The sequence below is a fragment of the Phacochoerus africanus genome, chromosome 2 (genome assembly GCF_016906955.1).
Source record: "Phacochoerus africanus isolate WHEZ1 chromosome 2, ROS_Pafr_v1, whole genome shotgun sequence".
NCBI lineage: Eukaryota > Metazoa > Chordata > Mammalia > Artiodactyla > Suidae > Phacochoerus > Phacochoerus africanus.
Genome location: NC_062545.1, coordinates 217,105,305 through 217,682,020, shown reverse-complemented (window position 1 = coordinate 217,682,020; position 576,716 = coordinate 217,105,305). Strand labels below are relative to the sequence as shown.

Here is a 576,716-nt window from a genome sequence, read left to right as displayed (position 1 = left end):
TCACAAGCGACTGAATATAGTTCCCTGTGCTACACAGCAAGTGCTCACTGCTATTCAGTTATTTTTGAATACCTAGCTCTTTGGGCTGAATGTGATCAAGGACGTATTTCTTACGTTCAAAGCTACAAATCAGGAGTTCCTGTCGTGGTGCAGTGGTTAACGAATCCAACTAGGAACCATGAGGTTGCAGGTTCGGTCCCTGCCCTTGCTCAGTGGGTTAATGATCCGGCATTGCCGTGAGCTGTGGTGTAGGTTGCAGATGCGGCTCGGATCCCGCGTTGTTGTGGCTCTGGCAATTCCCTAGCCTGGGAACCTCCATATGCAGCGGGAGTGGCCCTAGAAATGGCAAAAAGACAAAAAAAAAAAAAAAATGCTACAAATCAAGCGCATAGCACAGTTAATAGCACATAGTAGGCATCCAATAAAAATAATGTATGTCCATGATTATCCATATTTGCATCTTCAGTAATATATCTATGTATGTGAACACTAAAATATATAAAAATGGAAGAAAAGAAATTTAATTGCTTTCCTGAATGCTCTTTGGAAGTTGGAAGCTATCTGTCTACCTATCTTACAGTAGGGGTACTCAAAAGCTAAGATTCTCACCAGGGTAAATTTTTTCCAAATCTGACCCTGAAGAAAGCGGTTTGTTCATACAAAAAGAGCATTTCAATTATAAAGGATAGGGATAATCAGGCTGGCTTTAGCAATCTCCATATCAAAATTTGATGCCAGAAGAAAAAGGGGCAATGGGCTACAAAGCACACAGGCAAGAAAAAAGCATGATGCATCAATGTAACATTTAGTAAGGTATCTTGAGCTATAAAAGCAAGATACTGAAGGAAATTAATGAAATCTCAAATTTCCATTTCCAGTTATGATGATTTAGATTATTCTGGCTAATATGCCCACAGATAATGACTGAAGATACTGGATAAACTATAAAAAAAATCTCCAATCACCAAACTGCTGAAATAATGTAAGGAGCTATTAGACCAAAAGCTAAGAGAAGAGGGAAACCCAAAGAAGAAAATAGAGTTCCCACTGTGGTGCAACAGGATCAGGGGCATCTTGGGAGCACAGGGACTCAGACACAGTGGGTTAAAGGATCCTGTGTTGCCCTGGCTGCAGCACAGGTCACAACTGTGGCTGGGATCTGATTCCTGGCCAGGGGTGCCACGGGAAACAAAAAACAAAGAAGCAAATGAGGTATAGGAATACAAGAGCTACTCTTCCTCTAAGGACATTTTATAGTCAGGGAATATCTAACCTGTTGTTGTTGTTGCCTCACTGGGCATGGAGTGAATAGCTAAGGTCCAGGGCTGCACAAAGAGGAAATGGTGCAGGTGATTCTCCTCATATTAAACTGTGACTCCACAGGCTACACCCTAAGGGGAAATGTGAACCAGTATCTAGACCTTTAGAAAGGTTGCTTAAACTTTATTTTTTATGGCCATGCTCATGGCCTATGGAAGTTTCCAGGCCAGGGATTGAATTTGAGCCACACACAGCTTGTGATCTAAGCTGCAGCTGTGGCAGTGCTGGATCCTTTAGGGCTGCATTCACGGCCTATAGAGTTTTAACAGCACACTGGGCCGGGGATCAAACTCATGCCTCCGACCTGACCAGAGCTGCTGCAGTCAGACTCTTAACCCACTGTGCCACAGTGGGAACTCCAGGAAAGGAGTTTTTTAAATTGACTATAAGAGAAAATGGGAGTTCCTGTCATAGCTTAGTGGAAACGAATCTGACTAGTATTCATAAGAATGCAGGTTTGATCCCTGGCCTCGCTCAGTGGGTTAAGGATCTGGCATTGCCATGAGCTGAGGTGTAGGTTGCAGACACAGCTCAGATCTGGCGTTGCTGTGGCTATGGCGTAGGCTGGCAGCTGCAGCTTTGATTTCCACCCCTAGCCTGGGAACCTCCATATGCCGTGAGTGCAGCCCTAAAAAGACCAAAAAAAAAAAAAGTTTAAAAAATAAATTAAATACATTGACTATAAGAGAAAATAAGGAAAAGAAAAAAAAATCCCATCTTTGGGTAGATTTGGCTACCAGGCAACTCTTGCTCAGATTTGTAGCCTCAGTTAGCAATGACCTAAGGAAACTCCATGCATGGAAACTCGTTGCTGAGAAGGCATCAACGCACCTAGCAGGAACAAGCAAAAATCCTATTTGGAAGAAACCACAAATACTTTTTCCTCACTGATTTTCAGGTTTAAAAAATGAAGACACAAAGAAACTAGACACCATGGACACAGACGGCAGAAACATCAGGCAGCAGAAACTTGAAAATAATTCAGACATTAGAATTATGACACTGATTACAAAACAACTATGACTACTATGTTTTAAGAAATAAAATAAGCTCCAATTAAAAGGAAACAGAGGACAGAGAAACATGCTGAAATGCTGCATGTATATGGAATCAGCAAAATCCAAGCTGGGGCAAAACACTGCCAGATCAAAGATCCCAGGTTTGTCTACAGAACATTGTAAAGAAAAAAATAGCTTTAAACGTTTCGTCATTAAGAAGGCTGTCTGGTAAACGGCTTGTTGCAGATACTCTATCAGATTAATTTCCCTTCTACCACTGGTTTCCCATAAGCATTTATCATAATTGTTTTAGTCATTTATTCTACAATTGGCAAAATAATTGATTAACGGAGAATTAATCAATTAAATTTTGGTGATGTTAAAACCACCTAATTTGCTTATAAGGTGTTATTCTATGCAACTAAATTTGGCTAATATTTTGCTTACCAGTTTTTGCACCTACATTCATGAGCAAAACTGGCATAGTATTTTCCTTCAATTTGCTGTCCTTGGGTTTTCCTATCAGGGTTATACTACGTCTCATAAAAAGTTTAAATGTTTCCTTTTTTTGCCTTCCCTTCCCCATTTTTCTATAAGTATTTGATTAATATGGGAATTATGGTTATAACAAAGTTTTGCTTACCAAAGAAAATTGGGGGAGATAAATTTGGCACTACTATATATAAAACAAACAACAAGGACCTACTGGGAACTGTATTCAATATCTTTTAATAACCTATCATAGAAAGGAATGTGAAAAACAGACATTTACATGTATAACTGAATCCTGTTGTACACTGAAACTCACACTACATTGTAAATTAACTATACTTCAATTAAAAACATTTTTAAAGAGGGAGAATGTGGAAAAAATCGGGAATTATATTTTCCTCATAACGTTTGGTTTATCTTGCCTAGGAACCCTGGGTGGCCTGGACTCTTCTCTGTGGGAAGACTGACTGAGCTACTTCTTCATTTTGTTTTTAAACAATTTTCCCTACACAAGGACAAATAGGTACCTCCCCAGGACTCTCCATGGCCGGAAGCCGACTGCAAGGGGTCTCGGCTCTCTGGAGAACCCACATTAAGATCGGGCCGGGCCGGGCCTGGAGGGGGAGCAAACCACGTGACCACACAGAGCGCCTCAGGGCCGACGCCCCCTCCTCCGGAAGCCGTGTTCTGACGTCGCCATGCGGCAACTTCCCGCAGGACCTCGACGGAGCCTATTGCATTCTGGGACACGCGTGGCTACGCTCGGATTTTAGAGCGTCGGTGTAGGGCGTGTCTCCCCGCGGTACCCTGTGTACACGTTCTCCTGCCAGCTCAAACATCTTTTCCATTTATAAAGAGGCGGGGTTCTATTTCCCGCGAGCAAGGAGTTGCCAGAGGATGGTGTCAGTTTAGGTACCGCTAAACTTAATGCAACCAGATCTGGGGCCTGAGACTAATTCGAGGCTCACAAGACGGACTAAGTGCTACTACTTACTCCCCACATCCCGGGCTTCCGAAGGATCACGTGGCCGATGGCTAGCTCAGCTGTCACGTGATGCGTCGCGTGTCGTTTTTGCGCTGGAGAGTGCTAGCTCCCGGGGGGGGGGGGGGGGGGGGGGGGGGGGTGTGTCTTTGTCTCCGCTCCCGCCCTGGTCCCGTTTTTTTGCCTCATGCACAGCACACGATTGCTTCCTGCGTTATCATCCAAACTCCACTTCCACCGTTTCTTTCTCACAGGTAGAGACGCACACCTGGCCGTCTGTCCCTCTTGGGCTCTGGAGGAGAAGGTGATGGAGAAACTGGTCGTCAGAGGAGTTAGGACAAAAGTTTTTGCCTGCGTCTGTTGAGAGTGGCGTGATCATCATACCGAGGGTGGGAGGAAGGGTGCCACAGCCCCGCGGCGCTGCTAGGGATTCGGCTTTGTGCTTTGGCGAGAGCCTGTGCTGGAGAGGGGAGCGCACGTCTTTGCGATTCATAATGGGGCCATGTCAACTTCTGTCTTCCTTGGGATGTCTTGGCTGTGTGCCCGGGTCCCAGATGCCCTGGGTGACCCAGGAAATAATTCTTCTTTTTTTTTTTTTTCTGAGCCACATCTGTGGCCTACACTGTAGCTTTCAGCAATGCCAGATCCTTAACCCACTGAGTGAGGTCAGGGATTGAACCCTCATCCTCACAGAGACAATGTCAAGTCCTTAACCTGCTGAGCCACAATGGGAACTCTGTGTAGTGGGTTTTTTGTTTTTTTGTTTTTGTTTTTGGTGTGGTTTTATAGTATACCATGATACAGGTATACTATAAATTTTTTAACCAGTCCCTATTGACTGGCATTCAGGATCTTTCCAATATTTTGCCTATTATGAACGATGCTGTAATGAAAAGTTGTTTTTGTAATTGTGCAAATTTATGATGACTTAAATTTCTAGAAGTTAGTTTATAATGATCTAAATTTCTACAAGTTAGTCTATGTAAAAAAGTATATGCATTTGATTTTTTTTTTTACACAAATAATTGCTTGGATTTTTCTTGGCATTGCATTTAATCCATAGATCAAATAGAAGAGAATTGACATTTTTATTTATTTATTTATTTACTTATTTATTTTGTCTTTTTTTGGCTTTTCTAGGGCTGCTCCTGCGGCATATGGAGGTTTCTATGCTAGGGGTCGAATCGGAGCTGTAGCCACTGGCCTACACCACAGCCACAGCAACATGGGATCCGAACCACGTCTGCAACCTACACCACAGCTCACACCAATGCCGGATCCTTAACCCACTGAGCAAGGCCAGGGGTCGAACCCACAACCTCGTGGTTTCTAGTCGGATGCGTTAACCACTGCACCACGACAGGAACTCCAAAAATTATATGCATTTGAAGTGTCAATAGACAAGTGTCAAACTGCTAACTGTAATTTAGCCTTTTTTTTTCTAGGGATGAACCCTGAAGCATATGGAAGTTCCCAGGCTAGTGGTCAAATCAGAGCTACACCTGCCAGCCTACACCACAACTGCAGCAATGCCAGATCCAAGTTTCGTCTGCAACCTATACCACAGCTCACAGCAATACTGGGTCCTTAATCCACTGAACAAGGCCAGGGATTGGACCCAGATTCTCATGGATACTAGTTGGATTCATTTCCTCTGAGCCACAATGGGAACTCCCCAGAGCTGTTTATATTTTGTTTTCTTGGAACCCATTGCAAATCCTTGCTTGTTTTTCTTTTGTTTTATTCATTGTGGGTTTTTGTTTTTATTTTTTTGCCATACTCATGGTATGCAGAAGTTCCTCAGCCAGGGATTGAACTCGCGCCACAGTTACAACTAGAGCCACAGCAGTGACAAAACCAGATCCTCAAACCCACAGAGCCAGAGGAACTCCCTCATTTGTTTTTTATGTGGTTTTTTTGTTTGTTTGTTTGTTTGTTTTGGGGGGCTGCACAGGTGGCAAATGGAAGTTCCCAGGCTAGGGGTCGAATTGGAGCTGCAGCTGCTGGCCTATGCCACAACCACAGCCATGCAGGATCTGAGCCTTGACTGTGACTTAAGCCACAGCAACGCTGGATACTTAATCCACCGAGCAAGGCCAGGACTGGAACCTGCATTCTCATGGCTACTAGTCAGGTTCATAACTGCTGAGCCACGACAGAAACTCCGTTATTTGTTTTTAATAACACATTTTGCCTCTTTCTTTTTAAAAAATTAAATTTATAAAGATATATTTAAAACAATAAAATGATAAAATTGAGTACTTTCGGAAGCCTTATTATGGAAAATCCAAAAATAGAGCTAAATTTCTTCAGCAACAAGCAAGTGTTTAATTTAACTATATAGCTTGATACTTGATCAACTGAAAAACCTTAAGAATACAACTCACGGTAAAAACAAAATCCATCATTAAGAAGGCCGTGCTTGAAAATAAATCAGGGATCTAAGAAAGTAGGCAAAAGGCAGAGGAAATTTAATTTAAAATGGACTTTGAGAAAGAAGTAATGAAGAAATCTGGAAATGTTATAAGTTTCTGAGGATAAAGATAAGAAATTAGTACAGGAGTTCCTGCTGTGGTGCAATGGGATCAGTGGCATCTGCAGGTTCAATCACCAGCTCCAGCATAGTGAGTTAAAAGATCCCGCATTGGAGTTCCAGTCGTGGCTCAGTGGTGAACGAATCCTACTAGAAACCATGAGGTTGCGGTTTCGATACCTGCCCTTTATCAGTGGGTTAACGATCCGGTGTTGCCGTGAGCTGTGGTGTAGGTTGCAGACGCAGCTCGGATCCTGTGTTGTTGTGGCTCTGGCGTAGCCTGGCAGCTACAGCACCGATTAGACCCCTAGCCTGGGAACCTCCATATGCCGAGGGAGCGGCCCAAGAAATGGAAAAAAGACAAAAAAAAAAAAAAAAATCCCGCATTGCCGCAGCTGGGGTTTGGATCGGATCCTTGACCTGGGGAACTCCATATGCCATGGGAGCCAAAAAGGAAAAAAAATCAGTACAATTTACAGAAATAAAAAGTCATTAATTGTCTTAGTCCATTTGAGCTGCCATAACAAAATGTCACAGATGACTAGCTTATAAATTATAGACCTTAATTTCTCATAGTTCTGGAGGTTGAGAAGTCCAAGGTTAAGGTGCCAGCAGGGTTGCCTGATTTGTAGCTATATGCCTTCTTTCTGTGTCCTCACATTGTTGAAGCAGCAGGCAAGCCTTCTGGGTCTCTTTTTTATAAAAGCTTTATTTTCCCACCCTCAGACTTTTGAATATGCATAAGAGATTTCCAAAAGAGAAGGACAAATCTGTTAATTACAGAGAGAATGCCATTTGATATTACTTCATTTGTGCTGTGATACCAATATGTGCCTGCTGGGAATTCTCTTGTAGTACAATAGGTTAAGGACACGGCATTGTCACTGCAGAGGCTGGGGTTAGTGCTGTGTCATGGGTTTGATCCCTGGCATAGGAGTTTCCATATGCTGTGGGTGCAGTCAGGAGAAAACAATAACAATAACAACAGAAGTGTGCTTTCCAGAAATTGTAACTTATTTATGTCGCTGTCCACTTTCCTCTATGAAACTTTTATTTATTTATTTATTTAAATTACTCAAATGAATTTATCACATCTGTAGTTGTATAATGATCATAACAACCTGATTTCACAGGATTTCCATCCCACAGTCCAAGCACATCCCCCCACCCCCCTCCTCTATGAAACTTCAATGATCTGAAAATTAGAGGGTCAAACTTACCCAAATATCTTCTAATCTCCCACTCTCAGCAACAGACTGATATAAGTATCAAGTTGTACGCTGTAAGCACATGATAAATACTTGAAGGCATGAATGAAAGAAAAATAGGCAGAGGGTAGAAAGATTTTAAAAGAACAAACAAAAACTTCATAACAACAACATAATGAGTTCTTTAGAACTGATTCAGGAAGATTGTTCTTGCTTTACCCTCTCCATCACCACAAAGATGCAATCACTTTGTGTTTATTCTTTTTTTTTTTGTGGTGGCAGGGAGCACACCTGTGGCATACGGAAGTTCCCAGGCTAGAGGTCAAGTCAGAGGTGCAGCCACTGGCCTATACCACAGCCACAGCAACTAGTGATCCCATCTGGATCTGCAACCTACACTGCAGCTTGCGGCAATACCAGATCCTTAACCCACTCAGTCAGGCCAGTGATCGAACCTGCATCCTCATAGATGCTAGTCGGGTTCTTAACCCACTGAGCCACAGAGGGAACTCCTGTGTTTATTCTCTTAAAAGGAAAGTAAAATGTGATAGAGGGAAAAGCTTGCAAGTTAGTTTGTTGTGGTTTCTCTTTTTAAAAATTTAATCTCTCTCGGGAAGCCTCTACAGATGCTTTCTTTCCTAGGTTGGTAATTGCCCTCTTGATGGAGGCAAATGGGGGGGGTGGGAGTCCCTGGGGAGGCAGGATCCTCTGGGTAAGAAAGACATTCTGAAAAGACTTGGCTTCAGTTTTGCCAGGAGTGGGGGAAAAAAGTGGGGCCATTGACTAAGTTTGTCTGAAATTTCAATCTACTGCCATCTAGTGTTCATTTCTGAGACTATATCCTGACATACCACTAATCCTGTGGCTATCTCAAGGACAATTTTTATTGATGTTTTATTATTATGCACCAGATTTTAAGACAATTTGCTTACCAAAAGAAACAAATACCAAAAGAATATTGTTTCTCATCTGTTTAATTTTTTTTAAGCTAAGCATACTTTTATTTTTTTTTATTTTTTTATTTTTTGGTTATTCTTTCTTGATTTTTTTATTACTCAATGGATTTATTACATTTATAGTTGTACAATGATCATCACAATCCAATTTTATAGGATTTCCATCCCAGCGCTTCCCCCCGCCCCCCGAACTGTCTCCTTTGGAAACCATAAGTTTTTCAAAGTCTGCAAGTCAGTATCTGTTCTGCAAAAAATTCATTCTGTCCTTTTTTCAGATTCCACATGTCAGTGAAAGCATTTGATGTTGCTGTCTCATTGTTTGACTTCACTTAGCGTGATAATTTCTAGGCCCATCCATGTTGCTAAAAACGCTGGTATTTCATTCCTTTTAATGGCTGAGTAATATTCCATTGTGTATATGTACCACCTCTTCTTGACCCACTCCTCTGTCAATGGACATTTAGGTTGTTTCCATGTCTTGGCTATTGCAAATAGTGCTGCAATGAACATCGGAGTACATGTGTCTTTGTGAGTCATGGTTTTCTCTGGATAGATGCCCAGGAGTGGGATTGCTGGATCAAATGGTAGTTCTATTTTTAGTTTTCCGAGGAATCTCCATACTGCTTTCCACAGTGGTTGCACCAATTTACAATCCCACCAACAGTGTACTAGGATTTCTTTTTCTCTACACCCTCTCCAGCACTTATTGTTTGTAGACTTTTTGGTGATGGCCATTCTGGCTGGTGCACGGTGGTACCTCATCATGGTTTTGATGTGCATTCCTCTAATAATGAGTGAGGTTGAACATCTTTTCATGTGTTTTTTGGCCATCTGTATGTCTTTGGAGAATTGTCTGTTTAGATCTTCTGCCCATTTTTGGATGGGGTTGTTTGTTTTTTTGGTATGGAGCTGCAGAAGGTGTTTATAAATTTTGGAGATGAATCCCTTGTCAGTCGATTCATTTGCAAGGATTTTCTCCCATTCTGTGGGTTGTGTTTTCATTTTGTTTAGGGTTTCCTTTGCTGTGCAGAAACTTATAAGTGTAATTCTCATCTGTTTAATTGCATACATATAGTACTGCCAGAATGAGACTTTTTTTAGGGCCATACCCATGCCATATGGAAGTTCCCAGGCTAGGGGTCTAATTGGAGCTACAGCTTCCAGCCTGCACCACAGCCACAGCAATGCAGGATACAAGCCACATCTGTGACCTACACCACAGCTCACGGCAACGCCGGATCCTTAACGCACTGAGCAAGGCCAGGGATTGAACCCGAGTCCTCATGGATCTTTGCTAGGTTTGTTAACCATTGAGCCACAACAGGAACTCCCACTAGTTGGGTTTTAAACCTGCTGAGCCACAATTGGAACTCCCAGGAATCCAAATTTTTGCATGGAATCAATCAAATAAGCTATTCCCCCAAATCCCAATCTTGTGTACAAACTGTATTCATAGGAAACACACATATAATTATTTTTTAAAAATTAAAACAAAATATTACAATTTCTCGGTTCAGGGAGTTCCTGTTGTGGTGCAGTAGAAAGGAATCTGACTAGTATCCATGAAGACTCGGATTAGATCCCTGGTCTCGTTTGGTGGATTAAGGATCTGGCATTGCCATGAGTGGTGGTGTAGGTCACAGACGTGGCTCAGATCCCGAATTTCTGTGGCTGTGGCATAGCCGGCAGCTACAGCTCCAATTCAACCCTAACCTGGGAACTTCCATAGGCTGCAAGTGTGGCCCTAAAAAGCAAAAAAAAAAAAAAAAATTCTTGGTTCAGCATATAATGTATTTAGTCACTTTTTTTCTTTGCAAAAGTTCCCAGGCCAGGGACTGAACCCGAGCCACAAGAATGATAATGCCGGATTGGTCCTTAACCACTTGGCCACCGGTAGGCTACCTGGGAACTCCTTTAAACACCTTTTGAAGTTTAACAGATATTTAACACAAAATTCCCTAGGTTGGAATAAATATTTTAGAGAACCAATATGATTCATTAATGAATCATTTATCAAAAAAAAAAAAGGAAGAAAAAAAGAGGGAGTTCCCATCGTGGCACAGCAGAAACGAATCCAACTAGGAACCATGAGGTTGCGGGTTTGACTCCTGGCCTCGCTCAGTGGGTTAATGATCCGGTGTTGCTGTGACCTGTGGTGTAGGTTGCAGACACCAGGAGCTGTAGCTCTGATTAGCCCCCTAGCCTGGGAACCTCTATATGCCACAGGGGCTTGTGCCCCTAAAAAGTAAAAAAAAAAAAAAAAAAAAGGACTCCTTGATCTGACACCTATCTTTTATAAATTTGACTTTAAAAATAATTTATTTCATGGAATTCCCCATTTATTTCATGGCACAGTGGGTTAATGATCTGGCTTGTCTCTGGGGCATTGCTGGTTTGATCCCTGGCCAGGAGCAATGGGTTAGGGATTTGGTGTTGCTGCAGCTGTTGGGTAGGTTGCAGATGTGGCTCATATTTGATCCCTGGCCTGGGAACTTCCATATGCTTCAGGTACAGCTAAAAATGGGAAAAAAATTTAATTCATAGGATATTCAGCATTAGGAGTTCCCATTGAGGCTCAGAAGAAACCAACTTTACTAGTACCCATGAGGATGTGGCTTTGATCCCTGGCCTCACTCAGTGGGTTAAGGATCCAACGTTGGTGTGAGCTTTGATATAGTTTGCAGATGTGGCTCGGATCCCGCGTTGCTGTGGCTCTGGTGTAGGCCGGTGGCTACAGATCCGATTAGACCCCTAGCCGAGGGTCTAATAACTCCATATGCCGCGGGTGCAGCCCTAGAAAAGACAAAAAAAAAAAAATTTAGTAAAACAGATAAAACAGATTAGTACCATGGCTGTAGTTTGCTGACCCCTGACTTAAGATTATCACTGCTAATGGAACCTAAGGAATATTAAAATCTTAATTATAATAATGATTAGTAATTTTGTTTAAGTAAAAAAAAGAAAAAATAAATATAATGTAATAAAAATAGCTTATGAATTATGTGTCTTAATGTTATTACTTCTCTAAACATCAGGAGTCCATCAATAAAACACCTGAACAAGTACAATATTAAACAGAATCAGCAAAAAAGGACTGTGAAGGAGCAGACAGTGAAGTAGGATAAGATCGAGAGAATGGGTGTTGGAGTTCCCATCGTGGTGCAGAGGAAACGGATCAGACTAGGAACCATGAGGCTGTGGTTTCAATCCTTGGGTTAAGGATCCAGCATTGCCATGAGCTGTGGTGTAGGTTGAAGACGCGGCTAGGATCTGGCATTGCTGTGGCTGTTGGGTAGACTGGCAGCTCTAGCTCCAATTCGACCCTTAGCCTGGGAACCTCCATAAACCTCGGGTGTAGCCTTGAAAAAAAAAGCGAAAAAGAAAGGAGAGAGAGAAAATGGGTGTCCTGGAAGTCAAGAAAGCATGTCAGGGAGAGGAAAATGATCTTATGGTTTGGTGGAGGGGAAAACCTAGTGAAATGGCTTTGTGGGAGCATGGGGATGCATCATTGAGACAGTAATTTTAGACAGTTTACCCAGACCAGCATCATTATACTTATTATCTTTATTACCTATTGGTCTTACTGTAATCACTCATGTCACTTTGCCTCCTGAGTAAGAAGCCTGATACTGTTGAATGTATTAGGAATATACCCAGGGAGTTCCCGTCATGGCTCAGTGGTTAACGAATCCAACTAGGAACCATGAGGTTGAGGGTTCGATCCCTGGCCTTGCTCAGTTGATTAAGGATCTGGCGTTGCCGTGAGCTGTGGTGTAGGTTGCAGATGCGGCTTGGATCCTGCATTGCTGTGGCTCTGGTGTAGGCCAGCGGTTACAGCTCCAATTAGGCCCCTAGCCTGGGAACCTCCATATGCTGCAGGAGCGGCCCTGGAAAAGGCAAAAAGACAAAAAAAAAAAAAAAGGAATATGCCCAATTGCCTATTAGTGTAGGCAAATTCAAAAGTTTTGTGTATAAACAATATTTTTGTTTTAGGACCACCTAATATTGGAAATTCCCATTGTGGCTCAGCAGTAATGACTAGCATCCATAAGGATTTGGATTCAATCCCTGGGCCTACTCAGTGGGTTAGGGGATTCTCCGGTGTTGCAGTGAGATGTGGCTCAGATCCCATGTTGTTGTGGCTGCCACTAGGCCAGCAGCTGTAGCTCTGATCCGACCCCTAGCTTGGGAAATTCCAGGTGTGGCAGGTGCGGTTCTAAAAAGCAAAAAAAAAAAAAAAAAAGAGAGAGAGAGAGAGAACCACCTAATATCATGTTCCTTTTATCCTCACTGTGCCCCTCAAAATGAGGAAAACATATCTGGGACTAGAGATCACAGGGGTTTTCAAATAAGCTGAAATTAGAGTTTTGTAGTATTGAAATGGAGTCTTTTCACAAATCAAAGTATAATAGAGCTTGAAATAGGAAACAGAAATTAAGACTCTGCCCAGATCCATTGATCAGCATTAAGATTGGGCTAATCTTTCTCAGTTGGGAACATTGAGAAGTCTCATTGGGTCTGGCAGTGAGATGCTTTCAGGCAGTGAAAAAAATTCATTTTACCTTTGCTGAATATTTTTACCTGTCTGGCAGCAAAGCAGACCTAAATTTGACAACTTGAAGGGTGTTTAAGTACAAAATAAGGCTGACTTTGATATAGTGAATGAACCAGGGTGCACTTCCAAATTTCTCAATTTCAGCCCAAGATGGGCTCAGTCCAACTTTGCTGTGAAAGCTGCTGTTCAGGTTTCCAGTCTGAAGGCTCACACCTGCAGGGACAGAACATACTTCCCACAGGTGCCTCAAACACACTGCAGTTGTGGTCTTTGAAGCCTACAACCCAGTTGTAGCTTAAGGAGCTCATACAAGGACATTCGAGCCCACCCAGGATTTTTCCACTTCATGGAGGCTGCAGGGCCAGGAGCATAATGGAGCCACTTTGCATAAGGCAAGCTCTAGGAGTCAGGTCAGCCCCGAGGTGGCACCTCCGACATCACTGCTGCAGACAGTTCCCTGTGCCCCCCACTTGGAAATATGGGGGCAATGACTCTTGGGGACTCTCCTTCAAGGAATCCTGCAAGTAACTGGGCATCAGTTCCTCCTTCCTGCCTAAATATCTCCCAATGTGAGGACTGAGTCAGTCTATCTCCAAAGGAGCAGGAAGCATCCAGGCTGTGAATTTAGCCTCTGTGTGCGTGGAGTGGGTGGAGAAGAACCTGGGTGGCACAGGAATCAGTTGACCCATGGAACTCGCTAGGGCCCAGTTTAATGCTGCTCACTTTCCTCAGTGGATGCGGGATCACACCAGGCCCTAAGCAGTTAGGAGCTTCTGCATCCAGTTCTTTTGGCGCGTGCACGAGTCATCTACTGCCCCCTTGGAGGAAAAATCTTTTGAATAGCACCCTGAGTACTGGGCCACTTTGTCCTGCTACCTTCCTTTCTGAGGTCAGGATATACAAGCTCAAATCTCCTTCCTTCCCAGCTCGTAGTGCAGGTGGAGGATCTGGAACCAGGCAGTCAAGAGATGCAGAGACCACCAGGAGGAGGAGGAGGAATTCTATGGCGTTTGCTTACCATGCACTATTCCTACTGTCACGTTGAGCAAGCCACGACGTTGCCAGCCTGCCTGGCCCTGCTGGCTATTTGATCCCCAAGCTCATCCCCCAAAGCCCAGCCAAGTGTTGGGGCATGCTGAGGTCACTCGTTCCAGACCTGGTCCTGTCTCTCGGCCCTTTGAGCTCTTCTTTTACTGAAACCACCATCCATAGGGAGTAACTTCTCTCAGGATATTCTCCAGACACCTGTGACCAGTATTTTCATTTTTCCCTCCTGGGGCCAATACTTTCCACAGCCAAAATATTTCACCACCAGGAAGACCTTCACCACCCACTGGTTGTGTAGGACTCTCCTCCTTCATGGAAATACTCAGGCCTTCTCCCACTTCTTTTTTCTGGTAAGCTATCTCTCAGGATTAAGGTGGTGCATGCCTCCCACCTGTAAAAAATGGGTCATCCATATGGTCCTCAACACTATATACATTAAACTGACCCCAATATCTTTTTAGATCTCTTGACCTCCAGCTTAGTTTGTCTTTTATTCATGGTAACTTGATTACCTTTACAAGCCATCTTAGGGCCTGAAGAATTCTTTCTTCAGGTTGCTTATTTATTTATTTATTTAATGGCTGCACCCATGGAATATGGAAATTCCCAGGCTGCAAGCAGAGATGCTGTAGGAGGATTCTTAACCCACTCTGCCATGGCAGGAACTCCCTCAGATTGCTTTGCCAAAACCCATGTTTAAAAATTAGGTATAAATTTTTCTCTTTGAGCTGCCCTGGCCTCATGCAAACTTCTGAAACAAACAATTCATATCTGATCCTTATAACAAAAGAATAGGTTTGGCATTGACTACAATGGATGACTACCTCAAAACCTGTCCTCTTTGAATGCTCTTTCTTCGACTTTGGCTGCTGCTGTGAGGAACCCCAAAGAAACCCATTTGGAAGAGGACTGAGGCTTCGGGTCAGCAGCCCCAGCTGAGCTTCCAGCTGGCATCTACCAATAGCTTTCAGCCTTGAGAGAGGAGGTCACTTGGTCCTTTCTTTTACACTTAAGAGAATGGAGTCACTTCTAAGATATAGAATATGAGTGAGGTTTGGGAAGTACAAATATTAGTTGGTAGATTGAAGTGGGATGAGAATGAATGACAAACAAGAGCTGGCAGAAAGGGAAAAAAGTCAATGGGATCCTCATGATGTGGGCATGCCAGACAGCAAGAGAGCTGGGTGTTGCAAGAGTGGGCAGGCTTTCAGGGAGCAGAGATCTATTATAATAAAGTGATAATGAGCACAAATATTGAGCTTGGGAATACTGGGAAGGGAGAAGGAACAGGTGACTAAGTGAAGACTAAACAGAGATGTCTCATAGCAGAAAGATGAAGACTCATCACCTGTTGTAGGTGATTGGCTTAGAAAGACTTTTACTTCATCTAGACACTTGAAGAGCCATCATACAAGAGAGTAAATAAAAGAATGATTGACAACACTATTATTAAGTTATTTAAAAGCAAAAGCTCTTTGGGGTTCCCACTGTGGTGCAATGGATGAGAAGTCCGATTGTAGCAGCTCGGGTCTCTGTGGAGGTGCGGGTTTGTAGTAGGTTAAAGGATGCAGCATTGCTGCAGGTGCTGCATAGCTTGCAACTGCAGCTCGGATTCAATCCCTGGCCTGGGGAATTTCCATATCCCATGGGTGTGGCCATAAAAACAAAAAACAAACAACCCCCCAAACCCACTAAAGATTATTTTATTATGTTAAAAAATAGACATTTCAAAAGTTTACCATTTTTTACCAGACTCATTCACTCATGGGTAATTTTTGCAGAGCTATTATAAAAAGCTCGATTAGTAATCCTACATTTCCCCAGTAAGAGTTGTTGGGTTTCTTTAAGTATACAGGTTGATAAATTATCACCCAGAAATCACAGAGAAGAACACATGGAAGTTTAAAGTCAAAGTAGTGGCAGTTTGGGGAGGATAATTTGGTTCATGCTCAAAGAGAGCTCTGCAAATTCTTCTTCTAATTTAATTTTAAAAATTATTATTATTAGGGCCACCCCTGCAGCATATGGAGTTTTCCAGGCTAGGGGTTGAATCAGAGCTGTAGCTGCTGGCCTACACCACAGCCACAGCAGCATCAGATCCAAGCCTTGTCTGCGACCAACACTACAGCTCACGGCACTGGATCCTTAACCCACTGAGTGAGGCCAGGGATTGATCTCACGTCCTCATGGATACTAGTCAGATTCATTTCTACTGAGCCACAATGGGAACACCTATGCAAATTCTTCTTCTTTTTTTATGATTATTTTTATTTTTTTCCTATTATAGATGGTTACAGTGTCTCTGCAAAATCTTTATTGGACTTTTGTTCACACATCTGAGAAAGAAACTAGTTATATGAACATGAAAAAAAAAACAGAACAAAACTTGAGCATCATGGAACTTTCATTGGCCCAAATAAATGCATTTATTTAAGATATTAATCTTAGCATGTAACCTCATTAATAAGTTTTGGTTTATAAAAAATACTCCCGTGAATGTCTATAACATAGCAGTTATTTCTGAGTATTTCCTCCTGGAAACTCAGAGATGAACAAGTATATTCTGCATGCTTTAGGATTACTGAAAACCATCTTGGCAAAAATAACATAAAAATAAGTGAGGTAATAATTTCACAATATATACATATATCAGATCATTATGTTGCACACTTTAAATGAATGCAATATTATATGTTAATTATATCTCAATAAAACGGGGGAAATTAATTAGGGCTTTGGAGTATAGTTGAAAAACACCAGGAAGATCCTGGAACTAAAAGTCAATGAATTTTCCCAGCTAGGTGTTTAGTCTGTCTTGGCATAACTACAGTGAAAATATTCTAATATTAGCCTCAATGAATCATAGTCCAAGAATATAGGAGATAATAATAAAATGAGTTGGAAGGAGTTTCCTTACAGGCAGAGATTTTTTAAATTTTTACCAAACAATTAAAGTAGGTCAAGGAATTCCCATTGTGACTCAGCGGATTAAGAACCTGACTAGTATACATGAGGATTTGAGTCTGCTCCCTGGCCTCTTTCAGTGGGTTAAGGACCTGGCTTTGCCATGAGCTGTGGTGTAGGTTGCAGACAAGGCTTGGATCTGGGTGTTTCTGTGGCTGAGGTGTAGGTCGGCTGCTGTAGCTCTGACTTGACTCCTAGCCTGGGAACTTCCATATGCCGCAGGTGCAGCCTTTAAATAAATAAATAGTAAATAAATATACAATGTCAATTCTATTTTTTCTGGAAATAATAAAGTTATCATGATGTGTTGAATTTCAACAGTGAAACTTTTTTCAACAGTGATTCTTTTTTTATTTTTCATTTTCTGCTTTTTAGGGCTGCATCCATGGCATATGGAAGTTCCCAGGCTAGGGGTAGAATCAGAGCTGCAGCTTCTGTCCAACATCACAGCCACAGCAACACAGGATCCAAGTGGCGTCTGTGACCTACACCGCAGGTCACGGCAACCCCGGACCCTTAACCCACTGAGCAAGGCCAGGGATTGAACCCACATCTTCATGGATACTAGTCGGATTCATTTCTGCTGCGCTACAACAGAAACTCCTCAACAGTGATTCTTTTTTTTTTTTTTTTTTTTTGTCTTTTTAGCTATTTCTTGGGCCGCTCCCGCGGCATATGGAGGTTCCCAGGCTAGGGGTCCAATCGGAGCTGTAGCCACTGGCCTATGCCAGAGCCACAGCAACGCGGGATCCGAGCCACGTCTGCAACCTACACCACAGCTCACGGCAACGCCGGATCATTAACCCCCTGAGCAAGGGCAGGGACCGAACCCGCAACCTATGGTTCCTAGTCGGATTCGTTAACCACTGCGCCACGACGGGAACTCCCTCAACAGTGATTCTTGAAGGCATTTAGAGGTTAAATGCACTGGTTCTTTAATGTGTGTATGATATTGTGGAGTTGATGAAGAGAATCAACTTGCATTTTCTAATCCATATTAATTCCAACATCCTAATTAAAAGCAGGGAGAAGGAGTTCCCTGGTGGTGTAGTGGTTAGGATTCAGCACTTTCACCACGATGGCCTGGTGTTCAATCTCTGCTCTAGGAACTAAGATCCCACATCAAGCTGCTGCATGCCAAGAAAAAAAAAAAAAAGGCAGGGAAAAAATCCACTCTACCCTGATCATCAAGGGAAGAATCAGTGAAAGCCAAAACCGCAAAACAAAGGAAGACAACCCTACCATTTGTTCAGGAGTAAGATGCACTTGTTATTACTATTATTATTATTATTATTATTATTATTATTATTATTATTTTGTCTTTTGGCCTTTTCTAGGGCCGCTCCTGAGCATATGGAGGTTCCCAGGCTAGGGATCGAATTATTATTATTATTTTTGCTGACAACTAAATATGAAGTATGTAGTCTCACGTGGGGACTCCACCCAAATCACTGTAACTTGTCATGGTAATACCTATTCAGAATTAATCAGGATACTACAAGAAATATAAAGCTATACACTCATAAACACAAGAGCCAGCATCTAAAAAAGAAGCAAAAGAGAAAATCTATAGGGTCATTTCTTCTCCAATCAAGAGATTGAAATATATCAACTGAAGGTGGAATATGAGAATTTGTCACTCCTCTATAAAATATACATGCTAGTATTTGCACACTAAGAAAACACCTTTCAGGGTCGGCTAACAGCTATCTTTTTTTTTTTTTTTTTTCCTCTTTTTAGAGCTGCACCTGTGGCATATGGGGGTTCCCAGGCCAGGGGTCAAATCCAGGTTGCAGCTGCCGGCCTACGCCATAGCCGCAGCAATGCCAGATCCTTAACCCACTGATTGAGGCCAGGGATCAAACCCACGTCCTCATGGATACTAGTTGGGTTCGTTATCACTGAGAAGTCCGGACAGCTATCATTTAATGAGATCTTAAGGAGTACTTTCCATGTCAGCTGGGGTTACCATTCACAAATCTAAGGTAGGGAGGAGCAGAGACTGTGGTCATAAACATAGCTGAGTATAACTGTTACAACATTTTTGGATATAAGCAATAGAAAATCCAATGCAAACTGGCTTAAGAGAAAGAATTTATTGGCCAACATAAATGCAAAAAAAAAAAAATGTTTTTTAGGCTATGCCCACAGCATGCAGAATTTTCCAGGCCGGGGATTGAGCCTGCTTCACAGCTGTAATCAGTGCTACAGAAGTGACACCAGATCCTAAATTTGCTGAGCCACAAGGGAACTCCAAGAGTAGTTTTAAAAAAATGATTATTACTGTTATTTAGTGTCTATATTTTCCAGAGTTGAATTGATTTCAAAATATCAAAATTTTCTGTAATTTGCTGTATTGTTAGTATTATGAACAACTGAGAAACTCTTTTTTTTTTTTTTTTGTCTTTTTGCCATTTCTTGGGCCACTCCCACGGCATATGGAGGTTCCCAGGCTAGGGGTCAAATCGGAGCTGTAGCCACCAGCCTACGCCAGAGCCACAGCAACGCAGGATCCGAGCCTCATCTGCAACCTACACCACAGCTCACGGCAACACTGCATCCTTAACCCACTGAGCAAGGCCAGGGATCTAACACGCAACCTCATGGTTCCTAGTTGGATTCGTTAACCACTGAGCCATGATGGAAACTCTGAGAAACTCATTTTTTATAAGTAGTTAGTGCCTCTGTGTTAATTTCAAAGGTAATTCATCTACACTATAGGTTTCAAAAGGATCACAGCTATCCTGCAAATGTACTTCATTATCAGAACTGAATGAATTATTTTGAAAATAATATTAATTTTAATTACAATTCAAATATAAAGGTCATTCTACCTCAGGGACATAATATAGTTGTCTAGGTCATAACTTAGTCCAGTTGGCCTACTTCAATAGTCAACACTAAAGAAAGGACAATATAACATCTGTTACGTTTCATGTAGAGCTTTACAGTTTCAAAAATGCTCCTATTGGAGTTCCCGTCATGGTGCAGTGGTTAACGAATCCAACTAGGAACCGTGAGGTTGTGGGTTCGTTCCCTGCCCTTGCTCAGTGGGTTAAGGATCCGGCATTGCTGTGAGCTGTGGTGTAGGTTGCAGACGTGGCTCGGATCCCGCGTTGCTGTGGCTCTGGCGTAGGCTGGTAGCTACAGCTCCAATTGGACCCCTAGCCTGGGAACCTCCATATGCTGCGGGAGCAGCCCAAGAAAATGGCAAAAAAAGACCAAAAAAACACAATGCTCCTATTTTAAAAATTTTAATTTTAATTAATTTTTTTTTGTCTTTTTAGGTCCACACCTGAGGCATACGGAAGTTACCAGGATAGGGGTCAAATCAGAGCTGTAGCTGCCAGCCTACAATGCAGATCCACAATGCAGGATCCCAGCTGTGTCTGCAACCTACACCATAGCTCACAGCAACGCTGGCTCCCTGACCTTGAGCGAGGCTAGGGATTGAACCAGCATCCTCATGGATACTAGCTGGATTCATTGCTGCTGAGCCACAAAGGGAACTCCAAAAATGCTCCTATTTAAAGAAAAATTGTATTTGATGTGAATACAAAGTCGGAGAGGTTAACAGGAGTAGCACTCTCATTTTTAGTGGTGAAGAATCTGAGATTCAGCTATACTTTGTGAAGCAATTCTAACCTATAAACATCACAAAAGTGGTAAACAATGGAGACGGGTCTGGAATATAGATCTCTAGATTTCCATTACACCAAGAGTAAAGAATACTAGGTAAGGAGTTCCCACTGTGGCACCATGGGTTAATGATCTGGCTTGTCTCTGTGGAGGCGCTGGTTTGATCCCCACCCCTGCCAGTGGGTTAAGGATCTAGCATCAGCTGTGGTGCAGGTCGCAGCTCCAAACTGGATTCAATTCCTGGCCCTGGAACTTTCATAAGCCACAGGGGTGGCCAAAAAAGAAAAAAAAAAAAAAAACTAGGTAAGAGGGCAGGCTCTAGCTCTATTTGACATTGAGCAAATTAATCTTGCCATGCCACAATTTATGTGTAAAATGGAAACAATAATAGCACATATTTCACTGGGTAATACCTCACTGACAATAAAAGGTGGTAATACCAGCAGAGGACCTAGAATACTGCTTGGCAAATAATAAGCCATGTATAAACATTAGCAATTCTACCATATCACCTTAACCCCTAATGAGATGAAATTCTCAGATTATACACCTTATTGATAATACATTTAATTAAGCACACAAATAGGGCACATCTCAGAACTTTTGTGGGTGTGGAAGAAGTTGGGAGAAAACCATATTTTTTACTCTTCATATTCTTACTATCTTTGGCTTAATTATATTCCCATAATGTCATTCTAACCAAGAAGACATGTCAAAACTATGGCATTGGAGACCATCAAGACCTACTAAAGAAGCTGAAATCAATAGTACTGAATCATTGAAAAAGGACACACCCATCAATGCATAACATAATTCTAAATAAAAAATAAACAATTTGTCTCAGCCCAAATCCACTGATTAGTACATAGAGTCGCCTAGTATACTTAGCATGAAAGATGTTTGGCCAAAGCCCCAGGGAGGAGTTCTCTGATGGCTCAGCAAGTTAAGGGTCCAGGGTTGTCATTGCTGTGACTCAGGTTGCTGCTATGGTGGGGGTTCCATCATGGCTCAGGAAGTACTGCATGCCAGCTGGGGAGGCCAAAAACAGAAACAAAGCCCCACGGAGACCCAGCTGCAACACCACAAATTGTTCAAAGAAATGTTTCAGTCCTGCTGAGGTCATCCATCTCTCTCTGTCAGCACCAAAACTCAAGGTCTGTGTGTGTGTTTTGGACAAACTGGATTTGCAGAGCTTAATGCTCAGGTACAACGGGTAACTGAAAGGTGGCTTTGGTGAACCATCTCAGACCATGAGGCACCTGCAGTTCTGGTGACGCCAAATCAGGCTAAAGTTTGTCCAGTCCTCGTGTTCCTGACAAACTTCTAGCACTGGTTTCCCACTAGGCGCTCGCCAGCTCTCCCCATCTAAAGGCCCCACCTGCGAAAGGTGGGACGCTTTCTGTGCTATCATGGTGCCACAAAGTCAGGGCAAATTCACAAACAAGTGCGGCACATGCTACATTGTCTTGGACAAAGGGTCGGCAGAACCCAGGTGTTCACACTTGGGGTAAGAGGCAAGACTCCCAGCCCAGGCTAGGGCGCCACCCCACTGCCCGCGGTACCGGACGTGACGTCGCGCCTCTGACGTCACGGCTCGGCTGGACTCCCATGAGCCCGGGTCTCCTCCTGGACGTCCGGTCCATCCCAATGGGAGGTGCGTCCCAGAGCTCCTTCCACGTGTGTTCTTCCTTTCTTACCTGGCCAGGGCTTTCCGGGTCTCAGAGGGTCGGAAATTAGGTGAAGGGGGCGCTAGTTTAGTTGAAACACAGAGGATGGAGTTGGAGGGAGAAACGTGACTGGACCCCTGTAGGCCACAGACTTTCAAGTGGCGCCAAGTGTCCAGGTAGGACGCTCACCGCAGCTGTTGGCTGTCAAGTGATTGGCTTTTAAGCCCTTTTCGTGGACCGCCAGTCACATGACGCACGAAGAATGTTGGTTCCTGAGGATTGTTTCTGTAGCTAGCAGCAGCCTGGCGGTTGACACCTTTGTTGTCTGTACAATGGCCCACTCACCGTTTTAGCTTGGGTCCTGACCTATTTGCCCAGAAGACTGCTATGAGGATGGAGGTGGGGATGGAGGCATAGGGAAGGGCGTCAGGACTGTTTCTGAACACTGCTGCTTCCATGCTGGCTTTCTGGAGGCACCAGAATCCTCACTTTTGGAGCTTGGGAAAGCAGGGGTCAGGAAGGCAGTTTCCACTAGTGTCCTCCATTCCTGTCGTAAATGTCAGCTGCCAGCTGAACTTTACAGCTCCTGCAATCTAAGAATTTTTCTGCTGTGCTTCCTGCGTATGGTCTTACCCACTACAATTATCTGGTTAGTTTGGCCCACCTCCTCAGTTAAGGCTTAAATGTCCTTTCACTTCCTTTTCTACCGGGCTCCCTTCAGTGTGATAAAAACACATAAGTCCTTTAAATCAGGTGTAGAAACTGAGTTCAAAATTGTGCTTGGAATATTTCAAGTGGATTAAAAAGTTTTTTCAGCAGGGAAATTCCCTTGTGGTGCAGCAGGTTAAGGATACAGGGTTGTCACTGCAGCAGGTCAGGTTGCTGCTGTGACACAGGTTCTGTCCCTGACCTGGGACCTTCCAAATGCCAGAGCACAGCCCCCCCCCCCCAGTCCCCCCCCCCAAACAACAATGCAGATAATTCGTGTTTTGAGTTATGGTGTTGTTAGTAAGATGTATCTTTTTTTTTTTTTTTTTGGTCTTTTTGCTTTTTCTAGGGCCGCTCCCATGGCATATGGAGGTTCCCAGGATAGGGGTCTAATAGGAGCTGTAGACGCTGGCCTATGCCACAGCCATAGCAATGCGGGATCTGAGCAGTGTCTGCAACCTGCACCACAGCTCACGGCAACGCCGGTTACCCACTGAGCAAGGCCAGGGATCGAACTTGCAACCTCATGGTTCCTAGTTGGATTCGTTAACCACTGTGCCACGACAGGAACTCCAGTAAGATATGTCTTGAAATGCTATGTAAATAAACAAATTAATGCCTGAATTTGTTTGATGGTTTCTGACAACTATGCAGCCAGTTATTGGTGAAAGCCATATATTTGCATACTTTTTGGTCCACAAGGCAAGAAAAATTTGACAGAACACCTTCTCAGCTATCCACAAACATCTATTTCTAGTCTTTTTCAATGGTCTTCTATCCTTATTTGAAAATGTGAAAGAAAAGTGGGTACCCAAGATAATTAACCATTGTTTGAAGACTCCTTGTTTGTTGGAACCAATACTGATCTCAGAAATGTGATACCCACCATTACCTAGGAACTTGCCGACAGTGAAGAAACCTCTCACAGCATGGACTGCTGAAATGGTGTTCTGTGACCTGAAGGCTGTTGAATACATGGAGTGTTTTGCATTCACAAAGAAAAACTTAAAGGATTCCTTTGACAAAGCACTATTGACTGCCTCGGAGACTCTGGAACTGAAGGGCCAGGTAAGTGCTGCTTGGAACATGCCTCCAGAGCTCTTTCTGCACCATTGGTGGTGTTATCAGACTAAAAGAAATGTTTAAATCAAATTAAAAAGAAATTAAAATCTTCTTTCCTTTTATTTATTTATTTATTTTTGCAGTTGTAAGGGACACTGCTTGGTGCCAGTTCCCTAATGACCTTGCACCTTATTTCTTTATCAGCCTTACTTGACAAATTTGGCATCCAATCCGAGGCTGGTAAGGTTAGGAAGTTTTTTTTGGAAGAGAGGCTGATGGAGTTCATGGGCTGAGTTAAGGGCTATAATAAGGCTTTCTGGAATCTGGTAGTACATGCTCTTGCCTAAGTGGTGCTCTAGATGGAGGAGTAAGTCTTCTCACAGACTGTGTGGGTTGGGTTGCATGGCCTGAGAAGACTCCTTGGGATCTGATAGTGTATGCTTTCTATTAGTGATTATTTGGAGGCTTTCAGAGGTAGGATTGAAGCCAGCATCATGAACAGTGTCTTAATTGTTAGTTTGCTTGTTGAAATTGAGCAGATAGCCACTTAGCTTTGAAAGTAAGTACAAATCTGTGCCTGCTGGCGTAGAGCTGCTCTCACCATACCATCTGATCTCTCCCTACCTCTTACCTTGATCTCTATAGCTTTAAGAAAAGAAACTTCCATCCTGCTACAGTTGACTGCTTCTGCTCTGCCCTGAACTCCCTGAAGAAAGGACATGGTCTCTAGGCAATGTTGTAATCCCTGAAGTACCTGTGTTAAGCTTGGTCTTTGTTTCTCTAAACAGTCTCTGAATTCAGCTGATAGAGTTTGGGCCAAACCAATGAGTGAAGGCTCTGAGCCAATTTAATGTACCATTGTCAAAATGTATAATTTAAATGATGTTACTTTTTTTGTACTACGAATGCTTATAAAGTGTTAGAGAAAACACCTTGATGTCCAAAGGGTTCCCTGTGTAAATAATGTCTCTCAGTTGACAAATGAAAAAATTCTTTTCTTGACGGTTTTATTGCAAAGTTAGCAGATGCTTGCGAGCAGTTGTGACTAATAAACACTGACAAAATTTAGAGCCTTCTTGCCAAAAAAAAAAAAAAAGAGAAAAGTTTGAGAACAATGAAGAGGAATTTACCACAATGAATCCCTTCGGCAGTCATAGAAAAAATGTTGCCTCTTAGCAAGTAAAGGACTATGTTTCTTATAAAGCTACTATGTCCTATAACTCTTGTCAAAAGTTGACCTGTTTATCTAAGGTAAAAAAGATCTTTATTATCCTTTATTCAGTGAATAGTTCACACACCCAAGTGGTTATACTTGATACCTCTGAATCTATTGTGGGAATAGATATGTTGCATATATGTAATACTCCTCTTGATGGTTAGGAGTGTACCCAGGGGGAAATGCCACAAGTAACAGTGCTAGTGGGGTGAGTACATGACTGGCAGCCTACCTGGGTCTTCCAGCCCAGTTATATGATGCCAGTAGAGCAGTACAGGGTGCCAGGTGAATTGAGGAGAGGCAATGAGGAGATAACTATACTAATGAAGTGGTGGTAAGGGGATACATAAGGCATCTACCTAACAGGCAATATGGACTGCCCTCCCTTTTTTTGAACTGGTTAGTTCTAATGAGCCTTTTGAGCTTCAAATGTCAGTGCTTGACAGTTATGTAGACTGCATCTATGGCACTAGGCAGGGGTGCCCTCTAGGGTTTTGGACACAGCATTTTCCTACCACCACTGCCTGGTATACTCCATTGGAGGGGCAATTATTGGCCTTTTACTGCATGCCAGTAGACAGTGAGAAGCTAACTTAGTGATAGCATTCTCTGACATGTCATTCTCTGACATGCCCATTCAGGAATGGGTTAAAAATAAAAATGCCAACGAAGTTGGTATTGCCCAGCAAGCATGTGCTATTAAGTAGAAATGATGTATCCAGGAAAGAAGTAAGACTTAGTGTATTATTTTTCTATTGCTGCTGTAACAATACAGCACAAACCTAGTGGCTTAAAACAACACAAGTTTATTGTCTTACAGTTCTGAAAGCTAGAAGTCCAAAATGGGTTTCAGTAGACTGAAATAAAGGTGTTTGCAGGGCTGCCCTCCACCTTGAGGTTCTAAGGAAAAATCAGTTTCCTTATGTTTTGAAATTTCTGGAGGGTTTCCTTCTTCCTTGGCTCATGACCCACTCCTCACATCATTCCAACCTCTGGCTTCCCATCATTACATCTCCTACTTCCTCTTCTGTAGTCAAATCTCCCTCTGGTATCTTTCTAATAAGGACACCTTTTGATTATATTTAGGGCCCAAATGGATAATCCCCATCTCAAGATTCCTTAGTCACATCTGCAAAGTTCCTTTTACCACATAAAGTAACATTCACAGGTTACAGGGATTAGGACCTGGAACACTCTGGGGTCTGTTATTCAACGTACCGCATTGGGCATTAACGTAATCTCATACTTACCTAGTCATCACCGAGAAGTGGCTAATTCAGATGCAAGATATATGCCATCACCTTAGGCTTCTTAAAGGCCTGGGTACACTAAGGTTCCTGAGGATGCCTAATCCTGTGAATATGCTAGCTAGGTTAAATGTCAGTGGGGTTGTGTAGGAGAGTTAACATAGCAGATCTGAGCCTGCTTATACTAAGGCTGGTCTTTTGCTGGAGTCTGAGATGTGATTTGGAGAGGGTTCCCACCATGCACAGATATGATAAGAGTGCTCATTGTACATAAAATGTTTATACAACTAGTGTGGACTATGCTGAATACCTACTTTCCTCCTGGGAGTCTGGAGTTTTGATATGTTAGACAGAAAGTGATTACATGACCAGATCCCCAGTAAAGCCTTGGCCACTGAGTCTCTAATGAGCTTCTCCAGCAGACAACATTTCATATGTGTTGGTATAACTTGTCCATGTATGACTGCGGGGAGAAGACTCTTGGAAACTTATGTCTCCAGGCTTTGCTACATGTTCCTTTTCTGTTTGCTGTGCTTGTTTTGTATCTTTTCACTGTAATAAATCTTAGCTGCCAGTACATTTATACGCTACATTGTCAGTCCTCCTAGTGAATTATCAAGCCTTGGGGGAGGGTGGTCTTGAGGACTGCTAACTTAGTTGGTGTCAGAAACCAGGTTTGCCAGCCTAACTTTGACTCACTGAATTATGGCAAAAGCATTGCTTGAGGATAGTAAAGATGAAGGAGTGAGGGATGACAAACCTTTAGTGCTAGGCTGGCTATTGAATCATTCATGGGATGAAACAGTATTTTTTGAGAGGTAGAAGTTGCCTGTGGAATTTGAAAATGACAGATCCAACTCCAGGAGAGCTGGTTTCCTGGATCTCCTGGCTATTTTTGGCTGTGCTAGGTTAAGTGAGGGGTGGGGTAGGGACTTGCCTCCTGGTGATGCCTTTTTGTATTTTGTTCTATCCTACATGTGGAGGAGAAAGGGTGAAAAAGAAAGGAGAAAGGTGATTTGGATGACCCCCAAATATTAAGTTTGTATTGCTCTTTTTTCCAAGTGGAAGGAAATAATGTTAGATCATTTCCTAGGGCTGGACCAAAGCAAACCAGAGAGAGAAGAGAGAAAAAAAACAACTCCAGCTATTTCTTCAGTCTAGTTACCATCACTGTTACAGTAGCCCAAGCCTCCCTCCCCCACCCCCAGCTCTAGCTGAGAGTCTTCTTTGGTAGCTCCAATGTTAATCCTGCAAATGTTGAATTTACTAGTAGAGGGTTGAGTAAATTTCCATTGAGGGGGGCATTTAAACATCATTGCATTTTGTGGCTATTGCATCCCGATGTAGGATAACAATTGATGGAAAATATATGCTTGTAATTTCATAAATGCTAGAAAGATCATCCCAGTTAGGGAAAGCTGAAAAAAAAAAATTGTTAGTGGGACACACAAATAAATAATTGCTTTTTGTCACTGGTGGATGGATTGATTTTTTTTTTTGAGTGTTAAAATAAGTCTCTGTAAGTGATGATGTTTATTATACTTTTTTGCCTATTATAACCTCTGGGGGAAAAAGGAAACAACATGAAGAGAGAGGCACTTTCCAGATATAAATACATTTTTGGAGTTTTACAAAGCAGATTTGAATTGCTCATGAGCTTTTGTAAAGTCAGATGTCTGACCCATAATGGTTGCTAATTTTTCTAGCCTGATATGCATATTTTGGAGTGGGTCTCAGAATTCCCATTATGGCTCAGTGGAAACAAATCTGACTAGTATCCATGAGGATGCTGTTTCAATTCCTGGCCTTGATCAATGGGTTAAGGATCCAGTGTTGCCATGATCTGTGGTGTAGGTCGCAGGTGCTGCTTGGATCCTGAGTTGCTGCGGCTGTGGTGTAGGCCAGCAGCTGTGGCTCCCATTTGATCCCTAGCCTGGGAATTTCCATTTGCCGAAGATGCAGCCCTAAAAAACAAACAAACAAAACAACAACAACAACAACAAAATGGAGTGGGTCTCTTTGGCTGACAAGATAAAAAGGGTGTAATAAAGCTTCACTTGTCAGTTGGAATTGGAACATGGCTGTCTGGCCTCTTAGCATCTGGGCTTTGCTGCTGCTAAAGAAAAGCTGCTTGGTTTTTTTTGGAATTCTGATGCTTAATGGCCTAGACCTGGTTTCTAAGCTGAAATCTGGTCTGGGCTATTTCAGCCTCAACACTAGATATGCCAAACTAAAAGCTGACAAAGTTCTGCTCAAAAAATAAAACTCAGATTCTGAAAGAGTTGCAGATTTAGGACACTTCTTTGTGGGCTAAATTGTGGAAACATCATAGATGCTGGCTGGACCATCTAGGTCACAAATGCCTGCAGAAAAGGGCTTATTTCTGATAGGGTCATCTGAAATTGAGCTTCTGACCAGCTTTATATTTCTGATACAGAGACTGAATGCATTCCTAACTTAAGATTCCTGCAAAAGAGCCGCAAGTTGGGGAAGGGCACATCATAGGGAGTGGGACCCCTCCACCCATTACTGATGGTCAGACTCTGGACCCAGTTTCAGGGCTATCTCACTGCTGTTGACTTGTGTTTGGCTTTCTAGATTAGTTGGTCTAATAGCCTGAGTCGGCTTCCCTCACTTTTCCCCTGGTATACACACCTTAGTCAGGCAGTTTGATTATTACATGCAGTTGTTCCCAGGAAGGGCTTGATCTTTTCTAGGCTTCTCCCTGGATACATGATCAGGATAAAAGGGATGGCAGGTTATTAAACCCATTAAATTTTTTAAATTCAAGATTTGTTTTTCTGGTTAAATTATACAAAAATATTTTTCTGTGAAAATGCCTTTATGCTTCTTGTGTACACCTCTTCCAGACAAATGGTCTGGATGAGAGTAGGTGGTAAGTGAAAAAAATGTTGTTCCCATTGCTGAATAGGACACAACTGATTTTGTAATGATGGAGGAAAAAGTAAAACCCCAGCACCTGAGGATGGGGAGGGGGAAGGGCATTAATGATCTTTGTTTTTTAGAACTGTTCCTATAAGCCTTGTCCTCTTCCCAAAGGAAAAACTGTGTGCCTTTTCAAGCTGTGAGCAGTTTGAATTAAACTGGTTGCGACCCTAGGCTCACACCTGACCAGCACTGACCATGATACGTCAGGTGGACTCCAACACCAGAATTTTCTTGCAGAATACCTATAAGATGTCCACACTTGTGAAGATGTTGAATCGATGCTATCGACAAGTAGAACTATTTGGAACTGACTACCTCAGGTAGTCCTGCTAGTCCCTCTAAAACCAAGGACTGAAATTCATAGTTTAGACTGAACTGACAACCCAGGGTGAGAGGTCTGACAGTATAAGGCCACACTGAAGGCTTTGTTGACTTCTGCTGCCTGACTAATGTATGTCCAGCTTGGCATGCCCCAACATTTGTGAACTCTTTGTTTCTACGGGTACATGTGCAATCTCTGGGCTTGTACCTATCTGTGTGCCCTATCACCACACAACCTCAGCCCTGGAAGGATTTCAGTTTCAACTTACTGGCTATACTTGAATTGATGCTTTGGGCTCGGTTTAAAAAAAAAAGGTTAATGCAGAAACATAAGGTGAAGTCATTTTGCTTTTCTGTATAGATCTGTATAGTTAATGGGATTTGTTTTAACTAAGTAAAGGACCCCTAAATGGCATAAATGAGATCTATACTGCGGGTTGTTCTCACCCTGCTGCAGGTAGTCCTACTGTTAATACTTTTGCGGTAAAGATGCCTTGGCCAAGAGCCAAGAGCCTACTAATCCTTGGAAAGTCCTGCTTACAGGGTTGGCTTGGTGTCTAGGATGTGTTTGGGGGAAGGTGCCCACCATTCACAAATCTGATAAGAGTAGCTCACTGTACCTGAATTTTTGTACCACTGGTGTGGCTTTTGTTAAATAACTGCTTTCCTCCTGAGAGTCTGGAGTTTGGGTTTGTGTTAGGTGGAAGGTGCCTACATGACTTGCTCCCAGTGAGTGTCTTGGACACTGAGTCTCTGCTGAGTTTCCCCAGTAGACAACATTCCACATGTGTTAGTACAACTTGTTGATGGGGAAATTAAGCATGTCCTCTGTGACTCTACTGGGAGAGGACTCTTGAAAGATTGTGTCTCGTTTTCTCCCGACTTTGCTCCATGTGCCTTTTCTTTTATTTTTGTTTTCATTTTTGCCTTTTTTGTGTGTTTTTAGAGCCATAACCACAGCATATGGAGGTTCCCAGGCTAGGGGTCTAATCAGAGCTGTTGCTGCCAGCCTACGCTAGAGCCACAGCAATTTGGGATCCGAACCGCATCTGCGACCTACACCACAGCTCACGGCAACGCCAGATCCTTAATCCACTGATTGAGGCCAGGGATCAAACCTTCAACCTCAAAGTTCCTAGTCAGATTCGTTTCTGCTGTGCCACGACAAGAACTCCATCCATGTGCCTTTTCTGTTTGCTGACTTTCTTTTGTATTCTTTCACTGCAATAAATCTTAGCTGTGAGCACCACTGTATGTGTACATTGTCAATCCTTCTGGTGAATTATTGAAGCTGGGGTGTGGTCTTGGGCCCCCTACACAGGAATGTACTGGAATGGTACACCTGTGAAGCTCTAAAGAAAAGTTCTAAAGTTCTCTTTGTGGCTCAGCAGTTAACGAACCTGACTAGGATCCATGAGGATGCAGGTTCAATCCCTGGCCTCACTCAGTGGGTTAAGGATGCAGTGTTGCCATGAGCTGTGGTGTAGGCCGCAGATGAGGCTTGGGTCCCGTGTTGCTGTGGCTATGTGGTGTAGGCTGGCAGCTATAGCTCCAATCCCTAGCCTGGGAACTTTCATGTGCAATGGATGTGGCCCTAAAAAGCAGAAGAAAGAAAGAAAAAGAAAGAAAGAGAGAAAAAGAAAACTGTGAAACTATGCATGGCAAAGGGAACTCTGCTCATTGAGCATAGTTGTAAGTTGTGGTGTTTGCTCTTAAAATGCCTCCCCAAATGTGCCTTGTTATATTCTCATTGCCTCATGGCATTGGGCACTGGGATAGCAGTGTAGTCTGGTACGTGGCAGCAGGAAAATTGGATGATCAAGTCTCAGACTTGCAGGGGACAAACACATGGCAGAAGATTGCACAAGACCCATGCCCTCTGTTCGAGACCCATGTGGACGCCTATGGAAATGGACTCTTGGAGGATGAACATCAATGGAAACAAGCTGATTTGACCTGAGCTTCCTGGGTAAAGACATAGGCACCTGAATGCACTATTGCACAGGGCATAGAAATCTATCTACAAGTCAGAACTGTGTCCAAAAACATACTCCAGTGATTCCAGAACCTATGACCAAGGAAGCCTGGCACACGTACCCTAACTGCTAACTATGTGGTCAAGTAGCAAAGGGAATTTGGGGACACCTAGTCTAGGGCACTGGATCTGGCTAGTTTGGCAAATGTGTCATTAACTCATTCACTCTTTTTTCCTCCCATGTCTACCCCCTGGGATACTGGAATTTGTGTGTGTCAAAGAAGAGCCAGGGAGTGGGAGGCTAACTGGATGTTCTTTTGCTGCCCAGCTAAGCTTGCTAGATTTAGGCAGTTACAGATAATGATGATAATGATCATGGATGTGAGATGACAACTCTAAAGTGCTCCTACTTTGCCCACTTATCAGAAGACTGTAGATGGTCTAGGTGGTCAAAGTTGTACAAGGAAGAAACACCTGAGCCACCTAGGAACAAGTCTGGGCATATGGTGTGAATAAGACATGAAGAGACTGCTTCAAGTGTGACGTGATTGCTGCAACGACGAATACCAAGCACTCTGTTGTGGTAGCATAGGACAACCTTAGCTGCTGGGGAGGGATGGGATTGGGGTTAATCTCTCTCAGCTTCAGTCTGCAGAGCAAGTGGCCAGTTTTTAATACAGACTGCCACCTCCAATTTGACCACTGACTGACAGGGAATCTTAATCTAAGAACTCTCAGAAACTTCCCAGCAGCTGCTGACTCCAGGAGTTAACAGCCTCTACTTCTTGAGATCAACTTTTTGTAACCTGATCTAATTTTCTTTTATCTACTCACAGTCCTATTCAGAGACTATAACAACTGCTTTAAATTTGACTGACTGTTGTATCTATGTTGCCTAGGACAAATGAAAAGGATTTGTATAATTAGGATATCTGATAGGGGTGGCCTTTGTTTCTAAAGAGTTCCTAACTGATGATGTGAATGGTTAGGGAAGTTGTAGGGAAATGCTCTGTGCAGGTCTCCTTGAAAGTATCCATATAAACCACATGGACAAGGTTTTACCTTGAGAGATCTAAGTCTTGGTAAAATGCCCCATAATCCTCTCAGAATGTGAGAGAATGGGAGGCTTGGGAGTCGCTGCTACAAGGCCATGTTTCAACCTTTTTATTTTCCCTGGAGACAGTTTTTAGACAATTTCCTTTTTTTTTTTTTTGTCTTTTGTCTCCGGTCTTTACTACTGCCGCCCCTGTACCCGCGCACCCACGGCATATGAAGTTTCCCAGGCTAGGGGTCTAATGGGAGCTGCAGTCACCGGCCTACACAACAGCTCACAACAATGCTGGATCCTTAACCCACTGAGCAAGGCCAGGGATTGAACCCGAAACCTCATGGTTCCTAAGTTGGATTTATTAACCACTGAGCCACGACAGGTACTCCTAGACAATTTCTTATTGCTTGTTTCTGGTGAGATACAAGGGCTTCTGCCTTGAAAATCCCCTCTTCCCCACACTTCAGAGTATAGCTACATGCTATAAAATTGCTCAGCATGAAATAATTCAAACTGTTCAGTATAAAACAAGTTCCTCAGAACCAGAGCTCCTTATCACCCATGTTGCATTGTTATCTGACCTCCTTTGCTTTGGTGCTGTCTGGTGGGGCTGGCACCTTTTTGGATCTTGCTATTGCTGTCTATATAAATAATAAACTGTCTGATCTAAAAAGGACTAATTGTTTCTCTACCAGCTGAATCCCTCAGCCTTGCATGACAGCAAGGACAAATGCTCTGGACAAATGCTCTATTCAAATGCTCCATGGCTCATAAGTACGGATTCCTTTCTCCTTCCAACTCAGTTTAAATACTAGTTAAATTTAAGTAACTTAAGTCAGAAAAGTGATCAGAACTAGTTTTTTGTTTGTTTGTTTCAGCCTTTTTATTAAAAAGGTCTTGTGTTTGGAAGTTTGAACTGTTGAGCCTAGAAACACAGATTCCAGTCAAGAGTAATCTGGGACATCTTAGTGGTTTTTTTTTATTTTTAATTTTTTTTTTGTCTTTTTAGGGCTGCACCCACAGCATATGGAGGTTCCCAAGTTAGAGGGTCAAATCGGAGCTGTAGCTGCTGGCCTACACCACAGCCACAGCAACGCAGGATCTGAGCCACATCTTTGACCTACACCACAGCTCACAGCAACAATGGATCCTTAACCCAGTGAGCGAGGCCAGGGATCAAACCCAAGTCCTAATGGTTTGTTAACCACCGAGCCATGGCGGGAACTCCTTAGTGTTTTATTTTTACTTTTTGGCAGTGTGTGTGTGAAGTTTTTATTGTCATTTTTAATCTTGGTTTTTAAAAAATTCATTAATAAGTTGGCAGTCTAGGAAGCGAGGAGAACAGATTGATTCCACATTCTACTTCCTAGGTCTAGTTTAGAAAACATAGTCCCGGAGTTCCCGTCGTGGCGCAGTGGTTAACGAATCCGACTAGGAACCATGAGGTTGCAGGTTCGGTCCCTGCCCTTGCTCAGTGGGTTAAGGATCCGGCGTTGCCGTGAGCTGTGGTGTAGGTCTCAGACGCGGCTCGGATCCTGCGTTGCTGTGGCTCTGGTGTAGGCCGGTGGCTACAGCTCCGATTCGACCCCTAGCCTGGGAACCTCCATATGCCGCGGGAGCGGCCCAAGAAATGGCAAAAAGACAAAAAAAAAAGGAAAAAGAAAAAGAAAAAGAAAACATAGTCCCCACCTGGTGCTCTTAGGAAGGAGTATTGCAAATGACTTGCTTAATAACATATACTTCTTTTAAAAATTTGCCTTTTCTCTACCACCCCTGAATAGGTCTGGTATTTGATGAAACTTATGAAAATGGGTAGAATGTAACTTGTCCTTCTTCCCCAGGATACAGTGAACGAATACTGTGACTGTGACTTTTCAGGCAGGTTATTTGTCATTTCCTTATTTTTTGAAGTTAATTTCTAACTTCTTTTATTGATAATGAAGAGAAATATTACACTTTTGAACTACACCAATCGAATTGAGTTCATAATTTAAAAAGTTTTTCTTGTTAACTAAGTAGATGTAGCAACTATTCTAGATTTTTCACATTTATGTATATATATGTATATATTTGTAAATTCATATATATGTATACTAATTAAACTTCTGGAAGAACACAAATAATGCTAGCAATAAAGGTAAGGGAGTTGATTGGTGAGGTTAGTAGGAATTGGGTAACGTAATAAGACGAGTTCAGAGGAAACAACCATGTATACATTGTCCGCATATATTATTATTATTATTATTTTGTCTTTTTTTTTTGCCATTTCTTGGGCTGCTGCCACGGCATATGGAGGTTCCCAGGCTAGGGGTCTGATCAGAGCTGTAGCCGCCGGCCTACGGCAGAGCCACAGCAATGCAGGATCCGAGCCGAGTCTGGGACCCACACCACAGCTCACAGCAACGCCGGATCCTTAACCTACTGAGCAAGGCCAGGGATTGAACCTGCAATCTCATGGTTCCTAGTCGGATTTGTTAACCACTGAGCCACGATGGGAACTCCCATATACATTATTTTATAGTTTCAATATTTTACCATGTGAAATTTGACATAATAATACCTGTTTAACACCAAATTTAAAAGTTGAATGGATTGGAGTTCCCACTGTGGCTCAGTGGGTTAAGAACACAACCTAGTATCCATGAAGATGCAGGTTCGATCCCTGGCCTCACTCAGTGGGTTAAGAATCTGGTGTTGTTGAGAGCTGCAGTGTAGGTTGCAGATGTGGTTCATATCCCTCATTGCTGTGGCTGTGGCATGGGTCACCAGCTATAGCTTCAACCCTACTCCTAACCAGGGAACTTCCATACGCCTCAGGTGAAGGCCTAAAACAAACAAACAAAAACAAGAGTTCCTATTGAGGCTCGGTGGTAATGAACCTGACTAGTATCCATGAGGATCCGGATTGCATCCCTGGCCCTGCTCAGTGGGTTAAGGATCTTGTGTTGCTCTGAACTATGGTGTAGGTTGCAGAAGAGGCTCAGATCTCATATTACTGTGGCTGTGATGTAGGCTGGCAGCTGTAGCTCTGATTGGACCCCTAGCCAGGGATCGAACCCGAAGCCTCATGGTTCCTAGTTGGATTCGCTTAACCACTGAGCCACGACGGGAACTCCAGAATAGATTATTTTGATGACTGAGGAAGAATGAGGGAGGGGAAAAATGGTAGATGACAAGATCATAGAAGCAATGGAGTGGCCCCATGCTTCTGGCCTGGGGCGGGGAGATGGGAATTCCTTTGAAGCACCATCTTCATCCTCAAAGTCCTCCCATCCTACACACTCTTCCCTCTGTCTAAACTCTGTGGATATTAGCCTCTCAGCCAAGAATAAGGAGCAGGAGACTGCATACTGTGTCATAATTTCTATTTGAAATTAAGATGTACAGGAGTTCCCGTTGTGGCTCAGTGGAAACGAATCTGACTAGGAACCATGAGTTTCTCTGGTCTCGCTCAGTGGGTTAAGGATCTGGCATTGCCGTGAGCTGTGGCGTAGGCCAGCAGCTGCAGCTCTGATTCGACCCCTAGCCTGGTAACCTCCATATGCTGTGGGTGAGGCCCTAAAAAGCAAATAAATAAATAAATAAATAAATAAATAGAAATTAAGATATATACTTCTGGAGTTCCTGTCGTGGCGCAGTGGTTAATGAATCTGACTAGGAACCATGAGGTTGTGGGTTCGGTCCCTGCCCTTGCTCAGTGGGTTAAGGATCCTGCATTGCCGTGAGCTGTGGTGTAGGTTGCAGATGCAGCTCAGATCCCGTGTTGCTGTGGCTCTGGCATAGGCTGGTGGCTACAGCTCCGATTCGACCCCTAGCCTGGGAACCTCCATATACCGCAGGAGCAGCCCTAGAAAAGGCAAAAAGAAAAAAAAGAAAAAAAAAAGATACATACTTCCAGGAGTTTCCATTATGGCTTATTGGTAATGAACTGGACCAGGATCTATGAGGATGTAGTTTCAGTCCCTGGCCTAGCTCAGTGGGTTAAAGATCTGGTGTTGCCATGAGCTGTAGTGTAGGTGGCAGACACGGCTCAGATCTTGCATGGCTATGGCTGTGGTGTAGGCTGGCAGCTGCAGCTCCAATTCGACCCCTGGGAACCTTCATAAGTCAAGGGTGCGGCCCTAAAAAAGCAAAAAAAAAAAAAAAAAAAAGTGTACACTTCAGTGTAGCCTGGTTTCTTTTACTCTCTGTAGAATCTACCTAATGAAACACTTTCCTCACCAATTACTTCACAACAACTTCCTCTTTCAGGACATAAGATCCTTCTTTTACCATCAGTACTCTTCTTTGTCAACCAAGTCAACCAATGCTAGATAGATATAAATATATTGATGTGCAAGATTTTTTTTATAAAAAATTCTCATTTCTTTTTATCTGAGCTTTTGAATCTTTGTTTACCTATAAGCCATGCGTTGTTATTCTATGGCTGTTTTCAAGATCCTCTTTGCCTTTAATTTTCAGCGATTTGATTGTAATGTATATTGAATCAGGTTCATTTGTGTTTTCTTATTTAGGATTTGCTGACCTTCTTGAATCTGTAGTTTTGCCAAATTTGATAAATTTTTAGCCATTGTTTTTCAAATATATATGTATATAGTAATGCACTCTTTTTCCTCTCCTTCTGAAACTCAAATGACATGCATGAATGTTTGCCCTTTCGGTATTACTCACAGATCCATGACGTTCTGTTGATTTTTGATGGGGAGGAAATCTTTTTTTTTCTTTTCTTTTTCTATTGTTCATTTTGGATAATATCTGTTGATCTATCTTCCAAGTTCATTCACTCTTTCCTCTGTTACATTCTTCTGTAGGTGTTTTTTTTTTTTTTCCTAGTTACTGTATTTTCAGTTCTAAAATTAAAAAAAAAACTTTTTTGCCTAATTTATTTTTTAAAAAGGTACTGTCTTATAGCATTTTTTAAATGTTGGTAACTGGGATTGAAATGCCAATTTCTCTTTCTCCCTAGGTTTCATGGCTATTTCCACTACCCATTTGGGCTGATGGGCAGTTGTTTGCCCAGCCATGGCCGGCTTTAGCTATAGTAGGGTATGCACATGTACTTAAGTGAAATATCAAGTCTAGTAAAGAACTGGAGTTCCCGTTGTGGCTCAGTGGGTTAAGAACCCAACTAGTATCCATGAGGATGAAGGTTCAATCCCTGACCTCCCGTAGTTAGTTATGGATCCGGCGTAACTGCAAGCTGGTTGCAGATGTGGCTCAGATCTGGTGGTGTTGTGGCTGTCAGGCCGGTAAATGCAGCTCTAATTTGACTCCTAGCCTGAGCACTTCTATATGCCGTGGATGTGGCCATTAAAGAAAAAAAAAAAAATCTACTCCAAATTTCTTTTACCTTCTTTAAATTTTTGGCTCTTCTGAGATGTTTCTTCTCAAAGCTTAAATTTGCCTTTTGAGATGTTTATGCATTTCATAAGGGCAAGTTAAACTTTGAGGGAAAATGTTGCAGTTTTATCTCAGATTTCATTATACATTCTCAGAAGCCTTAATCTTTCCCTTTTGATAAAGTTACAATTCTTTTTTGTTTGTGTTTTTGTTGTTGCTGTTGTTTATTTTTGTCTTTATTTTTCTTCAGTTTTTTTCCCCCCATCCCTTCCCCACCCTGCTCCAGTTCTTTTTATTTGAATGTTTGGGCTGTTGCTCTTTGGCAAATAACTGTTCCCCAAGAGAACCTGATAAAAAGAGCTTCTAAAAGTGTCCTCTTCACCTTTTCCTTTCCTTCTTTTTTTACCAAGATGTAATTGACATATAACATTGTGTATGTTTAAGGTGTAGATTTGATACATATTGCAATATGATTATCACTATATGCTACCTCCATTATGTCACTTAATTATTATTTCTAATCTCTTAGCAACTTTTAAGTATATAATATTGTTAACTATAATCATAATTCTGTGTATTCAATCCCCAGAATTTGTCCATCTTCTAACTGCATTCCCTTTTACCGACATTCCCCCCCGACATTCCCCCCAATTCTCTCACCTCTCCCTAAAACTTCTGTTTGGTTTCTCTTTATATCTTTTCTTTCTTTGCTAAGAGCTTCTAGCTTTCCATTTATTTCAAAAGTATTTTCCCTTGCCTATTAGAGCTTTTTAGTAATAGCTGCTTTAGATTTTTTTTTTTTTATAGGGCCTTGCCCATGGCACATGGAGGTTCCCAGGCTAGGGGTTCAATGGGAGCTGCAGCTGCCGGACTACACCATAGCTACAGCAGCTCCAGATCTGAGCTGCATCTGTGACCTACATTGCAGGTCATGACAATGTAGGATTCTTAATGCAGCAATTGAAGCCAGGGATCAAACCTGCTTTAGTTCTGTGAAGCTTTAAACTACTATACACACTCCCATATTATAGAGTATTTGGGGGAATTTAATTTTTGCCTAATTACCAAAATAACATGTGTGGAATTCCGAGATTTTGAAAAATACTGAAAAGCACAAATTTGAAACATAAATCAAATCTCTGTAATACTAATATATAAAAGAAATCATTATTAAAATTTGTATAGATGTGTATCTAAGATTTTGTTCATTGTAAATATGGACACATTTTTAAATAAAGGTAAAGGAGTTCCTGTTGTAGCTCAGCAGGTTAAGGACCTGACATTGTCTCTGTAAGAATAAAGGTTCTATCCCTGGCCTTGTTCAATGGGTTATGGATCCAGCATTGCCACAAACTACAGTGTAGGTGGCAGATGTGGCTTTAATCTGGTGTTGCTATGGTAGGAGCATAGGCTGGCAGCTGCTCTCCTATTCATTCTCTAGCTGGGAACTTCCATATGCCCCAGGTATGGTCCTAAAAATAAAATAAATAAAGGTAAAAACATTATATATATATTTTTTCATTATTCTTTTAAAAAATATATTAATGATAATATATTGGCTAGTGTTTTCTATGACAATAGACATCATACACTACAGCAAGCTTTTTTTTTTTTTCTTTTTTGACCACATCTGCATGTGGAAGTTCCTGGGCCAGAGATTGAAACCTTGCCATAACAGTGACCAAGCTGCTGCAGTGACAACCCTGGATCAGTTACACAAGGGAACTCCATACAACAAAGTTTTAAATGGCAACATTGAATCCTGTATATTATTTAGTCAGAATAACTCTATGAGGATTAAATGTTTTGAAATTTTGGCTATCAAAATAATTATAGGATAAGGTCTCATATATATAACCAACTTTCACCTCCAATTGATTCCTTGAAAAAAATACCTAAAATAGAATTGCTGGTTTAAAGATAATGCACATTTTTAAGGATTTTAATACATCTATCTAAATTGCCTTATAGAACAGATGTTTGGAATGTGAATTAATATGTATTTCTCTTCCTTCCTTCTTCCCTCCCTCCATCTTTTCTCTCCGTTCCTTTCTATTTATTTATTTATTTATTTATTTATTTATTGTTATTATTTTTTTAATAGTTATTTTCCCAATACAATTTTTTTTCTTCTGTACAGCATGGTGAGCCAGTTACACATACATGTACACATTCTATTTTTGCACATTATCATGCTCCATCATAAGTGACTAGACAGAGTTCTCAGTGCTACACAGCAGGATCTCATTGCTAATCCATTACAAAGGCAATAGTGTGTATCTATTAACCCCAAGCTCCCCAACCACCCCACTGCCTCCCCCTCTGCCTTGGCAACCACAGGTCTATTCTCCAAGTCCATGCTTTTCTTTGCTGTGGAAAAGTTCATTTGTGCCTTATATTAGATTCCAGATATAAGTGATATCATATGGTATTTTTCTTCCTCTTTCTGAATGACTTCACTCAGGATGAGAGTCTCTGGTTCCATCCAGGTTGCTGCAAATGGCATTATTTTGTTCTTTTATGGCCCAGTAGTATTCCATTGTGTATATATACCACATCTTCCTTTACTCTCTCTTTTTTATTCAATGAATTTATCACATCTGTAGTTGTATAATGATCATCACAATCCATTTTCACAGGATTTCCATCCCACAGCCCAAATACATCCCCCTACCCCTCAAACTGTCTCCTCCAGAGACCAAAAGTTTTTCAATGTCTATGAGTCAGCATCTGTTCTGTAAAGAAGTTCAGTCTGTCCTTTTTTCAGATTCCACATGTCAGTGAAAGCATTTGATGTTGCTGTCTCATTGTCTGACTGACTTCACTTAGCGTGATAATTTCTAGGTCCATCCATGTTGCTAAAAACGCTGGTATTTCATTCCTTTTAATGGCTGAGTAATATTCCATTGTGTATATGTACCACCTCTTCTTGACCCACTCCTCTGTCAATGGACATTTAGGTTGTTTCCATGTCTTGGCTATTGCAAATAGTGCTGCAATGAACATCAGAGTACATGTGTCTTTGTGAGTCATGGTTTTCTCTGGATAGATGCCCAGGAGTGGGATTGCTGGATCAAATGGTAGTTCTATTTTTAGTTTTCCGAGGAATCTCCATACTGTTTTCCACAGTGGTTGCACCAATTTACAATCCAACCAACAGTGTACTAGGATTTCTTTTTCTCTACACCCTCTCCAGCACTTATTGTTTGTAGACTTTTTGGTGATGGCCATTCTGGCTGGTGCACGGTGGTACCTCATCATGGTTTTGATGTGCATTCCTCTAATAATGAGTGAGGTTGAACATCTTTTCATGTGTTTTTTGGCCATCTGTATGTCTTTGGAGAATTGTCTGTTTAGATCTTCTGCCCATTTTTGGATGGGGTTGTTTGTTTTTTTGGTATGGAGCTGCAGAAGGTGTTTATAAATTTTGGAGATGAATCCCTTGTCAGTCGATTCATTTGCAAGGATTTTCTCCCATTCTGTGGGTTGTGTTTTCATTTTGTTTAGGGTTTCCTTTGCTGTGCAGAAACTTTTCAGTTTGGTTAGGTCCCATTTGTTTATTTTTGTTTTTACCATCATTTCTCCAAGAAGGGGATCTGGGAAGATGTTGGTGTCGTTTATGTCGGAGAGTGTTTGGCCTATGTTTTCCTCTAAGGGTTTTATAGTGTTTGGTCTTATATCTAGGTCTTTAATCCATTTTGAGTTTATTTTTGTGTATGGTGTTAGGGAGTGTTCTAATTTCATTCTTTTCCATGTGGCTGTCCAGTTTTCCCAGTACCACTTGTTGAACAGGGTGTCTTTTCTCCATTGTATATTCTTGCCTCCTTTGTCATAGATTGGTTGGCTGTAGGTACATGAGTTTAAGTCTGGACTTTCTATCCTGTTTGATTGACCTATATTTCTGTCTTTGTGCCATTACCATATGGTTTTGATGATTGCTGCTTTGTAGTATAGTCTGAAGTCTGGGAGCCTGATTCCTCCAGCTCCATTTTTCTTTTTCAGGCTATCTGGCTATTCTGGGTTTTTTGTGCTTCCAAACAAACTTTAAAATATTTTGTTAAAGTTTTCTGAAAAATGTCCTTGGTAATTTGATAGGGATTGCATTGAATCTGTAGATTGCCTTGGGTAGTATAGTCATTTTGATAATATTAACTCTTCCAATCCAAGAGCATCCATATATTTGTCTTTCCATATATTTGTGTCATCTTTGATTTCTTTCATCACTGTCTTATACTTTTCAGAGTGCAGGTCTTTTGTCTCTTTAGGTAGGTTTACTCCTAGGTATTTTATTATTTTGGATGTGATGGTAAATGGGATTGCTTCCCTAATTTCTCTTTCTGATCTTTCATTGTTGGTGTATAAAAATGCCATCAATTTCTGTGTATTAATTTTGTATCCTGCGACTTTGCCAAATTCATGGATGAGCTCTAACAGTTTTCTGGTAGAGTCTTTAGGATTCTCTAGGTATGGTATCATGTCATCTGCAAATAGTGATAGTTTTACTTCTTCCTTTCCAATTTGGATTCCTTTTATCTCTTTTAATTCTCTGATTGCCATGGCTAGGACTTCTAGAAATATGTTGAAGAGTAGTGGTGAGAGTGGACATCCTTGTCTTGTTCCTGATCTCAATGGGAATTCTTTCAGCTTTTCCATTGAGAATGATGTTAGCTGTGGGTTTGTCATATATGGCCTTTATGATGTTGAGGTAGGTTCCCTCTATGCCCACTTTCTGAAGGGTTTTTATCAGAAATGGGTGTTGGATTTTGTCAAAGGCTTTTTTTGCCTTTATTGAGAGGATCACATGGTTTTTACTCTTCAGTTTGTTAGTGTGGTGTATCACACTGATATATTTGCGGATATTGAAGAACCCTTGCATCCCTGGGATAAATCCCACTTGACCATGATGTACAATCCTTTTAATGTATTGTTGGATGTGGTTTGCTAGTATTTGGTTGATTTGCCAGTATTTTTGCATTGATGTTCATCAGTGAAATTGGCCTGTAGTTTTCTTTCTTTTGTGATATCTCTGTCTTGTTTTGGTATCAGGGTGATGGTGGCCTCATAGAATGAGTTTGGAAGTACCCCTTCCTCTGCAATTTTTCAAAATAGTTTCAGAAGGAGAGGTGTTAGCTCTTCTCTAAATGTATGATAGAATTCACCTGTGAAGCCGTCTGGTCCTGGACTTTTGTAAAATATTCTTCCTTTTAAAGTCTATTTTGTTTGATATGAGTATTGCTACTCCAGCATTCTTTTGATTCCTGTTTGCATGGAATATTTTCTTCCATTCTCTCACTTTCAATTCATATGTGTCCCTAGACTTGAAGTGGGTCTCTTGAAGACAGCATATATATGGATCTTGTTGTATCCATTCAGCCAGTCTATTTCTTTTGGCTGGGGCATTTAGTCCATTAACATTTAAGGTGATTATAGATATGTATGTTCTTATTGCCATTTTATCAGTTTCTTTGAATTTATTTTTGTTGCTCTTTTTTCTTCCCTTCTGCTCTTGTTCTCTCCTCTTCTGGTTTGATGACTATCTTTAGTGTTGTATTTGAGTTGATTTTTCTTATTTGTTTGTGTATCAATTGTATATTTTTGGTTTGCAGTTATTCTGAAGTTTTGCTATAAGTGTCTCTCTATATATGAGATTGTTTTAAGTTGTTGGTCTCTTAATTGCAAGTGCATCTCCAGCGTCCTGCATTTGTACCCTCTCTTCTCACAGTTTCTGATTTTGGTGGCATAATTGTGCATGGATGATTTCGTATCTTTACTGCATATTTGCCTTTACTGGTGAGCCTTGTCATTTGTGTTATATTTGTTTCCTGTTGCGGCCTTTTCTTTTCTGCCTAGAGAAGTTCTTTTAGTATTTTTGCAAAGCTGGTTTAATGTTGCTGAATTCTCTTAGCTTTTTCTTATCTGTGACGCTTTTGATTTCTCCTTCAAATCTGAATGAGAGCCTTTCTGGGTAAAGTAATCCTGGTTGGAGGTTTTTTCCTTTCGTCATGTTAAGTATATCATGCCACTCCCTTCTGGCCTGCAGAGTTTCTGCTGAAAAATCTGCCAATAACCTTATTATTGTTCCCTTGTATGTTATTTGTTGCTTTTCCTTAGCTGCTTTCAATATTTTCTCTTTGTCTCTAATTTTGGTCAGACTGATTAATATGTGTCTTGGGGTGTTCCTCCTTGGGTTTATTTTATATGGTACTTGTGCTTCCTGGATTTGAGTGAGTGATTCCTTTCCCATGTTAGGGAAGTTTTTGCCTATTATCTCTTGGAATATTTTTTCTGTCTCCTTCTCTCTCTCTTCTCCTTCTGGCACTCCTATAATATGGATGTTGGTGCATTTAACGTTGTCCCAGAGTTCTCTGAGACTCTCTTCATTTGTTTTCAATCTTTTTTCTCTTTTCTGTTCTGCATCCATAATTTCCACTAATCTGTCCTCCACCTCACTTATTCCTTCTTCTGCCTCTTGTATTCTGCTGTTAGCTGCTTCTAGTGAGTTTTTGTTATTTCAGTTATTGTATTTTGCATCTCTTCTTAAGTGTTATATATTGTATCTCTTTGCTCAGTGTTTCCTGTAAGTTATCCATCTTTGCTCCAGTTTATTCCCAATGTCTTGCATCATCTTCAGCATCAACGATCTAAAGTCTTTTTCCTGGAGGCTGAGAATCTCCTGATCACTTAGCTGATTTTCTGGAGTTCTTTCTTTCTCCCTCATCTGAGTTATAGTTGTCTGTCTTTTCATTTTTATAGGTTTTTGGTGTGGTGACCTTTTTATAGATAATAGAGCTGTAGCCTCTCTTATTTCTGGTGTCTGCCCCCCTTGTGACTGAAGTTGGTATGGGGGCTTGCTGTAGGCTTCCTGATGGAAGGGACTGATGCCTGCCCAGTGGCGCTGATTCCTATCCCTCTGGTGGGTGGGGCTTAGTCTCTGGATGGGATTAGAGGCAGCTGTGTGCCTGAGGGGTCTTTAGGTAGCTTGTTTACTGAGGGGCGGGGCTGATCCCACCTGGATTGTTGTTTGCTCTAGGGCTTCCCAAAATGGCCACCTCCAGAGAAAGCCATGTTGCTGAATATTCCTGAGAGCTTTACTTCCAATGTCCTTCCCCTACAACAAGCCACATTCACCCCTGTTTTCCCAGGATATCCTCCAAGAACTGCAGTCAGGTTTGACCCAGTTTCTTATGGAGACTTTGCTTTGCCCTGGGACCCAGTGCATGTGAAAATCTGTGTGCACCTTTTAAGAATAGGGTCTCCATTTCCCCCAGTCCCATGGAGCTCCTGCATACAAGCCCCACTGGCCTTCAATGCCAGATGCTCTGGAGGCTCTTTTTCCCGTGCCAGATCCCCACAGGTGGGAGTTTGATGTGGGGCTCAGAACTCTCACTCCTGTAGGTGAGTCTCTGTGAACCATTTACTTTCCAGTCTGTGGGGCTTCCCACCTGGGAGGTATGGGCTTGCTTATATTGCATAATAGCCCCTCCTACCTCTTGATGTGGCCTCCTCTTTGTCTTCTGGAGTAGGATATCTTTTTGAAGGTTTCTCGTCCATTTGGTTGAAGATTGCTCAGCATGTAATTATAAATCTTGTTGTTTTTAGGATAGAAGTTGAGCTCCAGTCCTTCTATTTTGCCATCTTAATCCCATCTCTCTAAAGTTATCCTCTTCTTGTAGATGCTTATCTGCCAAGTGTGGGATCTCTTCTGTTGTTTTTTGAATCTCTATTTTATTGATTTCCTCTTTGATCTTTATGATTTCCTTTCTTCTGCTGACTTTAGGTTTTGTTTGTTCTTTTTCTAATTCGTTTAGGTGTTAGGTTAAGTTGTCGATTTGAGATATTTTTCTTTTTTGAGGAAGGCCTGTATCGCCATGAATTTCCCTCTGAGCACTGCTTTTGCAGCATCCTGTAGATTTTAAGTGGATATATCTTCATTATCATTTGTCTTGAGCTATTTTTTAATTTCTTTCTTGACTTCCTCATTGACCCATTGGTTTTTTAGTAGCATGTTTTTTAGTCTCCATTTGGTTAGTTTTTTCTCATTTCTTTTCTTGCAGTTGATTTCTAGCTTCATGCCATTGTGGTCAGAGAAGATACTTGAAATAATTTCTATATTCTTAAATTTGTTGAGGTTATCTTTGTGCCCTAGTATGTGATTAATTCTTGAGAATGTTCCATGTGCACTTGAGAAGAATGTATATTCTGATTTTTTTGGCTGTAATGTCCTGAAAATGTCTATTAAATCTAACTTTTCTATTGTGTTCTTTAGCATCTCTGTTGCCTTATTGAATTTCTGTCTAGAGGATCTGTCCATTGATGTGAATGGGTGTTAAAGTCTCCTTCTATGATTGTATTCCCCTTGATTTCTCCTTTTATGTCTGTTAGTATTTGTTGTATGTATCTGGGTGCTCCTATATTAGGGGCATATATATTGACGATTGTAATATCCACTTCTTGAATGGATCCTTTAACCATTAAATAGTGTCCTTCTTTGTCTTTCTTTATGGCCTTCGTTTTAAAGTCTATTTTGTCTGATATGAGTATTGCAACTCCTGCTTTCCTGTCTTGTCCATTGGCATGAAATATCTTTTACCATCCCCTCACTTTCAATCTATATGTGTTCTTTGCTCTAAGGTGAGTTTTGTGTAGACAGCAGATTGAAGTATTTTGCTTTTTTTTTGGCTTTTTTTTGTCTTTTTGCCTTTTCTAGGGCCACTCCTGTAGCATATGGAGGTTCCCAGGCTAGGAGTCTAGTTGGAGTTGTAGCCACCAGCCTATGCCAGAGCCACAGCAACGCCAGATCCTTGACCCACTGAGAAAGGCCAGGGTTCGAACCTGCAACCTCATGGTTCCTAGTTGGATTTGTTAACCACTTAGCCACGATGGGAACTCCCCGAATTTTGCTTTTTTATCGAATCTGCCACTCCGTGTCTTTTGATTGGAGCATTCTATCCATGGACATTTAAGGTGATTATTGATAGATACGTATTCATTGCCATTTAAAACCTTGTTTTCCAGTTGATTCTGTGTTTCTCTTTTCTTCTTTTCTTTTTTGGGTTGGATGGTTTCCATTTATTTCAAGCTTGAGTACTTTTCTTTTCAGTTTTTGTGAATGTAATATTTGGTTTTGATTTGTGGTTGCCCTGTTTTTTAAGCACATTAAGCCCTTCCTATATCTGCTTGCTTTTGCCTGATAGTCTTATAGGCTCAGAAACATCATTAAAATTTAAAAAAGAATCTATATTGTCTTACTTTCCTTCCCCACATTATATGATTTTGATGTCTTTTTTTTTGCATCTTCATGTTTAGATCTGTATGCTGGCTTATTTAAGTGATTGCTTTCCAATTGTTGTTTCCTCCATCCTAATTCTTCTTTTTCTCTTTTTTTTTCTCTCTCTTTTTTTTAATTTAGAGAAACCCTTTCAGTATTTCCTTTAGAATGGGTTTGGTATTGCTGTACTCTTTTAGCTTTTGTTTGTTGGAGAAATTCTTTATTTCCCCTTCTAATTTAAATGATATTCTTGCTGGGTAGAGTATTCTAGGTTGCAAATTTTTTCCTTTCAGCACTTTAAATATATCTTGCCACTCCCTTCTGGCCTGTAGCGTTTCTGTTGAGAATTTAGCTGATAGCCTTATGGGGGTTCCCTTATAATTAATGCTTTGCTTTTCTCTTGCTGCCTTTAGAATCCTCTCTTTATCTTTATTTATTTATTTTTGTCTTTTCATCTTTTCTAGGGCTGTACTTGTGGCATATGGAGGTTCCCAGGGTAGGGGTCTAATCGGAGCTGTAGCCACTGGCCTATGCCAGAGCCACAGCAATGTGGGATCTGAGCTGCATTGGAGACCTACACCACAGCTCACAGCAACACCAGATCCTTAACCCACTGAGCGAGGCCAGGGATCCAACCTGCAACCTCATGGTTTCTAGTTAGATTCATTAACCACTGTGCCACAACGGGAACTCCATAGAATCCTCTTTTTATCTTTACCTTTTGCCAGTTTTATTATAATATATCTTGGTGTGGGCCTGTTTTGAGTTCAGCTTGTTTGGGGCCCTCTGTGCTTCCTTTATCCTGATGTCAGTATGCTTTATGTTTGGAAAGTTTTCAGCCATAATTTCTTCAAATATATTTTCAATCCCCTTTTCTTTTTCTTTTCTTTCTGGAATTCCTATTATGTGTAGATTGGCCTGCTTTATATTATCCCATAGGTCTCTTATATTGCTTTCATGTTTTTTCATTTGGTTTTCTGTCTGCTGTCCTGATTGGGTGATTTCCATTATTTTATCTTCCATGTTACTAATTTTTTCCTCTGAGTTATTCATTCTGCTCTTTATTGCCTTAAGCTCAGTTTGTATCTCTGCAAATGAATTTTCTAGTTTTTCTTGGCTCCTTCTTATATTTTCTAGTTCCTTTCTAAAGGAATCTGCATTACTGTTCATATCCTTTCTTAATTTCTTCAGTATTTTTGATACCTCCCTTTTAAACTCAATGTCTGTCAGACTGCAGAGGTCTGCATTATTGACTGCTTTAGGTGAATTCTCCTGTTCCTTTAACTGGGAATGGTTTCTGAGCTTCTTCATCTTGCTTATGTTTTTCTTTTTCTGTGAGTTTGGGGAAGCCAAACTGTAGTCTTGTAAGGCTACTTCTATGCTAGAATACCCCTTTGTATTTTTGGAGGTATTACTATTTATTTATTTATTTATTTATGTTTTTTTGCCATTTTCTTGGGCTGCTCCCATGGCATATGGAGGTTCCCAGGCTAGGGGTCGAATCGGAGCTGTAGCCACCAGCCTACGCCAGAGCCAAAGCAATGCAGGATCCAAACCTCATCTGCAACCTACACCACAGCTCACAGCAATGCCAGATCCTTAACCCACTGAGCAAGGCCAGGATCAAGCCCGCAACCTCATGGTTCCTAGTTGGATTCGTTAACCACTGAGCCACGATGGGAACTCTGGATTACTATTTATTTTTGGTGTGGAAGTTTGAATATTTGCTGTCTCTTTCTTTGGTGTGAGCAGGCTGTTGTTCCCAGGATGCTCAGTGTGTTTTCAGGGACAATGAGGTAGTGGGTGGGGTCAGCAGTCAGTGCCTGGTCGTTGGGGTCTCAATAGCAGTGAGGATGTGCAGGAAGGTGGCACAGGCTACTTCTAGTTGCAGGGTCCTGGTAAGTGGTAATAAGCTCTAGGCAGATCTTCAAGGTGACCAGAGCATTTGGCAGTAGCAACAGCAGGGTGTGTGAGTTCCCAGGGCAGTGAGAACAACAACAGCTTATGTTGATTGCAATGCCCTTCTTTGAGGTGATTGGAACTGCAGGTGGTGCCTGTTCAGGGACCCCATTGGGAGCAGGCCATGACCATCTCTAGAGTCAGTAATAACTGCAGTGATTTGCCCCACCACCTGTAGACCATGCATGAAGCAACCCGTCTCACTTAGCCCACATATGAGGTGTTGTAAAGGGTGCTCCTAGTTGCAGGATCCTGGGAAGTGATAGAGACCAGGCATGTGGGTACTTCCTGGAACGTTTGGCAGGGGCAGCATCATGGCAGGTGTGTTCCCTGGGGAGTGAGAGCACCAAGAGTTGGTGTTCGGTCACAGTGCCCTCCTCTGTGGTGCCCTTTAAATGAATGGGGCTGCAAGTGATTTTTGTTCAGATATCTCCAATGGCAGTGGGCCATGCCCACCTCTGGAATCGGGGATAACTGTGGTGGTTTGCCTCTGCCGCCTGCAGACCATGCAAGAAGCACCATGTCCCACTTAGCCCACACAAGAGGTGCTGCACCAGTTGCTCCTAGTTGTAGGGTCTTGGGAAGGGACAGTGACCAGGTGTCTGGGGGTCACCCAGAGCGTTTGGCAGTGGCAGCTGCAGGGTGGGTGTGTTCCCAGGGGAGTGAGAGCAACAGCGTATGGTGCTTGGTTGCAATGCCCTGGTTTTTTTTTTTTTTTGCTATTTCTTGGGCTGCTCCCACGGCATGTGGAGATTCCCAGGCTAGGGGTCCAATTGGAGCTGTAGCCACCGGCCTACACCAGAGCCACAGCAATGCGGGGTCCGAGCCGCGTCTGCAACCTACACCACAGCTCACGGCAATGCCGGATCGTTAACCCACTGAGCAAGGGCAGGGACCGAACCTGCAACCTCATGGTTCCTAGTTGGATTCGTTAACCACTGCGCCACGACGGGAACTCCGCAATGCCCTTTTTTTTTCTTTTTTGCCAACCTCTGAGGTGACTGGGGTCGCGGGTGGAGCCCATTCACAGGCCCCCAGTGGTGGCAAGCCACGCCTTCCTCTGGCCTCTGAGACAACCGAAGCAGTCTGTCCCTGACACCTGTAGATTGTGCAAGAGGCACCACGTCGCACTTACCCCCTTATGCCCTTAGCCCACACAAAAGGTGCCTGGCCACCAGTAGCCTTCAGAAGAAATGCCTAATCTCCCATAAATGGGCAAGAGGCTTCTCACCACCTGTAGTTTCTGCAGAGCTGCCCTGCCCTCTAAGCCCCAGGTCATGCTCAGCTCTGTCACAGGGAGTCTCGTATGGTGGCAAGTTCCTTGTCCTCTCCCCTCTCCAGCAATGGCACCTTGCCTCTCCTGCAGGTCCAGACCTTCTCCCAGATTCCCTCTGCCATGGTGTTCCTCTCCTTAGCCTGTGGTGCACTGCTCCTTAGCCCCTCATGCCACCTTCAGTTCTCTCTCGGGGACTGACCTCCAGAGCCTGAGTCTCAGCGCCCAGCCCCCACCTGAGCGTCTCAGGCTGTGGTGTCTGGGCCGGTGGTTCAGATGGTCTGCACAGCTCTCATTCTGCTTTGCTGTTCTCAGTACAGCTTCTGCGCTTTTCTTGGTGAGTTTGAGGTCCTGCTGACTCAGCTGATCTTTTGTCAGTTAGGTAGCTTCCCAAGAGGTGGGTTCCTTTTCTCCTTCACAGCTTCCTTTCGGGAATGCTAGTCCTGTTCTGATTTCATTTCTTTCTCTTTTTTTCTTTTGGTCTACCCAGTTATGTCAAGAGTTTCTTGCCCTTTTTGGAGGTTTAAGTTTTTCTTCCAGAATTCAGTTGATGTTCTCTGAGAGTAGTTTTACATGTAGATGTGTTTTTTTGATGTGTTTGTGGGAGAAGGTGTGCATGACCTTTTACTCCTCTGCCATCTTGCTCCGTCTTTCTTTCTTTCTTTCTTTCTTTCTTTCTTTCTTTCTTTCTTTCTTTCTTTCTTTCTTTCTTTCTTTCTTTCTTTCTTTCTTTCTTTCTTTCTTTCTCTTTCTTTCTTTCTTTCTTTTCTTTCTTTCTTCCTTCCTTCCTTCCTTCCTTTCTTCCTTTCTTTCTTTCTTTGCCTTTTATGGCCATACCCAAGGCATGTGGAAGCTCCCAGGCTAGGGGTTGAATTGGAACTGCAGCTCCTGTCCTACACCACAGCCAGAGTAACTGGCTTGCATCTGCGACCTACACCACAGCTCACGGCAATGCCAGATCCTTAACCTCTTGAACAGGGCCAGGGATTGAACCTGCATCCTCATGGATACTAGTCCAATTCACTGCTGCTGAGCCACAGTGGCAACCTCAAGTAATTTATTTTATTAAATTTATTTTTTGGCCAAAGCAAACAGCAGCTCTGTGTGGGATCTCAGTTCCCAGACTAGGGATTGAACCCATGCCTCAGCAGTGAATATGCCAAGTCCTAACCACTAGACCACCAGGGAACCCCCAACTAATTAATTAATTAATTAATTAATTAATTTACAGCTGCACCCACAGCATATGGAAGTTCCTGAGCCAGGGACTGAATCTGAATTTTAGTTTCGATCTAAGCCGCAGATACCACAGACCTGCAGGATCCTTTAGCCCCCTGCACCAGGCCAGGGATCTAACCCTTGGATTGCCTTCACAGAAACCCAGCCAGTGCAGTTGGATTCTTTTTGTTTGTTTGTTTTGTTTTTGTCTTTTGTCTTTTTAGGGCCATACACGTGGCATGTGGAGGTTCCCAGGCCAGGGGTCCAATTGTAGCTATAGCTTCTGGCCTACACCAGAGCCACAGAAACACCAGATCTGAGCCGCATCTGCAAACTACACCACAGTTCATGGCAACGCCAGATCCTTAATCCACTGATCGACGCCAGGGATTGAACCCGCAACTTCATGGTTCCTAGTCAGGTTCATTTCCACTGCACCACGATGGGAACTCCTGCAGTTGGATTCTTAACCCACTATTCCCAGTGGGAACTCCCAAATTAATTTAAAATTTACAAAAAAGTTACAACAGTAGAACAAAGAATTCCCAAAGGGAATATAGATATACTTAGATATACTATGTTTTTTCTTTTTTTCTTTTAGGCATATGGAAGTTCCCAGGCTAGAAATTGAATCAGAGCTTCAGCTGTTGGCCTAAGTCACAGCCACAGAAATGCAGGATCCAAGCCATATCTTCAACCTATGCTGCACCTTGCAGCAATGCTGGATCCTTAACCCACTGAGTGAGGCCAGGAATTGAACTTGCATCCTCATGGACACCATGTTGGGTTATTAACCCGCTGAACCACAACTCAGCTAGATATACTATTTTTGACATTTTGCCAAATTTGCCTCCTTTCTCTCTCTCCATACATACACACATGCACACACACACGTTTTTATTGTTTATAGTTTTTGAAGCATTTGAGGCTGGGTTGCATATATCATGTCTTCTTTATCCTGAAAACTTTAGTGTATATTTCCTAAGAAAAGGAATAGTTTCTTGGAGTTCCTGTCGTGGTGCAGCAGAAACGAATCTGACTAGGAACCATGAAGTTGCAGGTTCAATCCCTGGCCTTGCTTAGTGGGTTAAGGATCTGGCGTTGCTGTGGCTGTGGTGTAGGCTGGCAACTGTAGCTCCAATTGGACCCCTAGCCTGGGAACCTCCATATGCTGCAGATGTGACCTTAAAAAAAAAAAAACAAAAAACAGAATAGTTTCTTATGTAACTACAGTGCAGTTTAAGGAATTTAACATTGATATATTATTTTATAGTCCATATTCCAAATATCTATCCTGCAGTCTATATTCCAACTTCTTTAACTGTCCATTATAGTATCTATCTATCCATCCATCTATCAGTCCAGGGCCATATATTATTATGCACGATACAGCCCAGTGGTTTTATAGGATGTCCCTCAGTTTTAGTTTGTGTAATATTCTTCAATAGTTTATATAAAGTCTAGGTCTAATAAAGAAATATGAACCTGAAATAGCAACAAACATAAAAAGGCTTTCATAAAGAGAGATTCTTATGGGAAACATGGTGCTAAGAAAGGATTTCCCAATATGAAAATAACAAAGGCAACTGATAGACAATTAACCTCTTAAGTATAGTTAATGAAATTAGGTTAGCAGAAATGGTTTTTGTCAGTGGTGGAGGCTCCTGCCTTCTCAGTGGCATCATGGAGGCACTTCATGAGGCAAAGCCATATCTACCTTGTACACAACCAGCATCTCTGACAATTCAGGGCACAAGGTAGGTACTCAATAAATTTCCATATACTGCAAAAAGGATTACCTAGAGTTTTCACCTTTATTCTCAGGGTAATTTTATTTTGTTCTTTTGTTTGCTGTTGTTAAATAACAGGAAGTTAGAACAAGGGAAATTACAAAATTTTCTGCTTTCTATATGCAATCTGCAGCTAATCTTTGTTCACTTGATTTGTGGGAGTGGATCTAGCAGCTAAGAGACTCATTGACATGAAATTCTCTCCAAGTCTGACCCTGTGAAAACAGGGCTTCACCAGAAAACATTATGTCACCTGGGCGTGGGGTGGGGAGGGGAGGCAGGCCGACTTCTGCAATCTCAATAGGGCCAGCCTTTGGCAAAACTTATTTCCAAATGTAGGAGAACCCAGAATCTAGTTCACATATGACCTCCTTATCAAAGTTTAACTTTTGCCCAGCAAGAGGTGAATGGAAAATCTTTGGCAAAAGATCTTGCAAACATGAAGATGGGACAGGAAAATGGGAGTAAAATGAGGTGTTATCTCTTCTATAACTTCAGTGTTTCTTTATCAAGAATGAGTTCATAGGGAGTTCCCTGATGGCTCAGCAGATTAAGGATCTGGTATTATCACCACTGTGGATGTGGTTACTAGTGTGGTAAGGATTCGATTCTTGGCCCAGGAACTTCTGCATGCGGGGAGTGGCCAAAAAGATTCCTAAGGCCCACTTCATTCCTGCAAGTCAGAATCTTCAGAACAGGGTCAAGAAATCTTCATTTTTATTAAAAAAAAAAAAAAAAAAAAGGAGTTCCTGTGTGGCTCAGTGGTTAACGAACCTGACTAGCATCCATGAGGATGCAGATTTGCTCCCTGGCCTTGCTCAGTGGATTAAGGACCTAGTGTTGCTGTGAGCTGTGGTGTAGGTCGTAGACACGGCTCAGATCCTAGAGTTGCTGTGGCTGTGGCATAGGCTGGCACATCAGATCTGACCCCTAGCCTGGTAACCTCCATATGCTGCACATGCAGCCCTACAAAGACAAAAAAAAAAAAAAAAAAAAATGGAATACCCATTGTGGCTCAGTGGTAACGAACCTGACTAGTATCCATGAGGATACAGGTTCGATCCCTGGCCTCGCTCAGTGGGTTAAGGATCTGGTGTTGCTGAGAGCTGCAGTGTAGGTTGCAGATGCAGTTTGGATCCCTCATTGCTGTGGCTGTGCTGTAGGCTGGCAGCTGCAGCTCCAATTCAACCCCTAGCCTGGGAACTTGCATATGCTGCAGGCACAGCCCTAAAAAAGAAAAAAAAAGAATTAGTTCATAGGCCTTTGATAAGTAGGCCTATGCCAGTATAACACAAGAATATTGTAAGTTGCAGTGGAATTTTCCTCTGCACATTCATGTTTGGGAACAATTAAAGGAAAAAAAAATCTTACAATACAGGAAGACTTTAAGAAAAATATGAAAATACTGTAGAAATCCTATTTAGTTAAAAATGTAGCTAGGTTAGTGGTTGCAAAAACCTGGCTATGCTTTCCTACAATGTTATTTGAGAAGCTGTGTTTGCAGATGGAAAAGTGTAAAGATATTTCTCCAGGTATTAATAAAATTTGATGAAGAATACTATACCCCAGATAAGATTTTAATTTTTGATGAAATTAGTCTCTAAACCCCTCAGTTTCCTGTCTTGTCTAAGAAGGAAGCAGGAGTCCATAGGGTCTAATGCTGTGAGAGATACACTAAGGGGGGCAGCCTCACACTCCAGAGGAATTTTAACTGTGCTAGCAGTCAGGCTGTTAGTGCTCTGGATAGGTTGTAAATGGTCTAGCCCATTTCTACTTGACCGCAAAGTCCTCAGTTGCACGGAACTTGAGGTTTTCTAGGATTGCAACCCAACCTCCCAGGCCTATTTTACTAAAAATAAGCCCTGGCCCAAAGCTATCACTATTGCTCTGGAGGGAGGGTTGGACACATAGACCTAGAGCTGGTGAGCTGTTGGTAAGGGGTGTAGGGGGCCCAGGGTGGAGGGAAGCAGGAGAGTCCTTGGGACACTCTGGGAGGAGACTGCAGGGTGGAGGAGGTACATGGGCTCCCAGCACTCAGCCAGGCAGGTGGAACCATCACTAGCCCTGGGGCCGAGAGAGGGAAGCACAAGGCCTGCTCCTCCTACTTCGGCTCCCAGGTCTGCACCTTGCAGCTCCTTCACCTTTGACCTGGCAGATCTCCCCGACCTGGCAGCGGCACACAGCAGGGCTTCAGCTGGCAGACCATGCTGGGGATTCCAAAGAGCAGCAGTTCCGGACCCCTCTGCTAGGTCCAAATCCCCAAGGAAAAAAAGGGCACCTCAAGGAGGGGCTTGAAAAGGAGTGTCCCAAGAATTGACAGTTAAGGAAAACTTAGTCTTGAGAGTGCCCATCGTGGCTCAGTGGTTAATGAATCTGACTAGGACCCATGATGTTGCGGGTTCGATCCCTGGCCTTGCTCAGTGGGTTAAGGATCCGGCATTGCTGTGAGCTGTGGTGTGGGTAACAGACGTGGCACAGATCCAAGTTGCTGTGGCTCTGGTGTAGGCCGGCAGCTACAGCTCCAATTCGACCCCTAGTCTGAGACCCTCCATATGCCACGGGAGTGGCCCTAGAAAAGGCAAAAAGACCAAAAAAAAAAAAAAAAGGAAAACTTAGTCTTCCTGAATGATTTGTTATACTCTCATACAGTTCTCAAACTTTGTGGTCATAGGACCCCCCTTAACCCTCTTGAAAATTGTCTTTGTGGGTATATCCCTCAACATTTATTTATTTATTTATCTTTTCAGGGCCACACCTGTGGCATATGGAAGTTCCCAGCCTAGGGGGTGAATCAGAGCTGCAGCTGCTGGCCTACACAACAGCTACAGAAGCTCGGGATCTGAGCCTCATCTGTCATCTACACCACAGCTCAGTGCAATGCCAGATCCTTAACCCAATGATCAAGGTCCAGGTATCAAACCCATGTCCTCATGGATACTAGTCGGATTCTTTACTGCTGAGTCACAACAGGTACTCCCAGCAACATTTATTATGTCAGGGTTTTAAAATAAAAATTTTAAGGCATTCCCGTCATGGCTCAGTGGTTAACAAATCTGACTAGGAACCATGAGGTTGCAGGTTCGATCCCTGGCCTTGCTCAGTGGGTTAAGGATCCGGTGTTGCCATGAGCTGTGGTGTGGGTAACAGACGTGGCTCGGATCCCGTGTTGCTGTGGCTCTGGCATAGGCCGGTGGCTACAGCTCCAATTAGACCCCTAGCCTGGGAACCTCCATATGCTGTGGGAACGGCTCAAAAAAAGGCAAAAAGACCAAAAATAAATAAATAAATAAATAAAAATAAAAAAATAAAAAAATAAAAAAGTAAAAATTTTAAGCACAATAATGCAGAAGCCTTTCTTAGCCTTCAGAGCAGTGATGGAATCACTCCTAGTTGTAGCCTGGGAAACCTCTGCGGTGAATGAAAGCAGAAAAGGCAAATAAAGTCTAAGTATTACACTGAAAATCATTTTAACCTTGCCAATTCCTGGAATAAATTTTGAGAATCACTGCTCCAGAAAATCACAGCTTAGATACAGGGGCTTCATTTCTTGAAACAATTTAGACCAAGCCCTGTGGAACTCCTGTGATGTTGGAGCAAGCTACAGTGACCTGCAGAATTTACTGGGAGTACCCTGGGATGTTGTACACTTTCCAAAAAAAAAAAAAAAAAAGCAGCAGAAACCAAGTAACTAAACAGTATTCTTGCTGAGAAGGATACACTGTGCATGAAAGGGAAAAAACTAGTTCCTGAAAATGTATTGGAATATCAACAGCCTCACAAGCTAAGAACTCACTTGAAGAGAACAACCTGCAAAATAGGAATACATCTCTCTGATGAAGGAGCCAGATAAAATCAGCAAACTTTTAGAAAGTAATCTAAAGCCAGTGAAAAATATACCTTTAATGGTGTAAACTAAGAAGAAAATATAAAAAAATCCATAGGAAATTTTTAAGTACATAGAAAAATTATGAGTAAGAATTTAATATACATTTTTAGAGGAGATAAGATAGTTCTTAATGAAGCAAAATTACTTGTAGAAAAAGTTGAGTGTGCTCTGTCATGTGACAGGAAGAGGAGATTGTAATGAAAAAAACATCATGCTCAGGGAAAACTGAAAGTACATCAGAGGTCTCCAAAAGAGACGAAAGAATCTCTTGATTATAAAAGTGATGCTGATAACTTTTTTTTTTTTTTTAAAGGGCTGCACCCATGGCATATGGAGGTTCCCAGGCTAGGGGTTGAATTGGAGCTGTAGCCATGGGCCTACACCACAGCCAGCAACATGGGATACAAGCAGCATCTTTGACCTACGCCACAGCTCATGGCAATGCCGGATCCTTAACCCACTGAGTGAGGCCAGGGATCGAACCCAAAACCTCATGGTTCCTAGTTGGATTCGTTTCCACTGCCCCATGACAAGAACTCTGATAAAGTTTTGAATGATTGTCTTGTGCAGGGAAATTATGTGCAGATCTTTTCTGAAACTGAGGCAAAAAAAAAAGAGAAATTATATTTTCTGAATTAGACAATAGAGGGCCAGGGGATCAGCAGTCAAAGTGAGAAAGTAAAAGATAAAAAAGATAATTCTGTAAGCATTCAGCATAATAAACAAGGCCAAAACTGATGCTTAAAGCAGTAATGACTTATTAATTGATTCCTTGGTTTGGTTGACAGTTTATCTGCTTGTGTTACCAGGGCTCACTGGTATAGCAACATTCAGCTGGAAGAGTTGTGCTGGAAGGTCAAGGTGGCCTCTCTCTCATGTCTGACAGATGGTACAGTCCACTGAGTGCTTTTGTTCTTCCCCATGTGACCACCATTCTCCAGCAGGCTAAATTGACTTCATAGTCCAGGGCAGTATCATAAAAGGTTGAAAGCAGAAGCTGCAGTGTTTCTTAAGATCTGGCTTTAAAAGTCACATAACGGAGTTCCCGTCGTGGCGCAGTGGTTAACAAATCCAACTAGGAACCATGAGGTTGCGGGTTCGATCCCTGCCCTTGCTCAGTGGGTTAACCATCCAGCATTGCTGTGAGCTGTGGTGTAGGTTGCAGACGCGGCTTGGATCCTGCGTTGCTGTGGCTCTGGCGTAGGCTGGCAGCTACAGCTCCAATTAGACCCCTCGCCTGGGAACCACCATATGCTGTGGGAGCAGCCCAAGAAATGGAAAAAAAAAAAGTCACATAACATGTCTTCTGCTACATTCTGTTGATCAAATTAAGTCACAAATTCAGTCCAGCAACGCAGGGTCTGAGCCTTGTCTGCAAACTATGCCACAGCTCACAGCAATGCTGGATTCTTAACCCACTGATGGAGACCAGGGATCAAACCCACATCCTCATGGATACCAGTCAGTTTCATTACTGCTAAGCCATGACAGGAACTTCCCAGGGTATATTAACATTAGTTTAGGAGAGAAACCATTTACAACTTTAGCTGAGTGATAAGAAATCATGACTGGAAGAGCACTTAAGGAAGGTGGGAGAGGATACTTGTTCATTGCAGACAGTGCAAGATCCCTGAAAATATATTACAAAGCTTCAAGCTGAAAACTGAACTCATTGATCAGACAGAATATCTTACTGGAAGAATCTGAGCAGAAAATAAAGATTAGGAGCAGCCAGGTACAGAGGAAGGGAAATATTTAAGTCAGGGAGTTCAGGAAAATAGAGAGGAACTAGATAATATGAAAATATCTTATAAGGCGACAATTGGATCCTTGTTTGTGATATTGAAAGAACTACTGCTGAGAGATGAAGCAAGCCACATTTCTGAGACAGAAATTAATAGAGGTATAAGTTTTTTTTTTGTCTTTTGTTCTTTTTTAGGGCCGCACCTGGGCTGCTCTTAAAACATGTTATTTAAAAAAATGTACTTTGATGCTGTTATACATGATTTCTATTGGGTGTATACTTAGATAAAAAGAAATTGCTGGGTCATAGGGTATGCATATGTTTAACTTTAGCAGATAATGCCAGTATTCCAAAGTGATATGAGCACTTAAAAGATATAGAAATAGAAGTTTGGAGTTCCTGTTGTGGCTCAGGAGGTTAAGAACCTGACTAGTATCCGTGAGAATGAGGGTTAGATCCCTGGCCTCAGTCGATGGGTCAAAGATCCACCTGGAGGTGCCCCCAGCTTCGATGTAGGTCACAGATACTGCTTAGATCTAGCATTGCCCATGGCTGCGGTGTAGGCTGGCAGCTATGGCTCTGAATCGACTCCTAGCCTGGGAACCTCCAAATGCCATGGGCGCAGGCCTAAAAAGTTAAAAAAAAAAAAAAAAGAAGTCCTCCACTTAAAATTAACTTGCTGAAGACCCCAAAGCATTTTTTAATGGTAAATAAGTATTAACATATGATGAAATGAAACATATGTATCTAAAACACACATAAAACATATGCATATGTATGTAAAACAAACATATGTGCATATATGTATATAAGTGTGTATATAAAAAGAATTTGTTTTGATTTTTTTTCCTGCTTTTTAGGGCCACACCTGCAGCATATGGAAGTTCCCTGGCTAGGGTTGAATAGGAGCTACATCTGCCGCCCTACACCACAGCCACAGCAACGCTGGATCCGACGCTGGATCCTTAACCCACTGATGGAGGCCAGGGATCGAACCTGTAAGCTCATGGTTCCTAGTTGGATTCATTTCCATTGAGCCACAATGAGAGCTCCTAATTTGTTTTGATTTTGACAGGGACAATGATTTCTCCATCAAATAGATCATTTTCTTTCTATAATTCATACCAGAGTACTATTTCCTAATACATTGCAATAAAAGTTGAATAAGTGAATTAATTAATAGGGCTTCTCCACAGATTGGTTTAAATCCAATACATTTAAGTACCCTGGAAATTATATGGTATTTAATGGTTTGATATATGATGAGAGACTTAATACTCCTGGTAATTTTTTTTTGGGTTTACATTATAAACCAACACACCCTCTTCCAGCAAGCTTTCTGGTTTACAGACTAAAGCAGTTGGTTAATGCACACAGTGTTATCATAAGTTGTCACAAATGGACCTGTTGCTTTCCTCACTAACCTGAAGTCATTTCGGCAAAGTTTTCTTCATTCATTCATTCATTCAGTCAGTCTTTTTAGGGCTGCACCCACAGCACTTGGAGGTTCCCAGGCTACGGGTTGAATCGGATCTGTATCGGCTGGCATACACCACAGCCACAGCAACATGGGATACAAGCTGTGTCTTGCGACCTACACCACAGCTCTTGGCAACGCCAGATCCTTATGGATACCAGCTGGGCAAGCCCAAGGATTGAACCCATGTCCTCGTGGATACTAGTTGGGTTTATTTACCACTGAGCCATGATGCGAACTCCAAACTTATTTTTTTTCCCCCAGTTTTTTGTCTTTTTAGAGCAGCACATCTTCGACCTACACCACAGATCACGGCAATGTTGGATCCTTAACCACTGAACGAGGCCAGGGATCAAACCCGCATCCTCATGGGAACTATTTGGGTTCTTATTCCACTGAGCCACGATGGGAACTCCACGACTGGTGTTTTTAGGTGGACCTAAATAAATTAATTTACTATTTGGCTAAAATGTTAATTTTCATTTTAATTTGTAATATAGAGGTATTTTAGTACATTAGGGACACATTTTCTTCTGTGCCATGAATCCAGTTTATTTTCTAGAAGGCTCACTTCAAGTTGCAAAACTGTGAAGTGCTTGATTCACACGATGCTTTACTGCCTTTAAAGTGTTTTGACATTTTACATTATCTTGTTTAATATTCAACAATGCTCAAAATCAGCAAAGCTGTTATGTTACCCTCATCTTTCTTTTTTCTTCTTTTGTTGGTCACGGTATGCAGTGGCTTGATGTGATATCTCAGTTCTTAGACCAGGGATTGAACCCTAGCCACAGTAGTGAAAGTGCTAAGTCCTAACTGATAGACCACTAGGGAACACCCACCCTCATTTTTTGGGCTTAAAAAAAAAAAAAAAAGACTCAGTTCCTGCTACATGCATTTGGTTAAGGATCCAGCATTGTCTCCGAAAAGGCTCAGTCACAGCTGCAACTTTGGTTTTGATCCCTGGCCCCAGAATTTCCATATGCCAAGAGTGTGGCCACCCCCCCCAACCAACCAACCAACCAAAAAAATCAAACCCTCCCAAAGCTGAGACTTTATTTACTGTGTTTAACAAATATTATTTGTTCAATATCATGTGTCTGGAGACTATAAATGGACTGGAATTCATGTTTCTAGATTTTCAGTCTGGTGTGCTAGGTTCCTAGTCTAATACAGCATATGATTTATTAAGAACCCTGGTATTCAGTAGCTGTCTGAAATATTTCTTAATCTCCACACTTCAGTTTTCATATCCATGACAAGGAGATAATAATAAAGCCTATTCAACAAAGAATTTTAAAGATTAATCTATTAATATATATGAAGCTCTTAAAACAGCATCAATCTCACAGTAAGCCCTAAATGAATGTTGAATGTTTATTGCTTTAGCGTATTGATGGATTTGTAAGGAGAGTTGGGATCTTCGTAACATACATATTTGTAAAATTCCCAGTTGAGTGTACATGTTAGGCAAATTCAGATGTCTATGTGTGTGGGTAATGGAGCCCAAACCTTCTTTCCAATTTAATTACAGAAATGTGGCAGCCTGGAGCTTCCGTTGTGGCTCAGTGGTTTATAAACCCAACTAGTATCCATGAGGACTCGGGTTCCATCCCTGGCCTTGCTCAGTGAGTTGCGGATCAGGTGTTGCCATGAGCTGTGGTGTAGGTTGATGATGTGGCTTGGATCCCACTGAAGTGTGGTGTAGGCCGGCAGCTACAGCTCCGATTATACCCCTAGCCTGGGAACTTCGATATGCCACAGGTGCAGCCCTAAAAAAGTCAAAAAAAAAAAAAAAAAGGGACCGCCCAATAATCCCATTAGCCTTACTTAAATATATATATATATTTATAGACACATATATATTATATGTACAATAAAAAAATATATTTCCCCCAGGCTTGTGGCAGACCAAAAGTTCCTGGACTAAGGGTGCAACCGTGCAACAGTAGTGACACAAGCCACAGTAACAACACGGGATCCTTAACAGCCAGGTCACCAGGGAACTCTCTAATTAGCCATATTTCATCAGTCCTTGCAATGCTCCTACCATTGAGAAAAGACTTTGAGGGCGTGGTAAATATACCTGTTGAGATACTTAGAAAGGCGGGAATCGGTGGACTGCAATAGAAAATTCAGCACTTGAGACAGCCCAGACCTGTTCAGAAGCCTAAGGATCTGCTCTTTCTTAGCTGAGAATACGTTAGGGGAAACGCAACAAAGGACCCAGCTGGAAACTCTACAGGAAGTTAAAAAAATTGTTCAGCTTTGCAAAACACCTGGTGCTCAGCCATCTGTCTTTGGTAGCACAAAGGCTTAAGTAAGGGATGACTGTTTTTTTCTGACACTTTAGAAGGCAGATACCCCCGCAGAAATAATAAGTTGTCGCAAGCTAATTTAAGTACTTCCTGAGGAGTCCGGAGGCACCTGCACTTCATGTTAATAGCTCAGGCTATTCTGCTGACATCTCTAATTTTTGAGAAACCTCCAGACCAAAGTCCTATTAGGGACACTGCAGGTTTCCTCAGCTAAAGCGCACACCTGCGCTGGGCCGGGACATGTTCAGCGTAGGTGTCTGGAACACGGGATAGTATCGCTCCCTTTGGCTAACAACATGGCTTACTGCTTGAGAATTGCTTGCTAAAAGGTTGGCAGGTAGACACCCGTCGCCCACTCAGGATCTACCATTTCGGTCAGAAGTCTCAGAAATCCTGACCATAAGACGCTGTCATTGCTACCCAGCAGCGAACCGCGACATCCTGGCCAGTTCGGTTAGGCTGGGCATTACGATGCCCCACCCATGGCAACGCCACTCTGACGTCCGCGCGCTGGAGGCAGCCATAGGGCCGCGTAGGGCCAAGAGGACGTGTGGCGCGTGGGCTACATCAGGTCCAACCCTGAAGGAACCCAGTGGGCGCTTCTGGGCAGGGTTCTGTGCACCTGTTCCTTTTTTCCGTTGAACTGTCTTTCCCTTCTGGGAAAAAAGGGACATAACCATCTCTAGAAAACAAACAGCGCAGCTGCGAGTCTAGAATAGGAACAGCGCGGAAGATTAAGCCTAAAGCAAGAATGTGCCTGGCACCTTTAAGCTGTTTGGAAGTTCACGTGACCCGCTAAGTGCAGGCCCCAGCGGTCACGTGACGGCGCGCGCGCGCCCTCGCGCAAGGAGAGCCGGCGGGCGCTGTGCGCGCGCCTTCACCGCTGCCTCCCAGCCCCTCGACGGGAGGCTGAGGAGCGGCGGAGTGATCGGGCGACTAAGGCCGGGTGCGCGTGCGCAGCGAACAGCTGTCACCCAGTGCGGAACAAGTCTCCTAAATTTCCCAAATCTCCCTGGGTCACGGGCTACCGTTTTCCTTCTCATCTTCCTCCTCGGGGTCGTGTCCTCGCCCCAGTCCGCGCGCCAGGTAACCGCTTTTCCGGACTCCGGGGAATGGGGGCAGTGGGGGGAGGGGCCCCGGGCGGTCTTCCCGGCACTGCCCCGCTCCGCGCGGGGCAGCAGGGGGTGCCGGCGTCCAGCCGAGCGGAGACGCGGGGCCGGAGACATTCGGTCCGCGGTCGCCGCGACTGTCATGCCAGGGGGAGAGAGCGGCCCGCCGTGGTCGCAGCAGTGGGAGGCGGGAGCCAGTGACAGCCCGCTCTGGCCCTCAGGGGTTCGGTCCCCGTGCTCGCCGTTCTGCCGGGGGCCGGAGTCGGGGTCGCGCTCCTTGGAGCAGAGAAGCGCGCGGTTAGGCTAGGGATGCCGACTCCTTACCTTTCCCCTTCCAGCCGGGTCTGCGGGGACCCTGGGAAGACCAGGCCTGGTGCGCCCCTTGGGGCCGTCTCTTCCCTGGGACTATCACAACCCGCGGGGTAAAGGTGGGGGCGCCTCTCCAGACCACTCCATCGTAGGCAGTTAGCCCCTCTTCCTGGTTCGACTTTAGCCCCCGTGGCTGTCCTTTTGATTTTTCCGGCTTGGGGCCATTTTTTCCTACGGTGCCTCTGGCCACGATGCGGTGTTAGACAGTGGATGCTTAATAAATAGGAGTTGGATAGGGTCGCGTGGTAAGCCAGGCATGGGACGTGGCGGGGGGTGGGGATGTGGAGAAAGGAGCCAGGTAGGCTGGGGCAACGGGCTTGAGCTTGGGGTTTTCCTCGGTGTTCAGCCAATGAAACCAGCAGGGCTAGATTCGGATGCTTTCCGGGTGAACTCGGAGCTAGTCTCCCCCTGAGCTGCTACCATGCACGTCTGCCTGAGCCGGCTTCTGGCTTTGGTGGTGGGCGTTGCTGGAGAGGATTTTTTTGTGCGTCCTCTCCCTGGAAAAGAGAGGGCAAACTTTTAAAACCTTTAAAAATTTATTTATTTATTTATTTATTGCTCTTGGTAAGTTACCCTGCGGGGTGATTCCTCCAGCACTGCTTGGGAAGTGTAGGTTAAAAGTTGCATTCAGTCCACTCTTAGCCTTGTGAAAGTTTATTGGTAGGCTCTGTTCACCTATGTTCGGACCAAACTTTGCCCTGTTTCACCCACTTGAATTTGCAGTATTTTTTATTTTTAACCTCCGGAAACTCGGCTTCACTGTTTCTATGGCAACGGTTACTAATATTCAAATTTCGAAGTGTCGTGGTTGAAAATTAGTGGCTTTAAATTTTAAAGGTACATTTTTACTTTGTAGCACTAGGTTCTCCTTTAAGATCGTTAGTTATGACCTTTTTAGATCTTTAGAACTATTAAGGTCTCCCACCTTGCTAGTCCCCTCCCAACCCCCCCATACTTTATTTTTGGAATGTTATTACATGGTTCAGTTTTTTAAGGTCTTCTTTCTTTCAATTTAAGGTGTTATGAAAAGTTTGCACATAATCTTTAGAGCATCTCAGGAACTTGGCAATGCAATTTTTAAATTTTGCTGTTTTATTGTTATTTTTTAAATGGCTGCACCTGAGGCATATGGAAGCCCCTGGGCCAGGGACTGAATCTGAGCTGCAGCAGTGGCGTAAGCCATAGATAGCAATGGCAATGCTGGATCCTTAACCCAGTGCGGGCTGGGGATGGAACTGGGACTCAGGACCTGAGCTGGTGCAGAGACAAGGAGGGATCCTTAACGCACTGTGCCTCAGCGGGGAACTCCAATTTTAGAACTTTTTTTTTTTTTTTTTTAATTTGATGGCCGGAAAGTTCTTAGGGACAGGGATTGAATCTGGGCCACAGCTGCTGTGAGCTATGCCACAGCTGTGGCAACACCAGATCCTTTAGCCCACGGTGTGGAGCCAGGGGTTGAACCTGAGCTTCTATAGCAACAAGCACTGCAGCAGTGGGATTCCTAACCCACTGTGCCAGGGTGGTCAACTCCCAATTACAGGACATTTTTATCACCTCAAAAAGAAGTCCTTTCCCATTAGCACTTATTGTTCATTTCTCCTAAATCCCATCCCCACCCCAGCCCTAGTCAATGACTAATGTGCTTTTTGTCTCAATAGATTCGCCGGTTCTGACATTTCATATAAATGTAATCATATTTTATGTGGTCTTGTGTGACTAGATTCTTTTGTTTAGCATAATATTTTACAAATTCATCCATGTCATAGCCTGTTTCAGCACTTCATTCATTTTTATGGCTAAATTACATATCTATTCCATTGTATGGATATATCACATTTTGTCTGTTTGTTGCTTGATGGGTATTTGGGTTGTTTCTACATTTTGGCTATTACGAATAATGTTGCTATAAACTATTTTTTTGTATGGATTATTTTTATCTTTTTTTAAACTCTTGGGTATACAGCTGGTAGTGGGATTGTTGGAGTAAACATTTTCTTTTGAATAAATGAACGAGCAAACAGGGATAGTGGTATCGAGGGATACTTTCTCTCAAGGCCTTTGAGGGGCCTATTGACATTTTCCTGCTCCACTACCAAGAGTACTTCTTAGAGGCAGAATTCTTTGTAGCTTTGTCCTGAGTGTAGCACTGTCTTTCCTTGCCTGGAAAGCTCATTCCTTTGTTAGCCCAGTCTTTTTTCATACATAATAATCATAATGATTATTCTCTTGACATTGATTTGTTGTATATATATTAGAGATATGATGATAAAACAGGTACTTTCTGGAGTTCCCGTCGTGGCGCAGTGGTTAACGACTCCAACTAGGAACCATGAGGTTGCGGGTTCGATCCCTGCCCTTGCTCAGTGGGTTAACGATCCAGCGTTGCCGTGAGCTGTGGTGTGGGTTGCAGACGCGGCTCGGATCCCGTGTTGCTGTGGCTCTGGTGTAGGCTGGCGGCTACAGCTCCGATTTGACCCCTAGCCTGGGTCATTTCTCCATGACCAAGAAATGGCAAAAAGACAAAAACAGCCCTCCCCCCCAAAAAAAACAGGTACTTTCTTTCTTTCTTTTTTTTTTGGCTTTTTAGGGTCACACCCTCGACATGGAGGTTTCCAGGCTAGGGGTCGAATCGGAGCTCCAGCTGCTGACCTACACTACAGCCACAGCAATGCCAGATCCGAGCTGTGTCTGCCACCTATACCACAGGTCACGAACAATGTGAGATCCTTAACCCACTGAGTGAGGCCAGGGGTTGAACCCACAACCCCATGGTTCCTAGTTGGATTCATTTCTGCTGTGCCATGACGGGAACTCCAAACAGGTACTTTCCATGCTGTCATTAAACTCAGTGTCTAATGCAGACCTTTCACTCTTTTAATAGTTATATTTCCTTTTTTATAATGTGGATTTTTTTTTTCTTTTTATGGCCACACTTGTGCCATATGGAAGTTCCTGGGCTAGGGGTCAAATCAGAGCAGCAGCTGCAGCCTACACCACAGCTTGAAGAAATGCCGGATCCTTAACCCACTGAGTGAAGCCAGGGGGTCCAACCCCCATCTTCACAGACATTCTGTTGAATTTTTTTTTTTTTTTTTTGCTTTTTAAGGCCATACCCATGGCATATGGCGGTTCCCAGGCTAGGGGTCTAATTGGAGCTATAGCTGCTGGCCACAGCCACATCCACAGCAATGCCAGGTCTAATCTGAATCTGTGACCTACCCCACAGCTCATGGCAACGCTGGATCCTTAACCCACTGAGCGAGGCCAGGGATCAAACCTGTAACCTCATGGATGCTAGTCATATTCCTCATTCATTTCCGCTGTGCCACGACGGAAACTCCCTATGTCGTGTTCTTAACCCATTGAGTCGCAATGGGAACTCCTGTAATGTGAATATTTAAGACTCATCTCCCTACCTCCATTTCTAATATGAATTTCTTGGAAGTTGTGCCATAGTTAAAGTCATTATGTATATATGTGTGGGTGTATATCTATATATATCTATATACAGATATGTATATATATTTTATCCTTACCTATCTAGAAGGTTTTATGGAGACTAAAATATAAATTTAAAATACTGGTCTTGGAGTTCCCATCCTGGCTCAGCAGAAGTGAATCCAACTAGGAACCATGAGGTTTCGAGTTTGATCCCTGGCCTTGCTCAGTGGATTACAGATCCGGTGTTGCCGTGAGCTGTGGTATAGGTTGCAGACTTGGCTCGGATCCTGCATTGCTGTGGCTGTGGTGTACGCTAGCAGCTGTAGCTCTGATTGGACCCCTAGCCTGGGAACCTCCATATGCAGCAGGTGCAGCCCTAAAAGGTTGAAAAATAAATAAATAAAATATTGGTGTTTTTACTCCCTGCAGCGCGTCCCCCCACCACAAAGATTGCCCTGTGCCTCTACACTTTATACCTTTTGGGAGAAGATGCTGAACATCCAAGTCCACACTTTCAGGGCCTTATCCTTTCCCAGCCAAAGCACTTGGAAGAAGCCCTTTGAGAATCCTGTCCACCTAACTTCTCTTTGAATGGCCTCACATTTATTTACCTGAGGATCAAGTCCTCTCAGCTCTCTCAGCAAGGCTTAGTTCCCTGGCTGGGTGGGGCTTGACACCTGCTCACATTCTTGTTCCCTCTGCCTAGACTGCTATCCCAGGTGGTCTGAGCTTCTTTGGTCAGTTCCATCTGGTCCTTCAGAGAGCTTAGCTTCAGTTATCAATTTAAGTTAGTCTTTCCTCATGCCTATATATTTGCCCATAGCGGTGTTCTATAATCTCATTCACAAACTTAATAAACACCATTAGTTGTGTATAACTCTTTTAACCTTTTATTATTATTTTTTTCCTACTGTACAACATGGTGACCCAGTTACACATACAAGTATACATTATTTTTTCTCACATTAAATGTTCCATCATAAGTGACTAGACAGAGTTCCTAGTGCTACCCAGCAGGATCCCATTGCTAATCCATCTCGAAGGCAACATTCTGCATCTATTTACCCCAAGCTCCCAGTCAATCCTACTCCTTCCCCAAGTCCATTCTCCAAGTACATGATTTTCTTTTCTGTGGAAAGATGCCTTTGTGCCGTATGTTATATTCCAGATATAAATGATATCATATGGTATTTGTCTTTCTTTTTCTGACTTACTTCACTCAGTAGGAGAGTCTCTGGTTCCATCCAGGTTGCTGCAAATGGCATTATTTGGTTCTTTTTTATGGCCGAATAGTATTCCGTTGTGTATATATACACCACATCTTCCTAATCCAGTCATCTGTCAGTGGACATTTGGGTTGATTCCATGTCTTGGCTATTGTGAATAGTGCTGCAGTGAACATGTGGGTGCATATGTCTTTTTTTTTTTTTTTTTGTTGCTATTTCTTGGGCCGCTCCCGCGGCATATGGAAGTTCCCAGGCTAGGGGTCCAATCGGAGCTGTAGCCACCGGCCTACGCCAGAGCCACAGCAACGCGGGATCCGAGCCACGTCTGCAACCTACACCACAGCTCACGGCAACGCCGGATCGTTAACCCACTGAGCAAGGGCAGGGACCGAACCCGCAACCTCATGGTTCCTAGTCGGATTCGTTAACCACTGCGCCACAACGGGAACTCCGCATATGTCTTTTTTAAGGAAAGTTTTGTCCGGATATATGCCCAAGAGTGGGATTGCAGGGTCATACGGTAGTTCTATGTATAGTTTTCTAAGGTACCTCCATACTGTTCTCCACAGTGGTTGTACCAGCTTACATTCCCACCAACAGTGCAGAAGGGTTCCCTTTTCTCCACACCCCCTCCAGCATTTGTTAATTATGGACTTATTAATGATGGCCATTCTGACTGGTGTGAGGTGGTATCTCGTGGTAGTTTTGATTTGCATTTCTCTAATAATCAGGGATGTTGAGCATTGTTTCAAGTGCTTGTTGGCCTTCTCTTTATCTTCCTTGGAGAAATGTCTATTCATGTCTTTTGCCCATTTTTCCATTGGGTTGTTGGCTTTTTTGCTGTTGAGTTGTATAAGTTGTTTGTATATCCTAGAGATTAAGCCCTTGTCAGGTGCATTGTTTGAAACTATTTTCTCCCATTCTGAAAGTTGTCTTTTTGCTTTCTTTTTGGTTTCCTTTGCTGTGCAAAAGCTTGTCAGTTTGATTAGGCCCCATTGGTTTAGTTTTGCTTTTATTACTCTTTTATTTATTTATTTTTGTCTTTTTAGAGCCACACCCATGGCATATGGAAGTTCCCAGGCTAGGGGTCCAATTGGAGCTGTAGCCCCCAGCCTCTGCCATAGCCACAGCAGCTCAGGATTTGACCCGCATATGTGACCTACACCGAAACTCACTGCAACGCCAGATCCTTAACCCACTGAGCAATGCCAAGGATTGAACCCGAATCCTCATGGATCCTAGTTGGGTTCGTTAACCGCTGAGCCGTGATGGGAACTCGGTATCACTCTTTACTCTCCACCCCTCAGGTATGCACAGAAAAAGCTCCACATTAAATATTGAAAGTGATGAGTTACTTGTGGATGATGGGATTATGGGTAATTCATTCCTTCCTGTATGTGGAATTTTTGGATTCTTCTGTGTATCAGTGTGACCTTTGTGCATAGGAGAAAAAAACCAGTAAAAAGCCATGCTTGTTAGAAAATGTGGAAATAGAAGACTTTAGAGGAAAAATAAAAATTATCAGTAATTGCCATTTTAACCTTTTTTGTTTTAGTAACCTGGATGAGCTTTTGGTATAGCTTTTCAATGTCAAACTTTGATTACATTTTGATTGTTTCTCATATCTAGGGACTTCTAGGGATTGGTGATGACATTTACCAATGGTTGCCTAGGGGTGGAATTTCTGGTTTTGAAATTAAGCTGATTACTAGGGAATAGAATTTAGCATATTGGGATATGATAACTAAGTTTGTGCTAAATATCTCATTTCATTTTTCCTGAGAAATGTTCATATTAGTATATTTTTATGTTTCATTGTAAAGTTTTTCCCTAACAAAATAACTTGTTATTTGCACCATTGTCTTATTTTTGCTGGATGGTTTATTCTGCCCATTGTTTATTCTGCTTGGGTGGTTTGTCTTCAGTAGATAACACCTACTATGTGTCATGCACTGCATTAGATGTGGAACATGTTGTAAATATAATAAAAAATTCATGAAAGAAGATTATTTTGAGTGTGAATGTTTAGTTACATTGTTGCTATATATTTTCAGATACACAGTGACTTCAGTTGTTCAAATCAATTTTTTTTCTCAGTTTGTTACAAACCAAACAGTATTCCAAAAATGAAAACAAGGGATCAAGGCAAAGCCACAAGTATTTGTCCCTGTATGAATTAAAGAGCCTGGCTGGATATGGGTGTCATGTTCAATGCTTCACTAGAGTTGATTCCTAGAGCTCAATTTTTGACTTACCAAAACTCCCTTGAGGAAAAGTCTTGGCAATGTTTGGCTCCACCATGAAATACTGATCTCTTATCTATTTTGCTGGCTAAGCATTAAAAATAACCTTAGTGTCTAGCATAGAGGCTATTTTAACTAAACTCTATGTTGTGCGATTCCCACCTTGGAAGAATAGTTTAAAACATTAGGTAATTTCCGGAGTTCCCGTTGTGGCTCAGTGGTTAACGAATCCCACTAGGAACCATGGGGTTGTGGGTTCGATCCCTGGCCTCTCTCATTGGGTTAAGGATCCAGCGTTGCCGTGAGCTGTGGTGTAGGCTGCAGACGCAGCTCAGATCCCGCGTTGCTGTGGCTCTGGACAGCTCCGATTCGACCCCCCGCCTGGGAACCACCATATGCTGTGGGAGTGGCTCTAGAAATGGCAAAAAGACAAAAAAACAAAAAGCAAAAAACCAAAACATTAGGTAATTTCCAAACATTCTTTGTTTTATGAAAAAAGCAGTGTACAAAATTGTATACATTGTATGAGCCCATTGTGTTTAAAGGTGTTTATAAATGTAGGAGTTCCCATTGTGGCACAGCAGAAACAAATCTCTCTAGTATTCATGAGGATGCAGATTCAATCCCTGCCATCCCTCAATGGGTCGGGGATCTGGAGTTGTGGTGAGCCGTGGTGTATGTCACAGGTGCGGCTTGGATCCGGAGTTGCTATGTTTGTGGTGTAGGCCAGCAGCTGTAGCTCCAATTCGACCTGTAGCCTGGGAACCTCCATATGCTGTGGGTGCAGCCCAAAAAGCAAAAAAAAAAAAAAAAGTTGTTTCTAAATGTACATATGTTTAGGAAAAAATACACTAGAAGGTTAACTTGGTGATGGGATTACTGGTAATTTTGATTTTCCTTCATTAAAAAATTTTTAGCATTAATATTTATATAATAATATATTTATACGATATAGATTTAATATCTATATATTATTGTTTGTGCATTATATATAAATTATTAATATTTATATCTTCTATAATATTTATATTTCCTATAAAATTTTTCAAATATTTAATCTACTAAGGTTTGAGTGTTAAAGGCCTACACAATTTGGGAAGTTCCTGTGTGGCATAGGTTGAGGACCGGATGTTACCACAGCTGTGACACAGGCCACAACTGCAGCACAGGTTCGATCCCTGGCCCTTGAACTTCTGCATGCCATAGTTGCAAACCCAAAAAAAGGAGAGAGAGAGAATTAAAAAAAAATATATATATGGTATATCTATATTTGGGAAATTTTACATTGATTATGCATTTAAACTACCATTATATGTTTCCTTCAGTTTGGTTTGTATGTCCCAATATAACTAAACATTTTCCATATTTTAACAGAGAGGCATTACCTGTATGCTCTCTAATTCATCCCAAACCCTCTTCATCCTTTCAACTCATGCCAGACAGCAGGATTTAATAAGGGCTATTAAGACTTGCCAAATTATCAAGCTATAGGCAACCATAAGTGAACATTCATTATCAACATGCTTGAGCAGGACAGGGAGAGATGGAATCCTTTTTCAGGGAAAAAAAAAAAGATGAAAAACAAGGCTTGGTAAACTTTAATGACTTAAAAAAGGATATGATTCCCCCCTCCCCCATTATACTGAGATGTAATTGACATATAGCTCTGTATAACGTGTACAAAATAATGATCTGACATACACACATCATGAAATGATTATCGCAGTAGGTTTGCTGAACATCTGTCATCTGGTATAGATAAGAAATAAGAAAAGGAGTTCTTGTCTTGGCTCAGCATAATGAACCCAACTAATATCCATGAGGATGTGGGTTCGAACCCTGGCCCCACTCAGTGGGTTAAGAATCCTGTGTTGGGAGTTCCCGTTGTGGCGAAGTGGTTGACAAATCCGACTAGGAACCGTGAGGTTGAGGGTTCGATCCCTGGCCTTGCTCGGTGGGTTAAGGATCCGGCGTTGCCGTGAGCTGTGGTGTAGGTCATAGACATGGCTCAGATCCTGCATTGCTGTGGCTCTGGCGTAGGCTGGTGGCTACAACTCTGAATCGACCCCTAGTCTGGGAACTTCCATATGCTGTGAGTGTGGCCCTAAAAAAAGAAAAAATCTGAAAACAGGAAAATGCAGTGCATCCTTCTGGACTGGATAGTTTTGCTACAAAGAAGATTGCTATAAGAAATGCTGAAATAAAAAAGATCTAAAGATTAGATAGTAATGTATCAATGTTAACTTCTTGATTTTAACATATATATTGTGGTCATGCAGGAAAATATCTTTGTGGGATACACATACCAAAGTATTGAGTTATGGGGCATAAAGGCAAATTTTTCATGGAAATAAAAGTTCTTTGTTCTGTTAATGAAACTTTTTTGAAAGTTTGAGATTGCCCCAGAGTTAAAAAAAAATTATTTAAAAAATAAAATACAAAGGAATTTAAGAAATCTGCAAGATCCAGGTAAAGATGTCTTTAAAATATCTTTTATAAAGACTTAAAAAAGGTGTTCCCATTGTGGCTCCACAGAAATGAACCTGACTAGTATCCATGAGGATGCAGGTTTGATCCCTGGCTTCACTCAATGGGTTAAGTATCCAGTGTTGCCTTGAGCTGTGGTATAGTTTGCAAATGCAGGTTGTATCCTGCATTGCTGTAACATAGGCTGGCAGCTGCTATTCTGATTCAACCCCTAGCCTGGGAATTTCCATATGCCACACCTGTGGCCCTTAAAAAAAAAAAAAAAGACTTAAAAAAGTTACATGGAAAGGCATACATATTTCGGGGCAGGAAAACTCAATATCTTAAAGATAATTCCCTATTAAGTTTATTTCCAATAAAACTATACATAGGTTTTTAGAACTTGATATATTGATTCTAAAGTTGAATATGAGGAAAAATAAACAAGAATGATCTGCAGAGTTCTAAAAAATATACTGTAAAGCTACAACAAAACATTGAAGTAATGGTATAAATAGTTCACTGTATAGGAATAGAATCAACCTAAATGACTTTGAGTACTGGTAGTTAATAAATTATCATACACACACAGTATAGTACTGTGTAGTCATTTTAAAAAGTTCTCTCTATATACACATTTTAAAAATCTCATCCAAGAGGGTGGGAGAAGGAGAAATTAAATAAAGGTAGTCAAAAGGTACAAACTTCCAGTTATAAGACATGACACAGATCATTAATTGTTTTACATTAAATATGAAGGCTGATAGAAGAGTAAATCTCAAGAGTCTCATCACAAGGAAACATTTTTTTCTTTTTTCTTTACTTTTTTTTTTTTAGAATTGCACCTGTGGCATGCGGAAGTTCCCAGGCTAGGGGTCAAATCATAGCTACAGCTACCAGCCTATGCCACAGTCACAGTCCTCAGTCTTTCCTTTATTTTCATTATATTGGCACCTTTGACGATTACAAGCCAGTTATTTTATTTATTTATTTATTTGCCATTTCTTGGGTTGCTCCCGTGGCATATGGAAGTTCCCAGGCTAGGGGTGGAATTGGAACTGTAGCCACTGGCCTACGCCAGAGTCACAGCAACTCGGGGATCCGAGCAGCGTCTGCAACCTACACCACAGCTCACGGCAACGCCAGATCCTTAACCCACTGAGCAAGGCCAGGGATCGAACCTGCAACCCCATGGTTCTTAGTCGGATTCGTTAACTACTAAGCGATGACGGGAGCTCCAAGCCAGTTATTTTAGATACTCCTGTAATTTTTCTTTGTTTGTCTCTTCATGATTATATTTTTGAGGCATCTTTGGCAGGAATATCACAGAGGCGAAGCTGTATTCTTTTAATTACGTCTTATCAGGTGGCACAAAACTTCATTTTGTTCTATTACTGCTAATGTTGGCTTTGATTGCTTAAGAAGTCTTTGCTTTTCTGTTCTAAAGTTATTCTTTTTGTTTAAAAAATCTATGTAAATATCTTGTTCCTTATTAAGTTTTCAATTTCTTCATTTACTTTTATCAGTTTGCATTTACAGTTTCCTGTTTTTTTCAGTGAGTTATATAATCTGTTAGTAGTATTTGTATTGATGCTTAAACTGTCATAGGATTGGCCCATGGGAACCCTTCAAGGTGGATTCTCTGTTCTTTGAGAATGTCCTATGATTCTTTTAGCACACTCTTCCTTTCAGGCATAGCGAGAGATTCAGGCTTATCTTCAACTTTTCCTACCTCCAATATTTGGACGCCACAATCTAGGTGCTTATTGATATTGGGTTGTTGCTCCTATGCATTCTCAGTGAACAGAACTAGAGAATATGTGTATGTTTGGATATGCTTAACCATATACACACACATATACAGGGAATTAAGTAACAAGTCTACTAATAATGAACTGTTCTTGTATTCCTAGAATAACCTTTTGGTCATGGTTTATTTTTTTAATGTGCTTTTGGATTTTGCTTGCTTATTTTAAAAATAATTCTCGGAGTTCCCGTTGTGGCACAGTGGTTAACGAATCCGACTAGGAACCATGAGGTTGCGGGTTCGGTCCCTGCCCTTGCTCAGTGGGTTAACGATCCGGCGTTGCCGTGAGCTGTGGTGTAGGTTGCAGACGTGGCTCGGATCCTGCGTTGCTGTGGCTCTGGCGTAGGCTGGTGGCCACAGCTCCGATTCGACCCCTAGCCTGGGAACCTCCATATGCCGCAGGAGCGGCCCAAGAAATAGCAAAAAAGACAAAAAAAAAAATTCTCATCAATATTCTTAAATAAAATTGTTTTGCAGCTTTCTTAGGCCAATTGTCAAGTTTTGTTACCCATTTAGCCTTGCTTCTAAGAATTTTTAACTTTTTTTTTTTTTGGTGCTCAGGAATGTCTCAAATAACATTGGATTATGTTTCTTAAAAATTGAGCATAATTCTGTGAAATCATCTGTGCAGATTTATTCTTTTTTTTTTTTTCTTTTTGGGGCTACCCCTGCGGTATATGGAAGTTCCCTGGCTAGGGGTCAAATCAGAGCTACAGCTGCCCCCCTACGCCACAGCCACAGCAACACCAGGTTCAAGCTGAGTCTGTGACTGGATTCTTAACCCACTGACTGAGGCCAGGGATCAAACCCCGCCATCATGGATACTAATCTGATTTGGTATAGCCTAGCCGCAAGAGAAATTCCTGGAGATTTATTCTTAATTTAGTGGGCTCTGTGTTTTGTTTTTTGTTGTGGTTTTGGTGGTAGCAGAAGAGTAGAGTGAAGAGGTCAGTTATATTTGGGGCCTGGGTCTGAGGGACACTAAATGTGCAATCCCACTGAGCCACGATGGGAACTCTGGAAATGGATTATTTATGTAAAAAGCACAGCAAAGAATCAAACAAAGGCAAGGCTTGGCTTTTTTTTTTTAAGGTTCATTTTAATAAGATGGTGGTATTCAAAGAGCTGTAAGTGAGCCTAATTGTCGCCATCACACTGTTGAAGGAGTTTGGGCAGGTGGACTGTGCCTCCTCACAAAAGACAAGCTAATGGAGACATTTGTTTCCTATTAACAATAAAGAAAAATTATGGGAGTTCCCGTCGTGGTGCAGTGGTTAACGAATCTGACTAGGAACCATGAGGTTGCGGGTTTGGTCCCTGCCCTTGCTCAGTGGGTTAACGATCTGGCGTTGCCGTGAACTGTGGTGTAGGTTGCAGACGTGGCTTGGATCCTGCGTTGCTGTGGCTTTGGCGTAGGCCGGTGGCTACAGCTCCTATTCGACCCCTAGCCTGGGAACCTCCATATGCCGTGGGAGCGGCCCAAGAAATAGCAAAAAGACAAAAAAAAAAAAATTATGAAGAGTCCCTATTGTGGCTCAGTGGTTAACGAATCTGACTGGGAACCATGAGGTTGCAGGTTCGATCCCTGGCTTGCTCAGTGGGTTAAGGATCTGGTGTTGCTGTGTACAGTGGTATAGGTCGAAGATTCGGCTCGGATCTGGTGTTGCTGTGGCTGTGGTGTAGGCCAGCGGCTACAGCTCCATTAGATCCCTAGCCTGGGAACCTCCATATGCCGCAGGTGTGGTGCTAGAAAAGGCTCAAAGACAAACAACAACAACAAAAAAGAAAAATTATGAGTCAAAGAAACAAAATGTGGCCCAGAAAGAGTTCATTTTCATGAACATTAATGAAGGTTTGGTCTTATATTTATTAAACTATATTTTATAAACTGTAAGAAGCATTGGGTAACAGATTATGATTTTTCCTTTGTGCTTATATCATGATTATATTTTTATATGTTTATTATAATGTGGTTAAATATTTGCACTCTTGAGGAAAATTAAACTTATCTAGTAGACATTGAAAATATTTTGAGATGCATTTACATGTTAAGGAAGCCCTGTATTGGTATCAAGATTAATAGAATAAATTCTCAGCAAACACCTGGCAGGGTACTGCGCCAAGCCGTTCCTATAGGATGAAGACCTAGCAAATCCTTTTCCCTCAAGCTTGATCTTTTGTATGGATGGTTATCACAAAATGTGAAGATTGCCATGTTCTTTAAAACATTATTTCTTGCATTCATTAACAAATGAAACAAGCAAGGACCATCAGGTTATTGTGTCTTATGTTTTCCAACCCTTTTTTCCCAATATAGCTGTTACCATATATGGTTTATGTGATTGTGAATCTTTAGGAATGTAATTTCAAAGTTTGCGTATGAAATTGCACTGAAATATGTTCTCAAAATAGTTCAAAATTTGGATGTTTTAATACTTGAAACTAACAAAATAAGAGTAATTTACATGGCCTCTGGTGAGTTCTTCTCATAGGCCTAAATAGTTTATTTAGTTAATCTCAGATGTAAAAGTTACCCAGTTTTCACTGTATGGTTGACTGGTGACATGCGTTCCACCCTGGGTGAGGATCACACTCTCCACTCTTGGAACCCAGAGGTGCATGGGCGTTACAGTCCGGGAGTCCTTGAGGGGCTGGCCAGCCCGGTCTGCAGAGGATGCTGTGGCAGAGTGGTAGCCAAGAAGCCACAGCAGGTGCTATGGGTCCAGGGCATCTGGATCTGGGAGATCCAGGCAGCTTTCCCCGTGCCCTGAACTGGCTCCTCTTTCCCAAATTCTTCAAGGGTGGCAGTTTAAACCCAGCAAGTTTTTAGTCAGAGCTCAAAATCACGTGAAATACAAATTTTGGAAACTGTTGAAATCACTTTCTTTGCTGTATGTGTTGTTATTGTCCCTGCTGCACAGTAATAGGGATTTAGAAAGTACCTAGAGTTTCTAAATTCTTCTTAGTCATAGGAAAACAATCTTTTTTCTATTCAAGTGGAAATATTAGGTGGCATTGATTACATTTTTGGGGGTCTGACTGGACCCAAATTTTAGTTTTATTTTCCTAAAAATTGGAATTAACAGAGAATTAAGGTTTTCTTCTTCTTCTTCTTCTTTTTGGGTCTTTTTTTGTCTTTTTGGGGCTGCACCCATGGCATATGGAAGTTCCCAGGGTTGGGGTCGAATCAGAGCTACAGTTGCTGGCCTATGCCACAGCCACAACAACATAGGATCCAAGCTGCATCTGCGACCTACACCATAGCTCACAGCAATGCCAGATCCTTAACCCACTGAGTGAGGCCCAGGATTGAACCCACAAACTCATGGTTAATAGTCAGATTTCGTTTCCTCTGTACCACAATGGGAGCTCCAAGGTTTTCTTCTTAACTCATATTTATTGAAAATTGCTCAGAATTCCTCTTTTTAGCCCTTTTCATAAGGGTCACAAATCTCTTATAATCATTTTGGAGGTTAAGTTTACATGTTTTAAAAATGATTTTTACATTCCTGTAAGTTGGTACAGCTACTGTGGAAAATAGTATGGAGGTTCCTCACGGAACTAAGAAGAGTTACCGTATGATCCAGGAGTCCCGCTCCTGGGCATATATCTGGACAACACTATAATTCAAAATGATACATGCACCCCACTATGTTCATAGCAGCACTGTTCAGAATAGCCAAGACATGGAAGCAACCTAAATGTCCATCGACAGAGGGGTGGATAAAGAAGATGTGGTTAAAAAAAAAGAAGATGATGTTGTACACATATGTAATGGAATACTCTTCAGCCATAAAAAATGAAATAATGTACATTTGTAGCAATATGGATGGACCTAGAGATTATTATACTAAATGAATACCATTTGATAACACATATGCGGGATTTAAAATATGATACAAATGAACTTATGAAACAGAAACATGATTCATGGACATAGAGAACATACTTGTGGTTGCCAAGGGGGAGGGGTTTGGGGGAGGGATGGAGTGGGAGGTTGGGGTTAAGTAGATGTAAGCTATAATACATGGAGGGGATAATCAACAGGATCCTACTGTATAGCACAGAGAATTATATTCAGTGTCCTGTGATAAACCATAATGGAGAAGAAAATATTTTTTACAAAAGAATGTATGTATATGTATAACTGAATCACTTTGCTGTGTAGCAGAAATTAACAGAAATCTGTAAATTAAGTATATATATATATATATATTTTTTTTTTTTTGGCTGTGGCATGCAGTGGCTTGATGTGGGAATCTCAGTTCCCAGAGCAGGGATTGAACCCAAGTTGCAGTGGTGAAAGCACCAAGTCCTAACCACTAAACCACCAGGGAACTTCCCAAATCAACTGTACTTCAATTAAAAAAAATGATTTTTATTTATTTTTTATTTATTAATTTTTTTCCTTTTGTCTTTTTAGGGCCACACCTGCAGCATATGCAGGTTCCCAGGCTAGGGGTCCAATCAGAGCTGTAGCCACTGGCCTATGCCACAGTCACAACAACGCAGGATCCAAACCAACTCTGTGACCTACACCACAGCCTACGGCAACGCCAGATTCCTAACCCACTGAGCGAGGCCAGGGATCGAACCCGCAACCTTGTGGTTCCTAGTCAGATTGTTTCCACTGTGCCACGATAGGAACTCCAAAAAAATGATTTTTACATTCTTATAACTTTAAAGCATTTTTTTTCCGTGTTTATAAGTTTTATTTTATTTTACTTTTTTTTATTTGTTTTTTGCTACACCCGTGGCATATGGAAGTTCCCAGGCCTGGGATAGAACCTGTGCCACTGCAGAGACAACCCTGAATCCTTAACCTACTGCACCACAACAGAAACTCCTAGATGTTTTATTGCCATGCCTATTAGAGATTACTTTTGGCTTCAAATTAAAACTAACAGGTTTGGAAGGAGAGTCCAACAGTAAAAAAAAAAAAAAAAGTTGGTCATTTAAAATTAGTATTTTCTGGAGTTCCCATCGTGGCTCAGTGGTTAACGAATCCAACTAGGAACCATGAGGTTGCAAGTTCGATCCCTGACCTTGCTCAGTGGGTTAAGGATCCGGCATTGCTGTGAGCTGTGATGTAGGTTGCAGATGCGGTGTGGATCCTGTGTTGCTGTGGCTGTGATGTAGGCTGGCGGCTACAGCTCCAATTGGACCCCTAGCCTGGGAGCCTCCGTATGCCACGGGAGCAGCTCTAGAAAAGGCAAAAAGACCAAAAAAAAAAAAAAAATTAGTATTTTCTGAGTTCTCATTGTGGCTTGGTGGGTTATGAACACAACTAGTATCCATGAGGATGCGGGTTCAATCCCTGACCTTGCTCAGTGGGTTAAGGACTTGGCATTGCTGTGACTTGTGGTGTAGGTCACAGACTCAGTTTGGATCCCATGTGGAACTTTGTTGAACTGTGCCATAGGCTGACACTTGCACCTCCCATTTGACCTGTAGCCTGGGAACTTCCGTATGTTTTTTTATGTGGCCATAAAAAAGCAAAAATAAAAATAAAATAAAATTAGTATTTTCTGTTTTAAAAAAATAAATTTAATGCCATGGTGATGCTTTCTCTGACTTGTGATCATTGTTTATCAGGTACTTTTCTATTAAAAGTAGTATCCATGTTAATTTATAATTTAATTTCGTACTTTGTTCCAAAAGAGAATTTAGCACTACATCTGCATTTATATTTACCAATTTTTTTCTTTCTTTTCTTTGACCTGTCTTCTGTGTACATTTGATAGATGGAATTCTAAGATCTGACATGACATTTTCCTGCATTGCACTGTAAGACATTGCTTTTGTGAAACACTGTAAAGTACTTCCTAGATAAATGGATTTCCTATTTTGAATTAGTCCTTGTTAACTTTCTTTCCCCTTGCCACTAATGATACATTTATGTCAAGATTTCTTCCCAAGGTTAAAGGGTATTAGTAGGATGTGTAGTTATCATAGCTAGAAGGAGCTCATAGTTCTCATTCTAGGATGCAAATGATTTTCTACACACATTCCATTTTGATGCTAAAGTTATAATTGATGTTATAGTTGATGATTTAAGTTCTTTTACCAAAGGAGCCACACTTGATCATTCATTTAATCTGTAAATTTAATAGATATTTTTAGTTGTGCTATTGTTTGTATAACAGAGTAAGACTAAGGGAGGAGACCTAAGCAAATTGTTTCCTTTTTAAGGGCTTAAATAAAAATTTATAACTAACACCAATAGACTTTTCAATTAAAATAATGCCACAGAATTAAAAAAACTTTCCAGTATTACATTGAGATGTTCATTGGCCTTGCAGGTCTATTTTACTTTGGTACATTTAATATAAGAAATAGAGAATTGCCAAAATTAAAAACTGGGAGTGATTGTTTACTCCTTACAGGTAGACTGTTTATATTAAAGAATGGTTTCAGAATAGAAGTAAAAAAATTTTCATTTCATTTTAAGTGTGTTTAAATTTTCCAGGTATTTTCAGATTATACATCATTTGTATTGATTGTTTCGTGATTTAAAAAGGGTTTTTTTTTTGTTTTTTTCTAAGGCCGCACTTGCGGCATATGGAGGTTCCCAGGCTAAGGGTCCAATTGGAGCTGTAGCTGTGGCCTATGCCAGAGCCACAGCAGCTCGGGATCCAAGCCATGTCTGCGACCTACACCATGGCTCATGGCAACACTGATCCCCAACCCACTGGGCGAGGCCAGGGATCGAACCTGCAACCTCATGGTTCCCAGTCAGATTTGTTAACCACTGAGCCACGACGGGAACTCCTAAAAAGTGTTTTATGTAATACTTGAGGCATGCAAAAGACATTTTATACAGTACTATGAATTCACCAAGATTGAAAACTTTGATTCTTTATCTATACCAGCTATCTTCCCTTGGCAACCTTATCCTCATTTCTATGTTCAGTATCCCCCTACTTAAAGAAAATATTTATTTTGTATGCATTTATCCTTAAAAAACAGATTAAACTTTACTTTTTAGATTTGTAAAAGTGGACACATACTTTGACTAGTCCAAGACTTAACTTTCTGAAGTTTATCCATATTGTTGGGAGTAGCTTTGGTTTGTTACTTTTCACTGCTATATAATATTCCATTGGGTGAATATACTCTGATTTGTTTATTGATTCTCCTGTAGATTCATATTTGAGTTATTTTGTAAATGTCAGTAGAACAGGGTTTTTCATTCTCTGCCCTGTTGGCAGATAGGGCTGGATAGTTTTTTGTCGAGGGTGCTTTCCTTTGCATTGTAGGACTGTTAAGTAGCATCCTTGGCCTTTACTCACTAGATGCCACTAGCACTCCTCCAGTTGTGAGACACAAAAATGACTCCAGTGACTCCAGACAATGCCAGTGTTCCAACAGGACAAAAATCCCTCCCCTCATCCTCTGTTGAGAACCATTGTTGCCTTTGACACATGAACAATTTATTATTATTATTTTGCTTTTTAGGGCCACACCCAAGGCATATGGAAGTTCCCAGACTATGGGTCAAATCAGAGCTACAGCTTCCGGCCTACACTACAGCCACAGCAACACCAGATCCTTAACCCACTGAGTAAGACCAGGGATCAAAAGGCATCCTCATGGATATTAGGTTTGTTAACTGCTGAGCCACGGAGGGAACTCCTTTTTTTTGACACACCAACAATTTAAAATTATTTTAAAAGTTTCATGCATGTGGGGATTTATAATTTATCTTTTAATTTATAATTTAAAATTTCTCTGTTTTAGTAAAAATATATCACATGCATAAAAGCTCTTATTATTAGGTTCCTCAATAATTTTTAAAAGCATAGAGGAGTCCTAAGATTGAAAGTTTTGGGAACATTGCTCTGGGCTTACAATTCCCCACTTGTAGAACAGGGCTATTAATGATACTTATCTGGTAGGGTTGGGCTCTTGGGAAGATTAAATGAGTTACTTTCCCTATATTAGCACTGTTATTATGTGCTCTCTATCCACTGTAGAAAGATAGCTCACTTTTAAAAAAAAAAAAAATCCCATTTATCTAAGACCCACTTCAGACTCACCTCTTCTTTATTCCTTCCCCCCACAGTGGCCACCTGTGGTCTTGTCTTTTCCCCATGAACTCCTATAGCATTTATGTTTGTACCTTAAATTGGACTCTGAAGTACATTGTGCATATGTTTATCAACTTTGTTATGATTCCTCATTCTTCTGAATTTTTGCTTTCTGACAAAAGGGGAAGGAATTTCTGGTCAGTTGTCTTATCTCTATTACTGTTGTTGTTTTTCTTGTGATTTTAGTCAAGTTAGACAGTTATCCTGGGAGAAATTCTTTTTACTTTTGGCTTCTGCATCTAGATCCAGATGGAAGCAGATATCCAGCACCTGAGCCTCCCTTTTCACCTACTTGCCTATTTAGTTCTCCACAGCAACGTTTGAAAATATCTTTTCAAAGCTTTGTGATCTGGAGTGATCTTATTAACCTCATGATGTTATATATGTTAGCTGCCTGTGCTATTGGTGATTCAGAGTCTTCAGTTTCTGCTTGATCATTTATTTGGGGATTAATGTGAGGAGCCTTAGGATGACTTCCTGATCAGCCTCCATTAACTTTTCTGTAGTGGGTATGGCTCTTGTGTTTTGCATTTTTGAGATTGCTCTCCTATCTTTACCTAGCTAAGATAAAGTATTTTTTTCCTTCTTCCTTATTGCCTCCAGTTCCTTGAATTTAAATGATTTTGTCTGTTGCATTCTTTTTTTTTTTTTCTTTTTTTCTTTTCAGGGCTGTGTTGCAGCATATGGAAGCTTCCAGGCTAGGGATTGAATTGGAGCTGTAGCTCCCACCTTATGCCACAGCCACAGTAATGTGGGATCTGAGCTGTTTCTTATGTACACCACAGCTCATGGCAATGCTGGATCCTTAATCCGCTGATCAGAGCCAGGGATTGAGCCTGCGTCCACATGTATACTAGTTGGGTTCATTACTGCTGAGCCACTAAGGCAACTCCTCCATTTTAATCCTTTGATTAACCTTACTTAGCTATAGAAACAAGAGCTGCTATTTGAATGAATGAATGATTTAGGAGGGATAGTTAGAAAGATCTGAAAATCTGTGTGCTTTGGAAGAAAATAATGGGATTAGTTATCTTGAGTGTGAAACTAAAGAATTTGAACTTAAAAGGGTTTGCCAATTTAATTTCTAATTTCAATTGAATGGCTTCCATTTGGAAACTATTTTAACTAAGAGAATGGTTGGTTTGTTAAGATGTTATGTTTAGGGAGTTCCCATTATGGTGCAGTGAGTTGAAGACCCAGCATTGTCATTGCAGTGGCTTGGGTTGCTGCTTTGGTGCTGGTTTGATCCCTGGCCCTGGAACTTCTACATGCTGCAGACCCTTCCCCCCCCACCCCGCCCCAACAAAAAGAAAAAAGCAAAAGCAAAAAAAAAAAAAATTACCCTTGGAAGTTTCATCTGTTCAGGTGGAGGTTGGGGGTCTTGTAGAGTTAAAAACTCAGAAACCAGGAAGAGAAATGAAGACCTCAACTTGAGTAAGTTACTTGATTTTTGTTAAGGTAAATAAGCAATTCCTTCTATCTTTCCACTCTCTTCTTTTCCTTCTTTCTTGTAGAACACTGGGCTCAAGAAGGAACTTATAGATCCTTTAGTTTATTGGTTCCCAAATTTGAAAAAAATAAGTTGGACTGACATAGGCTTGTTAGCTTTTAGTTTTCTAAAATAAAATTTTCAAAGAAAACTTACTGTTCAAAGAAGCACCAACAAAGCAGAAAGTGCCTTCTCTAATAATAAAAGCTGGAACTTTATGAACTGTAATTTCTGTTTTTCAGTGAACTGATGAAACCACTGCCCAGCAGTGTTTAGGAACATCGGATTTGTTTAGTTTCTTAAGTTTAAAGGTTATTAAGACTTAACAAAGATGAAGTGCTTAGGTGAGGCCACACCTCTGGTTATTTTTTAATTTTTTATTTTTTTGTCTTTTTGCCATTTCTGGGCCGCTCCCACGGCATACAGAGGTTCCCAGGCTAGGGGTCTAATCGGAGCTGTAGCCGCCGGCCTACACCAGAGCCACAGCAACATGGGATCTGAGCCCCGTCTGCAACCTGCATTACCACAGCTCACGGCAATGCTGGATCCTTAACCCACTGAGCAAGGCCAGGGATCCAGCCCGCAACCTCATGGTTCCTAGTCGGATTCGTTAACCACGATGGGAACTCCACAGCTCTGGTTATTGATGGAGTCACAGCTCAGCCCACTTCTGTGGCCATGATCTAGTTCAGTGGTTCTTACCTTTTTTTTTGGGTCATGTGTGATGTATTTTTGAGAGTGATGGGAGTATAGAGCCTCATCTTGGAGCAAAAAATTGGATAGAAACATTAGGTCTGAAGAGAATACTGAACTACAGATGAGACTGTGAAAAACAATACTAATACATTTGAATAGGCAAGTTTTCCAGGAAAACATAAAGGCTGAAACAGATTCAAGAAGTCATAGACATATGTCATTTAAGAGAATTGATTCTGTAGTTATATATCTCACCACAAAGAAAATGTCAGGTTCATATGATTTTGTAGGCTAGTTTCACAAAGGATTCAAATAATACTTAATTTCAACGCTCACAAACCCAAAGTTTCTCTCTTTCAGGAATACTTCCCAACTCTTTTTCTCATGTTAGCAAGTCTTAATACCCACATCAGATAAGGACAATGTGAATAAGGAAAATTACTAGCCTCACTTACAAGGATAGGATATGAAGCCTTAAATGTAGTATTAACACAGATAATTCCACAGTGTGTAATTCTGACAATACATCATCATCAGATTGAGTGTAGTCCAGAAATACAGGTTGGTTCAACATTAGAATTGTATTCAATCTCAATAGTAGATAAAGGAGAAAACCAATCATAGCACATATAGAAAAAACATTTGGTAAAATTAAAAGCAAAACGAGGAGTTCCCATCGTGGCTCAGTGGTTATCAAATCTGACTAGCATCCATGAGGACACACGTTTGATCCCTGGCCTTGCTCAGTGGGTTAAGGATCTGGCATTGCCGTGAGCTGTGGTGTAGGTTAAAGATGTGGCTCGGCTCCTGTGTTGCTATGGCTGTGGCCTAGCCTGGCAGCTGCAGTTCTGATTGGACCCCTAGCCTGGGAACCTCCATATGCCACAGGTGCAGCCCTAAAAAAATAAGGTAAAACTAAGCTCCCCACCCCAGTCAAAACAAAAATCTTCCTAGGTAAAGGGATAGAGCAGAACTTTTCTAACAGGGTAAAGGACTTATACATAGTAAACATTATTCTGAAGAGTGACGGTTAGAAGTATCCTTTATACAATAAGACATGCCAGTGTTACTCCTCTTTTTAGCACTAGGTTGTCCTAGCTAGGTCAGCAAGATGAGAATAAAAAATAAAAGGAATAAGTATTGTGAAGGAAACAACAAAAGATTTACTATTCTTACATAATTTTCACATAATAGCCCAGTTAGGATCATTAAATAATCTGTAGACATATTTTTAGAAATGAGATTATTAGCAAGGTAGCTACATATGAGATCATTTAAAAGTTTATGACATTTTTATATACCAGCAATAGAAGAAAAAAAATACACTGACATGAGAAATGTTGTATTTAAAAAATTAGATGTTAAATGTTTAATATTTCAATGTTTAAATATTAGAAGAAAATGGTTGTAATCTTCAAAAATGGCAATGGGGCTGAAGACAAAGAAAGACTCCTGAAATATTCCAGTTTTAAAGATACTAGAGAGCAGTTCCCATCGTGGCTCAGTGGTTAACGAATCCAAGTAGGAACCATGAGGTTTTGGATTCGATCCCTGGCCTTGCTCAGTGGGTTAAGGATCCGGCATTGCCGTGAGCTGTGGTGTAGGTGGAAGATGCGGCTCAGATACCACATTGCTGTGGCTCTGGTGTAGGCTGGCGGCAACAGCTCTGATTAGACCCCTAGCCTGGGAACCTCCATATGCTGCGAGGGTGGCCCTAGAAAAAGACCAAATATATATATATATATACTAGAGAGAAATGACAGCTACACAAAATACCTAAGCCTGCACTGAATTCCCTACTGGAGGGAAAAAAATGCTGTAAGGTATGTTATTGGGTCCTTTAATAAAATTGGAACTCAAAAGTTAGATACAAGCATTGTAGCTATGTTAAACTTATTGGAGTTAAAAACTCTTGTCACTTTGTAAGAGAAGATCTTGAGTCTTAGGAAACACACACTAAAGTTTTTAGGGGTAACGAGCCAAAATGTATACAACTTACTCTTGAATCGTTCAGAAAAAAATGTATTTGGAAAGAAAGAGAACAGATTGACAAAGCAAATAGGGTAAAGTATTAATTTAATGAATATGGGTTAAGTGTTTGCAGGGCTGTTTTTTTTCCTATTCCTGAAATTTTTCTATAAAGTTAAAAAAATAGTATTATTAGTGTCTAAAAGTTAAAGACAGACTATTTACAATTGCAACAAGTAGAATTCCCGTTGTGGCTCAGCGGAAATGAATCTGACTAGTCTGCGTGTGGACACAGGTTAGATCCCTGGCCTTGCTCCGTGGGTTAAGGATCTGGTGTTGCCGTGAGCTGTGGTGCAGGTTGCAGACACAGCTGGGATCTGGTTTGCTGTGGCTGTGGTGTAGGCCAATGGCTAAAGCTCCAAGTCAAACCCTAGTCTGGGAACCTCCATATGCTGTGGGTGTAGCCCTAAAAAAAAAAAAAAAAAAGACAAAACAGTAGCAACAGGTACAAGAATAAATCCACAGAGCTTTTGTGTTTTTCTTTAACTCAAGTTAAGTTCCCTCATTGATTGACTTTCTCTTAAACCAGGCATGGAGGGCTTGGCACTGTGAAAGAGATAAGGGAAAATAGCCATGTTTAACCAAAAGCAAAGACTTTGATAAATTTTGACCTTGCATTATTTTTATGCCTGTATTATAAAGGCCCCAAGTGGATGTTTCCAAAAGTTAATGAGTAGTTTTGATTTTGGTTAAAGATGTAAATCACAAAGAAAGATACACTTATTATTTTGTTTCTACTTAAAACATAAGTAGAATAAAATAAAAAATTAATTTACATATCTTTTATTGTCGGGTAAAACCTTTTATTTGAGCAAAGGTTAGAGTCCTACATTTCCTCTTTTGCGTAAACAATACACTCACAATACAGTCTATACCGCTTTCAGTTTCTGTTTTTTTTTGAAGTGAGAATTGACATTTGAAGTAATTTGAGCCAGAATCTTGCATTTTACAAATATCTTTACCCCCTAATCTTTTGCTCTTGCATTTTCCATACTTCATTTGGCATCCTCCCTTTTTCTGTTTTTAAAAATTAAAAAAAATTTTTTATTGTATTTTTTTAAAGTATAGTGTATTTACAATGTTGTACCAATTTCTGCTGTACAGCAAAGTGACTTAGTCATATACATTCTTTTTAAATCATGATCTATCCCAGGAGGTTGGATATAGTTCCCTGTGCTGTGCGGCAGGACCTTGTTGTTTATCCATTGTAAATATAATAGTTTGCATCTACTAACCCCAAACTCTCAGTCCATCACACTCCCTCCCCCTCCCCCTCCCCCTTGGCAACCACAAGTCTGTTCTCTATGTCTGTGAGTCTGTTTATGTTTTGTAGATAGGTTCATTTGTGCCATATTTTAGATTCCACATGTAAGTGATAATGTGTGGTATATGTCTTTCCCTTTCTGACTTCACTTGGTTTGATACTGCACATGACATTATTATTTCATTCTTTTTTTTAAATGAATCAGCAGTATACCACATCTTCTTAATCCATTCCTCTGCCAATGGACATTTCACATTGTTTCCATGTCTTGGCTATTGTGAATAGTGCTGCTATGAACACGGAGGTGCATGTGTCTTTTTTAATTATAGTTTTGTACAGATAGATGCCCAGGACCGAGATTGCTGGATCATATGGAAGGTTTTTTTTTTTTTTTTCTTTTTAGGGCTATACCTGTGGCATATGTAAGTTTCCAGGCTAGGGATTGAAATGGAGCTGCAGCTGCAAACCTACACTACAACCACAGAAATGCGGAGTCTGAGCCACATCTGCAACCTATACCCCAGCTCTCAGCAATGCCAGATCCCTGACCCACTGAGCGAAGCCAGGGGTCAAACCTGCTTCGTCATGGATACTACTCGGATTCGTTTCCACTGTACCATGATGGGAACTCTGGAACCTCCATGCTGTTATTGATAGTGGTTGTACTTGTTTTTTTTTTTTTTTTTTTAAATCATCTCCTCTTTACTGGATCTTTCCAGAAGATTCAACTTAAATTTTGTAGAAACAATAACATTGTTGTATTCACACTTCATCTATTCATGTAATATTTAATCATATCACATAATGGCACAATTACTTAGGCATGATAGGTATAGCCTACTAGCCTCGCCTAGTTGTGGACAGCAGTGGTGTTTTTCCTAGACATTGTGTTAGTATCTGGTGAATTGGTTAAGTAAAAGGCTGTTGAGTACTTCTATTGTGGTAGGCCAGTAAGTGGATGTAGGTGGATGGCTAGTTTGTTAAATGGCTCAGTTAGTAATCGTACTCAATATGGAAAAATGAATTTTGAGTAATGTGAGTTAATTTCATTAAGCTGCATAACAAATTGATTTTTTTTTTTTTGCCTTTAGAGCTGCACCCACAGCATATGGAGTTTCCCAGGCTAGGCATCTAATTTGAGCTACAGCTGCCAGCCTATGCCACAGCCATAGCAACACCAGATCCAAGCCCTGTCCATGACCTGCACCACAGCTCACAGCAATGTCAGATCCTTAACCCACCAAGCAAGGCCAGGGATCGAACCCACAACCTCATAGTTGGATTCGTTTCCACTGCACCACGACAGGAACTCTGTTAAGGAACTGATTATTAGAAAGGATTACTGGCAGAAGGCAAATAGATATGCATAAAACCTTCATTTGCTATACACCTGATGATTGTATACCAGGTTTCTTTCCCACTCATCATTGTTAGTTTATATTTGATTATTTTATAAGTTAGATTCAATTTCAGATAATGGACACTTCCCTGGTTAACTTAAGCAGAATGAGATTTTATGTCAGAGTTGCTGAAGGTTGAAGAAAAGGTTCTTGGACCCATCTCCTGGGCTATCTCCCAGAACCCCATTGCTGGTAGGGCCATATAGGGGACTGCCATTTCTGCCGTGAATAGAAAATTGAAGAATCAGGATATGGGAGCATAGCACCTTGGCTGAGATCCGGGGAGCAGGAAGTTGCTGCTGCATTTGTTTGTTTCATGGACACCACCTTCGTTGAGATCCAGGGTTCAGGTCCTGGCCAGAACTGTTAAAGATCCAGACTACCTCTACCAAATCTCTGTTCCAGCAAGACGGATGCCTTGCAGGTTTCCACCTCTTTCCTCATTCTGCCCAGTTCCAAATTCAACTCTCTTCATATTGGAAGAATTTAAATAATATCTGGAATACCCTTTCCAGTGGAGATTTCAGGTCTCCAGACTCTGCAGTCTCTTGAAGATACAGACTCTTCAGGCATTTACCTGAGGATTTGCATTATGATGAGGCTGACTCAGGCAGGGTTTCTTTGTCTGCGACCTATACCACAGCTCACGACAACACCGGATCCTTAACCCACTGAGCAAGGACAGGGATGGAACCCAAAAACTCATGGTTCCTAGTTGGATTTGTTCCACTGTGCCACAACGGGAACTCCTTTTCCTTTTTAGTCCTCTCACATCTCTCCTCCTCTTCCCTCTCCCCACTTTCCTCCCTCCCTCTCTTCTCTCTGCCTCTCCCTCCCCATCCCTCCTTCTCTCTACTCATCTCCTTTATGTCATTCTCTGTTAATGCCAGAGGAAGACAATGGCTGTTACAGCCCCTCATGGCTTCCTCTGTTCCCCAATTCTGAGTTCCTGTAGGAGGGATGGAGCTAGCTCAGGTCAGTTGTAGTCTGTAGGATTTGCTGTTTGGCTCACTGTGTTATGTAGGAGAAATTCTTGAGGGGAAGGGAGGAGGATGGCTTCCATGGGGGTAGGGACTTTTTTGGAATGATCTAATTAAAAGGGCATAGGGACAGTCATTTCACATTATGTATGGTAGTTATGTTCTATAAAGTCACTGTGAACACTGAATTAGTGAATACTGAACCATTGCTCCTGGGGAAAATATAGGTTAGATTCCTGTGAGTCTCTGATCACAATATTTTTTCAACTGATCAATATATCACCTGTTTTATGTGTGTTTATATTTAAAGACATCTTGTATAATATATAATTGTTGATTCATTAACAGTGAGCTCATACCAACAGTAAAACTGATGCCTGGATGAAGTTTTTTTTTTTTTTTTTTTTGTCTTTTTAGGGCCAAACTCGAGGGATATGGAGGTTCCCAGGCTAACGGTCATCTCGAAGCTATACTGCTGGCCTACACCACAGCCACAATTCCAGATATGAGCCATGTCAGTGACCTACACCACAGCTCATGGCAACGCTGGATCCTTAACCCACTGAGCAAGGCCAGGGATCAAACCTGCGTCCTAATGGATGCTAGTCAGATTCATTTCTGCTGAGCCATGACGGGAACTCTCAAAGTTATGTGTTTTCATCATAAGGTGTATCATAGTTTTCTTGCAGTTAGGAACTTGTGCTTAGGGACTGTTTTAAGCAGCTAAAACCAACAAGAGGCACAAAAATGTAAATAGCACTGGCAATAAACCGACTGCAGAAAGAAAACTTGTTTCCAGTCTGAGGGCTGAAACAGGAAGGCAAAGCATTGCCCACGCATGTTGGGTGATATTTTTCCCTCTGTGCATGTCTGTGAATGTCCATACAAGTGCCTAGTCATTGATTTGGGGGTTATGACTTTTAGCAAATAAGTGAATTTGCAAATGTAGAATCCAGGCAGAATGAGGATTGACTGTGTGCTGAGGTGAGCATTAAAAAAAAACCGACATGGTTGTGAGTGTTGTCAGGAAAGGCTTCATAATGAGGTCTGAGATAAACTTTGAAAGATAGATGTTGCCATAGAGCTGACTGAGGAAAGGCCAAGGAAATAGTGTAGTAGTTATGAATATGATACTAGAATCACAGGTTCAAATATTATCCTTAGCTCTTACTAACTGTGGGACCTTGGACAGGCATTTTAATCCTCATCATTGGTGAACTAGAGATATATATGGTCCCTCTCAATGGAGTTACTTTGAGATTTAAGTAAGAGAGTGCACATTAATTCACTTTGCTGGTGTCCAGCTCATAGGAAGTTCTTGGTGATGTCATCAGGTGACACATATCTACACAGTGCAGCAAAGGAGGGAAATAGCGTGGCACCCATGAAAACTTTGGTTAGAAGGAAGTAGAGATTTCAAGTAGGCTAAAAAGGGCTCTTTGAGGCTGGAGGAAAAGGCAGGAGCTGGACCATACAGGTAGTTTTCATGTTGGACTGAACTATTAAAGGATTTAAAAGATTTAAACTGAACTATTAAAGGATTTAAAATAGGGAAGGCATGATCAATTTTGTGTTTAGAAAGTTCTTTTTTTTTTTTTTTCCCTCACTCGTGCCATGCAGAAATTCTCAGGCCAGGGATCAAACTCACACCACAGTTGACAATGCCAGAGTCTTAACTGCTAGGCCACCAGGGAGCTCTTGTACTTTTATAAATGTATAAATGTAGAGAAGAGAATTGAGGAGTAAATCAAAAGGTGGGAATAGTTTAGGAAAGAAAGGACCAAAGCTTGACTGAGGAGAGGAGCACTGGGAATGGAGATTAGAGAGTAGATCTGAAAGACTTTCATGAAGTTGTATAGACAACAGTTGGCATCCCATAGAAGTGGAGAGTGAGGGAGGTCTCAGAATGGCTCCTGGGATTCTGATGTGGTCCTTTCAGTGGAGGATAGGGCTTGTGCAGGAGATGCTCTCCCTTCTCCCTCTCTTCTCTGTTCTTTACACTGGTAAAGGTTGGATCTTGCTGTTTTTGTTCTAAAGGCTTGAGTGGTGCTCTTTGCTTCCCTTTGTTGTAGCACCTGGCTTGTGGTATTATAACCACCTGTGCATTTATTCCCTCTGCATCTGTAAGCTCTTTGAGAATTAACGTTGGTCAGTATCAGCCACAAAAGACAAGCAAGACTATGGATGGATTGAGAACTGGATTTGAAACTATAGGATAGAGAAGCATATTTTGAAAGAAAGATTCCATTTTATCCCAGTTGAGTTTCATTTATTTTTTATTGAAGTATAGTTGATTTACAATGTTGTGTTTATTTTTGCTGTATAGCAAAGTGTTTCAGTTATACATATATATATGTATATATTTATACATATATATACGTATATATATACACACGTCCTTTTTTTTTTTTTTTTAAATCTTTTTAGGGCTGCACCCGAGCCATATGGAAGCTCCCAGGCTAGGGGTAGAATCAAGAGCTGTAGCTGCCACCCTATGCCACAGCCACAGCAATGCCAGATCCAAGCCGAGTCTGCAACCCACATCGCAGCTCATGGCAACATCAGATCCTTAACCTGCTGAGCAAGGCCAGGAATCGAACCTGCATCCTTATGAGTGCTAATCAGGTTCGTTACCGTGAGCCACAACCGGAACTCTCGATATACATTCTTTTTAAAAAAGGCTCTTTTCTAAGGAGTTCCCATTGTGGCTCAGAGGGTCACGAACCCGACTAGCATCCATGAAGATGTGGGTTTGATCCCTGGCCTTGTTCAGCGGATTATGGATCCAGTGTTGCTGTGACCTGTGGTGTAGGTCACAGACGTGGCTTGAATCCCATGTTGCTGTGGCTGTGGCGTAGGGTGGCTCCTAGCCTGGGAACTTCCATATGCTGCAGGTGAGGTCCTAATAAAAAAAAAAAAAGCAAAAAACCCCTTCCTTTCTGGAGTTTCTGTTGTGGCACAGTGGGTTAAGAATCTGACTACAGTGGCTGGAGGCACAGGTTCAATCCCAGCTTGTCTCAGTGGGTTAAAGGTGTTGCCACAGCTGCAGCATAGGTTAAAGCTGCAGCTCAAATTTAGTGCCTGGCCCAGGAACTTCCACATATTGCTGATGAACCCATTTAAAAAAATTCTTTTCCGTTACTGTTTATCATAGAATATTGAATATAGTTCCATGTGATATACAGTAGGACCTTGTAGTTTATCCACTCCTTATATAATAGCTTACATCTTCTAAGCCCAACCTCCCACTCCATTCCTCCCTCAACCCCCACTCAGTTGGCAGCCATAAGTTTGTTCTCTGTGTTAATGAATATGTTTCATAGATAGGTCCGTTTGTGTCATATTTTGTTTTATTTTTTAAAAGTTTTATTGGGAGTTCCTGTAGTGGCTCAGCAGTAGGGAACCTCACTAGTATCCATGAGAACATGGGTTCCATCCCTGGCCTCGCTCAGTGGGTTAAGGATCTGGTGTTGCCATGAGCTGAGTGTAGGTCACAGATGTGGCTCAGATCCCTTGGTGATATGGCTATGGTGTAGGCTAGCACCTACAACTCCGATTTGATCCCTAGCCAGGGAACTTCCATATGCTGCTGTGTGGCCCTAAAAAGACAATTTTTTTTTTTGGTTGGGAATATAGTTGATTTGCAATGTTTTAATTTCTGCCATGCAGCAAAGTGTGATTCAGTTGTTAGACACATAGCCATTTTTTCTCAGATTCTTTTTCCATATAGGTTATCTCAGAATATTTAATACATTTCCCCATGCTATACAGTAGGTCCTTTATTTTTTAAAAGTTTTTTTGAAGTATGGTTAATTTACAAGGCTGTGGTAATTTCTGTTGTACAACAAAGTGACCCAGTCATACCTATACGCATACCCATTCTCTGATTCTGTTCCCACATAGATTATCACAGAATACTGGGTGGAGTTCTCTGTGCTACAGCAGGTCCCCTTTGGCCAGTCATTCCATGTACTTCATTGTGCACATGCCAATCCCAAACCCCCAGTATAACCCTCCTACCCACCTACCTGACCCCTTTGGTAACCATAAGTTTTTTAAAGCCTGTGAGTCTGTTTTTGTTCTACAAATAAGTTCATTTGCATCCTTTTTTTTTTAAGATTCCACATATGGGTGATATATGATGTTTGTCTTCTGCTAACTTCATTTATGATAGTTTCTGTGTCCATCCATGTTGCTGCAAATGGCATTATTTCATTCTTTTTTATGGCTGAGTAATATTCTGTTGTATATATGTACCACATCTTCTTTATCCATTTTTCTGATGATGGACATTTAGGTTGCTTCCATGTCTTGGCTTTTGTAAATAGCTCTTCAGTGAACATTGGGGTGCATGTATCTTTTTGAATTGTGGTTTTCTCTGGATAGATGCCCAGGATTGGGATTGCTGGATCAAATGCTAGTTCTGTTTTTAGTTTTTTGAGGAACCTCCATCCTTTGTGTCATATAAGGATATAAGTAATATCACTTGTTATTGTCTTTCTCTTTCTGACTTATTTCACTTAGCATGATAATCTCTAGGTCCATCCCTGTTGCTGCAAATGATATTATTTTGTTATTTTTTATGGCTGAGTGGTATTCCATTTTATATACATACTGCATCTTTTTCTTCTTTTTTTTTGAGGGCTGCACCCATGGCGTATGGACGTTCCTAGGCTAGGGGATAAGTCGGAGCTACAGCTTCTGGCCTACACCACAGCCACAGCAGTGTGGATCCAAGCCATGTCTGTGACCTACACCACAGCTCATGGCAACACCAGATACTCAACCCACTGAGTGAGTCCAGGGATCCAGCTCGAGTACTCATGGTTACTAGTTGGGTTTGTTACCACTGTGCCACAGTAGGAACTCCTGTACCACATCTTCTTTGTCCATTCCTCCATTGGGCATTTAGGTTATTTCCATGTCTTGGCTATTTTGAATAGTGCTGCTATGAACATAAGGGTGCATGTATCTTTTTGAATTACAGTTTTGTCTGGATATATGCCCAGGAGTGAGATTGCTGGATCATATGGTAATTCTATTTTTAGTTTTCTGAGGAGCCTCCATACTGTTTCTCATAGTGGCTGCATTAATTTATATTCCCACCAGCAGTCTAGGAGGGCTCCCTTTTCTCCACACCATCTCCAGCATTTCTTATTTGCAGGCTATAATGATGGCCATTCTTCTGTGATGTGGTGCCTTATTATAGTTTTGATCTGCATTTCTCTAATAACTGTGGAGATGTTGAGCATCTTTTCATGTCCCTATTGGCCATTTGTATGTCTTCTTTGGAGAAATGTCTATTTAGGTCTTCTGCCCATTTTTTGATTGGGTTTTTAAAAATTTTTGGTTGTTATATGAGCTATTTGTATATTTTGGAAATTAAGCCCTTGTCTGTCACATATTTGTTTGCAAATGTTTTTTCCCATTCTATAGGTTATCTTTTCATTTGTTTATGGTTTTCTTTGCCATAAAAATCTTGTAAGTTTGATTAGGTCCTATTTGTTTATTTTTTGCTTTTATTTCTATTGCCTTGGGAGACTGACCTAAGAAAACATCTCTTCTAGGAGGTTTATAGTGTCATGTCTTACGTTTGAGTCTTTAAGCCATTTGAGTTTATTTTTTGTGTATGGTATGAGGCTATTTTCTGACTTCATTGATTTACATGTGGCTGTCTAACTTTCCCAACACCAGCCATTTGCTGAAGACCATCTTTTTCTTTTCTTTCTTTCTTTCTTTTTTTTTTTTTTGGTCTTTTTGCCTTTTCTAGGGCTGCTCCCGCAGCATATGGAGGTTCCCAGGCTAGGGGTCTAATCGGAGCTGTAGCCGCCAGCCTTCGCCAAAGCCACAGCAACGTGGGATCCGAGCCACATCTGTGACCTACACCACAGCTCACGGCAATGTGGGGTCCTTAACCCACTGAGCAAGGGCAGGGATTGAACCCGAAACCTCATGGTTCTTAGTCGGATTTGTTAACCACTGCGCCACAATGGGAACTCCGACCGTCTTTTTCAAATTGTGTATTCTTGCTTTTTTTTTTTTTTTTTTTTTTTTGCTGCATGTGGAAGTTCCTGGCCCAGGGATCAAACCTGAGCCACAGCAGTGATCAGAGCTCTAGCAGTGACAAAGCTGGACGCTTAACCTGCTGTGTCATGAGGGGACTCCCTATTCTTGCCTCCTTTTTTTTTTTTTTTTCTTTTTCTCTTTTTAGGACCACATCCATGGCCTGTGGAAGTTCTCAGGCTGGGGGTTGAATCAGAGCTGCAGCTGCTGGCCACAGCAATGCCAGAGCCAAGCCACGTCTGTGACCTACACTGCAGGTCATGGCAATGCTGGATTCTTAATCCACTGATTGAGGCCAGGGATTGAACTGCATCCTCATGGGTACTGGTCAGGTTCATTACTGCTGAGCCACAATGTGAACTCCCTCCTTTGCTGAAGATTAATTGACCTTGGAGTGTGGGTTTATTTCTGGACTCTCTATTCTGTTCCATTGATCCATATGTCTGTTTTTGGCCAATACTATGCTGTCTTGATTACAGTAGCTTTGTAGTATTGTCTGAAATCTGGGAGGGTTATGTATCCTGCTTTGCTTTTCTTCAGGATTGCTTTGACAGTTTTGAGTCTTTTATGGTTTTATGTAAATTTTAGGATTTGTTATAGTTCTGTTTAAAATATTATGGATAATTTGATGGGATTGCATTGAATCTGTAGATAGTTTTGGGTAGTATGGGCATTTTTAAATATTAATTCTTCCAATCCAAGAGCATATGAAATTTTTACATCTCTTTGAATTATCTTCAGTTTCCTTTATTAATGTTTTGTAGTTCTCAGAGTATAGGTTTTTCACTTCCTTGGTCAAGTTTATTCCTAAGTATTTTATTTTTTGTGGTGCAATTTTAAAAATTATTGTTATTTTACATTCTCTTTCTGATATTTCATTGTTAGTGTAAAGAAATGCAACTGATTTCTGTATGTTAATCTTGTATCCTGCTACCTTGCTGAATTCATTTAATCAGTTCTAGTAGTTTTTGTGTGGCATCTTTAGGGCTTTCTATACATAGTTTCATGTTACCTGCATATAACGGCAATTTTTCTGCTTCTCTTCCAATTTGGATAACCTTTTATTTGTCTTGTCTGATTGCTGTGTCTGGGACCTCCAATACTATGTTGAATAGAAGAGGTGAGAGTGGACATCCTTCCAGTTAGTTTTAGGTTCAGTTTTGTCGCTACTGAGTTTGGGAATCATATCTAAATGTCTATGTCCAGCAGGAATTTAGATTTGCTAGATTTGGATTCAGGGGATAGAGGTTCTTGCTGTGTATTTTTGAGACATTGGTAAGGACAGTTGAGGCCATTGTGACTGAATCTCCCATAGTGTCTGTGTATGGTGGAGAGGGAATACAGCCTTTGGAAGAACCTTGAAGTATATCAATAGTGAAGGGTTTGGCTGAGGAGGAGCATGGAAAGGAATTTCAGAAAGTGGAGTGACCCTAAGAGAATGAGCAGGGGATGGTTTGTGTCCCATCATCTGTAGAAGCTGTGATAGAAGAGGACCTGTCCAATTTTAAATGTTGCAAGAGGTTGGTAAGAGGATTATAAAAAACATATTGGATATGGAAAACGGGAAATTGGAAAATCCCTGACAACTCTTTCCAGAATGATTTCAGTGCCCTGGTGGAAGGAGACATCTAATTTCAGGTAGGACTGAAGGTTGAATCGATGAAGTGGCCAAATGAGTCTAGGTTATTCTCTTTTGGGGTTTGTCTATTAGGGTTGGGGAAAGCAAGCTAAAAGGCTGTATCTGGGGTCTGTGTAGGAGGGGCCATGGTGTACAGGAAGCCTTTAAAAATTATGTAAGAGAGATTAGAGTACGTCTTTAGGTAATGAGGAAGAAAAGGGATATAATTCGAAGTTTTGTCTTATTTATTTATTTTGCTTTTTTTTTTTCAAGGGCTGTTGCAGCATATGGAGGTTCCCAGGCGTATGCCACAGCCACAGCCATAGCAGTGCCAGATCTGACCTAGCAGCTGCAGCTCCAGATCCATAGCAGTGCATCTCTACCTATACCACAGCTCATGGCAATGCTAGATCCTTAACCCACTGAGTGAGCCAGAGATCGAACCCTATCCTCATGTATCTTAGATGGGTTCATTAACAGCTGAGCCACCAAGGGAACTCCTGTTTTTTTTTTTTTTTTTTTTTAAGCCAACATCCGTGCTTACTGTGGCCTAGCAGTGTACTCAACTGATATATTTAGCAACTTATTGAATCCCCATCACAGTGCTGCAGGGGAAGTAGTGTTATCCCATTTGACGATGGGGAAACAAGCCTCATTTAAGTAATTTTCCTGATGTCCTGCAGCTGCTGAGTGGAGGCAGTGTGTGGGAGGGATTAGAACCCAGTTTGACTGTAAGTTCTTCACTCTAAGGTCTGTTCTTGTCTCTTGGTTGCCTCTTAGGTTGAAGACAGTCACAATTTGAAAGAAATATATGAAATAATTTAGTTCACCTTTCATTGTGATGGTAATCTTATAGAAGATGCCATTCTGGTTGAGATTATTGTTGTAATGTCAATTTAATTGAATTGCTAGAAAGTGGAGTAACTGTCACATGTTACAGTAACTTTTTTTTTTTTTTTTGGCTTTTTGGGCTGCACTCTCTGTATGTGGAGGTTCCTAGGCTAGGGAGTGAATTGGAGCTACAGCTGCCAGGCTACACCATAGCCACAGCAACACCAGATCCGAGCCGCATCTGCGACCTACACCACAGCTCGAGGCAACGCTGGATCCTTAACCCACTGAGTGAGGCCAGGAATGGAACCCGAAACCTCGTGGTTCCTAGATGCAATCTCATGGTTCCTAGGAGGGTTCATTTCCACCGCCACGACAGGAACTCCTGTTACAATAACCTTTTGTTGAGTGCATCCTCCTAAGGATTTAACAGTATAATTTGGAAATCATTCTAGAGTTGTACTTAGAGATTGTCCTTGTTTCTTTTGGGCTGACTAGGAAGTATTACACTGATTTATCTAAACCCTTATTGGTGGACACTTAAAGTAGTGTAAAAGATAGAGGAAGGAAAAACCAAGAATTTACATATTTAATTAAAATCTTAGTGTGTTTGAAAATTGATGCAAGGCTAGAGTAAACACATAAATTAGATGTTATGTGTACAATTTCATGCTGGATGGAAGCTGCAGGTTTGCAACTAGAACAATTACCATGTGATTATTTTGTGTAAGGAAAATTGCTTCTCCTGTCCCACTGATGTCCAGGCCTAGATAGAGTTTGACTTAGGAAAGGAGTGTCCTGCTGGGTGGAGTCAAGAGTGAATTCTTTAAGGCAGTTTGGCTGGTTTCAACACCCTCTTCTGCATACTTATCCTAAGGAGATGACAACCTGAGTACTCCAGTGTCTGTTAATTTTGCCAGATATTTGGGGAACAAGAGAAGGGAAGTTTTACTCAGTTTGCCCAGAAAGATGACTTTTATTTACCAAAGGTATAAGAGGGTGTGATCAGGATTGTGAGCTGTCTGGTATAGATTGATGGAGAGAATTTACGTATTTACTTGGATCTCTTCTTAGGAGCCCTCTCCTGGGACCCAGCCTAGAATCTGTGCAGTAAAAGAAACTTTTGCACAGATTCATTTGTTATCTTGGTTCTTCTGTCCTAGAACCATCTCCTGAGTTTACTTTTCTATTGCCAGCCCTGGTCTCTATAGGCGGAGTGTGATGAAGTGGAGATCTGAACTGAGCCAAAAGGATTTAAAAAAAGCTGCCTGCGCCTCTGGGATAGGAACGAGGCCTGGCTCAGGAGAAAAGTGATCAATAGGCTAAGGACTTTTCTTTGCTGTCTTGCTGTCTAACGTAGGGCTGCAGGGCTGTGAGGTCCTAAGATGACAGGAAAGGGCAGCCTTTAAAGCAAGATGCTCTTATTGTGATTTGGGATCTGGATGGGGATGCTAATGGCAAATGTAGAGTTTTCAAGGGGATGCCTCTTGCAACCTCCCTTTTCCATCTGAGTCTATAACCACTTGAGAAAGATGAAGGAGTCAGATGGAAGCTCTGAGATTTACTGTTGATAAGACTGGGGCTGTAGAATGTCACCCTTTCTACTTCTTTCCTTCTAGTCTGGTCCTTGATGCTGGTCTTAGACTACTAGGGCTGTTCTAACAAATTACCATAAACTTGACGGCTTAAAATGAGAGAAATTTATTCATTCACAATTCTGGAAGCTAGAGGGCCAAAATCAGGGTGTTCAAAGGGCTATGCATTCTCTCAAGGATCTGGGGAGAATCTTGTGCTTGGGGCATCCCTTGGTTTGCAGGTGCATGACTCCAGTCCGCCTTCATCTTTACAGGATATTCCTTCTTCTGCGTCTGTCTCCTCCCCTTTTATAAGGACACACCAGTCATTTTCTCCTGAGACACCACTCTAATCGAGTGTGACCTCCTCTTAACTTGATTATATCTGCAAAGACCCAGTTTCTAGATAGGGTCACACTCACAGGTATTGGGAGTTAGTTTTTGACATATTTTTAGAGGGGCGCAGTTCAACCCATAGCAATCCTGACCAAGGTTGCCTGCAAAGCATAAGCTTACTTGGCTTCCTGTGTGACCAAGCTGAGTGAGCTGCAGTGGTGGAACTGAAAGTCCAGACTTCAGGTGCCTCACAAGGGGCCTAGGTGCTGCCTGCCTGAACCTGGCTCACAGGATCTGGTGAATGGCCTGGGCTGCTCTATTTCTTTTTAAAATCTAACTATAGGAAAGGATGGCCTCCAGGGTTTGGGCAAGTCCTCATGAGGAACCAAGGCTGGGAGAGAGTCTCTTCAAACACTAGCACAGCTGGTAGTTGTCTCTTGGTTCATTTTTTTTCTAGCCAAATACATTGCTTAACTGGTGAGTGCTCTATTTCCCAGGGGGCTGTGCTTTGTAGTAGATCCAGAAGTGCTCTCTTCAGTGTAGACCAGGCCTGTGGCAGGCATTGCCTAAGAAACTAATACTCCAACTAAGACTGTTGGTTTTCATTCTTTCACAGAAATTGTGTAAACAACAGGACACAGGTCAGAAATACAGGTGTATACAAGGAAAGCAATATAGGAAGAGTACTGATTGACATTCAAAAGGAAAGCGTCAGCCTCGGTTTCTTTTTTATTACCAAATAAAGATATATTATTAAATAAAGAATAGTTGTTTTCCTTTCATGATAAGGTAAAAATTCTTGGCTAAGAAGCTTGGGCGAGTAATGTAAGCATGAATTAGTGCTGTTTTTTTTTCCTTTCACTTAATGAGGAAGATCTTTAGTTTGTGAAAAAAATTCTTAGGGTACTTATGATAAATGTGATAATTTGGTTTACGTGGTCTCAAAAACATTGAACGATAGCTCTGTAGACCCAAAATAACAAAGTTATCATCATAGACACTGTCATCACTCGCTTTGGGGACCCAGTCTCTAAAGAGATGTATCATTAAATGACTGTTGCATCACCTTCAGCAGAAAATCATAAAGACGTTTCTTGCAAAATATAACAGTCTTTCTCCGACTAGGAAACATTATTGCAAGAGCACTTTAAATCTTCTTTTCTGCTTGGCTCAGGGTAATAAAGCTAAAAGAGAAAGAAGGGTGATTGGGAATTTGATTCTACCAGCATGATTAACTTTAATAATGATAAAGGTGGGGTTACCTTGCTGTCCAGTAGAAGATTGACAGAACACTGTAAACCAGCTATAATGAAAAAAAATCATTTAAAAAAGATATAAAAAAAATGATAAAGTGGATTAGAAAAAAACTCAAGGAATAAAAAATTTGTAAACTAACTTTAAGGGTAAAGAATGTATGTAGGCAACCCCCAAATGAAATAAAAATGGCTATAAATGTCCAAAAATGATCAGTAGCACTAGTAATACTAGAAGTGAAACAGACTCTCTTGTCTGTCATGTTGGCAAAGATTTGGGTGGTGGTATTAACATTAAATTTTTAGATGCATTAATGTTTTTAATTTTACCATGATCATGTATTAACTTTACAATTTGAAAATGTCTAAGTATAAGCTAGCTAGGTCTTTAGTTATATATGCCTGATTTGGAGGTAGAATTAGTTTTGTGTAATCAAGGGAGTAGTGAAGTTAGGAAGAGGCAAAATTTACTTCACAGACCAGTTAGCAAACTAGGTAAAGGGTGAAGGTTTAATTCCAGTCTCTCTTTTTTTCAGGGCGGCACCCTCGGCATATGGATATTCCCAGGCTTAGGAGCTTAGGAGCTGTAGCTGCTGGCCTATGCCAGAGCCACAGCAATGCCAGATCCGAGCCACATCTGTGATCTACACCACAGCTCACGGCAAAGCCAGATCCTTGAGCCCCCTGAGCGAGGCCAGGGATCGAACCGACAACCTCATGGTTCCTAGTCAGAGTCAGTTCCACTGCGCCACAATGGGAGTTCCTGAAGTTTGCTTATTTGCTGCTGCACGTCTTACCAGTCTCATTGTCTCAGTTTCTTGTCAGAGCCATTGTTCTGTTTTTGAGACCAATAATCTTTCTTCTTTTTTTGGCCGGGCCTGTGGCATGTGGAAGTTCCTGGGTCAGGAATCAAACATGTGTCATAGCAGTGACAATGCTAGATCCTTAACTCTCTAGGCCACCAGGGAACTCCTAGACCAAAAATCTTAACTCCTTTTTTTTTTTTTCCCGCTTTTATCATGAAATTTTGTTCAGAATAGATCTGCAAAATGACTCCTTCTCACTGCCCACCTCTGGTCCAAGTCACCATTTTATTTTGCCTAGGTTGGTGTTAATTGCCTTCATGCTTCAAACCTTGTCCAATTTTTTTTTTTTTTTTGGTCTTTTTATGGCTGCACCCTCTGCATATGGAGATTCTCAGGCTAGGGGTCAAATTGGAGCTGTAGCTGCTGGCCTACACCACAGCCACAACAACGCCAGATCCAAGTCGCATTTGTGACTTGTACCACAGCTCACAGCAATGCTGGATCCTTAATCCATTGAGCAAGGCCAGGGATTGAGCCTTCATCTTCATGGATGCCAGTTAGATTCGTTTCCAGTGAGCCTCGACGGGAACTCCAACCTTGTCCTTTTTTGATACAATAGCCAGAATGATGAGCCAGCTCACTTCTCTCTTCAACTTCCTTTAAAAGAGTTACCTTAGAAAGCACTGTCTTCTCCTTGGTTGGAAATGCATGTTAGAGTATCCAGAATGGGATGTACAAGGAGGGGAGGAAACTCCATTACTTCTCATCTCATTCAGGGTAAACATCAAACTCCTTTTCTCCCCCATCTCCTCTCTCACCATTCTCTCCAGTCACACTTCCTTCCTATTCTTTGAAGAGCCCAAGAGGCTTCTTGCTGTTGCTTCAGCCTCAGATGCTCTTCTTCCAGGTACTGCAGTGTTTATTTCCTCCTTCAAGCCTCTGAAGCCTTCCCTTGCCCCTCTCTGTGAAGCAGCTACCCCTCCTCTTTGCACACAGTGCCCTTATCCTGGTTTACTTCTTCATAGCACTTACTTAGTAGTAATCTGTGTTCACTTCACTACTCTTAGGGTTTCTCATCATTCTTACCTGAATGCCCCTCCAGCAGTCAGGCACTCAGTAAGTAGTTGTTGAATGACTGGCTGAATCTTCAGTTTCTTAAGTGGCTTTTTAAGCCTTTTGCCTGGAGCAGTAGGCAGGCTGCCCTTTTTCTTCAGCCACGAGAAAGTAAGGCTGCCTTCCATAAACTAGATGTTGTTTCTATAGAGGTATTCTGGGGATTCCTCTCTTTTCTCACAGTTTAGACTTTTTTTTTTTTTTGGTCCCATCTTTGGCATGTGGAAGTTCCCAGGCTAGGGAACCTACACCACAGCAGTAACCCCATCCACAGCACTGACAATGCTGGATCCTTAACCTGCTTGAGCCACCAGGGAACTCCCACAGCTCAGATTTTTATATTCTATTACTCTTTACCAGTCAAAAAAATGAATGTATTTTCTAAGTAATTTTCTGTGTTTGGGGCTAGTGCTTTCCTTTTTCCTATATTTGGTATCATTTAATGTAAATACTTTAATAACATTTTGACATTCATTCACTCAGCAAATAATTGTTGCAGCAGATACTATGAGCCAGGCTGGGTTCCAGACTGGATGCCAGGGCTTAAAGCTCCATTGAGGAGTGTGTGGTTGGAGGTGCCATTGGAACAGATAGCTGCTGTAAAAGAAATGCAGAGAGGGAGGTCTAGATACCCAGGGTGGCTCACCTAGGCCTGCCCCAGAATCGCAGCAGCAGGCAAGAGTTCGCCAATTGAGGAAACAGGTAAAGGCTGCTCTAGCAGAGGGAATAAATTGGTTAGAGCTGTACTTGTTTAGGGAAGCACACAAAAATCAGTGGGTATTATTGTAGCATAAAGTTTCATGTAGGCTGTGCTGGTGGACAAAGCCGTGATAGTTATTGCAAGGGCCTGACCTGGATGCCTCTCAAGGGTCTGAGTAGAGGTGAGACTTTCATCCTGCAGCCCATGTATTTGGGCATGTGCGCTTGAAGGGAGATGAGTGGGGAGGTGGCCGGAAGGTTTTTTTCTTTTGCATGCCCTCTTCTTCAGGCAGGGAGAATAAAGAATATTTTCTACCATGTACTAATATATTTCCATTCAGATTCTTTTTTCTTTCTTTTCTTTTTGGGGCTGCACCCTAGGCGTATGGAAGTTCCCAGGCTAGGGCTCATATCAGAGCTGTAGCTGCTGGCTAATGCCACAGCCATAGCAACTCGGGATCCACGCTGAATCTGTGACCTGCACCACAGCTCACGGCAATGCCGGATCCTTAACACACTGAGCAAGGCCAGGGATAGAACCCACATCATGGATACTAATCAGGTTTGTTATCACTGAGCCACTATGGGAACTCCTAGATTATTTTCCCATTTAGATTATGAATTCCTGAAAGGTGGCAGGGTTTAATTTTGATGTGCCTGTTTTCCTCACATGTACTTTTTGAATCGATACTCTCTTGAACATTCAGTGAATGACAGTTTTATTACTGTCTGTAGTCCTGATCTGTTTTCATCTCTTGTTGTCCTTTTGCATATTTTCCCCTTTTTCTACTCTGTCCCTCACTTTCCAACTTCTCTTTTTGTCAGGAAAATTGTACTTACTGTCAAAAAATGAGAAAAGGAGGGCGTTCCTGTTGTGGCGCAGCAGAAACTAGAATCTGACTAGTATCCATGGGGATGCAGGTTCAACCCTGGCCGCCTCAGTGGGTTGGGGATCTGGCGCTGCCATGAGCTGTTGTGTAAGTGACAGATGCGGCTCGGATCCTGAGTTGCTGTGTCTGTGGTGTAGGTCAGCAGCTACAGCTCTGATTCAGCCCCTAGCCTGGGAACTTCCATATGCTGTGGGTGCGGCCCTAAAAAGAAAAAAAGAGAGAGAGAGAGAAAAGGATTGTTTGAGAGGATTGTTTGAGCTGTTGGGTGCCAGGGACTGTTACTGCAACTGAAAGTGGGCTGGGGTGGGACTCCCTCCTGAGGCTTGCTTGCCAGTGGTCCTTCTTACCTTGACATTCCCTGTACTTGGTGCACAATAGGTGTTCAGTAAATGTTTGTGGGAGGAATCATCCTGTTCATTGACAGCAGGGTTAATTTTGTGATTTTGTAGCACTTACTGCTGCCCACCTTGCTACTTTGAGTTCCTGTAATCTTTTGTTTCTAAGCTCCAGCCAAGCTAACCTCCCATCCCTGCAGTATTTCCACTGCCTGAAGCGCTCTTTCTCTCATCTGACAAACTTATGCATCCTCTCTTAGGTCTTAATTGCTCCTTTCTGGGGAAGTCATTTCTGAGTAACTCAGGTGGTCAAGTACTACTTCCAGTACAGTTTGTACTGAAGTTTGGCCTCTAGACAGTGAGCTTGGAAGACAGCTTCACCCCTTTATGTGTCTCCAGTACTGTATCCTGGTGTCTGGCAGTTTTGCTGACAGGGTGGTTTTTAAGTTATTAAAGGAAAGTGCGTCATGACGAGCGGAAGCACACCTGAGTGAGCTCTGTGCTGAGGATGAAACATTGTTTGTTCTCTGCTCAGCTTACACCAGGCCTTTATACAGGTGCATGGATGAGAGGGTCTGTTTCACAGGTGTACATAGGAACAACACCTTCTGTAAATTTGCAGAGTTACAAAATTCATTCTTTCTGGGAAGGTCTTTGGGGAGGAGAACCATATAATTAGGCCAGTGATTTAATGCCAGGAATAGGAGCTTGGGAGGAGGAATAACAGGAGGCAGTTTTTCTTCTCAGGAGTCCAGGGGGAGAGGAGGGAGTCTCCCTAGCAGGGTGGCGAGGGAATGCTAAGTAAGAGTTTTTGCTGGGGGAGCTCATCTGATGTTTGAGAGAAATGACCACTGACCTTGCAATGCAATAACTCAGTACTGATGACTGTGTCATCTTCTCCACAGAGACTGCACCAGCCATTATGGAGGTGGCCGAGGTGGAGAGTCCGCTTAACCCCAGCTGTAAGATCATGACCTTCAGACCCTCCATGGAGGAATTCCGAGAGTTCAACAAATACCTTGCATACATGGAGTCTAAAGGAGCCCATCGAGCGGGTCTTGCAAAGGTGATTCTCCTCAGGTCCTTTAAACCAGCAAATGATCACTTGGTCTTTCAATTATGCTCTTCGTCTTCTTAGTGTGGGAACTTGTCTCTTTCAGTGGAATATATTTGCAAAATCTTTTTTTTATTAAACAAAGAGCATTTGATTTCTTCAGAGAATAATTATCTTATTTTTCTTTCTTTCTTTCTTTTTTTGGTCTTTTCTAGGGCCACTCCTGCGGCATATGGAGGTTCCCAGGCTAGGGGTCTAATCGGAGCTGTAGCCTCTGGCCTATGCCAGAGCCACAGCAACGCAGGATCCTAGCCATGTCTGCGATCTGCACCATAGCTCACGTCAACGCCAGATCCTTAACCCACTGAGCAAGGCCAGGGATTGAACCCACAACCTCATGGTTACTAGTCGGATTCATTAACCACTGAGCCACGACGGGAACACCATCTAATTTTTCTTTTAAGTATTTATACTAGGTTATATTCTAGGGCTTTAAAATAAACCCAGAACAACCAAGGATGGCTCCCAGAAACCAGAGAGATCCATTTATGGGTTTCACAGGTATGAGAGTATTCACAGCTTTTAACAGTTGCTTATGGAGTTATTGACCTGAAGCCTATTACTCCCCTTCCACCACCTCTCTCTTCCTCTCTTCCTCCCTGCTTTCTTCCTTCCTCCCTTTCTTCCTTCCCTCCCTTCTTTTCTTTTTGCTTTCTCATTCTTTTAAAAAATATAAAAATTTTATTGAGACTTAATTCATATACCATGTAATTCATCCATTTAAAGTGTGCAATTCAGGAGTTCCCTAATGGCCTAGTGGTAAAGGATTTGGCATTGTCACTGCTGTGGCACAGGTTTGATTCCTGGCCCCAGAAACTTGTGCGTGCCTTGAGTGTGGCCAAAAAAGTGTTCAATTCAATGTTTTATTTTGGTATATTCACAGAATTTTGTGACCATCCCACTACCTAATTCTAGAACATTGTTCATTACCCCCAAAGTAAACTGTACCCATTAGCAGTCATTCTCTCCTTCCTGCTATCCCCCTGACTCTAGGCTACCACTAACCTGCTTATTTCTTAACAGATTCCTTTTCAGTTTTTTGTTCATCAGATGTGGACAGTGTGTACTCCATATCAGGCACTATGCCAGATGCTGGGTGTGTGTGGTGGGGAGGTGAGCAGACAGAACAATGTTCCTGCCCCCTTGAAGTTTACATTCTAGTGGTAGCATATTAGGGTTGTGAGATGAGGACATTTAAGCAGAGATACAAAGGATGTAAAGAAACAAAATTTGGGGACAGAAGGAATGGTAAGGCCAGAGTGCTGGAGGCTGACCTGAGCTTCATGTGTGGGAAGAGTACGAAGGTGGTCAGTGCATTTGAGTAGAAAGTAAGATGAGAGCCTTGGAAGGGTCCAGGTCTTACTAGGTTTGTCTGGCTATCATAATGCATTGGTTTTTTTCCCTAAGTTGCAGTGGGAAGCATTGACAGGCTTAAAGCAGAGGAGGGGAGGGCATGGTGGCTGTTGATTTATTCTTTATTTGTGTGATATTATTTTAAAAAGATCACACTTGTTTTTATATGAAGAGTGAATCTGAGGAGGAGGCAGAGCAGAAGCAGGGAGTTTTGTCATGGATAGTGTGGTGTGCTCAGGGTCAAGGGGTAGTCGTTAAGGTGCTGAGGACTGCATTGCAGGGTTGCCCTTATAGCCCCCAAGTTAAAGTTTTGAAAGAGAAATTGTCTATGTAGCTTATCCTTTGACCTCAACCTGAGATAAGTGTGCCTTTCTTTTTGTAATTTTAATTTTAGGTTTATTTACTTATTTATTTGGCCACGCCTATATCATGTGGAAGTTTCAGGACCAGGGATCAAATTCTTGCCACACCAGTGACAGCGTTGGATTCCCAACCTACTGAGACACCAGGGAACTCCTAGTGTGTCTTTCTATAATGGAAACGTATTTCTTTTTTTTTTTAACTTTTTTTTCTTGTTTTGCTTTTTAGGGCAGCAAACTGCGGCATATGGAAGTTCCCAGGCTAGGGGTCGAATCAGAGCTACAGCTGCTGGCCTATGCCCCAGCCACAGCAACGTGGGATCCAAATTGTGTCTGCCACTTACATCACAGCTCACAGCAATGCCAGAAGCCTAACCCAGTGAGTGAGGCCAGGGACTGAACCCCCATCCTCATGGATACTAGTCAGATTCGTTTCCTCTGAGCCACCATAGGAACTCCCGGAATGTATTTCAATTTAAAAAATTTCCTCGGAATAGGTTTTATTGTACTTGCTTTCTTTTATTATTGTTCTCAATGTTAAGTTCATAATCTGGGCTTCTGTAGACTTGTCAGCATCACCACATAAATTCCCAAGCACCAGCAGAATCTGCTCTACTGTGGCTCATCATGGGTTCTCATTGGACCCCCCCATCTCCATGGAAGGTGCAGCAGCACTGAGAGCAGACAGTAGCTGTGGAGGGAACGTCTGCAACTGCAGGGGTCAGTGTTCAAATCCTTCTCCTACACCTGGATGCAGCTGCTTTTGACCTTTGACTGTTCTGGCATCTGTCCTTTGAAGTCTGTTATTTTGTTATGTACAGTTGAAATCACTTTTAGAAAGGATTTTAAATTTGGGGATATTAAGTTGAGAGAAAGTTGATAATGGATGGGTGAGAGAGAGAGAAAAGGAAGATAAAGAGAAAACAGAGGAGTTCCCTTTGTGGCTCAGTGGGTTATGAACCTGACTAGTATCCATGAAGATGTGGTTTTGATCCCTGGCTTCACTCAGTAGGTTAAGGCTCTGGTGTTCCTGTTGTGTAGGTCACAGATGTGGCTCAGATCCCTCGTTGCTGTGGCTGTGATGTAGGCTGGCAGGTGTAGGTCCAATTCAATCCCTAGCCTGGGAGCTTCCATATGCTCCAGGTGCAGCCCTAAAAAACCAAATATATATATGTGTGTATAAACACACACACACACACACATACACACACATATATACATACACACTCACATATATATATATAGAGAGAGGGAGAGAGAGAGAGAAAAAGAGAAAGTAAAGGTTTATAGTGAATTTCTCATATGAGCTATCCTTAGTTTAACCGCTTCATTGGGTTAGTTGTTACTTTCACTTTTTTTTTTTTTGGTCTTTTTCAGGGCTGGACCCACAGTATGTGGAGGTTCCCAGGCTAGGGGTTGAATCAGAGCCACAGATGCTGGCCTACGCCACAGCCACAGCAACACAGAATCCAAGCGACATCTTTGACCTACACCAGAGCTCATGGCAATGCTGGATTGTTAACCCACTGAGCAAAGCCAGAGATTGAATCTGAAACCTCATAGTTCCAAGTCAGATTCATTTTCGCTGTGCCACAACAGGAATTCCACATTCACATTTTTGACACCTCAACACTTCTGGATTATCTTTGAGGAGAAAAATGTCATTCTTTAGTGAGAATGATATCATTTCAGAATCATTTGACATGCAGAATTTTGATTAGAAATTTATACTGAACCAGTTAGCTGGGCAGCAGGGAGTTGGGGTGACTATCCTCTTCTCAGTGCCCTGAATGCAGCTCTTTGTCCTGCTATTCTTCCTCTTTTGTTTCTTGAAAAGATATATCTTACCGTGTTCCACTGAGATTAGGGAATGTCCTGAGGTCAGGGGCATGTTCAGTAACCTTAGAAGAGGATGCGGCAACTCCCCTCACAAGGGAGCTGCAGGCACACAGAGGACACCTGTGCTGTGTTGGTGTTCCTGACAGAATGAAGTTAATGAAAACTGCAATTAGTGTTCTGAATGTTGAACAAGACACACCTGAGTCCAGACTTTTTTTTTTTTTTAAGTGAGTCTGACAAAGCTGGAGATTAATTCAATCTTGTAGTAATTTCCTTTTACATATTCTAGGAATACAGAGAACTGTTTCTTCTAGTCATTTTTTTTGCCATCTTTTACATCAAATCATGTGGATTCAATTTCACCCCCTTTCTTCTGGAAGTTGCAGCTAAGTTGGTGCAATAGATAAAATTGCACAAAATCAAATCAGATTGGAAAAATCAAAACTGGATTTGTGTTGCTGGTTTGCTTTGAGGGCTAGCCCTGGGTAACAGAGGCCTCTATGAAATTCTTTGTTAATATATCATTTAATGATCTTGATTTGAAATTCGAAGTCATTGATTGAGTAGTTTCAATAGTAGTGACTTTGGCCTCAGATTACAGTCTGTCTTGGTTGATAGCATTTTTTAGATTTATATTGTAGATTTAACTTTTTATTTCCAGAGTGAGAGGTTTGATGCCATCTCTATCTGCAAAGTACATGGTCAGGTTGGGAAAGTAAAAAGTGAGTGTTGTTAAGTAAAGACTTGTATTGTTTTTGTGGAGAAATGTAATGATGAAGGATTATAATAGAAATGGCAAAATTCTGCAGCCATAATCTGGATTTAGACTGACCTGGGCTGGAGGTTATGCACATTACAGAGCTTTGAGCCTAGAGAGTGGAGAGAGCTATGTCCACATGGTGAAGAAAGTGTAAGAAGCACTGCACTTGTTCCCCTGCTCCTTTCTCAGTTGGTCAATGGTAGTAAAAACAGCTTGTTTTAAGATAAATAGTACAAACACAGATTTTGATTGGAAAATTTTTACTGGGTATAGGGCCCAGCGTTGGGGAAATAGTAATATAAACTATGTATTTCTATTTTGATGTAATCAGAAAGGTAAATTTTAGGAGGAATGGATTTCCTTCCTTTAGATTCAGTCCTAAGTAAGTTGTGCTTCCATTTCCTATGTAAGAAAATCTGATGTGTTAACTTTTAAAATTGCAGTTCAAAAATAAGATTTTTATTAAGGCCTGAACTTACAGATTTTTTTTTTTCTTTTTAGGGCTGCACCTGTGGCGTATGGAAGTTTCCAGGCTAGGGGTCGAATCGGAGCTACAGCTGCTGGCCCACACCACAACCACAGCAACTTGGGATCCAAACCATGTCTGAGACCTACACCACAGCTCACAGCAATGCCTGATCCCCAAGCCACCGAGTGAAGCCAGGGATCGAACCCACATCCTCATAGATATTAGTCAGATTTGTTTCCACTGTACCACAACAGGAACTCCAGAACTTAACAGATTTTTAAAGTTCTGCCTGAGCATTTAAAAACTTTTTTATTTTACTGAAGTATATTTGATTTACAACATTGTGTTGGTTTCTGGTGTATAGCAAAGTAATTAGTTATGCATATATATAATGGTTTGTATTTGTTAATCCCATATTCCCAGTCTACCACCCTCCTCCCCCTGGGCAGCCACAAATCTGTTCTCTATGTCTGTGAATCCTTTTCTGTTTTATAGATAGGTTCATTTATGTCATATTTTAGATTCCACATATAAGTGATATCACATGGCATTTGTCTTCATCTTATTTCACTTAGTATGATAATATCTAGGTCCATCCATGTTGCTGCAAATGGCATTATTTCATTCTTTTTCATGGCTGAGTAGTATTCCATTGTATGTATGTACCACATCTTCTTTATCCATTCACCTGTTGTTGTACATTTAGGTTGTTTCCATGTCTTGGCTATTGTAAATATTGCTTCTGTGAACATAAGGGTGCATATATCTTTTTGAATTATAATTTCGAGCAGATATGTGCCTAGGAGTGGGATTGCTGGATCATCTGTCAATTCTATTTTTAGTTTTTTGAAGAACCTCCATACTGTTTTCCAGAGTGGCTACACTATTTACATTTTCACCAATAGTGTAGGTTGGTTTTCTTTTCTCCATACCTTCTCCAGCATTTTTTTTTTTTTTGCTTTTTAAGGCCGCTCCTGAGACATATGGAAGTTCCCAGGCTATGGGTAGAATTGGAGCTACAGCTGCCAGCCACAGCCACAGCAATGCAGGATCTGAGCTGCATCTGCAACCTACACCATAGCTCACAGCAACACTGGATCCTTAAACCCACTGAGCAAGACCAGGGATTGAACCCACATCCTCATGGATCCTAGTTGAGTTCGTTACTGCTGAGACATGATGGGAACTCCTCTAGCATTTCTTATTTGTGGATTTTAATGATGGCCATTCTGGAGTTCCCTTGTGGTGGGGAACTAGATGAAGGATCTAGCACCGTCACTGCAGTGGCTCAGGTTGCTGCTATGGCGTGGGTTTGATCCCTGGCTTGGGAATTTCCACATGCTGCAGATGCAGCCAAAACAAAAACAAAAACAAAAACATTTAAATAATGGCCATTCTGACTGGTGTGAGGTGGTACTTCACTGCAGTTTTGATCTCCCTTTCTCTAATAATTAGTGATGTTAATCATCTTTTCATGTGCCTTTCTGCCATTTATCTTCTTTGGAGAAATGCGTATTTAGGTCTTTTAGGTCTTCTGCCCATTTTTTCCCTTTTTTGATTTTTTCCCCCTTATTTCTCTTCTTTCTTTTTTCTTTCTTTCTTTCTTTCTTTTTTTTTCTTTTTGGCCATCCTATGGCATATGGAGTTCCCAGGCCAAGGATTAGATCTGAGACCCAATTTCAACCTACACTGCAGCTGTAGCAATGCCAGATCCTTAACCCACTGCGCTGGGCTAGGGGATTGAATTTATGTCCTGGCGCTGTGGAGGTGCCACCAATGCTGCTGTACCACAGTGGGAACTCCTTTGATTTTGTTTGTTTGTTATTGAGTTGTATGAGATGTTTGTGTATTTTGGAAATTAAGCCCTTGCCAGGTATGGCACATTGTTTACAAATGTTTTGTCCCAGTCCATAAGTTGTGTATTTTTGTTTAACGTTTCCTTTGCTGTGCAAAAGCTTATGTTTGTTTAGGTTCCATTTGTTTCTTTTTGCTTTTATTTTTGTTGTTTTGGGAGACTGACTTAAGAAAACATTGGTAAGTCAGAGAATCTTTTGCCTATGTTCTCTTCTAGGAATTTTATGGTGTCATATCTTATGTTTAAGCCTTTAAGCCATTTTGAGTTTATTTTTGTGTATGGCATGAGAATATGTTTTAACTTCACTGATTTATATGTGACTGTCCAACTTTCCCAGCACCACTTGCTGAAGAGACTATCTTTTCCCCATTGTATATTCTTGCTTCCTTTGTTGAAGATTAATTGGTCTTGTGGGTTTTTTTCTGGGTTCTCTATTCTGTTCCATTGATCCATATGTCTGTTTTTGTGCTAATACCATGCTGTTTTGATTACTGTAGCTTTTTTTCTGGTCTTTTTTTTGTTCGTTTTTGTTTAGGGCCACACCCGTGGCATATGGAGGTTCCCAGGGTAGGGGTCAAATCAGAGCTGTATCCATCAGCCTATGCTACAGCCATAGAAACACCGTATCTGAGCCATGTCAGCAACCTACACCACAGCTCATGACAATGCCAGATCCTTAACCCACTGAGCAAGGCCACAGATCAAACCTGCATCCTTATGGATGCTAGTCAGATTCATTGCTGCTGAGCCACCATGGGAACTCTTTCATGCAATTTTAAAATGATTTTTTTTTTCTTTTTTCTGTCTGCTCCTGTGGCATCTAAGTTCCCAGGCTAGAGGTTGAATTGTAGCTGCATCTGCAGGCCTATGCTTCTACAGTCTACACCAGAGCTTGTGGCAATTGCAGATCCTTAATAAACTGGGTAAGGCTAGGGGTTGAACCTGCATCCTCATGGACACTATACTGGGTTCTTCACCTGCTGAGCCACAATGGGAACTCCAGGACTTGTTTTTTTACATTCTCTTTCTGATATTTCATTGTTAGTGTAAAGAAATACAACTGATTTCTGTATGTTAATCTTGTATCCTACTTCTTTGCTGAATTTGTTTGTCAGTCCTAGAAGTTTTTGTGTGGAGTCTTTGGGGTTTTCTGTATATAGTATCATGTCATTTGCATATAATGACAATTTTTCCTCTTTTTCCAATTTGAATACCTTTTATTTCTTTTTCTTTGCTGATTGCTGTGGTGAACACTTCATTTTTAAAAATTTTTTTATTTTTGCTTTTTAGGGCTGCACCCTTGGCATATGGAGGTTCCCAGGCTAGGGGTCTAATTGGAGCTACAGCTGCTGGCCCACGTCACAGCCACAGCGGTGCCTGATCCAAGCTGCGTCTACAACCTGCATCACAGCTCATGGCATTGCTGGATCCTTAACCCACTGAACGAGGCCATGGATTGAACCTGAAACATCATGGTTCCTAATTGGATTCATTTCTGCTGAACCACGATGGTAACTCCTGTTGTAGTGAATACTTTAATCAAAGTAAATGAACACATGCACAAAATTTAAATTCACATTTTTGTAAATTTATTATACTCCCTTAACTTTAGAAAATTTACTAAAAATTTCTCTGGGGGGGCATAATAACAACTGCCTTGTTTTTCACAACACAGAAAATATTTTACTCTAAGTATGATGCTGATTTTAATTGTAGATATTCTTATTTCTTAACAGGGTCCTGAATAAATAAGTTTTTTATTTTTTTGGAATACTCACATTACTTTCTTTCAAAAATTTTAATTTTTTTTTTTTTTTTTTGCCTTTTATGGCTGCACTTGCAGCATATGGAAGTTTCCAGGCTAAGGGTTGAATTGGAGCTATAGCTGCCAGCCTACACCACAGACACAGCAGCTTGGGATTTGAGCTGTGTCTGCCACCTACATCACAGCTCACTGCAAGGCTGGATCCTTAACTCACTGAGTGAGGCCAGGGATTGAACCCATGTCCTCATTATCACTGAGCCACGATGGGAACTCTACTCACATTTATTTCTGATGAAGAAAAAGTATTTATAACACTCTTAAGTACTACCCTCTCCTCCTTTCAATATGTGATAAAGACAGTGTAGTATGTTTATCCATATCCATTTGGTATGATTGTCCACAGTCTTTTAAAGCATGAAGTATGTGTTTTTAATAGCATCTAGTATGATTGTCTCTGTTGTCCTTTTAAACTAACATACCTTAGAGAAACAAGACAGGAGTAGTTATAGGCAAAAACTGAATCAGTGGTTCCCCATCACTCCAGAAAAGTTGGTTGTTAAACATTTACTAGCATACCACACTGATTTGCCATATTGTGTGAGAGGTATTTAAAGAAACACTATTTACTAAACCAGTACTTATTTTTCCCATATTAATATAAATAGCATTTGACCTTAAGGAAGTCATTTTACTTCTAGGTGTCTCTCAATTTTACCTTTAAAATAGAGAGATTAAGAATTCCCTGGTGGCTCAGCAGGTTAAGGATCTGGCATTGCCACTACTGTGGCTTGGGTTGCTGCTGTGGTGCGGGTTCGATTTCTAGCTGGGGAACTTCCACATTGCTGTGGGTGCAGCCAAAAAGGGAAAAAAAGTAGGTTAACAGCATCAACCAGAAGCTAAATTAATGAAGGGGCAGTATTTGGTATAGTGAGTACTTAGCCAATTTTGGAGAATACAAGCATTTCCTTTATTGTGAATCTTCACAGTTCTTTTACACATTTGTCATAGAAATGCTGGGAAATTCTTCATTTGTATTCTGTTGGAATATTAAAGCTAAATAACTACCTGGGATATTTTCCAAATAATATTTTATTATTTTACTTTAGGTGATTCCTCCTAAGGAGTGGAAGCCAAGGCAGTGCTATGATGACATTGACAATTTGCTTATTCCAGCACCGATTCAGCAGATGGTCACAGGACAGTCAGGATTGTTTACTCAGTACAACATCCAGAAAAAAGCCATGACAGTGAAGGAGTTCAGGCAGCTGGCCAACAGTGGCAAGTGAGTAGATTCAGTTTGCTATTTTTACTTCTTTCAAAGGTATAGGTGAAGATGGTAAGAAATGACATAGACAGAGAAGTTTGTGGTGAAAAAACAGTAGTCTTCTGCACAATCTCTTTCAGTCCTCCTTTAATTATTTCTGTTTTCTGTTTTTCAGGTGGTTGCCTGCCTACTTACATTTAGTTTACTACTAGGGAAATTGTTTCTCATTTTATCATCTCATTCATAGTGCCTATAAATGGGTTTTCTTCTATTTTTTAGTTGCCATAAATTTTTGTTTCTGTGCATGATTCATCTTTGTTAGGCAAATTTTCTTCTGTGTGTAATAGTGTTTAAGTCTTAAATGATAAATTATATATATTAGGGAGTTCCCATTGTGGCTCAGTGGTAATGAACCTGACTAGTATCTATGAGAACTTGGGTTTGATCCCTGGCCCCACTCAGTGGGTTAAAGATCTGGTGTTGCTGAGAGCTGTGGTGTATGTTGCAGACACAGCTCAGATCTGGCATTGCCTTGGCTGTGGTGTAGGCCGACCACTACAGCTCTGACGACCCCTACCCTTGTAACTTCCATATGCCGAGGGTACGGCCCTAAAAAGACAAAAAAAAAATTGCATATATTAGAAGATGAATACTTAAATCCTCAAATGACTTGAAGGGCCACCATTGTTATATTGTACTAGTCACCTGTTGCTGTTTAACAAATCACCCCATTCCTAGTATCTTAAATCAATAAACATTTAATACCTCAGTTTCTGAATATCAGGAATCTGGGAGTGGTTAGCTGGGTGGCTGTGGCTCAGGGTCTCACATGATGTCACAGTTAAGTTGGCTGGGGCTGTTATCACCTGCAGGCTTCACTGTGACTGGGAGATTTTCTTCTGAGATTGCTCCCCTTGTGTAGCTGTTGGGTGGAGTATTGAATTCCTTGCTGCATGAGCTACTCCTCATGTTGTGGCAGCTGGCTTCTTCCACAAGTTATCCAAGAGTTACCAAGGTGGAGGCCACAGTGTCTTCATGACCTTTTTCTTAACTGTCATTTCTGGCTTATTCAATTTGTTATAAGCTAAGTGCACCTCATACTTAAGAGGAGGAGAATGAAGTTGTTCATCATGAGAGGAGGAGTATTAAAGAATTTGTGGATATATTTAGACAGAATCATAGTTATGACTATTATTGTTATCCCCTTCCCCCTTTAAAAAAATTTGTTTTGGTGGTTAAGATGTTAGATCATGATCCCTTCGTGGCTCAGTGGAAATGAATCTGAGTAGCATCCATGAGGATGCACGTTCCATCCCTAGTCTTGTTCAGTGGGTTAAGGATCCGACGTTGCCATGAGCTGCGGTGTAGGCTGCAGACACCGCTCAGATCCCATGTTGCTGTGGCTGTGGTGTAGGCCAGCAGTTATAGCTCAGATTTGACCCCTAGCCCGGGAACCTCCATATGCTACGGGTGTGGCCCTAAAAAGACAAAGAAAAAAAATGTTAGAGCAAAATATTAATCTGGGAAAAAAAATTCCCTCAAAAACCAACCAACCAATCATCCAGATGAAAAAACATCATCATCTCAATTCTCTGCATGGGTGTACATGAGATTAAGTCCTTTGGATTAATTTAGTTGATATCTTTCTTTAAAAAAATTATATTTGATGCAGACTAGTACATTTAGAATGGACATACAGTAATGTCCTGCTATATAGCACAGGGAATTATATCCAGTCTCCTGGAATAGACCAGATTGGAAAACAGTATTAGAAATATATATATATATATATATATATATATATATATATATATCTGAGTCACTCTCTAGCAAAAATTGGTACAACATGGTAAATCAACTATACTTTCATAAAAAATTATATTTGTATAGGAAGTACTTGATGGTACTTGAAGAATCTTTTTTCCTGTGATGTTCCTATTATGGAGCATTCTGGCCAATCCACAGGAATTAAATGTTTTATATTTAATTTGGGTCCCTTTTGATTTTTTTTTTGGGGGGGGGTAAGTATTAGTAAAGCCTCATTGTTTCATATCTCATTAAGTGAGAATGTGAGACTCTTCCTGAAGGGAGCCATTCAGGTGACATTGTCTGTTTTGTGTACTACCGTGGACCCAGTGCCTGGTGCAGCATCTGGGACATGGTAGGTGCTATATCAGTATCTGTTGTGTCATGAAGCTACAATATACTTGAAGTGGTAAAAATTATTAAATAGATTGTAAAGATTTACTTATTAATAGAATGTACATTTCTCAATATTCTGAAATTTAAAGATAATTTTAAAAATAGTTGACTCTTTTTTTTACTTACAAAATATAACTTCTGTGAGAAATTGTCCGGGAGTTCTTGTTGTGTGGCTCAGTGGAAATGAATCTGACTAGTATCCATGAGGATGCAGGTTCAATCCCTGGCCTTGCTCAGTGGGTTAAGGATCTGGCATTGCTGTGAGCTGTGATGTAGGTCACAGACACAGCTTGGATCTTTTGTTGCTGTGGCTGGCAGCTGCAGCTCCAATTCGACCCCTACCCCGGGAACTTTCATACGCCATGGGCATGGCCCTAAAAAGACAAAAAAAAAAAAAAAGAAATCGTCGGAAAGGTTATTTCCAGACTAAATTTTATTTCTTTCAAAGTTAATTTTGAGTTGGATTAATTTATCTTTTGCGTTGGATTAATTTCACTGTAAGTGTTGTATGTTTCCTTTGTGCCAGTTTCATATGAAAATTTATTTCAAATGCCAGTGAAATGAGTTTTTAAACCTCAAGCCAAGGCCCTACTTGTTCACTCCCAACTACACTAAGATCACGTGGTCTTCATAATGGGTATGGAATGGTCCTAAGATGGGACTAATTTACATGGGAGGTGGGAAGCATCCTTCTGGTCTTTCTGTTCATCTCTTCTTCTTTAATACATGCCCTTGCATAGGTACACAGTACATAATGTGCTTGGTATAAACAGTAAAGAGGATAACATGCTCATTTGGTTAATATCACAGCTTAGTCCAAAGAACATCTGGAGATCTCCAACATGTACCCCTATTATAAAAGTTCGTGGCAGTGAGTAACACACTGTCTTGCATCACTTACATTACTGGTCTGTAATTTGTTTTAGGCATAGAGCTAAGTGCTTTACAATTACCTGATGCAGTTCTCACGACCGCTCAGTTATTATTATCCCTATCTTACAGATGAATAGTTGAGATCCAGAGAGATTCAGTCCCCTCCCCACAGTTATGTGTGTAGCTTATAAATGACAAAGCCTGGATTGAAACCCAGGTAGTCTTATCCTGGAGTTCCATCTCTTAACAACTGTGCTATAGTAAATGAAAGGTTCTGGGTAAAAAGGCGTGGTTGCATCAGTTTTGAGCAAGCTGAAGCTGGATTTGTGAAATATTTATAATTGTTTTATAGTTCTTTAGGGATGGACTCTGTAGCCAGGTTTCATTAGAATCAGGTACCAACTGAGTGAACTGGTCACTTTCTCCAAGTTTAGTGTCAGTGTTTGTTTCAAATATTAAAAGATTTTATAATTTAACCTCAGTAGCCAAAGTGAACTATAGCTTTCTCTCCTAGAGTTATGAGTTGTTAAAAATTGACCCTGAGTGAGTATATAGTGATAGATGCTTTAGGTCTTCTCATAGTGAAAGGCAATTTAGGGCTTTAATTTCCAAAATATAAGAAGTTTTTTTAGAAGTCATAATAAGTAGCATCTTTGCTACCTTTTTTTCATCACCTGACTCTGACCTCTGGCTTGTTTAGCTTGTGCCTGGAAATTCTTATTACTACTGGAACCCTCTGATCATACTCAAGTCATGTAGTGATTCTGACAGATTCTGACATACACATTCTCTTTATTTTTGGCTGCCCTGTGAGATCCTAGTGTTTTGGTTAAATCTGAAAATTATTCTGTATTTCAGACGCAGTTGTTAAATTAAGTTGTTTGGTATTCTTCCTTACTGCTTAGATAACCAGTTTGGCATCCCCAGGTAGTAGATGTAAATATTGATTTTTCTGTAATTATTCAATCTAAAATGTCCAAGTAGGCTTTATAGGGATTGCTACTCCTGCTAACAGCTTTTTCATTATGTTTATTGCATTGTTTTCTGTTTGCTGGCTTTTTTTTCCCCTGTGGAATCATTTTTTTTTTTTTGGTGATTATAATACAGGATTATTATTTAAAATCTACATAGTACAGAAGAGTAGGTACCTTTCTATAATTCCTATGTGGGACAGAACCATTAGTATTAATAATTTGGTGTATATTTCTTTCTGGCCATTTAATATGTAGTTATAGATCTTTTTTACATATATAGGATCATAGTGTATTCACTATTCTATAATCTGCTTTATTCACTGTGGAATGATTTTAATATCAGTATATAGAAAGACCTATCTTATTTTGTGTCTTTCTTTTTTTTCTTTTTAGGGCTGCACCTTCAGTATAGAGAAGTTCCCAGGCTGGGGGGCGAATTTGAGCTACAGCTGCTGGCCTACACCACAGCCATGGTGATGTGGGATCTGAACCATGTCTGCGATCTACACCACAGCTCATGGCAACACCGGTTCCTTAACCCACTGAGCGAGGCCAGGGATCAAACCCACATCCTCATGGATACTAGTTGGGTTCTTAACCGTTGAGCTGCAATGGGAACTCCTTTTTTGTGTTCTTTTATTTAACTTAGTTCTAGTTGCTGGACATAAGCTTGAGGTTTCATTTAATGCTGCAGCAACATTTTACACTTCTTTGTTGTTGGGATGAATTTCTAGGATTAGGTTTTAGGGCCAAAGGGCCAACACCGTTTTTAAGGGTGTTGATATGTGTTGAAAAATTATACTCTGGTTATCAGTTTATGCTCCAGCTGTGTAAGAGAGGTGTTATTCTTTATTACAGGTTATATAGTAATCATTTGTCGATCTAATAACTGTACAATATCTTATTTTAGTTTTACTTTGTAGTATTTTTAGTGAGATTGTCCTTTGTCAATTTTTCTGTAGAAAATTACAAGAAATTGTAAGAAAATTACATGTGATGTATGTAATTACAGATTACGTATATTCTATGCTTTGTGTTTTATATTTGAATCTCTAAAATTTCTTGTTATAGTATAATTGGTTAAAGATTGTAGAAAATATTTCAAAAGCTAAAATAATGAATTTTAACTAAGTTTCTGCTTATTGTTGATACTTTCATGAAAATATTTTTGTTTTTAGTCAAAAAATGAGTTTTTCATACAGTTATTTAATAAAATGATAATTCATAAATACATTTGTATATTTACTTGTTAGATTTGACACCGTGAGCTGTTGCAGTATTTTCATTTTGGTAGGATTTTGTTTAGAGAGTGATTTAAATCAAATGGGGGGGAATCTTACAATTATCTTAATGGTTTGTGCTTTTTTTATCTACCTTTTCTAGATATTGTACTCCAAGATACTTGGATTATGAAGATTTGGAGCGCAAGTACTGGAAGAACTTAACCTTTGTGGCACCCATCTATGGTGCAGACATTAATGGGAGCATATACGATGAGGTATGTTTCTGTTATACTGGGTTTGTAAAACATCATTTCATGTTACTATTTTTGTTACCATTTTAGGTGCTTGAGAAGTTGTCATTTGTTGTTTTGTGTAACCTGTAATTCCTCACAGCACGGGAGGAAATACAGACATGTCAGTATGATTTCTGTTGCTATTTTCCAGATTGAAACAATTGTACACATGTCTGAGGCTGTTCAACAGTAGTATAGTTTGTGGTTATCTGGTCAATTTTAAATTACATTCAAAAATTTTAAAAGCAGGAGTTCCCATCAAGGTTCAGTGGTTAGCGAATCTGACTAGCATCTGACACAGGTTTGATCCCTGGCCTTGCTCAGTGGGTTAAGGATCTGGTGTTGCCCTGAGCTGTGGTATAGGTTGCAGACTCCGCTTGGATCTGGTGTTGCTGTGGCTGTGGTGTAGACTGGCAGCTGCAGCTCTGATTGGAGCCCTGGCCTGGGAACCTCCATATGCCAAGGGAGCAGCCCTAGAAATAGCAAAAAAAAAAAAAAAAATGTTTAAAAGCAAAGGACATTATAAAAAACTTGGAAAACAGGAAATGCTACCATCTTAAGGCAAAAGTAGTATTTTAATATGTGTTCTTCTTGTAGTTTTCCTGTAATCATTTAAACAAATTATATTAAAGGTACTTACATTCTCCCCCCCAACAAATTGTGAGAATTTTTTCTTTTTCAAACAGTGCCTATTATTATAGTTTTTCCAGTTACTTTTCATGAGAATGTAATCCAGTTGATATAATCTAATCCTTTTGCCTCCCCAATTGTAAACCTTGTTTTTAAATCTTTTCTTTTGGAAACTTTTTTGTTTTTTTAGTTAAATTTTTTTTTATGGCTATACCCTTGACATATGGAAGTTCTCAGGCCAGGGAATGAATCTGAACAATGGCTGTGACCTATGCCACAGCTGTGGTAATGCCAGATCCTTAACCCACTGTGCTGGGCCAGGGATTGAACCTGTGCCACCACAGAGACAACAGTGCATCCTAACCTGCTGCACCATAGTTGGAGCTCCTCCTTTTTTGAAACCTTTTATTCCCTTTTCCATTGTTTTATTTTGAAAAATTTCTTGCCTACCAAAAGGCTGAAGTAATGTAGTGAACACCTGGACACCTTTACATAGATTCCCCAGTTGTTAATATTTGCCATAGTTGCTTTGTGTTCTTCTATCGTCTTGTCTTTGTCTGTCTTTGTACTGTAACATTTAAAAGTAAGTTGCAAACATCATGGCAGTTCACCATTAATTATTTCAGCATGTATCTTTCAGTTATAAGGCTATTTACCATTTATGTAATATCATTTAACATATAGACCATATTCAAAGATCCCTGGTTTTCCCAATAATGTTTTTTATAAACTGCTTTTTTTTTTCCCCTATATGAAGGATCCAGCCATGAATTTCCCTTTGAAATTAATAAGTGGCCTATAGGGTGATATTTAGAGACTAGGTGATAATCCTGTTCCCCAGCAGTCTTTCACCCAGTGAATTTGCCTCCATTGATAATCCTGCCCGAGGTAATTGTTATATTATTGTTAAACCTTTTATATTTTGAAATATAAAACAAGCTGAAAAGTACATAAGGCATAAACTTAGAGCTTCATGATGAGCTATACCATCACTGACTTCAAGGAAAACCTCACCAACACTCTAGATTTCCCCCACCTGTCCCTTTTCCCTATTGTAGTCTCTGCCTTTTCCTCCAAAGGTAATCACTATTCAGACTTTATGGTAATCTCTCCTTTAAAAAAGCAGCTCATTGTATCTTATTTCTGAATTTTATAGAGCCTGAAGAATCATTCATTATATACTCTTGGATGTCTGGCTTCTCTCATACCTAATTACATTTCTAAGCTTTTCTGTATTGTGCGTGGCTGTAGTTCATTCATTTTCACTGCTGTGTAATATCCTATTGTATGAATGCACCACAGTTTATTCATTTTGTAACTAAGGATCATTTTGATTGCTTCTAGTTTTGGGTTTTATGCACAAAACTTCTGTGAATGTTCTGCACATATTTCCTAGGTTGTGGAAGCTTGCGTTTCTGTGGGGTGTATGCCTAGGAGTGGTTATAGGGTATACACATGGTTATTTTAAAAAGAAAACTGTTTTTCCAGCTTAGACATTCTATACCAACATTTGCTAGTTCCCATTGCTCCACATCCTCCTTGTCAGTTGGTATTACTGGTTTTAATTTTAGCCATTCTAAAGTGAAATGAGTCTGTGTAGTAGATTCTTGTGGTTTTAAATTACATTATGATTTTGTCTTTTATATTTATTGGTGGTTTGGATTTCCCCTTTATCAAAATGCCTATTCAAGCCTCTTGTATATTTTTCTTTGTGTCATGCTTTTCTTTTTGATTTATAGTACTTTATGCATTTCTGGTTATGCAGTAGTGGCATAGTTTCAATTTTCTATATAGATTTCAGTTATTGAACACTGTTGTTAATAGGGCCATTCTTATTTTTGAAACTAGACTGGGTATTAGATGATACTATGAAATTGCTATTATCCTGTTAAAAATAATGATGGCATGGTGACTCTGTATTTTTTCTTACCAATTGAAGATACACACTGAAAAATATGTAAATGAAATAACATGCAGTCTGAAATTTGTTTTTGAAGTATCTCAGACAATATAATTGGATATAATTGAATGAAGATTGGTAAAATATTAGTTATTGAAGCTAGATGATGAATACATGATGTTTAAAATGTGTATTTTAGAATATTAAAAATAAAAATTAAAAAAGAGAGAAAACATCCTTTCTTTTTATCCCTTTTGTATTTTCATTAATGTAAGTAATCTCCATGTTGAGAATTTGTTTATTAGTATGTACTCATGTAGAGAAATTGAAAATAGAGAAAAACATGAATAAAAATATAAATTACTCATAAGCTTACCAAACAAAAATAACCTCTTTATGATTTCCTTTTGATCTTTTATTTTATATTAGTATGTATACATGTATGTATGTTTCCCCACCTCAAAGTTTCAGATTGTACCTTGTATTAAAGCTTTACTATTTTTTTTTTTTTGTATTTCAATTCCAAGTATATTCTTACTGATTTTTCTTTAGTAGTAACAAATCTCCTTTAAGTTTAACATATGATGGTTACTTATATTTAGGAAAATGAGTGTCATTAGCAGTAAGAATTCCTTACAGAAATAGAACCTTGTCTTACTAAACTAGTTTCTTTGGGATTTCCATTGAAATGGATGGGGCCAAGCAAATGTGGTTGGTATTTTCACTTGCTGCCCAGAAAAGTTGAAGCGTTTTCCTGAAGTTATAAGGCTGGTAGAGGGACTGTCAGGTGCTCTTACTACCCACAGCAGTTTTTTTTTTTTTTTTTTGTCTTTTGTCTATTCAGGGTCACACCCATGGCATTTGGAGGTTCCAGGCTAAGGGTTGAATTGGAGCTGTAGTGCTAGCCTATGCCACAGCCACAGCAATGTGGAATCTGTGCCTTGTCTGCGACCTACACCACAGCTCATGGCAATGCTGGATCCTTACTGAGCAAGGCCAGGGATTGAACCCTCATCCTCATGGATATTAGTCAGGTTTGCTGACCACTGAGCCACAACAGGAACCGCCCCTCACACCAGTCTTAAGGAAGTAATTATGTGTAGTTAGAAGATAGCTGTGGGTATGTGTAAAATTAGGTCAGTGTCAACTACAAATCTGCCTGGACCTCATGGCTTATTTTGTGCCTCTCTATGGTTTCTTCTCTCTGGTATCCTGGTAAGTTTATAGGTTTCTGAAGGGCTGACTGAGCTGAGGAATCACTTGGGTCCTGGGCCGAGAGGTGACATATCTGAGGGCTTGAAAATAAAATAAAAATCAGTCTAAGATTATTTTCCTAACCATACTTTGGGATTATTGAGCACTTTGTTCTTTTTTTTTTTTTTTTTCCTGCAAATATGATTAAGGGGTAGAGCAACATATTTGGGATGATTTTCAAAACAGCTGACATAAAACTGCCCTAAACTAATTTTTCTCCTTCCTGTCTTCCTTTCTTTCTTTTCTTTTTCTTCCTTCCTTCTTTCCTTTCTCTCTCTCTCCCTTCTCTCCCCTTCTTTTTTCTTTCTTTCTTCTTTTCTTTCTCTTTCTTTCTTTCTCTTTCTTTCTTTCTTTCTTTCTGTCTTTTCTTCGTCTCTTTCTTTCTTCTTTCTTCTTTCTTTCTTTCTTTCTTTCCTTGCCTTCCTTCCTTCTTCCGTCCTTCCTTCCTTCCTTCCTCCTTTCCTTCTTCCTTCCTTCCTTCTTCCTTTTCCTCTTCTTCCTTCCTTTCTCTCTCTCTCTCTCTCTCTCTTTCTTTCTTGTGAGCTATCTGTGTGGTGCTCATACATATTTTGTTTATTTGCCTTTTAGGGCCACAGCCGCAGCATATGGAAGTTCCAGGGTAGGGGTCAAATTGGAGCTGCAGCTGCTGCCCATGCCACTCCACAGCCATAGCCACAGCAACACGGGATCTGAGCTGTGTCTGCAACCTAACCACAGTAATGCTGGATCCCTGACCTGCTGAGTGAGGCTAGGGATTGAACCTGTATTCTCATGGATACCAGTCAGATTTGTTTCTGCTGCGGCATGATGGAAACTCCATAAAGTTTTTTCATATTTTATAGTAAAATAACATGGTTGTTGACAGCACACATGAGGCTGATTGGCTTTGGTTTGCAGGGTTTATCAATTTACTGCTTGTGTTTGAAAACCAGTTACACATTGGAATTTCTTCAAGGGAATATTGACTTTAGACTTCATTAATGAGTAACTTTAGTTATTAAAATCCAATGAACAAAAATCCAGTGGTTGTAAACATGCAGTTTTAAAACATCGTCATCATTTACAGGTTTCGGAGCCAGGAATTTGTCACTTTGGTAGGACCTTCAAGGCATAGAATTTTGTGGAATTTCTTTAGAAGAATTTAGTAGCTCCAGGGCTGAGCTGACGTTTTCAATGCTTTCTTAGTATAAAAACAGATAGGAGAAAGATGTTGTAAACTTCTATTGGTAAACAAAGCCAATCACATTTAAGACACCTAAATTCAAACAAATGGAAAATAACTTATGTTTGCCCCCTTGAGGTAGATGGAGAGTTATAAGAGAGTGCATTAAAAAGAGTGAGGAAGAGTGAGTTTAATAATAACCTGTAGCTGTCAGGAATGTTTGAAATCATTGCAGCGAATGTGCATTGAAAAAAGCCTGTATATTGTTTTGCTCTTTACTGTTGTATCTTTGTATTGTTTAACTGATCAGCTCAATGTTTAAATTGTATTGGGGGAGTTCCTGTCATGGCTCAGTGGTTAACAAACTCAGCTGGCATCCTATGAGAACGTGGGTTCGATCCCTGGCCTTGCTCAATGGGTTAAGGATCCGGCGTTGCTGTGAACTGCAGTGTAGGTTGCAGACGTGGCTCAGATCCTGCATTGCTGTGGCTCTGGTGTAGGCCGGTGGCTACAGCTCCAATTGGACCCCTAGCCTGGGAACTGGCTATGGTTCATGGTATTATTTTGAAAGAGATTATGGTCATTAAATTGCAGTTCAGGCCCCCTCCTAATTTCTAGTTATGGCTATTTCCTTTAATGTTAAAAGAATGATTGAAAAACTGAAGCCTTGGAGTTCCCACTGTGGTACAGTGGGTTAAGAATATGACTGCAGTGGCTCGGGTTGCTGCGGAAACTCAAGTTTGATCCCTGGCCCTCTGCCCAGCACAGTGGGTTAAAAGGATCTGGCATTGCTATAGCAGCAGTGTAGATTGCAGTTGTGGCTTGGATTCATTTTGGCCCAGAAACTTCCATATGTTATTAAATAACATGATTTAAGCAAGAGACTGTTTTTTAAACCAAAATACCAAGACTGTCAAAGGCATACCATGACAAAGCCCAGCCTTTGGGTGTCTGACACAAAGCTGGGCTTGGCAGCCAGATTCTGCCTGTTGCTTGTTTTTGTAAGTAAAGTTTTATTGGGGCATAGCCTTACCTGTTTATTTATTTACTATATATGGCTTTTTTGTACTACAGTGGCAAAGTTGAGTAGTTTTAACAGAGATTGTATGGCTCACAAAAGCAAAAATATTTATTGTTTTACCCTTTGCAGAAAAAATTTTCCAACCCCTAATATAGAGACATAAATACTTGCTCTTGGGATAGGATGATCAAACCTTTTTGAGATAGATGGGACACAGATACAATTTTGAATTTTTTTTGGGAGAATGAGACTACTGACTACATTAATACCTGGAAATGAAATTGAAGTGTTTGGGGATGTCAGAAACTTTTGTGAGTAAAGAAGGTCCTGAACTTAGAAATAGAGCCACCTGTGTTCTTGGGTGACCATAGATGATTCCTTGGAAGCAGTAACAGAAGCATGAGTCTTAAGATCTGAATTTTTTTTTTTTTTTTTTGTGGCAGGGGAGGCTTATGTTTTACTAAGGTCCACTGATAAAACATTTTAATTAGCTTTTGCTAACTGTAAATTTAAAAATTAGTCCTCTGAGGGAGTTCCTCTTGTGACAAAATGGAAATGAATCTGACTAGTATCCATGAGGATGTGAGTTTGATCCCTGGCCTCGGTCAGTGGGTCAGGGATCCGGCACTGCCGTGAGCTGTGGTATAGGTCGCAGACGTGGCTCGGATCCTGTGTGGCTGTGGCTGAGGTGTAGGCTGGCAGCTGTAGCCTGGGAACTTCCCTATGCTGTGGGTGCAGCCCCAAAAAGAAAAGAAAAAAAAAAGATAAAAAATTAGTCCTCTAATAAAAGGAGTGTGGGGTTTCTTTAGGAAATAAACACATGAAAAAGATAAATAGAAAAGATGAATAGAGAGAAAAAGGTGCTGTGTGTGGGATGATTCAGCTTGCCTAATGGGCATGAAAATCAACAGGTATCTGTAGGAAAGAAGGAAAGTAGAACATTTCTGTGATGGCCAATAGCCATATTTCCACAGACCTTCGAAGACAGAGTGCGTCTCATTCTGTTTGTGAGAGCTAAGGATAGATATCAGCATTTTTTTTTTTTAACTTACACCAGTACAGAGACAGTAAATTATTCAGGCTTGTGTTCCATGTTATTTTAGGCTGCAATTCTAACAATACCTATCATAGCGTATAATGGTGATCCTCTTTATGATAATGCTTCATTAAATCAAAGTTATAATGAAGTTCCCTGTGCTTTGCTTAAAATGGCTATCTTCTTAATCAGTAATACTGAAGAATCTCTAAGAGTATTGTCTGTTTTCAAAAGCGTCTTCTTTGCAAGATTTTTCCTTTGTTGGGTGGTGACAGACACCTCCTCTCCTCAGCCTCACCTGTCTCCTCTATCATCTCAACTTTCTGATTTGACTACTTCATTCACATCCTAACAGGCAGTGTTGTCTGCAGCAGCCCCTTTCAGCTGATGTCTTCGGAGTAGTGCATCAGTAGAATTCATACTTCAAAGTAATTTAACCTTCTTTGATTGCTTTATGTCTAGGTACTTCTTTCTTCTGAATAAACCTGTGAGATGGCATTGCATGAAGGATGGATGTTTCCATTGTGTGTAACCATCTTTGATAGTTTTCAGCAGTCCTGGGGAGGAAGAAAGCACGTCTGTCTGTGGAGGAGGCTGCTTCACTCATGACCTGTGACTGTCTATCACTAGTGCCATCTGCCACTGTTCTTAAGTCTCCTAGGTTTTATTTGAAATTCAGTCCCTTCACTGAATGATGTTCGTCTCCACCTCATCTGCCTCCACGTCACTGAAGGTGTCCCCCACCCTCTCTTGTACAATCCAGTACTCAGTGGTCTCCTACACTGAGGGTGACTCACTGCACAGGGAATTTCTCTAGTTTTTCATGTATGATGTTGGCTCAAGTACTGTGGTTGGGCTTTCCAGGGGCAACACATGTTTAGTGCACAGGGACACGTCAGGATCATGCCTTATGTGCTTTCCTCCCTTGGTGCACACCTTCACTTGCAACTCTTTCTAATGTGTGGGCTTTTCTAGGCCTCTTAGGCTTACTTACTTTATTCTCAGGCTTTTCCACTTTTGCAGAAGACATTTTCACCATAATGACGGGAAGATGTGACAGTGATGCCGAGTACGTTTTATACGGGCACAAGACAATCCTTTTGGGACAACAATCGAGATAAAACTGACTTGATGTCTTAATTCTCTTACCTGGATTTTTATAGGACTGGAAAGTGCTGAGTGAAGAGGGAGAGGGAGAGGTCAGAGTGGGGTTTTCTGAACACTAGTACCCTGAGACAGTGGTTCTCAAACTTTTTGGTCTCAGGACTGCTTTATACTCTTTTTTTTTTTTTTTTGTCTTTTGTCTTTTTAGGGCCACACTTGCGGCATATGGAGGTTCCAGGTTGGAGGTGGAATTGGAGCTGTAGCCTCTGGCCTATGCCACAGCCACAGCAACACCAGATCCGAGCCGTGTCTGAGACCTACACCACAGCTCATGGCAACACCAGATCCTTGACCCGCTGAGCAAGGCCAGGGATCAAACCCACAACCTCATAGTTCCTAGTCGGATTTGTTTCTGCTGCACCACGACAGGAACTTCAGGACTGCTTTATACTTTAATAATTATGGATCTCAAGGAGCTTTTGATTGTATCTCTCCTTGTTTATTATATTAGAAATTAAAACTGAGACTGTTTTAAAATATTTAATTCATTAAAAACAATCTGTTATATAACATTCATTTTTTAATTAAAAATGGCTGTATTTTCCTAAGCAAAATATTTAGTGAGATGAGTGGCATTATTTTATATTTTTTCACATCTCTAACATCTAGCTTAATAGAAGACCTCTCTGGATTCTTATTTCTGCTTCTACATTTAATGTGTTGTAATGTCTCAGAGCCTCTGGAAAACTCCACTTTACACAAGCATGAGAATGAGAGTGAAAAAGGCAAATAAGGTGAATTCCCATTGTGTGACAGCAGAAATGATTCCGACTAGTATCCATAAGGATGTGGGTTTGATCCTTGGCCTCGATCAGTGGGTCGGGGATCCAGCGTTGCTGTGGCTGTGGTATATAGGCTGGTAGCTCTAATTTGACCCCTTAGCCCGGGAACTTCCATATGCTGCAGGTGTGGCCCTAAAAGCAAAGCAAAGCAAAAGAAAAAAAAAAAAGGCAAATAATGCCCTGGTATAATTATGAAAACAGTTTTGATGCCACAGACCCAGATGGCATCTGAGTGTCTCCTGATGATCCCCAGCCAACACTTTGAAAGCCTCTGCTTTAAGGTATTTAGCAAAAGATTCCTTCTCTGATCTCATTCTGCATAGATGATGCAGGGCTTTTGAGGCCAGGTGACAGTGTTCCATTCTTGTTTACTGAGCTTCAGGTAGCTGCGTTCTTCATAGGAACCTCAGACACCTATCACATTATGAGATGTTGGTTCTCAAACTGGAAATCATGGGAGTCTTTAGGGAGCATTATGTTGTATATTCTGACATACAACTCAGGCAAAATTTTATAAGCAGAAAATGTGCTTAGGATATGAAATCATGTTCCTGCATCTTATAAGATATATAGAATAAAGAAACTATATTTCGGTAGTTCTGGTTGTGGCTCAGCAGAAATGAATCTGACTAATAACCATGAAGATGTAAGTTCAGTCCCTGGCTTCGCTCAATGGGTTAAGGATATGGTGTTGCTGTGAGCTGCGGTTTAGGTCGCAGACAAAGCTCATATCTGGTGTTGCTGTGGTTGTGGTGGAGGCCAGCGGCTACAGCTCTTATTCTGTCCCTAGCCTGGGAACCTCCATATGCCATGAGTATGGCCTTGGGAAAAAAAAAAATGTTTCTGAGATTTTTCTTTAATATTAATTTGCAAGCCTATTGCTTTGTCATCCAGGTATTTAATAGTAGATAATCGATAGAAAATCCAAGATAGTTTGAAAAGTACTGTGACAAACCTTCAGACAAAAAAAAAATGTAATATCTTATAACTGTATATTTCTCCTAGAGAGCTGGGGAAATTTTTTTGGCTATGCTTTTCCTGGGTGAATAGGTATATTGGGGTCCTCTTTCCAATTTCCATTTTCAGTTTTCCTTACAGTCTGGTTATAAATGTGTACATTTTATACAAATTACCTTTCGTTAGTATAAATGTTAATATAAAAATGATGGAAAGTATTATATGAGAGAAAATTGAACTCACTCATGATGCTGACATTTGGAGACAAGAGATTTCAAAAAAAGTTTATTGCATTCTCTTCCAATGTTTTTTCTTTGCCTAATGCTCAGTAATTATATTTCTTATTTATTTTTATTTTTTGTCTTTTTAGGGCCTCACCCACGGCATATGGAGATTCCCAGGCTAGGGGTCGAATCAGAGCTGTAGCCACTGGCCTATGCCACAGCCACACCAGATCCGAGCCATGTTTGTGACCTATACCACAGACCACAACAATGCTGCCAGATCCCTGACCCACTGATCCAGGCCAGGGATCAAGCCTGCATTTTCATGGGTATTTGTCAGATTCATTTCCGCTGAGCCTCGACAACGACGGGAATTACCAATAGTTATATTTCTTTTAAGGGTGTGGTATCATAGTAAATAGAGTTTGGTTTTGTCTCTTCTCTCTCCCATTTTAACACATAGTGAGTGCTTTTCCATGATTATAGATGCTTCTCTCTTCAACAGGGTGATTTAACATTTGTTTTATCTCTTATTTTTTATTGATAGGATGGTTTTCTTGGGTTTTAACAGGATGATTTAACATTTGTTCTACCTCTTATTTTTTTTGGTAGCATGGCTTTCTTGGGCAGGGGAAAGCAGATAAATCCAAGAAGGAAAGGGACGCTAAAGGCTGTGGAGGCAGGGAAGGTATGATAGTCTCATAGGTGTCAATGTGGGGTTGGGCCACGGTGCACAGTGGGGTGGCCAGATCATTGCTAAACAATGAGAGTGGCACTTTGCCACACAGACACTGACTGCCTCATTTCTTGTCTTTTTTTTTTTTTTTTAACAGCCTCTTGAAATAGAAGGCTGTATTAAACCACACAGACTAGTTGACCTATTTACTTATATAAACAATATCTTTAATCCCTGCCTGCGACTTTCAGGAAAGCTGTGTCTTTGCCTTAGTGTCTATAAAGGGAAGGGATTGCATTAACAGCTCTTTGTGATTCTTCCCAGCTTAAAAACGTTTGCTCTATTGTAAGTAACATTTCTTCAGGAAGGTCAACTGAATTCTTTGATAATGAATTTTTATGAGTTCTATATTTCTTTTATATTAGAATTTTTCAGGAACCCCTTTAAGAAATCTGTTGGCTGAAGCATAGGAATCTTTTCATACCAAGATGTCTCAATGACATCTAATGTTATAGATAACATTTTTTCCTCTTCCTAGAATGGGATAGCTTAAATACCTTCATCCACAAGATGGTGCTCTTGGACAACAAATTTATCTAAGGCTGTGGTTTTCCAAATGAGGTAAAACTGAGTCATCAGGAAAGTTTCTTTCTTTTTTGTGTTTTTATCATGTCAGGATATCATTTATCCTGAAATAAATAATTTGAATAACTTTATGTGTAATTTTCACATTCAAGGTGAAATATTCTAGACAAGTTTTATTGCTAAGAGAACTATTGGCCTGGGATTGTGACTTTTAGATTTTAATTCTGTGAAATAAAATCTGAAAGTCAAAACCCATTACCTGCCAGCATTTTATGTGATCTTTAGTGAATGAAGGTTTAGGCTGTGTAATCTCAAGTCATACCATCCAGACAGGGGAGGTGCTGGTAGTTGTTAGTCACTGGTCACATTGCATCTAGAATGTTCCTTTAGTTCTGGAAGCTATGTTTCCAGAGGGGTATTGCTAGGGTATTGTTGATAGAAGAGAGTTAAGCCCAGATGCAGGCTGACCTCAGAGTACATGGCTGTTGCTCCTGAGCAGCAGTCTTGCACATGAGAGGGTAGGTGGGATCCCTGTGGGGAAAATTGCTCTTTGGAAATGCTAAATTGATAAACAAGCACATATGAGTCACATGCTGAGTCGTTTGTGATGGTATGAGAAGCATTAGGTGTTTGCCAGTGGAGGGTGGATGGGGAGTTATGAAGGTTTTCCCCAAGGAATAAATAACACATACAGACGGACTAGGAGCCCTATAGGTGGTGTGAATACTGTACCATAGGCATGGAAAGAGGTTATGTTTCTTGGGGACTGGCACAATCCCTGAGATTGTGGTGAGAATTCAAGACATCACTGGGCATCAACCATGTGAGTCATAGTGGTGAGTGAGGATGCGCAAAGTGTTCTGGATCATCCGTATTCCCAGAGGGGCATATATCCATGGGGGAACCAGAGCGGAACAGCAGTGGGAATTACTGAAGGGGAAGGAATGGAAGACTCAGAGGTGAAAAGCTTTAGTGTTGGATTTGGGTGATGATCATCAAATCATTGATGATTTCACCTAGGAAAGAGTCTTGGAGATTATGATGTAGCCAACACATTTATGAAAGAGGAGCCTGAGACCAAAATGTTAGGATTTATCTAAGATGACACCTACTTATAGCAAAGGTGGGAAATGCCTTTCTCTATTCACTTTTTTATTTATTTATTTTTAATTTTTTTGTTGTTTCCTCAATGTGATTTTTTTTTCCTGCTGTACAGCGTGGTGACCCAGTTACACATACATGTATACATTCTTTTTTCTCCCATTATCATGCTCCATCGTAAGTGACTAGACATAGTTCTCAGTGCTACACAGCAGGATCTCATTGCTAATCCATTCCAAAAGCAATAGTTTGCATCTGTTAACCCCAAGCTCCCAATCCATCTCATCACTTTCTACTATTGTAGATTGTCACCAGGAAGGGTAGTTAGAACTTTGAACTACATTGTGTGCTCTGGACTTCTTCCTCTCTTTCGGATTAGTATCTGCCAGGGTCTTCAGTGGATGCTTAGTATCTTCAGAAGCCAAATCTTCTTCTGTTCCCATTGCAGCTGACCTTGCCTGCGGTTTACAGAAGAACTTGAATAGAGCATGTGTACTTGGAGCCCTTCCTACTTTGGCCCCACTTGTCCCCCCTTTTTAAAAACAAAGATGAAGATCATTTAGATGTCGTCTTTACTATGACTTTTTAAAGGCATGGAAGCAGGTTTATTTTTAAGGAGGGAATTTATAGGTAGAGTAGAAAGATTTAAATGATTCTGTTGTCGGGAATCCTGTCATGGCTCAGCGGTTAACAAGCCCAACTAGTATCATGACGCAGGTTCAATCCCTGGCCTTGCTCAGTGGGTTAAGGATCTGGTGTTGCTGTGAGCTGTGGTATAGGTCGCAGACATGGCTGGGATCCGGCATGGCTATGGCGTAGGCCGGTGGCTCCAGATCTGATTCGACCCCTAGCCTGGGAACCTCCATATGCCACGAGTGTGGCCCTCAAAAGACCAATAGTAATAATAATAATAATAATTCTCTTGTCAAAAAGGAACTATTGATCCATACCTTCTGCTTCTAGAATCTATTTTAGAAATGATTAGAAATTATGGATCAATGTCTGTGTACCAAAATTATTTTCCAGTGTTTTTCTTTAAATATTATAGCAAAGAATATTAAACAACCTATATGTCACAAGAGAAAACAATGAAGCAAATTGTTACAGACATGAGAGTAATATGTACAATAGAGTAAATGTTAGGAAAATATTCACAATTGTATGGTAACTGAATAAATCAAGACACCTCTGTGTAGATATATCCGCATGGTCCTGAATACCCACAAAGGATTTCCGGTATTGTACGCAGTTACCCTCGTAAGTCATCCACTTGATGATGGGAAGGGAATGGCGAGTCTGGCTGGGATGGAGAGGTTGGGGAGTTGCTCCTACTCACCAGATTCCTAGCAAAAGTTCCTTGAAGTAAGTCACCACCTCTCAGTGGGATTTTGGGGTCCTGGAAGTACAGTTAGACCTGGGAATTCCAGGAGTCTAATTCTAATTATATTCTAACTAAAACATAATTTTAAAAAGAGAAACATATCACTAAAATGATAAAATGTTTTTCTCTTATTTTCAGGTTTAAACATTTGATTTTTTAAAAAAACTTATGTTCTGGAATTCCCTTGTGGTGCAGTGGATTAAGGATCTGGTGTTGTCACTGCAGCAGCCTGGGTCACTGCTGTGGTGCGAGTTCCATCTCTGGCTTGGGAACTTTCACCTGCTGCAGGCGTGGCCCCCTAAAACACCAAAAACAAGCCAAAACTCCATTTATTACACATATTCTACAATAGGAAAATATAGTTTAATGTTCAAGAAAATTGTTAGTATTTTCTTTTTCATTTTCATTGAAGGAATAATGTTCAGCCTATGTGTATGATCCAAAATTTTACACTCTGAGGAATGAAAATGAGACCACTGGAAATACCTTAAGTTGTTTTTCTTCATGAAGAATGAAAGGGAAACTCAACACTTCCACTAAGTGTTATTAGGGTGTGTTAAATCTAAAATTGTTTTGAGTGAGAAGTAGCACTGAGGGAGAAATGAAACAAAGTGGAAAAAACTAACAACTGGGAGAAAAAGGAGAAAAAGTAGATAGAGTCCTGTAGAAAAGTAGATAGAGGAACTGGGAGAAACAGTTATATTCTTTTTTTTAAATTTAAATTTTAATTTTTTTGTCTTTTGTCCTTTTAGGGCTGCACCCGTGGCATATGGAGGTTCCCAGGCTAGGGGTCAAATCTGAGCTGTAGCTGCTGGCCTACACCACAGCCCTAGAAATGTGGGATCTGAGCCATGTTTGTGACCTACACCACAGCTCACGGCAACGCCGGATCGTTAACCCACTGAATGAGGCCAGGGATCAAACCTTCGTCCTCATGAATACTAGTCGGGTTCGTTAACCACTGAGCCATGATGGGAACTCCAAAACAGATATATTCTTTATCTAAATTGGAATTTTCCTGGCATTAGTAGTTGTAAAAAGGCTCAAGCCCAGGCCATACTTTGGAACTGTTTAAAAGCTAAGTGGCTTCTACTTTTCCTTTAGTAGGGTCACTTTAGTGTCACAGACTCTGATATGTCACTTTCTTACCTAAATCCTCTAGAGAATGGGGAAGTGGGGATCTATGAGTTTGGTTATTAAGGAGGAAATGTATCTGTCAGATATTATTTTGCTGTCAGCAATAAGACTTAAAAAAATCAGTGGCTGAAACAGAGCATTCAGTTTTCATGTAAAAGTTTCAGGCAGGTAGTCTAGAGTGTGTGTTGGTTCCAAGATGTCATCATAGATCTGTACTCCTAAGCAGTTTTCTTGTGCCGTCTTCATGATGAGATCCTTACCCTCGTGCTCTTGTGACAGCTGCTAATAATGTCTGAATGTCTGGTGGAGGGAAGAGGGGAGAAGGGCAAAGGAGTTGTGCCTGCTTGAGACTGCCTCTTCAAAGCTTTCTCCTGGAAGTCCTGCCCAGTGATGACCAGTCACATTTCATTAGCCAGAACCCTACCATGAGTAGCCTTAGCTGCAAGAGCAGTTGGAAATGCAGTTTTTAATTCAGCTACATGTTCTTTCAATTAAATGGGGTTCTGTTAGTAAAGAAGGAGAAGACAGATACTAAGTACTTAGGCAATCTCTGTTTTAAAAGTTTATTAACAGCGTTTTTGTAGTGTTGTGTTATCCTGCAATATAATACGCTTTAAAGAGTTGAAAGAGAAAGGGGGCTTAATAATGTAGAAAATATGAATGCATTAGTAAAGATCACTGTGCTTTAATTTATGATATGTAAAAATAAATTATCAGGGTCTTGGTGTGAGATTTTACTATTTTATTAAGTGTTAGGATAATTGATCCTCTTTAAAAGAAAATTGGGCTTTGTATGGTCAAGATTCCTTTTAGGATTTTCTGCAAGAGCCATGTGTAGATGTGTACAATAAAGTTAACAATTTTGTTTATTTTTTTCTTTAATGTATTTTTTTTGTCTTTTGTCTTTTTTCAGGGTCACACCCACAGCATATGGAGGTTCGCAGGCTAGGGGTCTAATCAGAGCTGTTGCTGCCGGCCTAAATCAGAGCCACAGCAACACCAGATCTGAGCTGCATGTGCGACCTACACCACAGCTCACAGCAAGGCCAGATTCTTAAACCACTGACCGAGGCCAGGGACCGAACCTGCAACCTCTTGATTTCTAGTCAGATTCGTTTCTGCTGCGCCATGACGGGAACTCCTGTAACATATTTTTAAAAAATAGAATGCATGTCTGTGAGTGAATCTATCAGTCCTGTTCTTGGTCTAAGCCAGTATTTTCAAATCACCTTTTTAATAGGTAGTCCTTAAAAAAAAAAAAATAGAAAAGTGGCAAACCTAGTCACCAAATTACTGACTTTCCCTTCCAGTCATTGGGGGATAGAGGGAAGTTTTTCCTTCCTTGATTATATAGAAGCTTAGAATTGACTTTCTGGCTCATGGTTTGGCCATAAAGCTTTACACAACGGTACCAGCTTAGGTTAGAGTTTTCCATTCTTACTCTTTTTTTTCTTTTTGCCTTTTGCAGGGCTGCTCCTGCTGCAAATGGAGGTTCCCAGGCTAGGGGTCTAATCAGAGCTGTAGCCACTGGCCTACGCCAGAGCCACAGCAACTCGGGATCTGAGCCGAGTATGCAACCTACACCACAGCTCACGGCAACGCTGGATCCTTAACCCATTGAGCAAGGCCAGGGGTCAAACCCGCAACCTCATGGTTCCTAGTCGGATTCGTTAACCACTGCGCCACGACGGGAACTCCTCCATTCTTACTCTTGAATCCCGGCCCCACAGTTATGAGCTTTGATATCTTGGGTAAGTTATCTCACCTGTAAAATGGCATTGATAATAGATGATAGTTTTATTTATCTACTTCCTAGGATAAAATGAGATGAATAAATAAAATACTTATGACAAGGCCTGATCCATAGTATATACTGAATAATGTTAGCTGCTACTGGTGGCAAACACTGGTATATTAAAGCAAAATGGGACAAAAATCCTGAGGCTGTGATGTTATTCAGTAGCTGACTCCAACCAAGAGAATTCTGAAGGATTCTATTCCGTAGTAGTCATTTAGGTGTAAGTCCAACTAGCAGCCCAGCTATTTATACTTCCTACCATTTGTCAAAGCCACTTTTTTTTCTTTTTTGGTTGGCCCACGGCATATGGAAGTTCCCAGGCCAGGGATCAAATCTGGGCTGTAGTTTCGACCTATGATACAGCTGCGGTGCCAGATCCTTTAACTCACTGTCCCACCCTGGGGATTGAACCTGCATCCTAGCCCTGCAGAGACACTGCCAACACTGTTGCACCACAGCAGGAACTCCAATTCCATATTTTATGTTATATCAAACAAAAGCAATTTTAATTTTCTTGAATCCATTATCTAGAAATACTTGAAAAGGAGGACAGAGAAAAATTACTATTTTTATGCTGAACTTGATTGTGAAAATAGCTACATAAACCAAGAATATGGGAATGCCTGAGTCTGGAATGAGCCTTGGTGTTTGGCCACATAGAATATTATTGTCTTCAAGAATGATAATGTGAACAACTATATGCCAATAAATTTGACAATCTGGAAGAAATGGACAACTCTCTAGAGACTTACAGCTTGCCAAAACTGAATCAAGAAGAAATAGACCAACTGAACAGACCAATCACTAGAAGTGAAATTGAATATGTCATAAAAACACTCCCTACAAATAAAAGCCCAGGACCAGATGGCTTCACAGGTGAATTCTACCAAATATACAAAGAGGATCTGGTGCTCAGCCTCCTTAAACTTTTTCAAAAGGTTGCGGAAGAAGTAACACTCCCAAAGACATTCTATGAGGCCACCATTACCCTAATTCCAAAACCAGACAAAGATAATACCAAGAAAGAAAACTATCGGCCAATATCTTTGATGAATATAAATGTAAAAATTCTCAACAAAATATTAGCTAAACGAATCCAACAACGTATCAGAAAGATCATACACCATGACCAGGTGGGAATCATCCCAGTTTCACGAGGATGGTTCATCATACGTGAATCAATGAATGTCATACACCACATTAACAAAGGAAAAGTCAAAAACCATATGATCATCTCAATAGATGCAGAAAAAGCATTTGACAAAGTTCAACATCCATTTATAATAAAAACTCTTGCCAAAGTGGGTATAGAGGGAACATTCCTGAACATAATCAAAGCCATTTATGACAAACCCACAGCAAATATAATACTCAATGGAGAAAAACTGAAAGGCATCTCACTCAAATCTGGAACAAGACAGGGATGCCCACTCTCACCACTGCTATTCAACATAGTTTTGGAAGTCCTATCCACAGCAGTTAGACAAACAAAAGAAATAAAAGTCATCCAAATAGGAAGAGAAGAGATCAAACTGTCACTGTATGCAGACAACATGATACTGTATGTAGAAAACCCCCTGAATAGCATTGAGAACTATGTCTAGATACTCATGTTGCAACAGAAGAAAGGCTGGGGGAAAAATGTAATTGTAATGTATACATGTAAGGATAACCTGACCCCCTTGCTGTACTGTGGGAGAATAAAAAAAAAAAAAAAGAAAACCCTAAGGACTCAACCCCAAAACTACTGGAAGTGATTAATAAATTCAGCAAAGTAGCAGGATATAAGATTAACATTCAGAAATCAGTTGCTTTTCTGTATACTAACAATGAAATATTAGAAAAGGAATACAAAAATACGATACCTTTTAAAATTGCACCTCACAAAATCAAATACCTCGGAATACACCTGACCAAGGAGGTAAAGGACCTATATGCCAAGAACTATAAAACTTTAATCAAAGAAATCAAAGAAGACATAAAGAAATGGAAAGATATTCCATGTTCCTGGATTGGAAAAATCAATATTGTAAAAATGGCCATACTACCCAAAGCAATCTATAGATTCAATGCAATCCCTATCAAATTACCCATGACATTTTTCACAGAACTAGAACAAACAATCCAGAAATTTATATGGAAAAACAAAAGACCCAGAATTGCCAAAGCAATCCTGAGAAACAAAAACCAAGCAGGAGGCATATAACTCTCCCAGACTTCAAGAAATACTACAAAGCCACAGTCGTCAAAACAGTGTGGTACTGGTATCAAAACAGACAGACCGACCAATGGAACAGAATAGAGAACTCGGAAATAAACCCTGACACACCTATGGTCAATTAATCTTTGATAAGGGAGGCAAGAACTTAAAATGGGAAAAAGAAAGTCTATTCAGCAAGCATTGCTGGGAAACCTGGACCAGCCGCATGCAAAGCAATGAAACTAGAACACACCCTCACACCATGCATGAAAATAAACTCAAAATGGCTGAAAGACTTAAATATACGACAGGACACCATCAAACTCCTAGAAGAGAACATAGGCAAAACACTCTCTGACATCACCCTCATGAATATTTTCTCAGGTCAGTCTCCCAAAGCAATAGAAATAAGAGCAAAAATAAGCCAACGGGACCTAATCAAACTGACAAGCTTTTGCACAGCAAAGGAAACCAAAAAGAAAACAAAAAGACAACTTTCAGAATGGGAGAAAATAGTTTCAAACAATGCACCTGACAAGGGCTTAATCTCTAGGATATACAAGCAACTTATACAACTCAACAGCAAAAAAGCCAACCACCCAATGGAAAAATGGGCAAAAGGCCTGAATAGACATTTTCCCAAGGGAGATGTACAGATGGCCAGCAAGCACATGAAAAAAATGCTCGACATCGCTGATTATAAGAGAAATGCAAATCAAAACTATCACAAGATACCACCTCACACCAGTCAGAATGGCCATCATTAATAAGTCCATAATTAACAAGTGCTAGAGGGGTTGTGGAGAAAAGGGAACCCTCCTGCACTGCTGGTGGGAATGTCAACTGGTATAGCCACTGTGGAGAACAGTAATGGAGGCACCTTAGAAATCTATACATAGAACTTCCATATGACCCCGCAATCCCACTCTTGGGCATCTATCCGGACAAAACTCTACTTAAAAGAGACACGTGCACCTGCATGTTCACTGCAGCTCTGTTCACAATAGCCAAGAGCTGGAAACAACCCAAATGTCCATTGACAGACGATTGGATTCGGAAGATGTGGTATATATATACAATGAAGTACTACTCAGCCATAAAAAGAACAAAATAATGCCATTTGCAGCAACATGGATGGAAACAGAGACTCTCATACTGAGTGAAATGAGTCAGAAAGACAAAGACAAATACCATATGATATCACTTATAACTGGAATCTTATATCCAGCACAAATGAACATCTCCTCAGAAAAGAAAATCATGGACTTGGAGAATAGACTTGTGGCTGCCCAGGGGGAGAGGGAGGGAGTGGGAGGGATGGGGAGCTTGGGGTTATCAGATACAACTTAGAATAGATTTACAAGGAGATCCTGCTGAGTAGTATTGAGAACTATGTCTAGATACTCATATTGCAACAGAACAAAGGGTGAGGAAAAAAATGTATACATGTAAGAGTAACTTGATCCCCATGCTGTACAGAGGGGGAGGGGGGGATAGAATTAGATGGCAATGTGAAAATAAAAAAACAAAACTAAATTTTCATTACCAGAACCACTCAGGAGCTGTTTGAGGACTAGGCTTTGAACTTCAGAGAGGGAGCCAGTACCCCCCAAACTGGCATCAGGATGAATGATACATCTACAAACCTACACAGAGGAAAATGTTTGAGTTCATATCCTTGAGCTCTGGGCCTGTGTCACCAAACACAGGCCACAACCAGATCAAGGACACCCTCTTCTGAGGACCATGAGCATCTGGTATTCCCTCTATATGACCACATTCATTTTCCAGGTAATAGGAGGAGGACATGGCAGCAACTTGCCACATTAGAAACCTTACCAATAAGGAGTTCCCATCATGGCGCAGTGGTTAACAAATCCAACTAGGAACCATGAGGTTGCGGGTTCAATCTCTGCCCTTGCTCAGTGGGTTAACGATCCAGCGTTGCCGTGAGCTGTGGTGTAGGTTGCAGACGCAGCTCGGATCCCGCGTTGCTGTGGCTCTGTCGTGGGCTGGTGGCTACAGCTCCGATTCGACCCCTAGCCTGGGAACCTCCATATGCCGCGGGAGTGGCCCAAAGAAATAGCAAAAAGACCAAAAAAAAAAAAAAAAAGAAAAAAGAAACCTTACCAATATGGAGCCATTCCTACCTAATACAGGGAGATAATGCAAAAACCATAGAAGACCAATTCTTCCCAAAATGTTTCCAATGAACATTAGCTCTACAAGAACCTGTGGTCAAAAAATTCAGCCTCCTTTCCTCCTTCTCTTACAAAGTCACAGTGCCAACAGGTACTCCTAAGGTTCTGAGAGGCCATGCTATAAGGAAGCCTGTTTAGCTATGCTAAATTTCACATTTCCCAAATATTATTTGATTATGAGATTTTGTTTACATAAGACGTTATCCAACCCACAATTTCTTACCCTGCCCCCATCACTTGCCACCTCCCTCAGAACCTTCAACATTATCCCCGTGCAGTTCTCTCCAAACAATGCTTTGAGCCTCCATCTCTCTCCTGAGTTTCACTGCCACACACCCAGCTCTAAGGTGGACTCAACATAACCAGTAAAAATTTCTGAAATATATGAATGTACAGGAGAAAACATTTCATTAGAAAATCCAATTATTAAAAAAAGAAGACCATCTCTTAGATACTGTAAAACTCCCAGAAAAGACTAAAAGAAATTATCAAAGATTCTAACTAAAAATTTCAGGTACTTTTATTTAATATTTTTTAAAAGACTATGCTTGTCCTCATTTGGCTCTTACCATCCCTTTCGATGACCCTTCTTATCACAGTTCAGTCAACACCTACTTAAGTACTGTGATCCAAATGAAAGAGCATCAATCCCATCTCCACCTATTGGCTGGTAACTTAAAGCAAGGCTAATGTAAATTACTGCCACCAGGAATTCCCATCATGGCTCAGTGGGAACAAACCTAACTAGTAACCGTGAGGATGTGGGTTTGATCCCTGGCCCGCTCAGTGGGGTAAGGATCCAGCATTGCCACAAGCTGCAGTGTTGGTCTCAGACAAGGCTCAACTCTGGCTTTGCTGTGGCTGTGGCATAGGCCAGCAGCTGCAGCTCCAATTCAACTGCTAGCTTGGGAACTTCCATATGCAGCATCTGTGGCCCTTAAAAAAAAAAATTACTGCCACCAATTTATGTGGCTCTAACAAGCCCTTTCACTTTCAAAGGTAATGCACATGGAGAAAGAAAAATAAAACCTGGTTAGTTTTAAAGACTTAAAATTCAATCCATTTCACAAAGTAATGTCTGAAAATTGTACCTTTCAATAACTAAAATGAAAGCTCTGGTCACATTTTAAAATAGAGGATTTCCTTAGGATCTTTACACAATAGAAATAAAATTAGACCTGTGTGAAATTCATTTTCCTTTAAAGTTAATTACAGTATGTGACATGATAGCTCTTATTGCTTCTTCCTTTCCATGAAAATATCACACATTCTCAGTACTTTTTACTTTTAAAACACACTTCTTTTCCTTTTTGCATTTTTATAAACCAAAATACCTACAATTTTACAGCAGAGCTTTCTTTCTTAAAGTCTAGACAATAACTAATGTAGAGCAAGTTTCAAAGAAGCAACAAAATTCTGCAACAGAAATGACTATTCTATATTTAAAAAAAAAAGGTAAATATGAGTATGAAAAGAAAGAGAGCAGAAGAAAAGGGGGGAAATTCCTAGTCAAATAAAAGACTGCAGAGATCTTAGGACTCCTGCCTTTGTCTGGACCACTGAGGCTGAGAGGTTAATGGTATCCCTGGTTCCAGGCAAAAGCAACAACCCTCTTGGGAAAAAAAAAGCATTCTCCATTTAGACCTTAAATTTCCATGAATTAAGACCAAGCCAAAGCATATAACCAAAGACCACACTTACAGGGAAGCAAGCAAGGCATCACTGAAAAAGCTAGCAAAAACTACTGACACTCTCCCACCCCAAGCACTACTTAGAACTGTCAGACACTAAAGAACTGGAAATGACTAGAGAAATAAAAAACTGAATCACAAAGACAAGCAAGATAAGCTATTTGGAATAACCAATCAAGTTTAAGGGGACGGGTGGATTTCTAGAAGTGAAATGTATCATTATTAAACTAAGACCTCAGAGTTCCTACTGTAGCACAGCAGGAACAGACATAAGAATCCATGAGGTAACAAGATCGATGCCTGGCCTCACTCAGTGGGTTAAAGGATCTGGCATTAATGCAAGCTGTAGCATGGGTCACAGATGCAGCTCGGATCTGGCACTGCTGTGGCTGTGGTGTAGGCCGGTGGCCGCAGCTCCAATTCAGCCCATAGCCTGGGAATTTCCACATGTTGTAGGTGGGGCCGTAAAAAAAGAAAAGAATTTAAAGTTGAAAAAAAATAAACTGAGAACTTATTGAAAGATTTAAACAAGAGACATTAAAAAAAAAAAAAGGTGTGGGGGGGAGGAGTTCCCGTCGTGGCCCAGTGGTTAACGAATCCGACTAGGAACCATAAGGTTGCGGGTTCGGTCCCTGCCCTTGCTCAGTGGGTTAATGATCTGGCGTTGCATGAGCTGTGGTGTAGGTTGCAGACGTGGCTCGAATCCCGCGTTGCTGTGGCTCTGGCGTGGGCTGGTGGCTACAGCTCCGATTCGACCCCTAGCCTGGGAATCTCCATATGCCGCGGGAGCGGCCCAAGAAATAGCAAAAAGACAAAAAAAAAAAAAAAGACGTAGTTACTCAGAAGATAAAATTCAAGACATTAACACACAATGCAGTACTGAAGATGAGATGGAAGACCTGAAAGGTTGTTAACCAATACTTAGGACAGAATCTTTAAGGTTCATGTATTCAGGAGAGAGAAATACTCAAAACTAAATAAAATCAATAAAAGACTGATAAATAAATTGTATTAAAATTAATATCTCTGTTCATTAAAGGACACTGTAAATAGGCCCATCTCTAAAAATTCTGATGTTAACTTTAAATACACTGAATAGACGCAAAACAGACTTCTGAGACCTTTACCAATGCTATAGCGATTATTTTCCAATGGCCAAAACACGAGAATGGTTACCATATTTAGTGATTAAAAACTGCATTATCATTCTTTTTCCTTTTTTTTTTTCCCACTGTACAGCATGGGAACCAAGTTACACATACATGTATACATACTTTTTCCTCCCATTGTTGTGTTGCGATGTAAGTATCTAGACATAGTTCTCAATACTACTCAGCAGGATCTCCTTGTAAATCTATTCTAAGTTGTATCTGATAACCCCAAGCTCCCCATCCCTCCCACTCCCTCCCTCTCCCCCTGGGCAGCCACAAGTCTATTCTCCAAGTCCATGATTTTCTTTTCTGAGGAGATGTTCATTTGTGCTGGATATAAGATTCCAGTTATAAGTGATATCATATGGTATTTGTCTTTGTCTTTCTGACTCATTTCACTCAGTATGAGAGTCTCTGTTTCCATCCATGTTGCTGCAAATGGCATTATTTTGTTCTTTTTATGGCTGAGTAGTACTTCATTGTATATATATACCACATCTTCCGAATCCAATCGTCTGTCAATGGACATTTGGGTTGTTTCCAGCTCTTGGCTATTGTGAACAGAGCTGCAGTGAACATGCAGGTGCACGTGTCTCTTTTAAGTAGAGTTTTGTCCGGATAGATGCCCAAGAGTGGGATTGCGGGGTCATATGGAAGTTCTATGTATAGATTTCTAAGGTGCCTCCATACTGTTCTCCACAGTGGCTATACCAGTTGACATTCCCACCAGCAGTGCAGGAGGGTTCCCTTTTCTCCACAACCCCTCTAGCACTTGTTAATTATGGACTTATTAATGATGGCCATTCTGACTGGTGTGAGGTGGTATCTTGTGATAGTTTTGATTTGCATTTCTCTTATAATCAGCGATGTCGAGCATTTTTTCATGTGCTTGCTGGCCATCTGTACATCTCCCTTGGGAAAATGTCTATTCAGGCCTTTTGCCCATTTTTCCATTGGGTGGTTGGCTTTTTTGCTGTTGAGTTGTATAAGTTGCTTGTATATCCTAGAGATTAAGCCCTTGTCAGGTGCATTGTTTGAAACTATTTTCTCCCATTCTGAAAGTTGTCTTTTTGTTTTCTTTTTGGTTTCCTTTGCTGTGCAAAAGCTTGTCAGTTTGATTAGGTCCCGTTGGCTTATTTTTGCTCTTATTTCTATTGCTTTGGGAGACTGACCTGAGAAAATATTCATGAGGGTGATGTCAGAGAGTGTTTTGCCTATGTTCTCTTCTAGGAGTTTGATGGTGTCCTGTCGTATATTTAAGTCTTTCAGCCATTTTGAGTTTATTTTCATGCATGGTGTGAGGGTGTGTTCTAGTTTCATTGCTTTGCATGCGGCTGGTCCAGGTTTCCCAGCAATGCTTGCTGAATAGACTTTCTTTTTCCCATTTTAAGTTCTTGCCTCCCTTATTAAAGATTAATTGACCATAGGTGTGTCAGGGTTTATTTCCGAGTTCTCTATTCTGTTCCATTGGTCGGTCTGTCTGTTTTGATACCAGTACCACACTGTTTTGACAACTGTGGCTTTGTGGTTTTTCTTGAATTTACCTCCTTGGTCAGGTGTATTCCGCCATCTGATTCTTGATAGGCAGATGATACAGAGATTGAAAGGAAAGATCCTGGTTAAACTCCTTATATGTATGTATGTGCACATGCACAAATTTTGCTCAAATAGTGAATTATTTTAGAAAACCAGGCAGATACAGGGTAGATAGACATACAGAGCAGATCAGGCCTACAGGGCACTGTGTAACTGGGATGAAGGGAGGTAGGGACGGTGGAGGAAACGTCTGCCCAATGGAGGTCAGGTAAGTTATAAATATTGCTCAAGCTCCTGCTGAACATTGTGCAGAAGAGGTTTATTTGCTGGAATGAAATCTGGAAAGTGGCATCTGTCAGTAAACTTGGGCTGGTTTGCAGACTTTGTGCAGAGACTCAATGGCTTTAAGCTTTGAGTGGTTTGGAAAATTCTGACGTGTCATTGTGGAGCTTTTTTGTAGGTGAAGTCTTTTCTGGAGACACTTTTACACTAAATCATCTCTAAAGCAGCTTTTGCCAGTTGTTAGGTGGGAAGAATGTAGCAGCCTTATATGTTTGCCTGTCCTAAATTTTAGCTCCTCGGATCCTTGTTGATAATCGATGCTGAGAAGAGGATGATACATTGCATTGTAATATGATTAGGACTAGAAGCACAGAGTTTATAAGTGAAGGCCTACAAGTCTCATAGATTTAGGTTTATCTTTGCCATTCACTGCTCTGGGACTAGTTTTCCCATTTGTTCACTTTGGTATAATGTTACTTATGTTGCAAAATTGCTTTGAGTAGGTATAGTGTGAATGTATGTGTGGTATAGTGAGGTAGACTGTGGTGTCACACTCCCAAATGATGAAAGAGGAGTACTCCTTCAAGGCGCGTCTGTGACAGAGACCTGGTGCTCTTCATTGGTTGAGTAGAACATGTCCTTGGAGGCAGGTACCCTGTTCAGTCGATTGTAGAGAATGTAAATTAGAGAAGGAATTTGGAAACAGTAAGATTTATTCTAACCCTCTGCTATACTATTTATTCTTAGTATTGTGATAACCTCTTTAATTGAAATTATGGGACTTTTAATTATTTGTTTATTTATTTTTTTGTATTTTGTCTTTTTAGGGCCACATCTGAGTCATATGGAGGTTCCCAGGCCAGGGGTCAAATAGGAGTTGTAGCTGTCAGCCTATAGCACAGCTACAGCAACAGGGGATGCAAGCCTCGTCTGCGACCTACACCAAAGCCCATGGCAACACCAGATCCTTAACCCACTGAGTGAGGCCAGGGATTAAACCGGAGTCCTCTTGGATATTAGTTGGGCTTGTTAACCACTGAGCCTGGATGGGAACTCTAGGACTTTTTATTTTAGCAAAATAGATTGTTTCAGCATCATAGCAACTGTGGCCTTGCCCAGAAGAAACTGCTACAAACTTAATATTTGCCCATTAATGGAAAGAATTTCAGTAGTGAATTTCATAGGACTTTGTTATCACTTATCATTTGTTTGGCTTCTATTTTTGAGCGGGGGGAAGCTTTCCAGTAAGATTTAGCAGATAATACTGTAGGCATTTATTTTGTCAGTTCTAAGACATAGTAGGTTTTATTTTTCAGAGGTTTTATGTTCTTTAGTCTTCCCAGTACTCTGAGCAGCTCTGGGAGTGTACTGTAGCCTTCATGCCTTCACAAAGACTAGAAGCTCAGAAAATCTCAGTGCTTTTCATCCTGATGAGTGGTAGAGCTGGTGTCATAATCTTGGTCTCCTGCCATTACTCTTTCTTGTCCACTCTCATCCCTTTAGACCCACAGGTGCAGGGATGTTAAGGGATTCAGCCTAAGTTATTTCTGAAAGATAATATCAGCCAGACAAAGATAAGTCTTCTCCAACTGTAGGAATTTCAGAGGAATAGTTTGTTCCTAAATTCGCAAGCTCATTCAGTTTAAAAATGATTCCTATAATATGGTGCTCATTTATTACTTCAGATTCATTGCCTCAGTAATGACTTTTAAATAGGACTCTATTATTAGAGTGATTGGACTGAAATCTGATTCAACTAGAGTTAAGAGATTGCATCACTATAAATAGAATGAGATAAAATATTTTACATAATTTGATTGAAATTTTATGAGATGTTATAAGTTGGATCCTAGGATCTTAAAGATTTCTTACTTCGCACAATTTCCAGATAGCAAACTTCCTACTGTGGGATTTAAGTTGTAGATAGAATGGCTGACTTGGGTAATTTGGGAATTAAAATGATTTCCCCTGGCACTTTCAATTTTATTACCTGAGGCTGAGCTTCATTAACTGCCCCAGCAACAACTTCCCTGACCCAAAAGCTCAAGGAAGTAAGATCAACACACTGATTATATTATCATCTAAAGACCAGAATGAAAACAAGACAGCCATGAAAGTTTTTAGTGTATAGGGAAATATTAGACATGGTAATGTGAGGCCATTGGCATAGTTGCTCTGGAGTGCCTTTTTGGTATACCTGAATAAATTTAGTGCCCCTGTTTAATAGCACCATGAGGAGGTTGAACCAGAGTTACAGACGTTGCAGTTTCCACATGATTGCATAAGAATGGGCCTAGTATCTGAAATTTAAAATTTGATTATGAGAAATGTATATGGGAAAGATACATAGTTTGTAAATATTGTAAACAGTTGTGAATTATAGTGAACTATTGGTAAAATTGGAATCTTTTCGTGTCATTTTAACTCTCTATACCAGTGACTCAACCTTTTCTCTGTCACCAGCTGTGTTGGGTTATTGTTAGAAAACTACATTATTTCAGCAATTTTACCAAAGTTTGTATAAGTACTTTTGGCAGTTATTCTTTGTTTAAAATTCCCCATCAACATAAGAGGTTAAATATTTAGTTGAGGAAGCAGTAACAGCACAATAATCTGTGGCTTAGAATAGTGCTAAGAAGTTTTCCAATAGTTAGAGTTGAATTCTCAGGAAACGATGTTTATCACATGCCAGAATTGAAATGGATGGGAATGGGAGAGGGATGATGAGTTTTTGTTAGTGTATCTTCAGATGATGTCTCATGATTAATATGACTTCTTAATTTACAAATAAACAAGCTAAAACAACGGAAAACCCCCAAAACGAAAAGGTGCACCAAATATGAAAAGCATGCTCCAGATCATATGCTTTGACTCAATGATTTTTTTTTAGTAATGGCACATGGGGAGTGGGGCCTTAATTCTCCATCGTTTGGTATAGTTTTTTTTTTTAAGGGCCATACCTTAAGCATATGGAGGTTCCCAGGCTAGGGGTTTAATCAGAGCTACAGCTGCCAGCCTATGCCACAGCCACAGCAATTCAGGATCTGAACTGTGTCTGCTACCTACACCATAGCTCATGACAACACCAGATCCTTAACCCACTGAGTGAGGCCAGGGATTGAACCCTCATCCTCTTGGATGCTAGTCAGTTTCATTAACTGCGAACTCCTGGTATAATTTTACATTAATATTTATATAGAACCACATTATACTGGTAGTAAACTTGGATAATTAATCATGAGTCTGCATAAATGTATGTGTGTTTGTGCACGTGCCTTGAATAATTACTGCTTTATTTTTTATTTCTAAGTGAATTAAAATATACAGTAAAATATAATAATTTTGGCAGATGATGGTTTGATCAGTAAATGTTATATTTATTAGTTTTAATATTTGCTTTTTTTTCTCTCTCTCCTGGTTCTAGGGTGTGGATGAATGGAACATAGCTCGCCTAAACACGGTCTTGGATGTGGTTGAGGAAGAATGTGGTATTTCTATTGAGGGTGTAAATACCCCCTATCTCTATTTTGGCATGTGGAAAACCACATTTGCATGGCACACTGAGGATATGGACCTCTACAGCATTAATTATCTCCACTTTGGAGAGCCCAAGTCTTGGCAAGTTACATGTTTAATATTCATTTTATTTGGAGTTTTGAAATTTAGGCAACATGAACAGAATGAAATTGATTTTTTTTTCTTTATCTGGTGGATTCAGATTTAGATGAGCTGTAAGAAAGTTTTTGGCTATAATAATTATTACAGAGTCTTCAATTCTGCCCAGGATTTTGCTCAAAACATAAAGCTAGTAGTGATTTGTATATCTAAAATTGTGGGAGTTCCTGTTGTGGTTTAGCAGAAACGAATTTGACAAGTATCCGTGAGGACGCAGGTTCAATCCCTGACCTCATTCAGTGGGTTAAGGATCTGGTGTTGCTATGACCTGTGGTATAGATCACCCACGCAGCTCGGATCTGGTGTTGCTGGGGCTGTGGTGTAGGCCGGGGGCTACAGCTCCGATTTGACCCCTAGCCTGGGAACTCCATATGCTGTGGGTGTGACCCTAAAAAGACAAAAAAAAAAATTGTGTACAGATCATTTTGTGGGCCTGATGGTAGATATTTTAGTCTTGAAGAATTTGGCATCTTTGCTTCTTAGAGCATTTGTTAGAAGGTATGTAGGAGGTAGTTAGGAATGAAAATTGACTTCCTGAATGTAGAATATCAAGTAATCCTAATGATTTTCTGGTCTGGTCTCCTCTGAATAAATGCAGAGTTCCATTTCATATGTGGTGGCTAGAGGGAGAGGAAGGATGAATCAGGAGGCCTATTATTGCTCTTTGGACGATGGTCGTGAGAACAAGAATAAGTTAATGTGAATGTGTGTTCTTGTAATTTTTGTGTTTGTGAACCTCTTTCCTCATCTTTCTGAGTCATCATTTTAAGATTTATTGCTCTATAGAATACATCGCATGGTATATTCATTACACATTTGTAATTATTAGTCTTTCTATTACCCTGGAGTCCTTGTGGTAAACCAGTTTTTTGTTTGAACTTGTTTTTGTGGATTTTAGTCTTAGGAGAGTTTAAATAACAGTTCTATTGTGTATAATACATGTACATGCCAAATAATTCAGACAGAAGCATACAAAGTATCACCTTGACAAGCCCGGAAATATGATGTTTCTAATAGTTTTGAACTTGATAGAATGCTCTTTAGATGCTGTGTCAGCCAGTAGCTTTCTTGCCTCCATCTGGAAGATAATGGCCACTTTTCAAGTTCTCCTCCTGATCAGGTGTTGAGTACAATGTACAATTTCTATCCCCTTCCTTGCCATTATTTGCCCCTGAGGTTCTATCATTTGGTGAAGTGTGAAGTTGTAAGCTTTCTCCAGCAAATTCAAATATAGTAAAAGTTCATAATGATCAAAAGTGGCATTTAATCAGCAGGAAAGTTTTAGGTGGAAGGGCAAAGCTCTTAGGACATACAAGAAAAGTCCAGGCATTTCCTGGTTTGCAGTGGAGTTTTGTAATCTGAAAAAAGTGAGAAGCTGTATAACTTATTATCATATATTTTTTGGTCTTTTTAGGGCTGCACCATTGGCATATGGAAGTTCCCAGGCTAGGGTTTGAATCGGAGTTGGAGCTGTCAGCCTACCCCACAGCCACAGATCAGAGCAGTGTCTTCGATCTTCACCACAACTCATGGCAACACTGGATCACTAACCCACTGAGCAAGGCCAGGGATCGAACCCACATCCTCATGGATACTAGTTGGGTTTGTTACTGCTGAGCCACGATGGAAACTCCCTGTTTAACTTATTTTTAACTGTATTTTACTTACACGTTTTGTTTGACAAATTCTTAGCATTCTACTCTCTTAATGGAATAAATCAAATTTAAACATTTTTGATAGGTATCTAGGACCTAGGGAGGCTCTGGCGACAGAGCAAAGGGTGAAGAGAAGAGTCCTTACACAGGTGTTTGTCGAGGGCCAGTTGTGAACACACACTTTAGGCCCTGTGACTCTGTCATATTTATTCAGCACCACTATTGAAGTCTATTGAAGTGTTATCCTAGTGCTTTTGGGACTTGGCTTTGAGAGACTCAGAAAAATATTTCAACAACATGTTGGCTCCTGGGCATAGTTACCTCCATGAACTTTCTGATACTCACTTTTATTATGGATAAAACTAAGTGAAATTAGTAAATTCAAAATCTTGGTGAAAACTAGTATGTAGGCAACTATATACAATACTTTCCTTAAGAAATCTGAAAAGTTAGTAGCAAAGCTTTTCTGTAGATTTGGAGAAATTCATGACAATGCTTGGGATGTTAATTTGAGTTTTTTAGTATTGGAGGAGTTGAAATGGAATCTGTGGTTTCTTATTAAGAAAGGTGATTCTGCCTCCTAAAGATGGCTTCGGGGAGAATATTCTGGTCAGGGAAAAAGACTGATTGTAGAACCTTGTGTCTTTGAATAGAGCACCACTGTTTATGAATGAGAATAAATATGCTGAATTGTAAAGTATTTCTTTCTCTCTAGGATGTATATTTTCAATATTTAGTTACTCTATTAGTTTTTAAGCATATAGACTCCATAGACTCCATTATATGTATTAAGAGTAGATTTATAATATTACTATTATCTTTAACCTTGGCCATTATTTATAATGATAAAATAATAAAACAGCAGTGAATTATGACAGTTAATCTACATTCCATTTTCTAAGATAACTACTGTAGGAAAAGAGTGATGTAAAGGACTCTAAGGATGTTTCCCAGTAGATTTATGAACACTTATATTAGCTTAGCATAAATAACTTTGAGGTGGTAAACTTTATTATCATTAAAATTCTTTCCAGTCATCATCATAATATATTTGAAGTGAGCTTTGAAAGGTGGTAGAAGCAATTCAAATTCATGTAAATATTGGGTAGGCAGTATTGTGTGGCAGAGCTCAGACTCAAGGGAGCAGCAATCAGGGCTCTTAATCCTTACCCTGCTACTGATGTGTGTGGCTTTGGGCAAAGAATTGCACTTTCACGGACCAGTTTCCTCACCCACAAAGTGACGAGACTAATCAGGATGATCTCCAGTGCTCTAGTTCTGTAATTTGCAATCAGAACCATAGGAATATTTTAATTAATCTTTAAAATAAGAGGATGATGAGGTGACATAAGGTTCTGCATGTGGGTGGGTGCATGCCCTGGTCTCCTTTTTTCTGTCACCCACCCTTCCTTCCTTCCCTCCTTCCCTTCCTTCCTTCTTAAAGTATAGTTGATTTATAGTGTTGTGTCAGTTTCTTCTGTACAGCAAAGTGACCCAGTCATACATATACATACATTCTTTTTCTTATATTGTTTTCCATCATGTTTTATCCCAGGAGACTGGATATGGTTCCCTAATGCTGTACAGTAGGCCTGGTCTCTTTTTCTGATGTCCTCTCCTTGTTGAGTTGCCTTTACTCTTCTCCAGGGGTAGAGATTCCAGGCTCTCTTTTAGGCTTGACATCTCTGCCCCGGCGTTATGTCTTCCTCTTCTCTGGTATTATATGCTGGTGTTTGATCTTTCTCTTCTTTCAATTCTCTCCTCAGGCATCAAGTTCTGGGCATGATTCTTAGAGAGATTGTCCAAGATTCTCTCCTTATTTCCATGACCATGCTGCTTGCCTCTGCCTGTGTATTCCTTATATTTTTGCCTGCAGGCTTTCTGGACCATATGTTGCCCTACCACAGACATCTGTTTTTGCACTTTTCAAGTGGTTGTGACTATTCCTTCTCCTTTCCTGTGTCTGCTTTGAAGTCATTGTTTGCCTTTCATCAGCACTTAACACAGAGTCTGGCTATAGGATTGGTGCTTTTGTAAATAATTTTCATTTTAAATAGGGAGAGTGTTGTTTTGGATCAGTCTGTTTAAGGACAGACAGGATACTCTGTAGAATATTTTATAAAGATTCTTAACTCAAATATAACTCTTAAGAACACCAAGTTTCCAGAGACTTCTGGATAGCTGCAGATAGGCCTTGCTCCAGGTAGAAATAATGAAACATACTTTTCTGGGCACAGAGTATAGCAGGTTTGCTGAGTAAGTGTTCATGAGCACAAGTTTGTACTGAAGAGACTTTAGAGGAGCTAATGATTTATTTAAACATTTCTGGCATGAAGGCTTAAGGAAAAAAAGAATGCTTAAAGAACGAATATAGAAAACTGTTTTGGCAGTCAGTGGTAACATATTTATTTTCTTAGAATTAATATCGACTTTGGAGCCAGAAGACCTGTTTTAAAATCCCAGTCTGTCACTTACCAGCTGAATGACTTAGGGCAAATCACTGTACTCCTTTCATCATGAATTTCTTTAACTGCCAAATGGAGGCGTGATTTGTTCCCTGTCTACTTACAGGATTGCTAGGAGAATCCAGGGATATGCTGTGTGTAAAAGTGCTTTGTAAACTGTAAAGAACAACACAAATATTCATAATTCCTACTGTCTTAATAACTTTATAAAACTAAATAATTTTTTGGTCATAATAATTACTTACACCTGAACTTTGGACAACGGGTCTGCATATGAGAAAATGGGAGTTTCAAGGATAAGCAAAATATAATTTTCTTTCCCAGGCATCATGTATGATAGTGGTTTAGTGCTGGGGGATATAGAGTTTAGGTGGTGCCTTGAATTTTTCTTTCTGAGACTGTGTCCAAACACAGTGATCATGATACTTTCAGATTTACTCTGTAGAGAAAGAGAGATAAGAGGACATGTAAGCTATGAAAAGATCTAAAATTAGGAAAGAAATTTCTCCTGGATGTTTTCAGAAAAATTAACAGTGGGCTGCATCATTTTGGACTTGGCTAAATTTTATTCAATGAGCTATGTGATTTTGTTAAATATAACAATAAGGATCAGGTTATTCAGTATGGATATAAATTTAGCTGGATGCTTTTTCTTTAGATCATTTTCTTCAGTGCTGTGTAATATTTAAGAGCCCAGGTTTTTGCACCAGATTCTTGTGTTTTGAATTATGACATTGCTCTTAGAGTATGTAGCCCAGGACATTTTTTATTTATTTTATTTATTTTTTATTTTTTTATTTGGCCACCCTGTAGCATATGGAGCTTTAGGGCTAGGGATCTGAGCTGTAGCCTCAAACTAAGCAACACTGAATCCTTAACCCACTGTGCCAGGCCTGGAATCAAATCAGTGTCCCAGTGCTCCCTAGATGTAGCTGATCCTATTGCACCATAGGGGGGCTCTGCCCACGACAATTATTATACAACCCCCAAGCCTCCATTTTCTCTCCTAAAACTCTCATGCGGTTTGGTGCCCACTTTGTAAGATAGTTGTGTGGATTAAATAAAATACAAAGTGTATACCACAGTATTACATATTATAAGTGCCCCCAAAATGTTAACACTTCATACATTTACTTAGCAAATATATATTGCATGTCATATATAAGACCTTATATATCTGATATTCATAAGAATTATGTGTTCTAAATGACAGAAACCCATTTTGAGCAAAAAGTTTTTTGGCAGTGTATGTAGTTGAGATAAGCTAGAAGCAGCACTCAAGCCAGAGATCATATACTCCCATTCAGTGTCTATCTCAGACTGTCCCTTCATTTCTCCCCACCATCCCCCATTCATTCACTTTCTCCCTCTTACCCCTCCCCTTTCTTGCTCTTTTTCCTTTTCCTTTCTTCTTGGGATAGATAGAGAAGGAGTTGTTTACTTATTAATAAATATTTGATTATTGCTGAATTTTAGAATTCAAGTCTTTTTTTTTTTTTTAGGGCCACACCCGTGGTACATGGAAGTTCCCAGGCTAGGGGTCAAATTGGAGCTGTAGCTGCCAGCCTCTGCTACAGCCACAGCAGTGCCAGATCCAAGCTGCATCTGTGACATACACCATAGCTCACGGCGGTGCTGAGTCCTTAACCCACTGAGCAAGGCCAGGGACCCAAACTAGTTGGGTTTGTTACCACTGAGCCACAATAGGAACTCCAAGCCTGCCTTTTTGAAAGGACAAAAGAGTTATGTGTCATTGAATTGACCTGAGCATGTTTAATGTACATCTTCTCCATTAAAATGTGAGCTCCCAGAGAGGAGAGTCTGGTTCATTAGTAGGTCTCCAACGTCACAGTATCTGTCATGATCTTGGCACATAATGGGTACTTAATAAATCTTTGTTAAATGCACAGTCTTACTGAAGGAATTCCTTATTGAGGTTTTTTTCCTTTAAACACCTAGAGCAGAACATTGCTTTAGGGATTGGATAGCTTGATAATATTTAATGATACTTTGAATTAGCAGCATATGGTACTAATTCCTTTTTGTTGACTTATCTATTTAGTAAGTTAGACTCATTACTGTATTCTAATTGCAAATGTTAAAACTAATTGGATAATGGTAAAAGCTATATCTTTCTGACAGTTTTGTATAGAAAAAAATACTTTTGGAATTAACCATAGTTTGTTTCTTGTTTTAATTATTCTTCTGAGAGAAATTTAACCTCTCAATAAGAAAAACAGACTTTAATAGATATTTCAAAATTGAAGTATTAACAAAATTAACTGCATAACTTATTCTAGTCACTTCTAGACATATCTATGTATATATTTTTGAATAATATTATTTTAAAAGGTTTAAAAAATTGGAACTCTACTCCCAAAATATGGTATTAATTTTATACTCAGCTGCTAGCTGTATTTATGGTAAGAAGGAGAGTGCAGTGATAACAGGAAACAAACATTTTTATTGCTCAAATGGATGATATTTTAGCTAGACCTGAGCCTGACTTGGAGGTAAACACAGCCACACTGGTTACACACACGTACCTGCAGTGTAAACGGTGAGTCCTGAAGACTCCATCTCAGCACTGAGTTCTTCAAAGAAAGCCTCAGTGGGGTTTGGTGTTTGTATTTTGAAAGGAAGTCTCACTCCTTTCCCTGAAGTGGTGGGATGTAATACCTTTTCACTTACAGATTGGTAACTGTAGGTTCTCATGCAGGAACTCTCTTATCAACCTACCTTAAGTACTTTTGATACCCCTGATAAACATAGCAGGAGCTCGTAAATTCTATTAGAATGCTTATTTCCTTGTTGTTGCTCTTTCATTTAAAGCTACCACCACCAGCACATACAGGAACCACAGAAAACCCTTCCAATGAAAAGAAATCGCTGAATCGAATCCATAACTCTTAGGGAAAAATCAGAAGATTAATGCCCGATTATTTACAGTGTAGTTCATGGAAAACAGACACTAGTGTTGTTAGCCTTGCAATTACTGTGGCAGATACAGCAGTTCACAAATTATGTTGCCTAGCTTATCTTTTTCCCCCTCCATATTTCTCTTCCTCCTTTTCAGACCATTTTAAATTTTGCTGTTTAGATAGAACTTTGTAGAAAATACATATCACTTAATATTTGTTTTGTAAAAATTATTCTTTGACTTGAGCATGTAAAAAAGCAGCTTGCAGATAACTTTATAAGTGTTATTTCTATGACCCCAAATGTGTTCATTCTTTGTGAACTTTCTTTTCAAAGAGTAGGCCTTGACTAGGATGAGGAAGTACATTCTTTAACTGTGGTGTATGTGTTTTATGTGTGCTAGGAACTGTGCTAATTAAACTTACTTAAGGAAATCATTTCAGGTAATCCAGACAACACATGTTTCAGGTGGGTGGTCCCCATTTTTAAATTGAGGACCTTAAGGCTCACTTAGAGCCTTAAGTGCTTTATCTAGCGTTTAGTGAATCTTATAGCTAGGGTTTTAACTCTTGTTTGTCTGACCCTTCCTGTTGATTTAAAAAGAAAGGGGAAGAGTAAACATGAAGAAATATGCAAGAAGAAAGTATGCTCTTGTATTTTGGGACAAACTATGGCATATGAGAGGTTTTCAGAAGAATAAAATGTGGCTAGTTTCTGGAGTTCCCGTCATGGCGCAGTGGTTAATGAATCCAACTAGGAACCATGAGGTTGTGGATTCGACCCCTGGCCTTGCTCAGTGGGTTAAGGATCCGGTGTTGCTGTGAGCTGTGGTGTAGGTTGCAGACGCAGCTCGGATCCTGCGTTGCTGTGGCTGTGGCGTAGGCCGGCTGCTTCATCTCTGATTGGACCCCTAGTTTGGGAACCTCCATATGCCGTGGGAAGCAACCCTGGAAAAGGCAAAAAAAAATGTGGCTAGTTTCTATTCTTGTGAGAATTTATAGCTGTTATTTGGATGAGGTGGATGTTAAAGGTGAGAATGGGAGAAATCACTGGACAAGCTTTATCTGCTTCAGATTTGTTTGTTAGATATCCTTTAGAAATCTTCTTGAAATCAGAAGTTCCCAGTGGCTCAGTGGTTAATGAATCCAACTAGTATCCATAAGGATGCCAGTTTGGTCCCTGGCCTTGCTCAGTGGGTTAAAGATTCTGAGTTGCTGTGAGCTGTTGTGTCGCAGACATGGCTCTAATCCCCATGTTATTGCGATTGTGGCGTAGGCCAGCAGCTGCAGCTCAGATTTGACCCCTAGCCTGGGAACCTCCATATGCCACAGGTGCAGTCCTAAAATAGGCAAAACAAAACAAAACAAAAAAAGAAGCATGACTATGGGTTATAAAAAAAAAAGATTCTTAAAAAAAACAAACTTCTTGAAATCAGAAATAAACTCCCACATTTTAGAAAGAATGGGTTTTACTTTGAAGATTTTTGTCTTCCTCTATGGAATGAGTAGTGATTCTTAAATTAGACTTCTATTTGCGTTTGTTCCCCTAAAGTAAAGCTTTGGGAAAAGCTAGTCTGACCCTGTTGAGAGATAAGAGTGCTTTGTCTGTCAAACCTATCAGATGATCACTGCTAGGATTGAGAACAGAGCAGGTTCTGAAAGCTATAACAATCCTCTTTAGTCTTCCAGTATTGCAGGTCAACTAATTTTTACTTTAAAATTAATATTCATGCATTTCCTCATGTTATTTGAAATCTGTTTTAATCCATTAAAAAAGTAATATCTATGTTGGATTTCTCTGGATTGAGAATGTTCTGTTGACATTGTGTTGGGAATGTTCTGTTGAAACTCACTGTGAATCAGCTTAGCCAAAAGGAGAATTTAATTGGCTCATGTATCCATGAGCAGTCAGAAACATTTGGAACCCTTAGAAGTTGCCAGGGTGTGTTGGATCTTGGGTCCCACTTCTCTTTGTGTGTTGCCTTCATTTTTCTCTCTGGTTCATGTATTCCTCTCTGTATCACCAGAAAGGAAACTTGCTCCTGGCTTGGATTCTGTGCTAATTTCTGGCCCAAGGGTGGGAAGGCCAAGGGTGGGAAGGTATTATGATTATCCTGGCTTGGATCACTGTGGTGGTGAGATCAGAAGCATGAAGAATGGCAGCTCCATTAGAATTACGTATCTGTTTTTGGGGGAGATAGTTCTCCCTAAGGAGAGTGCTATTACCTGAATTATGCTGCACAAGGGGAGTAAAACCCAAAGGCTTCTACAAATAAAAGGCAAAGGAAAGTCCCAGATAAATGTTCAAGTATTTACTTCAGAGTCTTCAGACAGCTGATTCAGCTACCTTGAGTGGTTCTTAATTTATTTTCTGTAAGATTTGAAAAGATGTCTTGTGGGGATATTGCCTTAAGATGGGAATGAACATATATGTATTTAGGATTTTAAAATTATTAAAATGTATGTTTTTTTAACCTATTGTAAAAGCATTGCTAGCATTTGATCAGTAACTTTTTAAAATTTATCTTTATTTCTTTATATATATATTTTTTTTTCTACTGTACAACATGGTGACCCAGTTACACATACATATATACATTCTTTTTTCTTACATTATGTGTTCCATCATAATTGACTAGACAGAGTTCCCAGTGCTACACAGTGTGTTGCTTGAATTATCTTTGGGTAACTTGGTTGCTTTGTGTAAGGTGCACTTTTGAAAGCCTCTCAATTTTCAGAGATTTCCACTGGTAAGATAGCTATGTAGGTATTTTCCCTTGAAGTTTAAACTTCAGTTGCAGGAAATCTCCTTGAAAATGCTTCAATACTTTGTTGAAGTTAATTGTGGTAGAACTCTGTAAGCCAATTGTAGTGGAACACTTTAAGCTACTTTATCTTATTCATGGACTAGGTATAATTGTCCTTTGAATAAATGATCATTTGGAAAGGATACCATTCTCTGAAGAAGATTTCCATGTGAGGTAAGAATGGTTTTTATTGGAAAAACAGTGGCTTTGGAAAGTTTTTGATATGCACACATAGCTTTCTATGGGCATGTTTTTGTTTGTTACTGACTTGAGGTTACTATAGTTGTGATTCTTCTTGAAATGGCATTTTGTTTCTGTTTTATTAATGCTTCTATCCTATAAAATGTTGCATTTGTGTTTGGTGATTTTTGATTCTGTTTGTTTTTTTCCTTTTTGTTCATTAAGTATTTATTTGTCAGGTATTGTCATCTGTTAGGTATTGGGCTCAGTGCTAGTGATACTCTGGTGAACAGGATAGAATGGTCTTCATGAAGCTTGCAGTTTAGAAATACAGCTTTCAGTGCCCCCCACAGTCCCCTTTATTTTCTAGCAGAAACTTATTCTTAGCAAAATTTTATTGGAATCCAAATCCTACATGGAGCTCAAATCTTACATAGAATACTCTAACGTAAACCAGGAAAGTATTTTCTATGATGAGTCCTTACTTATCATAGAAAGTGGCAAACACTGGCCTAGCACAGAGGTTCTCAGACTTTCCATAAATGCACATTTCTTCAAAAAGTCAAATTACATAAAGTTGAAAATAAAGACAGAGCTGACCTGGCTGAAATGTGGATGGTGGGACCCTCTCCCTCCCCAACTCCTTCCCTGAGGCACCTTCAGGAAACCATAGGTCCCTGGGGTTGCCATGGAAAAGAGGAAATCAGTTATTTGAAAAGTCACTTTACTACTGAATGTGTTCTGTTGAGTATTTTGGAAAGGTCAATATTAAGAAGTAAAGATTTCTTTTATGTTGTCTCAGGCGATATCAACTAATTTATAATACCCTTTTTCTTGCTGCAGTTGCCTTATTGTTTGCAGATATAGCTGCCAGACTTATTTTTCCATCTACCTGTTTTGTCAGGAAATGGGCCACGGATAGCATAAGGAAGAGGCAAGCTCTGGCTGAATTCTTTTTCTTTTTCTTTCTTTTCTTTTTTTTTTTTTGACAATTATAAAATACTTTTAAGGGAAATTAAAGAAAGATAAGAATATGTCATTATTCATGAAATTACAGTCTCAACCTTTGAAAATGTCAATTCTTACCAAATTAATCTATAGATTCAGCACAATTATAACAAAATTTTATAGACATTTATAGTCTAATCACAAAATTTTATGGAAATGCAAATAATTTAGAAGAGCCAGTAAAATTATAGATTTTAAGACTCATTTAAAAACTGCAGTAAATTAAATAGCATGGAAATGGCATAAAGAATGTCAATCAGATTAACATGAAGAAATAAAATTAGATCCATACAACAGAATAATCAAATATAGATCCAATCATATCCTATCTTGACAAAGGTCTCAAAGAAATACCATTAAATATTTTATATAGCATAATAAAAAGAATAACTTAACTGGTAAGAATAACAAAAATAGTATATACCCTCTGAAAGTAAGTAAAATATAAAACGCATAAATTGGTTAAAAAACAGTGCCACTATATAAATATGTCCTCACAATTTGTTACATCTTATTGATTCTTCAATATAGACATTACACCATTCTAGGTGATGTGATAAACAAGACATTATAGACCTTACATTGTACCATGGAGAGAAATGGTTATTGAACTGAAATGGTTGTAGAACTGTATTATTTAATTGTACAGTTGCATTATTTAACTATAATTATCATAAATTCTTTGATGGAGAGGAAATCAGAATCAGATGTAAGAAGACTTCAGCATTCCAAGAATGATGTCAAATGACCCCCTTCATGGTGGATTTTGCACTTATTTACTATGAGATATATTTCTTCTCCATAGATTGCTTGTTTGTGTATCAATTGTAGATTTTTGGTTTGCAGTTCTTCTGAAGTTTTGATATAAGAGTCTATATGTATATGAGAGTGTTTTAAGTTGTTGTTCTCTTAATTGCAAGTTCATCTCCAGTGTCCTGCGTTTGTACCCACCTCTCCTGATTTCTGATTTTGGTGGTATAATTGTGCATGGATGATTTCATATCTTTATTGTACATATACCTGTACTGGTGAGCCTTGTCATTTGTGGAATTTTGTTTCCTGTTGCTGTGTTTTCTTTTCTGCCTAGAGAAGTTCCTTTAGTATTTGTTGTAAGGCTGGTTTAATGTTGCTGAATTCTCTCAACTTTTGCTTATCTGTGAAAGTTTTGCTTTCTCCTTCAAATCTGAATGAGAGCCTTGTTGGGTAAAGTAATCTTGGCTGGAGGTTTTTTCCTTTCGTCATGTTGAATATATCATGCCACTCCCTGGCTGAATTCTTTTTCTCATGGCTTTTTATCTGCTGTCCTTATAGGGCATCAGTTCAAACACCTTGTTCTCTGAGTCATGGTTAGATACGTCCAGCTTGTATTTTCAGTGCTGATGCCATAATGACACCTCCTTACAAACATGTTCATCGTAACTGTTTGTTCTAGCTTGTGTACTGGAGCTGTCTTGGATCAGGTTCTGGAAGCAGCAGCTCTGGGAAGGGAGGAAGGCAGGACTAGGCAGAAGGGAAAGTGCAACTGAGGTCAGCCCCGGGCAGATTCTAGAGGCAGTGGTGGATGCCTTATCGATTCTGATAGGCCTTTCAGAATTGCCCCGAATGGAGGCAAGAGGACCAGGCCTTAATACTCAGACATATGGGCCACCATCCCCTCAAGGGAGGGAAAAAGACCCTGGGTGAGCATGATGTGGGTCAAGGAGCTTTCTTTTGGTGAAGGTGTGAGGGTCTTACAGTCCTTTACAGTCAAACTCACTGTTTCCCACATTCATCTAATTTCAAGAACTGAAAATGAAGTAAGTAGTATTCTGTTTTCCACAGTTAACTAATGACTTCATAATATAAAATATTAATGCTTAAACTTTAATAAATGAACACACAGGAGTTCCTGTCGTGGCGCTGCAGAAACGAATCCGACTAGGAACCATGAGGTTGTGGGTTAGATCCCTGGCCTTGCTTAGTGGGTTAAGGATCCAGTGTTCCGTGAACTGTGTTGTAGGTTGAAGATGTGGCTCAGATCTGATATTGCTGGGACGTGGCATAGGCCAGCAGCTGTAGCTCCAATTAAACCCCTAGCCCAAGAACCTCCATATGCCATGGGTGGGGCCCTAAAAAAGACAAAAAGACAAAAAAAGTGAACACACATTAAAACTTGTTAACATCATCAGTAATGTGAAAATGTAACATGATCACACATGTAAAATCTGTAGTTGTTTAGCCTTCTTTTAGACAGTTAGGAATATGTCTTGATTAAAAAGCAATCTAAAGATTCAATGCAATCCCTATCAAATTACCCATGACATTTTTCACAGAGCTAGAACAAACAATCCAAAAAGACCCAGAATTGCCAAAGCAATTCTGAGGAACAAAAACCAAGCAGGAGGCATAACTCTCCCAGACTTCAGGCAATATTACAAAGCCACAGTCATCAAAACAGTGTGGTACTGGTATCAAAACAGACAGACTGACCAATGGAACAGAACAGAGAACTCGGAAATAAACCCTGACACACCTGTGGTCAATTAATCTTTGACAAAGGAGGCAAGAACATAGAATGGGAAAAAGACAGTCTGTTCAGCAAGCATTGCTGGGAAACCTGCACAGCTGCATGCAAAGCAATGAAACTAGAACACATCCTCACACCATGCATGAAAATAAACTCAAAATGGCTGAAAGACTTAAATATACGACAGGACACCATCAAACTCCTAGAAGAGAACATAGGCAAAACACTCTCTGACATCACCCTCATGAATATTTTCTCAGGTCAGTCTCCCAAAGCAATAGAAATAAGAGCAAAAATAAGCCAACGGGACCTAATCAAACTGACAAGCTTTTGCACAGCAAAGGAAACCAAAAAGAAAACAAAAAGACAACTTTCAGAATGGGAGAAAATAGTTTCAAACAATGCACCTGACAAGGGCTTAATCTCTAGGATATACAAGCAACTTATACAACTCAACAGCAAAAAAGCCAACCACCCAATGGAAAAATGGGCAAAAGGCCTGAATAGACATTTTCCCAAGGGAGATGTACAGATGGCCAGCAAGCACATGAAAAAATGCTCGACATCGCTGATTATAAGAGAAATGCAAATCAAAACTATCACAAGATACCACCTCACACCAGTCAGAATGGCCATCATTAATAAGTCCATAATTAACAAGTGCTAGAGGGGTTGTGGAGAAAAGGGAACCCTCCTGCACTGCTGGTGGGAATGTCAACTGGTATAGCCACTGTGGAGAACAGTATGGAGGCACCTTAGAAATCTATACATAGAACTTCCATATGACCCCGCAATCCCACTCTTGGGCATCTATCCGGACAAAACTCTACTTAAAAGAGACACGTGCACCTGCATGTTCACTGCAGCTCTGTTCACAATAGCCAAGAGCTGGAAACAACCCAAATGTCCATTGACAGACGATTGGATTCGGAAGATGTGGTATATATATACAATGAAGTACTACTCAGCCATAAAAAGAACAAAATAATGCCATTTGCAGCAACATGGATGGAAACAGAGACTCTCATACTGAGTGAAATGAGTCAGAAAGACAAAGACAAATACCATATGATATCACTTATAACTGGAATCTAATATCCAGCACAAACGAACCTTTCCACAGCAAAGAAAGTCATGGAGTTGGAGAATGGACCTGTGGTTGCCGAGAGGGAGGGGGAGGGAATGGGGTGACTGGGGAGCTTGGGGTTAATAGATACACATCATTGCCTTTGGAATGGATTTACAATGAGATCCTGCTGTGTATCACTGGGAACTCTGGTTACTTATGATGGAGCATGATAATGTGTGAAAATAGAATGTGTACATGTATGTATAACTGGGTCACCATGCTGTACAGTAAAAAAAAAATCGTATTGGGGAAGCAACTATTAAAAAATAATAGTAATAAAAAATAAAAGAAAAAAAGCTTGTTGTAAATTAACTACTTCAGAATATTGAGTTTTTAGGCACTTTTTGATTTATGTAGTTTTTTTGTAGTAAGTATCAAAGAAAATAAAATATAACTGCAATTTATTTAAAATGTCATTGTTGGAGTTCCTGTTATGGTGCAGCAGAAACGAATCTGACCAGTACCTGTGAGGATGAAGGTTTGATCCCTGGCCTGGCTCAGTGGGTTGGGGATCCATCGTTGCTGTGAGCTGTAGTGTAATCACAGATGTGGTTCAGATCCCGCATTGCTTATTGACTTTTTTTTTTTTGTCTTTTTGCCTTTTCTAGGGCCATTCCAGCCACATATGGAGGTTCCCAGGCTAGGGGTCCAGTCGGAGCTGTAGCCGCCAGCATACCCCAGAGCCATAGCAACGCAGGATCTGAGCCACGTCTTCAACCTACACCACAGCTCACGGCAACGCTGGATCCTTAACCCACTGAGCAAGGCCAGGGATCGAACCTGCAACCTCATGGTTCCTAGTCACATTCGTTAACCACTGAGCCACAATGGGAACTCCCCGCTTATTGACATTTTGAAATACCGGCTTGATATTATTCAGGTAGATTTAGTGTTTATATTACAGCCTGCAGGATGACTCATTTTAGGTCTGTTCTTTGAGTGAAATACCCAGAGATGTGCTTAGAAGAATTATTCTGTTTTCCTTGGCCTTCAGGTTAGATCTTTTTTACACCTCCCCAATTCATAAAAGATTCTGGTTTTAAATAAAACACCACCCTATGGATATCTAGTGTGTTCTTAGCTCATGAGTGAGTCATAGTTTCTTAATGTTAGCAGAACTTTTGCAGCATTCATCATATCTGAGACAAAAATATTGTTGGTAATTTTAGCAGACTAGCATGTACTTGAGGGTATACAATAGTATTCATCTCATTTGGTAGTTTTCAAAGGACACAAAATTATGAGATATATTTATATTCTCAAAAAATTAAGAATTAGCTGCATAGTAGTTCCCGTTGTGGCTCTGTGGTTTACAAGAACCCAACTAGTATCCATGAGGACAAGGCTCCATCCCCAGCCCTGCTCAGTGGGTTACGGATCCAGCGTTGCTGCAGTCTGCAGTGTAGGTCTCCGATGTGGCTTGCCGGATCCTGCTTTGCTGTGTCTGTGACATAGGCTGGTGGCTCCAGCTCCCATTCGACTCCTAGCCTGGGAACTTTCATATGCCATGGGTTCAGCCCTAAAAAGACAAAAACAAATAAATAAATAAATTTAAAAAAGAATTAGCTGCATAACTGAACAGTGGTGGCACATAGTGTTGGGTCTGAAGCAGGCACTCACTATAAAATGTAAGTGAAAAGGGTCATTGGTATGAAAATTTCTGGTTGGTGATAGGCATTCTCTCCTCACAGAATTCAGTTCCTGTCCAAAGTGACCATAAACAACAGCAGCTAGCCATGGAAAGTAGTATATGATAAATACTACACAAGAATATAACAGAAGGGATCTGGGGGGAGGAAAAGAGATAGGATTGCCAAGGTTTCCAGTGGTCAAATAAAGCCTCAAGGATGAGGTGGGATCAAGGCAGGGTGAAGGTTGGGATCTGAAGTGGAGTGGAGGGCTTGTTTGTGGAGATGAGTGAGGTCAGAGCTCCTCTGAGAGACAGAATAATTCCTAGTCCAGACTGTTGAGTGTGTTGGCTGATATTTGTGGCTGTGCCTAAATTGGAGGAAGGGGGTCTTGAAAGCCAAGCAATAAGGAATAAAGGTTTTTATGCTATGATTGTGATATGAAGTCTGTAGCTTCCCAGGGAGATAAGACAGCTCAGTTATGATAGTGGTCCTACTGGGCTGGATCAGGGTTGAAATTGAGGTGATGCTGCAGGGAGCTGAATCTGAATCAGGAGGCTGTGACTTATGGCTGGTAGTTGGGGCAGAGAGGATGAGAAATTAAAGAAGAGGTGACTTATGCTTTCTACTAAGGGAGGCTAGGGGAAAATGGAGTGCTGGATTGAATTGGGGAAGCTGGGAGAGATAAACAACTTCAAGGGGGAAATCACAAATTTGATATTATGTATGTTGTGAGTCTTTTGAAGTGATGGGATAATTTCATAGAAATGTCTAGGAGATGGTCAGAATCTGAGAATTAGGACTCCCCTGATTGAGGTCACTCATTGTCTCCAGGAACCCTGGAGTTCCTGTTGTGGCTCAGTTAAGAACACAATATAGTGTCCATGAGGGTGCAGGTTTGATCCTCAGTGGGTTCGTTCAGTGGGTTAAGGATCTAGTGTTGCCTCGAGCTGCAGCGTAGGTTGCAGATGTGGCTTGGGTCTGGAGTTGCTGTGGCTGTGGTGTAGGCTCGCAGCTGCAGCTCCAATTCAACCCCTAGCCTGGAAACTTCCATATGCTTCAGGTGTGGCTGTAAAAAGGAAAAAAAAAATATAATAAACCCCTATGCACATCAGCCCTCCAAGTTGCTTCTACTTAATCACCATTTCTTCCTTCCTTCCTTCTAAAATTACACAGGGGAAGAAAGTGACATGAACTGATTTGCTACGTGGACTGGGGGAGTGGGGGCAAGGTTGAAGATGAGGTGCAGTAGTGACGTACGTGACAGAATGGTGGCCTGGACCAAGGTAGTTGCAGTTGGGGTGGAGAAATGTATATGGGTTTGTGAGACTTCTCTTCTACAAGAGGTGGAACATATAAAACTTGAGGATTGATTATATAGGGGAATACAACTATAGATAGTGGCCGTTTTTCTGGACAGTTGACGAACTCTGTAAAAGAAGCAGGTAGGTCTGTAATGAAGATGATGGAGGATTAAGCTTGGGACAAACTGTGTTTTAGGGCTTCCAAGTGGATTTTTTCTACAGGTGGTTGGTTTTTGAAGTGCAGAGCTCGAGAGACACATACGGAATGGAGTTATGGTTTATTTTTTATTTATTTTTGTCTTTTTAATTTTTTTTAATTTTTAATTTTTTTTTTGCTTAGGGCTGTACCCACAGTGTATGGAAGTTCCCAGGCTAGGGGGTCAAATCAGAGCTATAGCTGCTGGCCTATGCCACAGCCACAGCAACTCAGGAGGGAGCTGAGCTGCATCTGTGACCTACACCACAGCTCACGGCAACACCGGATCCCTGGCCCACTGAGTGAGGCCAGGGATCAAACCCACATCCTCATGGATACTAGTCAGATTTGTTTCCACTGCACCACAGTGGGAACTCCTGGAGATATAGTTTAGCAGCATATGGATAATCTTGAAGCCTTGAGGGAAGGTGATTCCCTTAGGGGCAAATGTGGAAACTCTAAAGCATGGAGCCCTGGGGAACATCAGGCAGCCAAAAGGTTGGTTTGGCAAGAGCATAAGATAGAAAACAACTGAAAATGAGTTGGATCATGAAACTTAAGAGAAGTGAGTGTTTTAAGGAACTAGGAAAAATTCCAGAGAAGACAAGTTAAGTAAAGACTAAACAATATGGCAGCCTTTGTCCAAGTAGTCATATTGAGAGTGGTGGAAATAGGATTCAGGTTGCCCTGGATTGCAGGATGAATGGGATAAAAATATGGCAACTGGAGTTCCTGCTGTGGCACAGCGGGTTAAGAATCTGACTATAGTGGCTCCTGTTGCTGCCGAGGCACAGGGTTCGATCCCCAGCCCAGCTCAGTAGGTTAAAGGATCTGGTATTGCTACAGCTGTGGTATAGGTCTTAGCTGTGGTTCAAATTCAGTCCCTGGCCTGGGAACTCCATATGCTGTGGGTATGACCATTAAAAAAGGGGGGCAAGTACTGGAAGTAGTGTGTATAAAGGGAAGAAAAGAAAGTGGATAGGTGGCAGTGGGATGAAGGAGTCAGAAAAGGTATTTTTTAAAATTTTTTAATTTAATTTTTTTTTAAAGCTGCACCCATGGCATATGGAAGTTCCCAGGCCAGGGGTTGAATCAGAGCTGCAGCTGTTCGCCTATGCCACAGCTATGGCAATGCCGAATCCTCAACCCCTTGATTGAGGCCAGGGATTGAACCTACATTCTCAGGGAGACTGTGTTGGGTTCCTAACCCACTGAGAGACAGTAGGAACTCCAGAAAAGGTATTTTTATTTTTTTTTGAGGAAAAAGAGATAAGTATTTCTAAACACTAATGGGAAAGGGTCAGGGTCGGCAGGCAGCAGTGTTTTTATGCTATTTTTTTCCATAAAATTGCTGAGAATTGGTTAATGTTTCCATTAGGTAGTAGTATGTCAAACAGAAATTAATGAAACCTTGGATGTCATCAGAGCAGCAGAATTTCAGACTTTCTTAAGAGCATACAAGTGATTCTGTTTTTTTAAGGTCTTTTTTTCCCCAATTTTTTTTTTTCTCATTCAGGGCATTCTGTTTCAGCTTTATTCTGATAGTGGCTTATACTGATTTTTTAGATTGTTTAGATGAAAAATATTAGCATTCTTAAGTCTTATGAAGTTGGAACTTTTTCCCAGTTGACTCGTTTTTTTTTTTTTTTTTCCCTACTTTTTATAAAGAAAGTAGATGGCATTTTTCTGTGCTGGCTGTGACATTCATAGGAGCTAAGTTTTTAGGGAAGTTATGTTGGGAAATTATTTTTCCTCCATGCCATTTAAGTGGAAGTTAAGTGCCCCAGTACTGCCCATCTACCTTAAGCACAATTTGTCCTTCACAGTCCATGGAATTTCTATGCATTAGAACACAGGGTAAGATCCAGGGGGAATGTAGAGAAAGCAGAGCAAAATGGGGAGACCACACTAAAAGTATAGAGTCCTGGGAGAGAAAGATTTGATTGACTCAGATGTTTGAGCAGATTAGAGGCTGGTAGACAGATCCTGAGTATGCCAGGGTGACCTTGTGGTTAGGAAATGAGATATTGGCTTATATAATTTTTTTTTCTTCATGGGTGCTTTTGTGGGATATAGAAGCTACTGGGCTAGGGACTGAATTGGAGCTGCAGCTGTGGCCTACACCATAACCACAGCAACTCAGAATCTGAGCCGCATCTGCCACCTGTGACACAGCTGGCAGCAACTCTGGATCCTTAACCCACAGAGCAAGGCCAGGTATTGAACCTGCATTCTCACAGACACTGTGCTAGGTTCTTAACTTGCTCAGCCATAAGAGGAACTCCAGCTTATATAATTTCTATCTATCTTTCCAGTTTCCCCCTTTCATTATTTTTTCTTCATCTTCCATCCTTTTTCTCCTTCCATGTCTTCCATCCTGAAGAGTCAGGAACACAGTTCATCATTGGAGAGCCGCAAAAGTCTGCAAACATTTTCTGAGCATTTACTTTGCTATTGGTTTGTTCTAGGAAAAAGACATTGGTCCTTGCCCCTAGGGAGCTTGAGAGGAGAGGAGGGAGGCCGAAAGATTAAAAAAAAAAAAAAGTTCTGAGGAGTTCCTGTCATGGCGCAGGGGAACAAATCCCACTAGTATCCACAAGGATGCAGGTTCAATCCCTGGCCTTGCCCAGTGGGACAGGGATCCGTTGTTGCCGTGAACTGAGGTGTAGGTCACAGACGAAGCTTGGATCCCTCATCCCTGTGGCTGTGGTGTGGCTGGCAGCTGTAGCTTGGATTCAGCCCCAAGACTGGGAACTTCCATATGTTGTGAGTGCGGCCCTAAAAAGCAAAAAAAAAAAAAAAAAAAAAAAAAAATCTGAGAGCCATGGTGGAAGCCTCTCTTCTCTGTGGTTGATAAAAAGAAGAGTGGGGAGCTCTCCTTGAGTGTGACTCAAGCTGAGCTTAAAAACAAGAGTGGAGCTTTTGTTGGCTGGGTAGGGATGGAGAGGGTATATAAAGCCCAGAAATAAGGGATGGAAAGCAGTGGAGATGTGACATAACAAAGGCACTGGAAGAGACTTTAAGTAGTTTGATAAAAGCGAAGAGCAGAATTTGATTGAGACATTGATCAGTAGATGCAACTGAAGTATCGCAGCAGGTCTGTGTGCCCTGTGAAGCAGTTCAGCTTCTGTTGTTCAGGTGAGCTAGCCAGTGAAACCCCAGGACTCTATCACAATCAGATCTATAGTTTGCAGAGATGACTTTAGTACACCATGGAGGGTAGTTTGAGGGGCACTATAGAAAGTGGGGAGCCCATCTGTAATGGTCAGTTACACCTTAGTGACCTAAAGGCCGAGCTGCATTCAGGGGACACACTCAGTGCCTAGTAAGTTATGTTCCAATGGAGAGAACTTTTGTTACATGTGTAATATATGGGAAAAATCTTCTTTTTTTTTGCTATTTTAGGGCTGCACCCATGGCATATGGGTGGTCCCAGGCTAGGAGTTGAATCAGAGCTACAGCTGCAGGCTTCACCACAGCCACAGCAATGCGGGATCCGAGCCACACCACAGCTCACGGCATCGCTGGAGCCTTAACCACTGAGTGAGGCCAGGGATTGAACCCGAATTTTCATGGATCCTAGTTGGGTTCATCAACCACTGAGCCATGAAGGGAACTCCCAGAAAAATCTTTCTGATGATTAATTAGCCTCCAGAGAAATTTTACTAGAACCCTTTTAGGAGGTGTCTTTAAGAAGTGTTGACTATGTGATTTTTGTCATAGAGTTGTGACGACCAATTGAAAGACTGTGTCAAGGGTATTTTTTATCCTTATGTTTACATTTGCATTTATATTTACTTAAACTTAGGTTTTCTTTGAGCAGATGGTTTAATTTCAAATTAATTAGGTTTAACTTTGATACCATTTTTTAAGAAAGTGAAACTGGATATGTAAATAACTCTATGTCTAATCCTTTGTTGCGAGGGTATATCCATTATATGAGTACATACCTGTGTGTGTATAGATGCACATGTGTTAGCATGTATGTTATGCTTGTCTGGGGCACATGCATTTGTGTATGTGTGTGTGTTTCCTTTTTTGGGTATATTTGATAATGTAAACCAGCGATTAAAAACTGGTAACAAATCTCTGGGGGGAAAAACTGTTAAGAAGTGGCCAGTGTATAAATATATGTTGGGTGATTGTCATTTAGTTGTGCTAAAGTTTTATCTTCCCAGTTCAGTTGGAATAATTTCATTAATAGTGCCTCAAGCAACAGGATATATGGTTGAATTTTCTTTTAGAGAATTGCCTAGTTACATCGGATCCAATTAAGTTTTGCATATGTTATCGGTGGCGTTAAATCCAACCAAGTGTGGTGTTAAGTAAAATGAAAAAAGTTATTTCAGTAAAAAAGTAACTTGTACTTAATATATATTGAGCTAGTAAACAGCAAATGTAGGTCTGAAGAATAACATATTTTAATTTAAAACGTGAAATGATCATTTAACTTGAAATTATTATTTTGGAATTTGTAAGTTCACAGTAGATAAATTCAAATATTTCACTTTTGAAAATACCAGAAACTAGAAATGAGTAATACTTGAAGAAGAATTTCTGTTTCCCAAGGGTGAGAAATTTGTTTTTCTGTAGTCAGGATTTTTAAAGTCACATATTATGGCTGGTAAAATTTTATTTAAAATCTATTTGGAAAGCACAATCTTCTTAGAAAGGTATGGTGGAGATATAAATTTTGCTATGATAATTTTGCGTTCTATCCTGCTTGTCAATAAAAACATTTTAAAGGCTTTTTTTTTTTTTTTTTTTTACCCAAGTTTACTTAAAAACAAAGGCCCAACTAAGTGACCTTGAAAAAAAAACAACAAACCAAAAGTAGCCCTGGATTTATGGGGTGCTATGAGTGTTAGAAGGGAGGTTCTAATCTCTGTGCTGTGGCCAGGTGCTCCCTTGTCCAAACAGTTAGCTGGCTTTGGGCCTTTGTCTCCCAATTTGTAAAATGTGCCTGGAATGGTGAGCTAAGGCATTGGAATAGGTGATTTGAGTTTATTTTTCTTTTGTTTAGTGTCCAAGGCTCTGTGTTTGGTATTCTGATCTCTGCTTAGTTCATCTAAGTAGATTTGGGGGTTGAACTTCTTTTATATGACATTATTTAGAAGTAGATATCCTCAGGATACTAGCTGAACAATTATAAACCTAAAATTTTTATTTGTGTTTGAAATTTTAGGTATGCAATACCCCCAGAACACGGAAAACGACTGGAAAGATTAGCTCAAGGTAAACTTGTTTTCCACGTTTCTTATCTAGAAAAGTTCTTTGTTTTTGAGGTGTTTTTATAGTGTAGAATGTAACTCTGTTAACTTTATTCTTTTCAAGTTATTGGCTTTTAAGTGTTTCTCTCATTGAATAATGATATTTTTTTCACATTAATGTGTGCAATTTTTTCCTGTTGTATAATCTTTGTGATTATTTTAGTTGGCTTCTTTTTTGTCAAGTGATTGCACTAACCTATTTTGGTTATTTCCAGTGTTTTTCCTCTTTTATATAATGTGCTTAATACCACCGTGCCAATAATATTTTTCCTTCCTTTAATTGCACCCTTGAGATAAATACCAGAGAGTATTATCACTTCATCTTGGGCTGTAGGTGTTTTATGAGTACTTTTCATGTTGTAGTATCATTTCACCAAAGGGCTGTGTTAAATCTCTTCATTCTTATTTGGCCTCCCTGAACCTGAGAGTACACTTAAGGAAGTATAAAGGTGAATGTCCCCACATAACTGGATGAACATGATTAAGTATGCTTTCTTAGACTGGTAAAATTAGACATACTTTACTGGAACTTGAATTTTTACTTTCTATGGCTTTGTTCATCTTCTTTTTCTTTTCTTCTTCCAGTTATATTGAGATATAATTGACCTACACACAGCACATTATAAGTTTAAGCTGTTTAGTATAATGATTTGACTTACATGCATCTTAAAATGATTACCACAGTAAGTTTAGTGAATATCCATCATCTCATATAGATACAAAAATAAAGAAATAGAAGAAGAATTTTTCCTTGTGATGAAAATTCTTAGGATTTACTCTCTTAACAGCTTTCATATACAACATTCAGTAGTGTTAATTATATTTATCGTGTTATGTATTACGTTTTTAGTAATTATTTATCTTGGAAGTTTGTACCTTTTGACTACCTTCTTCTGATTGCACTTCCCTTGACCTTATCCATTTTTTTTTTAAGAAATAGAATTCTTATTTGTTTATTTATGGCTGCTCCCACAGATGCAGAAGTTCTGGGGCAGGGATTAAACCCATGCCACAGCAGTGACTATACCAGATCCTTAACCTGCTGAGCCACCAGGGAACTTCTTGTCTATCTTCTTAAGGGTCTGATTGAATAATTCTTCTGGGAACTCTACCACTGCTTTCACTTTGTGCCCACTTGTATCTCTAGAAAGCACTTTCTACTTTTCCTCTCTGTTTTATTAAAGATAGGTCAGGCAGCCTTGCTCTCATCTGCCACATAAAGGAGGAGAATCATAGTCTCCCTCTATCACCCTCTTCTGTTTTGCTACCTACTCTTACCAAGGATGACATAGATTGGTGGTGATTTATTTCCAGGGGAAAGTGGAGTTCCTTTGAATGGCAACTGAAGATAAACCACTCTGCCTTTATTTAGAATTGAATCCTCACACTATTTATTGCCCTTTTAGTCAGGGGTTGATCTATTTCATTGTATGTTAGATTTGTTTTCTAATAGAAGAAGAATTTTGTCCCTGCATTATGTGTACTTTCATTTAATAGTAGGATGGGAACACTGAGAAACCCCTTCTTTGACTTGACAGTTCTGAACAGAAATTGTTAATGATGTCTAAAAGTTACTTTCCTCCAAATTATGGAAGGGTATTAGAAGGAACAGTTAGAGTATCACATTTGTAAGAAGCATTATTATAATTTTGGCAGGCTAATAACTACAAAGCCTTAGTGTTTTTATAATGTAATACATTATAGTACTAATAGCAATGTAATTGTAATCTTGAACCTTGTTAGGGACTATTTTCATGAATATTAAGGTGGATGAATCCTGGTTCTGGATAATAGATAAGAGCACAGCTTAGAAAATGATCATCATAATCCTTAAATGCACAGACAGTGAACTTTGTTCTAAATCTATATGCTGAGCTATCTTCTCTGTGATAATTAATCCATCATTTCTGTCCACCTCACTGCCAGAGAACTTTTAAAATGGAGCCAATGTTAAACTTCAGGGTATGTGGTCACATGCTAAAAATTTTGATATAAATTATCTGTAAACACTTTGATGTAAACTCTCTGAAAATGATATTCCAGGAAAATGGATGCCATTTGCTTAATCAGAAAGAGATGAATAAACTTGAAGGTTGGACAAGAAATTTAAACTCAATTCATATTTATTGAAAACTTTTTGTAGCATTATCTTGAGAAATGATTCAGGGAAAAGACCCTGTAAGATGGCGGAGGGTTTCTATCTGCTGAATTAATTGAATTCTACTGAATAATTAAAATGATAAAATAATGCAGTAAATGTGATGGAGCATTATAGGATGTCTAGGTCAAGGCAGTACTTGATACATAAAATGAAAAGCAGCCTCGGATATTTTCCATTATCTTGTCTGCACATCATAATTATCACACTTGCCTTTTATGCATGAATGCTTTCATCTTTGGTTTCTATTGAAATCTTGATTGACTGTGGCACCTACAAATATTTTATCTGAAAGATGTTGGGCCTGCATCTAATAAAGCCAGGAGTTTGATTTTTGCCCTTCAGTTGCTTTCTCATTTATACAGAATTTTTTTCATATTATGTAGACATAAGTGTAATAAAAAATATCTAGTGAATTGTTGTAATTTTTATACTTGTTATGTTCTCCTATAATGCCATTGCATTCTTTCTAATTTTTAGTTTGATGCAGTTGAATAGACAGCATAAAGGAGAATAGAGATATAATGTTAAATCATGAATGACAGTTTTGAGATTTTCAGTTTTATGAATGTCTAAATCTCATCTATTTTTGAAATAAGACAATATCTTTGCTGTTCTTTTAAGTTAAGCGAAATATGGATTAAAGTAAATTGGGAGAAGCTGAATTTTTTTGTTCTGTTATTGTGAATAAAATGCTAATATTTTTCAAAAATTGAAGGTGATTTAATTTGGTTGACATTTTGGATACTAGGGAAAGAATATGTGAGTTAGGACTTTGTGCAGCAGATTTTGCAAGTATGAAAGATCAGCAGGAATTTTGTTTTAAAAGATAATATGGCAGAATGAACACACTGGTTCTTTTAAATTTTTATATTTAGTTGTGAAAAGTGTCCATTTTGACTTATTAAAAAAGTGACATTCAGTAAAAGGGAATGAGTGAATCATTATTATGAAGGATTAATTTAGTTCAAGCTTTTTAAAGCAGTTAATTTTGGTGTGTGTGTTTAAATGACTAGTCATCTTGAGGTCAAGCCTGTGGAACAGAATCTTAGCCTGATTTACAGAGATCCCTATTTTAGGGATCTACTGAGCCATAATGAGAACTCCTAGACCCCTTCTTATATCTCTGTCTTGGAATTAGGAAAATGTACTTTTATCAGCTCTCAAAATGATAAATACATTATTCCTTTAAGCATTCATCTAGATGATGGCCTGAAAATATTATATTAAAATGCATGTTTTTGAAAAGCTAATAAATAAAATACCCCAAATTATAAATAATCAATTTTAAGGGCCCCGCTATGCCATAAAAGATGAAATCCAGTGATGTATCCTCTAACTTCATGCCTCACCCATGCTTTAGGCATGGAGATCAGTGTGTGGTGGTCAGGGTATGCTTATTTTTGTCTTATTATCAATTGAGTTACATTAAGAATGGTGAGGATCGGGGAGTTCCCGTTGTGGTTCAGCAGAAATGAATCCGACTAGTATCCATGAGGATGTGGGTTTGATCCCTGGCCTTGCACAGTGGGATAAGGATCCAGCTTTGTCATGAGCTGTAGTGTAGGTTGCAGACATGGCTTGGATCCCACCTTGCTGTGGCTGTGGCTGTGGCTGGCAGCTGTAGCTCTGATTCAACCCCTAGCTTGAGAACTTCCATGTGCCATGCCACAAGTTTGGTGCTGAAAAGCAGGGAAAAAAAAAAAAAAAAAAGGAATGGTGAGGAGTTTCCATTGTGGCTCAGGAAGTTAAGATCCTGACGTAGTATCTGTGAGGATATGGGTTCCATCCCTGGCCTTGCTTGGTGGATTAAAGATCTGGCATTGCTGCAAGCTTCAGTGTAGGTCATAGATGTGGCCTAGATTTGGTATTGCTTTGGCTGTAGTATAGGCTTGCAGCTGCAGCTCTGATTCAACCCCTAGCCTGTGACCTTCCAGGCTGCAGGTGCAGCCCTGAAAAAAAAAAAGAATGGTGAAACAACGCTTGGATTTAATTTCCTCATATCACTTTCTGTATTTAAGTTTTTGAATAGTTTGTATTTAGCCGTGTTCCTGGTAGGTTTTAAACATTGGGCAATAATACATAATATGCACCAAGATAGAATAACTAGAATGTGAGGTGAAAGACAATTCTGAGAAGTGATAGGTAGGGACTGGAGAGGAGGAATTCAGGAAGGGAATGCCATCTAGCAGAGAAAAATTATTATGGAGGGAAATTAATAGTTCTTTGATACTGTGGAGTGGAAGCTGAGCCAGGAAAATTCCAGTTAACTTGATTGACCTCTTTGAGCCATAATGCTTGGCCTGGAGAGTCCTGGGTGAACTATACCTGTCTGGTCTATGAGTTGTGGCAAGGTGGGAAAAAGCTGGAGTTGAAACAAAGTGGTCTCAGGAATGCGGGAAAAAAAACACATATGTAGTGGTTTGTATACTTTTAAATTAGGTGGAAATTTTAACTCTAAGTGTTCTGTCAACCAGTTTGAAATGGAAAAAACTTTCCCGTTACTCACTGCACTCCTTTTAGGAGATAAAAATAAGGCTATTGTTTAGGAGAACCACCATCTTTCCCAATACCATGGTCAGTAGGAATTTGTCCTGGTGCTCCCTGGAGAGCTCCATGGAGCTTTACCTAGAGTAGTGATGTTGCTAGGTTATGGGACATGTAGAGCAGAGTGAAGCCTGCAGTGTGACAACTTTCTATCCAAGCATTAATTGCTCAATGAATGGTAGGAAGTACAGAGGTCAACTATAGCTTAAACCTTTGATGATGACCTTTTAGCTAGAAATGTGGGTAAAAATTACCAGGTTTCTCCCCACATAATGTAGCCCACTGACTTTTTTCCATTAATAATCATGTAAGAAATTTCATATGTGAAAGAAATATACCTAGCATTTCCTGTAGAAGCATTCCTTACATATTCTTTTCCTATGTCTTTTTTCCTTACCATTCACTTATATGGTTAGTATATTTTTAAGTCTCATATCAATCATATGAATACTGCAAAAACCCTTACAGGCCTATCTCATTTTATTGTGCTTCACTTTATTGCGAGTTGCAGATAGTCCATTTTTTTTTTTTCAGATTGTTTGTGGACACTTGCATTGAGCAAGTCTGTTGGCACCATTGTTTTTCATCAGCATTCGCTCACTTTGTGTCTCTATGTCACATTTTGGTAAATCTCACATTTCAGGGTTTTTCATTATTATTATGTTTGTTATGTGATCTGTGAGTTACAGAAAGATTATAACTCATGGAAAGGTTAGATGATGGTTAGCATTTCCAGCAATAAAGTATTTTTAAGTTAAGATATGTACTTTTTTGAGCATAATGCTGTTACATACTTAATAGACTATAGTATAGTATAAACATAATTATATGTGCACTGGGAAGCTGAAAAATTCACATGACTTGCCTTAATGTAATGTTTGCTTTATTGTGGTGCTCTGGAAGTGAATCCACAACATCTCTGAGGTATGCTTGTAAAGACTCTATCAAAGTGTACTTGGATAAATTTCCGTTATATTCAAATTAAATTGTCTTAATCAAAATCTCTTGCTAGTGTGGAATACATTCTACATGTCTGATTTTTCCATCTTTCCCCTTTCCTTCCCTGTATACTTCCTTTCTTTCCTGAGCAATTAATAATTAATGCCAACTTCTCCAAACTAGTATTTGTATACCCATAGAAAATGTTCCTAAATTTTGATTTTAAAATTTTTTTCCAAGGTTAAAACTGTTGATAATAATAGCAGCAGCATGTGTTTGTCATATGAGATTGGGATTTAGAAATAATTTCTTAGTGATAGCTTATATTAGAAAATATAAACCCAGTTGACAGTTTGTAAAACTTATTTGAAGGAAAGAACATGTTGTTTTTAGAGTACATACATTCTATTTCTAAAACAATCAAAAACATAATTTTTAAAAAAAAATTTGTTTTTGTTTTTGGCCTTTTTGCCATTTCTTGGGCCCCTCCCACGGCACATGGAGGTTCCCAGGTTAGGGGCCGAATCGGAGCTGTAGCCGCCGGCCTATGCCAGAGCCACAGCAACATGGGATCCGGGCCGCGTCTGCCACCTACACCACAGCTCACGGCAACGCCGGATCCTTAACCCACTGAGCGAGGCCAAGACCAGGGATCCAACCCGCATCCTCATGGTTCCTAGTCGGATTCGTTAACCACTGAGCCACGACGGGAACTCCAAAACATATAATTTTTATTGAGGTAAAATGCACTTACAGTAAAAGTCATCTCCTTTAAATATACAATTTAATGAATTTTGACAAATATATACAACGGTGTAAATACCACTATTATCAAGATATAGAACATTTCTAGCACCCCCAAAAAGTTCTCTTGTGCCCTTTTGTAATTAATTGTGCTCCCTAGCTGCTGGCAACCACTAATCTGATTTCTGTTGCTATAATGCCATGAAAGTGGAATTACACAATGTTTAGATTTTTGTGTCTTACTTCTTTCACTTAGAAGAGTGCTTCTTGGGAGTTACTGTAGTGGCTCATTAGTTAACAAATCTGACTAGGAACCATGAGGTTGTGGGTTCCATCCCTGGGCTCGCTCAGCAGGTTAAGGGTCCGGCATTGCCGTGAGCTATGGTGTAGGTTGCAGACACTGCTCAGATCCTGTGTTGCTGTGGCTCTGGCATAGGCCGATGGCTGCAGCTCCGATTAGACCCCTAGCCTGGGAACCTCCATGTGCTACAGGTGTGGCCCTAGAAAAGACAAAAAAAAAAAAAAAGTGCTTCTTATATCAGCTCACTTTTACACTGAATCCAGGACACCCTTGGATGTATATATGACAGGGTCCTTGAGAGGGCTTATGTGATTCTGCACTTCCCCTTGCTATAAAACTTCCAGCAGAACTTCAGCAGTCTTAACAAATGTTATTGTGGGATGTTTTTAGATTTCCAGTCAGGGCTCTTTTGGGATTGGTGGAGTACATGCTCCTTATCATGGTAGAAGCAGATTTGTTGAAATAACATTATGACTAGAATCAACATGGTGGAAATGAGTGATAGGAATAATGATAATAGCTACTATTCATTGAATGTTACTATGTGTTCGGTAGGCTAAGTTTTTTTTTGAAATTTTATTAATTATTTTTTTTTACAGAATAAAATACATACGTTTAAACACAATTACATACAAACAGACTGTTATATCATGGATCTTAAGAAAGAGATTAAGTGACCCCCTCTGGAGAAGTGGAATGGAAAATATGCTGAGACAAATAGGAAGTTTATTCTGTACTTTATCCCATTTTGTATGGCTTTCATCCTTAGTATTTAGTATTATCTATTACATTTCAATTTTTCTTTAACAATTAGCATTAAAATTGTTACATTATGCAACTAAAATTTATAAAGAAAGCCTTATATACCATTAAATATTTTATATAGCATAATAAAAAGAATAACTTAACTGGTAAGAATAACAAAAATAGTATATACCCTCTGAAAGTAAGTAAAATATAAAACGCATAAATTGGTTAAAAAACAGTGCCACTATATAAATATGTCCTCACAATTTGTTACATCTTATTGATTCTTCAATATAGGCATTACACCATTCTAGGTGATGTGATAAACAAGACATTATAGACCTTACATTGTACCATGGAGAGAAATGGTTATTGAACTGAAATGGTTGTAGAACTGTATTATTTAATTGTACAGTTGCATTATTTAACTATAATTATCATAAATTCTTTGATGGAGAGGAAATCAGAATCAGATGTAAGAAGACTTCAGCATTCCAAGAATGATGTCAAATGACCCCCTTCATGGTGGATTTTGCACTTATTTACTATGAGATATATTTCTTCTCCATAGATTGCTTGTTTGTGTATCAATTGTAGATTTTTGGTTTGCAGTTCTTCTGAAGTTTTGATATAAGAGTCTATATGTATATGAGAGTGTTTTAAGTTGTTGTTCTCTTAATTGCAAGTTCATCTCCAGTGTCCTGCGTTTGTACCCACCTCTCCTGATTTCTGATTTTGGTGGTATAATTGTGCATGGATGATTTCATATCTTTATTGTACATATACCTGTACTGGTGAGCCTTGTCATTTGTGGAATTTTGTTTCCTGTTGCTGTGTTTTCTTTTCTGCCTAGAGAAGTTCCTTTAGTATTTGTTGTAAGGCTGGTTTAATGTTGCTGAATTCTCTCAACTTTTGCTTATCTGTGAAAGTTTTGCTTTCTCCTTCAAATCTGAATGAGAGCCTTGTTGGGTAAAGTAATCTTGGCTGGAGGTTTTTTCCTTTCGTCATGTTGAATATATCATGCCACTCCCTTCTGGACTGCAGAGTTTCTGTTGAAAAATCTGCCGATAACCTTATTGGGGTTCCCTTGTATGTTACTTGTTTCTTTTCCCTAGCTGCTTTCATTATTTTCTCTTTGTCTTTAATTTTGGTTAGTTTGATTAATATGTGTCTCGGGGTATTCCTCCTTGGGTTTATTTTATGTGGTACTTGTTGTGCTTGCTGGATTTGAGTGAGTGGTTCCTTCCCCATGTGAAGGAAGTTTTCGGCTATTATCTCTTGGAATATTTTTTCTGTCTCCTTCTCTCTCTCTTCTTCTCGCACCCCTATAATATGGATGTTGGTGCATTTAACGTTGTCCCAGATTTCTCTGAGACTCTCTTTATTTGTTTTCAATCTTTTTTCTCTTTTCTGTTCTGCATCCATAATTTCCACTAATCTGTCCTCCACCTTGCTTATTTCTTCTTCTGCCTCCTGTACTCCGCTATTGGCTGCTTCTAGTGATTTTTTTTATTTCAGTTATTGTATTTTGCATCTCTTCTTGTTTAAGTTTTATATCTTGTATCTCTTTGCTCAGTATTTCCTGTAAGTTATCCATCTTTGCCTCCAGTTTATTCCCAATGTCTTGCATCATCCTCAGCATCAACAGTCTAAAGTCTTTTTCCTGGAGGCTAAGAATCTCCTCATCGCTTCACTGATTTTCTGGGGTTTTCCTTTCTCTCTCATCTGAATTATAGTTCTCTGTCTTTTCATTTTTATAGGTTTTTGGTGTGGTGACCTTTTTATAGGTAATAGAGTTGTAGCCTCTCTTACTTCTGGTGTCTGCCCCCCTTGTGGCTGAAGTCAGTATGGGGGCTTGGTGTAGGCTTCCTGATGGGAGGGGCTGATGCCTGCCCAGTGGTAGCTGATTCTAATCCCTCTGGTGGGTGGGGCTTAGTCTCTGGATGGGATTAGAGGCAGCTGTGTGCCTCAGGGGTCTTTAGGTAGCCTGTTTACTGAGGGGCGGGGCTGTGATCCCACCTGGATTGTTGTTTGCCCTGGGGCTTCTCAGCACTGACTGATGGGTGGGGCCAGATTTTCCCAAAATGGCCACCTCCAGAGAAAGGCATCTACTGAATGTTCCCCGAGAGCTTTGCCTTCAATGTCTTTCCCTCAGAAGAAGCCACATTCACTCCTGTTTTCCCAGGATGTCCTCCAAGAACTGCAGTCAGATTTGACCCAGATTCTTTTTTTTTTTTTTGTCTTTTTGCTATTTCTTGGTGTGCTCCCTCGGCATATGGAGGTTCCCAGGCTAGGGGTCCAATTTGAGCTGTAGCCACCAGCCTACGCCAGAGCCACAGCAACGCGGGATCCGAGCCGCATCTGCAACCTACACCACAGCTCATGGCAACGCCGGATCCTTAACCCACCGAGCAAGGGCAGGGACCTAACCCACAACCTCATGGTTCCTAGTCGGATTCGTTAACCGCTGCGTCACGACGGGAACTCCCTGACCCAGATTCTTATGAAGACCTCACTCTGCCCTGGGACCCAGTGCATGTGAAAGTTCATGTGCCCCTTTTAAGAATGGGGTCTCCGTTTCCCCCAGTCCTGTGGAGCTCCTGTGCACAAACCCCACTGGCCTTCAAAGCCAGATGCTCCAGGGGCTCTTTCTCCCAGTGCTAGATCCCTGCATGTGAGGGTTTGATGTGGGGCTCAGAACTCTCACTCCTGTAGGTGAGTCTGTGAACCAGTTAGTTTTCAGTCTGTGGAGCTTCCCACCTGAGAGGTATGGGGTTGTTTAGATTGTGAAATTGCCCCTCCTACCTCTTGATGTGGCCTCCTTTTTTTCTTGAGTAGGGTATCTGTTTTAAGGTTTCCAGTCCATTTGGGTGAAGAATGCTCAGTCTTTAGTTGTGAATTTTGTTGTTTTTAGGAGAGAAGTTTAGCTCCAGTCCTTCTATTCTGCCATCTTAATCCTGTCTGAGACTAAGTTTTAAGTTGAGATAAAATTCATGAAAGATAAACCATTAACCATCTTGCAGAGTACAGTGCACTGGCATTTAGTATATTCAAATTGTGTTACTATCACCTGGTCTAAGAGATTTTCATCACCCTAAAAGGAAACCCTATATTTATTAATCAGTTATGCTCTATTCCCCCCCTATTCCTCCCTAGCCTCTGGCAACTAGTAGTCTGCTTTTTGTCTAGGTATTTACATATTCTAGATATTTCATGTACATGGAATAACATAACATGTGACCTTTTGTGTCTGGCTTTTTTCACATAGCATGTTTTCTATGTTATGCTTATAGTAGTACCTCATTGTTTTTTATAGTTGAGTAATATCTCATTGTGAGGATAGACCATGTTTTGTTCCTCCATTTATCCGTTGGTGAACATTAGGTTGTTGCCAGCTTTTTTTTACAATGGCAAAGTTTTTTGTATATAATCTCCTTAGATTCCTGTGAGGATCCATTCAGTGAGGATAGGCACTGTGGAGAACAGAGTGATGGTTTTTCAAAATATTAAAAACAGAACTACTAAATGATCCAGTAATTCTACTTCTGAATATGTATTTAAGAGAAATGAACTCACTGTCTTAAAGAGATATCTGCATGCCAGTGTTCATTGCAACATTTTTTGCAGTAGCCAAGACACAGAAACAACCTAAGTGTTCATCAGCAGGTGAATGGATAAAGCAAAGTGTTATATAAGTGTATATATAATATGAATGGAATGGGATAGTAATAATGAAATATTATTCAGGCATTAAGAAAGAAGGAAATCCTGCCTTTTCTTCAACATGCGTGAATCTTTAGGCCATTATGCTAAGTTAAATAAGTCAGAAAGAGAAAGACAAATACTATATGATCTTGCTTATGTGGGGAATCTAAAAAACAAACTTACAGGTACAGAGAAAAATTTGGTGGTTTCCAGAGGCAGGAGGTGGGAGAAGTGGGTGAAGGTGATCTAAGATACAAACTTCCGGGAGTTCCCGTTGTGGCTCTGTGGAAATGAATCTGACTAGTATCCATGAGGATGCAGGCTCTATCCCCGGCCTCTCTCAGTGGGTTAAAGATCCCCTGTTGCCCTGAGCTGGGATGTAGATCGCAGATGCAGCTTGGATCTGGCATTGCTGTGGTTGTGGTATAGGCTGGCAGCTACAGCTCTGATTGGACCCCTAGCCTGAGAACTTGTATATGCCATGGGCGTGGCCCTAAAAAGACAAAAAAAAAAAGGCGAAAAAAACAAACAAAAAAACCCAACCAACTTCCACTTATAAGATGAGTTAAGTTCTGGGGATGTATCTATAGTATGGTGGCTATAGTTAACAATACAGTATTGAAAATTGCTAAGAGAGTAGATCTTAAAACTTTTCATCACACACACAATTATAACTATTTTGTGTGATGAACATGGACTAAACTTATTGTAATCATTTCACAATATATACATATATCAAATCATTACACTGTATGTCTTAAACTTATACAATGTTGTATTTCAATTATATTTTGAAAGGGGAAAAACAAACCACTGAGGAAGGTAATATTAACATCCTGATTTTATGGATAGGGAAATTGAGGAGCTGAGAGATTATGGAACTAGTCAAGGATGTGTGAGTTATTGAACTTGTGTTAGGAATGCATGTCTCTGTAGAGGTTCTTAACTATTATTCTCTTTTGTTTTGCTAGCCATGTGGGCAAGATGAGAATGACTTCAAATAATTAAAATAATTAGAGTTTTGGTCTAAAACTTAGTTCTGCTGTTTAATAGGAATTATAAGGTACATGTTTGTTGTGAGCAGTAAAGGAGAGAGGAAAGTTGGTGCTCAAGTAAGCTTTATGTTAAGTGCTTGTAAGGGAGATTGGGCAAGATTTACACAAAATCCCAAAGCACAGTTTACACCTTTCAGGAGACTGCCTCTTAAATGCTTCTTCCAAAGTATCTCTGAAAGAGAGGAGAGAGAAACATTACCTTTTGCCCCACAACACTCATGCAGATTTTGCTTTTTTTTTTTTTTTTTTTTTTTTGTCTTTTTAGGATTGTTCCCATGGCACATGGAATTTCCCAGGCTAGGGGTTGAATCAGAAGCTCTAGCCTCTGGCCTGTGCCACAGCAGCTTGATCTGAGCCTGTCTGCAACATACACCACAGTTCATGGCAGCGCCAGATCCTTAACCCACTGAGTGAGGCCAGGGATCAAACCTGCGTCCTGATGGATACTAGTTGGATTCATTTCCACTGTGCCACAATGGGAACTCCCGGATTTTGCCTTTTGTGCCCTTAGTACATTTGTTTGTATGTTAAAAGTAAACCAAGTAATTTAACATTACAAAAGTAGATATTGCAGAAAGACATGCCAGGTTTATTCTGTGTGTTCTTCTACACCTGGAGTGTTACCTAGTGGCCATGAGTATATGAGGTGTGATGTTGAGATGCTGGCTGCTGTTTCTACTACTGTATACTCGAAGGGTCGGTATGGAACTGTTTTTTTTTTTTCCCCCTTCTTTTTATAACTGCACCTGTGGCATATGAAGTTCCCAGGTCAGGGGTCGAATTCGAGCTGCAGCTGTCAACCTGTGCCACAGACACGACCACACTGGATCTGAGCCACATCTGCCTACTATAGCTTGAAGCAGTGCCAGGTCCTTAACCCACCGAGTGAGGCCGGGGGTTGAACCCATATCCTCACAGATAAAACATTGGGTCCTTAACCTCCTGAGCCATAATGGGAACTCCCAGAACTCTTTCACTATTAGAACTTCTTGGTCTTCAAGGTTGTGAGAGAGTGGACTCTTCTATTTTGTGACTGGCAAATTGGAAAGTTTTATGCATGTTTCAGTAGGAACATTAAAATATGATAACTTCTAGAGAAGACCTCTTCCAAATAAATTACTGAAAATTTAGAAAAAAAAAAGAACCTCAGAAAGTAAATATTAGAGTAGAAAAAAAAAGATTGCAAAAGGTATATTTTAAATAACTTACTTGCAAAATTTTTTTAATATATACCTTTTCTCTTTATTTGGTGACTTTCAGAAAACTTTGATAGTCTTAAGTTGAATTTTTTGTTAAATGTTGTATTTTTTACCAGTTATTTTTTTGCTATATTTTATACATGTGACTTCAGATTTGTTTTTTTCACTTATTACAAAAGCTGCAATGTTCCTGTAGCCAGAATAGTTCTAAGTTTTAAAAATTATTATCATTTTGTATCAAGTAGTATTCTGGTTATATTGGCTTGCTTATATATTGAATCAAGTCAACTATTGATTTGGAGTGAGGGTGAGTGAACTATGTACTCCTTCAGTTATTTTGAAGTAAAATTCACTTTCACACACATACTTTGTACATAATTTGTGCTGTTTATGAGGTGTTTTCCAGGGCAATGTAGAATACAGTTCTAATAGCCTGTTGAAAATATAAATTCCGAACCACTATGAAGTTCTTAATATATTGCAAATTGCCTTCCTTCAGTGGTTTTCCAATTTAAATTAACTTATGACCAGTCACCACATTGTTCAGGTCCTGATTACAAATCCATATCAAAGGAAAATTAAATAGATTCTTCTGTCTTCATTGATTTTAATTTAAAACTTAATTCATGTAGTGCTGCATAAAGTTACAGATTTGAAAAGTTTGATAGACCCATTTAAATTATACTATTAAACTTTTGAGTCTCTGTGGTATAGACTCAAGACATGTTGCTGTGTATATATTGTCATTACATTGTGTGACACTTTCTCTCCATTGACTAATGTCTGCATTCTTTCAAAAGCTATTTATTTTCTATTTATATATTACAAATATCACCCATAGAGGGCTGCATCAAATGACCACATAGGGGAAAATTATTTCTTTTTTTCCCATTGGTATTGTAGAGAATGATAATATTTCTGCTGTTTCTATTGGTATGCACTTTTTAATATTTCTATTTTTGATTTTAAAAATACAGAATGTACTGCTTTTTGCAGGTGGTTCTCTGCACCCAATGGCTCTTTTTTTCAGTATTTGATCTGTTGCCTTCTGATGATCTGTGGCCTCACATACTTCATGTGGCATCAATAAAGACGTATTTACTTTGAAATTATTCCTGTAAAACCTTGCTGATCTATGAAGTGAAAATGGTTCATGACTAGGTAGTGAGTACTGATAATTCTTTCATCAGATTGGTCATATTCTTGAGCTGTTTATTTGTAGTAAGCCACACAGATAAGTAACATTTCCAGTGGCCTTATTTTCTTCTTGGCATTGGAGGAGTTAAAACAGTATCTGTGCTTCTTCCCATTCTCCCCATGTATTGCCACACATGCTTTCCTGATGCATCTGTGTTCCTTCTGGGCCCTCTCTCTGTGATTCTCCTCTGTCTCTTCCCTGTTTCTCCTGTCTTTCTCTTGCTTTCCTGCTCTCACGTGATAGTTATTCCATCTGAGTGTGGAAACAGAAGGACAGAACATCACACACATTCGTTTTACTCTAGCTTATATAACTGAGTTAATGAGAATCTGCCTCAGACAGACCACAGGATTAAAGGCAGAGATGGAGAAAAACAACTATTTTTCAGTGTATAATATACTGTTAAATGAAAAGATTGCTGCTTGTTTAGCTTTTTCATTTAAATGCCTGCTCAAAATGCTGTGCCCACACAGGCTGATGAGACAGGTTTCTAAGCTCTTGACTGATGCTAGCTGGGAGTTAGTTCAGGAAATTAGTAGCAGTTAAACTATTTAAAATTGATCAGAAAGAAATAAAGGTGGGAAACTGCTGTGTGTCTGCTGTATGCCAGGTGTTGGGACAAATGCTTTTGGAATGATTGCTTCTAGTAATCTAAAATGAGAGATACTTCTATTAAAATGCAGATTTTTCCTCTTCTAACCTCCCTTAATATTTTCTCCATTTATCAGATAATGGATAGATTAAATTTGTTACAAATTGGAATTTATAAAGTTTAGTAATTTTATATTATGCCAACAACTCTTGGCAGGTCTTTTTGTAAAAAACGTCAACCCTTGGTGATTAAAATATGTATCCCTAAATTTTTAAGAATTCCGACTCTAGTTTTTAGTCAGAGTTTTTGATGGGAAGTTGGTTTATATTTGCATAAAGCTGTCATTCTTTAAGAATACTAGAACATGAGTTTAAAAAAAGGTTTGAAATTTTATTTTAATTACTGCTTATATTTACTGTTTCCATTTAGGTTTTTTCCCAAGCAGTTCTCAAGGGTGTGATGCATTTCTTCGCCACAAGATGACACTGATCTCTCCCTCAGTACTGAAGAAATATGGTATTCCCTTTGACAAGGTATATTAGTATTACTCTAACAAATTCATTTCATGTGGGTACTATTTTTTAAGACAAATTTAACATAAAGGAATATAACTTTAATTTCAAGTAGGATTTCTAGGATGTGGGGAGAAAAATTCAGATTCATGTTTTATTTAGGTAACAATTATTTATCTAACTACTAATTTGACATTGCTTTTATTTCAAAATATATTTACTTGAGATTTCATGCTGCTCTGGTTCTCTTATATCAATACTCAAAGTAAAATATAGCACATTTGACAGAATAAGATGTAGCACTTCTGAATTGAGGTCTTTTATATGAGCAGTATAGTTTGTGTATATGTATTTATTTTTTTAAAAAAAGAACTCAGAGCAAATTTTATTAGTAATTTGGTTGGTTAGAATCAATGATTATGGTGCCAGTAGGTTGCACCTAAACACATTTCAGACATAATACAATTTGAGATTACATTATGTATAAAATTGTCTGATGATTTAATAATCAGTTATTGCTTCTTTGGAGTATTTCTGAAGATTAAGTTCTTTAAGACTCTGTACATCCTATATTCCTCTTTCTTTGTGTCTATAGGTAGTTTTTGGGTCACAATTATTCCAGAGCATGAGCATTTTTATGTGAAGAAGCTGAAATGAAAAAAGCTTTTGACCAGATAAATAAAAGTTCTCTCTCAGCTGGAGGAGGATTAGGTCTTTAGCTACTTGCAGAAACATTAAAAAATAGCTCCGCTCTCTTTTCGTTTTTTTATTTGACCATCTTCCCATAATCCTTGCTTTTTTCTACCTTAGAAGCTTTTCACTTGTGACCAAATCATTCCCTCTTCTTATTCTCAGGCCCTTAAAGCCCTGTCTTCCACTCCCACCCTCACCAGCTCAGGCTTTGTTCAAAGTAGAATTTTTGCAAAGACCAAGAAACATTCTTCAACTTGAGGTGGTCCTGCCGACTCACACATGGTCTGTGCAGCAGACATGCATGAGGCATACTTGTCCTGTGTGATGAGGATGCTTTCTCCACTGGTTTAGTCACATACCCTTACCATGACCAAAAGTGTACCTTTGAGATTTGCACCGTGGGGAATGTCCACAGGTGTGGGTGGACTTCAGCACTGCTGCAGTAGAGCTCAGAGGCTGTGCCACCAAGGCCTTCCATCTCAGATCTGTCATCATTGCATGGTGGCTTAAGCTTGATTAAGCACTCTTATTTAAGTTGGAATACTAGAAGGCAGAGGAGAAGGAGGAGACTAGAGTCTTCCAAGACGGGAAAGCCTCCTTGGGTTTAAGGCTGGTGATAGTAATTGATCAAGGTGTTCTTTGGGAGAGGGAGTTACATAAAGGAGGACTGCAGGATTGGCTCATTTTTCCAGAATGGAGGCATTTGGAGCTTGTAGCTTCTTTCTGATCTTTGGAGAGAAGGAGGCAGGTGGCTTGTACCCCTTTCTGGTACTATTTGGTAGATTGCTAGATGCACCAGACTCTTATCTGGTCCTTTGAAGATGCGGCATTTAGTGATTTCTGTGGGAAGTGGCAGGGTGAGTGTTCATCCACAAATGGTGGACTCCAGCATTTTAGAGGGATGATTGGCATTTGCAGTTCCCCTCCCAACTTGATGAAGGGTATGTGATAACATTGCGTTCCTCAAGGAGCTGATGCTCTGATGATGATAATGCAATATGGGACAGAGTAGCTCAGACTTCTGAGTTAAACATCCCAGATTCGTTCCTGCTTCTGTCACTTGGGTAAATTACATAATTTTTTTCTGAGCTTCAGTCTCTTTGGAAAATGGGAGTAATAATAGTACCACTTAATTGGGCTATTATGAGAATGCAAAGAAATTATCTGAAGGGCTTTGCATAGCACATGTTATATAATAGCACACCCTTCCTCCTCAGTTCCACCCTCTCTCTTTAGGCAGTCATTTCACAGTTGGACTGACATTTTTCCTTCTTCTTTCAGATGTATTTTTACATATTCATACATATATATGAAAAAGTATCTTTAACAAATAGCTAATGTCTGCTTTTTTATTATGTGCACTATCCTTTCCAACATCTTTTGCCATGTGGAATTATGATGCTTAATAAAAGGTTTTTTTTTTTTCTGTCCCTGTGCTTAAAAAAAAATAAGTTAATTATATAGAGACAGCAAATTAGCCTTATGTTTTGGCTAACTGGTACTGATCTGTTTTTAGAAATTATATAGAGGCATAACATTTAGAGTCCCATTCATTGGGACCAGGTACTTTTTCAGTGGTTTTCTAGGTAGAGAAAGATCATGGGTAACATTCAATGGATCAGTGAAGCTAGTTTCCTTATCCCAGTGACAGTGGTCTTCCCCTCTTCCCCCACCTTATAGGCCTAGAAACAGTTGAACAGGGTGAGTTTTGTTTTATCACATGATAGAAGGAAGTGCCTAGTTTCCAAGCGCAGTTATAATTAATGAGATGCAATGAGACCCAAAAGGAGAGAATCAGGCTGTATTCTCACGTGCCTTGGAATGATGGAACTGGAACCATGTGGAGCACTGATAAGCCATTCTTTGCCTGCCAGGTGGCAGGTGAATTGTTGCTCATTGCAGTAGAACACCTGCTGGGATGTCATGGGGGAGAGGGTGTTGAGCTAAATTTCAGAATTGCTGGGAAAGAAAATACTTTCCCACACAACATTTTAGCATTCCTAAAATGGTAACTGAATTGCAGTGTGTGCACCTGTATTTATACATTGTGTCTTCTGTATGTTTCCACACAAGTGCATAACCACATATATTCATTTTGCAACATTTTAGGACTGAAATAAGCCAAGGTGACTGAATGAACTAGTGAGTTATAAATTTGATAGTCTACTATTGAGCAGACAAGTTAAAAAAAACTTTAAAATTTAGCTTTACTATTTTTCTATAGCTCATAGTGTATTTTGTATCTTTGGTGATTATAAAATACCCAGTTTCTTCAATTTAAAAATTAGGGATTTTTCATCTTTTCTTTTATGCTGCTGGCTAATTTAGCTAAGCTTTAAACACTATTTTTGAAAATGCACTCACACATACATACTTATATATTGCATATATATTTGAGTAATTATTTTATAGAAATTATACTATTAAGTGGAGTACATTAATTTAATGTTTTCTAAACATTACAAAAGGATAATTGGTGAATGCTATCGACTCTTCAGCAATAAGATTTCATAATAAAACCTGTTCAGCATGTGTTATCAAAGTTTTTACAGCTCTAACTTGAAAAATGTCAGTTGATATGTCCTATTATATAATCCCAATAATGTGAATTTTTAAAGTATTAAAATATGCATATTGAATGCTAATATGAAAACATGTATTTGAATAATATAAAACAAAGACATCTTCAAATAAAATACAGTTTCTTTGATTCTGGACTGAATGGTTGAAATACATTGCCAAAAATTCACACCCTGTTTAGATAAGTGTTTTGAAGTTTGCTGAAAAACTATTAAAGGATTAAGTAGAAGATCTGGGGAGTTGGCATGGGGTAGACTTCTTTATACAAGTATAGGTCTGATATCATAACATTTTTTAAAAATAGGAAACATTTTAATTGTATTTGTAATTTGGAAAATCTTAAAATTTTTATTATAGTTGATTTATAGTGTTCTGTCAATTTCTGCTGTACAGCAAAGTGACCCAGTTATACACATATATATATTCTTTTTCTTGTGTTATCTTCCATCATGTTGGAAAATCTTATAATAGGGAAATATTATATGTTTTCTACCCTGCAGATCACACAGGAAGCTGGAGAATTTATGATCACTTTCCCATATGGCTACCATGCTGGTTTTAATCATGGTTTCAACTGTGCAGAATCTACAAATTTTGCTACTGTCAGATGGATTGACTATGGAAAAGTTGCTAAATTGGTAAGTTATGCCTCAAAAATAAAGCATACATTAAATGTGTATTCTGGTTATTATAGTGGGAAAGAAAGCTAAGATCACATGCAGGATTTATTTTTTTCCTTGGTGATGCTGTGTGCCTGTCAACACAGTAATTTATTTCAGACAGATATACTTATTTTACATAGGCTGTATTACTATTTGTGGTAACATTTTCCTGTTTTGAGATTCATGTGGAGGAATTTATTTTAGATGTAATTGTATGCAAGCGATGCTTTCTTTCCGAAGGCCACCAGTTATTTTTTTGTGAGATTTTCTGGTGGTTCCTGGTGGCTCCATGTTAGGTGGCCTTTATTCTTTCCATGTTAGAGTTCAGTCTATACCTTCAAAAACAACTATTTACAGAGAAAAGTGTCTGGTAAAATAGTTCAGGAGGTTAAGGGAGGATGGTAAGAAGAAATGATTAAAACTGCCTTTAGTGCAGAAATGAATTTCTTGAAAATAATAATGTAGAACATATTTTAACAAGCAATACATCTTCATGTTAAATTTGAATGAAAATCTTCATCTCCTACTCAGTATATTTAATTTAGCTCACAAACTGTGTATTTTCACTCACAAGAAACTTCTGTTAAATTTAATTAATTGCCCCCTGTGGCATTAAGTAGAGGACATCTTCAAAGTGATGGTAGCTTCTTTTAGGTTGCTTCCTTTCCTGTGGATTTTAAGGAAGAGGTGGAGACTGGCAGAAGGCAGCTTCTTCTTTTTTTTATTTATTTATTTATTTATTTTTTTTTTATTTTCCCACTGTACAGCAAGGGGGTCAGGTTATCCTTACATGTGTACATTACAATTACATTTTTTCCCCCACCCTTTCTTCTGTTGCAACATGAGTATCTAGACAAAGTTCTTAATGCTGTTCAGCAGGATCTCCTTGTAAATCTATTCTAAATTGTGTCTGATAAGCCCAAGCTCCCGATCCCTCCAACTCCATCACCCTCCCATCAGGCAGCCACAAGTCTTTTCTCCAAGTCCATGATTTTCTTTTCTGAGGAGATGTTCATTTGTGCTGGATATTATATTCCAGTTATAAGTGATATCATACGGTATTTGTCTTTGTCTTTCTGGCTCATTTCACTCAGTATGAGATTCTCTAGTTCCATCCATGTTGCTGCAAATGGCATGATGTCATTCTTTTTTATGGCTGAGTAGTATTCCATTGTGTATATATACCACCTCTTCCGAATCCAATCCTCTGTCGATGGACATTTGGGTTGTTTCCACGTCCTGGCTATTGTGAATAGTGCTTCAATGAACATGCGGGTGCACGTGTCTCTTTTAAGTAGAGTTTTGTCCGGATAGATGCCCAAGAGTGGGATTGCGGGGTCATATGGAAGTTCTATGTATAGATTTCTAAGGTCTCTCCAAACTGTTCTCCATAGTGGCTGTACCAGTTGACATTCCCACCAACAGTGTAGGAGGGTTCCCTTTTCTCCACAGCCCCTCCAGCACTTGTTATTTGTGGACTTATTAATGATGGCCATTCTGACTGGTGTGAGGTGATATCTCATGGTAGTTTTGATTTGCATTTCTCTTATAATCAGGGATGTTGAGCATTTTTTCATGTGTTTGTTGGCCATCTGTATATCTTCTTTGGAGAACAGTCTATTCAGGTCTTTTGCCCACTTTTCCATTGATTGATTGGCTTTTTTGCTGTTGGGTTGTATAAGTTGTTTATATATTCTAGAGATTAAGCCCTTGTCGGTTGCATCATTTGAAACTATTTTCTCCCAATCTGTAAGTTGTCTTTTTGTTTTCTTTTGGGTTTCCTTTGCTGTGCAAAAGCTTGTCAGTTTGATGAGGTCCCATGGGTTTATTTTTGCTCTTATTTCTATTGCTTTGGGAGACTTACCTGCGAAAATATTCATGATGTTGATGTCAGAGAGTGTTTTGCCTATGTTTTCTTCTAGGAGTTTGATGGTGTCCTGTCATATATTTAAGTCTTTCAGCCATTTTGAGTTAGAAGGCAGCTTCTTAATGAAACTATGTGTTTTACAGAGTATGTAAAATTGACATGTATTAAGTGGAAAATGGCATGTATAGCTTCTGTGGCTTTATCTTGGCCATTGCATTTTTCAAGCAAATGTTATTCATTCTACATTGATAAAACTTGCATGTGGAACCATTGAGTGAACTATATAGAAATACATTCAGAGGGACAACTCTAGGTTTATTTTGCATGGGTATTTAGAAAGGTGCATAATATATTAAAATAAAAGTATAACCCTTTGGCAGCCCAGGAAGCGTTTGAATGAATTTGTGACACAGAAGAAAGCTCCTGCTATTAGAAGACTTTTTCTCTTCTAAGTAATTTTAATTTATGAGGTGTAATTTAGAAAGAACAGAAATGAACTATTTTCCATTACACATCTTTCATATTATAATAAAAAACCCCAGAAAGCTCAGTATGTGTACCTTGGCCAGCTATTGCAGTGCTTTGGCAGAAAAGTAATGCTGGAATCTCTACTGAAACAGTGTCATAGCCCTACGGTTATATGAAGATATGCTGTTTTATGGTTTGCATCATTAAACATTGATATAAAACAAGTCAGCTATCACAGTTGTTCAGTCACCACAAGAATTAGTTTGTGTTTGTTTGCTACAAGTTTCAGTTCTAGTTCCAGGTATTGGCTTCTCTCCAAGACTAAAATGCCTTGAGTGTGTTTCCACATTTCCGTGTGGACAGAGTGGGAACTGGAGTGTGACCAAGTAACAGGTCGAGAATGGTCCTCTCTGAAGTCTCAGCTGCTAAGCTCAGAAGTGTGAGGTTGTTAAGAATCAGAACTCAGGAGTTCCTGTCGTGGCTCAGTGGTTAGCAAATCAGATTAGGAACCATGAGGTTGCGGGTTCAATCCCTGGCCTTGCTCAGTGGGTTAAGGATCTGGCGTTGCCGTGAGCTGTGGTGTAGGTCGCAGACATGGCTCGGATCCCGTGTTGCTGTGGCTCTGGCGTAGGCCAGCAGCTGCAGCTCCAATTCGACCCCTAGCCTGGGAACCTCCATATGCTGCGGGAGTGGCCCAAGAAATGGCAAAAAGACAAAAAAAAAAAAAAAGAATCAGAGGTGGAGGGGGCGGGGCTCTGGGCCCCAGCTCTTCTTTTTTTTGTGAGCCAGAGAATATTAGCAAAGTCATTTCTTTTTCATTTTTTTTTTCTTTCTTTCTTTTTTCTTTTTTTTTTTTTGTCTTTTTGCTATTTCTTGGGCCGCTCCCGTGGCATATGGAGGTTCCCAGGCTAGGGGTCGAATCGGAGCTGTAACCACCGGCCTGCACCAGAGCCACAGCAACACGGGATCCGAGCCACGTCTGCGACCTACACCACAGCTCATGGCAACGCTGGATCGTTAACCCACTGAGCAAGGGCAGGGACCGAACCCGCAACCTCATGGTTCCTAGTCGGATTCCTTAACCACTGTGCCACGACGGGAACTCCCAAAGTCATTTCTTCTTTTTGTAAGTTAAAGACACCTCTCTACCTCATGGATGTATTGTAAGGGGAAAAAGCAAACTTAGATATGTGGATATCCATTTATGCAGTGTTGATTTATATCCTTCACTTTAGTCTAGAGATATGACTGTCTTGGTTCTGGTTATTTTTTACTAGGTACACAGTGTTCAATGGCTATAATGCAGTATTAGCCAGTTAATTTAAAATCATCACAATTATATGTGTTTGAGGTGTTTTTAGTTGTTGACTCTACTCTTTCCTTACTTTTGGTGAGATGCTGCTGCTCTGAGAATGTGTTAGTTTTCTATTGATGCTGTAGCAAATGACCGTAAAATTAGTGGTTCAAAATAATGCTCATTTACTGTTTTGTAATCTCATAGGTTAAAGGTCTGACATTGGTCTCACCAGCAAAAATCAAGGTACTTGCAGGGCTGCATTCCTTGCTGGAAACCCTGGTAAAGAATCCATTTCCTTGCTCAGTGACATTGCTGGCTGAATTCAGTTCCTTGCAGTGGTAGGACTGAGTTCCTGTTTCCTTGCTGCCTGTCAGCCAGGTCTTTGCTCCTAGAGGATTCTCTCAGGTCCCTATGGTGGTCCCCTACATTTCTGAGTAAACATTCCACAGAATCCCTATTGTCATATTAAATAACACATTCATAGACCACAGGGACTAGGATGTGGATGTCTTTGTTGTTAGGGGTGGGACTGAGGGGGCACCATGGTGTGGGGGAGCAGCATTCTTCCTATCGCAGAGTTTCAGTTAATAATTAACATGGTGATATATTAAGAATTTACTTATTCATGTAACTTAAATTATTCCACATAAAAACAGGAAACTAACCTTGGATACAATTTTGAATATTTCACTATAACAGCCTTTGGCTTTCTTATTTATTCCTCAGTATTAGTGTTTTTCTTGGCTCTTCTCAGTTAAGTTCACTTACATTATAATACGCTGTGATGGCATTTTGGGAGAAGATTTTTTATCACTTATTTGACACATATTATTATTGATTTTCAAGTCTGTTTCTTTAGGCAACCTTAAGATTTACTGTATCTTTTGTATGTGTGTGTATACCTGTGTGTACATGTGTAATTTTTAATCTTAGGAAAATTTGTGAATTGGGCAGTTAGTTTTTGTGTTTTGCTGGGGTCAAATGTAATGTAAGGTAAATTAACTATGAATTGCACTTAAGAGACTTTTAACTTTGATGATGACCAAATTTGTTAGTCTTAATTGTCTTCAATTTATTCTAAATGATAACTATTTAAAAAAACAGTTATTTTTCACAAGAGATGATGAGTTATGCATTTGGAGGGATAATTTAAGGAACAATGGCAGGGAGTTCCCTTTGTGGCTCAGTGGTTAACAAATCCAGCTAGGATCCATGAGGATGCAGGTTTGATCCCTGGCTTCGTTCAGGACCCAGTGTTGCTGTGAGTTGTGGTGTAGGCCAGTGGCTGTAACTCCAGGTCGATCCCTAGGCTGGGAACTTCCATATGCCACAGGTGCGGCCCTAAAAGGCAAAAAAAGAAAAAAAGAAACAATGGTGTATTCTTTCATCAATGAAGCATTGGGGAGTGACATCTGCTTTACCTGTCACATGTTGATTTGAGTATATAAAAGCATCTGATAGTGTCTTTGTGGTATAGTATTATTAATTGATGTGGTGCAAAGTGAGAGATCTCTACGGATATTACATATATTATAAACAAGTATTTCTAATTTCATAACTTAGAAAAGAGCTGTTATAAAAGGTTATTTTTTAATATAAAAATGATTTTGAAAAGATAACCCTAGGTTTACAGATATATTGGTGGTCTTTGTTTAGCAGCCAGCAGGCTTTGGTTAATAGAGACCTTTTAAGCCACTTAGGTTGCACAATCTAGTTGGGGACAGAGCTCTGTTTATTCAGGTAGTGCTTTTCAACTCTGTGCCTGGCACCATGTATGTTTCTGTGAATTCATCATTTGCAGGAGCCAGAAGTGAGGATAGAGGTGGCCCTGCAAAGGATTCAGAACTGCTTCCTTTGTCATTGGCTGCTTGACCTCTGGTGGCATCTCGTGCTAAGCCCAAATACTCTTCTTCCAAATTTCAGCAAATTCTTGAAGGTTTGATATTCTCAACTAAATAACAACAACAACAATAATAATAGCTAAATCTTGTTGTGTGGATATTCCATGGCCTGTAGGTATATTCCCATTTTCTAGCACTTAATCCAGATGACCCTTTATTATAGTATCTACCCAAACTACATAAGGCCTTTTTTTGGGTACATAGACGGTGGAGAAGATCTTCAGAAAACAGGCATTGGTGGAGGTGAGCCATGGCAGCAATTTGATTTGACCGTCTCTGTTTCTAAAAATTTCTAATTCCCTAGGACAGAAATGCTGTTCCTCATTTCTGTCTTTCCCTCTTTTCTCCTTAAGGAAGATCATTTTGCATTGACCTGCCAAATATGGCATAACCAAATCCTGTGTCATACTCCAAAAGAGAAGAGCTTTGCCTTCAGAGGACCCACCTACCTAAGAGAACCATTTCATTTAACAGAATTAGGGTTTTTACTGAAAAAAATTGAGAGGATTATTCATGGTAGCTATGTGCCCAAAGGACTTGTTTTCTTTGTCAGCAAGAAGTTTTCATAAAGAGCAGAAGGGCTTCTAATAAACCTCCATTTGCCAAGCTGTAGTATGAGTGGAACATATAATCCAGTTATTTATTTTAGGCATCTTTCTAGCTTTGAATATCAGAGTAATTTAGAGTGAAACACACTCTCTCTCTTTTTTTCTAGTAGAGATTTAAATATATGTAACAGATTGCATAGCAATTGGACTAAGATATTGGTCCAGAAACCGAAGACATATTTAAGTGGAATGTCTTCTGTTTCTGGAGCATTCTTTCCTTCTGTGGTGAAATGGAGTCTGTGATTACTTCTGTGCAGCAGCTATGGTGGCATTCACAGGTCTGCTTCCTGGGTAGGTTGGATCAAAGAGCTGGCCTGCAGGTTGTATTTCATTTTTCCGTTTGGTGGGATGAAGTGCAGTTGTTTTGATGTTCAGTTTGATGGATTTGTTTGCCACTGCATTCATTAGCTTCACATCAAAAAACTGACAGGCTGTTAAATGAAACTTTGGCTTAGATTTTCAGCTTGACTATTTGGAGACATTTGTGAAGATATTTTGTTTTTGTGTTGTAGCAGCCTCCAGCACTGTAATTGTCTCTAAGGGAAGAAAAGTTATTTACTGTACTGATTTTCTTGAGTAAAAAAGAATCATTGTCTGGGGGACAGTCATATCTAGGCTATGCCATCAAAAGCAGTGTATTTATGACAGTATGTGCAGCGTGAGAGACTTATCTACGGTACGATAAATAACCGTACCTTCTTGGAAGGAAAGGTAGTAGTTGGTGACTCCAAAATGATGTCTCTTGCTTTGCATTAATTTTATTTTAAGTGATAATCTATTAACATGATATGGAAGAAAGTTGAAAAATTGTACTGCAGAGCTGGGGATATTCTCTTATGAACTCCAAGAGCTTTACTTCCCTAACTTTAAAGCATTCTGACATTTGAATTCTCAAATGTTTGAACAAGTTTAAAAAGAGATGATAGAATTTTTATTTTCTTTTAAATTGGAAGGGATTTTAACTATTAAATTGTCTTGCATACAAGGACCATGATATGGGCTCATTTTATTTTATATTTTTGTCCTTCTCTAAAAATAAATTTGGTTTTTCTTAATTCATGTAGCATCTGTCCCGAAAAAAATCTTTAATCTTGGGCAGTCTTTATTAAAACAATCAGGGACCATTTTAACAGTGAGTCTCTAGGTTATATTTTAATATGCTTTAGATAACAAGTTACTAGTGTAGTGACATTTCTCTATTCTTTCTGCTTGTGAAGAAAAGAAAATGCAGACTGTGTTGCACATTTAACGGTTTTTGGCATTCCAATTTTGAGAATTTAATTTCTTTGGTATTTTAAATACGAACTTCAGGAGTTTAGTGATTTTATATTCTTCATTTTATCTTTTTACCTCTACTTTGTTTCTGTTTTCTGGATCCTGATAGTACAGTGTAGCTGTGGTGATGAGTGCCTCCGCTCTGCCTTTTTCCAGAGCTTAAAGGGAAGCAGAGAATATACATGTAGAGATAAAGAAGCATGTGAAATCACATTGTTAGGAGTTTGTATCCCAACCAGGGACTTAGTGTTTATGTATCTAGAAGAGGTATGAGGAAAGAAAAAATTCGCATTATGCCCCCATTTCATTTTGACAAAGTAATTTTGATAAAGTATTGAGTTGTGGAATTCAGAAAACCTGAGACTTCAAGTGGTGTAAATAGGAAAGCCACCTGATTAGTACATATTGTGTCTCTAGGAGAGATGTCTGGGACTTGAGTCCTCAGAGATGGGGAGCTGATTTCATTTGTCCTAATTTAAATGTGCTGGATTATGGGACATGAATGGAACTAGGTGTGTGGTTTAGGACATTGACGTTTAGTTGGCTAGTCTGAAATCAAGATAGTATCTTTTTGAGGTTTTAGTTAACATCTTACGAAGAAGTAAATTGGTAAATTGGCTTTTTTTTTTCCCCCTTTTAGGGCCACACCCATGGCATATGGAGGTTCCCAGGCTAAGGGTCCAATTGGAGCTATAGCTGCCGGCCTACGCCAGAGCCACAGCAATGCAGGATCCAAGCCGTGTCTGCGACCTACACCACAGCTCGTGGCAACACTGGATCCTTGACCCACTGAGCGAGGCCAGGGATCAAACCTGCAACCTCATGGTTCCTAGTTGGATTCATTTCCACTGCACCACAGCAGGAACTCCTAAATTGGCTTTTTTAATAACTTATACACTCTACTAAGAAGAATGAATTTATCTTGAAGCTATTCTGCTTTCATACACTTTGAGAGTAATTGGGGCCAATATTGGCTATTCACAATATATCATGCCTTGTTATTTCTTGCCATCTCTGCCAGTTCAGAGATGATCAGCTGTCTTCTATCCTCCACCAGCTCCCATTCTCAAACCAGAGGAGTTGGAATGGTGCATAAAGTGAGGATGATGAGGCTGAGATTGGGGGCAGAATGTTGGCCACCCACTGCCCTGTATCCTTCTGGGCTTATCTCCTTGGATGTGGTGACAGCCAAGTGCATGATTTGTTTGATGTAGGTGACAGCCAAGTGCATGATTTGTTGGATCACTTTCAGGATACTCAAGGATTCGGAATGATCCTGTCCCATGTAAGTCACAGTTGTAGTGGCTCCAGCTTCCACCTAGCATTTTTTAAAAAATTTAGATTCTTAAAGCTGATGGACACTTTATTTTGTACTTTTATGCTATGTTCATAAACCTACATATGAATTTAATTTCTTTGGTATATAAAATTTTTTAGCTCATAGAGCAGCTATCATTACCACTCAAGCTTTGACCATCCTGCTGTCTGATTAAGTTGGGGGGTAAAAGCAGTTCTCTACTTCCCTCCTTATTTTGAGGAGTAAGGGGAATTCTGAGCCATCAGTCTGGACAAAGAGCTGTGTGTGTAGAGAATCAGAACAAAGTTGAGAATGCTCCTACCTTGACATAAGTTTTTATGATTATCAAGGACCAAATTTTATTGCAGCACTTACTGAAATGTTGGGAATATTTTGTTTACTATTTCTTTTGCCTTTTCCATTTTTTTTCAGTGTTTACAATAGTAAACATAGTAAAAAATTTTTTAAAAGGCTCTGTCCTAGATGTGTATTTGGAGAAGAGGTAGATGTTGGGAGTCGGTATTCTGGCCAGTGGTTAACCAGAATTCTAGGATAGTAGTGGGTAGAACATCTGATGGTATTGAGGGAAGCGGGCTGGTCAGCCCCCCTCCCCCACAGGAAGAAAGGGAAAATCATTTGGGCTTTGGGCACCCCCAGAATTTATAGCAGTCAGATACCCTGGTTCCCCATAGCTTCTCATTCTTTCCCACATAGGATTTACCATGTTTTCCAGCTTATGCACCTACCACTGAGAAGACAAACAGTGGTTTATCTAGTAGGGTGTGGTTTCCTCACTTGAGGGATTCAGAGGCAAGTGGTCCTAGGGTTGGTCCATCTCAGCAGTGTCATGAGGTCCCATGCTCTTCTGCTCTTTCTGTCCCACTGTCGTACATGGGAGGGTATTTATTAACAAGCTTGCCACTGTAGTTGTGCTTACTCCTTCCACAGAGGAAGGAAGGCAAAAGTGCAAGAATGTGGGTCACCCACCTCCCTCTAACTGGGAGGAAAATCTTTCCTTGAAGCCTGCCTGAAAGACTTCCTTTTATATCCCATGGCCAACCAAGAAGGCTAGGGAAGTAAATGGCAAATCACTCTGGGAGAGCACCTGTTATCTGTTGGTCCCTGTGCTTCAGTTAAGAGTAAATATAACCTGTTTGGATGTGTGGTCTTTGCATGGTGGATCCATGCTTAGACTGAAGCAGCTGTACTGAACTCTGTAGAGCTTTAAAGGAATGGACCTCTGGCCCCACCTAGACCCATAATATAAGAATTTCTAGAGAAGAGACTCAGCATTTGCATTTAAATAACTCCCCTAGGTGAGTCTGTTGGATGCTTTGCACTGAGAACTATAGGTCTTCAGTAAATTAAATAGGACTTTGTTCTGTTTTGCTTTTTTAGTTTCAGCTTATGTTCACTGACAGCTCTGTCAAAGAGACCAAAATAATAAATGTAATTTATATATAAATATCATAATGTATACTGTTATTATACTTAATTTTCTTTTCAGATCCTAAGCTTTCCAGTCTATACATGACATCCATTTTTACAACCTAACTCATCGCATCTGTTCAGATGATGAAGGCTAAGATTTCATGGCAGGAATGGAAATGATTGATTTGAAAGGGGTTTTTTGGGCAATGTAAGAAAAAGGAAACATGGACTGTTTGAATAAAGCCAGTCTCCTCACACCAATAAACTGATTTTCTTTGGGAAGACCTTTCTGCCTTGCTAAGACTATAATGTTAAAATAGTGTTGCTCCTAACTTTATTTGAAAGCTGTGGTGAAAGTGTCCACATAATGATTAGGAGGCAACATTGTGAGGGGTAAAGAGAGCCCAGTTTGTAGCTGGTGGGGCTGTGTTTGCATATGGACATTGATGCTTGCTTTTGATTGATCTTGCTAGCAGTTTGATTCATTTGATGACTTGATGATCTGGAAGGCTTGCCAACCAAGGTCACTGTTCCCTTTCCTTCAAGGTATTTGCAGACAGAACAAAAGCAACATGTTCAGATGCCCAGTTTGAAGCTTTGATGTGGGAGTCTTGGCTCCTTGATCATTTGATATGACCTCTTGGAATCAAAAGAAAGTTTTAACGGAATTTCACTGAGGTCAGTTGCTATAATTAGACTTTAATCTGTGGATCCATAGTCTGTCCTCCTGCTCTGAGCAAGGTGTTAGAAAGTGTGAGCACACTTCTCCTTGGACCTGCTTGTGGGAACTGTAGCCTGGAAATTCCCACGGGGGCTATAACCTTGGCAGTACTCTCACACCAGGGCCCCCTCTCAGGCAGAAGGCTGCAGGTAATGAAGGTAATAGGTGAAGAGCTAATCTACATTACTGTTTTAACAGTTCTGCACCTTTGCAATTAGGAAAAGTCAGAGCGTGAGCCAGTTCAAAGAGGAAAAGCATCCCGGCTAAATAACAAGGTCTTAGTGTGCAGCACAGGGAACTATATCCAGTCTCCTGGGATAGACCATGATGGAAAAGAATAACAAAAGGAATGCATATATGTGTACAACTGAATCACCTTGCTGTACAGCAGAAATTAGCACAATTTTGTAAATCAACCATACACGAATTAAAAAAAAAAAAAAAAGGAAAGGTATCCCCACTTGGGCTGACCCTAAAAAGTCTGGTATAATGTATAAGCTCAGTGCTTGGTTTCTTCCCTCCTTCAGCTATGCTTAGTATTTTAAATTTACTATGATTTTATCCTCTACAAACTGTATTTGGTAATATTTTTCATCTCTTTCTGAAATGAGGAAGGTAAAACAAGGGCATCTTCTGGACACTCCAGATACTCTACAAGGATGATTTCCAGCACAATAGTGTGGAGCAATACTTGATTCTTTGTGTCTCTGTCTGTGAAATTTAGTGCTCACAACTAATTCTGTCCTAAGTAGTTTTTGTTTCATTTGTATTGATCAGTTCACATTTTTCCAAGTGCTGTCTTTAAGTGAGGGCAATATCAGTACTTGTGTGCCTATTGTTATAATGCTGAGTGCAGTTTGTAGTATGTTTTCCTGTGTCATTGTTTGATATTTTCATTTTTTATTGTTCTTGAGTGTGACCAATGAAAAAAAGTAAGGAAAATTTCAACTTTGAGTTATGATGTCATTAAAAATATGAAGAAATGAAATCTTAATATTGGGGAATTGTCTTTTTTGTAGTCATAAATAGTAGTATTTTGGAGGGCAGGGGATAAGGGTTATGAGTATATATCTCACCTTTATTGTTATTATTTTATAGTCTTTGAGGAAAAGGTGAGAAAAACATATTAAGGAAGAAAAATTTAGCATGCCTTATATTCCATGTGTGATATCAAGGTTAGTTTTATAAAATTAATTATATCTTGCATCTCCCTTTAAGATGCTTAATTAGAAATATAGCTCAAGTAGTGATTGAGGTTCCATGGTCTGCATAGTGTTGCCATCCGCATCACTCAAGGGACAATACAGGACAATACAGGATGGTGGAGGGGGCTGTGGCATAGGCTGGCAGCTGTAGCTCTTGACTCTCTCTCAGGCTATATGTAATTCTGCTGAGCTTCATTTTTCTCCTGTTTTAGGGGAGCATTGTTGTGCAGTGGTGAAGGCAGATGAGGTCAAGGACTGGCCAGGCTCTTATTCAAATTCTGCCTTTTCCTTTTACAACTGTGGGATTGGAGGAAGTTCTTAATCATCCTCTCTAAATATCCTTTTCCTATGTGTAAAATGTAGATGATCACTTCTTAAAAATTGTTCTTGAAAATTAAATTAAATTAAATTAAGCCTTGGGAGTTCCCATTGTCGTGCAGCAGAAACAAATCCTACTAGGAACCATGAGGTTGCAGGTTGGATCCCTGGCCTTGCTCAGTAGGTTAGGGATCTGGTGTTGCTGTGAGCCATGGTGTAGGTCACAGATGCGGCTTCGATCCTATGTTGCTGTGGCTGTGGCATAGGCTGGCAGCTGTAGCTCTGATTGGACCCCTAGCCTGGGAACCTCCATATGCCGTGGGTACAACCCTAAAAAAAAAAAAAGAAAAACAAAAAATGATGAAAGGAGCCTTGCAGAGTTGTGGTGGTGACTAGATATGTGTGTGGTGGATTAGGATTGTGTTTTCTCTGCATCTTTCTTTCATAGTTCCAGTTGGGGACTTGATCCAGGCTCAGTGGTGTACCTGGCTGGTCCAAGAGAACTCCCATTTCCTTCTCCAGCAATTATGGATCAGATCAGTGGGCCAGTTGTGGCCAAAGAGAAAGAAGAGTAGAGTTGGTGGAGATGTAGAAGAAAGTGCCAGCTTGCCCTAGGAGAGTAATGGGAGGCTGTTTTTTTAGGTGAGGGCAAGGAAGGACTGAAGTCTGCAGCCTCTGCTATGGATGTGCCCCCCCCCCCCAAAAAAAAGAAAAAAAAAAGAAATACAAGTGTTTATTGTTCCGTCTCCAGAGTACTTCTTTCTTTAATAAAGGGGCTTTTGGAGGCTAATTTTGAAGGCCAGTTTGAGTGCAATCAAACAAAAACCCAATCCAGTCACACACGCTTGTGTTAGAATTCTGGTTCTGTTTGGGGTTACTTGTGTGAGCCTCCATGAGCTGTATGTAGTTTTTCCTGCCTGTAAAGAGGGCTTTGCCTGATGCCTCCCCAGTCCATGGAAGGATGGGAGCCATAGTAGGGGTAGGCACCTTGCACCATGCCTCTCCCATCGAGTACGTTTTTAAAAAGCCATTCATCTTGGGTCATTTCTAAGTCAGGGAACTCCTTGCTACTATTTGGGGAAGACTGGTGGAGTTCAGGTCTGAGGTACTGAGAAGCAGTGGCTGTGGGCTTAGTATTTGCAGCATAAGTGCTAACAGCAGGCTAGGCAGATGGATTGCTTTATATATTTCTACTGAATTCTGAAATCCACTCACATTTACTTTCTGCCAAGAATGAGGGCAGTATGAAAAGAAGTGACATCATCTAACAGTATTTGGGGTTCTGCAAGGCCAGATTGCTGAGAGGAGGATTTTGAAGGAGCTGTTGCTTATGTGTTCAGAAACATACTGTGGCTCTTGGGCCCTTTGTTGAACTTGAAATACTGTGAGTTGTAAATCTCTGGAAAGAAAACCGTCATGAATGTTGTAGATTCCTGCTAAGTTTGACTCGACTCTACACATGGCTTTAAAATACTTCATACATACTTGAATTAAGATAAAAGTATAGGTAGTTTCCAGTAACTTTCTAAATTTTCATGGAATATATTTTTATAAGACCTCATAATAATTTTCAGTGTTTCTTATATCCCTACTTCTCAAGAATATATATTCTGTCCCTTAGGTGTTAATTTTTTTTTTTTTTAAATTGGACTGTTCTGATGATTACCAAAATAGCATGAAGACCTGTTTCTTTGCAGGTAAATAAAATTGAAAAATTTTTCAAAGTTTAGTAATATTCAAAGTAATAGTGAATGATTGCTTTTTCTTATATTAGTAAAGACAAATGGAAAATTCCCAGTGTTCATGAGAATGTGTTTGTTAGAGTAAGCACTATGCATATCTCTTGGGGGCAGTGTAATTGGTATAAGTGTCCTGAAAAGCAGGAAGGTAGTGTGTATCAATACCCCTCAACATCTCTATGCCCTTTGAGCCATTTATTACACCCTAGGAAATAATCGGAAATGCAGACAAAAGTTCACTTACAAAGATAAGTTGTAGTGCTAGTTTTATCAGAAAAAATTGAATTATAACTAACCTGTCCAGTGATACAAGAACCATTGAGTAAATTATGGCCTGCCCATGTCCTAGGATCCTTTTAATTTTACAGAATATTATCTGAAAGGAGATCACAGTGGTTCTTAATATTGTTACTCATTGTTGAAATGTGTAACGATAGAAAAATATATGCCCATGGCTAAAAAAAGAGTACAGAAAAATATTTGATGACATTCCAATTCTTTCCCTAAAGGTAAAACTGTTAGCAGTTCCTTATATCTTCCTTCAAAAATATTAAATATGGGAGTTCCCATCATGGCTTAGCGGTTAACGAATCCGACTAGGAACCACGAGGTTGCAGATTCGATCCCTGGCCTTGCTCAGTGGGTTAATGATCTGGCGTTGTGGTGAGTTGTGGTGTAGGGCACAGACGTGGCTCGGATCTGGTGTTGCTGTGGCTCTGGCATAGGCTGGAGGCTACAGCTCCGCTTCGACCCCTAGCCTGGAAACTTCCATATGCTGCAGGAGCAGCCCCAGAAAAGGCAAAAAGACAAAAAAAAAAAAATTAAATATGTTTGTCTATACCTTTAAAAAAATCCACACAAAATTAATCAATATTGTTCACATTATTTTCCAATATCTTTCCTTTTAACATCTTTCCTTTTAAATACATCTTTCATTAATGCAAGCAAAACATTTTTAGGTATAGACATTTATTAGAAAAATCTAGCTTATCCCAGTAGAGTATGACAGGTGGTTGCAGTGGTTTTTTTTTCCTGAGGGGCATCACAGAACCACAGGAGTGCAAAGAGTTCACTGCACAGATCTTGTTAACAAATCAGGACTTTGAAAATGAACACCTTAGTTCATTGCTTTGTTTCCATTCTCCCGTGCAGAGCAGATGGCGAGGTGGACCTGAGGTGCTTGTGCATTTCCAGTCCTGTCTTTGTTGACAGCCTTGCTTGCACCAGCATCTCAACTTATTCCACCACAGTTAGTATTGGAAGATGGTTGATGTCATCAAAGTTTCTGTTTTACTGAATGACAGCATTTCTTTGTCCTCATTTTTGAAGGATTGAATTGGTTAAATAAATTTTATGAAGTTCCCTTAGAGTTGTATTTCTCTGTTCTCATAAAGGATTATCCTAGTGAATTTGGGAAGCATGGAAAAAGGAACTGAATGACTTTTGTCAACAGTTCTGTGATAAAGGGAGATTGAAATAGGAATGGCACAAAGAGGGGATAAAACCCAGCCTTATTTCTAAGTATACACATAGGGAAGAAGCCTCCATAAAATAAGAAAATGCCAACTGCAATAATCATAAAGGAGACTAGATTTAAAACATGTATATGAAGTAAGACAGTCAGGAAATTATTGCCCATTGTTGCAAGAGAGCAGATGGTGCTTAATTTTATGTCATTCTTAAACTCAGACAACCAAAGAGCATATACCATTTATGTTTAAAAAGTTTAGTGCAAACTTTTCTATTTTGGGGGGATGCCAGAGTAGAACTGAAAGCTCTCTTGGCTGGGAATTGGAAGCATAGATGAGGGAAAAGATTGGTAAGAAAGCAGCCCTGCTCAGCTCCTGTTTGAACTTCTTTTCTGTTCTGCATTTTCCCCTCAGTGGCTCTGGGTGAGTACCTTGATGTTAAATGTTTAAGTTCTGAAGTGTTTAGATTATGTCTTTAAAGCCATATCCATTTAGGTACATGGTCATAGTTTTTAGAAAACGTGGTTTCATGCTCTGGTATTTCACATTTGATTAGAGAGAATGTTAGAAAGGTTTTTCAAATTTCGGTGCTATTTATACTCAGGACCTTCCAAATGAGTGCTGAATTCGATGTCCTAAAATGTTTAGTTTGAGTCAGCGTGACCAGGACCTCTTAGTAGATAAACTGCTGTTCTCAGGTTTATACGCAGGTTCACACTGTAGTGGCGTGTCTTAAAAGGCGTTTCTTTAGTGTAGGCACCTCATCATCAATTCATGGTGCTTTTTTGCCAAATTACTATACACCAATATTTGCTGGGGCTCCTGAGATGTCTGTGGCAAAGTGAGATCAGCTGTGATTACTTAGTGCTGCTGTGCTGAGCTGAACACAAATTCCTTTACAGTTCCTGTTTACCACTTTATTGTTTGTTCTCATCGGTGATCCTGTCTGTCAGAGCAGCCTATGTGAAAATGAATACAGGGAATTGGAAATCCAGATCCATATTTCTAGTAATATCCACTCTTTGAGTTGTGTGGTGAAGTCCATACTCAGCTACTGAGTAACTGACATAGCTACATACCAGAAAAGTTGGGGGTAATGCAATTCACTGTGTTTTCAAAGAAACTTTTTGAGGTTGGAAAGTTTGTAGACCTAGAACTTCAATAGGTACATGTAGAGTTTAGGGTTTTTTTTAGATTGATATAATGCGCTTTGGGTTGGTTTCATTCTAAGAGAGCCCCTTCCCCCCTGTTTATATTCGGCATTTAACTTCTGGAATCACTAGACGTGATAGCATATTGAATTAGATTTTATTTTTTTTTACTATTACTGTTTCTTTAATGATTCAGAAGATAACATCTTTGATATCTTTTTTGTTAAATTTTATTAGAACATAATTGAAATATAATGTGTTAGTTTCAGGTGTACAGCAAAGTGAATTGGTTATACACAGACACACACATATATATAATTCTTTATATAAATATATATAAATATATATTTATATAATTCTTTTAATATAAATATGTAATTATATTTATATAATTCTTTATATAAATATATATAAAATATATTTATATGTATATATTTTCTTTTTTCAGATTCTTTTCCCATGTAGGTTATTGTAGAATATTGAGTAGAGTTCCCTGTGCTATGTAATAGGTACTTGTTAGTTATCTACTTTATATATAATAGTGTGTATATGTTAATCCCAAACTCCTAATTTATCCCTTCTCCCCACGTTTCCCCTTTGGTAACCATAAGATTGATTTCAAAATCTGTGTCTGTTTCTATTTTGTAAATAAGTACATTGCATCATTTTAAAGTCATCTTCCACATATAATCAATATCATGTGATATTTGTCTTTCACTGTGTGACTAGCTTCACTTATGAGAGTTCCATGTCCATCCGTATTGCTGCAAATGGCATTATTTCATTATTTTTTATGGCTGCATAACATTCCATTGTATATACATACCACATCTTCTTTGTCCATTCCTCTCATGGTGGACATTTAGGTTGCTTCCAACCTAAATGGGGTGCATGTATCTTTTTGAATTATAGTTTTGTCTAAATATATTCCCAGGAGCAGGACTGCTGTATCATATGGTATTTCTATTTGTAGTTTTTTGAGGACTCTCCATACTGTTCTCCTTAGTGGTTATACCAGTTTACATTCCCAGCAACAGTGTAGGAGGGTTCCCTTTTCTCCACACCCTCTCCACCATTTACTGTTTGTGGTCTTTTCTTTTTTTTTTTTTTTTCCTTTCTTGGCTACCCCAAAGCATATGGAGTTCCTGGGCCAGGGATTAGATCTGAGCCACAGTTGCCACCCAAGCCACAGCTTCAGCAACACTGGATCCTCTAACCCAATGCACTGGGCCAGGCTAGGGATGGAACCTGAGTCCTGGAGCTGCAGGGATGTCATCAATCCTGTTGTGCCACAGTGGGAACACCAGTTTGCAGTTTTTTGATGATGATCATTCTGACTGGTGTAAGGTGATACCTCACTGTAGTTTTGATTTGCATTTCTCTATTAATTAGTAATGTTGAGCATCTTTTCATGTGCTTTTTGGCCATCTGTATGCTTCCTTTGAAGAAATGTCTGTTTAGATCTTCTACCCATGTTTTGATTAGGTTGTTTTTTTTTTATATAAAACTGCCTTAATTGTTTGTATATTTTGAAGATTAATCCCTTGTTGGTTGGTTGCTTTGTTTGCAAATATATTCTCCCATTCTGTGGATTGTCTTTTTGTTTATGGTTTTCTTTGCTGTGCAAAAGCTTTTAAGTTTAAAATGGTCTTATTTGTTTACTTTTGTTTTTATTTTTGTTACTCTAGGAGATAGATCAAAAAAGAAATGGTTGTGATTTAGAGAGTGTTCTGCTTATGCTTTCCTCCAAGAGTTTTATAATATTTAGCCTTGTATTTAGGTCTTTAATCCATTTTGAGTTTATTTTTGTGTATAGTGTTATGAAATGTTCTAATTTCATGCTTTTTCATGTTACAGTTTTTCTAGCACCACTTATTGTAGAGACTCTTTTCTTCCATTGTATATTCTCACCTCCTTTGTCATAGATTAGTTGACCATAGGTGCATGGGTTTATTTCTAGGCTTTCTGTGCTGTTCCATTGATCTATATTTCTGTTTTTTTGTCACTACCATACTGTTTTGATGACTGTAGCTTTGCAGTATTGTCTGAAGCCAGGGGGCCTGATTCCTCCAGTTCTGTTTTTCTTTTTCAAGATTGCTTTGGCTATTCAGGGTATTTTGTGTTTCTACAATAATTAATTTTTTTTATTCCAGTTCTGTGAAAAATGTTAGTGGTAATTTGATAGGAAGTGCATTGAATCTGTAGGTTGTCTTGGTAGTGTAGTCATTTTAACAATATTGATTCTTCTAATCCAAGAGCATGATATATCTTTCCATCTGTTTGTGTCATCTTTGATTTCTTTTATCAGCATCTGATAGTTTTCAGAGTACAGATCTTTTGCCTCCTTAGGTAGGCTTATTCCTAGGTATTTAATTCTTTTTGATGCAATGACAAATGGAGAGTCAGACTTAATGATTCTTTGGACTTACAATTATTAAGCTTTGAAGTGAAGAATGCTTCTTATTTATTCAAACTCCACAGAATAAAGCCAAACAGGTGTCTCTAGGAAAGGAATTATCTTCAGTGGACGTCATGCATCCAGCTTCCCATTCCTTGTTGTCTTGATTACTCAATAGGGTATGTGGTCAAAATAGTTCTCAGTGGGTATAACAGAGGTTCTGAGCATTTTGCTTCAGTGCATTTGTATCTAAAGCAAAAGTCTTGGAACCACTAATCATGTCCACCAAATTTCTTAAGACTGACATTGAATTTAATTCAACATCTATTAATTACCTGCTGCGTAATGACTTGCAGTGGACTTTTGGGAGGAGGCCTCTAGTCTTATAGTCTAGTTGTTCTGATACTGTGGGTGCATAGAGTCAGTTTGATGAGATCTTGAGCCCATTTCCTAGGCTAGGCTTTCTGTCATGCATATAAGCATATTTTTTTTTAAATGGAATATTATTGAATGTATAATTTTACGTTTTGCTTATATCTTTATTGTTTTTGAATATTTTCTCATGCCACTTTAGAATTTTCAAAAATACTGTTTAAAATAGCTGAGTGTTTTATCCTATGAATGTACCTTAATTTAACTGTTTGTTGTTATAGAGTTTGGTTATTCACAAATTTCAGTATTACGAGTTATACTGAAGTAAAGAATTTTATGCATAAATTGCTGTCCAACTTTCTTTTTTCTCAAGAGATAGAATTTTAGAAGGGTAATTATTAAGTCAAATAATATTTGGACACATGTTGTCAGATTGTTTCCAGAATTTGTATTCACATAGGCAACATAAAAATGACTTGCCAACACCGGGATTGTTATTAAAATAATTGTCCTCTTTTAAATAAAGTATAATCTTATTTTTTATTTTCATTTTAAAAATTACTAGGGGATTTGAATAATTTTAATTGCCTATGTTTTCTATTGATATTTTAGTATTTGAAAATATTCTCATGAGTATTATTATGAATTATGGATAAGAACCTTTGGCTTTATTTTCCACAAATATCCTCAGTTTGTTTGCTTTCTAATTGTGTCAGAGTATTTTTTATATTTTTATTTACAGGAGTCAGTGTTTGCTTATGGCCCAAGGATTGAGACTGTGTTCCTCTTTTCTTCTTAGCTGCCACTGTATAGCCACCTGCACTTCCAGTATTTTCTCCAAAAACTGGCAGTGAAACAGGCATAGACTTCATAATTCCCACTCTGTTCTTGCAGCAAATTGTTGATGTCCTTTTGGATTAAGACTCACACTGCTAGTAATTGAGGGGAAACAGTGGATTGAAAGTCACCCTTTGTGGGAACCTCAGAGGCTCTAAGTGGGATTATATCCCATCTGCCTTGTAACATCAGGGGACAAGGGTTGTCTTTCCCATGGTTCCTCTGTCCATGCAGTTGAATAAGAAGGTCTCTACTGTTTCCAGGCTCTTGACCAACATTTTCAGTTCCATTGCCCAGTTTTCACCTATGATGCTTCAGCTTGTCTTGACTACTCTCTGTTCCCTAAAAATGTTTACAGTGTTTAAGTTATTGATTATACATGGAAAGTTGTCTTGACAAAGCTTGCAGAAATTCTAGCCATTCTTGAAAGTTCAGCTTGGTATCTCTTCTCTCCCATGAAGCTTTTCTTGGGGCAGGTTTGTTCTGTTAATTGTATCCTTGCCCATCTATGTCCCCTGCCACATCAAAGAGATGCTTTTTAATGGATTCATCTTCACAGAGCAGGATTTGTCATCATGATAACCAAGAGGTCAAGAAAAAGTATTCCTCTGCCTACGATTCCCAGATGCAATGACTATAAAACCAGACCCAATCCAAACACAGTGATCTTGACTTGAGTTAAAATCTAGGAAAGCATATAGAAAGGAAACTACATTCTTGGGGAAAGAGAAATAGCACACAGAGGGAAATAAATGGGTATTCAACATAAAGTCAAGACACAACTATAGATTAAATGTTCATTCGTTCACTAAGCTATTCATTAACAGAGAATGATTAAACTCTTTGGGATTGAAAGTTTTCAAGGGGGAGAAAAACTTGCTAAAGATCAGTTCCAGTCTCTAGATCAGTGGTTTTACAGGGTATATGTGTGGAGATGTGCAGACATTAGAGTATGTGCCTCAATAAATTCAACAGGGAGGAGCCTGATGACAGCTTGGGTGTTGGTGACTGTGCTGTTTATTAATAAATCTTCAGCGTCAATTTATAGCTAAGTGAAATGAGGACGAAGCCAGCCTGTTTTATACCTTTGGTATGTTGTGGTTTAAGCTCCACAGCAGAACTAATCACTGGAGTTGTATGGGCTACCGAACAAAGACGAGGAAGCTTGAACTTCAAAGAAGTGTGCTGTTTATAGAATTACTTGGATTTTCAGTTGGAGATTTTAACTGAGGTATAAAATGAAGTCATAAAATGAGGAGAGATCATTGGGATGCTATATGGTTGTAAAAGTATGTCATTCTTAGGGTTACCTTCTCACTGTTTTTAGGAGCTTTTGATACTTCTTTACTGTAAAGGAAGTATTTTTAAATAGTCAAAAACATGGATACTCAGATAGTGTTATTCACAAATACATGATATGCATTTTTCCTCTCTATAGGCACAACTTTTGGTTTTTAAAGATTTGAACTTGAGTCACTGAAAAAGGTTGGCATTACATGTTTTTATGTATTAATTGTGTACAACAGTAGACTGAAGTGAGTTTTAAAATCAAGTTGCTTTTAAATGTTAGTTTGGCCGAAATAAAAACTGCACTGCATTTCTGCTGTGCAGCTGCTAAAAAAAAGGTGATAAATTGGTATGTACTGATATGATGAAGATCTCTAAAAATGTAATGTTAAGTAACAAGCAAAGATCTAGTTAACATTACTTTGTATAGTGTCAAACTGTATTTTTAAAAAAAATCATCTTAAAATATGTAAATGGTTAGAAAAAGAAATAAAAGGATTTGTATGGTTGACTATGGTGGCCTTTGGCCAAAGGAATGAACTTGAAGTGTGTAAATTAGGGACCCTCACATTTTATGTACTATTTTTGTTTTTTAGGTTTTTATTTTTTCTATTATAGTTGATTTACATTGTTCTGTAAATTTCTGCTATACAGCAAAGTAACCCAGTCATGTGTGTGTGTGTGTGTGTATTTATGTATATTCTTTTTCTCACATTATTCTCCATCATGTTCCATCACAAGTGACTAGATACAGTTTCCTGTGCTATACAGCAGGATCTCATTTCTTATCCACTCCAAATGCAATAGTTTGCATTTACTAACCCCAAACTCCTAGTCCATCCCACTCCCAGCCTCTCTCCCTTGGCAACCACAAGTTTGTTATCCAAGTCCATGAGTTTGTTTCTTTTCTATGGAAAGGTTAATTTGTGCCATATATTAGATTTCAGGTATAAGTGAAATCATGTGGTATATGTCTTTCTCTTTCTCACTTCCTTCACTTAGTATGAGAGTCTCTAGTTCCATCCAGGTTGCTGCGAATGGCATTATTTTGTTCTTTGTTATGGCTGAGTAGTATTCCATTGTGTATATGTACCACATCTTCTTAATCCATTCATCTGTCGATGGACATTTGGGTTGTTTCCATGTATTGGATATTTTGAATAATGCTACAGTGAACATAGGGGTGCATGTATCTTTTTGAATGAAAGGTTTGTCTGGGTATATGTCCAGGAGTAGGATTGCTGGATCATATATGGTGGTTTTATGTTTAGTTTTCTGAAGTACCTCCATACTGTTTTCCATAGTGGTCATACCAATTTACATTCCCACCAGCAGTGTAGGAGGATTCCCTTTTCTTCACTCTCTCTCCAGCATTTATTACTTGTTGACTTGTTAATGATGGCCATTCTGACTGGTGTGAGGTGGTACCTCATGGTAGTTTTGATTTGCATTTCTCTAATAATTAGTGATGTTGAGAATTTTTTAATGTGTCTGTTGGCCATCTATATGCCTTCTTTGGAGAAATGTCTATTCAGGTCTTCTGCCCATTTTTCAGTTGGATTTTTGTTTTGTTTTGTTTTGTTTTGTTTTCTTTTGCTATTGAGTTGTCTGAGTTGTGGGTATATTTTGGAGATTAAGCCCTTGTCAGTTGAATCATTTGATGATACATTCTCCCATCCTGTAGGTTGTCTTTTTTTTTATGGTTTCATTTGCTGTCCAAAAGCATGTAAGTTTGATTAGATCCCATTGGTTTGTTTTTGTTTTTATTTCTGTTGTCTTGGGAGACTAAGAAAACATTTGTTTGGTTGATGTCAGAGAAGGTTTTGCCTATGTTCTCTTCTAGAAGCTTGATGGTGTCTTGTCTTATGTTTAAGTCTTTAAGCCATTTTGAATTTATTTTTGTGCTTTGTGTGAGGATGTGTTCTAGTTTCGTTGATTTACATGCAGCTGTCCAGTTTTCCCAGAATCACTTACCAAAGAGACTGTCTTTTTCCCATTTTACATTCTTACCTCTTTTGTTGAAGATTAACTGACTGGTGTTTATTTCTGGGAGTCTGGGTTTATTTCTGGGTCCTCTGTTCGGTTCCATTGGTCTGTGTGTCTGTTTTGGTACCAGTGGCACACTGTCTTGATTACTATTGCTTTGTAATTTTGTCTGAAGCGTGGAAAGAGTTATGCCTCCTGCTTGGTTTTTATTCCTCCGGATTGCTTTGGCAATTCGGGGTCTTTTTATATGGGTCCCTGTACATTTTTGGATTGTTTGTTCTAATTCTGTGAAAAATGTCATGTGTAATTTGATAGGGATTGCATTGAATCTGTAGATTGCTTTGGGTAGTATGGCCGTTTTTGCTATATTAATTCTTCCAATCTAGGAGCATGGAATATCTTCCGTTGCTTTGAATCCTATGTAATTTCCTTGATTAATATTTTATAGTTCTTAGCATATAAGTCTTTCACCTCCTTGATCAGGTTTATTCCTAGGTATTTAATTTTTTGGGGTGTGATTTTAAAAGATATTGTATTTTTATATTCCTTTTCTAATATTTCATTGTTAGTATACAGAAATGCAGGTGACTTCTGAATGTTAATCTTGTATCCTGCTACTTTGCTGAATTCGTTGATCAGTTCCAGTAGTTTTTGTGTGGCATCCTTAGGGTTTTCTATATATAGTATCAGGTCATCTGCATGTAGTGACAATTTTACCTCTTCTCTTCCAACTTGGATACCTTTTATTTCTTTTATGTTTCTGGTTGCTGTGGCTAGGACTTCCAATACTATGTTGAATAACAGTGGTGAGAGTGGGCATCCTTGCTTGTTCCAGATTTTAGTGGGAATGCTTTCACATTTTCTCCATTGAGTGTTATATTGGCTGTGGGTTTGTCATAAATGGCTTTGATTATGTTAAGGTATGTTCCCTCTGTACCCACTTTGGTAAGAGATTTTATCATGAATGGATGTTGGACTTTGTCAAATGCTCTTTTTTCATCTATTGAGATGATCATGTGATTTTTTTACTTTTCTTTTGTTAGTGTGGTATTTGATGATTGATTTGCGTATGTTGACCCATTCTTTCAGACCTGTAATGAGTCTCACTTGGTTGTGGTGTATGATCAATATGTTGTTGGATTTGGTTGGCTTAAATTTTGTTGAGAATTTTTGTGTCTATATTCATCAACTATATTGGCCTATAATTTTTCTTTTTTGATAGTGTCTTTGTCTGTTTGGCATTAGGGTGATGGTGGCTTCATAGAATATCTTTCGGAGTGTTCCTTCTTCTTTAACCTTTGGGAAAATTTTAAGATAGATGGATTTAAGTTCTTCTTTGTATGTTTGATACAATTTGCCTGTGAAGCCATCTGGTCCTAGACTTTTGCTTTGAAGGGCGTGTTTTCATGACATTCAATTTTATTTCTAGTGATTGGTCTGTTCGGTTGATCTATTTCTTCTTAATTCAGTTTTGGTGGGCTGTCTCTAGAAATTTTTCTATTTCTTCTAGGTTGTTAAATTTATTGGCATATAATTGTTCATAGTATTCTGTTTTGTTTTTTTTTTATTTCGATGGTATTTGTTGAGATTTCTCCTTCTCTCAGACTCCCCAACAATGGTGCCTTGCTTCTATGGGCCTAGACCTCCTCCTGGGTTCCCTCAGCTGTGGCACTCCATTCCCCAGCATGTGGTTCAGCACTCCCTAGCCCCTCAGGCTGTCTTCACACAGCCAACCATAGTCCTCTCTCTGGAACTGACCTCCAGAGCCTGAGTCTCAGTGGCTAGCCCCCTTCTGAGCATCTCAGGCTGTGGTATTCTGGGGAGGTGGAACTGATGGTCTGTGTGGCTCTTTCTCTGCTTTGCCCTCTTCAGTCTGGCTCCTGCACTTTTCTCCAAGGCTTTGAGGTCCTTCCGTCTCAGCTCATCTCCCTGTCAGTTAGGTGGCTTCCCAGGGTGCGGGTTCCTTTCCTCTTCACAGCTTCCTCTTAGGAGTGCTGGTCCTATCCTAATTCCTTTTTTTCCATCTTCTCCCTCTCTATCTTTTTACTTTTGTTCTACACAGTTATGTGGAGGGTTTCTTGCCCCTTTTTAGAGGTTTAATGTCTTCTGCCAGCATTCAGTAGATGTTCTGTGTGAATTGTTCTACACGTTGAAGTTTTTTTGATGTATTTGTGGGAGAAGGTAAGCACCATATCTTACTCCTCCACCATCTTGATCTTACCTCTGAAACTCTTATTTGTAAGTCATTAATAATTACCATGGCTAAAATCACTGAATCTACTTTGTATCAGGCATAAACCTAACTTACACTAACTCATGGACATTTAACAACTATCCTATGAGACAGGCAGCGTGGGGAATATTGAAGTGCCGAAAGGCACAAATGAGGATCAGCCCAAAGGAGAGTAGAAAAATGGGTAAAAACAGGCAGTTCATCAAAGAGGTAATATAGTAAGCTAACTACAGAACTTTAGTTTAATGTCATTAGTAGCTATAGAAATGGAAAAAGGTGAGTGCTGTTTCTCATCTCTCGATTGTCAAAGAAGACAAAAGAAAACTCCCAGTATTGTTAATAGCTATGCAAATTGGTATAATTTAAAGCATGCCTAGGCCACCAGCCTTAGAAATAAGTGTGTCCCGTGACCTTGTACTCCACATGTAGTAATTTGTGGAAAAAAAGTAGTATTTTGTGAAAAAAAAGAGTTGCACCAGGATGTATTTTTATGTTTCAAACTACATTTATTATAAGTTATAGAAAGGTATGCATTAGATTTTAACATCACCATCTATGGTGAGATTTTTATATTATTATATATATAAATACCCATTTATATATAAATACATAGTTATATATTTAATTAATATTATATAATTATATAAATGATTATATTTCTGCAGTAATCAGTTATTACATGTGCAATTTTTAAAAATTAAAAATTTGTTTTTATAGTGAACTATCTCATATTGTACATGTAAAAATAGATTTTAAAGTATATTGAACTTACCTAAAAATTAAGTGTAGGTCTGCTGATGAAGTGCTTTTATTTATTTATTTCTTTTTAGGGCCACACTTGCCACACATGGAAGTTCCCAGGCTAGGGGTCGAATCAGAGCTACAGCTGCTGGCCTGTACCACAGCCACAGCAGTGCGGGATCCAAGCTGCATTTGTGACCTACACTGTAGCTTGAGGCTACACCAGATCCTTAACACACTGAATGAGGCCTGGGATGGAACCTGCATCCTCACAGACACTATGTTGGATTCTTAACACACTGAGCTACCACAGGAACTCCATAAAGTGCTTTTAATGTGGGAGTAAAAAGACAAGAGCCATAGCTTAGGAAAATACTCAAGATGAAGAATCTGATAAATCAGGGTTTACATTACTTGCTAGATTTGAGGCTTTGAGTAAGTTACTTGTTTTCAGCTTCAGACAGGATTGTGAGTATCAGTAATTCCAGAGTGCATGTAACTGTATCTAATGTTTATAGTGATGACTGTGAGCTGTTAAACTAGTTAATGATTTTGATGTATTGCATACCCTGATAAAGAAAGCAAGCAAGTACATTATAGTGGAACGCATAGTGTCAAATACTTGATATTTATCCGTACCCTTCTCACAGTGTCAAATACTTGATATTTATCCGTACCCTTCTCACAGTGTATTTCACTTTCTGCATGTGCTAGGTAAGTCAGGCCTGTGGAATAATGTTAGCAGTTTTATGCAAATGTTCGTATTTTAAGCAAATATGTGTGTGTGTGTGGGGGGGAATTTGACTAATCTCTTGGCTCTCTAAAATAATTTACTTTATCTGGAACCTTAATTACATATTTATTTCTTTTTGGTTGTGGAGCTCTTTTGGAGATATTTGAAAGGCATATTTATGAGTCTGTGATGTAGCTGGCTGTTTCTGGTCCTGTGTAGGATTGTAGGTGCTGAGGGAGAGAGGTTGCAGGGGTTGGACACTGTTCCCTTATAGAGGACATGCAGACTCTCCCCTGCTTTTGTCTGGTGCCCCCAGTCACATGCCGAGTTTAAATGTCTGTGAAAGAGTGAGGAACGTGGTCCTGGAATTCCCTGCCAGGCATTCCATCTCTCAAGATTTTTTTTCTAGGAAGGTGAGGAGATAGGTGGGGGAAGGTGACATTTGGGAATAGATTTTCTCAAGGTTCAGGTGGAACCAAGGAGGGGCCTGTGTGTTCTGTAACCTTCCAGCCCCATACCTCCTTCCACCCAACCCAACTCTTCCATCCACTTCCATCCTCCATTTTCCCTCCCTCCCTCCCTCCTTTTCTCCCTTCTGCTGCTGCTCCCATGGTGTGTGGAAGTTCCAGGGCCAGAAATCTAAGCTGAGCTGCAGTTGCAACCCACATATGTCCCAGCTGCTGGATCTGCTCGGCCAGGGAACCAACTCTTGCCTCCACAGCAACCCAAGCTGCTGCAGTCAGATTCTTAGCCTGCTGTGCACAGTGGGAACTCCCTGTCCTCTACTTCTTTACAGCTCCTTTCTGGGAATTGTGCTGTTTTCTCCCAGCCTGGGGAGTTCCATATATTGCAGATCTCAGCTTTGCTATCACTTCTTGAAGGCAGCATTCCTGACCCCAAGGCAGGTTAATAGGACTCGAATCTGTCTTCTAGGCTTATTCTGCAGGTTACATGAGAAATGTATGTGCTGGGGAGTTCCCATCATGGCTCAGTGGTAACGAACCTGACTAGTATCCCTGAGGACGTGGGTTTGATCCCTGGCCCCACTCATTGGGTTCAGGATCCGGCATTGCTGTGAGCTGTGGTGTAGGTCAAAGACTTGGCTTTCATCCTGAGTTGCTGTGGCTGTGGAGTAGGCTGGCAGCTGCAGCTCCAATTTGACCCCTAGCCTGGGAACTTCTATATGGCGTGGGTGCGGCCCTAAAAAGAAAAAAAGAAAAGAAAAAGAAATGTGCTGGATTTGCATATCTGGCAGTACTCCTGCAAGCTGCTCTTCTCTGAAGCAGAGTTACAGGACCCCACACAGTCCTGAAATTTACTGTAGAAGAAATAGATACCTCAGCCAAAAAACAGTGGATCAAAAAGCAGAAATGCATTTTAGCATGTGTAAATCGAGTAAGAAAACTCATGTACAAAATTGCTCACTTTTCTGACCTTTTCAGTGGTGTGTGGTGAGATTCACAGCTTTGTGTATTAACTAATTTTTGTTTTGCTGTGGACCAAAGACATATACATATATATATATTTTCCATTATGGGTTATTACAAGATGGTGAATACAGTTCCCTGTGCTGTTTAGTAGGTCCTTGTTCTTTTTCCATTTTATGTATGGTAGTGTCTGTCTGCTCATCCCGAACTCCTAATTTATTGCCTGGCCCCCCATCCCCTTTGGTAACCGTTAAGTTTGTTTTTAAGTCTTTCTGTTTTGTAAATGAGTTCATTTGTATCTTTTTTTTTTTTTGGATTTTTAGGGCCACACTCGTGGCATATGAAATTTCCCAGGGTAGGCATGGAATCAGAGCTGTAGATATTGGCTTACACCACAGCCACAACTCTGAATCCAAGCCACGTCTGCCACTTACACCACAGCTCAAGGCCAGATTAACCCTCATCTTCATGGATACTAGTCCATGAAGGCCAAGTAAAGGCCAAGGATTGAACCCTCATCTTCATGGATACTAGTCAGATTTCTTAAACTGCTGAACCACAATAGGAACTCCTCATTTGTGTCATTTTTAAAGTGATACTATGTAACATTTGTCTTTCTCTTACTTCCAAAGACATTTCTTTTTAGATGAGGAGGTATTTCTTTCCCAGTAACTAGGTTCTATTCAGGATAGCAGATACTACTGTCTTCTGAACCTCAAATTCCTCACAGAGATATATGTGTGTGTTCCCTGTAAGTTTGACTAGCATGTTTTCTCTTTCTTTTTGTTCTAATTTTGATATTGAAATAAGAAGGAAAGAATATATTTTCTCACCTATATTTCTACTATTGATGTTTGAAGAGCTGTGCTATTCTATTGGAGTTTTCCTCATACAATAACTTCTCCATATGGTTGCAAACAGTGGATATTTTCAGTATATTGAGAAATTTTACAAAACAAAAATGAACAGCCAACAAAATACTGGCTGTTTCCTCCCTTCCTCTGAAAAGAAATGGAACATAAAGATTGAAATGCTTGAGATACAGCCTTATTTCAGTAACTGAGAGTTTCAGTTGTATGTTTTCAAATAAATAAATAAACAAAACACCAGCACTCATACCCGGGAAAGTAAATGTTCAAATTTCTTTTTAGGTAGTGTAATTCAGTTGTATTCTTTTAAATTTAGCTGTCCTAGGATAGGAATTGAAAAAGAAAAATTCCTGCACAGAAATGTTTCCCTAGTTAAAATTTAAATATAAGAAAATTGGTTTAAAATTTAAAAAACAGGCTTAGATGTTCTTGAAGTATGTGGTGAAACAGACGCATTTGTTGTAATGTTATGCACACTTATGGAATCTAATGCAGTGTCTTAGGCTCAGGTTTGCAGACTGGATTTTTTTGAAATATATCTTTAGTCCATGCCTTTTGCCAGCTGGAGAAGAATACGTTTCACCTTCAGAGTGTGTCCGCATCAGGAGAGGGGAGAGGCTGGGAGAGGAACGTTGTTTGTCACTTCCTGGTGGAGGGGTGGGTCACTGGACTTCACCTTCCTTCATGCCCTGTAGGGGGCTTGGCAGAGGCCCCTTTTGGGCCCTGTCTCAGCTCTGCAGGATGCCCTGACAGCCTGTCCACCTCCCTTCTTTCCTTTTCTTCCTTCTCTTTCTTTAGTCTCTTTTCCTATCAGCAAAGCTAGCACTCAACAGCTTTTACTTTATTATGCTAACACATGTAAGCATAATTGAAAAATCCCAGTTGAGAGTTCATAAAGTTACTATTAGAAACAAACAGCTGTACTAGATATCTCCTGAGGCAAGCTGATGTCAGAGTTTCTGATATTGTGTGAAATTTTAATTGAAACATATTATTGTTAATGTGGAAGAAAAAATAGCATGACAGTTGTGTGCAGGTAGTAAATGAAAAATCAGGATGCTAAAAACTCTTTTAGGAGCAACCATCCTTTCTGCTTTTCCATTTGAAATTTGTTCCATTGTCCTGGTTTGCAGTTCAGAGCCCAGTTCTCATCTTTGTTTACAACATTTTTAATTTTCTCATTCAAAATAGGGTTATTATTCCCTGGCCATTTGTAATAATACCATTACGGCGTGCCACTCATTTTGGTAAAATGAGTCTTTATAATGAGGAATGCAGAGGGGTCAATTTATGTGTACTTCTTGACATTAAAAAAAAAAGCCCAGAATTAGTCACATTTCTTTTTGTGTCTTTTTGATTTTGCTAATGACTTATCTTTCTGTTTCAAGGATTGTCTTAGATAACTTATGGGATTGGGTCACAAATATACAATTCTGGAGTTGGTTTAACTTTGTTTTTGAAATTAACATTCTAAAAGCATATAGAAAGATAGAATTTTTTAAATAAGGTGTTTTTTAGCTTGGGAAAGTTTCTTCGCTGCTTCTAAGATATATCATGTTATTATTTTGCTAGAATGCATCATACTTTATTTTTTCTGATGGTAGAAATATGTAAGTAGCACATTATCTGTACCTGCTGTTTAGATTATGCAAAATGGGTGTTCTTTCATCTACCTATCAGCATTTGTTTTAGGATCTTCACGTTTCCATGATGCGGTTAGGGGGTTGCATGGTAAAAGGGATAGGCAACAAAAGAAATTGACCTTCCTCTGAACCAATCATATTCAGTGCATTCTCTGCTAACTACCACCATGATGAGAAATTCGAGATGCCTGACACTTTGAGGTTGGAGTTTAAATTCCCTTTCAATTCAAAAGAGACAGAAATGATTGTTAGAGTCCAGTCATCAAGAAGTCATTGTCCTTATTGTACTTGGCAATTTTTATGCTTATTACACTCCAAGATTTGATTGTTTTTAATCCTTCAGAAAGAGAACAATCATTTGGAGAAAAACCCATTTGTCTGTCTCAAGAATAAAGAGACTTTTGGTTTGGGTTTTCTTTCCTTGAATGGTACAGCAACTTATTTATCTTCCTTGGGCCTTACTTATTGGTGGGCATATGTTACATCCAAAGAATAGCTTTTGAAGAACAAGCAAAGGGCCAGTTAAACTCTTTCAGTTTCCATTGTAAACTGTTCCTTAATGAAGTTACTGTTATCAGCTTTTGGTAGTGGAAGGACCTGTGCCGGTGTGAGTATTTCACTATGATAGTCTTTGGGCACTTGAGCATGTTCAAGAGTCTGGGCTTTCAGTGCTGATAAATGTCGTAACAAAAGTATAAGATAATGTGGGAATACATGATGGGGAGAGTTTAATTCCAACATGGCAGGGATCTGAAACTTTTTTAAGAGAACTGATATTTGAGCAGGTAAAGATTAGATGGGGTTTTGAGATTTGGAGGTATGTTTATGAAAGAGGTAATCAGCAACTTGAATAAAGTCACAGAGGTAAGAAAAACATGGTAGGAGTTCCTTTTGTGACTCAGCAGGACACTAACATAGTGTCCCTGAGAATGTGAGTTCATTCCCTGGCCTTGCTCAGGGATTAAGGAAGCTGCAACATAGGTCATACATGTGGCTTGGATCTGTTATTTTTGTGCCTGTGGTGTAGGCCAGCAGTTGTAGCTCTGATTTGAGCCTGGGAACTTCCATATGCCACAGGTGCGACCCTAAGAAGAAAAAAAAAAAACGACAGGGTAGGTTGCTTTTGACAGTTGTCTCTGCGTGGTTTGAGATGTAACATTTAGAGTGGTGGATGGAGATAGGCTACAAAATACCTTCAATGTTGTGTAGAGGAATTTGGACCTTTTAATCCTGTGTAATGGGGTGTCAGTGAATATTTTAGAAGAGAGTTTCAATACAAACTTATGAAACACAGTGGTTAAAATATAACAATAGTTAAGTTTGCAGTTTTAATAAGAGCATTTTTCCTTTTTGGCTAGTTCTTTTTTTTTTTTTTTGGCTAGTTATTTTGACTAAATAAATTCTTTGCCATTTATTCAGCAAGTACATATTAAGTGTCAGTTACATGCAAGATCATTGATGTATGGGAATAAATATGAATAAATCACATCTAGTCTGAGAAGAGCTTTTATCAGGATGTTTCATTTTATTTCTATTTTAGGTATTGAACATTGCATACCTATTAAGAGGATTGTGTTTTCTAAAATAGCCTACACTTTTAAGAAATTTTGTTCACCCTTGAATATTCTCCCTTTTGGTCAAGTGACTTTCAGAGCAGCAGCACTGTGTTTTCCTGTGCTTGGTGGATGGCCAAATGATTGTACAATTACATTGGAAACATCCCAATTCCAGTCATTTTTCTCTCTAAATTTTGGGAAATGACATAAATGGAGGAATTCATATTCTGTCCATTAAAAGTTGTTTATGTCATCAGACTTTTTGTTTGTTTATATGCCAGAGCAAGAGGGTTGCATCATTTATACTAGCATGAATTGCTTGCTTACTTGCTTTCTCTCTCTCTTTCTTCCTTCCTTTCCTTTCCTTTCCTTTTCTTTTTCTTTCTTTCTTTCTTTTTTTTTTTTTCCCCCATTTTTGGCTGCCTGGTGGCATATGGAGTTCCCGGGCCAGGGATCTGATCTGAGCTGCAGTTGCGACTTATGCAGCAACTGTGGCAATGCTGGATCCTTTAACCCACTGTGCCAAGTCAGGGATTGAACCTGCATCTGGGTGCTAGAGAAATGCTGCCGATCACGTTGTACTACAGTGGGAACTCCTGCACTAGCATGAATTATTTTCTTTGGCAGAAGTGGCTTAGAGAATGTGGGAGGTTAGTGCTGCAATGCAGGGCTGTGGGAGAGATATTCTGAAAGGCCTGGGGAAGTCACTGATGGGGAACTCCTGCCTTGACCTCCTCTCCTGCAGTGATCTTGAACTCATCCTACCTGGTAGTGGCCTTAATACATGTACTGTTTTTACCCAAGAGGGAAATGTCGCATCCTTGGACCTACAGGAATCCTTAGGACAGGGAGAGTCCCTTGCTTTGCTCAGGAAAGAATTAAAGAGCAAGCTGCAGAAAAGTGAAAGCCAGTTTATTTAGAGAGATTCACATTCTATAGGCAGAATGCCCTCAACTCAGAAGGGGAGAGTGGCCCCAGACATGGGGTTGTAGGTTTTTATGGACTAAGTTCACACGCTAATGAGTGGGAGAAATATTCTTTCTGTTTCTGGGAAGGGTGGGGATTTTCCAAGAATTGAGCCATTGCCCACTTTTTTGGCCTTTTATGGTTCTCCTCAGACCATGGCATAAGAGGGAGTGATTTTTAGAATTAGAGTGAAGGTGTCATCAGTTAAAGGTTAATGACTGGGCTGTTCTCAAAGCCACTTGGTTTCAGCTGATTCCAGCTGATCCTTATCACATCCCAATAGCTGAATCCTTTCTTCATTATCTAGTTGGTGTCCTTCCCCTCTTCCTCCTGTCTCACTCTCTTTATATGCCCGGCTTGGGGCTTCACATCCTATCACATTAACCTCTTGCCTTTTCAGCTCAGTCTCTCACTTCCTTCTCTATCTAGTTTATGCACTGTGATGCATCATTTATACTCTCCCTGGCCTCTCTCACTGTTTTGTACTCACCTGACAGAACTCCCATCTTCTTCCATCCAGCTATCTCCCTGTTATCCATTCATGTCCCTGTGCAGCTGACTGTGGCCGGGGACAAGCACACAGCCACCCCACCTCTCAAGACCATCTCACAGTTTCCACAGGTCCAACCACATTCTCCTAGTCCCTTGCCTCTCCTCTTCTTCTCACAGTCTCCAAAAGCCCAACCACATTCTCACAGTCTCCAAAGGTCCAACCACATTCTCCTAGTCCCTTGACTCTCCTCTTCTCCTCTGTCTCCATCCTCATTCTCTGGTAATTGCCTTGCTTTTCATTTCAATGAGAAAACAGAAATTTCCATGAATTCTTAGCAGTGCATCTATTTACCAACCAGCCCCAGTGCCCATATACCTGACCTTCCATTTTGTTACCCCAGAAGAATTGTTTTTGCTTCTGAGGCCAGTTTGCACTTGACCCCAGGCCCTCTTGCACCAAATTCAAGAACATTGCTTCACCAGTTCCCTACTACTCTTTTTTGTTTGTTTGTTTGTTTGTTTTTTAGGGCCACACCTGCAGCATATGGAAGTTCCTGGGCTAGAGGTTGAATTGGAGCTGCAGCTGCCAGCCTGTGCCACAGCCATAGCAGTGTGGGATCCGAGCCTTGTCTGAGACCTACATCACAGGTCACCGCAACGCCAGGTCCCCAACCTACTGAGTGAGGCCAGGGATTGAACCCACAACCTCATGGATACTAGTTGGATTCATTTCCTCTGCACCACAACGGGGAACTCTGGCAATGTCAGATCCTTAACACACTGAGCAAGACCAGGGAATGAACTCACATCTTCACAGATACTAGTCGGGTTTGTTACCACTGAGCCACAACAGGAACTCCTCCCCATTCTTTTTTCTTCATCATCAGTTTTTCCATCTCCACTGGATCATTTCTATCATCATGTAAGCTATTCTTTCTCTCATCTGAAAAAGAATCTATTAATCCCTTTTCTCACCCTATTTATTACATGTTTGCTCTCTTAACATATTATCTATATTTGCCCTTTGAATTTCCTTTTTCCCTACATTCTCTCTTTAACTACCATACTCTTTAACCTTTTCCATGCAACTGGAACTGCTTTTGTCAAAATCATGGGTAACCTTGTGTTGCTAAGTTGTATTATTCTTCAGTTATTGTCTCATTTGATCTATTAGCAGCAGGAAACATTTTCATTCCATTCTTCTTGAAGCACTTCTTCCCTTGGTTTATCTCTAGCCTGGACCTTTTTCTTTGAACCCACAGACTCCTTCCAAGTAGTCCAGGCTGATTACTTGCCATCTCTACCTGGATATCAAATAGGTGTCATGTCCTTGCACAAGTCCAGAACCTGCTCTTACACATTCCTCCATCTTACTTAATAGTAATTCCATTCCTCCAGGTGCTTAGACAGTAAACTCTAGAGTTTTCATTTGTGTCTTTCTTTTTGATTACTCTTCCATTTTCTCCACAATTCTCCACCTTCCAAATCTACCTAGAAGTGACCATTTCTCTTACACTCACTGCTGCCACTATCTCTGGCCTGAACTATCCAGATGGTTCCCAAAATTTCCCTGATTCTTTCTATTCTTTATTTGGAGGTCATCATGATGCCTTTAAAACTTATGTTCAGATTGTACACTTTTCTGCTCAGAATCCCCCTTGTGTAGCTTCCCATCTCACTCACATTAAAATTTAAAGTTCTTGGGAGTTCACGTCATGGCGCAGTGGTTAATGAATCAGACTAGGAACCATGAAGTTGCGGATTCGACCCTGGCCTTGCTCAGTGGGTTAAGGATCTGATGTTGCTGTGACTTGCGGTGTAGGTCACAGACGTAGCTCGGATCCTGCGTTGCTGTGGCTCTGGCATAGGCTGGCAGTTACAGCTCTGATTAGACCCCTAGCCTGGGAACCTCCATATGCCGCTGGAGCAGCCCTGGAAAAGGCAAAAAAAAAAAAAAAAGTTCTTACCAGGTGTACAAATGCTACATGGTCATTTTATAGCCATCGCTCACCATCTCCAGACACAGACTCTTTACGTCCTTGACTTGTGCTGTTACTTCTCTACTCCTGGCCCCCTCAGCCCCATTGCTTGGCCTCATACTTCTGCCCCAGGGTCCCTGGATTCCATGATCCCTTTTCTACACCTTCCATCCCACCCTACATGGTTTGTTTGCTCACTTCCTTGAAATATTTGCTCATATGTCACCTTTTTACTGGGATCTTTCCTTAATTTAAATTGGAATCTAATCTCTTCCCAGTGTTAGTTTTCTCCCTAGCACTTATCATTTGACATGTCCTTTTGCTTATTTATTTATTTTTTGCCTGTTGTTGCCAACTTGCACATGAGTAAAAGTAGGAATTTTTGTTTGTCTTATTCCCACCTGTATCCCCAGTGCTTGGCACCATAAACTTGTTCATAAGGGTGCTCTTCATAAATGGTTATTGAATGAATGATTACAGTGACAAAATGGATATAAACTTTAGCCCAGTCTCAGCTGATGCTGATAAAAGTTTTTGTGAATTCCTCACTTTTTTTTTTTGGCCATGACGATGGCATGCTCAACTTCCTGGGCCAGGGATTGAACCTGTAGCATGTAGTGACCCAAACCACTGTTAATGCTGAATCCTTAGCCTGCTGAGCCATCAGGGAATTCTATTTGTGAATTTCTATCCAATCTCCACTTTTACTTTTTTTTTTCTAAGTGACCCTTAACATTTCTAATTTCTCTTGCCTTCAAAGAGTGCCCTTTGCCAATGTCCAGGTTAGTATTATCATAGGTATAATTATAAGTAAAATGACTCTTTTATACTGTTCCTTACCAGTTCCGCATTACATTTATCAAAGGACAGCTCTCAGTTTCCATGAAAAGAATTAGAATTCCTGGAAACAGTTAGCTAACATCTAAAACAAACAAGCCTCCAACATTTCCAGAAAAAGTGAAATTAAAAATATTGGTCAGATCCTTTCACTGGTAATAATCATTGACCTTCAGCCTGAAGGGATGTGTGGCTCTCCTTTCCTGATTAGAGCCACTTGAATTATACATTTGCTATAGAAATGGATGGCATATTAGATTTATTTACACAGTGATATTTCTGCATTAACCTAAAAGGCAGTTTCATACGGAGATTTCTCAATAAATCGTCTCATTTTGTGGTTTGTCACATACTGTGTATTCTCAGGTGTGAATTTTCTTCTCTCTGATTAGTCATTTTTAGGGTATTTATTTGTTAAAGATTGTGTGATTTAATGTTTGTACTCTTTATCGAGTTTGGAAAAACCCCTCTCCTTCATATGACCAAGATTATAATTACATGATAGCTCTTTTATCATCATAGAGGATTTAAATCATATAGGTTCTTAAACTCTTCAAAAAATTCTCCTTTAAAGAATGTTGCACTGATGTTGCATCCGACTCTCCTTTCTGATTAATGTGACTGAGAGTTGAGCTAGTCGTGTGGTTTATATTTGTGGTTTTTATTAAAATATTATTTATTTTGTGATGCAGAATCATTTATACTGACATTATTATTGTTGTCTTTTTAGGGCTGCATCCACAGCAAATGGAAGTTCCCAGGCTAGGAGTTGAATTGGAGCGGCAGCTCCTGGCCTATGCCACAGCCACAGCAACTCCGAATCTGAGCCATGTCTTCAGCCTATACCATAGCTTACAGAGATACTGGATCCTTAAGCCACTGAGCGAGGCTAGGGATTGAACCCTCATCTTCATGGATACTAGTTGGGTTTGTAACCTGCTGAGCCACAATGGGAACTCCATTTTTTTTTTTTTGTTATTCAAACATAGATTTATTGATATTATAGATGCACATAATCTTTGCTTACATATATATCAACACTGTAATTTTCAATAGGTGTCTAATATATATGTTTTAAATTTATGTGAGGTCAAATATATTTTTCTTTTATGATTAATTTTTATGTCATGTTTATATTTTTGCATCTATAATGTAATATGAAATTACATAATGTATTATGCCAAATATATAAATATAATCCTTATATGCTTATAGCACTTTTATAGTCTTACTTTTAAATGATTTTTATTTTTTCCATTATAGCTGGTTTACAGTGTTCTGTCAGTTTTCTACTGTACAGCAAAGTGACCCAGTCACACATACACTCACATTATCCTCCATCATGCTCCATAAGTGACTAGGTATAGTTCACAGGGCTATACAATAGGATCTCATTGCAATTTTTTTTTTTAGTGATTGCCTTATAAATGTAGCTGAAATCTTAGTCATCCATAATGATTGCAGTTTAAGTTTAGTGTGGGAGTATATTGCTCGTGAATTATATTCTTGATGCTTTATTTGGATGAGTGAATGAATGAATGAATGAATGATTACTGTTACAGAAGCAAGGATGCAAATTTTAATCTTCCACTAAAAATGTCTTTTTGAATATATGTGCTAAGGGCCACCAGGTGACAGAACATAGACTAGCCAAATGTCATAGGCAAGTTCTGAGTCTTGTGGGATTTGGTATCTGGCTTAACTAATTATAATGATCAAAGAAAAAGATGTTCATGTAACCATATCAAGAGGCTCTTATCTGAGTTCCTGCCATGGTGCAGTGCATTAAGAATCCAACTACAGTGGCTCAGGTCAATGCAGAGGTGCAAGTTTGAATCCTGGCGATGTGCAGTGGGTTAAAGGATCTGGCGTTGCTGCAGTTGCAGCATAGGTTGCAGCTGAGGCTGGGAGTCAGTCCCTGGCTCAGTAACTTCCATATGTCACAGGTGCAGTCATAAAATTTAAAAAGAAAGGAAAAAAAAAAAAAGAGAGAGACTCTGATCTTTGTTGTTTATTTCAAATGTTTTCTGTGTCAGTGACTGCAGAACCCGAAATTGTCATTGTGGGGTTAGGGAATCAGAGGGCTTCTTTATAATACTTGTCATAAAGTGTGTCTTCAAACATGTCAGTTAATCGTTTTCATCTGTAGGGAAAGGAACAGAAGTCTGAGAATGCACAGGGGCTTGTGGCAGCTTTAGCTTTGCAGGTGGGGCATGAGACTTCTGTCCTGATATTTGAAAATTTCTTGGTAATTTTGGGGAACATTTGTTAGCATGTATTTTCAGGTGCCTTAGGCAAGACAGTATTTACTTCTTAGCAACCTCTTGTATGGTAATCCAGAATCCTCTTTCACATGGCTGCTGGCTTTCTCCTTTATGGAAAGTAGAAGCTGTGGTTTTATACTTACACTCAGAATCAGAACATCTAGGAAGGAGGAGGTGGTTAATGGTTGCGTGTGAACTTTTGTTTGTTTTAACTCACCCTGTGGGCTAGTTACTCTATGGTCTAGTGTCCACTTTGTACAGGTCTCCACCCTGCTGGTCTTTGTGGACCCCAATGGACTCCCGAGCCTCTGGTTCCTGGTTGGAGGCAGGCAGTGGGAGCTGGCAGGAGATTGGATGGGGGGAGGAGAATGCAGCCCACCCTCAGGGTTGCTTCAGGGGATCTGCCAGGGACTCTCCTAGATTCTGGTAATTGCTCCCATCTCCAGGTCTTTTAGACCTGAGCTTTCTTGAATACTTGGCTGTTAGCAAGCCCAGGGTACTGCTCTCTCTCTCTCTTTTCTTTACACTCTGCCTGCACCTGTCCTGTCCCTTCATTCAAGCTATTCTGATGATTCATATTGTCTTTATTTTCTGTTGGGACCCAGACTCATATGTGTTAACCCAGGAATCTTCTGTGGGTTTTGTCTGGGGAATTTTTATTAAATTGAACATAAAGTCTGAAAATGTTTAAGGTCATTTTTCCTAGAAAGCTATTTTTTTCCTTTAGTCTCTGAATTATGCTTTGCTATTAATATGGACATAAGATAGATTGTTTATTATGTGTATTTGTTTAAAAATTGAGTGGTATCAAATGTTGTTGATCATAGTAAGGCCTTCAGCTAATACTAATGTGTTCTGTCACTGGTTCTTTCTTTCTTTCTTTCTTTTTTTTTTTTTTTTTTTTTTTGCTTTTTAGGGCCACACCTGCGGCATCTGGAGGGTCCTAGGCTAGGGGTCAAATCAGAGCCGTAGCTACTGGCCTACACCACAGCCACAGCAATACAGGATCTGAGCCCAGTCTGTGACCTACGTACGCCACAGCTCACGGCAACACCAGATCCTTAACCCACTGAGGAAGGCCAGGGATCGAACCTGCATCCTCATGGAAGCTAGTCAGATTCGTTAACCGCTGATCCACGATGGGAACTCCTGGTTCTGTCTTTTTAAGAACACATTTTGGTGCCAGAGCTAGAATGTTGATGTTTCATGTTACTGAGTCCTAGTCTTCCTGTTTCTGAGGTTCTGAAATGAACCATATATGACAGTGAACATTCAGGGAAACCTATATTCTTTTTACTATTTAATGTTCTAAACCTCTTCTCAAGGGTTCAGTATTCCATTCTGAAGTTTACAGAGTGTGGGTTCTTAATTTAAGACTGTGTATTATTTCTACTTTAGACTCTTTTATGGGTGCCCATCTTGTGCTTCTCTGAAGGGACCAAAGATTAGATCATTTGTAAACATTCTGCAGCTGTCGCTGCTGATGACACATCTCACCTGATAGCCATGCAGGAGTTTCTGATGGAATAATTATGATATGAACAGCATTGTAGGAGGTGAATTAACATAGAAAAATGTGATGTGGATCAAATAAAAGAGATACAAGCTTTAAGAAATTGGTTTGGTTGCTTTCTTTTGTCCAGAATAAGCTCAATTCCAGAACTCTCCTAGCCTTCTGTAGTGGAATGATGGTAAACCACAGCCTCCTTCACTGTTTTGGAAAAATGCAGTTATGCACAGATTTGTAAGGAAATTTTTTAAAGTAGGTCATTAGTGTGAGTTTTCTGCCCTCCCCCGCCCCCGAATAACATAAGTTACTTAAATTTTTTTTATTGAGATTCAAATTCAAATCTCCATCAAGATAGACTTTTTTTTTCTGATGAGATTCAGTTCAAAGTCGTTTTATTTTTTATTTTGATTTTTGTGGTAACTGAAGTGATGTGGCCACACCTGTTGATGTCTAAAATTATGTTTTTAAATTATATTTTATGAAAAGGCATTGCGATGTGAAAAAGTGCTGTTTTTTTTTTTTTTTGTGTGTGTGTGTGTGTGTGTGTGTGTGTGGCTTACCAATCATTAGAGTAGATCTTTGCAGTTGGATCCTTAAGAGACCCCTAATTCCCCTTCTTTGGATTACTAGGGGACAGCTTTCTGAGAACAGCCATTGTGAGGAATAATAACTTGTCAGAGACATCCTATTTGGGCATTATGCCTTCAGTTTGCTCTTACAGGTAACCTAGTGACCAGCTGGTTACAGCAAAAATATAACCCTCCCTCCCCCACTTTGAATGGTGCTTTGTTCGTGAACCAGGTTTCTGCTCTTTGTGAGCAGATTATCCAGTGTGGAGTCAAGTTGGTGGTAGGCATTGGGTCTTACAAGAGAACATTCCTGAAGCTGTAAGCTTCAGGTGGGAGAGGCGTTGGTGGTGATAGTGGGGAAATAAAACTGGCTGAGTCAGAATTGAGAGACTGGTCCACTCATGTCTTTGAGCTTCAGTTTTCTCATTGCTCATATGAGAATGTAAAATGTGTTGGTATGAGAATTAAATGAGCTAACGTAAGGGGGGTTTGTAAATGTAAACAAGTATGAGATAGTATTAGAGAAAATTCGCAAAAGAGAGATCAAAATGAGAGTGAAGGAGGGAGAAGTACTATGTGAAAGGTAGAATCTTATTCTTTGAGTTGCTTGGTTTTTTTTTTTTTTTGCTTTGATAAGATATTGTAGCTATATTTAGTTTTTTGCAAAATCAAAATTATTTCCTGTGAGTGGCAGGTATAATATAAAATTGATTGTATACTTCCCAGTGAGAAGCCACAGGATCTTTCCAGTATTAACTTCAGACCCTCATTTATATCTCATTTTAACACTCCAGGGTAAATAAGGCCTGGTGCTAAGAACACACGCTGGGAAAAACAAATCAAATGTCTCTACACACTGTTTATCACAGATCTGGACTAGGGAAATGGAAGTTCAGAATTCCAAAACGATTGGAATATTTTCAGTAGTTTATAAATTATTACAAGGTGCTCCTGATGTTTTCATTTATCTGAGAGACTTTGTTTTACTGTTTTTTTTTTTTGTGTGTTTTTGCCTTTTCTAGGGCTGCTTCTGCGGCATATGGAGGTTCCCAGGCTAGTGGTCTAATCAGAGCTGTTGCTGCCCGCCTATGCCAGAGCCACAGCAACTCTGGATCCAAGCCGAGTCTTCCACCTACACCACAGCTCACTGTAACGCCAGATCTTTAACCCACTGAGGATGGGCAGGGATTGAACCCTCAACCTCATGGTTCCTAGTCGGATTCGTTAACCACTGTGCCACGATGGGAACTCGTATTGGGGTTTAGAATAGGATCAACTGCAAATTCTATTCAGATGATCTGATCATTCTCAGTGGCATTGTTGCCTTTTAATTATTGCTGACTTTCATGTTCATAAATCACATTCAATATTATTGGTACATGCAATTAAATATATAGGTGTTCATTTTTCTTAACTGTTGTTTATGTGATTGATGGAAAATATATTGGATGACCATAGCTTTTTTGTAAAATCAGTGCCAATTTTTTACCATTATTCTAGAAGAAAAGAATTCTTCAGGCTTTATACTTGGTAATGCCCTTGATCATTTTGGCCTAGACTCTAAGGTGATGGGGATAAACAACATTAAATAGAATATGAGATGTTTCAAACTTACCTCCCAAGGCAAGAACCTTCCCTTTGAGGTGGTTATCCATCCTGTGCCTGGAGGCTCCTGGCTCTTTTCAGGCACTCTAATCATTGTTTTATCTGACTGCTCTGCTGAAACTGCTTGAACCCTTAGCCTGTACCTTACCCAAGTCTGTGGTAGCCTTTGTTCTCATCTTATTTGACCTTTTGCTCCCAGGGAGCCACTCTTCTATTCTTGAAAAGCTTTCTTCTCTTGGCTCCCAGGCCCTTACTCTCCTGGAAGAAGTTGCTCTGCTCCTGTCTCTACTTCCTTCCCTCGTTGCTTCTGTAGGACACACATATTGGGCCATTGCAACAGCTTCTGTCAAGGTCATCTCTGGGCCAAAGCCAGCAGCCAGTTCTCCATTGTTACTTAATCTCTCAGCCTCTCTATCCTCGAGGCAGGATCTTCTTTTCTCCTCATAGCACTATACTCACCTTGTTTTCCTTCAGCTTCCTGTTACCCAGTCTTCTGTTTATCAGGCCTTCATATACTAGGAGACCGCAGAGCTCTGTCCTGGGCCCTCTTCTCTGTCTTTAAGTTTTTACTAATGTGGTTTTTTGTCTTCCCCATGCTAAGATGTGAGTTCCTTGTGATCAGGCACTTTTCTCTGTCTGGTTGTGCTTGTATTTCCTGTGCAGAGAGAGAGCTGAGATAGAGCAGGACTGTCTCTGCCCTTCATCACTCCTCTCACTGCTTGATGTATGTGTCCTCTTTCCCTATCATTTCACAGAGACTGTAGGCAGTGGTTCTGTGATCATCTTGAACGTTACTTAACTGTCCTGGAATATAGTTTATACAGGTTGTTACTTTACTTGACCTGTGTCCTCTTTTTCCAGTAATAGTTCCACCTTGCCCTGCCTTTGTGGCAAGTAAAAGCTAAGGCCATTTGCTGTGTTATCAATGCCCTCCTCATTTTTGATCCTCTGTGATCAGTCACTTTGCTTACTGCATTGTTACCCACCCATTTCTTTTCAAAACTATACTTTTTAACCATCTTGGAAGTTGATGGTTAACCTTTGACTCTAGCCTCCCTCTTAACATAAGTCCAATTACCCTGAGAATGCAAAACAATAAAATTCATTTATGAAAGAAAGGATTTTGAGTAGGGAATCCCAGTTGCCAGGATTCTAAGTCTCTGCTTCCTTAGACACAAGTTCAAGTACCTCTGTAACTTATCTGTAGCCTGCTTTCCCAGTGTGTTGGCCCAGCACTGCCTAGCAAGTGCTTTAGCAAGACTGAGTTACCTTGTACCTCACACTGTGCTTCTTCATTGCTCTGCTTTGCCTGGTGCTCTTACCTGAAATATGGTCTTTATCCAAACTCCACACATACTTCAAGGCCATTTCGACTGCTTGCTCTTTTGTGAGCATCTGTCTGCTCACCCTAAGCTTGAAGTAATCTCTCTTTGCGGTGAAATCCCTAGTTATCTTTACCTTAATTATAGCACTTAGACTTTTCTTTTTTGTGTTTGCTCATGTCTAATATCTCTTGTAGGTCATTGAAGACAAATGCTTAGCTCTTGCCTTTTGTTCAATAAATATTGAAGGAATAAAAGAGACTGGAACTCACTTAAAAAAAAGAAGTGCCCTTTTACTATTTGCTTACCTATCGTGGGTGTCAGTTCTCTTTTAATTGTGTTTATTCTTCCACTTCTAAGTTATTAACAGCTAACTTTTGTGTGAAATGCTTTACTTTTCACAAAACAACATTCATTTATCCTGTTGGACTTTTTTGCCCCCAGCAATTGAGTAAGGAGACAGTACATGTAAACCATAAAATAAAGCAGAAATTGAGGTGCAAAGGCTGTTTCTCTGTTAAGGGAGACTGTGCCTCAGTCACTCTTCTCAGCAGCCTCATTTTTACTAATTATTAAAGTATAGTTGATTTACACCAACATATAAGTTTCAAGTATACAACATAGTGATTCACAATTTTTAAATGTTCACAATGTTTATAGCTATAAAATATTGGCTCTATTCCCTGTGCTGTTCAATATATCCTTATAGCTTATTTACTATATGCATAGTAGTTTGGCAGCCCTGTTTTATAGAGGAAGAACCGGAAGCCCATGAGTTTTCTGCTTGAGGTCACCTAGCTGGTACCTCAATCAGATTTCCAACTCAGGTGTATTCTCTTGGCATGTGGAAGAAGGAGGAATATTTTGTGGGTGCTAAAAGAATATTTAAGAAGTCCATATTCCCTGTTTTGAAGAAATTGTAGAGATTTTCAAGTGTTTTCTTTGGTTTTTAAGGATTAAAATAGACTTGATTTCTACAACCCTCTGCCACTTCTTTCCTTTATGGCTCCTAAGAGTCTCATTTCTGAAGTGTCATTAATTTTATTGGCCCCCGAAGGATGTTACTCACTCATGATGAGTCCTGAGGGTCTTTGGAATATCAGTCTCATTTTAACTCTTCTTGGTATAATTGGATCAGTGTGATGCTTTTGACTTAATTGGTTTCGGTTTGTCAGAGGAGAAAGACATTCTCCTTGGTGCTGTGCTAAAGTGCCTCTCCCAAGGCTCCCTGCAGAAATCACATTATTCAGAGTCAGCAGTTCTTGGAATTTCCTAGAAATCAGGTTCAACATTGTTGAGAAACAACCCCAGGGCAGACACAGGTAGGTTTTTTTTTTTTTTTTTTTTTGCGTATGTGTGTTAACTTTTCATATTTCCAAAATAACTTCTGCTGTATCATTAATATTTACAGAATTATCAGCATTAGATGCTTTTTATAAGTCAATAATCTTTTATGTATAAGTCCATTTTTTATTGAGCACATAATACAGAGAATGCATAGAAAATAAAGCAGCTATTTAATTTAGTAGCATTTAATAAAAATATTTTTCCAAAGGATCTGTGTGGCATAACTCCTTCATACCGCTTAATCAGTCAGTATTTCTCTGTAATAAAAGGATGATCTCTCCAACCTAGGAGTCATTTTTTCGCTTTAGTGTATCAGAGGACCGGGAGAACATGTAAGAAATTTCAAAGCTGGGTCCTACTCCTTAGCACCTACATTTTGCAGGAAGCACCTCAAGAGTATCCTGATGCCCGTGATCCTCTGAGTACACGTTGTACACACTGTAGAATCACCCATCTTTACTGTCTTCTTTTGCCAGAATCCTTCAGGACAACACTGACGTTTACAGAGTCACTTCATTTCTTGACTCTCGGGAGTTTGGAGTACTCTAGTACTCTCGTCTCCCACCCTGTCACACACACCTTGGGTCTTAATCCCCTGTAGTGGGTGCAGCAGGCCTTGCTGGATTTCCCATATAACTACCCCTCTACTCCCCACCCTGTGTGAAGCCACCACTTCACTTCAGTAGGTTTATAGTTGCTCAGAGGGTTATATATTGAACAAAATAATTTTGGTGGGAAGTAGATGGGTTAACAGTTATGTAGTGATATACTACAAATATCTAGAGTTGCTAGATTTAAAGTTTTAAAAAAGGTCACAGAAATTGTTTTATTAAGAAATACTCTTCATTTGGTTAATCGGACAGGGATACTTTTATGTACTCAATTGTTCTTAACTAAAATTCATACTTAATAATAATTCCCTCCATGTTCAATTGAATATTATTCTTGAATATTAGTCATGTTGAGGCTGTGGATATCAGTTAAGCATTGGTCATATCTTATTGGCAATCTTATCTGAGAAAAATGATATACTAATTATATCCATATATGTGAAAATTGAAATCCATTCTCTAAGGTAGCTGTCCAATTAAAAAGATTTAAAAGCTGTCCAGTTAAAAAGAAATCATAAGTAATAATGTGGCTAGAGTCCTGGCTGGACCCTGCAGAGTGGACAGAGGGGCATATAAATAGAAAAGGCATCTGAAATTTAGTAGAGAAATGAGTCCCAATGGGCTCGAGCCATCACTGAGTCATTTGCGTCCTGAAGATGACAATGCTATGAGAAAGATTTTGCCGAGGTGTTTGGGGACTGGATAAGAGAGAGATGCTTTGGATCCCACCAGGAAAATACTTCATGAAAGGTGCTGTGTTTTTGTTTTTTTGTTTTTGTTTTTTTTTTGTCTTTTTAGGGCCAAACCCATAGCATGTGGAGGTTCCCAGGCTAGGGGTCAAATGGGAGCTACAGCCACCGGCCTACGCCAGAGCCACAGCAGTGCCAGGTCCTAACTGCGACTGTGACCTATACCACAGCTCACTGCAATGCCAGATCCTTAGTCCACTGAACGAGGCCAGGGATCAAACCCACGTCCTCATGGATACTAGTCAGAATCCTTAACCGCTGAGCCATGAAGGGAACTCCGGTACTGTGTTCTAACAGGTGTGTAGGTACACGTGTGGTGGGATCATATTCCCCATCAGAGGAGAGTGACAGCCAGAGTATAGGGGGAAGAAAGTATATGATGTGTTCCAGTGACCAAGTAGGTCATCCTGGTTCTCCAGGCAGGTAATAGGATTTGGGGGTCATATTCTTAGGGCCTACCATAGTAAGATTTTAGGAGAGCTCTGTAAGACGCTAGCCTAGTAATGCCCCTTTCCCTACTTTCTTTCTTTCTTTCTTTCTTTATTTTTAGGGCTGCACCTGCAGCATATGGATGTTCTCAGGCTAGGGGTCCAATGGGAGCTGTAGCTGCCGCTTACACTGTAGCCACAGCTACAGCAATGCAGGATCTGAGCTGCATCTGTAACCTTCACCACAGCTGTGGCACCCACTGAGAGAGGCCAGGGATTGAACCTCATGGATTCTAGTCAGGTTCATTAACCACTGAGCCATGAAGGGAACTCCTCTTTCCCCACTTTAAAAATTCCTTAGTTTGGGGGTCCTTAAGAAAATTTTTGTTGGAAAAGTACACATTTTTGGTTTGGGGATTCAGAAGGAGAGACAGATGCTACGAAGTATACAGTCAAAACAATCCTAGCAGTAGTCAGTATTCAGTTCTTTTCTCATTCAGTCCTTGAGGTTTGAGAAACTGCAGCAGGGGGTGAAAGATATCCCCCTGGTGCACACCCAAAGGAGCAAAGCCAGACTGCACCTTGCATGTGACCATCTCCACCAGCCGAACCCTGGGATGATCTCGTCCCCAGGAGACATTTGACAGTGTCTGGGGACATTTTTGATGGTCATGACAGAGGTTAGGGCCACTTGCATCTAGTGAATAGAGGTCATGGTGTTGCTAATGCACAATGCTAAGGACAGTGCTTCACCACAAAGGGTCACTGGGCCCCAAGACGTCATCTGTGGAGGTGGTGCTAACTGTACTACCACACTTTGTAACCACCGTACATGCAGACGTCTCTTCAGTTTTCCTCCTAGCTGTAGAGCCAGTTCCTCCTAGCTGTAGAGCTAATTAAAGAAACTGAAGACGTCTCTTCAATTTTCCTCCTAGCTGTAATCTTATTCTTAGTGTTTTGATTGTAGGAGGCGTAGTACGGTGATTTAGATGTCTGTAATAGTAACATCTTAAAGTATTTTAACTCCATACGAAATATGTATCTCCTGTACTAAGCAATACTGTATTTAAATGGCATCAAATGACGATCAGTAAAATTGAATCAGCTTTTCTAAAGCATATTCTGGAATTCTCCTGTGGGAACAATATGTATTAGGATGTTAACTTTAGAATGCCTCTAGCAGATTTTGACAGGTAATTATGTCTGCAGGTTCCAAATCCCTTGGTTTCTTTAATTCTGCAGGTGGCGCCGTTTGCCTAAGGGAAAGATAAATAGCAGCATTACCTGTCTATCTGAAGCAGATCCTAGTTAGCTGCTGCATGCACTGCTGGTTGAGGGGGATAGCTACCAGTGGTTGGAATTAAGCAGACTTAGGAAAGTAATGGCTTGGACCACCTTCAGGGTAGACTTAGCTTATGGAAAAAAGTGATTTTGGTGAGCAGTATTCTTCCCCTAGGAACCTGACTCTGCAGATAACTTTTAGGGTAAAATTTTTACATGTAGTTTAAATGAGAATGCTGTGTTATTATAATGAAATTTAAAAGGGCAGATAAAAGACCTGCCCATATACTTGAACTTGATGGTTATTTGATTAATATTTACTTATATATAGATTTAATATAAATGTAAGACAACATGTGAATCTCAAAAGGATTTTAGTCAAGAACATAGAGGCTTGACAGACAAGTAAGGAATATAATGTGATGATAAAGATTTTGGCATGTTTGCTTCTGGAATAAAAGGTTCTTTGAATTATAGTTTTTCCAGATTTTTCAAGTTGTAAAACTCATTATCTAAATCAGAGTTGGATAATTTTTTTCTAAAATTAAATTTCTGTACCATCTTATATGAGCTGATCCTTTTTTAAAACTTAAAGTTTTATAACCAGGTTAAGGGTTGTTATTAATATTTAGGATTTAAAAATAGTTCTAATATTTAGTGTGCCTATATTCCTACTTTTCTAATTTCTCATCAACAGTGTTTTTTTTTATTATGAAAATAATCCAGGACTTTGTTTTTATTAGGAAGTGTGGTATAAAACAAGAGATTATAAAAGGCTGGTAAATATATTGTTTTAATATATCTCTTTGTAGTTTGTATTATTTCTGTTGTTACTGAACCATGTTAGGTTCTTGCAGAGAGTCACTTGCTGAATAGGAAAGTCCTGATTCCTGCTGAAAAAGAATGCAGATGCCAGATTCAAAGCTTGGATTTTTTTTTTTTTTTTGTCTTTTTGCCATTTCTTGGGCTGCTCCCACAGCATATGGAGGTTCTGAGGCTAGGGGTCAAATCGGAGCTGTAGCCTCCGGCCTACGCCAGAACCACAGCAATGAGGGATCCGAGCCCTGTCTGTGACCTACACCACAGCTCACGGCAACGCCGGACCCTTAACCCACTGAGCAAGGCTGGGGATTGAACCCTCAACCTCATGGTTCCTAGTCGGATTCGCTAACCACTGAGCCACTACCGGAACTCCAAAGCTTGAATTTTTTGAAGACATTATGAAAAATAGATGAATGCATAGTAAACAGTAATTTTAAAATGTTGACTTCATATTTAATAAAACCTATTGAATTATATTGGTCAACAAATATACTTATGCTTAAGATTTCACATAATTTGTTTAAATTTAAAAAAATAATTTTGTTTAATTTATTTTGGCTTTCAAGTGAAAGCAAGAATTGCTTACTTAGAACCAGAAGGTGGTTCCAACACATGGAATTTACTCAAATCCTAGAGAAAAGAGAAACAAACCTGTAAAACCAACAACATAAAAAAAGAGATACCTTGTTATTTCAAGATATCCAGATGTTCATGTGTTTTCTTTTTAAACTCCATTGCTTACTACTTTCGTGTTTTTACTTAAATTGGAAAGATTTCACCTTCCCCGCCTCCCCCAACTCCCAATTATGTAACTTTGTACTTGGGGATTTTGTGGGTTTGGTTCCAGACCACTGCAATAAAGCAAATAACACAATAAAGCAAGTCACAAAAATGTTTTGGTTTTCCAGTGCTGCATTTAAGAGGTATGCTTACACTGTATTTTAGTTTATTAAGTGTGCAATAGCATTATGTCTAAAAAACAGTGTACATTCCTAAATTAACATACTTAACTGCTAAAAAATATTAACCATCCTCTGAGCCTTCAGTTAATTGTAATCTTTCTCATAATAGTAACATGAACGATCACTGATCACAGATCACTATTACAAACATAATAATAATGACAAAATTTGAAATATTGTGAGAATTACCAAAATGTGAAACAGATGTGACGTGAGCAAATGCTATTGGAAAATGATGCCGGTAGACTTGCTGGCTGCAGGGTTGTCTTACATCTTCAATTTGTCAAAAGCACAGTATCTGTGAAGTGTGATAAAGTACAACTCAGTAAAATGAAGTCTGCTTGTACATATGTAAATAAACAGCATTACTTTACTTTGGATATTTAATATTTTCATTTTCCATTTCAAAGAGGTCATCATCTCTTTTGTTGGTCCAGTAAATTAGATAATACCGTCTTAAGATAAGGGGAAGATTTCCCCAAAGAAATCATTCAGTGCATTCACTCAAGCTTCTGGGTTGCTCCTTGTGCTGTAGTTTAGGTTGAATAGTCTAGCATTCTGATGAGTGAGAGACCCTTGCTTTGATTATTTAGAAAACTGAAGTGTTCATTCTCCAGAGCTAGTTTGTAGAAAGGCTCCATGTGGGAATAGTGTTTTGGGAGGTACTGAGTATAATGGTTACAAGCAAGGGCTTTGGAATTAACAGCCTTTAGCTCTCATTTTTGCTGCCCAATAACTATGTGCCCTTATATAAGGTGTTTATCACCTCTGTGTTTTTGTTGCCTTATCTGAGATAAGAACATGTACCTCACAAAGTTATTGTGGCTATGTGGATATCATAGTGACTTTTATCAGAGAAATAGAAAAAGGGGAATAAAAAGCCTACAATCTATTATTATAGTCAGTTGGAAAGAGAATGAAAAGTTGATAAATACTGTTTTTGTTTGTTGTGTTTCCAAGACTTAATGATCTCTTAACTATATAGCTTAAATGGTTTTAAAAAAGGAACATCATCGTCGCTATAAAAAATTATTCCTACAAAGGCTTAGCATCTTTAATTTCTTATCAAAATGCTCTTGTTAGTTCCATGGTTTGAAATATCCTTTAGGGAGATAATTTTTGTAGTTAATACTGTTAGCACACATTAAAAACTGATTTTTTTTTTCTTTTTTGGCCACCCCACGGCTTATGGCTTTACAGGGCCAGGGATCAGATGCAAGCGGTAGTTGCAGCCTATGCTACAGCTGCAGCAACGCTGGATTCTTTATCCCACTGTGCTGGGCCAGAGAGTGCGCTGCAGAGATTCCTCTGATCCCATTGTGCAACAGTGGGAACTGCTGTAAAAATAAATTTTAAGTGGAAGACTATATCCCTGATTTTGTTTTTCTAGTGTTAAAAATATATTTGACTTAGCAATTGTGTATTACTAGTTGAATATCGGGTGTGTGTGTGTATGTATGTTTTGAATCTCAACATAGGAGTTCAAATTAGACTGGTGTCATGGAGGAGGAGGAGAAAACCCTGAGATGTTCGTGGGAGGTGAGGAAACACTCCCTAAAACAGAGAAAATGCTAGAATCAGTATGCACAGTATAGTTTTCTGAAGAAGTTAGAACTGGCAGTCTATATATAGACATTCCTATTTCCTCTCATTGTTTTTCTTGTAAAATTAAGTTTCACAGTTAAAGTTTGAAACTCTGAAAACAGAAAATGCAGGTCAGATTTTAAAAATAGATGGCCATTTGCTTAGTGGTAGCATAAATAGTTCAAAGCGCATGTCCAATTCTCCTGTGGATTGTTTGTACCAGTGTACCCCTCAGGAAGTCATTTACCTTGGAGGTGATTTCCTGCAGTTAGGATTTGCTCTGGGGATAATGTCAAGAATTCAGTCTTCTTTCTTGTAACATAGTAGAGTTATTCTTGTGCCTAAAAGCAATGTTTACTATAGTACTATGTATTATTAGGTATTTTCCTCTCTTGTAGCAGACTGAGCACTTTTTAGGTGTTATGCCCAGGTAGCCCTCGCATGCTGAGAATCCATCCCACAAAGTGAACTACAGGATAGCATGTTGTCTCCTGGGTTCTGAGAATACCTTTCCTGTTCTCTGCTACCAAATAAATATTTTAAATTTATCATCTTAGTCAATTGCTTTCACTACTTTTACAGATTAATGACATGTCTCATCTAAATGGGACAGAACAGAGTAATTTAATGGTTACACACACAAGGTATTCTCTAGCTCTCCTCTGCCTCCTTCTTCCAGCCAAAGGTTTCCATGTTTGCATAAAAGATATGTATGTATATATAATGTAATATATATTGGTATATCACATATTGAATATATCAGATTTATATATTTGATATATAATATGTATCAAATAAATATATTTATTTCATATCTTCATTCCCATGACATATCACCCATTTTCAGAAAGTTGCTTGTGATCATCCATAAAATACTCCTGTTGGATAAGAAAGGTGATGGTTTTACTAAATGAGTAGACTCTGGTCTGAAACTTTTTCAGGAGGACAAAAAGAAAGAGTAAGTCTTTGGTTCTTTTCTAAAGGAAGTTAATATTTTCTTTGCTCTTCCTATGTAAAGGCTGAAAAGGTAGCTTGACAGTGTCAAAGAAAGGGAAAATTGAAACCAACCACATAGAGCTGTTTTTGGAAGATGCTTTAAATGAGAATAATCTCCCCAAACAGCTGGCTTTTTAGTTGGCTAAGCCAGCTGGTACTGTCTTCAGTCTCCCTGATGGTTATAGCTTCCCCTTGGGAAACCACAAGATTTCAAATCATCACAGCATGCAGAGCCCTTCAAAGAGCTGTGTCTAACTTGAGGTTTCTTTGTCAGTCTTCTTTTACATAATTCTGAATGGTTTTTACTTTTCCAGAACTTGAGGTAGAATAAACTTTGGCCAGAGGGAGGGTCTGAGAAAAGAAGAAAGATGTTTTTTCTTATATAAATATTTATTTTCCAGATATACCAGTAATAAAGTGGTAGTAGCTCTTTCACTGAAGTTAACTTACTCATGTTTCATATAATGGGACTGTATAAACCTGTTACTCAATAAAATTGTGTTAGATTTTTCAGTTCTACCATAAAGTTGGTTTCATTCTGATGTCAAATCCAATGTTAATTTTAGTGCAAACATTCCTTAAGTGGTGTTGATGTTACATTTATTTATTTATTTATCTCATTACATTGATGACAATTTCTTAGAACTACAGAATGGGTATTTTAAAATTGATGCATAGGTATCAATGTGTTTTTAATGAATGTTTTACAAGTTAATCATATTCATAAGATACATTTTAATATTATATGATGATCAGCAAGTGACTTTCACATCTCCTACAATATATGTATGTGTGTGTGTGTATGTATATATATGTATGTGTGTATATAAATAATATATTTTGGCAAAAGAAATAATTGACTGGTGAGACTCACACTTTATCCTGTGGGTAGAAACCACATTTCTTGTTCTTGTCACATGCGCTCAAAACCTAGAGATAATAATTCTCAACCTGAGTGTCATTTGAGCTTTAAAATGTGAACAATTACTACCCATTATTGTCATTACTCTGGAGAGCAAGATGAATACAACTTTTAAGTCTTTGTGGGAATTGTGACAATGCTCATTTCCACCCCCACAAAAATAGGACCTAACTACTAGCATTTTAATATTAATGCAAAATAAATACTTGAATTTGAGAGACTCAAAATCATCCACAGGCAGGAATAGTTTTTAAAGTCATGTTGACTCTAAAATTTCATAATTATTTTGAAGTATTGGGAAAAATCTATCCAACATTTAAATACTTAAGTTTTCATTTCCATTATGTATTTCATCAGTATCGTATTTGAACCAGATATTCATATTTTGCAGTCATAGGTATTCATACATCACTAGATGTATAATTAACCACTTTTCATCTTTATAAATTAATCAATTTACTATCATTTTAGTTTCTCTTTGGTTGTCTTTGTTGGGTGAACTTTACTTTATTCATTTACTTGATTTTCAAACCTCAAAATATCCATCCTATTATTTCCTCATGCCTGAGAGAAGAAGGTGTTGAACTGAGTCATGTGTCTTCATCATCCTTCCTCACCCAGTTTCCTTGGGTCTCAGCCTCTGGGGCTTTTTATTCTCTGTCCACTAGTACATCCTGAAGATGGTCCTCAGCTCTGGAACTGCTTCTGAACATGTTCATTAGCAGTGGGCATGCAGGTTTCACTCCTCACATGGCACTTGTTATCTCCTCACAGAAATTTGGTTGCTGCCTTGTGTGTATTTGCTGTTCAGTTCATGATGAAAAAGTGCAATCCTGTTTAAAACCTTTTTAATGTTGATTTAGCTTAATCATAAACTGTCTTTATATGGTGAGGATAAAAATGCTTTTTCATTCTTTTGGAGAACAGTACTCCGTAAGTCATAAGACTTAATAAAAAGTACTCACTTAGTGAGGATATGATTATTGATTTTACTCTTCTTTCTCTGATCAGTGATATCATAGGCAGTTAAGGAAATGCATTCCTATTTTAGATGAGACTAATGGCTGATGAAGAATGAAGTTACTGGGAGTCCCATGGTGGTGTGGTGATTAGGATTTTGGTGTTTCACTGCTGCAGCCTGGGTTCACTTGCTGGTCTGGGAACTGAGATCCCAGATCAAGCTTCTGCAAGCCATGGCCAAAATAAAAAAAAAAAAAAGAATGAGGTTACTGTATTTCTATGAATTTTATTCTAAAATATAGGTTGGATAAAATTTGCTATTTCTGTGGGAAATTGACTTTTTGAAAAGGTTGTTTTTTTAATAGAAATTAATTTTGCTTCTGCTTCTGTCTGTGAAAATGTCTTTGTGCTATCTTTTGGAATAACTTTTCTCTGCTTCCTGTGGCTTAATATCATAAAGCATTATTTTCCAAAAGCATTGTAATTTTAGAAGTGAATGTATAATAGCCCCCAAATTACATAAAACAATTTAATTATGAGGTTATTAATGGAACATATTCATGGAACAGTGGAACACAGAAACTAAAAAAACAGAAACAAAAATGAAAAACCAAACTATAGTATGTTTCATGGAACAGTAATCTAATTTTGTTTTTCCCCTGAGTGTTATCAGTGAGAACAGAGCATGTTTGTAGCCAAGAGAAGCAAGAGAGAGAAAATGGAATGACTTATTTGTTATCATGTGTGTATCATTAGTATATTCATACTTGTCCTCACATCAGCAGAGTCAGAGATGGCTGTCCACTCTGTCCATGGTCATTCTCAGCCTGAAACCACACCAGATTCACCTGGAAGTCCAGGAATCTGTACCTAGCTTTCATGAAGCTATGACCAGCCTACAAGTGTGTATATGCACAGCTCATAGTGTGTTATAAATGTTTGTATTATATTAATTGCCAATGTTTAAATATCAGGAGATTTCATACACACAACTCTGGAGTTGCGGGATCTCTTAAAAACTGGGACAATTTGAAAATACTGCCGTGATCTTTCCTCCCAGGCAGCGTTTGGCTGGAGCCTGGCAGAGGCAGGCTCCTTCAAACTGTGGTTGTCTCCATTTCCCCCTCATTCTCAGCAAGTCCTCTGCCGATCAGACACAGAAGTTCTTTGGGCACAGCTGCTACCTGTGCCTGCCCAGTTATTTTAGAGACACTGGCGCAGTCCACTCATTACTTGCTTGTTTGTGGTTTTCTGAGGAAATCCAAACTTCCACTCTATCCCTCCCTCGCCTACTTGGCAACCACAAGTTTGTTCTCTATGTCTGCGAGTCTATTTCTGTTTTGTAGATATGTTCATTTTTGTCATATTTTAGACTCCACATAAAAGTGATATCATATGGTATTTGTCCTTCTCTTTTTTTTTGTCTTTTTGCCATTTCTTGGGCTGCTCCCATGGCACATGGAGGTTCCCAGGCTAGGGGTCGAATCAGAGCTGTAGCCACCGGCCTACACCAGAGCCATAGCAATGCGGGATCCGAGCCACGTCTGCAACCTACACTACAGCTCACGGCAACGCCGGATCGTTAACCCACTGAGCAAGGGCAGGGATCGAACCCACAACGTCATGGTTCCTAGTTGGATTTGTTAACCACTGAGCCACGATGGGAACTCCCTGTCCTTCTCTTTTTTACTTACTTCGCTTAGTATGAGAATCTCTGGTTGCATCCATGTTCCTTCAAATGGCATTATTTTGTTCATTTTTATATCTGAGTTGTATTCTGTTGTATATATGTACCACATCTTCTGTATTCATTCATCTTTTGATGGACATTTAGGTTTCCATGTTTTGGATATTGTGAATAATGCTGTTCTGAACTTAGGGATGCATATATCTTTTTGAATTATAGTTTTGTCCAGAGAGATGCCCAGGAATGGGATTACTAGATCATATGGTAATTCTGTTGGTAGTTTTCTGAGGAACCTCCATCCTGTTTTACATAGTGACTGTGCCAATATACATTCCCAGCAGTATGCCACTAATACCTTTGTAATTGAGGTGGTTAGGCACTGACTCTTTTGGCTCCTGCTTTTACATTGTGTTTTGACTTCATAGCATGTCAGTATTCTTCTGGTACCAAGAAGGCAGGAGCTGAGCATAAAGTGTGCTTTATTGTGCTTTACCTCAGTTATGATACTCCTTTCTTTATGGGTTGTAAAGTAACTACTATTTCTTTGTTTTAGGCCTGAGGATCTTATTATGAATATGATTATGTACTTTTGTAAATATAGGCTACCATCTAGTGGCCATCTACTCATCTTTTGACAATTTTACCCTAATGTTTTGTATTATGAAGCAAAGCTCAAGATAGAAACATAGAAACATAGAAAAAAGAAAAAAAGAATATTCTAAAGTGCCAAGCAGTGATTATCTCTGTGATAGGATTTCAGGAAATATTTAATCTTTTGCACTTATCTCTATTATCCAAATTTGAAGCTGCTGGACGTGTTTTCTTTTAACCAGAATAAAAGCTATAGACATTTTTGGAGCAGAAATATTAAGAGAAGTAAATAAGTTTTCTTCAGAAATTTGTGAATATTTTAAAGTCATCATTATTTGAAAAAAATTACTACAAAATTTTGGGTTCTTTCTTTGACAAAGCAGAGGACACAATTAGGAAAATCACATAAGTAATTATCTGCTCTGGAAATACTTTTGTCTGCTACTAAAGGGTATTTCTGTGCAGTGTGTATAAATATAGGTGTGTATAGGTATAAGGCCAATGGCCTTCTCTGTCAGAACCAACTGAAGGGATTGTTAAAAGTGCAGATTTCTGGGCCTCATTTCAGCACTCAGTGAACAAATATCTTGAGACTACTTGAGAAAAATCTGCTTTTTATTTTACAAACTCTTCAGGTGTTTGTCATGATTGCTGGAGTTTGAGATCTGTTTCCCTTTATTTGACCACCAGCAAAGTAGTGTTAAAGTCCAAACTTGATTTTTACCTAGATCCTTTCATTCATGGCTTAAGTGAAAGTGTTATAATGTGTTCTTTCAGGTTAGCTTAAATTTATAAATCAGTTAAAACTGTAGAGTTTTAAAGTTTGATTTAGTTAGATTAAGAAATCATCTAAAATGAAATTAAATTATCTACAAGCAGAGGGTGCTGTTGAACTGACTCTATTCTGAATTTACTATTGTTGAACATCCTTATATTTGAATTTATGCTAGGCTTAGAAGGTCTAGGCGGTACGAGGAGGGTCTAGGCAGTGATAGTTAAACTTGTTAGTGTCTGGAAGCTAGGGTGTTAAGCTCCCTTCTGCAGATTGATTTTCACTCATAGGATTTCATGCATATCAATTATGGAATAGCAATGTCTTTAACTAGTTTGAAATCATGGTTCAATAGATATGCAAATCTATTTTGCAAAGTTTTGGTGATGCTGTAGAGTTTGGTTCATGTCTTTTTTGGTTTCTTCACCTAAATTAGGGTATAGTCAACTAAATGAAAGCTATCAAAGTATTTTGAAACTCATCTTGATGGTGAAAATTCTGTTTGCTTTTTCACTTATGGGTTACTTTTGGTTAAAAAATTAACTTGAATGTACTTTCTGTGGATGCCCTCTAACCAAATCATTTGTTGTAAAATAACAGAATCTTTTGCCTCATTTCAACAAAGGAAACAGCACATCATGGGGAATTATGTATCTAGGAGGTTTTAATGACTTCGGACTTCTCTAGGTGATTTTGGGGAGGGTTCAATGGAAGAGTGGTTTTGGTTTTGATTGGATGTTGGCAGAGTAGGGAAAATTGTATGAACTGATACCTTTTTTTTTTTTTTCCCTTTTCTTTTTTGGTGGCCCCATGGTATATGGAGTTCCTGGGCCAGGGATCAGATCTGAGATGCACTTGCAACCTATGCTGCAGCTGTGGCAATGTTGGGTCCTCAACTGTGCTGGGCCAGGAATTGAATCTCTGTCCCAGTGAAGCCACCATAGTGGGAACTCCTGAACTGATACCTTAATAATTTTATCTATAGGACAAGAGAAACAGCAGGCTAAAACTGTAATTGGTACAGAAGTAACAGTCATATTAGCTGGAAATGGGGATGTTAGATTATGGTAGTGATTCGTATAGTGTTTTTATGTTTATCTGTGTTTCAGCACAGTTGTGCATTGATCTTGTTTTTGTCTTGCTCCATCCTGGTCACTGAGTGGTCTTTTCTAATGTCTATCTCTCCTTCTTTTACACACACACACACACACACACACACACACACACACACACACACACACGAACACAAAGGGAAGTATTCTCTCTCTATTGTTTTATCATTTAGGTGAGTAATAGTGAATCTTTTATTAGTTAGGATACGCCCAACCTTCCTTAAAGTAATTTAAATAAGCCATTTTTACCTGACACTCTGGCTGTTAAAATTATTTTGGGTAGGATAAATTAAAATTTGTATGGAAATTATAAACCATCTAAAAGTAGCATTGATGTCTCTGTATGATATGCATTTAAGTGGTTGTTTATTGATCTCATTATTAAGGAGAAAATGGCACAAGATTAAAATAATTAATTTTGATAAAATCTTCAGCTTTTAAGTAAGACTTATTTGATAAGATTAATAATGTGCCTGTTAGACTTTAATCTGAGAATCAATCTTGTTTAATTATTTCTCAGATTAAACTTCTGATCTGAGACATAATACATATATGTTTAATTATCATTTCAGATTTTATTTTATTTTAATTTTTTTTGTCTTTTTGTCTTTTTTTCTAGGGCCACTTCCCGTGGCATAGGGAGGTTCCCAGGCTAGGGGTCGAATCGGAGCTGTAGCCGCCGGCCTACACCACAGCCACAGCAACGCGGCATCTGAGCTGCGTCTGCAACCTACACCACAGCTCACTGGCAACGACGGATCCTCAACCCACTGAGCAAGGCCAGGGATCAAAGCCACAACCTCATGATGGTTCCCAGTTGGATTCGTTAACCACTGTGCCACGACGAGAACGCCTCCGTTACAGATTTTAAATAGGGCCTAACTATTAATGCTATATTAATATGGCTTGCCTTTTTTTTTTTAGGGCTGCACCTGCAGCATATGGAGGTTTCCAGGCTATGCGTCCAGTCGGAACTATAGCTGTTGGCCTATGCCACAGGCACAGCAGCATCAGATCCAAGCCTCATCTATGACCTACACCACAGCTCACAGCAATGCCAGATCCTTAACCCATTGAATGAGGCCAGGGATCGAACCCTCAACCTCATGGTTCCTAGTCGGATTCGTTTCCACTGTGCCGTGACAGGAACTCCTCCATCTTTATAAATTGAATCCCCGTTTTTATGGTTACTTCTGAAAGGAAATAAAGTTACCTAATATTAATTGTAGTCAGTCTTTTTAATTTGTAATCCTAAGAATTACTAACTAGGAGTTCCTATTGTGGTTTAGCAGGTTACGAACCTGACTAGTATCCATGAGGATGCAGGTATGATCCCTGGCCTCACCCAGTGGGTTAAGGATCTGGCACTGCCACAAGCTGAGCCATAGGTTGCAGATGTGGAAGATGTGGCTTGGATCTGGTATTGCTGTGGCTGTGGTGCAGGCCGGCAGCTGCAGCTCTGATTCCACACTTAGCCTGGGAACTTCCATGTGCTGCAGGAGTGGCCCTAAAAAGGGGGATTTTAAAAAAAGAGTTACTAAGTAGCTGTATGAATAAAAAAAGTTTAATGTTTTGTGACATATGCAAAAATTGATTTTTTTTTGCCTAAAAGATTACTTTTTATTTTATTAATTTTTTTCTTCCAATTTTATTGAGATATAATTGACATTTTCAGCACTGTTTAAGGTCTGTAGCATAATGATTTGACCCACATACATCATGAAATGGTTACCACTGTAAATTTAGTGAACATCCATTATATCATATAGATAAAAAATTAAAGAAATAGAAAAAAATTTTTCCCCTCATGATGAGAACTCTTAGGATTTATTCTCTTAACTTTCATATGTGATATGCAGCAATGTTAACTATATTTATCATATTGTACATTATATTTGTAATACTTATTTTATAACTGGAAAGTTGTACCTTTTGACTGCATTCATCTAGTTCCCCTTTTCTCAGTCCCTGGCCACTGGTAATCACAAATCTGATCTCTTTTTTTTTATGATTTTTTTTGTTTGTTTTTGAAGTATAATTGATCTATAATACTATGTTAATTCCTGTTACATAACATAGTGGTTCAATATTTTTATACATTTCAAAATGATAACCGCAATTTGATCTATCACCATACAAAGATATTGCATAATTTGATTTCTTTTTTTTTGTCTTTTTGCCTTTTCTTGGGCCGCTCCTGCAGCATGTGGAGTTCCCAGGCTAGGGGTCTAATCGAAGCTGTAGCCACTGGCCTACTCCAGAGCCACAGCAACGTGGGATCCGAGCCGTGTCTGCAACCTACACCACAGCTCACGGCAACGTCAGATCCTCAACCCACTAACCGAGGCCAGGGATCAAACCCATAACCTCATGGTTCCTAGTCGGATTCATTAACCACTGCACCAGGATGGGAACTCTTTGATTTCTTTTTAATATGAATAACTTTGCAAAACTGCCTGAATTCTATAGCAGTTATTAGGTAGCATTCATTAGCTTCATCTAACTCCTTAACACAGATGCAGCAGTAGTGGTAATTTTTTATACTAGATATTTGATATATGTGAACAGTAGAATTATGCTCTGATACATGTTTATATATCTTATATATACATAAAATATATAAAATACAGTATCAGATACATATATATACAATTAGACTTTGTAGAAAGGCAAATGGCAATAACATAGAGATGATCCATATGACTTCCCTTTGTACTTTTTTTTTTTTAAATGAGGAAAAGGGATCAGAATGTGATAAACTGCTGTTCTTTTTGGATTTTAAGACCCTGTAGTCAGCCTCTGGATTAATAGGTAGAAGGGACAGCAAAAACTTTATATTTTTATTCTCTGATATATTATGTTTCATTTAATGTGCCATTTTCTTTTTTTTCTGCCATATTGTGACTTATTTATTTTTTTTTCTTACTCAATGAATTCATTACATTGATAGCTGTATGATGATCATCACAATCCAATTTTATAGGTTTTCCATCCCGCAACCCCAGCCCATGCCCCCACCCCCCGAACTGTCTCCTTTGGAAACCATGAGTTTTTCAAAGTCTGTGTGTGAGTCAGTATCTGTTCTGCAAAGAAGTTCATTGTGTCCTTTTTTTTCAGATTCCACCTGTCAGTGAACACATTCGATATTGGTGTCTCATTGTCTGGCTGACTTCACTTAGCATGATAATTTCTAGGTCCATCCATGTTGCTGTAAATGCTGGTGTTTCATTCCTTTTAATGGCTGAGTCATATTCCATTGTGTATATGTACCACCTCTTCTGGATCCACTCCTCTGTCAATGGACATTGAGGTTGTTTCCATGTCTTGGCTATTGCAAATAGTGCTGCAGTGAACAATGGAGTACATGTGTCTTTGCGAGTCATGGTCTTCTCTGGATAGACGCCCAGGAGTGATAGTTCTATGTTTAGTTTTCTGAAGAATCTCCATACTGTTTTCCACAGTGGTTGCACCAATTTACAATCCCATCAACAGTGTGATAGGGTTCCTTTTTCTCCACACCCTCTCCAGCACTTATTGTTTGTAGACCTTTTGATGATGGCCATTCTGGCTGGTGCAAGGTGGCACCTCATAGTGGTTTTGACGTGCATTCCTCTAATACTGAGTGATGTTGAACATCTTTTCATGTGTTTTTTGGCCATCCGAATGTCTTCTTTGGCGAACTGTCTGTTTAGATCTTCTGCCCATTTTTGGATGGGGTTGTTTGTTTTTTTGGCATGGAGTTGTAGGAGGTGTTTATAAATTTGGGAGATGAATCCCTTGTCAGTTGATTCATTTGCAAGGATTTTCTCCCATCCTGTGGGTTGTCTTTTCATTTTGTTTAGGGTTTCCTTGGATGTGCAGAAACTTTTAAGTTTGATTAGGTCCCATTTGTTTATTTTTGCTTTTACTGTCAGTACTCTAAGAGGTGGATCTGAGAAGATGTTGGTGTCGTTTAGGTCGGAGAGTCTTTGGCCTATGTTTTCCTCTAAGGGTTTTATAGTACCTGGTCTTATATCTAGGTCTTTAATCCATTTGGAGCTTATTTTTGTGTATGGTGTTAGAGAGTGTTCTCATTTCATTCTTTTCCATGCGGCTGTCCAGTTTTCCCAGCACCACTTATTGAAGGGGCTGTCCTTTCCCCATTGTATATGCTTGCCTCCTTTGTCATAGAGAGTTGGCTGTAGGTGTGTGGGTTTCATTCTGGGCTTTCTATCGTGTTCCACTGATCTATACTTCTGTCTTTGTGCCAGTACCATATGGGTTTGTTGTTGTTGTTGTTATTGTTGTTGTTGTTGTTGTTGCTATTTCTTGGGCCGCTCCCGCGGCATATGGAGGTTCCCAGGCTAGGGGTTGAATCGGAGCTGTAGCCACCGGCCTACGCCAGAGCCACAGCAACGCGGGATCTGAGCCGCGTCTGCCACCTACACCACAGCTCACGGCAATGCCGGATCGTCAATCCACTGAGCAAGGGCAGGGACCGAACCCGCAATGTCATGGTACCTAGTCGGATTCGCCAACCACTGCGCCACGACGGGAACTCCATCAGTTTAGTACTTTGTTAGTAAATGGGGAATAAAATCTTAAAAAAATTTTATTTCAGTAACTAGTAATACTATTTAAAAGATTTGTGGTAATGTGCAGTTTATGAAAATTGACATGTTCTGTCATTTTAAGTATTTTTAGATTTCTTCTCCTTTGTTTTAGTATTAAGAGTAGAGTAATATGATATTTGAAGATTGGACTTGCTATTATTTAGTCATAATTTAAGAAATAATAACTAGAGGTTATAAGAATGAACTTAAATTGGCTTAAAACACATTGCTGGTGACATCATAAACTAGTTTAATCTGTATGAAAGAAAAGTTGAGACATTGTATGAAAAACTGTTGTTATTATTATTATTATTATTGTTTTTCTTTTTAGTGCCACACCCATGGCATATGGAAGTTCTCAGTCTAGGGTTGAATCAGAGCTGTAGCCTCTGGCCTATACCACAGCCACAGCAAAGCGGGATCCTAGCTGTGCGTGCTGTACCACAGTTCACGGCATTGCCGGATCCTTAACCCACTGAGTGAGGCCAGGTATTGAACCCACATCCTCATGGATACTAGTTGGGTTCATTATCACTGAGCTCTGATGGGAACTGTTGAAAAACTTAAAAAAATATATATATCCTATGATCTGACATTTTATTTCCAAGAATTTGATCTAAGGAAATAGTTATAAAGGAATAGTTACGCATGTGATATTTTACTTGTAAAGATGTTCAACATAGCATTATTTTAAAGTAAAGCAAAACAACAACCTGACAGCACCACTGTGTTTAACAGTAGAGAATTAGTGACGTAAATCAGGGTACTGTTATGTAGGAGAACAGTTGGCCCTCCCTGTCTGTGGCTTCCACATCTATGGATTCAACTAATCACATATCAAAAATATTCAACAAAAATTTCAGAAAGTGCCAAAAAGCAAAACTTGAATTTGCTGGGGACCCAGCAACTCTTTATGTAGCATTTAAGTTGTATTAGGTATTATAACTACTCTAGAGGTAATTTAAACTATTTAGGAGGATGTGTGCATATTTTATGCAAATGTTATGTCATTTAATATAAGTGACTTGAGCTTCATTGGTTTTGGTATCTATGGTATTGATAGTGGGGCTCCTGAAACCATTGTCCCCCCACCTCTACTCCCAGGGATACTGAGATATGACTACACATGCAGCCATTTTAAAAGAATGCACCGTAGTTCCAGTGACATAAGTACACTTGGAGGGGTGAATGCAAGAAAACCACATTTAAGTGGTTATATGGTTCTCCCCAGGTGGTTATTATTTTCCTCATAGTATGCTTTATCATTTTTCAACATTAGTCTAGTGAGCATGTTTTAAATATGCATTTGGGGTGTGGGGACCCAACACATATTTTAAAAATATTTTGCTTCTTGAAATGACTAGTACTTGCATTTTTATGTGGTATCTTTTTATAAATGGTGTAAGGTGCCCAATGAATATGATAATATGTAACAAAATATAACACATTATCTGAGCCATTTTCATGATTAATTGATAGTTTTCTATTTTAGATGTTATGAAATTCCCTGCCAGCTTTTCTCTGTGAAATAGCTGGAATTGGCAATAGATCTTTTTTGTTCATTTCAGCACATTTTATGAATGGGTATTTATTATGAAAAGCATCAAGCATCTTCAGTAAGAGAAGCCAGCCAGAGTGTTCTCACTGGATTGAGCTGACGGCTTACAATAGTCTGTTTATTTAATCACTTTTGCTTACTCAGCAACTTTGATCCACAGTGCAGTAAAGGGTCTCCTGGCCTTTATCTTTAGAAGATAGAATTGAGAGATTTAAGCATGATTTATTCTGCTTTGACCTATGGTTTGAATTAACTTGACTGTTTGCATTCATTTTTAAGAGAAGCATTTAATCCTTGTGAAGCAATAATCTAATCAATCCCTTTGTTTTTCATAGTGCTCTGGAGATAGTCCTAAACTGCTTAGATTTTAAAGCTTTCTTTCATTAGAGTATGAAATACAAAATTGATTTTGATAGCTCATTTGGAAACCAGTATGTATTTAAGAGAGTAACATTTAGTTTCAAATAAGTCTAAGTGTACAATGTTATCCAAACATTTAACCAATCCATGCTGACCTTTCTCTGCTGATCTTCGGGCATGATTAAGTGAGCTTTGAGAGAACTAAGGATTTTTTTCAATTGCTTTTATGACGTTAGTTCTGGGTGATAGTAAACACACTGATTTTCCTAATATTCTACTATGTCACTTTTTTTTTTTTCTTCCTACCGAACTTCCTGAATGCCTATCACATTCTTTCAGATGTAGCTTTTGGGGCATCAGCCAGCCATATCTGAGCTCTTTTATTGCATTGCTTTCTTGAAAGCTGCATTTCATTCTATATCCACACTGAACTGACTGGGAAGTCTCCCTTCTAACTGAAATGTGTTCTCCTTACCTTTTATCTCTTCATTCTCTGTTGGTTCTGATCCTATGTGTCTTTCAATGTTTACTTCGGCTAGTGAGAGCCCTGTACCCCATGCAGTTTGACTTGCTCTGGAGACACCCTTTGAATTTCTTTTTAGTACTTGGTTGTGTAAATGCCTTATGTCATAGCCCATTTGTTGTTGTTGTTCCTAGAAGAATGGGGCTGCGCTCTTACTTATCTCTGTGCTTTCTTAGAACCCTGCAGAATTCCTGTGCATGTAGGCCCCCAGTGTTTGCTGTATTGAATAAAATTAAAGATTTTCTGTGGTAATGAACTATTCTGGTAGCCACACTTGCCAAAATGCACAGAAAAGGACTGTTGATTCTTCCTTTCAGAAGTACTTAGCTTGGGATCCAGGGAGAGGCTGTAGTGATCCTACGAGCCATGTAAAATTATACAAAAAATGGTTGTATATGTTCATATGTGTATTTTTCCAGAATTTACACTCATAGCTTTTTATCTGATTGTAAACAGCAAATCTTACCAGGTTAAGAGTGTCAACTTTAAGTGATTTAGCATTCTAAATAACTTCTTAAAATTATGAGTCCAACAAAGGGGAATCAAAGTCGGCAACTCTTCTCAGGTAGGTCATTCAAAATCTCTGGTCTAGAATACATGCACCCTCTCCCTATTTTATGGATTTCAGAACTTGGAAAACGTAGAAAACTCTTGAACAGTTCAGTTGTGGGTTAAGTTGACCAGGGACAGAATCTGTGGCAACTTGAGAATTGAAGGCTGGATTCTGGTCCTCATTACTTTGCTTCCATCTCTGGCATTTCCAGAGGCATCAGAGAATGTCTCTTGGAAAAGTGGGAACTCTTAGCTTGCTAGTGTGAGCAGCCACATACTTGTGGAGGTTCAGGGCTAGGTCCCTGGCCTCCCTTTTAGAATCAGGTCAGTGCACTGGGATTTTAAAGGGCACACTGCTGGGAGCTAGATGGTGGAAGCATTTGAACTGTTTTAGCAGAAATTCTTCTACTATGGGATGAGGGGGTGGGCACACATTTTTTTAAATTGTTTTTTTATTTTTGGGCATGCCTGAGGCACACATAAATTCCAGGGCCAGGGATTGAATCTCTGCCATAGCTGTGACAATGCTTGATCCTTAACCTGCTGAGTCACCAAGGAACTCTGGACACATCATTTTAAGAGGATAATTTTTTCAGTGTTAAAACTGTACATAATGTTGATTATAAGAGTAATCAATCAGTATTTAGGTAGGATAAAGAAAAGAAAGACTTTATGCACAGCTGTCCATATCAGTAGGGTTTTGCTTTTCATCTCTGCATGGAGATAGAGCTATTGGTCGTTTCATTCTTTGCCCTGGGGTCTCCCTTTCTCTTTCGGGGATGGCAGTGGACCATGACTTGGGCCCCACAGAGCCATGTAGACTCTTCTTCTTAAAGAACTGAGCAGGGATTCTTTAACCTGGATTCAGTTAACTATTCAGCTCTCCCTTTGTGTTGCTGGCAGATTTGCATGGAATTTTGTGCTGCAACCTTATCAAGTATGACTCCTAGAAAGGAAAGAGTGACTGGCCTCTAATTAATGGCATGATTATGATGGCTTTTAAATTTAAGTACTTGAAAAAATTTTGGCTCCTCCCTCCTTTTTTTTTTTTGATAAAATACTTATAATCTTTTGGCTTTTTTCCATGCCTGCCTTACCAGTCAGTACCAAGTCACTTAACTCAGTTGTGGGGAAAAATACTCTCTTTATATCAAAGTGTCTCATAATTTGATGTATTAACTTTAATTTGCACGGCAAGTCATTAGCCTCAGATGGAATACAACTATATTTTTGTCTAAATCAAAGTTATTCTCAATCTTTATAATGTGAATACATGAGCACATTGAGTTAAAGGAGTTGCCTTTAGCTCAGGTTGGAAAAATACCAGAGCCGCACCACCTCTGCCTGTGCCTGGTTTCCAGAGCCATCCTTGGTTCTTTGAGAAATGGCACTGTGGGTGCTGGTAACCCTGTCTTTTGATTTTGTGTTGACTACCCATTCAAAGAGTCAAAAGCTCTCCTGTTTCTCTGCAATTCCATTTTTTTTCCAAGTTAAAGGTTAGCAAGTTTTGGTTCCCTGCCTTTTTTGTGTGATAAAAGTTGTGTTGGAATACAGCCAAGCTCATTTGTTTGTGTGTTGTGTATGGCAGCTTTTGTATTACAGTGGCAGATTGGAGCATTGTGGCAAAGATCCTGTGGTCTACAACGCTTAAAATTCGTTACCACCCGGACTTCTTCAGCAAAAGATTGCTGACCCCTTCTCTGTGAGATTTGAGTGGGCTCAGATGTTGCATATTCAGATGTTGTCTCCATAGCTTAGGGAAAGGACCTGCTGGCCTGCTTTTTGCTGTTGGTAGCAGAGAAATGTCTCTTTCCTTTCCCAAAGCATGTGTAGTGTATCCTGTTCTTTGGCCTAAGAACTCATTTGGGGCTCTGTAATGCTCTGTGGCAGTGTTCCCAGTCCCGCCACGGTCTTTTCCAGCATCCTCAGGCTTGGCTGTGTTTCTGAAAAGGTGTCCTAAGAGTCAGGCTTGTTTGAGGTACAGTAAGCATTACACTCTCACCCTTGGTTAAGACAGACAAGGTACCTGCTGGCTTTGCTGACTCATTTTACAGTGAAGCTGATTAGCATGAAGCGTAACCTCTTGTTTGTGATATTTTTCAGGCTGTGGCATCTTGAGCTAGAAAATAATGACTTTGGTGTAAGTTCTTTTATTTGTAATGTCCTGCAAACAATGTGTGCAGATTCCCCCTAGCACATAGCTTCTTGGGAAGATTATGCTCTGCCTAATGCCACCTGCCATCAGTTTTGATATTTTCTTCTATCACAAATCCTTTACTGTGTCTTAATAATAAACAGTATACACTAAACCTACCATTCGTTTTCTTTACAAAATGAATAGTTGCAAGACTGAATACTGTGTCCTCCCTTTCATGGAGGTGCTTGCCATTTGCCTCTCTATTCATCACTGAAACCTTGCTTGTGGGACCTTATTCCCTCCAGGCAAAAGAGGGCTGCATTTTGGCCATTTAGAAACCATTTAGAACTTGTCAAAACCGCAATGAAATTACAGAAAACTTTCCCTTTGTGGTTACGGCAGTTATGTGGTGGTCATGTCATCAGAGTATTTGTGAATGACGATCCCACCACCATGGTAAGAGATGAAACACAGAGACTATTGATTCTGAGAAGGCTGTGCTCCCATTCTCCTGTACACAGAACCATTGTTCCTTCCCAGGAGTATGGTGTGTTGCAAATGATCCCCATTGGACATGGCCTCTATGGGCAGGTATTCCGTCTCACAAACTTGGTTCCGTGGTGTGGTGGGTATTCTTTAATAGAGACACAACTTTGTTGTCTGCAAAATGGAACCAAGAATGGCTCCATGTTACTGAGGAGTCAGGTCATGAGAGGCAGGGTAATGACAGGGTGCCCTTTGTTCAAGTTTGGATACTGAAAACTGGGCCTCCACACTGGCTCTACTCTTCATTGGCTAGACAACCTGGTTCAAACTGCCTAACTCTTCTGTCCCTCACATTCCTCTACAGTAAAATGCATATAATTAGAGTGTGTATGTTTATGGTAGCAATGATAAAAAGTATTATCATCAGAAACCTAAAGAATCCATGCTTGAGGGCCACAGGAATGTTGGGTGGTGAGGTGGTATGACCTTTAAGTATTACTCATTGAAGGGAAAGAGAACAATTGTAGACACATAAGCATTAGTGGTATTGAGCTAATCCTGATTTGCAGCCAACATTTGAGGTTTTGCTATATGGCAAAATAGCCTTTTGATTTCTGTTTTAAAAAATTTTTAATTTTTTTATGGCTGCACCCATGTCATATGGAAGTTCCCAGGCCAGAGACTGAATCCAAGCCCCAGCAGTGATTCACACTGCAGCAAAGCCAGATCCTTTAACCCACTGCACTATGGTGGGGATCAAACCCATGCCTCCTCAGCAACCTGAGCTGCCGCAGTTGAATTCTTTTTTATTTTTTTTATTTTTTTTATTTTCCCACTGTACAGCAAGGGGGTCAGGTTATCCTTACATGTATACATTACAATTACATTTTTTCCCCCACCCTTTCTTCTGTTGCAACATGAGTATCTAGACAAAGTTCTCAATGCTATTCAGCAGGATCTCCTTGTAAATCTATTCTAAATTGTGTCTGATAAGCCCAAGCTCCCGATCCCTCCCACTCCTTCCCCCTCCCATCAGGCAGCCACAAGTCTTTTCTCCAAGTCCATGATTTTCTTTTCTGAGGAGATGTTCATTTGTGCTGGATATTAGATTCCAGTTATAAGTGATATCATATGGTATTTGTCTTTGTCTTTCTGGCTCATTTCACTCAGGATGAGATGCTCTAGCTCCATCCATGTTGCTGCAAATGGCATGATGTCATTCTTTTTTATGGCTTAGTAGTATTCCATTGTGTATATATACCACCTCTTCCGAATCCAATCCTCTGTCGATGGACATTTGGGTTGTTTCCATGTCCTGGCTCTTGTGAATAGTGCTGCAATGAACATGCGGGTGCATGTGTCTCTTTTAAGTAGAGTTTTGTCTGGATAGATGCCCAAGAGTGGGATTGCGGGGTCATATGGAAGTTCTATGTATAGATTTCGAAGGTATCTCCAAACTGTTCTCCATAGTGGCTGTACCAGTTTACATTCCCACCAACAGTGCAGGAGGGTTCCCTTTTCTCCACAGCCCCTCCAGCACTTGTTATTTGTGGATTTATTAATGATGGCCATTCTGACTGGTGTGAGGTGGTATCTCGTGGTAGTTTTGATTTGCATTTCTCTTATAATCAGGGATGTTGAGCATTTTTTCATGTGTTTGTTGGCCATCTGTATATCTTCTTTGGAGAAATGTCTATTCAGGTCTTTTGCCCATTTTTCCATTGGGTGGTTGGCTTTTTTGCTGTTGGGTTGTATAAGTTGTTTCTATATTCTAGAGATTAAGCCCTTGTCGGTTGCATCATTTGAAACTATTTTCTCCCAATCTGTAAGTTGTCTTTTTGTTTTCTTTTTCAGTTGAATTCTTAACCCACTTGGCCACAGCAGGATCTCCTGGTTTCTTTTTATTTTATTTATTTATTTTTTCTTTTTATTTTAGGGCCACACCTGCGGCATATGGAGGTTCCCATGAGGGTTCTAATTGGAGCTTCAGCTGCCAGCCTATGCCACAGGTGAAGCAACACCAGATTTGAGCCATGTCTGCAACCTATACCACAGCTCATGGCAGAACCAGATCCTTAACCCACTGAGTGAGGCCAGGGATCAAACCCACAACCTCGTGGTTCTTAGTCAGATTTGTTTCTGCTGTACCACAACAGGAGTCCCAGGAACTCCTGATTTCTTTTTAATTGTTTGTGGATTTACTTTTCATTGCAGGTCAAATAGAGGTTTTATTCAGGTAGGTATTTCCAAAACTGATTTATGAAGCTGTCCTTTCTTTGTCAACTTCACGATCTTGCCAAACAATTAACAATAATAACATAATTATTAGAAAAGAACTACTAAAAGAGTGTTTTCAGTAGAAATCACTTAATTATTGTGACAGCAGCTAAGGATGAATAATAATATAGCTTAGAGTAAGAAATCATTTCTTTTCTTGATTAGTTCAGCTATAAAGTTTAAGATACATTTACCTTCTTTCTTATGTAACTTTATGATAACATTTTGATCATGGGACAGAGGAAATAATAGCATGTAGTAGAGGGTTTGTAGAGTCCTAAAGGGAAATCATAGGATCCCTCCTAATGCCTCCCTTTCAAAGCCTAGAGCCTGGAACAGAATATTTTAATCATTCCCACACCTTTTCTTCCCTTTCTGAGTTACCTAGGGACCCAAAGACCGAATGACTTAGCTTGATATAGTCTTACCCCAAAGTCGTTCTCTATGAGAAAAGAGGTGAGAAGATAAGAGCTGGAGAGCCCCAAGCTTTCTACGTGGTTTTACCATCTCTTAAAACTCCCTTCAGGCTTTATCCAATTCCCTGCATGTAGCCACAGATGGAGAGAGGATGTTGGTAGTCCATCTCTCTTTAAAATGTGGTCTCTTCATTTGTGTCATCGCCATTTTCTTTTGAATTTTAGGATCTGTCAGGAGCTCTTGAAGAATATGTCTTGTATTGTTATTTCTGAATTTTTCCTTGCCTAATAAGTGTTCAGCGTTCTGACTCTAACTTGCCTGTGGTTATCATAGCACAGTTGCTCCTGAGGTCACATCTTTACTCTGAACAGCTTGAAAAGCCATTTAGTGGATTTTTTCTTTCTTTCTTTTTTTTTTTAACCGCTGGTCAGATTTACTGAGGCATACTATCATTCTCTAAATTTGTTTCAATTTATGAGTTATTGTTATAGTTCATAAGACAACTCCAAGGACTGTAAGTGACTTGTAATTTATAGCCATGGTATGTTAATTCTGTGAAATTGTAGTCTAGTTAGGCTATATGAATTATGACTGCACTTATAAGTTGTTTATGTGAAACAACAGGATAGATATGTATGTCTTCCTTTGAATAGTAATAAAAGGAAATGCCTGTCAACTTAGTTTATCACCAGACATGTTCATATTTAAAACCCTTTATTGTGAAATAAAAACTTGACCTAAAGATTATGGTTACTGCAGACTTGACAGCAGCTGAGTGTGGTATAAAATATTGTAGGGTCTCAACTGCCATAGTAAAAGCTGGGCAGCTCATATGAAAAGCTGTTACGTGAGGTGAATGTTCTTGGATGTATAAATGGTTGAAGTAATTCTTCCAATCAGAGATTTGAGAGGTCATCTGCTTCAAGTCCCTGTGAGGTGACCATCAGGTCGTGAATTTCCCTGGGTCACATGGTCAAACTGCATCCGGGCCAGTGTCCTCTCCTATGACCCATTTCTGATAAAAACCCTTCAGAAAGTGGGCATAGAGGGAACCTATGTCAACATCATAAAGGCCATATATGACAAACCCACAGCGAACATCATTCTCAATGGAAAAGCTGAAAGAATTCCCACTGAGAACAGGAACAAGACAAGGATGTCCACTCTCACCACTACTCTTCAACATAGTTCTGGAAGTCCTAGCCATGGCAATCAGAGAATTAAAAGAGATAAAAGGAATCCAAATTGGAAAGGAAGAAGTAAAACTATCACTATTTGCAGATGACCTGATACCATACCTAGAGAATCCTAAAGACTCTACCAGAAAACTGTTAGAGCTCATCCATGAATTTGGCAAAGTCGCAGGATACAAAATTAATACACAGAAATTGATGGCATTTTTATACACCAACAATGAAAGATCAGAAAGAGAAATTAGGGAAGCAATCCCATTTACCATCACATCCAAAATAATAAAATACCTAGGAGTAAACCTACCTAAAGAGACAAAAGACCTGCACTCTGAAAAGTATAAGACAGTGATGAAAGAAATCAAAGATGACACAAATATATGAAAAGACATACCATGCTCGTGGATTGGAAGAGTCAATATTATCAAAATGACTATACTACCCAAGGCAATCTACAGATTCAATGCAATCCCTATCAAGTTACCAAGGACATTTTTCACAGAACTCGAATAAAATATTTTAGAGTTTGTTTGGAAGCACAAAAGACCCAGAATGACCAAAGATATCCTAAAAAAGAAAAATGGAGCTGGAAGAATCAGACTCCCGGATTTCAGACTATAGTACAAAGCAACAGTCATCAAACCCATATGGTACTGGCACAAAGACAGAAGTATAGATCAGTGGAACACGATAGAAAGCCCAGAATGAAACCCACACACCTACAGCCAACTCTCTATGACAAAGGAGGCAAGCATATACAATGGGGAAAGGACAGCCCCTTCAATAAGTGGTGCTGGGAAAACTGGACAGCCGCATGGAAAAGAATGAAATGAGAACACTCTCTAACACCATACACAAAAATAAGCTCCAAATGGATTAAAGACCTAGATATAAGACCAGGTACTATAAAACCCTTAGAGGAAAACATAGGCCAAAGACTCTCCGACCTAAACGACACCAACATCTTCTCAGATCCACCTCTTAGAGTACTGACAGTAAAAGCAAAAATAAACAAATGGGACCTAATTAAACTTAAAAGTTTCTGCACATCCAAGGAAACCCTAAACAAAATGAAAAGACAACCCACAGGATGGGAGAAAATCCTTGCAAATGAATCAACTGACAAGGGATTCATCTCCCAAATTTATAAACACCTCCTACAACTCCATGCCAAAAAAACAAACAACCCCATCCAAAAATGGGCAGAAGATCTAAACAGACAGTTCGCCAAAGAAGACATTCGGATGGCCAAAAAACACATGAAAAGATGTTCAACATCACTCAGTATTAGAGGAATGCACGTCAAAACCACTATGAGGTGCCACCTTGCACCAGCCAGAATGGCCATCATCAAAAGGTCTACAAACAATAAGTGCTGGAGAGGGTGTGGAGAAAAAGGAACCCTATCACACTGTTGATGGGATTGTAAATTGGTGCAACCACTGTGGAAAACAGTATGGAGATTCTTCAGAAAACTAAACATAGAACTATCACTCCTGGGCGTCTATCCAGAGAAGACCATGACTCGCAAAGACACATGTACTCCATTGTTCACTGCAGCACTATTTGCAATAGCCAAGACATGGAAACAACCTCAATGTCCATTGACAGAGGAGTGGATCCAGAAGAGGTGGTACATATACACAATGGAATATGACTCAGCCATTAAAAGGAATGAAACACCAGCATTTACAGCAACATGGATGGACCTAGAAATTATCATGCTAAGTGAAGTCAGCCAGACAATGAGACACCAATATCGAATGTGTTCACTGACAGGTGGAATCTGAAAAAAAAGGACACAATGAACTTCTTTGCAGAACAGATACTGACTCACACACAGACTTTGAAAAACTCATGGTTTCCAAAGGAGACAGTTCGGGGGGTGGGGGCATGGGCTGGGGTTGCGGGATGGAAAACCTATAAAATTGGATTGTGATGATCATCATACAGCTATAAATGTAATGAATTCATTGAGTAAGAAAAAAATAAACAACATGGAAAAGAAAAAAAAATTACACTTGTTCGAATTTTCACATACCCATGCTTTCATTTATCCCAGACTTGGGTGCTCACCTCGTGCCCAGCAGCAGGTTTGAGCTGAATGCTGCAAGCCCTGGATGGACAAGCCCTGTCCTCAAGTAGCTGACACTAGTCTAAGATTTCTTGACCCCAGCTCTGAAGTCATGCTTCACAGCATCCTCACCTCTGCACACAGATGCCAATAGCACCTCCTTTTCGTGGCAGTGAGAATGTCTCCAAGGCATTCTCAGAGATCTGTGGAGGTGGAAGATGCCGAGGCTGAGAACCCCTGGGCTTGTGGGCACTACTGGTGTGGGAGACAGGCAAGGATGCAGGAAAATATGTACTAGGTACATCTGGTAGGATGGACTAAACACGAGCCATGGAGTGCTGTAAAAGAAAGTAGGGATAGGTGGCTTCTGGAGTGCTTTGAAATTGAATGTCTTTCTCCCAGGCTGACACATAACCACTCTGCAGTACATCTTGAATAGCTAGACAAGTTTTGTAAACAGGCTCTATAATTATCTACTGGTTATTCCATAGTATAGTCCTGCCATCTTGTAGCAACATACACATGCACAGCACTGAACAGGGGCTGTTGAATGGAAATTCCTGTACAAGCCAGAGAGGTAGAGGGCGATCAGCTGGTTTGTTTACAAGTTTAGCACATGGTATTTATTATTACTGACCTAATAGTGCTAACCACTGAAAGTTATCCACCTACTTTCCATCAGAGATAGAAGTGGTTGTACAAACTTGTCAAAAAAAATGTTTATAAAGTTTGTTTTTCTGTAAAAAGTCGCATTCTAGCTATTTCTCATCAGAACGAAGATAACATTTATAGATAGCATAGTTCATTGGTAATTCATAAACTGTCTTTTCATATCTTCTTTTATGTGTATATATATGTATTTTCTTTCTTTTTAGGGCTTTACCTGTGGCATATGGAAGTTCCCAGGTTAGAGGTCAATTAGGAGCTGCAGTGGCTGACCTACACCACAGCCATAGCAACACCACATCTGAGCCACATCTGTGACTTAGATCATAGCGCATGGCAACTCTGAATCAATACCTGATTGAACCTTCATCCTCTTGGGTACTAGTCAGGTTCCTTGCCGCTGAGCCACAATGGGAACTCCCAGATCTTTTTATATCTTAAACTGTGACTCGTTAAAAATTATAGTAGTAATGTTTATTATTAGAATTTAGACTTGCAGTTGTCATGTGCAAAGTGAAGGTCTGTGCCACTCTCAAACAAAAATAAAAACTAGTAACTAGTGAAGTTCCCTTCGTGGCTCAGTGGTTAACAAACCTGACTAAGTCCAAGAGGATGAGAGTTCAATACTTGGACTCGCTTGGTGGGTTAAGGATCGGGCGTTGCCGTGAGCTGTGGCATAGGTGGGCAGCTGTAGCTCTGATTTGATCCCTAGCCTGGGAACTTCCATATGCTGCAGGTGAAGCCCTAAAAACAAAACAAACAAACAAAAAACCCAACAACCCCTCCAAAAAACTAGTAACTAGTAGTATTTACCATTGTTGTTTTTCTGTAGTCTGTTCACTGCCATAGTTATTTTTCTGTGTAATTGCTTCTCCTGCATAGAGGTTGTCATTGTTTTATGCTCTTTCCCCTACTGGCCCATGGTGTTTGAAGGATGTTATGAATGCAGTTTCCTTGCACTGCTGAGTGTACGCATTAATCAGAGACAAGGAAATGCCTGTTGTTCTCTCAGGTTCATTTTTAAACCATTATAAATCATAACCAGGCTCCTGGCTAGGTTATATTTGCTAACGTTTACTCTGTTATGCACTTGTGTCTGAGTGGTGGGGAAATGTGGAGTCACAGTGGGATACATGGCAGGCATAAGTACCTCCATGGGGCATGATTTTGAAGAAAATGAAATATTTGACTAATAAAAGCAAGAATAGGACTGACTGTGATTAAATGTCTGGTACCTAGTAAACACTGCAGCTGAACCTGCCTTAGCATTCTGAATTTAGACGTCCTTATCTCATGGCATAAGCTCCCATCCTATAACACTGTTTGTTCTAGTTAGCAGAACCTGCCAAACTTAGATCCACTCACCTGAGCACAGTAAAGCCAATCTGACCCTGGGTTGTGGTGAAGGAGAGTGTGGCATTTATTGTAGGGCACCAAGCAAAGAGCCAAGTAGCTAATGCTCAGAAGGCCTGAATTCCCTGATGGCTTTCAGGGAAAGGATTTTAAATACAGGGTGAGGGAGGTGGGTTGTGGGATGTGTGATCAGCTCTTGGACATTCTTGTGATTGGTTGATGGCTTGGGTCCTGTGCTTCTGTGGCTGTGGCTCAGGCTGTCAGCTACAGCTCTGATTCGACCCCTAGCCTGGGAACCTCCATGTGCCATGGGTGTGACCCTAAAAAGGCAACACCAACAAAAAGTTACTGATATTTTCCATAATTCGTATATATGAATTGCCAAGCTAAAATGTGAAATCCCAGACCTCTTAAATATTTTACAGGATACTTTCTTTCAGTATCCTTTAATGGATATTGTTTTCATAGAATTGTCTTAAAATTAATTAGCAAAGAATTGTAGAAACCAGGCTGCCTGGGTTTAAATTTTGGCTCCACTGAAGACCTTGGGCAAATTACTTAACCTTTCCATGTATTAGTTTTTTCATTAGTTAAATGGGCTTAATAAGTACACCAATCTCTAGCAGTTGAATTATTAAATGTAGTGTGCTTAGAATTGAGCCTGGCATTTAGCACATGCATGGTGCAGGTGACAAGCAAATAAGTAAATGTAGACAAATGCTATTTTTAGTGTTAACAGTTTATTGTTGAAAATATACCCCAGGACACATTTTTTCATTCAATTTATTAATTCATGCAAAAGTGTTTATTGACCCCTTGGTTGAAAGCTGCAGTGATGAGCATGACAGACATGACGTTTGTCCTCTCACAGGCAAGGCTTAGAGACTGACATTTATAAAATAATTACACAACTGATTAGTTATGATGTTATTTGTGTCACATATTGAGGGCATTGAATTATTTGTAGTAGGGAGAACTGGCCTAGTCTGTATGCATTTAAGGTTAAATATAAAGAATGTTAGCTAGATAAATATGCTTGGTTATAGCAAGAGGATGAGAATGTTCCCAGAAGAGGCAGCAGTACATAAGACTGGTAACAGCATAAGAACAACAGTGGAGAAAAATGATATCTGAGTTGATAGTGATGTTTCCATTGTTTTTTAATTCACAAGATGTATTCTTTCCCCTGTTACATGCCCTGTTACCTGTCATCTAGAGCACCTTCCCCTTTTCTGCCTCTCAGTCTTCCTGTTGGCTCAGGCAACCCCTATCCTTCTCCCTCCCCAATCCCAAGCTGTAGTCCATAGGTTCTTCTACTTGATGGTGTTTCCATCATCCTGCTCTTTTTTTTTTTTTTTCTTTTACGGCCACCCCTGTGGCATATGGAAGTTCCTGGGCCAGGCATTGAATCCAAGTTGGAGCTGTGACCTGTGCCACAGATTGATCCTTAACCTGGGATCCAGTTGGCACCTCCACAGAGATAAGCCTGATCTGATCATTAACCCATTGTGCCACAGTGGGAACTCTCTTACTCCTTTTTTTTTTCCCTACTTTTTACTGCTATCACTTTTTCAGCTATTCCTAAGTCAACTATTCCTTAATCCAAAGGAGTATGTAAATGCTTGAAAAATAGGTAAAAAGAAGCTTCTTTTGCAAACTGTTGAAGCTAATAATTTAGACTATTTGGACATAAGAACATAACTCATAACACTGATGGTATTTAATATATATATAAAACTGAATCACTGTGCTGTGCATCTAAAGGTAACACATTATAAATTACCTATACTTTAATTTAAAACGGTTAAATGTAATAATAAAATTAAATACCATCATACACACACACACACATAAATATAGCTAGATAGATATAGATATATAGATACAGTTTTTCAGATTCTTTTCCATTATAGGTTATTACAAGATATTGAATGTTAAGGCCTTGTTGTTTATCTGTTTTATATATAGTAGTATGTATATGTTAATCCAAAACTCCTAATTTATCCCCCCCCCCATGCACTATGTCTCTGGTAACTGCATTTGTTTTCTGTGTCTTTGAGTCTTATTTCTGTTTTTTTTTTTTTTTTTTTTTTTGTCTTTTCTATGGCCATGTTCATGGCATATGGAGGTTCCCAAGCTAGGGATCTAATAAGAGCTGTAGCCACTGGCTTATGCCAGAGCCACAGCAATGCGGGATCCGAGCCGCGTCTGCAACCTACACCACAGCTCATGGCAACACCGGATCCTTAACCCACTGAGCAAGGCCAGGGATTGAACCTGCAACCTCATGGTTCCTAGTCAGATTCATTAACCACTGCGCCACGACGGGCACTCCTATTTGTTTTTTAAATAAATTCATTTATATCATTTTTAAAGATTCCACATAAAAGTTGTATCATACGATATTTGTCTTTATCTGACTTACTTCACTTAATATGATAATCTCTAGGCCCATGTTGTTGAAAATGGCATTATTTCATTCTTTTTTATGACTGATATTTCCATATATATATAACATTATCTTTATTCATTCTTCTGTCAGTGGACATTTAAGTTGTTTTTGTAAATAGTGCTGCTGTCAACATTGGGGTACATGTATCTTTTCAAATAGAGTTTTCTCCAGTTATTTGCCCAGGAGTGGGATTGCAGGATCATTTGGTAACTCTATTTGTAGTTTTTTGGAACCCCCATACTTTTCTCCATAGTGCCTGTACTAATTTACATTCCCTCAGACAGTGTAGGAGGATTTCTTTTCCTCCATACCCTCTTGATGGTATTTTGAAGAATAAGGAAACCTTGCTTCTTTTTTGGCTTATTACCAAGAAATATTTTTAGTTCCGAATTTTTTCCTGATCATCGAAGGACTAGCTTAAGTTAATTTCTGCCTACATTTTTTTTTTGTCTTTTTTGCCATTGGAGGATGCCAGGCTAGGGGTAGAGTTGGAGCTGTAGCCGCTGGCCTACACCACAGCTCACGGCAATGCTGGATCCTTAACCCACTGAGCAAGGCCAGGGATCGAACCCGCAACCTCATGGTTCCTAGTCAGATTCATTAACCACTGAGCCACGATGGGAACTCCTACATTATTTTCCTAAGTAGTGTTTTTCTATCTTGCCACATTTTTTATCTTTTAACCTCTGTTCGAGATGCCAAATCTTAGAAAAGTGGGAAGGCTTCTTTTTATGGTTCCTGTCTTCATTACTTCATCTTGAGAGTTATATCATTTTAATGAGAGAATAATTATTAGTAGAAAATGAAAGAGAAAGGATCTGCCTGTGTAAGCATAGGAATATGGGAACTTAAGTCTGTTTGTAGGAAAATACCTAAAACCATACATCTATTTTTTGTTCTTTAATACAGATATATGCTACAGCTCAACTATGGCCAAATAAGGGTAATGGATGAGTTAAACAGCATTTATCTCCAGAACACAAGTGTATCATTCAGGTTTCTCCAGAACCAACAGGATGTATATATGTAAAGAGATTTATTATTATAAGCAATTATCTCTAATTATGGAGGCTGAGGTGTCCCAAGATCTGTAGTCAGCAAGCTGGACACCAAGGAATAGCTGATATTTTAGTTTTGGTGTAGATGAGCTCAAAACTCTTGACACAGGAGTTCCCATGTGGCTTAGCAGTAAGAAACCCAACTAGTATCTATGAGGATGCGGGTTTGATCCCTGTCCTTGCTTGGTGGGTTAAGTATCCTGCCTTGCTATGAGCTGTGGTGTAGGTTGCAGATGCAGCTCCAATTCGGCATTACTGTGGCTGGCAGCTGCAGCTCCAATTCATACCCTAGCCTGGGATCTTCCATATGCCACCCATGCAGCCCTAGAACCAAAAACCCAAACTCTTGCCTCAGCTCAATCAGTAAGGCAGGAAGAGTTCGCTCTTATTCCTGAGGTGGTTTGAATTTTTGTTCAGTCAGTTTTGGGCCTTCAACTGATTGAATGGGGCCTGCCCACATTAGGGAGATCAGTCTGCTTTATTCATTGTACTGAATCAGGTGGTTATTTCATCCAGAAACTCCTTCACTGACACACCCAAAATAATGTTTGACCAAATGTCTGGGCACCTCATAGCCAAGTCAAGTTGACATACAAAAAGTTTGGTTTAGTATTTAAAAAGAAGTTTGTTTAATCTATCACATTAACAGAATAAAAGAGAAAAACTATATGATCATTTAAATAAGTGAGGATAAAGGAACACTTATTTCAGATTAAACACTCTCAGAAGGAACTTTGTCAATAAACTAAATATAAGAACTCTACAATGGGGAGTTCCTGTCATGGCTCAGTGGTTAATGAATCCAACTAGGAACCATGAAGTTGCAGATTCGATCCCTGGCCTTGCTCAGTGGGTTAAGGATCCGGCGTTGCTGTGAGCTGTGGTGTAGGTCACAGACGTGGCTCGGATCGGGGGTTGCTGTGGCTGTGGCACAGGCCAGAGGCTACAGCTCTGATTAGACCCCTAGCCTGGGAACCTCCATATACCACGGGAGCGGCCCTAGAAAAGGCAAAAAAAAAAAAATCTACAGTGAATGTCATACTGTGTGGTGGAATATTGTACAATTCCTTCCTAAAATGTGGCATAAAGTGAAAATTATCTTTATCACCACCTCTCTTTGTTCTTTACTGAAGTTGCTGACCACTGCAGTAAGTCAAGAAAAAGAAGTAAAGGACATTAAGATAAAAAAGAAGTAAAACTGTTCCTTTTTGTAGGTAATATTTTATAAAGAATATGCATACGTGTAGATCTAGATCTTCTTCAGTGGAGGAGAAGAGAGAACCCAAAGTAGACCCACACTTACATAGCATTTAATTTTTTATATGGCACCAAGGTGATCCATTGGGGAAAAAGAGTCTTCGATATTTGTGAAAAAAATGAACCTTGAACCCCACCATGCACTACTAATAATTTAAGATGGATCCTAGACCTGAAAGAAAACTGAAATAGGAAGCTTTTAGAAGAAAACACAAGAGAATATCTTTATAATTTGGAGATAGGAAAAGGTTTCTTAAGTCAAAGAAAGCAGTAATTATAAAAGAAAAAATTGATGAGTTAGACCTCATTAAAGTTAAAAATTTTGCTCATTAAAAGACATCATTAAGATACCCAAGTTAGGAGAAAACGTTTACAAAACATACATTTGATAAATGACTCCGACAACTCAATAAAAAACAACAAAAATATTTCAATAAAAAGTGGGCCAAAAAATTTACAGACTCTTCATAAGTGAAGATATACAGAGTTAAAATGTGTTCACATAAAGACTTGCATACTAATGATAGTAGTTTCCAGTAATTTTGTTTGTTATAGGAGCTAGGCTGCAACATTGTTGGAAGGACTGGAGGAGTGTGTAGGGAAAAGTGTTACCTGAGTTCAAGAACGACAAGGAGCTTTGTTCCTCACCCTGGCCTGCTGCTCCCACTCCTCTAGCAGCCTGCAGCCTGATGAGGAAATGTCTTCTGACTTTCCTTTGCCTTCAGTCTCTGCAGGTCTGCTTAATATCAGGACTACATCAGAACCCTTTTGGCCTGGGTTAGCTCCACACAGGGAGAGGTTCAGAAGGACTGGGATAATGCTGATCACCAGCACTACATATGCCATACTGTCACTGTATTCTCCATTGTTAGGAGCACTGATATTGATGCCAAAGATACAGTCTCAAGCTGTCACTCTACCACTTACTTAATTCATGATCTTGGGCAGATTATTGACTCTCTGTGTACTACATTAGTAGTCAAAACAGGGATATTAATAGTTTCTCCTAGGAGTGAGGATTAAGTGAGATAGTACAAGGACTGATGCAGGGAGAAGATGCTTGGTACTGATCACTGTTCCTGGCATATAGTAAACACACAATTAATGAGAGATGCTTGCTCTCATAACCATTAGATTGAACTCTTTTTAAGTACAGTCAATTAAAATCTTTTTAAAAAATAAGAACCTGTATTTAAGGTAGGTCCCCTTTCTCTATCTTGTACTTGAGAATACAGGAGACTAAACATAAGTGAAAAAGTACAGCAAAAACTTGCCATTGGACACAAAGTCATGAGTGCTGTTGTTATATTTAACAGATGGCTCTTAGGGAGACAGTTCTTCGTGCTGCATCCATTGTAGGGATTTCACATGCTGCCCATCCAGGCCTTCTCAGAGGCAGAACCTTTGGTCTCTGATTGACAGTAGTCTCAGATGTTGCTGCAGCCAAGTAATAATTAAGTGAAACTATTTCATTAAAAATACAAAAGGGAAGTACTTGAATATAAAAGAAAAGGAAAAATACACATTAACTTTGAACTGCTGAAAGAAATCCAGATTAAAAGTTCTTTAAAATTTATTTCTGCCAAATAGAAAATTAATTTTATTATTTAAAGAATTTTATTGGAGTATAGTTGACTTACAATGTTGTATTAGTTTCAGATGTACAGCAAAGTGAATCAGTTATATATATACCTATATATATATATATATATATATATATATATATATACACACATATATATATGTTCTTTTTAAAATTGGGGATTCCAATAAGTTCAGTGCCCAAAACTTTAATATTAATTTCTGTTATATGTAATTCATTTTCAGTCACTTAGTAATTTTATATCTTTCTAGTTACATATTTCTGACATTTTATTATTAAAATTATTATTTAGATTTGAGTATTAAAGTGCGATGGTGTTTTAGATTAGGTTTTTAAAATAGTGCATTTTACATTGGGTTTTAAAAATGTAATGTTAGTTCTGGACATTGGAATATATAATCTCTGTTGTTTTAACAGTACTTAATTGCTATTTTGATATTTCTTTCTTGATGATATAGAGACAGAAATGAATTTATGTGTATAAACTTTTCCTATTGAAGACTCTTTTGTATGTGTGACTGGAATTTAAAATCATAACTAGTTTTTTTTTTTTGGTCTTTTTGCCATTTCTTGGGCTGCTCCCGCGGCATATGGAGGTTCCCAGGCTAGGGGTTGAACTGGAGCTGTAGCCACTGGCCTACGCCAGAGCCACAGCAACACTGGATCTGAGCTGCGTCAACACCACAGCTCATGGCAACGCCAGATCCTTAACCCACTGAGCAAGGCCAGGGATCTAACCTGCAACCTCATGGTTCCTAGTTGGATTCGTTAACCATGAGCCATGACGGGAACTCCTAAAATCATAAATAGTTTTAATAGTCATATGGAAATCAAGTCTCTAGATTAAAAAACCCAAGGCTAATTTATCTGTTTTTCTTTAGGCCTGATATTCTAACCATGCTAATTGACCTTAATTATTTCGAACACATGTAAAAGTGGAAATTTGAAATAGTCTTCTCTTGTGGCAAATTCCTGTATATAATGTTCTGTTACTGATTTTATTGTTAATTTAACTTGTATGACTTGTTCTAGGCTCACAGTATATGTCTTTCTCAGCTGATAACCCATTTCATTTCATTCTATGAAATCATTTTCCTGAAAGTCAAATGCTAATTGCTATGGTCTCATTTCAACTGTAGATACAATTCTAGTGTCAGGCTAGAGAATTAGATTGAAAAATCCTTTCTATTCTTGTAGATGATTTTAAGTTTTCTTCTGAATCTACATTCAGTTGTGTATATCCTGTCTTAAAACAGTATTTATGCGTAAACATTCCATCGGTGCAGAAAGAAAATGGACCTTCTTGATGTATCTCTTCAGTTATCTGTCTGGTCCCTCTTACCTTCCTTTTTAGGCTGTTGTTCTCCATGTTGTGGCAAAGATGACTTGGCTTTTCTAGGCTAACAGACTAAGAGCAAGTCTTGAGATTAATCCCCTTGGCTTACCTGAACCAGTCACTATTGTCATTGGGATAGAATGTTTGATTGGCTGGTCTAGCCTCGCCTAAAATACAAGTCCTACACTTGGGGGAGAATCTTTCTTAGTGCGCTTTTATGTTAGAAAACGTCCTAATGAAGAAAAGTCTTAGGAGGGAATAATGTAATAAAATGTAGTGATTGAATTCTGCTATATCAAAATTTTTTGGAACAAACTCAATAATGAATAGTAAATTACAAATAAAAACAACCCTCTTCAGTTCCATAAAACTTAACCAATGGTGAGAATTGCAAACCTTTTCCAGATTTCTGCCTTCCCTCATATAACTACTTTTTTATGAAGTTTGGTCATTGTAGTTATCTCTCTTTGCTTATATTAGGCGCTGAAATGTTTGTGAACTGAATGCTGTCATAGCTTGTTACTCTGGGTATTATTGCAGCAACACATGTAATAAATTGAATTGATGTAATTTAATATTTGATTAAAGGACTGCATCTTCTGTTAGTTTTCTTTTCTATATTCATTTCACAGAGTGGTGAGATAGGGCTAGGCTTCATGATTCTGCACTATAAAGGGAAAGCTTGCCATTTGCAGTCTTGGGTCAGAGATTATATTGATCAGGTGGTCCATTTTTGAAGCAAAATAGATTTTTCAAACACAATTAGAATAATGGGAAGCCATTTTCAACTTTTTTCTTATGTTCTTAGAAAAAGTGAAAAAGCAAAGGATGAGAAGACGTGGTATGTGATAGTTGTTTATTGCTATGAAAAGTCCTCCCTGACCCCTGCCCTGCCATTCAGAAGATCTGGGGCAACAGTTCTTGGAATGCAAAATAAACCAAAACTGAAGGAATGAACTAGTTCTCTAACCCGGTCATTCCCAGTGCTTTACCTTCCTCTCCTCTTTAGCTGGGTTTCTCCAATCCCATGAGGAAAGGTTTTTGCATTTTGATTTAATGGATTTCTGCTACAGCTTGTATTCATTTGCTAGAGAAGAAAGAACAGTCCTGGTTTTTTATTTCTTGACAGATGATGGATTGTAATAGGCAAACCACATCTGAGGAAATGAAGGAAACTGCAGCCCTGTAATAATTCCTTATTACACCTATAGATGAGCAATCTTTACTCTGATTATTGTATAAGTTGTACAAGTGGGGGGCTTTTTTTGGCATCAGAAATATGGTTGGATAGAATTGTTTTAAAGTAGTCTTTTCCACTTGGCAGAGTTTGAGGCTGATACCGGCTGTATTTATGATTACTTTCTGGATTCAGTCCAGTTTGAATTTAAAGTATTAAAAATACATGTGAATATGAGGAAATGTAGATCATTAAAATTGCATTTATTATGTAGCTTTTTAAAAAATAAAACATTTGGACTGATTAATGAGTTTCTGTAGAGTAAAAATAGAGCACAATCTAGCAAATCACTTTCTGGATTCTAGCAGTGGGCCCATTGCCCCTGGGATAGTGAAGGACTTCTCTTGTCCAGAGCTTGTTAGTGCTCATTACAACAGTGACAGTTTTACATTTTATTTGACTTAACCAAATTCTTTTTTTTTTTTTTGATTTAACCAAATCCATTCTTAAACAGTGGACATAGAGAGTTAGAAATCTGAGTTGTAGTTTATAGCTGTGTGTCATTTACAAGACAAAAAAAGTGTCCCTTAACATTTATGACATGTTTCTGTTAATTAAGGCAGAGTCCACATATTTGCTAATGAAACACTTTGAGGTCTTTTAATCAAAAGTTCTAGGTAGTGCTCAAGTAATTCAATTTTAAATTAAATTATGTAAATAGAAATGACAGAAGTTAATAATTCAGATATAGTAAGGTCAACCTTAGATTTTCATTTTCATATTTGTCTTGCTTCTTACATTACTGACAATATTCTAGTGTTTAGCAACCATTCAGCTAGTATTTATGGAGCTCATACTCTGTGTTGGTGATGGATGTACAGCTGGATGTAAAACAGATCTGAGCCCTGTCCTCACTGAATGTAGGTTCTAGGGCAGTAAATAGGCATTAACCAACTAAACATACAAATGTATGATTAAAAATTGTTCTAAGTGATCTGAAGAACAAGGTGCTATGAAATGAAACATTTTTGGTTTGGATAAATGTAGTGAAATCAAGAGTGAGAAAAACTTTGTCACTTAAAAAGGGATTTTTCCACTCCAAGTGTAGGGCTTTAGTTCAAGCAACCTCCTCATGCCACTTCCACTTCTGCTTGTACCCACCACTTCTGTCCCCAAAATCACACTTAAAGAAGTGGATCAGTCTCTCACATGTGTATGTGCATATAATAGGTAGATATATGTATATGTTTCATATATGATCATGTGTATCACCTATTTTTTTCACATACTGGTAATGGCCTTTCCATATCATTAAATGTTCCTTCATAAGTTATACCATGAGTTTTGAAAGGAGTATCCCATTTTCCTAGAAAATGTTTTTTTTTCTGTTTTGTAGTTCATTCATAAACACTGTTGAGATGAATAGTCTTAAACATAAGCTCGTACATTAAGTAATAATTATATTCTTAGGATATGTTCCCAGCTATTAAATTACTGGTCACAGATTATTCATATTTTAAAAGATTTATTGCATGTTTAAAAGTTCTGTTTTGTGTTGCTAAGTTGTTGGCATGATTTATTCTTAACATGTCACATTTTTTCTATTTTTGACTCTAAAGTCAGGCAACTAATAGCAACAGTCGTGGAAGTTAGTTCTGCATGTTGGATGCTTGTTAGCCTTAAACTTTTTAAAATACTGTTTTTCCCATCCTAATTTCTTAGAATAATAATGAATCCTCTTACAAGAAATGTTTTTCCATAGACTTCCCTATTTATGGTGATCTAAATTTGGACACAGAGAAATTGAAGAAACCCTTAAAAATATATTATGTCTTTTTCTGTCTTCTCCTTGTTTTTCTACTGGTTCATAGTGAATATATCTGCCTTTTACCCCTGCTTTAAATCATTTCACAAAATTAATAACAGATAAAATATTAGCATTGCTAGACATATTCTCACACTTGAGTGGGAATGCAGGAACTGCCAGATAAAATGAATCTGAGATGCTGAATTATTTACTTTTAGTGCTGTGTGGTTTTTTAAAGAAGTTTTGCTGAAAAAGTATCTGTTGTCTGTCAATTTAAAAAAATGTTATTTCCAACAAAATTGTTTTCTTTATATTATTTAATGTTAAATTTCTGAGCATATTGTTAACATTAGAAAGCCTGAAATAAATTATACTCCTTCCTAAAGGCATTAAATGCTTGGTCCAGTTAGCTTTCATCAGGTTGTTTCCTGTTTTAGAAATAATGCCAGAGAATTTTTAGGTGGCAATAGACGTATGCACTGGGTGTGGGATAGGGATTATGACATGATTGTTCAATAAATAAAGGCTTTATTTTTGCTTGAGAATATATTTAAAATTCAGCATGACATATAGGACATAAAAATATGATAACCTAGAAGTTATTTGAAAAATAACAAGTTATTTTTGTTTCTCCCAAGCAAGATCATCCTTAGTAGACACAGTCAGCTCTCTGAATCCTCAGGTTCTGCATCTGTGGGTTCAACCAGCCATACACTGTAAATATTAGAAAGAAATTCTAGAAAACTCCAAAAAGCAAAACTTGAATTTGCCCATCTTGGCAGCTGTTTATACAGCATTTGCATTGTATTTATAACTATTTCTATAGCATCTATTTTATATTAGATATTATAAGTAATGTACAGGTAATTTAAAGCATTTGGGGGATGTACATAGGTTATATGCAAATATTACATTTTATTTAAGGGTCTTGAGCATCTTCAGGTCTTGGTATCTGAGGGTGGTCCTGGAACCAATCCCTGACGGATACTGAAGGGCGACAGTACAATCCAGGGCTTCTGTTTTGGGGCTTGATTATGCATACATGCGGCTCTTTTATGAATTTTTTTCCTTATTTTCTCTTCTCTCCTCTCGTTAGAAAAACTATTTCTTTATCAATAACATATCCTACATTGATATTAGTGTTTGAACTGTACAAAAAGGATGGAAGAGAGTTAGAAGATGTTACCTTCATCTCTAATTCCACAGAATTGAAGAGTTGAACATCCCCAACATTAGTCGGATTTCTTTTTTTTTAGGGCCACACTTGCTGCATATGGAAATTCCTGGGCTAGGGGTTGAATCGGAGCTGCAGCTGCTGGCCTGTGCCACAGACACAACAATGTGGGATGCGAGCAGCATCTGCAACCTACACCACAGCTTATGGCAAAGCTGGATCCCTGACCCACTGAGTGAGGCCAGGCATTGAACCCACATTCTTAGGAACTCTATGTCAGATTCTTAACCTGTTGAGCCACAACAGGAACTCCAGGCAGATGTGGTTTTTTTGTTTTTGTTTTTGTTTTTTTGTTTTTTTGTTTTTTTACCATGGCCAGAATTCTATTGTAAAACCTGAGGGCTGGCTAATTCTGCATTCAGCCCTTTGAATTACTTAGCATGTTCCGGTGTGCTTAGTGGTTGTTCAGTGAATGGGAAGTTGAGCATCCCAGAGATGCTAGTAGGTAGGATTAACAAATCTTGCATCACTTGAACCTTTTTTTTCCTACTCACTATCCTTTTGATAGCCAGCAAGTAACTTAGTGTTTTTCTGCCTCAGTTTTACATTTGTAAATTATTATGATTGGAACAGATAATTTCTCCTAAGGTTAATACCAGGTGTAGGATGAACTTCTAATTGTGTCTAATTAGTCATTTAAAAATATTTGAAAGAATTGGTAACATATCTGAGGATCCTAGGAGAAGGATTATATGTTGTATATTTCTATGCCATTTCTTTTTTTTCCTTTTTTTTTCTTTTTTTTATTTTCCCACTGTACAGCAAGGGGATCAAGTTATCCTTACATGTATACGTTACAATTATATTTTTTCCCCCACCCTTTCTTCTGTTGCAACATGAGTATCTAGACAAAGTTCTCAATGCTGTTCAGCAGGATCTCCTTGTAAATCTATTCTAAACTGTGTCTGATAAGCCCAAGCTCCCGATCCCTCCCACTCCTTCCCCCTCCCATCAGGCAGCCACAAGTCTTTTCTCCAAGTCCATGATTTTCTTTTCTGAGGAGATGTTCATTTGTGCTGGATATTAGATTCCAGTTATAAGTGATATCATATGGTATTTGTCTTTGTCTTTCTGGCTCATTTCACTCAGGATGAGATGCTCTAGCTCCATCCATGTTGCTGCAAATGGCATGATGTCATTCTTTTTTATGGCTTAGTAGTATTCCATTGTGTATATATACCACCTCTTCCGAATCCAATCCTCTGTCGATGGACATTTGGGTTGTTTCCATGTCCTGGCTCTTGTGAATAGTGCTGCAATGAACATGCGGGTGCATGTGTCTCTTTTAAGTAGAGTTTTGTCTGGATAGATGCCCAAGAGTGGGATTGCGGGGTCATATGGAAGTTCTATGTATAGATTTCGAAGGTATCTCCAAACTGTTCTCCATAGTGGCTGTACCAGTTTACATTCCCACCAACAGTGCAGGAGGGTTCCCTTTTCTCCACAGCCCCTCCAGCACTTGTTATTTGTGGATTTATTAATGATGGCCATTCTGACTGGTGTGAGGTGGTATCTCGTGGTAGTTTTGATTTGCATTTCTCTTATAATCAGGGATGTTGAGCATTTTTTCATGTGTTTGTTGGCCATCTGTATATCTTCTTTGGAGAAATGTCTATTCTTTGGAGAAATGTCTATGCCATTTCTATAGGCTCTCTCATACATGATCTTACAGACTCCTAGGAGCAAGCATTTGTATTTCTAAAACGCTTAGATCCTTGAGATTCTGCAGCCCTATTTTTATCAGATTTTTCCCAAATTTATCACCCATAGAAAGTGTGACATGTAACACATGAATTCAGAACAAAATAACTTCATCTGTTCCCCATTACTAGAGTCCAATTTCATGCTTTGTTTTACATGGCACTGTGGGAGTGGATTGTTTAATATCTGTAACTCTGAACTTACATAACCTTTCTATCAGATATTCAGGTAAGTGTTGAGAAGCAGAAATTCTAAAAATAATTTCTATGTAATTTTTTAGAGATCCCTGGAGCAGCCTCTTTGAATCCATTCCCCTTCTTTTTTGCATAGTTTTTCTTTGTCTGTTTGAGCAGTGTTCCCATAGGTCAGGAAGATAGAGTTTCTAGTCCCATACCTTAAATTGCTTTGTAATTGCCTTACTTTATAAGGGAGACATATGTTGGCATGGAGAAGCCTGAAAATATTCTGAAGAAATTAAATCGAACCTATTGAAAGCAGAGGAGTGGAGGAAACATATTTTGGAAAGTCTTTAGCTAGACTGGATAAACTATCAACATGGCATGATATCATGCATAACAGGCAAAAATAATGAGACCCAGGCATTTATTCTCAAGTACAATTTCAACTTGGTTATGGGTCATGGAAAAGGAAATTTAGAATGGAAAAATATGGCTCACATTTAAATTAAAAACCATTTAAAATGTGTTAAATATGGTTTGGTTTTGGAATGTTCATAGTACAGTGGTTAAGACTATGGTAGTTATTCTAGATTTGAACTTGGTAAAGGCTGTATTACTTCTTAGCCATGTGACCTTGGGAAAATTAAATTATCCAAGTCTCTGTTTCCTAATATATTTTAAAAAGATTTTTTATTGAAAAAATGTTTTTAAGGGCCTCCAATTCTCTAAGCCACTAAGATGTACTTCTCAGTAAGACAAGCACAGTATATATTTTCATGGTTTAAAATAGAATGGAAGGGGAAGATCACATATGCCAAAAGTATGTGAAACAATTCACAATAATTTATTAAAATGAGAATAAGAAAGTTCTGGTGTCATACTTTCTTTATTAAGACTATGATTATCTTTTTGGCTTTTAGGGATCTTTTTTAAAATTTTTTCTTTTTTTCTTTTTAGGGCCATACCTGCAGGATATGGAAGTTCCCAGGCTAGGGGTCAGACTGGAGCTGTAGCTGCTGGCCTACATCCTAACCACAGCAATGCCAGATCTGAGCCTCCTCTGAGCCTACACAGCAGCTCGTGGCAACGCCAGATCCTTAACCAAATGAGTGAGGCCAGGGATCAAACACACATCCTTGGGGACTCTCTGTCGGTTGTTTTTTTGTTTTTTTTGTTTTGTTTTTTGTCCTTTTAGGGCCGCACCTGTGGCATATGGAGGTTCCCAGGCTAGGGGTCTAATCGGAGCTGTAGCCGCTGGCCTATACCAGAGCCACAGCAAAGCTGGATCCAAGCTGTGTCTGTGACCTACACCACAGCTCACAGCAGTGCCAGATCCTCAACCCACTGAGCGAGGCCAGGGATTGAACCTGCAACCTCATGGTTCCTAGTCAGATTCGTTTCTGCTGCACCATGACGAGAACTCCTATGTCGGGTTCTTAATTCTGAGCCACACCGAGAACTCCTGGCTTTTATGGATCTTTTAAAGCCGCTTTCTTCTTCATGTCTATGAGAACAAAATATTTAGAAATTTTCTTTGGGTGTGTATTCTGGGATCCCCAGAACCTTTAAATGTTTTGTGCACTTTGGCAAAATCCTGGTTATGTGAGTTCTGCAGAACAGTCTGGGGAAAAACAAAGGACGTCTAGGCCTTCTACAGAACTTGCTTCTTCATTAATGCGTATAAGGACAAAGGAAATGATCTTTGTACTCTTTATATACTGACTTTGTTGATTAATATTGATCTTGGAATTGTATTTTTTTTTCTCCCTGCTCAGTGTAAATGTAATGATATAGTTTACTTTTCATGTGATTTGGTGAAACAGCCTATTTTATTTGTCTTTGACTGTCTTTAACATTATATGAAATGTTACTCAGAAAAAAAATGCTGTTCAAATATTATTTTCACTTTAATTAGTTCCAAATTTTTAAAAACTTTGTTTCTTGTATAAAAATAATACTCAAATTGTTAAGGCAACTATAATAATTTTCTCAGAAAATTATTTGTGAAGAGGGTACATGTTTAAATGAGCAGTGATTGAATAGTACACAGGTGAAGTAAATTCGTGTTTTGATGGATATCACATGTGACCACAGGGAGAAGGCCTGTTTGGGTGCATGCTGTTGGATGCCTAACTGTGTTGCATAGGTAGGAACTGGCAGGAAGTAGGGCATTTTATGTTTTACTCTTACATTAATTTCATGCAATTTCTTTTTTAGTTTATTTGAAGATTCGCATGACTCTACCATCTTTGAAATTCAGTTCTGTAAAATATAAGTATTTGAGTCCAGATTGAAACTTTAAAACACTACATTGCTTTGCAAAAGCATGTTGAGTTTACTTCAGTTTTTTTAGTGAGTGAGAGGGTTGGAAAGATCATAGTCATAATCATGTATAAATAACTCAATTGATCAAGTATATTTACACACTTTAAAATTTTTGAATCCCTATGAGAGAGCCAGGAAAATATTTTTGCATGAGCAGGCTTCTCAGAGCTCAAGGCTTACTCACTTTTACTGAGCTCATAAGTAGAAGAGCTGTAGTCAAATGTTCAACAAATAGAACCATGTGGCTTCAGCTTATTAACCATATTAAACATAGTATTATTCATGAATCTGGTGGAACAGTTAGCAGAGTGGACTTTTAAATGCCTGGTTTCTTTGGCTCAGCATCATGGACATTAGATTCATCTACGTTCATTATACTGATTCTGAATTCCCCTTTTTCTAATAAACACTTAGCTTTGAGCCAGCTAAGAAGTACTGGCCTGTGTGGAGTACTCCAAGGAAGGTGAAATTCTGTTCAGATTGTAACTGACAATGAAAATTTTAATGTAATAGAATGAATGGACTACAGAAGTGGAATATTCTACTTAACTTTCTAGACTTTAATTGGAGTAATTGCAATATAAATAGATTCCTTTACATTTTTATAGTTAATCAGTGCATTAAATACTTTTATTCATTTCTAATTGTATGGTGAACATATAAAGAATAAAAATTCCTTCAGAAATTTTTGTCATATCTCATTAGGTTAGATACTTCTACATATAGTAGAAGTATCAATAGATATCAATAGAAGTGTCAACAGATGTTGGCATCATTAGCTGCATAATGCATCTGTTTTCTAAAATTGTTTTTATTTAATGATTCTTAGCAACCATTTAAATTAGGCTATGTTTCTGTTAAAATAATTAATTTAATTTAATTCTGTAAAAATTGAATGCCTTCTTCATTGGAACATAATGCCAGAAACTATTAATCAGAGAGAATATCTTAAAAATTTCAGTGCATATTGGAAACTGCTGTTCCCCATTCATATTTGAAATGAGAAATAATGAGGCATAAGTTTACCAGAAAAAGTCTGGTGTTCCTGGAATTTGGTAGATTTAGTAGGAGTTAACAGTGTGGCAGTTTTCCAAAGAGCTGGACCTTTCTCTCATTTGGTATGATGCAGTGGAAACCCATTTATTTATATTGATTGAGTGTATGTTTATATAGTTGTGAGACAGAGATTCATGAGTACTAGTGGATTGATAATAACATGGTCTGTTTTAATCCTAACAAATTTACCAGTGGGTTTTATTTTTGTTTTTGTTTTTGTTTATTTTTGCATGTGTAGGGAAAGAAGAGTTTTTAGGTTTGGGACATGACTAAGTTGAAAACAGATAAAAGGGTTAAAGAATAAGAAGGAATGCAAGAGAAGCAAACCTGGAAGAATAAAGAGTAAATTATAGATCAGTTAGTCAAAAAAATCTGCTTAGGAAAGACTTATTATAGCATTGTCAATTTAATACCCACATTTTGTAGTTCAAGATTTCTCTTGATGCTCTAGCTCTAGAATTGTCTGAACTTTTTTTCAGTGAGATATCTGAACTTACAGATGATAAATTATCTATGTTACTATAAAAAAGTGGCTTGATGGTTTAGAATATAATTATATTTCAGGCTTAGTTACCAATTTTGGTTCTAGTTGATCATCACATTCATGGTTAAATAAGAGGTTGCTCTGCCTAATACTTTGCATTATCTTTGTTACTGCTTAGAATAAAAAATAATGAATATTTGTATCTAATTATTTTAGCACATTCTTTTTAGTTCTTATTGTTGTAGCTAAAGAAAGCATGTTGTTAGAAAATAATGAAATGGAGAATCTTTTTCTTCCCTTTGTTCTTTATTTATGAAATGTTCTCTTTAAAAGGGCAGCTTGTAACATATGAACTTATGGACTTTCCAAGCAAATGAATGATGATTTCAATGAATGTTTAGCATTTTCCCTTTTGATACACAGTCCCATCTTTTTGTAGCTTATGGTTTTGGAGGTGTAAGACAGTTTTGCTATATATTAGATAGGAAATGGATGTTTTTTTTTACTGTATTTCTGATCTTAATGTGGTAATTTGGTTGTGCCTTGAATATAATTAATTGATAACCTTCAAAAACAATATTCCAAGGGGACTAAATTTTGATGAAAAACATAGCTTTTCCCATTACTGGTTTGCATTTCTGAAGTAAATAGGAATTAATATGCCGTTTGTATTTGTAAGATGAGTTATTTTTATTGAGTATAGTTACAATGGTTGTTATAAGATGTTGCTGTCGTTTATGTCAGAGAGTGTTCAGCCTATGTTTTCCTCTAAGAGTTTTATAATATCTAGTTTTAGTTTTTTTTTTTTTTTTTGTCTTTTAGTATTTTCTACGGCTGCGCCCACAGCACGTGAAAATTCCCAGGCTAGGTGTCTAATGGGAGCTGTAGCTGCCGGCCTTTACCAGAGCAATAGCAATGCGGGATCTGAGCCACATCTGCGACCTGTATACCACAGCTCAGAGCAACGCTAGATCCTTAACCCACTGAGCAAGGCAAGGGATTGAACCTGCAACCTCAAGGTTCCTAGTCAGATTCATTAACCACTGAGCCACGATGGGAACTCTTTTTTTTTTTTTTTTTGGTCTTTTTGGTATCTGGTCTTATATCTAGGTCTTTAATCCATTTGGAGTTTATTTTTGTGTATGGTGTTAGGAAGAGTTCTAATTTCATTCTTTTCCATGTGGCTGTCCAGTTTTCCCAGCAGCACTTATTGAAGCGGCTGTCCTTTCTCCATTATATATTCTTGCCTCCTTTGTCATACATTAGTTGACTGTGGGTGAGTGGGTTTCATTCTGGGCTTTCTATCCTGTTCCACTGATCTACCTGTCTTTGTGCCATTACCATACAGTTTTGATGACTGTAGCTATGTAGTATAGTTTGAAGTCAGGGAGCCTGATTCCTCTGGCTCCACTTTGCTTTTTCAGGATGGCTTTGGCTATTCTGGGTCTTTTGTGCTTCCAAACAAACTTTAAAATATTTTGTTTGAGTTCTGTGAAAAATGTCCTTGGTAATTTGATAGGGATTGCATTGAATCTGTAGATATAGTAAAGAAGTTACGTGAATTCAACCCATCCTCATCTTGCTCTGCTTTACAGTATCCCACCTGGCAGGATTCATTTTCGTTAAGGTATTTCCCCTCATAAATGTCTGATTTCTACTGGGCCTTCAGTTTCTGTTGTTTCTTCCAGAGGGGAAGCCAAGGAATTGAGTCTGGTAGGATCCAACCACAAGCTGAATGTGCACCATGCTGTGTCCTGTCAAATTATCTCTCAGCCCCGCTACAAGTATGTAGTTGCTCTTCATTCTTCAACACCTCTGTGTACTTCTTCACTTTTAAGATCATCTGTTATGCATAGTAACCTGATTCTTATTTCCCTAGTTGGTTCAACCTTCCCAGCACAAAATTTAATAACACTAGGAACCTCTAAATTCAGACCAATTTAAGGCAATTTGTATAAAGCTTATCATATTAAAAAATAGACAAATTTAACATTTATATCAGCCTAAGTGTTTTACGAATACAAAAAGTTTAATCCTGTATCAGCCCTGTGAGGTAGTCACCATTGTTGTGCTTAGTTTGTCAAAAGAGGAAACTAAGGCACAGAGAGGTTTAATAACTTGATCAAGGTTACACAGCTGGTTAGTGGTGAAGCTTGGTTATTTTTAGCACCACACTATGCTGCATCATTAGTCTTGTAGTTCCTTGACAAACTGGTATCATGCTTTCTTCTTTTATCTTCAAAGGCATTATAATCCAAATAGAACTTTAAAGGAATAATGTTATTTTTGCATATTATCTTTTACATCAATTAGCAAGTAATATTTGGTGCATTTATGTTTAGAAAATTTTAACACTAGCATGTTTTCTGGTTCATTGAATACCTCCATTAATATATCTTAAATAAAACAGGAATTCCTATTGTGGCTCAGTGGTAATGAACCCAGCTAGTAACTATGAGGACGAGGATTCAATCCCTGGCCTTGCTCAGTGGGATAAGGATCTGGTGTTGCTATGAGCTCTGGTATAGGTTGCAGATGTGGCTTGATCTCCATTGCTGTTGCTGTGGTATAGGCAGAAACTGCAGCTCTGATTAGATCTCTAGCCTGGAAACTTCCATATGCTGAGGGTATGGCCCTTAAAAAAAAGTATAACTTAAATAAAACATATGACAGCATCCTCTATAACCCCCGGGTGTTAGCTTATTAGGGATGCTGTACAAGGATTTTGAGGATCCTTATACAGAGGATTTTTGGCTCAGTCCTGTTCATTGTTATTCGTCCTTCCAGTCATTCTTCCTTCATTTTATCCTATTTCTGTCCTTTTCAGGCTGGTAGCATTTCTGTTGGTATAAAATCCTCAAAATCTTGTTTGGTCTTTGTGCAACTCAGAATGTCTAAACCATAAGACAGGATGGTCCTCCTCACGTCTTTTTTGGATAATCACATTTCCTTTCCTGGCTTCTGCTGAGATGGCTGATTTGATCCATGAAGCACAAGCTAATATCTTTAGCAAGTATTTGTCCGGCCAAATCATTGACCCAGTCTCCAGGCACACTATGTGGACAGGCTGAGAATTTCCCAAACTGGTTTCTTTTTGCTTAGCAGTTCCTCCCTCAGGTTCTTTATTTCTTCTCCTATCTAACAATAAGCAGGAAAGAAAAACAGGGGCTGAATCTTCCATACTTGCATTGGAAATCTCAGCTGCATATCCAAGTTTGTCACGTACAAGTTCTACCTTTCACCCAATAGAGTAACACAATTCCTCCATTTTTCATAGCAAGGATCACCTTTCCTCCACTGTTCAATACCAGGCTCTTCATTACCAGCTGGAACCTCACCAGAAGCACCTTTAATCTTCATATGTCTAGCAACATTCTGTTCTTCCTTTTATATATTTTCTATGATGACAGAAGATTTCTCTATCCCTCTCTTCTCCAAAGCCACTTCCATGATTTTAGGTGTTTGTTACAGCAGTATTGCACCGCCTAGTTTCAAAAATTTGTATACAGTTTCTAAGGCTGTATTAGTTTCCTGGGACTGTTGTAACAAACCTGCAAGCTGGGTGGCTTAAAACAAGACAAATGTATCATCTCACAGTTCTGGAGGCTAGAAGTTTAAAATCAAGGTATCTTCAGTTCTGCCCTCCCTCTGAAATCCTTCCCTGCCTCTTCCTGGTGGTGAAGTTAATCCTTGGTGGTCCTGGCTTTGTAGATTTGTTTTTCCAATCTGTGCCTCCATCTCCACATGGCCATCTCCCCTGTGTGTGTATCTCTTCTTTTCTGATAAGGGCACTAGTCTTGTTGGCTTAAGGGCCCACCCTACTCCAGTAACACCCTGCATAATTACATTTGCCATAACCCTGTTTCCAAATTATGTCCATATATACTGATATACTGGGGGCTAGTACTTCAGCATCCTTTTGGGTTTGAGGGGGAGAGACAGTTTAACACATAACAGCCCTATCAAGTGGCTCCTAGGCTTGTTACCTTATTTTAAGCTATTCTTTCCTTAATTCCTTCCTAATTATTATTTGTTGTAGACTGAAAAGCAGAATAATTTCACACATTTAACAAACCTTCGAAGTCTTCCTTATCATTCTCACATGAAAGCTTTTTTCCCTTCCATAATTAGCCATCTCGTGTATCTAAAGAAAATATATTCAAGTAATAGCACAGTTTGGCTCAGTAATAATAGAGTTTGGTTTTTTTGTTAAATATCAACTTCTTATTTTATTAATCATATATTGTGATTATCTGGAATTTCCAATTCTGCAGTTCACATGACTAGCTTTGTAATTTCTGCCTTAGGAAGTCGCTGATTTTTAGAAACACTTTCTTTCATCTTGAAATGAGATTGCCGATTTTCACTATAAATAATGGAGAGCATGAATTTGACTTCCTGGGAGAAAGGAGCAGATAATCATGATTCTGTGTAACAAGTTTTAGAGTAGTGAAACAGGGAAGAATTTAGTGCATATATACTGCTGATAGTTAACTTTATTTTTTTATTTTTTATTTTTTTGTCTTTTTAGGGCTGCATTCTCGGCTTATGGAAGTTCCCAGGCTAGGGATCAAATTGGAGCTGCAGCTGTTGGCCTATGCCACAGCAACAATAATGCAGGATATGAGCCATATCTGTGACCTATGCCACAGCTCATGGCAACACCAGATCCTTAACCCACTGAGTGAGGCCAGGGATTGAACCCATGTCCTCATGGATACTAGTTGGGTTCATTACTGCTGAGCCACAATGGGAACTCCTGATAGTTCTCTTTAAATTTGGACTTTATCTCCATTGCATGCTACATAGCTAATATATATGTTCTTAAAAGAAACAGTAAGAAAAGGCATTCTTATTAGTGTTTTGAATTCATATCCAAAATAATTGAGATGTGTTACCTATTACTGGTCATTGCTCTTTGTGCTAATGTGTAGTTTATAAATTTCTTTGTTTCTAAGTAGGACTGTTAATATCTTCCTTCTCTAGTAATAGCACATTCTGTTAAATGCTCTCATTTAATCATTAGGGGTTTAGATGAGTGTATTATTTATCAGTGCTGGTAAGAGTAGATTTTCTCTGTGCTATTGAAGTTTACTTCAACTATTTTTGATTCTGGCACTGTTCTTTAGTATTATTTTGGGCATTTTACCATTCTATTTCTAAATAATTAAAATTAAACGTATTCTTTTCTTTTTAAAAAAATTTATTGAAGGATAATTGATTTACAATCTTGTGTTAATTTGTAGTGTTCAGAGAATTGATTCAATTATAAATATATACATATCCATTCCCATATAAGTTATCATAAAATATTGAGTAGTTTTCTTGTGCTGTCCAGCAGGTCCCCATTGACCATTCATTCCATATGCAGTAGTGTGCATATGCCAATCCCAAGTTCCCAATCCATCCCTCCCCCACCTTTACCCTTTGTATCATTTTTTTCCACACATAAGTGATATATAATATTTGTCTTTCTCTGTCTGACTTATTTCACTTAATATAATAATCTCTGGGTCCATCCATGTCATTGCAAATGGAATTATTTCATTTTTTTATGGGTAATATTCCATTGTATATATGTACCACATCTTCTTTATCTATTTATCTGTCAGTGGACATTTAGGCTGTTTCCATGTCATGGCTATTGTAAATAATGCTTCTTTGAACACAGGGGTGCGTGTATCTTTTTCTTTTTTTGTCTTTTTAGGGCGGTACCCATGGCATATGGAGGTTCCCAGGCTAGGGGTTGAATTGGAGCTGCAGCTGCTGGCCTAAGCCACAGCCGCAGCAGTGCAAGATCCAAGCTGCTTCTGTGACCTACACTGTAGCTCACGGCCATGCCGGATACTTAACCCACTAAGTGAGGCCAGGGATTGAACCTGTGTCCTCATGGATACTAGTTGGTTTTGTTAACCACTGAGCCATGACAGGAACTTGGCATGTATCTTTTTGAATTATGGTTTTTCTCTGGTTATATGCCCAGGAGTGGGATTGCCGGATCATACGGTAGTTCAATATTTAGTTTTTTAAGGAATCTCTTTTTTTCCTCTATAGTGGTTGCACCAATTTACAACCACTATAGGAGGGTTCCGTTTTCTCCATATCCTCTCCAGCATGTATGGTTTGTAGAATTTTTGATGATGGCCATTCTGACTGGCGCTAGGTGATACCTCATTGTAGTTTTGATTTTCATTTCTCTAATAATTAGTGATTTTGAGTATCTTTTCATGTGTCTTTTGGCTATATGTATGTCTTCTTTAGAGAAATGTCTGTTTAGATTGTCTGCCCATTTTTTGTTGTGTCGTTTGTTTTTTTGATATTGAGCTTCATGAGTTGTTTTTGTATTTTGGAGATAAATCCCTTAAGACACATATTCTTCTTCTTTTTTTTTTTTTTTTTTGGTTGCACTCATGACATGTGAAAGTTCCTGGACCAGAAGTCAAACCCATGCCATAGAAGAGGTCTGAGCTGCTGAAGTGATACCTCCAGATCCTTAACCCACTGAGCCACATGGAAATTCCAAGACTTCTCAGGGAGAGGAATGGAAAATTAATATGATTTTAATTTTTTTCCATTATAGCTGGTTTATAGTGATCTGTCAGTTTTCTACTATACAGCATGGTGACCCAGTTACATATACATGTATACATTCTTTTTTATCACATTATCATGCTCCATCATAAGTGACTAGGCATAGTTCCCTGTGCTACACAGCAAGATCTCATTGCTAATTTTTTTTAATATAATGATTTTTATTTATTTATTTATTTTTTGGAAATTAAAATGTAAGACAAAATTCTTTCAGCCAAGGAAACTTAAAGCATCTATATTGTCCACTTATTTTTCTTCATGAAGCAAATATTAGTAACACTATATGAAAATAAAGCTCTTCTGATGATTCTAAATTTTATTTCTACTTTTAGTGAAAAGTTGCATCTTAAAATATCTTTAAATTTCTGAGGATCCTCATTTTCCATATTTCTAAGTTAAGATAATGACTTAGACCTCTCTCTTTCCAGCCATGCCTTGGAGATATTGTGAGTTCAGTTTTAGTCTCCCACAATAAAGCAAGTCACACAAATTATTTGCTTTACCAGTGTATGTAAAAGTTATGTTTACATTATACTGTAGCCTATTATATACAGTAATACGATGTCTAAAAAAACAATGTACATACTTTAATTAGAAAATATTTTATTGCTAAAAATGCTGTCATTTGAGCCTTCAGCGATTTGTAATCTTTTTACAATAGTAACATCAAAGATAACTGATCACAGATCACCATAGTAGTGAAAAAGTTCTAAATATTGTGAGAATTACCAAAATGTGGCATAGAAATCAGAAGTGAGCAAATGCTACTGGAAAAATTGATAGGTGTGCTCGATGCAAGGTTGCCACAAATTTTTATTTGTAAAAAGTGCTTTATCTGTGAAGCATGGTGAAGTGAAGTGCAGTAAAATGAAGTTTGCTTGTACTTCACTATTAATAGAAAGCAGTGGTGTGTATAAATAGTATTCCATTCAGAAGAATAATTGGTAAAATTTGCTTTTACTGTTGAGGATGATTTTCCTTGGATAGTGGAATGGTGAGCAGGAAGGCATTGTGTTAGGTGACTTCTGCCTGGGTTGAAGAAGAATATTCATGTTGACTTGCAGGGAGGGAAAGCTGGAAATGTCATTAGTGGAGTCAAAGCTTCGAGTCCTTTAGTGCCAGGCTCAGGAGTTTAGATTTTATTTTAAAGGCAAAGCAAAGCATTACACCTTATTAAACTCAGAAATGAAGGATTATGAGATATTTGCAGGAGATTGACAACTATAAAGATGAATTGGTACCAATAGAGACTGCAGACAGGGAAATTAGTTAACTTTGCTATGTTAGGTTTCAGCATCTGACAGTGAAGTAGTTGGATGGCTCCTGGTAAAAGGATTTATGCAGGTAGAGGAAGAGCTAATTGTAGATGGTGACAGACTGGATTTCTATGGGTAGAAGCGGGGGTGGATGAGGACATATGACTGTGAATATAGAAGAATAGAAGGATTGTCATATCATTGATAATAGAATTTTTGTTTGCAATTGAAGAAGTTTGCTTTGGGCATATTGACCATCAGTGGTTTCCTCAACTGTTTTGCTTTGTTTGTTTGTTTTATTTCCCTGAATTTTCAAGTCAGAATTGGAACTCTGTGGTAGAAAATTTTGGTCTGGAGATCCCTAAGAAATTTAAAATTAATTTTCATGGAGATGATAATTGTATTGCTGATATATCAAAACATTTGCTGTTTCAAGGATGTTGTTGAGTCACCAGTTTGTCTCCTAGTGTGTTAGGGATTGTTAACATGCGTTAGTCACATCTTTGTGACTACTTCTGTTTCACTATTTGAATTCTACTGTCCTGTTGCATGGAGTATTAACCCAGACACAGTTTAACCTGTGTGAGGCCGTTATAGAACACTTGCTTTATAAGATGTGACTGCTAACTATGTATTCATGAGGATTAAAGTTCTAGTGGATTCAAAATAATCTTATCTTTGAACTTCTTACTTTGACATTATTCCTTCTTCCTAGTAGAGCTGATTGTAGTGGTGATGGTGGGTGTTTGATGTGATATGATGTAGAAGAGACTGTTTGCTCCCAATTGTTAATTACTTTATGAGAGTATATTTGTTAAACACTATTAATGCGATTAAAATATATCATGGAGAAAATTTATCTCAATCTATTGGTTAAATTATGCTAACCACCCATTTATTAGCTAATTTTATTCATTGCCAACCCAGGTTTTCCTCATTGCAGACCTCTGTGTTCAGCTCACTGAAGCATCTTATGATGGGAAGGTAGTCCTTCTGTTGCAGGTGTGCTTTCCAATGTGTGTTCTTTCCTTTCAACTATTCTTGATACATGGTTCCCAAGAACTCTACAGTGCATTATAACATTTTATTCTGTCTTTTGTAGATGCAAACACACAGGTTGTCACCTCTACTCAGAGTCTATTACTTACTGAATATTAGCAAATGTAAAGCACTATCCTCAGTCATGTAGGGACTGAGTGTGTATGGTACATTCAGAGGACAACTCAGTGTGACTATAGTGAGTAAAATGTTTAAAACACTCCAACTGCATTGTGTTTCAGTGCACCTGCAGGAAAGACATGGTGAAAATTTCCATGGATATCTTTGTGAGGAAATTTCAGCCAGACAGATACCAGCTTTGGAAGCAAGGGAAGGATATATACACCATTGATCACACAAAGCCTACTCCAGAATCCACCCCAGAAGTAAAAGCATGGCTGCAAAGGAGGAGGAAAGTACGAAAAGCATCCAGGAGGTAATGATTTCATCCTTGCCCCATCCCACTTGTACTTACTCAGTTAAAGTGGGTCATTGAACATAATGTTCTCAAAGACTATTTATTTGCTTTTTTATGTTTGTTCATCCTAAGTTTACTTAATATCTTACTGAAAATTTGAGGCAAGTTATTTTTAATTCTTTGTAAGTATAATAAGTAAATAAATAGAATATAAGAAGTGTGTATTGTTTGAGAATATTCATGAAGTTGCAATGCATGGGAAGTAGAATAATTCTAGAACTTCTCAACCCCTTATACTAATGTATTTAAAGTCTTATCAGTGCTCTCTTTTCATCTCCTTATTTTTGTCAACTTCAATAACTTTATTTCCAGCTCTTTTTTTTGCTACTGATTTTGACTTTCAGTAGTTTTCTTCTTTATTTGTCAAACATCTCTGATATTACTCATCTCATTGGGATGCCTATATTTTGCTTCATTATACACACTTGGCTTTATTCTTTCACAAGATGTACATCAGAGCATGTGGTGTTTCTGTAATGTGGTTGTCCCTGTGCACTTTATTCTACATTCCATTTTTGTGGCCAGTGCCATTTCAAAAGCCTTTAGGCCTGTCATGGTCATCTTGCTGTCTTAAAACTCATTAAATAGGGTATGTGTTACATTGCTCAGGTCCTCCTCAGGCAGCTTTTTTTTAGGGTCTTTATTTTCCAGGTTTATATTACATTTTTGCTCTCCAATATTACTCATTGTTTTTCTTTCAGATTTTAAAAGTATTATTTGTGCATTGGAGAAAATTTGTAAAATAAGGAAAAGAATAATGAAGGAATCCCAAATCACCCATAACCTCACAATCCAGAGATAACCAGTGTTAACATTTTGTATATATCCTTTACATATATATTTTTAATTTATTATATAATATTATATACTTTTCCAAAATTGGGGCCATGCTCTATTAATAATTTGATGACCAGTTTGTGTTTTTTTCATGTAATTGAATGATTTGCTACAACGTAATTTTTAATGCCTGCATGTATTTAATCTGTATTTGGACCTGTAGCTTGTTTCCAGTTTTTTTTTTTTTTTTTTTGCTACTAGTCAAATAACACTGTAATTTTAAATTTTTGCCCACACTTCTGATGCTTATTTCCTGACTTTCTCTCTCTCTCTCTTTTTCCCCCTGACCATTTATTTTCTGGTATTTTAGAATGCTAGTGAGTGGAGGAACCTTAAGAACATGGAGTCAAACTTCAGCATTTATAAGAGATATACTTGAGGCACAGAATTCATTAATAGCAGAATTAAAACCCTGGTGTTCCTATTTCACCCTATAGTTTTTAGTAGCAATTTTCAGACTTTTAGTTTTCAAATCAATTTGATAGGTTAGGGACAATATTTTTAAATTATAAAGTTAAATAGATTAAAATGTAACATAGTCCTTCCTGTGAGGTAAGGATAAGTATTAATTTATGCCCTGTGAGCATGTGTGTATGTGTATACTGTGTCATCATCTGGAATACATAACTTCCTATGGGTTGCATTCAAAAAAAGTTTGGGAAACACTGATTTAGAGAGTCACTGTGTGTTCTAAATGTGTTAATCTGCATTGCTAAAAGAGTTCACTGTTGGAGGAGGCAGTAGTCAATCTTGAGTTCTTTAGGTAGTAGGACATCTTGAGACTTGTTCTTAATTGGACAGAATACACAATACTCTAATTAGGCATATGATCTAGTCTCCTAGTTACTAACCACAGTGGTCCTTTTTCATTGATATTGGACAGATTTGAAGTGCCTTTCAATAGGTTAAAGGAATCAGTGGTCTTCACTTACCCAGTTAGAAAGCCTAATGTTAAGGGGCCTGTTTATTATGTTCAGCTTTGTGCCTTGATCAATGGGTTTGCTGATCTCTCTTAAGTAATATACTCTATCTAGGGAAACCTAAGGAAGGGAATAATTCATTGGAATTCTCAAAAGATATTAGCCATCTTATTTTATGTGTACTGTGCTAGTCATAATGTAGAGATTTTCCACATGGGCCGGTGCATGGGTTCTCAATAAAAGTGATGATGACTCCCAGCAGCAGCCAAAGCTGATTTACATAGGTTGTCCCTAACTACCCTGTTTGTTTTACAGTGACTTCTTATAGAAAAACACTAATGATGTGTTTTCGTGTGGTGTGGGCTCTGAAATGCATGTTGACTGGAGTTGCAAGTCTTCTTAAATGAAAGTGTTAGAAATGTTGTGTATACAAAAGGCATCTGCAACAAAGATATCAAATACGTTAATATAAGATGTTAAATACATATAGTTAGCCTTCCTCCTCTCTTAATTTCTTTAGTTAATGATAACTTGCTATTTAATATTGATGATATTTGTGTATATTTCAGAATTATACCAAACTTAGGGAAATGTAGCTATCCGTTCACCTTGGAATATAATAATCTACTCAAATTTTAACAACAGCTTTATGGAATCTCCTTGTTTCCTTTTTCTTTCTTTGTTACCTATATAATATTTGATTTTACCCCTTCGTCATAATTTTTCACTTTATTTTTATTTTTAGCTTCTTTTAATATTGTTATAAAATTTTAATGACTTTTTTCCGATAATGTTTAATAATCAGTGCTTTAGAGTTGTTTTAATTTTAGTAAATTGTTATTAAAACTATTGTTAAGATCTCAGTTTCACATTTGATCTATTATTCAAGAAGGTTATCTTTGCATGATAATTAGAAACCTATCAGTTTTTCTTCTCTCAGTTAGTGCAAATAACAGTTGTATCTTTTTTTCTGTCCATTGCAAACATTGCATTCTGACTACAGCTTCTCTTGTTAATAGCTTCCACTGTGCTAGTTCTCACTCCAAGAAGCCTAAGAATGAGGAGGACGAGGAAGTGTCAGCTACAGTTGATGGGGCAGAGGGCCCCACTGCTGACTCAGACCCACAAGACTTCAAAGACTGTGAAAAGCCAGGAGAAGCAAAGAAAGTAGCAAACACAGAAGTACCTTCAGAAGAAGAGGCCTCTGCTAGCAGGATGCAGCTGGATCATAATTTCTCAGATGAGCTCAGACTCTCAGGTGAGAGACCAGTTGATTATGTTTCACACATCAGTAGCAGGTAGCTACTGATCTGCCTTAAATCTGTGTTTCCTAGGACAGATATCTTACTTTTCCACATAGATTAACCAGTAAGCTGTCTAAAGTTAAGGGGTAACTGAACCAGGATGCCAAGGGGATGTTATAAGCACCACTCCTACGGTAATGGAATTGGGAGAGAAACAGCCAGCAGTGACTATTTTGTTTAATAAAAAAGAAGATTGTAAAATGAAAAAAAATTTTTGGTACAACTCAACTTACAATATACAATAGATTTTTTTTTGTAAAGCTTCTCTTGAATTCATGTGGAAGAGAGAAAACCAATTATAGGTAAATCTTTGTAGATTCTTAGCTTTTGACTTAATTTTAAGAAAAAAATAAAGATTAAATTTTTACAAAAGAACAAGAAAAATCATTCTGTCCTGTGAAATAGTATATATTGTCCCCTGGCTATTTCTCTATGTGAAAACCATCATCTGTAAATCTTAACTGCTTTGTGCTCCACCTCCCCCCACCCCCATTTTATAGCATATTTCTCTGAAACTGTTTTAATGCTTTACCTCTTTAATATTGGTTGGGGACTTTGTACTTTTATTAACTGAGCTTTTTGGCAACTCCTGTCTTTCTCTCTTACCCCTCATCTGTTCTGCTCTTCAGTTGTGGGACTCCCCCGTATCTGGCCACCCCTTGCTTCCTCCTCATGTAATGCCTGATATTTCTTGTCTGGACTATTGTAAAAACTGCTTCCTTCCTGTTTTGCCAACATCTGCTGTAGTCACTCCTAGCAGTCAGCTTTCCATATGGCAGTCATAGTGATCCTTGTTTGTTTGTTTGTTTGTTTGTTTAAGCTTCTTTCAGGGCTGTATCCATGGCATATGGAAGTTCCCAAGCTAGGGGTCGAATTGAAGCTGCAGCTGCTGGCCTACACCACAGCCTTGGCAATACCTGATCTGAGCCACATCTGCAACCTAGGCCGCAGCTTGTGGCAACGCTGGATCCTTAACCCATTGAGCGAGGCCAGGGATTGAATGTGTATCCTCATGGATACTATGTTGGGTTCTTTTTTTTTTTTTTCTCTTTTTTCTTTTTAGGGCCCCACCAATGACATATGCAGGTTCCCAGGCTAGGGGTCGAATTGGAGCTACAACCTACATCAGAGCCACAACCACGCCAGATCGGAGCCATGTCTGTGACCTACACCACAGCTCACAGCAACGCCTTATCCTTAACTCACTGAGCGAGGCCAGGGATCGAACCCACAATCTCATGGTTCCTAGTCAGATTCATTACTGCTGTGCCACGACAGGAACTCCCTTTGTTGGGTTCTTAACCTACTGAGCCCCAGTAGGAATTCCTGCATATTTCTTTACAGTCCCTCAGCATGATTTTGTTATTATACTGGGTTAACTACTTTTCTAATTACTGGGTTGGTTTAGGCCAAGGGAACCCAGTTTTATTAGTTCTTTTGCCACATGGTTACTGCATTTTGACTTCTAGGTTTTGAGACCTGGCAGAGCATTTCATAAAAGACTTGGCTAGGTGCATCATCTGAGCTACCATGTGAGAGGTGAACAGATGCTTGTGTGAGTGTGTGCATGCATGTGTTTAAGGGAGGAGGAAGAATGGATTGAGATGGCTTTACAAAAGAAGTCCTTTCATATGCTGTCAATGTATATGATGCAGGATTAGAGTAGGAAATAATTTTTATTGGACATGCACAGCTTTACATGTGTTCTTGAGGTACATCCTTAGAGCTGGAAGGTTTCACCCATAACATGTATTAGAACTAAATTCTTATTTTTAGAAAGATTTCAAATTGCTACTGCTTTGGATAATTATTATTATTACCCAGGCTTTTGACATTGGTTTGCAGTGGAGCCTTTTATTCCTTTATTTTGCCAAATAAGTAAGTCTATTATTTGCCAAGTAAGTAAATAAACCTATTATTTTGCCAAACTCCAAGGTCTTACCTTAACAACTATGAAGGCTGCATGGGACTTTGGTGACCTTTCCCTCTCAGATCTCTATTGGAAACTTACAGGGGAAGTTGAAAGATAGAAATTTAGTTGAGAATAGTGTAATAGTTCTCAGCAATAACACAGCATAATATTTATTAAAAGCCTTTTGTTTTACCTCTCAGGAAACATCTGCCTAAGCACCGCTCTAGCAGAGGAAATCAAAACCGAGGCTGACCGAACCTGTGCCACAGTTCCACCTTCGAATCCCAGGGCAGCCTGCGCTTCTATGTCTAGTGGCCACGTGACGTCTGAGGAATCAGACCCACCCAAGCTTCCCTGGCCAAAATCGCCTGAGTCTTACTCCTCCGTAGCAGAGAGTACCAGTGCTTTGACAGAAGGAGAAGAGAGTGATGTGGAGAGCCGAAGGAGTGGCCTCGAACCTGGGGAAGCCTCAGCGGTCCTCAGTGGCGAGAGAAATGGCTTCAAAGTTCCCAGTGTACGTAGCAGTGTCAACTTTTACCGTATTATGTTGTCAAGGCACTCTCTGAATACAGCATGCTCCTATGTCAGAATCTTATCTTAGGAAAGAAATAACATTTCACATTTATGGTCCTTAAACACATTTGCTTCGATGATTGGGAGGTAAAACTCTGTGAGCTCTAGCTCACATGGTGATAATACAGAGAACATGGAACTTGTGGCTACATGTTGGAGCTTAATTTTCTTTCTTTTTATTTGCATTTTTCTAATATTAATTATTTTGAGATAATTACAGATTTACATGCAGTGGTAAGTAGTATAGAAAGATCTTATGTACCCAGTTTTCCCCAGTAGTATTAACTTGGAAAACTCTAATAGGATGTCACATTGATAGTGACATTGATACAGTCAAGATTCAGAATGGTTCCGTCACCTGCAGTATCAGCCAGGCTAGAAATAATTCACTTGCAGGGCTCTGACCTCTTTCTGCCAACACTTAATAACTCTGGGTCGCAGGCTTCCTAGTGCCTCTATTTTAACATTAGAGCGGTCGTGCCTTCCCCTCACTCTTTCCTCATGGATTCCAAATCCAGGACCAGGCTGACCCTCTGGTCCTGTCCACTCTGCCTAGATTCAGGCCTTTTGCCTCTAGAAAAACTCAAGATCCCTCTTGATTTCCAACCTCCCTGTTCTAACTCTTTGCATAGGGCCTCCTTGTTTCTTGTTGGTTCTGGTCTGATGTTAATATCATAGTCTTTTAGTATAAACTCTCACCGCAACCGTAAGATTGTGAGTGTATCAGCCAGGCTACAGTTGTGTGTAGTGATGATCAGAATTTGGTAATCTCTTCTGACCCATACAGCTTGATAAAGGAGTTCAAGTGGATGAGCAAGGGGATCCTCACATGTTTGAGCAGATAAATTGTGCTATCTGCTGAGGAGACCCACTTGATTGCTTCTGCTCATTTCACCTCCTCACAAGCCTTTTGTCTCTTTGAGCAGCAAAGGAGAGTAAATAAGGACATTAACGTGGAATACTGTGGGTTTTTTTTTTCTTTTTTTTAATATGGCAACACCCACAGCACATGGAAGTTCCTGGGCCAGGGATTGAATTCAAGCCTCTGCAGCAATGCCAAATCCTTTAACCCACTGCGCTGGGCCCAGGATTGAACAGTGCCTCCGTAGCAACTCAAACCACTGCAGTTGGATTCTTAACCCACTGCAGCACAGTGGGAACTTCTGGAATACTCTGTTTATAAATAGTTTTAAAATGTTCAATAAAATATAAATGATTTCCTAATTTCACCAAATAACTTTTGTCATTTCTTTGCGTGATTGTCTGTAAAATATTTCTCGGAAACATATGAGAAATAGAAAAATATGGTTTAATTTGTTTGAAAAGGTAGCTAAGAGAAATTGGAAAATAGTATTCACATTGCAGTAAACAAAATTTACAACTTAATATCACATAGGGATTAATTATAGCTGAACAGATATTAGGATTCTGGAATGGTAACTAAGTCAAACGCCTATTTATATTTGGTGAGATTCTTTAAACTAGAATGGAACTGAGAGTAACTTTTCTGTTTCCTTGCTTTTGGTGGAGGCAATGTGATTCTCAGTGCCTTTCACCTTCATCGTTATCATTTCACTAAACAAAAGACTGACCGCATAGGAAAGCAAGTGCTCTATCAAGGACTGAGTGACTTAGTATGCCCTTGTCAGGAACAGCTGTGTGGTATTTTTTTCTCACACCATGATGTCAGGCAGTCCTTCTAAGTAATACAGACCCATTATGTTTTTGTGTAGTGTGACCAGTTTTTCTTAGTATTAATTTTGATGCTATGTGTATGCTGGTGGTAGTTAGTTTTAGTCAGCCTTCTCAAGATACAGTGTTATTTTGTAAGGTGTCTGCCTATCTGTAACTGATTTCCATGCTTTTCCTGGAATAAACCAACTATGTTCACACTTTACATGCTCTTCCTGCTATCCAAAATACTCCTCCACCAGAGGACTCTAAATGTATTGCTCCCTCACTGCACTCAAGATGCCATTCAAAAGTCTTCTTTTCAGATGACCCTGAAAAAAACAAAACAAAACAAAAAACAAGCCTCCTCCCCATCTATTGCTATCCTCTGTCATGCTTTATGTATTTATTTATTTTGGTATTGCCTATTTGTTTATTTTTCCCTGATAGATATTTTCTTTTTCCTTTTTTATTGCCTTGCCCTCCCCCCTCTATAATACACTCCTTGGAAGCAGGGGCCTGGTATAATTTTTTCCTGCTGTAGCTCACTCTTAGAACAGTGTGGCATGTAGTAAGGGCCTAATAAATATAAGTATATATTTTTGTCTTGTCTTTTTAGGGCCGCACCTGTGGCATATGGAGGTTCCCAGGCTAGGGGCCAAGTAGGAGCTGCAGCTACCGGCCTACACCCCAGCCACAGCAATGCGGGATCTGAGCCATGTCCACGACCCACATCACAGCTCACGGCAATTCCGGATCCTTAACCCACTGAGCAAGGCCAGGGATTGAACCCGCAACCTCATGGTTCCTAGTCGGATTCGTTGACCACTGTGCCATGGCAGGAACTCCAAGCAATGCCATATTCTTAACCCACTGAGTAAGGCCAGGGATTGAACCCATATCTTCATGGATACTAGTTGGGTTTTTTAACTACTGAGGCCCAACTGGAACTTCCCTAATAAATATTATTGTTGTTGACTGAGTTATAACTTCCCATATTACTTTTTAGCTATTTTTAACCATAGGTAAATCTCATCTGGTATTATTGCTTTCTGATCCTAGCTTTTATTAGAGTATTCTGACATATTTTTATCATAATCGTGCTTTGGTGATAGATGTCAGCACAATTTCTCTCCTTCAGGGCTCTGCTTCTTTTGCTTACAGGGAAATTTTTGAGACTTTTTTTTTTTTTGATTGCATGTTCAAGAAAGCTGGTAAGTAGTTTCTGTCTGGAACGTGGCAGGGTGCATATAACTTTTTCCTCTATCTTTGAAAGGAAAATGTAGTCTGGGCAACTCAGGACAAAAGAGTTTACATAAAATATAAGTGATTTCAAGATGACAGGCAAGTGCCATATTAAAACAACAAGAGCAATAACTTGATTTCTCATTTGATTCTTAGAGAAGTGGCAATTCATATTTGGGAGGAAGAGAGAGCTCTCACCTTGGCAGTATTGCCAAGGTAGAAAACAAAATAACCTGCCATCTATTCACCTGGGAGCAATTACCATGGTCCTGTATTGTTAGGAATATATAATCCTAAATGTAAAGTAGTTTTAAAGAACTTTTGAAACCTTGGTAACTGCTGAGTTTAGTGTATGTTTGAAGAACATACCCTGCCCTACAGATAGTGTTTTAATAGCAAGTGGAAGAATTAGTTAACTTACTCCTCTGTTAGTAAACCTACTAATAGAATATATTCCTGTTTCTTTTGACCTGAAGATTTCAATTTCTTTAACAAAGGGCAAATTCCTCAGTAGACAAATAATTACAGGAGTTCTTCATTATTAAATTGTCATAAATCATCACAACTGTAGTTTTTTGTGTAAAACAAATCTTTAATGGTGGGTGTTTCTCCCCCATTTTTTTTTTTTCTGTAACCAGAGAATAGAGGGAGAAACCAAAACTGCTAAAAGTTGGCGCCATCCACTTAGTAAACCTCCAGCAAGATCGCCAATGACTCTGGTGAAGCAACAGGCGCCGAGTGATGAAGGTGAGCTTGGGTTGTTTTTCAGTATTTATTCTGTTTATACCATGTAGTGTTCAGTATTTATTCTGACAGTTTGTTGTAACAAACTTTTTTTTTCATTTTTTAAAGTTTTATTGAAGTAGTTGATTTATAATGTTGTAATAATTTCTGCTGTACAACAAAGTGATTCAGTTATACATGTACACAATACCCATTCTTTTTCAGATTCTTTCTCCTTGTAGATTATCACAGAATATTGTGTAGAGTTCTCTGTGCTATATACAGGAGGTCCCCACTGGCTAGTCATTCCATATATCTCTGTGTGTGCATGTGCCAATTCCAAACCCCAAGTCCATTCTTCTCCCCACCACCTGTCTCCTTTGGTAACCATAACTTTGTAACAAACTTTTCTAAAAAATTGCCTGGTAAAGAGGAAATGCAATCAGGTGGCAGATATATACCATAAGGAGGCCATAAGTAATACACAGTTTGTTTGGATTTGTATTTTAGGCATAAAGTATTGCTTCACGTAATCTAGCTGTGTTTCTAGTAAAGTCTTCCTTTTTTTTTTCCTTCCGCTTTTTAGGGCCACACCTGCGACATATGGAAGTTCCTAGGCTAGGAGCTGAATCAGAGCTGCAGGTGCTGGCCTACACCGCAGCCACAGCAATGCGGGGTTCCGAGCAGCATCTGTGACCTACACTGTAGCTCACTGCAACGCCAGATCCTTATCCTACTAAGCAAGGCCAGGGATCCAACCTGCTTCCTTATGGATGCTATTCAGATTTGTTAACCACTCAGCCACAACAGGAACTCCAGGTCTTCCTTTTTAATATGATGCGGTGAATTGGTCATTTCTGACATTTGCCTTAATATCCTCCAGAAGAAGTTGACAATCATTTCTCTAAAGGTATCAAGTCACAGAATTAATATGCTGTGTGTTTCATTACATTGTCTTTGTCTTTAACATGAATCCTGCAATTTTATTAACACCATCTGAGTAAGAAACTACATGCAGTATTTGTGTATCTTGTTATATCTGGTGTGTTGGGAAATGTCGTTGCTCATAGACTAGATTTTACTGATGTGGCTTGGTGTGAAGTAATTTATAACCGGTTACTATCTCTGGATGTAACATTTATTTTTTTGTTTTACCCCATTGCCCCTTTTACCCCTCTGTTTCCAAAAATGTATTTACGTTCCCCTCAATAAAAAAATCAGACCACTGACCAGATATTTTGTCCTTGCAAGCGATTCATAGCATTATAAGGGTTTTTTTTTTTTTAATTTCTAAAAGGATCAGTTAAAGCAGATTTTCTGTAAAGAGCCCTTCTCTTTCTCTTTTTTTGAAAATCAAATTCACTTTATATATTTTTTAATTATTCAATGAATTTTATTACATTTATAGTTGTACAATGAGCACTACAACCCAATTTTATAGCATTTCCATCCCACCCGCCCAAACTGTCTCATTTGGAAAACATAAGTTTTTCAAAGTCTGTGTGTCAGTCAGTATCTGTTCTGTAAAGAAGTTCATCGTGTCCTTTTTTTAGATTCCACATGTAAGTGATAGCATATGATGTTGGTGTCTCATTGTCTGGTGATATTTTCTAGGTCCATCCATTTGCTGCAAATGCCATTATTTCTTTCCTTTTAATGGCTGAGTAATATTCCATTGTGTATATGTACCACCTCTTCTTGATCCACTCCTCTGTCAATGGACATTGAGGTTGTTTCCATGTCTTAGCTATTGCAAATAGTGCTGCAATGAACATTGGAGTACATGTGTCTTTTTGAGTCATGGTTTTCTCTGGATAGATGCCCAGGAGTGGGATTGCTGGATCAAATGATAGTTCTGTGTTTAGTTTTCTGAAGAATCTCCATACTGTTTTCCACAGTGGCTGTACCAATTTACAATCCCACCAACAGTGTAAGAGAGTTCCTTTTTCTCCACACCCTCTCCAGCATTTATTGTTTGTAGACCTTTTGATGATGGCCATTCTGGCTGGTGCAAGTTGGCACCTCATAGTGGTTTTGACGTGCATTCCTCTAATCATGAGTGATGTTGAACATCTTTTCATGTGTTTTTTGGCCATCCGAATGTCTTCTTTGGCGAACTGTCTGTTTAGATCTTCTGCCCATTTTTGGATGGGGTTGTTTGTTTTTTTGGCATGGAGTTGTAGGAGGTGTTTATAAATTTGGGAGATGAGTCCCTTGTCAGCCAATTCATTTGCAAGGATTTTCTCCCATCCTGTGGGTTGTGTTTTCATTTTGTTTAGGGTTTCCTTGGATGTGCAGAAACTTTGAAGTTTGGTTAAGTTCCATTTGTTTTTTTGTTTGTTTTTAATTGTTATTTCCCCAATACAATTTTTTTCTACTGTACAGCATGGTGACGCAGTTACACATACATGTACACATTCTAATTTCGCACATTATCATTGATGCATCATAAGTGACTAGACATAGTTCCCAGGGCTAAACAGCAGGATCTCATTGCTAATCCATTCCATAGGCAATAGTTTGTATCTATTAATCCCAAGCCCCACAACCACCCCACTCCCTCCTCCTCCCCCTTGGCAACCACAAGTCTATTCTCCAAGTCCATGATTTTCTTTTCTGTGCCCTGCTGCTGTCACTGATAGATGTTCTGGGAAGTACCCACACACCTGATCTCTGTCACTTCTCACGATTCTGCAACTAGGAGCATCCTTTACAACACCTCATATGTGGGCCCAGTGAGATGGGTTGCTTCATGCATGGTCTACAGGTGGTGGGGGCAAACCACTGCAGGGGTCTCTGAACAGGCACCACCTGCAGTTCCAGTCACCTCAGAGGAGGGCATTGCAGTCAACACAAGTTGTTGTTGTTCTCACTCCCCTGGGAACTCACGCGCCCTGCTGTTGCTACTGCCAAATAGTCTGATCACTTTGAAGTTCCATTTGTTTATTTTTTTGTCAAAAGCTTTTTCTGCATATTTTGAAATGATCATATCTTTTTTGTTTCTCAGTTTGTTGATGTGGTGTATCACACTGATTAATTTGAGGATATTGAAAAATCTTTGCATCCCTGGAATAAATCCCACTTGATCATGGTGTACAATCCTTTTAATGTATTGCTGGATTTGGTTTGCTAATATTTTGTTGAGGATTTTTGCATCTGTGATCATCAGTGATATTGGCCTTAGTTTTCTTTTTTTTTTTGTGGTATCTTTGGCTTTGGTATTGGGCTGATGGTGGCATCATAAAATGAGTTTGGGAGTGTTCCTTCCTCTGCAATTTTTCAAAATATTTTCTGAAGGATAGGTGTTAGGTCTTTTCTAAATATTTGATAGAATTTGCCTGTGAAGCCATCCGGTCCTGGAGTTTTATTTGTTGGAAGCTTTTTAATCATAGTTTCAATTTCAGTACTTGTGATTGGTCCTTTCATCTTTTCTATTTCATCTTGGTTTAGTCTTGGAAGATTGTACTTTTCTAAGAATTTGTCCATTTCTTCTAGGTTTTCCATTTTATTGGCATAGAGTTGCATATAGTAGTCTCTTACGATCCTTTGTATTTCTGTGATGTCTGTTGTTATTTCTCCTTTTTCATTTCTAATTTTATTTATTTATTTATTTATTTATTTATTTTGTCTTTTTTTGTCTTTTTGTTGTTGTTGTTGCTATTTCTTGGGCCGCTCCCGCGGCATATGGAGGTTCCCAGGCTAGGGGTTGAATCGGAGCTGTAGCCACCGGCCTACGCCAGAGCCACAGCAAGGCGGGATCTGAGCCGCGTCTGCAACCTACACCACAGCTCACGGCAACGCCGGATCGTTAACCCACTGAGCAAGGGCAGGGACCGAACCCACAATGTCATGGTTCCTAGTCGGATTTGTTAACCACTGCGCCACGACGGGAACTCCTATTTCTAATTTTATTGATGTGAGTCCTCTCTCTTTTTTTCTTGATAAGCCTGGCTAAGGGTTTATCAATTTTGTTGATCTTTCCAAAGAACCAGCTTTTCATTTCATTGATCTTTTCTATAGTTTTCCTTGTTTCTATTTCATTGATTTCTGCTCTGATCTTTATGATTTCTTTCCTTCTACTAACTTTAGGTCTTGTCTGTTCTTCTCTCTCGAGCTGCTTTAGATGTAAAGTTAGCTTGTTTATTTGAGCTTTTTCTTGTTTCCTGAGGCGGGCTTGTATTGCTGTAAACTTTCCTCTTCGAACAGCTTTTGCTGCATCCCATAGGTTTTGGGGTGTCGTATCTTCATTGTCATTTGCTTCTAGGTATTTTTTAATTTCCTCTTTGATTTCTTCAGTGATCCATTGGTTGTTTAGTAGCATGTTGTTTAGTCTCCATGTGTTTGTGTTTTTTTTGCAGTTTTTTTCTTGTTGATTTCCAGTCATATAGTGTTATGGTCAGAAAAGATGCTCAATATGATTTCAATCTTCTTAAAATTACTGAGCCTTGATTCATGGCCCAGAATATGATCAATCATAGAGAATGTTCCATGTGCACTTGAGAAGAATGTGTATTCTGCTGCTTTTGGATGAAATGTCCTATAAATATCTATGAAGTCCATCTGGTCTAATGTTTGATTCATAGCCTATGTTTTCTTGATGATTTTCTGTCTGGATGATCTGTCCATTGCTGTAAGTGGGGTGTTAAATCCCCGCTTTATTGTGTTATTGTCGATTTCTCCTTTTAAGGTTATTAGTAGTTGCCTTATATGTTGAGGTGATCTTACGATGGGTGCATATATATTTACAATTGTTATATCTTCTTCTTTGATTGATCCTTTGATCATCATGTAATGTCCTTCTTTGCCTCTTAAAATGTTCTTCATTTTAAGGCCTATTTTGTCTGTTATGAGTATTGCTACTCCAAATTTCTTTTGATTACCGTTTGCATGGAATGTTTTCTTCCATCCTCTCACTTTCAATTTGTATGTGTCCTTAGAAGTGAAATGGGTCTCTTGAAGACAGCATATATATATATGGGTCTTGTTTTTGTATCCATTCAGCCGGTCTATGTCTTTTGGTTGGGTGTTTATTCTATTAACATTTAAGGTAATTATTGATATGTATGTTCTTACTGCCACTTTATTAACTGTTTTGGATTTGTTTTTTGTTACTCTTTTTTTCTTCCCTACTTCTCTTGTTCTCTCCTCTTCTGGTTTGATGACTGTCTTTAGTGCTGTATTTGAGTTTATTTTTCTTATTTGTTTGTATATCGATTGTAGATTTTTGTTGCAATTACCCTTAAGTTTTCATATAGAAGTCTATATATATAGGAGATTGTTTTAAGTTGTTTTTCTCTTAATTGCAAGTGCATCTCCAGTGTCCTGCATTTGTACCCTCCTCTTCTCATGATTTTTTATTTGGGTAGCATATTTGTGTGTGGATGATTTCCTATCTTTACTGTATATATGCCTTTACTGGTGAGCCTTGTCATTTGTGGTATTTTTGTTTCCTGTTGCTGTGTTTTCTCTTCTGCCTAGAGAAGTTCCTTTAGTATTTGTTGTAAAGCTGGTTTAATATTGCTGAATTCACTTAGCTTTTGCTTATCTGTAAAGCTTTTGATTTTTCCTTCACATGTGAATGAGAACTTTGCTGGGTAGAGTAATCTTGGTTGGAGGTTTTTTCCTTTCATCACGTTAAGTATATCATGCCACTCCCTTCTGGCCTGCAGAGTTTCTGCTAAAAAATCTGCCGATAACCTTATTGGAGTTCCCTTGTATGTAGTTTGTTTCTTTTCCCTAGCTGCTTTCAAGATTTTCTCTTTGTCTTTCATTTTGTTCAATTTGATTAGTATGTGTCTTGGGTGTTCCTCCTTGGGTTTATTTTATATGGTACTCATTGTGCTTCGTGGATTTGAGTGAGTGGTTCCTTTTCCATGTTAGGGAAGTTTTCAGCCATCATCCCTTCGAATAATTTTTCTGTCCCTTTCTCTCTCCTCTCCTTCTGGCACCCCTATAATACGGATGTTGGTGCATTTAAACTTGTCCCAGAGTTCTCTGAGACTCTCTTCATTTCTTTTCACCCTTTTTTCTCTTTTCTGCTCTGGATTAGTGATTTCCACTAGTCTGTCTTCTTCCTTGCTTATTCATTCTTCTGCCTCTTGTATTCTGCTGTTGGTTGCTTCTAATGAATTTTTTTATTTCAGTTGTATTTTTTATCTCTGCTTACTTAAGTTTTATATCTTGTATCTCTTTGGTCAGTGTTTCCTATAAATTATCCATCTTTGCCTTCAGTTTATTTCCCATGTCTTGCATCATCTTCAGCATCAACAGTCTAAAGTCTTTTCCCTGGAGGCTGAGAATCTCCTCATCCCTTAGCTGTTTCTGAATTTTTTTTTCTTTCTCCATTCTCTACCTTTCATTTTTATAGGTTTTTGGTGTGGTAACCTTTTTACAGATAATATAGTTGTAGCTTCTCTTACTTCTGGTATCTTCCCACCTTGTGGCTGAAGTTGGTACAGGGGCTTGCTAAAGGCTTACTGATGGGAGGGACTGGTGCCTACCCATTGGTAGGTGGAGCTGATTCTTATCCCTCTGGTAGGTGGGGCTTTGTCTCTGGGTGAAATTCAATGCAGCTGTGTGCCTGAGGGGTCTTTAGGCAGCCTCTTTACTGATGGATGGGGCTGTGATCCCACCTAAATTATCATTTGGCCTGGAGCTTCTCAGCACTGATGGGTGGGGCCAGATTTTCCCAAAATGGCCACCTTCTGAGAAACAAAGCTGATGAATATTCCTGAGAGCTTTGCCTCCAATGTCCTTAACCCACAACGAGCCACAGTCACCCCCTGTTTTCCCATGAGACCCTCCAACCCAGATTCCTCTGGAGCGTTTGCTTTGCCCTGGGACCCAGTGCACATCAAAGTCTGTGTGTACCTTTCAAGAATGGGGTTTCCATTTCCCCCAGTGCCATGGAGCTCTTGTGCACAAGCCCCACTAGCTTTCAGTGCCAGATCCTTAGGGGGCTCTTTTTCCCAATGCCAGATCCCCAGACATGGGGATTTGATGTGGGGCTCCGAATTCTCACTCCTATAGGCGAGTCTCTGTGATATAGTTACTTTCCATTCTGTGGGCTTCCCACCTGGCGGGTATGGAGTTGCTTATATTGTATAATTGCCCCTCCTACCATCTTGATTTGGCCTCTTCTTTGTCTTCTGGAGTATGATATCTTTTTGAAAATTTCCAGTCCATTTGCTTGAAAGTTGTTCAGCATTTGGTTGTAATTCTGTTTTTATGAGATATAGTATGCTCCAGTCTTTCTATTTTATCATCTTAATCCTGCCTCTAAAAAGCCCTTCTCTGAGATAGTCTCCTTTACTGGTGGACATTGGTAATTAAGGTCATGTGTCTGTGACGATGCCATCAAGGGAATAATGCGAATATTAACATAAGTTCCATTTAGTTTAAATCCAATTTACCAGTATATACATCTTTAGCAGATTTTTTTTTCCCTTTTACTCACTGTTTTCTTTTATGCCCCATGTTTAGTTGGAAAAAAAAATCATCAGTGTAGAGATCAGATATTGATGGTAGCTGGTTTTATAACACAAATTCAAGGTAGAATTCTGCCTTGAGTAATAAAATTAATGAAACATATTTGTCTTTATTTCCATATGTCATCATGTTCAGCTCTTCTTTCTGCAGCTTCATCATACCCAACACAAACCATTTTCCCTTTATTGCCAAGATAAAGGACAGGTTTTTTATGTTTTTTGTTTGTTTGTTTGTTTGCTTTTTATGACTACACATGCGGTATATGGATGTTCCCAGGCTACAGGTTGAATCGGAGATACAGCTGCCAGCCTAAGCCAGAGCCACAGAAATTCAGGCTCTGGGCCATGTCTGCAACCTACACTGCAGCTTGCAGCAACACTGGATCCTTTAACCCCCTGAGCAAGGCCAGGGATCAAACCCACATCCTCATGCATACTAGTCGGGTTTGTAACCCACTGAGTCACAATGGGAACTCCTAAAGGACAGTTTTGTGTAAAGTAATTACTACGTAATGTACATTACTTATGAATTTTCCTTGCCTTCTCCCATCATAGCCTGTAGTCAGCATAGCATCTCAGAAGGGAATGTGGATAAGGAAAACTTCCTTTTTATGTGTCTTTTTTTCCTAGGAAGTTTATTTCCATGTGAGTCATCATAAATTGGCCCAGAATTTCTCCACAGAGAACAGTTCTGATTTCGATCAGTATAGTTTGCAAAATTTCTAAATGGATTGATTTAACAAAGTCATCTCAAGGGTTTGAAGTTAAATATATTGCTGAAACATTGGTGATTATAGCTTCTGTAGCAGTCTCAATCTGTATTTTAATATGTTAAGGACTCCCAGGATCCTGTGGGGATTCTTGAAAATTGAGAAGAAAAATCTGAGAATTAAAATGATGGCTAAAGAATTTTACAAGCTTCTAAACTAAGAATGGAGAGTATCCCCTGCCCTGGAGCAAATTACTTGTATATTGGGCACTGGAATGCCATTACCTCAGCCTTCTCCCTTTATATCTTGTACAGCTGGCAGTGAGTGAACATCAACATTATTAGGAGGTGATGAAGAGTGGGATTAGTGCCCTTTGGGAGCACACAACTCCAAATCTAGCCTCTTTGGGGAGTTTCCTAGCTTAATTATAGCTTGCTCTTTGCACTCCTCATACTGAAGTAGGTGTGTATGCTAGACAGAAACATGACTAGATTGGAGCATCTGAGAGAAATTGCATCTCTAATCAGCAGTGTCCCATACTGGTGACTGAGCATTTCTCTATCAAAGCTTTTCCCTAACAGGAAAGCAGCAGAGGGGAAAGATATTGATCAAGTACCTCTGGGAGCTTACGTGCAACTGGGAGATAAGAGTCACTTCTGAGCTGCTGTTCTGAAGGGACAGTGCAGTGGCTCTTTGATCCTCAAATGGCATGAAACTGTAGAGATCATTCTAATTGGTGTCAGATCCTATAATTACAGCATCAGTAAAAATTTTCTGACCCTGAACCCATTCTTTCCTGGAAGAAGATTTTCCATACTTAGCAGAAAAACATGAGGGTCTATGGTGATGGAGAAGAGGGGGATACAAAAGAAAAGAATGGTGTTTTAGAATATAGCATTTTTATATAAAACTAGTGTCTAATTATTTTTGGGGGGTGGCAAAAAATTATCTTAAATGTATATTGCATATATGTTGTTTATAGTTTAAAAGAAATTACTAATCTTTTTTGGGCTTCTTTTAACTGAAGTGTTTTACAGTTCCCTTTTCCTTTAAGTCAAGCAGCTGCACAAGGTGATCCTGAAGCATGGATTAATATTCTGTGACTTCTCCTCTAAGTTAATTATGCAGTGTTGAATTGAAATAACCTTGAAAGAGAAGCACTTGGGTAGGCTGGTTTAGTTACATACCATTATGGGGATATGTACCCATTCTCCTCTTGTGCTATATCAATATAATGGCATGTTCCTGTTACCTGATTTCAGAGCTTTGTGGTTGAGTGACCCAGGGAAGAAGGGTGTGTGGGAAGCAGGGGTGAGCCAGCAGGCTCCGAGGACCACATGCTGGCCTGGACTCAGAAGGCACTGAGAATGAGAGGCTGGTGGTTGTTGGGACTGGGGGTGGGTGGACAACTCAGAAAAGTAATTCTTTTTCTTTGGTTGGTGAAGATGTCTGCTCAAAGACTGTCACATGTTTTCCTCAGTATTACAGCTTCAGTACAGGACTTTAACACTGTTCATGATCCAGTGCTGAGTTCTTTCTGCAGCTTCATTTCCCAACATGAATCCTCATTTCCATCCATTCGTACATTTTTTTCTCATGAGTATGTTTGCTGCTTGATGCTTCTGTACGCTTCCCTGAACTCTTTCTTTACTTGTGATTTCCTTTTCCATCTTGACCATTCTCAACTACTTCTCCCCACTTACTCCTCCTTTCTCTTACTTTTCCTCTCCGTCCTATTACATCTATACTTACTTAGCTCTAACATGTGGCCTTACATTTTGTTTCATGATTTGTCTGTGTGTCTGTCTCCTCACTCTCACTCCTTTCCTCTTGTCTCCATACTCCAAGGCCAGGTCAATCTGTGGCTTAATTCACCTGTGAATCCCAAAGCAAGAAAGCCCTGATGATTAGTGCCCTTGAAATCAGCCATTAAAAAAGATAGTCAGGAGTTCCCATTGTGGCTCAGTGTAAATGAATCTGACTAGTAACCATGAGGACACAGGTTTGATCCCTGGCCTCCCTCTGTGGGTTAAGAATCTGGTGTTGCTCTGAGCTGAGGTGTAGGTCACAGACGTGGCTGGGACCTGGCATTGCTGTGGCTGTGACCAGTGGCTACAGCTCCAATTCAACCCCTAGCCTGGGAACCTCCACATGCTGCAGGTGTGGCCCCAAAAAGACAAAAAAAAAAAGTTAGTCAAATACCTTAACATAACATATGCTGTCATGTTAAAAGGAGAACAAAATTCTTGTCCAGGAAATATTTTCTATATGTATAAGAATATAGAAGGATATATTAAAACATGCTATTTTAATTAGCTGGGGATATAATACGTCACCTGACTGAGTTTTGTATCCTGACTGTGTTGGACTTCTTTTTACTATTGTGCCAAATCTTAGAACATGAGTTAACATGAAGAAGACATGCTGCAGATGTGGCCAATGCCTTAGAGACCTGAGGGACCCCAGAGTAATGATATCCCACTGGGATAGTTGTTTAGCTTGTACCTTGGTATGTATGTATGTAGGGGTATGTGCGTGTGTGTGGTGTGTGTATTTCCTTCCCAGTTTGAAGGCATTCAGACACAGAAATTTTTAACACATGTATACTTCTTCTGACTAGACTTTTCATCGGCAGCAGTTTGTGCTGACATAAACTCGGAACTTTTCCTGAGCTGACATTAGGCTAACTAATAAACATTATACACTGACATGTGTACTCTTCTGTACATGCATTTTATCCACCCCTCTGCCTCACCCTTCATGGTTCATTTGTCCTTGAAGCATTCCTCCTACACACGTGTATGCATTTGTTTCCCTTTAAGAAGATTCTACGACATTTGTTTCCAATATGAATTTTCCAGCTTTTCTTACTATTGACTTATATTTTATTCACTGTTTTTGTAATTATTGTGCATGTAACTTCCTTAGTGAGGTGACAAGGTTAATATTTCTAAAGCAACTTTAAACCAAGGACCAGCCCTGCAAACATACAGGAGACCCCTGAGTGTGGCTGGGGCTGACAACCTGCTCAGTGATCTCCTCTTTTGTTGGTGGTGATTTGAGTTGACAGACTAATGCTGCCTGTGGAGTTTCAGTAGAGAATTGGAAAGTTAAGTTGAACATTTATAAGAAAATATATAAGAATGTTCTCAGGTGATTTTAGCTTTCTTTTGTATGCTGATAACTTTTCAAATTTTTTATAGTAAATATATTTCCTTTATATTTGGGCAAAAAATATTTTAAAGAGACAGAGAGTATCACTGTGTTGGACTGGATTGCCAGATAATCTTCCAGTTAACAAAAGAACCTGAAGTAACTGAAAAATAAAAGAGTCAACCTACATGGAGGGACAAAATTACATAAAGGTCCTATTTCTCCATGTCGACCTTTTTGGTCAGCCAGCTCCAGTGTTCCACTGGCTGTGTGACCCTCCTTGCTTTGACACTGCTGCTTACCAGGGATTTGCTACCTGGAGTTGTTTTGAGGGTTAAAAGACTGTGTAAAGCAATCAGAACAGTGTTTGGCACAGAACGAATTTTGTTGTCTTTGTTGTGATAGGATTAGGAGGAGCTAGACGAGGGTAATAGCTGAGCTCAAGAAATGAGGGAAATCTAGAGGGAATTCAGAGGGAAATACATTCAGGTGGGCAGGAAAATGCCATGGCTGTTTGGGGGAAATAGGCCAGAACTAGAGTGGAGGCTGAGAAATCAGGGCTAAGAGTTCATTGGCTCCCCAGACACATAAAGCTAGACTCTTAATTAAAAGCCTAAGCTCTTAGTTAAGAGTGTACTAGGGAAAAACTAAAAATGAAATCTGATGATAGGCCCTGGCAGAGGATAAGACGGCTTGTTGCCCGAGTCTATTGGGTGGGGAGAGGTGATAGGATAAGAAGAGAAAGTCACCCTAACAATTCTTCACCAGAGAAGTTTATGCCTCTGGCAAGTCCTCTCTCTGGTCCCAGTGTCCTCTTATATAAAATGTGAGGCTTAGCCTTGAATGATTAGGATTCATAACCTACAGGTTCATGAGCAGATTTTTGACATTTCAAATACCCTAAAATAATGCGGTGATATGTTGAGCTCATCACTCTTCAACCAAACTTTTATCTATAATTATATTGTAATTTTATACAGAAAATGGAAAGATGCAGATACCCATCTTACTGTGTTTACCCAAGTGCAGAGGTGACCCCACCTACAAGTTTGAATATTGATAAGATTCATATTAAAGCCCTGGTTATGGCTCTGATTTTCTCTAATCTGAACTGTCTGGCTAACTCTTTATAAATCATCAATTCAGCAAGGGCAGTTCTGTAATAAGCTGTTAAGCATCTCTTTCAAATTAAAGATAGCTTAGACCCTGATCCCTATCTCTGTAATGTCTGCTTGCCTTGAGGGTTAGATTAAAAGTATTTCAGGCAGTGTTACAGCAATTTATTTATTTATTTATTTTGGACAGTCTGTCTATATTAATATTATAATTCATTTAGTAATGGATTAAATATTTAAATATAGAGATGGATGAGATTAAAATTGCTGCATCAATTAGAGAGTGTTCTTGGTGTTTGACTATTATTTAACCCATTTAAACTAAATTTTCAGTTATTTTCAAGAATAAAAAGTATACATTTAAGTACATTAAAGAAAGGAAAATCCCGGAGCCTCATATCTGACAAAATCTGCTAACTTCCTCAAATAGTTTTTTGTTTCTCATGCATTTTATTAAAATGCTCATGTATATAACATAATTGAATGATAAGTGGATCCTAAACATTTTTTATCAAGACCGATTTCACTTTATGAGAGATTTTTGTTTTCTTCTGAGATTGTCTATTTTTGGGGTATTTTCTGAACTTTTTCCTGTGTCATTCAGTCATTGTTAGTCTTATTGGTGCAAAAGCTGCCTTCTGGGCACATTGAAATTATCCCCCAGATAATAGGACATTACTTAGAATTGGCTATTTCCCTTTACTTTGGGCAGATAATGTTTTGAAGGAGAATTTTGCCCTTCTGCCCCTAGAAGGCAGTAACTTCCTCTCCTTTAAGTGCATTGGTATAAGTTTACCAATCTTTGATTTTCTTTTTCTTTTTTTTTTTAATTTTAAGGATTTAAGTGGATATATTGACCAAATAGAATGTCTTTTATTGATTCAAACTTAAATATTATTTTAAGTATTAAATAAAAATTTTGTTTTAAATACCTCAAACATTTGTTTTGCCAGAGTAGTAGGCTCCTGACCATTGATCATGGACAACCTGAGACCTGCCTTCCAGTCTCTCCCTGGCTGCTAAGGACTGTATGGCCTTGGAGAACTAAGTTGTGTAACCTTCTTTGGCTTATCCTATGTTTACTCATATGTATGATGGAAAGGCTGGGTTAGTAACCCCAAAGTTTCATTCAAACTCTAAAGGTGTTCATTCTATGACAATATAATACGTGAGGATATGGTATCATCCTCTTGCTTCATGCTAGCCTTTCACCGAAAAGCAAAACAGTGAAGCATAGGAACATCCCTCACCAACAGTGTTTCCCCTCTATAAAAAGTCCTTTCCTCTGCCAGTTTTGAAAAGCAAATACTGCTTTATGATTGTTGCATGTCATGCTCCAAATATCATTAATTTTTATGTAAAAATCTCTTCTTTGTTCCACCAATTCTTATTAGCTTGAGGTAATATTATGCTTTCATAATAAGCACAGTTATATTTCTGTTTAAGCAATAAAACAGATTATTGTGTAGATTGGCTTGGACTGTTTGTTGATAGGCCATGGCCAGTTTTCCTGCATTATGTGGACATAAAACATTAGATGTTGTTGGCACTCAGATTTAATGGATATTTTATCCAGCATTCAGCTGTGTAATAATTGGGCATTCTCAGTTTAGCTTGATTTCTCTGTTAGTGAATTCCATTGGCGTCCCAATAGCATAGAGTTTTCCTGCAATATAGGGAATAAAAATAAAAAACACCTTGTCTTTATTATGGTAGTGGCTTGGTAAGGGTTTGATTGAATTAGACAAAAATGCTAAATGTTTAACTTATGTGGTTGCTTTCTGTACTTTTCACAGTCAGTCTTGAAACTTTCTAAACAATGGTTGGCATGAAATCTTATGATCAGGTGTCCGTAATGTGCTGAAAACATTGGGATTGTAAAATAATAGTCAAGACTTTGATTTATATGAATTCATGTGTGCCTTATTATTCTTAAAGTCTTATAGGAAACATCTGAGAAACAGCTTTTGATTTTATAATTGTGTGGTTCATCTCATTCTTTAGAAAAATAAATTACTATATTAGGTTGAAATACATGAAATTGCTGATATTTGATTTTCATATAACTTAATGTATTACTTTGCATTTCCTTAAATTTGTACACAACCCTCTGTCTCTGGAGACGAAGATGCCTTAACCCTATTGGCCATTGAGCTATCCTGTATTTTGTACTACATTTTCTAATTTCCACCTCTTGTTTGATTTTGAAACAGTGAATATCAAGAATAGGCAGGCAGTTTGAAAAGTTTATGTACATTTTCAATTTTAATTTTTTTCTTTTTTTTTTGTCTTTTTGTTTTTTTCTAGGGCCACACCCATGGCATATGGAGGTTCCCAGGCTAGGGTCTAATCACAGCTGTAGCTGCTGGCCTATGCCACAGCTTTGGTTTGTCTCTGTTGAAAACTTAGTCCTCGCTGGCAACGTTCTACAGAATGATATTTAGGGACCGTTGTCATAGATTTTAGGAAAGGACTTTTCACAGCTGGGAGAGGTGTTAAATAATGTGTAGGTTCTCAGTGAGTGACTAGGAAGTGCCTCACTTTATCATCATTTGAATTCTATTAGCATTGTTTCATTCTTTTCTTTTTTTCTGGTTCCCAGATTTAGGGAAATATGAGGTGACTTTTTTAAAATACATATCACATGGATCTTTAAATTCTACACTGATATTCCATTGTTTTATTGTTCATGTATGGTTTTGTTTTGTTATGGGAAACATTTTAAAAATTGAAAGGTGTAGGAATTTTTGTTGTGTTGATTAAAGAGTAGAAACCAAAGAAGAAAAGGTTCGCTATGATATTATGAACATGTTTGAATATTACTCAAATATTTCTCTAATTGTTAAGATCTCTCCTTGAGGAAACATACTTTACAAAGCCTTTTAGGGAGTTAGCCAAGGATCTGGGGTAAGAACCTTCTTGGGAGAGAAACTGAGTACAGAAGTCCCAAGGACAGCAGTTAGTGTGGCCTGTTTGACAAGCAACAAGAAGAACTGCCGATGACTTTGAATGTGGAGCAACAGAATGAACATTTGCTGCCTTGTTCTCTTCTTATTTCCATACATCTTCTCAAGTAGTCCACACCCATGTTTCTCTAGTAGTTGGCATTGTGGCTGCTCTGCATGAAGGTCTCTGTCTCCTTGGCAGCTGCTTTGTATGATCTGTCAGGTGATACCCCTGTTAGTTCTTGGGTCAAGATGTCTAAGCATCCTGTTGTCCTTTCCATAGATGACCAGAGCTGGCTTTTAGGTAGTAAGAGTTGGGCTTTTATTTTGTTTTGTTTTTTATTTGCATGTAAATTGCAATATTCTAGTTGTTATTTGCTTGGACATCTTGTTTCAGTTATTTTAAACTTTTTAATATAGATGCTGTTAATGAAATAGTTGAAGAAACTGGAAGTTTCTCCCATGGGAAGTTTTGAACTCCTTGAAGGCAAGAGAAATAAACATTTTTATGTCTTATCTCCAGCATCTGTTATGTTGCCCAATACACAATGAGTTTCATATGCTTTCACTTGTCTTTGATTTAATACTCAGAATGAATTTCTTTTGATGCCATGTTTTCAGCTAGTTTTACAAAGATATACCAGCTTTTTTTTTTCTTTTTAGTAAAGTTTCATTGATTAACAATGGTATTCCATTTTCTTCTGTACAGCAAAATGACCTAGTCATACATTCCCTTTCTGATATTATCTTCCATTGTGGTCTATCCCAAGAGATTGGATATACTTCCCTGTGCTGTACAGTAGACCTCATTGCTTATCCATTGTAAATGTATTAATTTGCATCTACAAATTCCAAATTCCCAGTCCTCACACTCCCTTCCAGTATGCCAACTTTTTCAAAAGGAGTTTTCTTTTCCCCATCCCCACTGTGGTATGATAATGGACTGTGCTGCTTTCTTCCTATTGTATACATTACTAGTAGTTGTTATTTATAATTCTTTAAGATAGATGGTGTTACTTATGAGGAAACTGAAGCTCAGAGATTCTTATTCACTTCCTAAGGTCAGGAGACTGAAAATTGTTCCATAACAGGCTTTGCTTTAAATCCTGCTTAATTCTCAAGTTTGCACTCTTTTTACATTATCACACTAGCAGTCCCCAGTAATAGCCCTAGTACTGGTAAAAGAAGCTGAAGTGAGTACATATAAATGTCTGGTAAGAACCAGCAATCTTTGTTGATTGAGTAGATCGTTCACAGTGTTCCTTGTTATCTGTGTGTATTGTAAGGAGATATGCATATGTGAAATATGAACTAATGTTCTTTATTAAATTTAAGCAACATTGGAAATGCCAAAGTTCTCCATCAAATCTACCTGCCCAGAGGTACCATAAGTATCAGGATATTTTTGTATAATAGGAATTTTGAAGGAGTGTGCTTTAGAATGTTTCAGTTGTTTAAAACACTATGTTGAATGAGTTGGAATGTATCCTTTTGAAACTTAAAAATTATTTCATTGAAGTATAGTTGATTTCCAATGTTGTGTTAATTTCTATTGTATAAAGTGCTGCAAAGTGATTCAGTGTTTAATATACATATTCTTTTTCATATTTTTTATTTATCTAGTTATTTATTTATATCATTTTTTCCAATTCTAGTACTACATAATAGACATGTAGCACTGTATATGTTTAAGGTACATAGCATTCTTTGACTTACATACATAATGAAATGATTACTATAATAAGTTTAGTGAACATCCATCATGTCTTATAAAATAAAAGAGAAGGTAAAAATATTTTTCCACTGATAAGAACTCTTAAGTTGTACTCTCCTAACAACTTTCCTGTGTAACATCAGTGGAGTTAATTATATTTGTCATATTGTACATTACATCCCTAGTACTTATTTATCTCAGAACTAAAAGTTTGTACATTATGACTACCTTTATCCCTACTTCTGGTAACCACCAATCTGATCTCTTTTTCGCTGAGTTTGAAGTATAATTGACCTACAACACTGTGTTACTCCCTGGTTTGGAACATAATGACTCAATATTTCTGTGCATGATGAAATGATCACCACATTAAATCTAGTTACTATCTGTCACAATACAAAGATATTACGTTATTATTATTGACTGTATTCCCCATGATGTACGATTTTTTTTTTTAGGGCCGCATTTGTGGCATATGGATGTTCCCAGGCTTGAGGTCAAATCAGAGCTGCAGCTCCTGGCCTACACCACAGCTCACAGAAGTGCCAGATCCTTAACCCACTGAACAGGGCCAGGGATTGAACCTTCAACCTCATGGATACTAGTCGGATTTGTTACCTCTGAGCCACCATGAGAACTCCAACTCATTTATTTTTTAACCAGAAGGTTGTACCTCTTAATCTCACGTATTTCACTAATCTCCCCACTCCTCTCCCCTCTTACAGCCACCTGTTTGTTCATTATATTTATGATTCTATGTTTTATTATGTTGTTCATTTGTTTTGTTTTTTAGATTCTACATGTAAGTGAAATCCTATGTATTTGTCTTTCTCTGTTTGACTTGTTTCACTTAGCATAATATTTTTCAGGTCCCTCCATGTTGTTACAAATGGCAAGATTTCATTCTTTTTTATGGTTGTATAATATTACATTGTATGTATGTATCATATCTTTTATGCATTCATCAATCAGTGGACACTTAGGTTGCTTCCCTATCTGAGCTATTATGAATAATTCTGCAGTGAACATAGGGGTGCATATATCATTTCTAATTAGTGTTTTTTTAAAAATAATTTTATTATAGTTGATTTATAATATTCTGTCAATTTCTTCTGTACAGCAAAGTGACCCAGTTGTATTTATGTGTATTATGTATATACTTTTCCATATCTTTTTCTATTATAATTTATTTTAGGATATTGAATATAGTTCCCTGTGCTGTACAGTAAGACCTTGTTGTTTATCCATTGTGTATGTAATAGTTTGCATCTTCTGATCTAAAACCCCCAAATCATCTCTCCTCCACTGCCCCCACTCCCCCACCAGCAACCACAAGTCTGTTCTCTTTGTCTGTGAGTCTGTTCTTGTTTCGTGGATAAGTTCATTTGTGTCCTATTTTATTTTATTATTTTTTTGGCCATACCTGCAGCATGTGGAAGTTCCCTGGCCAGGGATTGAATTTGAGCTGCAACTGTAACCAGTGCCACAGCTCTGGCAACACCAGATCCTTAACCCTCTGTGCTTGGATAGGGATCAAACCCACACCTAAGCAGTGAACCATGCCTCTGGAGAGGTAATGCCAGATCCTTAACCTTCTGTGCCACAGTAGCCACAGTAGGAATTCCTGTGTCATATTTTAGATTCCACACAAGTGATGTCATACGGTATTTGTCTTTTTCTGTTTGACTTACTTCACTTATTGTGATAATCGCTAAGTCCACCCTTGTTGCTGCAAATTGCATTTCTTCATTCTTTTTTTGTGGCTGAGTAGTAGTCCGTTGTCTATAGGTACCACATCTTCTTTATCCAAAATATATGGACTACTTCATGAACTTGTGTGTTATTCTTGTGGAGGCCATGCTCATCTTCTCTGTATCATTTCAATTTTAGTGTATGTGCTGCTGAAGCAAGCACTGAAACACTTTGACACCTCTGTTTTTGTGAGGGTTTCCATAAAGAATAAAACTATATCTTCTCATTTAATTTGTGCTTTAGACCTAAAACAGTGGAATTGTATGTTATTCGTCATTACATTAGCATTTATGGGTACTGTAATATAGAATTTAATTTTTGTTATTGTCACTATTTCCCTAAAATTATACCTAAAATATCTGTAATTTTTCCTTTTTTGTACTTTGAATACACCTTCACAAACCTTTGAAGTTTACTGGTTCACAAAATCACTGAAATATGGTTTACATGCAGATTATGCCATAGTTTGTACGGGAACAATAAAGTTCCCAGGTTTGAATTTCTTTCCTTTATTTTTGAGTAACTCATTCGTGCCATGGTTCCTCTCCTCTCATCCTTTTCCCCTGCAATTTCCCCCAGGACATTTGAAACCAAATATAATGCCTCCCAGGACTGAGATTTTGCTCAGGTACCTGAAAGATAACAGATGCTACTGTGCTCTTCATAGCAGAGAATAGTGCTATTCCAGCCGAAACACATCACTGGAACATAACCCCAGCAGCAAAACTGTTGTGCTAACTGGTAGAGGGAAACTGTACTGTAGTAGAGTCAGTGGCTTTTCCCATCTGCTGGGTTCTGTCAGCAAGTCCTGGCTGCAGCCTGTCCACAGTGGTCCAGATGTTTTTCTAGTGAGATCTCCACTTACACTTACTTAGCAAAATTTGTTCAAAAAAACTCTACTGAGGAGTGAATAAATCTGATGTATGCCTACTTTTAAACTAAAGTCCCCCCAATTCGTAGAACCTACCTAATGTTATTCTTACTGAAGAGTTTTTTAAACTTTAAAAGACTGCATATTTTTATAAATATAGAAAGTTATAAGTCCCCTTTTCTTTATTCCAGATTTTTAAATATATCTTTTATAGAACTGACATTATTCTCTACATTCAGTTTTGTGTCCTCATTTTTCATCTATTAATATAATATTCACATTTACTTAATATTATATAATGCATATATTTATATTGTATTATATACTATTAATATTATTCCAAAGCACCCTTTCAGGGTTGCCATAATATGGCCATGTCATAATTTATTTATATATTTTTAAATGGGCACTGTCTTTTGAATACTTTTGTAAAGAATAGTGATCTTTTTTATTATTATAAATATATTCAGTGATGTTTTTGACTAAATGGAAAAATAAAGGCTTTTTTTTTTTCCCTAAAGGGATAAATCTTAAAATACATTTAGGAGATCATAGGGTATCTATCTAGATTGGCTATTCCTATTCCCAGTTTGTCTTATCATGTTCAAAGTTATAATGTTTAGGGCATACACATTAAGTGATTTTGTAGATGATCTTTGCAGAGATTTTCTGGAGATTCAGAAGGCAAGGAACCTACTAAAGCCCTAAGTCTTGCTTACTGATGAGTAGCAGCTGTATGGCTGCTACCGAATATAACCTGTTGAAAAACTCTGTAATGTAGGTGATCTTATACACATTTGGCAGATGAAGAAATTTAGGTTTAGAATTATAACCAATCACTAAGAATGCATAGACTACATAAAAAATTGTTTTAATTTATTCTAATAGATTTGGATCAGAACTCTACTCCAGTAGCCATGCCTACCTCAGAAGAGTTGAATAACTGCTCTTCTAGGCCACAAAGTCAGGGCCTTTTTTACATTGCTTTCCTAATTTATTACATTGTTTAACCATATGATGTTTGTAATAGATTTAACCTTGTGATCACTTGAACTAATATTTAAAAAAATTTTTTTTTCGTTATAGTTGATTTACAATGTTACGCCAACTTCCACTCTTCAGCAAAGTGAACTAGTCATACATATGCATATATATACATACACATTCTTTTTCTCATATTATCATCCATCATGTTCTATTACAAGTGATTGGATATAGTTCCCTGTGCTGTACAGTAGGCCCTCATTTCCTATCCGTTCTAAATGTAATAGTTTGCATCTACTAACCCAAGACTCGAGGGAGTTAATTAATATTTTTAAAATATTTTTTAGTTTCACTCTTGTATAAGCTTTTTAAAAGCTTATGTATGTTTTAATATGAAAAGTAATAAAATTGCTTTAAATAGAGAGTACACAAAAATAAATACTTAATCATTAAAATTAAAAAGGTATATCTATAATAATCCCAGAGGTCACTTCTTGTGGGGTCCTTACTGCACCTTGGGAAGTTCTATTAATTTCAGGGGAAAGTTGCTCTCTAAACAATGGGGTATTATTCCCAAATTCAGGTCTGGCTGCCCACTGCTCAAAAATCAATATGAGAGGGAGGGAGGAAGGGAGAGAGAGAGAGATATGTTGGTAGAAAGTTTCTTTTAATTAGAATGCTGGCAATTTGGGGAGGTGGTGGACTTGGTTCCCCCCAAAACCCCATCTCTGAAGATTGCGCTTGGCCATGAAAGCTTTTAAAGGGAAAAAAGGAGGTAATTTCAGTTAATCATTGAGATTGGGATCAGAGTTGTCACCTAATCTCACTGTGTGCAGGCTTGTTGACTTCTTGTGCTTTTTTTTTAGATGCTGTCTTGTTTACAGAGTTTGTTCACAGATTACTGAAGGGGAAGCTAGGAAAGAGATCTGGTCATTTGTAAATTATTCTTATTTCCACTTCTTTGTGAGAGGTTTGATAGAGCTGGAAATGCTTAGAGCATAGGGTGCCTTGTTTAAGATTAGTATCAAAACAAAAGGGGCCTCCTGCAAAGAGCTCTTTCCTGCCAAAAGCTGCTTACGGTATGCCTCCAAATTAGTATATGTTTTAAGAAGATTTTCTGAACATCTTAAGATTCTCAGGTGAATTACCGAAAATCTGACTTTCTTCTCAGAACCGGGAAATTTTCTGGAGTCCCTGAGCTCCCAACTTTCTCTTCAGATACTTGGCAGAATTGAGTCTGCTACAGTACCTTTCTGATTGCTGTGGAGTCTCTGGGTCAGCATCAGTTGTGCTACTGACCTTATAGTTGTGTATGGACAAGACACATTTCAGGTTATTCCTTTGAGTCTGACTGATCCTTTGAAAAACAGAATTGTGCATTGTCTTGAAGAGAGGATGGGAACTACAAATGAGAATACTTCTGACAGCAAAGGTATGACTTATTTTTCCCAAACCGACCAATTTCCAGACACCAGTTGGGTGTCCTACAATTTATTCCTTCCTTCCTTTCCCTCCTTCCTTCCTTTCTTGCTCTTCCTTCTTTCCTTCCTTTCACTTTTAGAGCTACACCCACAGCATGTGGAAGTTCCCAGGCTAAGGGTCGAATTGGAGCTACAGCTACCAGCCTACACGACAACCATAGCAATGTGGGATCCGGGGCATCTCTATGACTTACACCACAGCTCACAGCAACACTGGATCCTTAACCCGCTGAGTGAGGCCAGGGATTGACCCTGCATCCTCACAGATACTTCCTCGCTTCCACTGCGCCACAACAAAAATTCCAATTTATTCATTTCTGACATTCAGAGTTAATGCAGCCCTCACAGGTTAAAGACACAGTCCAGTCTCACAAGCTGTCCTGACTTCAAATGCCAATTGTAAGTCCTTATATTTGACCAATGGACTATAAGTCTGGGGGGATCCTCACAATTCTCTCCTCAGGTTTAATAATTTATATGAATTGCTCACAGAAGTTAGGAAAACATGTTATCTATATTTACTGGTTTTATAACTCAGGAACATCCCCCCAAAAAGCGATGCTTGGGGTGAGGTATGGGGTGGGGTGGGGGTAGGCATTTGCAGAGCTTGCATGCCTTCTTTAGGTCTATTACCCTCTTGATTCCAGAAGCTCTCTGAACCCTATCCTTTAGGGTTTTTATGGAAGCCCCATTATGCCCACATAATTGATTAAATCACTGTCTGTTAGCAATTAACTCAGTCTCTAACCCTTCTCCCCTCTGCTGAGCTGGGACTGAAGTGTGGCCATGCCTTGGTCTTTCTGTTGACCAGCCCCAATCCTGAAGGGCCCGCAGCCACCACTTATCTCATTAGCAGACAAAAGACACTTTGAGTCTGAGATACCAAGGGTCCTAGAAGCTCTTGTGTCAGGAACTAGGGCCTAAGACCAAATATTTTCACCAGTGATATTTATCTCACCCCTAACATTCAGGAAATTGCAAGTTTTGGAAGCTCTGTGCCAGAAACAAGGACAATGACCACATATATGTTTCTTTTTATATCACAGTATCACAGCGAGTATAATGTGAATAGGAAGCAGGGAGGATCATTTTGGAGCATTATTTAAAACACATTTGGAAGGGTGAAGGGAAGTTACAAGCAGGCTGCCTGTGAGGGGCTTCTTACTGTGTATTTATCTGAAAGTAATTGTAGAGGCAGAAGTTGTGGCAGACCACTTAGTACCCAGCCATCGCATATAGAAATCTAATATTGTAGTTTAACTCTTAATTCTTCTTAAACACTCTCATTGGCTTCTGTGTGCATATCTGTTTCCACTACTTTTCTCCAAGAGCTTTCATTTCTGCCGGAAACATTTAGAGTCAGAGGCAAAGCTTAGTTTCCTAGGTATCAGTCAGAAAGAATATTTTTAATACTTCTAAAAACCAACTGGTTTAGGATATTGTGTGGATGATTTAAGAACTTGGTGCTTGGTCTCTAGGCTGACATGTTCTTTTATAAAATAAAACAACTGACAGTTTTTTAGTGATATGATGATTGCACACCTTCAGAGATGCTATTGAAGGTGCTTCTGGCATAACAGCAGTGTTTTTAGTGGATTACTAGTATATTTATCCAAAGAAGTATCTGCTATCCCCACTCTCACAGTAGTGCTTATTTCCTTATTCAAGACAAAGTTCTTGATAGCATGGTGTCAGGAGCTGTTGTGGTAATTTGCTTCTGTGAATTTAGAAGAGCTCTTGTAGATATAAAAAACTGCTCTGTAATTAGGTCCATGCTTATTTTGACTGTACTGTACTTGCTATAGACTAATGGGCATGTTTTTGTAAATATAACAGTCTAGAAGTCTAGATTTCTGCCATGAGCTTAGAGGGTCACCAAGATAAACGAGAATTAAATGCCATTGGCGGGGATTTTTTTTTTTCCTGCTATAGCCGGCAAAGCTTGCAGACCTTAATGAAAGAACTGAGAGAAAAGGAGGCCTTCCTGTGATGTTCCTTCTTGTTTTCTTTTTTGCTCAAGCCTTGCATGCTGATTGAACAAAGCAGTTTATGAAGTTCTTACTTGGCTATGAGAACAGAGTCTACACCACTTTTATTGGGGCTGTGTTGTTTAGCAGTGACTCTGTGATACTAATGCTTTTGGGTGAAAATGCAAATATATGTCAGTGACTTAAGTGTTTTCCTCAGAACTCCTTATGCTCATAAACATTTTGAGGACCCCGAAAAGGTTTTATTTCATCTCATTTCCTTTCTTTAACTTTCCCCCCTCCACCCCTCCCTCCCCTTCCCCTCTCCTACCATTTCCCTCTCCCACTTTCCTCACTTCCTCCCTCCTCTCCTCCCCCCCCCGCCCCCCCCTCCCCGGGCCCCTTTCCTCCTTTTCTCTTCTCATGGATTTACCTTAATGATACTTATTTGGTGAAAGTTAAAACAGGGGAAAATTTAAATGTATTTCTTCATTTAAAAGTAGCAATAATAAATGCATAAACAATTTCATTTATTCTCATAGAAAGTAACAATTTTTCCAAACCATAAAAATAAAGAGAATAGTATTGTTTTACATTTTTTGCCAAGGTCTTTATGATTGGGTTTAATAAAAATTGGATTCTCATGTCTGCTTCTGCATTCAATCTGTTGGACCATGTTGTTCTGGTTCAAGTATATTGAAGAAAAAGTCCAGCTTCCCAGAGATATGTGGTTGGAAGGGGTGCACTATTTTAATAGCCTTTTTGGATAGTTATGGATATATTTCTTTGCACTACAGCACAACTTGAGAAACAGTAAATTTAAAGATTAGTTGCAACATGGAATCTGAAATCCCATCAGTGAACCTTTTGTTTTCTAGTAAGTTAAAAATCGATTGGTCTTATTCTTTGAGTGGCTCTTTTCATATGTGTGGTCATGCATTGGTAAACAGAGATCTGAGTCATACATTCTTTTTATATAAAATACAAACTTACATTTTTTATTATCACCATAAATCCCATCAGAAATAGCTTTAAGTATTGGGAAGAAGTTGGGGTCACAGGAGTGGATACAAGTTTTCCGAAGTTCTAATTTTGACTCAGAATTATCATTGTCAACAAATACTGTCAATATTTTATTAAAATGACAGCTTTCTTTGTTTGCTTTCATGAAAATTCCTGCCAGGCACTCAAGTCTGAATAATCATGGTTTGTCTGTTAATCATTGTTTTAAGTAAAAAATGGTGTTCCGTGAAAAAGGCAGCTCATTCATCATGCAGTTCAATGAGTCACACACGTGCTTTTCCCAAGAGGACTGTTGTACTTCAGTGTGCAGCAGAAGTGCTTTATGCATACATCCCATTTTATCACAAACTTAATAAAATAATAAAATTGGTACTTTATTTTGCTTCATCAAGACCTTATGAAGACTTCCTCTTCTCCCCTAGCCCTGACACACACACACACACACACACACACACACACACACACACTACAAATTTGAGATGGTTAAGAATATAATGACATGTTGGTGGCACTTGATTCAAGCTAAGACATCAGGAATGTTACCCTTCATTGCTTTTGTAATACCATTACAAATGTCAGCAGGATGACAGGAAGATAGCATCTTCATGCTGTTATGAAAGTATTTTTGGCCATATAGACCCCATGAATTTGTGTTGTATGTCTCCTGGAGTACACAGACCTTACTTTATGAACTGCTGTTGCACTTTGAGCCCTTCTTTTGTTCTTGTTGAGAATTCATTTGGGAAAGAAGGGTATTCTATGTTGGTAACGTTTTCACAGATTTCCCAAACTGATGCGTTTATACCAAGGATTCTTTACATCACTCTCTCTCTCTCTCTTTTTTTTTTTTTTCAAGGGCCACACCTGAGGCATCTGGAGGTTCCCAGGCTAGGGGCTGGACTAGAGCTACAGCTGCTGGCCTATGCCACAGCCACAGAAACACCAGATCTGAGCTGCATCTGTGACCTACACCACACTCAACGGCAATGTTGGATCCTTAACCACTGAGCGAGGCCAGGGATGGAACCTGCAACCTCATGGTTCCTAGTCGGATTCATTTCCACTGTGCCACGATGGGAACTCCCCACTCTCTTGATTCTAAAGCAGACTGTGACATTCAGGATGAGACTCATAGCTTCTGATTATTGCTATGCTGGCATAGAAGAGAGATATAATTATAGTAAAAAAATTGACATTCATTAAGTGCTTAAAGTGTCCATGTCCTTGTTGTTTAATATCTGCCCAGGCCCTCTTCTTTTATGAATGTGTTGTGAGGACCAATTTGATATTTTAAAATTCTAAAAATCTGTAAAACATTGTGGTCTATTTTCATTGCTTGACATGCTACAAAATGTATTATGTTGTGAGATTTATGTACCAGTGAAATCGCAGTGAAACTTTAGAGGTTCATTAGTCAGTTGCAGTTGAAAAGGAAGAAAGAAAATTCCTAGGCATGGGGATGCTAAATGATCAAAACATTTAAAAGCTGCAATGGAATAAAATATGTTGCTTCTTCTGTATATTGGAAGATAGTATTTTTGGCTGCACCCATGGCATGTAGAAGTTCCTGGGCCAGGGATCAAACCTATCTAACAGCATGAACCTGAGCCACTGCAGTGCCACTACCTGATTCTTAACCTGCTGTGCCACAAGAGAACTCTAGAAAGTTTTTTTTTTTAATATAATTGGATGAAAGTACACTGAAAAGAGACCAGGAACAGGTGAGGGGACTGGAGGCTGAAAGGGAGGATTTTCATTTGAAATTATGTGATGATGAGAGTATTTTGATAGCCTCAAAGTACTTTTACCACCAGAAAATTTAAGACTTGTAGTTACATGAATATCATGAAGCTTAAGTGGAAATAATTAACATTTATTATAGATTATTTCAAATGTAGGCAAAAGTTCTTACTTTTGTTTTGTATGCTTTCACACACTGCCTCTGACTGAATGCTTAGCATTTTCCATTGTTAATAATAATAATAATAATAATAACAATAACACTACCACCACCATAATACCATCATCACTACCAACATCAGAATAGGAAAGTTCCTTTTTGCTTCAGTTGGCATTTGATGTCTTTTATTTTTAGCATCATTTAGCCCTTACTATTGTTCCACTTGAGCAAATCCACTTTGATTTTTTCTAAAACAGTTAATCCAACAAAGCAAGGGCTGGAGCACATTAGTTCACAGGAAACCCCTTCTGGGACTTAGGGACATTGTTCTACAGTACTTGCTTGTAGCACTGAAACAGCTACTGGTAAGGAAGTGTAGAGTGTATCACATCTGTGGATGTTAAGTACTTGTAACTGTGGTTGCTGCCACTGCTTTGATATACTGTCCTCAGCTGTAGGCATGAGGAAGCTTTTCTCTTAACCTGTGTTGTATCTTTCTGGCCTTATACAAAATTTTATAATGGAATATTTTTGTGAAGTAGATCTGTGCCCCTTTTTAGCAGTTATAATGCTTAACGACAGTCTTGACTTTATGGGAGAGTCATATTGAACAAATGAGATTTGATGCAGGGATAGTCTTTTATATCCATTTAATGACAGTGTATCACTTGGTACATGATAGGTGCTCTGTATTGTTATTTGTCATGAATTTTGAACCCAAAACTTAATTAAATGAAATCCAATTAACCCACTTTTTTTTTTTTTTTTATTAAATTGTGTACCATGTTAGATGAGGAGACTAAAAATACTGGTAAGGCAGATTGTGGCTGAAGAATTCCTCTACTAGCTGATAATCTCACTCATGTAGTGAGATGAGTTTTACCCCGGGAGATGTTGTGGCAGCACAAGAGACACAGAAATAGTGGGCTTGAAAGGAGGGAATGGTTTAGTTATCCCTGGAAAAGATGGGGAAGATGTCAAAAGGTGGGTGCTTTGTCTGGCTATCAGGTCTAGGTCGTGCTTGAAAATGATGAGGAAGAAGACTTTGTTTCACCTCTCTCAGTATGTATTCGAAAGATCGATACCATAAGTTTCCTGTCTGACATTAATATCACAGACACTTTGGAATGTATGCCTCTTCTATAAAGTAACAGGGTTATTATTTTTCCCTGAGTCCCCTGTTCACTGACTTTTCACACCTTTTCTCTTAAGAGTTGCCTGAAGTTTCATCGATTGAGGAGGAAGTGGAAGAAACCGAGTCTTGGGCGAAACCTCTGGTCCACCTTTGGCAGACAAAGCCCCCAAACTTTGCTGCTGAGCAAGGGTATAATGCAGCCCTGGGCAGAATGGAGCCACACTGTGCCATCTGTGCGCTGCTCATGCCCTACTACAAGGTAGGAGGGGCAGGGGCCTGACTCTAGAAACACAGGTGCATCATTGTTGGGTTAATATGCACATGAAGAGGAGGACATGAATACTTCTGTAGCTAATGGTCATCATAGAACAGCAAAGAGAATTTCTGAGTGCCACTTGAGAGATTTCTCTGATAGTACTATATCATTTTTGAATGTCTTGGTTTATCTCAATCAAGGGCAATTCCAGCCTTTCTTTCTACCCCTTTCACGAAGAAACACAGAACTTTAAGAATAGTAGAATCTTGCAAAGAGAGAACTTAGCCCTAGTTTCTGCTTTATGTTTGAGAATACCAATCTCAATACTATAAATGTCAGCTCTGGGTCCACATTTAAAATATCTTTCCTCTTCCCATGTGGAACATGCAAAAGGCACAGCAGAACTCAATACAAACTGAATTGTCCAGCTCACCTTCATCAGCCAACTATACACAGTCTTAGTTTCAGATGTCATTTTGTATATGCTGGTAGGATCCGAGGTCACGGAGAGCCACATCCTCCAACACTAACACAAGCAGAATGATCTCAAGGCATCTGGTAAGGGTAGGACTACAAGATCCATTTTTAAGATACAATATATTATAAAGTGTATTAATGTGAACATTGTGTTCTGGGTTATATTTTCACTAATAGAAATATTTTATTCAAGATCACATTGTTGTCAGAGTTCCTCATTAAGTAATTCTGTTTAGACGTTTCAGAGCGTGAAGATGTGTGATGTGCCACATTCTCAGACCTTTGTAAATAGTGGAAGTATTTTAGTCACTTGTCTTTGAATGTGACACTGGTGAGTGATAAGCCTTATTTTGGTTTCCCTTTTAGTGGTTAAATTTCAGTGTTTTTTTGGAAAAACTTGCTTTTATATTGATTCCTATTTCTATATCATAATCTGCCTGTAAATTTCCCTAATAATTAAGAAATCCCAACTAAAACTATATAATTTGGAGAATTAATGCAAGGTCTCTGGGGATGATAATTCATTAGTTTCAAATAAATACTTAATATTTATCTTATATTTTGGTGAGAGATGACAAATTTGTTTTGCATGTCATCCTTTGTCATTTAATGACATTTACTAGATCTTTCTGTCTTGCTGTTTTAAAACTTTGTGAAGATGAAAGCCTTCAAAAACTTTCTAAATACTGTTGTACAAATTAAAACCAGATTATTATTATTATTATTATTATTATTATTATTATTATTATTTTAAAGGGCCGCATTCGTGGCATATGAGATTCCCAGGCTAGCGTTCTAATCGGAGCTGTACCCACCAGTCTATGCCACAGTAACAGCAACGCAGGATTGGAGCCGTGCCTACTACCTACACCACAGCTTATGGCAACGCTGAATCCTTAACCCACTGAGCAAGGTCAGGGATCAAACCTGTGTCCTCATGGATGCTAGTCAGATTTGTTAACTGCTGAGCCAGGACAGGAACTCCTAAAACTAGGGTCTTGGAAGACACCTCTTTAGGTATATCCAGGTAAGATTCTCAGTAAACAAAATCAGATCCGTTAACCTAGTGCCATTGAAGAAGCAGAAAAAGTTCATCAGAAGCCTTGATGTTTTTCATGAACTATTTATATTTATGTAAGAACATAGTTTTAGTTCCTCATCACTTTCTATACAAGCAAATATACAGAATACTCCCTTGTTCCTACAACTTAGCTTCTGGATGGAGCCTCAGGAGCAGCATTGATCAAAACCTAATAGTGGAGTCGAGAACAAGAGAAAGTACAAAAGCTGGAAGTTAGTGGATGAAATGGCTGTTAGTGGATTTGAGTGACCAGAGCAGGTGACCTGAGCTCTTTTCCATGTTTGGTGTTCATGTGGAATATTATGTTTTTCAGCCAGATGGCAGCAATGAAGAAAATGATTCTAGATGGGAGACAAAATTAGATAAAGAAGTGGTTACTTCAGGAGGGAAGACTAAGCCCCTCATTCCAGAGATGTGTTTTATTTATAGTGAAGAAAATATAGAATATTCTCCACCTAATGCCTTCCTGGAAGAGGATGGAACAAGTCTTCTGATTTCCTGTGCAAAGTGCTGCGTACGGGTTCATGCAAGTAAATGAGTCTATCACTCATTAATTGCTGGCTTTTCAGTGCTTCACATGGTCTTTACTTCTCACCCCTTTGTACTGTCAAATCTATCACATTGGACTGTTGCTGTTGATAATGGTTTGTTCTCATATTTCTCCTACTGAGAGTAAAAATAGGTGCAATCATCCCTTTTCCTCCAATTTTACTTGAGCAGGACCTTTCCTCAGAGGACCTGGAGAGCAGGTCTGGTTTTGCATGTTTGTTTGGGGTCAGGATGTGGAGTCAGAGTGGGACTCCTTTAACATGCTTGAACTTTACTTGTTTTACAACACAGTCTGTAAAAACTTAATCACTGATGTTAATTCATGACTATTTTCCTTTGTAACTTTTTAAAGAGAAATAAGTATTTTTTGGTGACTTGGGAAATTATTGTTAAATTTAATTATTGATTCACATTTTTATTCTTGTAAGGGTAAGGAAAACCCTCCTCACAATTGTTTCCCCTCAAGGCTGAAGTGCTTAGGCTCTATACCTTTCTCAACTTGGTATTTTTTATGTAATTGTGTAAGTGGCAAATACAGTTTTAAAAATTGGTCTGCCGTGTAAATCCTCTAACGTGTAAGATGGATCTTATATTAAGGTTGAAATTGCCTGGCTATCTAGCATTTACTTGTTAGATACTGTCAGCTTCCCCAAGGGATTTGAACATGATATGCTTGAAATACAATTATATAAACCTTCTTATTTATTTCTGTCAGTTTGTAACATACACATTCACTCTATTATTGCATGTATATGAGAGGCAATGCGCCATTTCACAAACATGTTAGGATTTAATCTTGACTCCAGAATACATTAGCTTTGCAACTTAGCCGTAGTATTTTATGAACATGTGCTCGAACTAAACATTTTATGGTCTCAGTTAACTATGATAGGCTTTTTTTGGGTAATTACATTTCTGTTATTTTCTCTTTCCATGTCAAATGTTATAGGAAGTTGATATTAAAATTTACTCATTTAAATTTTACTCATTTAAATCTTTCAAAATTCTCTTTTTTTAAGGAAGCTGGAGTAACACATGTTTGTTGGTACCATATAATTGCTACATATATTTACATCATCAGCTATCTCCTTACATAGTTATTTTGAGTCAGGCATGTACTGAATAGACAGGTAGAATTGAAGACAGCTCTTTATCACTAACTATGAATTGTGTAACTTTTGTCCCTATCACTGAAATTAACGCTAGTTAAACATAATTTTTTAAAGGTAGTTTTCAGTTACATTAATTTAATGCACATAATTTTATGTGAATAAATATCATGTTAGAGTTTATTTTATCATTTATTGTACCCAGATTTTGCTTCATGAATTGGAACTTATTTTGAAATATGTTTTGCATGAGTAAAGGACTAGACCTGACAGTTTAGAAATTTTATTATCACCCATTCAAGTATTGTCATCAGTGTTCTCTAGGACAGCTATTGTGAGCACTAGTTATTATTAAGTTACTCATGTTTCCTGGCAGTGATACCCTATTAGCTGTGAGGCATCGAAACGAAAATTATCTTTGAGCCAGCCTTGCTTATGTTTTGTTCTAAGCAGTAAGACTCAAAAATGGTATGGTAGGCCATTCTAATTTTGATTCAGTGCTGAAGTGTGTAATATTGTCAAAATGCAAAAGACTTAATTAATGGATCCATACTGTTATCTTGTAGGTTGTTATGGTATCCCTTCTCATGAGATCTGTGATGGATGGCTGTGTGCCCGGTGCAAAAGAAATGCGTGGACAGCAGTAAGTGGCTGATTTTAGTATCTTTTAACTCCTCTTCACACTCCGTCCACAGTGGATCCATTTCAGTCTAGTGGTTAAGATTGTGCACATGCTTTTGTGTGCACTTCCACACTGACCTGTATTTCTAGTCTTCTCTTTCCATATCATCCTACCTGTTAACTCTGTATCCATTGTGGAAATGTTAAATAACATTTCTAGGCATCACTCCACTGCTCAAGAACCTATAGAGACTACCAGTTTATTAGAGCCTATCCAAAATATTGCTTTGTTTTCTTGCTCAAATCTACTTTTCAATTTTGGAAAATAAGTGTGCCAAGTAACAGTGAAGGTGAGAATCGTGACTGACTCTTGAGGAAACCATCCTAATTCACAACTTTTCCACTAGCATGAGGTCTTGCCCACTTATTCATGCATTCATACTTAGTGTGTTTGTTCTGTGCTAGATATTGCTATGCACTTGAGACAGAACCTTCAACAACAACAGATTCCTTCCTCAGGGGAGCACAGATTTCTCCTCACCTAAATTGTTTTTCCTGAAAACCTGTTGAAACTTTAGCTTCCATCCAAGCATTGCATTCCATTCCATTAATCCACCAAATCACATGTTTTGCCATTTGATTATGTGCTACCTTAATTTTTCTTAAAAATTTTCCTTCAGGAGATATCAGAACATTCTTGAAACTGCAGATTGATCAGATCTCAATACTATGTCTCTCAGTCTTGATCTCAGAGCAGATTCTCAGCTTGATTTTGATTATTATAGTAGTATTTGCTTTATTCTCTAATGGCCTCTAATGACAACCGAATTTCCTTGCAACCAGAGTTAAAAACCTGAAGGACAATATAAGGACATTGCCTTGCTTGATGAAAATTTATGTCGTGACTATGTATGTTTAGCTCTTAGTGTTGAAATAGACATATGGTAACGATAGATTAGAGACATCCAAGAGAATGTCTTTCTGTATGATTTTGTTGCTGGCATTCATTTTAGGTAGTGAAGGGAAAACAGGACAAAATACGGACACTTTTTATAGTCCAAATAATCTGATCTATTTGATGTTAGAGGTATTATCTTCATCTTAAGAATTCTTTCTCATTAGCCCAGAAAACATTTTGGTATTCCCTTTGGTGTTATCATTATGTTAGCAAGGACTATGTAAATACACAGCATCTTTAAGACAGCCAGAAGGTCCTGCTATAATAAATATATTCTGCTTTTGTTTACCATGCTGGCTCTATCCCTATTATATGCACCAAATAGAGTCCAGTTTTACCAATGATGTCCTCTTATTTAACCTTAAGTATAGATTTAGAGGTTAAAGATATTTTAATCCATTTCACAAGGCATGAAGAGTTGTCTGTTCCATCCACAGTTACTGCTTAGCTCCTGTGCTCACACATCGAACAGTCCTGTGTCGCAAGGTACCATTGTCCTTTGCACGGCAGAGCCAGGGCGAGGCCTAGGCTAGCCACCCTGATTCTAAGGCTGCTTCTGATCAATTATGTTGTTTTCCTTTAGCATGTCTTAAGAAGGAAATACTGAGATTAATCACTCTCTGCAATTGAATTAAAGCATCTTCCTATTAATTCCTCCACACCCTCAGAAAATACAGTGTGCCTTTTGAATTTTAATATTGATACCATGAAAATCTCTTCTAATTTGCAATAAAAATAGGAGCTCTTGAATAAAACTTTACATTGATTTTTTAGACCTATATAATTTCTTAGTGCTAATTGGAAATCATCCAAATTCACAGTGAGCCAACTGTCTTTTCAATTTATCCATTTTGAGTGAACTTTATCTATGAAGCTCTATTTCTAAATTTTTCTCTTGAGAAATAATTGAAATGCAGTTTAAGCATTGCAGAGAAGTAACTGATAATATTGATATTTTGGCTTTAACACCCTTATTTAATGTGGCAGTGAGTGTTGCAATATTAATTTTTACTAAGCACTTAAGTATGATTCATTGGGTTTTGTGGCTGGAATGGTTGTATTTTGAAAGTACACTGATACTTGCCTTCTTAGGGATCAATCTCACACTGTCAGTATCAGGTTCTGGGGGAGCTGGTATCCTTTTCTGGAGGTGGAAGCTCCAAAAAAGCTAATGGAAGTATAACAATGCAGCTGAGGTCAGATGATATTTCATTGCTGGCTTTTATTTCACTAACTCTAATTACTAATTATTTCCTGAGATTTTCTCTCTCTCTCTCTTTTTTTTTTTTTTGTCCTTTTGTCTTTTTAGGGCCACACCTTCAGCATATGGTGGTTACCAGGCTAGGGGTCTAATCGGAGCTAAAGCTGCTGGCCTACACCACAGCCATAGCAACACGGGATCTGAGCTGTGACTGTGACCTACACCACAGCTCACAGCAACACCAGATCCTTAACCCACTGAGCAAGGCCAGAGATCAATCCCTCAACTTTATGGTTCCTAGTTGGATTTGTTTCCTTTGCACCAGGACAGGAAATCCCTGGGATTTTCTTTTTAAAAATAGTTTGTAAAGGTAAGAGACTTATTCATCATGAATACAGAATACTCCAACAGCTTATGTTGCTTGGGATATTTCTTTATATAGCAGATGTCATTTTTCCGGCTAATTCTGTTTCCTTTTATGATTAGTGCTTTGAAAATCTTGAGGGCGAGAAGGTAGCCTAAAACCGCTTGTATTCATTTTCATAAGATATGTGTGAGAAATGTTAAATGTGTTCTGTTTTTTAAAGAGTCTTCTTAAAAAGTTTGTCTGTTGATGGGTAAATGATAAAGAAAAGGTGGGGTGTGTGTGTTTAAGCACAACTGTGGTTCTTAAACCAGTGGCAGGAATGGAAAGGAAATACACACACACACACACACACACACACACACACACACACACCCCTCTACCCCCTCCCCCCAAGTACATACACTGAATGTTATTCAGCCATAAAAAAGGAAGGAAATCCTGCCATTTATGATAACATGAATGAACCAGGAGGTTGTTACGCTAAGTAAGTTAGAGAAAGACACATACTGTCCTTCTTATATGTGGAATCACATATATGTCTCACTTATATGTGGAATCAAAAAATATCCCAACTCCTAGATGCAGAGCATAGATCGGTGATTGCTGGGGGTGGGATGGGGTGGGGAGATAGGTGAAGGTGGTCACAGGGTACAAACTTCAATTATAAGATGAGTACATTCTGGGGATGTAATATACAGCATGGCGACTTTAGTTAACAGTGCTTTATTAGATACTTGAAACTTGCCAAGAAAGTAGGTCTTAAATGCTCTCACCAAACACACACACAAACAGGTAATTATGTGGGGTGATGAATGTGTTAACTAACTGTATTGTGGTAGTTATTTCTTAATATATAGATATATCAAATCATCACGTTGTACAACTTAAATTTATTCAGTATGTCAATTATATTTCAATAAAACTAGAAGCAAAGAAGGAAACTAATAGAAACTATATCATAGAAATAAGTATCAGTAATTTAAATTTTGGAAGCAAAGGCATTTTAGGGATTATTTCATCCAATCTCAGACCATAGGTGAATAAATTCATACATTAGAAAGTTTTGTCAGCTTTACCTTGGTAGCTAAGGATGTATACGAGGCTGGAATCAATGTTCACAGACCAGCCGTCTTTTTATTTACAGATTCTGAAGAGTGGAAATCACTCTGGACAAAACTGCCCTGCTAGTTTTTAAGTAACTGGAGGCCGCAACTTAGTTTTTCATTTCTCTCTATAACACCTTCTGTGCTCTCACCATTTTCCAGAAGTTTTGGTGTAGTCCTCACTGTTTCATTTTGCTACTGTTTCTTTACTTTATCAATTTATGTTAATTAGAATAAGAAACAAAGGCTATATTGCAGCTATAACTGCATGTGTTAGAAGAAGAGATTAGTTATGAATTGTGAATTACACCCTAACTTGGATTCTAGAATCCTGTTCATATGCTCAGATGAAGTTGAAATGAAACAGCTAAAGAATTCCTCAAATACATGTCTATCCTGAGATTCAGGTTGTCTCTCCTGTAGTTCTAATTAAATAGTGCTTTGTGCCTGTTCTGTTTCAGTGCTGCTTGGATAAATAGACGAATCTATATGAAAGCTATGTTTGAGTTTGTGGTTTATAACCCAGCTTTATTAGATTATTTTATTTTCAGCTCCGTTTGTTTTCCAACACTTTTGTGACTATGTAATTCATTTCGAAGCAATTCTTACTCCGTCAGTGTAGTAGCACTTGAGAGCTCATTCCAACCATTACCCTGTTTTGTTTTTAGGTGTTGAATGTCAATACTCTGATTCTAGAATGTGTTTCTTGTTATGTTCAGTCTTAATTTGAATCTAATCACCTTTGACCCAAATTGCTAGAGTTCTTGTCTAATCTGTTTATGGATTTACATTTTGTAATGACTACAAGTTACTGCTAATTAAAAATATAATGCTAATACTCTCACCATAAAAATACAGAATTTGTATTGTTTTCTTTCAGGTTTTTTCCCACCATTTTCTTTTTTATCCCTACATTGAAAAACTGTTTTTGAATGTAGGTATTTCTGTGGAATTCCTGAACACCACTTTAGGGCTTCACTTTTACTTATGAAAGAGGATGTTATTTAAAAATCTAGAATGAACTGGTAACCCAAGTATTTACTTTTATTCTAAAAAATAGTAATTCATGTACTTAAGATTCTGTAGAGTATTAACAGATGGTATGCTAATAAGTCATAGGATGATTTTCTGTGCTGCCCTCTAGAGATTTTATAATATGGAATTCCAAAGAATAAAATATAAGCAGGTCAAGAAGTTAAAGAGGAATATGGATAAGATTATCTCTTTTTAAAATTTGGGGATAATGTAGCTCTTTGTTGGTTGTTTCTTTCCAGGAAGTTTTTATTTATTTATTTATTTATTTATTTTTCTTTCCAGGAAATTTAGGTGTTTCTCAGGAATTTTTCAGGGGATAGGGGCTAGAGGGTTTTTCTTTAGTACCATAAATAGGAGTGAAAACTGCATGAGAAGGTTGATAATTTAGCAACATGGAAAGCCATGTCATACTCAGATTTATGACTTTGTCAAATTATGAGTTGTCAGTCTTCTGTCCATGGCAGCATTTGAAGCCTGTGCTTTTTTTTTTCTTTCCTTTTTTTCTCTTTTTTAGGGCTGCACCCGAGGCCTTTGGAAGTTCCCAGACTAGGAGTCGAATTGGAGCTGTAGCTGCCAGCCAGTGCCACAGCCACAGCAACACCAGATCCAAGCAGCGTCTGCCACCTTCGCTGCAGCTCATGGCAACTCACTGAGTGAGGCCAGAGATTGAACCTGTGTCCTCATGGACATTAGTCAGGTTCTATACTGCTGAGCCACAATGGGAACCCCTGTGCTGTAGTTTTTCATTGTTAGTGTGAAAAATTCCAAATCATGCATCATTTGTGTAGTATCTTACTAGAGAGTATTTTTTAATTACCTTAAATAATTCTGGGGACAGGGGAGGGCAGGGTAGACACAGTAGCTCACACACTTGTAATCTAAACAAAATCTTAATTAAAAGAAGATTTAAAAGCAATGTAGTGAGAAGGTTCAACTAGAGATGCATATCTAAGGGCTCTTCTGACCCTAAAATCACTTGATTCTTTGTTATATTTCCATTTTGCTGCAATTAGTTTTCCTTAAGAACTGGGCTCCTTCAGGAAAACTAAATTTATTTATCCATTTCTTAACATAGTCAGAGGTGATGAGTAACAGAGAAGAATAGAAGTGACATTGGTAATTATTGGTTGGATTATTGTAGTTTTTATGTGTTAAAGCAAACTTGTTTTTAAGTAGTTTCTTCAAGGCCTACTGTAACTTTATCTACCTAATGTTTAGGAATGCATGGCAATGCATGTTATCTTCTGGATTTCTTTTTATTTCAATATATCCCTTTATGCTTTTTCTGTTTTTTGTTTTTTGGCTGCACCTGTGGCATGTGGAAGTTCTCAGGGCAGGGATCAAACCCACACCACAGCAGTGATCTGAGCTGCTGCAGTGAACAACATTGTATCTTTAACCTGCTATGCCTCAAGGGAACCCCCCCCCATTCTTAATTTAGGAGAATTTGTTTAAATATTTTCATTTGAAAGTAATTCTGTAAAAAACACAGAGGTATATTATATTCTTGGATGACTCCTGCTATGCTATGAAAAGGCAGGTTTTGAAATGGAAAACTTAAAAAAAAACACTTTAAAGGTTAAATTTTTCATTTTGCATAATGAAATGCATAAACCAGGTAATTACACACATTATCTACTGAAGAACATTTATTGCACTCTATAAAATAATAAAGTTGTATTATGGATATATAACACACATAATATTCTGGTTGTTTTAATGGTTTTAAGAAATTAAAACCCAAACATGAAATAGGTTTTCACCTTGGCCACATATTTAATCACTTTATTTTGCTTATTTGTTTTTTTGAAAATGAACTAACAGATATAAGTAGGCTATACCTTGATGATCATTTGGAATTAGCATTTTCTTTCCTCTTACAAAGAGTGGAATGTGCAGTTTCAGTGATTAAAAACAAACATTTTGCTGTCTATTTTTATTGCTTGATTGTAAATAAGTGGCATATACAGGTTGAATAATGGTTGCCACTTCAAGGCTGCACATAGCTATGTTTTGACTTTTGAAAGAGAGTCTTTTCTCTGCATAAATCATAATCACAAAATTAAAATTTGGAAGTACCTGAAGTAGTGGTCTTTAAAAAACCCACCCCCACAGTGGTACTAAAGCTTGTGAGCTAAAGAATCGATCTCATTCATTGGAACGTATTTATCTGAACTCTATCTTGGGAGTGTATCTTAGTCTTAGCTCTCAACTCTTAAGGCTCAGGTAAAAGAGATCAACTTTTTGGAAAGTTGATAACTCATCTTTGGGAACCAGGAAGCCCCAACTCCTGTAACTCTACTCTGCCTAGTAATGGGGGAAGGTAGTCGTGACTCCTACCTTGCATGGAGACTGGTGCTATAGATAGGAGTGTATCTGATATGAAGCAACCCTGACCACAGTCTGTTAAATCTGAGGGAAGTACTTTCTCTTCTCTCTCTGCCATGGGAGTTCTCTTAGGGTAGACATTATGAAAGAACACTTACATGATTGAAGATTACATTACCCTTACCCCATAGTATAACCTTTATCTCTCCTCTCCAACTCCAAATATAGAGACTGAGGTATTGATAATACATGTTAGAACTGCCAGTCATTTGGCTCTTGGAAGTCTTGCGTTTTTAAAAAAAAGTGGTTTCTGGAGTTCCCGTCATCTCTCAGTGGTTAGCGAATCCAACTAGGAACCATGAGGTCGCAGGTTCAATCCCTGGCCTTGCTCAGTGGGTTAAGGATCTGGCATTGCCGTGAGCTGTTGTGTAGGTTGCAGATGTGGCTCAGATCCTGAGTTGCTGTGGCTCTGGCATAGGCCGGCGGCTACAGCTCCAATTAGACCCCTAGCCTGGGAACCTCCACATGCCACGGGAGCAGCCCAAGAAATGGCAAAAAGACAATAAATAAATAAATAAATAAATAAATAAATAAATAAATAAATAAAATTTAAAAATAAAGAAGTGGTTTCGTTTTTTACCTTTTGACCTAAAAATTCAGAATAACCATTGATTTAAATATAAACTCCCATAAGAGTATATTTTCCTAGCTTCCATATGATTTAATACTGATAAAGACTCAAGAATTCTTCATGTATCTCAGAAATCTCATTTTACAGATACTAAGCCAGGGGTTTGAGAGAGTAAGTCCTTTGCCCAGGATCCCCCTCTATGTGGTAAGAGAGCCCAGTTTCATGGCAGTACTCAGGCCCCTAGATTCCCAGGCCCAGACTTTTTTTCTCAGTTAACTTATTTTTAGAGTGGTAAGAAGGCTGCATAACTGGTTTAATTCTGAACAATGTATTTGAATGATTTTTGTTCATTTACCTTGAAAATAAAGTCTGTACTAATAATGTAATTGGTTATCTGTCTAATTAATATAGAATAATTAGTGTTATTGGGTGGTTGAGTGGAAGCGTTTCCTTCATCTTTAACACTGACCCTAGTTTCTGCCCAGAGGACCTTTCCCAGAGCTGGATGATCTGAACCTAGTTTCCTGGCCAACAACCACATTGACATTTTTCTTTAACAGAGAGCTCTGAAGTGGCTTTGTAGATCAGAGTCATTGATTTTTAGATCAGGTTGGCTTACGGCCTTGAGAGGTCATGGTGGCACTCCTGCTCCCTGTGATGTGTTTTATGCTTTTTTTTTTTAATTCCCTGAGATACTGTTAAGACCAGGTGATGAGAGGCTGCTAGCCTGAAAGACTGACTTTGATCCTCACACACAGTAAAACTAGTAGGAAAAGAAAGGCTATATTCTTGCTGAAGGCCCCAGCTATTTGCAGCCACCTGGTTGCTTGTGCTATTGCTCTTCTCCGTTGAGGTGGCCCTGAAGGCTGCAGGCCATACCACACTTTCCCGTTTGATCTACCGTGTTTAGGTTCAGAATTACCTTCTGTATCACAAGGAGGCAGATTATTCTGAACAGCTGCAGACTTAAACGTTAGCTCACAAAGACCAGGGTGGTAATGATTATTTTACTTTAACCAAACAGAACTGTGCATTTTCAGATATCAGTTATCCTGACGGCACACCTATGATGTGAGGCCTTTCAGTAATAGAACTGCTTACTGGCTAAAAAACTCACAAATAATTTTTTCTTTTCTGTTCACTCTTCCCCCTTTTGCTCATTAAACACCACTGCTCCACTCCCCCTTTGGTGATAGAGAAAAAGAGAAGTCTACATAGTTTATTATAAGTGGAACTATATTCATAAATAGCTTCTTGATTGAGAACAAATGCCTCATTAATCTTAAGTGCTTCAACCAGAGAGCACAAGTGAAGTCAGGAAGAATAATGACTGACATTATGGGGAGCATAGCATACTGTACTACACACCAGGATGTGTGTGCCCGGAGGTCACTGGGCTGCCAGGCACATCTCCTTAGCAATGAGGAAAGAGATCCCTAGGAAGCAAGGAGGGAGAAAAAGTGCAGTGCAGGCGTTTCTCATGAATGGGAAAAAAACAGTCCAGTGGCAGAATGAGGAAATCATGTACTTTGCTATTTGTTATCGAAGGTCATGCTGGGAAAAAAGAATAAAACCAGCTGGGTTTGTATTTGAAAGCCAAGGGTAGTACAGTTTTAACAAAGTATGATGTATGTTCAGTGTGAAGTACTTTGCCCAGAATCCTGGAAATATCTTTATGTAAATGCCTGTTAGGTTCCATGTAGATTGCCTCTGACCAGCCTTAACTTACAAAGGTGCTTCTTCTTGCCATCAAGCATGTGTTTACACCTGCAACCTCAGTGTTTACACAGCTGTAAGGAATGGCATTAGGAAGATAAATTGGGTGGGAGGAGGGTTATGTAATTTGAAGCAAACATAGAGTATGATTTCCTATTCTTCTGTTATTTTCCTGCCATACAAATGGTTGTATGATGATATTTAAATAGTTAAAATGTATTGAGAGGCTCCTCCATCTACATCCTAACCCTTGGAACCTGTGTGTTATGTTGCATAAGAAAGGGATTACAGTAGCAGATGGCATTAAGGTTGTCAATCAGCTGGCTTTACAATAGGACATCATTCTGGTGAGCTGGGTGCATCCAGTCAAACAGAGAGAGTCCTTAGACGAGGAAGGTGGGGGCAGAAAAGGAGGTCAGAATGATGTGATGTGAGAAGTGCTTGGCCTGCTGTTGTTGGCTTTGAAGGTGGAAGAGTATGGAGGATGAAGGCATGTGGGCTCCCCTAAAAGCTGGAGAGGGCAAAGAAATATATTCTTCCCGAGAGCCTCCAGAGGGAGTGACCCTACTGACCCCTTGGATTTTACCCAGTAAGACTGTGCCAGACCTCTGATCCATAGAACCATATAAATTTGTATTGTTTTAAGCCATTACCTTTAAAGTAATTGTCATTGCTGTGATAGAGAGCTAAAGAGTGTGCAATAGAAGGGCAGCCTTTCGAAAGGGTAGTTTTCACTCTTAACTATTTGGCATTCCACTGGGTATGTTGTGTTTGCGGTGTCATCTTTCAGTTTCAGGCATCTTTCTTCAAGTACTTTCTGTCTCTCTAGCCCACACCCTCTAGTTCTGGGCCTCCTTTTACCTCACTGTGACATATGGTTCAGTAAGGCTCCCAGCTTTTCAGTCTCTCCCTCCTCTCTTGTTCTTACTTCTGCTTAAGCTGCTATATTTCCTTGCAGTACTCTCAGCTCCCTTGCCCCTTTCTGACTTTGTCACTCGTCCTTGGTATAACTCAACACTGGCACATCCAACTATCTATCTACTCTGTATCTGCACCCATGTAGCTGAATATGGCTGTGGAGAGACACCCAGTATGCAGATTGCTCTTGCTTTCATTTGTAACTGTAGGTGGGTCTTCAATGCTGCAGGTAATTCCTGTTACATTCCCATTATCCACTTACTCTTACACTTTTCTGGTTGACTGTTTGATATCTTCTTTCTCCTAAAGCTTTCCCATCTTCTTCATCCTCACCCTCACCTCGTGAAGTCTCTCCATGTTCCCAGGGAAATGGGAAGACACCACTAAAGATCTTAAGGTTTCCACCTACTTTATAATATCTCTGCTCCTCCCTCTCTTATACACAGGCTCACAGTTCCAGTAATTCACCCTTTCTCTCTCACACCCCTTTTCCAGATAATTCTCCCGATTGTCCACACAGGCTGTTATTTCTCCCATCTTCAAGTAAACTGAAAAACCCTCCCTCTCTTGATCTTTCTTCCCAGTAGCTTCTACCCTATTTCTCTACGCCTCTCTGTATAGTAAGACTCCTTAAAAGACTTGTCTTTATTCACTCTCACAAGTTCTTCTCACCCACTACTCTCTCAAATTTATTCCAGCCATACATTCTGTCCCACTTTTCCTTAGAAACTTTTGTTGATCACTGCCTCCTGTTTGAAGCAGTCTTCACTTGCTTCTAGGATCCTACTCAGGAATCCTGCTCTCTTCTGCTTTTCCTATTACTCTGCTGGCCACTTTCTCTCATTCCCCAGAGTTCAAACATGGGCCTTTTTTCTGCACTCACCCATTTGGTAATCTCATCCCATCTCATGGCTCTAATGCTTGTCAGCATCTCATCATTGGTGGCTTGTCCGTTTCCATGTGCAGCTCAGCCTCTGCCCTGAGGTGCAGGCCCATATGGCCAACTTTATCACAGTATTGCTTCTTTTTTTTTTTTTTTTTCCCACTGTACAGCAAGGGGGTCAGGTTATCCTTACATGTAACAATATTGCTTCTGATGTGTCTAATAGAGAGCTCATGTCCAATAGATAGTTCAGATTCACCCTCTCCAAAATGAAATTCCAGATCGTCTTCTGCAGGCTTCCTTATTTCTAGGTCTCCCAGCTGCTGAGACCAAAAACTTTAGATTTGATGCTTTGTTTTTCTCATTTTTCTAGGTCTGCCTGATTTTCTACTTTTATTTTTTTTTTAATTTTTAATTTTTAGGGCTGCACCCACAGCATATGGAGGTTCCTAGGCTAGAGGTGTAAGTGGCGCTACAGTTGCCAGGCTACTCCACAGCCACAGCAATGTCAACTCTGACCCACGTTTTGTGACCTGTACCACAGCTCATGGCAACGCTGGATCCTTAACCCAATGAGCGAGGCCAGGGATCGAACCCGCAACCTCATGGTTCCTAGTTGATTCTTTTCCACTGTGGAAAATCCTGATTGTCCACTTTTAAAATGAATCTGGAATCCTGGCCACTTTTTAGTCACCTCTGCTGATATAGCCCAGACCAATCTACCTAATCTACTCACTACCTCTTTCTTGGATTATGGCAATAAGCTGCTAACTTCTTTTTCCATTTCTGTCTTTAAACCTCTATTGTCTGCTGTCAACTGCAGCAATTGGTATGATATAATTAAAGTATAAGTCACGTTACGTCCTTGGGGCACTCAAACCTTATAATGGCTTCATGCCTTTTTTCATGGCTTATGAAACCTCGCCAGATGTTCCTCCTCTTACTTTCTGATGATCTTTCCTATCAGGAAAGCTAAGAATCTTCTGCCGTCACCTTTCCCTAGGTAACTAACTCCATGGCCCACTCCCATTGTGCTTACCATCCTTTACCATCTAAATCTGCTGATTTAGTTTGTCTGCTCTCCTGGCCAGGTGTAACTTTGTCATTCATTGCTGTTGCCTGGTGTCTAGGACATAATACGGTGATTAAACAGTATTTGTTGAATGAATATATGTTTTCACTTAGATGTTCACACCTAATTTGTATTCTAAATTAGGGAGCTCACTTGGTAGTATAAAATTCACTGGGGCCTGTGGTAGTTCCATTCAGAAGATTATTGCAGGAAACTTGTCATTCAGTTTCCTAATCACTCAGAATTCATGCCAGCCCTGTTGTTACCCGAAATTCCATCTTCTCCCCAACCCTGATTAATGAGCCTAATCTCCAGAAATGGCTCTTCTATGTTTTGTTGATCAGTGCTTCGTAAGCTAGTTTTCTGTTAATGTGATTAATTATTCTTTGTTTTCCCAGATCAGACTGCCCTATTTTATGGTTTTGCATTTCTGTTATGAACATGTCAGATAGATAAGGGTGTGGGGAGGTACTTTAATCTTGTAATTTTTCTAGAGCTCTGGAAATTGGCTTTAGTGTCACTTATGAATATGTCAGCTAAAATGAGGCAGCTTGAGAATGTTGGTATTGGCATTTCTTTAACTGATGTTTTATAGACGAGCCACTGGAACATGATTTCCCTCTACAACAAATAATAAACAACTGTGAAAGCCATATTATCACAATGTCCTTCTCACTATTGTTGTTAATGTTGTGTCAGCACTTTGATTATAAACACTCCTTTTCATGGTTTAATAACTGAGCTGTAAAGAACTCATTCCATGTTGTAAATTGGTGTACTTGTTGTTCATCTCAGTGGTGGTTTTTTTATGAACCCAAATTTTAAAAGCACTTGGTATTGCTGAAAGGAGATTTTGTGAATGGTATTAGTAAGGGAAAAGGACCTACCACAGGAAAAGTACAACATTCAGAATAGGATCGGAATTTACACTTTTCTCATTCAGCTTTTAGCTGCCCTGGGGGTGGGATACACAACAGAGCGCTGGACTCTTGGGACTACAGCTGTTCTTGGATGCTGTCCTTGGGAGACAGGAATAACAGTTGCTTAGAGAGGAATCATTTTTTAACAGGCATTTTAGCATTTTTGTTTTGTTTTGTTTTGTTTTAGGGAACATTAGTTGACTAGCAATGTATCTAAATCTTCATAGTAGTGAGTCATTTTACACTAGATATTATTGTTCCTAGGGAAGGCATTCTCATTAGACATAAAATAAAACAAGCCTGGCAATGAGTGCACATTGTGGAATTTTATATATTTTATTTTGTTCTGCAAGGCTGAGCAATTTTGGTATCTCCTCAGGTTATGTTGGAAAGAAGTTTCAGTACACTGAAAGACTAGTGGAAATCATAACTGTCCATTTAAAGTTTCACTTAAGTAAAAAAAAGGAATAAATAGGATAAACCTCCACAGTTATATTAATTTTAAATTACACATATTTGATGAAAAAAAGTTTAATTTGTGTGTCTGTGGGTATTCTTTTAATATAAGAGTAATATCTTTTGTTAAGAAAGTCTCAAATTCTCAAATTTCATTTTTCGCAGAAAACTCCTCATACTGTTTTGTCAGTCAGCTTTTCAGGTCTTTTCTATGCATAAAACTAATATCTTGTTCTTGGGAGAGTCAAATGATGTCACAGTTTATTTAACATGTTTAGTGTCTTCACTTAATACTTAGACATTATAAATAAAGTTTAAGTGACATTTCCAGTTCTTCCTAGAGGTAACTTTTCCCTATTGTAAAAAGAAATGAAATGATAGTTATTGTACATTCCTACTTCTGCATAGATATAAATGTTTACCTAAGATAGATACCAGAAAGGTTGCATTGCTTGAGTTATAATTGAGGTGTGTTTAAAATTTTGATTTATAATAACAAATTCCTCTCCAAAGCCACCACAACAACTCACTTACCCCCAAACCATAGATTTTCTGATGTATAACTCTAAGCTTAGCAGTTTTTTTTTTTTTTTTTTGTCTTTTCTCGGGCCCTACCCATGGCATATGGAGGTTCCCAGGCTAGGGGTCAAATCGGAGCTGTTGCTGCTGGCCTATGCCAGAGCCACAGCAATGCGGGATCCGAGCCGTGTCTGCAACCTACACCACAGCTGTTGGCAACGTTGGATCCTTAACCCACTGAGCAAGGCCAAGGCCAGGGATCCAACCCGCATCCTCATGGTTCCTAGTCGGGTTCATTAACCACTGTGCCACGACAGGAACTCCTCAATTTCCTTTATTCTTTAAACTGGGTATCATTCATATATTTACTGGCAATGAAGAGTCTGAATCTTTGCCTATATTTCACAAGTGTGGGTTTGCAAAAATTATTTTTGGATAACAATCTTTGCTTTATATTGAAATTTTTATCTTTTTTATGTCAATATAGTATTTTATCCTTTGGAATCTTAAAATTTTGATTTAGTCAAAATTTATATATCTTTTCTACATGTCTTTTGCTTTTGTATGTTATATTAAGTTGTACTTATCCTAAATTCATCAATATATTTGCCACAATTTCTTTTATATTTCTGCAGTTCTGTTTTGTTTTTGAGTTCAGTTCAGTAAATCAATTGAAATTTATTTTTATGAATCAGAAATACATACACACATACTGTATCATATACACAAACATTCTTCAGTTGAATTCATTTTTGAATGATTTGTGGTATTAATTTTTGATTATTTATTCAGGTCTGTCTTTCTGTTTTCTAATTCTCTTTTCAACTAAGAGTAGTCTGCTGTTTAGCATATCATTTAAGCTTTTAATTTCAGGTTTTTTGAGTTATAGAATTTTTATATCATTTTAAAAATTAATTTGTTTATTTATAGTCTCTCACATTTTTGAGACCCATTATTTATTTATTTATTTATTTTTCTTTCTTTGTTTTTTTTTATAATTTTTTTTATTTTCCCACTGTACAGCAAGGGGGTCAGGTTATCCTTACATGTATACATTACAATTACATTTTTTCCCCCACACTTTCTTCTGTTGCAACATGAGTATCTAGACAAAGTTCTCAATGCTATTCAGCAGGATCTCCTTGTAAATCTATTCTAAGTTGTGTCTGATAAGCCCAAGCTCCCGATCCTTCCCACTCCCTCCCCCTCCCATCAGGCAGCCACAAGTCTCTTCTCCAAGTCCATGATTTTCTTTTCTGTGGAGATGTTCATTTGTGCTGGATATTAGATTCCAATTATACGTGATATCATATGGTATTTGTCTTTGTCTTTCTGGCTCATTTCACTCAGGATGAGATGCTCTAGCTCCATCCATGTTGCTGCAAATGGCATGATGTCATTCTTTTTTATGGCTGAGTAGTATTCCATTGTGTATATATACCACCTCTTCCGAATCCAATCCTCTGTCGATGGACATTTGGGTTGTTTCCATGTCCTGGCTCTTGTGAATAGTGCTGCAATGAACATGCGGGTGCACGTGTCTCTTTTAAGTAGAGTTTTGTCCGGATAGATGCCCAAGAGTGGGATTGCAGGGTCATATGGAAGTTCTATGTATAGATTTCTAAGGGATCTCCAAATTGTTCTCCATAGTGGCTGTACCAGTTTACATTCCCACCAACAGTGCAGGAGGGTTCCCTTTTCTCCACAGCCCCTCCAGCACTTGTTATTTGTGGATTTATTAATGATGGCCATTCTGACTGGTGTGAGGTGGTATCTCGTGGTAGTTTTGATTTGCATTTCTCTTATAATCAGGGATGTTGAGCATTTTTTCATGTGTTTGTTGGCCATCTGTATATCTTCTTTGGAGAACAGTCTATTCAGGTCTTTTGCCCACTTTTCCATTGATTGATTGGCTTTTTTGCTGTTGGGTTGTATAAGTTGTTTCTATATTCTAGAGATGAAGCCCTTGTTGGTTGCATCATTTGAAACTGTTTTCTCCCATTCTGTAAGTTGTCTTTTTGTTTTCTTTTGGGTTTCCTTTGCTGTGCCAAAGCTTTTCAGTTTGATGAGGTCCCATGGGTTTATTTTTGCTCTAATTTCTATTGCTTTGGGAGACTGACCTGAGAAAATATTCATGAGGTTGATGTCAGAGAGTGTTTTGCCTATGTTTTCTTCTAGGAGTTTGATGGTGTCCTGTCGTATATTTAAGTCTTTCAGCCATTTGGAGTTTATTTTTGTGCATGGTGTGAGGGTGTGTTCTCGTTTCATTGCTTTGCATGCAGCTGTCCAGGTTTCCCAGCAATGCTTGCTGAATAGACTTTCTTTTTCCCATTTTATGTTCTTCTCTCCCTTGTCAAAGATTAATTGACCATAGGTGTCAGCGTTCATTTTAGGATTCTCTATTCTGTTCCATTGGTCTGTCTGTCTATTTTGATACCAGTACCACACTGTTTTGATGACTGTGGCTTTGTAGGATTTCTTGAAGTCTGGGAGAGTTATGCCTCCTGCTTGGTTTTTGTTTCTCAGGATTGCTTTGGCGATTCTGGGTCTTTTGTGGTTCCATATAAATGTTTGGATTGTTTGTTCTAGTTCTGTGAAAAATGTCCTGGGTAATTGGATAGGGATTGCATTGAATCTGTAGATTGCTTTGGGTAGTATGGCCATTTTTACAATATTGATTTTCCCAATCCAGGAACATGGACTATCTTTCCATTGCTTTACATCTTCTTTGATTTCTTTGATTAAAGTTTTATAGTTCTTGGCATATAGGTCCTTTACCTCCTTGGTCAGGTGTATTCCGAGGTATTTGATTTTGTGAGGTGCAATTTTAAAAGGTATCGTATTTTTGTGTTCCTTTGCTAATATTTCATTGCTGGTATACAGAAATGTGACTGATTTCTGAATGTTAATCTTATATCCTGCTACTTTGTTCAAGTAGTTTTGGGGTTGAGTCCTTAGGGTTTTCTATGTATAGTATCATGTCATCTGCATACAGTGACAGTTTGATCTCTTCTCTTCCTATATGGATGCCTTTTATTTCTTTTGTTTGTCTAATTGCTGTGGCTAGGACTTCCAAACCTATGTGGAATAGCAGTGGTGAGAGTGGGCATCCCTGTCTTGTTCCAGATTTGAGGGAGAAGGCTTTCAGTTTTTCCCCACTGAGTATTATATTTGCTGTGGGTTTGTCATAAGTGGCTTTGATTATATTCAGGAATGTTCCCTCTATACCCACTTTGGCGAGGGTCCTGATCATGAATGGATGTTGGACTTTGTCAAATTCTTTTTCTGCATCTATTGAGATGATCATATGATTTTTGACTTTTCTTTTGTTAATGTGGTGTATGATGCTGATTGATTTGCGTGTGTTGAACCATCCTTGTGAACCTGGGATGAACCCAACCTGGTCATGGTGTATAATTTTTTTGGTATGTTGTTGGATTCGGTTGGCTAAGATGTTGTTGAGAATTTTTGCATCTATATTCATCAATGATATTGGGCGATAGTTTTCTTTTTTGGTGGTATCTCTGTCTGGTTTTGGAATGAGGGTGATGGTGGCATCATAGAATGTCTTTGGGAGTATTCCCTCTTCTTTAACCTTTTGAAAGAGTTTAAGGAGGATGGGCATCAATTCCTCTCTATATGTTTGATAGAATTCACCTGTGAAGCCATCTGGTCCTGGACTTTTATTTGTAGGGAGTGATTTTATGACCTCTTCAATTTCATTTCTAGTGATTGGAGACCCATTTTTTAATTTGTTGTTGTTGTTTAGGGCTGCACCTGTGGCATATGAAAGTTCCCAGGCTAGGGGGCAAATTGGAGCTGCAGCTGCTGGCCTACCCCACAGCTTAGGCTGGATTCGAACCTGCATCCTCATGGATACTAGTCTGGGCTCGTTAGCCCTGAGCCACAATGGGAACGTCCCCATGTTTAATTTTTAAACATAATAAAATACTTATTTTACATTTTGTATCTGAGCTCATTGTGCATCTAATTCTACTGTGTTTTTTTCTGCTTATGTAACCGCATTTTCTTGAATGTTTTTCAAGTTTTTGCTGTGAGATTATATTCCTTGGAATTTAATATTTGAGAATTTCTTGAGGCCCTTTTTTAGGTGGTTGATGAAAATTACAGTTTTCATTTTTAAATTATCACAATCCACATTTTTTAAAATTTAATTTTATTGGAGTACAGTCGACTTACAATGTTGTATTTGTTTCAGGTGTACAGCAAAGTGAATCAATTATTCATATACATATATACATTCTTTTTTTCCCACATAGCTGTAATAAGATCAAGAGAACAAGAGAGGCAAACTGTTGAGTAGATTTTCCTGTTCTATATAGAAGGTTCTTGTTAATCATCTGTTTTATGTTATTTCCACTTTCCCAGTTCTTCCCTCTTCCCAGTGGTTTCACCTATGGTAACCATAAGATTGGTTTTGAAATCTGTGAATTTTTTTGGGGGGGGGTGTCTTTTGTCTTTTTAGGGCCACACCCATGGCATGTGGAGGTTTCCAGGATAGGGGTCCGACCGGAGCTGTTGCTGCCAGCCTATGCCAGAGCCACAGAAACACCAGATCCCAGCTGCATCTGCGACCTACACCACAGCTCACGGCAATGCCGGATCCTTAACCTACTGAGCAAGGCCAGGGATTGAACCTGCCACCTCATGGCTCCTAGTCAGATTCATTTCCACTGCGCCATGATGGGAACTCCATGTATCAATTTTTGTTAGATTCCACATACAAGTGATATGTCTTTGTCTGATTTACTTCACTCAATATGATAATCTCTGGGTCCATCCATGTTGCTACAAATTACAATCCACCTTCTAATTATATAGTCTTTCTTAATGAACAGTGTAAGAATCTTACAACAGTATAATTTCCTTAACTTACCTTCTGTTTGTGGTCTTATCTTACATTTTACTTCTACATACCCTACAAAGTATTGTTATTTTTTTGAATCAGTCAAAATTTTAAACTTGTGTATTCTGTTTCCCTCTGCCTCTTTGTCTCTCTTGTTCTCTTGATCTCTTTCTCTCTTTGAATGTGTGTGTTTTGAAGATACTAGAAATTTATGTTATATTTACCCATTTTAGGTGTTCTTCATTTCTTCCTTTCACTTTATGGTTGAGGCTTGTGTCATTTTCCTTCATACAAAGATTTTTTTTTTTTAATTAAGCAGTTGTTAGAGTGTGGATTATTTGGAGACAAATTTTCTTAGAATTTTGTCTCTATGAGATTATTTTTCTTTTGTCTTCATTGTCAAAGGATATTTTCCCTGGAAATAAAACTCCAGGTTGCCAGGTTTTTTCTTTCAGTATTTTATGGATACTCTTCCATTGGTATTTCCCTCCATTTTTTCTGGTTGAATGTCAGGTGAAGTTCATGTAGTAATTAACTGAATGTCTTTTTTTTTTTTTCTGCTTTTAAGATATGTTCTTCATGTTTGGTTTTTAAAATTTTGAGTGTTAAGTGTTTAGGTGTGTTTGCTTTGTATTCATCTGCTTGTGGTTTGCTGGATGTCTTGTATATGTGGGTTAATGTCTTTTTATCAGTTTTGGAACGTTCTCTATCATCATCTCTTCAAATATTTCCTTTGCATCTTTTCTCTCTTCCCTCTTCTTCTTGAACTCCAATTATACATAAATTGAATATGTTGTTATTTTCCTTTAGATCTCTGTTAATTCTTTTTTTTCTTCTCTGTTAATTTTATAATTGATTTTTTCCTTATATTTCCTATTCATATCTTTAAATTAATTGAACTTTTTCTGTGTGAATTCCAGTCTACTTTAAAATCTGCCTCGTGAATTCAACATTTCTAATGTCATATCCTTTCAATTCTACCAGTTCAGTTTGACTTTTATTTTTAAATTTTATTTATTTATTCCCTTTTACAGCCATACCTGCAGCATGTGGAAGTTCCCAGGCGAGGAGTTGAATCAGAGCTGTAGCTGCCAGCCTACACCACAGCCATAGCAACATTAGATCTGAGCAATGTCTGTGACCTACTCCACAGCTTGTGGCAATATTGGATCCTTAACTCACTGAGTGAGGCCAGGGATTGAACCTGCATCCTCACAGACATGTCAGGTTCTTAACCTTCTAAGCCACAATGGGAACTCCTTAGTTTGTTTTAAAAAAAATAATTTCTATGATTTTGTTAAAAATTTTCTATCTCTTCACATGTGTTGTCTGTCTTTTTCATTATATCTTTTAGCACCTCAAGCATACTAATTTTAAGTTCTTCATCTGATAATTTGAATATCTTGTCCATCTTGTGTCTAATTTTATTATTTTCCTTCTTAATCATAACTCATATTTTCTTGCTTTTTAGTGTACCTTTTTTTTTTGCTTGTGTAGTGGACATATTGTCTGTAGCAAATAAAGTTAATATTATTTCTGGAACGGGATGCCTCTTCATCTGTCAGGTTTCTGGAGTAGAAATCAAGTCAACCCAGTCTACATGATTAGAATCTGGGCTTTGTTGCAGCTTTGTTTTGATTCAGTTCAATCTCATGTGAGGTGTTTTGAGGGTGAATCAGGACTTTGCCTTCAGCAGTGTCTATTTTCTGATCACTATGGAGACTCTTGCATTTGTCTGATTTTCACAGCTGAGTTGGCAGCTTTTAGAATTACGCAAAATTTCTCTTTGGTTGAGAGCCTAGCTGCCTGGATTTGGGGTTTCTAGAGAGTTTTATTTTCTCTCCAGTTCTTTTACTTGCTTTTTGTACATCAAGAGAATTTTTTTTTCTTTTTACAGCTGCACTTGTGCATATGGAAGTTCTGAGGCGAGGGGTTGAATCGGAGCTGCAGTTGCAGTCTGTGCCACAACAACAGTAACACAGGATCTGAGCCACATCTGTGACCTACACTGAAGCCTACATCAAGAATTATTAGTGACAGATCCATATTTTATTCCTTGCTATACTACTGCACCCAGATCATCCACTGATAATGTTACACCTGCATGGTCTAGAACCATGATTAACCTTTCACATATTTAACTACTGTTCTTCTTGTATTGACTATGTATTTATGAAGTGATTTACATTTATTAACTCATTTAGAAAAGTAGTTTTTTTTCCTGTTAATATAGGGAAGATATCTGAGGCACAGGGGGTAAGTAAGTAACTGGCCAAAGGTCATACCACTAGTAAATGGCAGAACTGTGATTTGAACCTCAGCCACCTGTACTTTGTTAAATATCAGGCTGTGGCTGGCTCTCTAGTTCTACTGTTCTTCTTCTCAATTTAATTGGATTCATTTAGTCTGAGGTTTGATTGCACAGACTAACTAAAATGTTGCTTTTGCCCCAAAAGCATCGTTTTTGAAGGATAAAGTGGAGATAAATGTAATGATATCATACCAATGAGAAATTTTATCATTAGCTAGACTAATCAAACAAATGGGAACACAAATTGTCATGTGATATATGCTGCTTAGTACCAATTTTTTATGATATGAGTTCTTTGGAGGAGATTAGTTTGAAAATGAATTCTTAGTTATTTATAGAAATGAGGAAATGAGGACTTGGTTATGCCCTTTGCCACTATTTCATAATGCAGTTAAGTACACATAGGTCTCTTACTGTTCTCATTGTGAGCTGCCCAGGGAAGGCACAGGGTCCTGTTTATTTTGGTACCCTACCTTGATATCATACGCCTTGCCATTTACAAGGAGCACAAGATGCTGGAGACAAAGAGCATGGACATGTGGTCTGGAAGGCCTGGGCTTGAACTCAGTTGCTCTTTTGCTGGTCGGTTAGGGGTTGGAAAACTGCAACCTGTGTAGGTCTAATCCAGCTCACTGCCTGTTTTGTAAATAGCATTGTTATTGGGCTACAGCCACGCCCATTGTTTATTTCTTATCACAACGGGAGAGTTGATTAGTTGTAACAACTCTGCAGTTGTGCAAAGCCTAAATTAGTAAATATCTGGCCATTTACAGAAAAAGTTTTATGACCCCTGAAATGGATGATTTTAGATATTAGGCAAGTTACTTATTAATCTCTTGAATCTTAGTTTTCTCATGTATGAAATGTAATATTAGTTACCTAAGAAGTTTGTGTTAAGGAAGGAAGGTAAAGTACGTAATGTTTCTGGAATGAATTAGGCCTTTGATATAGTCTCTATTCTTCCAATAGAAGAATTTTCATTATTTTCATTCATTAATTCAATGAATTAATGTCCTGAAGGACACTATCACTTCCTACTTTGCCATTCATTTCTTGCACTGAATTTAAAGATGATTGATACTGAGTACAGTCAGTATATTTGGTAGGTGCCAACCTTTCTCTATATCAGACATTGTACAGATTCTTAAGAAAACTCAGGCTGCTTTTCAGCTAAGGGTTAACCTATTAAATTTATGAATGACAAGTTTTGTTTTATGACAATAAAGTGCTATTTAAACGAAAGAAAGGTTAAAAATTGTCCTATCTGATATTGTCTTCTGCTAAGCTATGAATGTAGGCATTAATTCATATTAATTTACTGATGAATGAACTGACAGGTTGACATTTATTTCTACCAGAACAGATAATTTGACCCACATGAGGGATGGTGAGTCCAAAAGAAAAAAAAAATGACATAACCGGCCATGACTTTTTTCTTTCTTACTTTTTTCCAGATTGAGTGAATCAAACAGAAACCATGATATCATATACTATCATGTAAATCATATAAATAACTTTACCTAGTCATGAATATTTTTGTCCTTTACTAAGAAATAAGATTTCTCACTCAAGTAAATCATGGCAAAAATAACTTTATGCCAAATCACTGTTTCTTAATTCCATGTTAAATCACTGGAGTCTGAATCTTTCTTTCCTTGGTATTCCAGTATGTGAAAATGGTCTTTTCATTTTTGTGATACTTTGGTGATTTTCAAGATTTTCACTCTGCCCTACTTATTAATAAATTCACAGGAAGGGTGCATTCACTATTGGGTGTTATAGTAAAGAGTCACCTAATAGATATTGTCATAGCATTTATTCAGCTAACAGTTGAGTGAAGACAGCAGAAGGAATTCAATGAATAGTTAACAAGAGTAAAGAGATGAAGTAGCTGAGCCTGGGGATTAGGAGATCCCTCTTTGAGGAATTAGCATTTAGGTTGAAATATCAAGGATGTGTCCACTTTAATGCAGAAGGGAGCAGGGTGTGTCTGGTATGTCTGAGAGCAGAGGGAAACTCAGGGGAGACCCCTGGGGTGTCTAAATGTGGAGAGTAGAACAAAGTGAGGCTGGACAAGGTCAAGGCCTCATGATCCTCGCCCTTCATGGCCACATTAAGTACTAGAAGCATTAGACACTCTGGTGGGTTCCACATTGACTGTGGGGAGGATATTACAGTAGTTTGGGTCTGGTGAAGGATACTGGGTGTGTGAACTAAGATGACAGCAGTGATGATGGAGAGAGGAGGGCAGATTTAGAATTCAATTTGATTTGATGTAGGATGAGAGTAAAATTATGTTCTCCAGCCTGAGCTAGAATGGATGGTTTATGGCTATTGCTGGGAAACAAGGAATACAGGCTTGGGAAGAAGGCTTGAGTTCAGTTTTGCTTGTGTGTTTAAGATGCCTGTGGAGCTGAAAGTGAGATATCACGGGAGTTAAGAGTTTGAGTCTGTGGCCTTTTGGGAATCAGGGTAGTGGATCAAATGCCCAGCAAATAGGTGTGGAGAGAGAAGTGAATAGGACCTACTGCAGAAATTACAGTGTTTAAGGAGCATGAAAGAGACGCCTATTAAAGGAAGCTGAGGATCAAGGAGAGATGGGGAAGGACAATGAGGAGAGTGTCAGGTCATAGAAACCACAGGGAGAAACTGTTTCAGGCACAGTCAACAATGCTGAAGGCTGCTAAGAGTTCACTGAACAAGGACTTGGAATTACCCTTTAGGTTTTTTGGCCTGGAGGTACCTGGTGACTCTTCATCTTGTGGTGAGTGGGGGTCTTTCCAGCTTCACTTAACATCTTGAGTCTACAGATTCTACTCTAGAGGATGCTTTCCTTCTCTTATAGGTGTGCTCTGCCACATGCATACCCAGTCATCATTCTAATCAGGTGTGTGGAAGCAGCCTCCACACTGCTTTGCTGTTAACTCTGCTAACTTGTCCCTTTAGGCTTCTTCTCACATCTAGTTTAATTAACCAGACACTTAATTCTCTCAGTGTCTGCACTCCTCATAGTCCACAACTCTCCTTTTCTGCACCCCTGCTTCAATCCTAACATCTTTTTATATTCAGTGAAAACATTTGACTTTGTGTTTTGTTTTCATTTTCATCCTCTCTCTGTAGAAAGTGTGTTGAGTTACTGGCAAAATACTTAAAGTCCATAAAATTTTATGAAATTATTATTGAATAACTTGGGTACTATTGAATAATTTGAATTATTGCATTTCTCATTTTCAGTGTTTGGATTGTGAAACTTTCATTGTATGTTTCATCAAAACCAGTTCTGTCAGTGGCCTCTGCCCACTAGTATATATGAAATGGATGGTCAACAGGCACCTGCTGTATAGCACAGGGAACTCAGTATTCTGTGATAAGATATTTGAGAAAAGAATCTGAAAAAGAATGGATCTGTGTATACATACAGCTGAATCACTTGCCGTACAGCAGAAGTTATGATAACATTGTAGATCAACTATATGTCAATAACATTTTAAAAAATGGAACCCCCTCCCCCCAAAAAACCCTCTGAAAACAAAGGTCTCTGGAATATGGCTTTGCAATAGAGACTGTTCTCATCAAGCTGTCTCCTTTAGCTGGGTTTATAGTGGATTCACATGGATAGACACAGGGAAGCTTTTGCTACTCTGACCCTTTAATAATTACCCAGGAAATTTCAAATAGATGTGCAGAGACTTTCCAGACACAAAACCAATGAGTATTTCTGATCTTTTTTTTGGCCTTTTTTTGGTGCCTATTAAGAGTTCTGCAGATATGTTGATTCTCCTTAGTGGTTTTGGTATTGCTTTAAAAAAAATAAAAAGCTGTGGTGTTTGATACCCCATTATTAATAGCAGATAAATTAGAGGGATTCCTTCTGAAGCTGGGCAAAAAACTGTCAGAATCAGTTGGAGGAGTTCACCTTGGAGAACAGAAAAAGAAATTTTATATAAATAGCTTAGAGGGGAAAAAAACACCAAATAACGTGTAAATATTGAAAAAAAAATCTATTAGTGCAATAAATTGAGAGGACAAGCTTGAGATGGAAAATAAAAAAGGTACTTAGGTATTAAAAATTCTAGGTCAACAAAAGGCAATGCATTACCTTCTGGCCCTGTTTTCTTGTGGACTTTTTCATTAAATTGAGTAAGAAATGATGAATAAAGTCTATGTTTGTAGTAAAAGGAGTTATTTTGGAGTGCCGATCTAAGACACATAAAGGAAAACATTTTATGGCACTGTTTTCTGGCGTTGAAAGCCTAGATTTATCAGAATAGTTTTTCCAACATTATTTGTCCACAGAAAGACACAAGTGATACTTTTGTGAAGAGATGGTCCTGTTTTTCTGTATATTAGGATGAAGCCTGCCAGTACACTCATTTTTTAGCCATCTTGAGTACATGAGTGGATCCCCAGAATACAGGGGACCCACTTGCATGTGTATGTCTTTGTCCTTGAATTTGCATACATACCTTTCCAGCTTCTAGTTTCTCTGTGTCACAGCTTTCCCCTAACGATGACAACTGAACATGATGCTAGGATAATGATGGTTCCCTCTAGGAGATACATACCAGTGACATTTGGCTGTCCCCTCACTTTCCTATCTCTCTTTTTCCTTTCACTTCTTAAACTGTTTAAAGGTTCCTGATAGTTTTAATTTTAAAATTAAAAAAGTTAGGACTTATGGGGATATTTAGATAAATAGCAATGACTTTTAGCATATGAATCTAATAATTGTGTGGTATTTTTTCTGCCCTAGGAGTGCTGTCTCTGCAATTTGAGAGGGGGTGCTCTTAAGGAAACAAAGAACAATAAGTAAGTAATGTGTTGTGTTGAGAGTCGCTGTTTCCTTCTCTCTAGAATGTTGAAGCTCTGGCTGACAGTGTACTTTAGCTCTCATTATTGTACACTTTGTTCCAAAGCTTTTGCTGTTCAGATCTGGGCTTGGGGTTCTGTGCACATTTTCGGCGACCATTACTGATAGCATATTCGCCTCTACTAGGCAGAGGTGTTCTAAGTCTGCTTCTGTTCTGTGTCTCTGACACCATGAGGAATAACTTCTCTTTCATGAACAGAGCTTGAAGACAGCCAGTATCCTTGAGGTGTCATTGGATTCTTAGTGTTTAACATAGGATCCTATTATTTTAATAAAGACAGAGTATGCCTGAAAACAGTGAAATCTTATTGTCAGGTAAATAAAATCATTATAATCATAATACAAAAATCATTTACTTATAACACCATCAAATTAACTAGCAAGTGTGTGGACTGAAATAGAAACACCAAGGGAAAAGACTGACTTTTACAGTTTAAAGGGGACTATTGGAGAATATGAAGAGAGCCTCAAAAGAGAGTCATAAGTGAACATAAAAGGGAGGTAGTCTTGATTTTGTGTCAGTTGTTGAAATATATTTTTACCTGAATTTTATTTTTATGACCCGATCTTAATATTTAAAATGTGCCCAAAGCAAATACTAGGTTCCTGTGGAAATAGAAACATGTAGAAATGGCTTAGGCATAGGTTGTATTTGGCACTTGAGAACCAGATCCAGCCCCAAGATGTTTTACTTGACTGACACACCATTTTAGGAATTTCATCCAAATTTTGTAATTTGAGGGATTTTATATAACAATCCAGATTGTCATCTTTTCTTCGTAAATGAATGCGCATCTCTATATGACAATAACAAGTTGGGCCAAATGGGCAGGTACTTCCCAGGTTACCGTGATGTACCAATACCTGTGTATTTTTTACATCCTGCCTTGCCCTGTGGACATTGGAGTGGGGACCCCAGGCATAATGGAATGATGGAGCTAGTGTAATTTTGTGGATGTGCACCTGTTTCTGATTGCCTAAAAGGGAGAGTCAAGGCACTTATCATTCCTGCATTAATAAAGTTTAGTCTAAGAAACTGAATGTATGCTTAATTTTTTGATCTTCATCTTTCACAGTCTTAAAGTGACTGGTGCTGTGTTAAAAGGCATTGACCTTTTAGGATGTTACACAGGTCATGCAGACTGCAAGGTGATTTAGGCAGTTTCTGTAAAGACAGATGATAAGCACTTCTCCTCCTTGGGCTAGGACAAAAAGAAACAGTGTTTGCTGTAAAATTATAGTGTTTATTTAGATATGAAAGAATGCCCTCATGGGGCAGACACTGTCCTCTCTTCCTGTAGTCTTTGAAGGCAAGATGGAGTCTCACATTATTTGAATGAAATAATCTGCTTTGACTTAAAAGTAGGCTGATGACTGATAATTCTTTCAAAATCTCTTTTAAACCTCAAGAGTCTTTTCATTTATTTGAGGCATAATATTTATGAGAAATGTAATAGCATTAATGAGGACATATTAATTTTTCTGGAGGAAATCAGAATTTGAAAGGAGATATACTGAGTTTTAAGTAGGAAACCAGGGAACAAGCTAAATTTCATTTTTCCTTATCACTAGGTTCCTTTGATTAGAGTAGGATTGCAGTAAGAAACAATTTAATTAAAGACTTAATCAGTATTAATTCTTTGAGAAAACTTTTGCTATTTGTTCTAGTTTGTTTCATGACATTTATATTATATAAAAAGATTATGCACTATGCCCAGTTTATACCTTTTATTATTTGAATGTTTTGCCACATACTAATTTGCTAAAGTACATTAAGCACTTCTACATTTTAGTATCAAATGGTTATACATTTCAGTATTTTGCACATCATATATAGAAAAATATAATGATAGGATTCTTTATTCTTCACCTAGTTCTTCGTGTCACAGAGGCAGGCAGGTATGAAACTAAATCTCTCCAGGTATCATCCAGTAGGTTTAAGATTCGAAGGGTCTGTTTGTGACAGATTTGGTCTTTGTGGTTTCCTTCTCATTGTGTTTCCCTTCTGAGAATTGCTATCACTTGGTCGAAGTACGAGGCATGTAAGTTTAGGGAACGTTTGTTTACGTTTATGTCTCCTTTCCTGTAGGTGGGCCCATGTCATGTGTGCCGTTGCAGTCCCTGAAGTCCGATTCACTAATGTCCCAGAAAGGACACAGATAGATGTAGGCAGAATTCCTTTACAGAGGTTAAAATTGGTGAGTGGCAAAGCTTCTTTTTTTTTTTTTTTCTTCTCATAATTAGTGTTAATTTCAAGTTCAATATTCTATGGATAAGTATTTCTATTTATGCACACATTCCCAAGGTAATTTTTCTCTTAGTTTTATTTTATTATTCTACCTTTTCATTCCTTTAGCCTAAATTTACTTATCTATATGTATTCTTTCCCCATTATATTGTAAGTATGCATTATAACCTCCTCAACTTGTTTCCAATGAGGCAATAAACTTTTTGGATTAATGTGAATATTCAAGTAATACGGCTATCCCGTGAGATTTGTTAGTAATGAACCCAACATATCCAGCTGGCTTTGTTTGAACTGTGTAGTTTTTCTCTCCCTTGCCTCTCTTTGGTTGGCCTTGACTTAGCAAAAATGCTAACCTGATTTCATCATCTTTTTACCAAAAAGAGAATTTCACAGAAATGCAAAACCTTTTCTCCTTTCCAAGAGATTTTCTCACTTATGCGTAGATATAAGTCATTTAGTTTGCCAAACTCTCTGGCTGGTTTTCATCTGACCTGTTTAGTAATTTTTATAAATATCTTCCTGCTGTTTCCCTTTGTTAAGGGTGTCTTTTCACTGAAAAGATAGACCTTTAAGGTCAGCAACATTGAAGTAATCTTAGAGTTCTATTGAATTGTGAGCCAACAGATCATTAGTCTAGGCCCTTCTATTTCATATTTAGTAAGAATTTTCCCTAAAGTTAAATTGTGTGATCTTAAAATCCTGAAGTGTGTCTTACATATGGACTTTGTAATGTGGAGTCTTGCCCTGAGTTCAGGTGCTCAGCTGTAAGTCTTTACCAGACTGTTCCTTGCTTTGTTTTTAGTAACTGCTCCTCCACTGGGGACTGGGTGTTTTGTCTCTGGGCTTCTGTCTCAGGAACTTAGAATCTATTCTGCTATCTTTCAGTGGTCACTCTTGTTCACTCTAGCTCCATCAAAAATTTTCACATAACTAAAAAATATGTGGCCATTTATGGGCCTGATGATTGCTGTTGGTGGGTTTGAATAGTGGGACCAAGGATGCTCAGTTTGTGGTAATGGAAGTTTGTGAATGAGATGGAAATGATTGGGTCATTTAAATGGCCCTTTAAAACTCTTAGTGACTGTCAGAAGAGAGTAAGTTTGTTCAGCTTATGGATTTCAGTCAGAAAGCTTGAATCTTATATCTTGGTCACCAATTAAAAAAAAAAAAACATTGATATGAGAGAGAGGTAGAAATAGTGTCTTCCATGACTCTTCAAATTACTGTGTTTCCACTTGCTTTTAAGAAATCATATGTTTAGCCTTTATTTTACCCTTTCTTTTGTTTTACTGTGCTGTTACTTTGTTTGTAAGTACAGTTTGAGTCAAAAACAATAACCCCCCTGAAGTTTGAAAAATTGTTTAAAAAGTGGTGCATAAAGAAGAAAAAAGAATGAATACAGTAAATCCTTTATCACATTACATTTTATGTGCAAACTGCTTTTCATCTATTGATTTTTACTTACATAAACTTGTTTTCATTATTCAATTGATGCATATTCTTTCTGTGAATATTTGGGTCTTTGTGATTAGAACAAAATGCATTACATTTTTCCATTAAAACTAATAAAACTATTTTTCATTGGGAGAAAAAAACACCAATAAGAAATGACCAAAAAACATTTGCCAAAATTAGGACTAAAAGGAGGGATATAAAGAAAAATGTTGAGTTCACTACGTTAAAGAATATAATGCTGTGTGTGACAAGTATTAACGTGCCTTACAATTTAATTTTTTTCTGATTTGCAAGTAACATATATTCACAAAATGCAAACACTGCATTCAATAGCCACCTTTGGTTTTCTCTCCTGAAAGATGATTTCTGTTAGCAGTTTAGTGTCTCTTGGAACAAGTGTTCACTGCTCTTGACGCTTCCCTTTAAGGACCTACTTTCTGGCTGCTCCTGTCCCCGAATGCCTCCTTGTGACCTGTCCTTACCCACCCCAGTCTCAATGGGGTTTTAAGGGAGCAGGAAGAAAGGACAGCACGGATCATTTCTGTGCCAGTCAGGATGTTACAAGTCTGAAATCTGACGATTGCATCCAAAAGTGGCAAAGGGATATTTTTCTTCTCGTCTTGATTGTATGTGTTCTTTGTTCTTCAGAGAAGGTTTTCCTTCCTTAAACAATCAGTACTTTTAAAAGAATATGTCTTGACTGAATTTACGTTCATCTAATGTGCATTTCACATGACAGTGGAGAGCACTTTATGGATGTCCAGATGTCCATGACACATATTTGAGGGAAAATAGCAGGCTGAAAATGAGATTTTTTTTCTATTTTTAATATAATTTTATATGCATGACAAGTTTCTTGGAATGCTGTTTATCAATATGCTCACAGTGATTGTCTTAAGTGAGAAAATAGAAGGGGAAACATTGTTTTAGGAGAAAATAAATCACTCAAAAATGCTGTAATAACTAGAAAGATTGGTTATGGCCAGAAAGAAGTGTGGATTACTTTTGCCAGTAGTGCTTTAGAAAGAACAGTGACTCTGGTGACTTTTCTGTAGTGCCGCATCTGCACCCAGCTCTGCTAAGTGTCTCTTTGTGATTAGACTCCTCTGGGCTGGCTTGAATAACAGAATTTACAAATGATTACCTGTGTGTGGGGTGGTTGGAATGCACCTTTCCAGGAAATAGGATACTCTGCCCTGAACATACAGTCGAGTGGTATGCTTTTCTGATATCAGCATTCTTTTGAAGTTTAAGTAATCTAAGAAGCGCATGGCCAGTTAGAAGTCAGAGCAGTAGTTTTGTATGGTATTTCATCTGGCCTAGCCTAAGTCTTGGCTGATTATTTTACAATGTCTACTTAGTGAATGTATGTGTGTCTTCTAGTGTCAATCTCAGTCTTTTTTCTGGACCTGGATGCTAGAGTGTTCACCCAAAAGCAGGGATATAAGAATTAGATGTCAGTTTGAATTTATTTCGCTAAACAATTATTACCTTACTTGCCAAATAGTGTACTACATTTTTGAATAAAACATTGTTCCTGTCTTCTAGAGTCTTATAGTCTAGACTAGGCTTTCTCAACTGTGGCTCTGTTAACTTTTTAAACAAGTTAACAGTTTATTGTGGGTGATTGTTATGTGTATCATAGACTGCAGCATCTCTGACCAAACAGACAATGCCAAAGGTATACATTTCTGTTTATAAGATAAATAAACACTAGGAAAGTAATGGACAACATCATGACCGTAACTGAGACTGCAGGGTGGTATGTGGGAAAGTTCCTGAGAGAGAATCATATGAGTTCTCATCATAAGAGAGATGTGATGAGAACTTTATATTTTTCCATTTTATTTCTTTTTGTTGTAGTATATGAGAAAATGGATGTTAGCTGAACCTATTGTAGTCATTTCACAGTATATTTAAATCAAACCATCATGCTATATGTTTAAACTTATACAGTGATGCATGTCAATTATTTTTCAATAAAACTGGAAGAAAATAAGCAATGCCAGATGTCCCTTGGGAGTAAAATCACCTCCATTTGAGAACCTGTTGGTTTACAGGGAAGACATACACATAGAGAGAAATTTTTCATTTTTGTCATTTTCAGAAAGAGTATCTATCTTGAAAGATATTACTTGAAAGAAATGATTTGGAGCCTGAGAAAATGGAAATTCTTAATTACTTTTGAAAACAATCCTTGAGAATTTTCTTTGACAAGTAGTTTGAATTTCTTCTCTGTGAATTAAGCAATACAATTTAGCAACATACATGCATATTTACTACTATACAATTATTAATTTTATAATCTGATTTAGTATTTTAACATTACCTGATATTATAGAGCACCCTTGATTACTAATTAAGTATCATAAAGATTAAAATTCTGTGATTTGGAGTTTTCGTGGTTCTGTGAGCTGTGGTCTATGTCTCAGATGTGGCTTGGATCAAGCATTTCTGTGGCTGTGGTATAGGCTGGCAGCTACAGCTCTGATTCGACCCCTAGCCTTGGAACTTACATATGCCTCAGGTGTGGCCCTAAAAAGAAAAAAAATATATGTTTTTTTTTTATATATATGTAGACACACACATGGTTGTTACTGGATACATATTTATGAAATGAATAAAAGGCAGCAAATTGTTACTTATTTGTGCTTCTGGCTTAAAATTATTGTGGCTGGAGGATTTGATCAGAAAATATCAGATGATTTGTCCTTTTTTTTTTTTTAAAGGCAAAACCCTTTAAAAGTTGTGCTGATAAACTCATGCACACCTTTGTGTGTGCTGCTTTAAAACAAGGCATTGATTACCTGATCAGCATCACAGGGGACAGGTGATTAGGCCATAGAGCCTAACAGTACTTTGGAAAGCCTCTAAACACCCATACAGTGTTCCCTGAGAGTTCTGATCTTGGAACCCCTGGTCAGTTGGGAATTGAAAATCGGGGCGACCTGTGGAGTTAGGGCACATTGCTCATCCATTAAGTAGCAGTAAGGGAACACTGAGTCTCTCTCTCTAGTGCCCACTAGGTGGTGCTACTGTACTAGTTTCTCATCCAGTTGCCCTTAAGTCACCTCTCTAGCAAGGGCCTAATCAGAGCCCTGCCCACACTTGTAAAGGGGGTGTGTGAGAGAGAGAGACAGAGAGACAGAGAGAATGAGAACGTGATGTGATGTGATGTGATATGATGTATGTGAGGGTGCTCTAGCCCAAGGGATGACAGCAGGGCAGGGAAAGTGTTGCTTGCTGTGCATTCAAAGTGCTGAATTCCAGAGGGCAATTTTTTAGTTCAGTTTTCCATTTAGCCTAAAAGAGCTGTTCTCCCTTGGGGCAAGTTCGTGTTTTTTTGTATAAGTAATAAGCAACACTAGTAGTAGCTAGCAAGAGGCTTAAAGAACAGCTTATAGCAAACTGAATTCTAAAATGTCTTCTGAAGTATAAAAGCTGTGTATAAAAATGCTTATTATTATTAGCAGCCTTTCTAGAATATGGAATACTGGTTTATGCTGAGGTATTTGGATATTTTGGTAATGTTGTCGTTAGCTTTCTATTTATTCATAGGTTCAACTTGCAGCTTTGGAAATACTCCTCTGTAAAAATATTTGTGAAGGAAGATTTTTGTAGAAGATGTAGGAAAGGATTTGTTTACTTTAGCCGATTTTTCTTCTTATAATGACCACTGGGGAAAAAAGAGACAGCAAATGGAAAACAACTCTTTCAGTGCTCTTTAGTGGATTATGTTGATGCTAAACAAGTGTGTGCTTTGTGAAGAACCTTTATCTCATCCAGGCACCTTACTTGCTAACATCGCAGGTGTGGCGCCTCCTCATCAGATAATTAAATGGACAATAATAATGGTACTAGAGTTATTTTCAAGGCATTGTATTTTATTTATGTGGCTAATAAATTAAAATACTTTAGTAAAATTTAGTATTATTTTGAAACTAAACAAAATACTACAAAAGTATGTTTGGCTGTAGTGGTATTTATACAATTAGTGTGTCCCCCCCTTTTCTTTCTTTAGCAATATTTATTAGCTTTTGTGAAGATTAATTATCTCAGGGGTTAATAAAGTAATTGCTACTCCATCTTAAAAATGCTACAGGGAGTTCCCATTGTGGTGCATTGGAAAGGAATCTGACTAGTATCCACGAGGACTTGGGTTTGATCCCGGGCCTTACTCAGTGGGTTCAGGATGTGGCATCGCTATGAGCTGCAGTGTAGGTTGCAGACATGGCTTGGATCCAGCATTGCTGTGGCTGTGGCAGCTACAGCTCCAGTTTGACTCCTAACCTGCAAACCTCCATATGCTGCTGGTTCAGAAGCAAAAAAAAAAAAACTACAGGTTGCTATCTAAAAGCACCAGATTATTAAGCAGAACCATGCTTTTACAGGAAAGAAATATCTGAAAGTAACTTGAACAGGCTATGTATCTGAACTCATATTCAAAAAGGAGACCCTATTAGCTTATGCATTCTTCTGATTATTAATGCAGGTTCTATATTACTGGGTGTTTTTCTCTTTTTAAATCTTTTTTTAAGATACAGTTGATTTACAATGTTGTGCCAGTTTATGCTGTACAGCAGAGTGACCCAGTCATACATATACATACATTCCCTTTCTTATATTATCTTCCATCCTGGTATTTTTCTTACCTGGTCATTTAGAATGAATTCCTTTTCTTCTGAATGACTTTTTGTTTTGGGAAAAATCCTTGTGGCTAGTCCTGTCCTTCCCAACCCCTTCCCCATGTCCTCCAGTACCTTTTCCACTTATCCAGAGAATATCAGAGCTTTGGCACCTGGTAGGAAGAAGAATGAGGATTCTGGGATATCGCTTACTCCTCACTTGAGTAGTATGCTCAGAAATAGCCAGTCTAGGGATGTGTTCGAAGTCACCGATGATGGGTATACCTAAGGATAAAAAGAAAACATTGCCCCCACGTGGTATATAGATTTTTAGAATTCACTCAGTCATTTCCTTATTTCCTTCCGTCTTGTTTCTCTGCTAATATAATTGGTTGGCCATGGTCATAGTTGAATCTCTGGAGGTAAACAAAATTGTGCAAAAATGATAACAGCAAAAATGGAAGTAGAGAGATATAAAACACACATGAAGTTAGAATTTTTTTTTAAATTAGCAATAGAAAAAATACAGTAAAAATTATCAGGAAGAATTAAGGAAATATAGAGAGGACAAATGATGTTTTTGTAATATGATCATACAGAAGACAGCAGTATTGTCAGGAAGCAGATCACCAGTCTTTGGATTTGATTATAAAATTTAAGGGAAGAACTTTAAAAAAAAAAAAAAAAAACAGCAAAAGAAAATTTAAGCGTAAATTCCTAGTATTTGTTACATACTTAAATGTGAGTGTCTATTGCATATATCCACCACTTCTTGAAGAGAAAATTAATTAAATATCCATGGAATTTATATAAATAACACAACAAGGTAAAGTTGTGGATTATAAGAAATTTTGGAAAATTGGAGCAGACCTAAAATGCAACCATTAGTTTTAAATATTCTTCCCTTTTGGAGAGAAAGTTCTCAAATGGAAGTGTTATAAGAACATTTAAATATTAAATGGCACACGTCAAAGCAACTGACCTCCATCTAGCTTGCTGTCATTATGCAAAAAACTCAGTGCTGTTTGTTGACCACAAGCCAGCCGACCTCACAGCAGCTTAGAGAGCACCTCTGGTTCCTCTGTTTGCAGACATTCATAGGATTTTACATTTGAAATCTTATCTTTGCAACCAAATAGAGGGAGAAATGAATTTTGGAACAGCCACAGTTGCCCCCAGGCACTCAATGACCTCTGATTGGTACTTGACAAGTAAACAGAGCAGAGCACAGGCACAAGTGTTCTCTGAGTGAAGAACATTATTTTAGAAAAGGAGTTTACACTGAGATGATGACTGAGCTGCAAGCCTTTCAGGATCTGGCTGAGGCCAACTGTTCTGCCTAGAAGCCTCTATACACTTTAAAATTTGTATCTGAAGGCAAATAATAGTGAACTTGAAAGCCAAAGATTATAGTTTTGAAAGGTACATCAATTCTGAAAATAGAGTGGTTTCACTGTGGTATTCCATCTGAAGAGTTGAATCAAGGGGAAAAAAAATATATTCAGGCTTCCTGTTTCTCAAAGGAAAGCTTATTCTCTTGCTAACTGGCTTATGTTATCAGATGTATTGAATACTAAAAAGAGAATCACTGATAGAGATAGGATGAGATCTGGCACTCATGCTGTAAGATCACTCTTGAGTCCTATTTAGTTAGTGTTACAGCAATGTTAGAGAGCAACTTTGCTTTATTTCTAGAGGAAATTGTGGTTGTATTTGACAGAACCTCTGTTAATGCATTTTGGGAAATGCAAAGATGTATTGATTATCTTTCATCACTTTAAAAGAAAAAAAAAAGTGGTGTTGTAAAGGCAATCAAAAGAAGTCATTATGTTCCACATTAACTCCTGTACTGATTTATTCATGTCCTCAGTTATTTTTAAAGACAAAGAGGAATTCCAAGAAGATCATGAACAATGACAATGATGAGCAAGTTTATTGTTTAAATGCAGTTGGGGAAAAATTTGCTTGTAATAGTGAACTACTGAAGCCTTGAGGAATAAGTGATGCTACAAATGACATAATTGTGGTATGGTGTGGAGGGTCTATTTAATTATTATTTAATATGCCCAGTATTTAATATGCCCAGTATAAAATTTATTACATCATTAAGAGCATTCTTCAGATTTCAACATATGCTTGTCCCCAACTTTGTAAGGTTTTTAAATAAGTGTAGTGTAAAAAAATACATTAGTAGCTGTATAGTACTTAACTGTCAGAATGATTTGCTGCAGGGACTAGATCCTATTGCAAGCTGTCAAATTTGTATATTGCTGTAATACCAAACCATAAAATCTTTTGAGTAAAATGGAAAATGTCAGATGGGCATGACTACAAATAATATACTTTTTGAAGGCTGTAGATGTCTATAGGAGAAAATGTGTAAATGCATGAAATGTTATCTTGTTACTATGGATTTTTCTTTATCTGCTGAAAGAAAATTGTGAAGCAAAAGGAAATTGATTGGAGCCTATAAATTTTTTTTAGTTTTGAGCTCATCTTTCCTGAGGACTAATTTTAAAAACATTATTAAATCGATAAGCAGAACTTCAGATAGTTCATGATTAAAGAGTATTGTGAAAGAGTAATCTTATTTTTTAGCTCACATTGCTGAATTGTCCTCTTTTTTTGAACTTTTCCGTGTGACTAGTGAATACTGATGGATCTTTTAATTGAGTGAGTGAGCTGGGGTTGGAGTTCCAGAGATGGGGTCACCTCTTTCACTCCAACATCGACTGGGTCAATAACAACAGATGCTTGCCAAACTAAGGCATCTCCCTGACAACTCCAAACAATCCATAGGGTTTTGTGTGGTCACCAGTGATTGACAGCAGAGAGTTTATAGTTTTTGAAAGGTACAGTCATTATTGTAAAACAGTGTATCATTATTATTTTATTATTTGTTTTTCTAGTGTGAGTATAAATTATTTATTCCCTCAGAAGGGGCTCTTAGAAATTAACAAGAAAAAGTTATAAAAAGCTTCTTGTATAAAGTGAGAATCTTTTCATACTTGTAATTAATTTAACATAAATCTGTGAGGTATATTTTATGCATGTTCCCACAATTCAGTGTTGTCATTTTCTAATTTGAGTTCATAGGTATAGGTACCAGCCCAGTTTGTATCTATTCGTTTAAATATCAAGGATTCTGTGCATTCATCTGTATTGCCCTTTGGGTCATGCCGGTCTAAGCCTCTATTACATTGAGATTGAGTGTGCAGGCCCTAGACTGAGACAGAGTCCTACATTCTCTGCTTAGGCAACCTTGGCCATGCAGCTTACCTCTCTGATCCTCATCTGTAAACTGGGGTGGCTGTGAGGGTGATGTGAGAAAGTGAAGGGCCTGGCGTATAGCTGCATCCAAAGTTAGTCATTGCTTATGATAAATGATGCACCCCTTGCTGCATAAGTCTTTGTAACCTACCCTTTGGCCAATCAGACTCAGAGCAGATAAATATTTATAAGGAGAGAGTAGGCTCGTGGTCTTCTCTTACTTGTTTATTCATCCGTTTACTCAATAAATATTTATTTAGGACTTGCTCTGTGGTTAGGTGGTAGATGTATGTCACCTTTGCTTTCATAGATATTACAGAATAATGGGAATTATTGTAGATTAGAGAAGCAATTACAAAGCAGCAGGAAAAGTTCTACATTAGTAAAAATCCAGAATGCAGTGAAGGACCTTACTCAGTTTGGAGTATGAGGGTTGGCAGTAAAGGTGTATAGAAAAGCTTCCTGGAAGAAGCAGTGCCTGATAATGTCTCTTCTGAGACCTGAAGGATGAGGAGAGTTCACAGGGAGAAGGAACAGGATGCTCAGCAGCCTGAAAGTGGGAGAGAAGTGTAAGGTCTAAGAAATGAAGTCTCAGCAAAGCTGGAGCCTGCAACGTGAAGAGGAAGCCTTGGAGGGTGTGGACTCTGCTGTCCAGCACGGTAGCCAGTGGCCACTCATGGCTTGGAATTGAGTACTTGGCATGTGATTAGCGTCACTGAACTTTAGATTTTGCTTAATCTCCATAAGCTAAATTGAACCAAAGCAGCATAAAACACATAAAATATAACTATAGTTTTGGTAGGTCCACATTTTACCTCTCAGACACCCTTGAAAATTGAGTGTCCAAACTGAGATGTATTATATGTATAAGTACACAGCAGATATCAAAGACAGGATGAAAAAAATGTGAAATATCTCAATAGTTTTTATATTGGTTACATGTCAAAATGATACTATTTTGTGTTTAAGGTATGTTAAAATTAACTTCATCTACTTCTTATTCTATTGAAATTATATGTGTTAACATAAAATGTACCATTTTTATCATTTTTAGGTGTACAGTTCCGTGTTGTACATTGGCATTAAGTATATTCACGTTGTTGTGAATCTCCATCTCCAGAATGGATAGAGAACTCCTTCATCTTTCTAAACAGAAGCTTTGTACTCATTGAGCAATAACCACCCACCCTCCCCTTCCTAACCTGTTTTTTTTTTCTTTTTTCTTTTTCTTTTTTCCCCTTTTGCCTTTTAGGGCTGCACCTGAGGCATATGGAGGTTCCCAGGCTAGGGATTGAATCGGGGCTCCAGCTGCCAGCTTACACCACAGACAGAGCAACATGGGGTGCGAGCCATTTCTGCAACCTATACCACAGCTCATGGCAATGCTGGGTCCTTGACCTACTGAACAAGGCCATGGATTGAACCTGCATCCTAATGAATACTAGTCAGGTTCATTTCTACTGCGCCATGACAGGAACTCCCTCACCTGGTTTTTGATGTAGCTCCTAAAAAATTAAAAGTTTCATATGTGGCTTGCATTTTACTTCTACTGGACAGTGTTGTTCTAGAGGATTTTGTGCTGTATCCTGAACACACCGAAGAACGTTTAATGCCTATTAAGAAGTGGAATAATATGAAATTTGTGTTTCAGAAGGGTACTCTGCCTCTGGTGGGGAGAATGTAGTCAGGAGAGCAGGACTGGAACCAGAGAGGCCAGTTTCAACAATCATGTGAAAGATGATTTTGATGTGAACCTGGGATTTTGATAAGTGAACTGATCATAGGCAGGGCGGGTTTGGATAGACTTGGTGCCAAGGAAGCTAGGGGACTTGGCCGTGCCAGGCACTGGGCTGTCCACTGTGGAAGAGCTGGAGGTTGAGAGGGAAGTACATTTGGAGGTGCTTAATTTGAGGTTCTTGAGGTCCATTTGGGTGTAGCACTAGAGAAACATATGCAGAATTCCACTTCTTGTGGGCAGGCAGCTTTCTACTAGCTTGCTCCTTGCTTGTTAGTGCCGGAGGCATGTTAAGTTCAGCAATGATTGCTAGTCAGTAATTCAGGGACCTGAGAACCTGCATTTTGTATGGATGTGAGTTTGGTTTGTAGTAATACAGTCTCTGCTGCTCCATACTCTTTCTGAAGTGTAATAGTCAGGTAAGACGGTGTCAGCCTTGGGAGTTTCATTCATATTTTCTCTCAGAGCAAAATAAATGAAAAACATTGACAATGAAAACAAAACCTATAGACATGAAATAGTTTGATTTGCAAAAATGTGAAGAAGGCAAGTCCAGGGTTCTCATAAAAGATCAGCGTGTCCTGCAACCAGTAAAACATAGCGTACGTGGAAGTTCCCATTGTGGCCCAGTGGTAATGAGCCTAACTAGTATCTGTGAGGATCCAGGCCTCGCTCAGTGGATTAAGGATCCCGTGTGGTCGTGAGTGTAGTGTAGGTTGCAGATGCGACTTGGATCTGGTGTTGCTGTGGTTGTGGTATAGGCCAGCAGCTGCAGCTCCAATTTGACCCTTAACCTGAGAACTTCCATCTGCCACAGCTTTGGCCCTAGAAAACAAAACAGTAATAATAATAATAATAACAACAACAAACAATCACAAGCCAAAACCATAGCCTTTGTGGAGATATTGTTGCCACATGTGAAAGGGGATTTTCAGTAAGGATCATGAGGGTTTGCACAGACTCACAAAGAAGTATTCACTTCACAATGGCTCTTAACTTTTTTATTTTTTTAATTTTATTTTTATTTTTTGCTCTTTAGGACCGTACCTGCAGGCATATGGAGGTTCCCAGGCTAGGGGTTGAATTGGAGCTGCAGCTGCCAACCTACACCATAGCCACAGGAATGCAGGATCTATACCACAGCTAACGGCAACACTGGATCCTTAACCCACTGAGCAAGGCCAGGGATTGAACCCGCATCCTCAAGGATACTAGTTGGGTTCATAACCCGCTGAGCCACAACAGGAACTTCCATTGGCTCTTACTTTTAGTTTCAGTTTAATAGCATCTTTTCACTAATAGTTTTTGAGATAAAACTCTTTAGCATAAAAATTTAAATCTTGGGGTTTTTTTCCTTATTAAGAGTAGAAAGTACATTCCATCTTTCTTTAGAAACAGTAGTCTGTTAAATTGATCACTTCTCATCTAAGGAGTAGTGCTTACAGTTAATTAAAATTTTCAGGATTTTTTTCTTAGAGCCATCTGTTGTTCATAATTGATTTTAGGAGTTCCCTGTTGTGGCTCAGCAGTGACAAACCCGACTGGTATCCAAGAGGATGTGGGTTCGATCCCTGGCCTCGCTCAGTGGGTTAAGGATCTAGCATTGCCATGGGCTGTGGTGTAGGTCCAAATGCAGCTCAGATCTGGTGTTGCTATTGCTCTGGCATAGGCTGGCAGCTACAGCTCTAATTCGACCCCTAGCCCAGGAACTTCTATATGCCGTGTGTTTGGCCCTAAAAAAGACAAAAAACAAAAACAGAATTTATCCATTTTAAGCACTTATTTTCTTTGGACAAAGCACGAAAATATTGTGAAATCTTTTCACTGAATGGCAGATATTTTTCAGGAAAAAGAATCATGACATCCCAGCAAAGGTATAATTTTAATAGACTAATGAGCTTTCTGACCAGAGCCAACTGAGCCTCGTCTGATTTTTACAATGATAAATTGACTATGTCAAATTTTGCAATCTAGTCTGGTGAAATATTTTACTATGAAAGTTTAATTCTCATTTTTTATTTATGAAGGCAGTGGTAGTGTCACAGTAGCTTATAATATGCTGGCTATTTGGTATGATTTATTTCAATGAGTGTCACTTGTTGATGTGTTTAGTGATTGTTGACCCATATTTAATTCTTAAAACTCTAAGTGGTGTGAAATGTAATAAGTCAGCCACTGTGGTTAAAAAAAAAAAATCATGATCCACAGATATATCAGCTATCTTTGCCCAGCCTTAATGATGTCACAGCTTTATATTTGACAGCTCTTGATTTGGGGTCACTGAATGAGGAACAGCTTTCTGTACGATTGTGGGGATCTACTTAGAATGATTTCTACTACCAAACATGTACTTGAAATATAATACAGTCATCATTCATTACCTAATTTGGGGGTTCCAGCTTTCGTCATTTTAAAGGTTTTGAGGGAAATTGTGGAATAAAGGGCATTTCTTTCATATACTTATCATTTATTCAGTAAATACTCATGGAGGTGATTATAGTGTTTGGTGCTTGGTGACAAGTGGCATGAGATGTACAGGTCATCCCTCCTGAGGTTTACATTCTGGAAGGATTTAAGTCAAACTCTTTTAAGGATGTCATTTTTTGGGGGTAGTTTTGGTAGTTTTGGAAGGCAGATAGAAAGGGCTAGATTAAAGCATTCTTCTGAGGCATTTCTTTACAGAGAGAGGGACTAAGGATTTCTGTCTCCTATTGTCAGGATGTTTATCTAGTGTAGATAACTTTGAACAAATAGATAAAAATATCAAAAGAGAACTTTTTTCAGATGTTATGAAATTAGTTTGAGATCATTTTAGAAATAATAATAAGGATCTTTAAAAAAACACAAAAATGGTGGTATATTGTTAACATAAAATTTCAAATCATTCATAGCTTACAACAAAATGAGATATCTTATGAATAATGAAACACTCATAATAATAAAACAGTCTTCATAATCTATACTGTTTCAAGCACCAGAATGTCTTGGTGTGTGTTTCTTTGTTTTTTTTGTTTGTTTGTTTTTTGTTGTTGTTTTTTAAGAATTGAGGTATTAACATTGTTGTTGTTACTTTCATAGTACACAGTAAAAACCATAAACTCACAACTGCTGTAGAAGTTCGTGTTCAAGTTTCTCTAGGTGGAGGCCATCCAGAGAAAATCAACCTTTTGTATTATCCTTTTCTCATGTTTCTCAAAGCAATTCATAAATATTTTTCAAATAATAATGTAACATTACAGAACATTTTAGTTCGCAGGTCAGCCTAGAACTAAGAGGGGAGATCAGTGGCCCAACATGGTTTTAGAAACAACAATCAAAGTTAAAGGCTTCTTTTAGGTACCATTTCTCTAAGAATCCGTTTTTATAATTAGAAAATGAAGAGGCCAGCAACACGAACATCAGTCCTTTCCCTGGCAGGCCCAGAAGCTAATATATGTGCATTTTCAGGCTTCTCATTTTCCAGGGACAATAACCATTTAATTTTGAAATTCAATTTATCTTAGTGATAGCCTTAGAACTATCTTTGACAGTGTGACTCTTTCTGTGCTCTTTGCCACACGCTGATTTGAGGAGCCCTGCCCTGCAGCTATGGCACCTACCACCACTGCAGTGTACATTCTGCATAGATAAGACATGACAGCCTTTTAACCTCAGCCTGCTGTGTGTGGAGGGTGACAGCCCACCTGCACTGGGGAAAGCAAACAAGCAAGCGTGATGTGTTCATCTTAATCACATCCTATTTCTCCCAGAGACGTTCCAAGAAAATGACAGGCCAAGCTCAGAGTTCAGGTTATCAGCCTGAGACATGTGAGGTGCAAGGCATCACTACAGCAGATAAGGCTAAACTGTACTATTGAACTTTGGCTTATTTATTTAATGTTAGAATTTTAATATATAGATCCCATAAGGCTCTTGGTCCTTATTTTAAAATTTTATTTTCAAAGATGTTTTGTTTTAGTTATAAAAGCAGTGTCTGTCATCAGAAAAAAATTAAAATCAAAGTATATAAAATACAAAATGAAATCATCTCTAGCTTTGTGCCATTCCACAGAAGTGATCACGTTTAATGTATTGGAGTAAGGATTCCTGACTTTTTTCCATGGAGGAAACAGCTTGGAGGATATAGTGTTTTACCATACTGTGTTTAAGTATTAAAAGAGTGTTTCAGAAGCATACTATATATTTATGATACTCAGACACATATACGTAGATCTGTTTTATAAAAATAGCAATCCTCTCTAAAGGGTAGTCATGCTTTTCGCTTCCTTTGGTCTTACTATGAACCAACCAACATTCATAACATTTCACACACTTTTGCTCAAATTTTTCAGGCTGTATTTTTAAAAATTGTGTTTAATAGAACTTAATCACTTGACTTACATAAAGGTAGTGCTGAGTGGTCCTCAGATGTGTCATTTGTTGCAACTGTGAAAGCATCTGAATGTAGTGATAGAGCATACAAGTGTTGGGGCCTGACAACTTGGGTTCACATCTCAGCTCTGCCATCTACCAACTACTTGAGAATATGTCCTCCTCCTTGGAATTCTGTCCTTGAATTTCATGACTACTGTCTTTAGTATTCCTTCTCATTCTTTGGCCTCAGGGTTCTTTGAAGGTTCCTCTTCCTTTGTCTCTGGAATGTTTATGTTCCCTCAGTTTCTCCTCTGAAACTCTTCTCTCACTCTTTGGTTTCTCAGTAACAGTTTGTAAAATTGGAATCATGATAATAGTACCTTTTATTGTTGTTATGAATGTCAAATAAGATAAAGTATCTAGAGTACTTTACCTAGTGCCTGGCCATTGTAAGTGCTCAATAAATGTTCCTTCTTATTGTTATTATTATGAGTGTATTACCTTAGTAATACCATTATGGTAACAAATAATATGGAAATAAAATAATAACATATGTAATCTGTAAACTTATAAATAAATGATATTAAGTTTGTTTTTAAATTTACTTTTGGAGTTCCCATCGTGGCGCAGTGGTTTACGAATCCGACTAGGAACCATGAGGTTGTGGGTTCGGTCCCTGCCCTTGCTCAGTGGGTTAACGATCCGGCGTTGCCGTGAGCTGTGGTGTAGGTTGCAGATGCGGCTCGGATCCCGTGTTGCTGTGGCTCTGGCGTAGGCTGGTGGCTACAGCTCCGATTCGACCCCTAGCCTGGGAACCTCCATATGCCGCGGGAGTGGCCCAAAGAAATAGCAAAAAAAGACAAAAAAAATTTACTTTTCACGTGGAACATATTTTCTCATATGCAAAATATTACAAATAATTAAATATCAGTAAAGTTCACAAATGTTTAATTAGTTAAAAAAAACCTTGATTTTGAAATAATTACAGATTCACCAAAAGTTGTGAAAACTGTGTAGAATTTCTTGTGTGCTCTTCACCCAGTTTCCCTTATTGTTTGCATCTTATATAACCATAGTACAACGTCAAAACTAGAATTTGACATTGGTACAATATGTGCATTTAGTTCTCTATAATTTTGTCACATATTTATCTGTCATTTTATTATAAGGAAATGTAGTTTTACAGAAATGGTTAAAGGGGAGGTAAAACAAAACAAGTAGCAGTGTATCGTGATTTATAGCATATGTGAAAATAAGAACTCTTGACACTTGATATAAAACAACTCTATTAAGATTGGGCAGAAATTTAATCTTACGCTTCACCAGAGGAGAGTGCTTGATGACATTATCCATTAGGTAAAGCAAGTAAAACCACTAGATATCTATGGAGTAGTTAAAATCAATAAAACTGCCAATGCTCATGCTAAAGTGTAGCTACTGGAACCCTCCTTCTTTACTGGTGGGATCAGAAAATGGTACAGCCACATTGAGAAACAATCTGGCAGTTTCTTATTAAGTTAAACATACAATTTACCGTGCCATCCTGCAGTCCCACTCCCAGTAATTTATCTAAGGAATGAAAATTTATGTTCACACAAAAACCTGTAAGTAATAGTCATAGTGGCTTTGTTCCTAGTCACCAAAATCTGGAAACAACCCACACTTTTGCAGCTGGTTCATGGACTAACAAAAACATAGTACATCCATACAATGTTAATACTTCTCAGCACTAGGAAGAAACAAACTACTGATACTATCAACATGGTTGGCTTTTAAATGCATCATGCTAAGTGAAAGAAGCCCAGCTCAAAAGGCTCCTTACTGTGTGATTCCATTCATATTGCACTCTGGAGAAAAAGAAACCTGTAAGGACAGAAACCAGATTAGTGCCAGGGACTATGTAGCGTGAAGAGAGGTTGACTGCAGAGGGCACAAGGGAATTTTTTGTGCTGGTGGATCTGTGGTAGCAGTTGCATGATTATTCTTTTGTTGAAAGTCATGGAAGTGCACATATTAAAGGGTGGCTTTTTAAAAAACATCTTGATTACATTGAAATTAAAACTTTAAGTATAAAACTATATTTTTAATGTTACCAGATTGACTTTGGTTGCTAATGATAGCTCCGAAAACTGGGAGGAGAGGGGGAGAAAGGAAAGCATGCTGGTAACAGTAGAAAGGGGAAGGTTTTGGAGAAGTGAGAGCTGGAGTCCCTGACGGCCCAGTCCTCACACCACAGGATGACCATGTCTTCTGCTCCTCAGGCTTTTCATGTAGATCTTCCTTGTTTCAAAAAGTTCTGATCTCAGGTAGCTATTTCCATAGCTGAAATTATACTGTCAAAATCACTCCCCCAAAAGGTATTAATTCTAGTTTCTACCACATCATAATAATCTTTATCTCACTGAGGGTTAAATGAGATATTTGTTGTGTTAGCACAACGGCTGGCACTGAGTAATGTTTCAGTAGTCATAAAGTGGTGATGTCAGCTTTTATTTAATAGATGAGAAATCAGAAGTTTAAAGTGGTTATGTTTTATAGATAATAATTGAAGAGCTGTGGGAAACCTGACCTCCTGACTCAATTCCCATGCTCCTTCCTACTAAGTTACATTCAACTCTGAGTCAGGTAGCTTTCTGATCTTCTCAAAAGCAGAAAACAAACACTGATGTGCAGAAGTTAATTGTTTTCCAGATTTTCTGTGAACATCATCATCTCAGTTGATGTGTAGTCACTGGTTTTTGTTTTGTTTTCCATTTCAGAGGACTTTAAATGTGTGCACTAGTATAAAATGATGTCTGGGTTAAGTCCTTGGGGGAAATAGGTCGTAAGAGAATGGGGGAAGTTTCTTAAATTAAGTTTAAAAATATCCTCACACAGTGTCATTAGCTTTACAGGGCCCATCAGCCTCTAGTTCACTCTTGCCTGGTGTCAGCTCTGTTGGAAAGCTTTGACAAACAGTTGGTATGCCAGAGACAGCTAAAAGCCTCAGAAAGGTGCGTAGAGACACGTAAATCTATCATCTAAATAAACTCCACTAGTGGCAGGTGTCTCAGAACTCTAACTCACAGTGATGTGGGCACATGGGTTTTGTTAACCAGAAACAGCATTTTAACACTGACAGCTTCTAAAAAGACAGATCTAGACAGGAATTTGCTATCTGCAGAACTGCAAACTAATCTTGCCTTCACATGAAAAGATTGTAGTGCCGCTCACTTTATCGAGCAGAGAAAGATGTCATTGTTGGGTTTATTTCCGAATGTCTGAATCTTTTATGTACATGAGCAGTTTTCATATCAGTTGTTCTTGAAACTTGACCAGAATGAAAACTTTGGATATGGAAAGTTATGTACAATTAAGGTTTGACCACTTAATTTTTATGCTTGCGAGCAAGCCTGGGAAAAGTCAGTATTATTACCTTTTATAAAACAATTCATGTTCTATTTAAGAATGCCAGGTACATATTAAATTTAACATTAGCATTTCACCTATCTACCCCTTTGTAATTTTAATCATTTTGGAGTAACCATATTACTACCTAATAACTCTTGTTGTAGTTAGTTTTGCTGAACCTCCGGTGGCTGCTGTATGAGCATTAGTAAGTGAGCCTAGCTGACCATCCAGCATGGACATATAGACACAGTCTTGTTGCCTCTGTATGTCAGAATACATGTTTTACATAGAAAGGTATATGTTCTGGCTTCTCATGAATTTAGAGTTTACAGAGGGCCCAGGACATCTGACAAAATCTTCTACTCTGTATGGTCAATGGGAGACTTGCATCCATGAGAATGATGCTCTCCTTTATATATATATATATATATATACATATATGAGATAGTAAACAGAATTCCTTCTTTCTTGAGAAAAAGAAGAAATTTTAAACATTTTTCTCAAGTAAACCCTGGAGGAAAGGATTCCAGCTGTGATGGGTGAGCATAATATGGAACAAGTGGTCTGTCAGCCAAACAATTCTGCATTCAGATGACTTGTCAGTGTCTCCCAAAACAGATCCCAGAGCTTATTACCTCTTTGCATGTAGCAAGTTAGTTATAATTTTTTTGTGTATGCTGAGGTTTTTTGTTTTGTTTTCCTTTTTTGACCATGCCTGTGGTCTGTGGAAGTTCCTGGGCCAGGGATTGAACCCACAACACAGCAGTGACCTGAGGCAAAGCAGTGACAATGATGCATCCTTAACTGCTGGACCAAGAGGGAACTCCATATACTGAGTTTTTTAATACTTAAAAAAAAATTCAAGGAGTTCTCTTGTGGGGCAGAAGGTTAGGGATCTGGCATTGTCATTGCAGCGGCTTGGGTCACTGCTGCGGGGCAGCTTCCACATGCAGAGGGCATGGCCAAAAAAAAATTCAACTGACCTTCTTAGTTGGTTTAACCTTATGTATGAGGGAGAATGAACTAGCTAGTGGAGCAAAAAGAGATAACCTTTCTCTTAGACATTTTATTTAGTCATTTTTGAAAGATTTTTGTTTGGGGGATAAATTAAATCTTGGATGCAATGATTTGTTTTGTTAGTATTCTTAAAATAAGTCGCACCCTGGAGTTCCCATTGTGGTGCAGTGGAAACAAATCCAACTAGTAATGAGGTCGTGGGTTCAATCCCTGGCCTCGCTCAGTGGGTTAAGGATCCAGCGTTACTGTTGCAGATGCGGCTTGGATCCTGGGTTGATTGGCTGTGGTGTAGGCTGGCAGCTGTAGCTTGGGTTTAATCCCTATCTGGGAACCTCCATATGCCATGGGTGTGGCTCTAAAAAGCAAAAAAAAAAAAAAAAAAGTTGCCCCCACTTGTCCCCTCTCATGGAAAGGCACATTAGCAACACAGCTTATGGGATGGACCAAGTTCATGGTACATGTGCCAGACACTGGGTGCTGTGCCAAGTGCCATTGTGTGCATCACCCTTGTGGTCCTCAGTGGTTCTGAATGCATTTAGTATGTCAATCCCCTCTTTGCCGGGCCCTGATCTAGGCACCCAGATGTAATGAAGCAACAGTAAAAACTATAACAACAAAATCCCAAAGTTCTTGCTTTCATAACATTTTATGCTAAGCACTATTCCAGCCCATTTTTTCCTGGAAATTCAGATGGTTTTAATGAAATTGAGATGCATGACTATTCATTTAAGATATACACATGGGAAATGGTTGAGCTGTGATTAAATTGATCTGTATTACACCAAAGCCCTTGCTCTTTGCACTAAAATTCATTAATGTCTGGCATATTAGACTTTGGAAACTTAAAATACATTGACTTTTTAAAGAATAGACCAGAAATATAGACACAGAACAACATGAACAATGATAATGAAGGCTCACTCTGAAAACTACTCCTCAGTAGGAATAGGAAAGTTGCATGAGCAACTCCCCACACCCCGACATCTCAAGATGCTATTTCTCATCCTATATGGGAATAGTCAGCATCACCATTAGGATGGGGACACAATAGCCTAAACTACTGCTTGAGTCAGTCTATGGACTTTTCCTGAGATAAAATGTCACCTGTCATTTTCTTCTGGAACTTTAGGACTTCGTCCTCAGTTATGTTTTGTTTGTTGCCCTAATGTTTGGATAAAGTTGATCTTTTGACTTGTGTACTTTCCCTATCCTGGGACTTCTCTTTCCTTTTGTAATTGAGTCCAGCCTCTATCTGGTTACAGCCACACACCTGGTGATTGGAATCAAAATCTGTCCAAGGTGCATCGAGTTAGCAGTTTTGGTACATCCTGAGGTCATCCTCCTGGTAGCAAGGAGGCATTTTAATAGGACTCTCAGAAGTAGAGCAGTTAACCCTGCAGCACAGCTCAGGCCAGAGGCTTGTTTCCTGGGGGATCCGCTTTGTATCTCTTAGCCTGACTCCTGCCTTCCTGTGGCATATCAAAGCAGCTGAACACATTTTGAGTTTTGGTGCAGCTATCACTCATTCATCAAAGTTCTGTCCGGATGATACATGTTTTTGAAAACAGATGTGGAGACTGAGCTGACAGATGTTGAGAATGGCCCTGTTGTGGAAGCTCATGTTGTTACACATGCTTCAGGAAGACAGGTCGTTAGCATTCAGCGAGGAGCACCTACAATCTGGTGAATTAAACATGCTATTTGCATAGATTTTGGACTAATCTTTTTGGTTTGATTTGCTTTGCTTCGGAAGTAATTAAATGCTATCTCACCCCACCCGTTGCACTCAAGCTAAAAAGCAGTAAATATGAAATAGAGTAGCTTACTGTATTTTAGTGGTGAGAAAGATATACTAATGTTCTGGTGTTGAATATTCTTTTTCATTTTGGATGCTCTGTGCCAGGCATTGTCTAGGTTATCCTTCTATAATTCTTTGAGTTGATATTATTTCCACTTTACATTCGATAAAACTGAGGCTAAGAGGAATTTGGTAATTTGAGTTTGTCCAGCCGCTAGGCTGCAGAACTCCTTTATCTCAACCACTCTGCTGCCTCTGCTGCTTCTGGAATGTGATGTGGAGCAAAGTACAAAGTGGAGAAGCCAATGCTCTGTGACTCACACAGATATCTTTAAACTGCATCACAGTGTCCTGGACCCCAGCCGTATGTGAGAAGTCAGCCCATAAGGGCAATGGAGTGTATGGTCCACATTTGCAACCAGACCAGTCACTCTAGGGAGCAAAGCATCTGTGCTCAGGTGTTGATTTCTCTATCTCGGTCAGATGTCAACCTGAGTTGTGGCAGGAAGCACGTGGACAGGTTTTTACCTTGGCTTTCCCAGATTCTTGGGCTAGAGCCCCCGCCCAGTTCTCCATATGTGACTACAGTAAAGGAAAAAAAAAAAGTTCAACATGTTTCTTTAATCCTTGTCACTGGTAACTTTTCATAAACCACATTTTGATGAGAAATTTAAGAGAAATTATAATGTTCTCTATTATTAATTTTTTTTAAATGAACAGGGGAAAGACTTTTCAAATGCCATGTCGTGGTTGCCTGTGAATGGCAGGGTATTGGGTGATTACAAGAATAATTTTTTACATACTATTGGGTAATTTGGAGCTTTTGTACAAGAAGCTTAGTATAGCTTGTAAAATCAAAGGAAAAAAGTAAAGTGGAAAATTAGGCAAAATGTTATTTGAACCCCTTGGTCTTTTATATGTGTTTTTGTCTAGTGACCTCAGTAGGTGGGGTATGGGAACAGCATACATCAGAGAGGGTGTACCTGGGTTTTCTCCCTTTGTCTTCAACACGAACACCCGGAGTCATCTTTTCTTTCTTTTTCTTTTTCTTTTTTTTTTGTTTTTTTGTCTTTTCTAGGGCCGCACCCGTGGCATATGGAGGTTCCCAGGCTAGGGGTTGAATTGGAGCTGTAGCCGCCAGCCTATGCCAGAGCCACAGCAATTCAGGATCCGAGCCGCATCTGCGACCTACACCACAGCTCATGGCAATACTGGATCCTTAACCCACTGAGCAAGGCCAGGGATTGAACCTGCAACGTCATGGTTCCTAGTTGGATTCGTTAACCACTGAGCCACGATGGGAACTCCATTTTCTTTCTTTCTTTCTTTTTTTTTTTTTCCAATTCTGGACACATTTATTTCTTAGAAATATTCATGATTCGATATTCATGTTCTCCTTAATGTCTCAACGTGGAAAGTTCCTTTCTGATGTCTTTGGTAGTAATTTTCAGGGAATCCTTGTTTTACTTGCTAACACCAAGATCTGTATTTTAAATTATTTTCACCTGTCATTTTAAAAGTATTTAGCTTAACTAAGTTGAATATAAATTGCCTTCACCTTTTTCTAGAGGTTTCATATCCAAAAATTAAATTTAAAATGTACTGAAATTTCTTTCATTACTTAGTACGCTTTTAGTGTCTTGAAATGAATCTCTTCTGTCAAATGTAATTTCCATTTGTGTTGGGGGTCCCCAAGGCACTTCCAGATTTAGTGATTCACTAGGAAAACTCACAGGACTCAGCATTTAGTCGTACTCACAGCTGTAGTTACAGCGAAAGGACACAAAGCAAACTCATCTAAGGGAAATGGCATGTGGGGGAGAGACTAGAGAAACTGCCTGCAGGCCTCCAGAGTCCTCTCCCAGTGGAGTCATATAGAACCCCTTAATTCCTGTGGAACAAGTTATGATAACATGTGTAAATCTTTGCCAACCATAGGGGCTCATTATAGATTCAGTGCCCAGAATCTTTTCCGGGGACTGATGGCATAGGCGCCCTCTGCTGAGCATGTGCCAAAATTCCACACTCCCAGAAAGGAAGCAAGTGTTCTGCATAAACCATATTGGTTGTGCTATACAAACAGTTGAGGCACAGTGAGCCATTCTTTTCACGAAATAGAGAGTACTCTCTTAAAATTCAAGTTCCCAGACACCTGCCAGGGGCCAACCTGGTCAAGCAGGCCTTTCAATGGAGAGCAGTCTCCAGCCAGTTCTGTTAACTCTTTTCTACACAACCTGCAATAGAAAGCTAGAAATATCCATTTATACCAATGGCAAAAATAAATTTGTTGGAGTAAAGAATATGTGCATTAACCTCTGCAAGGGGTACTTCGGGCATCTTCCCTCTAACTCACTTTTCACTTCTGTAAAATGCACTAGGACTTGGCACTTTAGAATTCTGTGATCCTGTATGTTTTCTAATATTTTACATGTTAGTGATTCTCAAACTGGTTAGTGATTCTCAAACTGGGGTTATGTGAAGACTGACTGTCTAAGAGTTGCAATACAGTGGTAATTGTGAGGGGGCTTACTTTCTAGAGCCTCCAATTCTGTACATACTCTTTCCTTATATTCACATGGAGGATCATGGGTCTTGGAAGGAGCTGCTGGTTCTCCTTTCCTGCCACCCTTTTGCTTTACAGGGTGAATGCATTACTCTCAGGTAGGTAAACAAGGGGCAGATCCTGAGGGCAAGTGTTGAGAGAGCAAAGGTGGATCGAGGTAATAAGGACTGAGGAGAATGGCACATTATTTCACACAGGCCATAAATTTATTGCAAGGTTGTGACCACACCTACCAGCTTCTCCCTGAAATCCACGATCTTCTCTTCCTTGGGCCGAAGCTAGTCCACATCACACAGCTTCCCTTGAGTGGTGGGGCTCAGCCAAAGGTATGAGAGGGACAGTGATGGACCACTCCTGGGCTTGGTTCCCAAGTACCCCCATCTGTCGTTTTTACTTTTTTCCGGAAAGGAGTTGACTTAGAGAGAGGCTCCAGAACCCAAATGTTGAGATGGCAGCATTTTTGTCCTTGAATAACTGTGGAAGAATGCTAAGCCCACTGAACTGTTTTCCAGCTCTGTGCTCTTAGGTCAGCCGGGAATGAATTTCTCTTGTATTTAAGCCATTATATAGTTGGCCCTATGTTTTACCCTAATACATTCATGATTACCTCTTACAATTGGAATTCAGAAATGAGATGCTTGATATGGGGATGCATATTAATGTGTTTGTTTTATTTTAAAAAATGAATTCAGCCTTTTTCTGATAGAAATGATATGTTTGGCAGATTGGTTTGATAATAAGGACTGTTTTTGTCTGTTAGGTTCTCTACATGGCTGACATTTCGCATAAATTCACCTTAATTTGTTGTCTCAAAGTTTGACTATATATACACACACACACACACACACACACACACACACATACAGAGAGAGAGAAAGCAAATGTAAAATTATATCCTGGAATTTGATACTGGAAAGGAATATCCTATAATTTTTTTTTCTGATCTTAAAAAATAAAATTTACAAGGGTTAACTTTAACATATGCAAGGAGAGATCCAGTTTTCTACAACTCTTGGGGGAGATGCAAGCAAAAACTTTGGAAGACCACTAGTATATAAAAGAGGACTGTTAGCAAGTGGTTTAAATGAGTTTGGGTTGACCCGATTAATAAATAGGCAGTTAGTTATTCACGTGTGTAAATGAGCTAATGCTCAGGGCAAACCTAAAGCAAACAACAGAGAGTAATGCTACAGATTGAACAGCTTGTACTGTTGTAAGTCTTCCAAATTACCCTCTTAAAATATTTGTATAGATCTCATCAGGCAGGTGAATGGAAAGGTTGAGTAAGTGATCTTCATGTAGAAAAGTGTACACATAAGGGGATTACTTCACTTAGTGCTGCCAGTAAACCTGAAAGTTTATTGTTCCTTCTCCTTTCCTGAATCTCTTTTATGTGCCGAGGAGACACATAGATACAGGATGAACCTCGGGACCTGGGCCAAGTGTTTGTAGGAAAGAAATTGAAGAATAACTAGGTGACTAAAGTGCTAAGGGAAGGACTTAGTCTAACAGGATGCAATTTCCTAAATTTATGATTTGGCAAGCTCGGTATCCATAGGATTTTAAGTAACTTAAGGGAAACATTCCTCCTTTGCCCCGTACAGCATGTCAAACTCACTGCAAACAAGGGCCAGCAGAGGGCAGCCTGAGCATTTGTCCTCCAGGTGGAGCAGCTGCAAAAGATCAGAGGCACTAGTCACATCTCACAGGCAGCGCTGCCCCACTGACTGAAAGTGTCTCTATGAGCATGTCCCTGGCATCCATCTACTCTGAAGATGTTGGCAGTCATAAATGCCAGAATCACACCTGGCTTTTCTGTTGAGAAACACTGAACACTCCGTGGTCCAGAGCCTGCAGGGGTGTTGGGGAAATCTGGGAAGTAGATGAACACGAGGAAGTATGAAGACAGACCTCTCATGTTGACAGAAGGAATCCTTTGGGTTTCCAGTGTCTGCAAAACAAGTGTCCAAAGCCTTGGAGATGAGTTCAGAGGGACAAATGGTAGAAGGTATGTCAGGTGCTGGAACGGTGTGTGTTGACTTAGAAACGCAGGGGACAGGATAAACATACATTTTTTTGCACTCCTTTAGAAATTGCATGAGAGCAGGACCCTAGAGAGCTAATTGCTGGCTGAAGGGACTTCTGGGAAAGGTATTTGGGTGGATGATGTTTAGACGTCAAGTGCCTTTTACTTGGTCTGGCCTGTATCCCTGAGAATGGCAAGGTGGTGGCTCTGAAGATGGAGTCAGTGAAGTAATAGCCCTGAGGCTTCTTCCGAAGATTCTGTCATTCCTCCAGGGCAGAGACGGTGACCTCTCATCTTTTCCTCCTTAGAGCCTCATGTGGGGCCTGAGTCCATACTCAGTAAAGGTTTAAATGACCCCTCCACTTTCAAGTACTAGAATGGTGCAAAGGAGGGACTCAGAACAACATTCCATTGGGACTAGCGTGTGCTCACCTGCGTTTCATTTCAGGATCCCTAGCAGATACAATGCAGGAGTTAAGAGGAGAGCCTAGTTAGACGTTGTCAGTGAGGCCATCTTCAGAATAAGACACTGAAGGCATCCCATTTAGAGCTACTCTGCAGATCCTTGTTGTATCTCCTGGAGGTTTGCCCTTGGGGTCCTCTCTGAGGATATTAACGGACAGGATAGTTCTTCATGGGTAGCCATGGGCAGAGACAGAGCTCTGAGTGCTTCCTGAGGCCCCCAGACGGCTGCAGTGGTCCTTTTCTTGCGAGAATCTGCCTCCTCCTGCAGCCAGCATTGTCTGCTAACTTGACACTTCATCTCCAGGCTATGGGGTTGTCGTGCTTGGCTCCGGAACTCACACTGTTATAGAGCTGCTTCCTCGAGGGCAGGGAGCTCTACAGGGAGTAAAAAATGAAATGGGTGATTTTGCCAAGCATTTGCAGTAGCAAAACAGAGAGAGCTGACGATAGGAACTTATGTCTGTTGTTCAGCAGATTGAATGATCAAGTTGTATGCAATAAAAGGAAATAGGAAAAATGATAAAATTGAGCACCAAACATGACACACTTCTTCCTTATTTAATATTTATATTCTTAGCCATTGTTCAGGTTCAGTCTCAAACAGGAATGAGACCTGAAGTTCCCTATTGTCTATTTTCCTAGAGAAGCATTCACAGTGTTTAATTATTGATCAAATAAGTAAGTATTCTCTCAGTTTAGCAGCCAGCATGTACTCAACATACTGTTGTTCAGGAACCTTTCCCTCCATTCTGATCAGTGTTTTGTGCATGTGTTTGTGTGTGTGTATGTATTTATATAAAGTACACACACATTTTACATATATATATATATATATTTAGTATGTATGGATGCATACATTTGTGTATGTCAGGGGAGAGAGGAGTTGCTGATGTTTACTCTGGCTCTGTCTTAACTGTAGCTCAAGATCATCAGAATGCCTAGATGAGAATTTCTATGCAAAGGGCAGAACATCAGGAGGGATCTTGCCCTAGTTCTGCTGTTGGCTGCAAAACCTTAGGCAAGGAATTTAATCTCTAGGTGTCTAATACTATTTGCTACCTGGAAAATGAGATAATCATATCTAACATCCAGAGACATAACGAATCATGAATTGTTGCATGTAAAGTGCCTGAGGCAAATGGAAGTTAAATTCTTTGTGAGACAGGTTGGTAGCATTTAAATGGTAAAATTGTGGGAAAGTCTATACTCCTTCCACATCATCTGTTCTCTCAAAGGAAAGATAGGAGATGTCTCTCCACTGTACCTCTTCGAGAATTTGGGTCCAGATCCTCAAGAGGTTTTTCATTAGGAAGAAGATTGAATGAGTAAAAGCATTATACGAAGAGAAGACTACAGGGTTACAGAGAATTATAGGAAGGATTCCACTTGCAGTCCAAGTGTGCAGGGGCAAAGAGCTATTCATATTGTCACCTTGAGATCCTTGTAACGAAATGCCTAGGAAAGACAAGGCTCTGAGGGACCAAGAATTTGTTGCCATAGATCATTTTGGTGATGATAAGGACTTGAATGGAGGTAGTTGGTTGCTTCTAATGCACTAGGGAACTAAGGGGAAGAAAATAATGGGCTTGGGGCTTTTAATTTAATGTGTGTGGCAATGACCTGTGCTGCTACTAGCTGAAGCTCCAGGAGCCTCTGTGTGGTGCCTCATCTCTCCATTCCCATTCATGAGACTGACTACCCCTCAGCCCCAGGGTCCAGATTAAGGAAGACCTGTGGCAGTATTCAGCATGAGCAAGACATGAATATTTCCTGATGTCTTGGGGATTGTTGCTGCTAAAGCATGAAAGATGGTTGATATAAAGTCTGTTACTTCATGCTTTTGGAAGATGCTCACAAAATATCCTCTAACAGGGTCCGCTATGTTCATGGCTTGTTCTTTAAAGACTGTTCCAAGCATTAAGTCCTCTTACAGGTCTCCCTGACTCTTTATAAAGCAACTACCGTAAATGATACTTGGCACCACAACTTTTCCATTTATGAGCTGTGTGACCTTGTTGAAGTTCCTGAACTGCTCCATGCCTCAATTTCTTCATTTGAAAATTAGGATTATTACTATTTCCTATCTCATGGCATTTAGAGGAATAAACTGAATACTGTATATATCACCCTGGAAGCAGTATCTAAGTATAAAAATTTATTTATAAATATTTAATTAGTGCTTACCATCTTCCAGCTCCTGAGCAGTTACTTATGAGGACTGCATAAGGGCATATAAAGATGAACAAGAACATGCTGGTTCCCATGTTCTTGAAGTTCTTGGGTCTAGGAAGAGAGATGTTAAAAAATGACTGATTATGAAGAGGTGTAGTCCCACGAGAATGTCCATCAGGGGGTTTAACCTAATTTGGAGGGTCAAGAATGGATGACCCTGAAGGAGTGACATTTAAGAACTAAAAGGTGAGTAGGTGTAGCCAAGATGAAGGTAGGGATGGCAGGGAGGAGATACACAGGTTAAGGGAATGATATATTCAAAGTATCTGAGGCTTGTCAGAGAACAGAAAGAAGCCAGTGGAGGAAGACAGAGCTCTGGAGCTGAGGGGTGAGCCATGTCTTTGGGGTGGCCTGGCCCTGGATGTGTGACTGGGCAGGCTTATCTGCTTCAGGCCTCAGTCTCCTCATCTCTAAGATAGATGATCCTTTCAGTTCCAAAATTTCTACTCTGGGATTTTTCTTTACCTTTTTCAAAAGAGCCAGTGAGACTTCAAAGTTGTTTCTAATGAAGTCTCATTGTTTAGGGAGAACTAAGGGGAACACCCAGAGAGCTGGGGATGGGGGGGTGAGATCAGCTCTTTCTGGTGCTGGTCCGATGCTTAACCTGACTTTTACACTGTAAAATGTGGAGTCTTGATAGTTGACCCTCCAGCAGCTCTAGGTCCTCAGATGACATTTAGTTTTGCTTGAGGGAAGCATCACTGTAAAAGCTCTCGTTAGAGGCAGAAAGGCAGCAGTTAGGGTTATGGTCCCACTTACTCCTCTGTTCGTAGAAGTGTGGACTTTCTTTTTTTTTTTTTTTCCTGTGATGTCTTTCTCCTCAGACTGCATGGCGAGATAATTTTAGCATTTATAGAAGACCATGCTCCCCACTGGGCTTATATGTTAACCCTTCCTGAAGTGGAGCATGCAGTGAAGGAAGTTAGTTTTTTTTTTTTTTCTCATTTTCTTTTCTCATTACTTTGCTTTTTAAAAAATTATTCACATCTAGTACATTGGAACCCAAGAACAAGTAGAACATTTTTAAAAATTGGTAGATGCTTCTGTATTTTAATACTCCACTGGAGTTTTAAATTGTGGCTTTTTGAATTGGGCCACACAGGATTTTTTGGCTGTATGTCCCCTTATGTACATTGATTACTGTAACTCTCACCTCAGAATAGTTATTACTCTGTTGTGTACATATTGTCCTGTCACAGAGGGGAACAATTATCCATAGTCTGTGCTGTGTTTCTCCAGGGAATCTTTATAGAAAAATGAGGCTGGGGGAGATGAGAAGGTTGGCAGAATGCACTTTGAGTAGGTTGTTCTGAAGGAGACGCCGCCCTGCTTCTCATCTCCAGTCCCTCCCCGTCTCAGCCACCCCGCTGCCCTGGGGAAGTAAATGCTGCACTGGGCACTGCTCTATTCAGACCTTGCTCCTTTCTGAGCTGCTGTTGGAGGGCTCTTCACCTTGAACAACTCTGTAGCTGCTACCCACAGACCCCTGGGGACTGCTGGGTCACCTGGCAGGCACCTTTGAACTGGTGCACACATCCCTGCATAGCCTTCGTAAGAACCTTACAGGGATAATTCGCACTTTTCCTTGAAGTTGATTTGCTGGAAAGCAGACCTGCATGGTCTCCTGTCCTCCTCCACCTCACATCCAGGCTCCCCCTTGACTCAAATCTGTCTCTGATCTCACTGTGGTACCTTCTTTGTGTTGGAAAACCTCTGGCATTCTGAATGGGAGAATGACTCAGAACACTGTCTTAGTAAAGTTAGAAAAGAGAATGAATATAATGACTGGGTAACAAATACTTATTTGCAACTCAGGTGGCTCCTTTTCTTTACTTTTGACAAAATTGAAGAACTGCCCAAGGATGTCAGCTGAGTGATGGTGATGGATGTTGGCTGAGAAAGAGTTCAAGAGAATCAAGAAACATTGCTATAACAAAATTCCTTCAATCCTATCCACTTCTTGATGTGAATTTTTTTTTAAGAGAAATGTAATTAAAATGAAACTGAAACCTGTGCCATTAGTAGTGTAATATGATATTACCCGTATTTTCAAGCTAATTTTAAAAATCTTCATCTTTTTATCTAGTTAAGAGACATATGTCCAATAAAATTTTCTTTTTTACTTTAGCAATTACCAACATCATAATATATATGTAGATGTAGCTTTGATCAGCTCTAAACTGAAAATAAGCGTAATTATTCAAATCAGAAGGTTTTTTTTTTTAACTGAGAACCTTGTCATAGGAAATTTTAAAAATGAAACTTCAATTAATATGTGCACTTTTGACAGAAAATTATGGTAGAGTGATCACTAAAAAGATTTTTGAGCATAAAAGTGTCTTGTCTTCAGATAAAATTTTGTGGGAAAAGTGAAATAGAGGTAATACAAGTTTAAGAAGAATTAAGTACTACTATAAAACCTGTTAAAAAAAAAAGAGCCTGTTTTATATTTTTAAATGGATACTGGGTTTATGAAATCACCGTGGTATTTAGAGATATGTATTTTATTTCTAAACGTCATACTCAATAAACAGAATTATAACTTTCAATTTAAAGTTATGATGAGAAATGTTATGTCTACCTAAAATTATGCAAGAGAATATAGATTTTCAAAACTACCTGCTTCCAGATCCTGAGGGAATTGGGATACTACAGTGATTTCCAAATTTGGCTTGGGAGTGTGTATTAAAAGTATGCATTTCTGGAATCTTTTTCAGACTTATGAATCAGAAGTTCTAGTTGGGTGGAGAGGTGAAGATGGGACCTTTTATTTATTTATTTATTTATTTATTTATTTATTTATTTATTTATTTATTTATTTTTTAGGGCCACACCCAAGGCATATGGAGGTTCCCAGGCTAGGGGTCGAATCGGAGCTATGGCTTCTGGCCTACACCGCAGGAACGCAGAGTACTATTATTGTGAAAAGAGAATGTCGTTTCCATCCGAGCCACATCTGCAGCCTAAACCACAGCTCACGGCAATGCTGGATCCTTAACCCACTGAGTGACGCCAGAGATCGAACCCACAACCTCACGGTTACTAGTTGGATTTGTTTCTGCTGAGCCACAACGGGAACTCTGGGACCTTATTTTTAACACAGTCTCTTGATTCCCAGTGATGGTTGTACAGCCAATCCCAAGGACCAGTGTTTGGCCCCTGTGTCCACTTGCATCTACTTCCAAGCCTGAAGCCCCTGCCTTGTCCTTCTGGGGGGCAGCGGGGGGGGGGGGGGAACACATGAAGCAGAAGGTGACAGATTGCTGTGGAAGTGGTGCAGTGGCAGAGACTCAGGTGGAAAGGAACCATGAGGTGAGAAGTTCCTGATGTCAGCAGTAGAATGGGGACCTAGAACAAAGTCCTTTCTGTCTATTCACTTTTAGGGGAGGTTGACAGTTTCTCCTTAAATCACCTTTGCCACGCGCATTCTGAAGTGTGCCACTTTTGAGCTCTTTTTAAGAACTTTCAGTTCTTTATTGTAATTCTAGATTTACTAAGCAGGATTAATATTGGCCCAAGATCTACCTGAAATCAGTCAAAAAACATGGATATAAAAACTATTTGACTTGCAAAATTTGAGTCCATCAAAAAATCAGAACCCGTTGGTGATTTCTAAGCCATCTTTCTGGATCTTTTGACCATTAAGAAATTCCCTCAATGTATACATGTAAGGATAACCTGACCCCCTTGCTGTACAGTGGGAAAATTAAAAAAAATATATATATATAAAAAAAAGAAATTCCCTCAAAAAAACAAGACAAAAAAAAAATTCCCTCAGAGTATGAGATGTGGCTATTACTAGGCAGCTTGTAATAGTCTGAAGGGTTTGACTTAATAGACTAAATTTGCCACACATTGCTAGAGGTACATTGTCTTTTTCTATCTTTTATGTGAGAAATTTGTTGCTGTTTCCTGTGTCTCAACAAGATAAATAAACTAATTTAAAATATTTTCCACACCTCATCTGTCCACTCTACAAGCTGTCAGGGGCTTGACTTGGAAGATTGTGTGCCAGTGGTCCTCAACCCAGAGTACTGTTATTGAGAAAAGAGAATGTCGTTTCCATAGCAGCTTGGAACGCCTTTGCAAGTGTACTTTCATATTTTTGCAGGATTGGGTAAGAAAGTCAATACTTGGTCAAGCATTCTGAAGCCCATTTACTTGACTGAAATGAAGTCATTGCTTCTCTTTTTAATTGAAGAAGTGGGAGAAAATTTCTAAGGATTGATGGAGGGAAAACAATCTGACATGAATTAAAAATCGAAACAAAAAGGAAGAATAATATTGGAGTAGGTAAAATTTCAAATTATAAAAACTAAAGTTAGAAAAATTTGCTGTGTTTCTGGTTTTACACATTTTGACATATTTGGAGGAGTGACTAATTTAAAAATTGTCACGGACTCTTCATAGGTTCATTATTTTTTACATCACTGGAATTCATCATATATTCATCTGTAGCACATTAAAAGGAAAAATCATATGCAGAACATCATAGTGGCTCTTTAAGGCATTTTTTGTCCTCTTTTGCATCAGGATCAAGTTCTTCACAGTATTTACTGAGTGGTATTTGTGGAGGAGATGGAATGAAAGAAGCGATAAGTTGGAAAGAATTTTTACTGTTTCCAAGATAGTACAGACGGGTTCCTCTTGGATTTTCTTAACTTTTTTCTACTTAATAATACATTTTAATGAGTCTTTGGGGGAAGTCATAGCTTTGCTACACTGCTTATCTCTGCTCCACGCTCACATGACATAATACTCTTGTGAGGTATAATATTAAAATCATCTCTGGCTAAAAGTGGATTTTGGCTTTTAGCCTAACACTGTACAAATAACCTTTCCAATCCAAGTTCAGCGTTTCCATAAACTCCTTAAAACCAAATTTTCCTTGTTAAAAAAAGTTACCTAATATAATTCCCCAAGGGTAGGGTATGGAAGCTATTTAAACTAGACTTAAATAAAGATCCTACGCATGTTTTGCAGGCTTGGTCTTTCTTTTGCTAATATTTGATCGATGCTTCATTGCTAGGTTTGCAGTAAGAGGTCACACTTCTCACAGGGGAGTCTACTGGTCCGTCACATGGGTTCATTTCCTTAGAGTGAACTATGGCTTAAAGCAGAATGCGTCTGCATGTCACCCACTGCCAGTCCAGCCTCTGGGGAATCGCTGCAGAAACTCTCTCAAGTCCCCCTTTGTACTTGATTGTGTCCCCTATACTGTCCAGAACACTAAATCTCCAGCTCCTTCATAACACACGCCCAGGCTTTCTGTGGTTTCCCCAGTAGATCAGCCCCAAGGTAGATGAAAATTTGATAGATGCACTTATAACTTCTTTGGAGTTTTCCGTGGGAACTTGACAAGTAGATTCTTTTCTACTAAATATTTTAACACACAGCCTTTAGAATGACATTTACCTCTTCTAGGGCCATTTTTGACAGTGGCATGTAGTAGTTTTTATTTTTATTTTATTGGAAAACATCATTTGGGGTTTTATAGAAAAAAAAATAAAATATTTATATCCACAGCTTGTTATCAGCAGGGAGGATAGGCCTTCTTGGATGGATGGAAGGTTTATTGGTGGAAAGATTCAAGAAGCTATTTTGTGATAAAGGATTTCTTTGCATTTTTCCTCTAGTCAAGTAAATTGCTTGTGGGTTCTTGCTAAGAAAAAATAATCCCTCTGGTGCTGCTTTTAATTTGATCGGGTTTAAAATGTTTTCAGAAGGGTTAAGCTTCCTTTGCATTAGTGTCTGGTGTGGGCAAACAGAGGATGGCTTTGGAAAGGGCTAGATTTTTTTTTTTTTTTTATGGCGTTCTATTTGACCTTGCCACAGGAGATTCAGTACAGTGGACCAGTCAAAACAATAACACCATTTTCACTTGACTTTGAGATGTGTGGTGTGTCCCCTTTTCCCCAAAAGATAAAAGTCCCCAAGTACATTTCTCTTTGACTCGTGTTGTAAAAGGGTTTCTTTCCAATGATGCATATCCAGTGTGCCCAACTGTCACTTTCAAAAAATAGGCACATGCCACAATATTAACCCGCTGTTGTTTTTCTCATGTATAGCTACTGATAACTACACATTCATCTGCATGGGGAAGAATTAACTGTACATTCTGTTCTTGTTCATTAGGTAAAAGTTTGCAAGGTAGGGTATAGAAGCATTTTTTGAGCAGGTGGGTCAGTTTGTGAAAAGACCATCATAAAGCCTAAAACTTGGGGAAAAAAACAAAACTTCCATTGCTTGGGGTCTCTGTTTTTAATCTGATCTGCTACTGAGTTCATCACTATTTCAAGTGAACCTAAACAAGTAACCCTTTCTACCCTGAGGGCCTTCAGGTGATTTTCCGTGGAAGCACTCAGTTTGTCACTTTCATAGGAATGGTTTTAACCCAGTATAAGTCCTAGGTGGGTATTGGAATTCACTTAAGAGAAATAGGGAAATGCTGTGTGACATTATGTCAAACTTCACACAAATCTAGTAATAGAATAGAATAACATTTTAGCCCAGTAATACAAATGTTTTGTTTGTTGTTTCCCCAAAAAACTTAAAATCATTTAAAGAAAGAGTGCTCCCTCTGGAAGAAAGCAGAAATTCATACTCCCTATACTTTAAGAAGGGTGTGTGAGCCTAGATATGTAGTTACTTCTTATATTTTGATGAGTGATAGGTAGATACATAATTTTAGTGACCCCACTTAAAAAAAATAGTTGACTAAACATGGCTATAGCATAAAAAAATGAAGATACCAGATGAAAATGTTGAATCTGGTAAGGACATCACACACACCCCCATAAAAGTAAATCTGAAAAACACACACTAGTAATGGAGTTAAGTGGTGGTCATCACGCTTGCCATTGAAATGGGAAGCCAGGATTGAAGAATGAACATAATGGCTCATAGCCAGGTAGCCTTTGCTTTGGCAGAAAAAAAATCACATGGTGCTGAGGGAGGTTGACCAGGGGAACTTGGTACAGACTAGTTTGAGAAGAGTTGTTGATGCTTGTCCTGACACAAGGCTCAGACACAGGCTCAGCAAACAGTGCTGCATTCACTCTCCTGTGAAGATTTGTTTAAAAATCACAGTCTTTTTGTTCCTCAGTAGCATAATCCCCTGATAACTGGTGTGAGCTGATTCTCTGCCTCATTTGTATCAAGCTATGGTGCCTTTTGCTTTGGCAACTGGAAAGGAACTGATACTTTATCACATTCTACTGTTTCTCCCCCTCACCCCCCCTGCATTTTAAAGGGAAGAGTTAACAGTGGCCATGTTTGTAAAACCTTTTTGTGCTTAGAGAGCACTTTTGTGTCCATGACCCCCTTAATTCCCATTGTGAGCCTGCAAAGTCCAACTGTAGAAACTGAGGCCCAGAGACACAAGGAAACTCACGAAGGTGCTCCCTAGTGGGAGAGCTCAGACTCAGACTGTAGTCTCCAGCTGTGCCTCTCCTCTGGCAGGGAGCAGTAAGGGTGTGAGCTAGCCTGAAACTTACTCACATACAGCAAGCATTATGAGCCCCAAAATCTTATCTTTATATATATATAAAATATAAAAAATATAAAAAAATATTTATTTCTTTTTTGTCTTTTTGCCTATTTCTAGGGCCGCTTCCCACAGCATATGGAGGTTCCCAGGCTAGGGGTCCAATCGGAGCTACAGGTGCTGGCTTATGCCACAACCACAGCAACACCAGATCTGAGCCACATCTTCAACCTACACCACAGCTCATGACAATGCAGATCCTTAACCCACTGAGCAAGGCCAGGAATCGAACCCACAACCTCATGGTTCCCAGTCGGATTTGTTAACCACTGCGCCACGATGGGAACTCTGAAAAAAAAATTTATTGAAGTATAGTTGACTTACAACGTTGTGTTAATTTCCACTGTACAACAAAGTGATTCAGTTTTATACATATACATATAAGCATGTGCACAGCACACTCTTTTTTTATACTATTTTGTTTTTTTTTGTTTTGTTTGTTTGTTTGTTTGTTTGTTTTGTCTTTTTAGGGCCATACTCATGGCACACAGATGTCCCCAGGCTAGGGGTCAAATCGGAGCTGTAGCTGCTGACCCATGCCACAGCCATGGCAATATAGCATCCAAGCCGCGACTTACACCACAGCTCATGGCTGCACCCCTTAACCCAGTGAGTGAGGCCAGGGATTGAACCTGGATCCTCATGGATGCTAGTCAGATTCGTTTCTGCTTAGCCATGATGGGAACTCCATCTTTTCTATATTATTTCTCATTACATTTTCTCTCAAGATATTGAATATCACTGTGCAACATAGTTGGACCTTGTTTATCCATTTTCTATGTAATAGCTTGCATCTGCTGCCCCAGTCTCCCAGTCCATCCCTCCCCAACCTCTCCTCCCCCTTGGCAACCACAAGTCTATTCTCTATGTCTGTGAGTCTGTTTCTGTTTCATAGATAGGTTCATTTGTGTCATATTTTAGATTCCAAATGTAAATGATATCACATGGTATTTGTCTTTCTCTTTCTGACTTACTCTGCTTAGTACGTTACCTCTAGGTCCATCCATGTTGCTCCAAATGACATATTTCGTTCTTTTTATGGCTGAGTGATATTCCATTGTATATATGTACCACATCTTCTTTATCCATTCCTCTGTAGATAGACATTTAGGTTGTTTCCATGTCTTGGCTATTCTGAATAGTGCTGCTGTGATCATAGGGGTGCATGTATCTTTTCAAATTATGGCTTTATCCAGATAGATACCCAGGAGTGGGATTGCTAGATCATATGGTATTTCTATTTGTAGTTTTTTGAGGAACCTCCATACTGTTTTCCCTAGTGGCTGCATCAGCTTACATTCTCACCAGCACTGTAGGAGGGTTCCCTTTTTTCCATACCCTCTCCAGCACCGCGTCTTGCCTTTTGTACCAAAAAACCCCCCAAAAACAAAAAACAAAACAAGAGGCAATAAACTCATCTTTCTGTTTGCTCATTTTGCATTAATCTGACCAGGCTCATTTGAAGGGGATTTCTTAGTATGTTTTTTCTTTATAATTTACCATTGAAAAATACCATTTTGAATTTAAAATTGTAGCACCGAAAATATGTATATGCACTTAGAAAAAGCAGAATATCTTTTACCACCTGAAGCTTGCCGGGCTCCTGTTGCTTGGAGCAGCTGAGGGGGCTGGCTCTTCAAACACAGGCCCACGCGTGAGGGAAATAAGGGTGTGAATTTCAGGATGAACTGGATTATCCCCATCTTTTAAAAAAGTAATGTGAATGATCGAAGACGACCACACTTTCGTTTTACGATTGCCAATGAGCCATAATAGAAGCAGTAAATGTCTCTCAGAATTCTTCCACACATCTGCTTTGGTAATTCACTGTTCTGTTTGAAAGGATCTCATAGAAATGGAATTTTTAAATATTGAGAAAATTCCATTAAGAAATAGAGGGAGAATGAAAAGCTCATTATAAAAGCCATGCCAAGAATAAGTAAGAGGTGGCCCAGCATCTGAAAAATGTTTACTTTTAATCAAGATGAACTTTTCAGAGAAGTTAATGTTCCCATCCTTAGGCTGAGGAGTTAATTTGCTGAGTCAGTCTAATATCTGTTTGAAGTTGTTCAGCTAATTTTTCGTGAAAGAAAGACACTATAGATAATGTATTCCTATTTTCATGAAGAAAATCTGCATGTTTGGAATTGCTTTACTCCTCTGTTGCAGCCAAACCTTTTTATGACCTGTTCAAGGCTGGTTTCGAAGTGACCGAAATTGAGGGTAGCACATAGTGTCTTTGGTTCATTGTGGGAGCAATTCTGCCAATTCTAATTTTTGAAACTTGAGGAAAGAAAAAATCTCTAAGGATATCATGGTTTATGCCTTTTCTTCTTATTATTATAAAAACAATAAAACAATAACCTTAAAAAGGAAAACCTGGAATCCCACTAATCTAATGATAATGTTCTTCATTTTTGCTTATTCACTGAAATATCTGTCCTTATGTGATATATGTCCTTATGATTGTAATCACTTTGTTCATTCATAGTGATTGTGGACATTTTCAAATGTTCTCTGTCAGGGATTCTTAACTCTTGTGTCATGGACTCTTTTAGCAGGTTTTGGTAAAGCTTATGGATATATCTTCAGAGAAAATGTTTTGAAATATTTAAAGTAAAATACATAGAATTACAGAGGATACAATACTATTGAAGTATGTTTACTAAGATATTTTAAAAATTTGTGATATGGTAACATGTGCTTTTTTGGTCAATGCATTAAATAACAAGATGTGGAAAATCTGTATTTATATAGTGTCTGAATGGTTACAAGCATCAGTACTTTGAAACTGTGGCTCTGAAGATGAAGGGGAGGGTGAGGAACTTTGTGCCCTATGGTCCATATCATGTGAGTGAAAGAAGAGGCTCAGTTGTCTTTAGGATGTGAGGGTTTAGGCTGGGGTTCAAGAGTGGTAAAGTTTGGGAACAGATGGGACAGCCTTGCTTAGCTCTTAACCATGTCTCAGGGACTGAGAAACCTCTTATATATGGTATTTATTTGAACACTGAGAACAGCCTCCTGAGGAGTAGTTGCTGTTTTCATCTTTACTTGACCAGTGAAACAGCTCAGTTTGGAGAGATTACCCACAAGTAGATCAATGGAAAAAATATTGACCTTACACTGGTCCTCAACGGAAGGCCACCTAAATAGTCCAGACGCAATATCCTGCTGAGTCACGCAGTCAAGGCCACAATAGAGGGAGGGTTAGGATTCAGTTCTAAACCTTTGAGCAGAGCCTGTTTTACTGTCTTTTGTCAAGTCCCTGAACTGAGAAATATAAAAGAATTTCTAAATGACCCTAAGGACCACTTGAGATTGAAACTCCACATTTGTGTAATCTAGAAGACAACTCCCAAACTCACTGTTAGGTGATTTTTCCTCCAGAAGCAGGAGAAGGGATGGGCCCTGGATGGGACATTCTTCACACAGGGGACTGTGCCCTGAACCAGTCCTTCTAGGGGCCACAGCTCCCCCCACTGAAGAGGAGAGGTTCTTCCTCTGAAAGGCCACCTAGGACATGTCTGCCCCACACTGACCTAATGCCTTTTCATCACTGTTTGTTCAGTTTTATTTGGAGATATAATGCTAGGGTACTTTAACTTAAGCATAAATTTTCTCAGGGTGGTCTGCTGCTGGTAAAAGACATGAGGTAAAAAGATTGGGGCAGGCCACAGACAGAGCAGTTCATGGGTGACAGTTTCTAATAAAGATCAGATGTATTCAGGGGCCTTGGGACAGCTTCTGGTGTTCACAGCAGGAAGCATGCCCTAGCACCTCAGCTTGTGTGGTGATCAAAGGAGAAAACTGAGATCTTTTTATTTCCCCTTTCCAAAACAGCTCAAATGAGTACCATTCACCAAGATAAGTATATGCATCAGGAGTATATATAATTGTTCATTTATACTGTTAAAAAGTGCCTGTGGGAAGTTGGATAAGAGAGAAGTAGTTTAAATGTGGCTTGTGGGAACTAACTCCTACATTGCAGATTGGTGAATGGGAGATGCCTTTACTGTTTTTTCTCAGATCTCACCAATGAATGCAATTTCAGTAAATATGCAGAAAACTGGGATTTCATAAATGTGTACACCTCTCTTAAAAAAACCTTGACTAAAACAACCCTATAACCTTTCATGGTGTTGGATGTTTGCAGTGTCTCAAAATAAATATTGCTAAGGATAATTAGTCTTTATCTTTGATTTATTCTTTTTTGTTGTTGTTGTCAGATATCTTTAGGCCTTCAGGCTTGAGGCAAGAAATAAATAGAAAATATGTCTTAGTCCTTGATTTGATAATGCCAGTAGCAAGTCATATCTGATATTCATAATAAATAAAGATTTTTTTTTTTGCCTGTCCTTGGAAGAGCAGGAAGCTTGTAAGCCAGTCTTCCTAAACTGTGTCAAACGGGAGAATTGTGTTTCTCTTTAGAGTTAATGCTGAAAATTAAGTGATTAAATATAATTATTTCCAACATTAATTCAGAGAGATTTATAAAAATAGAGTTTAGAAATCTTACTAGATTTTAAGAATTTCACAAATCTGTAAGGATTTTTATAGGGTAGCGAGTACACACATCAGTGATTAAGCAGGGCCTCCTTGTACCAGAAAGGACACAGAATGCCTTTTTTTAAGTATGTAATTCAGTAATTCTGAGTTCAATTAAATGCTTTATTCGAGGAGACTAAGAATTTCTGCTTGATCCCTTGTAAACAATAATTTCAAATAATGAAATTTCCTCTTAGAAACAGGTGCTCTTTAGTATTAACATAAAAAGAAATAAAAATGCCAATAGAAAAGTACTTAGAGAATGTTTATTTTGTGGTTTCAGAGGCTTGCTTTCCCTGCCCATCTGCTGCAAGATGTTTAGTGACACTTAATAAGTACTCAGAATAAGATTTGTTCTAAAGCTCTCTGTATGCCATAATTGTGTGCCCCCTTCGCCCTTTAAATTTGAAATAAACTTGAGATGAAGGATGGAACCCAAACAGGCTGTTAGAGTGGTAGAAATGATAAGTGATTGATTTTTCTCAGCATAGATAACATTGCCTATTTTGTGATTCAGCAAATGCTGCTATATACTATCAGTGAAGTGCCTCTTTCAACATGGAGATTGTGGTGTTGCCTTTAATATTTAATTTATTTGCAAATACCGCTTACATGTCTGACTTTTCTGCACAGCGCAGGTAGTCAGTGCGGAGGGAAGCTCTGTTTTCTGCTGAGGGGGTGTCAGGAAGAAGGATAAGAGACTTTAGGGGCTATCTTGCTTCCCCCTTGACTTCTCACCCCTTCACTTCTGTTTGTTCAGCCATGTTATTTTTCCTGTTTCTGTGACTAGCCCTTGTACCTGTGCTGAGCTAGAATTCAAAACCAGGTCTGTCTGACTACCTGATCCATGCTTCTAATCATTGAGAAATAATTGTCCACTTGGGAAGACAGGAGAGTGTGGTGTTCGGTCCAGGCGCTCCCCAGATATTTGGTTTGCTCACGAGCCAGGTGCCTCTGATAACATATGAATAGGATTTGTGCAACCCCCAAAGAGTAAGAGGTGGATAAGCAAAGAGACAGGCCTGAGCAACAGGCCTTCTTAGCCTACGGCCACTCAGATTTTCTGGGTGGGCTGGTCTGGAGACTTACTTGGTTGCTGAAGCCACTCAGAAAACTGTAATAAAATAAGAGTTCTATTTTCCATTAAAAAAATTAACTGCCACTATTAAGCCATCATCAGACTTTCACCTTGGCAAGTAAAAATGAGGTTTGTGTCAGAGTATCATCCAGGATCCTCTGAAGTGTCGCCTTTCCAGCCTGTCATCCCTTCTCTATCTATGCTCACACTTCTCAGTTTTGCCTCATACTTTCCCCACCTCTCAGCTTTGTTACCTGCATCTATAATGTCCTCCCTTCCCACCCCACTGCATGTGGACTGGCTGAAACCTGCTAGTCCTTCAGGGTGAGCTCAGAGTCCACTTGCTCTTGCTGGCTTCCCTAATTTTTTGCAACCTGCTGGGTGGCTTCTGTGAGCCATGTGGCCCTGTGTTCCCGCCACCATTGTAGGTTCAGCCAGTGTGCAGCATGGCTCCCTCTCCAAGGCAGCATCTGGCCTGGTGCAGAAGCATTGCACAGGGCCTGTGAACACTGAGAAACTAATTACAGGGAACTTCTGACTTTGGAGACACCCATTTTTACTTTATTATGAGTTCCCAGGAGCCAGACTGTAGAACTGACCCAGCAGTGCCTGTACTTGGTGACATGTGGCCCTCAGTTCAGATAGTGCATAGGTCACCTTCCTGAGCTCTCCTGCCACCAGACCTGAGCCATCCAGGTAGAATTGTACCTACTTCCTTGTCCTGTGTTTAGTGTCCCTTGGGTGACTGTCGTGAAGTTCCTCTTCTGTTGTCTTCTTTCTCAGTGGAAGTGCGGGGGTGGAGGTGGGTGACCAGCTGAGGCACACATGCAAGCCTCACCTTTGTTCTGCTGGTCCAGTCCTGTCTTCTTCCAAATCCAGTAGCCCTTCACCTTGCTTATTGTGATGATCATGGCAAAGTTTTTGTTACAGCTATTTTTGTATGCCAAATTAAGCTTTTTGAATATATAGGTGGTGCCGTTTTCATTTTTGCATCTCCTCTTGCATTTTGCAAAATCCCTTTTTTATGGAAGGTATTTAAAAAGTATTGAAATAGCTTAAAGGATGAATCAATGAATTGTATATAATAAGGAAACAGCCTTATTTAGCCAATGGGTACTTATTAAGTACCTACTGTGTGTAGTCATTGTTCTGGTAACAGGGTTAATCCTCTGGCTTCCAGAGGATTCCTATTTGGTGATCTTCTGTGGTGTATCTGCTAATCCAAAATTAAAACAAAACAACTATGATTGGGCTGATGACATAGTACTTTCAAGAGTCATTTGTTAATTTGTCAGTCTGTGTCTCAACTGCTATGGCCTTTCCAGTTCTGGAGTCCTTTTGTGTTTCTTATTTAATATTTCTCAGGGCCAACAATGCCTCCCTTGCTGGTGTTGAATAAGTGCAGCCTTCTGTCTGATCCCAGCCACCTCTGCCCATTTCTCTAGCTCCATCTCTTGGCCTGGCTGAGCTCATTCCTCTGCCCTTTCCTCTTTAGCCTGCTGTTTCACTCTGTCTCAGCCCCTCACCTTTCACAGGGTCAGTCTCACCAAACAAAAAGCAGTGAGATAAATGGCTTCTGATACATATCATAAATAAGGATTTAATTCAACACACTTGACATCATGAGCCATTTATTTTAAGTCTCTGAACTTGAAGAATAGAAATAACTTTTCTTGACTGGAGTGTGGTGAGACAGAGGACTGACCATGTTGGTTAGGAGCTGATGCATGATCATTCAGAATTGAGCCTTACTGTATCATTTCATTGTGCCTGCCGCTTGTGACACCCTTAGACCTATGAGATCAGAGGAATTCTGTTTGGCAGGAGAAATGGGAGACTGCATATTCATTGCTGCCCCTCACAGGAACGGCTCATACCCTGCAGTGAGAGTCTACTGTGGGCCTGTTTTCAGTGTTGCCCCTCCTCCCTGACTCCACAGCTACCCTTTAGCCATCTGGGTAAACTGATTTCTCTGGGTATCAATCTATTCCTCCCTCTGCTCTTTCTCTTTTTTTTTTTTGCCTTTTCTAGGGCTGCACCCTCCATATATGGAGGTTCCCAGGCTAGGGGTCTAATCAGAGCTGTAGCTGCCAGCCTACGCCACAGCCACAGCCATAGCAACACAGGATCCGAGGCACATCTGCAACCTACACCACATCTCACGGCAACGCCAGATCCTTAACTCACTGAGCAAGGCCAGGGATCGAACCTGCAACCTCATGGTTCCTAGTTGGATTCGTTAACCACTGAGCCACGATGGGGACTCTGTCTCTCTGTTCTTTCTGAGTCTTGCTCTCACATGACAGCTCTCGCATTCTGCCTAAGTTGTTTATGTGTCTGTCTCCGCCTCTGAGCTATAAGCTCCTACTGTAGATCCTTAGACTTTGTCATACAATGTGCCCCCAGTGCTGGTGCTGCTGGACAGTATCAATTAAGTATCACATGATTGACTTAATGAGTACGAATGAGCAGAACATAACGTTTTACAGGTAGAGGGTTTTGTTTTTTGTTTTTTTTAAAGGTTTCTGTTTTAATATCTGCATTTAAGGATGTCCACAAAATGAAAGTTTCAGCCTCAGTCCTTGACTTGGCTGCAACAATAGTGACATCCATTGAATCCAGCATTATTCCCTGTTTGAGCTGGAAATGTTAGTGTGCTATGGAGTACCTGGAAGGGGGAGCAAAAGGAATTAGGTAATTTACATTGTTACTAGCTTATTACTTGTCTGATAGGGAAATACTAACTAAAATAAAAAGTATTTGTACTTTGGAATTACCTGCCTGCTTATAGAAAATAAAAGAATCATAAAATTGGCAAAACAGTAAAATCATACTACAAGTCATATTAAAAGAGAAAAAGAAAAGAAGTGAAGGGGATATGCTTTGAACCTCTAACTCCTTCACAGCTCATCATTTCTTGGTGCCCTTTGCCAGGCTGTGTGCTCAAGGAATCTAATGATACACAAAGCTTCATTGCCAGATACTTCATTAAGTCCTCAATCCATTAGGAGCCTTAATGGCCTATGCCATTGGAATAAGTATGGAAATCCAGTCCCCCCAGAAAAGTACAGTGCTCGATAAATCATACTCGCCTGAGGATTCTCTCAGCCCTTGACACAGAAGAATAGATGAAAAACATTGCGCTTCTTGAATTCTCTTACACTGGAGGCTCTCAGAATGACTGATAGCATTTAACCCTCCAACTCAGTGGTTCTCAAAGTATGATCCCTGGATCACCAGGATCAGTATCACTGGCAACTTGTCAGAAATGCAGTTTCAGTAGCCATAGCCCAGACATACTGAAACTTGAAGGGTCAAGGGACAGGGGGGCACAGCAATCTGTATTTTTAGCAGGTCTGTCAGTGATTCAGATGTCCTCTAACATCCCTGATAGCATAGCTATGTAACGAGGGCTGTTTTTTCACTGTTGAGGAAATGGATGAGCAGGTCTTGACCAGAATATATCTGCTTGGAATCAGTTTAATTCAGCAAACATTGAGTAGCCATGTCCCAGGCATCCTGACTAGAAAACCATGAAGGTGAATGACACCTTAGAGTCCCTCTCCAGTGTTGTCTGTGTCAGCATTTTCCTGCAGTGCTGACACATTGCCTCCTTGGCTTTGTTCTAAAAACACCCAAAGCAATGGTTCTTTAGGTTGCCTCATTTGACTTTTTGAACTTCCTTTATTAATTGTCATCCAGAAATTGGCTCCATCATTCTCCCAGTGGGTCCCTGGCCCCTCAAACAGTGATCTTCAGGAAGAATGGCCCTGTCCTGCTGAACCTTCTGTGCCTTTATGTGCCCAACATTTCCCTTCTACTATCCCCATCCCTCTAGAAATTGGTGTCACCTCAGCTTTCCTCTATTTTAAGACTTAAGCAGCTGCTAGAGAGCTCTTTCCCAAAGAAGGCAAACTGTCCACCTCTGAACTTGAATGAGTAGCTCTATTTAAAGGAAAATGGAACGTCTCTGTCAACAAAGAGTAATGAGTGAAAAACACTCAACATTTACTTTCCTCCTAATGGCCATTTCCCAAGCCCAAGTCCTGATCATCCTTTGCCTCAGTATTTCTGTGGCTTTCTGTTTCTTTTCCCACCAGTCTATTCTTTATAGGGTGATCTTTAAAGAGCTCCTAGAGTGATCTCTCTTAAATACTAATTCTACCATTTCACAGCTTTCTAACTTCAAATATGTGCCCATGACTTATAGCAGGGGTCAGGGCAATAGGGCAAGCCCTTGTTGTAAGTAAAGTTGTGTTGGAACATAGTCATACCCATCACTTGTGAATTATCTGTGGCTGCTTTTGTACCACAGTTGACCCTTGAAAAACAGGGGTATGAAATGGATGGGTCCATTTATATGTGGATTTTTTTTCAATAAATATACTGGAAAAATTTTTGGAGATTTTTGGCAATTTGAAAAAATAAAATTGTAGATGAGTCATGCATAAATATGGAAAAAATTAATAAAACATTAGATATGTCATGAATACATAAACTATATGTAGGTATTAGTCTATTGTATCATTTACTACCATTAAATATACACAAAGCTATTAAAAAGTTAAAATTTACCAAAAGTTATGTACACAAACATAGACCATACAGGGTGTCATCTGTTAAACATAAAGCAATCATATCACTGCTGCTTCATTATTAATGCATGAATCACTAGACCTGTAAATTAATAGGACTTTCTTTTTCACATTAGCTTTTCATTTGTGATGGCTTGTATTACTAATATGTTTAATATCTACAGTATTTCATATCACATAAGACAATATTGATATAAGTACTGACAGATAATTCATCTTAATAAACATATGACTTACAGCAAACATAAACTTATGGCATGGATAAATATAGTACTGTAAATATATTTTCTCTTCTTTATGATTTTCTTAATAACATTTTCTTTTTTCTAGTTTATTGTAAGAATAGGGTATATAATACATATAACATGCAAAATATGTGTTAATCAACTGTTAATATTATTGGTAAGGCTTCTGGTCACCAGTAGGCAATTATTAAAGTTTCGGGAATTAAAAGTTACCTGATTTCTGACTGCATAAGGGTGTGGGGTCAGCACCCTAACCCCAACATTGTTCAGTGGCCAACTGTACAATGCAGAGTTGAGTGGCTGCAACTGCCACTGTATGGCACACAAGCCTAAAATACTTATTTGGCACTTTAAGAAAAAGTTTTTCTATAAGATAAAGTTTAGTCTGTTTGCACTTAACATACTTAGACATTTGGGTTTAGTGCTGCCAATTTACAATGTGCTTTTTCCTTTGCTCCAACCTGTTCCATGTTTCTATTTCTTTCCTTTCATGTCTTTGCTTGAATTTATTATTTTTTCCTTTTATGTTTCTTTTTCACACTATTAGGTAGTTGGTACTTTTACCCTTTTCCCAGACAATTCAAGAAAATTAGAATATTTAAAACTTCATTTTAACCACTTCTTCTGTATATGCTATTGTTGTCATCTATTCAAATTCTATGTTTCTAACCTAGAAGACATTGCTATTATTATTTATCATCAGTATTCATTTAGATTTATTCACATATTTAGCATTTTTGTTGCTTTTTCACTTTATCACTTCTGACCCTTGAATGTGAAAAGGAAAAAGAGTATCTTTATGTTTGCCCTGACATTTGAGTGGTAGTCTGGATATGGACTGAATTTAATTTTCCTTCATAAATTGGAAGACATTGTTTCACTGTCTTTTAACACTCACTGATTAGAGATCTGATGGTTATCTGATTTTCCTCTTTTCTTCTCTGAAAGATTTTGGGATTTTCTCTTTTTATTTGGAGAGCTAAGATGTATCTAGGATATGCCTAGGTGATTTTTTTTTTTTTTAATTAATCCTACTTGGGCCTTTTTTAAGGTCTGGAAAACTTTTATTATTTTTTCTCTCTCTCTTTTTTATTCCTCTAGATTGCCTTTAACAAAGATACTAGAACATCTGGATCTCTTTTTCCATAATGCTTAGCACTTGTGGTCCATTTTCCTTCTTTTTGATCTTTTCTTCTAGAGTGCTCTGTACAGTCTCTGGCCTCCATGTTCCAGTTGCTGCTAAGTTGATCTTCAGGGGGAGCCATTACAAAATTCAGCACATCCTGATTTTTTTACACAGTCATATCTTTAATTTTAGAACTCTGTTGCTGTTACTATTTTTTTTTTAATTAACAGAATATATTTCGGAATCTCTATCATAATATGTACCTCATCTCTTTTAAACTCATCTTCTGTTTCCACTTACCTGATTCCTTAGGCTAGGCATTTTTCTATTTATTAACTATAGCACCTCTTGTTCATGGCATTATTTTCCCTCAAGTATTTGTGATTTTTAAAGTATCTGATTGTATTTTAGTTACACATCTTGGGTGAACTTTTTTCTGTTTGTGCAAATGAGAATCCATTTGTCCTGTTGGCGGATGATGGGGCAAGTTACAAGACACAGATTCAAATCAGATCAGATCACCTCACCTGCTGATGATGACTGGGGGCAGGGTGGGCTGTGGGGCTGGCCTGGTACTGGGTTACTTGTCTTTTAATTATTTGCTTCCCCTTTTGGCATTGTCCCTGCAAGAACTGCCTCTTCAGAGATACTTACTAATTGATAGTTTTTGCTGGGCTTTCCTCCCTGGAATTAAGTTCTCCTTTTTTTTTTTTTTTTTTTTTAATTAGTCAGTGTTATCATGGTTTATTCTATTTCCTCTCTCATTGTTTAGTGTTTGAGGCTGTTGGTTTTATAGCAGGGGCCGAGTCCACCATCTTGATCCAGTCAGTCAATGAATTTCTTTACAGCCTTTTTCCTTCAGTTGCCCCCAAGCATAATTCATTGCACTGGTCGTTCTCATTCCATATAGCATTTTGTTTCTACTTCTTTCTTAGCACTAATCCTACTGTAACATTCTGGAAGTGTCTTATTTGTCCTGGTCTTTGCCCTACTGAATTAATTTTTTTTTTTGTCTTTTTGCCATTTCTTGGGCCACTCCCGCGGCATATGGAGGTTCCCAGCCTAGCAGTGCAATCAGAGCTGTAGCCACCAGCCTACACCAGAGTCACAGCAATGCAGGATCCAAGCTGCGTCTGCAACCTACACCACAGCTCACGGCAACGCTGCATCCTTAACCCACTGAGCAAGGCCAGGGATCGAACCCACAACCTCATGGTTTCTAGTCGGATTTGTTAACCACTGAGCCACGACGGGAACTCCAGTTTACTGAATTAATTTCTGTATAGCCCAGCAGTGTATGTAGGTGTCAAATTGCCACAGGTGCTCCAACAAGGGTAGAGAACAACTGGTTTAGTAGCAAGTATAATATATTGTACTACAGCATACAGAATGGCTCCCCTATTAGTTTTTGTGGCGTCCTCTATGTTTGCAAGAACCTTTTTGATGTTGAAGTCAAACTTAATTCTGTGAATAAACATCTTTTTTTTTACAATTTTTATTATTTTTTTTCAATTGCTATAATGAATTTTATTACATTTATAGGTGTATAGCAATCATCACAACCAAATTTTACAGCATGTCCATCCCAAACCCTCAGTGTACCCCACCCCCACCCCCCAACCCGTCTCATTTAGAAACCAAAAGTTTTTGAAAGTCTGTATGTGAATAAACATCTTTTTTTTTTTTTTTTGGTCTTTTTGCCTTTTCCAGGGCCGCTCCTGAGGCATATAGAAGTTCCTAGGCTAGGGGTCTAATTGGAGCTGTAGCCGCTGCCAGCCCACGCCACAGCTCACGGCAACGCCAGATCCTTAACCCACTGAGCAAGGCCAGGGATCAAACCTGCAACTTCATGGTTCCTAGTCGGATTCATTAACCACTTAGCCACGACGGGAACTCCTGTGAATAAAAATCTTCTAAAGCATTGCATTGCAGTAGACTACAGTTAGGTTGATTTTCTGAGGGTACTGGTCTTCCTGGAAAAGGAGGCATTTCCCTTACTAGATTCCAAGGATTGAATTCTCACTAGACTTAACTATAATCTTTCTGTCTCCTTCCCTCTTCCAGGAGAGCTTCTGTTTATTAAGGAGGTTAATGGTGGAAGAGGCTGGGAATTACTAATTTCTTTAAGTCATAATACTCTTTCTTACTCTTAATCCTATTTAATTAGGTAAATAGAAAACAATTTCTCCTTCCATACATCTGTCAATATCTGAATTTACTTAAACACTGACCTCCTTGTAATGTGATTAGACTCTTAAAAGACTATCTGATTATGCCTGGGGCTCCTCATATGAATTCTTGCCATTTTATCATGTTTCAAATAATTGAAATTGACAAAAAGATATGAGTATCAAGAATTACTAGGAATGTATTGAAACTGATACCAAGACTTGCCAAAGAGTTATCAAGATGTTAAATAATGCTTTTACTTATATTATAATGGGTCTCGTTTTAGTTCTGTGGCTCCCTCTTTCTTCTTATTTAGCACATAATTAATCCTCAGTTAAAAAGGCTTAATTGGAGGGTTCCCTGGTGATCTAGTAGTAGGATTCCACCAGTACAGCCTCGATTCTGTCCCTGGTCCGGGAACTGAAATCCCACATCAAGCTGCTACACAGTGCGGGCAAAACAATTGTACATTGAATCTAGATGTATAGTGGATCATATAAATGTCTGGAGTGGGGAGTTCCCATTGTGGCGCAGTGGAAACAAATCCAACTAGGAACCATGAGGTTGCGGGTTTGATCCCTGGCCTTTCTCACTGGGTTAAGGATCTGGCCTTGCCGTGGGCTGTGGTGTAGGGCGCAGACATAGCTCAGATCCTGTGTTGCCATCACTGTGGTGTAGGACGGCAGCTGCAGCTCCAATTAGACCCCTGGTCTGGGAGTGCAACCCTAAAAAGCATGAAAAAACAAAACAAAACTGGAGTGTAGGGCCCTTATCTAAGAAATAAGATTGCTCAGACCATGAAAGACCTTTTTTTCTGGAATGTCGTAGAGATAAGAAGTCATTGGAGGACATAAGCAGGGAGGTAACAGGGAGTTATGTTGTAAAGAGATCACTCTGGCAGGACTGAGGAAGGCAAATCAGAATGGCATGAAGTAAAAGATGGTAAGACCGCTTAGGAGGTCATTGCTTTGCGGGGCAAGGCGCCATGGACAGAGATGGTGGCAGTGGGTTTAGATGGGCAGGGAGAGATCAGAACAAGATTGAGGTGCAGAATCTATGAGACTCAAGTTGCCCATCAGATGTGAGGGCAAAGAAGAGTTAGAAGTTTAGTGCACAATTAATTTTTGCAGGGTTGTGGTAAAATATTACAGTTTCATCCCAGAAAGGGATATATACCTCTAAAAGAAGATCACTTGCACCAGCATCTGATTAGATTGCAGACTTCTTTTATCCTTAGGAGTGAAAAGGCAAGATTTTTGATTATTCTGTTTCTTCTGCCTTCTGAACCTGACCCTGTGTTGTTCTACAACTATTTTGTCCTAAGCCTCCAGTATTAGTTCACAAATCTTGCACTTAGTGAAGCTGTTTCATTTTTATAATCTCTTATAACAAATGCACTGATGATGTTTATAACTAATTGTATGCAATTTAATTTTCAGATTGTGGTAATTATTATTGCTGTTTTTATTTCCATTTCTCTTCCCCGGGCATAGTCAGCTATAGATATTCAACAAAATTATGGCCTTTGGGGTGATTTTTAATTTTCTCGCTTTGGGAGGCATATTTTTGTTTCAGTCAGGAGGGGTTCAGATTTGGATTATTAAACACTTGAGCCCCTAGTTTCCACATTGGACCACTTAACACTTTATATTTCCTTATAAATGGAAACCTTAACCCATTGTGTGTTATTTGGGTATTTTTGAAGACTTCATTTAATTTAGGAGCGTATGGACCTGTCTGCCAGACCCAAAGTTTATCTCTCGATGTACAGAAAGATCTGCCTTGAAAGAGGTAAAAGAGAAGTAGCCTCAGCATTGATGGGTGATTTACAGGAGCACCCGTGGGGCCTTTTCTTTTGCTCTGTGCTTGGAGAAGCCTGTGCGGAAGGGCTTGGCTTTCCTAACCACAAGGGGTATTTCAACATATGTCTAGTATTAAGCGGCCATAGGAGTGTATTTCCTTGAAGGTATGCAGGCTTATATTGCCATGGTCACTCTCACCACTAGGGCCCTAGGAGGTCAGGCCTCGTTGCCATCATCAGTTTTCTTCCTCTCTGATAGCTATTCTGCTGTGAAGTGTGGAAACTGGCTGAGTTACAGAATTTGAGTTGATGTTCTTTTTTATTTCAACCCTCCAGAAATGTATGTTCTGCAGACACCGGGTTAAGAAGGTCTCTGGAGCCTGCATCCAGTGTTCCTATGGCCGCTGCCCGGCTTCCTTCCATGTCACATGTGCTCATGCTGCTGGGGTGCTGATGGAGCCTGACGATTGGCCATATGTGGTGAACATCACGTGCTTTCGGCATAAGGTCAACCCACATGTGGTAAGTTCTGCCCTCCCTTTGCTGCGGCCAAGACTGCGTATGAGTCCCCTCCTATATGCCTCCCATTCATTGATGTCATGTCTAGACTGTGAATTTCTTGAAGGCAGGGATTGCACAGTACTATTTACTAGGATTTGCCCAAGACCCACAGTGTATGGCACATGGTAGATGCAATAAATATTTATTGAGCTGAATGAGTGAATGAACATATAAATGAATGAAACTATGCCTGTTCTGGTTTTGGCTCGTATACAGGGCTGCTGAGTATGGATTGTGCACTGCACATTTCCAGGTGAGGGTGAAGAGTATCTGAGAAGAGAATGGTGTGAAAGTGTCTCCTGAGATCCTGTAGTGTTTAATTCACTCTGGCCTTGGGAGTTTATTTTATCTCTTTTAGAAGAAATAAAGAGCAGCAACACAGTGAAGGGAGGAGGAAGGTGGTCATGAACGTTTGGTTCCTTGCTGCCTGAGATGCAATAAGCCAGGGGCAACATGGAGCCCTGGGAGGCATGGGTACCAGCTCAGAAAAGCTGAAATGCAGAAGAGAAGTGCAGATATCCTGTTTTCTACCTTTTCCACCTCAGTACTGAACCTATTTCTCCTTAAAGAGTGTTTGCAACTAAGTAACGTGAATTTAACTGTAATTCACATGTCCTTGGCGAATGGAATCTTTCCTCTGTTTCAAACAAAGGCTTAGAATAATTAAGAGGATGGAGAGATTGTTGCTATGCCTTTGTTAGCTTTTTTGTTCACCAGCATTGTTTTTGGCTGCCACTGAGGAGGCTAAAGCATCTTATTGACCTTCAGCTTTGCTAATGTACTGCCCTTTGTTAGTCTAGGGAAGCTTGGCCACAGACTATTTAGAGCCTACTTGCTTGTCCTGTGTTTCTAATAACCTCCTGTGAGCAGACTGCCAAGTCACTGGTATGGGCTTGGAGAGCCATGACCCATACTCAGCAAATCTCCCAGCTTTTTAATGATTCCAGCGGCTTCCATTAGTGTCTTGAGAGATGCTTAATGTTTGTGGGTTTGGACTGTGGATGCAGGTGAATGGGCAAATGTACAAAATGACATCACCAACTGTCACATCTTTTTTAGTTATTTTCCATATTAATGCATTGTCTTAGTTCCCAAGTTATATATTCATTCATGTTTTTTTCCTTGGTTTCTTGTGTTGATGGGCTCTTGCTATGCATATATATGTATATATGTATATGCATTCAGCAAAAAAAACATTTTGGCAACTTAAAAAATTTACCCTAATAACACATTGTGTTATGTGGTGCTTTGCCATCTACAATGCAGTCACTAGCATTACCTCATTAGATGACACATGTGAATACATTTTGAGTTGTCAACCAGGTCTTGGCCTCTGTCGTTAGAGTTGTTGGGGTTCACTCTTAGATTCTGCCATTATGCCTGTACAGCCTTGTGCAAGTTCTTCCCCCTGAGCCCTACCCTTCTCTGTCTACAAACAGTGGCATGCCTACCTTACCCAATGGTTTTCAATCCACCACACACTGGTTGCCCTCAAAAAATGGAAGTCATATCTCTGCTTTCTCTTTTTACTGCTGCTTCTGTTGCTACTTCCCCATCCCGCATGAACTGCGCCTCTTGAGTAATAACCCTGCTTCAAGGGTGAGAAACCTAAGTTCAGAGAGCTTCCATTTTTTGTCCCAAATAGGTTCAGTTACTGAGTGACAGGTGCTGGAATGTAAATGCCTTTTCAGCCCATACTCTATTGTTTGTTGATTTCAAACCCCACACCTCGAGTGATGCTAGCAGTGTTCATCTAAAGCTTTGCTTGGCATCGTACATTCCCTTCTTAATATTCCAGAGCTATGTGGTTACTGATGATTGTATTGAAGTTGCTGTTAAAGAGATCCAGGTGCCTAATCAGGACCTCATTGCTTTAAACTATGATGTGTGGCTCAGTCAGGTTTATGTTATTAATGTGCTTCACAAATGATGATGAAAAAGATAATACTTGACTTGGAGGTGATTCAGAAACTTCTCTCCCCTACTGATCACTTTAAGCTTGGTATACTTGGTAAAGGGTGGGGGAAACATCATACGATTTACAACATTAACATGGGGCAGTTTTTGCTTACTAGGAAGATTATTTTAGTGTTTGTAACTTGCCCTTTGCAAAATTCTCTAGGGGGAAGCACGGTGAACACTGGATTTTGGAAATGCATTCCTGATAGCTGTTACTTATCCATTATTCTTTAATGAGAGTCCGGGTATGGATTCCTCCCTCCCTCAAATATTTGACAACCAACTTGAGGGAATCCATAGACTTTGACAACTTTGGTTAAGAGCTTTGCTATTACCCTTGTTGTATTAAATGTCCTTTCTTTTTTAATCTTAAAAAAATTGAAATTCACTCAAGTTTCTTTCTTTGTGTAAGCTGTGAATGCTGGGGATATACTCCCTAGAGTTGGAAATGGAATTTGTCTGTGTTCTCAACCATGCCTTGATTGGTTGGGAGTAATGGGCAATTGCTAAATCATAGCAGTGAAAACTCTGAAATAAAGTTCAGGCTAACATGGCAACCTAACCCAGGCATCTTACAGAGTAGAGGATGTCTGTACAATTTAGGTGCAACGAAGTATAAAGCTTCAGCTACTTCAATAGGATCTCCATTTTCACTCACTTTAGGGCTTTCTTTTCTCTTATTATTTTTTGCTTCTTCCATTATTTGCTTTTTTGCATCCAAAAGAGCCATTTTAAGTAAAATCAACTCTTCCTTTACTGTCATAAGTTATTTTAAATATATTATCTTATCCACTATTATTGAGCTTTGGGCGTAAACTCATTCTGGACAATAGCATAAAAAATTCATCTAATTTATTATAATGTAGTCTTCCATTGGACAGTAACTGCACTTTGTATTTAGAAAGACAGTATTTGGAAAAAGAGGGAGCTTTCAAATTCTTAAGGTAGAAAGGTGCATGTTATAGAAGGTACAGCTCTTCCCTACTAAATTAGTCTAAATCTTAGTATGCATTTTTAAGTGTTTTTGTTAAACATACTTTTTGACTGACACCTTCTGTCTTTCAGATAGGATGTTTCATTCATATGTTCATGTGTGGGAACATGTGTTTAGCTGTGTAGTGTCGTGGTACTTGGCCATCCTTTGCCATGATCCACTGTGATCTCTTTCTTGGCTGTTTTTCTGAAGGTTCCTTTGGATGTATTTGTAACCCACTTACATGCATGTTGCACAAATGTCTGTAAGGAAAAGACAAAGAACACAATAAATAGTAAGGTGGTTTGGAACCTGGGAGCCTTGAAAACATTTCTTCTCCAAAGCAAACAATGAGCTACTCATAAATTATATACTTCCTGCAAAGTATAGCCACCACTGGGGCTATCTCCTCACACCTGAGTAGACTAGACAGGTGTCCTATGGAAGAAATGCCTGAATAATGGAGGGCAACAGAGAAAGGTGGCATGCACAGATTCCTTTTGTTTTTTTTTCAAACAAATTACTTCAGTAAAGCTTCCTATTATAGTGTTTGTTCCATGTATGCAGTGTTGGAGCTCCAGAATCACTTGTACTTTATGCATTAATACTTTGTGATGAAAAAGGCCTCTCTAGTGCAGAATCTTATACAAGGTGCATCATTTTTTATCTTAATACCCTATTCTATCAAAGACATTTGTTGAGAAATTTGTTTCCTTTATAATTTTCTAAGTTGTGGCTATTAACATGGAGGCAGAAACCTATTCAAAAAAAGAAGGACTTGAATAGAGAAAACATCTCAGTGGTCAGTTTTTCCCTGCTATTTTGTGTGTTTTATTCTTCAGATTTTTCCTATTATTTTAAATAGATCATATTTATCTAAATCTTTATATTAACTATATTTAACCAGTGTTTTATCTTTTTAATTGGTATCTGATCACCTATAGAAGCTGCTCTATATAAATTTGTTAAAATAACTCTAATATGGGGGGTTCCCTTTGGGGCTCAGTGGTTAATGACTCTGACTAGGTACCATGAGGTTGTGGGTTCAATCCCTGGCCTAGCTCAGTGGGTTAAGGATCTGGCATAGCCGTGAGCTGTGGTGTAGATCACAGATGTGGCTTGGATCCCATGTTGCTGTTGCTCTGGTGTAGGCTGGCAGCAATAGCTCCGATTCGACCCCTAGCCTGGGAACCTCCATATGCCGTGGGTGCGGCTCTAGAAAAGACATAAATAAATAAATAAATAAATAAATAAATAAATAAATAAATAACTCTAATGCTAGGGAATGAGCTTAGTGGACCAAAGAGAGCTATGTTCATTGAGCATCTTTTATATCAAGTGTGCATTAGATGTTTTACATGGGCACCTTATTTCAAGGCAGTGTTGTTGCTGTGGACAGTAGAAAGAGTGGTTATATTGACTTCTGTGTTGGCCCCTTCCACTCTAGAAGGTTCTCTTGTGTCTTATTATTCTGTCCCTCTAGCTGGCCTTCATATTGATTCCAGCACTCATATTGAGTCCTTACTTAGCACTTACTGACTTATTTCCCGGCCTGTGTCTTCAGGCCAGTTCCAATTCAGCTCCTTCTTCTGCCAACCCTGTGCATGGCTCAGGTCAGGAGGGGACACCTGCATGGCCCAAGATCTAGTGAAAGGCTTGGAGCAAGGCAGCTCTTCAGTTAATCTGTGCCTACATAACTAACCTTTGGGTGGTAATGGGGTTGAGGATACCTGTCATTACTAACAATAAAACCTTTCCTTGATGTGCAGAAACAACTTTCACCATACTGGTATGTGGAACAATGAATGTTCTAGGCCACTAAATTCTAAACCCTAAAATAGTAGTTTTATCATAGGAGACTATTGTATGCATATTATTGTTTCAGTATCAATATGAGAAAACACCAAATAACCAAAAAAACCCATTAAGAAGTTAGTAACACTTTTATATAATTCATTAGGTGTAAAAAAGGTCTGCATTGTTTCAGGTTAATTATGCATCAATAGGGAGCGACCCCCAAACCCTCCCTCCCACTGTAAATTCCCACTGACCCTTTTGAACATCATCATAGGTTCTAGCCTTTTTTAGATCCAACAGGTACCAGTTGACTAATTTTCTTCTTTATGTTCCTGTCATACTTTGACATATGGATTCAAAAGCAGACAGTCTGACTCATAACTGAGGCTCTTAGCTGCTGTGCTCTGTGCCATAATAAAGATATGAAGGCTATGGAGTTCCCGTCGTGGCGCAGTGGTTAACGAATCCGACTAGGAACCATGAGGTTGCGGGTTCGATCCCTGCCCTTGCTCAGTGGGTTAAGGATCCGGTGTTGGTGTGAGCTGTGGTGTAGGTTGCAGACTCGGCTCGGATCCCGCGTTGCTGTGGCTCTGGTGTAGGCCGGTGGCTACAGTTCCAATTCGACCCCTAGCCTGGGAACCTCCATATGCTGCAGGAGCGGCCCAAGAAATGGCAAAAAAAGACAAAAAAAAAGATATGAAGGCTAAATAAAGATATGAATAAAATGTTTTGGGAGCCCATAGAAGGATGTCACTAATTCTACTAGAGGCAGGCAGGTAGAATTTACAGAGGAGGTAACATTTGTGCAGGTTCTAAACAAAGTGTGAGTTTGTTTATTCAATGTGTAAACCCTTTTGGAGCCAAGGGAAGCCACTGGTATTGAAAGGCCACACTGAAAGCAAACTAAACTCTCACTGTCATTGGTTCCATTTTTTTTTTTTTTTCCGCTTTTTTAGGGCCACACTCACGGCATATGGAGGTTCCCAGGCTAGGGTCACATTGGAGCTACAGCTGCTGGCCTATGCCAGAGCCACAGCAGTTCGGGGTCTGAGTGGCATCTGTGACTTACATCACAGCTCAGATCCTTAACCCACTGAGCAAGGCCAGTTATCAAACCTGAAACCTCATGGTTCCTAGTTGGATTCCTGCTGCACCACAAGGGGAACTCCAGTTTTTTTTTTTTTTAATAATGATTTTTATTTTTTCTATTATAGTTGGCTTATAGTGTTCTGTCAGTTTTCTACTGTTCAGCAAAGTGATCCAGTCACATACACACATATATACATACACACATATATACATTCTTTTTCTCACATTATCCTCTATCCTGCTCCATCACAAGTAACTAGGTACAGTTCCCAGTGCTATAGGGGATCTCATTGTTTATCCATTACAAATATTACTTCTTAATTATCTGGTTGTCTCTCTCTCTCTCTTTTATTTAAGTATCATTGATTTGCAGTGTTTCTTCCATTTCTGTTGTACAGCATAATGACTTTATCATACACATTTCCTTGTGCTGTACAGTAGGACCCCATTGCCCATCCATTCCAAATGTAACAGCATCTGGTTGTCTCTTGATTCAACTCATAGGTTGATCCACTAGATGTTTTGTTTTGTTTATTTTTCCCCCTTTAGTCTGGAACACCATTCTATGGCTTGACTCTGCCCTCTTCTTTTTCTCTTCCATGCTTTTAGGAAAGAGAATTAGAATTTAGCTAACACTCAACTAACAGTAGTCTGCATGGTGCCATTTCCACAAATCATCCTTCTCTCTCCCAAATCTGAGTATCTTTGTGTTCCACTGCAGTGTTTGGTGTTTGTTGTTTTTCCCTATAGCAGTTTGGGTATTACTGACTCCTATTCTGTTCAGTAAAGTTTGTTATGACCAAATAAAAAACTCTTCTTAGACTTGTGCATAATAATCTGATATTCGTATAAAGTTAGTTTCTTCTACATAAGTTATTTTTGAAATGCCCTTCTGAATTTGCACTGTTACTGAAAAGCAGAGAGAATTCTGACCAAAACAAAAGTCTGGAGTAAAAAATTCTTAGCATGTATTAAAAAAAACAAACAAATAAAGAAATTATACGATAATTCAGGGTTGAACCTGTCATTCTTTGTAAATCAGACTTATATTTGAAAAAAGAAATCCCTCACCCTTTCATGAGTAGAAGTGTTTTGTTGAGCTCTTATTCCATGTATCCTAGGTGATAGAAAGTTGAGGGCAGGTTTCCCTGGGAGGAAAAATATTTACAAACTTTTTGCTTTTTAGGGCTACTCTTGTGACATATGGAGGTTCCCAGGCTAGGGATTGAATCAGAGCTGTAGCTGCCGGCCTACGCCACAGCCACAGCAATGCAGGATCCAAGCTGTGTCTGCAACCAACCCACACCATAGCTCATAGCAACACCAGATCCTTAATCCACTGAGCAAGGCTAGGGATCGAACTCATGTCCTCATGGATGCTAGTCAGGTTTGTTAACCGCTGAGTCAAGACGGGAACTCCCCAGACTTCTTTATTAATATCCCTCATTTTAATTTCCTATACCTCCTTCTGTAGATGTTTCCACAGTAAGGGCAAGGTCAGAGATCATGGAACGTTTCTCTCCCCACCCCCCAAGCTTTCGGTCAGTAGAACAGGGGCTTCAGCAGATGTGCAGCACATCCTTGGGCCCTGGGTCCCCTTGTTTTTGCTTCTTAGCTAGTGTCATTGAGTTTGGGAGAGCCAGGGCATGTGCCCAAGGGCCATCCCACTTTCTGCTGGGCCTGGCTCTGGGGCATAGAGGACAAGTTCCACTGATGCTGGCACTCTGCCCACAGGTTCCCACAGTGACCCGAGCCCCAGGCCAAAGACCCTTCTGCATCCACTGAGTCATCTTTTAGCTTACCCTCTGTCCCTCCCCATTTTCCGGTTCTTTTTCAAAGTCTGGCCACTTGTTAAGGATCTTTGTGCCTATCCCAGCTCAGGCACCAGCTGCAGAGATTCCAGACCTTTTTATGATGATAATTAAAGTGTTTCAAGTTTTTATGGAATTTGTGAGAGGAGATAACAGATGCTTCCATTGCAGATTCCAGTTTTAATCGGCCAAGGATACAGAAACTAATGAGAATGGGAGACTGTGCATGCAGAGAAAGCCCTATTGCCTTGGTGCGGGACCTCTCCTGCACCCTGGTCTATGCTGGGGCTACCCACTTGTGGCAGTGTCTGCGTGGGGTTGGCTGCTGCTGGATATGAATCAAAACTGTATTTTGCTACCATATAGTTGCTCTATATAAGGGACTTATATTTCCATCATGGAAAAATTTACTCTTAACACTCTGGGCCTTTCCATATTTTGCAAGCAACTGGCTCTTGAATCAGATTCATGATTAGAAAGGCCACATCCTCCTCTGGGGGCAGAAAGCAGAGTCATTTCCCAATGGCTCAGAACAATATTTCTGCCTTTAAGTACAGTGATTCTCCAGACTCTGATTTTTTTAATCCTTTATCCTTTAGTTTGGTTGGGAAAAAACATACTATTTCAAATATGTTTCCCAGAAACATCCAAATGCATTTGAAAAATGTTAGGACTGGCATTGTGTGGGGCGTCTTATTTATTTTGCAAATAGACAATGCTTGCTCCTAATGGCCTGAAGAGCCCCTGAAATAATTTTGAAGCCATGTTTGGCAGTGAGGTCTTCAGTGTTTTTGACGTGAATATTAGCAGTCATCCTCTGTGGAGCCTTGATTTTCAGGACATCTCTTATTTGACAGCCTTGTTCAAAAAAAATTTCTCATTCAAAAGCTACTATAATGTAGCTTCATGGAAAGGAATATTTTGCCTGAGCTTTTTACTCATTCTTGTAAAACTGCAAATTAATCCTGATTTTAAAAAGAAAATGTTATGAAAAAAAGTCTGTTTCTTGGTATAGGTGTTTTATTTTTATCAGTAAAGCAGACTCATCAGAATTCCCAGGAGAAACTTGTCAGTGTTGTATTTTCTGCTTGGACCCTTTTCTCCCACCATGGAGTGCATCTTGGAACCCAGGGACCGGTCCTCAGTCAGAGCTACTGCATGAGGCACCAGCTGCAGGAAGGAATGTTTACCTGGGACAGTTGAGACTTGACAACGTCAAGGACCACATGTACTGAGGAAAATCAAGTCTTTCATTCAAAGGACCACTTATCTGGTTACATTTTTTTTTTTTTTTTAGCATAGGTAAGGTGTGTTTCCATATGAAACACTTGCTCAGTTTTTCACAGAATTAGTAACTCTCAATTCCCAGGAAATTTTAAGCTTTTCAAGTAGTTTATACTCCTTTTTAAAAAAATAATTAAGGCAGGCATTATTGTCTGATAGCTTGTTAAGAAAATTAAGCAGTGACACTAATCCCATATTTTAACATTGATATTACAGTCAAGCACCATGGATACAGTATAAAAATATAAATGAAATGTGTCAGCAGACACACAACAGCAAAGAGTATTTGACATTCCAACATCTTGTAAAGCATGAGAGGCAGGGTTTTCAATTCCTTCATGTAGAAAACAGTAATTAGATGCTGTAGTCATAATGAAATCCATAGATACTGACAAAATGTAATGAAAGTATAATTTTATGACTCTTAACTGCGAGCAATAGAAGGCACTTAAATGAGATAAGTTCTAACATTTCTATCTAAAAGGCTACTCTTTCGATCTACATTCTCTGGCCACTTGGAACAAACATGTTGTATAAAACTCAAGATTAACTAGAAGGGCCTCTTGAGGTCTCTTGGCAGGAAGCTGGTCAGCCTGGGGCAACCCCAGCTGTTTGGTGCTGCCCTTCCCCAGTACATTGATAGCCACTGAGGGCTCTGACATGTTTCTCATATGCAGAACAATACTTGTTTCCTTTCCAGATGAAAGGAAAGGTTTCTTGACCATCCTTATCTGTAACTGGCTCGTTTTCATCATGAGATACCATGCATCCTCCCTGTCTTCTTGTCTCACATGGGTGAAGTGGGTCAGTGAAATTATGTAGAGAAGTATCAGAATTTAAGATGTTCTTCTTTCTACATTTTCAGTAAAAAGGAAATGTAATTTCTGTACAATATTATGTAAGTTACAGGTGTACAACATAGTGACTCACAGTTAAAAGGTTATATACTCCATTTATAGTTATTATAAAATATTGGCTACATTTCCTTGCTGCACAATATGTCCTTGTAGCTTAATTTGTAGGAGTTTGTATCTCTTCCTTCCCTACCCCTCTCTTGACCCTCCCCTCTTCCTTCCACCGGTAACCACTGGTTTGTTCTCTTTATCTGTGAGTCTGTTTCTTTTTTGTTATATTCACTAGTTTGTTGTATGTTTTAGATTTCATGTATAAGTGATATCATACACTTAGCATAATGCTTTTTTTTTTTTTTTGATCTTTCCTAGGGTCACATCCTCAGCATATGGAGGTTCCCAGGCTAGGGGTCTAATCGGAGCTGCAGCTGCCGGCCTACACCAGAGCCACAGCAATGCAGGATCTGAGCCGCATCTGCGACCTACATGGCAACACCGGATCCTTAACCCACTGAGTGAGGCCAGGGATCAAACCCACAACCTCATGGTTCCTAGTCATATTCATTAACCACTGAGCCATGAGGGGAATCCGCATAATGCTTTTTTGACTTGAGCATAAAACATTCTTTTATTTTTTTTTCCAGCCATTACTGGGCTGACCTGGCACTCAGAAGCTTTTTCTTAGGGCAGGATGGAGAGATAAGTGAAAACTGTCTTTGTGGGCATCATGAGTTATTGTCCATTTTGTTTATCTCTCTCTGAGTATTAGGAAGGCTTTGTAATTAAGTTTGTCCCCTCTTTCCAATACATTTCTCAGGAATTAGAAGAAAATTAAAAATTTGCAAACCCTTATATTAAACTTTTAACTGTACCTTAAAATCTATTCTCATGTGTCTTTATCATGTATTTAGAGAAAAGAAGAGCATCCTTTGTAGATGCTAAGAAGTAGCTTTTGCCAAGGCTGCGGGTGCCACATGGATTACCTTCAAATGTTATTGGAGGTAACAGGAGGGCTGCAGGTCTCGAGCAGGAAAGGAAGGGGTTGCTGCGCCAGAGCCTCCCAGTCCTTTCTCTGCCCCTCTGGCCACCAGTGGGACCCCACACAACTCTCTTTCAAGCGCAGCACCGGGCACATAGATGCATTTAATTAACACTTGTTAGACTGACAGGTGGGTATTAGCCTGTTTGATCGATAATGGATGTTAAAGACTGAATTTGTCCCCTTTGATTAACTTTATTGAGCCGGCTAGACAGAATCTGTACCATTCCTGCTGCTCTTGTGATGGGCAGTAGAAACCTTTGGGCTGACTTCTCTTCCACTGTTCCTTTGACTAACATTTCAAAAGAAGCTTAGGAAGGTTGCATTTGTTCAATCTCTCAGCCTCTCCCTTTTCCCCTTTCTTTTTCTTGCTTTCCACCTCTCTCTCCCTCTGTCTCCCTCTCTTTCTCTCTGCTGCTCATCTAAGTCATATGACTTTATGGAATCAGAATCACCTGCTCCACCCTGATTTTCTCTCCTTTTCAAGATGACTGCCTCCCTTTGTTGGGAGCAGCATATTAATTTAGATGAGGTAAATGAAAGGAATGATAGCTGATATTGCTGTAGTGCCTTTTATAGTTTATTGAACACTTTCATAAGTAGTATTTTGTTTCGTTTGGTCCATACAGTAACCTAATTTGTTTCCCCTTTATATATGATGAAATAGAACTTCAGAGAGGTTCAACAGTCATGAAAGTTATGGAACTTCCATGTCTTCAAAGTCAGAGCACCTGGCATATCACTTACATGGTGCTGATTTGGCATCATTTTTCCAATTTGAGATCATGGTTTGACTTAGTTTATGGTTTTCTTATTTACCTGGGCTTCCTTCTTGGGAACAGAGAAAAAATTTTAAGTCATTTAGTTAGTCTTTGTTGCTTTGGGTTGCCTTGTCAAGAAAATCTTTGCCTCAGTTTTAGCTATTTTTAACCCATTCAACCACTGTAGTTAAATTTCAAAGATCCTTAAAGGTAGGAATTCCATAGAGTAACATCTTGTGTCCTAAGCTTCCTTCCATTGAAAATATCCCATCCCAGATAATTTTTAAAAATTGTATTACCTTATAATTGAGTGAATGCTTTTCCTCCCCAAACTGTAATTCTTCCAACATTTTTTAAAAAGATTTCTTTGTGTATTTTAGGTTCTCTGCATTTTCATATAAATTTTAAAATCAGCTTGTTGATTTCTAAACACATATACAGCCTGCTGTGAATGATTGAGATTTTTTTTGAATCTTTAACTGCCTCCCCCCCCCCGCCCAATTTTACTGTTACTATCCAAGAAGTCCTAAGAGCATCTGAAATATAAAAGCCCAAGGCAGAGCTTCTGGGCCAGGCATCCAGGAACTCACATGTTCTCTAGCAGCTAATGAGGTTGGAATTGAGTTAGGAAGAGCCCATGTCAGGTCCCATCTCAGCAATGGACACTGCCAGTCCCCTCTAGCTCCACAGTCGAACTCATGTGAACTTTCCTCTCTGCTCTTTATGAAGTAAGTTGCTGACCATTCAGATTAGAAACCAGGCGGTATCTACCTGTTGAGAGTTTCCTACATTAACACAGTAAAACATCTGAGGATGGTTCTCCCACCCCAGTCCCTTTCACCTACCTCCTGAACAAGACCCCCACCTCTGAGGTGAGCTAATGACTCAGAAAATAATTTGATTTTTTTTTTCTTCTCAGCATCTTCTGTAGCTGATTAGTTATCCTTCTACAGAGGTTAAAGTGAATAAGATCTTAAATCTGCTGGGAAACTGCTAACCACCATTTCCCACTGTATTAGATGTTTGTACTTAAAAACCCATGAGAAATAAAATACACGTGAACAAACAGACATGCAGAAAATTAAATACTTGTGACATTTTTATGAGCCTGCATGTGCATTTGTGCTGTAAGAGGAATTATTTCTTCACGAAGCCCCAGGGATTTAGTTTTTTCTGGGTAAAATATTTTTACCTAGCTCTTGTAATTTTACAAAGAAAGCTTTCATTATTTCAAGGCAAATTTAGATGAGTGACTTTTGTGGCTTAAGTTTGGTAAAAGAAGAATTGTTTGTAGTAATTTGTTTGCTCTCATACCTCTAGGGCTTTTTATAAAATGGATACCTTGAAAAAAATGCAATAATAGTATCTCACAGGTTATTAATTTATAGAAATTAAGGAGAAATAATAAAGTTGAGAAGGCATAGGCTTGTTGAATATACATGGAAATGTGCTTTTTGGCCTATTCTTTGGATAAGTTTCTTAGCTTTTTTCTTCAACTCTCCAGCCTTGCTGAATAAATGATGGATATACCTATGAGCCTCTACATTTACTGTCGTATTGGGATTTGCACCCTTTATTAACATCCTTATGCAGATGGAGAGCTCGCTTAGGGGTTTTCCCAAGACAGCATCTCTGCCAAAGACTCATCAGATGGTGGCTGACCCTCCTTCAGGGTTTGAAAGCAGATCAGCCTTGCCAGGGCAGATAAGAGAAGACGCATCTTGCAAAGCATAGAAATCTTCCTTCCTTTACCACATAGGGCTCCTCCTCCCTGAGCCACCACTTTTGAGGTCCTATGTAAACTAAGCGCTCTCTGCTCTCTGTCAAAAACTCGCTGGGGAGAAATAATATTAGAGAATGTAGGACATATTCCATTCTCAGTCCTTAAGTTAGATTCCTGTTTTGGTTGAAGTCACCCTCAGATTACCCATTTTAGCCTCTGTAACTTCACCCTTCATAGAGATGGTTTCACTGAATTTCGTTTCACTACTGTGTCCATTTATTTATTGACAGTTTATGCAAGTACCATATATAAACAACATCGTGGTGATTTTCATAAGGCTGTTGTTAAAAGGTTGAGTGCTGTGCCTTTAAATATTCCTGGTGATAAAATCTTTTTTACAATTTAGTATCAAGAAAAATTTGTCTTTTAGAGCATGAGGGGGAAAATTGCAGTTTTCTGTAACTAAATTCTAGCCAGAATTTAATAATCCAATCAGTTTTGCTCATAGGCCAAGGTAACATTAGCAGTTTCTGTGATTCTGTCCACAATAGAAATCCTATTGCCATTGTAGCAGATATCTCAAAATATTACTTATGCCCCTCATAACTTTGAAATTAGGGTATCAATGGTTGTTAGATCTGCCACTAGGTGTTTGTATTTAATGCATTGTTGAAGTATGGGTATTACACCACAAATTGTTTTTCGAATATTATTTCAGTATAATTGGGGGGGTAGAAATCTTCTGTTTTATTTTATGCATTTATAAACATTGTTATGAGTAGGGATCCACAGACTCACAGATTAACCAAGGGAGTTCCTGGCACCAAACACTCCTCTCTCACTGGCCTCTCAGGCATGTCTGCTTGTGGGCTTCCTGGTTCCTCAGGCCTGGTTCAGATGTTCAGAAGGCTGTCATGATTCATTATTAAAGGAATACAGTTGACTCTTGAACAACACGGGTTTGAATTCACTTATACATGGATTTTTTTTCCAATAAACATAGTACCTGTATTTTCATTTTCTAGATTTTTAAATTAACTAAGTGTAGAAAAAAATTTGTTTTTGATTAGAGATCACAATATGTGGAATCAAGAGTCCTGATTCTATCCAGACTGTTTCAGCTTCCTTTCCTTAGGTGAGTCATTAATTCCTTTGTTTTTGAGGCATAGAGAGCAGTTTGCAGATTTTTGATTGTGCAGGAGGTCAGTGCCCCTAACCCCAGCATCATTAGTTCAGGTGTCAATTGCATATAATGGAAAGTGCAGGGAAGTACGTAAAGAACCAAGTAGATAAAATGTCATTACCTAGACTTATATGCAGTTTAGTTTATATTTAGCAGCTAACAGTTTAGTATATATTTTTCTTAGTACAGTTGACCCTCGAACAACATGGATTTATTTATTTATTTATTTTATTATTTTATTTTATTTTTTTTGGTCTTTTTGCTATTTCTTGGTCTTGGGCCGCTCCCGCAGCATATGGAGATTTCCAGGCTAGGGGTCCAATCGGAGCTGTAGCCACCGGCCTACACCAGAGCCACAGCAACGCGGGATCCGAGCCGTGTCTGCAACCTACACCACAGCTCATGGCAACGCTGGATCGTTAACCCACTGAGAAAGGGCAGGGATCGAACCCGCAACCTCATGGTTCCTAGTCGGATTCGTTAACCACTGCGCCACGACGGGAACTCCTGGATTTAAACTGTGTGAGTCCACTTATACATAGATTATTTTTCGATGAACACATACTGTAGCACTACACAATCTCTGATTGGTTGAATCCATGGATGTGGAGGGCCAACTGTAGAGTTATATGTGGGTCTTTGACTGTGTGAGGGTGGGGAGATTGGTGCCCCTAACCTGTGTGTTGTTCAAAGATCACTGTTTTCTTTTTTCTTACTTGTGTGTGTGGCAAAACTTGGTGGCTTAAAACAATGACAACTGTTTAGCGGCTGGTTCTCTAGGTCATCAGTAGGGAAGGCTGGGCTCAGCTGGGTTGTTCTTCTGTTTCAGGCTTGTTGTCTCATTGATCTGTGGTCAGTTGCAGAACAACTTGCCTTCTTTCGGCTTCTCATATGTCCATGGCCTCAGCTCTGGTCAGTGTGGTCTTTTGTCTGCCAACAGGATGACTTGTATTTGTTCACACGACAGAGTCTGGGGCCCCAAGGAAGACATCAGAAGTGTGCAAGAGGCTTTGAATTTGCATGCCGTTGCTTCTGCTGTATTCTTTTGGCCAGAGCAGACTAAGCCACAAGGCTAGCCCAGAACAGACTCCAGCCCTAGGTGCGAGGAGCTGCAGAGTCATATTTTGAAGGATATATAAACAGGAAGGAGTGAAGCTTTATGGGTAGTTTAGCAATTTTCTGCAGTGTGTTATGCATATACATATAGAAAAACTGAGAGTATATGCAGCTACATATTCTGCATTTTTCATCTCCAGATAGGCTTCAAATCCAAGCTGCTAATTTAACCCTGTGATTACACTGGGGGGGGGGGATTAAATGAAGTGCCTCAAAAGCTATGTAGAACAGAGGAGGTTCTTAATAAATACACTAGAAAAGAAGGAAAAGGAACATAACTTCTTTAGGCAACTGCCTGAATTCCATTCACCTCACTTCTTGGTTGATTTTATCTCTCCTCTGGTTTCTTTCCATGTCTTCGGGTGATGATATGGAGGTACTGGTGATGGGAGAGCACCTGCTTCTGTGCCCCTCTTCGGCCTCTCACCTGCTCTTACGTCTTGGAAAAGGCACCCTTTGGACCTCAGTTACTTCGCCTGTTTAATGAAAATAACAACTACTTCACAGAGTTATTGGGAGAGTTTAATTTAACTCATGTATATTGACATGTGTTGGTAACATATCTGTTTTCTGTGTCTCAGAGACTCTGATGGTCCATAACGTTTTCTTAGTTAACATTTTTTTTCCACAGCCCCAGAATTTTGGTTCTTGGTTTTTTTGTTGTTGTTTTGTTTTTTTGCTTTTTATGGCCACACCACACCTATGGCATATGGAAGTTCCCAGGCTAGGGGTTGAATCAGAGCTGTAGCCCCTGGCTTATGTCACAACACAGCAACACCAGATCTGAGTTACATCAGTCACCTATACCAGAGCATTTGGCAACGCTGGATCCTCAACCCACTGAGCGAGGCCAGGGATCGAACCTGCATCCTCACATTTACTAGTCAGATTTGTTTCTGCTGAGCCACGAGAGGAATTCTGGTTCTAGGTTTTCTTTAAAAGAAGTTGTGTGTTTTTCTTAAATCAGTTTGTTCATTCTACTTAGGGCATGTTAAATAAAATTTGACTTTCATGACCTTATTAGTCTATGCACTAATCTTCAAAGACCCTAGCCATTTCTATAATTGGATGGAGTCCCTTGCATAATGTCTGTCTTCTCTGATCAGAAATGACATTCTTAACATAATAGATGTTTAGGTTTTCTGACAGGAAGTATTTCTGAGGATGTATAATTGGTTATGGGGTATGCTTGTCAATAAATTTTTCCTGCAAAAATAAATCAGAAATCATATTAAATGGCATTATGAAAAAATCTTTAGTATCCCCTGTGAAATGGTCATGCTTGAGGATTCAGAAAATTTTTTATTTAGATGAAGTCTGTATATTTAATTTGCATGCTGGTCATCTTCCCACCCAGCCAGTTTGAATAAATTTCACATCCTAGCAAGAAGAAAATGGTTGTGGTCTAGAGTCAACCTTTTCTCTGTCGAGTCTGTATCACTTCCTTTCCCTTGCTTAGCTGCTTCCACTTTCCAAACCCTCTGAATTTCACCATTAACCTTCTTTATTTCTTTCCCCTACCCACTTACATGCCTACCCAGAGGAACTTCTTCCTAAAACTTCCCTTTGTTTCTCTTTGCCCTTTTCTGGACAGTGAATGATTAAAATCACTTATCTGCCACTTTAAAAAGTGTGTCTGTTCCCATCCTCACAGTTATTTTTTTCTGTTCACTTATTTTTTCATTCATTCATTCATTTATTGTTTATCTGGTAGCAACAGTGTTGTAGGCATTGTACTGGGTGCCATGCATTAGAAGACAAATAGGTCCTAACTGACCCATGGACTTTGCCCTGTTATGGGGGGGATAGTCAGCTAAAGTGACATTTGACAGAGCCATAAGAAATGTGTAAACAAAGATTTTGGGAGCCTTGAGGTTGGGGGAAGAACATATTATTTATGCCTTCCTTTCTAAGGACCCTCATTTGACAAGAACTGGAGTTAGAAACGGGATGAGGTAAAATGCAGGCATTGGATTGAGCCTTGTCATGTGAAACCAGGGTGTGGCACAGTGGGACATGACAATTACTGGTGTACAACAGGGAAGAATGGTTTGTTAACCTGGGGCTAGGGTCTCAAGTATATTCTCCACTTCCTAAAGTGAAGCAGTAACAGTTGCTGAGAACCAACTGCCTATGAGTCTAGTCATTTTATGTACTTCATCCTATTTTATAGGAAGCCTTTAATGTGAGTATTATTGTCCTTTCTACAGATGAGCAAGCTGAGGCTGATAAAGTTAAAGTAACATCCCCAAGATCACATAACTAGTAAGAAGCTGAGCTTACAATTCAAATCCAAAACATCATTTCCTTAGAGGGTGAATTCCAATTTTAATGAAATATGCACAAAGAAACTGATATCCTAGTAAAATGTAGTACTTATAATTTTGACTGTGACTGTTTTTAAAGCAGTTTGACAGAGAGGGACAGCATTTGAAAAAAAGAGCTGCCAACATGAAGCCCTTTTTGACCCTAAACCAGGTCACTCGGGACCACTGTATTTGGCCACACAGGTTGTGAATTTCACCTCCTAGAGTTAGTTGTAACTGGTACCATCTTAAGCAGCAGTCATGGGCCCAATTTTGGAGTCACAGAACTCTGCAGACTGTGCCTTCACTCGAATTTATTATTACACTTAAGTTGTTCTCTTACTTTGAAAGGTTAGATATATTTAAAGGGGTTGGGCAAAAAAAATGAAGTAGGAAACTATTTTGGCGTATGTGAGATACCATGGCCTGGCTGCTAAAGATGTCTACTTCAAGTGTAGTTCATTTAAATCACTACAGGCTTCTTGCTGTAGTCCTTTGTAAATATGCTTCCACACCTAACTACACTGAAAGGCACAGAAAAATTTCCCAACCAACCTAGAAATTGGTGGGGATGATTTGAAGGTAGAAAATACCCTCTTGTTTTGCTAGGTATGTGAGACACTAGATAGCAGAGCTTGCTGTACAAGTAGGAGACCCTTGGGGACATGTTTGGAGGGGAGCATTCTGTCTTAAGCATGAGAGTCTCTGTCCACAGTTCCATATACCAGGCCTCCTCTCCCTCCTGGACTGTTGCAAGAAGATCCCCCAGGCCCTTCTCCACCTGTAACCACACAGGCCTGGATCATGTTTCTTTTATACTGAAACCTCTCAGTGGCTTCCTTAGGACCACAGGATAATATCCAGACTCCTTAGGATGGTGTAAGAACTCCCCCCTTCCCCCCATGGCCTGACTTCTGGGCCCCTGGCCATTTCTCAAGTCTTCTTCTTCCTTCCTACTTCCCCCCTTCCCCACAACAGCAGGATCTCTCAAAGTTCCCACAACAGAATGGGCTGTTTGCTGTTCTAGGCTTTTGCTCAGGCCCTTTACTTGATGCTTCTATGGCCTCCTCCTCTGATTCTGCCTGTGGTTATGAAGACCTGCTCTAGGTGGCATGCTAGAATACTGTCAGTCTTGTATCTTGCCACCTGGAAGGTGACTTGATGGCATACCTGTGTGGGCCTGTTCCAGGGAACTGAAGTTGAGTCTTAGTGAGTTTTCTTGAGTCCCTGGAGCCAGGATTGGTGCTTGGTGCCCACTGGCTAGCAACACATGACTGTGGAAGAAATTAGAAAGTTAGTGAGTCTCTTGGTTTGTCTTCATTGGTTTCCAGAAGGAAAAGATAAAGCCCTGCATTTTATCTGTCTCTTACAAGTGTATTTTAGCCTTTTTTGAAATTCAGGGAAAAAAGAAGTTAGGGCTAATTAAACCAAGATTCTGAATTGATGAGACCCTTTATTTCCCAGTAATGTTACAAATATCCTGCCAGGAAATACTGGGGTTTAATGAATCTTGGCTTTCTATAGGTTATGGATGACATGTCAGTCTGATGTTGGTATCTAGGGGATTGTGAGACCGTGTCTCCTAGGGTCCCATATAGCATAGGTTCTGGACCTTCCTAAGTGCTTGATTCAGGGCTTCCCTTGTGAGTCAGAGCTTGTGGCATCAAAAGAATCAGGTCAGTGAATGAGACCTGGCATTTGGGACTTAAGGGGACCCAGTGCCTGAGTGCAGACTTCCCCCTAAGATGTTGACTGCCATCTCCACTTGGCAGGAATGGGGTTGGGGTTTGTATGAGTTCCTGACACGGGAGCAACAGCCTGATTCTGAAAAACAAAACAAAGAAACAAACAGAAACACCCAAATTTAAGCAAAGTAGCATTTCTGGGAGTAGTTACTATGAGTCTGGTACTCTGCCAAGCATTTTCCTCAGGCCTTTATCCTGAAGTCTTTTGCTTCCATAGCATAACATATGTACTCTGAGACTTAGTCCATGGTTTTACATGGTTATACATATGTACATGTGTATCTGTGTATGATAATGTGTGTGTATGCATATAATACATGCATATAATTCCTTGCTCTGTCTTCTGAAAGGGTCGAGAAGCAAAGATGTCCTTGTAGTAATAAGCACACCTAGGCACCTGGATCTTATTCTCTAATATCACTGCCCTCTAAAATGAACCACGCTCTTGAGGGAAATGCTAATTCCAGTGCTGAGGCATGATGATCTTAGGGTATCTTGTTAGGCCAGAAAGTAAGGAGCTGCTGAAAACTAAAAAAGATATCTTAAAGGGCACAAGAAACAGATTGAAGAGGCTTCTGTTGGCCAATTGTGGGATAATCTGAACACTAAAATAATTAATTATAGTATGAATTATAAACAGTTGGGGAGGGGAAATTAATAATTCCATACTGAAGATGGGTGGGTGGATGGATGGATGGATGGATGGGTGGGTGGGTGGATGGATGGATGGATGGATGTGGAGGGAGTGCTGGGCAGGAAACATCAGCACATTATCACCGTCATAGTAAAATCAGATCAAGCAAGACTTATCAGTGGATGCCAAATATAAGCAAAAATGTATAGGATCATTTGCATGGTGTTAAAGTTTCTCCCACAGATTGCTTATTAGTTGGATAGGAAAAATAATAATTTCAGAATAGGGAAATTGGACTACTTTTTGACCAGGATCAAAATTAATATCACCATTGAAAGTCAGACAGACATGTGCCTCCTGATGTTATATCCTGAGAAGAATACAACATGTGATATTCTGGCCAGGAATGTATAAGCTGAATCTAATTGTGAAGAAACATCAAACAGATGCTCTATTGAAGGAATAGGGGGAGGGAGAGCTTTATCCTTCAAAAGTATCAAGGTCATAAAAGACAAAGGAAAGCTGTGAAAATGTTCCAAATTAAAGGAGGTTAGAGACTTGGCAACTAAATGCAATACCTGACTCAAACTGGATCCTGTACATAAAGGATGTATATAAAGAATGGACGGGAAGATCTTTATTGGCTCACTTGACAAAATTTGAATGTGCATTTAAGTGTGGTATCCATGTTAAATTTACTAAAGCTAGTAACTGTACCATGGTTATGTAAAGGAAAACCCCTGTTTGTAACAAATATATACTGAATTTTTTTTTTTTTTTTTTTTTTTTTTTTGCTTTCCAGGGCTGTACCTGCGGCATATGGAAATTCCCAGGCTAGAAGTCAAACCCGAGCCACAGCTGCTGGCCTACACCAGAGCCATAGCAACTTGGGATCTGAGACATGTCTATGATGTACACCACAGCTCACGTCAACGCCAGATCCTTAACTCATTGAGCAAGGCCAGGGAACAAACCTGCAACTCATGGTTACTAGTCAGATTTGTTTACCCTCTGCCACAATGGGAACTCCTATACTGATGTATTTAGGTGTAAAAGCTAAAGCTATGATATATGTAGCTTATTCTCAAATGGTTTAGAGTGCTCAAGCACACACATGCACACAATTTTATATATGTATATAATAATATATATATATACACACACACATATACAATAAAGAGAGAATATACAAAAAGAGGAAACAGTAAAATGCTACTAGCAATAAATAACAATTAACGAATCTGAGTAAAGAGTCAAAGAGTATATGTATGTTTTTGTATTATTCATATTCTTGCAACTTCTAAGTTTGAAGTTATTCTCCAACAAGAAGTTTAAAAGTGAGAAGTACATATCATGACCAAATCAATGATGGTTTTCTAAAAAAAGATTTATTTTCTGTCCTTCCTCCTTTTTCTTTTCTCTCCTCCTCTGCCCCTTCCTTAGAAGTCCAAAGCTGGCGAGAAGGGCATCTCTGTGGGCCAGACAGTCATCACAAAGCATCGGAACACTCGGTACTACAGCTGCAGGGTGATCGCCGTGACCTCGCAGACCTTCTATGAAGTTGTGTTTGATGATGGCTCCTTCAGTAGAGACACGTTCCCTGAGGACATCGTGGTGAGTGAGGTCCTGAGGCACCTGCTCCCCAGTTTACTTTTTTGTACAACTAAACTGGCTGAACCTCTCACTATCTTTCTTTTGTCTTTTGGACACTGCACTTAATATTTGAGTCAGATGTTCTGTTTTCCCATCACCAAGAAGTATTGTTTTCTAGGAGATTGCTTAGCCTTCATTACTCCAAATAATAGGTGAACTTAGACTTACCTTCCCCAATTCTTTTAGCTAAAGTGTATGTGGCCAGAAACACAAAATGTGAATTCACCTTTTCTTTGCTCTTAAAAAGTGTTTGTGTATTTGAATTCCTTTATTACCTCGTTTTCTTTATGCTTAACTGGAGAATATGGCTTCTATTAATCTGACCTGACAGTGACATCTGTGATCTGACAGAAACATCTGTGGATGTTTCATATGGGAGTTAACAAAAATCACACAAGAAAGAGGCTCTGACTTTTACTGAGTTTCATAACCATGTCTGGAATGGGACATGTCCATGCCTGCCTGCCTGACCATCTGTCTGCCTCCTTCCCCTGTCCTTTCAGGGAACACCTTGGGGCATGTTCAGTGGAACTAGTGAATGTGTCTCAAGGACTGGCTTTTGAGCAGGATGTGTCACAAGAAAAACCCTTTCAGCAGAAAGTTTTTCAAAACCTCAATCAAATCCAATAATTGGGAGTTCCTGTTGTGGCTCAGTGGTTAACGAATCCGACTAGGAACCATGAGGTTACGGGTTCGATCCCTGGCCTTGCTCAGTGGGTTAAGGATCCGTCATTGCCGTGAGCTGTCGTGTAGGTCACGGACACGGCTTGGATCCCGAGCTGCTATGGCAGTAGTGTAGGCTTGGCAGCTACAGCTCCAATTAGACCCCTAGCCTGGGAACCTCTACATGCTGCAGGTGCGGCCCTAGAAAAGGCCAAAAGACAAAAACCAAAAAAAAAAAAAAAATCCAATAATTGACCAGGGTTAGTCTTCTGGTCAACGTGTTATCACTTCTATATTTAAGGAAAGTATCCATTTGGAGAGTTGGGCCTCAATAATGTAGTTGTAACTTCTGCCTTGCCCCAGGTCTGTTGAGGCTTTGTTTGTATTGGAAAAGTATCTTTTTTTTTTCTGTCTTTTTTGTCTTTTTTGTTGTTGTTGTTATTGTTGTTGTTGTTGTTGTTGCTATTTCTTGGGCCGCTCCCGCGGCATATGGAGGTTCCCAGGCTAGGGGTTGAATCGGAGCTGTAGCCACCGGCCTACGCCAGAGCCACAGCAACGTGGGATCCGAGCCACGTCTGCAACCTACACCACAGCTCACGGCAACGCCAGATCCTTAACCCACTGAGCAAGGGCAGGGACCGAACCCGCAACCTCATGGTTCCTAGTCGGATTCGTTAACCACTGCGCCACGACGGGAACTCCGAAAAGTATCTTTTAATGACTCTTTAAGAGTAATAATTATGCATTATAAATGACTGATAATTAAATCTAAGCTTGTGAGATCGCTCATAAATATTTCTAGAATTTTGGTCTCCTGGGGCCGAAGAATCATTGACTCAGTCAGCTTTGTAGTGCCTACTTCTCTCTATCTTCAAGAGGAACAAGTATATAAACAAAAGTTACCTTATTTGCAAGATTTTAAAGAAAGTGAATTTAAACAAATTAAAAATCCCAGGATATTTGCAAGATTTTAAAGCAAGTGAATTTAAACAAATTAAAAATCCTAGGACTTGATCATACAGCAAAAGGGAAGGGGGGGTGCGGATTGTGTTTCTTTGCAGAAATCCAATCTGGCTTTGCTTATTTACTGCACTGCCATTGCTTTCATGAGCAGCAGCCTTAAGGTAACATGCTCCCCTTATTAGACTGGGTTGTCCCTTCAGCCAGTCCTCAGTCCCTGAGTACCTGCTGAGTGCCGAGCATCACACTGGGTGCTGCAAAGATAGTAAGAAAGAAGGTGTGTGTTTTTTGCTTAGTCTGGGGCAAGCAGGCTGGTAAATGGGTGCTTTCTAGATAGTGCAAGAAATGCCAAAAGTGGGTCAGCAACAACCTGACACTTGTTGGGTCCAAGAGCCTGATTCAGAAGTTCCACAGGGTCAGTAGGGCTGACACAGATAGATGTGCACCACGTGCCAGGACCACATCACCAGCTTGATGTGCATGAGCCTCATAACCTTACATGCTAGTTACTACTGTTTTCCATATTTTTTTGCTCAAGAAACTGAGGTACAAAGAAATAACTTTCTCAAGGTGACACACAGCTAGGAAGTGTCAGAAAGAGTATTCAGTCCTGGGGTTTGGCTCTAGAGCCTCTGTTCATAACCCTGGGAAGAAAAGACATTTAAAAGCAGGAGGGGAGGGTGTGGGAGGGCGAGAAAGGCAGGGAAACACATAGGGGACTGAGGCCCCGGCGCTTGCCAGCACTGCCCCCCCCCCGGGGGGGGGTGAGACACTTATTTCTGAATCAGCCTTCTTTTGTGCAAGCTGTGAACGCTGAGCCTGTGAAAGAGAGGTAACTTGGGTGGGGAACCTGGTGGGGACAGGACAGATGACTCCTGAAAGTTAGTCCCCAAACCTGAGCAAATAATTGGGTCTTTCTCCATGATAGTATTTAATGAATCAAATTCCCTTTCACTTCACAAGCCTCCACACACCCAGCTGGTTTTAAGCTTTCTTGGGGTGTCCTCAGCTTGTGCATTGGAAAAGAGGGGCTGTGGTCCTGGGAGGTTTTTGAAACTCCACAGACCTTTCCTTCTACACCTTTGGTTCCCACTCTCTTTGAACCCAAACACGTTTGATTTGAAGTGTTTGCTGGCCTTGTGAGAACAAGTCTCTAAAATTTATAAGGTTGTTCAGGAACACCTTGGCATTTAAATCAACAAGAATGAAAAAGCAAAATTCTTTACAGCCTGATGAGCTGTTACTTGACATATTTGATAAGGGCTTGAGGTTTAACAGTGGGGTATGTTTGTGTGTCTGTGTATGTGCTCACAGCTCTAGCCTTGGAGGAGGGCAGCACCACCGTGGCACGAGTTAACATAAGTTGGAGAGAGGGCATCTATATGAATTTGTGTGAATGATAATTTTTTCAGGGAAGCAAATTATAGTCACCCTTATGCAGCCATTCTCTCTTTCATCCAGCCTTTTCTCCCTCTATACTCTCCACCACCCTTTCCCATCTGGTACATTTTCAGTTACTTGTTCCAGACCTCTTAGACCAAGAAAGAGGGAATATTTAAGTCATGTTGTATTTTAAAATTTCACATACTTCCCGATAATACCACCACGTGTTGGCAGCGGTGGTTTCTTCCTCTTTGTTCTCCTGGTGCTGAATGGGACATCCCCCGCTTTCCTTCTTTGGTGACTTTAGACAGAAGGTTTTATTTTTCCTAATAAGACTGTATCAGCCACAGTTTTTCAGAGAACTAGAACCAATAAGAGGAGTGTGTGTGTTTAATATATTACAAGTAAATATATAATATGCATTTACATATATGATTTATTATAAGGAACTGGCTCATGTGATTGTGGAAGCTCAGCAGTCCCAAGACCTGCAGTCAGCAGACAGGAGACCCATAGTAGCAGATGGCATAATTCTAGTCCAAGGGCCAACGGGCTCCAGACCCTGGAAGAGCTTCAAGTTCAAAGTCGGGGAAAAGCTAAGTCCCATCTCAAGCCAGTCAGGCAGCAGGAATTACCCCTTATTTAGGAAATGGTCAGCCTTTTTGTTTTCTTCAGGCCTAGCCTTGATTGGATGGGCCGTAGGGAGGGTTGTCCACTTTGTCTGTCAGTTCATGTACTAATGTCATCCAACAACACTCTCCTAGACTCACCCGCAATGATGTCTGACCACATACCAAATATCTGGGCACCTGAGGCCCAGCGAAGTTGACACATAAAATTAACCATCACAAATATATTGCCTTGGGCATTTTAAGAGACTGCTTATTACCTTGTGGTGGCAGAATGTTATTTTCTCTTCTGTAAAACATCCATGCTGTTTTGTTTGGTCTGGAGCACTCCGCACATCCACTCCATTAGCTCTGTGCTTTGTCCTGGTCATCATCTAGCTTCCTAAAAAGTGAAGGCATAGATTTTATAAAGCAAGCTTTTAACATTTTAAGAATTATCAGGGATTGGTTGGGGTCTCTGTTTCTCACTGAAATTGATGAAAACTATGCAATTAAATGCCTTTGTAGTATATCAACTAGACTTCACTTTGATACAGGGAAATTTGATGTTATATTTCAAGGCATAATGTATGTATATAATTAGGTATGTTATGGATATGTTCTTATATAAATTGTGCTTATTCCTATGTGCGATATAACGTAAGTACATTTATATCACCATTTTTCAGTCCAGGTGGGTTAATTCTTATGATCATCCTACTTCCAATTTTGATATTCATCAACGTCAGAACTGTTTTCTGGGAGATGGGAGCCCTGCTTGGTACCCTAATGGGGAACATGATGAGAAGATGTGACCAGATATGTCTCTGTCTCAGCATCTTGCACATTGTAGCAGAATGATTATTTGGTGGAAACACTAAATGTATTCCACATCCCTCAGAGAAATCTTGTTTTCATTAGATGATATACCTGTGCTGTCTGAAACTGGGGGTAGAAAATGATTTTTTTTCTTTTCTGTTTGCCTGAAAACTGTCTAATCCACACAATGTGCTTATCAGCTGTGTGTGCCCCTGGGAAGGCTCTTTCATCAAATTCAACGCAACATCAGCGTGACTGGCTAGTGAAGAACCAGTTTCTCTAAGCTGTGGTACTTGCCAACTAGAACTGCTGTAAGGGTACAGCACAATTTCAGTTTTTTAACTATGAAAATAAAATTTAGAATGTCAAGTTTAATTATTCCCAAATATATATTATTATTTACATATAATATAAATATAGACTTTTATGAAACTGATGCTTCAGGAAAGAAATGCATTCTTTTATTTATAGTGTCACTGATTATAATCACTTTATAACCCAAAAGAAGAGAAACCTTTAATGCAGGCTGGCCTGTGTTTGAAAGTAAACTTGTTGAGCATTAAAATGCCTTTGTTAGATTGTGTTTGGAGCTGTAGGGAGAAACATTCTTTGGACTACCAGACAATTCCTTTCCAGCCCTAGTACTTTATTTCTGTAATAGCCAGAGAAATGTCCAAAATCTTTTCTCTCAACAGTATACTTGGAGAATGTATGTATCAGCCCAGTTAAACTCAGCAAGCAATCTGTAGCTGTCAGGGGAAGTAATAAAAGATGTATTGCTACATGCTTCCACCTGTCATTCTATGAAATTGCGACACACTTCCTGATGAATTTTTTTTGTCTCCTACTATTTTGATGGGAATGAAAGTTGCCCACTGGAAAGAATTCAACGAGCATGGCAATTCCAGGGCCCTCTTTTAGCTTTTGCTAAAACCTGGGATCCTCTTGCCTGCTCACGATGACACTAGAGTGATGGCTGCTTCCTTTAGTCTGCACTTGGGGCTCATTTTGAGGGTGGAGGATGGTGCAGTGTGATCTGGAGAGTTTTGGGACGAGCACTTAACATTCACCGCTGGGCATGAGAAGAGAAACAGGACCATTTAGAAATTCGACAGCAAGAGTCCATCACTGAAATTTCCACGAGGACTTGCTCCATTTTTCAGCATCCTTTGAAATGTGAAAAAAGCACCAGAACTATACTCTTTAGGATTCTAGGGATGGATTGTCATGGGCCTTTAGTTTTTGTGGCTGTACAATGCAAAGTGAAATTCTTGGAGCTATGTTTTTTCTCAGTTATAGGCAAATTGCTTAAACTTTCAAGCCTCAGCTTTTTCCCCCACTAGAAAGACAAGAATAATTTATACCTCTTGGGATTATCTAAAGGACTAAATAAGCTAAATGCCTGATACATAGTAGGCACAAAATCAAAATTAGGTAACTAACTTCAGTTTGTAGAACTTTTTTTTCCCCTTTGTCTTCCCCAGTTTAGTTTTTGCTGCCCTTTCCTGGTCCTGATGAAATCAGGTTAGAATATGTGTACTTAGAACTTTGTTCCTACTTGTTAGGTTAAATGGATGTCTGTACACATGAGATTTCACTGAGTCAACTTATTTTTTTTCCACTTGCTGTAAAGCAATCTTGGCATCTTTTGACTTTATAGTAAAGAACCTAATTCTCTACATTTATGCTTGTATTTTTCTGTGTGTTTAAAGTGTTATTTCATTCCCTTTTTGTAACAAACCCCACTCTAGAGAAAGTGCATGTTCATTTCATAGATGTGATACTTGCCAAGTCGCAAGAAACCTTTGATTTGTGCAAGCTCGCCAAAGTGGGGGTGACAGAGTCTGGGGCAGAATGCAGCTGCCACCCCCCACACCTAGCGTTCCATTGCTTGCTGTCTCCGTGCTTTGGGGCACCTCTCCCGGAAGTCTGCTCTCTGTGACTTAGTGTTGCTGTGGTAGAAGACCTTGTGCCTAACTGCTCAGGTTTCATCAACCCACAAACCCCAGCTTGGCAACTGGAGGTGTGGGGGTGACTCTGGATGTTCTGGAGGCAAAAGAAAATATCCGAGGGGGTTGGAAGAAACTAAGAAGAAAGTTTTCCCTTTAGAAATGCTCTATACTATGGGATCCTGGGAAGTGTTTTTGGATTCCTATTGGCTGATAGCTTTTGAAGTGCCCTGGATTTTCAAGTCAGGTGGAAATCACTCCCTATCCCAGACCTATCCCTATCTGTGCTGTGTTTGCTCCAGATAGATACCCCTTCCTGCCCTCTACTCCCTTCTTGTCCTGATTCTTCTAGAATCAATGGAAATTGGTTGCCAGAGAAGGCTCTAGGAACTTTCGCTGGTTTAACATTTAACCTCTCAAGAGTGGCACCCTTGCTTCTCTATCTTGGCTGTAGAGTTGAGAGTCTGTGAGGTGAAGAGCTGCACCATTCCCACTGAGTTTTACATCCTTGGGAAGACTTTTAGACATGTAAAAAAAAATCCATTATTGCTTTGATTTTAATCAATATTCAGTTTAAAATTTACTTCTAAGCCTTCAAATTCAGCTGACAAATTTTCTTATAAATCTAATAGTTTTTATATTTAAAAAGAAAAAACTCATTTATTTCTTGATTAGTGTTTATGTAGTGTATATACTGACAGATCAAATTCTAACCATTTTACATTTAAGTAATCAAATTTCCTTGGACATCTTAACTGTGCTTATAGGTTTAATATATATAATTCTCACAAATGTCACAATTTTTGGAAGCACTCAGTGCCCATAATGCTAATAAGTTAGACATTAATTTAGTAGTTCAAATTGTTCTATTTCAAACATCTTCAAAAAGCAAACAACTCATACAGCAGTATAATATTTACAAAACACATTATCACACCTTTATAAACACAATTTGCTTTAGACAGTATGTTGAATACAATCTGTATTTAACACATCTTCAATGATAGATAAGTAAATGGAAAGACTCTGCCCACCAAGGGGGAATAATATTACTATACTGGCTAGGAGTTTACTAGGAAAAAATAACCTCAGGGCTATTCCGATGCATGGAGTCTGATTGTGTCTTTGAAGACTAAACCTGCAGTTGCCGGGCCAGGGCTCCTAACTAGGGTCAGCTTTCATCTGACTCATCAGCTCTCTAAATTGTGTGCTCTTGGAGTTACTGTTGTGGCTCAATGGAAATGAATCTGACTAGGATCCATGAGGATGCAGGTTTGATTCCTGGCCTAGCTCACTGGGGTTAAGGATCCAGCATTGCTGTCAGCTGTGGTGTAGGTTGCAGATGAAGCTTGGATTTGGCATTGCTGTGGCTGTAGCATAGGGCAGCAGCTACAGCTCCAACTCGACCCCTGGCCTCGGAACCTCCATATGCTGCAGGGCTGCCCTAAAAAGACAGAAAAAAAAAATTGTGTGCTCTTCACTGAGGCTCTAACTAGTTTCATAAATTTCATGAACTGTCTCAAGTTGGTGGGGGTAGGTATTTATCAGGCCCTAGAATTTTACTCTCTCTTGTGTAATTCTTATGTGGATTTTTGCCTTAAAGCCTAAGGCATACTAGTATAATGCTGAAGTCCTTATTTGAGTTGGGCTCACTTTCTCTTTTATAAATTGTATGCAACTCTGCCCACAGTTCTGTAGCCATCATATTGACAATTTCCATTTAGCATTGGTGATGCTCTGAAGAAAAGTGTGTCATTGCCCTAATATCCCATGCAGGAGATTAACTAGTTATCCTGAAGACACACTGTCAGTTATATTTTTCTTCAAACACATACCTCCTTCACTTGACAGTATTTCTCTTGTTTTTCTTTCAGTAATTATGTCAAGGTGATTGGTTTGAGGAACTTATTCCCAGGAGATAGTTTCTTGGTGTTTTCTTTCTCATCTTCAGTCTAACAAGATCAAAATAACTACCTTGAATTTGAGGGCAGTGTTATTAATTTCCAGGACTCCATCATCTCTTCTCATTGATCCCATCCTGTCATCTTTTCTCTTAATCCCAAGGGTGGCAGGCAGCACCATGATCCAGATCTACTCATGTTTGGGAATATTCAGTCATCTCATTCTTCTTGATCTAAGTATTCAGCGCTATTTTAGCTACCATGGGGGATTCAGGGTGTATAAGCATGGGCGAAGGAGTGATCCTGTGTGTTCTAGAAGCAAAATCAAATACCTAAGTGGGTTTGAAAGACTATGGAAAATGTTCTTACCAGAAAAATTCTCTGCTGTGAGCTTCTTGGAAAACTGGCAGATGTAGAGACCAAGTTAATTTAGAGGCATCTCTTGTCATGAGGGCACCTCAGCTTTGGGAATTCATGCCTCATCCCAGCCCATTCGTGTTATCTTTTCATCACTGATGCCCCCTACATTCCCTCACCTCAATCAGGAGCTGATCTGAAAGATTTTACAAGAAAAATACCTAATGAAGTTTGTTGAAACTAAGTTCAGAGATGGAAGCAATGGCAATGGAGCAAAGGGCTGAAGGATATCACATCAGGGAGGAGAGAGATAAGCCGGGGTTATTGACTTTTAAGAGTTCCTGCGTATTCTCAATACAGGTCCTTTGCCAGATAGTTAGCACTTTTTTTTAACCCCACTGTGAATAATATGTTATTGTATGATGTATTTTGTTTATCCATTCATCAGTTGATGTTTGTAAATCCAGGTGATCAGGTTATTTCTAGTTTGGGGCTGCTATAAATAATGTTTCCATGAACATTTGCAGTCAAGTCTTCGTGTGGACATTTTTATTTCTCTGGGATGAATATGTAAGAGTGGATTATTGAGTTATATAGTAAATATATGATTAGGTTTATAAGAATCTGCCAAACTGTTTTCCAAAGTGGCTGCACCATTTTGCATTCTTACCAGTAACTGTTTTCCAAAGTGGCTGCACCATTTTGCATTCTTACCAGTGATGTATGAGATTATATTTTCCTTACATCCTTTCCAACCCCTGTTTTTCTCATTATTTTGAATAATAGTGGGTGTGTAGTAGTTTCTCAATGTAATTTTAAATTTTATTTCCCTGATGACTAATGATTTTGAGCATCTTTTCAAGAGCTTATTAGCTATTCAGACATCATCTTTGTTGAAAAACCTATTCAGATATTTCACTTATTTTTTTAAATTGAGTTACAACTGTTATTCTGTGTATGAATTCTTTGTCAGATTTATGATTTACAAATATTTTACCCCAGTTTGTAGCTTGTCCTCACTTTTTTAACCATGTTAGAACAGCAGAAGTTTTAAATTTTAACAAAGCTCAGTATATCAATTTTTTTCTTTATGGATCATGCTTTTGGTGTCATAGTTTAAGAAATCTTTGCCTAACTCAAGGCCATAGAGATTTTTGTCTTATGTTCTCCTCTAGAAGTTTTATAATTTTAGGTCTTACTTTTAAAGCTATGATCCATTTTGTGTTAATTTTTGTGTGTGGTTGTGAGGTCCAAATTCTGTAAAATAAAAACTATACCACATAGCATAATGAATTAATGGTAAGGATTAAGTAAGAGAAAGTCTATAATCATCATGGTGTAACACCTTACACATAGTAAGGAAGGTGAATTTCACTTGAATTTCTCAAAATTGTACTCCAGAAGAGAAAATTAGTTGTTTCTTTTAATAATTTGAACTTCTAGAAAGGCACGTGGATAATTGTTTGCACATCTGCTTAATATCAGGAGTATTTTGGAAACGTATAAGTCTTCAAAAATTTAGTTTCAACATGATTTCTGTACCGTTAGGGAAAGAGGAGTAGAAAATGCCAGAAAGGGAGTTCCCTTTGTGGCTCAGTGGAAACAAATCTGACTAGTATCCATCAGGATGCAGGTTCACTCCTTAGCCTTGCTCAGTGGGTTAAGGATCCCACATTGCTATGGCTGTGGCATAGGCCAGCAGCTGTAGCTCCGATTTGACCCCTAGCCTGGAAACTTACATATGCTGCAGGCGTGGCCCTAGAAAGCCAAAAAAGAAAGAAAAAGATGAAAAAGTAAAAAAAGGCTGAAGAAGGGGGTTCCATCTGCAATGAGATCTAAAATCTAAAATGTAGTTAATGTGCTTAGACCTAAGAAATTCTTTATATATTTTAAATTAGTCCAAGATCATATTTAAAACCAGAACATGTTTTGTTTTTCCAGAGAAAGAAAGAAGCAAGAAAGAGATACACAAAGGAAATAATTTTTTTTATAGCAATATAGGGGAAATCAATGAAGTGCTTACCCAGAGAAGTTACCATCCAGACTTTCCATTTAAACCTGAATTTGTCATAACATTTATCCCGGTTTTATATATGTTTGATATATGATTTCCACTAAACTTTGAGCTTCTTGAAATCAAGGACCATGTCTTTTTGAGTTACTGTTTTGTTTTGTTTTGTTTTTTTCTGCTTTTTTTTCCCCTAGGGCCACACCCATGGCTTATGGATGTTCCCAGGCTAGGGGTCTAATCAGAGTTACAGCTGCCAGCCTGTGCCACAGCCACAGCCACACCAGATCCAACCCGTGTCTGTGACCTACACCACAGCTTGAGGCAATGCCAGATCCTTAACACACTGAGTAAGGCCAGGGATCGAACACGCAGCCAACCTCGTGGTTCCTAGTTGGATTTGTTTCTGCTGTGCCACAATGGGAACTAGATTACTGTTATATACCTAGTTCTCAGTACAGGGTCTGGTTTATAGTAAGTGGATGATAAATAGTTGTTGAATTAAAGGCTAAATAAATTAATAACTATCACATATTCAAGTCATCAATTTGACAATTGGTATGTTACTTTAAAATCCATAGTTCATATCAAGAATCGTTTTAAAATTTAAGTCCAAATTCATATTGTACGTTGCATGTTCTATCCTTAGAGCAGGGCTGTGCTCCAGCAATTGCTCCTTTGGTGTTTGGCTTCTACCTAAAATTTCTTTTTATTTTATTTTTTCCTTGATTTTTATTTATCTATTTTTTATAATGATTTTTATTTTTTTCATTATAGCTGTACTGTTGGTGGGAATGTAAATTGGTACAACCACTATAGAAAACAATATGGAGGTACCTTAGAAAACTATACATAGGACTACCATATGACCCAGCAATCCCACTCTTGGGCATATATCCTGACAAAACTTTCCTTGAAAAAGACACATGTTGGAGTTCCCGCTTTCGATTGGATCCCACCTTGCTGTTGTGGTGTAGGCTGGTGGCCATAGCTCCGATTGGACCCCTAGCCTGAGAACCTCCATATACCGGGGGTGTGGCCCTAAAAAGCAAAAAAAGAAAAAGACACATGCACCACATGTTCATTGCAGCGCTATTCACCTAAGATTTCTTTAAAGGTCTCTAGCCTTGAAAAAATTTGAAATCACTGGTTCCAATGGAGTGAAATGTTATGTACTGTCCCATTGCCATGAGAGTGAGAAATCTAAGAGGGCTAAGGGACCCTGGTCTTACTGTAGCTGCTGGTGCCCATGTGTGCCTGGGAACAGGGCTGTTGCAAAAAGTCACCAGTGCTCTTAGCAGGCTCCGCTGTGAATGTTCAGCTCCAAACTTGAGTATCAGCGCCATCATTTCTAAATCTCAGAGTAGTCTGAATCAACTAACATTTAATTGAAAATGGAAACAAAATGAAAATTCTTTATTCCTTTTAATAAACATGTGGCCAGATGTCAGTGTTGCTTCACGTCGTAGTATCAGAATGTTAGTGATTATTGTTGGCTCTTCTCCCTCTCTTTAAATGAAAATGGCACACTAGCTGCCTGTGACTGGAAGGTTTCAAACTCTTCAGTCTTTTCTTGGCTCTAACTTCACTTAGATCTCAAACCTAGATACTGTGTGGATCTCAAACCTAGATATTATGTGGTATAATCATGCATGTTTCATAAATGCCTTAAATTTTCCAGAGCTGAACCTTCCTGTAGCGCATTTGTACACAATGTTCTGCATACAATTTCTGAAATATATTGCTAACACAGAGAGCCTCCTGAGGCAAGTAGGCAACAGTGAGCTGTCTGTTTACAAGCCTTTTTACGTTATCTTTCATCTTTGTCCAACCCTGGTGCGAACACACTGACACATAAATTGGTGACACATTTTAGAAGATATTGGGTTCATAAATCAGCAGAATTTATGTTCCTATTTGACCATAGGGTTTAAATTATTTTGGTAAAAGAGTGAACTTAGATTATTGTTTGATAAGTATATCCAGAAGAAGTCAATACTTCTCTCTCTCTCTCTCTCTCTTTTTTTTTTTTTTTTTCTGGCCACATCCATGGTATATGGAAGTTCCCAGGCCATGTATCAAATGCACACCCTCATAGCCACTTGAGCTGCTGCAGTTGGATCCTTATCCCACTGAGCCCACACTGGGAACTCCAATACTATCTTCTTATTGATGGACTGGCACTATCCATTTTTTCACTTACTTTTCATACCTTGCTTGAAAGAGGTTCACTGATTTTCATGGATGAAAGAGAACCAGTAAAAAATCTTGCCTTTTGTTTCATTAAACAAATTGTATTTTAAGGTCAGGCTGTGTGAGTAAAGGGAGAGGAGGAAATATGGAGAGAGAATGGAGTGAGTATTATTTTTCCCTCAGTTTCTGATCTTTCCCACAGTCAGGTAATGTTGTCTGCTAAGAATTAAGTGAAAATCCTGGAATTTGTGACCTGCTATATAACCTTTGTTGGTTGTATACGTTCCCACAAATAAATTGCCCCACACCATCTGATTTCTTAGCTTCTGTGAAATGGAAAATACTATGTTTGAAAGTCTTCTGAGATATTTTACCCAGTGCCATTAAACATAAAGAATGTTTAACTTTTCCTAAATGTTATAATAGTACAATGTGCTGAATAATGTTTTATACATGTTTTTTCATAGCCAAGTAGGGTTTTCCACTACTTGGAAATTTCTATAATTAATGCTGAAAAAGATGTCTTTTTCAGATTAATGGCTAATAACCCAGTTAAAAGGGAAGAGGTAAAATTATGCATCTTTCTAGTAGTATAGTTATAAGTATATACTTAATAGATTATTGTTTTTAAAACAAACCTGGTATTTACCCTTATGTCTTAAATTAAATGTAATCTGACCCAATGATTCCATTAGATGTGATATCCTCTTTTTTGACGGAGTAACATAACATTGAATCTTCTAAAGCAGTTTATCTGATTTATACCATAAATATAGTGATTATCACAAAACAAACCAGGCTTAGTCATTGCATTGTAAGCAGACAATATCTGAAGCCCTTTTAAAATAGGAACTATAGGAATTTCAATGTCAGTGGGTTGAGGATCCAGCATTAGTCACTTTAGCAACTTGAGTCACTGCTGTGGCATAGGTTTGATCCCTGGCCTAGGAACTTCCACATGCTGCAGATGCAGACAAAAAAAAAAAAAGAAAGAAAGAAAGAAAAAAAAAGGAACTATAAGAGAACTTGGTATGGTATGAAATGTAACATTTTATTTGCAGTTTTAAATTTTTTTTCAATACTAATAAAATCCCTTTCCTATATTTGTATTAAAACTTTACCCCATGTCATTAGTTATGTTTCTACAGGGTTTTGTTTGTTTTGTTTTTTCTCTATTTGCAGGAAGTTAGAAGGGCAAACATCTAACTGATATCTAAGAGTGGGTTCCCTGCAGGAGAAGTCTAATGAGGATGGGACACAGTGTGAGTGATGCTCAAGTCCTCTTTCTTCTCCTAAAGTGAGGGGCTTGTGTCAGTATGGAAGGCTGGTGCTCCCCCAGGAGGCCCTTCCTTTTGTAGAAAAGGAACTCCCGCAGGGCCAGGCCTTTGATAAGCCACATCTGGGTACCTGCATGGGTGATTTATGGATGCTCCAGCTGAGGAATATCTTACTCTTAAATAAGTGGAGCCTTACTAAAAAGTTTGCTTCCAGTGAGCACCTGCTCCCTGCCAGGCATTGTGCTGGGCCTTGGAAATATGATGATGAGAGATAAAACTGAAATGGTTTTTGCTCTCATAGAATTTATAGTCTAGTGAGAAAGAGTAACAACAACAGTCACACTAATAGCAATGTACTTCAAACTGAGATAAGTCCTGGAGGGGTAGGAATGTAATCCTTTAAGAACATGTAACCAAAAAAAACCTTATATAGATGAGTGATCAGTGTGACTTGAGCCAAGATCTACAGGATGCATTACTAGACAAAGGGCAGAGGAAAGTGTTTCAGCAAAGCATACACAAAGGCTCTTGGCAGGAAGGAGCAAGGAAGAAGGTAAGTATGACTGTTGGGAGAGGTCAGTGAGAGGCCTGGAGAAGAAGGAAAGGTGCAGACTAGGCTGGGATAGGGTTGGATCTTTACTCAAAGACAGGGGGAGCCATTGATGGTCCTAAACATCAGCCAATATGAAGAGATTTGTTAAGAAGCGTTTTCTCTGGTTCTAGTGGAAAAGATGAATTGGAGAACGGGCTGCAGTGTATACTAGGGGCCAGTTAGGAGGGCTTTGCAGTAGATCAGAGGAGTAATGATGTAATTTGCACTGTGGAGCAGTAGAAGGATCTGAAATACATTTAGGATGTGAAATCAAGAGAAGTCAGCCAGTGGTGGAAAGAGGTGTCAGAATGACTTCCAGGGTCTGGCTGGAAGTTTCAGGACCAAGGTTATGAGTAAACACTTGGCCATACTGAAGTTTCTTTCCTTCTAGAGCAGCTACTGCATTTACAGCCATACCAAGACCCTGGGGTTGCAAAGCATGGATTGTTTTGTTTTGTGTGTCTCTCACAAAGTGGAATGGACACTGAGTGAAAGGCCCCAGGTCTCAGTGTGAGAACAGACATCCCATATTAAAGGAATGGCAAGGTCAGACACTTTGTTTTCTTCTCTAAGTGGATATTTTTCCCCCTGCCCCCACCACACCATATTACCTATCTCTAACACACTTGATAAAATAGTGTTTGACCAAGTAATTATTCAGTATGACAATACGGCCACCCAAAGTGATGTCATTTTTATCCTTTATTGGGCTTCCATATTGATACACAGACCTTTAAATTGAGCCTAATAGCACATTTGTAGACATGACCTCATGGTATAGCTCATTATTCCATAGTTCTCCTCAGCACTCATTGGCCTGATTTCGCCCCCGCCCCCCCACCACCTTAGCCCTGTTGCTGTCCACAGAGCCTGTACACTCTCCTCTTTGATTTTTACTTCCCCTTTGCCTTCCGTGTTCCCTTCCCAGGGCTCCCTGGCTGTGGACCCCGGGAAAAGCTCTTGTTTTTCTGAAGGAAATGGACTGCATGACCTTCCAGAATCTTGAGCATCCCTCATTTTGGGGGTTCATATACCATTTTTAAAGGAGAAGGATCATTCACTTATTTTGATAGACAAATTCTCTGTAGTTAACAAGTAATAACAAGAGTTACTGGCAAATATTTAACAATCTTTATGCCCAGTGTTTTGTATAAAATTCCTCTGGCTGGCTAAAGTTCACAAAAAAGAGGAGGATATGCAATGAAAAGTAGCAGTTTCTGCAGCACCCCACATCTGGGTACAGCCCCACCTGCCACTTATATGTCCTCCCAGCATTTTAAAAATACAGTCTTTATGTGTGTGCATGTGCATGGAGATCTCTGTGTATTTGAATTCACCTAGAAACATACTGAAGCTAGGAATCGCATTCCATGCACTCTTAATGTTGTTGCTGATTGGTGCTTAGTGATGGATGTTTAAAACCATTTAGTGGCTAAGCCATTTCCTTTTATCCCTTATCTTCCTCTGTCTCCAGGTCTACTTTTTCATAGTATCATTCTGGTGTCCTTTTTCTCTCTTCTTAGTTTAACCTATAAAAGCCGTGCCCACCTGTTCTGGCTTGAGCATCACCTCTGCTGACACCCCTTTACAGATGCCTCTGTACCCTGGGACTCTCCCTTTGGCAGGGTTTTGGTTCAGAGTTGCCAGTACATGCTAGTTTACATCAGTTCAAAACTATGGTGTCTGTTTCAAGGAAAGTGGCTGAGGATGCTAACAAAACCTGGGTTTTTGGAGGGAGATGAGAAAAAAAAAAAAAGACCATATCGTAATTGAAATATAAATTAGCTGACTGCTTAGATTTCATTAAGCAAGTCAGATATTAACAAGAATCATGCCTCAAATAAAGATTGATATTCGGCATGAAAAGAACAGAGAGATTCCTACTTCAAAGGTTCATTATCAGAAAAAGAGCAGCATAATCTTCAGCGTAATTCTGAGCCAGGCATTGCTGCTTGAGTGTGATCGGTAAAGCAAAATACACTGCTCTCCTCTAGTGCATCTTTAAGCCTTTGGATTAAAAGCTCTTGTTTTGATGAATCTGACAATGGTGTATTATCTCTATATCATTTATCATTCTTCTCCAGAACCTACAAACAACAAAATTCTCCTTAATAGCACATTAAGATTATTTTGATTTGACAGCTCTTTGACAACCAAAGAATCATTTGGGGAATTTCTGAAATTTCTGACTTCCCTTTAAGGGTAATCATGTTTAGTAAATAGACTGATTGATTGTCCTCTCCTCAGCCATCTTATTTATCTGCATACCGTTTGTGACAGACTGGCCTCCATGGAAATAGGCTGGTCGTAATTACACAGTTCTGTTCATCATAAGACAGCCTGTTATGAACATGATTGTTTAAATTTATGCATTTGCATCAAATCTGAGAGGAAGGACATGTGGAATTAACAGAGATAGAAGCAGTAGCTTACAGGGGAAATATTTATAGAATGAGTTGTTCACATTTTATTGCTGGGCTCAGGCACATTTGCAACTTGGAGGAAATTCTGGATTACTTCATTTGTACATAGATACATTTTGGGCCTCCTCTGCTTCTGAATTTAATGTAATACAAGCTGACGTTTTTTGACAAAGACTATTCTCACAAATCTTTAGGTTTGTTTTCACCCCTTCCTGGTTCTCCCTTTTAATCTTTGGTTTAAAATCCTCCTCAGATGTTACTCATTTGCTCAAAATCTTGCACTGCTAGGCTGTGAAACGCAAAATTAAATTATAGCCAGCTCTTGGCGAGTTGTGACTCTGGGCAAGTCATTTCATTGTTCAGTCCTTCTCTTCAAAATGGGATGTTGGCCTAGGAAATCTCATGGGCCTCTTCTGATTCTGGCAGAGGAGAAACACACTGGGTCACCCATAATCATCTGGGACTCTAAGCATTAGAATGTGCACATGGCCCACAGTCCACTCATTTACATGGACACATAACTGTTCCCTGATCCCAGGTCTTGATAATCACCTACCTGCGTGGTCGTGTGATGGAGCACATGCTGGGCCAGCTCAGCTTGTTAGACACATAGCCCCGTTCTGCAACATGGCCTGCCACTTATACACTGTAATACCATTCAGAGACAAGAGGGCTGAGCTCTTCTTAGGCCCATAGCCCAGGAGTAATTAATCCCTGACACATTTTATTACACACTGCAATGCTTTTTTGCAGCTATACCTTTTACCACAGAAGCTTTGTAGCTTTTCCACAGCAGTAGGCCGAGGCCCCACCCATCTTTAATCACTTCTGTGCTTTTGCTTTACCCATTTGTGAGTTTCCTAGTCAAGTTAGAACAGACCTTCTCTGTGCCCCCCAGAGGATGAGGTAGTGCTGTGTGAATAGGTCCCCTCTTTGAGATGTTGATCTGGAAGGATGCTCCCTGCCCTTGGCCATAGAGGAAGCTGATGTATAAAGAGCTCAAGGAGTGTAGTCAGAGAGTGACTGAGATTAGATTGGGAGAAAGATTATTGTCTGCTTTTTTTTGTTTGTTTTTTGCATTCTCTGATCCAAAAAGTTTTGTGAAAGAGGAAGGACACTAGACAAGGGCTTGAGAAATTGAGGAACCACAATCTTAACTCTGCCTGTAACTTCCACAACTCACCAACAGCTGGCTATAATTTAATTGGACAGGCTATTCAATGAGAGAATCATAGGCAAAAGGTCTCATGTCTAGAAGTTCTGAGTAACCCTGGTCCAGTTCAGGGCTGCTGCATAATAAGACAGGCTAAGGGCTAAGCATGCAGTTCCCTCCCACTGCCACCTTTAAAACCCCCTCTTCCCTTCCACTGACCTTCCTCTGTGACTCCCTCAAACTCCACTCTCTGCAGCAAGTATTCACACCTTACCCCTGGAGAGTGGTTCTCAGGCCTGCTGTTGAACACTGCAAGTGGCAGGGAGCTCACTACCAATTCGTTGCTGTAACTATTAGGAAGCATTGGCTTCTTTATGTGGAGTCTACATACTGCCCCTGAAACACACCAAGAATCAGTCAGGTTCTGACATCTAGAGCACAACTGGATACCCCCATTCTCTCTTCCTGGCAGCTTTTACATGCTCTCAGGTTCCTCCTGAGTCTTCTCAAATCCAAGCAAAACAGTTCTCTTACCTCAATCACTTAATACATATTTGTTGAGGGAAGGAATGATTTAATTTAATGAATATAAAGTAGTTTTCAGAATGCTCTTCCTCCAGAACACTCTCAGGATGAAATTTTGGGGGATACTGTTCCACTCAAATATTACTCTCAGGTGTAAGAATGAACTGTGTTCTGAAACCCAAACTGTCCATGCACATGTGACGACTCTGCTTTTTCACTCTGGACACGGAACACTTACCAGTGCAGCTAGGAGGAAGGTTAAATGAATTATTTATGCTGCTATTAAAAATCATGTTTTCAGGGGATATTTAATGATACTATATAATAAATGGAAAAATCAGGCTCAAAACTATCTATACAGTATGATCTCAATTATGTATAAAAATATAAATATGCAAAGGAAGAATCCTCAAAGGAAATGCATCAAAATGTTACTGATTATCTCTGGAGAGTGCAATCACAGGTGATTATGATTTTCAACTTTATCACCTTCTTATAGTTTCAATATAAGCATGTCTTATTTTTACAAGCAGAAAAAAAGGTTTTGTTTTTTTTTTTTTTTAAGATCTGATCCCTTCTGAGATCTCTTTATATAGTGACCCTTTTTTCCTGATTTTCCTTATCTGGATTTTTTCTGAATCTTGTGCCAGCATTTCATTTTAGTTCTCCCATCTTTGGGGGCATCTTGAGGCTCTTTGGGATATAATAACCACATAGTGTGCTAATAATCCCTCTGTTAAGTTCTGTGAGATAATTCTTACCTTTTTCATTATTACTTTTTTAGTTTAATGCCTGCATTTTCTACCAAAGACTTGCATGACATAAAAAACCATACCTGTTTGTCTCACTATCAATCCTGCAGTTCCTAGAACACAAGAGATGCTTAAGAATTTCAAGTTGAGTTGAAAGACTGCCCAATTGTCTACAGACTAGCTGGGTGACCTGGGCCATGTCACTGTTCTGCTTTACCTGTGTGGGAGGTGACACCTGCCTTTCTACCCACTGGGTTGTTTTGGATTTCAGCGAGGGTAACATTGTCTGATCATCTTGCAATAGAGTCTTGGTTTCTAGAGTGTTCTTTCTTCATGATTTTAAATGCCAAATGCCATCTTCTCCCAAGGCTTTTTGTCCCTTCCCTAGCATCTTCCAGATGTTCCCTGTTGATATGAATTAAATCCAGTCACATTTCACTTCAAACTCACCAGCTGCCAGCCACTGTGATTGGCTTTTCTGTTCTCTCCTCTTAAATGTATATTAGCTCTCATTTCCCCAACAACCCCATGATGTTGTATTATTATCCCTATTTTATTGATGAGGTAACTGGGACATAAAGAGGTAAAAGTCACTTCTGCATGGTAGCAGCTCTCCTTTGACCCGGGCAGCATTGCTGCACACCCTGGGGCATCAGTAAGCCAAGCCATGTGCCAGGATACAATACACATACTGCAGGGCAGTGTGCAGAGGCTGCGTGCACACCAGCGGCTGTCTGATCACAGAGCCCCTGTCATGACATATGACCCTAGGATGGCCTTCTTTCCCCACCATACTTCTGGTCTTTATCTTCATTTTTCTTTTTTTTCCCCCAGCTTTTGGAACTGATATTTATTTTTAGAACCATACAGAGAAGTTCACCTCAAGCCCTGAATTTTTTTGTCTTGCGACATACATTTTTATTAACATGATAAAATTTTTTGTTCCCCTCATGCATTTTAGCCTCTATTAACAATTGTAAAAATGGTGAAAGACCTATCCCTATAGATGGAAAATTTTTGCCTTTTTTGAGTATGAGAAGGTACTGTTCTGGGGCACATCGTCATTGGTGTCTGCAAGAAAAGCAGCAGGAGGATGCAGGTGGCCGAGGGGCAGTCCTTAGGGGCAGTGTTGGCTGTCTCTCCGAGATGGGAACTAGTGTGTAGCAGACAGACCTAGTGCACATCTCTGCTCTGTAACTACTCTGTAACCCAGGGCAAGGGAGTTGACACTTGTTACCTTCTCCATAAAACAGAGATAATGGCAAATACTAGGATTGTTGGAATTATTGAAATATATTGTATAAAGCAGTTGGCATGGTGCCTAGTGCATAATAAACACTCAGGTAGTATTTATGACTGTGGAGGTGGTTATTATTATTGGCATTGGTAGCTAGTCATCTTTAGACAACTCTCTGGTCCAAAGAGTCCCTAAGCACAGGATTCACAGTATTACTTGGAAATGGTACATCTTCCATTCCTTATAAAAGGAGAGGTTACTAAAAGAAGGATCTAAGAAGAAGCATCAGAAAGCTTTCACCATAAAAATCCCATTTTCAAGTTGTTTGTATTTTTGGAGCTTTTAGGGGTTGAACTGAAAAGATTTCCTGTTTTGGCTGCTGGTGTGATGGGAATCAGCCCAGGGATCTTGGTGGGATTATTTCAGAACACTCTCGAGAGGCAGAGAAAGGGTCTGGCTGCAGTTCTGTCCTCCTGGCTTGGCCACACCACTCAACATAGTCAGTGTGGTAGCCTGACAACGTATAGGAGCCCCAGTAAATCAAGATGCTTTGCCAGAGCCCCCAGCAGAGATCCCCACAAAATGTCGTGGGAGCTGCCAGCTCCCCCAATGCCAGCCCTTAACAGCTATGTCACTGCTCTCTGCATGGCTCACAGAGTATGCAAACAGACCTAGCCAGAGGAGTGCAGGGCAGTGCTGCTGGGGATTCTGTGATCAACTCACTTCATGTGGAGGGTGATTAACATTGAGGGGAAGGTCTGAGGAGTTTGTTTAGTTATAAGGAGAGAGCCCTGGACACAGCTAATGTCATGTGAGCCTGAGTCCTGAGCACAGAGTCCCCACCTATTAGCACATACAGCATATCATATTGTAGATATTCAAACGAATATGTTTGAGTTCCCAACTGGATTCTGAATTCCTTGGAGGAAAGATTCCAAAAGGACCATTTCTGTTTCCCCAAGGCCAGGTTCAGTGCCAGGCAAGGAGGAGACACTCAGTACATGGCAGAGAGGGAGAAGAAGCAGGAAAGGAAAGAGGAGAGGTCTCTCAAAGGTGGGAAGGGTGAACAAATGACCCTTTGGTTCCATTCAAACTCTTCAATTCTGCAAATGCAGGGAGCTCCATGCCTGCACTTCAGAGCCTCTCACTCCTGCTCACACATGCTCACTGCCTCCTACATCCCTCTCTCACAGGTCAGGTCAGCTCAACTCCCCAGTGTCACCTCTGATTCTAGTTACTGACTTTTCTTAGACTTTCTCACTTCAAAGAACCAGAAAGATAATCCCAAAAGAAACTGCCTGTTTTTTTTTTTTTTTCTATGATGTTAAAAAGTTTTCCCAAGCCAGAATCTCACCTTATTGTAATAACATAAAAGATGTGACTTCTTTTAGAACTTAGACCTTCTGGAGTTTCTGCTGTAGTGCCATGGGATTGTTGGCACCTTGGGAGCACTGGGATGCAGGTTCAATCCCTCACCCAGTACAGTGGGTTAAGGATCTGGTGTTGCTGCAGCTGTGGCTTAGGTTGCAACTATGGCTTGGATCTGACCACTGACCTGGGAACTCCATATGCTGCAAGGTGGCCAACAAACCCCCCCCCAAAAAAACCCCCAAAATTAGACTTAACTGTAGGAACTTTCAGAACAATAAAACCACCTCCATCTCTAGTACTTCAGTACCTTCACCAGGCATCATGATCACTCTTAGCTGATAGCAGAAGGGAAGGTGTGTACCAACAAACTAATTAGCCCCTCAGGAATTTACCAAATGAGTGTCAGTGCTGTTCCTTCTGTGAAGAAGACTCCATCTTTTAGAAGATGAGTGTGGTTAAGTGTCAGGGCACTGGTGAGGTGTGGCTGTGGGAAGGGAATTTGGCTGAGGGAATAAGGAGGGCACCTCTCCAGCTTAACAGAGATAACCAGAGCATCTTAGTTGACAGAAAGGGTGTGCATGCACGTGTGTGTATGTGCATGTGTCTGTGTGTGTGTCCCTTAAAAAATAAAAATAAAAAACCATTATAAAAGGGAAACTGGAATCAGACAGGGAGTTTTCCTAGAATGATGAGTATTGGTGTGGAAGCAGGTTGGCCTGAATCCATTAACCTGCAAGCTGAAATGACAGTGTTTCAGAACTAGCACAGAACGTAGATAAGAGGTATGTTTGTTGGCAGGCTGTCACCATAGAAAAGCTGCAGAGAGAGGAAACAGCATGGAATTAGTTCATTCCTCATTCATAGAATATATAGTTTATGCTGGGACAAAATCTTCTTGCATGGAGCTTCTCAACCTGGCTGAGCATCAGATGGCTGGGGAGGGCATTTAGCTTGGACCCACTTTGGACTGACACAATTGTCTTTAGTGGCTAAGAATAGATTTACTGCACTAGAGAAGCAAGTCTGATGGTGAATTTTTCAGAGTTGATGAAACTGACTTTATAAATAGTTGATATACCTTTTCACCAAGTAATTCCAATTCTATGTAACTATTCTAAGAATGCAGTCAATAATCTGGATGAAGATTTATAGAGAAAAATATACAATAGTATTATAGATAGGGGAAGATTGGAATGACCTATATAATTTACAATATGAGAGTGGTTAAATTAATTATAGAATATCTATATTGTTCCATATATTTGGTAAAATAGAGTTTTTAAAGGATAATAACTGAGAAGATCCTTATAATTATAGGTAATAAATAGAAAGCTACAAAATTATATATGTACACAAAAGGAAAAATATATGATGTCACTTACATGAGGTACTTAGAAATAGCCAAATTCATAGAGACAGAGAGACTGGTGGTTACCAGGGGCTGGGAGCTGGGGGAGGGGAGAGGGGAATGGAGAATTACTGTTTAATGGATGTGGAGTTTCAGTTTGAGATGATGAAAAATTTCTGGAGAGGAGGGTGGTGGAGGTTGTACATTGTGAATGTGCTGAAGGCCACTAAAATGTATACTTGAAAATAGTTAAAATGATAAGGTTTATGTTATGCCCATTTTACCACAATAGAAAGACCCCTCCTGGAGTTCCCTGGTAGCTCACTGGGCCAAGGATCTGGTTTTGTCACTGCTATGGCTCTGGTTACTGCTGTGGTGTGGGTTTGATCCCTGGCCCTGGAACTTCTGTATGCTGTGGGTGCAGCCAAAAAAAAAAAGAGAGAAAGAAAGAAATGGAGAAAGAAAGAAAGAAAGACCCCTCCCCTCCAAGTGCTATGCAAAGAGTGAGAACCATGGTAGGAGTTGCAGTGTGAGCTCTTCACAAAAGCAGCCTCACCTGCTTCTTCAGAGAGGTTGATGGTGCTCTTGTATGAAAGAAAATAAAGGTTGTAGCTAGGAGAGAAAACACACTGTAACTCTAAAGGAGGCCCACATTAAAAAAAAAAAAAAATGCAAAGAAGCATAGAGAAAAATCCAAATGGTAAACAGCATTTTCTTCTGGTGATGGAAATTTGGATTATTTTATTTTATTTTTTATTATTATTTAAGGCCCACACCCATGGCATATGGAGTTCCCAGGTTAGGGTCTGAGTTAGAGCTATAGCTGTCAGCCTATGCCACAGCCACAGCAACATGAGATCCAGTTCGCATCCATGACCTACACTGCAGCTTGTGGCAATGCTGGCCAGGGATTGAATCTGTGTCCTCGTGGATTCATTTCTGCTGTGCTACAACGGGAGCTCCAATATGGATTATTTTAAATTTGTTTTCCTATCTTTAAAAAAAAATCTATAACTTACTTGAAGAAATATATAGTAGAAACTCAGAACAAAACATTATTTTTAAGAAAAATTATATTAAAATATTTTGTTAATTTCTATATAAAGGTTGATAGTAAATTCTTATGACTTATAGTCAGTAGTCCAGAACTTAATTCATGCAAATGTGGTGCATCCCTTTGAAAGGAGTCCTCTTGAGATTCCCTCTAAAGAGGCTACTGTTGCAGGGGTACATCTTCAGACTGTGGAGTGTATTGAAAACTTGGGGACAGTTATACATCATCAGGGGCTGAGCCTCATGAACACATGGGTGGTGCCCTGAATATATTTTGTCCTTTTTGAGGTATGGTGTTCTTTATAGGCCCTTAGAATGAGGATTGGGTGGCTTGGGAAGCCCTCCAGTTTTATATTCCACTGTTAAATCAAAGGGATTTTTTTCCACTTTGTGAGAGATCTGCCATCACCCACACCAGCCATTACTTATCAGTCAGGGTTATTGGTGGCAAGCAACAAAAACTGACTGTAACTGATTTAGGCTCTATAGAGGCTGAGTGGACAGTTATTAGGAAGCCCATAGTGTCTCCAGAAATACCAAAAACAAAACAAAAACTAAACAAACAAAAAACAAGTTCAGAAAACAGGTGAGAGCGAGAGAGGCTGCTCAGCTGGAGCTGATAGGACCAGGCCAGACCTAGTCCAGGAAGGACCCAGCTGTCCCCCTTATGGTCCACCTGGACTAGGGCTCTGCCATCAGCACATGGGAGCTGCCACGGCTGTCACCGCCACCAACCTCTGAGAGCGTTTTCCCTTCCACTGCTCTTGACATCTCTGGTCACAGGTTCTACATCCTCCACAGGTGTAGCCAATTGGCCAGGTCCCAGTCCAGGCATATGCTGCCAGGGAAGCTGGGCAAAGGTGTATCTGGCATTTTCTGTCCAGCACCTATAATAGCAGGTGAGCTCTACCTTCCACAGAGACTGAAGGGGAATAGGGGATCAGATGACAGATAGCCAGTAAGATTAGCGCATGACCGGCATTCTTGTTAATCCCTCCCAAAATCCAGTACCGAGCAGGTGATTATCCCTCAAATACCAGCAGCTGCTGGCATCAGTTTGCTTCCAGTCACTTAAACATTTTCCTCAAGGGGGACTGTCAGAGGCTCCAAACTATATTCTGATTAACTACTGGGAATTCATGTACCATGTCTTCATCTGCTGTAGCCAGACTGATAGGGCTACCTGTCCTGGGGTATGTACTTGAGAGAGTAGAGGTGGGATGGGGAGGAGGTAAGGCATCCAGCATGCAAGGACAGCTGCTGCCTGTAGAGGTCCCTTTCCGAGGCCCCAGTAAGAGTTCCAAGAACACAATGGCTTCAGAAGGCAAATAATCAGACTGGCAGTGGGGTTTTTCTCTTGAATTGGTATAGCAAGCACAGGAGTTTGACCCTGACATTGGTAGGAATGTGATATAACACTATCTCTTTGTCTGGGGTCATGGCCCATCTCAAGTCGCTTAATCATGGTCACTTAATCATAGCCAAAAGTCTACTCTTGACTACGATGACTATTTCTGTCTTTAATTTTCACATTATCTATTTAGTGCTCTGCCGGCTTGCTGGCAGCTCCAGACACCAGTGTCCCTGTGGACAGGGCTCTTGCAGATTTCAGGGGAGTTCACACATCCCTGGAGGCAGTACAGCAAATGGTAAACAGGTATTTATGTCAGGTGAAGGCAGACTTCTGAGAGTCTAGACAGAGACCAAGAAAAATGCATTAGTCGTGGTTTTTAATGCATACAGTCTTCCAGCAAAGGTGTTTACTTGCTCCAACAACACACTAAGGACTACATTTTATGTCCTTTGATGGAGTAGATTTCAAATTCTAGAATGTCTTAAACCATTCAGGTCATGTAGAGCTGTGGTCAGTGGGGGCTGGAATCTTCATTTTTTATCTTTTTTTTTTTTTTTTTTTAAGGGCTGCACCTGCAGCATATGGAGGTTCCCAGGCTAGGGGCCTAATCAGAGCTACAGCAGCTGGTCTATGCCACAGCCACAGCACCACAGGATCCGATCTGCATCTGCGACCTACACCACAGCTCACGGCAATGCCGGATCCTTAATCCACTGAGTAAGGCCAGAAATTGAACCTGTATCCTCATGGATCTCAGTCAGGTTCATTAACTGCTGAGCCATGAAGGGAACTCCCTGGAATCTTCATTTTTAATGTTTGTCCTCAGCTGTTGGGACTACACTTTGAGAAGTTCTGTTCTATTGTCTGATTCCTCAGGCACAGAGGGAAAATGTAAGCTGCTGAAGGCCTTTAAGAGAGAAGCAGACCCTTCAAGCTGTTGCTTTCTGTAAACTAAATCCCCTCTTCTTTAGACATTTTATTTCATTTCATTTTTTCAGTCCTCTTATTTTTAACAGAAATCTTTTTTTTTTTTTTTCCTGGATCAACTCTTTCTCAGAAACCCAATCTATAAATCAAACAATTCTGTTCTTGTTGAAGTGATCATGGTGACCTAAGCTTATGCACTGCACATGGATTCCAGCCCTTGCAGGGACCCCTGGGGCCCTCACCTCACAGCTGTGGGATCAGTGTGACAGGATTCCAAGTCTGAACACGATGCCCTCTGTCTGTCCCTAGCCTGGGGACACCCTTGGCTTCTCCAGTGTCTCACACAGGTGGTCAGTATGTCAGATTAATAACCGGGGCAGTTTTGGAGACACACCCAGTAGCTGTTGCACCAGAGGGGTGAGGGAAGTCTAAATAATAGACGTCTTCACATCTTTTCATCAGCCCATGTGCTCCTATTGCCATTCCTGTTTAAATGTTTTATACTCCATGTATTCATAGAAAGTTTCTGGCAGACTCAAGATTTGAGATAGCTGATGAATTGAAACACTTTCTCGAGATGGAGGAAACTAGATGTTATGGAAATAAACTCGTGTCTTACTATGAGCTGCCTTAAGTCCATTTGGAAAGTAGCTGGCATGTAAAAAATGAGTAATACTCACAAAATGAAGTTATTTGCAAATCTAAACATATCCACTTCCAGCTGAAGGACCTGGCCAAGGGTGAGAAGGTAGGCATGATGGCCAAGAAGAATTCTTCCTGGTGGTGGAGGGGAGGGGAGATTCTGGGACAATTTCGTATCCTTATATAGTTGGTTGGTTATTTTTTTTTATTCTTCCATTATGAATAAAGAAAAAAAGTTCTGAAAGCAAGAAGACTGAGGAAGCATCCTAACCATCCTCTAGATTTTGATGTGAAAGAGTAAGAAGTGATCTTAGTGGCCAACCCTGAGCCAAGTTAGGGGGAGGCTGAGCTGGAGGGGCCTCTCTGAGTCACGGACTTTGTGCCAAATTAAGATTTATTATGAGTAAAGCATTCACTGGTGATTAGTAAGAAAGATACCAAACTGTATCTCAACATTTAGTTTCAAACACTTTTTCAAAAAAAAAATTGTTTCTCACATGGTAAAGTTGCATACATTTAGTTTATTAATAAAGCTGTATTTGTAGGAGAAATTCCTCCAGTATATACTTTACAGTTTGCTTAGGCCACATTTCTATGGCCTTTGCCACACCTTGGTGATATGGTACTTAAAACTGCAGGTCAGGATTGGTTTGGGGGAGGTATTGTAAAAGTTAGTAAACCTCTGTTGAAGGTCCACTCTATAAAACTAAGGGCATAACTCTCCCGCTTAGAGGTCACTTGTGGTGGGAGGGTAGATGGGGAGTGTAGCGTCATAATCCATGAGGCCTTGACTTGCCTCTGTTGGGGTTGAAGAAGGGCCCAATAGAAAACATAGGGAATCTCTTTCTGCCTGAGGACAAGCAATTTAGAGACAGAGTCAGGGTTTGAAAACTTAAAATACCTCCTTTAGTAATAAAGCAGGTGCTGCTAAGTGTTGTTTCCATCTGTGGGCAAAGAATTTTTCCTAATACTTCACCTGAAGAGTAGGCCTCCTAGTGACAGGGGTGAAGGACACCTTCAGATGCTTTCTGTGCAAGGAGCAGAGCAGGAAGCGAGTTCTCTTCTGGCAGAATGTCTCTAAAGAGAAAAGGAAGGTGAGGGTTTAAGCCAGAAGTTACACCCTTTCCTGGCTCACAACTCCTGGCTATCCCAGCACATTTTTTTTTTTTTTTTTTCAGTGCTGCTAGGACAAAAGGCATACCTAACAGTTCCATCTGCTAGTATGGACTGAACAGTTTAGTAGTAGTAGTAAGCTGGGTGTCTGACAAGTGTCCCTGTGTTTCCCCTGAAAATATCTCCAGAACCCCTGGGAATTGGTTGTGGTGCCCAGGGCACTGGGGAGCATAGTTTGGAAAATGCAATCTCCTTCAGAACTCAGTAATAAAATGAAGTCATTCCTTATTCTCTTGAAAGACAATGCGAGAGTGAGGAAAAACAAACAAACAAACAAAAAAAGGCCAAGAGTATTACCTTAATGGAGCTTCCTTCATATGGAGGAAATATTTAGGAGAAAGAGGAAACATACTCTTGTTCTCTCCCTGCCGCTTTAGCAGAGTATCTGGGTTTTAGTGCAGAGTTATCCCAGAGTTTCTGTAGCTTCCTAATTTAGGAGACTGGATGGTGCATATTTAGAAGCTGCGCCTTCCGGTGTTCTTAGTACCACAAACATCTTTGGAAGGGAAGGGAAATTAAAAATGAGGTGATAATTCCAGGGGCATATATGGAATACATTTCTTCATCTGACCCTTTTAATTCTACATGGCCCAAGGCCAAATATTACAAAGGCCAAGAAGAAACTGATTTTCATTTGACTAAGTTATATGCAGACTGTCAACTCTACAGAGCCTCTGAGCACGCTTTTTTCTTTGCCTGCAGTTCTAAATGGAGGCCTAGTCTGCAGTGAGAAAGATGAACCTCTCATGTACACTATGAACCTAACAATAAAAGGGCCATTCCTTTATCATGCAAAATTTCTATCGATAAAGAAAAGTAATGCATGGTGGATTTCTAATCAAAAACAACTAAATATTTCTTGTGTGTGCTTCTCAGTTAAACCACAGAACCATGCCCCGTCTGCATTTATAGCTTGATTGGTCAAGCATGCATTTCAATCAGTCAGATTGGCCTCATCAGTAAAATACAAGCATTAGCAAAACATGAATTGCTAAATGTGCAAAAAATTACCCAAGTAGTCAACTGTTTAATTCCTTTGTATTAAAATTTTATTGTGTCATATTTCAATATATATGAATTCAAGAGTTTGCAAACTATATACCCACCCCCAACCTCCCTCCAAAAAAGACCACTTTTTAAGTATGATCTAGTGGGGAATTTGCTCTGAGTTGCTACCTGAGGAGGAGGCAGTGTTGAGTGGAAGATGTGAAGTGGAAAAACTGGTTCTCGGTGCCGCTGTGACCACCTGTGGAAGGAGGAGGACTAGTCACTGAAGGGGAGATGCAGGCAGAAGCAGGCCTATTGGGGGATGTCCGGGCGTCTTCAAGCCTCACCTGCCATGCTGCAGACTCTCCCTGCATTTTTCCCTCTCTGCTTCCTCAGGGCCTACCAGCTGTGATGACACTGTGCTTCTCCCCTTGCCCCATGCCACCTGGGTGTACTCAGCTCTGCTCCTATGCAGCTTCGGGTCTCCAGAGACCTGACAACTGAGCTTTAGAGGCTCAGTCTCCTCGTCAGTAAAATGGGGGTAATTAATAATTACCTACCTCATGGAGTGATTATGAACATCAGATGAGATGTATGTTACAGCATTTTGTTAACTGCAGAATGCTGTATAAATGTCAGGTGTTATAAATCATTAGCTGGTCTATTTCTCAGCCAAAGCAGTTTCTATTCATATTTTACTTACCCTCTAAACAATTCTTTGTCAGATAGCAAATGTAAATGGTGGTGTTTTTGCCTTCTTGGATTATGATGGTTCCTTTACAACTTTATGATGTAGGCTGAATATTTAAGTGCTCCTTTGGCTCATATCTCTTCCCCTGAACACTCATGCAAGATCATAATCCATAAAGCAGAGGCAATAACTCCTTTTAATTGCCAGGAGTTCATCATTTGCTGAGTTCTGAAGGCAGTCACTTAGACACTTGCCTTGAAAAGCCTAACTCTGTTTATTCTGCAGAGCCGGGACTGTGTGAAGCTAGGCCCTCCTGCCGAGGGAGAAGTCGTCCAAGTCAAGTGGCCCGATGGCAAACTCTACGGGGCAAAATACCTTGGATCAAATGTTGCCCACATGTACCAGGTGAGTCCCTCCTGCTGAGTCCCGTGTGATACCTGCTGAGATGGACAGGAGAAGCCCAAGGACAGGTGGTATATCCAGTGTCCTGCTGATAAAACCACCAGATGAATCTGGAACAACTCTTATTTTATAAAAAAGGCAAAGATTCGATGTCTAATGATCCAGATATTAGCGTTTTATTACCAAGTTCTATACTGGGAAACTCAATAACATATGATGAATGGTTTAATTGTAAGGAATATAGTTAGGTCACAAAGATGGAAAGTTAAGCTGCTTTCTTGTGTTACCATTATATGGGGAGAGACTAACTGGCTAGTTTCTCTCAAGCCAAGACAGTGAGGATATTCATCAACCGGCAGCCCCTGAATGGGTGGCTTTTCCCTGAGAGACATCTTTCCCATTGGGAGTTTCAGTAAACCTCAACTCATGGTGTATCAGCACAGATGTGGCCATTTATGCACCTGAGATTACAGGAGTGCTTATTTAATGAAAAGTACAGGTATCAGTTGGGCATATTATTAAAGAATATGTATATAATTAAAAAATGAATAGTATCCTTATTTAGAGATGAGGATGAGTTATGTCTAATAAGGAAAATATGGATGGCACATGTGCATTTACATTCCTTCATAAAGACTTTAAAAAGGGAAAAGTTTATTAGAATCAATACATTATAGTACTTTTATTTTTTATTTTTTTATTGAAGTATAGTTGATTTACAGTGCTGTTGTAGTTTTGGGTATAGAGCAATTTGATTCAGTTATACATACACATTTTTTTTTCAGATTATTTTCCCTTAGAGGTTATTACAAAATACTGATTGTATTCCTTATTCTTCACAGTAGATACCTACTGGTTATCTGTTTTATATATAGTAGTGTATATATGTTAATCCCAAACTCGTAATTTATCCTTCCTTCCCCTTTCCCCTTTGGTACCCATGAATTGTTTCTCTGTCTCTGAGTCTACTTCTGTTTTGTAAATAAGTTCACTTGTATCTTTTTTTTAATATTCCACATATAAGCAATATCGTATATTTGTTTTTCTCTGTCTGACTTCACTTATAATCTAAGTCCATCCATGTTGCTGCAAATGGTATTATTTCACTATTTTTCATAGCTGAGTAGTATTCCATTGTATGCCTTGTATACATACTACATCTTCTTTATCCATTCGTGTTTTGATGGACATTTTGGTTGTTTTCATGTCTTGGCTATTGTAAATAGTGCTGCAGTGAACACTGGGGTGCATTTATCTTTTCAAATTACAGTTTTTTCCAGATATACGCCCAGGAGTGGGATTGTAGGATCATGACTCCATTTTTAGTTTTTTTTTTTTTTTCCTGAGCCCTCTGCTCACGTGTTTTTTTTAATTTATTTTTTACTTTTTTATTTTTTTACAGAATAAAATACATTTACACACAGTTACATTCACACAGATTATTATAACATGGATCTTAAGGAACAGATTAAGTGACTCCCACTGGAGAAGTGGAATGGAAAATATGCTGAGACAAATAGGAAATTTATTCTATACTTTATCCCAATTTTATGGCTTTCATCTTTACTACTTAGTTTTATCTATTACATTTTAATTTTTCTTTAAAAATTAGCATTATATTAAATTGTTATATTACGCAACTAAAATTTATAAAGAAGAAAGCCTTTATATACCATTAAATATTTTATATAGCATAGTAAAAAGAATAACTTAACTAGTAAGCATAACAAAAATAATACACCCTCTGAAAATAAGTAAAATATAAAATGCATAAGTTGGTTAAAAAACAGTGTAACTATATAAATATGTCCTCACAATTTGTTCCATCTCATTGATTCTTCAATAAAGGCATTACACCATTCTAGGTGATGTGATAAACAAGACATTATAGACCTTACATTGTACCATGGAGAGAAATGGTTATTAATAATACAATTGTAGAACTATGTTATTTAATTGTACAGTGGCATTATTTAATTATAATTATCATCAATTCTTTGATGGAGAGGAAATCAGAATCAGATGTAAGAAGACTTCGGCATTCCAAGAATGATGTCAAATGACCCCCTTCATGGTGGATTATGCACTTATTTACTAGGAGATATATTTCTTCTCCAGAGATTCCTTGTTTGTGTATCAATTGTAGATTTTTGGTTTGCAGTTCTCCTGAAGTTTTGATGTAAGAGTCTATATGTATATGAGAGTGTTTTAAGTGGTGTTTCTCTTAATTGCAAGCTCATCTCTGGTGTCCCGCATTTGTACCCACCTCTTCTCATGATTTCTGATTTTGATGGTATAATTGTGCATGGATGATTTTGTGTCTTTACTGTATATATACCTTTCCTGGTGAGCCTTGTCATTTGTGGCATTTTTGTTTCCTGTTGCTGATCTTTTCTTTCCTGCCTAGAGAAGTTCCTTTAGTATTTGTTGTAAGGCTGGTTTAGTGTTGCTGAATTCTCTCAGCTTTTTTTTTATCTGTGAAGCTTTTGATTTCTCCTTCAAATCTGAATGGGAGCCTTTCTGGGTAGAGTATTCTTGGTTGGAGGTTTTTTCCTTTCATCACGTGAAGTATATCATGCCACACCCTTCTGGCCTGCAGAGTTTCTGCTGAAAAATCTGCCGATAACCTTATTGGGGTTCCCTTGTGTGTTATTTGTTTCTTTTCCCTAGCTGCTTTCAAGATTTTCTCTTTGTCTTTAATTTTGGTCAGTTTGATTATTATGTGTCTCGGTGTGTTCCTCCTTGGGTTTATTTTATATGGTACTCGTTGTGCCTCCTGGATTTGAGAGAGTGGTTCCTTTCCCATGTTAGGGAAATTTTCGGCTATTATCTCTTGGAATATTTTTTATGTCCCCTTCTCTCTCTCCTCCTTCTGGCACCCCTATAATACAGATGTTGGTGCGTTTAACATTGTCCCAGAGTTCCCTGAGACTCTCTTCATTTTTTTTCAATCTTTTTTCTCTTTTCTGTTCTGCATCCATAATTTCTTCTAGTCTGTCCTCCACCTCACTTATTCGTTCTTCTGCCTCCTGTATTCTGCTGTTAGCTGCTTCTAGTGAGTTTTTTATTTCAGTTATTGTATTTCGCATCTCTTCTTATGTAAGTTTTATATCTTGCATCTCTTTGGTTAGTGTTTCCTGTAAGTTATCCATCTTTGCCTCCAGTTTATTTCCAATGTCTTGCATCATCTTCAGCATCCCGGACAGTCTAAAGTCTTTTTCCCGGAGGCTGAGAATCTCCTCCTCGCTTAGCTGATTCTCTGGGGTTGTCTTCTTTCTCCCTCATCTGAGTTATAGTTCTCTGTCTTTTCATTATTATAGGTTTTTGGTGTGTTGACCTTTTTAAAGTTAATAGAGTTGTAGCCTCTCTTACTTCTGGTGTCTGCCCCCCTTGTGGCTGAAGTCAGTATGGGGGGCTTGCTGTAGGCTTCCTGATGTGAGTGGCTGATGCCTGCCCACTGGTAGGTGGAGCAGATTCTAATCCCTCTGGTGGGTGGGGCTTAGTCTCTGGATGGGATTAGGGGTTGCTGTGTGCCTGAGGCTCTTTAGATAGCCTGTTTACTGAGGGGTGGGGCTGTGATCCCACCTGGATTGTTGTTTGCCCTGAGGCTTCTCAGCACTGACTGATGGGTAGAGCCAGATTTTCCCAAAATGGCCACCTCCAGAGAAAGGCATGGCTGCTGAATATTCCCGAGAGCTCTGCTTTCAAAGTCCTTCCCTCAGAAGAAGCCACATTCACCCCTGTTTTCCCATGATGTCCTCCAAGAACTGCAGTCAGGCTTGACCTAGGTTCCTGTGGAGAGCTCACTCTGCCCTGGGACCTACTGCACATGAAAGTCTGTGTGCACCTTTTAAGAATGGGGTCTCCGTCTCCCCCAGTCCTGTGGAGCTCCTGTGCACAAGCCCCGCTGGCCTTCAATGCCAGATGCTCCAGGGGCTCTTTCTCCCAGTAACAGATCCCAGCATGTGAGGGTTTGATGTGGGGCTCAGAACTCTCACTCTTGTAGGTGAGTCTCTGTGAGCCAGTTAGTTTTCAGTCTGTGGAGCTTCCCACCCGGGAGGGATGGGGTTGTTTATATCACGAAATCACCCCTCCTATCTGTGGATGTGGCCTCCTCTTTTTCTTCTAGAGTAGGGTATGGGTTTCTGGTCCATTTGGGTGGAGATTGCTCAGTCTTTAGTTGTGAATTTTGTTGTTTTTAGGAGAGAAGTTGAGCTCCAGTCCTTCTATTCCGCCATCTTAATCCCGTCCCCCCATTTTTAGTTCTTTAAGGACTTTCCATACTGTTCTCCATAGTGGCTGCACCAATTAACATTCCTACCAATAGTGTATAAAGGTTCTCTTTTCTTCATACCTTCTTCAGCATTTATTTGTAGAGTTTTTGATAATGGCCAATTATGTGAGGTGATACCTCATTGTAATTTTGATTTGCATTTATCTTATAATTACTGATGTTGAGCATCTTCTTAGGTGCCTTTTGGCCATATGTATGTCTTCTTTGGAGAAATGTCTATTTAGATACTCTGTCCATTTTTTTGATTGGGTTCTATTTTTGATATTGAACAGTATGAACTATTTGTGTATTTTTCCAGTTCATCCTTTGTTGGTCATTTGCAAATATTTTCTCCCATTCTGTAGGTTGTACTTTCATTTTGTTTATGGTTTCCTTTGCTCTGCAAAAGCTTTTAAGTTTAATTAAGCCCCATTTGTTTATTTTTGTTTTTATTTCCATTACTCTAGAAGACAGATCCAAAAAGATATTGTTGTGATTTATGTCAGAGTATTCTGCCTATGTTTTCCTCTAGGAGTTTTATAGTATTTGGTCTTACATTTAGGTCTTTAATCCAATTTGAGTTTATTTTTGTGTATAGGGTTAGAGAATATTGAAATTTCATTTTTTACATGTAGCTGTCCAGCTTTCCCAGCACCACATATTGAAGCAACTTTCTCTATTGATTCTCTTGCCTCCTTTGTTGCAGATTAACTGCCCATAGAAGCATCGGTTTATTTCTGGGCTTTCTAACCTGTTCCATTGACCTGTATTTCTAGTTTTGTGCCAGTACCATAACTGTAAACAGCCATACTATTTTAATGACAGTAGCTCTGTAGTATAGCCTGGAATCAGTAAGCCTTATTTTCTCTTGCAAGATGGCTCTGGCTGTATAATCTTTTGTATTTCTATATAAATCTTAAAATTTTTCGTTCAACTTTTGTAAAAAATATTCTCTTGCACCTCTTCCACCAGTGTCCTTGTCCTCAGTGAGCCAGAGCCACCCCTGCCTCCCCAGGAGACCCTCCGGGATAAGCAAATATCACTGCTTTTCCCCTGGGTCTGAGTGTGTGTCAAACCTTGTGTGTGCCCTCCAGGAGTGGAGTCTCTGTTTCTTCCCAGCCTGGGGAGCTCATGCACTCAAGCCCTGCTGGGTGCTCCTCCTCCCAATGCTGGACCCCCCAAAGCTTGGGAGCCTAACGTGGGGCCCAGAACTTTCACTCCTGTGGGAGAACCTCTGCAATGTAGCCATTCTCCAGTTTCTGGGTCACCCACCTGGGGGCATAGGAAATTTGATTATATTGCAAGTGTACCCCTCCTACTGTCTTGCTGGATTTCTTATTTATGTCTTTGGATATAGAATATCTTTTAATCGATTGTTATTCAGCAGTTAGTTGTTAATCTGGTATGTTCATGAGAGGAGGTGAGCTCAAGGTCCTTTTACTCTGCCACCTTGTCCTCTAGAAAACTGTTATAGTAACTTAATAACACGAGGGCAGAAATCAACATTCCCAAGCTAAGCAGTCTAGTAAAAACAGGAAGATTGAAGTAAAAGGAGAAAAAGCAAGAAGGTTCAGGCCTATTAAGTTAAAAACAGCTTGAGAATGATAAGACTTCCAGTTTCCCCAGAGAAATTGTTCAAAGACTGATAAGGGGCCAGGGCTTAAATGGAAGAGTACATTAAAAGACACTGTACCAAAACTGGAGCACACTGTAATTAAAAGTTGTTGAAAGAGGTTTGGAAAACTTAAGGGAGAACATTTTTTAAGGTGTAGAAAAACCCAAGGGGAGTGGGAGGGGAGATGGGAGGGGAGAATGTATACATCCATTGTATGTGTGTGTGTGTGTGTGTGTGTGTGTGTGTGTGTGTATCTGTATGTGTAAAGGCCATTTTCCCCTTTGCACTGGTGCCAGGATTAGGTTGCAGATTCAGGTCATTCACAACAGAGTAGGGTGCTGGAGCTTCTTTGTATCCGAATGTCCAAAATTAGGCAAAAATCACAAGACAGGCTGGTCATACTGGAGCCTCCTAGAAAAGAAGCATTTTTACATCATTTAAAAGAAAAAATTATATTTAATTAATAAATGCAAAAGTGAAGCATCTTATATGTAGCAAAGCTATTAGCTACATGAAAAGTATCATAATGAGGACATGTTGAAATTCAGGCTAATTAGTTATCAGTATGTTAACTTCAGTTGAATTTATGATGGCCTATCAGCATAGAACTGTGAGCATATTTATAGACTCAATGGAAAAGTTAAGACTAATATTAAAATTGTCTCTCAAGTACAAGTAGTTTAAAATTCCTCATTAAACCAAGTGGCTTTTTGAGATCATTTTGTGTTTTGTGTCTAATTATTCACCCTCAGCATTAAATAACCAAAGACATTTATGAAAATAGTTAGAACTATTCCTGTCTATCTATGAATCTATAAAATACTATCTATAAAATACCTACTGAACAGTGCTACATATCCTAAGTATATATATTTTGGGGGCCCCTGCAGTAGCCCTGCAAGATAGGTGACTTTGACTTCTACTTTAAAAATGAGGGGAAGAAAGGCTTGGTGAATTTCATAATTTGTTCATGAGCACATAGCTCTAAAGGGAAGGGCCAGAGTTTATTCTCAGCTCTGTTCCAGCTCAGGTGAACAACTCTCCCAGCTTATGAGGGACTGCCCTTGATTTTAGCACTGCATTTCCTACATCCTGCAAGACCTCTCTGTCCTGGACAAACTGGGATGGTTGGTCTCCATATTCCTTCTTGGTTTTTGTTTGTTTAGGGCCACACCTGTAGCATATGGAAGTTCCCAGACTAGGGGTTGAATCAGAGTTGCAGCATCTGGCCTATGCCAGCATCTGGCCTACGCCACAGCCACAGCCAGCGTGGGACCGAAGCTAGTCTGTAACCTACACCACAGCTTACTGCAATGCCAGATCCCTGACCCACTGATTGAGACCAGGAATCGAACCTGCATCCTCATGGATACTAATCAGGTTCATTTCTACTGCTTCAGAACAGGAACTCCCCTGTTGGTTTTAAAATTGCCTTTTTCTCTTTTGGAATTTTAAAATGATCTAAAACAGAAGAAATGTAGGCACAGGTATTTCTAGCTGTGGTATCAAATTATAGAGATGAGATGAAACCTTGGTCTAACTGAATATTAAAGAAATCATTTTGTTAAAATAAGGCCAGGAGGAAAAGCCTTCTGATTTCAGCCTTCTGGGAAATAACAGGGAGAGCTCTCCTGTGATGGAGACCCAATTCTGTCCTATGGTTTGAGCCTAGTCAAATGTGAGCAGTACATAGATAATATTAAATTTAATTATATATTTTATCTTTATTTTAATTTTTTTAAAACTTCAGATGTTTTTAAATTAACATATCACAGCTACATGGTTTAACTTAATTTTTGTTTTTTTCAGGGCTGCACCCATGGCATATGGAAGTTCCTGGGCCAGGGATTGAATCTGAGCTGCAGCTGCTACCAGTGCCACAGATGTGGCAACTCCAGATCCTCTAACCCACTGCACTGGACCAGGGATCAAATCTGTGACTCTGCAGCAACTGGAGCCACTGCAATCTGATTCTTAACCCACTGTATCATGGCAGGAACTCCACAAACATATATTTCTTAAAAGTAAGGAATTCAGACAGATAAGTTAGGGACTTCAAAACATAAGTGGTTCAGAGTTAGAACATATTAGATATTCTACCCTGATTGTATTCCCTTTGTTGTTTTCTTCTGAAAGAGTTCATGCAGTATTAAACGCAAACCAAGAACAATCACTTTGAGTAGGATGTCTGGTGAATTTCCCTCAGATGTTCTAAGTTTCTGTTGTTCAGTGTAACTTTTTCTCTGATGAAAACTCCTGCCATTTGATTAGCTTGAAAAAAAAAAGTTTTAAATGTTTTCATTTAGATGATGATGTATTTTCACACGGTCACACGGTTGCCATTTTATGAAGTTGAGAATCCTGGATTTCCCTGGCTATTTGGTTGAATTTAACTTTTGAAAGTTAAAGTTCTGTAAGAACTTGAGGAATTATTTTATCTTGGAGGATTATTATATAAGAGTAAATGTATATTTCTCAAAGAGAAATAGTCCTGCCTCTTACATTGTCAGAGCCTCTTAAAGGAACAGGCTCCACCCGTCTGAATGCTAAATTGGCCACAATCTCATGTTCTGAGAAGTCATTTGAGCAGCAGTTACTTTTCTTTGTTTTTTCTTTCAGGAGATAAAGTTTTTGCATCACATATTCCAAGATGCTCATTTTCAAGAATTTTGGCCTGTTTGAAAACACACTTTGTTCTTTGATAAGAGAAAGAGCTTTTCTTCCTTCCGTGGCTGTTGGCCGGCTCTCTTGTTTGTTCTGCTTGAATCCTTTTCACATTTTTTTTATGTAGATAATTGGAACCCTGAAGAAAATGCTGAATGCTTTTTTTTTTTTAATATGTCATGCACGATGTCTTATTTTTCATTAGGTTGAATTCGAAGATGGATCCCAGATAGCGATGAAGAGAGAGGACATCTACACTTTGGATGAAGAGTTACCCAAGAGAGTGAAAGCGCGTTTCGTAAGTGCTAGGCAGTTCCTCTTCGGGGTCTGCCAAGTGAAGCCTTTCTCCTCTCTGCTGTCTTCCAAGACCAGCAGGAAACATGTTTAGCCCTTTGGATTGACTTTGAAGAAAGCCAGTGCAACTTTTCCCTTACTGAAACCTACTGAATCCAAAGCTCAAATTTAGCCAGAAACAGGGAAACCAGTATAAGTTCCTTATTTTTCTTTCTAATGAGGTCAGATGGTGCTTCTTTTGACATTAACATTTATTGGTATGCAAAAATAGTTATTGAATGTGTGCTATTTGCAAAGCTCTGGGAACCTACAAAGATACCATTAAGACATTTACAATCTAGTGAGTAGAAGCAACATTTTAAAAAATCTTTCAGTAGTAAGTTAAAGGAGATCCAGCATAGCGGACATCAAGTTTCCTATAGCCTTATCATATACAGTTCACCCTTGAATAATGTGGGGGTCGCAGGGCACTGACCCTCCACACAGTCACACATACCTTACACAGTCAGAATGTCCCTCTTCAAGTTTCCACGTAAGCGGATTCAACCAACTGCAGATTGTGTGTACTGTAGTATTTACTATTGAAAAAATCCTTAAGTGGACCCATGCAGTTCAAACTCATGTTGTTCAGTGGTCAGCTGTATTGATTAACTTCTCTCTGAGAAACTCATTATTGCTTGTGTCAATTCATAATTAAACTGAGCTCTCACTTTTGTAACAAAAGGAATAAACAAAGCCCAAATACTAGTTGTGGGAATACTAAAGCAATTTTTTAAAAAGGAAAATGTTATTAGTTTCAAGCCCTATAACATACCATTAAAAGATAAATCAACATGGACAAATAATCAAAACTGAAATTGTTAAAAAATATACTTTACAATAACTTAGTTTTCATTATTGTATCATAAAATATTCACTGGACCCTGAAATGAAGTCAGTTTTACTCATTTAGAATTGCATCTTCGGCATCTGTGAAATGATATATCCTAAACAAGGAGATTGAATGAATGGGGTTTTTCTGACTGAAATGAAATTTTTTTCTGAATAAATGACATCCTTAGTTTTCAGTGCATGCTTGTGATTTTCTGCAGTGATAGAGTTCCCATAGATTAATTTGGAAAAACCATAGGTTTCCTTAAATGTTCAGCTGTATATTCAGCTCCCCTCCTATCAGGTAGGATCCTGAGAACAAGTAACTACATCAACTGTGAACTGACTTTTCCTTCTCAGCTGCATCCTTGAGAGGAAGGTCCTTCAAAGTGAAACAGTCAAGAGAAGAATGACAGTAACAGTACTGCTACCCAGTGAGGAAGTGTGGCACCCAGGGGACCCACACATCTGAAAATAGATTAACTCTCAGATAATAAACTGCAGGGAAAGGGAAAGTAAAATATTCTATTAAACCTTAGCAAAGACTTAAAACACCTGGATAATTTGTCAGTGTTCTAGGTCTTGAAATCTCATGAGAAATTTCCTATTGAGTATGCTAGAGGTGACTGCCTCTTATTCTATGCTCTTTTCTTCCATGGATTCCCCCCACTCCCACCCCCTTTGCCTGTGCTTTTTTTTTTTTTAAATCACCTAGCAATTTAGAGGTTGGTAAATGGAGTAGGTAGCCCTCTGGAGGTCTCTCAGGTCTTTGATTTTCTAATCCATGTATGGCTAAGCATCCTATAGATTTCATCTTATAGATTTCAAATACTGCTTCTTAATCGCATTAAAGGAAAGCTTTTTGTTCTGTGCTCCAATTGCAATCTCTGTTCCACAATAGATTTGGCTCCAATACCAGTATGCTTTCTCATGGAGCTTTACCTGAGTACGGCTCCTGAGTTTTTTAAGGTTCATTTCTTTGAATGATCACACCAAATTTAACCTGAAAAAATTCTCGGAGAAAAAAATTTTAATTAAAAAAAGGGCAGTGAAAAATATAAGAATCACATAGATGCTCTGAATCTATCCTGTTATGTTGAGCCAGTTTGCTCAGAGCCCCTAAATCCATTTTGCCACCTTTGTTTTTACTGAATCAAAGACTTAATGCACTCCTGTTGTAGCAACCCAGCTTTTCCTTCAGGTCATATATAACCCTCTGCCCTTGGCGAGTCTGCCTATGACTGCTATTTGCTTTTCCAGTTGGTGAAACAAATCTAATTGGAAAACTCATTGATAGAATATATTTTATGACTAGAGAAATGTCTTGGTTTTTCTAAGGAGAGGTGGGTTGCGGTCCTCACTGGGAGGCCTTCATGTTTTAATGACTCCAGCTCACCCAGACACACGCTGACTCGGGGAGAAATTTTTCAAAAGAGTCAGCAGTCCACCTCGGTGATTGTGCTGGTTCTTTTCCACTAACTTCCAAACGGCCCCATTACCTTTTATTGTCTCACAGAATAACCATAGCAACGGTGCATAATTAACTAGCACTGCTGGTAAATCGGTTTTATTATTGTATTTGAGAGTCTGACTTTTGCTGTTCTCACACAGTGGCAACACTCTCATAGATATTTTATTTTCTCCTTTGATAACTTTAGCACTTACAAAAGGGAACGATTTCTCGAGGAAATGCTTTGCCAAGAATGAATGAACGAACCAACAATGTTTTTCTCCTAGTGGCAGAGGGCACCCAAGCCACCCACAACCTGTTCCTTTTCTTCCTGAGTGAAGTTACGGGGTGTCTGGGGAAATCCACGGAGGTAGCCTGTCACCCTGGATAACCGTCTCACAAACTGGCAGAGAACATGCCCAGTTGCACACTTGGGTCCATTTTGGGTTCAAGTCTCTTTGTAATTGTTTAATTGCTTGTCTCTTCTTCACAATTGACTACATGCTTTCAGGTCTTAAAAGGTAGACTCTGCCTCTGTCACCACCAGGGGAGGTGGCCTCTAATGACAGTGAAAAACACACTGTGTTGATGTTGTCTGAAATGATCCACCTCAGTAAAAACCAGCTGGAAACACATTTGAGGGGGCAAAATAGTAGGGAATTAGGAAGGGAAAGTAGTGCTGTAATGTAGGGCTTACCTGAGCCTAACAGAAAAAGACCACATCCCTTCACCCAGCTTACACTTGCTGAGCAGTGACGGAGGCTGGGCACATTGTGTGGTGTTGGGAATACATAAAATTCAGTCCACAGTCCACAGTATTCTCTCCTAAAGGGTTCAAGAAACATGCCCCCTTATCTCTGCCACTCCCCTCATTTTACTGTGCTGACACTTAGAGTGTTATAGGACCCCAAAAGAAGGGCCCTCAAGTTTGCCAGTGGCAGAGAATATAGAGTATCTTCCATGCAAAGGAAACAGTGTATCTGAAGACAGACAGGTGTGAGCCAGGAAAGTCTGGGCAGGAATTGCAGGTAATTCAGTCTGACCCAAGCCTGGGGTGGGATTATGCCTGGTTATGCATATCTGGTCTAGGAAGCTTAGATGTCATGTGGAAGACAGGGCTGTTGAAAGACTGTAAGCAGGGATGTCATATTATCAAAGATTTTAGAGAGCTTTCTTCCAGTTGGTCTGTAAAAAATAGACTGGGTGTGCAGCATTTGTTACAGTGGTTTGTGAAGGAGAGGAAGTGTGAGGGCCTGCACCATGGGGTCAGTAGGGTTAAAGAAGAAAAGATGGAGGGCTTTGAGGTACATGTAGGAGGGATCCTGGACAGGGTGGGGACCAGGGAAGTTTATGATGACTTTTAGATTTCTGATCAATGTAGCTAGAATTGACGGGGATGGTGCTGCCACTTATGGAATATAAAAAGGCTAGCAATAGAGAAGGAAGACTCTGAGTTCACTTTAGGATGGGTGGATTCAAAGTGCCTCCAGATAAACACTCTGAGATGCCTGCAGGGCAGTTGGACACCCAGGCCTGAGCACAGGGGGAGGTCTGAACTGAAGCAAGAGATGTGAGCATTGATGTAGGAACTGAAGTTGTGACCATGGCAGGCAGGCCTGAGGAGTGTATGTGGAGAGGAAAAGGCCATACATGCAAAGCCCCAAGGGCATCAGAGCTGAGCACATAGTTAAGAAAGGGGAACCCTGAAGACATCAATGGTGAGCAGCCAGAGGAGGAGGGGGAGAGGCAGGAGGACAGCTTACAAAATGATAAAGAAGAGAGCTTCATGCAACCTTTAGGGGACAGTATCCCTATAAATTTAGGATAGAGAAGGACCCTAGGAACTAGGACTCAAGCAAGGACTATTTGGGGAAAGTGGTGGGGGCAGAGGCCCAGAGGTAAGTAGGAATAGGGGTGAGTTAGAGATGACTGTGAACAAATCTGTCAAATACCTGGTCTGGCAGGGGCTGGAGGAGCCGGGGGAGGAGGCATGGAGAGTGACGGAGATTTAAAGGAGAGGACTTTAGTCCTGCTTGTGTTGGGGAAAGTTCTTGGGGGTTGGGGATCCTGAAGAAAATGGGGCTAAATGGAGCACATGGGGAGGTTTCAGGGCCTCGGCACCTTGCCTACCACTCACCGAGTCAGATATTTGTCCTTCTTGTGAGGGCTAATGCTGTCCTTCTGCAGTGTAACACTGGCTCTTCTTAGTCCACAGCCTCTGACATGCGATTTGAAGACACGTTTTATGGAGCAGACATAATCCAAGGGGAAAAAAAGAGACAGAGGGTGCTGAGCTCCCGGTTTAAGAATGAATATGTGGATGACCCTGTCTACCGCACTTTTCTGAAGAGCTCTTTCCAGAAGAAGTGTCAGAAGAGACAATAGTCCACCTACACTGCTGCAGGCAACAGAACACCTAGGGCCAGAAGAGGACCAATGAAGGGACAGTCTGGGGCTGTGCCGTGTGTTTCGCTGGGGTAGGTGACAGGCTGTGTCTCTGACAGTGGAAAATCAGGCTTCCCAGAACTTGGTCACCAAAACCACAAAATACACGTTATTAATTGGATACCACAATCTGAAGTTTTCTCCTAGTCTTGCTTTCACTTGTCAGCAGTTGTCTCCTAGCATCCCAAAGAATTTTTCTAAACGGAAGGAAATAATAGTGAATCACCCACCAAAACAAGCCACTGCCAGAGGAGGTGGTCCCCCCGTGTGGCTTAGGCCCCTCATTGGGAAGCTCACGGAGACTTCTTTCCTCAGCCCCCAGGTGGCAACCTCGATTCCCAGGTGGGAGGGTGATAATTTATATATTTTCCACAGTCAGGGAAGGATTCTCACTTATTTGTTTTAAATGGCAGTTTTTATAAAACATTTTTAAAACACAAATGGCATGTATGGTAATGAGATTTACCCGTGTGCTATCTATAATTCCCTTGTATAGAACTTTTACATTTTTTATATCCCTTTTACTTTTGATTGTGTCTGATGAAAACAGAGTTGTTGGCCTTTGTGAAATTTTTGGCTCTTGAGAAAGAATTCTTATGAATTGTATGGAAATTTTATATATTTAAAGAGGGAGATCTGGGGCTGTTATTTTTAAACACTTTTTTTTCATAATACATATTCTGAGTAGATATTTATAAAATATATGTTTCTTTCATTATGTGTTTGTAAAATTAGTTTAAAATAAATATGCTTTGATGCATAGTTTTGAAGTAATATGATTTTTCCTTTTTAAAACAGCTTGAAAATGTACTAGTGTTTAAAAATAAAGATTTCCATTTTCTCCAAACCTGTCTCCTGACTTGCTTGTTTGTCTCAGTTTAAACCCATAGAAAACGAGCTTTGTTTGGGAGCTATGAAGACATTCTGGGGCCTGGGTTTGTCAGACCTTTCTTCTCTCACTGACTTTTTACGTAACTGTGGATGCATTGCCAGACACTTATGGCAGTGTCATTGGGGACAGAGGCTGCCCTGCCTGCCCACAGCGCCAACTGAAGTGCTTTCCTTCTTTAGGCCTGGAAGAAATCTGAGCATTTGGAGTCTGGAGTTCTTTTCAACAAGGTTCCTGGTCCTCAGTTTCATTATAAGGGGCTGTATGGAGCCTCTAATCCCATCACTTTACAGATGAGCAGTGAGGAGGGGAGGGGAGGGGAGGGACTGCCCAAAGTCACACACTGATGCTTCAGCTAACTGCAGGCCACAATGATGGTCTGTAACGAACAACAGCAGAATCTCTGGTGTCCTATATTGCAAAGCACTTTATTTGCTTAGGGGTTTGCAGGTTGGCTGATCTAGGCTGGGTAGCTGTGCTGACCCTGGTGTGTGGGCTAGTTCACATGTCTGTTCCATGTCTCCCATCTGCCCACTGGACCCAGCAGGCTAAACCAGGTATGTTCTGTTCAGGTCAATGGAAGAGGCAGAGAGCAAGAGCCCCGCTGAGTAAGCACATTTTAGTCCTGTCTATGATGTTGGTTAACATCCTGTGGACCAATGCCCAGAGCCTGGGATTGGAGGGCATTTCAGAGATCCATGGCAAAACATGTGGATATATCATGTTACTGGGTAGAGAGGGAAGAACTGAGACATTAATGACTGAGCCACAGTTAAAGCTTGATCTTGCAGACCACTAGCTGGCTGAGTGTTCCTTTTCCAGAGTGCCTCATGGCTGAACTCTGAGCTGGGGAAGAGCCCACCAGCGTATTTTTACAAGGACTGAGCACTCTGTTTTCTGCCAGTATAGTCATATATTTTATCAAGCAATCAAGCTTGCCTTTTCTATCTCCACATTTTGAACAGGACTGACCTGCTCTGTCCATAATATGCCAGGAAAGTAGGCCTGTGTAAGGCATTAAGAGGAATTAATCTAAATAGGATCATTCATTTTGTACAAGTTTGCCTGTCAGCAAGATTTCTGATTGGCTGCCACAGGGAGAAAATGTGCAGTCCTATGTGATCTCAAATACAGATGTTTTTTATGGTCCCACTTAACTAATGTTCCTATAACCAAGTACAGCTGTATATTGCCTAAGCAAAATAATACCAGCCACAAACTCACTCTGGCTCTTGAGAAAGACACCTCTGTTAAACTGCATTCTGCACAGAGTCATTATGAGCTCTGTGACCAGAAAGACCAGTAAAGTTTTTAATTTACTGTGTGACAATACCTCAACTAATTTTAATTTCTTTGTGTTACACTAACTACATTTTTAGCATATACATGTAGCATGAAATCAGTTGAAGTCCTTCTAGAATTTAAAAAAAATTGCTGGCTCTGACAATTCTAATGTAATTCTAATTACAAGCCCTTTCTCTGGAGGTTAGAAGATTAGTAAAACTGGCACATTTCACAACATTTTAGTTCCTTTATGTGTGTTCAAAATGAGAAGAACATGACTCTTGTCAGTTTACTTTATCAAGGTACTTTTGTTTAGTTCATTTAGAGAGAATCTGAGAAGAAATACTCACTAAAATATCACATGGCTTCACAGACTATATTATAAATTGCTTCTGGGTAATGAGACATGAAAATGTGAAGACTCAGATTTCAGAAATATGTAGGAGTGAATGGGCCTGCCACTTCTCCCTGTACCCATCCAATGTGAAGGAAGGGTGAAACGTGTTCATTACTGTAAATGACCTGGAGGTCTTGCTAAGTAATCATATTGGAGGAGTATATGCTGCAAGATAACGTTGCGCTTTATTTTGCCTTTAAGTAAAAAGGATCTGAAATGAAACAATCTTCATTTTAGATATTAATCAACCCCATAAACTTGAAACTAACTAGAAAGCCTGAGGCATTCTCATTACATAAAGTAACTGCAAGACTCATTTTCACCACCAACTGTTTCTGAGAATTCAGACGTGCAGTCATTAGATGTACAGAGTTATGCACCCTCTCACCCAGCACATCATTGAGACAAATAGCACTGACTGGTGGGAGAGTGATTCCTGGCCACTGAGGAGCCTGAACTCTCTAGCAAGTGGGCTGAAGACGCAGAAACCCCATGCTTCCTCCTCAGAAGGTACAGGTCTCCTTGAAGAAATTAAACTTCATCATTGCTATTAATGATGAATTGAGCATCTACTATGTATACTCAGCCTGGTGGGCTCTTTAGCAGCATTTATCTTATTTAATCTTCCCAAGAAATAAGCAAAGAAAGTACATTCTCTTCTTTCATGGAGAAATTAAGTTTCAGAGAGGTTAAGTAATTTTTGAATCACTTAACCTTTTTGGTTCATGAAGAGAGGATTCTAAACCTGATCCAATCAAAACACAATTGATCGATGACTCTGAAGCTCAAAAAACAGGTTAGCACTAGAGATGCAAATGGGGAAGCTACCATCTTTATTGGTAGATGTTTTAAAATAAGTGAAATGTACCTTCTAGAAAAGGCAAAACCAAAGAAATAGAGAAGAGATCAGTGGTTGCCAAGGACTGGAGGTGAGGGAGGAAATTTACAAAAGAATGTGAGCATGAAAGAACTATTTTGGGTGACAGAAATATCTTTTATCTTGGTTGTGGTGTTGGTAACAGGACTATATGGCAAAACTGATAGAACTGAACATAAACAGGTATATTTTATATATGTAAATATCACCTCAATTAACCTCTCTTAAATAAATAAAATCTAGGGGAACAGTGGGCAGGTTACTCATGGAGAGAACATTTGCATGAGAGGAGGTGAAGAAGTGAGAAGAAATCAGTAAATTCTGGGGAATAGCTACACAGAGGTGGAAGAAGAGGGGCCTGTGAATGAGCACTGAAAGTGGCTAAGAAATGGAAAGCAAGATGCTATGATATCATGAACATCAAGGGAAGAGTGTTTCAAAATGGGGGAGCGGTCAACAGAGAGAAAAGGCTGCAGAGTCCAAGTAAGATTATCTAATTGTTCATTAGGAGGCCAGTGGTCCATGAGAAATTTATTAACATTCAAATTGGGGAACAGAAGAGAGATCAAGATGGCAGAAAAGAAGGATGTGGAGCTCACCTCCTCCCAAATGCATCAAAAAATACATCTACAGGTGGAACAATTCTCACAAAATACCTACTGAAAACTGGCAGAAGATCTCATACAACCAAAGCTGCAAGAAGGATCACCATATAACCAAGTAGAATGAAGTAAAACAATGAAGGAATTGGGACAAAACCTGAGCCCCTGGGAGGGAGCTGTGAAAGAGAAAGTGTTCCCTCAACCTAAGAACCCCCTTCACTTAGATCAGCTGGGACAGAAAAAGAGCTTCAGAGGCCCAAAAGAGAGTGCAACAACTGGCCTATGGCAGGCAGAACAGGGAGAGACCAGCATGTACAGCTCTGGCCACCTCAGTGTACTCACTAACCTGAGATACACTTCTGCTGGTGCACACTGGGGCTGGATGCTGAAACTTGAGCTTCGTGGATAGACCTGGGTAGAAGACTGGCACTGGCTGCACAGAAACAGTTTGAAAGGGCTGAAGTGTGGTCTGGGCCAAAACAGGTTGTGCACATAATGGAGACCAGGTCTGACATAGAAGCCCCATTGTACAGGAAGGGAAGAGGGGCCATAGCAGCCTCATTCTCAGCAAGATCACATGGGGCACGGCTCCACCTCTAAAAGCTTTGGGAGCACACAGCTGTTGTTCAAACACAAAGGAGAGGCTGATATCTGAGCCATGTTTGGCTGCTTGATGACTGATGGATTTACACCACTGGTGCCTTTGTAAGCTCAGTGCCTGCAGGACATCCAAGCAGATTACTGGTGTTCCAGTAGCTGGAATGAGTCTGGGGATAACACCTGTGGGCTTTGTGCATGTGGAGGTGGGGCTGGTGTTTGTGCTGATGCTATAACTTCTACAGCAGGTCCACATGTGCAACTATGCATGGATATCTTCTGTGAGTAACTTCTCTCTTGGTGCCTAACTTCTGTGGTTCTGCTCTGGTAGCTTTGTGAGCACAGTACTTGAGGGACATCTAGGCCAATTACCTGCATTCCCATGGCTGAGACAGGGCCAAGGGCAGTGCCAACAGCAATGTACTTTGTGAGCATACACAATGGATGATAGACAACACTGCAGAGTGGTGGGAAGCACCTGTGGAGGAATACTCAGTGGCTCCTCTTCCAGGGGAAGGGCTCCAGTGTTGTGCCAGCCCATGCTTCAGCTCAGAAACACACCTGGGGACTTCTATTCCAACAACTGGGAAGAAGAATCTGCCCCTGAAAGGGCTGTGACAGCTAAAGAGCAAAGAGAAGGCCCTACTCAACAGTCAGTGCAAGGCTCTGATGAGCACAACACCTATCATACTCCCTATAATGGCCAACACACACTGAGGAAAGATGTAGCAAGCATCTCTACTAAAAACAGCCCTCAGACCAAGAACACTAGACTCCCACAGGCTACACAGGAATGCTCCCACATAAAAACAGTCCTTTAAGATACAGTAGATAACTGTTTCTCCTAAATTCAGAGTCAAATAAAAGTAAAATAAGATAGAAGGGGGGAGTTCCCATCGTGGAGCAGTGGTTAACAAATCCGACTAGGAACCATGAGGTTGTGGGTTCGGTCCCTGCCCTTGCTCAGTGGGTTAACGATCCGGCGTTGCCGTGAGCTGTGGTGTAGGTTGCAGACGTGGCTCGGATCCCGAGTTGCTGTGGCTCTGGTGTAGGCCAGTGGCTACAGCTCCGATTCAACCCCTAGCCTGGGAACCTCCATATGCCGTGGGAGCGGCCCAAGAAATAGCAACAACAACAACAGACAAAAAAAAAAAAAAAAGATAGAAGGGGAACCACTCCTAATTAAAAGGACAAGATAAATCCCCTGAGAGAACAATGAAACAAATCTCCTCCATATGATCCTGGGTTCAAAAATGAGGTAGTAAAAATATTGAAGGAATAAAGAAAGGCTCTCGATAGAACTGCAGATCGCTGTAACAGGGAACTAAAAACTGTAAAGAGGAGCCAATTAAAATTAGAAAACTCGGTAGAGGAGACAAGATGGCAGACGAGTAGGGGGACACCCTCGCCCTCTCCCACAAACGCAACAAAAAAAAAACCACATCTACAGGATAAATGACTCGCACAGAACAGCAACCAATCGCTGGCAGAAGAACCTAAACTCCAATAATGGCAAGAAGTTCGTGACATTACTAGGTAAAACAAAAGAAAAGAGGAGAGTGAGAGAAGGTGAATCCGAGCTGGACGGGTGCTCCCGAAAGGGAACTGTGGAGGAGAAAGGGATCCTGCACCCTGGAAAGTCACCTACTTGACGGAAAGATCAAACGAACTGGAGGAATCTCCAGATGCAGAGAAGAGTGTAGCAGTAAGTTGGAGTTCTGAAAAGCAGATCGAGAACCGAATGGATCATCTGAACTACAGGCACAGTCACCAAAAATTGAGACACCTGGGTGGGGGCCGGGCACCAATACCTCGGCTCCGGAGGTTAGTCCCCAGGAAAGGGCTGGGGGGTCAGGCTGGAGCGGAGACTGCTTGGGAGGTCTAGAAACCGGTCTGTCAAGTTTGACGGGGCAGAGACTGCCTGGGAGACTAGAAAACAAAGCTGTTGCAGGAGAAGGGAGCAACACTCTAGGGGCAGGGAAGTGGAAAGCCACATCAGAGGGAAACTGGGAGAAGAGCCTGGTCTGCGCCCCTGCTGGGGAGGGGAGAGAAGAAGGGGTGGGTCCCCATAGACTACTCCCCACACCACAGCAAGCTTACTGGCCACTAGCTAGCAGAAAGCTGTGCTTCCCAGTGCATCCCCTCCCCCCACCCCTGCCACTCCCTATGCACTTGCCAGACCTGGGGCTGCCTGCCATCTGGGAGGGCTGGCCTCAACAATTTCCTGAGGCCTACCACCACAGGGGCTGTCCCTGCACAGGCCTTCTTGCCCTTTGGATGGGATACACCCCCACGGAGCAGCACCAAATACCACCAACCCCAGAGAAAAGGCCTGCAGCCCAGAAAAGCTAGAACAAGCCTGGCCAGGCTGTGAAAAGATCTGCCTAATTCTTGGACAGTCTTTCCAAGTCGGGCTGCCATGGGGAGGAGCCTCCTGGGCTCGCAGCTAGCCGCCCCAGGTCTCGGGTGGAGCCAAACTCTCACGGGAGAGCTGCATAGGACTGCTAGCTCTCTGCAGGACCCCTTGCAGCCCCGAAAAGCTACAACAAGCCTGGCTGGGCCGTGAAAATATCTGCCTATTTCTTGGACAGGCTTTCCAAGTCGGGCTGCCCTGGGGAGGAACCTCTTGGGTCCACAGCAGCACAGCTAGCTGCCCAAGCCCTCAGGGGAAGCTTAACTCTCACAGAACAGCTGCATAGGACTGCCAGCTCCAGGCATGACCCCCTGAAGCCCAGAAAAGCTACAACTAGCCTGGCCTAATTCTCGGACAGTCTTTCTGAGTCAGGCTGCCCTGGGGAAGAGCCTCTTGGGTTTTCAGTGGCCCAGCTAGCTGCTCCAGCCCTCAGGAGGAGCTGCACTCTTGTGGAACAGCTGCAAAGGACTGCCAGCTCTCTGCAGGACCCCCTGCAGCCCAGGAAATCTACAGCAAGCTTGGCCAGAATGTGAAAAGATCTACCTACATTCTCAGACAGTCCTTCTGAGTTGGGCTGCCCTAAGGAAGGGCCTCTTAGGTTCTCAGTGACCCAGAGAGCTGCTCCAGCCCATGGGGGGTGCTACACTCCTGAGGAACAGCTGCCCTACACTGCCAACCCCCTGCAAGAACCCCACAGCCTAAAAACACCAGAGCAAGCTCTGCCTAACTGAGTGAAATCTGCTACCATCGTGGTGTGGACCTCCCAGTCCTGTCTTCCCTCAGGAAGTCCTCCTTTGCTTCAAAGAGACGCTGTTAGCCCCATCAACACTCCAGAAAAGCCACACTGCCTCAAAAAAGACTGACCAACAATGCCAGCCCTCAGGAAACATTCCATGGCAGTGATAAGGCAAACACTGCCTGGCCATGGAGAGTACAACTCCCCCAGGAAAAAGAAAACAAGCAAGATGAAGAAGCTGAGAAACCACCCCCAGTCAAACCAACAGGAGAACTTGCCTAAAACAGTCAACAATGAAACAGATCTCTGCAGTCTGACAGACCTGGAGTTCAAAAGAGAAATAGTGAAAATACTGAAGGAATTAAGAGAAGACATAAGCAGTAATGCAGACACCCTCAGAAAGGAACTAGAAAATATAAGGAGGAGCCAAGAAAAACTAGAAAATTCATTTGTAGAGATACAAACAGAACTATGGGCAGTAAAAACCAGAATTAATAATGCAGAATGAATAATGCAAGCTTACCAGCCCACTAGCTAGCAGAAAGCTGTGCTTCCCAGTGCATCAGTGATATGGAAGATAGAATAATGGAAATCACCCAATCAGGTCAGCAGACAGAAAACCAAATCAAAAAACTGGAAAGCAATATAAGAGACCTATGGGATAATATAAAGTAGGCCAATCTATGCATAATAGGAATTCCAGAAGGAGTAGAAAAAGGTAAGGGGATGGAAAATATATTTGAAGAAATTATTGCTGGAAACTTCCCAAATCTAAAGGATACTGGGTTCAAGATACAGGAAGCACAGAGGGCCCCAAACAAATTGAACCCAAATAGACCCACACCAAGACACATCATAATAAAAAGGCAAAAGTTAGTGATAAAGAGAGGATCCTAAAGGCAGCAAGAGAAAAACAGAATGTTACCTACAAGGGAACCCCCATAAGATTATCAGCTGATTTCTCTACAGAAACACTACAGGCCAGGAGGGAATGGCAAGAGATATTTAAAGTGCTAAAAGGAAAAAATATGCAACCTAGAATACTCTATCCAGCAAGAATATCATTTAAAATAGAAGGGGAAATAAAATTTTTTTCCAAAAAACAAAAACTAAAAAAATAAAGCAACACAAAACCCAGGTTAAAAGAAACACTGAAAGGGCTTCTCTAAACCAAAAATAAAGGAAGGAAAGGAAAGAAAAAAGAAAAAAAAAAGAAGAAGAGGAGGAAGAACTAGGACTGAGGAAACCGCAGTCAGAGAGCAGTCACTCAAATAAGCCAGCATACAGATTTAATCATGAACATGCTTCAAACAAAAAAAATTTAAAAGTAAAAAAACGAGTCATCAAAATCATAAAGTATGGGCAAGGGATGTTAGGAAATAAATAGACCCTTTTTGTTTGTTTGTTTGTTTCTCTTCTTAATTTTAATATAGTAATGAAGTGTTTGAACTTACAGGACCATCAGGCTAAAAGACACAATTATAGGAAGGGGTTAGCATACTTAAAAAACAGGGCAACCAAAGCCAAAACCAAATATTGCATTCGCAAAAAATGAAAACAAAACAAAACAAAACACTCAAGCAGATAATAACAGGAGACCATCCAACCAAAAAAAAAAAAAAAAAAAGACAGGAAGAATGGAGAACCATAGAATCAACAGGAACACGAGGTTCAAATGGCAATAAATAATCATCTATCAATTATCACCTTAAATGTCAATGGACTGAACGCCCCAATCAAAAGACACAGAGTGGCTGAGTGGATAAAAAGGCAAAAACCTTCAATATGCTGCCTACAAGAAACTCACCTTAGGACAAAAGATACATATAGATTGAAAGTGAAAGGGTGGGGAAAAATATTTCACGCCAATAGACATGACAGAAAAGCAGGAGTCGCAACGCTCATATCAGACAAAATAGACTTTAAAACAAAAATCATAAAGAAAGACAAAGAAGGACACTACTTAATGATTAAGGGATCCATCCAAGGAGAGGATGTTACTATCGTCAATATATATGCCCCAAATACAGGAGCACCCAGATACATTCAACAAATATTAACAGACATAAAGGGAGATGTTGATGAGAATACAATCATAGTAGGAGACCTTATTACCCCCCTCACATCAATGGACACATCCTCTAGACAGAAAACCAATAAAGCAACAGAGATCCTAAAGGAAACAATAGAAAAGTTAGACTTCATTGATATCTTCAGGACACTACATCCAAAAAAAGCAGAATACACATTCTTCTCAAGTGCACATGGAACATTCTCAAGAATCAACCACATCTTGGGACACAAAGCTAATCTCAATAAATTTAGGAGCATAGAAATTATTTCAAGTATCTTCACTGACCACAATACCATGAAATTAGAAATCAACCATGGGAAAAGGAAAGAGAAAAAACCTACTACATGGAGACTAAACAACATGCTACTAAAAAACCAATGGGTCAATGAGGAAATCAAGAAGGAAATTAAAAAATACCTCAAAACAAATGATAATGAAGACACAACCTCTCAAAATATATGGGATGCTGAGAAAGCAGTGCTCAGAGGGAAATTTATAGCAATACAGGTCTTTCTCAAAAAAGAAGAAAGATCCCAAATGGACAACTTAACCCTCCACCTAAATGAATTAGAAAAAGAAGAACAAAAGAGACCTAAAGTCAGCAGAAGGAAGGAAATTATAAAGACCAAATAAGAAATCAATAAAATAGAGATCCAAAAAACAATAGAGAAAATTAATAAAACCAAGAGCTGGTTCTTTGAAAAGGTGAACAAAATTGACAAACCCCTGGCCAGACTCACTAAAAAGAGGAGAGAAAGAACCCAAATAGCCAAAATTATAAATGAAAAAGGAGAAATCACAACGGATACAGCAGAAATACCAAAAACCATAAGAGAATACTATGAACAACTCTATGGCAACAAGTTTGACAATCTGGAAGAAATGGACAACTGTCTAGAATCTTACAGCCTGCCAAAACTGAATCAAGTAGAAACAGACCAACTGAACAGACCGATCACTAGAAATGAAATTGAAGAGGTCATAAAATCGCTCCCTACAAATAAAAGTCCAGGACCAGATGGCTTCACAGGTGAATTTTATCAAACATATAAAGGGGAATTGGTGCCCATCCTCCTTAAACTCTTTCAAAAGGTTGAAGAAGAAGGAATACTCCCAAAGACATTCTATGATGCCACCATCACCCTCATTCCAAAACCAGACAGAGATACCACCAAAAAAGAAAACTATCGCCCAATATCATTGATGAATATAGATGCAAAAATTCTCAACAACATCTTAGCCAACCGAATCCAACAACATATCAAAAAAATTATACACCATGACCAGGTAGGGTTCATCCCAGGTTCACAAGGATGGTTCAACATACGCAAATCAATCAGCATCATACACCACATTAACAAAAAAAAAAAAGTAAAAAATCATATGATCATCTCAATAGACGCAGAAAAAGCATTTGACAAAATCCAACATCCATTCATGATCAAGACCCTCGCCAAAGTGGGTGTAGAGGGAACATTCCTGAACATAATCAAAGCCATTTATGATAAACCCACAGCAAATATAATACTCAATGGGGAAAAACTGAAAGCCTTCTCACTCCAATCTGGAACAAGACAGGGATGCCCACTCTCACCACTGCTCTTCAACATAGTTTTGAAAGTCCTAGCCACAGCAATTAGACAAACCAAAGAAATAAAAGGCATCCATATAGGAAGAGAAGAGATAAAACTGTCACTGTATGCAGATGACATGATACTATACATAGAAAACCCTAAGGACTCAACGCAAAAACTCAACGCATGAACTAATTCATAAATTCAGCAAAGTAGCAGGATATAAGATTAACATTCAGAAGTCAGTCACGTTTCTGTATACCAGCAATGAAATCTTAGAAAAGGAACACAAAAATACGATACCTTTTAAAATTGCACCTCCCAAAATCAAATACCTTGGAATACACCTGACCAAAGATGTAAAGGACCTATACGCCAAGAACTATAAAATTTTAATCAAAGAAATCAAAGAAGATGTAAAGAAATGGAACGATAGTCCACGTTAATGCATTGGAAAAATTAATATTGTAAAAATGGCCATACTACCCAAAGCAATCTACACATTCAATGCAATCCCTATCCAATTACCCAGGACATTTTTCACAGAACTAGAACAAACAACCCAAACATTTATATGGAACCACAAAAGACCCAGAATCGCCAAAGCAATCCTGAGAAACAAAAACCAAGCAGGAGGCATCACTCTCCCAGACTTCAAGAAATACTACAAAGCCACAGTCATCAAAACAGTGTGGTACTGGTATCAAAACAGACAGACAGACCAATGGAACAGAATAGAGAACCCGGAAATGAACCCTGACACCTATGGTCAATTAATCTTTGACAAGGGAGACAAGAACATAAAATGGGAAAAAGAAAGTCTATTCAGCAAGCATTGCTGGGAAACCTGGACAGCTGCATGCAAAGCAATGAAACGAGAACACACCCTCACACCATGCACAAAAATAAACTCCAAATGGCTGAAAGACTTAAATATACGACAGGACACCATCAAACTCCCAGAGGAAAACATAGGCAAAACACTCTCCGACATCAACCTCATTAATATTTTCTCAGGTCAGTCTACCAAAGCAATAGAAATTAGATTGAGCATTCTTCACCCAAATGGACTGGAAACGTTAGAAATGATATTCCAATTCCAGAAGAAAAAGAGGAGGACACATCACGATGTAGGAGGGGCGATTTTGTGATATACATAACCCCACACCTCCTGGGTGGGAAGCTCCACAGACTGGAAGCTAACTGGTTCACAGAGACACACCTACAAGAGTGAATGTTCTGATCCCCCATCAAACACTCTCATGTGGGGATCTGGAACGGGGAGAAAGAGCCCCTGGAGCACCTGGCATTGAAGGCCTGTGGGGCTTGTGCACAGGAACTACACAGGACTGGGGGAAATGGAGACCACTTTCGTAAAAGGCACACATAGACTTTTACATGCACTGGGCCCCAGGGCAAAGCAAAGTCTCCATGGGAATCTGGGTCAAACCTGACTGCAGTTCTTGGAGGAAATCCTGGGAAAAACAGGGGTGATTATGGCTTCTTCTGAGGGAAGGACTTTGAAAGCAGAGCTCTTGGGAATACTCAGCAGCCATGCCTTTCTCTGGAGGTGGCCATTTTGGGAAAATCTGGCTCCACCCATCAGTCAGCCCTGAGAAGCCCCAGGGCAAACAAGAATCCAGGTGGGATCACAGACCAACCCCTCAGTAAACAGGCTATCTAAAGACCCCTCAGGCACACAGCTGCCTCTAATCCCATCCAGAGACTAAGTCCCACCCAACAGAAGGATTAGAATCTGCTCCACCTACCAGTGGGCAGGCATCAGTCACTCCTATCAGGAAACCAACAGCAAGCCCCCATACAGTTAGCCACAAGGGGGGCAGACACCAGAAGTAAGAGAGGCTACAACTCTATTACCTATAAAAAGGTCACCACACCAAAAACCTATAATAATGAAAAGACAGAGAACTATAACTCAGATGAGGGAGAAAGGAAAAACCCGAGAGAATCAGCTAAGCAAGGAGGAGATTCTCAGCCTCCGGGAAAAAGACTTTAGATTGTTGATGCTGAAGATGATGCAAGATATTGGAAATAAACTGGAGGATAACCTACAGAAAACACTGACCAAAGAGATATAAGATATAAAACTTAAACAAGAAGAGATGTAAAATACAATAACTGAAATAAATAATTCACTAGAAGCAGCTAACAGCAGGACAGGAGGCAGAAGAACGAATAAGCGAAGTGGAGCACAGATTAGTGGAAATTACAGATGCTGAATAGAAAAGAGAAAAAAGACTGAAAAGGAATGAAGAGAGTCTCAGAGAACTCTGGGACAATGTTAAACACACCAACATCCTGTATTATGGGGGTGCCAGAAGGAGAAGAGAGAGAGAAGGGGACAGAAAAAATATTCCAAGAGATAATAGCCGAAAATTTCGCTCATATGGGGAAGGAATCACTCACTCAAATCCAGGAAGCACAACGAAGTACCATATAAAATAAACCCAAGGAGGAACACCCCAAGATACATATTAATGAAACTGACCAAAATTAAAGGCAAAGAGAAAATCTTGAAAGCAGCTAGGGAAAAGAAACAAATAACATACAAGGGAACCCCAATAAGGTTATCAGGCAGATTTTTCAACAGAAACTCTGCAGGCCAGAAGGGAGCGGCATTATATACTTACTGTGAGGAAAGGAAAAAACCTCCATACCAAGATTACTCTACCCCAGCAAGGATCTCATTCAGATCTGAAGGAGAAATCAAAACCTTCACAGATAAGCAAAAGGTGAGAGAATTCTGCAAAACTAAACCAGCCTTACAACAAATACTATAGGAACTTCTCTAGGCAGAAAAGAAAAAGAGATGAAGGAAAGAAAAAAGAGCAGCAAAAACAAATCCAAAGCAGTTAATAAAATGGCAATAAGAACAGACATATCAATAATTTCCTTAAATATTAATGGACTAAATGCCCCAACCAAAAGACATAGACTGGCTGAAGGGATACAAAAAAAAGACCCATATATATGCTGTCTTTAAGAGACCCACTTCACTTCTAGGGACACATACAAATTGAAAGTGAAAGGATGGAAGAAAATATTTCATGCAAACGGGGATCAAAAGAAAGCTGGAGTAGCAATACTCATATCAGACAAAATAGACTTTAAAAAGAAGACTATTTTAAGGGACAAAGAAGGACATTACATAATGATCAAAGGATCAATCCAAGAAGAGGATATAGCAATTTTTAATATCTACGTACCCAACATAGGTTCACTACCATATATAAGGCAACTGCTAACAACCTTAAAAGGAGAAATCGACGATAACACAATCATAGTCGGGGACTTTAACACCTCACTTACAGCATTCGACAGATCAACAGACAGAAAATCAATAAGGAAGCACAGGCCCTGAATGATGCATTAAACCAGATGGACTTCATACATATTTATAGGACATTTCATCCAAAAGCAACAGAGTACACATTCTCCTCAAGTGCACATGGAACTTTCTGTATGATTGGTCAAATCCTGGGCTATAAATCCAACCTCAGTAACTTCAAGAAAATTGAAATGATATCAAGCATCTTTTCCGACCACAACACTATATGACTGGAAATCAACAACAAGAAAAAAACTGCAAAAAACACAAACACGTGGAGACTAAACAACATGCCTCTAAACAATCAATGCATCACTGAAGAAATCAAAGAGGAAATTAAAAAATACCTAGTAGCAAATGACAACGAAGATACAACACTCCAAAACCTATGGGATTGAGCAAAAGCCATTCTAAGAGTAAAGTTTATAGCAATACAAGCCCACCTCAGGAAACAAGAAAAAGCTCAAATAAACAAGCTAACTTTACATCTAAAGCAGCTTGAGAAAGAATAGACAAGACCTAAAGTTAGGAGAAGGAAAGAAATCATAAAGATCAGAGCAGAAATCAATGAAATAGAAGCAAAGAAAACCATAGAAAAGATCAATGAAGTGAAAAGCTGGTTCTTTGAAAAGATCAACAAAATTGATAAACCCCTAGCCAGACTTATCAAGCAAAAAAGAGAGAAGACTCAAATCAATAAAATTAGAAATGAAAAAGGAGAAGTAGCAATGGACATCACAGAAATACAAAGGATCATAAGAGACTACTATATGTAATTCTATGCCAATAAAATGGAAAACCTAGAAGAAATGGACAAATTCTTAGAAAAGTACAATCTTCCAAGACTAAACTAAGATGAAATCGACAAGATGAATGGACCCATCACAAGAACTGAAATTGAAACTGTGATTTAAAAACTTCCTAACAAACAAAAGTCCAGGACCAGATGGCTTCACAGGCAAATTCTATCAAACATTTAGAGAAGAGCTAACACCTATCCTTCTGAAACTATTTCAAAAACTTGCAGAGGAAGGGATACTCCCAAACTCATTCTATGAGGCCACCATCACCCTGATACCAAAAGCACACAAAGACACCACAGAAAAAGAAAACTACAGGCCAATTTCACTGATGAACATCGATGCAAAAATCCTCAACAGAATAGTAGCAAACCGCATCCAACAATACATTAAAAGGATTATACATCATGATCAAGTGGGATTTATCCCAGGGATGCAAGCATTCTTCAATATCCACAAATCCATCAGTGTGATACACCACATTAACAAACTGAAGAATAAAAACCATATGATCCTCTCAATAGACACAGAAAAAGCCTTTTACAAAATCCAACACCCATTTCTGATAAAAACCCTTCAGAAAGTGGGCATAGAGGGACCTATCTCAATATCATAAAGGCCATATGTGACAAAACCACAGTAAACATCATTCTAAATGGTGAAAAGCTGAAAAAATTCCCGCTGAGATCAGGAACAAGACAAGGATGTCCGCTCTCACCACTACTATTCAACATAGTTTTAGAAGTCCTAGCCACAGCAATCAGAGAAGAAAAAGAAATAAAAGGAACCCAAATTGGAAAGGAAGAAGTAAAACTATCACTATTTGCAGATGACATGATACCATACCTAGAGAATCCTAAAGACTCTACCAGAAAACTGTTAGAGCTCATACACAAATTTGGCAAAGTCGCAGAACACAAAATTAATACACAGAAATCAACGGCATTTCTATACACTAACAGTGAAAGAGCAGAAAATGAAATTAGGGAAGCAATCCCGTTTACCACTGCATCCAAAAGAATAAAATACCAAGGAGTAAACCTACCTAATGAGACAAAAGACCTATAACTCTAAAAGTATAGACAGTGATGAAAGAAATCAAAGATGACACAAATAGATGAAAAGATATACCATACTCATGGATTGGAAGAGTTAATATTATCAAAATGACTATACTACCTAAGGCAATCTACAGATTCAATGCAATCCCTATCAAGTTACCAAGGATATTATTCACAGAACTTGAACAAAATATTGTAAAGTTTGTTTGGAAGCACCAAAGACCCAGAATAGCCAAAGACATCCTGAAAAAGAAAAATGGAGCTGGGGGCATCAGGCTCCCGGAATTCAGACTATACTACAAAGCAGCAATCATTAAAACTGCATGGTACTGGCAAAAAGACAGAAGTATAGATCAGTGGAACATGATAGAAAGCCCAGAATGAAACCCATGCACCTACAGCCAACTCATCTATGACAAAGGAGGCAAGAATATACAGTGGAGAAAGGACAGCATGTTCAATAAGTGGTGCTGGGAAAACTGGACAGCCACTATGGAAAAGAATGAAATGAGAACACTCCCTAACACCATACACAAAAATAAAGTCCAAATGGATTCAAGACCTAATAGAAGACCAGACGCTATAAAACTCTTAGAGGAACTCTTAGGCTAAATACTCTCTGACATAAACAACAGTAACATCTTCTCAGACCTACCTCTTAGAGTACTGACAATAAAAACAAAAATAAACAAATGGGACCTAATCAACCTGAAAATGTTTCTGCACAGCAAGGAAACCCTAAACAAAATGAAAAGACAACCCACAGAATGGGAGAAAATCTTTGCAAGTGAATCAACGGACAAGGGATTAATCTCCAAAATTTATAAACAACTTCTGAAGACTAAACATAGGACTACCATTTGTTCCAGCAATCCCACTCCTGGGCATCTACCCAGAGAAAACCATGACTCGCAAAGACACATGTACCCTGATGTTCATTGTAGCACTATTTACAATAGCCAAAACATGGAAACAACCTAAATGTTCATCCATAGAAGAGTGGATCAAGAAGAGGTGGTACATATACACAATGGAATATTACTCAACCATTAAAAAGAATGAAATACCGGCATTTTTAGCAACATGGATGGACCTAGAGAATGTTGTGTTAAGTGAAGTCAGGCATCCAATGAGACACAAACATCAAATGCTTTCACTGACATGTTGAATCTGAAGAAAGGACAGTCTGAACTTCTTTGCAGAGTAGATGCTGACTCACAGACATTGAAAAACTTATGGTCTCTGGAGGAGACAGTTTGGGATGTGGGGGGATGTGCTTGGTCTGTGAGATGGAAATTCTGTGAAATCTGATTGTTATGATCATTATACAACTACTGGAGGAGACAGTTTGGGATGTGGAGTGATGTGCTTGGTCTGTGGGATGGAAATCCTGTGAAATCAGATTGTATGATCATTATACAACTATGGATGTGATAAATTCACTTGAGTAATTAAAAAAGAGAAACCTATACACAGTACTTCCACATGATCCTGCAATCCCACTCTTGGGCATATATCCAGACAAAACTCTACTTAAAGGAGACACATGCACCCGCAGGTTCATTGAAGCACTATTCACAATAGCCAGGACATGGAAACAATCCAAATGTCCATCGACAGAGGATTGGATTAGGAAGAAGTGGTATATATACACAATGGAATACTACTCAGCCATAACAAAGAATGACATAATGCCATCTGCAGCAACATGGATGGAAGTAGAGACTCTCATACTGAGTGAAATGTGTCAGAAAGACAAAGATGAATATGATATGATGTCACTTATAACGGGAATCTAAAATACAGCACAAATGAACATCTCCACAGAATAGAAAATTGTGGACTTGGAGAATAGACTTGTGGCTGCCCAGTGGGAGAAGAAGGGAGTGGGAGGGATCAGGAGCTTGGGGTTATTGGATACAACTTGTAATAGATTTATAAGGAGATCCTACTGAGTAGCAATGAGAACTATGTCTAGATACTCATATTGCAACAGAACAAAGAAAAAAAATGTATACGTGTAAGGGTATACGTGTAAGGGTAACTTGATCCCCATGCTGTACAGTGGAAAAAAAATAAAATAAAAAATAAAAGAAATAAAACCTTTCAACAAATAAAATTCTAAGACCAGATGTCTTCATAGGCAAATTCTATCAAATATTTAGAAAAGTGCTAACACCTATCCTTCAGAAAATATTTCAAAAAATTTCAGAGGAAGGAACACTCCCAAACTCACTTTATGATGCCACCATCAGCCTGATACCACAGCCAAAGATACCACAAAAAAATATTTACAGGCCGATATCACTGATGAACATAGACGCAAAAATCTTCAACAAAATCTTAGCAAATCAAATCTAGCAATACATTAAAAGGATTTTACACCATGATCAAGAAGGATTTATCCTAGGGATGCAAGGATTTTTCAACATCCACAAATCAGTCAGTATGATATACTACATTAATAAACTGAAAAATAAAAACTATGTGATCTTCTCAATAGATGCAGAAAAAGCTTTTGACAAAATCCAACCCACCTTTTCTGATAAAAAAAAAAAACCTCCAGAAAGTGGGCATAGTGGGAACCCACCTCAACATTAAAAAGGCCATATATTACAAACACACAGCTAAAATCATCCTCAATAGTGAAAAGCTCAAGGAATTTCTGCTAAGATCAGGAACAATATAAGGATGTTGACTCTTGCCACTACCATTCAAGATAGTTTTGGGAGGCCTAGCCACAACAATCAGAGAAGAAAAAGAAATAAAAGGAATCCAAATCGGAAAGGAAGAAGTAAAACTAGCACTGTTTGCAGATGACATGATACTATTCCTAGAGAATCCTAAAGACTACCAGAAACCTTTAGAGCTCATCAATTAATTTGGTAAAGTTGCAGGATACAAAAGTTATACAGAGAAATAAACTGCATGTCTATATACTAACAACAAAAGATCAGAAAGAGAAATTAGGGAAACAATCCCATTTACCATCACATCAAAAAAGAATAAAATATCTAGGAGTAAACCAACCTAATGAGTCAAAAGATTTGTACTCTGAAAACTATAATAAGACCCTGATGAAAGAAATCAAAGACGACACAAACAGATGGAAATATATACCATGCTCTTGGATTGGAAGAATCAATATTGTCAAAATGACTACACTACCCAAGGCAATCTACAGATTCAATGTAATCCCCATAAAATTACCAAGGCTTTTTTTTTTTTTGTCTTTTTAGGGCCATGCTCCTGGCATATGAAGATTCCCAGGCTAGGGGTCAAATCAGAGCTGCAGCTGCTGGCCTACACCACAGCCACAGCAACACAGGATCTGAGCCGTGTCTGCGACCTACACCACAGGTCATGGCAACGCCGGATCCTTAACCCACTGAGCGAGGCCAGGGATCGAACCTGCAACCTCATGGTTCCTAGTCGGATTTGTTAACCACTGAACCATGATGGGAACTCCCCCAAGGCATTTTTCACAGAACTTGAACAAAATGTTTTATAGTTTGTTTGGAGGCACAAAAGACCCAGAATAACCAAAGCCCTCCTGAGAAAGAAAACATGGTGCTGGAGGAATCAGGCTCCCTGACTTCAGACCACAATACAAAGCTAAAATCATCAAAACAGTATGGTATTGGCACAAAAACAGAAATATAGATCAGTGGAACAGGATAGAAAGTCCAGAAATAAACCCACTCACCTACAGTCAACTAATCTATGACAAAGGAGGCAAGAATATACAATGGAGAAAAGACAATCCCTTCAATAAGTGGTGCTAGGAAAACTGGATAGCTACATGTAAACAAATGAAAGTAGAACACTTTCTAACACCATACACAAAAATAAACTCAACATGTATTTAATGACCTAAATACAAGACCAGATACTATAAAACTCTTAGAGGAAAACATAGGCCACTCTCTGACATAAATGATAGCAACATCTTCTCAGACCCACCTTTTAGAGTAATGACAATAAAAACAAAAATAAAGAAATCGGACTTAATTAAACTTAAAAGTTTTTGCATAGCAAAGGAAACCTTAAACAAAGTGCAAAGACAACCGACAGAATGGGAGAAAAGATTTCAAATGAAATGACTGACAAGGGATTAATTTTCAAAATATATAAACACCTCCTGCAGCTCAATACCAAAAAAAATGAACAACCCCATTAAAAAATGGGCAGAAGATCTAAACAGACAGTTCTCCAAGGAAGACATACAGATGGCCAAAAAAACACATGAAAAGATGTTAAACATCACTAATTATTACATAAATTCAAATCAAAACCACTATGAGGTATGACCTTACACCAGCCAGAATGGCCATCATCAAAGAATCTACAAACAACAAAAGCTGGAGAGGGTGTGGAGAAAAAAGGAACCCTCTTACACTGTTTTGGGGAATGTAAATTTGTACAACCATATGGAAAATGGTATGGAGATTCCTCAAAAAACTAAAAATAGAATTAGCATTTGATCCAGCCATCCCACTCCTGGGCATATATCCAGAAAAATCCGTGACTCAAAAATATACATGTGTTTCAATGTTCATAGCAGCCCTATATATAAAAGCCAAGACATGGAAGCGACCTGAATGTCCATCAACAGAAGAGTGGATAAAGAAGAAGTGGCACATACACACAATAGAATATTATTCAGCCATAAAAAGGAGTGAAATAATGGCATTCATAGCAACATGGATGGACATAGAAATTATCATGCTAAGTAAAGTTAGACAGTGAGAAATAAACGTCATATGATATCGCTTATATGTAGAATCTAAAAAAAGGATACAATGAACTTCTTTGCCCAACAGATACTGACTCACAGACTTTGAAAAACTTATGGTTTCCAAAGGAGACAGGTTGGTGGCGGGGGGAGGATGAGCTGGGGCTTTGGGATGGACATGCTGTAAAGTTGGGTTGTGATGATCGTTATACAACTATAACAAAATTCACTGAGTTAAAAAAAATAAAAATAAATTAAAAAACTCCCCCATAAACAAAAGGCTAGGACCAGATAGCTTCAATGGAGAATTCTACCAAATATGCTAGCAACTTATACCAATCCTTCTTAAGCTCTTCCAAAAGCTTGAAGAGAGGAAAACAATCTCAAAGTCATTCTATGATGCCATTATCACCCTGATACCAAAACCAGACACTGCCAAAAGAGAAAATTACAGGCCAATATCTTTGATGTATACAGATGTAAAAATTCTCAGCAAAAATTATTAGCAAACCAAATCCAAGGACACATAAGAAAGATCATATACCATGATCAAGTTGGATTCATCCTAGGATCACAAGGATGGTTCAACATATGCAAACCAATCAATGTGATATATCATATCAACAAAAGACAAAAACCACATGATCAGTTCAATAGACGCAGAAAAAGCATTTGATAAAATTCACCATCCAATCATGATAAAAAAGTTTTCCACTAAAGTGGGATAGAGGGAACATATCTTAACATAATAAAAGCTATTTATGACAAACCCACAGACAACACAATACTCAGTAGTGAAAAGCTGGAAGCCTTCCCACTAAAATCTGGAACAAGATAAGGATTCCAACTCTCATCACTCCTATTCATCATAGTATTGGAAGTCCTAGCCACAGAAATCAGACAAAAAAAGAAAGAAAAAAGAAAAGAAAAGAAAGAAAGAGAGAGAGAGATAAGGTATCCAAATTGGAAGAGAACAGGTAAAATTACATGCAAATAACATGATACTATATATAAAAAACCATAAGTACTCCACATCAAAACTACTAGAACTGATAAATTCACAGCAAGGTAGCAGCATAGAAGATTAAAATACAGAAATCTGTTGCATTTCTTTACACTAACTATGAAATATCAGAGAGGGAAAGTAACAACAACAACAACAACAAAAAAATCCCTTTAAAAATCACATAAAAATACTTAGGAATAAACCTGACCAAGTAGGTTAAAGACTTATACACTGAGAACAATAGAATATTAATAAAGAAAATTGAAAATGACTTAAATAAATGGACAGCTATCCCATGCTCTTGGACTGGAAGAATTAATATTGTTAAAATGGCTATACTACAAAAAGAAATCTACATATTTAATGTGATTCCCTATCAAATTATCCATGGCATATTTCTCAGAACCAGAACAAAGAATCCTAAAACTTGTATGGAACCACAAAAGACCCAGAATTACCAAAGCAATACTGAAGGAAAAGAACAAAGCAGAAGGCATAACTCTCTAGGACTTCAGGCAATACTACAAAGCTACACTAATCAAAAAAAGCATGGTATTTGTATAAAAACAGATATATGGATCAATGGAAAAGAATACAGAGCCCAGAAATATACCCATGCATGTATGGTCTACTAATCTTTGAAGCAGGCAACAGTACATAATGAAACAGGCAAGAATATACAATGGATATAAGGCAGTCTCTTCAGCAAGTGGTGTTGGGAAAACTGGGTAGCTATATATAAATCAATAAAATTAGAACACCCCCTCACACCATTCACAAAAATAAACATGAAATGGCTTAAAGACTTAAATATAAAGCATGATATCATAAAACTCCTAGAAGAGATTAAAGGCAAAACATTCTCAGACATAAATCATAGCAGTGTTTTTATAAGTCAGTTTCCCAAGGCAATAGAAAAAAAAAGCAAAAAGAAACAAATAGGAGCTAATCAAAATTACAAGCTTTTGCAAAGCAAATGAAACCATAAACAAAGTGAAAAGACAACCAATGGACTGGAAGAAATTTTTGCCAACAATGTGACTGTCAAGGGCTTAATTTCCAAAATATAAAAATAGCTCATACAACTGAATAACAGAAAAATAAGCAATCCAATCAAAAACGGGCAGAACACCTAAACAAACTTTCCTCCAAAGAAGACACACAGATGGCTAATTGGCACATAAAAAGATGCTCAACGTTGGTAATTATGAGAGAAATTCAAATCAAAACCACAATGATATATAAAATGGAATACTACTTAGTTATAAAAGAGTTGAAATAATGCCATTTGTAGCAACATGGATGGACCTAGAGATTATGATACTAAGTGAAGTCAGAGAAAGACAAATATATATCATTTATATGTGGAATCTAAAATATGATACAAGTGTACTTATTTATAAAACAGAAAAAGACTCACAGACATAAAAACAAACTTGTGGTTACCAAAGGGGAAAAGGGGGAAGAAGGATAAATTAGGAGTTTCAGCTTAGCAGATACGAACTACTACATATAAAACAGATAAAGAACAGGGACCTATTATATAGCACAGGGAAATATAGTTAATATTTTATAACAAGCCATAATAGAAAATAATATATATGTGTAACTGAATCACTTTGTACATCAGAAACTAACACAACATTGTAAATGAACTATACCTCAATAAAATAACCAAAAATAAAAAACAACCAAATTGGTGTTCCCTGTTGGACACACATCATGCTTCCCTTGCCTCTTTCTGGTTTCTGTCCCCCATTTCTCCTTTCAAGATCATTGTTGTCTGTAGTTCCAGATGTTTGAAATTATGCCTTGGCTTTGATTTCCTTGGGTTTATCTTGTTTGGGGGTTGTTCAACTTCTTGGCCTTTCACCAAAGTGGGGAAATTTTCAACCATTATTTCTTGGAATATTTTTTTAACTCCACACACTTCCTTTCTTCCTTCTGGGACTTCAATGACAGAAATGTCTTTTGTGGTTACTTAGGTTACCAATGATCTTTTAGTTCTATTTTCTCTTTGTTCATATTAGGTAAATTCTATTGTTCTGTCCTTAAGTTCACTGATTCTCTGCTCTGTCATCTTCAAGGTATAATTCAGCTCATTGTGTAAAATAAATATTTTTATTTTTTAGTTCTATAATTCTTCAGTTATATATTTTTATAGTTCTATAATTATTTTTAGTTCCATAATTTTTCAGTTCTATAATTATTATTTTTCAGTTCTATAATTCTTCTTTGGCTCTTTTTATATCTTCTATTTCTTTGCTGAAATTTTCTATTTTTTCATTTGTTTCAAGAATGTTCATAATTGTTTATTGAGGCATTTTTCTAAATGGATACTTTAAAATCTTTGTCAGATAATTCCAATATCTAACTCATCTTGCTATTGGTGTTTGTTGATAAGTCTTTCCAAGTTATAATTTTCCTGGTTCTTGGTATGACAAGTGATTCAATTATAACATGGACATTTTGGATATTATGTTATAGAAGACTTTGTATTCTATTCTAAATATTTCCTTTTAGCAGGTCATCACCCTGTTTTGGGTGAGTGCTCAGGTTCTGGCCTACTACTGTGAACTGTGGTTCAAATAATAATTTAGTTTCCAGAGAGCTTACAGTGTTTTTGTGATCTGCTTCATTTGCATGGTCCCCAGAGGCCACACTGTAATCCTGGGTGCTATTCCACACTTTAGTTTGTCCTCACTTTTTGGTGATTTAATGTAGGTCAGTTCCATGTGTGATTTGGTCATCAAGTTCTTATGCAGGTTTGAAGAATTCCTTTGTCTAACTCTATGCTCTCCAAGAGCTTCCTTCCATTCTCTAGTTGGGAAAGTGTGGAAAGCTGCCTCCCACTGTTGGATCTCGCTCAGTTTTCTGCAGGCTGGTAGGTAGGAAAATGCTACCCAGGATCTTCATCTGCTAATTCAGGAAGTCCAGACTCCCCCTGTCTCCATAAATACTATGGTGGAGGTGGTATAGGTGCCACCAAGTGAGGGTCAGAAATCCAAAGTCTCCACCTGGTCTCCATTGAGGCTGTACAGATAGGAACCATTCATTATGTTTGGGACATAGTATCACCAAAAAGGTTTTTTTTTGTTTTGTTTTGTCTTCTTTTTTTTTTTCATCTTTTGAGGGCAACACCAGATCCTTAGGCCACTGAGCAGGTCCAGGGATTGAACCTGCATCCTCATGGATCCTAATCGGGTTTGTTACCACTGAACTACAACAGAAACACCCAAAAAGTTTTTTGTTCTGATGTTCTGCTCCTTTCTGGGTCTGTTAACTGGAGACAGTAGGATTTTCTTGGGGCTTTATTTTTGTGTGTGTGTCTGTTGGTGGTTTCAGTTCACAGGCTTTTCCACTTCCAAATTCAAAATATATGAGAGATAAAACAAAAACTGACCATTGTATAGTTCCTAAATCCTGAAGTGTTTAGCTTGTCTGATTGCCTCTTTCAACATTTCACAGTCCTCTTGTGATTGCTTGTTATATTACGTCCATTTTTTAAATTATACTTAGCCAGGAAGGAGCGGGAAGAACAGTCTAGTCTACCTTATCGAGAACAAAAGGTTTACTTTTTCTTTTAGAAGGGGGAAAATAATTTATTGCTAAGAGCAAAGGTCTAGTTGAAAGTTAAATATTAGAGATCTAAAGAGAACAATTGCTGGAGGAACCTTGAAGGGAAGGAAGGGGATTGAGACCAGAGGTGGAATGGTTGGCCTTGCATAAGAATGAGATTATGTAAGGGAGATTTCATTCATGGGGACCAAAGCCTGATTATAAGAGCAGAGAAGGTGTATTACAGAATTATTTCTGGAAGGGGCTTTCCAGGTGGGTTTGGTATATGGAAAAAGTTGTAAGAGAACATGAGATGCTAGAGGGTGAATAATTTCCTTCTACACATGAGTCTGGGTTGAATAAGAAAGATAGACAATGTTTAGTGGGGATTGGCTGGGAGAAATGAGAGGGATCCAGGAAGCGGATGGCTATGAAAGATTGATCATTGCCTCCCATTGCTTAGATGTCTACAGCCTAATTCCTAGAACCTGTGACTATGTTACCTTACACAGCAAAAGGGACTTTGTTACTAAATTAGGGATCTTGAGATGGAAAGATCATCCTGGATTATCTGGATGGATCCAATGTAATTAAAAGGGTCCTTACAAAAGGGAGCAGGAAGTTTAGAGACATAGAAGGAGACATGCCATAGAAGCAGTGAGTGGAGTGATCAGCTTTGAAGACAGAGGCAGAGGCCAGAAGCCAAGGGATGCAGGTGGCTTTTGGAAGGTGGAAAGGCAAGGAAACAGTCTCCTCTAAAGCCTCTGTAAGGAAACGGTTCTGCTGAAACCTGGACTTTAGCCCAGTGAAACTGATTTTAGACTTCTGGCCTCCAGAACATTAAGAAAATACATTGATGGGAGTTCCCATTGTGGCTCAGTGGGTTACAAACCCAACTAGTATCCAGGGTTTGATCCCTGGCCTTGCTCAGTGGGTTAGGTATCTGGCTTTGCAATGAGCTGTGGTGTAGGTTGCAGACACGCCTTGGATCTGGCATTGCTGTGGCTGTGGTGTAGGCCAGAAGCTGCAGCTCCATTTCAACCCCTAGCCTGGGAACTTCCGTATGTTGCAGGTGAGGACCTAAAAAGCAAATAAATAAATAAAAGACAAGGAAAGAAAATGCATTTATGCTGTTGTTGGACTTCCCTTGTGACACAGCAGGTGAAGGATCCAGCGTTGTCACTGCTGTGGCTTGGGTCCCTGCTGTGATGAGGGTTTGATTCCAAGGCAGGAGAAATTTCCCATGCCAAAGGCATGGGAAAAAAATACATTTATATTGTTTTAAACCATTAAGCCTGTGGTAGCATGTTGCAGTATCCACAGGAAACTAAGACAATTGCTAAACAGATATAGTAGGAGGGAGGAGGACAGAAGGCTTTCAGTGGTCAGAGGGAGAGAAGGATATTTGTGTGAGATTCTGCAGTTCAGACTCAAGTATTGATAAGGTTTAGGGTGTGGTCTTGGGAATAGAGTGGAGCTGAAAGTTGCTTCACTGAGTTAACTTGTTTTAACGATTTAGTTTTTTTTTAATTTGATAATCCATATTCCATAAAATTCACCCTTTTAAAATGTACAACCCAGTGGTTTTTAGTCTATTCACAAGGCTGTGCAGTCAGTACCACTATCTAATTCAGAATCAAACACTTAGCTTTGATTGAAAAGTGTTCATTCTGTCTTCATACATCACAGCATTGATTAAAAAAAAAAATGTTCAGCTTGTTTCTGCTGTAGCTCCTGGAGACTAAGAAGCACAAGGAAAATGTTTTCAGGAAAATATATTCTTGAGTATGAGGAATGCTCCCAACATGTTATTTAATATACTTACCCATTTGAAAAGATGATAGTCTTGGCCAAATGGAGACCTGACCCTTCTTGATTTGCCAAGTTTGTGACTGTGGTGCTGCTTGTAATGAGTCTTTTCCATGGAAGGCAACCACAATGGGGGAAGGCATGCCCTAGTCACAGAGCTGCTCTTGAAGGTCAAGACCAGGAAACCGTGAGGGAGTATGGTCTTTAACCACCAGGAACACTGGAGCACAGTCCTTCTGCAACAGCTCTTTGGAGAAAGACAAATCCCTGCCTCTGACATCCTGCCAGCAGGAGTCCCATGGGTTCCAATGGAGGTTACTTCTCTAGGTTCCTTGCACCTTGTTCCCTTCATGGGATATCATGGAAGATCTGGTCCTCTTCCCTTTTCTTCCTGGGGATGCTCTCTCCTGGGTGGGTATTCTTTTGCTCCCAGATTTTTCTAATTCATATGTCATTTAGAAGCAAACTTGACTTAACTTGAATTTGAGGCTATTTACATTCTTTAACTCATTTAGTATAAATATTTGAACATAACACCATAGAAAATTCATCTCAGGTGTTAGGAAATATATGATAAAGAAATTTGCCTTACCAAAATCCTAAAAATTCTGAACCGACCCAAAACAAAAAGCCCCAGGGATTTTGGGATAAGGGACCGTGGCCCTCTTTGTACCCACTATTTGCTGGATAGTACTCATTACTTAGACAGCCTTGTTCATCTCCACATTCCCTGTGATCCTCCACATACCACAGGCTCTCAATGAACCTGGCTGAATGCTGGCAACTTGCTTGGTTGAATGCCACTGAGCTGTGTGCTCTCAGGAGGCTCAGGACTGATGGCATTTGTCTTTGTTTTGGGCACTGAATTAACACCAGCAGGCTTGAAAGTCACAGTGCTGCCTACTAGGGGAAGGCACTCTGCCAGCTGAGGTTCACTGTGAACACAGCAGGGCCCTGAGGAAGGAAAAGGTGGCATTGTGCCATTCTGGTGGCTACTCATGGAAAGGGCCAGGTGTCACCAGAGGGTGGAAAGGCTTATTCGCCAAGACAGACTTGTGCCACGTAAATAGGTTGTTGCTTGCTTCCCTGACTCTACAGAGCAAACCAATTCCTCCTTTAAACTACAAAAAGGCACAGGATAGGCCATGTAGGGGAGAAGCATTTCTTGTTTGCCCTGAAACAGAGATGTGTACTCTAGGGGAGAGACTGAAGCCTGCAAAGCTGGAAATTGAGATGTCTGCTTAGTTCCTACAATGCCCTGAATCAAGGCTTTGAGGCCACCCCCTGTGGGCTCTCAGTGTGTGACTTCACTGTGATATGGTTATGAAGCTATTTATCCCAAGCTTCCCTCCTGCCCCCCAAATCAAAGCTATAATGAGAAAAAAGGGCCTCATAATCACTTCTGTATATTTTGGTAACAAAGGAAATGGCCGTTGATGATGATAATAAAAACTGTTGTTCATAAATTTGCACCCTTTGTTGCCATTTATAAAAGGGACTTTATACTGCAAGCTCATTAGTAGCTGAACTTTATTTTGTCAAAAGAAATGGAGTCAAGAGAGATTATGTTTCATCTTTAATATGGCTGTTCAACAACAATGCCATTATCCTCAGTTTCAGATGAATTTAATTGAACCTTAATGAACAAAATTAGTTGTTTTATGCAATTAGAATCCCATTTCAATAGGTTAGAAAATGAATAGGATGGGAAATGCGGTTGACTTGATTTTCCTCAAGACTGACTCTCCAGGCCTCCTCTGCCTCTTGGTTTTCTCCCCTCACTGAATAAGACACTAATATCTTGAGAATTTAGAAGAACTCTGACTTGCCAGGTTTTTTCCCATGCAATAGAAAATGCTTGGGACCTCCAAGAAGGTGGGGGGCAAAGGGAACTGACCAATGGAAACAGTCAGAGAGAATGAAGATAGAAAGACTCTTCCAGTTCAATGTCCAGCACACCTGAACTCTCTTCCCTTCAGAGCTAAGAGGTTATTAAGCAGCATATAAGGAAAGATAAGGGAGGGATGGTGTGAGTACAAAGCTTCCCTCTACCACTTAACTTTGTGACTTGGCATATATCTCTTGACATTTGAACCTGTTTTTCCATCAGTATAATGGGAATAATAACATCCATTTCTTAGGAGTGATGGTAAGTGTTCAGTCAGAGAATGTATAGAAGGAATTTGGCATACTGCCCTGCAAAAAGTGGGAGTAGCTACTGGTATTAATACTATGGTTCTTTTTTGTTGTCATCACCATCCTTATCATCTTCGTCTTGATCTTCAGTCCTACAACTACATGGACCTTGATGAGTTGAAGACATACCATAACTTACACTGGTGTTAGGAGTTTTCCAAGTAGTACCCTATTCAACAGGAGGAGAGAGATGAGACAAGAAGGCCACTTTGCGTAGGGGGTTGGAAGGGTTGGCATGCTTCTTGGGGAAGGCAGCAGAAGCTGATAAGTCTTGATATGGGAGAAGGGCAAGGCAATGGGAAATTCCTATGGAGGGTCACATAATAAATTCTCATCAGATCCCCCACCTGTGATGTGAGGGTATTAGGCCATCCCCATGGACCTTTCCAGCTCTGAAATTCTTACGATTCTACAGCTACTGCCGACCCTTCTGCCTATTAGGGCACATTCCAGTGAGCCAGTGCTTGCCAGGAAATCCTTCTTACTTGCACCAGAACTGCTGAAGGTTCCTGCTGAGTGTTCCCTTCCAGCATCAGTATGGACTCAATGTTGGAATGTGGCTTCCTGAGTAACAGCTGAGGTGAGAATGAGGATCAACGGGATTTGGCACAGCCTTAGTAAACATCGCCTTCCCTGTGCAGAAGAGGTCTGAGGTGAAACAAAGGAAAATTTAAAATAAAAATAAGAATTATTCATTTACCCTCAGTCTAATCAGTTTAAAGGTTGAAACGGGTGCTCAGTGAAAATTTAAAAGCAGTTATTATTATAAGATGTTATTGCAATGTTCTAGTCTCCTATCAAGTGCTCCCCAATTATTTGTGAGAATCCCCAAGGGGCCCCTCAGATGTGCTCCTAAATAAACCCCCTTGGTTTACACATGGTGACATTCATTTTACTCTTTTTCTTTTCCAATGTGACTTTAGGATTGTCAGTTCCTTAGCTGTCCCTGCCTTTAGGCTGTGGAGATGGCCTTGCTTCTATACCTGCTGAGAATACTGAAGCCGTTCCCCATCATACCCAGAAAGCAACTTGGAGGATGGTGTTCCTGCCAAAATGTTCTTGTCTCGTCACAGAAGGAATTCAGAAACAAGATGGAAATTGAGAAAGTAGAGTGAGGATTTATTTAAGTGAGAAATACTCCTCTTAAAGAGAGACACGCAGACAAGAGAGCAGCTGATGCTCTGTGTTTCTTTGGCACACTGGTTATGAGGGGCATACGTATGAAGAGATGGAATATTCATTGGGAAGGAGGGGTTTGGAGGGTCGTATTTCCTGATTTTCATTCCAGCTCCACCTTCCCAAAGGAAGGAGGAATTTTTGTCTTCATTTACCCCTGATCAGAAGTGTCATGGCATCGGTGCATGATGCGTACTTCCTATCTGCATTGATAATAAAAATGAGGGCATTATGGGCAACAGGTCACATTCAGACCCTGATATATGTGCCTTTTTCCACCTTTCTTTGTGTGCCTTCAGGGCACTTATCACTCTCAAAATGTGTGGCTATTTTGTCAGTCTGGATGTTCCTGCTTTTCTTTGCCAATGGACCCCAGTGTTTACATGATGCATAATTTTTTGCCATCTGGCCCATGACCCCCCCTTTTTCTGCTCATACGTACCTAGCTATCTGCCCACTGTAACAATAGCATTGTGGTAATGCCAAAGATGCAGTGGTGTGCTGGTGCCCCACTGCTAGCTGAAGTTGGGGATCGTAGGGCCAGGCCTGCCACCACCACTCTTAACTGAGGTTGACTCCCACTGATAGCTTGAACCAGCCCTGCATTTCTCTGAAGCAGCGAACGATTGTCATCTCCCACTCAGTCCCTCTTTGTACAGTTGTACCTGTTTCCACATAGTGCAACTTCAAGCTCTTAACCTCTCAAGGAGGCTGTTTTTGTGCATGCTGCCACTTGGGTTTTGTTTCTTGGACTCCTTGCTTTCATGAGGATTAGGACTCCATAGGGCTGACTGTCGGAGGCTTTTAAGGGTGTGAAGAACAAAAATTCATTCTGATTATTTTAGTCCTGGTGGTCTTATGCAGAGATAAGAGGATGCAAAATTCAGCCATGTAGCTGGGCTTCATAAGGCTCTAGGAAGAATCTGGCCTCATGGAAATGAACGTGACTGGCAACAAGGATGTTTTTATTGGGACCTATTTATCCTCACTTTCAGTTCAATGATCTTCAACTTTTTCTGTTAACCGCCTCCCTCATGCTTCCTTTCCTCTGCTGCCATGTGGCCTTTGCTGCTGGCCTTCACCCTATGATTTCTATCAGCTTCTGCTCCCAACATCACCCATTCTCTCCAGATGTCCAAACCAAAATCATCGGTTGAAAATAAATTTGATGAGGACATGGATTTTGGTCTCTCTTGTTTATTAATATATTTCTAGTACCTAAAAGAGTGGCTCTACTGGTTAATAAATGTGCAGCCGGCGAGCAAGTTACTTAGGAATTCTGTGCCCTACTTTTTTTTTAAACCTTCAAAATGTGGATCATGAGAACAGCTAGTTGGGTTGTCATAAGAATTAAATAAATTAGTACTTGTAAAGCCCTTATATTAGTGTCTGGCACAACATGTGTTCAATAGAAGCATTTGTTAAATAACGTTTAAAAAAAATAAAGCATCTGCATATTTGGTGCTCCATGAATATTTGCTGAGTAAATTAAATAAATTTCTCAAAGAATCAGATTGACTTAATTGCCCTTGTTCTGTTTGACGGCTCATGTTCAAGATCAGTTCTTACTCTCCTGTAGCTTCTCTTAACTACCTCTGGGTCAGGTTCCTTTAGGCCATCTGCTGAACTAGGGGTTTAGGTGTTGTGCTACCAACAGAATGACCTATGTAGAAGGAACCCCTTAAAAGAGGGCTCTGGAACTGAAAGGTACTCTGAGGAATGCCCATCTGGGTCAACTGTAAGGAATTCACACCATAGTTAAAATCATCCCTCCCCTCCAAGGGCTGAGCTTCTTGTTTACATGTTCATGTACCCAACTCCTTCCTAGGGCAGTTCTTTCCCAGAAGGGTACAGTCTCCCACACAAGATGTGCATGGTGAGCTCTTGCTGGCTTGCCAATAAGTTTAGTCTTCTCTTTCTCTCAGTGGTAAATAGAGTGCTAAGACCCCTGTTATACAGCTCCCTTCTTTCTCCTTGCCATTCTTTAAACTTCTTCAGCTCAGGGACCTTGAGGGTCTAGGAAAGAGGCCTCTTCTCCTGTGTACTACTGTGTATTCATATGCATACCTGCATTTTGATGCCAAGATGCTCCCTCTCTGACCTGAAGCCATTTGGATTTTCTATTTTCCAGCCAGGAGGCCACCTGAGAGCTGGGAATAAATTTCTGGGGCCGCCAATCAGATGACAAGCAGACTCTTTATTATTCTTTCCCTCTGGCCTGTAAGAGAGCTGAGTTTCATAAGAGGTCCTAAGTTATCAGGGAGGAAGTTTTTCAATTTAATTTTTTCAGGAAGTTGAGTCCCTGAAGTCTCACAAGCTGAAATGGAGCAGTGGAGGGAGCTGGCAAGGGAGTCTCCATTCTGTGAGTGGACAGGCCAGGTAATGAGGGCAGATGTGAGGTCTGCTGAGGGCCATGAGGACGCGTGGAAGGGAAGAAGCTATTAGCTTTGACTGTGGCAGCCTGGGATGGCTGCTGTCTGTATGGCTAAATTATTACATTCTGGAAGCTGGCAATTGATTATCCATGCCTTGAAGCCTGGGGGACCCCTCCAGACCACTTCCAGGCCATTTAGGACAGTGGTTCTCCATCAGTCTACATGCCAGTATCATCTAGGGAGCTATTTAAAAATAGATACTTGGTTCACACTCCAGACCTTAATACAAATCATAATCTCTTGAAATTGGGGTCCAGGAATCTTATAATTCTTTAACCCATCACAGATGGTCCCAGTGGAGACCATCAAGGGTCAATCTGGACACTTTATGGGAAATGGATCCAATCCTATTGGGTTGAATGCCACTCTGAGTAAGTTATACAAACAGAAATACTGCCACTTGGTAAAAATATGGACCAAAGGAAAAGTATCAGCATTTTGATATTCCAAGACATGAGTTACTATTCTGGGTAAGTCATTTAACCCCTATGAGCTTCACTTTCCTCAGCTCTCAGGGGGGGATAGTAACATCTACCCCAGATACTTCCTAGAGTTGTTTCAAAGACCAAAGCAGATGAATATATGGCAGAGCTTTGAGAACTAGAAAACAGAATTCAAATGTATGATATAAAGCTCTATGGGGGTAATGGTTTTTGTATTCTCTTGATAAATTTGTAATAAATCCTATGAAACAAATATAACCCTATGTGAATGCCTCCTCTGATTCTGCCCGATGTACAAAAAAAAAAAAAAAAAGCACCAAGCAAAACAAGTTTATTTAAACTCTTTACACTTCTTTGATCCCACCATCAAGAAGCAATTACTGACTCCAAGATGAAAATGGGAGAAATAAACACTTGCATCTACCTTTGTCCTGACCCTAAAGCTTAATAAGATTACATTAAAATTTTTAATGGCATAAAACTATAACAAAGAAATGAGAGAGAAAATGATATTCAAAAAATAGAAGCTAGAAAGCCAAAGGACAGCCTAAGATTTGGTAGACTTGAAAAGCTGAGTAATCAGCTGGCAGTGGGGCAAGGCCAAGAAGCAATGTGACTTAACCCATTCTGTTCCCACAAGACTCAAGAATTAGTGATTTCATATACCTCTAAAAGTAGGGATGAGGGTAAGCCTGAAAAGAGAAAAACTTAAAATTTTAAGTAAAAATTAAGAAACAATGCAATGAACACCCCTATATTCCCCTCAAAGACTCAGAAATTGGTGATTCCAGGTTCACAAAGAAATGACAGTGAAGGTGGGACTGAAAATAGGAGAATTACTCGAAGATTAAGGAGACCCTTTTCCAGTTCCTTGCATCAGGAGACTGCCCCTCTTCTGCACAAAGGAAAGACTGGAACTGTAATTTATGGAAAATGTAAGACAGAGAACTATAGGCTAGAGAATGAAAGGTACAACTGAGAGCAGAACCATGTTGGAAAAAAGGGAATTAAACAGAAGTTCACAAACTGACTGAGACTCCTCCTCTTTCTTCCTTCCCTTAGTTTCCAATATGCTGGAAACTAAGCTTATATTCTACAGAAGAATGGAATCTAACTAGCCCAAGAGAAGAGATCTCAGGATTCTGACATTAGAGATTCCCCACCCCTCAAAATGGCCAAGACATTTTACCAAACAGGAAAGCTCAGTGTTGCCAATCCCTTCCCTTGTGCACTAAGCATTCAAATATCTTTTTTTTTCTTTTGGTGAGGGACAAGCAGAACATCTGATATAAAACACAGAAACAAAACAAAACAAAACAAACAAGAAAACTCTGTTGGAGAAAACTGACTCTACTTAGAGAAACTTAAAAATAAACAACTCTGCCCCTACAAAACCTACAACTAATAGCCTCAGGCAAATAAGAAATAAGATGCTATAAAAAGGAATATGCAATGAACCTAAAAGAGCTTTTGAAAATTGGTCTAAGTTTAAGTAAATCTTTAAAAAAAAAAAAGAGCAATACAAAAGATAAAAGGAAAGACAAAAAAATAAAGGACTAGTCCTGGAGGTTAAGCACCAAGACATATGGAGTTCCTGAAAGAGAAAACAGAGGTGAAAAAATCACTAGGAAAATAATTCAAGAAAATTTCTTAAAACTTAAGGACAGGGATTTTAAATTGTAAGGACAGACTGAGTACCCAGCACTTGGTATTGAAAAAAAGACACATACACAAATCATCATTTTGAAATTTTAGAATTGTGGATACAAAAAATAGGAGTTGAACCTTCAATATTTTATACAAACAATGAACCATGAGACTGGTAGAAAATGTTTCAACAGCAATAATAGAATCTAGAGGACAAGAAAATGAAGAGGAAAATCATTTATCATTTCTTTTCTTTTCTTTTTTTTTTGGCTGCACCATGGCATACGGAGTTCCTGGGCCAGGGATCAAATCAGAGCCACAGTTAGCAGCCTACATGGCAGCTGTGGTAACGCTGATCCCTTAACCCACTATGCCAGGCTAGGGATCAAACCTGCATCCCAGTACTGCAGAGATGCTGCTGATCCACAGCAGGAACTCTGAGAAAAATTATTTCTAATCTTGAATTATTTATCCAACCAAACTATCAATTTGGTTTGAGATAGAAAGGTACATTTCAAAGTAAAAAGTAAATAATTTATTTCTTACTACCTTTTCTCATAAATTTACTGCTGAATGGGTTCTACAGAAATAATAGAGTTAACCAAAAAGAAAAAGACATGGTTTGCTAGTACTTCTAGTTTGTTTCTTCAATTTATTCTCTATCCTCTCTATTCCACAAGAGACTAACTTCTATGGCCTACACAACCTGAGCTCCCTTGCTGTTGATTTACAATTAGACTTGACCAACAGAGATGCTGGCAGGAGATCAGGAGGAAGATACTGGGAAGGTAATATTTATTCCACAGGCTTTCTCCTTGCTGAGCTTCAGTTGGACAAAGGCTGTATTCTACCTAAGACCCTAACATCTGTTGGGTGACCCTTCTCCCATGGCTACAGCTCTTACCAGGTTTGGATAACAGTTCCCTCTCTCTGCTATTATGAATTTCTACTACCACTGTGTAGCATATCTAGAAATCAACCAGTCCAGACTTGAGTAAGTCAAAAGGCTCTGGGAGAGATTTCACCAAAAGATAACAATAGCATTCTTAATGTGCTTGTAGGTTTTGAGGAAAGAGATGCACAACTGGAGGGAAGATCTGGATTGACTTAGTGCCAAGAGCATAAAAAGCAAGGAAATGAAAAAACAAACAATACAAATATTAAGTTCAGGTAAAACAAAGTGCTGGAGAGGAAGGGTAACACAAGTATACTACATGGCTCAACTATAGTTCTTATAGAGTCATAATAAAGTAAGTGAAATTGTTCTAACTAAAATTACCATATGACTTACCGGGAATGGAGGTAGATAAGAAATGGTGTGTGTGAGAGCTGGTGATGGTGGTAGCAAATGAGATTTAAATCCTCATCTTCCTCATTGGGAAGTCATTAAATACCCCAAACTTAAAAACCAAAGAAAGGGAGTTCCCGTCGTGGCACAGTGGAAACAAATCCAACTAGGAACCATGAGGTTTTGGGTTCAATCCCTGGCCTTGCTCAGTGGGTTAAGGATCTGGCGTTTCCGTGAGCTGTGGTGTAGGTTGCAGATGTGGCTCAGATCTGGTGTTGCTGTGGTTGTGGTGTAGGCTGGCAGCTGTAGCTCCAATTAGACTTCTAGCCTGGGAACCTCCATATGCCACAGGTGTGGCCCTAAAAAACAAAACAAACAAACAAACAAACCCAAAAAAACAAAAAACAAAGAAATAATAGAAAATAATATCAATAGCAGAAGTAATCTATAAGCAAATTATATAAAGTAATAGCAAAAGAATCAACTAAAAGCAGTGAAAAGAATTGCTTCTGGGAGAAGGAAGTAGTGAGGTAGAGGTATGTTACTTTTGCTTTGCTTTTTAACAAGACATAGAGAACCACTGTTTCTAAATTATGATCAAGTATACATTTAATAAAAATAAAACCTATTTTTCTTTAAAAGGGGGGGAAACAAATAACTTTCTAATTCTTTTTATTCCCAACTTAAATACTAGAACTCCATAAATTCTAATGCTGCCTTCCATAAGAACAGAACTCAAGATAAAAAGGTCCAGGAACAAGGAGGTGGCGGGGATGGGAAGACTTTGTTTTGGGGTAGCTGAAGACCTGCCGGTGACAGAGAGGGGAGCAGATGGAACCTGCACCCAAGGATGCTCAAAGTAGAGATAATCAAAAGACTCAAACAGAACAGGTTGAACTTTCTGGACATCAAGAGGTAACCCTAGAGGAAGGAGCCCTGGAATTGCACAGAGAGCCAAGCTCCTTTAGCTGGGCCTCAAATCTTCTGCCAAGCTCTTGGCAGCTAAAAGCCCAAACTGGGGCATGAACTGTTTCATAATCCTTATGATCAGAGAGAATTTTGGAAAGTTCCTCAGGGGAGGTAGAAGAGCTTTTCTTAGCAGTAAGTTCTCAAAGACTCATCTCATGTGGAGCTTTTATGGGAGACGTTCAGTGATGCAGGTGACAGACAAGGTGCTCAATAATGCTGCCACTGCAGGGAGTGTAAGGATGAGTTGCCTGGGGCTTCCTGTGACAAAAGCCTAAGGCAGGGAGCTTGGCAAGGGTTAACTTGAGAGCTAGTAGCCTGGATGTGGGGCTTGATCAGAGAAGTACCGAAGAATGTCTAGCTATGGTGCTGACTAACTATCAGAGACAAAAGACTATGTTAAGGAAAATCTGAGAAACATGGAGACTAGTGTGAACAGCAAATGAAGCAGATATTGGGAGCAGTTTTAAAGCCAGCAAAGTAAAGCAGGAAAGTGAGAAGAGCATCCTGTAGCTTTGAGGATAGCAAGGCTATCTTAAGGCTGCCAGGAGAGGAATTGATCTAAGGTTTAGACAGAAAGAGTTCTGTTTCCCCAGGGACTGGAGAAAGACAAGAAAAGCCCCAGGTAATTGGGAACTAGCCATTGAAGGCTTGAGCCTGCTGTTTTGGGAATGAAGCACAGGGCCCAAGGTGTTCTGGGCCTGATGACTAAGCAGAGCTGGTTTAATTGTGTCCTGTGTCCCCTCACAGTGTATTATTATACTCAGAGTATTCTAAACTTGGCAGAAAAGTTATGTCTTTGATGTGTTTGCATTTCAAAGGAAGATCTGAGAAAATAGAGAGCCTTCTGGATTCACTTAAGAGTGCTGTGGAAACCAAGAGGAATACACGTTTCATTCTACTTTGGAGGTCACAGAGGCTTTAGGATTTGAGGATTGTATGATACAGAGGATGTCAAAACTGGTGGCAAAGAGAGCCAAGGACTTAGGAACAGGAAAGATAGCAGCGGGGGGTGTGGTCAGGTATGGCCAGAGTGTCAGATATTTTAAGGAAGCTGAAAATGATGAAGATTTAAAGCAAATCCAGGACATGCTTTGGAGGATCTGGAATGCCAGGCCAGAGAGCAGCAGGCATCCAGTGGCTGGGGCTACCAGCTCTCAGGGACAATGGCAGGGCTGTGGATTCAAAAGCAGGCTGGTAGTGGTGGGATATGTGTGCTGGGAATTTGACTTTTCTCTCCTTCTGTCCATTACCTTAATACCATGTCTCATGTCTTGAGCAGCCAGCCTATAATCTTAACAACTGCTAACATTATTGGAACTCACACTGTGAGTCAAGGCACTGTACTGGGTACCTTGCACTTCTTATCTCCACTGAATGAAGTAGGTATTGTTTTATTTTAATTTTATAGAAAGTAAAGGGGACTGCTCCTTGGGGCTGTGGCCTCTGTAGCTCTTAAGTTGATGCCTGCTGGTGCATCCAAGGGTATCTAACAGTGGAGACATTAGCGGTGGGATGTTCTGCTCACAGTTCTGGGTAAGGGTCAGGCTGGGAGGCAGTGATGTGGACGTCTCATGATAATTTCTACTGCTTTGAAGGAAGTCTGGCCACCAGGCCAGTCTTAAGTCACAGAATAGGCAGTTGCATAGGCTTTCTCCCCATCTCTTACAGTGTCTAAAATTTCATTACTAGAAATCTATATACTTTCCGCTTTTTGGAATGTCCTATTAAAATGCAGCTACCTGTTGCAAAGACTATATTTTAAGTACATATTAACTGGCTTCTCAGCTAAGAATATTTGAATGACATAATTATGGGAAACTAGAGTAAGAACTTTAAAGGAAGAGGATGAAGGTGGTTTGAGGAACTGGGTTACTACCAGCAACAGGAGTGGAAAAAGGACATTGAAAGGAGAATTTCAAGGCATTTAGGAGTAGTGCTACATAAAACCATGTCAGTAAGGACAGGTACTAGAGTTTAAATAGAACAAAATACATTCATTAAAACAGTTTTTAAGCCAGAGATAGCTAGGGAATTCTTTTACCCATCCATCTATCCACCCACACTTCAAACCTTTAAGGGCCTACCTTACTTTGTGCCAGGTACTGGGCCAGGTGCTGAAAGAGCTCCTTAAACGATTTGGATTTGATCCCTTTTCTCTAGGAGTATGTGGAAGAAGATATGTGTGTGTGTGTGTGTGTGTGTGTGTGTGTGTGTGTACATACATACATATATATATAAAATGGTCTTCAAGCAAGATGTCAATCAAATGCTCAATTTCCTCTCCTCATTTTATTTAACCTTTTAGCAGCCTTGTTCCATTTGATCATAATATTTCCTTTATTTAGCTTCTGGGACATTAAACCCTCCTGGTTTTCCCCTTACCTCCCTGGTGGTTCTTTCTTAGATGATTTTGCAGTTTCCTCTAATTTGCCTTACTTTTTAATGTACCCTTTTGGTTGCTTTGTTCCACAGTTCAGTTCCTGAACCTCTTTTCTATACTCTCTCTAGGTGACCTCATCCAGGTCCATGATTTTAAACACTAACTAGATACTGTAAATTTCAAAACAATACTTCCAGTCTCAACACAGCTCTGCTTACAGGCTTCATAGGCATCTGAAACCTAAATCCCCCAAGTGGAAACGTTGGTTTCCCTGGGACCTGCTCCTCCCATGATGTTCAACCCATAAAGCATCCTTCTATCTGCTCAGGTCATTTCGATTCCTAGGTTGCTCTCACATTTCACAGCAAAAAATTGGCAAATTCTGATGGTAATTACCTGAGACCTGCTCTCAATGCCAGCAACACGTTAGAACATTTCCTGAATCTGACGACTTCTCATCACTCCACAGCTCTCATCTCCTCTAAGCTACCAACATTATTATTTTTCTAGTCTGACCTGATCACATTGCCTCCTCTTTTCCTTTCCCTACATAGCAAGCCCACTCACTCTTTTAGGACGTTCACCTCTGCCTACAAGTCTCCAGTGGCTTTTATCACACAGAATAAAATCCGAAGTCCTTACTATGCCCACGGGACCCTGTGATCTGGCCCCCTCTACCTTTCTGACTGTATCTCCCACCCTTTTCCTCTTGATCACTACTATCTATCTACACCAACCGCTCTGCTATTCCTTGACTGTGCCTAGAACATTCCTGATTTGGAATCTGCGCATTTGCTATTCCCCTGCTTCAAGGTCTCTTCTCTCAGATTCCTGTTGTGCTTGTTCTCCCTCTTTCTGAGGGTAACTCTCAAATATTGCTTAATTGAAGATGTATTTTCTGACTTTTTATTCAAAACATAATATTCCTTTTTATGTTGCTTTTAGTCTCCTATCAGTATCCATTATGTATGGTGTAGAAGTTGTATCAGCTCTCGAGGAGGTCATTCACCTCAGCTGCAATGTGACTGGCTCTTCCAGAGGTCTGCAGTGCACAATCTGCATAGCTGAGTAGGGCATACCTGCTAGCACAAATTAGAGCATAAACTTATTCATTTGTTTGTTTTCTGATTCCCCCACTGTAATGGAATGGGGACTTGGAGTACCCCAGCATCTAGAATAGGACCTACAACACAGCAAATGCTCAAAAATTATTTGATATATGAACTAACACCTACTTGGTGTAAATATGCATCTATGTGAATGCATAGAGGAAAAAGGCCTAAAAAGAAATACACCAAATGTTGATAGTAATTCTATCTGAGCAACAGAATTCTGTGTGATTTTTCACTGCCTTCTTTATCCTTTCCTCAGGGTATGGACATTTTAATAAGAATATATTATTTTTACAAAGACGAAGGTATTTTGGAGTCAAATAAATCTGAGATTGAATTTTGGCTGTACTCTTTAATTGTTGTGTAACCTTGGGCAAACTTATTATCATCTCCGTGTGTCTCTTTAAAATGGAGATACTGTCTATATCAGTGGGCAGATGTGAGGATTAAATAAAATATGTATGTCAAAGCTTGGCATAGCTACTGCCTGAAAGGAAGTCTGTAGTAAATAGTATTCCTTTTTCCTCTTAATTATTTTTGTTTTTATCAGTCTTTTCGGGGGAGGAGATCACTGAGATGTAAACCAGAGCCCTGAAGCCTGGAGGGACTAATGGGTCTATGTTTAACTCCAGGTGTCCTTCCCTGATGGCTGGTGGAAGGGAGTCATTAAACTGGACTGACGCCCAAGGCAGCACAGTGTGATCAGTTAATGGAGAAGCTGGGTCAGTGCTACGTGCACCTCAATGAAGACTCATCATTAATAGGATTTTAAATCTTTTAGGACTTCTAGACCTGTATCTATCTTCTTGTGGATAATAGGAGTCAGATGGGCTGCAGGGGCTGGAAGACAAGGGAGGGATACTACCCTCTATTCTTCCCTGGGCCTGGGAATAGTGGAAGCCCAGGGGAAAGGATGACTGAGGCATTGGGAGCAAATCACAGGCACTCCAGTGTCTGCTAGAGGGAAGACAAGCTCCAGAGGCGCCCACTGGAAGCCCTTATGCCCACTCTGGGCCAAACGCCAGAGCCAGGAGAACTTCTTTATTTTGTGTTGGGTTTCAAGGCCCCTTCAAAGAGATGGCACACAAAGCCTCTGGCCAAGACAAGAATTACCAGACCCTCATCATTGGCCCCAGCAGTCTCATTGTAATGCCCTTCCCCCTCTTTGAGCAACCTGACCTACACCTCCCTGCCCCCTACTAGGAAAGGTATGTGGCCCACTCCTCACCTCTCCCTATGGGGCAATATACACCCCTGATCAACCAGCAGGTATATCTGTAGACCCCATTTTTTACCAACCCATCAGCAGGTCAGCAGGTGTATCCTGAGACCTGTCCTCTCCCTGGGCTAAAAAAACAGATACAACTATGCACTTTGCATTGGCTCTCCCTGATCATCAGGAAGTGGCCCACTGTGTTACCAGCATCTCTCACCTCAATAAACTTGTCTTTTCTTCATCTTGCTTGGAATCTGGAAAGTTCTTCTTTCTGACTGGTGAGCACAGACCATGTTACCTTGGTCCAGAGACTTGGGGGCACAGGTTCTAATCTCATTGTGCCACCCTTTAGCTCCAACAGCAGAGAGAAGATGAGCTGTTAATAGATTTATGGTGGTATTTGTCTTGTTGAAAGCTCATGTTCCTATCTATTATCAGTGATGAATTTCATTGCCCACCTGCTGACTTTCTGGAGAGCTTATCAGAGAATGTTCCAGCCAATGGCTCACTTGTTAACTCTGGCAACACTGCTGGCCTGAATCCTGCTACCTTATCCATGGGGAAGCTCAGTTAAATTAATTTAGAGTCAAACCTTAAAGACTGGCTTCCCTTCCTCATTAAAACTAGAACAAGACTTAAGTCGGATCCCTCCCTTTGTCCTCTGGCCCATACTCATTCCTATAGAATTTCTAGAGCTATTCTCTTAGAAAATGTCCAAAACTCTTAAGAGTAGCAAGAAGAAATACAAAAATGGTTATAGGCCAAAATTTCTAATTAGCCAAGTGCTTTCAAATACAAAAGATATCTCTTTCCAAGTCATGAATCACAAATATTCCTCCCTGGGCATATGTAATTAAAGATAAAGAAAGCTTTGTTTCTGGTTCATCTAGAGATGCTCCCTAAAGCCCCATCTCTCAGTCTTTTGGATGTTCTTGTTGATGAAAAGGAAAGAGGGCAAGAAAATTAAGTTTGTCCTGCCTAGGCCTCTAAGCCAGGTATACCAGAAATGTCCAGTGTTGGTGTCTATCATGTCCATACCTCCTTCCACGCTACTTCAGCACTGTGTTTAACTCAGCATTAATGCTTCTACCTTTGCGGCAGCTGATTGGACCAGGAATAGGGATCTGACTCAAAGGCAGGTAAAACATTGGCTGGCCAAAAAGATGGTATGGTGCTAGAAACTGTGCTCCAATATGAAAGAGCAGGGGCAGTGGGATTTTTGCCCTCAGGAATTTGAAATGGAGAAGATCTAAGCCTGAAAGTACACATCTCACAAGCCAAGAGGGATCATTAACCAGCTGAAATTGGGATAAACCAAAACTATGAGAATGCAAAAAGCATAAAGGGAGAAGATATGTATTAAAGGCTTTGAGGCAGTTGCTGGGTTGTTAAGAGGAGTGGACATAAGTAGACACAAACACAATTACCGGGGATCAACTGTCCTCAGAGGAAACATTTGTGGGTTTGATAGTTACGTAGTCATAACTTTGAGCAACTCTATAAACTGACTTGTAGTAGAAAGACTGAAGCTAGTTTTGCCAGATTTTTTTTCCCCCCAGTAAGTAGAAAAGGTGGTGTCAGTGTTCCCCTGGGGTTTCAGTCTTCCAGCAACCATCACTAGCACATTCCTAGTGTTCAAAATCAGTCTTGGCAGGCTTGCTCTTTTCTGACCACCTTTGGCCACCTATAAAGCTATTTTCCACTGAGCTCCTTTGAGGCTCAAATGAAGAGGACGTAAGAGGTAGTTTCCATTTTTCTTGTGTTTGGCTCCTTGAGCACATTTGGTCTCTGTTGAGTCACAGCCCTACTATTAGGCACATTTGCCTCCCTTCATGTATTCCCACATTCTTGGGGGGAAGGGGAAACCCCAGTGGGCTACAGCCTGGCCAAGCACATTTTACATTTAGTAATAGAGCCCCTAGGGATTATATGTGAAAGTATGTGGCAGAGATCAAATATCCTCAGATACTTTGCTTTATATTGAAACTTGGTTTCTGCCTTAGCTGTTAGTTTTTGCCTTTAATTATGTCCATAGAATAACCTTAGAAGCTGTAATCAAAGAAGAGATCAAGAGGGTAATTGGAGTTCATTTGTTTCCTAAAAGAAGCTTACCCCTAATTGGGAGAAGATGAAAGACTGTAGAATTCTCTCCAATTCAAAGGTTTTCAGGGATACACATAAAAACAATTCAAATCTTTTAAAAGCTAAAGAAATGCAAAATTTAATGAATACAGAAGCTTGAGTAGACCTAGAAAATCTGCTGAAGAGATGAAAGAATTGAGAAATAGCCCCTGCCATAGATACATCAGAATCTAAGTGTCCCATCAGTGTTGTGGCAAAAATTCAGTCATCATCCCATAAGGAACCTCTTCTGTAGTTCATAAATCACAGCAAGAAGGGATGGCAACTCCAAACATATTTGGGAAGGTAATCCCCAAATTGTTTGGGATTATATAATTAGCATTTTTTAACCTCAGATATATAATTAACAGAATTTTTAAAGAAAAGTAAATATATATTATTTTTGCATTAAGGGATATGTGAATATTTTGTTATTTCTAAAACTAAAAAATAATTTAACCTATTAAAATAAAAGCATGTCTAGTAATTCTAATTTCCTATGTATGCTTCAGTTAATTTATTTAAATTTATGATTTTAAGTCGAAGTTACTTTATAAATAGTACTGGGACATGTAAAAATTAAGAGTCACTGAATTTATGAATTTAATTGGTAACTGTATGAAGGTTAAATAGTTTTATAAGCTAAGTCACACAATTGGTGTGCTTGAAAAGGCTATATGATGGTAATGATGGTGGATTCAACACACACATAACTTCTTTCTTGAAATGCCACTAAAACAATAGCAAAGGGATATTTTTTTAAAGGATAGAAGTCCAAAAGGATGAGGCTAAATGGCAAAGAGACAATGGAAATAAATTCTGGAAACTAAAAAGCAGATGGATGACTGTTAATTTATTTAGCAGATGCAAAAAACCTGAATCTTAGGCCTGACATGGAGAATGCCAAGAATATCCTGATCTAAACCCACAGAACTCTCAAAAGACTCTGAGCAGAAACTGGGGAAAGAGGTGGGGGTGGTGGCCAAAAGGGGAGCCTTGGTTAAAAGTAGCTGAACCTAGATCTCGTCCTCCACTGCAACCCTCTAGGTGACTGCCTCTCCCCATCCTTTGCAGAGGTTGATGTGGAGGTTTCTTTTCTGAGCAGAATCAGGGAGCTCCAGACTGGAGGACACCAAGCCTCAGGTGATACTGTGATGCTGTGCTGAAGAAATGACAGGAAATGAATGTATGCACATGATATGCTAAGTACTGAGACCCCTCACAACACCCCTAATTCCCCAACCACCATCCCCATCTTTCTTTCCCATTCACTTCCAAGAATCCCTGACAGCTAAGCCTCTATTCATCAGTCAGGAAACTGGAAGAGTGTACTCTGGGAAATCACACCAGGCAAGAGCAAATACCTAGAGAGTGGCATCAGGGATTCCTCATTAATGGCCCAGCTAGACCCATCTAAGTGAAGCTCAAAGCTGATGAAATCTTGTCCTATGTCTTTAGGCCTTCCAATTTGTTCTTTCACTTTTATGCATGAGCAGAAAAGCAAGGTTTGCCAGACCTCTCAGAAAAGGCTCTAATATGGAAGACAGAGGTCAGGCCAGACAAACCAGCGAGTGGGAGCAGAGACTACACGAGGGAAGGAAACTTAAAAAAAAATCATGGCTGTTACAATAATTAAAAATAAGCAGATATTTGCATCATGAAACAAGAACAAAGTGGGATAAAAGGAACATTCAGGGAATAAAATAGAGTTCTTGGAAATGAAAGCATGACAGCACAAATGAAAGAAATCGAAAGAGTTAGCAAATAAAGGTGACAAATTACTCTAGATAATGAGCAAAATAATAGAGATGGAAAAAAAGGATGGGGAAAAAAGTAATAAGAGGCAAATTTCAGATAAGCAACATCCAAACAATGGGAGTTCTAAAAAAAGAAATAGAAACAAAGGGAGAAAAAACTTAATCATCAAAGAAATAATTAAGAAAAATTTCCACATCTGTAAGATGAAAAGGGCACATCAAATTCCCAGCATCATAGGTGAAAATAATCCACATCAAGCCACAGCATTGGTAGAATATCAGGACTGTGAAGATAGCTGCCATAAAAAAATTTTACAAAGTCTCAAAGAATTAATTTTACAAATTTACAAAATTTTACAAATTTCTCAAAGAATTAATATTTGAAGTGGGGTGAAACTTTGTAACAGCCGTAATGAAAACTAGAAGATACTGAACAATGACTTCAAAATTTGGCAGAACAATAATTTCCAATTTAGAATTTTCTATCCAGACAAACCACAATCAAATGGGAGGGGAGAAGAAGCTATTTTCAGGAACAGAAACACCAAAACATTTAGCTCCTGGGCACACATGCTTGCGAAGCTAGTGAAGGATGTGTATCATCAAAAGAAGGGAATTAGTCTGCCCCGTCAGGAAACAACTGGAAATGTTGAGTTCCTACATTTTGATTTAGGGTGAGAAACTAGGTCACTCAGCTCTATGTTAGAATGTTGGATATTTAAGAAAAATTGGGATTTAAATAGGAAGATATTATTCTCAAGTGTTATATAAATTATAAAGGGATAAGAAAACTGGGGTGTAGCACAGGACACTGGTGGAGGGAGCCTCCAGGATGGTAGTGAAGGTGTCAGAGTCCCAGGTAGGGGCTATTACAGGATTCAAGTCCCCTCCAAGGAGATTAAACCCCAAAGCCTCTGGCCATGACTCATTGCAATGTCCCTTCCTCCACCTTGACCAGCCTGGGCTGCTCACTCCCTGCTAGAGAAGGAAAGTGTCCCATTCCTCACCTCACCTCTATATAACCCGTTTCCCATGCAAATAAGGTATCCTGCCCAGGACCAATCAGAAGATCAAATTGGGTCTCCACTCAGGTCCACACTGTGGGGTATAAAAAGACTGTTGCAGAGTAACTTGGGCCCTCTTTTTTTTTTTTTTTTTTTGCCCTTCATCCTCTTATTTATTTATTTATATTTCCCCAATACATTATTTTTTTTCTACTGTACAGCATGGTGACACAGTTGTACATATATGTACACATTCTATTTTCTCACATTATCATGCTCCATCATAAGTGACTAGACATAGTTCCCAGTGCTACACAGCAGGATCTCATTGCTAATCTATTCCTTTGGAATGGGTGCTCTTTTTTAACCTGCGTGCACATGAGTCCTCTCTCCCTCTCTGAAAATGTACTTCGGCTTTAATAAATTTGTAAAACGTCCACCATTCCAGTGCATTGCTATGGTGAGACAGGCACTGAGGAAACTGTGATTGTATCGGGGGCCATGCTGAGAGTGTAGCAGTGAGACTCCAGAGGGAGACAGCCTGTCATCACTACATCATTGTCCATCATAACCTCTTTCTGAATCAGCTAAACTCCTGGAGGATGTGTTCCAACAAAACAGGGGAATAAACCAGAAAGGAGGGAAATAGGGATCTTACGCATGAGAAGACAAAGGGAATTCCTGGGGCGGGGGGGGGGCGGGGGACAGTAAAGAAAAGTCACAGGAGACAGTATATGGCAGGCCTAGACCAGCCCAGGTAGAAGGGCAATCTCCAAGGGGAAAAATGGCAGTGTTAGATTCTGGCATGATAAAACTTAATGAAATAATGTACTGAAAGATTTGTGGGAAATTGTGGGATGAATTAGCAAATGGACAAAGAAAACCCTAGGTAAATTTTTAAAAGCCAAGCAATTGCTACCTTTATGGAAAACAAAGTAAGAAATAAAGGAGAATCATAGTGCCATACAATTTTCATGCTTAGAATACAATTTATATAGACAAATAATGTGACCACTGAGAATTGCTTCAACCCCAGATCCTGATGTAACTGTGGAGAGACGATGGTCTGGAGAAGCAAAGAAGAAGGTGGCCTGAGAGAGTGTAATCCTCCTCTGATATTAAAGGTCAGGAGAAATGAGTCAAATTGAGCTGCCCAAAGTTAGCAGGAGACACATATTACTTAGACATGCAGAGAAGGGTATATTCTGAAAGAATGGATGAAGAGTCAAGAGTAGCTGTTTCTGGAAAAAGTGGAGAAAGGGCAGTGGGAACAGTGGGGCAAAGAAACCATCTTTTTTTTGTTATAAGCCTTTTTGTACTATTTATGATATAATGTGCATGAGTTACTTGAACAAAAATAAAAAATTCTTTAACAAAATAGAATATATTAAATTTATAAATATTATTTAAACTGTTGAATGTTTAATTAATTTTGTAAAAAGGACCACGTTGAACCAAAGGCTCCTAATGGTGATTGTCAGATTTGCTGAAATTATATATAAAAATGATGTTTGGGAGTTCCCTTCATGGCGCAGTGGTTAATGAATCTGACTAGGAACCATGAGGTTGCGGGCTTGGTCCCTGGCCTTGCTCAGTAGATTAAAGATCCAACATTGCTGTGAGCTGTGGTATGGGTTGCAGACGCGGCTCGGATCCTGAGTTGCTGTGGCTCTGGTGTAGGCTGGTGGCTACAGCTCTGATTAGACCTCTAGCCTGGGAACCTCCATATGCCTTGGGAGTGGCCCTAGAAAATGCAAAAAAAGACAAAAAAATGATGTTTGTAAGTTGAACATAAAAGCTTAAGGAAGAATTAGGTTTAATTAACTTCAATAAATTAAAAAATTTTTAAAGTAACTTATAAATATCCTTTTCTATGCATAAAAGCCTACCTTGAAGACATGACATTCCCTTCTATTGTCAGATTTTAAGGCTGTGCTACATGCTGGAGGTGGGTGGAGGCGGGGTAGAATGCCTGGGTTGGGGTGGGGTGCAGGGCTGACTCAGCTTTAGAAAAACAAAGAAAAATCTTTAGCTATTGGCTTTTCATCGGTCCCTGCCATCTATATACTGGGGAGATAGACTGATGTGGGCACCGCAGTCTCTCACCCACCCAGGAAACTGGCTTCCTCCAAGAGGTTCTACATCAGACAAATAGGATGAACTATTTGATCTTTAAGTTCTGTCTGGTCATTCCTGGGTCATATTTTGTGCAGCCTTCTCCCCAGCTCTGGGCAATTCCCAGTGGGATAGACACTAAGGCTGACAAATTGCTTTCTCAATCCTGTGAGCGACCTTCATTACCCCAGAATCTTTAGGCTTGGGGAAAATGAGCAGTTGCTGCTAATTAGGAATAGATTGGGGTTGGTGTGGCCAGGCAGCAGGGGATGAACGGGAATCCTGGGACATAGTTCGGAGGCTCTTGTCTAAGGAAGTCCAACCTGAAAGGAAGGATGACTGTTGAATTAGCTTTCACTAATGCGCACTCATTTTAAAAGATTACAAGAAATGTTTCTACAGTCACTCTTGGAACTGAGCAGGACCCTGTGGGGCTCCTGGGCACACAAGCCTTTCTGTGTCCCTCACTTCTTATTTTTAGGAAATAAATTTCAGCCTCCATGACCTTCCCTGAGTTCCAATGAACAGGTTCAAACAGTTGCTAATCAGGTAAGGGAGGGGATGCAGGGAGGGGATGCAGAGAGGGGAGAGGAGCAGTCAGGGAACAATAGTGCAGTTTGGGGTAGGGTCCTGGTCCCTCCTCAAGGAATATAGATAACAATATCTTTGAGTTCTTTGGCAGAACTAAAACCCCCAACAAATTAAAGATGTTAATGAAGCAGTCTTTATTCCAGAAAGAAGACCACCAGACCAATGAACACCACCTCTGAAAATAATGCAAGCTTGCCTCTACCCTGATCCTTATCTGCACCACTGTTTTTCACTCCCAAAACTATAAAACCACCTCCCAATCTCTCCTAAGTGGGGCACAGTCTTTAAGGCATTAGCCTGCTGTGATTCTCCTTTGTCTGGCAAAACAATAAAGCTATTTTTCCTCCTTAGTCTCTGTGTTTTTATTTGGCATCTGGTGAACAGAGGCTGAGTATGAGCAACACTCTCTGCAACTGATTTTTTACACTGGGGTCTACATATATTTTCTATTTTTTTTTCATTTATAATGATTTTTATTTCTATAAAGAGCCAGATAGTCAGTATGCTGGTCATATGATCTCTGTCACAGGTGCTTATCTCTGCCATTTTAAGCACAAAGCAGTCATAGGCAGTATGTAAGTGAATGAACATGACTGTGTTCCAATAAAGCTTTGTTTAAAAGAAAATAGATAGTGGGCCAGATGTGGTCCACAGACAATAGTCTGCTGATCTGTACACTAGATGAAAGTATGAAGAGGTAGAAATGCTAAGCAATGCGTCTCTAATGGTGGAATTTCAGGCTGTCTGACAAGTGGGTGACCATCAGTCAGAATCTTTCCTGTTGCAATGATTGGAAGACTATCCAAACTTGTTTAAGCCAAAAGGGAATTTTTTGTTTGTTTGTTTCTATAACAGAAATCCAAGATGTAGAACTGACTTTAGGAGCAGTTCTAAATGACCTCTCCCACATTTTTGGGCTCACATTCTCCTCTGTGGGGGGCATTCTTAATCAGCTTCTCTCCTCAGAGTCATCAAATGGCTATTGCCAGTTACAAAGGCTAGAGCCTCCCAGATTCATGTCCTATAGAAAAAGTTGGGAATTCCTGGCAGAAGAATTCAGATGCCCTCAAATTAAACTGGCTTTAAGTCAGGTACCTATTCAGTCTCAATATCTGCTAGCATGAAGCTCTTTTCTTTGGTTTTCTATTTCAAAAAGATTCTGATTACTCTTAGACATTTTTCTCTCATATAAACATTACAATCAGCTCCATGAGCAACCGTTCTGGGCTTCTGACTAGAACAACTATATTATATGTATAGACCAACTTGAGGAGAATCAACATCTTGACAATGCTGTCTCTGTACTTAAGAATGCATACAGGTCTAGAGGCAGGAGACAGATGGGCTCTAGGACAGACAACTGCAACCAGCCTCAGATTTATACTTCCTGAGGCAGAAGACAGGTGGGCTCCAGGACAAACATTTACAACCAGCCACCTATCTATACTTCAAAATAAAAATAACAATGGGCGCAAGGAAAATACGTGGTACTTGTTGTCTGTGAACTTGTTAAACAATAGTGATGACAGAATCAAAAGAGGGGCTGAGCCCTCTTCTCTTCTCCTTGGACAGAAGAACAAAGAGGTCATGTACTCCCTATCCTCAGGATCAGGAAGAACCCAACTACATATGTGCAGAGAAACCCCTCTGGGGCAGAAAAGGAGGGGGTGCCAGGCCATAATAAGTCTAGATAACCTTCCCGTCATGCTTTGCTTTGGAATCCATCTTGGCCAAAAGATGTGCATGGGATCAGGGGATAGCCCTAGATCTGTTCAGGTGTGGAAAATAAAACAAGATAATTGGCCAAAGGAAGACAACGACCTGGAAGAACTGTCCCATATAAGCAATTTAAATCACCTCTCTGGTTTGCTCCTCAATGAGGGGGATGCCTGCATCACACCATCACTCCTTTGGGTGTGTGTTACTGCTTTACTTCTGCATTAGATAAAGAGACTAATACTCTGTATTTCTGTGCTGTCCCACATGTTGTACTGTGTTTCTAACAATAAACTTTATACCTGTTTTTACAGTCTCTGCCTCCTTGAAACACTCTTGCTTTCAACAGGGGCAAGAATCAGGGCAATTCTACTTCTAGCCTCTAGCAGGTTTAGCAGGTAGGATTCCTGTTTTTTCACCCAGGCCACCCAGGTTTAATTCCTGAGCAGAGAATTAAGATCTTGCTTCAAGCCATCATACACTGCTGTCTCTCCAAAAATCAGTCTCACCAATCATTTAGGTTTGCTTTAATATCTCTAATAATGATTTATAATTTTCCTGTAGAATTCTTAGATATGTTTTGTTAGATTTATTCTTAGAGTCTTGATATTTTTGATACAACTACAAATCTTAACTGTATTAGTTATCTATTGCTGTGTGCTACTCCAAAACTTAGTGACTTAACATAGCAATAAAACACTGGTTATTTCCACAGATTAACGGGTCAGGAATGTGGGAGTATCTTAGTTCTGACCTGGATCTCTTGTGAAGTTGCAGTCAAGCTGTCAACCAGGGCTGCTGTATCTGAAGTTTTGACTAGAGCTAGAGGATCACTTCCAAGGTGACCACTCACATGGCTAGCAGGCTGGGGGTGGTTGTTGATGGGATGCCTCAGTTTCTCCTCCATGGGAGCCTCTCCACAGGCTGCTTGAGTGTCTGTACAATGTGGCAGCTGACTTTCCTTAGAGTGAGTGAGTTATTCAAGAAAAAGACAAACCCAGGAAAAAGCTATATTTTTTATGACCTAACCTCAAAAATTACATAGCATCACTTTCTTATGTTAGAAGTGAGACATTAGTCTGGCTCATTTTCAAAGGGAGGAGAATTAGGTACCACATTTTGAATCTCAGGAGTGAAAAAAGCACAATCCCCACAGTCTAAGGTTTCTGTTTTGTTCTGTTTGTTCCTTGCAAGGAGACCTCTAGGTTTATATAGGAATGATGTTTGCTTTTCCTGCTTTTACAATGTGCTTTCTCCAGATATTTTGGTAAATCCTAATAGAATAAGATAGTGTTTCCTTAGTACCGTTCCCAGCATAGCCCCTCTTGATCTGATTTCAGCCTTCCACAGACACTCCACTCTTGCTGTCATCCCTTTGCATGTGCTTTTCTCTCTGCCTGGAACACATTTCACCTGGCTTATTCCCACTTAAGCCTTCCCTGACCTGAGTCTGGGTAGGATCTTCCTTTACATGCTCCCTTCACACCCTATACATTCACTTTTATGATGCTAATCGTACCATAATATGATGGTCCTCAAAGTCTGGCCATCAGCATGAGCAGCATGAGCATCACTTGGACCTTTGTTAGAAATACAGATTTTCAGGCCCCCTATACCCCTGGAATCAGAAACTCTGGGGTGGGGCCCTGAAATCAGCTGTGCTTTAACAAGCTCCATGGGGTAGGGCTCTATCTGTCCCAGTCACTTGCGTCTGCCAGGCCCATAGTAGGTGCTCTGTCAATTCTACATGGAATCCTAAAGACAAAGGTAAGAAAGAATGAGGGGACTTGATCAGACAGAAGTGCCCAGAATCTAACTTCCACCTTCCTACTTCTACTTTCTTCTAAAAGTAGAAGCAGGAAGGTGGAAGCCAGCCACACTAGATATGCCAGCCTTTTGTTTGTTTGCTTTTTGTTTTTAACATTGCCTGGAGGTTCATTACCATCCAAATAAAATTGCCTCCCAAGAAGCCAGTGATCCTGGAGCCCTGCACAGGCTCCATTAGCTTGAAGAAGTGTTCTGGGACAGGACAGACAGCTGGGCTAGGGGTGGGTGGTGGCTCTGCATCAGTGATGGGATTTGGCTGAGCTCTAGCAGCATCTTTGTCTCTCTCTGGGTGCTCTGACAGCTTGTGGTGGGGCAGGTGCACTGTCTTCTCCATGAGAACCTTTAACACAGCACAGAAAGTGGAATGAAATGGGGCAGAAGCCAGATGACTGTGACAGCACCGAGGGGAACAGCAGGAGGACTCCAGGGTAACAATCCAGTGACAACAGATGCAGCAGCAAATGGAATTTTAACTGTATTCAAGTTCTTCTGTCCCTTTCCGTGTCTCCATCCCTGCACGTCTCTCACTGTAGCTCTTACTCTCCACGTCCTAATATGGTACCTGTCTCACGTGATTGATCATTTGCAGATAGGACAATGGACCCAAGTAGAAACTTCTTTTTCTCTAAATAAAGTGATATACTCACTGTACAGTTTTGGATTGTGATTTCTGATGAGCAGCCTTCCCTGGTGTGTATATGGAGGGGCAACTTTCCCTCCTTCCTTTCCAGACTGGCATGAGTAATGATATTCCTGTCTGTCTCCTGCATGAATGTGGAGGTTATCATCTGCATTTTCCTTGTTGTCCTGTGGTAGCCTGCGGATGAGAGGGCTTCACTCCGTGACTTCTCCTGAAGGGAGTAGAGATTACTGATGTCAATCACCATGAACAGACAGTGCTGAGGGTCCTCCAGAGTGGCAGGGGTTAAAGACGGAGCCTGCCACAGGGAGCCAGGCAGGGACGCTTCCCTCCAGGGGCCTCAAAGGAATGGGAATAAGCCAGATCCCACATGCCCAATTATCTATTTCTGGAATCAGCAAATTATGGGCCCTGAGTCAAATCTAGCCCACTGTCTATTCTTATAAATAAAGTTTTATTGAAATACGGTCATGTCCATTCATTCATATACTGTCTATGGCTGCTTTACCACTACAATGCAGAGTTTAAGTGTAATAAAATCTGGCCCACAGAAGCTGAGATATTTACTATCTAGTCCTCTACAAAGTTTGCAGATTCCTACTTTGGTGGAATGTTTATTTCTCCTTTATGATCCCTAGGCCTAGGCCCCAGCCTGGTCATGTTTAAAGTGTCCAGCCTGATTTCATCTGTGCTAGAGCACTTAAAACATTAAAAATTTTAACTTAGAAATAATTTCAAATTTCAGAAAAGTGCAGGAATAAGAATAATACAAAGAATATCATACACCTTTTACCAGATTCCCAATTGTTAACATTTTACAGCATTTGCTTTATATTTGCACTCACTCTATGTATTTATATTTTGTGTTTCATATGTATTATACACAACATTTTTACTCATTTGAGGCTAAGTTACAAACATTAAAGCTCTGTACTTCTGAATGTTTCATGTACATGTATAGGCTTCCTAAGAATTGAGATTGTCTCTTTTCATAACCAAGTAAACTTCAGCTTTAGTAAGGTTAACATTGATGCAATACTTTGATCTACTCCACCATCCATATTTCAGTGATGGCCTTTGCACCATTTTTTTTCTCCTCCAGTACAGCATCCAGAGTCAGGAGGTACATTCGCTTGCTAGGAACCTTAGGTTTTTGAGGTTTGATTCTATGAAGGAATAAAGCACTTTCTTTAGAGTTTATCTCCCAGAAAACTATAAGGAAAAGGCTACATTTTCTCTGGCTCTTTAGAGCTTACACCTGGGGTGGGGCAGAGCACTCTAGAACATCCTGGGGGTAATGTCTAGGAACTTGGAAAATGTCCATGAAATGTGGCTTTTGGAAAGGCAGGCAGGGTCCCACAGCTGCCTACCTCTCTTTTGAATATGGGGGCTATGTCACACATTTAGAGACCATGAGGTATCCAGATGACACCCAGGGAGATAGAATTCCAGCTACAACTCTTGACTTTCTGGCTGCAATGAACCTAAAAGACCACTTTCCATGATGGACCCCAGTCCTAAAGAGAAAATGTATGTTATACCCTCCATCATCCTAAAAATTTGTAAATGTGGGGATGAACAAGGACATTGGAGCTAAATGCACAGACTTGGAAGCTACAGATCTGGGAAAGATCTGAGGCTGGGAACTTATTATGGATCTACTTCATACACAATGAAGTCTACCATTTAAGGCATAACTGGTGATCCTTTTAAAATAGATGCATATCTTTGATTAGCATAAACAGGCTAAATAAAAATTAATTTGTACTAGAGGCAATAAAGTTTTATTTGGTATATGCATAACATATAAAACATACCTATGTAATCTTGCAGAAGTGTGTGCACACATAAAAATATACCATTCATTTAATTGTTTATTCGTTTTTTTAATCAATGATTTATTGGCCTATTGTGCGTTAAATGCTAGGGATGGAGAAATGAATCACTCATTCCTGCCTATGCTGGGAAGGACCATTTTGCTGTTTTAAAGAATCTGGATTTATCTTTGAGAAAGTATTATGCTCACTGGCCCTGCCCTGGGCCTAGAAATGCAGGTTTGAAATTTTGAGCTCTTGCGGGGTAGCAGCACTCTTTTGGAAAATGTGATGCCTGGCAACTGTCTGTGGCTGGACTGAAAATACTGGTAAAGGGCTTAAGTCTGTAACGATTCTTCCAGAACAACCAGCCTGACAATGAGTAATATGCAGTTTGATGTGAAAATTAGAAAACTGGCAGACGAACCTGCAAGAGGGAAATTGGATTTCCAGGGAGATGAATGGGAGGCCATGCAGCTGAATAGAGTTCATAAGATGCAAACGCATGCAGGGGAGTTGCAATCCTCCCTCTTTTTCAGTGTGCAAAGTAAGTCCCTATTATTTATTTATTTATGGGTGAAAGCAAGAGTTCCGTGGTCCTGGTGTTTATGATCAAAATGGATGGATTCAATATCGAGCAATGATGTGTTCAAAATGAAAGCCACATCATTAAATGTCACAGGCGTTTATTAACACAGTTTCCTCCTTATTCGAATAAAACAGGCATTATCTCACCAGGTCCCACAGGACTCTTGCCTTTTCTCATTGGGCTTTGGACTCTTGCCTTTTCTCATTGAATTTCTAGGAGGCAGTGTGGTAGAAAGCAAATCTGGGAAAAGCAGAGGTACCCAGGGAGATGTGATGAGAAATGGAAAACACCTTGATGGTAGCTTTAATAAGGGAGGACCTGCATCATCTGAAAGTACAAATGTGGCCAGTTAACACACTGCTCTCTTTCTCTTTAGCTTCCCCGTCATCTGTTCCACCAACTCATCCTTTGATTCCCATCCCTCTTCTCTCTTATTCCTCTCTTTCTCACTGCATATTATTGACATCAAGAAATGGCTTCCATTCGAGTAAACTGTGACTTCTTGCCCCCAATAACAGCTGGTGGGTTGGAGTAGCAACCTTCAAACTTAGGGTCCTTTAAGGGCTCCATGCCCAGAGCCAAATCCATGCTGAAATGACTATACAGCTTTGAATGTTAGTACCCCAATTGAAAGAAAGTGACTTGGGAGAAACAGCATACATTCGTTATTACTGCACTGAAAACTCTTTCTGCCCCAGGCAGAGAAGATAAATTACCACCCAAGTGATATAAAGTTAGTTTGAATATTTTGTTGGATCAAGTGCATTATAATGTCTAGAAATCCCTCCTCTTTTAAATTGGAATTAAAGAATGGTTATCAGACCAATAAAAGACACTATCATTTGCATACATTTCATCTCAAGGGACTTCTGAAATTATGAAATACTCAAGTGGTTAATTGTTCTTCACGCTCCTGACATATCAATTTACAGCTCAGATTAGGGATGACCCATCGGTGATTGGGATGATTGGCAGGAGCCCACACAGGGTAGGGGACACCTTTGAGGTCTGGAGGAGGATATGGCCAAAAGGGAGATGTTCCCATGAAGGAGGTGAACTTTACAAGCTTTATTTAAAGCAGGTTTTCTCTATGTTTTATGATTCCAAATAACTGGGCATTCAATGATGACAAAATCCATAGGGATTTTTTTTTGCTTTAATTGTCCTTTTTCATCAAAGACTTAAATTCCTTTAAATAGCCTCTGAAGTTGCCATTGATTCCATTTTTTTCCCCCAGAATTCTTATTGAACAGGACTCTGGTTTCAGAGGTTATTCTGTGGATGGATGGAATTAATAACCAATGTTTACTTAGAAGGTGTAATGTCAGCATGCTGATTTTCAAAGTCCTTCATGATTTCTTCATAATCCCAGAGGATCTTCAAGGAAGAACAGACTCCATGTTACTTGCTCTGAGCCTCCTGAGCCCAGCAGAGAGGCAGGCATGGAAATGATATGCCTTTCTTGTTGAGTAAAGAAGTAACAAACCCATTTCTGATGGTGCCATGTTGGGCTGCACCACACAGGTGTGCCAGACCTGCACTTGCCCAGCTTCAAGACAGAAGAAAGAGCCTGAATCCAGGGACAGAAACATTAATGATTTAATGGTTAAAGGGATCTTACACGTCTGAAGCAAGGTCCTGGAGTGACACCCTACAAGTTACAGGGGGAACTGGCCTCAGGTTGGCTCACCAGTTACCAGGGAAACTAGCAGATGGGCATGCCCCTCACTGCCCCTCTGATAAGCTATCATGGTGGAGATGTTCTGATCTAAAGGTTAGAACAATACCATCTGGAATCAGGGATAGTATGTAGGAAGGTTAATCATGTGGGTAGAGCGTAGGTGAAGCAGGCACTGGTCAAGCAGAGAAAGCAGAGAGAGCAAGAGAACAGCCATCTTGAGTGGCCTAACCATACATTCCACCCTTCACACCCTGCATGACCCTTACTGTCTTGGTCCTTCCCTCTTCTGAGATATCACTGGGGTCAGGTATGTAGAAGGGCACTGCAAGCAGATACCACAAATACAATACAGACACCACCAGCTAAAGAGAATCAAGAGTAAGACACCTAGAATGCTAAGAACATTCATTCGCCAGGATGTGGACAAATTTTAGAGCCATGAACTTATTGGGTCAATGGAGAGGGAGTCAGTGGCAGCAGCATGTCCAGTTATAAGGAAGTTGAGACCACTCCCATTTATCACAAACCCAGAGCCACACCCATGGGAAAGGGAAGGCTCTGGCTGTAACAGAAACATTGTGGTGGCCTGGCCAGGAGTCAGCAGTCACAGTACAGGTCTGCCACCCCATACTATGTTGAGTGCCTTTGTGGGGGACCCATGAGGTCTTTCCAAACAAACAAACAAAGAAACAAACAGTTAATCCCACTATTTGGACACGTGTGTCCAAAAGCTAGACTATCACATTCCACACAGCATAGCCCAGAGGTGCACATGGGCAGTCAGTTGTATAGTAATATTTACTGATGGGGGTCCTTCTGATGTATTGGGGTGTGAGACAGGAAGATGATGAGAGTCTTCTCCCCCATCATCATTAGTCCCCACATAGTGGGTGTATTTTTAAAATAGCCAGGTCTATTTTTCATGAAGTCCGGAGAAGAGCAACAATGTCAACTCACTGTAGACCGAGCAATTAGACTCATTTCACAGTGAGGCCAGTGTTGTTTCCTAGTCCTTGAATAGATTTCTCTCACTCAGGTTAGGTATGAAATGTAAGGCATCAGGCATAACACAGGGAAGATAAAAATCATTAAGCAAAATACAAGCAGTAGCCACATTCTGAGATAATACCACACTTGGCTGTGGTTTTTGTCCTGGTCTGCAATACAGTTCAGAAAACTCAAATTTTCAGTATTATAGGAATGTATCCACAATCACACCTACAATAGCCATCTAGTTTTGTCTTGGATGTCTGAATCACAGCTACTCCATTTTGACATTCAAATACATTCCTCTCTACAATGGCCAAAGCAGATGTAGAATGCATGTTTAATAGGCCGCAAAATAGGTCACTCAGTCAGTAACATTTTAAGGTAAACCATGTCTAAGCCAGAATGACTTCCGCATACCTCCACATGCGAAGATTTTTCATCATTTCCTCTTTGGATTGCAAATATTTTGATAAACCAAAGTGTATGTCTCTTAGAGGGGGAATTCTGCTTGCCCTGGGTCTAGCTCATGTCCCTCCTTTATGTTTTTGTTGTTGTTGTTATTGTTGTTTTGTTTATTTAATTTAATTGATTTTTTTAATTTTCTTTTTTTATTACTCAAATGAATTTATCACATCTGTAGTTATATAATGATCATAACAATCCAACTTCATAGGATTTTCCTCCTATAACCCAAGCACATCCCCTCACGCCACAAACTGTCTCCTCCAGAGACCAAAAGTTTTTCAATGTCTGTGAGTCAGCATCTGTTCTGCAAAGAAGTTCAGTCTGTCCTTTCTTCAGATTCCACATGTCAGTGAAAGTATTGGATGTTGGTGTCTCATTGTATGGCTGACTTCACTTAGTATGATAGTTTCTAGGTCCATCCATGTTGCTAAAAATGATGGTATTTCATTCATTTTATTGGCTGAGTAATATTCCATTGTGTATATGTACCACCTCTTCTGGATCCACTCCTCTGTGGATGGACATTTTAGGTTGTTTCCATGTCTTGGCTATTGTAAAGAGTGCTGCAGTGAACATTGGAGTACATGTGTCTTTGCAAGTCATGGTTTTCTCTGGGTAGATGCCCAGGAGTGGGATTGCTGGATCAAATGGGAGTTCTATGTTTAGTTTTCTGAGGCATCTCCATACTACTTTCCACAGTGGTTGCACCAATTTACAATCCCACCAACAGTGTACTAGGGTTCCTTTTTCTCCACACCCTCTCCAACACTTATTGTTTGTAGACTTTTCAATGATAGCCATTCTGGCTGGTGTAAGGTGGTACTTTAGAGTGGTTTTGATTTGCATTTCCCTAATAGTCAGTGATGTTGAACATCTTTTCATGTGTTTCTTGGCCATCCATATGTCTTCTTTGGAGAACTGTCTGTTTAGATCTTCTGCCCATTTTTGGATGGGGTTGTTTGTTTTTTTGGTATGGAGCTGCAAAAGATGTTTATAAATTTTGGAGATGAATCCCTTGTCAGTCGATTCACTTGCAAAGATGTTCTCCCATTCTGTGGGTTGTCTTTTCTTTTTGTTTAGAGTTTCCTTTGCTGTGCAGAAACTTTGAAGTTTGATTAGGTCCCATTTGTTTATTTTTGTTTTTATTGTCAATACTCTAAGAGGTAGATCTGAGAAGATGTTGGTGTCGTTTATGTCAGAGAGTGTTTGGCCTATGTTTTCCTCTAGGAGTTTTATAGTGTCTGGTCTTCTATCTAGGTATTGAATCCATTTGGAGTTTATTTTTGTGTATGGTGTTATGGAGTGTTCTAATTTCATTCTTTTCCATGTGGCTGTGTCCCTCCTTTATGGTTGCCTAGTTATCCACGACGTGGGAAAATTGATCAGATATTGTGAACGAGCTCAGAGATGTGTTAATGGGGAAACATTCTGTAGGCTCTACATTTTATCACATATAGAGAATTGTTACAAATATTGTACATTGCTTTTAGCAGCAGACCTAAAGCAAGCTGTGATACACCATGAGTAGTTATACTCCATGACAACTTCACTAGATAATTTTCTTTCCATTCTGAACATCAGGACAGAAGTATGACTAACTCAATAACCTTCATAAATATAGACCTCAATAAGTAGAACCAGAAATTAATATCCACCAAAACATAACTTTTTTCTCTCTAATATTACCCTCATTTCCAACAAACACAGCTAATTTGTTTGCAAAATAAGTCTGGTCAATTGCCCCCACAGGCTCTTCCAAACTGGCTGTGATAGAACTCCTCAGAAGGAGTCTCAGACTGAATTCACAAAATGCCTCTCAATGCCAGGAAAGCCATGGCAAAGGCCTGTCATTATGCACTGCCTCAGTGGAGTTCTTTCTCCTAGATGTCCCCCAAATATCAAATTCCTGCACTTGCCAGGAGATAGTCTTTCCTATTTACCTGATAAGGCTGCCTGGAACCCAAGTCTTCAATTTCTGGAGGGACCAGGTAGAGAGAAAAGAAAAGTGTTTCAATTCTCCCATAGATGTAGTTTACCAAATTGTTCTAAGTCATAACTAACTTGAGGGTAAAAGATCCCCTATATCTGGAAAAGAGATAAAAACCAGTAACATTCCAGACAAAACTCATAACAATTATAACCATATTTACTGGAGTTCCTGTCGTGGCTCAGTGGTTAATGAATCCAACTAGGAACCATGAGGTTTCTGGTTCAATCCCTGGCCTTTCTCAGTGGGTTAAGGATCCGGCATTGCAGACGCGGCTCGGATCCCGTGTTGGTTGCTGTGGCTCTGGCATAGGCCAGTGGCTACAGCTCTGATTAGACCCCTAGACTGGGAATCTCCATGTGCCGTGGGAGCGGTCCTAGAAAAGGCAAAAAGGCAAACAAACAAACAAACAAACCCCCCAAAAACCCCATATTTACCAGTTCCCTCAACAACCAATCCTTTTTTTTTAACTTTTGATGAAGCCATCAGGTTTTCCATGAGATTCTTTAATTTCTTACCCAGTTCAGCAGTACTATCCAAAATTTATCAGAGTCCAGATCTTGTGAAAAAAACTGTCTATAAATAACAAACAACTTAAAAAGCCATGATTAAACACCTGATCACAATGTAATTAATAAAGAAACTTGGTTACGATAACTAGGATTATGACTGATTTTAATCTTAACCTTTAAAAACCTTAATTTCTGGCAAAAACCAAGAAGCAAGCAATTGTGAACTGTCATACAAGCATTTCCTGATTGGAAAACTTGTGCTTTAGTTTTCATCTCCTAAGAAGCAAAAGTAGATAAATTTAGACCCACCTGGCAATTAATGTTCCAATGTTTTATCCTGTTTGAAATGACCCAGACGGTCAATGATTTCTCTTCATTTAACTTAGTTTAGTTTCAAGTTGCCAAAATCTGGAGATACTATTTTAGATAGACATTTCCAAAACATAACTATTCCTATGGCGTTTACCTGAAAATTCTTACATTGAAGTTTCATCACATCAAGTTATTTTCCCTGCCAACAAATGTGCAACAGATACAATAAGGTTGATCTCTAGTAAACCTCAGTGCAATACAAGTATTATACTTAACTGATAAACTTAAGCATCAATACCAGATATCAATTTAGAACTAAATATTTCCCAGATTACACAAACATGAAATTCATTCAGAACAGTTTCTTCTATATTTCTGAGACTATATATGCACTTAATTTCTTCAAAACCAATTAAACAACCTCATCCACAAGCAAATCTTGTCAATGCCATTTGGAAGCAGAGATACCTCTTAAGGTACACATAGACATACATATATCTAAATAGACACAAAGATCTCATAGTTTTCCTGATACAGTTTAAAAGGCCTCCTTTTTTCCTTCTTTCACTCTAGGAATTAAAGTTTCTGGATGTGAGGGCGAACTGGCCGTGACATGTTACCCCATTGATCGCCAGGGTTGATTCAGCTGATCTGGCTGGCTAGGCGGGTGGCCCCTTCCTCCCTCACTGCTCCATGTGTGTCCCTCCCGAAGCTGTGTGCTCAGTCAAAGAGGACGACCATCCCTGATAGAGGAGGACCATTCTTCAGTCGGTCAAGGGTATATGAGTAGCTGCATTCCCCTGTTAGAACCTCCAAACAAGCTCTCAAGGAATTAATGTTTCTGAGGACCCAGTTAGCTCATTCATTTACATCTCAAAGGCACTAGAAGAAAAACACCGATTTCTTCTAGAAAGCTAACTTCCTTTAGAGTCCCATCTTAGCATTTTCAGGGATTTTTTTTCTATATATAAACAGCCAGTTCAGTTTGTTTACTAGAAAATAATATCATTCTCTCACATTCCCATACCTCACTTTCAGAAGAAGAGGAATCAGCAGTCAAGTTAACCTTTACCTCAACTGATAGCTCAGTCTCTGTGGCCTTTCTTAGTATAAAAAGCAACAGCCAGTGCTACTCAAGGAAATCTGCAGATTTAATGTGATCCCTAGCAAATGTTAATAGGGATCCCATGACATTTTTCACAGAACTTGAACAAATCCAAAAATTTATATGCAACAACAAAAAAATTGCCAAAGAGTACTGAGGAAAAAGAACAAATCAGGAGGCATAACCCTCTCAGACTTCAGACAACACTACAGAGCTACAGTAATCAAAACAACATGGTATTGGCACAAAAACAGACATACAGATCAATGGAACAGAATACAGAGTCCAGAAATAAACCCACATACTCAAAGTCAACTAATCTGTGACAAAGTAATCAAGAATATATAATGGATAAAAGAGAGTCTCTTTGGCAAGTGGTATTGGGAAAGTTGGAGAGCTACTCATCAATCTGTGAGGTTAGAATGCACCTTCACACCATACTCAAAAATAAACTCAAAATGGCTTAAAGATTTAAATATAAACAGGACACCATAAGACTCCTAGGAGAGTACATAAGGAAAACATTCTCAGACAAAAATTGTACCAATGTTTTCTTAGGTCAGTCTCCCAAGGCAACAGAAATGAAAACAAAAAAGAAACAAATAGGACCTAATCAAACCTATAAGCTTTTGTACAACAAAGGAAACCATAAGCAAAACAAAAAAACAACAGATGGGATGGGAGAAAATATTTGCAAACAATGCAGCAGATATATGCTTAATTTCTAAAATATACAAACAGCTCATACAACTCAATAACAAAAAAAACCAAATAATTCAATCAAAAAATGAGAAGATCTACACAGACATTTCTCCAAAGAAGACATATAGATGGCCATTAAGCACATGCAAGATGTTCATCATTGCTAATTATCAGAGAAATGCAATAAGAAATACAGTGAGGTATCATCTTACACTGCTCAGAATGACCATCATCAAAAAGTTTACAAATAATAAATGCTGGAGACTGTGTGGAGAAAAGCAAACTCTCCTACATTGCTGGTGGGTTTGTAAATTGTTGTAGCAACTATGGGGAACAGTATTGAGGTTCCGCAAAACACTAAAAATAGAGTTACCATATGATCCCACTCCTGGGTATATATCTGGAGAAAACTATAATTCAAAAAAACATGTACCCCAATGTTCATAGCAGCAGTATTTATAATAGCCAGACATGGAAACAATATAAATGCCCATCAACAGATGAATGGATAAAGAAGATGTACTATTTATATACAGTGGAATACTACTCAGCCATGAAAGAGAATGAAATCATGCCATTTGCCACAACATGGGTGGATCTAGAGGTTATCATACTAAGTGAAGTAAGTTAGAGAAAGACAATATCATATGATAGCACTTATATGCAGAATCTAAAATATGATACAAATGAACTTATTTACAAAACAGAAACAGACTCTTAGACATAGAAAATACTTTTACAGTTATCACATGGGGAAAGGAGGTGGGAGGAAAAAATTAGGAATTTGGGATTAGCAGATACAAATTATTATATATAAAATAGATAAACAACAAGGTCCTACTGCATAGCACAAGAAAATATATTCAACTGAATATATATATTCAATATATTGTTTATTTGTAATAAACACAATATATATATAAAACTGAATCACTTTGCTGCACACCAGAAACTAACACAATATTGTTAATCACTACACTTCAATTACAAAAAAAAAAAAAAAAGCAATGGCCATTCCACAGCTGTAGCCACTTCTTTTTTCCCACGGTAATAGTACCCGGTATCTCCACAACAGCCTTAGGGGTGTCTGTGAGTTTTTCACACCCTCTCAGCCACCACGGGGTTCCACATTAGTGGAAGCCACCCCTGGATTACCCCAGCAGCTTTCTGGCCCCCATTCCCGTCATTTCCCGACATCTTAGAGCTCATGGGGACTTTCCTAGGTTTCCTGGCTGGTCTGCCAGTTGCAGGCCTGTGAGGCCAGTGCTCGCCCAGCTTCAGTACCCAAGAAACAGCCGGGATTCGGCAATCAGTGGTTTTGTGGATGGGGAAACTTACAGGTCTGAAGCAAGTTTCTCTAGCGCCACCGCACAGAATGGGGCCAGCAGGACCACAGGCAGAACAAGGTGGTAGGGTTCGATGGGGGTGGAAAGGGAAGGGCTTCACTGGGGGCCGGGTAGGGTGGCTTCCAGTTACAGGTGAAACTGATGTCAGTGTGGCTCATTGGTTGCCAGAGAGCATGTTCCTTGCCGCCCCTCTCATAAGTAATCACGGTGGGAATTTTTTTTTCTTTTATTAAAGCAGAAACATGTTTATGAGGGACCTTGTTCCTTACAGAGAAGCAAAAAACCCGGGACAGAAGCATGTGCCTAATCTCTCTGAGTTGCGGGAATCTCGAAGACTACAGAGAATGTAGGTGCTGACTGACCACTCCTCCAAGGAGAACACTATTTGGCCTGAGGTGATTCTGGCATGAACCTGGGGTTGGCTCCTGGAGTCCACAACACTGAGGAGTGAGTGAGTGGGGGGCACTGGGACATCCACCCAAACCCTGGCAGAGGTGGAGGGCCTCATGGCTGAGGCACACCAACTGCCTTGAGCCAGCAAGGAGGGAGGGGGAGGGACCCTCACCCAGGCCACCAAATCTGTCAGCCTCCTTCTTGTGCCGACTCGGTCCCATGTAGGTGTTTCTTTTTCTTTCTTTGTTTTTCTTTCTTTCTCTTTCTTTCTTTCTTTCTTTCTTTCTTTCTTTCTTTCTTTCTTTCTTTCTTTCTTTCTTTCTTTCTTTCTTTCTTTTTTGTAGTTTTGTATTTTAGGGCCTCACCCACAGCATATGGAGGTTCCTAGCTAGGGGTCCAATCGGAATTGCTTAGCCACCAGCCTATGCCAGAGCAACTCAGGATCTGAGCAGAATCTGCTACCTACACCACAGCTCACAGCAAGGCTGGATCCTTAACCCACTGAGTGAGGCCAGGGATCGAACCTGTGTCCTCATGGATGCTAGTTGGGTTCACTATCGCAGAGCCACAAGGGAGACTCCCACATAAAGGTTTCTAAAGACCTGAGAGTTCGCACCTTCTTTGGGAGCATAGCCTCCAGGGGGCTCTGGGCCATGTAGATGTTTTCAGCCTGCAGGGAGGAATTAGCACTGCCTATCACCAGGCTGTTGGCAGTGGCATGTAGGAAGATGACATCCTAAGCTCCCTAGAATGAGCCTTTGTGCATCGGGATGATCTCAGATGTTCTGAGCTAAATGTTAGAACAGTCACTAGCTGGGGTGGGGGCATGCATGTAGGAAGGTCAGTTATGTGAGTAGGCTGCCCAGGTGCTGGTCAGGCAGAGGATATACAGAGAGGAAGAGAACAGCCATCTTGGGTGGGCTGATCATTGGTACCATTCTTCCCATAGTTCTCAGTATTATCCACACTGCTGTAGGGTATTTTGTAGATAGACAGATGCTGAGCTGACATGAATGCTAGCTCCATTAGGCACTTTGAGCTTCAAATGAGTCATTCCAGATGACCATTCTTAAAGTATGTGAAGTATCACTCCAGGTTGTCTTTGTCATGAAGTCACCTCTGTAGCATAGTCACCAAAAGCTCTATGTGGAACCCTGTACTTTCAGGCCTCCCTCAGGCTGGTGCCATGTGACCATGTGCGACCAATAGTCTGTGACAAAGTGGGGTGTCCTTTCCCAGCATAGGCTTTTGAGACCTAGTGTCCTCACCTCCAACCTCATGGTGACCTCGGAGACCACAGTTTCAGACTGTTTCATTCTAACAGGATGGTGACTTCATCAGCTTGGGTTCCCCTGTGAGTGAGGAGCAATTTCTCCACCAACTGTGTTAGAATTATTAACGTCAGAGAAAAATAAATCTTTGTGGTGTTAGGTCACCAGGAGAGAGTTAATTTGTTACCCCTAGTGCATTCTAACAATTATGTTCCCAGCAGATTTCTCTTTTTTTCATCTTATTGGTCAAACTCGAGTTATATGGTCACTCCTAACTGCAGGGAGGCTGGGGAAAAAGAGAAGAAGATGGCTAATTTGGCATAATAAATCATGGTCCATCACCTGGGGCTGTTTCATTCCAGACAGAAATTGAGGTTCTGTTACAAGGAGGAAGTGAGGGAGACATTGGGTAGGCACTCTCGTGGTCAGATCACAGACACTGTTCAGCTAAATAAGGAACAAGCTAAAGCCCTAAACACAGAGATGGATATCCAGGTATTTCTATAATTCCATGCCTCAGACTGTGTCCCAGAAATGTCTAATCCCAAGTGGCTCCTTCTCCTCTGAGCTGTCAAGATGCCTGGTTAAGTAACTGTTAAACAGTCTCCGCCTCCTACCTTCTGCCTCCCACAGCCTAAGAGGCTGCCCTTGAGGTAAGGAAGGAAGTGATCCTGCTATCCCTTTTCCAGATCTCTCAGAGAGAGTATGTGGCTGAACAGATTTGTGTTTGAAGAGGGCTTTGAGGCTCTGGCAAGAAGGTACCACAGAAATGCTGATGCCTGCAATTCATCACCTGGTGAATGGCACTAGAGCTGAGTTGCTTTAAAGGAATTTCAGGGCAGGTGGCTGGTGTGTGAGATTACCACCGCTTTTTTTTTTTTTTTTTTAAAGCACATTCTCTTCTGTAGAGACTACTACTTGTTCCTGTGGTGGTTCCTTACCCTTGTCAACCCTCAGTGTTCTCCTCCTCCATCTCTTTCTTTGCCAGAGGAGGCAAAACTACAAAGCGTTACAGTTTGGCTCTCAGAATTTCCCCCCAAACTTCTCTAGTATTCGCCCCTTCCTCCACTCAATGGTTCTCCCCACCTCAGGCCCTTCCTGTTAGGAGAAATTGAACTCCTGTTGGGTAGACCCAGGCATTGGCCTCATGGTGAAGGTGGATGGGTTCTGAGGATAATGATCTGACCTGCCTCTGCAAGCTACTGGGAGGGGTGTTAAGAATGCATATTCCCAGCCGAGCCCAGAGCTACTGATGCAGCTTCTTCAAGGGCAAGTTCCGGGGCACTGTGTTTTTCTAAGCACATGAGTGTTTGCCAGAGAGGAAGCTCAATAATGATTCTGTAAATGATGAATGAATTGTGAAACACTCATGATGTGAGGTCCTATGCTAAGTGTATTCCCTCTAAGTTCTCAGTTCATCTTCCCCAAATCCTAGGAGGCAGCTATAATTCTCAACATTCCTCCATTTTCCAGATGAGGAAACTTGGCCAAGGAACTCAGCCAGACTGGGACTCAAGCTCTATACTAACACCTTAGCATGACTGAGTGGTCTGTTTCCCTGAGGATTCACGTTTTTTAAAAAAGGATTTCAGGGCAAGAACCCAGTGGAATGGACCTCCAGGGGTGACATTTCTGGCAGCAGAACTGGTGGGAGGCTATTGCCCAGTGCCGTTAGTGTCAGGAAGAGTTAAATTTTTTTGACAATTCAATGCCCCCTTTAGGGTTTGCCCAAATGGCACCCGTTGTTGAAGTCAGTAGAGCTTACAATTTAATTTCATCTGCCTGCAAACAAAATCTCTCATTAGGGGGTGGAATAATAATGGAACTCTCCCGGCCATGCAGTTTCACTTTCTACAGGGCAATGCCTAAGTGTAGTTACTATTTCTGCAGAGAGAGAGGGGTAATTACCCTTCCCCCCACCTACCAGACTGCTTGTGATGAGGAAGGGAGTGTCTGGGTAAGGAGAGGTGGGTGAAACAATAAGTGGGTTGAGAAGGACTGAGATGGGGTCTAGCTACACACAGGGTTCCTAAGAGGCAGCTCTACTTTTTTCCTCTGTGAGCCATTACCTGTCTTTGCAGGCTAATCATTCTGTTTAGCAGAATTTGAAAGCTTCCACGATCCAAATGATAAGAAAGTGGCTTTTCTATTTGTTAGAAATGAACTCACAGATGGACAAAGGAACTCCGTTGGTTTTCAACTCTGAGCTAATAGAACCCTTTGCTTGCTACAATCTGAAATGCACTGCATGCATTTCTTTATTTAAATTCTAACAACAGTTCCGTGAGGTAGGAATCTTATGTCCATTTTACAGAGTAGGAAACTGAGACCAGTAGAAAAAAGTAACTAAGTTTACACAGCTAGTAAAAGACAAGCCAGGACTGGAACCCAAGTTTGTGTGCACCTTTTTCTACTACCTCCTCATCACTTATCCTCTGACTATGTTTAGTAATGAGATAAAGACTGTATGTCCCAGTTACTCACTGTGGCTCAGGAGAATATCCATGACAACCAAAAAACACTGCACATTGCATCTGGGCTACTGAGGGCATTTAGATACGCTCCTCCCCTCTCCCCAGGGAATTCCTTGGAGAAACTGGTGGGAGGATCCTATTGGAATTTCATTTACTTTTATGAGTTATTGGTGATAGAGTGTACGTGTGTGTTTGCATGTTCTGGCAATACTGATGTCTGATGTGTGACCTGTTTTTTATTAAAGTTATAGCTTTTGCAGGGAGTTGGGGTTATTACTGGTGCTTTGGGAGAGCAGGTGTCAAAGTTGGACTTATTTTGGCATGCGGAAGGTGATTTCAAGTCCTTTGCCCAGGAGATGTATATGCTAATAAGAAAAATGCTCTTTCTCCTTTTCGGGCCAAGTTCTGAAAGATTATACTAGCTCTGTGGATTGCAAAAGAAATATAAAAGAACAGACATGGCCTGGCAGCCAGACTTGGGAGGGAAAAAAGAAAGGAAGAGAGAGTGATGTCATAGAAGAAGGATGACAAAGGAAAGATTATGTCCCTTCTCACAGCACTGTGTGGGGGGCGGGTGGTACGGGGCAAACCAGTGCATGCCAGTATACATCATCGAAGGAACAAATTGTAGCATTGAATCCAACAGGTTATTAAAGCCGAAAAATTAGAGCTAGAGAAAAATTCAAGTCACATATATATAGCTTCCTTTTCTCTCCCTTCATGTTGGACACATACCCTTGGATGATATGACAGGATAAATCTGTTTCCAGGTCATGCTGTGCAGTGGATATTTGTCATAATCATGACTACTCTACATCTTTTGGATTCTTATTGTACATTTTGGTGATTTTTCTTATTGAGATTTACACCTTCCAACAGTAGAGGCAAAAAAACTTGTATTCTAAGCCATTGTTGAGGTGAAGGCCAGACATGTGAACCAGGTTCCACCGGGGAAATGGATCACATGAAGAAGATCACATTCAGAATCCACCTTTCCAGAGGGAATGGCAGGATGTGATTGGGCTTTCAGGAATAGTTGTAGCAGTTGTAGTAGCTGTAGCAGTAAAATTCAGGGGTGGGCATACCATGCTCAGTGTCTCATACTTTGTGTTCACCAGGGCAGCTGTGGTGCTGCATATGGGACTGACCTATAAGGGGTCCAGTATTGGCATTTAGGTTTTCTTCTTGGCTATAGAGTCTCTGGACTTGATTCACCATCTGAGTTTCTGGAAACTATGTGAGTTTCATAATATTTATAAGATTTTCCTTTTTACTTCAGCTAGCTAGTGTTGCTTTTATTGTTTGCAACTGAAAACCTGGTCTCCTTGAGTGAGCACTTCTGTTCCTACTGGGAATTAAGAAATGGCATTTTGGTTTTCTTGAATCTAGCCCACTCTTAGACATTGATGAGATTCAAGTTTCTGAGTCTGCAAAGAAGAAAGTGTCAGGCCCTGGATGCTGGATAATGGCATTTCCAAGGTAAATGCCATCAGGGGCATGTCTGCTTGACCATCTGGCTTCTTCTAGGTAGCACTTTCAGCATTGCTGTATTTTACAGTTATTCTACACTTACAACTTTTATTAGTCAGAGTTCTCCAGAGAAATAGGACCAATAGGATTTATGTGAATGTATAGAAAGAGATAGATGTACAGATGGCCAACAAGCACATGAAAAAATGCTCAACATCCCTGATTAATAGAGAAATGCAAATCAAAGCTACCACGAGATACCACCTCACATCAATCAGAATGGCTATCACTAGTAAGTCCACAAATAACAAATGCTGGAGGGGGTGTAGAGAAAAGGGAACCCTCCTGCACTGTTGGTGGAAATGTAAGCTGGTACAACCACTATGGAGAACAGTATGTAGGTACCTTAGAAAACTATATATAGAACTACCATGTGACCCAGCAATCCCACTCTTGGGCATATATCCAGACAAAACTTTCCTTGAAAAATACACATACACCTGCATATTCATTGCAGCACTATTCACAATAGCCAAGGCATGGAAAATACCCAAATGTCCATCGACAGACAAGTGGACTAGGAAGGTGGTATATATACACAATGGAATATTACTCAGCCATAAAAAAGAATGACATAATGCCATTTGCAGCAACATGTATGGAACTAAAGACTCTCATACTGAGTGAAGTAAGTCAGAAAGAGAAAGACAAATACCACATGATATCACTTATATCTTGAATCTAATATAAGGCACAAATGAACCTTCCCACAGCAAAGAAAAGCATGGAATTGGAGAATAGACCTGTGGTTGCCAAGGGGGTGGGGGAGGGAGTGGGATGGATAGGGTGCTTGGGGTTAATAGATACAGACTATTGCTTTTGGAATGGATTAGCAATGAGATCCTGCTGTGTAACACTGGGAACTATGTCTAATCACTTGTAATGGAGCATGATAATGGGGGAAAAAAAGAATGTATACATGTATGTGTAACTGGATCACCATGCTGTACAGTAGAAAAAAAATTGCCTTGGGGAAATAACAATAAAAAATAAAAAAAAAATTGGCTAACATGATTATGGAGGCTGAGAAGTCCCATGATCTGCTGTCTGCAGGATGAAGGCTCAGGAAGGCCAGTGGTGGAGTTCTGGTGCAAACCCAAAGGTCTGAGAATCAGGGAAGCTGATTATGTAAGTTTCACTGAAGTCTGAAGGCTAGGACCCAAGAGGTAAGGGCAAAAGAATATGGATGTCCAGCTCAAGTAAAGAGCAAATTCACCCTTCCTCTGCCTTTTGTTTTTATTCAGGCCCTCAAGTGACTGGATGATGTCCACCCATTGGTGAAAGTGATGGTTTTAGTAGATTAAGTAATCTACTAATTCAAATGCTAATCTCTTCAGGAAACATTCACATACACAACCAGAAATAACATTTTACCAGCTTTTTGGGCATTCATTAGCCCAGTTAAGTTGACTCATAAAATTAACCATCACAACCTCATTATACAGTTGCTATAATTAAGAGGGCCACACTTTTGTAGGAATCATGTTGGTTTCTATTTCTATCTTCTTGGCTTTTACACTGCTCTGATAGCTTCATCATCTATTCCGAAATCCTTAATGGTTTCCTGATGTCTGTGCGAAAAATTCCAGACCTTGGTCTCTAGCGTTCAAGGCTTCCCACATTATGGCTCTACTTCCCAGCTATATTCCCAATACTCTAATGCCACTACCAGATGGCAATGTTTGCTTTTTTTTCTTTGAAACTCAGGTCACTGTTTATGATTTTGCCCCTGCTTGCAGGAATCTATCCTACATCTTTGTCTACCAGAATCTTACCCATCATTCAAAACTCCATTCAGATTCCATTTCTTTAGTGAAGACTTTTCTAGTGACCCCCTGCAGAAGTATTTGCTTCATCATATGACATCTTTGACATTGAGCCCTTATTCTTTCATGACTTGTGCAAGAATTAGTTTGTCTGTTTATATATCTTTCCATCTGTAATTCTTTGAGGACAAGGCCATGTCTTACTATACATTCTGTTTCTTCTTGTATCACTAAATATTGAAACTTGGATATGGTAAATGCCAACAGAGTCAGTGAATAAATTAATTAACTAGTGAAGGATCACTGTAGATATACTATTTGACAAAACAGGGGAAAAAAAGCATAGTTCCTTTTGGAGATATCCTGGAATTTTTCTGGAGCTTCAAGATTGGGCTGTTCTTACCAAAAGTCCATGGGAACATAACTCTTTAGTAGTGAAACTTATAACCTAGAGACACATGCATTTATAATGTTGGAGGAATACTATGTCCAACACATATTGGAGCTACAGTTCATTGCTAAACTCTGGGCACAAGGAAGGTGTGCCCTTTCTCTAACATGTACCTTCATATGTACACTCAGTAGTGAATGGGGATCCCTTCAGAAGAGTTGGAAGAACAGAGGTCTTAAGGGTCCAAAGTCCTGGTTCCTGGCTTCTCTGGTCTTGGTTTCCTCATCTAAAAATGGGGTCATGATTCATGGGATGTTTCCATCCCATATGATTCCTGAGAAGCCAAATAAGGAATAAAGACCTTGGAAGTAAAGGAGGGAAAGTTTGGGGTAGAGGTCAGTAGGAAGGAGGGAGAGAAAGAGAGTAACAAGAAGGGGCCAATGAATATTTTGGGAGACAGAATGGTTTAATAGGACTAGAAACTGGCCTAGATGTACTATCAATGAAGAGGAAGTCCTCTCCCATTTGAAAGAACTAGAGAGTCCTTCTGAAAGTCTTCCTAAGGGCTGTATCAGAGACTGCTATTTGTCTGCCAAAGCTTCATTCTCCCCTCTTTTTCACTATCAGATCCCCTATATTGTGTCAGGGAGTCACCTTGGAAAAAGCAAGTTTTTTTCCCCATGTGTTGCTTTCCTCTCAAGCCTTGGGCCTGAGGCCTAGGAAGTTGTTTGCATATTGAAGACACTCTACATGCCTTGGAGAATCAGTGTTGTCAAAGGAGCAGTTGTGAACTTTGTCCTGAAAAATAAGTTTGAACAGAGCTGAAATAAATAATATGAAACTGGGCCTCTTTATGGCTTATGGTATGAAAAGATTTCTGATCTCCTTAGGAGAATTCTGGTCTTCCCCTTCCCCACCTCCTCCTCCCCACCTCCCCCCTCACCTCCCCCCCTTCTTATTCTTTCCTTCCTAATACAGTCATATAGCCAGTGTTGCTAAGTAGCAGAAAACAATGTTAGAAGGCTTGTAACTATTCTAAAATAAAGACATCATAACAAGAATGAATTTATCTCATGAGCTCAGGCCAGCACATTTTTACCTATGCCCATACCTGTGCTTGTTCCTGTTGTAGCCTCCTCTTCTTCATTATGATGATGAATTTTCATCATGCTGTTTCCCAAATGAGGAAAGTTCTCAAAACAGCCAGGTACAGTCTCATCCCTGTGGTCCTGCTTTGTACCAGCCAGATCCAGAACAGGGCAGGACATTTTCTCCTTATTATCACCTTATCACTCAGCTCCCCTTATTTGAGGAGGGTCAGCTGGGGGCACTCAGAGCAGAATGCGGGAACTGAAGTGCTAATGAAGAGGAGGTGTTCAAGCTTGGATCCTGCCTTCTCACTCAGGGCCCATTGAACATGGTGCGCCATGAGATGTCTTTCTTCTTACTGCTAAGTTTGAATGAATTTTAATGCAGCTGTTTTCTGGAGTAAGTAGTGTGTAGATAGCTTAAGTTCTAAGCAATAAACTGTCCCATGGAGAGGAAAATGAATCAAATATTAGAGTGGTGTAGAAGATTCTTATCTCTTCATGAAGAGAAAGACATAATTTGAGTTGGGGGAAATGTTTTAGGGAACAAGGCATAGCTATGTGTTAAGCTTTGGGCCAGGTGGGAATACAGATAGATACTTTACACATTAAGTGTTTTCTTTAAGACAGGAACCATGAGCTAAGAGCCTTTGTGATAACTTCATTCTTTGTTAGTTCAGCTAAACTGGAAGTATGGTTCTCAGATTTCCTTCCTGGCATGGTTGTGGGTTAGGGTTGACCACAAGAGAAATCTGCATGACATTTGCAAGGTAAAATTAAAGCTGCAGCAAGTGTGCTCTGGAGGGCCAGGCCAGGCACCAGGTGCAGCTGCAGCTCATGCATGTTGTCACCGATCTGCTGCTCACCTTGCTGGCATGGGGCAACAACTGAGCTTGCAGATCTTTCAGCTCCTGCAGAATCTTGTCCTTTAGCCATCTGAACCAGATGTATGTGCATCTTTGTGGTGACAGAATTGAGTCTTTGAGGTAGAGGTGATGAGAGAAACATGTAGGTTTATTTTGTCTAGTGGGTTCAGGTTTGTTCTTATGGATTCCAGTTTTACCATCTCTACCCACTTCATATCCAGCTTTTCTGACTACTGGCCCTACAGACCTATAGCTACTTAAGACCCACCCCAGATATAGAGCCAACAACCCTCCACAGACTTCTTTGCCAGCTTATTTTTGGGGTCTCTCATAGTGACTTTTTTCTGATCCTCCAGCCATCCTCTCCTAGACTTGTACTTCACTACTTTCTCCCACAGTGTGTAAGGTCCAACCTGTACTCAATTCTTTATTCCATATCACACATATGACCTTGCTTTTGAGACTAGCAGAGTCTTGAAAGGTCTCAAAGAGACTAGTAGTAAAGGCTTGAAGGATGGGCAGGGAGTTGATATTAGAGGATGAAGAAAAGGCAACCAACTCATAGTGTGCAGTATTGAAAAGTTTAGTAACACTGATGCCAGCAATCATGTGAAAAATAGAAAATATATTTAATGAACTGGTAGGTTTGGTGAAGGGGATTTCCAGGAAGATTATCGAGTGTTCCAACTGGTTTCTTTTCACAACATATAAAGTAGCGATAGAAAGAGACTTGAGGGTGGGAAGAAATGGCATATTTCCTAAAAATGGGCAAGATAGAGAGGGTAGGTATCGATGATGGGGAGTCTGGGTGGAGAGAGATATGACAGATATTTTGAGCAAATGGTGGTCACTCAAGATTCTATCTGGTCCCTATATTCCTCTGTCCCCTTGCAGTTAGGTGAGGATGTGTGGCTAACTCTGATATGATGTATAAAATATATATCAGCCCTGTACTGACCCAGGATGGACAGCATAACCTAGACTATTCTGAGTTTTCAGGAGGCCTCAGGGGTGATGCTTGGTTTCTGATTGGGATGACTGAGTGGATTGGTAGGTCACTGAGGTATCTTGGAAAGAAGGGGTGCTGTGTCAAGATGAGAAATATATTTCCTGGACCCTAATACAAAGGATTGTTAGTGGTATTTGTGGAAATAAGAGCATCAGAACAAGAGTAACAGAAACTGATTATTTCATTGGATTCATGGATGCTGGATTCATGGAACATCTCTTTAGCATCCTAGCCTGTGCTGATGCTGTGAGAGAAATGGGAGTGATTCAGGACATGGCCTTTGCCTCTTGTGAACTCACAGTCTGACTGGTGAGATGAAGCACATAGAGAAGAAAGAGTCAAATAAGCCAGGCCAGCAAGTGGCCCAAAGGGGGAGAGAGACAGCCACTGACTTGGAATCCAGGGAGGAGAAAATAGCTGAATAGAAGCATTAGATTTAAGGTTTCTTCACTTGGAAGGAAGAATAGGATACTGACTGGGATGCACTGGCTGACAATAGGAAAACCAAGCTTAACATACATGTGTCTAAAGGACTTTAGAAAAGTCACAGGGAAATATAAGATAGAGCCGAAGCCTGACGCATATTTTCCCCAAGGAAGACAATTGGAATGAACATGAATCTCACTTCAGTGGCAGGAAAGATTTTTCATGGCCAGACTAGCCATTTAAAATTTCTTTCACATCATCTGTTCTATATCCCCAAAATAGGCTCCTAGATACTCATGTAATAAATATCTCTGTGGGCAGGTGGTCGAAAGGGGTACTAGTGCTGGAGGATGCTGAATGACTTAGAAAAGAGAATTACTGTTTTTTATGCATCTTTTACTCCTACTGCCATCACCAATCCTCCACCCAACAGGAGTGTGTGCACATACAAAACACACACACACATCCCCCACACCCTTCAGTTCCCAGTCAGGAACACAGAGCTCTGGCCACAATCCCACAGAAAGCAGCATATTGAATTCTCTGACTAATGTCATGGATTGCTTTAAAGGAGAACCTGGAAAGGCACAGTTTCCCTACAGGGGCATGCTTGCTAATCAGATGTTAGCAAAAGAACCTCCAGAGTTTGTAATCTATGTGCTTATTTTATGTAACACCTGGATGTATGGCTGTATCTTGTGCTGACTTTCCTCACTTGGCTTGTCTCTCAGCCTCCTCCTCACTCCCATGAACATCCAAAAATCCGGCTCCCCAGTGCTGTGGAGGCTATTAAATTAGCTTAGACAGCAGGTGGGCACTGAAGCAATTGGAAAACAACAGCTGATCTAAGTCACAGTGCACTGTGGACTCCTTCGAGGGGGATGTGAGATATAGACCCTATCATGAGAGCCCATTCAGCAAGGAACCCCTCCTCCTCCACAGCTCCAGAAACACCAGCTCTAAACAGTCAAGAGCAGAAGAAAGAGGAGTGCTGTGTTCCCTGAACGCCGTCTTAAGCATCATCTCTCCACGGAGTCATCCAGCCTCTACAGGCTATTCTGGGCATGGGGTGTGTGTGTGTGTGTTGGTTGAGTGGATATGGAGGATGATTGATCCTACCTCATATTGGCCTCAAAATCCAGGAGCTTTCATGCTACAGAAATGCAGATGGGACTGAAAAAGAATGGATGAAAGGAGACAAAAGAGCCAACCATTTTCGACATAGCCACCTGTGTGCCAGGCACTACGCTTTACCTGCAATGTTTACATATAATGTTTCATTTACTTTTTCTAATGACCAGGAACTATTATTTATATGCGTTTTACAGAGAAGCAAACAGGCACATGGAAGAAACACCACAATCAGTGTCTGAAGCTCTGTACTCCTACTCTCTTCATTGCTCTCCATTATAGCCAGATGGAGGGCGAGTAGCTGCAAATAGAGAGATGCCTCGAGTGGGCAGCTACTAATGGGTAGAGATTAAACCAGTCCTAGTTCCTGGGAAAATACCAAAGCAAGACCCAGAATGTTCAGTGGATCTAAGCACAGAGAACTGTTACCACCTTTGGGTCTTTGACTCACTCTAGAGCATGGTGTACATAAGGGCTTGCTGGCTCTACAGAATGATTCTGCCCCTAAGCTCTAGGCTTACTGAAGGAAGATGGATACCTTGGATTAGGTGGGTAGGGAGAGGAGATAATTTTCCTGGGGTCTTAAGAATGCCTGGCCTGGAATAAGATGGACCTGAAGGAGCAGCTGCAGTAGCACAGGGAGTGGTGTCGAGGCTGCAGAGAGCCTGGTCCAGGTCTTGATCTTGTCATCAGAGGCCCCTCCTATGGCCATCAAGTTCCTGGTCATAAATACTGTAAGAGTAGTAACCTACTCTGCATACAGTGCTTTATCAGACACTGGATCTGTTCTAAGTGCTTCCCCATATTAGCCACTTTATCCTGACTATAACCCAGTGAGGTAGGTATTACTATCATTTCCACTTTCTAGATGGGGAAACAGAGGCACAGGAAAGTTAAGTATCTTTCCAAAATTTTCCCAGCTAGAAAGGGGCAGAGCTAGGTTCAACTCCAGCAGGCAGGCACAGCAGTCCAAGCCTTGAAGCCCTCAGGTCACCCTCAGGGATATGCCATCTGAGACATGTTAAGGATGTTACGGGTGAGTGTAAATGAGTCTTTGTACCCAGCTAAAGAGCTCTGCCCATGAGGTGAGGAGAAGAAGCCTTAATTCTGTGTTTAGGTCAAGGAGAGTATTGCTGGAGCAGCGCATGACACACAAATGGGGGCCTGTGGCTGGAGATTTCTAGGGTCCCTGGGGGATCTTTTTATGTGAGTCATCTCTGCTTTCTGGGACAGTCTGGTTCCTTTGTTTCAAGATTCTACTTTAGTCGTTGTCAGGGGAAATAACTCCCTTTGGGCCAAAGGGCCAGCAAGTGTTGCCAACTGGGAGGAGCAACATGATTAAGCTGTAAGTATGCCACCTTGTTGCCCAGCTCTGAGCCTGTGTTCTCTCTCCTGCTGGGGACTTCATCAGCAGAAGGCTGAGAGGCCACATTGCCAAGAGTCCCACCTGATTTGTGCTGTGGCAGTATGGGGCTCACCACCATGGGAGAGGATGGTCTATGGTTGCATTGCTGGCACCTGCTACTCAGGGAAGTAGGAAGGAGTGAGGGAGACAAAGGGTCTCCTTGTGGAGAGAGATGCCAAGGCAGGTTAGTCTACCCAGAGCTTAGGGCAACCTCCCTCTGAGGGAAAGATACCATTAAGTCAATACCCATGAAAAGGAAGGGAGTGAATAGCAAATGTCCCTTTTATGCCAGGAACCACGCATGTACTGCCTCATACAATCTTCTCACCTTCAGTGTGATGGTGGTGGTGATTTTTATTGTTCTTATTTTACACATAAGGAAAGGGGAATTCAGAAAGGTTAAGAAACAAAACCTTCCTTGAAAAAGACACATGCACCCGCATATTCATTGCAGCACTATTCACAATAGCCAAGACATGGAAACAACCCAAATGTTCATCAACAGATGATTGGATTAGGAAGATATGGTATATATACACAATGGAATACCACTCAGCCATGAAAAAGAATGACATAATGCCATTTGTAGCAACATGGGTGGAACTGGAGACTCTCATACTGAGTGAAGTAAGTCAGAAAAAGAAAGACAAATACCATATGATATCACTTATATGTGGAATCTAATATATGGCACAAATGAAACTTTCAACAGAAAAGGAAATCATGGACTTGGAGAATCGACTTGTGGTTGCCAAGGGGGAGGGGGAGGGAGTGGGATGGATAGGGTGCTTGGGGTTAATAGATACAGACTATTGCAATGAGATCGGAGTGGGATGGATAGGGTGCTTGGGGTTAATATATACAGACTATTGCAATGAGATCCTGCTGTGCAGCAGTGGAAACTATGGTCACTTATGGAGCATGATGATGGGATAAGAAAGAATGTATACATGTATATGTAACTGGGTCACCATGCTGTACAGTAGAAAATTGACAGAACACTGTAAACCAGCTATAATGGAAAAAAATAATTATATTTATAAAAAAAAGAAACATACCCAAGGATGCTCAGCTGGTTAAGGGCAGAGCTGGAATTTTAGACCAGCTGGGATTTGGCCTTTAGAGCTCACTAATGGCTATTGATGCAAAGCCAGTGTACCCCATTGCTCTGTCAGGTAAAACCAGGGCACTTGCTCATCTCTGCAGGCAAACCAGTGTACTCCACTGCTCTGGGCAGTTAAACTATCACACTCCATTGATTTGTACACATAGACAGCACATCTCACTGATCTGTCCAGTAAACAGCACACTCCACTCATCTGTGCAGGTAGGCAGCATACTCCACTAATCTCTGCAGGTAAGCAGCACACCCACTGATCTGTGCAGGTAACCTAAGAGTTATCAGGCATGGTGTTTTTACCAACAGGTGGGATTTTACAGGATAGAATATAACACAGAGAAAACAAAATGCTCACTTTGAAAAGGCAGCAGTATGGGGAAAGTTGAAAGCACTCTTGAGGGATTTGGTTCAGGATAGAGAAGCCTGGAGAGCTGCCACCATAACAGCCTTATGGATTGGAAACTTTCCTTGGTGGCACTTTAAAGATGCATTTGTCCCAAGAAAAGGAGATGAGAGACTCCAGAGTGTGTTTAGGTCAGAGTCTAAAGGGGAAATTCCTTTTTCATTGCAGAGGGAATTACACTCCTGGGATTGTATAATCTCCTTCCCTGAGTCCTTTAAGAAAAATAGGCATTTTGTCTATTGGTGAAGGAGGGGGGATACCGCGGTTGTTGACTCCACCTGGCCTTTCCAGCTTAAGCCTGTGAACTGTGGGCTCTCCTGACAGCCGGATTTATTGGGTCGGATCTGAAGGTGGGCCCCAGCATCTAAGTAATGAGCTCAACGTGATTCTGACTCAAGGAGATTGACATCCACGGTGGCACATTTTAATCCTCCTCTGAAGCTATAATTTCCAAGTGAGTGTGGAGTTCTTCAAAGTCACTTCCAGCCAACCACTTAGACATTTCGCTAAATTGGGTTTTCTTAACCTGGAGTTAATTGGTGGCTTCAGAAGCCCCCAGAAATCCCATAAAGTTGGAGGTAAAATTCTGTATGTGTGTGTTTTTGTGGAGAGAAGGTCTTTTATAGTCATCAGATTCACAGAGAGATCCATGATTACAGCAGGTTAGGAACCTTGGCAGTGTATAATTTGGCAACTGTTCCAAACCCACTTAAGAGCCTTACAAGGAAAGAAGACTTATTGATTTATACTCACATTTTTGGTTGTGTGTATGAATTTGTATGTGTGTATATGTATATTTTTGTGTTTGGTGAAGTACAAAATGGTACTACTCAGAGAAACCACTTAAGGTATTCACAACACTTAGCTCAAATTACTTAATAAAAAAATTATATGCAGTAAAAAAAATCCCCAGACAATCCATTTAGAAAATGAGCAAAATACATGGGCAGATATTTCAACGAAGAAGATATACAGATGGCAATAAACATGTGAAGAGATGTTCAAGATCATTAGCCATTAGGGAAATGCAAATTAAAACCACTGTGAGATATTACTACATATCTATCATATTGGCTGAAATAAAAAATAGTCACTGGTGAGGATGCAGAGAACATGAATCACTGATACATTGTTGGTGGGAAGGTAAAACGGAATGGCCATCCTGGAAAAAATGTTTAGCAGTTTTTAACACAATTAAATATATAACCACCATATAATGTAACAATGGCACTTTTGCACATTTATCCCAGAGAAATTATAATGTATGTTTACACAAAAATATTACATAAGTGTTAGTGGTAGCTGTATTCATAATAGCCAGTATCTAGAAATAACCCAAATATCCTTCAGTAGCTGAATGGTTAAATAAGAGGAAGTATGTCTTTGTAATGGAATATTACTCAGCAGTAAAAAGAATGTACTGTTGAGGCATGCAGCAACTTGGATAAATTCTCTAGAGAATTTTGTCGAGTGAGAAAAACTGTTCTTAAAGGTTGCATACTACATGCTCTCATGTATAACCTTCTTGAAATGATAGAATTGTAGAAATAGAGGACAGATTAATGGTTGCCAGAGGTTAAGGAGAGAATGGAGTGGGAGAGAGGTGGAGGTGATTATAAAAGGGCAACTTGAGCTGCTATCATTGTGGTGCTGGAAATGCTTTCTGTCCTTATTCTATCCATGCCAGGACCCTGGTTGTGATGTTGTGCTATGATATGTGTGCTGTCACCACAGAGGGGAAACTGGGTAAATGTAGACAGGATAGCTCGGCATTATTTCTTGATGATGATGTATAAATCTACAATTATCTCAAATTAAAAAAATCTAAAAAAGAGTACCCTCAAAGGATAAAGGTTTCCCACCATTGAGAGTATTCAAGAAATATACCCTATGCTAGGAAGGCATTTCTGAAAGAAGAGTTATGCAAGTGCTCATGGTAGGGGACAATACCAGGACAAGGTGCAGCCTTCCCGGTTCTCTCAGGAAGGACTGCTCAGCACCTGGGTGCACTAGCTCTAGTCTGCTGGTCACACAGTCAGCCTTATCACCTCCACCTGGCTCTGTGAGAGAGAGAGAGATGTGGTTCTGTGGGGTCTAATATATGGTTTTGCCTGCTTTCTCTAGGACCTTGTGCATCTGGAACACAACCTCAGTTTGAATGAAGCAGTTTGGGTTTGAAAATGAAAGGACTTATTGAGTGAGCATGAGTATTGTATATTTGTGCACATCAAAATCGCATTTGCAATATGCCAGCAAAGTGTTGGCTAACACTTCACATGCATGGTGCTATTGAATCCCCATGACAATCTGTAGAGTCAGGCCTTATTATTCCTATTTCACAGATGGGGAAATGGAGGCTTGGGAAGGTAAAGTGACTTGCCTTCAATGGCATGACTACAGAGTAGCACAGTTTGTACTGAAAACAGGTTTTTCTGACTGGACACCTCTGGGGTCTGCAGCTTACCATGTGTTCCGGAGTACTCACCTGCAAAGGAGAACCTGCAGGAGGAAAGATAGGGAGGAAAGCTAAGGACTTTTCCCTTTCCTAGCCTAAGTTTTCAGCTGGTGGTTTGAATGACAATGGGATTAAAGAAAAGCCATGTCAGGGAACCTTCCTGCACAATAGTAAAAAGGAATGCATTTTCAGAATCTCTGAAAGTCCTACTGATTCCTCTGGCCTTTATCAGGGCCTTCCTCTGGTTCCCCCTGGTGCCGACATCTGCCTGGCACTTGGTTCCATGTCCTAAGGGGTGTGTGTGGGGGTGTATTGTGAGTATAAGCTGCTGGCCTGTCACATCTCTGCCTCTTGTCCTGGGATGTTCTCTAGGGCCACACGAGGGGACCGCAGGCAGATTGGTGCTGTCTGTGTGCGGCGAATGGACAGGGGTGGCAGCCTTGGGGTAGTGGCCTCCTGAGTCCCTCTACCCCACCCTTTCCCTATGCCTATTTCAACAAATGACCAGGACCAAGATGAATAACACAGCAAGTGTTTAAAAACAAAACAATGGAGCAATTTCCCAACAAAAGTATGGACATTATGACACCTAATAAGTAAGGTGACTGAAATAAGAATGGGTATGATAAGAGCAGCAACTAAACAGTCATCAACTTATAATTTCTTTTATTGAGCGTCATCACTGGTCACTATGCTGAGCATTTTGCATGAGTTATATCCTTTGTTTCCCCCCAAACCCCCAAGGTGGGTACTATTATTCCTCCCACTTTGTACCTGAGGAAATGAAGACACAGGCAGAAGTCAAGTTGCTTCTCAAGGTCACACAGTTAGGACAGGGGAGACCAGATTTCAAATCCAGGTAAGCTTACTCCAGAACCTTCTCTTAACCATACTCTATTACCACCTCAAAGCAACAATTATGGTGCCTGATTCCAGAGCATCCTCCTCACTGATTTAGCTGGAGAAACTTTGTGACTTTTTAAAGTATTGCATGGCAGTCGGACTTCTTAGAATGCTGAATTAGTGCTTCATAAACTCTAGTGAACTGCTAATTTAAATTAGTGATATCCACACTTTATCACCTTGAGTAACTCACTCAATGAATTATTGTTAAGGAGCTCTTTGCTGCAAGTAAAGATTGCAAGTTTCTTGAATTGAGCAGAAATCTGAGATCTAAACAAGTGGCTTCCCTTTTTTATGTGCTCAGAAGACTGGGACTTGTTCAGCTTAGAAAAAGCAGGGCACCTGTGTTGCTGACTGCACTGGTCAGGGGTAGGGGGTTTGAGCCAGTCTCCTCAGGGACCCTAGTTCAGAATTAGGTCCCATGGAATAGTTTTGATTATGCTTTGCAGATCAGAAGCTCCTGGATAAGCAATGGGGATAATGCCTCACCAATAACTTAATCACATTTTCCCTGATGCCTGGAGAGTCCCTTATGGAATGCAATACTTAAACATAGATAGTCTCAGGCTCTTCTTAGGATGGGAGTTTCCTAGTAATTAAAGAAAATAGAAATTTTATTCAGATTCGACATTTCCCATTTGTAATTATCCTCTTGAAGTCCCTTTGTAATTATTCTTTTTAAAAAAAGATCTTCTGTATTAGCATATTTAATCTAAATTGCTTAATTAGATGATGATTTGCTCAAATTGGAGATGAAAAAGTTTCCTGCATAACCCTCAAAAAAGATTGCTTTGTGCTTTGATACACTGATGGAGAGAACACCAAAAATCAAGGAAGAAAGCCAGGATTGTGCAGACTTCCAGGTAGTCAAGGAAGAAAGCCAGGATTGTGCAGACTTCTTTCTAGGTAGTGATGCAAACTTCATATCCACACTTTAAGCCCCTCCAGCTTCATGTCACAAGCAAACATCAAACTGGCCATTTTGCATTTTGCCAGTGGTCCCTAATGAGGCTCTTCATTGATCCGTTGGGTACCTCCACTGTGCCAGACACTTACTAGGAGCTGGGCTTGGTGGAATGAAAATAGCAAGTGTCACAACTTTCATGACCTTACAGTTTTGTGGACAGATAGGCATTCATCATATAATCACAACGAGTTTTGCTTTCAAAGTGAAATTAAGATTAGAAAGCAAAGTAACATGTTGTCATGAGAGAGTATGCAAAGGAGTGATGGGAGAGCATTCTTCATGGGTCCTTCACATTTCTGTATGTTTTGTAACAGCTTTTGCTCTGGACTATGTTTTCAATGATATTTGTATAGCAAACACATTTGGAGACAGAAAAAGCATCTGCCTCTGAGGCAGAGGGCAGAGTTGTTGCCTGCCCACTATAATAAAAAATGTCCCTTTCTGGGCAAAGACTGGTCAGGCTTTCTAGCAGCTGCGTTATAAGACTGGGTGTTTCCTAAGACTGGAGCTCCTTAGCGGTAATGGAAACCCACTGTATGCATAGTATCCTACTGGGGTATGCTGCATCTCCCTCCTGAAACTCGTGGTTTGGGGAGAGAATGTAAGCATGGAGCATATGCTGCTTGCTGTACAGTAAGTGATGGGGTTTTTTAATCTCTAATTCTTTTTTTTTGGGGGGGGTCTTTTTGCCGTTTCTTGGGCTGCTCCCGCGGCATATGGAGTTTCCCAGGCTAGGGGTCTAATCGGAGCCGTAGCCACTGGCCTACACCAGAGCCACAGCAACATGGGATCCGAGCCGCGTCTGCAACCCACACCACAGCTCACGGCAATGCCGGATCCCCAACCCACTGAGCAAGGCCAGGGGCCGAACCCGCAACCTTGTGGTTCCTAGTCAGACTTGTCAACCACTGCGCCACGATGGGAACTCCTAATCTCTAATTCTTGAATCTTATGTCTTCTGCCCACATCTGAAACTGTGGCAGGCTAACTTGTTAGCTTTGCAAGTATGGTAAATTCCTTGATCTTCTTGGCATCAATGGGAGTAGGACTAGAGCCCAGCCTCACTCACAGAGGGCTGCTTGAAGGCTCATTGGCATTGAAATGGAAAAGAGAGGTCATTGGTGGTCACTATCCTCTTGGGGATGGAAAGTGAACCAAGACAGAGCCATCATCCTGACAGCTCCCCCACCTCCACACCCGCACAGCTGCAGTCCTGTGCTTCCCTATTGTTGCAGAGTATTTAGAAGGGTAGAGAAAGGACAAGATTCTGGGTTGCTACTCATTTTCACGAATTCTATGAAAAATCCTCAGATAACTAAATGTAGAACTACCATATGATCCAGCAGTCCCAATCCCGCATATATCTGGACAAAGCTATAATCCTGAAAGATACGTACACCCCTGTGTTCAGTGCAGCACTGTTCACAATAGCCAAGACATGGAAGCAACCTAATTGTCCATCGACAGATGAATGAATTAAGAAGATGTGGTACATAAACACAATGCAATACTACACAGCCATAAAAAGAATGAAATAATGCCATTTGCAGCAACACAGATGCAAATAGAGATTCTCATATTGTCAGAAAGAGAAATACCATATGATATTACTTACATGTGGAATCTAAAATAAGGCACAAATGAACCTATCTACCAAGCAGAAACAGACTCACCAAAGGGGAGGATGTGGGGAGTGGGAGGGATGGGGAGTTGGGGATTGGTAGACACAGACTATTACATTTGGAATGGATAAGTGATGAGGTCCTACTGTACAGCACAGGGAACTCTATCCAGTTTCTTGGGTAGACCATGATAGAAGATAATATTAGAAAAAGAATGTATATATATATGTGTGTGTGTATACGACTGGTTTACTTTGCTGTACACCAGAAATTGGCACAACATTGTAAATCAACTGTATTTTAATTAAAAAAATACTATGGAAGAGATAGAGAGCAGATTCTGTATCCCCAGACTTCATCAGGAAGAGGTCAGGTTCCTGGGGACCAGTAACAGCTATTCTCCAACAAATGATTCAGGGTCTGAGACAGCTCCCTCACTTCTGAACTCAGGGTTTAACCACCCTCAAACTTCTCTTTTCTATTTTTTATGAAATGGAAGCTATTTGTCTCTTGCCTTT

General features: G+C 39.6%; 1 protein-coding gene and 1 non-coding gene across 2 annotated transcripts; one reads left to right on the top strand and one right to left on the bottom strand.

Annotated features, from left to right (window-relative positions):
- The first annotated feature begins 108,191 nt into the window (after positions 1–108,191).
- KDM4C (lysine demethylase 4C) lies at positions 108,192–488,904 on the top strand. Its single transcript, XM_047767661.1, is given in 21 exon segments — positions 108,192–108,352; positions 117,907–118,082; positions 123,497–123,611; positions 152,923–153,116; positions 176,155–176,204; positions 191,854–191,957; positions 195,710–195,847; positions 300,050–300,243; positions 303,062–303,300; positions 305,459–305,772; positions 309,386–309,494; positions 337,785–337,966; positions 339,835–340,051; positions 341,746–341,822; positions 367,839–367,894; positions 370,045–370,153; positions 422,574–422,759; positions 444,513–444,683; positions 475,354–475,473; positions 484,228–484,372; positions 484,375–488,904. Coding segments are annotated over 21 exon segments (3,135 nt in total). The 5' UTR covers positions 108,192–108,208; the 3' UTR covers positions 484,470–488,904.
- LOC125121664 (U6 spliceosomal RNA) lies at positions 328,404–328,508 on the bottom strand. The gene has a single exon (XR_007133546.1). It is a non-coding gene; the product is annotated as a U6 spliceosomal RNA (small nuclear RNA).
- Positions 488,905–576,716: the final 87,812 nt, after the last annotated feature.